The sequence below is a fragment of the Talpa occidentalis genome, unplaced genomic scaffold (assembly GCF_014898055.3).
Source record: "Talpa occidentalis isolate TD23 unplaced genomic scaffold, MPIMG_talOcc4v2.1 talOcc4.10, whole genome shotgun sequence".
In the NCBI taxonomy this organism is placed as follows: Eukaryota; Metazoa; Chordata; class Mammalia; order Eulipotyphla; family Talpidae; genus Talpa; species Talpa occidentalis.
In genome coordinates, this window is record NW_023600993.1 from 5,787,401 (window position 1) to 6,318,412 (window position 531,012).

A 531,012-nucleotide genomic window follows, 5' to 3' on the forward strand; every position below is an offset into this window, starting at 1 on the left:
GCCCTCACCAGCCACTGCCACAGACACCTGAGCTGTCTCCCTGCCTCTAGTGTTGCCCCCAGGATCCATACTGCAAGAGTAGCCAATGTGATCCCTTGAAAATGTAAATCAGGTCATGTCATTCCCGTTTCTCTGATTAATATTCTCCAATAACTTCTCCCACTTCATTAAGAAAAATGTCCCATCTGACCTGCGGTGTGCTCCATAATCTGACCACGGTTTATCTTTCTGGCCACATGCATTCTGCTCATCCCTCATTCACAGCACTGGCCACTTCTCTGTCCCTGGAGCTCCCAGTTCCCTATGCTTTGAACATTGCTCAGGAAGCTGCAGAGTCACCAAGGAAGCACCTGATTCAACCTGGAAGGGCAGGGAGTACTTTCTGGGCAAAGGACCACCTAAGCTGGAACCAAAGGACAACTCGGCCATGGCACCCTGGTCAAACGCTGCTCCCAAGTCTGCCTGGAGACAAAGGATGAGGAAGACCTGGTGAGTGGAATGGGGGCGGGAGAGCGCCAAGGGTTTGGAATACAGGCAGGGCCAGAGAAGTGGCAGTTCTGTGTTAGGGACACAAGCGATGTGTTTGTCTCCAGTCTGCTCTTCCCTTAAATATCCTTAAGGTTGGTCCTCTCCTTCATCCAGGTCTCTGTTCCAATGTCACCTCCTCGCAGAGGTCTTCCCTGACTACCCTCGCTAAAATAATACCCTCCCCTGCCTCTCCCTGTCCCCTAACTGCTTTATTTCTTCCCATTCTCAGCACTCATGTTTATTAATCTGTCTCCATCCACTACAATGGAATCTCTAGGAGGATCAGGACTTTTCTAGATTGCTGCTGCATCCTAAATGCCCAAGACAGTGTTTGTCATCTACCAGGAGCTTGACAAATTCATGAACGAATGAATGAATGAATGTGTGAATGAATGAATATGAGTGGACAGGGAAGGACAGTGTAACAGGGCATTGGTGCTGGGGTCAGATGTCCACCAGGTGAGCGCTGGCTCTGCTGCTAGCCCTTCATGCACTCTGAACATATTCCTTAAATCTCTTTGTGCTTCAGTTTCTTCATAAAATTGCCATTAAAGTGAAATGAATTACAAAAAGATATGCACACAGTGCAGTGTCGTGCTCTAAATGAAATCTCAAAAAATAACAAGTGTTCTTAGAATTCTGGTCCCCTAAATGTTCCTTAGAAGGACCTCTTTAATCAGGGTCCACCCCACACCCAGAGTTGCATGTTTTGAAGGATTTTGTCTACCAAACTGTTGCTTAATAATTAAGCCCCCTTTTTAGTCATCAGATGTGGCTGCTAATTAGGGCTCCTGATTAGCATGAAGTAACCAGGGTGACAGCACCGAGCTGGTATCATTCCAGACAAAAGCAAAGGCAATGTGGCATTTTGGGACTCAGCTCACTCGGACAGCACGTAATTATGTGATTTCCTCTGGGCTCTCTCCATTGTGGGAAAGGAAGTTCAGGATACCCCACTGGTCTCTCCAGTGACCCACGCTGACGCAGGGCCCCAGGTGGGGTCTGTACCTCCATCAGCTCACAAAATGCTCAGCTGCAGACTTTGGTTCTCTCCTCTTAAAATCGAAGCCAGACAGATTGCTTTGAGGAACATACTCCCAAGGCGGGGTGACCACAACCTCAATCAAGATAATAGAAAAGATCACAAAGCTGGCTCACACTCCGGAGGCTCAGATTTGAACAATCTCTATCTTCTTCAGATAAAGGTGCAGCTGTGGAACTGCCGGTCCATTATTCAGGCCTGAGTGTTTTGAAGGCCACTCATGCCTAGTACTAAATCAACCTCCAGGAAAGTCAGACCTGTCTTCTGCTAAATAAACTAAGAAAAACAAACATGGAGTCACCCAGTGTCTGGGTAACAACCAGAGCCAAGAGACAGTCGAAGGTCGGGTCCCAAGCACCTGCAGCACCGAACCACACTAGCACGTGGGGACATGCGCAGAAGGGTTCTCAGCAGCAAGTGCACAGGATTGAAATTTGACCAATCACCACTTGACAAACTTCCCACCAATCAGAGTGGCATTGACTGAAACCCTCATTTGCATAAAGGAACCTAGCCCCGCCCCCTCTGCTTTCTAAGTATGGGACCTCCAAGGCCTTCCTTGGGTATTCAGCTCCTCAGCGTTTTCAGTCTGTCTTGTGGGCTCCCTGTCTGAATTGGGTATCACCTGGTGGGGTCTCAGAGTTTAAAAAAATCGTTTAAAGATATCTTAGTGTTTGGGCCTCCCCGGTGGCGCAGCGGTTGAGCACTGGGTTGCGAAGCTGCCCGCAGCCTCTGCGGCGCCGGTTCGATCCCCGGCTGCTCCCCGGCCACCGGAGGAGGGTCCCACATGGCGCGCAGACCTCTCATGCCACCCGCTGCTCCCCTCAGCAGTGTACTTCGGTCCTTCTGCCTGCTCTGCTCCCTGCTCTGGCTCTGGTGAATTCTCTCACCCTCCCGCGCTTCTGACTGTACCCAGTGCATGTATAAACAAAAACAAAGAAAGAAAGAAAGAAAGAAAACATGCCTCTATAAAAAAAAAAAAATAAAAAAAATAAAGATATCTTAGTGTTTGAGCTTGTGTTTCTGAAATTTCATCCAATGTCGGTCTTTTTTAAAGTGTGTTTTATGGCCTCTTGTATCTAATTTGTGAATATATAGTTCATAGATGTTTTGTTTTTGTATCTGTCTTATTGGTTGGGAAGAGATATTTTTAACTATGTTGAAGACATTAACACTTAGTGTGTGTGTGTGTCGGGGGGTGGGGGGGGGTGGGTTGGGAAACATTAAGCCCCAGGCAGCTAAGTCACAGGCTGTCTATGTTATATATCTTCTCCCACAGAAATCTCCTTTTTCAGTTTTTTGGGTATTTGAGGTGGCTGTTGCACTTAAGGTCCAAAGACCCCGTCAGCCCCTCCTCTCCAGCCTGCATGGTTGCACCCTCACTTGGGTGGGAATGTGGGAGCAGTTGCCTCTCCAGCTGCACTTTGCTTGCAGCGTTGAAGATTCCTGACTTCCTAAGTGGAAATGATGAGAGAGGGGCCGCCACTTACCAATGCTCAGATCTGCCCAGCTTCCTGAGCACCGAGGTGCCAGCTGATGGCTCTCCTCTGTCCTAACAAACCATCCCTTTTAGGATACTCTGAGGCCTTTCTGGGCTCCCTGAGCTGCTGTGGGGCTGCTGAGAGATGCCGCCCAGTCAGGTGTGGGCCTGGTGGTGGTTAACAGTGATGATGATGGTCATGCCTATTTAGGCCCCAATAAGTAAGAGACCCTCCACCACCCAGCATCCAGGCATTTTCTTCCTTAACCACAGGACACCCCTATGAGGGTAGATGGGGGTGCCCCAGTCTCACCCCTGCTGGCTCTCAGCACCATCACTCCTGGATCCAGCACCTCCTGTCTGTGCCATAGATGTGGGTATCCCCTTTTATAACGAGAACTAGATAATAAACTTTATTAGGAAAAAAAACCCAAGTCACATGGACTTACCAATGTGGAGGAGGGCTACTGACAAGAACATCTTATTGCCATGCACAGTTAAGGACTGTGCATATTTTGCTTTGGGAGGAGAGTCTTCTTGTACTAAAAATCTAATTGGGACCTGGATGGGGACCCACGTGATGGAGAACTTGAGTAATGTCATGACAGGGTGGAGGAGAAATCAGGGGCTCCAGCAGCGAGTCTTCTGGGGGCTGAAGCAGATGTTTTCAAGAGGATTCATTGGTGTTTTTTTCCAGATTTGAGGCAGCTCCCATGTGAGAAGCAGCAGGTGAGATTTGTTGGGGGTAAATGCTTTTGAATGACAGAGGGAAGAAAGGGTAGGAGCAGACAGAAGACTCAGCAGCTGTGAGGTGGCAAGGAGTCAGGAGGTGTGGGTGGAAGAACACCGGGCAGTGGCACCCAGACCCACTGATGGTCCAGTGCCATGGCTGTCATTAGTGTCATCCCAGCTTGGGGGAGGGCCAGGCCCAGAACTGGGACTCCTGGGGCAGTGTGGCCTTGTTCACATGCTGAAGGGGGGATGAGTCCCAAAGGCATGCAGCTGGCAGCTCTTGCTGACCATCCCCTCAGTTCTCAGAATTACAGGGGTACTGGGACACGGGAAGGACATCCACATTTCCTGAAGGCCTTCAATCCGCCCAGCATTTTCGCATGGAATGCTGTTTCCTTCCTGCCACCAATCTGTGAAAAGGTGCAGGTTTTTATTTCCATTGATAGATGATCATCCTGAGACTCAGAGAGGAAAAGCCACTCCCTCCAGGCCACAAAGAAGTAAGTCACAGGAGTGGACCCCAATCTTTGCCTCTGTGGGCAGAGACACACAGGACACCAGGCAAAAACCCAAGATCACATGGAGTCAATGCCAGAGAGTGATCAGGAAAATGCCTAACGGCATGGACGCCCAGTTGCTTCTGTCCCTTTTCTGTTAGAGCTACTGGGACCGCCTCACCTCTCTGCCAGCCCCTTTGGATGAAAGGACCTGCACTGACCCGACAGGTGTGCAGGGGGCGCCAGAGTAGAGCTGCACCAACAAGTTTATAAGGACTATGCAGGTAGCGCCTGTGCAGAGGCCCAGAGTGCAGTTTTAAGTTACCTCCAGAAGAATGCTTTAAACCAACATCGCAGTGAGAATCAGAGTGTACCAGATTAAAAAAAAAAAAAAAAAAACTACTGATCTTGGTCCACAAACATAGTCTAACATAGTGATGCAGAAAATCTGGGAGGGGGCTGGGAGGGGGCAGGAATTGCTTCCTAAGAAGCACCTCAAGACTTTCTCATGAAGAAAGCTGGCTGCATAAAACAATCCAGGAAACTCTGCATAAAACAATCCAGGAAACGCTGCTTAAAACAATCCAGGAAGCCCAACAGAGGAAAGGGCATTGTACAAGCTGGTCTGTGCTCTTGAAAAATGTCAAGGTCATAGATTGAAGAATCTTTCCTTTAAGCAGACATGCAAACAAACTGTGATGTGTGATCTTGAATCAGACTGAGGTCAGGAAAAAAAAATCTCTTGCCATGAAGGGCAACGGTGGGACAACAGGTGAAATCTGAGTAAGATATGATTAGATAATAATACTGTATCAGTGTTAATGTCCTTATTTTGATCAATGCACTCTGGTTATGTAAGAGAATGTCCTTGCTTTTAGGAAATGCATGCTGAAGCATTTGGGTGTAATGGTTTACATGTCTATAATGTATTCTCAAATGCTTGAGAGAAAAAAACTCTGTGTGTGTGTGTGTGTGTGTGTGTGCAGGGAAAGGGAGAGAGAGAGATGAAGCTGGCATATGTGGTTAATTAATACTTGAAGAGTCTGGGTGAAGGGTCTACAGGAACTTCACAGTGACTGCAAACTGCAAGGATGAAATTACCTAAACAAACACAATCTAGGAGAAGCCTGGGTGTCGCCTTCCTGTGGTTGTTCGTGCCGGAGTAAGGGGGCGAGGAGCTGCACATGCAGCTGGACTACTGGGAGCTTTCGAGGGTCAGCATGTTCGGACAGGCTCAGCTGCAATCCTCCTAGAAGCACACGAGAGCTGCATGTCCACCAAAGCCTGGGGATTGAAATTTGACCAATCACGGCTCGAGGAACTTTCCACCAATCAGAACTGTACTGGCTGAATCCCTCATTTGCATAGGGCGGACCTGAGTGAGGACTGGCCCCGCCCCTTGAGGGTATATAAGCGCTTCTCGCGTGGTCGCTGGGTGGGTTCGGCGCTGCCGGGGGTGAGTGGTGCTGGCTCCGCAGGCGGCTTCCCTTTGCCGTGAGTCTGGTGCATGAATATAACACAATACGTGGCGGGCAGTCTCCGAGAAACGTTTGGAGCCGTGGTCCTCGACCCTGGCTCCACGTGAGAGCCACAAAGGCACCTGAGGAAGGACCCGGCGGCGCACCCGGAGAAGTGGCCGAGAACCTGCGGGCGCAGCCGGGCTGCGGGCCCCTCGGCGCGGGGGAGGCCCGGGGAGGCCGCGGGCCCGAGTGTCCTCGGCGTGTCGGCCCCGGGCCCGCAGCAGCAGCTCCCCGGGGCATCTGTGCTCCCAGGCTTGGCGTGGCAGCTGCCTGCCCGGAGTTCGGGGGCCCTGCCGCCTGCGTGTCCAGCGGGCCCCGGGGCGCCCTGTCTGTCCAGTGCTTTGAGGCTGCGGGAGGTGCGGGACAGGGCCTGGGGGCAGAGGCTTCATGAGGGTTTTTTTTTTTTTTTAATTTTTAACATTTATTTATACAAGAACTGGGGTACAGGCCAGAGGTGCGGGAGGGTGAGAGGCTTCACCAGAGACAGAGTGGGGAGCAGAACAGGTGGATCCACTGAAACCCACTGCTGAGGGGAGCAGCGGGGAGACGGGAGAGGTCTGCCGCGCCATGTGGGTAGCTCACCGGCCGGCGGGGATCGAACCCGCTCTGCAAAGGCTGCGGGCAGCTTCACAGGGCGGCGCTCAACCGCCTGCGCCACCAGGAAGGCCCTTTGCGAGGGTTTTTCCTCTGCTGCTTTACCTTCGCTTTTTTGTGGATGAGGAAACTGGAACCTGGGGAGAGGTGATTTGCCCAAAACCCAGGATTTATTTCCAGGCTTTCCATTCTTTTCCATTGATCCATGTCTCTCTTTGTGCCAACGTCAAAATTTTAATACCGGTGCTTTTATAGTGCAGTTTGAAGTCAGGTAACACGATGCCTCCATTTCTCCCCAGGTGCCTTTGTGGTTCCCACATGCAGCCAGGGTTGGGGACCACCTTATGTGATTGTATAGAAATGTCACTGTTTTTGGTTCAGTTTCTTTGAAAAAATATTGCTAGGCTTTTGATAAGGATTAGATAAAATTTGTGTGTCATTTCGGGCAAGATAGTCATTTTGCTGATGATGATTCTCCATGAGCACGAGATAGCTGCATCTGCATGTGTCGCACAGAGTCCTTTAGTAACATCTTGTATACAAACCTCTGATTGTTAGGCCTTTCTCCTCCTCTGTTGTTTCCGAGGTAGTAAATTCTTTTTGAAGCAATGATAAGTGGAGGTATTTTTTCAATTTCTTTTGTTTTCTGTCCGTTGTTTGTAAATAAAGTTACCACTTTTTGTACGCTGTCACTTTGCTCCATTTATTGTTTCTAATCTTTTGATGGATTTTTTTAGGATTTGAGAGATATGTAGCATCATACCATCTGTGAGTAGTGATAGTTTCACATCTTCTTTTCCAACTTGGGTTTTTTATTTCCTTTGATGGCTCTGGCTAAAACCCCTAGTCCTAAATTAAACAGAGGTGACTGTTGGGCATCTTTGTCTTGTGCTGGATTGTGGGGAAAGCTTTCAGTTTTTCACCATTGAGTATTATATTGGCTGTTGGTTTGTGATTTATATGGCCTTGTTAACACTGAGGGGCCCTCCTGGAATTCTTTCCACAAATGGGGGCTGAATCTTACCAATGTTTTCTCTGCATCTATTGATATTATATGATTTTTTTCTATACTTTTGTTGCTATGTTGCGTTATATTGATAGATTTATGAGAGCCCTCCTTGAATCTCTTGAGATGAATCCCACTTGATTGTGGTGTATAATCCCCTGGTAAACTATTGAATTTCATTTGCTAGTATTTTTGTTGAAAGTTTTTGCATTGATGCTCATTAGGATATTGGTCTATAATTTTCTTCCTTTTGCTGTTTTTGTCTGGTTTCTGTATTAGTGTAAAGTGTCTTAGGAAGGATTTCTCTTTGTAGCTTGAAAACTACAAATTTGATCAAGGTGGGCTATTAGTTTTTTAAAAGTTTGATAAAATTCATTTGTAAAGCTATCTTTTCTGGGCTTTCTTTATTTCAGATTTTTTTTTTTTTTACTGCTGTTTCAATTTCCATGTTTGTGGTTTCTTTTTTTCAATTCACCTATTTCTTTCTAGGTTAGTCATGGTAGACTATATTGATCTAGGAATTTATCCATTTCTTCAAAACTATTTAATTTATTAGTATAGAGTTGTTCATAGTAATCTCTTAGGATCTTTTGTATTTCTGCACTTTCTGGTTAGTGGGACCCAATTGCATTTGGGTACTCATGGGTCCAGTCCTGGAAGGTTTAGTCTAGTGGAGCTCAACTCTGGTTGAGGTGATTTTTTTTTTTTAACCTGATGAACATGGTTTTTTTTTTTTTTAATAATAAATTTTATTTTTATATTCCCCATACAATTGCAACCCCCTTATTTTGACCCCAATCCCTCCCCTCCCGCCCCCTACCCCCCATAGAGTGTCTCTGGTTCATAGTTTTTTGTTGATTTTGATTTTCACTTTCTTATAGTTATTCATTTTCCTGGTCCCTTATTTAAGTTTTCTAGATTCCTGCTATGAGTGAGACCATCCGGTATTTTTCTTTTTCTTTCTGGCTTATTTCGCTGAGCATGATCCCTTCCAGCGCCATCCATGTTGCTGCAAATTGCATGTGTTTATCTTTTTTGAATGCTGAGTAATATTTCATGGTATTTGATTTTTAAAACACGCATTCCGTGCTTCATACCCAAAGGTTCCAGTGAGGATTCTGGCATCAGGTTACACTAAAGGACAGTCAGAGTTGAGGACCCTCCTCTAAGTCAGTCCTGGTACTCCCCATTTCTCTTTGCCACATGTTTCCTTTTCCAGTCAGTCTCCTTTGTAGCCAGAGGGGTGCTTGTGCCAGTTTTGTTCAATGAGAAGGTATCCGGGGGGAAAGAGGGAAAGAGTTTGAGAGAGATGGTCCTCCCTGAGAAAAAGAAGAGTGCACACTCCTGTCTCCTTTGATTACAGGTGCAAGGAAATGGGATGTCTGGAGATGTGCAGCCACCTTGTGATCATGAGACAAGATGACAGAATGCAAAGGAACCTGGTGCTTGATGAATTCTTCAAGCTCTTGAACTAACTCTGCCTCCTGTGTGTTAATAAGCTATGCAACATAACTGCTGGATTCTTCACTTTTCACAAGTTCTCACCTTGCCACTTGGTTTTCAGGGAGACCCACATTAACACTGCCTGTTTCACTAACTGAAAGAAATTCGAAGAGATGTTTGCTTTTATGACAAAAGATGAAAAGCAGAAAGTAGCGCCCAGCATTCTGCAGCATTTTGGCCTGTTTCACAGCAGCCAGTGGAGAGGCAGCCGCCCCACATGGTGAGTGTGGCCGTACCAGGCTCCTTGCCCAGAACCACTTGGTCTAGGTGTGTGTTTATCATTCTGCTTTTACTATTTGTTAGTGTTATTTTGGGGTTTCGTGTGTTGTTTTGGTGTGATTTGGTAGAAATTTTTTGACCTGGGAGCAGTCAAAAACTTTTCCACGTAAATTAACGGTGACTGCTTCTTTGCTTTACACCCTTTGACTTGGGCAAGCCTGCAAGTGATTATGCTGTTTGATTCTCTGTTGTTTAGATTTTCTGTCACTCACGGTTGTGTATATCCCAACCACTACCAAAAAATGTAAGAGAACAAATGAATGTTCTTCCCGCATTGGCCCTCTTCTGGATCTTCTACCCAGTCAGAACCATCTCTCCTCTCAGCCCCCTACTGTAGTGGCAGGAGGACATGGAGCAGGATCTCTATGATCCGAGCAGACGGGGTAAGAGAAATCCTTGAGCCCTCGGTGGCTTTTGCAGGCTTCTGTTGGAATTTACTGGGTACATAGCAGGCAGGGGGGCTGGGAGGCTGGCAGACTTCCCAGCCCCCAGCAAGTCTTCACTCTGTCTGGGCTCTCCAGCGTACTCTGGTGGTCTCTGCTTCTCTTTCATTCTCTCTTTCTCTCTGCTTATCTGCTCTCTGCTCTATTGGCGTCCCCGTGATACTGCCCTTATAAGCCCAGTCTCTCAGCACAGGTGTATCCACTTACACATGCCCACACCCTACTCCAGGTGCCCGCCATCAGGCATGGCAATCCTAATGGTGGAAGGGCAGAAAAGCCTGAAAACCATTTACCAAACCATTTACCCTGCACCTACCCAGGCCCAAATATTTGCCCTGAAGCCCCTCCCGGCATTCTTTGTGCTCTTCTGGATATCACTGTGCCAGACCCACACGGGTTCAAAACTCAGCTCCTTGGCCTTGGAACACGGGGCCCCTACCTGGAATCTGTTCGTTGGGGTCACCTTGTGGAGAAGCGGTAAGAAGTAAGTGGGGTGATGTCTGTGACCTCAGTGCCCAGCTCACAGCAAGGGCTGGGAGGGGCTGTTGCTATTATTTCCTAAGTCACCTCCTCCAGAGGTGGCTCCCGTGCAACCCCCCCCCCACCCGCCCCCGTGCGGCTCTCTGACATCTCGCGCCTCCCTTCATGTCGTCGTCGTCGTCCTACTCTGTGACGGTCGTACAGCTACAGCTTGTTGCACACGTGCTCTCAAACGTTCACTGCAGTCGTGCAGAGTGGAAACCCCAGTCACTCCTCTTTCACCTCCAGGACATTGGGGCTTAGGGATAAGACTCAGAAGGTTTCCACCACCTCTAGGTTTACAGTCTAGTTTTTCCAGGTGGAGAGCGGTCAGGAGGCAAAAGAAAAGTTCGACAGTAAAAGAGATGTCCCATGAAAGGAAGACGGAGAGTTCGGAGGAGGTGGGGCTGGAGGAGGGCTGAGAAACTTCTGACTCAGGTCACACGTTCCAGCTCCTGCTTCCTTGCGTGGTCCCTGGCCCCTTTCCTCTCCGCTCAGCTGCACTGAGCCCACCAGCCCCATTCAGTTGTACCTTCGCCTTCCCACGTGCTGTCTGTGCTGCCTGGAGCCCCTCCTCCTATGTCTAGCTGCTTATCTTCTGCTTCTCTTTCAAGTTTTGGCTTTGGTGCTTTTCTTCCAGGAAGACTCCCTGGATTGGATCTGAGCCGGAAGAGAGGCACGTATCCCTCCCATATGACCAGCTCACACCTTTCTTCCATGGCATGCAAGACAGGCCTTTTCTTTTTTTTTTTTTTTGATTTTTTTTTTTTAGATTTATTTATTTATTTATACAAGCACTGGGTATAGTCAGAAGCGCGGGAGGGTGAGAGAATTCACCAGAGCCAGAGCGGGGAGCAGAGCAGGCAGAAGGACCAAAGTACACTGCTGAGGGGAGCAGCGGGCGGCAGGAGAGGTCTGCGCGCCGCAAGACAGGCCTTTTCAACCCCATTAGACAGTGTAACAAAATGAGGACCAGAGAAGACATGAGATCTCCACAAGGTCACAAGCATTCTCCTTCAGAAGACAGGTCCTGAGTTATGCCCGTGGAACTTCACAACGTAGCAATAAAGATAATACTTCTTGCTAAGGTTTATTTGGCATTTACCAAGAACGGCTCTAAAAGTTTTTATGTTTTAGCTTGTTCAGTCTGCACAAACACCTTATAATAATGAAATAGACATAATCATTATCTGTTATATACAGGTAAGGAACCAGAGGTGCAAAGAGAAACTTTCTGTCAGTTACCAAAATCTCATCACCAAGTACCACAATACTCACCTTTTCACCTTTTCATAAAATCAACTAGAGAGATCCTCTTTCTCCATTAAATTTGCAAAACATAAAAAAAGGAAATCATAAATGGCTGGTATCAGCCAGGATGCAGGGAAACAAACACGTTTATCAGTGCAGGGCGGATGAAAATTTATTTTTAATTTACAACATAATTTAGTGATAATATATATAAGAATATTCATTCTTTTTGACAGCAGTCTTACGTCTAGGAATCTCTTAGGAAATACTGAGAAATACTGACCAAACTGAATTAAAAAATGATCATGGTAAAATAGCATATGATTATCTGTAAAATAGCAACCAAAGAAAGGAATGCACCTAGAATTTCGGCCATGGGCTGTAGGGTAAGTGCTGCTGACACCACCACCCAGCACACACTGACCAGCTATTAACAGTGAGATTATGAAAGAAAAGTCAAAGTCATTTTTCTAAAAATGTCCACAATTCAACCATGAGTAAAAATGAACAGGCTACGTAATCACACGCAGGGTAATTCACATGGCATGGTTTGTGTTGCTCGGACCGATCATCCGTCTGGAAGGAAGTCTCCCCGCTATTTGCAGTAATGGTGGCTAAATTGACTGAGTGGAGCGAGGCAGGTCACTGGATGAGCTGGTGCTTCGAAGCCACCTCTGAGATGATCAAGCTCCAGGCTCCCTCTCCACGGCCAAGGCGCAGGGAGGCTGGTTCCTCACCCAGCCAGGACCATCGGTCCCCAGAGCCCACACCCTAGCGCACTGTCTACGCTCTACTTCTTTGAAAAGAAATTTTTTATTTACATGCAATAATTTACTTTTCCCAACACCATCCTTGATGTCTTCTGTCCCTTGCCTCCCCTGCACTCTGCTTCCTTACAACAGTTTCTGTATTAGGGTGAAGGGTTTATTTCTTTCTTTTTTTTTTGGGGGGGGTATGCTTCTTAAAACTCCTTTCCTAAGCTGTTCACAATGCACATCTATCACTTACATAATCAAGGGGGGAAAGGCAATAGAATCGTTTGTTTATGCAAAATGTCCAGAAAGTTCCGGAAGGCTGTACACACCCAGGTGTTAGCAACCATTATCTCCAGCTGGCGGGAGGACTGAGCATTTGGGGCCCTTCATTTGGCTCTATTTTGTCATTTTTCTGTGAAAAGTGAGCACGGGAGTTAGTTAGAATTCAGATGTGTTTGACTTCCATGGGGTGAGCGGCAGCTGGTTGGGGCTGGGGCTGGGGGTGGTTGGTACCTCCTGCCCTTCATTCCATCCCGGGGGTCCCTCACCGCTCCTTCCCCCACCGCTAAAGCTAGAGACAATACCAACTGGAGTCTCTCCTGCTGTCCCCCAGAGGGCCATGTCCTCGCTCATCTGTGATTTTCCATTAGCCAGGCACCAGCTCCAGCTCAGAGGCTGGGCCAATGTTCTGAGGAGGAAGAGAAAAACCAGCCCAACAGTCCCGGGAGGATGTTTCCTTTTAATTAAAGTGAAGATGGGGCAGCTCTAGGCCCCATTGTGAAGAAAGGAAGTTGACCCTGCCAGCTGGGGCTGATATAGGGGTGGGGCAGAGCGGGGTGGGGGTGGGATGGCCCCCCATGACCCTTGTAGCTCAGTTCACTTCCCTGCAGGACTGTTTTTTACTTATGGGGGGAGGCACTGGTGTCAGATGCCCCAGGATTAGAGCCCAGAACCCTGGGAGGGGCCATCCCCAGAAGTGGGAGGACCCCCACGCCAGCTACTTGGAGCCTGTACCCTCCAGGGGAAGGTACCTGGCTGGGCCAGAGGAGCGATGCTCCTGGCTTCCTTTCCCTTCCTGCTCTTGCTTCCCAGCTCGCTCACAGGCCAACTTGGTGTCTCTGGTTTTATGTTCAGATGGAAGGAAGGAGCAAGGTCTCTGCTCATGACTGTCCCTTCTACTGAGTGAACCCTGGAGGTCTTCAGAGGAGGAAGGCTCCGCCTTAGTGTCTGCCCCACTCCCCGACAGCAGAACTGGCACTCCGGTAATGCGGGTGACAGTGCCCAGCTGCCATCATATAGTGGACATTTAGTGAAGCCTCTGCTGCCCCTGGGGGCTGCTGGTGACAGCGTGGATTTGGGAGCTCAGCCTGTGTGGGTCCGAGTCTGGTTTCTACTATTCTCTAGCTGTGTGGCTGAGGGCGGCTTAATTCACCTGTTGGGGCCTCGGTTTCCTCATCTGTAAAATGAGCACAGTGGTGAGGCCTGGGGCTGAGAATTAGTAAATATGTGGAGTGTAGGAACACTGCCTGGTATGTGTCCCACACAGCAAATGTTAGCTGTTATTAAACACATCACATTTACACAGGTTACCTCTTTGATCCACCCTGACATCCCATGTGGTAGGCTCTTCCTTATTCCTTTTGGCAGATCCAACACAGAGGCACTGAGAGACTAAGTAACCTGCTCAGGGTCATGCAGCTCTCCTAGTAAGAAGGGGAGCAGGTTTCAGACCCAGGCCCTGTGGCTCCGTAGTCCATGTGCTAGGCCAGTATCATTCTGCTCCTCAGGGTGGATGGATGGATGTGGGGACATAGGTGTGGAGAGTACTTTGTGGCCTTTTTTTTTTTTTTTTTTTTTTGAAAAAAGATGCTACAACTTCAGTTCTGCCATATCAGCACTGAAGTGGCAGGGGGTTGGGGGCCAGGCTGACATATTCAGGCCTCAGCGGGGCTGCTCTCTAGGCGTGTGCTGTGGGCAAGCCCCGGCTTCCTCAAATGGGAAGTGCCGGGATGGAGTGAGAAGCCATCAAGAATGGGCCCCATCAGAGCTTATAGGGGGATGGGGCAGGGAGGGGCACCATACGGAGAGGAAGAGCCTGTGCCCTGGGACTCCTGGACCTGGAAGGGTTCCTCCTCCTTCCTCTGCTCCCGGCTACTTTCAGCAGCCCTGCACCCACTGCTTAGCAGTGAGGGGATGATGCAGGAACCCCGTCCCATCCCCAAGTGGCATCAGATCTCAGCAGGGTGGACTTGAAGGACCAGGGAGCAGCTGAGCAGACACGTGAGAGAATGCCCGCCAGCAGCCCAGGAAGGGAGTATCCCTCTTTTCACATTTGAAACCCTGTGTCTGGAACCTGGACCGCACATTGGCTCCCCCAACCCCTTACCCCATCCTAACTCCCTTCTCCAGCTTCGGGCTGCAGCAGAGGCTCTGACTGCAGGTCTCATCTGATCTTGTCACCCTGCTGACTGAAAAAGCCTCCCACAGCTCCCCATCGCCCTCTGCTTGAATCTCTCTGCAGACCCTTGCCCTGAGCCATCAGGGCCCCATCCTGGGGCTCCCGTCCTTCCCAGCAGTTCAGGTCACTGCCCTCCCCCACTTCACCCACCAGTCTCCACCTTCATTGGCTGTTGTAGACCTTGCATCTGACAGCTGTTCCCTCTGCAGGAAGCTCCCTTCCTGCCCATCTCTCAGTGCTCCCCACCAAGCAACAAAACTGCTATACCTTGCCTCTGTGAGGAAGCCCCCCAAGACTCCCCTAACTCCAAGCTGAGTTAGCCCCCCATGCTAAATGTTTCAACAAACCCTAAGCTTCCCCCATGGGACATTTATTCTTCTCTTATGCCATTGGATGTAGGGAATTCCTTAGGAGGAAACAAGTTGAAGTGCTTTTTATTGAAATTATGGTGCCTGGGACAGAAAAAGTGCTAAAGGTCTGCTGGGTGGGTGGGTGGACAGATGGATAGGTGAATGGAGGAAGAGACGAGGTGGTGAGTGGAAAGGGAATAACATGCTGGCGGGTGGGTCACGGGAGGCTGGATGGGTGGATAGATGGGGGCTGCGGGGTGAGGAGATGCATAGATGCACTTGGGAAGACTGGTGGACACTTAGGTGCCGGGTGCTCCTTCCTCCGTCAGCAGGAGAAGGGCTCTGCTTGTGGGGTTCAGCTTCGGAAGACCTCTGGCCTGCCCCCACCCCCGCCTTTCTCTTTAATGGTTGTAATGACAGTAACATACCCTTACGTCACATTTCTTTATTGAAATTGAGATGAAATCACATAACATACATTAACCATTTTAGAGTGGCGTTTGGAAGAGTCACGGTGTTGGTCAGCCACCACCTCCGTCCAGTTCCAGACATGTCCTCACCCACCGTGAGACGCCCTCTGCCCTCCCCCGCCAGCCCTTCAGCTCTGAGGATGTGCCTCTTTTGGCTACCTCGTGTAAATGGAGCTCTATGACACCGACCTTTGACGCAGTTAGCCAGCTGGACTCAGCTTAGAGGGTCCCCATTTTGTTGGCCAGATCCAAGCGTTGTAGCCGGAGCCAGTTAGACCTACACTGCCTTGTCCCCGCGGGTCTCCTCAGGGCGCAGGCCGTGGCCCTGCCCGTGTCCTAGAGCTTTTCCGCAGCGCGTGACCTGGTGTGGTCGGCCTGACGTCCCCGTGACACAGTGTCTTGTCTTCTCTCTTTACAGCTGACTCGGTGGCCGGGGGGAGCCTGAGGCTGGCGTCGAGGTCAGGCGTGTGTCTCCTTTGAGTGCGCTTTGCAGCTGTTGGGGCCGCCTTCCGAGTTGAGTGTCTTGGGCCTCTGAAAGGTGGGTCACGCGGCTCTTCTTTGCCTTGTGGCTGTGGATGCCTGTCAGCGCTGCCTTCGAAGCTTTGGCTTTAGCTTTGGGAGGGGCAGGGGCTTCCATCTTTAATTCTGGTGCCGTCTTTATGAATTCAATTCCAGTCATACTCCTTGTGCCAACAAAAACTGGCTAGTGAGTTTGGGGAGGAAGCTGTAAAATGGGGCTGTGACAGCCCAGACTGGCTGCCCCTTTGGGAGACTGAAGACTCCTGGGAACAGCAGTGGGCTGAGAAGGGGCTGCGGGCGTGGCTGTGAAGTGGGCCAGCACCGGCACCAGGGGGGGCGTGAGAACTGAGGAAGCAGGAGCTGGGGAATACAGGTTCCCTCACCCCCTGCCTGTCAGGGTCACAGAGGGGGCCTTGCTCTTCCAAGTCAACGGCAGCAGTAAACGCTGGTGTGCGCCCGCAGCTTTAGCCTTTTCACTCTTCCCACAGCCCTGTCGCGGGTCTGCCAGAAGGCCCCCTTTGCAGGTGCTGAAGTGAAGGCTCAGACAGGTGACGACACTCTACCACGCAGCATGAAAGTGGCCAGTTTGGGCTTGAGCCCACATGTGTCTGGGTTCAGCCCTGCAGCACCCCGTCTCTTCCTGTCCTCCTTTCTTCCTGAGGGGCCTCGCACAGTGTTCAAGCTCTGAGGGAGCTGTATCCCTGCTTCCCACCTTCGGGGCCATTTTAAAATCCCTTCCTCTTCCCCTGGAGCCCAGACAGGCTTTCTCTTCTCCCAGCATCTCTGTGCCATGGGCAGGCACCAGCCAAAGGCCTATCCATGGCACGAGGCTGCCCCCTGGTGTCTGTGAGGAGTGCCACAGCCACTGAGGAGTAGCCCAGAGAATTCCCTGTGGGGGTGGAGCCAGCCTAGAAGCCCCATCTAGGAGGGCATGTGGGAGACCTTAATCACGAACGTGGGCTCACCCTCGGTGCCTGGCCCAGTGTCGGCTGCTCCACCTTCACTGCTCTCACTTGGTCCTCACTGCCGCGCCGCATGGGCTGCTCCTTGTGTAGCAGGAGCTCAAGAAGCACCTCTAACTAAAGGATAAGTATTGTGTGGTTCCGCTTATATGAGATCCTGGGACAGTCACATTTCACCACGAAGTAGAATGGTGGTTGTCTGGGGTCGGGGAGGAGGACTGAGTGTTCAGTGGGGACAGACATCGGTTTGGGAAGATGAAAAAATCTCTGGGATGGTGATGGGGAGGGGGACACGCATATGGGCTTAATGCCCCTGAGCTGCAGACTTAAAAATAGTTAAAATGGTCAGTTTTGTGTTAGTGTGTATTTTACCATAGCAAAAAATGTTTTTGTGAGTAAATCAATGAAGAGCTCAGCTAATGAACAGTTGCATGAAAGAGTAAATGAGTGCATGTAATAATACTAGTTACTGAATACTTGGGAGTTGTCATTATACAAAGGGTGTTTCAATTCACAGTTATTTTTGTCCAGCCATTCAGTGTGCCTGGCACTGCCAGAGACTTGGCATGCGGTGGTCTCTACCATGATAGAGGGGGCATTTCATGAGAACGACGGTGCGCAGCGAATAGTCCAGCCACAGGTGGTGATATCTGCCATCAAGAAAAATAAGGCAAAGGAAAGGATGGCGGATGGTGGTGGGGGACTGGGGAAGCCCTTTTGGAAGGGCACAGCCTGGTAAGGCTTCTCTGAGGAGGTGGTGCTTAGCTGTCGCCACACCCCAATGAGGTGGGCACTGTGATTATAGCCGGTTTACAGATGGGCATCTAAAGTCCGGGGATTGCTCAGGCTTGCATGAGGAGGAAGTGGTCGAGCTGGGGATTCAACTCAGCTCTGTCACAGCCCACCCTGGAGAGCTTCACCTTACTGGCATGAGGGGGTGGCAGTCTCTCTACACTCATGGCCCCTCAGAGCACTCTTCAGCTCTCCCAGGAGGAGCTCAAGGCAAGTCCAGGAGACTGACCCCACAGCTTCTCTCTAGGCATCCACTCCTCCAAGGGATGCGATAGAGCCGTGTGTCCAGCAGGGGGCGCTGCTGCCTGAGCCTGGCGCCCCTCACCGGAGAGCCCTTGGAAGAGGCTCTGCCTGAAGTGATATCTGCCTGCCAACAACAACAAAGAAAATAATCCAGTCAAAAAATGGGCAGAAGAGCTTAAAAGAAACTTCTCTGAAGAGGAAATGCAAATGGCCAACAGGCATATGAAAAAATGTTCAACATCACTTGTCATCAGGGAAATGCAAATCAAAACTACCATGAGATACCATCTTACACCAGTGAGAATGGCACATATTAAAAAAACTAGCAACAACAAATGTTGGCGAGGGTGTGGAGAAAAAGGAACTCTTCTGCACTGTTGGTGGGAGTGCAAACTGGTCCAACCACTGTGGAAAGCTGTATGGAGATTTCTGGACCTACTAAACATAGAGCTTCCATATGATCCAGCAATTCCACTCCTAGGTATTTACCCAAAGGACACAGAAACATCAATTCCAAAGAACACCTGCACCCCTATGTTTATAGCAGCACTATTTACAATAGCTAAGCTTTGGAAACAACCCAAATGCCCAAAAATAGATGACTGGATCAAGAAGATGTGGTCCATATATACCATGGAATATTACTCAGCATTCAAAAAAGATAAACACATGCAATTTGCAGCAACATGGATGGCACTGGAAGGGATCATGCTCAGCGAAATAAGCCAAAAAGAAAAAGAAAAATACCGGATGGTCTCACTCATAGCAGGAATCTAGAAAACTTAAATAAGGGACCAGGAAAATGAGTAACTACAAGAAAGTGAAAATCAAAATCAACAAAAAACTATGAACCAGAGACACTTTTAGGGGGGCGGGGGTGGGAGGGGAGGGATTGGGGTCAGAATGGGGGGGCTGCAATTGTATGGGGAATATAACAATAAAATTTATTAAAAAAAAAAAAAAAAAAAAGATAGAGGAAAAGCCTCCAACAGCACTGCCCTGGCCTTGCTTGGGAGACAGACCAGCTTTAGAATGCCAGCCCCGGTCCCTTATTGCTCAGCAATCTCCTTCCAGATGCTGCATCCTCATCCGAGATGGTAGAACCATCCCTTCCTCACAGGCTGCTGGAAGATTGCAGGAGCCCATGCGTCCATCCAGCCCAGTGAATTTGTTAAGCACCTCCTTTGCACCAGGTCTTGGAGTTTCAGCAGGGAACAGAGTGACAAAAAATTCTCAGCCCCAGGAAGGTCCCATTCCAGTGGGGAGACGGGCTGTAGAAGAGAAATAAGGTAGATCCTGCAACAGGGGAAGGCGGTAGCTGCAGAGGAAACAGTAAAGCTGAGCAGGCAGTTGGGAAGTGTGGGTTGGGGGTGGGGGTTAAGCATTGAGATGAGTTAGGAGAACACCTCACTGAAAAAGTGACTGTTTACCAGCCCCCTACCCCCACCTGCTGAGGGCTTGAATGAACAGAGGGGGAGCGGGGAAACAGAAACAGTCACAGACAAACCTAGAAATACCATCTCGCCAGATACCTGGACACTCCCGGCTCAGTTGTGAAAGTAGCCGTCACGGAGGAGGGGACGTGTAAGCCCCCAGGTGTCAGAATGTGCAAATAGACTGGAGGGTGAATGAGTGAGTGACGCTGGTGGGAGGACCCAAGCAGCATGAGCCAGGGTTGGGGGTTCTCCCAGCGTGGTTCCTGGGAGCACAGTAAAAGGGCAGGTGCCTACACACCTCAGCTCTACGGCCTCAGACTTTCCTGAAGCAGACACAGTGTTGAAAGCTGCTCAGGTGATCCTGAGGCTGCCGCTGTTGACAGATGTTGCTGTGGGAGGGGCCACTGCGGAAGGGCAGAGTGACTGAGACAGGTGGCAGCTTCCCCATCTTCTCTCACCACTTGGGGAGGGGAGGGACTTGGGGGAAAGCCTGTTCCACCAGCACACCCTGCCCACTGGGGCAGGCCACAGAGCCAGAGGCAGGGGTTGCCATGGTAGCGTGTTAAAAACTGAGGGGCCACCTCCAGCTTCAGCATCTGGAAAAGGGGAAGCCTTTGCGACATGGGGTGGGGAGGAAGCTTGCTCCCCAGCATTTTCATAACTGACAAAGCCACAGCACAGAGACTCGCCCTTTCCCTTCCACGGCGACTGTGCAGGAGTTCCGGGGGAGAGGTATGCATTCAGGGACTCCAGGCTCCTCCCAGACCTTGCCCTCTGCAGCGGTTCCGTCTGGGCGTTCTGCACACCAGCCTTCCATAATAAGCTGTGGTCTAGTGAGTGAAAGGTTTCTCTGAGTTCTGTGAGTCACTCTAGCAAATCACTCAAACCCAGGAGGGGTTGTGGTGGCCTCCGGTGTGGAGCAGGTTAGTCAGAAGCGCAGGTGACAGCCTGGACTGGAGGCTGGCAGGACTGGCGACTCAGGTGCTGTGAGCACAGGTTGGGGGGACTAGACCCTCAGCCTGGAGTCCTGCTGCCTTTTCCAGGTAGAGCGTGTCAGCAGTGAGCTGAACTGAGTAGGATTCTCAGGTCAATTCTCAGTGCCAGAGAATCACTGTTGGATGTGGGGAGAACCCCCCCCACCCGCCCTACTCCCCAACATACATGTCAGAAAGTCAGTCTCAGGACACCCATTTCAAAAACAAATTTCAGTCCGCCTGGCTTAGCTCTCTTTTCTCTATTTAGAAACTCTTATAAAAATGCACATAGGAAGAGGCATACTGCAAAAGGGTGTACGGCACAAAAAAGGAGGAAATGCGTGTCAGAGGGCTCCAGGGAGTTACTATATGTATGATTTTTCTAAATTTGTGAAGTTGCTATTTGTTTTTTTAAAATGTATAACCTTGTGGTTTCTTTTTAAATTCTAAATACATATTCACATGTGTATTCATATTTGTAGTGATAATTTTCAAATTATTCACTCAAGGAGGACCCCCTAAATTATATACGCTTTAGTCTCCCCCTCCCCAAATGTGGATCCATCACTGATCCACACCAGTGTAGAGGACTCTGCACATGCATGTGTAGGGGCATGTGGGGCCCCTCCTGTGCAGTTGCACTCTCACATGTGCTGAAGTGGGTGCTCTGCAGGATCAGCAAGGGAAAAGGGTCCAGCCCTGCTCTTCGGAGGCAGAACTATGCCCACATGGTCCACGAACCCTGGGGCATCCCAGAGACACTCAGCCCTGGTTTGACAGTTGCTTTTGCTTCCAGCTTCCGTCTCCACCCCTCCAGCCACATAACAGTTCCTGCCCTTTCTGGCCCTGCCCTCACTCTCCCTTCTTCCAGGCTCTGGAAATCTCTGGCAGCCTTGTCTCCTCTGCAAGATCTGATCAGTGAACCCACATTCAGAGTGTGAAGGAAAAACCTTCCCAGGGGGATATTTGAAGGCATTGCTTACCCCAGAGGAATACTCCTGATGGGGAGTTTTGTCATGGTGAAAGATGACAAATGGAAATATTTTTGGGAACAGCAGCTTCCCCCATCACTCCCTCTTTTTCTCTTTGCAGATATTTTTACTTCCCTCACTCCTCTCTGCTTCTCTTTGTGGTTGCATGTTTGCTTGGCCTCTACACCAGGGACCTGGCAACCTTTCTTTGTAAAGGGTCAGATTTCAGTATTTCAGCTTTTGTGAGTCACATACAGTCCCTATTGCAACTCCTGAACTCTGCTGTTGGGTGAAAGTGGCCAGAAACAATACTCAAAAGAGGGAGCATGGCTGTGTTTCAGTAAAACTTTATTTACAACAACAAGCAGTGGGCCAGAGCCAGCTCTGGGACTGTAGATGACCTGTTCCTGCTCTAGAGACTGAACTTTGACAGGGAGTGGGGCCTGAGTTTGTCTTCTCATCACCCAGTCGCAAGGGTCCCCCAGTGCGCCTGGCACATGTTAATTTGTTCTGCTTCTCGGTGTCTCTCTGTTTTGTCTTCTCCTCTGTTTCCCTCTGTTCATGAAAGTTCACCCAGCCTCAGTTTTTTAGAAAAGGCAACCAACTACTTCCAGGTGAGCAGGCAAGGAAAAGTGCCTCAAGCTGTAGTAATCAGCTACTGTCTGGGCCCTCAGGGAAGGAGCTCGGGACTTAATCCAGCCCCTCTCCCAAGACTTACCACCAGCCAGGGAGAAACATGGAGACTGAGGGGCCAAGGAGCCCCAGGGAGGGGCAGGCTGGTATCTTAGAGACCCCTCTACCCTCTCATCCACAGGCCCAAATCTCTTTCTTCTTTGCTCTCATTCATTTATGCACTTACTCAAAATTTTCTGAGTGCCAACACCGGACTAGGCAGCTCTGATCTAGCAGGAGAGACAGAAAATGAACACTCCACCGTCATTGGCACAGTGACTCACAGTCGTTAAGGAAGAAACGCATCATTGAGCAAAACCTTTGGAAATAAGGATTGATTGGGCCGGCAGCCAGCGTCCACCTCCCTAAGGATAAACTCGCTGTTCTCAGGCCTTGGGATGAGCAAGTGCTGGCTTGGACAAAGGAGGCCTAAGTGGGCGCAGAACTGCCTTTGCCAGGAACAACAGGTGTTAACAAGCCATCTAATTAAAAACTAGGCAGAGGACTTTAATAAACCCCTCTTTATAAAATCCTTTTTCCAAAGACAGACGGCAAACAGGCATGTGAGAAGACGCTCAGCACCGCTTGTCATCAGGGAAAGGCAAATCCAAACCGCCGGGAGGTGGCCTGCACTCGGGAGAGTGACCCCATCAAAAGGACAAAGATAGCAAGTGTTGGCGAGGATGTGGAGGGAAGGCACCCTCTGGGTGCTGCAGGGCTTGTAATGGATGCAGACCCTATGGAAACAGTGTGGGGCTTCCTCCGAAAATTAAGAATAGAACTAACATCTTTCCCAGCAATTTCATTCCTGGGTATTTATCCAAAGTGAATTAAAATACTAATTCAAAAGGATATATGCCCCCCTTTATTTATTGCAGCATTATCTGCAATAGCCAAGATATAGAAACGGCTTAAGGGCCCATCCCTGAACAGATGGGGAGGAAAACACAGCGCATGTCTATGCACAGTGGAGTGTCGCTGTGGGAAAGAATGAAATCTTGCCCTTTGCAGCATGAACGGACGAGGGCACTGTGCTACGTGAAGGCAGGATGATTTCACGGACTCGTGAGCTACAGGCTTCCAGCTAGAAAATAAGCAATAAATCCTGGGCGTGTCAAGTACAGCACAGCGAGTATACTTAGTAACACTCTATTATATACTTGAATGTTGCTAAGAGAATAGATCTTAAACATTTTCATCGCTAAAAAAATTGTAAATGTGTGGCAAGGAATGTTGGCTAGACTTATTGTGGCAACTATGTCACAATGTATAGAAACACTGAATCTATATATTATGTATCTGAAACTAATATATGTTATCATAGCTCATAAGAGAAAAAGAGAGGGAGAGAGCTGGAAATTGACCACCTTTTACACAGGGAAGCTGAACAGCCTCACCCCAGCCTGTCCTCAGGGCAGCAACCTGTGCCTAGAGTCTGCGACACCAGTCTCTTAAAGATGGGGTCACTGGGGCCTGGTAGTGAAATCCAGTGGAGAGCTGACTGTCAGAGGTTACTACCAGGAGGGCTGAAGTCTATCTAAAATACTTGAGAGGGAAATGTGGCCTAAACGCGTGCTTCTGCTGTCACTCAGGGGAGTTGTCACTGCTTGATCTGGAATTTGCAGTTCAAGGGTGGCCAGCTGCTCCTCTCCAGGAAGATCTGAGGTCTCCAGAAGCCACCAGCATAAGAGCCCATTCATCAGCACTGGAAGCTTTGCTGATTAGCATAAGGATGGGTTTTTGGAGGTGAAATCCGTAGCTTGTTAGGCAGCTTGATGGAGGCTAGAAGCAGGAACTGGAGGAGGTTGATGGGATTCAGAAGATGTAGCTTGGTTAAGACACTTGGAGATGCTCCTTCCTCCTCCAGCAAGTATAAACTCCAGCAGCACTGGGCATGGGGCTTGAGGCTGGTATCCCATAGATTCTGTGTCCAGTCGTGGGTCTGGAGAGGTTCTAGTTGCCGCATGTGGATTGTGACTCTGGAGGGTTCCGATGTCTGATTGTGATTTACTGAACTCACATGTCGCATGCACTTGCTCATACTGGCTGCTTAGTAGCTGTCGTTGTGGAGGTAGGATTCTGTCCACACTTGCCTTCCTCCAAGCCTGACAGCAAGACTGGGGAAGTAGCAGAGCCTCCCTCCCTCCTAATTGCTGGAAGGAGAGAAGCTTGGCTGTGCCCTGCAGGCTGGCACAGGTCTCTTTGCTGCAGTGGCCCAGGGAGTCAGTAGGCCTGGACAAGTCGGCCACCACCCTGGCCAGTGCTCTGCTCCTGTCAGTTGAGAGGGGCCTGGATGGAGCCCTGCTGCCTCCCCACATTCGTGCTGGGCCCCTGGCTAGGAGTCATTGCCCAGCAAATGGGATCCTGGGGCACAGGACAACGGTGGAAAATGCTTCACGCTTCTTGAATTCCATTAGAACTGCCTGAGAGCCATTGTCTTCGGATTTCTGTGCTCACCCCAGAGCTTTCCAGTGACTCTCCATGACCCAAAACCCAGGCAGAAGCCCTCCGTCCTCCACAGCGTGTGTGGGAATTCCCTACTTTCAAAGGCTTTGAGCATATGAGAAGCAGGCAGTCCAGGAGGAGAAGGGAATGGATCTATTTCTCCCCCATCCACCCCACGCCCGCCTGTATCAACAACAGCAGCACGTGGTGGAGAAAACACGTGCTGGCTGCTCTGAGACTGCAGCTCTGGATGGGCATCCAGAAAGACCTGTGGCTTTGGGGAGAAGAGGGACTAGCAGGTGAGGCACCCCTCTGACCGGACCTGCTACCCCTCCTCTGCATGGAAATGTCACTTCCTGCTGCCAGCTTATCTCCAAACCACCAGTTTGCCAGGCAGCTGTTCTGGGGCTCCTTCCATGGGAGGGACACCCGGGAACCTGAACTGGCATCACACAGGGCAAAGCTCCCTCCTGGGCGGGGGGCGGGGGGCAGTGCCAGGAACCTCCTCCCAGGTGCTGGTCCAGTTGCCCACAGTAACGACCTTGACAGTGCACCTTTGTTCTGGCTTTCTTCCTGCCCCATCTTACCTCCCTGTTCCTTCCTGGCTGCTCCCCAGAGTCCTCTTCCCAAATCAACCCCTTGCAGTCACGTCTCTGCATCAGGTGCTGCTCTGGGGGGACTTACCCTTCCGTGAGCTCCCTGAGGAAGCCGGGTCATCCTTGTCCTTGGCCGCTCCCTGAATTTCCCTTGATAGCACTTACCACCCTTGTGAGTAACAAACTGTCTTATAGTTATTTATTTACATCTCTCTCCTGGCTGGACACCATAAACCCAGGGGTCAAGATGAATCTGTCCTGTTAACTGCTTCATGCCAGAACACATCAGAGATGCTCAGTAAATTTTTGTCAAATGAGTGATGGACGGAAGCAGACAGAGTGGACATGGTTACCATCACATCACAGCTCTGCCACGTTGGCCAAGCCACCGCATCTCCCTGTTGCGTTTCCTCACCTGCATGGGACATTGTCTTCAGGGCTGGTGTGGGCCCTGCAGGAACATCGAGCTCATGGAATGTTGTGCAGGGCTCAGAGGAGGAGAAAGATGACCATGAAGCCTGGGGCCACTGCCCCCCTACCTGTAAGATGTGGCAGGAATGGGAATTCGTGTTTATTGAGCATTACTATGGACCAAGCTCTCGATCAATGTTGTCAAGTGTGCACGTTCCCTGTGTCTGACTGCGCAGCCCAGGCTCATGAGGAGCCAGGAAGGGGAAGGCCTGCCCCGATCACACTGGACACTTCACCTTTTGGTCAGCAAACCACATGGAGGCCCATCTTTATCTTTAACAGTGATAGATGATTCTAGTCACTGTGTACAAGCAGGCCCCCATCATTCTCAAGCTCGTCGACACCCTCCTTCATAGACTGGGACATTCGAGCCAGCAGGCTTCTGCCTGGACAGACCTAAGCCCAGGTCTGCCTGACCCCCAGGCCCAGACACCTTGCCTGCCCTCAGCAGGGTGCTCTCCTTCCCCTGGCTCCTGGAAGGCGACAGAATGAGGGCACCGGGAGGCTGACTGTTTCCTGGACTTCCTGCCCTTTCACCTTGGCCTTCGTGTGCACACACAATGCAGTGGAGGGCGCACTGAGAGCTGAGAATAGCAAACACCCCCCAACATTCCAGGCAGGGCAGGGAGTCATCTTCATGCCTTCGAGCCAGACTTCGGCTACCAGGGCAACTGTAAACACAAACAGTGAGGACCAACCCAGGGGGCTGGTTCAGGGCTGGGGGTGGGTTGTTGGGAATGTGACCCCTGTGCGTCATCTCACCCTTAGGGGAGCCCATCCATGTGACATAATTAACCCTATTTTCTAGGAAAGGGGGGTTCCGAGGGGAGAAGCTGGTCTGTGATTGAATCAGCATTGTCCACTCAGTCTGAATCCAGAGTCCACATTATTCCATTGACCACTGTGCTCATTTTAGAGAGAACAGTGTAAAAGTTATTTTTTTGAAGATTTATTTATTCATGTGTACAACAACTGGGGTACAGGTCAGATGTGTGGGAGGGTGAGAGGATTCACCAGAGACAGAGTGGGGAACAGAACAGGCAGATCCACTGAAATCCACTGCTGAGGGGAGCAGCGGGCGAGACAGGAGAGGTCTGCTGCGCCATGTGGGATTCTCCCCTGCTGGCCGGGATCGAGCCCGCACCCTAGAGGCTGTGGACAGCCTCACAGTGCTGCGCTCAACTGCCTGCGCCACCAGGGGAGGCCCACAGTGTAAAAATTAAAAAGCTACTGTAGTGCCATAGAACTCTCATTCCCTGCACCAGCCCATGAAAGTGAGGTCCGGTTGCTGGGAAGGGAGCAGGGTAGCTTTGGAGCAGTGGATCCCACTGCCAGGCCCCCAGTGAGATCTGTGTCCTGCTGTCTCAACCTGTGTTCACTTTCAGTTCGTTCTCTCTTTTTCATATCTGTGAGTTCATTGGTGCCACCCTGGCGCTACACAAGGAGGGTCCCAGTCACAGGCCCATTTTACAGTGGAGGATGGAGACCCAGAGGGCGTACGCTGGTGGAGCCTGAGCATGATCCATCCCTACATCCTCTGCGCTCAACTGGGTTCTGTGTTAAGTATTAGACAACCAGTACTTCACTTAATCCTGGGGATAATCTTGTAGTACAGGAGCAACTGTTTTCCTGTTTTTCAGTTAAAACAGTGAAATACAGAGAAGCCTGTGACTTGTTTTGTGGAAGGTTCAAATGAGAAAATATGTGGGAAGGTGTTTTCTAAATTATATTTAAAAATCCAAATACAAAGTTATGTGGTAAGATGGAGAACTTGCCGTGTCACAGGACAAGCACTGTCTGCCAGGGTGTCGGGAGGAGTGAAGCACGCTCCTCTTCGTGGGCGCTGATGTGTCGCCTTGTCCCTGCAGCGGGGCAGGGAGACTTGTGGACGTGCCTTGGTAGCCGGCTGCCTGCATCTGGGAATGGGTCTCCATCTCAGCAGCTCACTCACTTGGTGTGTCCTGGAGACGAGTCAGTCGTCAGTGGAGAAAGTGCAAAGCACCCCAGCTTCCCTCCCTCACCTTATTCTTTCTCTTGCTGTCCCATTAGATCCTCACCACCTTCCCAATAGGACGGGCCCTCCCTGTTTTGCAGATGAGGAAACTGAGGCTCAGAGAGGGAAAATCACTCACCCACTGTCACACAGTAGGGTGCCAACACAGGGCTGTCCAGCAAGGCAAGCTCATCCCTCTGTTGCAGACACCCCAAATCTTGAGGCCTCCTTTACAAAGCTCTCCTGACATCTTGAAAAATACATTTTTTTTTTTGGTTATCTGAATTCCTGCCATCCTGTTGGAAGCTAGTGTGAATATTAACAGTCTTTACTGAATATAGTAAAAAGCACAGCTATGTGATGGATCGTATGTGTATCACCTTAGCTTTATAAAAATCTTCCAGATATTTTGAACTTGTCATCAAAGTGTTTCACCCAGGAATCTATGAAAATGAAATGGACCTGTCATCTCGGGCACGGCTTTGAGAGTGCCCGTCTCCTGCCCAGTAGTTTCTCAAGGAAATGTATTAGTCTCCCTCAGAGATAGTCTCATGAGTAAGTTTATATGTTTTCCATCTTTTTATAGAACTTTATATTTGGATGATGTTACATAGTCCAGAAATTATCTTCATGCACATTCTTACTACTTTATTTTATTTTTGCATAGAAGAGCTGGGGCACAGGCCAGAGGTGTGGGGGGTGAGAGGATTCACCAGAGTGGGGAGCAGAACAGGCAGATTGACTGAAATACACTGCTGAGGGGAGCAGCAGGAGAGACAGGAGAGGTCTGCTGTGCCATGTGGGTAGCTCCCTGGCTGGGGTTCTCCTACCACCATCACACCTGTGATCCATCACCAAGACTAGAAGGGAAATTTTGAATAAATAAGTAACAACCAGACAGAAAATGGGAAAATAGCCACTCAAAGTAAGAAAGTAAAAGGGGAACTTTGAAAGGTTATCATAATTATAATGTGTAAAAAGTAAAAAGTACTTCAACTGCAACTCCAAAAACTTAGTGACATATAGCTTTTGTTATATACTAACAACTATTCTATTTCATGACTTTTCATTTTCTTTTTATTTCATAACCCAGCAATTGTACACCCGGGCGTTCCCCCCCCCCCCCCGCCCATCCCTTGTGTCCCCATGACTTGGTTCCCTCCACTTTAATCTCTTTTCATTTATTAGTGTTTGATAGTTTTTTTTAAGTATTTTGCTTTGTGGAATCGTCTGCTACATAAACATGTCCATTCTGACTTGCCTTACTGTGCATGAATCCCTGAGACTCCTTCCATTTAGTTACAAACAACAGCATTTTGTCTTTCCTTATGACTGAATAATACTCAGTGAGTGGCTAGACCGCATCTTCATCTGTCCTCCGTCACTGGGCACTTGGGTGGTTTCCAGCTATTGTAAATAATGCCCTGTAAACATTACCGAACGTATAATTTTTTGAGTTGGTATTTTCATGTTCTTTGGATAAATGCTTCTGAGGCCTTGAAAAGCTAAAGAAAAGATGAGCAATATCTACTTGGGGCTTTTCTGTTCTTTTTTCTTGCTTGTCAGCCCTCTCCGGGCCCAGTGCCAGGCTGGGCTCCACACCGAGGCTGTGTCCTTCAGACCACACAAGCCTCGCCCTTTTCCTGGTCTCCCCTTCCAAATGAGACCCTGGGGAGAGGGTAGATAGACAAGGCTAGGCGCCAGAGGTTGAAAGGCCTACAGCTCTTGCCAAGGAAAATGTCAAACCTTCTAGGGAACAAATGGGTTTCTATCCAAATTCCCACTTACATGCCTGAAAGAATGTGTCCTTTTAGGAAGTAGCGGATGTATTTTTCTCACATTTGTCTAAGAGATACAGTGAGATATTAAAAGCAATAAAAAGATGCCTTGACTGGCCAGAGAAGTAGAAGACTAGGTTTGGATCTTAGTTCTTCCATGATTAAGCAGTATGACCTTGGACTAGTTGCTTTTCTTTTTTGGATCTCATGTGCAAAATAAGAAAACTGAGACAGGTGATCTCAAAGCTCCCTCCATTCAACCCTGAGAGTCTGTTCTTTGAGATTCAGCATGACCTGCTGAATAAACCGGCCTTGCCCAGGGACGGGAGGTGGAGTGACTACATTGCGGCATGTGATGGAACAGCACTCCGTAATTCAGAAGAATAGCCACAAATAATGCAACATGAATGAATCTAAAAAACTTTATCAAGTGAAAGAATCTAGACACTAAAGGCTACAGGTTAAACAGGTCCACACTACAACATGCAAAAATGCGCAAAATAACTGGAGGTTAGAAGACAGGTGGTGGCTACTTTGTGTGTAGGGAGTGGTTATCAGCTACAGTGGAGCCCAAGGAGAGGTGGGAGTCTTGGACACCTTGATTTGGGTGGAGTTACAGCAGTATCCAACGAGGTAATTCCTCAAGCTTTCCAGCTAAGATGGGCATTTTGCCATGCTTTCATTAGAATGCAGTAAAATGTGACATGATCTGTATGTATCTACATACAAGTATGTAACTATATACAGGCTGATGTGTACACATGCAGATGTTTGCACATGTAACTATATGCATGTGTGTCGCTTCTGGGACTACACACAATAAAAACGTTAGAAACGTCCAAATGCCAAGTTTTCACAAAACAATTGACGAAGCCTACCCCGGGTGTGACTGCACCAAAAGGAAGAAAAGTGTTCTGATCCTTGTTGATAAGAACTGTTTTGAGTGTGGCCAAGTTTTGGAAAATACCACTTTGTCCAAGAGATAGTTGAAAAGAAGGCTGTGATTTCGAGTAAGTCTATTTAAGGCTCAGGAGGCCAGGTCAGTGTCAGGGGTGTGGAAGTGTGCAGGAATGTGACCGGGAGCTGTTTTCCAAATGGGGCGGGATCATGGCAGGCCCTGCCCTTCTCAGCACAGCCAAATCCTGGAGGGCAGTGGCATGTCTGGCCTCAGGTCCTTTCAGTGCGTGTCTCGGCACCTCTGGGTGCCATCTGCCCATCAACCCCAGAGTGGCCCCCACCCTGGGTCTGCTGGCAGCTCCAGCCTGAAAAACTATAGCAGCTGCCTGGTGGCGCCCAGTGGCCACTCCTGCCCCACTGTCCACTCAGCGTACCAGGATCAAGTACCACATGGCATGGCTTAAACAGCAGAAGTATTTCCTCGTGGTTCTGGAGGCTGGACGTCAAGACCAAGCTGTCTGCAGGGCTGCTTTCTTCTGCAGCCTCTGCCTTGGTCTGGAGACGCCATCTTCCCCACATCTCTTCACATGGCCTTTCCTGTGTGTGTGTCCATGTTCACATTTCCTCTATAAAGACAACGGACATCTTGGATTGGGCTCCACCTATATTACCTTCGTTTAATGTACTACTTTTAAGGTAGTACATGCAGCCACATTCTGAGGGTCTATCTCCACATGCAGCCACATTCTGAGGGTCTCAGTTTAGGACTAGTATATGAATTTTGGACGACACAATTCAGCCCATCACACCCATCAAGGACACTGCCCAGGTGCCAAAGGGAGCTTTCAAAAATGCAAATGTGATCGTCGTGCTTCCCATTCAGAAGTATTGCACATCGCCCCATCTCCTCGGGATGCCTTTGGAATGCTCATGGCCCAGTGATCTGGCCCTGCCTGCCCCCTAGTCTCACTTCTCACCAAGTGCCCCTTGTGCTCTGTGCCCACTGTGCCCGCTTGCTGCTACCGTCCAGCCCCAGGGCCTTTGCAGGACAAGTGCCTCTGTCTAACAAGACGGTGGTAAAGTCACTTATTGAGGAATTCATTTCTAACTGATTCTTACTCTTGCAGATGACTCAGAAAAGTGACTAGCCTTTTTATTTTGGAGGGGATGCTATTTTTTTTCCACCACCGTCCCTGTGTCCCTTTCCTCTCCTCCCCCTGAACCTCAGAATCCTCAGATGTTTGTTGCTGTCCATTGGCTTTTGAAAGTATTTATTATTGTTGAATTGTCTGTTATGTGAATGTCTAATATTTTTTATTGCTCCAACTTAATTTGCTGCACATAATTCTCTCAAATTTCCTCCATTCTATTGAAAATGACAGCATTTTGTTCGTTCTTATGGTTGTGTGACACTCGATACTGTGTATTCCTGATATCTTGATCCATTTGTCTGTTGAAGGAGAGTCAGGCAGGTCCCATGTGCTAGCTACTGTTAATGTGCTGTTGAGAATGTTATGGAACTTAAGCTCTTTTTGTTTATGGCTCATAATCTGTAGCTGCGTGCTCAAGAGTGGGATTGATGGGTTGTACAGTATCTCCATTGTTAATTTTAAAAGATAAATCCAGATGGCTTTCCCTAAAGGTTTCACTGGGGCACATTCCCACCAGCAGTGTATCAGGCCTCCTGTTCCCGGCATCCTCTCCGCTGCTCGTCGTGGGTCTGCTGAGCACAGGCCCTTCCCGGGAGTGTGCGGTGGTGTTTCTTTGTAGTTTTAATTTCATCTTTCTTGTTAGGAGTAATAATGAACATGCTTTCATTTATATTTTTTGGCCTTCTGGATACTTCTTTTGTGAATTGTCCATTTCTGTTGCCCATTTGTTCATTTATTTTTTTATGGTTGAATTGTATGATTTTTTAACCTATCTTGAGTGTTAAACCCTCATCGGTTACCTATTGCGCAAATATTTTCTCCCAATCAGTAGATTGTGTGTTTAATCATTGTGTATTTTCTGTCACTGCATACAGTCTTTTAACTTGAGGTCATCCAGTTTGTTCATTGTTTTTTGTCCCTTTCCATAGGGGTTGAGTCATGAAAAATTTCTTTATTGTGGAGATCATGGCACACATCCCCCGTGGTTTCTCCCATGTATTTTATTGTTGCAGGTCTTTAGATTAGAGATGTTTAATCTAAAGGTCTAAACCTTTAATCTATGTGGAGTTTGTTCTTGTGTATGGTGTGAGCAATAATCCAAATTCATTCTGTTATATGTACCTTTCTACTTTCCCCAGAGACCGTCTTCTCCCTGCTTCCCGGGCATGGGTGCTTATGGCAGGTGAGATGCTGGGGTGTGCGTGGTTTTGCTTCTGTGCTTCCCATTCCCCCAGCGCTTCATGTATCTGTTTTTGCACCAACACCATCCTGTTTTTAATACTGTTGCATCATAGTGAAGTTGGAGGTAGTGTGATTCCTCCATTTCGTTCCTTATTTCTTAGGGTTGCATTTGCGATGGCAGGCCTTTTGTGGTTCTATACGTATTCCAATACTTTTGACTTGGTTTCTTTGAAAAAAATCTTGCTGGGATTTTCATGAGGGTTGTGTTAAATTTGTATGTCATTTTAGGCAGGACAGTCATTTTGCTGACATTGACCCTCTTGTCCGTGAGCACACAGTAGCCTCCTTCTGCTCCTGTGACACTGAGACCTTCAGGAATGTCCTGTGGTTCTTTTGTAGGTCTTTTACCTTTGTGAGGCCGATCCTGCGGTATTCAATTCTTTTTGAAGCGGCTATAAATAGGTGTTTTCTTAATTTCTTTTGCTTCTGAAGTTCATGTTTATTAAAGGCCTATGGGTGTTGTCACGAGCCTTTCCTCTCCATCTGTGGCCTTGTGTTAGCTCTTCGAGTTCACCTTTCATGGAGACAAAATCACTGGCTCTGAGCAGAAACCCTGATCTCCTCGAACTTGCTGTGGGAAGAGAGATTCTGTCTCTTGAAACTTCCATCAGAAGCCTTGGAATTGAGTCTCATCAAGCCATGGGGGTGCAGCACCCACCTCTCAACAATCAGGGAGAGCATGAAGACTGGATATGCTCGTAGACCAGGACTGAAGGACACGCTGCACTGGGGGGATAGAGACCGAGGCCAGTCCTTCCCAAATACCTGCCCAGGAAAAGCAAGTGCTATCTCTTGAAGTGACAGTGTCTACGTGTGAAGGAGGGAAATGCCATAGTGAGGGAAAAAAGAATTCATTTTCATTGTTGCGTCCATTTCACTGAAGTGGAAACTGAAGCACAGCATGGTTCAGTAAAATGCCCTCTGTCACTTAGCTGGAAGGGGCCTTGCCAGGACTCACACAGATCCTTTCCCCTGCATATATAGTAGTTCCAGATCCCAGGGCAGGGACCTCCATGCTTAGGTCTCCCTCGTACTTTCTCCTAACCTTCAGACTACCAAGAGACACAGTTGTGTCAGCCACCCCTTGGACCTCAGGGTCGCCTGTGATTGTGTTGTCTGTGCCTTGACATCTGTGTCCTAGAAATCCCTCCTGGTCTGCAGAGGCGTGTCCATAAAGGGCGGAAACCAGCACTCAGGCACCGGCCATCGGCTCTGGCATCCTCCCGCAGATTCCACACCGGGCTGCTCACCAACTTCTTGGGATTCTAAACAAAAGACAGCTTACTGGCAATGGCTCCCCCCTGGCCACACCATCTTTCCCAGGAAAGGACCTCAGGAACACAGAGGGTGATAAGGGAGATGAGGCAACTGACAGGAAGTAATCCAGCCTTTGTGGGGCAGTTCCTGGAACTGGGACCAGAAAACTGCAGCACAGGGGCTGCTTCCCAGGGGCCGAGGGGTCCTTTGGGATAACCCAACAGGGTGAGCCCAGCCTTCCAGTGTGGGGATGACCCAGGACAGCTGCTCCCCTAGGGCGCATCCCTATTACAGAAGAGAAAAGGGGCGAAATGTGAACATGTCTCAAGGGCCTACTGTGTGCTGAGCACCTGACCTGATGAGGCTCCCCGTCCTCCCCCTCCCGATTCTGAGCAGGCCCATGACTTTGCCGGTTCTTCTCCGCAGGGAAGCTGAGGTCCAGGGAGGTGAAACCGCCCTCTCACAGGTGACACACAGCCAGGTGTGAGCACAGTCAGCAAAGCAGAGCTGGATCCAAATCTGGGCCTGTCTGACTAGAAAGGCAATACTATCCTACCCCCCGCATGCGGTGGGTCATTAAAAAAGACGTGGACATTCAGGGCACATTTTTAAACCCGCTGCTTCTGGAAAGCCCCATCAAAATCAGCGTCCTGGGTCGGATGGGCCAGCTGATGCCCGGTGGCCATGTCCTGAGTTCTTAAAGCCCATAATAGAGAAATGTCAGGGTAGAAGAGGGGACAAGTGACTGAGGCTCGCCTGTCTCAGGTAGGAGTGCACGAGCATCTTCCACGAGCATGGAAGAAAGGTAAACTGGTGAGACCAGGTGATAGGTGGCCACTGTCCCAAATCCCTGAAGGGTCCCCAGACACCTTTTTTTGGGAACCCCAAAACTTTCCCATCATCCAGAACGAAAGGGGCCTCTAGGACCCAGTTTCTAACTGTTAAATCATTTCAATAGTTGTTCTTGCTTTGATCACAGACTTTGGGTGCTTGTCCAGCTCCGGTCCCTAACACTGTTGTGTCTGCAACAGGAAACACTCTTCTGCAGTGCTGAGTGCCCTTCCTCCTGAGGCTAAACCATAGCTGCTGTTTCTTCACAGCCCACTGTGTGAACTCACAAAAGCCCCCGGCAATGGATATGTTACCCCTATAGCAGTGGCTGCTGGGGACCCCATCAGAGCTCCATAACCCACCCTCCATAATCAGGGTGCCCACTCTCCGGCTGTGTTAAGTGTGGGCTGAGAGTCCGCAGCCACCTCCCGTTTCCCAAGAATTGCCCCTATTGACAGGGGTTGGAAGTTGGTTACAGCCTTCAAAAAGCATCCCCCAGTCAATGCTGACATGTGTGTGTGCAAGAGGCTGCCCCCCTCATCTGGGGTGGGGAGCAACTTTGTGGTATGGTTAGTCCCATAGCCCCCGATAGATCACGGCTAACCTGGGACAGCACTGCCCCCCTCCCATCCCCTATCTGCCATCCTCCCTTCCCATCCTCCCCCTTCTCTGTCTTATTTCCCTCATTCCCTACAGGTTTTTTTTACTAAGGGCACACCCCCAATAATCACGTGCACCCAAAGCTTGAAAACACCCCAGCCCATTTTACAGAGCAGGAAATAGAGACTTAAATAGGATGCCATCCCCTCAGCCCCCACCCCCCCATTGGTCTGTTCTCAAAGTTCAAGCCCTTTCTGCCTTCATCCTGCCTGGTCAGAATGGACAGCAGACAGGTCAGTAAGGAGCGGAAACCCCACATCCCTGCAGGGAGGGCAGCTGTAGCCCTGGCTTCCTTGGGCTGAGCACTGTGGCCGCCTCCCCCGCGCTGAGTCATCACCCATGCTGAGCAGTGAGAAATCAGAGCAGGATGGGCTGTGGCAGACAATTGAGATGAGATTTCTCAGAAACCTCAGTCCCACTCTGCTCAGGAAAGCAGAGGCTGTGAAGGCGTTCTTCCTCACTCCTGGACCCCGCGGGGCTGGAGAAGGGGAGACCCAGGGGCTGCTCTGCCTCCAGCTGAGCCTCTGCTCCAAGATGTTTCTGGGAGGGAAAAAAAAAAGCCTAGCTGCAAGGAGCTAAGCTGAGTCAGCCTCTGAAGCTTCACAGCAGGGTAACAGGAGACAGAGAAGGTCCCCAGGCTGAGAAGAGACCCCTGCTTGAACACTTCCCACATCGTCTCCAAGTCCTGGAACATCGGAGGCAAACTCCTTAGCCTGGATTTCCTGCCTGGTCTGATTTGGCTCTAGACACCTTCCCCTTCTGTGTCCTCTCTGCCTCTCACCTTTTCTGTTTCTTTGATTTGAAGTGAAATTAACATACACTGAAATACCTAGGTCTTGGGGTACCAATCTAAGTGGATGTTGGTAAACATATACACCTGTGCAGTCAGCCCGGTTCTCAACCTATAGAACATTCCCTTCATCCCATAAGGGTTGCTTGCATTCCCTTCCAATCAGCCCCCGTGGGCAATCACTGTTCTGATTTCCTATCCTCTTGAATTAGATGTTCCTGCTCGTGAACATCATATAAATGGAATCACACAGTATGTACTCTCGGGGTCTGGCTGCTTTCACTCCTCCTCACATCTGTGAAGTCCATCCGCTTTGGGCAGCTCGCAGCAGTGCGTGGACACACCACAAGCTGTTCATGGCACCTCTGTTGGGCACATGGGTGGTTTCACTTTGGGGCCATTATGAATAGGCTGCTGAAATTCTTGAATAAGTCTGTGGACATGTTTTTATTTCATGTAGATGAATAAGTAGGATTGGAATTGATGGGCCATAGGGTAGGTGGTGGTTGACTTTCTAAGAACTGACAAGCTGTTCCCCAGAGTGGGCGTGCCATTTACATTCCCACCAGCAGTGTTCGACGTGTTGAGCTGTTTCATAGCCTTACAAACTTTTGGCTTACAATGGTTTTAATTTTAGAAACGACATTTCCCTGATGATTTATAAAGTCAAGCATTTCTTCACGTACTTACTGGCCATTAGTATATATTATTCTATATATAGTGTCTATTCAAAACTTTGCCAGTGTTTGGAAGAGTTTTATTATGTATATTTTTTGTTAGCTGTTTTTCCACTTATAAGTAGGAGAGAAATGTTTTATAAGTCATCCTGCCCTAGAGAGAAGTAACCAGACATCAACTCCTTTGTGCTGCTGAATTACCCATAACAGAGATCCAAGTTGGGGTTCTCCTTGTTCTGTCACTAGGGGCTCCAGTTATTGGAGAATGGAACCTTTCTGGAGACTCTAACAGTGAGGATGGAGGCAGAAATGAATGCTGGGGGATTTGGGAGAAAGTTTTCTCTTTAAGAAAAACCTGTGGGAAGGTCCTACCTTGGGACATTGTTTTACCCAGATGTTGAGTTGTTTGAGGTGATGCCTTACTAACTGCCTGAAGAAAATACTGCGGACTACAAAGCAAAGATTTTTTTTTTTTAAATCTGTGTCCTTGTCAGCAATGTTCAGCAGCTGAAGCAGTCCGACCTGAAGACTGCTTCTGCCTTGGACTCCTGTTTCACAAGCCTGTGAACTTTCTTATGGATTTAACCAGTGGAGGTGGTGTTTCTGGTATCTGCCACTAAAAGCCTCCTAACACAAATGCTGTGTGTGCTGGTCTTTCATTTATTTTATGAAACTATATACACTTAAAATATGCAATTCAATACTTTTAGTATACTCATAAGGTAGTGCAATTCACCTCCAGAAAATTTAATTCCAGAACATTTTCTCACCCAAAAGGAAACCATGTACCCATTAGTGGCCACTCCCAATTCCCCTCTTCCCACAGTGTCTGATAACCAACAGTCTATGCTTTCTGACACTATGAAGTTGCCTATTCTGGACATTTATATATTTGAATCATACAATATATGGCCTTTGTGTCTGGCTTCATTCACTAGGCATAGTGTTTTCAAGATATATCCATGTTGATTATCCTTATTCCATTCCTTTTTATGGTTGGATAATATTCCATTATATAGATAGACATTTTGTTTATCCATCCATGTCCAAACAACCCACGTAAGCATTTGGGTTGCTTCTATCTTTTGGTTCTTATGAATAGTACTGCTATGATTATTAATGCACACATTTTGTGTGTGTGTGTGAGAACATGTTTTCAGTTCTCTTAGGCATTTATTTAGAGTGCTATTGTGAATCATATGGTAATTCTATGTTTAACTTTTAGAGGAACTGTCATCCTGTTTGCTACAGCAGTTGCCTCATTCTACATTCCCACTTGCAATTTGTAAGAGTTCAAGGTTCTCCACATCCTTGCCAACATTTGTTGTTTTTTTTTTTTTTGGTAGACACTATAATAGAAGTGAAGTGGTATCTCATTGTAGTTTTGATTTGCATTTCCTGAGTGACTGATGATATTGAGCATGGTTTCATGTGCTCGTTGGTCATTTATAAATCTTCTTTGGAGAAATGTGTATTCATATCCCTTGTCAATGTAAAAATTGGGTTATTTGTTTTTTTATTGTTGAATTTTAAGAGTTCTTTATGTATTCTGGTTACTAGACCCCTTTATCATACCGGTGATTTGCAAATATCTCTCCTGTTCTCTTGGCTGCCTTTGCACTTACTGGGTGTCCTTGAAGCACAAAAGTGTTTGCTTTTGATGAAGTCCAGTTTATTTTTTTTTTTCATTTTATGGCTTGTTTTTTTTCATGTCCTATGTAAGAAACTGTTGTCTAATTCAAGGTCACTGAAATTAAAACCTGTGTGTCCACTGAGAGTGTTATACTTTTAGCTTTTATACTTAGGTCTATGATACATTTTGCCTTAATATTTGTAGGTTGAGTGGGGTAGGATCATTCACTTCACCTAGTGCCTTTTTCATTGAATTGTCAACTATTCCTTTTCCACTGAATGGTCTTGGCACCCTGTCAGAAATCAATTGATTGTAAATGCATGGATTTCTTTCTAGACTTCTGTTCCAGATGTCTATCTATGCTTATGCCAGCACCACAGTCTTGAAACTGGGAAGCATGCTTCTTCCAGCTGTTACTCTTTTAAAAAATTCTTTTGGTTATTTTGGGTCTCTTGCATTTCCGTGTGAATTTTAGGGTCAGCTTGTCAATTTCCAGGGGAGGAGGACAGGGGAAAAACAAGCTTAGTTTGGATAGGGGCGTGTTGAAGCTGTAGAAGAATTGGGGCAGTATTGCCACCTTAACAAGATTGTCTTCCAGTTTGTGAATACAAATGTCTGTTTATTTAGGTCTTCGTTGCTTTCAAAGCAGCTTTTTATTTTTTGGTGTAAAATTTTTTCACCACATTTGTTGAATTCATTCCTAAGTATTTGAATCTCTTGGTTGTAAATGACATTGTGTTCTTAGTACCAGTTCTGTGCATTGGTCTTGTGTCCTGCCACCTTGCAGAACTTATTGGTAGCTGTAATAGTGTCTTTTTTTTTGCTATGAATGCCTTAGGATTTTCTATATACATAAATGTCTTCCGCAAATAGAGACAACTTTCTTTCTTTCTGGTATGGATGCCTTTTACTTACTTTTATTGGCTGTTTATATTCCTGGCTAGAACCTGTAGCACATTATTAAATAGAAGATATGAAAACATACACCCTTGTCTTGTTCATGATCTTGAAGGGAGGCGGATTTTTAGCCATTCACTAATAAGTGTGCTGTTAGCCATGAATTTTCCATAAATGCCCCATTGAAGGTGTTCGTTTCTACTCTTAGTGTGGTGGATTTTGGGGGTTTTTGTTGTGGGTCTTTTTTTTTTTTTTACTGTGTTATGAAAAGGTGTTGGATTTTGTCAAATACTTTTTCTTCATCTATGGAGGTGATTGTGTTTTTGCTTTTAGAATTTATCCTAGTTGGTCTTCACTAAATTTCTTAAATGTGCAGATTAAAGATTTTCTTCAAATTGGGCGGTTTTTGAGCTATTATTTGTTGAAACATTCTTTCTTCTCCCTTCTCTCGCTGCTCTGTCTGAGACTTTCCTGCATAATTGCACGCTTGGTGGTCTTCCCAGGTCACTGAGGCTTTGTTAGTTTTTCTTCATTCTTCTCTCTTTCTGATTTTCAACGTGGAGTATCTCAGGTGATCTACTTTTGGGTTCTCTGACTCTTCCTTCTGCCCAATCAGAGCTGCCCTTGCACTCCACCGGTGAATTTTCAACTAAGTTATGTGTTTGCCTTTAGAATTTATGTTCAGTTCTCTCTTATAGTTTCTGCCTGTTTGTCAGTATTCTTTATTTCAACATCGTTCTGTTAACTTCTTTTATTTTGGGGACATGATTTCTTTTAGTTTTTTAAATATATTTAAACATAGAATTTAAATTTAAATTTTTTGTCCAAAAGCCCAGTGACAGGACTTTATTGAATCCAGATTCTAGAGGCTGCTTTCTCCCCCGCAACCATGGACCATACTTTCTTGTTTTTGCATGTCTTGTAATTTTTTGCTTGACAGTTGGAGATTTTAAGTGACATAATATGACAACTCTGGAAATCAGAGTCTCTGTTCTTACCAGAGTTGGCTGCTCTTGCTGTTCATAGAGCAGCACCACAGTTTGGCCTTTGGATGTGCCGGCTGCACTCCCTCTAGCTGCCCTGGGTCAGTCATTACCATAAAGCCGCCTCACAGGTTGACTCAGTCCTGCGTTCATGGCACCCAGTCGTGAAAGAGCATTTGGGTCATCACCAGTAACATGCACAGCCGTGAGCACACTCAGGCAGTGACCTAAACTTAACTGCTGGATAGTGGGGGGGCGGGGCATGGCTACAACAGCAATGTCCTCAGTTTCTCTCTTTTCATGAGGCTCCAGAAAGGCTAGAGGAAGCTGTTGCAGGTTATTGGTTTTCCCCTCAGGGTTGTGGGGCTGCTGCCCAACAACACAGAGATCATGTCTCTTACCCAGAAAAAGATCAGATTTCAAAATTTGGAATAGTTTCTACTCTAAATGAATGCAGATTGCTTTTGCATAATCGTAAAGTCTAAAAAGCCTGAGTTGAACCATTGCCATTCTGGGAACATTGGCTTCTGGGAGAATACGAGCCAAGATGCTCTGTCTTACGTCTTGCTTCATTTGCCTAACAGCAAATAATATCTCTGGGATCATCCCGCATCAACTCCAGCTCACCATGTCATCTCCCACCTGAATTATTGCAGTGGCTTCCGGCCTGGTGGCTTCCCTGCTGCCATTCCCAACCAGTCCTCATCTGAGTAGGCTGGGAGGTGGCTCTGGGGCAGGGCCTGGTACAGCGCTCAAGCGTTGCTTCTCACCGAGCCCTCTGCCACTCAGGACTCAAGCCCCGATGGCCTGCACAGCCCCTGCCCCCAGCCTCCTCTGCCACACTGTCCTCACTTGCTTCCCCCTCGCTGGCCTCCTTGCTGTTTCTGGGACATGCTGGCACCTTCCATTTTGGGCCTTTGTGCTGCTGTTGCCTCTGCTTGAGGAGCTCCTCCCAGCGTCTCCCTAGCGCCCCGTCGCTTCCTTCAGGGCTCTGTTTAGAAACAATCTACATTTCAGCACCCTCCCTCACCACTCTGACTTCCTTCCCAGTACGTTGAAGTTTCTTTTTTCTTTGTCACATCCCATGAACATGCCCTGGAATTGCCTTGTTCGTGAGAAGGAATGTGGGCAGCCCCTCGGAGGACACTCCTCACAGTGCTGTTACCTCCTCACTAGCCAGATGTGAAGAGGATCTCATATTCCATTCATCATTGTCCAGACCTGGCTTCAGCCTGGGCCCACGTGCTAGAGCCATTCATGGGGTTGTCTCTTGGGCCCAAGCTGAGCTCTGGTCCTGTTGCCAGGACAGGCTCCCCCAAAGCAGCGGCCCTTTCCTGGCACTGTGTGTGAACTAGGTATCAGACAGCTAGAGTCACACAAAAGTGGAAGAGTTTTTTCCCTTGATTCTCTGGAGTTGATGTATTTGCCCTCAGGGCAGAGAGAGGAAGGTTCCAGTCAATTACCCAGACCCAGCTGCCCTAGCACAGTTCCTCGCCTGGAAAAATGAACACACAGATCCTTGACTGTGACTGTGGGCAGTTTACTGAACATTCTCCGTGAGCCAGGTGTCGCCATCAATCCTTTATGAGCACTGTCTCATTGAATCCTCTCATTAAATCAGACCCACCTAGGAGGTGCTATTATCACCCCCATTTTACAGATGAAGAAACTAAGGCTTAGAGAAGGAAAGTGATTTTCTCAACATGACTCAGCTCCTTAGTTGCCAGGTGGACTTCAAACCCAAATCTGTCCCACTCAGAATCCGTGCTTTCAGCTATACTTCCAAATGAGGGGAGTGCTCCTTGGCTCTCTGTCCACCCCCAGTGCCATTCTTAGGGGTCCCTCTCTCCTGCCCCTCCAGGAACAGGAGGCAGCGCTGCCTGAAAATCAGGAGTCTGGGTATGGGGGAAGCACCTCTGCTCCCCTCCCTGCTCTGTCACTGAGCAGCTGTGTGCTCTTGGGTGAGTTGCTGGCCCAATCTGAGCTTCACTTTCACTTCTATTTTCCTGGGGCTGTTGGAATGAATTACCATAAATTCAGTGGCTTCAGACAACACAAATGTATCACCTCACGGTGTGTCGGCCGGTCCTCTTCTGCTTAGAGTCGTGCACGCTGAAGTAGAGGTGTTGCCCAGCCTGGGCCCTTGCCTGAAGGCCTTTGGACTCGCTCCAGATGGAGTCGGGCTATAGGCAGAACCCAGATCCGAAGGCCCGTGTTTCTTGTTAATTTGTCAGCTGGGAGTCGTCTCTGCTCCGAGGGGCTGCCCACATTCCTTCTTGTGAGGGTCAAGGCTCTCTCACGCTTCCAGTCTCTCCAGCTTGGGCTTATGCTGTCTCTTTCTGACTCCCACTGGAAAAAATTCTCTGCTTTTAACAGCTCATGTAATTAGATTGGTCCCCCAGGACAATTTCTTTTAGGATCTGTCATTTTAATTACATCTGCAAATTCCCTTTGCCCTGAAATAGCACATTCACAGGTTTGTGGGATTAGACCATTGACATCTTTGGGGTGGGGGGGCGTCGTTCTGCCTACCCCCGATTTCCTTTGTTCATTGAACAGATATTTATTAGCTTTTCTGCAGGCCCCTTTTGTACCCTGTCACCCCCTATTCCTTCAGTGTGTGTCCAGTCCAGCTTCCACTGTCAGCACCTGCATTGCCAGGCTGCAGTCACTTTGTAGGCCAGAGAGGAGGACAGAAGTGCTGGGGAATTCATGCCCATCCAACAGCAACCCTCAACCCAGAGCTGACACGAGCTGGTAGGTAAACATCCCTATACCATCACCCTTCGGAGGGGATAACTCAGAGGCATGCGTCTACACCAACTGGGGCAGACTGGGGGTCACCCACAATGGTGTCTGAATTAACAGACTTGCTCGGCTGCCTGCTTTTTCTGCCTCACGCTTCCTTGTCTCAGACCTTCCACAACCAAATAACTTCTCTGCTGGTATTCCTGTGTCAAGGTCTGCTTCTGAGGTCATCAAGGCCAGGCGCTATTCTCGGTACTGTTATTATCCCCATTTTACAGATGAGGATATTAAGGCATGAAGAAGAAAAGTAATTTGTCCACATGGCTGGCACCTAGCAGTCAGGTTTCATGCCTAGGTGGTTGGGTTCCAGGGTCTCTGCTCTTGCCAGCTTTTTCTTTAGCCATAAGTGGAGAGTAGTATTTCCTATTTCATAGTATCACTGTCAGGATTCCATGAAATAGTGTTCAAAGAGGCGGAGTTATGATAGGGCATGCGGTGAGCCCTCAACAATGGCAGCTAAAACAACCATAACGACATCACTACCTATGGCAATAATGGTGATGATAATTGCTCAAATCCAACTCTGGCCAAAGACTGGACAATGTCCTGCCAGTTCAAGGGGACTGGTCATTGCAGGCGGATTCATTGTCTGAGTAGGAACAAGCCACTGGCTAAGTGCAGAGGAAGGTGGTGGGTGTTGTTATAGCAACTGATGAGCCTTTTTGTGTCCTCACAGCCAAGTGGGCGGTGGAGCAGGGGAGGAAGAAGCTCCTCCAAGAAAACCAGTGAGAAATACAGCGGGGAGAACAAGGGAAGCCCCATTCACTGTCCCATCCTGACCCCTCAGTCATGACTTCATGCCCTGGGCTGAAACTGTGTGGGGAGGCAGCTGGGCCACAAGGTAGTGTTTGGCCAGGCAGAGGGTGAAGGGAAATCATAGACCTCAGGCATTCAGCTCCGAATAACCTCAGGCAGTAAGCTCTGTGGACCAAGGAATGCAGGTCCTTCGTACCATGTGGAATGAGGTCTCCAGATGCTCAATTCTAAGTGTAGCATCTGGCAGCAAAGGAATGCTAGCCCCCAAGGATCCTGGAATAAGAGCCTGCTAATGGCTGGTGGGACCACCATCCAGGCAGAAGGCCCAAGTCCCTCCTTTTCCTCTCTCTGTCTTTGCCTGGTATGATGATGATTCATATATGCACTGTCTTCCTCTGTGAATTGTGTATTTCCTCCTCTCTCCAGCCAGCCAGCCAGCCAGCCAGCCAGCCAGCCAGCCAGCCAGCCAGCCATCTTTCCATATCTCTGTCCATCCATCCATCGACCCCTCTATCTCCCCATCATCCATCCCCTCCTTCTATCTATTCATCCCTCCTTCCACGCATTTGTTCATCCATCCAGTAATCTCCCTGGCCTGTCATTTTTCTGAATATACACATGCACATACATACACCTGTGCAAATATCGAGCTCTACTCTGTGTCAGGGATGAACTAGGTGTGTGGGATCCATTAATAGCCAGGAGAATCATGATCCTGATCCTCTCAAAACTCAGGGTCTTGTGGAAGAGGCAGACAAACAGACAAGCAGACGGTGAGCATAGAGAGGGGAGCACATAATTCAGGCGGTAGACCAGGGATTTTAAAGTGATGGCACACAGGATGAATTTATGCCACAGAAATATTTTATTTGGCCTCCGGAGCATTTAAAAATTAAGAGTATTTTACATAAAATTTCTAATTTTCTGGTTCTCATGAAAAATGAGATCTGGTAGCACCAAGCTTTGATTTTCGCATATGATAAATCACTAGCAAAGCCCCTCAAGTTCTCCCCGACTCTCATTGCCCTTGCACCTGACCTGGCCCCTCAGGATGTTTCAGTCAGCGTGTTTCGGAATGAAGACAGACTCAATACAGCAAGAAAGAACTGAACCTTCCAGGTCTATACTCAGAATAGTTAACAAGGCTGAACTGTGCTAGGAATCATAAGCCCTCACTCTGGTGATGACATAGGCACAGAGAGGTGGGAATGAGGTATTCAGGGCGTGCCATCCAAGCCACCAGTACTGGGGTTCCCCAGGCTGAAACCACAGGAATGTTAATCGCCCAGCCAAACCTCCAACCCAGGTGTTCTGGCTTCTTCTCCAAGGCCACTCTTACTTTCTAGCGCTCCCTGAGCCCAGGCATTCTCCTGGGAGGGTTCTGGACTCTGAACTCTCTGGGCTTATCTTATCAGACTTTAAATTAAATAATTATACCCTTTGCTGCTGGAGGTCTGTGTTTGAGTCAGGGTTCTTGGGATGCAAGCAAGAGAAATGGACTCAGGCCAAAGGGAATTTAGTGGATTCATATGGGCTTAGAACTGAGCGAGGGATAGGGGACCTGGCTGGGGTCCAAGGTAGAAACCAAAGCAATGTCAGAGGAGGGGGTGCCTGAGCCTCGGGAGCAGAGTCCTGAGGGGATTCTGGCCAATATTGCCACCACCTGATGAATAAAACCTAACCACTTGTTGAGCCTCCCTGGTAGCGCAGCGGTTGAGTGTTGGGCTGCGAAGCTGCCTGCAGCTTCTGCAGTGCCAGTTCAATCCCCCGTCGGCCGGCGAGGGTCCCACATGGCACCCAGACCTCTCCTGCTGCGCCTACTGCTCCCCTCAGCAGTGTATTTCGTCAGTCTGCCTGTTCTGCTCCCCGCTCTGGTAAATTCTCTCACCCTTCTGCGCTTCTGACTGTACCCAGTGCTTGTATAAATAAATAAATAAATCTTTAAAAAAAAAAAAAAAAAAAACCTAACCACTTGCATCTTCACACCCCTGTTGGAATTTCAAATTCTAAAGAGCTCAGTGTGCTAGCTGGTGGGTCATGGGTCAGCCTTGACTTCAGCCAGCCAGATTTTCTTATTTTTTTTTTTCACCTGTGGAAAACTCCAGACATATACAGAAGTAGATAGAATAGTATAACAAAATCTGTGTGCCCATCACCCAGTATCAATTTTTTCATATTATCACCCCCACCCACATTATTCTCCCCTCTTCCATGTTATTCTACAGCAAATTTCAGACTTGATATTATTCAGGATGTCTTCATAAATATTTCATATATCACTCTAAAAGGTAATGACTCTTTAAAAAATAACCACAGCACCATTATCACACCTATAACAAATAACTATAATAGCATCAAATACTTAGTGTTCAGGTTTCTGATTCTTTCATAAACATTGGAAAATGTTTTGCAGTGTTTTCAATCAGGATTAAAAAAGATTCACACTTGGTGATATGCTTTGGTTGATATGTATGCTTCTGAAGACCCCATTAACTTACGGGTTCTCTCCTTATTTTCCTCCCCACACCTTACAATGTATGTGTTGGTGGTGGGGGGCGAGCTTGTTTGCTGTTCCTGTGGCGTTTCCCAGAAAGTTTGCTGACTGTATCAGCATGGGGCTGCTTCTCACGTTCCTCTGTCCTCTCGATTCTCTGGAAACTAGCAGTTCATCTAGAACTCTGCTGTCCAGGCCACACGTGGCTCTGAGTGCTTGAGTTGTGGCTCATCCAATGCCCTGTAGCTTAAAGCTCACGCCACATGTCAAGGACTAGTGAGAGAAATGGGCGTGGGAAATACTGCATTGATCTTTTTAATAGTGATTGTAAATTGAAATGGTGATGTTTTAGCTGATCTACTAGGGTTGCATTCTTTCTTCTTTATTGCCGTTTTGTAAAGAGATACTTCTTGTTGTCTCTGAGAAATTAAGTCAGTTCCTGAGAGAGGTCTCCCCCTGCACCCCTGTAGAAAGTGGCCCACAGTCGTCCCTTTCTCTGCACCATTTGTCTCACTCATGCCTGTTGCCATGTGCCATTATCAGTGCGTCTGCTAGCTGGCTGCTGACTGGGGGTGGCCTCACTGCTATGTCAGTCCTGAGAGGGACATGCTCATCCATGAAGTCCCAGCACCCTGACCTGAGGAGGTGCTAGGGGACTTGTGTAGTGCTTGGAGGGGTTCTGAATTTGAACAGTTGCCAACCCATAACCTAGCACCCTAGTGCTGACCCTGCATGCTGAGGTCAGTCCCAACCTCTGTGGGCTTCAGTCCCCTCAAACTGGGCAGCAGGTGGGCGTCTGGTCCCTGAAGCATGGTTTCAGCTCTGATGGACTCTCCCTCTGCAAGCCTGGCTTCCCGTCAGCCCCTGATTCCAGAGGCCTCTCTCCCACCAGGGCTGAGCTGGGCCAGGTGGCAAATGATTAAAGAGACACCCCACAGCTAAGAAATCCAAAAGCTAATTAACCCCAGCCCGGCAGACTCAAAGGAAGCCAGTCTGACCACCGCACTGATGGCGGGTGGCATTAATACATAATGGTTCATTCTAATCGCTGTCTTTCCCCAAGTTCCTCCTGTCTCCCAAAGTACTTTCAATCAAGCAAAGAGCGTCCAAAGAATGCCACTGAGCACTGTCCCCTGGGGGAAAGAGGCCTTGAAACAGAGGAGGAAGGAGCGGAGGGGGCAGGGCGAGAGAGCTGGCTGGCCCTTCCTCTTAAAAACCCAGGGAAATAGGAATGTGGCCGTTCTTCCACCTCTAGATGCTCCTAACTGGTATGGTCCCTCACAAGTCTGTAGGGCTGTCCCCACCTGGCCTTTAGGGAAACTGAGGCCCAGGTTCAGGACTTACTTGGCTATGGTCATACGGTCAGTGGGTAGCAGAGCTGCAAAGCCATTCCCTAATTTTGTAGTCATTTACTCAGAACTGTCCACTGTGTACCTACTATGTGCTGGGCAGCATGCCAGGTGTGGAGACCTTTGGGAAACTTCCCAGGAAGGGAGGCTTGTGCTCCTGTGGGCTGGGAGCTGAGTGATGAGACAGTCTCCTGGGGGCGGGGGGGGGAGGTTCCAGCCTGGCCCCTCAGGGTACACCGCTGAGGTGGCTGGAGTTGTGGAGTTAAGGGGACAGGATTCTGCACCTTGTCAACCTTGGCTACGACTGTCCTGGGCATGGGCCACGGGACCTCCCAAGCACGGATGCTCCCCATGGGCTACAGGGGCACCAAGAGCACACACTGGCAGGGACATGGGCAGTGGAGGAAACAAAGCCGTGCCCCCGACTCTGGGGGCCTTGTCATCACGGCATAGAGTGCCAAGGAAAGCCTTTAAAACACTAGAAGTTATCTGCCTGACACCACTGTATTAGGACACTTGTTCTTCTTATGGGAAGCAGAAGGGGCTCAGTCATTAAAGACAGTTTTGTGAGAACATCTGTAGGCTAAGCCCTGTTGCAAGCACTTGATACAATAATGGGGAAAACAAAAAGACTGCACTGATATTCTGGCAGGGGCAGAGCCACCCTGTTGCACAACTCCAGGAGGTGACATTGCCCTCTCACATTGTAGTCTGTAAGCGGTGGCCCTTGGAATTGTGCAGTGCACGGCCTGTGCCACAGGACACAGCTGTGCCAGTGGGGGGAGACTGATAATTACCAACATAGGTAAATCAAATAGGTACAGTGTTAGATTGTGAGGAATGCTGAGGGACATGAAGCCGAGAATACAGAGGGTGGCCATGTGGAGGAGGGTGCACTTTCAGGTGGGGTGTCCAGGGACAAGATGACTGCATCAGCATGGAAACAGGGAACAGCTGCACACCAGAGTGGGTCATCAGAGAGTGATTAGCGAAGGCACCATTGAGAACAGTATGAGCAGGTGGAGAGAAACTGCGGGCGTCATGGAAGGGGCTCCTATCACCCTGGGGCTGGGAGCGGAGGAGACAGGACAGGGAGGGGGAGAAGGTGGTGTAGAGAGTTGCCTGGGAAGGGAACATGGGCACGAAATCCCCACCTCACTCTTCTCCTCCCTAGTGGTGCTCCTGATGCTCCTCGGGCACAGATGGCATGATAAGTGGACAGGTTATTGAGTGATGACACGGAGGGCACGGCTCTCGTGAGGTCAGTCGGAAACTGTGTCCTGATGTTGGATGACAGGAGTGGCTCTGCTCTCTACTTTTGTGTAGTTTCCGTTTTTCCAAAATAAAAGTGTTTTTCATCTTCTGTGAACCCTTGTGATGGAGCAGTTGCGTCTCTTCCATGCTGGTGGCCAAATGACCCTACCCGGGGGATAAATTGGTGAGAAATTGATCACACGGGCACGTTTACACATGTGACATGTCCCACCACTGCCTATGAATCCACAGTTACCACAATTTTTTTAAGTTTCTGTAAGAAATTAGAAGGGAAAATAATAAGTGAGTGAGGATGTGGAGACATCAGAGCCCCTGGATGGTGGCAATATAAGGTGGGGCGGCCGCCGTGGCAAACAGTATGGTGGTGCCTAGAAAAACTGAATGCAGAGTAAGTCCACTTCTATGTGTGTAGCCACAAGAATTGGAAGCAGGAGAAGGAAGCTGTTCATAGGAGCATGACTCAGAAAAGGTAGAACCCAGCCAAACGCCCATGGGAGAATGGATAAACAAAGGGCGGTAAGCTCACATGGCGGCGGAATGTGGTACAGCCTTAAAAAGAAATGGAATTCTGACGCGTGCCACAGTGTAGATGGACTTCATGGACCTTAGGCTAAAGAAATGTCAGCCACAAAAGGACACTTCCTGTGTGATTCCACTCATACGAGGAATCTGAACTAGCTTAGTACAAGAAAGTAGCAGGGCAGCAGGGGTGGGGCAGAGGGACAGGCGAGTGTCACTGCGTGAGGCGCCTTGGTTGGGAAGGTGCTCTGGAGCGGCGGTGGGGACAGCGGCACAGCAGTGTGAGCGTCCTTGATGCCCCGAACTGCACGCCTAAAAATGATTAAAATGGGATATTTTATTTCATGTGTATTTATAATTTAAAAAAAACAAGGGAAAGCAGGTGATTGATGTCTCAAAAAAGGTAAAAAATGGCTCCTAACTGGGCATCACTAGTTCCTTAGTCACTCTCCAGAATGACATGGCCAGGGACGGGCTCTGGGCTCTTTCAGATAACAGTGACTTCCAGATATGAGAGACTCTAAGATGAGAGGACCAGCCTTGAAATGGTCGCGCACGGTGATGGCTCCCAGGAGAGGTCATGGCTCCGATGATATGAGGAGGCCCAAGCCACCGGTGAACTCCCACCGTCCTTCAGATCCCAGCTCAGGTGTCCCGTTCTCCAAGGACAAGTCCCTGATTCCCTGGACTAGACGGCGCGTCCCTGTCTCGGGATACCCCTGTCTGTTTGCCCAGGGTGAGCCTCCCAGTTTATGCCAGTCATCCAGTCATACTTATTTTCACTTTCAGAAGACTTCAGGTGTACATGGTGACTTATATATCCTCCCCCTATGGATTCTCTGCCCTCTCGCAGTTGTGACTCAAACGTCTTGTATGTCCATTGCCAGCTGTGCTGTAAAAGCTCCTTGAGGCAGGGACTCACACTGTTAAGTCCACAAGGCCCAGCACAGAGCTTTCTGTTGAATACAAGCTGAGTAAGTCGTGCTTGGATGGACATGTGTTTCCCTTACTCTAGAAGTGCCTAGGGCCATGGAGCTGCCCCTTTCACATTCCCTGTGGACAAGAGTAGGTGGCCGGCATCCCCCTGCACCAAGGTCTGAGGCTCTGCCACCCAGGCCTCTTTCTCCCCACTCTCCTCTCTCAGGCGCGTGATCTCACTGTGAGCTGAGGCCCTCCGTCTCCCCCTGCCCCGCCCCTCACTCCTCAGGACGATGCCTGCATAGTAGATGTCCCTCACGCGCCTGTTGTTTCGGTGTCCGCTTCTCAGAGGACAGGAGCTGGTGTTCCCAAAGGGGAGCCTGGGTCTGATTCTCGGGTTCCCACCCAGACACCCCTGCCCAGCCCATGCTTTCATGGCCTGCAGCCGGCAACCAGGAGTACATTCTCTGGCCAGGTCTCTTGTACTTTCACAGATTATTTTTTCCTGTGTCTTCACTTACTCTTGTCCAGTTAGCTCAGGAAACTCTCTTTACTCTCCCGTTCTCCCTCGCCCCTTTCCTCGCTCTCCTTCCTGCCTTCCCTCCTCCCCTTTGGGTCTTAACTTTTGAGACTTTCTCTCTAACACTTACTTCCTTTAACTCCCCCTCCAGTCACCATCCTGGCGAACATGCGTTTCGATCAGAGACAGGTGAGAGTGAGATAACCAGAAATACACTTGTGAAGCCCTTGAAACTGCCCAGACTTTGTCATCAGCATATTCACAAATGTCTTGCCGCCTCTAATTAAATCTGCTTTTCTTCAGCTGCAGTATTCAAGATCAATTAAATAGATAAGGGGCATTGATCACTCTGTCCTAGCTCAACACAAGCCTGGCTGCACATTAGGATCCCCTGGAAGCTCCTCAAAAACAGCGAAGCCCCATTCCACCCCTGAATAGTGAAAAGGCTGATGCCCACTTTACCCCAAGAGGTTCAGACGTCACTGTTTGGAGGGGAAGCCTGGACACCTGTTTCCCAGCGCATGAGGACGTGCAGTCCAAGGGCTCAGAACCACCGAGACATGTCCCATTTGCTTTAGTTGATTCTGTGGGTGAGCACCTCTGTCTCGTTTTGCAGATGACTTATACTGGATGTCTGGCACACGGTGATCTGCTGTCAGGGGGCAGAATTGCCACCACAAGCTGTTGGGTGAGAGCTATGAATGAACGTTTCTGTTTTCATGGTCAAAGTGTATCCTGTGCTCTGGCTAAGGGGTGAGGGTCACCTACAGAGTGGGGAAAATTATTCGCAAATCATTTATCTGATAATGGGTCTAGTATCTGGGATATACAAAGAACTCTTATAACTCAATGCCAAAATGACAAACAACCCAACTAAAAAATGGACAAAGGATCTGAATAGACTTATCACCAAAGGAGACATACTGATGACCAAGCGGCACAGGAAAAGATGCTCGGTGCCATTAATCATTCAGGAAATGTAAATCAGAATCCCAACGCGACCACTTCACACCCACAAGTGTTGGCCAGGATGTAGAGCCTTTGGAAACCTCAGGCATTGCTGATGGGAGTGAAAAATGGTGCAGCTGCTCTGGAAAGCAGTTCGATGGATCCTAAAAAAATTATGTAGGAATTAACATATAATCCAGCATTCCCAGGAATATTCCCAAAAGAATGGAAAAAAAAAAAAAAAACTTGTACAAGAATCTTCATAGCAGCATTATAGCAACCCAGAAGAGGTAACAGCCCAGGTATCAGTCATCTAATGAGTGGACACAAGCTTGCTATGTTTGCTCGCAGCAAGGAGGCTGGGATGACTGAACCCTGGGGTGAGGGTGAGAGATGAGGACAGGGGTGTGCAGAAAGAAAAAATAGGGAGCCCTGCAGACCTGGCGTGAGGGGTGCTGGCTGGGAAGCCTTAGGAGGGTTTTCAATAAGAAGAACCCAATGTGTGTGACAGGGGTGCTCTGCCTATTGTGTGGGGTTGGGATGCAAAGGGCAAGGGCCTGGGCACTTGTGGTTTCTTTTTGGCCAAGTCCTCCAGATGTCCCAGCCTGGGAAAGCTATGAGGCCGGGACATACAAGGCAGGGACATCTACACCCTGTGTTATTGAGACAATCCACAAGTACCTGAGTTCTCCAGCTGTCCAGCTTAGTTGGGGGGGGGGGGCACCGAGATAAAATAAAACTTGACTTCAGGGAGACCATGGAGTCTGGGACCCCGAAGTCATTCCTTAAATTCTCCATGAGGGTTTCCCCATGGAGCTTCTTGCTGTGTTTTCTAGCCCATGGAATTAGATTTTGGTTGGGTTAACCCAGACTCACTCTGGCATTGAATGCCCTCCCAGCGTGGCTCCTAATCCTCCTTCCTAACTCATCTCCCACCTTCTCCCAGTCCATTCCAGTCACCTCAGCATCCTCTGAACACACCTTTAACTCCCCTCCCTGCAAGGGTTGCTTGTACCCTTGCAGTCCCTCCACCTGAATATTACTCTCCCTTACCAGGTCTTGCCTAGTCATCTTCCAAGCACCGTCTCAAAATGCTCATCTTCCAGGAAGTCATTTTATGTTTCCTTTACCTAAAGCCTGTCTCGTCATATTTATGAAATTTTTCTTAAATTTTTTTCCTATTGTGGCCCAATATACATACCATAAAAGTCACCTTTTTAACCATTTTTAAGTGTGCACTTCATTGGCATTAAGTACATTCACAGTGTCTACAACCACTGCCGCTATGCATTTCCACAGCTTTCTTATCACCCCCAAACAGAAATGGAGTGGAGCCTGTATTCATCAGAACTCTGCTCCCCAGTTAGAAGTGACAAGTCTCACTCAGAACTACTCCAAGAAGAGAATCAATTGGCTCACAATGACAAAAAGTCCAGATGGTCGTCAGGCATGGCTGGATCTAAGAGCCCCAATAGCGTCATCAGGCGTCTCGGGTCTTTAGACTCAAGCGCTAGCTCCATTCTTAGGCAGGCTTTCCCTCTCTTGGTGGCAAAGACTGCCATCAGCAGTTTCCAGCTTACATTCCACCAGTTCAGCACCCCCAGAATTCTTTCCCAAGAATTCCAGCATAATCTCCAGAGCTAACTCCCTTTGGATCAATTCATGCTGGAAAGACACTCCAGAGACTGATTAGAGCTGGCCAGAAGCAACTAGAAGCTCCTTACCCCCTCCCCTGTCCTTGGAATGTGCCTCCCACTCTCAGAAATTGCTGCAAGGACGCTGTGGTGTTGTGAGTGGCGCTCAGGCCACCTGGACCATGCACGTGACTGAACCCAGTTGAAGCCTCTCTAGAAGCTTTTCAGCAGGTAGGTGTGGAAAACTAATTCTGCAGCCGCCCAAGACAAACCTCTTCATAGGTTGCCTTGGTAATTAAAACTGTCATCTGCCAGTGTGGAGTGGTCTGCCCTGCTGCTTTGTCAACGAATGCAGGGGGCCTGGATTCAGGTACACCAAGGAAGCTCTGAGCAGAGGCTGAGACCTACCCATCCAGGTCATATTCCATCAGAGAGCTGGAACATGCTGACTGATTAGCTGAGGGTCATTGATCTACCACTAAGAGCCCCCCCCCCACTTTAGGTATTTGACCTGAGAGTAGAAAGGAGTGAGTCTCCAAAGAGAAAGTGGGGTCTGGTAAGCAGGACCCTATAGGCAGGATCAACATCCAGCCAACTTCTGCAGCTCTTACAGACCTTACTGTCTCCTCTCTTCTCAGGAGGCGGCTCATCCCTGGGATGGACAGCCAGCACCTGAGTTTCCTTCAGTCTCCTTCACTATCTCCTCTGTCCTGCCCCCCAATACTGCCTTCCTCCTCCTTATCCCTAGAAGCTCTTCTCTCCTTCCCCAACCCTTTGTCCCCTGCCCTAGTTTGCCCCATACAACCCGCATCTCCTGGGTCAGCGCAGCCCTTACACCCTCTTTCCCTCCCAAGTGGGCTCTTGAAAGTCCAAGTCTGGCAGCAACTCCTCAGCCTCCCTTTGGCTTTGGCTGTGGTGGCTCTTAGCTGGCTCCACAGCTCGTGCTCCCTTAGTAAGGCTCTCCTGGGCACCCAGGGCCTCTGCAGGCTGTCCCTTGAGCCTGGAGTGCCCTTCGCCTTTTTCTTTGTGTGACCTTCAGCTTGGGTCCTTCGAAGTTCAGTCTCACCATCACTTTCCCTGGGGAACTTCCCCTAGGGCTTCCTCCCCACCACATGTCCAGCCCTTCCACGTGGTTGGTTCCTCTCTGGCAGTGCTGTGTAGTGCCTCCTCACTGCACCTCAGCTTTTTGGTTTTGAATGTTGGCCTCTCTGGTTTTTCAGGAAAATTAGATTTTTTTTTTTTTAGTTGAGGCCAATTGACAAAGCAAAATATGCAAATTAACATTTTTGCCTATTTATACAGCTAAGTTACCATCCCAGAGACCCAAGTCCAGAATTTTCCAGCACCCACTTCCACTGCCTCTCTGAGTTCAGCAGCAGTTATACTGGCTCACCGCTTCTGAGACCAGAAACTGAATTTCCTAAGAGAGAAATCTAGACTATTCACTTTTGTGCATTTGGGTTCTTTGGTTTAAAACAGTGATTTTGACCTTCATGTTGTTGTGGCAGCAACAGCTCAACCACTCTTAGAGCTGTGTGGTTGGAGGGTCTGAACGCACCACAATTTGTTTATTCAAACTCCTGCTGGTGGGTGTCTGAGTTGTTTCCAGTTGGGATGATTATGAATAAAGCTGCTTGGATTCTGTACAGTCTTTTGTAGAGATAAGTTTTCATGACTCTTGGTGATACATACCCAGGAGTGGAATTTCTGAATCATAAGGTAAACCTAGCTTTATGGAAGGGCCAAGCAGTGTCCCTGGGGTGCATCCTATTTTGTGTTCCTGCTGGGCCTGATGGAGAGTTCTGGAGGCTCCGCATCCTAGCCAACACTTGATGTGGTCACTCTTCCTGATGGATTTATGGTGGAGGCTTTTTGTGGTGTTTTTCATTCTTGCTGATTTCTGTTACCCAGGAGCCTTACACAGCTTCCCACTTTAGGCTAGTGACCTGAAGCTACTGTCCTTTTCTGGCCCTGCAGAAAAAAAGAAACCAAAGTTTTTTCCCGGCTTTTCAGTTTCAAAAGTCTATGGTCTCAAGAGCGTCTGGAAAGGGTCTTGTGCACTGATGACAGGATTATCCTGGGAAGATGCAGGGGGGTAGGAGGTAGCTCTGTCTCCTTGAAACTAGGCCAGGTTAGAGATCTGGGGTAGTAGCAGGTAAGCCAGGGATGATGTGAGCCCCAGAGGAGAGGGCATTGGAGCCTACCTGAGTGTGACCCTGCACTTGGAGAGCCCCCAGGGTCCCCAGAAGTGGGGAACATTTCACAGACAGAGTCTGTGTTCTTCCCCTTGGAAGACTCTGCGAGAAAGGGCTGCATGGCTGGGCAGAAGAACCTCATCTGGCTAGCACGCTTTCTGTGCACAGGGCCTTGGGAGCTGAGGGGTGGGTCCTGTGCACTCGGGGAGCACTTGAAAGTAGCTGAGAGAGGGAGTGAGACTTAGAACAAGGGACAACTTGGCAGTGACCCATGTAGATAGGTGACACCTCAGGTAGGAACAGATGTCTCGATACCAGCGTGGATAAGTGGTGATGAACCTCAGAAGCTCCCCCAAATGATTCCTAGAATTGAGATACCACCTCAGAGAAATAGGAGAAATACATTTATCTGGGAGGATGTTTGCCAACCCAGATGAGAGACCATAACAGAGACTGAGCTCACGCCACAAAAAAATAAGGTCACCCCTCTTGCTCGCCTGAGCTTGTGGACTGAAACTGGAGCACTGTCCCACTTCTTGTGCTGTATTTTGATGCCCCTTTGCTTTCCTCTCCTCTCCTTGGGACTCCGAGCAGCAATTGGTGGCAGTCTGGTCTGTCCTGGGATCAGCCACTTCCTGGCCCAGGGTCTGGTAGAGATTTGTTAAAAACTGATTGTAAGCTCCTTGAGGGAAGGGAGAGAAAACTGAGCACCAATGACATGCAGAGCCCAGTACCCTGGCCTCCTGGTGAGGCCACGCCCACCTCTGTGCCGATAAACACTGAACAGCCAGCACTCACTGGGTCCATCACCCAGGCACTGCAGGTGCATTTGCTCACACCGTCCTCAAAGCCTCATGAGGTTGCTGCTGTTATCAGTCCCATTTGCAGATGGGGAAGCTGCGGCCCAGTGTGGGGAAGTGGTGTGTTCAAGGTCACGATGGGGTCTGAATGCAACTGCTGGGTCCCAGTGTCCCTGTGTCCATCTCCAGCCTGTGCCCCTGCTCCCTGCTGGGTCCACTGTGCCTCCAGGCTTTGTCCTTCCTAATCCCTGACCCTTTACCTCCTCTGGCGGCTCTCATGTTCAGGGTGGAAATATTGGAAATATTCATCCCTCTCTCCTTCACTCTGTTGTTCCCATAGCACTTTATTTTTAGGATCTGTGTATGTTAAGATGGGCTTTATCTGCACATAAGAGAAACCTGAAATAATGGTGGCATAAGCAAGATAGATTTTTCTTCCTTTCACACGTAAAAGAAGTATGGAACTAGGCAGCCCAGGACTTATACAGCAGCTTCTTGGTGTCAAAGGTTGTCTCTCTTCATCTGCTCCATCATCCTCTTGCGGGGCTCCCTTCCCGAGGTGACACTGCAGGTTAGAACGGCCTCTGAAGTTTCCAGTTGTGGCGTCTCCATTCCAAATAGCTGAAAAAAGGAAAAGAGGCTTTGCTTGCTCCCTTTAAAAAGATGTCCCAGAAACCCCCACAGCTTTCCCCTTTCATCCCATTCACCAAAATGTTGTCACATGTCACAACTTGTAATGTAGGTGGCTGGGAAATACAGCCCTTTAGTTGAATGTTGGGAGAGTGGCTCCCGAGAGGCCAGCCAGCCACTGCCCCATGGTCCCTTTAGTGCTTCTGGCGTCGTGCCTGGATGGTGTGTTCGGATCTTTCTCCAGTGGGTCATCTCAAGGACAGATTCCTGTCATGTTCGTCCTCAGGTGCATTAGCTCACATTGGGGACACTTGGGATGGAGGGGTAAGTGATGAGTGTCCCACGTCTTTAGGTGTTGTAGCATGGTTCTCTCCCCTGCAAGCCTCCGACATCATCCAACTGAAGTGAATTCAAATATTCTTGATCTCAGTTTCCCCACTTAAAAAATGGGTATAACTGAATTCAAAAGTCAGTCCCAGTTTGGACATGCTTAGGTGCCCATTGCATAAAACCTGAAAAATACAGCTAAGTGCTAAAAAGTGAAAACCCAGTCAGAGAAGGTGCTGTGGATATTTTCACTCTTGCCTATTTCTTCTACATAAACATAAGTTTTGTGTAGAAATAGGATCCCCCTGTCCATACCATTAGTAGTCATTTTCACTTAACGTAAAAATGGACTTCTGCTTATGCCTGGCTTAGCCTATAGAGATCTGTTCTCTCATAAGCAGCTGGAAAACCTGGGTAATGTTAAAAAGAAGGTAAAAATTGGTTAGATGGCATCAGAGAGCTATCAGGAGGCCAGAATTTGAATGATCAAGACCCCCCTCCCCCAAGGAAGAGAACGTGTGGGCGTGAGCACAGCTGTCTATGTGCTTCCCCCCATGAATGGGCCATTTCCTAGGTCGCTGCATAGAGGCACGAGCAGCTGTGTCTGTGTCACTACATGTTCTTCTGGAGCAATATGAACACTCATTGGCGCTCACAGAGAATTTTGATCTTGGGCAGATGCCAGAGATGTTGTAACCAAACATTTCATTTTATGCTTGTGGCCACTGAGGCCCAGAGATGCCGGGTGCCCTGCCCAGGGCCACACTGCAGCTGGGTGCAGCTTTCTGGAGCGACCTCTTTTCACTGCTCTGTGGCCCTTTCTTCTGCTCTCAGTCTTAACCTCCCTGTTCCTCTCTCTGCACCCCAGCCAGGAAGAAGGGGAGGTTGGGAGGTGGTGGAAGGAGAATTGAGGGGCGGGGGGGTAAGGAGGTGGTTAATTTATTTCACTTTTGGCTTGGTCTTTTAATAATTGAAAGTGCTTTTGTAAAAGGAAACCAAACAGAAAACTTCTTATAAAAGTGATTGGACAGTTTTTTCTAATTACTAATGTGAAACTTACTAAAGAAATGCTAAGAAAACAAAATCAAAAGAACCCACAAATTGTTCTCTCTTCACCTAACCCTAACCGAACTATGTTAATCATTTTATACATAAATAGGTCTGTTTTTAACAAGATTAGTTTCTTTGTACCTTGTCTTTCATGTCATGATCATTGTCACATAATTCAGTGGGCTCTTAGGATCTTAGGATCTTAACGTCTGTTTTCATAACAGTCCATTTATTGATGTACTATCATTTATTCAACCAATCCCCTGGAGTTAGACATTTGGTTTATTTTTGGTCTTTTACACAACCTTGCAATGAGCATCTCTATGCATGTCCATCTTTCAGGACAAATTCTTAGATTATGGGCTGACGGATTGAGCATTCTTAACGTTCTCTGCGTCTAGCTCCAAATCATCCTCCGGGAAGGTCACAGCAGTTACGCCTTGACCAGCAGTCAGCTGGGCAAGCCTGGGCCGGAGTAAGAGGGAGGGGGAGCAGGTCTTGTCCTTCCAGCTTGAGAGCTGCCGTTCTTGCTCAACTTCCTTTAAATAGATAAACGTCACAGCCTACCGGCCTAACTAAGAGTTGTCAGGCTAGTAGCCCAAGACCACCAACTTTGGAATTGGAGCAGGGTCAAGTTGTACGGTCAAGTTGGGTATTTCTTAACAACTTGCTTGCTGCTTGGCCCTTTCTGACCCTGAAGGAGGCATGTCTGCTCTCACAAGCTGAGCAGGAAATAAAGCAAGGGAAGGTCGTTCTCACTTGCTTGGGCAGCTGGATAAGAAATGACCACTTGGATTTTTCAGGGCCCAGAGTGCAGAGTCCCCGGAGGAAATGGCTGAGCCCTAATGCAGTGGGGATGAGCACTCTGCCCAGATGGAGCCACCCCAGGCTTGTTGCCCAGCTGGGCAGTGTTCATTTCCTCTGGGTCTTAAGGGTTTTGCACTTTTCCAGTCTCCCCAGCACAAATGCAAAGATAATTCCCTTGGTTAGTGGAGGATCTAAAAATTCTTAACAAAGACTTCAACTGGGATGTTTCAGAGCCAGGGGACGTGGGTTCCAGGCATAGCGAGCTGGGCTCTGTGGCTGGTTAGCTGGGTCATCTTAGGCATGTTCTTTCGCCTCTCCGAGCAAAGCAGCAGTTGGTCTGAATTTGGTAGGCTATGGATCCCGTTTCTGAGCTGAGAGGGGAAAAAAGGAAGGAACTCACGTCCCAAACCCCCACCAGAGGCACACACTTGGCATGCACAGAGGTGCGTTAACCCTAACAACACCCCTGCGAGGGAGAGACGTCAGCTTGGCCAGCGCCTGCACTCCAGCACTCTGCCAGCAGCACCGTGATTTTCTCTTTGGGAATCCTCCTCATCTACTCCTATTCCCCCGGAATTATGAGGGGCCGACCCTACTCCTGACTCTGGCTGCGAGCTTGTGACTCGGGCCTGGCCAATCAGGACAACCATGACAGCTTCAGTGCTGGGCATGTGACCCAATGCAGACCAGTGGGAGTCAACCCTGGGATTTGGGGAAGTTTGGGGAAGGAGTGATCTCCTTGTCTTGAGGTCGCTTGGTTGTCCATTTCTGTCTCCCTGTGGAAAGACCCCGGTCCGTAATAAAACTGACATAAAAGAAAACAGATATAAGAGACAAGGGAAGACAGGTTCATGACATGTTCCTTTGATTTTCTGGCATGGGCTGTTTCTGAATCCAGAGCAACCTCCTAAATGTTTCAGTTCCAAGTCCTTTTCGTCTGAAGGTGATTGTAATTGGGTTTATGTTACCTGCGACCAAAAGAAACTTCATCAGAGTCCTGATCTGGCTGAGGCATTATTTACTTTCATTCTATAGGTGAAGAAACTTGAAGCCCAAAGAAGCAGAGTCAGTGCAGAACTGATACGTGACAGAGGAGATGTTTTTAACCTACTTCTTTTTAGTCTATACCTCTAATTGCTGCTCAGGCATTCACATGGTCCCCCTTTTCTAGCTTTCTCCCACAAAGCTTAGCAACAGGGGCAGGGCTGTGGGGCAGCTTGATGCAGGTGGTTGACCTGGTTCAACTGCTTCTTTACTCTCTGATCTTGGAGTGACTTGTTGGCTGTATATTATGAGCAAGACTTTTCACCAATTTTTGCCTTGGTTTCCTCATCTGCAAAATAGGATGATAATAGCATCTGCCTTGTAATGCTCTTAGAACACAGCCCATATGTGGTGAATATGACGCAAGACTAGTTATTACTGTTTTTTGCTGTATATTAGTAAATTGGCTGCCTACCCACTCCTCATGCCCCCACGATGGCCTGACACATGAGTTCTTAATGCCACAGCAAAACATACCCTGGTTCCCGGGGGCTTCAGAACAGGTCTGACGTACTGTTTCCAAAAATGTTGATGTTTCTAAAAATGCTGATCACTATGGGCTTAGGTCTAAAAGCAGCCAGGAAGTGAAACTTTGGAGAGGAATTCCAAATAATCAAGCCTTTGCTGAATTGCAGAAAAGGAGCGAGAGATGGGGAATGAAAGTGGACCCAGCCATTTCCTAGGTCTTTCTCCCCCTCGCTTCTGTCAGCTGTACAAACGGAAATGCATTTCCCTCAGAGTTTATAATAGTCACCACCTCAAGTGCTAACTAAGATCCAAAGGGTGCCTTTGCCTGGTAAAATGCAAAGTATGGAGAATCACTAGGGAGTGAAGAGGGTTTACTGTGGATTCAGGGGAGTCCTGGTTGTGGGAGATGCGAATGTACAGGGGACTAGTCAGAGGAACAAACGGCGGATCCCTTGCCTCTGATTCACCAAGATCAGAATTGGCGCCCGGGACTGTAACACAGTCTGCTGACTGCCTGAAGCCACCCTCCTGTCTCCGGGCTTCACCAGCGGCCCTGTAATCCCACCCTGCAGCCAGGCTCAGGGGCCCTGAAGTACCATACAGGGAGCATTCACTAAATCCTCCTCGTAAATGATCCCAGGGAACTTTCTAACCGCACCATTCAGGCGAAGATTACAGCACTGTAATTAAGACCTTGGACCTCGCAGCCAGCAGCATTGGGCAGATTTCCAGATGTGTGTGACCTTGAGCAGGTGAATTGCTCCTACATCCCAGTTTTCTCCTCTATAAAACAGGATCGTGGGCCTCCCCGGTGGCGCAGCGGGTTGAGCGCAGCGCTGTGAAGCTGTCTGCAGCCTCTGCAGCGTTGGTTCGATTCCTGGCCAGCCAGGGAGAAACCCACATGGTGAGACAGACCTCTCCTGTCTCACCCGCTGCTCCCCTCAGCAGTGTACTTCGGTCAGTCTGCCTGATCTGTTGTCTACTCTGTCTCTGGTGAATCCTCTCACCCTCCCGTGCCTCTGGCCTATACCCTAGGTCTTGTATAAAAATAAATAAATCTTTATTTAAAAAAGCAGGATCATAATAGTCCCTACTCATTCAGGGGGAGTGAGAGTAAATGAGTAAGCACCCGGAGCATGCTTGGCCATGGGGCCAGGGGGAGGGGTCTTGCAGGTTCCTTTGCACAGCTGATGAAGCTGGCCTCAGACTAGCCATGGAGTGGGCCTGCGCTCTACTCAGAATGCCCTCATGATGCCTCTAGCCCCCTTCCTTCCACACACACCACCTTTTCCTCTGAACATGGCAGTCTCTTCTCAGAGTTGAGCTAAGGTGTGAAGCCAGGCTGTTTATAGGTTAGCATGGGTCTTCCCCAGCAGCGGCAGAGGCTCCTGGGGACCTGCAGGAGAACCACAGCCCCTGCCTCACCCTTGCAGCGCCCACCCCCTCCCCATTCTGTCTGGCATGGGGTGTTAATTAAAACAGCTCAGATTTTGAAACTTGAGCTTATCTGGGGGTCTGTGGTTCCCAGGCAGTCTCCAGGCAGTCCTTGCCCATCAGGTGGTCCGGGCTTGGCTGTGTTGGTCTCTCGCACGGTAAGTGAAGGGGGCGGGGGTGTCTCACCTATGTCTGTCTCCCAGTCGCCTCGTTTCTGACTTTCTCTGCTGCTTTATCCTGACTTTGCTATTTCTGTTTGCCCTCAGGTGGGTGTGCGTGGGGAGGGGACTGGAGGCCTAGGGGCTGCAGAGGGGATTGCTGCTCAGGTTCTACCCTTCTTCCACCTCTCCAAACCCAAGGAGGCGCCCCACCGCGCAGAACCCAGAGGCTGGGGTGCCGGCCGAATGCAGAGCCGATCCTGGGGCGGTAGGTGGGAGAGGTGTCTGGGCCAGCGGCGCCCCCTCAGCGCCCCTTCCGGGCGCGGGGGCGGCCTCGGACGCAGAGCCGAGACCCGGGAGCTGCAGGCCGGTGGGGCCCGGGGCCCGCCTCCCCTCCCTCCCTCCCTGCGGGCCCCCTTCGGTGCGGCTCCTCCCCCGCGCCCCGCCTTCCCGTCCGCTCTCTGGGCGCACGGCCGCCACCCGCGCCGCCAGCGCCGCCTCCGCCGGCACCGAGCAGCCTGGCCGCCGCGCCCGCCGCCGCCAAACTTTCCCGGGAGCCGGCGCCGGTGAGTGGGAGCGGAGCACGGCGGGCGCGGGGGCGCGGGGCGCGCGGGCGGGCTTGGGTCCGGGCATCCCCGCTGTGCCGCCGAGACCCCGCGGTCAGCCGGCGTGGGGTGGGTGCGTGGAACCTGGGCTCGGGTAGGGTCCGATGGCGCGGCTCGCTGGGGACACCTGAGCCCCAGGTCTGGGCCAGGCGCCCTGATGCGCAGACACCTGTGGCTCCACAGACTAGGGCTGGGACAGACACCTGGAGGGCAGGTCTCCAGTTTCCCCAGAGCCACCCTGGGCTCCCAACTTGATGCTAACCGTCATCCTAGGCCATCTGTTGAATGCGTTCTTGGTGCCAGGCTCTGGGCATCCATGAGCTCTTTTCAGTCTTCTCTGCATTTTGATGTGCTGGGTACCCATTTTACAGAGAAGGAAACTGAGACTCAGGAAAAGTGTGCAGGAGCGACCGTGTCAAAGGGAGACCCAGGGTGGGGACCCTGAGTCATTCTGACCCAAGCCATTTACCACCCTGGGTTCACCCCAGGCTCAGCGTCCCCACAAGTCAGGTGTGCCAAGCAAACAGACCTCAGCCCCCTGCAGGCTAGCGGGCAATGCCACCTCGTTGTACTGCAGGAGCATCCTAGGGGAGATGAGTGGCCATCACTGGCGCGAAGTGGATCCAGGTGGTGAAGAGCATCTGCGCTGCTCTTTCAAAGCAAGGGTGAGGGGACCAGATGCTGGAAGTTGCTCTCGATTTTTCTGAAAAGATCAAGGGAGTCTGGAGCAGCAGCTGGAGTGCAGCAATTCTTTCCAAAAGCTACTCTGCCCAGCTAGGCTGTTACCACTCCCCTTCCCTTCCCTCCCCTTCTCCAAGAAGACTTGACCCTGAATCCCTGGGTCACTCTTGAGGTGTTAGCTCTGAGGTGGTGCCGCGATGCGCCAGGTAGGGTCGCTGTCCTCCGGCAGAGGGCTCCCACCTCAGAGGCAGAGCTGCCTGCGTGCGGGACTGCTCCTGTAGCACGGTGTGAGCAGGGTGCAGTGGCCAGTTCTTTATGGGGGGAGGGCCATAAGTGGAGCACAGATGGAGAGGGAAGCTGGGGTTCTGAAAAGGAGCATTTAAATGTCCCAACCTTGGCTTTTATCACAGAGCTAGCTGGGAGCTCCTGGAGACTGGACTAGGGGGACGCATCACCATGTCTTATGTTGTTTAGATCTCACAACCATGTGCAAGCTAGGGACCATCAGTGCCTGCCCCATGGAAGAGATTGTCCTCGGAGGTCCAGAGAGGTTACGTGACTTGTCTGAGGTGGTCCATTTGTCCTTGGCAGAGTTGGGATTTGACTCTTTCTTAATTATTGGTGAAACTCAGGTTGCAGACAGGACCTTAGGTCCCTCCTGCTTGTGGTTGTCAGCAGTAAAGGTGAAGGGGAGAGATGCCAGGCTCTGCTGCCCCTGCACCACTGCCCTTTCTCTCTGGCGGCTGTCCTGCAGGTCTGCTGCTGAGCAGGCTGTCTCTCGCAGCAATCCCTGGCAACCTTATATAAATGCTCTAATACGATTCAGGACTTGCTGGACCCTCACTTTCCAGCCCAGGGCACATGAGGTCTGTCCCCTGGGAGCGTGAGAGTCCGTTAGGAAACTTGGTGCTATTTTCAGGTGTGACAGAGAAGCCTCCTAAGGCAGGAGAGGGCACAGCACCCCTAGTTCTTTTTTTTTTTTTTTAAAGATTTATTTATTATTTATGCAAGCACTGGGTACAGTCAGAAGTACGGGAGGGTGAGAGAATTCACCAGAGACAGAGTGGGAAACAGAACAGGTAGACCGACGAAATACATTGCTGAGGGGAGCAGCGGGCATGGCAGGAGAGGTCTATGCGCGCCATGTGGGACTCTCACCCGGCAGCTGGGGATCGAACTGGTGCTTCAGAGGCTGCGGGCAGATTCGTAGCCCAGCACTCAACCACTGCACCACCAGGGGAGGCCCACCCCTAGTTCTTGATTTCAGCTGGGTGAAGGAGTTTGGTGACTTCTGGGCTGGGAGTGGCCCTCCTGGCCCTTTGCTGAGTAGCTAGGGAGGAAGAACCTGTGTCTGAACTTCCTCCCCTGGTCTCTCAGAATGTTGTGTTTGAACTTTCTTTTTCACAATAAAGGAGTGCCTGGTGGAAGGAGTGCTGGGTCCTTTCCATAACAAAGAAGACAGCAGAGGGATCAGAAATGTGGGTTCTGGAATTGGCTCAGATCCCAGCAGTTTCACCTATGGACTCTGTGGCCTTGGGCAAGTTGTTCCCTCTCTCTGTTCTACAGTTTCCCTATTTTTAGGATGAATCATTTAACCCAACATCTCTGACTGGATTGTGGTCATGTGCAGAAAGTACTCACATGGGGCCACCGGGCCTCAGTGCTCTCAAAACAGTTGTTGATGAGCTCGACAGTCACGTGCCAGTCCTGGCTCTGCCACCTGCAGGCTGTCCAACCTCAGCAGGCCTCTTGCTTCTTCATCTGGAAGGTGGGAGGAGGTCAGAGAGCATGTGAGTCCTGGAAACCTCGAACTTCAGGAGCCTGACGCTGTCTTACTTAAACTTCTGGCTCTCTGCTAGGTACCCGCCAGCTCTGGCCACCGCCCTGGTGGTGGTTGCCGAGGCTGACTTCACTCCTTCATGCTGTTGCTTAAACTTCATGCTCCACTTGGTCTGAGGGGCATGGAGTTGGGACAATTTCTGACTTGTGTGGACAGGAGAGAAGCTCTTCCTATCTTTATGCTCATGTTCTCTCTTCACGGTGTTTTTTCAGGTCCTCAAGGGGCAAAGGGTGGGCCTCTTGGTGGCTGGGGGACGGCAGAGGGTAGGAGTGAGGTTCATTCCGTAAGGTCTGCCCATGGCTGCCTGTCTCTACCAGGCACAGTGGTCAGCAGGACACACCACCCCGGCTGCCTGGCCCTGTCCTGTTGACTTGGGATATTTTGTGTACCTTTCAGGTGGAGTGAAAACACCCAGAGTCCTGATTTTTTTTTTTCTTTAAAGACAGAATGGTGGAGTGAAAATGATGAGGATCTGAACCCCAATTTTTGACCCTTTGACCTTAGGGACCTGGAGCATCAGTTTCCTCATCTGCATTTAATCATATTTCCAGTTTCTGTTTCTCAGAATTAATGCCAGATGGAAAAGCAGAGAAAAGAAGGAAAAAGGCATGTAGTATAAATGGCAGAGAATTACATGCAATTGTAAGTAACTCTCATTAACATTCAGGCCAGGCATTTGCTGTAATTGCTCCTGATCCAAGACATTTTATCTGGAGGATGTACCTGGCAGAGGATCATTCAATCCTGGTCACCTGCTGCCCTCCCTTTCACAGTGATGCTGAGCCTTTCTGGATCTTGAGATGTCATTGTAATAAAGCTCCTGTATCTTATTTATAAGTGACTCACTTCTGCCATTAATGGTGGCAAGGACTCAGACACACACACTCTTTGGGAACAATGCTGCTGATGCTGTGGGAGGGGGCAGGAGGCCTCTCCTTTTTTATGCATTCATCGTCTCTGTTGTAATTCTCCAGTGATAATGCACGAGGATCACATGGGCCAGGATCGAAGCTGACAGCTCTCAATTTGTGTAGCAGCTAGGATGGCAAGGCCCACTGAAACTTGCCACTGCTGGCAAAATGATGTGAGAAACCATTACATCACAACACAGAGGCTGGAACAGAGGAGGTGGAACAGGCACCTCCAGGGAGGGGAGTGGGTTAAAAGCATGGACACTGAGTCTGAATCTTGGTTCTGCCAGCTTTTTAGCTGTGGTATGATTTTTGGCTATCTTCCCAGCCAGCCTGTCTGTTCTAATAGAGCAGGGACCATATCTGTCTTACTCACCAGGTTCTTCATAGCTCCTAGCATGTAGAAGGGGCTTGTGAATGTTGAAAAATGAATGAGGGCCTCCCCTGGTGGTGCAGCAGTTGAGCACTGGGCTGCGAAGCTGTCCGCAGCCTCTGCAGTGCTGATTCGATCCCCGGTCCCCGGGGAGGGTCCCATATGGCGCAGACCTCTCCTGCCGCCCGCTGCTCCCCTCAGCAGTGTATTTCGTCAGTCTGCCTGTTCTGTTTCCCCGCTCTGGCTCTGGTGAATTCTCTCACCCTCCCGCACTTCTGACTGTACCCAGTGCTTGTATAAATAAATAAATCGATCTTTTAAAAAAAAAAAGAAAAATGAATGAATAACTATATGACCAACAGGTTACTTTGTTGAGTCTCAGCTTTCTCATCCTTAAAATGGAGCTAATACAATGCCTACCTTCTGGGTGGCTGTGAAGACTGAATGAGGAGATGTTATGCACAGTATAAGCCTCAGCAGTGCCCTTAATGACAAATTCATGAGCAATTACACAGCTGGCCTAAAGTGGGGGAGAGAACATTTTCCTCACCCTCAGATCAATGAGGTACAATACTGCTAATCAGTATTTAAACAGTACTGTATTTAAACAGTACTCTGCAAGTGCTTTTATGTCCATTGACTACGAATAACTAAACAGAATAGTTATTGCTGTATAATAGGTGAGGAAGCTGAGCTTCAGGGGTGTCTGTAGAAGGACCAGAGTTCACATGCATTAGTCACATGCAACAAGAGATGGAATATAAACCCAGACTTCTTTGATCTCCCAAATGCTACTGCTCCATAGTGCTACTGCTCCGCCCCCTGGCTCCATAGTGGGTGGAAGGTGCCCCATTTAGTTTTCCATGAACATGGTATCTCTCTTGGTTATTTAGGCAATCTTTAACTCCTTATGGTATGGCTTTCTAATTTTCCCTTAGTGGCTTTACACATCTTTTATTGACTAAATTCCAAGTTATTTGATATTTTATATGCTGTTTTAAGTGTTATTTATATGTATACATAGACACAGATATATTTTATTTATTTTAAACATAATTTTTTTAAGATTTTATTTATTTATGCATACAAGGGCTGGGGTACAGGACAGAGGTGTGTGTGGGGGGGTGAGAGGATTCACCAGAGACAGAGTGGGGAACAGAACAGGCAGACTGACTGAAATACACTGCTGAGGGAAGCAGTGGGCGAGACAGGAGAGGTCTGCTGCACCATGTGGGTAGCTCCCTGGCTGGCCAAGGATTGAACTTGTGCTGGAGAGGCTGCAGACAGCTTCATAGCGCTGCACTTAACCCCTTGCGCCACCAGGGAGGTATAGATATATTTTAAATGGAAGCTCTGTTAACTACTTTTTGAAGAAATATGTTTGCATTTTATATGTTGATTTTCTATTTAAAGATCTTGCTAAACTTTCTAACCAATTCAAAAAACTTTATTTGTAGATTCTTTTGGAAATACTTTGTATACAATCATAGAAAGTGAAAAAACAGATTTGTTTCTTCTTTTGCAATCCATTTGTTCCTTTTTCCCCCTTTCTATTTTCCATCTTGCTGCCCTGGCTAAGACCTCTGTACAGGAGGAATTGAAGAAGGGGCCATGCCTGCAGATGTGAGGGAGGAGCGGTCCTCAGTGACAGGTGTAGTGCTTACTCGAGGGCTTTGGTAGATAACTTCATCAGAGTAATGAAATGCCTTTCTATTCCCAGTTTGCTGCTCAGTTCTTTTTCTTTTTAGTCATAAATGGAAGTAGAGTTTTTAACAGATGTTTTTTTCTGCCTCGCTTAAATGGTCACATGGTTTATTTTTTCCAATTTGTTGACAGGGCCGACTATGTTGATTTTTGCGTTTCTGGAATAGACCCAATTTGAGTCATCCCATAGCATCTTTATTGTGGTATTATTTCTGTTAATCGTTTTGTGTAGCATCATGGGTTCGGTAGTGCAGTTTGCTGATGGCTTTCCTGCCTGGTGCTTGCTTGTCAGACTTGGGCATCAAGGTTATGTTGGCCTCATGAATGAGGTGCACCCAGTTCCCACTTCTCTGGTTAAGATTGTGCAAGAGAAGTGTAGTTCTTGCCAAGGTTTGGCGGAGCTCACTGGCTTCTCCCAGCCCATGGAAGGTGGAGTGAAGGGTGGAGTGAAGGGTGGGGAGGCCAGCTGGTATCAGCTCTGCCCAAGGTGGAATTTTGCTGACTGGGAGGCTCAGGTTGCCTCGGCTAGGAGTGAACAGGGACTGTGAGCCTGTATGCCCTCTGTGCAGTAGGAGAGCTCAACCTTCTAAGCAGGGATGTCGGGTGAAGGGTATTCGGCAGGGGGGAATCCCTGGTGAGCATAAGCTCTACTCCCTCTGCCTCTAAAATTGCTGCAGCTGCAGGCAACGAATTTGCTGTGAATTTATTCCCTAGTGACCTCAGGTGGGAGGACCTAACTCCACGGACCCTTCCTTTCCAGCTGGTAGGCAAAACCTCCCCTCTCTGCAATTCCAATTTCTATAGGAACCCCAGATTATGACCTGGGGCCATACCCCTCTTTGCTAATCCCCTTACACACACACTGGTAGCTAGATTTGGGCAATTTTCTCAGCAAATCTTCTCTTTATCCTCATTTAATAAGGCACGAGGCACTATGCTAGCTCGGATCGTCTCTCTTGACCCCTGTAGCAATGCTGTGGTGTAGTTACTCTTATTCCCATTATTCAGATTGAGAGAACAAGGCTTCTCCTTGGCGTGGCTCTGATGGTTTCATATTCCAAGCTAAATGGTCTCTCTCTAACCTATTTGGATTTGGTATAAGATAAAGGCCTAACCTAATTTTCATTTCACTGTTCACTGCCTCCTTTCCTGCCCTTACCTGTGCCTCCATATCAGACACTGAATTACTCTGTGTCTTCAGGGGCAGCCCGCAGCGTCATGTAACTCTGGGGCTCCTCACTTGGCTGTGCAGCCCAGACTGTGGTCAGCAGCACTGCGCTGACCTCCACTGCACTGTGTCTGTCCTGGTGTTGAGCATCCCACTGATTCCAGGGACCAGCTGTCAGACAGAGTCATGGCAGGGAACAGAGGGCAAAGGTAAACTGGGCACAGGGTGGGGGAGGACAGTGGACCAGCACGCTGCGGGGAGGTTATCTGTACAGTGTGGGCTTCACTGGCTAGTGAGGGCCTCTGCTTTCCCCTCCTCCTCCCTTTTTTCCCAACAGTTTTCACTTGGTTTATTCTTTAGAGAGAACTTCCTATATTTGCTAGCTGGCTTTTCCCTTCCTGGAGAGATTCATGTCATCACCATCCAATAAATCCAGCCCCCTCCGCACCCCCCGGGTCCTCCCACGGCTGCCTACACCTGTGTGGAATGCCTGTCGCTGTGACTGCAGTTCCTGGGCCTCTGATGGGAGCCTCATTTTCTGTCCTCTGTCCTCAGCACCTGACAGCCTTGCATCGGGCAGATCCACCCTGCGGCTAAACCTAGGCCTCTGCTAAGCTCCCTTTCGGTCTCCCTGGAGAATGACCATCCAACTCTTCCAGGAACCTCCCAAGGGCTCCTCTGAGCAAATTTGGGAATTCTGCCTATAAATCACACTTCACAATCAGCTGGAAACAAGTTGCACATGAGGCAGAAAGAGACAAGGGGACAAAACAGAATTGTGTATAAAATCGTTGATTGGGGATACTTATAAGTTCAGCCTGCGGTTCCCAGGTGACATGGCTTGGAGTTCTGGTTTTGTCACTTTCCAGGGTGTGTCCTGGGCGAGTCATTGACATACCTTTGCCTTGATTCCTGCAACCCTAACATGAGGTTACAGGCTTGATAGGAGCATTAAATGAGTCATGAAGTTCAGGTCAGTTAGTATTTGAGAACCATCTACCACAGAACCCATTGACGCCTAAGTGTTTATTAAATAAACTAATTGATCATCTTATAAGACTCTCTTTTCCCAAGAAATTGTCACATTCCATAATGAACACCCTTGTTTTTAAGTTTGGGATTGTATTAACCCCTTGTACCAATTTCTGGCCCACCTCATGTTATCAGTGTTTTCTGTGTAGAGATGTGGAGACCGGAAGCTCCTGCGGGCCGGAGGGCAGGCGGCTGTGCTCCGCTCGTGTCCTGAGCGGGGACTCTCAGAGGAGAGTGGGTTTCACGGTGGACTCAGGGTTTCAGAGGCTTGACCCAGACTTGCTTCCTGGCACCCTCGTGGTTACACTGTTCATCTGGGAGGGAGTATTTTAACTCGCTGGCTTAAAGTTCCTCTTCTCTAAAAGAGGAGGAATCGATACTAATCCAATCTCACTGCATTATTAAGAGCTTCTCCCCAAATCTTGCAGTGACTAACAGCTTCTCTCTCTCCTCTCTTGTTTTTAAAGATTTATTTATTTATGCATACGAGAGCTGGGGTGTAGGTCAGAGGTGCAGGGGGTGAGAGGATTCACCAGAGACAGAGTGGGGAACAGAACAGGCAGACTGACTGAAATACAGTGCTGAGGGGAGCAGTGGGGAGACAGGAGAGGTCTGCCGCGCCATGTGGGTAGCTCCCTGGTCGGGGATCAAACTCAGGCTGCAGTGTTGATAGTGCTGAAACTTAACCCCTAGACCACCAGGGGGTCCCTGACTGACATCACTGACCACACAGGTGTCTCCTCCTTGGCGGGACCTCCCCCAACTATCGGTTTTGACCGCCCCCTGAACCCAGCCACTCTCCAGTGGGCTTCCTCCTCGCCCCCACAGATGGTCAGCTCCAGGGGGATAGGGACGTCACCTGCACACTTTGCTGCTGCACCTTTGCTAATTAGCACCTGGCACCTGGGGGCTGTGCCTTGAAAACCTGCAGGGTGACGTACCTCACACAGCCAAGTTGTTAAAGGCGAGGCCCTGGTCCTGCCCTTGGCCATGAAAACCACCCATGTGGAGGCTGCACCTGGCACTTTGCCACTTCACACACCAGAAAATACTTCTAGGCATTTCAAAAGTAGTAAGAAACACTGAGCAAAGAATGGCGCTTTCACGGTTCTATCAGGAGCTCAATAAATATTTGTCAATTGTTTATCGATTGGTTCTCACAGCACCCAGTGCCAGGCTGGATGGAGCCCCTGGGGAGCTCCACTAACAAGTCAGGAAAAGGATGGGCTTTTTCCTGCTGCCTAGAAACAGCACTCCTTTGCCCAGCCTCAGTTCTGCACTGAGAATAAAGGCTAAAAGTAAGCTGGAGAACAAAATACCACCATTACCGACCAGTGACAGTGGTGTATGGACTGGCTCATGCTGAGCATCGGATGCACGGGCTTCCCTGCCCCTGGTGCAGGCGGTGCCACCCCTTCTCCCTCAAGGTAGAGCTGGGAGCCGAGCTTATGCTCCCCGCAGACGGGGAGCACCTGTTTTACTTGCCTGTTTCACCTCTCATGCTCATGAATATGAATATGTGGCACCTTGTGCAGGCCCAGGGAGGGGCAGGAGAGGGAGAGAGGCCCAGGCTAGCCAGTGACGCTCCAGTTACCTGTGGATGGGGAATGAGCTCTGGCGAGGCGGGAGACCCACAGGCTGGAGGCCTGCTTGCAGTGTGCACCCGCAGCGTGTGGGGTCCCTGGCCTTTCTGATCGCGCACATCCTGCTTGACAGCCTAGAAGGAGAAATGTTAGTATGCCTACTTCATAAATAGGGAAACTGAGGCTAGAGGCATGGGCATCTTAGGACAGAGCGGAACCAGAACAGGGACTTTCCAGCTGAGAGAGTGAGGTCCTGGCGTGGGGTGGTGGCAAGGGGAGCAGCCGCTCAGGACTGGCCGAGTGTGGGGCGGCATTGCTAGCGGACATGCTGACATGCTGCTGCTAGATCACTTGTGGGGTCTTTTTTTTTCCCCCCCTCCTGGGCAAAGATTAATCAGAGAATTAAGAATCCACAGGCACCACATCTGAACTTCTCAGCAGTGCTGCACCGCTGACAGTCACTCGGAATCTGAGGCGCTGTCTGCAGCATCTGCAGGGAGAGTCACACCTGCGGGCCAGGGGGCTTGATGGGGTGCAGGGAAGGTGCTGAGTCTATAAGGGGGTGTCTCAGTCCCCTTACCCACTTTCTTGTACACCTTCATCAGTCCCCTTAGAGGCGGCAGTTGCTGCACCCCACTGCCCTGTGGTGTTCCCAGAGCCCAGCCCCGCTCTGCATCCAGCTACCCCAGCAGGAGCTTGAGCCTAGTCCCTCCCAGGATCCCCAACACAGCTTCCCCACCCCCATCCCACGACCCGTGCTGTCCCCAGAGGGCTCTTTCCCAGGGAAGAATCCAATCCTCTGCAGCCATCCTCTCAGAATGGTGTCCACAGTCGATTATTGAGAGAAAAGAGGACGCGGCAGGTTGGCCCCGACAGCAAAGACAGCAGGGAGCAGTGGCTGGCAGGAGGGGCTCTGCGGCTGTGCTGAGTTTGAAGCCCAGCTCTGCCTCTTGGTAGCTGTGTGACCTGGAGAGAGTCCTGAACGTCTGTGTGCTTCAGAGTCCTCATCTGAACAAGGGGACTCATGATAGTCCTCACTCCCAAAGGGCCGAGAGGAGTGAAAAGGAATTACTCCATGGAGAGTGCCTTGGCGGCGCCTGGCTCCCAGTAGCACTCGGTACACGTCAGCTGTTATGGCTGTAACTGTGTACGTTCGTGTACATTTACTTGCACCTCTCTCCCTTTCACCTCATTCTTCAGAATTCAGATTCAAAGTCTCCTCTTTCGGGAAGCCCTCCCTGAACTCTCCCTCCCCAAGCCTGAGCTAGGACCCTTCTCTAGACTCCCAGTGCCCCTGGGCTTACATCTGCCTCACGCAATCACTCCATATTATGACCATCTGTCAACCCTTGACTAAGAAGCTTGTAGCTGCTTCACCACTGTATCCCTGGTATCTGCGCCAGGGACATGGTAGACCCCTAGAAAATATGTGTGGGGTGAATGAATGTGAGCAGGGCTTTGAAACCAAGTTTCAGTGGGTAGAGGGGCAGAGGAAGGACATGCCAAACAGGAAACGGCATGAGCGAAGGCACAGAGGTGGGAAGGCGCTTGGCTCAGGCAGGGCAGGTAGCATGGGGAGGCCACTTCAGAGTGTGATCAGGGAGAGTAACAGAAGGGAACTGAGGTGGGAAGGGAGCATCAGAATGTTCTGTGTAAAGAGAGAAGGGCAGATGTAATGTGGATGGATACGAGGAGGGGATTGCTGAGGCACATCATCCCCTTTGCGCTCGCCTTGGCTGGACTCATCAGAATATAAGATGAATACCTGGTTTACCTGTCTCTTTCCTCATCAGACTGTAAAGCTCCTCGAAAGCTGGAAATTGATGGTGTTTCCCTTCCTCTTTTTTCTAAAACTCCCCTTGCACATAAAGATAAGCTGTTTCCTCTCTCTCTACACCTGCTTTTCCTCTGCTGTGGAGGCTGCAGTCCTAGACTGTTGTGCACTCCGCTGTTGGATGCTGCCAGAAGTCACTCCAGTTCTTGTGGGAGCTGAGAATTTACAGCTTCTACGCTCAGCGGAACCCTTTCATATTGACCCTGCTTCCCTTGAGGAGTTCTTGAGCCAAATCAGAAACAGGAGAAGCTTCCCCTTCACTCTGGGGGCAGACATGGACATGGGTCCTTGGCCAGTGGCCTACAGAAGTGAAGGTTCTCACTTAAGTTCTCAGGGACTGCACAGAATCCTTGCTGAACCCCAGTAGACAGTGCCGGTGCCAGCAGTACGGACAGGGAAGGTAAGGCAGGCGCTGGAGTCTGCTGGTGGGGATCGTGCCCCTCTTGTGCGCTGGGCATGCTGCAGTGGACAGACAGATGGTCATTGCTGCCTTTACAAGGTAGAGAAGTGACAGCAAAGCAGAGGGGAGGTTGTGGGGTGGAGAGTGCTCAGGGAGGCTCAGGGACATGCCCACTAGGCCACACAGCTAGTTTAACCGAGCTGGGCTTTGAACGGAGATCCTCTGATCCCTCTCCCCTCTGTTATCAAGCCCCTAACATGTGATGCTTATTACCTGAAATAATCTTGGGGATTGCTTAGCATTCGGGAATCCTTCTGATTCGCTGCTTGGTACCCCAGGTTGTGTTGTCTTTTATTCCCTCCTGTGAACATAGAAAGTGGGTGTTTCTAGCTACTTAGAGCCCTTTTTCCTGAGTTGTGGGCAGGAAGAGATCACTAAACTCAGCCTTGGGCTTCTGATTTCGGTGTTCACCAATATCTAGGGATTTTGTTGTTTTCTCTCCGTGCAAAGCAGAAAGAATGAGCAAAGCTGGAAAGAAAACGCAAGTGAGCATTTGGCTCTGTGGATTGAGGCAGAAGGCTGGCATGAAGTTTGGAGCTGACCCAGGAGGGTCAAGGTCCCTAACGGCAGCTCTCCGCCCCTCTGAACACCCAGGCTCTGCCGGCTTGGTGGCTCCGGGAAACCATGCGCGTTCCAGGAGGATGTGTTCCCTTTCATCACAAGACACAGAGTCATCTGTCTGTGCACTAGACTTTGTGTGGAAATCACTGCCGAGGAAAAGGTGTCTATTCTGCTCTTACTCCTTTACTGTTGCCCCTCTGGGTCTCTGTCCCGTCTTAGAGATGAGGCGCTGACAGCTGGGAACTGGAGGACCCGATTGTAAGCCAGTCTGGCTCCCAGCTCCCTGCTTTTCTGGGAAGTCAGAGCTGCTTGTTAGGTTAGGCGTGGCAGGGTCACACCTCCTGTAAGGGTGGGGCCGGCTCCAGACCCCAGCCCTGACATCTGGCTGAGCAGATACTTTGCCCCCGGTGACCCCAGAGAGAATTCTCCCTGGTGACTGCTCAGGACTGTTCCAGATGCTGAGATCTGGGGGTGAGCAAAATGAAGGTCTTACACTCCAGTGGAGAGCCAGGCAAGAAATAAAGGGACACACGAAGACAAAACACAGTGTTGAAGAGCGGCGAGTGGCAAGCATTGTGGGCAGAGGGCAAAGAACTGGGGTAATGGCCTCTTGCCTGGTCCTCATACCTGGAGAGGGAGGGGTGGTGAAGAATTGAATTTGGATCTGAGGAAAACACATCTGTGCCCAGGTAACATCAATGCCCTGGACTGGAAGTGCTTTAGAATGTTCTAGAATGAATGAGAAGGTCTGCATGACTGGAGCACAGTGAGCAGGGGCGAGTATAAGGAGTTGGGTCAGAGAGGTCGTGGGGCCAGACATGCAGGGCTGGGTCGGCCACTGTGAAGACCTGCCTGTACCATGGAGGCCCTGGGATCCAAGGGAAGTGCACCCCTGGCCACTGTGTAGATGATACCCCGGGGAGGAGAGGAGCGGCAGAGGAGGCCAGGGCCATGCTGTTGTTCAAGCCGGGGCAGCGAGGCCTAGTCCCGGTATAGCAGGGACAGGTGACGAGTGGTCAGCTTGCAGGTCTGTTCGAGGGTCGGCCTGAGTGTGACGCCATCACTTTGATTCCTTCCCCAATCACACAGTGGCCGCTCTGTGCCCGAGTGCGTCCCCGTAGCCTCCCTGGTCTGCATGAAAAGTTAGTAGTCCTGCCTCCCTCCGGGGTCACCTGAGCAAGCAGGCCCCAGTGGCAGAGCTGAATGTTAGACACTGGGTGGGGCAGATTCACCTCTGATTTGGGGCAGCCTTAGCTCTGCCCTATCCAGGACCCGGAGGTGGGGGTGACCTGCTTAATGACTCCAATTAGGGGCCCAGACTTTCCCTGGCCTGTTTCAGTCTTCACAGCTCCTAGGGCCGTGGGACACCCGCACCTCCACTTGCCAGTCTGGATAGGTGAGTCGGTTCACCCAGTCTGCGGAAAGTGGTGGAGCTCGGCCTGAACCACTGAGCGACTGAAGCTCTGGGCGTGGGGTGAGGGAAATCTGAGTCTGAGTCCTGGCTCTGCTGCTACCCACTGTGTGACCCAGAGAGTGTCCCTTCCGGCTCTGTCCTTCAGTTTCGTTGGCTATAAAATGGGGTAACATAGAGCTCCTCACCTGGCTGGGTGGGGAGGCAGAGGGATGAGGGATGTGAGGGCCAGGACCTCAGGGCGGTGCAGCAGATGAGCCTCCCTCCCCTCGCCCTTCTGTGTCTCTGTGGTGCCTGCCTGGCATCCCTGCCAGCATTTTGAAGTAGGTGCCTCATTGCCAGATGCTGTCATGGAAACCAAGAGCAGGGGAAATGGGAGAGGCCCCGGAGGTGGTGGGGAAGGGGCCACCACTCCCTGGCCCACCTGGTGCCCCCGGCCAGCTCCTTAGAAGTGCTGCTGAGAGGAGCAGAGTAGGGGTGGGACGGGTCCCCACCCACCGGAGGCTTTGTTTCCTGGGAAGTGAGAAGCAGGGTGCCATGGTGGGCTGCTTCACAGCACCTCCCAGACCCCTGAAGCACCCTCAGGCCAGAGCCCGGACTTGGCTCCTGCTGGGAGTGCTGGTCTGTCTGCATTCTTTCTGCGCTCTTCCCTGTGAAACCACCTCCCTACCCCATCTTGGTACCCACAAAGCCCGGAGCATTCTGGCTGTTTCTCTAGTGATATCACAGTGAGTGGCTAATGGCCTTGCTGGCAAGAACATCTCCCTTTGAGGGACCTGCTCCCCCTGTCCAGGTGTCCTTTAGATCCCCTTTTGACAGTCTTCCCCCAGAAAAGGGTCCTCCCCTCCTTTGTCCACACTCCAGCGGGGCCCTGACCCACGCTCTCATTGCCTCCTCCTCCACGGGGCGTGCGTGACACTGTCAGCCTGCCTCCTTTTGTAGTTGTCCCGGCTTAGCAGGACCCCAGCTTGTTGGAATCCCACCTGCTGTGTCACTGGGGCGGTTCAGCGGGCCCCTGGGAGTCTCAGCTTTCTTACCCATTCTGGGGGTGAACACGGGACCCGGCCTCCCAGGATTCGCCCAGGTGAAGCTCACCTGCAAGCTGCTTTGCAGCTGTCATTGCTTTATACCTTTTTTTTTTTTTTAAACTCCGAACAAAGAAGCAGGGGAAGCACACTGTGTAAGAGAGAATCGTTCCTCTTTGAGGTGGAAAGAATCTGCTTAACTTTTTCTTTGGGCAGAGATATCACCAGCTGGGGATCAGTTTGTCGGAAATGACCTGTGTGCATGCCGTGAACCACAGGCCATGAGGCTCTGGGGGCTCGGGTGTGAGCATGTCAGTGCTGGGCTACACCATGGGGACGATGGACGCAGCTTGGGATCTGTGACATGCTGTGGTGTAGGTGAACACAAGGTGTGGGTGCAGACCCCAGGGTGGGGCACTTAGCTCAGCTCCAGACTGTCCAGGGCCCCTGCAGTGTCCTTGTAGAGGGGGCTTGAGGGGATTCCCCCAAAGCTGGGACTGCTCTAAAGGGGGAGATGGCTGAACTCCTTGGATTACCTCCCTGGGGTTTCCTAGCTCATCTGAAGCAGGGACAAGTGGATCATCTGGACTCAACTATTGGGTAAGGGGAAAGCTCTTCTCTGTTTTTTGGTAAAAGTCTCCAAATAAATGATAATTGGGCAAGAGATTTGGCAAGTGCTAGTTCCCCTTCAGGGCAGGGCACACGGACCTGCTATGTGTCACTTGCCTAGCAGCCCATTGTCCACCTCTGTCTTCTGGGGAGGAAAGAAAAATGACCACAAGTCTCTCCATCTCCAGGGACCTTGAAAGTCAGGCCGGGTGATCTGAACCTTTGCCAGGGGTGCAGGGTAGACATGGAAGAGTTCTGAGGAGGGGAGTGAGTGACAGGTTGCACGTTGCCTGTTAAAAGCCCCCTCTGCCAGCTGTGTGGAGGTGGCTAGAGGGCCTGGAGACATCAGCGCAGAGACTGGTGCAGGGGCCCAAGTGAGGAAGATGACCCTGGGTCCGGCCAGGGGTCCCCTTGGCCACGCTGCCTCAGCCCTCAGCAGGCCATCTCTTTCTCCCATCAAGGGGACCGTTGCTCAGGGATCTGAGTTCATAACCCTTCCCGTCTGCTGGAAACCAAGCCACATCTAAGTTTGAAGCAACGACTTAGAACTGGCTTCAAATAGAATTTGGAACTCTCTGTGGGTCAAGATGTGGTCGATAAGGTCATCTATTTAGATCTGAACTGTTTATGAGCTGCCAGCTGGAATCTCAGGCTCCCCTGGGGTCCCTAATTCTCACGCCCCTGGGGTGAACATGGAAGGACCTGCTGAAGGAATCAGGAACCCCAGCCCAGCCAGAGAGTGGGGGGAAGAGGGAGAAGCAGAGCCTCGGGGTCCTTTTTTTTGTTGCTTTCGCTGAATCCACTGGGAACAAATGAGAGCCATGTTTCTCAAAGTTGTTCATTTGGTGGAACCCTAGAGGAGAGGCAGCTCTGTGGGTGACTCAGTGTGGAGATGGTGAGTCTCTTGTCTCCTTCGGGATGCACAAACCCAGCCCAGGGCATAGAGGCTGAGGGTCAGAGGGAGCCTGGCTTTAACTCTCTGCTCCCGTCTGCTGGGCCCGCTGGGCCAGGAGCATCGCTGCCTGGGCTGGCTGGTCTCCATGTCCGCACGCTGGGAACCTTCGCAGTGCAGGTGTCGCGGTGCTTTTGAGGAGTCACGAGAAAATGCCCAGCACATGTCTGCATGGGAGACTCTTTGTAAGGGGAGCTGTTAATTATCACTATTCTTCATTTAAACAAATGAAGTATGTTTAAAAGTACAAATTATTTTGTCTTTGAAGACTGAAAAGGCTGTAGTAAAGCTGCTTGACTTGACAACCTACTGTTTCTGAAATTCCCTCACACACAGGAATTCCCTAAGAAATTCGTGTTGTGAGGCCCAGGGAAATACCGATTTTGTTTGTGTTGGAATAGTGTGGGGAGGTCAGTGTCTGTCTGAACCAGGATCCAGTCTGAATGTGGGTCCCTCTGAGTGTAAAAAGTGGTGTCTCATCCTCAGTTCTTCTCCCAAGACTCACTCGGGGGCCAGCTGTGCCAGCTTGGTAGCGACAGAAGTAGGGGTGAGGCTTGAGAGTCTAGACCAGGCCTTAAAAAAGACCTGACTTTTCTTCACTCCCCGTGTCAGTGCGATCTTTTATCAAAAGCCTTCCCATCTTGCCCAGGCAGAGGCCTTAGCACCCCCAAATGGGCTCTTCGTTCCTCTTCAGACACAGGGGTGTGGCCTGAGAGTCTGCATTTCCAACAAGATCCCAGGAGATGTTGGTGCCACTGGTCTTAAACCACCCCACCCAGTGCACGTTACCAGAACATACAGGCACTCAAAATTCTTCCACCTGCCTGGGTCTCCTGGTGACTCTTAAACTTTACCCATTTTGATGAAAAGAAATTAGGTTAGACCAAGGCAGGGAGGGCGGCAATCCCTGATGACCCTGATTACCAGGCAGAATGAGTCGGCCAGTCCCCCACGAGAGGCCTTGACCTCAGTGCAACCCTCACATTCTTCATGGATCACGTTGAACTGCAGCTTTCTGTTACAGTGCCATCTGCTCCCCCTAGACTGTGAACTTGAGAGTAGGCCTCCTCTGCGTGTCACCCCCGGCCTCAGACGCATTTAATCAAGACCAGATTTCACTCATTGCCTTCTAGGGATTCCTAGTGACTCCGTGGGGAGAGGAGGCGTGAAGGGATAGCTGGGGCCAAGGCTGGGCAAGACAGCTCCGCTCCAGCTCTGCTGCTCCAGTTTCCTCTGCCCAGGCTCAGGACCCTTCTGGGGCCCCTGAGTGCTGAGGCCCAGGAAGCAGGCTTCCTGCCATGCAGGAGCAGAGACAGTGCAAAGGGCCTGTGAGGAGAAAAGTCAGCTCCTGGCGCCCACCTGAGCCCCTACTCATTACAGTTACCCCCGCCCCGTTTCTTCCCCCAGGCGCCTGTGGCCACCACCAGTCTGCTTTCTGACCCCACAAATTTGCCTCTTCTGTTCATTTCATCTCAGTGAGGTCTCTGGTGGTGGCTGACACCTGACACTCAGTAGGTTTCCAGCATCCATATATTGCAGCAGGTGTCAGTGCTTCATTCCTTTTCATGACTGAGTAATACTCTCTTGTTTGGCTAGAGCCTGTTTTGTCAATATGTTCATCAGTGGATGGATATATGTTTAGTTTCTACTTTTAAGCTATTATGAATTATGCTGCTATGCCCACGTTTTGTGTGGACATATATTTTTGTTTTTCTCGGCCATGTCTACTTAGTGGCGTCTCTGTGTCATATGATAACTGCAGGTTTAACTTCGCGAGAACTAGAACCTCTGTTTCCAAAGAGCCTGCACCATTTTATATTTCATCTGCATGGCTGAAGATTCCAAGTCCCACATGTCCCTTGTGACACTTGTCATTGTCTGTCTTTTTTATTTTAATCTTGCTGGGGGTGCAGAGTGGCAGCTCATTGTGATTTTAATTTGCATTTCCCTGATGGCCGGGGATGGTGAGCGTCTTTCATGTGCGCGTTGGCCATTTATAGATCTTCTTTGGAGAAATGCCCTGGCTCATTTTTTAATTGCGTGATTTGTCTTTTTATTGTGATTAAATCAGGGACTTTCTAATAACCACAGAGAGAATCTGAGGAAAAAGGCAAATATATTGCCTCCAGGGTCACCTAATGCTTGATCACCTCTGTGACCTATGGATGTGATTCTTGCAAATGCAGCCCAGGCTCAGCGGGCCTTTATCAAGGGGTGGCCTGGGAGTGTGGCAAGTCTGAGCACCCTGAAGCCCAACCTCAGCCGAGACTGTGCTGACTTTGGGGCAAAGATCCCTTGGCCTGTTCCATCTACAAATCAGGTGAATCTACTTCATTGCAGTTGATCTCTTCAGTAGGAGGCTCAATTCTAAAGCAGGGTTCCCTGTCCAGGGGACATTTGGCAATGTCTGGGGGCATTTAGGTGTCACAGCTTGGGGATGGGTGCTACTCACATCTAGTGGGTAGAGGCCAGGGACACTGTTCAGCATCCTCAGTGCACAGGGCAGCCCCCAAAGAAAGAATCGTACTGCCCCAAAGTGTGAGGGTGCGAAAGCTGGGGAGCCTGCTCTAGGCAGACAGCTGCAGAATTGGTTCTGCTCCCTGTCAGGGCCCATCTGGAGCAGGAACAAGTGTGTGCTCAGGGGTCCCACCTACTGCTAAGGAACACTTCCTAATTTGAGTCCCTGGGGTCCTCTTCTTCTCCTGGCCCCTTTCTATGATCTAGGCTAGAAATTTCAAGTGAGCTCGTGATGTGCCAGGCAGTGGGAAGGAGAACTGTATTGTCTTGAAACACCCCTGCCTGGCAGTTCTTCGCTGCTCAGAGAGGCAGAAGATGGGACTTGGCTTCATTTCTCAGGCTAGGGCCTCTTAAGGGCAGGGGCAGTCATTCACTCCAATGCCTGGCATGGTGGAAAAAATGCTCAGGACTGGCTGAATGAAGTAAGTTGCTCAGCAGAGATGACTTCTGCTGGATTAAGTATTTTTTTTTAATTTATTGTAGTAACATGGTTTACAGCATTGTATAAGTTTTAAGTATAGAACATTACAACTTGATCTGTGTGTACACTACATCATGATCACCTTCAAGTCTAATTTCCATCCATCACCCCCTTTATGTGTTTCCCTTACACCCTCCAGTCTGTTTGCTGAATCTGAGCTTGTTTCTGTTTAGTTTTATTTAGTCATTTGTTCCTTCTATAGTCCACATGAGTGAAATCAGCCAGTATTTTCTCTTTCTCACTCTGACATTTCATTTAGCATAATACCTTCAGAAGCCTCTATGATGTCATAAATGAATTTCCTTTTTACGCCTGAATATTATTCCATCATTCATGTATGCCATATCTCCCTCACCCAGTCACTCCTCAGTGTATGATTGCACTCAGGCAGTTGGAACTTTGTTAACTGTAAATAGTGCCAATGTGATAAGTCTTAGCAATGGCCTGTCCCGGAAACTCTGCCTCCCACTTGAATGTTGATATAAAAACAAATGGTTACATATAATTTACTTTATCTGACAGGTGCTGTTTTGCAGCCTTTACATATATTAACTCAGCTAATCCTTACACAATCTATGAGATAATTACTCATTTTGAAGATGAAGAAACTGAGACACAGAGAGGTTAAGTAATTTGTAAAAAAATCACACAGCTCAGAAGTAGCAGAGACTGAATCTGGACAGGTGATCTAGCTCCATGCTCTTCACCACTGAATGCTTTGTTCCCTTTCTACACATGGCCTACTCTCCCTCCCTTGAGTCTCCAGACTTTCCCAGCACTCCCAGCCCTTCTCACCATGTCAGGCATTATGGCTGGGAGCAGAGGAAGCACTCCCCTAACAGGCCCAGATAATGTTTCCAATCACAAGGGAGAGAATCAGACTAATTGTGATGGGCTAAATGGGCATGGGGTTTATCCTTGGGGCTTCTGGCTTTGTTCTTCTATTGCATTTAGATTTTTTCTTAAACTGAACAATGCATCTTACAAAAACAGAAAACTGCCAGTAGCTGTCCATTGGACGGCAGGCTCTGAGTACACATCCTGAGATAAAAACCTGGGGGATTATGAAGAAAATTCAAGCACCCGGGTGCTCCTGCATGTTGTGAATGCAGGTTCAGATGCAAATGCAGGTCCTGGGGTCCTCCCAGGCAGGGTGGAGCTCTCCTCTGAAGCATCCTTCAATTGTGGTCTCATTAGTGGCCTCCTCTGAGAAGCCCCCATCCCCATTCTGATAGCAGGTTGCTCTTGCCCTGACCTATCACAGTGCCTTGTAAGTCCATTACACTGACATCACTGAATAGCTATTGGTTTATTTGGTCCTCTTGAGCCAGATTGCTGTCTTATCCACCTCTGTACACCACACCTACTCCAGCACTGAGTGCAAAGTCTGTGCTTAGTGGATGTTTATTGAACAAACAAGACTAAACGGACAGTCCTCTTCACGGTCTGGCCTTCAGAATAGAGAACTGTATCCTAATTTGGCCACTTTCTGTCATTTCTGAGCTGCTCAGGTGCCTGACCTGAGCCTTCATTTGTTCATCAGGGAAAATGGGATAATACTCGTCCTTCCCTCTTGGGGAAGCTCAGACACTGCAGGCCAGTGCAGGTGAATGGTGGGTGGTGTTTTGGAGACCTGGGGGCCATATTGGTATGGTGGGGTGGGGGTAGGGGATTGTTGTTCCAGTGCTGGAATGTCAGTGCTCAGAGAGACGTGTTTGTGGTGACTTCTGGGCTTGGTGCCTGACTCCCCTGGGCTCATAGCTCTGGCTGAGGACAGATGGAAGTTGCAAATAGGATCACCTCCAGGGAAGGGCGTCAGGGGCCATTTGGTATTGGGTGGAAACCTCAACCTCCCTCCACCTCTCCACCTTCCCAGTTTCCTGTCCTGCCCAGGCTTCCCTGCTTTTCCTGCCCAAGGGGGCTGGCAGAGCCCCTCCTGTGTTCCCGCCCCTTCCCAGCGGAATGGACCCTGCTCTCAGCCCAGCCAGGTGCTGTGACTCTAAGGTCAGCTCAGCCCTGCCATGACCTGCACTCTTCTCTTGCAAGGAAACTGCCCCTGGGAATTCTCATGCCCTGGGCATCCACCAGCAGCCAGAACTTTAGATTTATGAATCTCTGTCAAAAGTCGCACAGCCAGAGCCAGAGCCAGGAGCAGGAGCTCCCTCTGCACAAGGGTGCACCACTCTGCCTGGGGCCTCTCACTCACTGCAACTGCAGCTTTCACTTGGCACCTTCGTGGGGTGTTAGTGAGCCCTGCAAATGTGACAGGGGCATTAGCACTATTATTACTGCTTCTGCAGATGGGAAAGCTGAGGCCCCAGGAAGTGAGCTAACTCATTCAAGGGCAAACCACTTGTACTCTAGAGAAAGCTGGAGTCCAGCTCAGAGCCTCAGGCTGTGTTTTACATATGGTTTGTCTCCCTGCCATGGAGGATCAACCCCTGGGGCTCCCTGACTACCCCTACCCCCAGGGTTAAGAGAATCACTGCCAGTTATGGGAGATGAAGTAGCAGAGGCTGGAGGTATGGCTTCTTGGCTAACTGGCAGAGCTGAGCTTTGGGTCAATGTGATCATGTATGAAAGTGCCTGACTCCACAATAGATAAGAAGACAGACACCTGGAACAGAAGAGTCCAGAAATAGACCCAGATACACTTGGGAAATCTATATGTATTAAAGATGACATTGTAAATCGTTGATGAAAAGACAAATTGTCAATAAATGGTGTTGGAACGATTGAAGAACCAACTGGAAGACATTAAGTTGAACCACAACTCGCTCCTTTTACTAGAATTAATTCCAGATGGATTAGAAATGCAAATGAAAATAAGAAGATAAAATGCAACTACTTAAAGAGGACAAAAGATTTAAAAATTAATCTCTGCGCAGAAAAGGCATTTCCATACAATATGTATAATCAAAAATACACCAAAAGTAGTTGTTAAATTCTAATACCTTAAAGTTTAAGCATCTTCAGTATTATAAGCCAAGTCAAAAGACAAACGTGTCATCTGGGAAAAAAATACCTAGAAACATAGACCCCAGGCTCTAACTAGTTTTCTTATTTATGAGTTTTACCAGTTAATCAGGAGAAGATGGCACAGCGCATGAGCAGAAGAGGAAGGGTGTTTACCTGTGAGGTGATGTTCAGCTTCCCTTGCTACAAGGAGTAGAAACTAAACTCCAAAGGGACTATTTTAACCTATGCAGCTGATAAAGATTCAAGGTAGACCAGATGTCCTGTTACCAAGGCTGTACCGAGACAGATACCTCCAGAAATTGCCAAAGCTTGCTCCAGTAGCTCTAAAGACAATGCTCTGGATCTTACAAAAGGCTAAATGTACAAATCCTCTGACCCAGCATTTCCACTTCTGCATATCCATCCCTCAGATAGGCTTGCACACATGTGAAGTGACGGAGGAGCGTCTAAAGCTGGAAACAACCCTGATGCCCACCGTAGGCACTGGTGAAGTGAGTGACTTGCATCCACATATGGCTCACTATGCATCTGCGAAAAAGAATGAGCCAACCATAGGCACTGATAAAGAATGCTTTTTAAGCACCATTTATTTAAAAAGAAGGGAAGAAGGAAAGGAAGTAGAGGGAAGATAAGAGGAAAAAAGGAGTGAAGAGTTTACAGGTACATGTGCCTGTGCCCAGAGGCCCGTGCTGTGGAGTACACGGGGTAACAGAAACTTCTGGGAAGAAGCTTTTAATGACTGGGCCTGGGCATGGCTTTTCAACTCTGCTTTCCTCACTATCACCTTTTTGTCATCCTGTGCAGAAGCATATTGCCATCTATCCAAATAAATCAAAGAACAAAATAGCCCAAAACATCTGACACAGATGCTTCATAGATCAGTTTCCTTCCCTCACTGAACCTCAGTTTCCCCTTGTGCTGCACTGGGAGTTCACTTCCAGCACCGCCACCCTCTCTGGGCCTTTGTGAAGATCAAATGCCATAGATAGAGGAAAACATGCTTTAAGAGGTGTCTGGTTTGCTAATGGGGAGCAGCAGGGGTGATAACAAGGCCATTATCTAAGGTTTGCCCAGGCACCGAGAAGCCCAGCCTGCTTGGCCATAGTGCCTGAAATTCTCCCTCTCTGGACCTCAATGTTGTCATCTGTAAAGTGGGCCCACCTGGGTCAGATGACCCCACAGGGCTAGAAAGTTCCTGCTTGTTCTAGCAGGAGCTACCTGCCCCCTCTCTCCTATCTCTGCCCCCACTCTCAGATTGTGCAATTCCAGACCTTCCCTCTTCCCAGATTTCAAAGTGGGACATGGATGGGGAGACCCCCTCAAGGCATGGAATAACCTGACCACAGGTCATTACTGTCACCCCTGCTTGCACTGATGAGAAAGTTATCTTTTTCTCTGCTGATTAAGAATTAGAGAATTAAGTAAACCAAAAAGTATAATATCCTTTGACACAAACACAGATGTTTTCAAAAGAATACCACTCCTAGGAACTGGGATGGTCCATTTGGAAAGCCAACTGAAAATGTGTCTTTTTTTTTTTTAAAGATTTATTTTTATTTATTTATACAAGCACTGGGTACAGTCAGAAGCGCGGGAGGGTGAGAGAATTCACCAGAGCCAGAGCGGGGAGCAGAACAGGCAGAAGGACCAAAGCACACTGCTGAGGGGAGCAGCGGGTGGCAGAAAAGGTCTGTGCGCCATGTGGGACCCTCCTCCGGGGTCGGGGAGCAGCTGGGGATTGAACCGGCGCTGCAGAGGCTGCGGGCAGCTTCGCAACCCAGCGCTCAACCGCTGCGCCACCAGGGAGGCCATGAAAATGTGTCTTTACAGTACTTTTTTTTAATGAAAAAGGTTATATAACAGAATTGCAGCCTATTTTGAAAAACAAAAGGAAAAAAAGAATATCTTCAGAATTCCCAGTGCTCAACTCCTGGGAATGGTGTTTTTATGTGGCTATAAACTTATAAACGCACTGCACGTTTCATCCTGCACCTGCTGGTTGTCCGTGCTTTCCGCTTTATGGAAGGCTCTGTGCCCTCAGCTTGTAGTGATGGCATAATATCCCAGCCGCGACACGTGCCTTGATTGCCGTACTCTTTTCCTACTACTGGACATCGAGGTCTTGTCTAGTTTTTCCCACTATAAAAATACTCGATACGAAGCTTTTCTGCACTGTAAAGGGGTGTTATTACTTAAGTCATGGCAGAAAAAAGAGATAGATGGGCAGAAAACATTTTGGGGGAAAAATACCCTACTTCACTAGTAAATAAATTACAATTAGGATAACTGAAATAGCACTTCCTGAACCCTTATCAAATTAGTATTCGGTAATTTTATTTTATTATTTTTTTAAAGATTTATTTATATTTGCATACAAGAGCTGGGGTACAGGTCAGAGATGTGGGGGGTGAGAGGATTCACCAAAGACAGAGTGAGGCAGAATGGTCTGCAGAACAGGCAGACTGAGTGAAATACACTGCTGAGGGGAGCAGCTGGCAAGCCAGGAGGGGTCTGCTGCGCCATGTGGGTTGCTTCCTGGCCAGCTGGGGATTGAACTCGTGCTGCAGAGGCTTCGGATTGCTTTATAGTGCAGTGCTCCCTTGCACCACCAGGGAGGCCCCCTGTATTCAATATTTTTAAATGGCACTATCCACTGTTGGTAGAATGTGGTAAAAGCATGAAGTTGTGGGTTTTTATGAACAGCAGCTACTTATATAGACCTACAGCCTTAAAAACACTCATGCCTTTTGCCCTAGTTCTCATTATAGGGATTTATCCTAAAGAAATACCAGATGTGTGCGAAGATTTATGTATAAAGATGTACATTGCCATTTTACTTACATGTTTAAAAAATCAGAAACATTCTCAGATGTCTAACAGTAAGTTAAAGGTTAAGTAAATTTTGATAAATCTGTATCTTGGAATTTTTATTCAGCTATTAAAAATCATGTTTTTGAAGAATATATGAAGATGGGGGAAAAAAACTGAGAATGCCAGGTTATGTGAAAAATAGAGGTTCAAAGCCAAAACAGTCAAATACTGTACTCCTAACTTGAAAAGAAAAATGTGTTAACACGTTAGTTACATATATTATCTTACATAACTAACCTGTATAAACATATATACACTTGCATGTATAACGTTACTTGTGTAATTTATACCTAAAGACTAGAAGGAAATACACCAAAATAGACATCAAATTGCTAACTTTGGGAGATAGGATTAAGAATAAGAATATTTTTATTTTCTTGTTTATTTTCTTCTATTTACCACAGTAAGTCTTTTCTATTGGAGAAAATGCATGTTTTTTAAAAGCTTGATCATAAGAAAAATAATCAGGTTATTAGATCGAATAGGCGATACCATCTTATAGTCTTATCAAGTCTTATCAACATCCATTACAAGCTGCAAACGGGTGGGGCCATGGGCTTAAGCCAGGCAGAGATGATTTGATTGACCCACTCAAATTTCACATCAAGTTTTGTGTTTCTTGCTTCTCTTGAGGAATTTTCCAACACTGGGCTCACATCCTGCTTGGCGGGCTTGGTTTTGACACACACCTTACCAGGTCTCCACAATCCCCAAATCCTTGTTTCCATCATCCCTGTGCCTGCACCATGACTGGCCTGGACAGGTAGGTCTCAGCACTCCTGCCCTGCCTGCTCCTCTGCTCACACTTGAGCATCTGCACATCCCCAGCCCTTCTGGGGGCCTGCACCCAGTGCTTAGTAGATGACCTGACAGCTGAGTCATGGGATCCCAGAGAAGAGCAGTGTGTTGTCCACAGTCACCCAGTGACATGGCGGCAAAGCCAGGACCAGAACATATCTTAAGCCTACAGGGGACCCTGTCCTATAACAACAGCAATGGGAAAGATCCTTCTGGAGCCCCCTTTTCTCTACCCAGAGTTAGGGGGGAATTGTCAGCTGCTCTCAGGATTCTCTTGGGTAGTTGACATGTCACGACCCACAATTGTTTCTGTGTGTGTTGAACAATAACTTTGCAGAGTGCTGGGTTTTAGGGAGCAGGAAAGAATGGAAGGAACTTCGTCTACCTTTGTCTTGTTTGGACAAGCCAGACCACCTCCCTGTGCCACCTGCCATAGCTGTGAACCACTCCCCAGTGCTGGGGGACTGCAGGGTCCAGGGAAGGGCTTGTTGGAGGCGCATACGTCTTGTCACCTTGTCCTTGGCCGTCCTCTTTCTTCCTCTTCCACGTGTATGCAGGGCCTAGACATGACCTGGGGCTTTCCTTTAAGTCAAATTTTGAGTCACACTTCCTCAGAATGATCATTGTCTACAAAATTCTGAAATACTTGTTTTGATGATAAACTGCCAAACATGTCACATGAGAACAACAAACATCTGATTAAAGGGTAAAAAAGGAGAGAGAAAACCATCTCGGCTAGAAAATTAATACATCATCAGAGAAACTTTCTTTTTAACTTAGGTCTTAATTTTTCTAATAAGCCTGGCACAGTGCTAAGCACTATGGGAGAATCAAGGGTGGGCAAAATTTGGCTGCATATTGCTTGGGCATAAAGCTCATCTAAAATCCGTACATATCCCAGCCCCACCCGCTGACACTAAAGACGGTTAAAATTGGTCAAGTCCAAAGCACTTAATTGGCTGGAGAACCTTTGGCACTGTCTTCTGTTACTCAGCAATGTTTCAGTCGATGAAGTCTCTTTGTAATGGTTCCCTGAGTGACTCCAGGGAGCCGAATCCCCTACTGATCTGTTCTGGCCGTTTAACAAGAGCGAGAAATTAACCTCCACATCGTTATGCCTCTTGAGATTTAGGAGTTAATTTGTTTCTGCAGTAATCCTTAATATATAGTCCCTAATTTCAGTATTAACAGCTGCCATTTATTGTATGCCCACTACTTGCCCAAATGTTTTCCTTGCTTAATCCCACTTAATCCTCACAGCAGCCCTGAGATTGCTATTATTATCTCCATTCCAAGAAAGGAAGCAGAAATTAAGCGTCTAGCCCAGTTAGTACATTACTTTATGAGGGTTCAGCCTCAGGTCTGTCCAATTTCAAGGCTGATATTTTCCTCTAAACTAGTTTCAAGTTCCAGGGAGTTTAGACTGGAAAATGTATTCTGCTAAGCAAAGGTTGGAGACTGGAGAGGGAAGTAAAAGGGAAGTTCTCCATTTAGGAGGACTAAATGAAAAGGAATGTCCAGGCTCACAATCCCCAGTGAGAATGCTGGGATTACAGAGGGGCAAGAATACCACTTCAGACATGTTTGGGTTTTGACCACCCCTTGATTTTGCATGTGTAGATGCCTTTAATAACTGCCAGATGCATTGCTGCTCTTTGCTTCCTCTAGCAAGAAGAATCCCTAATGTAAGCTGTTTGCTGTTTGCCAAATAGTTTAGCTCAAAAATGAGGCCAAAGTCATAAAACATTATAATGGGAAGGGACATCTTCTGAAATGCCCTTGTTTTAGGGTTGAGGGTAAAGACCAGAGACAGGAGGCCCATGATTTCCCAGCTTACAAGGGGCCTTTCCTGCAGCCCTCTCAGCTGTACCTCCCTTTGCAGGATTTTTGCAGAGGTCTGCAGAAGGGAACGCATGTCTGGCTTGCCTTTCTTCTTCAATATCCTCAGTGTTTTCTGAAAGCAGGATTAGCATCAGACTTAGTCATCCGTCTTGTCCCTTTATAAATACATTTGCCAAGAACTAAGCATTTTCACATCAGTTAACATCTGACCTCCACAGAAACCGTCTGAGTGAGCTGGGTAGTCTTGTCCCCATCGCAAAGGGACGGACGGGTCTCAGCTAGATGGAGTGGTTTGTCCAAGCTCACACGGGACCAGAGCTCTTTACACTCAGATCAGGACCCAGCAGGTGCCCTCAAGCCCACGCCGCAGCCCAGCCATGGTCACGGGCATGGCTGTGTCACCCTGCCTTCATCCAGCTATTCGGTCCTTCTGGGGTTCAGTTTCTTCCCTGTAAAATTGGGAGGAGACTAGTACCCGCCTCAAGAAGAAATCAGTGAACGAATACATATAAAGCTCCTAGAGTAGTGCTTCTGCCAGTGTGTGTTCTTAGTTATTTATAGTCCACGGGTGAGGGAAACCATCAGATACCTGTCCTTTACTTTCTGAATTACTTCATTATCATCATCAACTTGAGGTCCATCTGTTTTGTCCCAAAATGCACGATTTCATCTTTTTTAATAGCTACAAATCTTGGATTTAGTGAAAAAAAAAAATGCACTGGTTACCAGGGTGATCTAGGGGCAGGGGGTGGAGGGAGCAGGGCATGGGAGAGGGAAGTAGGTGGATTTGGTGGAGGGTGACTGGAACATGTACACATGTGGAGGAATAAAAACATAACCCCAGATTAAAATAATGAAAGAAAGACTAGTGCTCATGTCGCTTGGTCTCAGCCAGTGCTATGTGATGCCTGGCATTAGGGGATGTAGTTTGGGACCCACAGGATCATGACATGTGACAGTTTGTGGTGTTGCTGAGACTGAGGTGAACTACTTATTTGGAATAATAATCTGACAATTACTTTAAAACACAGATCCACACCTTCTGGTGAAAAATGACCAGTGAAGGAGTGGGGACAGTGGAAATCCAGGTCATTGTGGGGGGAGAGGATGCGCAGGCCTCTGGGGGAGCCAGGAGCCTTCCTGGTACCTGATGGATGCTGGGGCCCAGGAACCTGCCCCGCAAAGCCAGGGAACCTACCCTCAGCTCCATGTTCTGCAGACATTGCCTCCCGCCCCTACCCACTGCCTGTCACCCACTAACCTTCTAAGTCAGCTCACTTTTCATTCAGGCCTCCTCTGAGCAATGGTAGTCATGAAATTCTGAATTTGATTTTTTTTTTCAAATACATCTTCAAATATATGCATAACTACTAAAGCGACAGTTTTTGTGTGTGAGACCAAAAGCAAAGCCTCCTGGACTTACTGACAGTCATGTGCTGTGGGGGCGCTCAGATGCTCGCTGACTCCTGCAGACGCCCTGTCAAGAAGAATCACCCCTTTTCAGAGAAGTGCGTTTCCCAGTCAACCACACGCAGCCCATCAGTGTCTTTGAGAGGTTGGTGTGACATTCCTTCCAGACATTTTCTGTTTAAGAGGAACCTTTTCAGTCCCGAGTCATCCTCTTGCCTATAACCAAAAAGAGCTAAACACTGCAGCTAGCTGTTCCTTGGAAGTCCACAAGGCTGTTTTCCTATAAAGATTCATATTCATCTCAGTCATCTTGTAAATCAAGCTCAGGCCTCCGACGTGAAGAGGAACCATAAACAGCTTTTAATGGCGCTGGCTGGCCTTCAAAGGCAGTTTGTGCTCCAGCAAGGACTGTTTCTACTGTGGGGTTCCTTGACAACCCCCACCACTGCCCCATTCCCACTGCTGTCTTGGCTAGAGGCGTCCCCTCCATCTCAGTGTGTGACCTGGTGTGGCCTCGCCAGCTTCGAATCTCCATGTAGCATCAGGACCAAGTGACTTGACAGTGGCATTGCACCAAACTAGGGGCCATCTGGAGGACAATCCTGCTCAGACACTTTGGAAAGCCTCAGGTTGGGTGTGCTGCCAGTCCTAGAATTTTCTAGGAAGTTCAGGGTTGCATGGAACAGAAACCAACTCAACCAAAGCACTCCTCATAAGGACACAGAGTCAGCCCAAGGAAATCGAGGTGAGACTTCAGAGGAGTTTGGAGGAGGCTAGAACCAGGATCCGAAACACAGGTTGGACCCTTCTCTAAAGGTCTGCCCTCTCCCTGTTCCTTCCTGTGTGTCCCATTCATTCTCTGCTCTTAGCAGACCGTCTGCCTGCTTCCGGCGTCCCTGTGTGGAGTGTGACCAGCCACAGCTTTGGAGTCTGGTGTCACCCAGAGAGGCTGCCGTGCCAGCCCTACTTCCCGGGGAAGGGCCTGCACTCTGGCACCTCCAGTCCACTCTCCTCCCAGCAGCCAGAGCAACCTTTTAAAAATCTAAGTCTGGTCCTAGTCCTCCTCCCCTTTTAATTCCCACAGGGGCCCCTCGTGCCATTACGGTGAAGGCAAAGCTGCACGAGGCTGTGTGGGCTGCGAACCCAACCTCGTCCCCTCACTCACTCTGCCTAGCCGCGCTGATCCCATTCGTCAGCCAGACTGTTATCCTCCCCAGGATGGCTCTTCCCTCCCCTCCAACCTTCCCAGTCTGCTCTCGTACCTTCCACAGATGCACCACACACTGGTCTCAGGTGCACGTAGCCATTTGTGTGAATCTTTGATTTCTCCCCGCCCCCCTGCTCACTTCATGAGGACCAGCCCATGTCTGTTTACTCCCCCAGCACATAGTAGGTGCTTTCCGGTAACAACACAGTCCATGCTTGAGCCTTTGTACCTGGGTCACCTCTCGGAGTCCTCCAGAGCACCAGTGTCGTGCTTGGATGCTGCCCCCTTGCAAACTGTGATGCTGCCAGAGGAAATTATCTCCCCAGTCTTGTCATCATTCCACTACTCGGTGTGGTCCGGGGACCAGTACATGAAAAATGCAGAATCTCCAAGCCCACCCCAGCCCCACACCATTGGAATCTGTATTTTAACAAGTGATTCGTGTGCATGTTAAAAGTGAGTGGCACGAGGTAGGGAGACCCTTTAAATGTTCCTCTAACCCCCTGGATTTCCTGCCCTTTCCAGCTGCAGCTTTAGTGTCGGGCTTCCATCCTAGACTGGGGGCTTCCTAAGGGCTGGGAGCCTGGCTGTTTTGCCATCTTTCCAACCACAATGCCTAGCCCTACATGTAGAGGCAAAGAGACCTTTCCCCTAAAATTGTCCCCAGGAAGAGGCCCACAGGCAGTCTGGCACATTATAAGGTGCTCTGGAAACGACTGTTTTGAACAAAGAGCATTGTCTGGGAGAGCACATTCATCTGAAGGTGACCTCAGTGCCAACATGGATGTCGATCATGGCCACACAGTGGGTTCAGTCAAAACTAGGTGAAGAAATGGAACCCGGTCCAGTCATCTTTCCTGGAAAGCATGGCTTCACCATGGTCATCACTGGATTTCCCTGTAATTGTGCCTTTTGCAGATGCCCTCGGGAGCATCGTAGCATGTGCGTATGTTGTAGGCACGACGTAGGTCTCCAGAATGAATTTGGAAAGCCAGAAGAGCTCAGCAAAGCTCCTCCTGCCTCTTTCTTCCCAGCACAGTCTTGGTGCTTAGGAAGTGAGGAGGGAGGGCAGGTGGTGGTGGCGGCTGGGGAGTCCCCATTCCGCCTATGTGGCTAGTGGTGACTACATCAAGGATCCTGGGACATTCTGCGTGCCTGCCTCAGGCTCCACTTGCCCTGTCTTCCCAGAAGCCTCGCCAGGAAGGCCCACTCCTTCCTTGGGTCTTTTCGGGTCTCTGGGTCTCTTCGGATCTGATCTCTCCGTGTCTCTTTGTGCCTGCACCTCCCTCCATGCTGCGTGTGAGCTCCCTGAGAGCAGGGCCTGGGTGCTGGTCACTTCCATAGCCCCATGGTTGTACCTTGTACATCCGTAGGCACTTGAAAGGTGATGGGGAATAAAAGGAGAAATTTACTGTCAACATTTACCACTTCCTGACTCAGAACGGGTGTTTCCCCCAAGCTTTCCACCTCCCTGGCAGATAAGCACGTCATGTCAGCTCTGGAGCTCAGCTGTTAGAAGGGCAGGGTCGAGCAGCTCTCAAGTTCAAAACACTCGGGGTTGCTGTGCTTGGGGCTTGTTCAAAGAGAGAGACGCAGACACGCCCCCTTCCACAGATATCTGGGGTCTAAGGGTGGAGGTTCTTTACCTTTAAGGGCGGGGGATTAAACCCTTTGATGGTCTCCTCTCAGAAAGGTGGGCCTGGCCTCGAAATGCTGGGGCATCTGTCAGGATACAGCCCTCAATGCAGAGGAAGGGGGAATTACAAATAAACCAAGGCCCTCCCCAATAGAGAGGTGCTGACAGAGTCGGGAGCCTTAGCAACAGCTCTGATGACCCCAGCAGAGGGACTTGAGCTTCCTGGGAGAGCAAGTGATAACCGGGCTGCTTGTTAGAACTGGCCAGGTGTTGCGAGGAAGGTGGGCTTGGATCGGGCGTGGGGATGGCCGGTGAACCCCCAGAGGTGTGTGCAGGCTCGGGATGTTAAGGAAAGGTAGCAGGTAATGGCTGGAACCGAGCCCAAGATGAGACCCAGAGGTGGTGGAGGGGCAGGGAATGGCTTTCCAGAGAGGAGCCAGGAGGAAGCGGCCAGGATAGGCCACTCTGGGCTATGACAAGAAGAGGAGGCGTCAGAGCAGGGAACCTCTGCAGAGACTCATTAGGACCTAACATAGGGTTCCAGGAAACAGGCTGAAAAGTCAGAAGACTCAGCCGGCAGGAGAATGTAAAGGGCCAAGCTTAGAGTCTCCCCCAGCCTGCCCTGCGCCCTGAGCCAACGCCCTGGCTGCGAGCTCTCGTCTTTACTTTTGTGAGCTGGCGGAAGGAAAAGCAGAGGCCTCTCCCCTTTGTGTGGTCCCACAGCAGCTCCTAACACTCAGGGAAGTTAAAGGAAATCATTTACTTGCCACCCAGGCCTGGTGCAGCCCGGCTGGCCCTGCTATTGGCTGGAATTGCCTCCACCACACGGATCGCCACACAGCTGCTCCCTCTCACTGGGCAGGTGCCGCCTGATAGAACAGGCTGCCTGAGTCATTCAGAACAGGAAAGTGCATCCTTCCTTCATACCTGTAGTTTTGTGGCAGATGAAATTTGTCATGGCAGGAAAGATTAAAAGGAGGCCTTGTTTGGGAACCAGTTAACAGGATAATTTCTGAGTTTCCTTCTGGCTTTGTGGGTCTACCCCGGGGCTCCCCAGCCTCCTCCATCCCCCAGCCAAGCTGCTCTTAGAGCCAGCACCCTCTGCCTCTGGCCTCCGTGATCAAAAGGAATGGGGGTGTCCTGGAGTACCCACTGATTGCCAAAAACGGCTTAATTCTTTCATAGCATCCTGAGGGTGGGATTGTGACCCCCCTTTGACAGCTGCACCCACGGAGGCTCAGGGAGAAGGAGCCTTCTACCCATTGTACAAACAAAAGTTAAGGATGTGCTGCAGAGTAAGTAAGGCCTGAGACAGGAGCCGGAGGTACAGCCAAGAGCACACTAAAAAGGTTACACCCTGTGCTGGTGGAACATCCTCTCACAGGGGAGAGGAGGGCCCTAGCTACGTAACCCCACACATGAATGGTGTTAGAATGTAGTTTGGGCTAGGGAAGGCCTCCTGGAGGAGGTGAGACTTGACCTGAAATTGGCAGCACAAGCTGGTATTATCTGGGCAGAGAGAGGGTCGCCAAGCAGTGGGAACAGCACATGCAAAGACTTTGAGACAGGAAGAATTCCAAGCACTCAGGTGTATGTGGCTAGAGCATGGAGGGAATTCCTTTCCTCAGGAATTCACTAAAGGATCTGGTGGGGACCAGCTCTGGGGAATCTCCTGGGCCTGGAGGGCACAAAGGGCGGATGTGGATAAAGAAAAATGCACAGCTCCGCCCTACCTCCACCTCCTTTGACCCTGTCGCCAGCCCATGGTCAGTGTTTTTCCAGCCCTACCTTACACATAAAAAACACTGAGGCTGGGGGTGGGGTGCAGGTAACTGCAGGTCACACCACTGGTCAGCAGTGTGGGCTTCTCACCCTCATCTGATTCCAAAGCCAGGGTCCTCCCCACCTCCCGGCCTAGGTGCACTGCTGCTGGCCCTGTAGCCCCGAGCCTCCACCTCCTTTCTCAGAGCCAAGATTTCCTGTAGACAGTCCTGCCAGCCTCTCGCCAGCCCCATTCTCTGGGCTTCTGCCCTTTTTCTGTGGCATACTTGCTTGGAATCAGAGATAGAAACTTGAGGCCTGGTAATTGCATTCCATTAAGCCTAATTAAGATGCAAATTTGTACAGTTAATGAAGAAGGCAATTTGGAGGCACTTTGGTGTGTGACTCGGACTCTCATCAGTGCCTCTCCTCGGTAGGTAAGCCTGAGGCTATGGAAATGTATGCATTGCCGCCAGCCTGCCTCTGGCCTGTCTCCAGGGATGAATTTTTCCTGCTAAGGAGAACCTACCCCAGCTAGAACACACTGTGCAGAAACTGCTGGGTTCACCCAGTTCTGGGTTCTTGCTGCCTTCCTCCCTTGGGGCACCTTGACCATACACGCAGGCCCTGCCCTGCCCTGGCCCCTTGACGTGGGTTGGGAGGACCTGACACTGTTCTCTGGAACTAGGCTCCACCACTCACCAGCTGTGTGTCTTTGGGCAAGTTTCTTAACCTCCCTGGGCCTCTGTGGAATAGGATCCTAATAACATCACCCGATAAAGTCTCTGTGAAGAGGAAATTAGGTAAGCAGGAGAAGCACTTAGCACGCCCCATGCACGTGCGTGCTAGACATTTGCGCTACCTCTGCCAGCTTCCCACATCACCGTGAGCAGGAGATCAGCCCTCCAAGTCCTGGGCTCACTGATTTCTTTCGCTGTCGTCACAGGCATACTGTCTCAGCCTGGGTGACCCGTCCGTGGTTGGGGGAGCACACCCAACTGCTGGCCTCCTGTGTGGGGGCCACCTGTGGGTTTGCCATATTCACATCTGTGGATACTGAGTTGCCCTCTTGACCTGGACTTTATTCCGGTACCTGCCCCTACTCCTGCCCCCTGTGTGCCCTCCCCCTGTAGCCAGATTTATAAATTATCAACTGGCATCATCATCATAATTTTGTGGAGTGTTTGCTATGTCAAGTGCTCAGCATATACTGACTGAGTGCCTGTTATGTGCCCGGCATCAGAGTAGAGCGGTGAGCAAGACAGATAGCAGTTCTCAGAGAACTCACCTGCTGGAGGGGTCGAGCCAGAGGATAAAGAGGTAAGCGAATAAATAGTCCATAGCTCCTCAGCACAGGGTGCTATGAAGAACAATAAAGCAGGTTAAGAAGTTAGAAACAGTGCCTCCCTAGTGGTGCAGGGATTAAAGACGCTGCTAGCAAGCTATCAGCAGCCAATGCAGCACGAGTTTAATCCCCGCCAAGGGAGCTGACCCACATGGCGCGGCAGACCTCTCCTGTCTCACCCACTGCTCCCCTCAGCAGTGTATTTCAGTTAGTCTGCCTGTTCTGCTCCCCACTTTTGTCTCTGGTGAATCACCCCTCGCATCTCTGACCTACGCCCCAGTTCTTGAATGCATAAATAAATCTTAAAAAAAAGAACTTAGAAATAGTGAGAGAGCTTGGAAAGAGGGTTAGCTAGAAGGAATGAGCGAGGAAGGTGGTCTGGGAGCAGAGCGCAGAGCGCGGCAGCACACGTCCCGGGAAGATTTTAATTAGCACCTTTGGTGCCAAAAGCAAGCTACTCTAGGGGCTCCCACCCCCTTCACAAGTCACGAGGCAGGGCTTGAGCCTGGTGAATCCACTCTCTGTGAAGTTTTGTAGAATAACAGACACTGAGGTCTTTGTCTCCAGCTGCTGTGGGATAGTTTCCTGGAGGTTCAGCAAGAACCTGCAGCTGGGGGGAGTCAACATGTGGCTGGGACGCATTGAGAAAGAGCCAGTATTTCGTCATGGCGTTTATCCCTCTACCCCACTCACGCAGAGCCTCAGGGGAGGTCTGGCACCTAACCCAGTTACGGCTGCACCCAGGACAGCTTCCAGCCCCAGCACTCGGGCCTTCCTGACCTGACCCAGAGAGCAAGCCCTGGACAGTGCCGGCAGCTGGAACCACGGTGACAAACGCCAAGGGTTGGGATGGACACTGCGAAACTGCGGTCCCTAGTCTCTCTCCGCTCTGCCCTGCTCGGGAGAGCACCCATTCTTGCCGGAGGGCCCAGAGGCCCCTCTGTGGTAGGAGGAAGGCCGTGGGCGGCTGCCTGAGCAGCCCTGTCTGTCCTTCAGGGCGCCGCTGTCAGAACCACTGGGCTCATTAAAAGGCAGCTTCTGGGCCTTGTCTCAGACCTTCTGAGCTTGCATTTCTGGAATCTGCATGTTAATAAGTTCCTCAGTGGTTCTTGTGATCCAAAGCTGAGGGACAGGTGGTGCTGGGGGCGCTGGTAGAAGAAATGTCTGTAGTCAGATGGTCCTGGGGCCGCAGGGCACGTGCCTGTCAGGTGGTGGGGACTCCAGGTCCCCAGGCTGGTGTCCTTGCTCTGGGAGAGAGGAAGCAGGGATTTCCAAGGCCGGCTTATGTTCTGCTGGAGGCAGTGTGAGTGTATGAGCAACTTTGCCATACTTCAGCTGAGAAGAAAAAGAAAAAGCTCTACGTGTATATGTATTCTGGAGGCAAACATGTCGCTGCAAATGGATTCTTTTTCAGCCTGCACAGTTTTCATTTCTCTCTGGTGAGTCACTGCAGAAGTGGCCACTTTCTCGTGGCCTCTCGTGAGCAAAGGACACATTTCATGGAGGGACTAAGGCCTCCCCAGGGGCAGGCCTGGGAAAGTGACTCTGCCAAGTCCGATGAGAGGACCCGCTGACCATCACAGCACCCCACCTAGCCCAGTACTGCAGGGGCTTCAGAGATCCCTGACAACCCAGGTGGTGGTCATCCCCATTCCCCTGGTAATTAGCCAGCCTTGTTTGCTGCTCTCGTGCCCTCTCTTGGGTTGTTTCAGGCTGTCTGGCTGCCATCCTGCTGGTTTTAATGAGAAAAAGTCCCCATGTACCTTCTGACATTCATTCACATCTCACTCAGCAGTACTGCATAGTAATTAAGAACCAGGGACCTGAGAGCCGGCCTCGAGCTGCTCCTCATCCTTTTCAGAGTCGAAGCAAAACCCCTAGCAGGCATGCAAGGCCCTAGGTGAGCTGACCTCTGTGGCCTCTCTTGCATCATCTCCGCCTCCCACCAACTGCTTTGCTGTCCACCAGACACATCAAGGGTGTGTCTACCCCCAGGACCACCCTGTGACACATGCCCCCCAGATCTGTGCATGACTCACCCCTTGACTTCCTTTTAGTCTCAGCTCAGGTGTCATCACATCACCCCTACTGCTTTATAAAATGGCGCACATACCCAGCATCACTGAGCCCAGAGGCACCCGGGGCGTGCAGCCTCACTCCACACAGCAGTCGCTGTAAGTGACTGTAGACGACAGCTCTTGTGGATGGAACTTTGACTCACTCCTATTTTCCCAGCATCTTGAATATATCTAGTGCATTTTAGGCTCTCCATAAATAGTGATTGATTGATTCATGGAATGAATGAATATCTGGCTCTGTGTGACCATGAGCCTGTGTGAGCATCTCTGTGTCTCTGAGCCTCAGTTTCCAAGTCTGTAAAATGGACATGGTTGTGGAGGTCTGCATGTTAGATAAGATGTGTGGAAGTGCTTTGCGTGGTGACCAGCACACTCAATAGTTCTCAACATATGACTGACCTTAGACTATGATTCTTTAGACCAAAACAGAATGTGCTAAGGAAAATGGAAGAGGTCTGCAAAGGGTGTCAAGTTGAGATTTCTCAGGTTTGGGATCAGAAAAGGCCTCTTTGTGATGATGGCATCAAAGCTGGGCCTCTGGGCTGGGCGGACCTCAGCAGGTCAGCACTGAGTTTGTGGAGTGAAGAGATGGATGAAGGAACAGCGTGGATAAAAAGGTAGTAGGGATAAAAAGGTAGTAGGGTGTTGGTCAGGCCTGCTTCCTGGATTTTACAGACAAAATCGGGGAAGAGAGTTCTTTCTTTGTTTGGTTTTTGAGTCCTGGAAGAAGAGAGATCCATTGGTGCATCCCACAAGCTGTGCAGTAGTGGGGCAAAAAGAAAGTCTGTCACAACCCTCCCCAAGGTAGACAGAACGCGCAGGTCCCCAGAGCGGGCGTCACACCCAGAAGAAACCAGTGGGTGACTGTGGGCTTCCTGGGCACTGGGCACTGCTGCCTTGTAAACTGGGAGGAAATCCAGGGCACAGGTATAGCGGGAAATGAAGAGTGATGGTGTGAGGGATGAAGACCGAATGGTCTCAGGAGAGCAGGAGGACATGAGTTTGTCACTCCTTGGTTCATTCGGTGAACAGGGAGTGCTTGCTGAGAGAGTGTGTTCACGCTGGGGCTGGGGATTAGGGCTCCAGCCACTTTGTGTAGGTTTAACTTTCTGATTTTTCAAAAAAGTTCTTTAATTTAAGGAAGCAGCATAGAATGTCAAATGTCACCTTGGTTGATTTATTATGGCTACCTAGAGAGAGTTTCTAAGGTCATCGCATAGACCAGCAGGAGAGTGTGAGGTGACTGATTATTGATGTCTGCCTTGGGTTTAGATGGGGAGAACAGGACAAGTGCTGTGTATTTGCCACCACAGGGCTGAGCTCTGTCTGTACCTATAATATGCTGCCCTGAGGGTTTGCAACAGAATAAAATAGTTTCTTCACACAGGTGATGAGTGTGTTGTTGATAAACTGAACTGTGAACGTAGCTATGAACGTCCAGGACAATAAAGGAGACTGGAGCTGAGGCCCCAAAATAGTAACTCAGAGAGGTCGGTCCCCTCAAAGAGGTGGTATCCCAGACTTTTACAGCTGTCTCATCTACCCCCCATTTCATGCATGTAGCGGCGCCTCTCCAAACATCCAGCTTTGTTCTCATAGAAACAAGATTCTCTGTACTCATTTTTCAGCTTCTTGTCTCCATATTTCCTCATTCATACATAATAACCACAACCAGAATAAACATGTCCAGAAACAGCTGCCCCTTGGTCATTGCACCACGTGGTGGCTGGGAACTGATGGCGTAACATGTGGAGATGCTGGGTCACTGTGTTTAGAAGGGGACAGGAGACCGGTTAACCCAGTTAAGCAGTTAATCTCACCAAAGGTTAGTTAACAGAGAGCTTCTCCTACAGATACATAGTTATCTTTTTAAAGAAAAGATAATCTGCTTTGTAGGCTCCTTTTTTTCTTAATTCTAGCAAGTATTAGAGGCATCTTTTCATCTCATTGTAGCAGCAAGTGGCTCCATGGAAGTCAGTCGTGTGGGTCTGCTGTTCCATTGCTCCTTGGTTGTGAACTTCTATGTAGATTCTAGTTTAAGGCTGTTTCAGGAAGCCTTGCCTTTCAGTTCCCAGTGTGGGCAGTTGAGGACTCTGACCACCCCAGGGTGGTAAGAGGTGGAGAAGGACCTTCCTTACAAGGAAACAGAAGATGGGACTGTAAAATGGTATAGCCACTGTGAAAAACATTTGGCTGTGCTTCAAGCAAATTAAACGTAGAATTACCATCTGGTCTCACAATTCCACTCATGAGACTTGAAAGCAGGGTCTCAAAGAGACCTGAGTCCACCCAAGATGATAGCAGCATGACTCATAGTAGCCAACGATAGAAAAGAGTGTCCATCAGCAGATGAGTGTCCATCCACCAGATGTGGTCTGTCCATAAGGACAACATGGGTGAACCTTGAGGACACGGTACCGAGTGAGATAAGCCAGTCCCACAGGCCAAATACTGGAGAACTCCACTGGTATGAGGTCCCTGGAGTGGACAAATTGCTAGAGACAGAAAGTAGGATGGTGGTCGCCAGGCACTGGTGTGGGGAGGAAATTGGGAGTTGTTTGGTGGATGTAGTTTCGGTTCTGTAGGACGGAAAAATTTCTGGAGGTGGTTGTGGACTTAACCTACTGAGCAGTATACTTAAAAATGGCTATAATGGCAAATCCTGTGATGTGTATTTTACCACAATTAAATAATTGAGGGCCTCCCTGGTGGCGCAGGTGGTTGAGCGCAGGGCTGTGAAGCTGTCCGCAGTCTCTGCAGTGCCGGTTTGATCCCTGCTGGCCTCAGAGCAACCCACATGGCGCAACAGACCTCTCCTGTCTTGCCCACTGCGCCCCTGAGCAGTGTATTTCAGTCATTCTGCCTCTTCTGTTCCTGCTCTGTCTCTGGTGAATCCTCTCACCCTCCCGCACATCTGGCCTGTACCCCAGGTCTTGTATAAATAAAAAAGAAATCTTAAAAATAGTAATAATAATAACTGAGGGCCTCCCTGGTGGTGCAGAGGTTAAGTCTGAGAACTATCATGCTATCACCCCTGAGGCCTGAGTTCCATCTCCGACCAGGGAGCTATGCACATGGTGCAGCAGACCTCTCCTGTCTCCCCGCTGCTCCCCTCAGCAGTGGATTTCAGTGGATCTGCCTGTTCTGCTCCCCAGTCTGTCTCTGGCCTACATCCCAGTTGTTCCATACAAAAAATGAAATTTTTTTAAATAATCATGTAATTCATACACTAGGTTTATATGGTTTCTTGTGTTTATATTTTATTTTACCAAAAAAAAAAAAACAAACCAACCAACAAACCATGCATTTTAAAAAGGAAGGGAGGAAGTGTTAGATATGAAGAGATAAAAATCCAGGCTCTGCCTCTTGTTAGTTGTATGAACTTTGCAGGTTACTTAACCTCTCTGAGCCTCAGTTTTCTCATCTGGAAAAGAAATTACAATAATACTGAGTTCCTAGCATTGTTCTAGCAATTAATAGGACAGTTCATGTAATCCATTAGTAGCCCCACTGGTGCCAAATAAAAGCTCTCAGTGCTGGTTGTTTACCCTGTGAAGAGGCAGGGGGGCCCTGATTGTTGTCTTCACCTCTGCCCTGACCTGCTGTTGATCTGGGCAAAGCTGCTCTGCTGGGACGTCGCGTGCTCCTGATGCTTCTGTGATCCCTGCCCCTTTTAAGAACAATAACTGAGCCTGGCAGGCTGCTTGCTGGGACCTGTGGTACCAGGGCTGAGCCTGTCTGTGCTTGTGGTTCCCCCAACAATTGTCAAGTCTCGAGGCACCCCAGGAAGCAGCCGGCAAGCCAAGGCGTGGAGTTGCCACTGCTTCCCGAGCACACTGGCAGGTGAAAATGTGCCCGGACACACGACAGAGACAGCAAATTGCTTTCTGTCGCACTCTGCCAGGAAAATAATGCTGTTTTTACCCCTCTGGTCTGGGGCTGCTGCTGTAAGCCTGGCTTGCCCTCAGCTGCCTTTCGCAGGCTCTGTAAAGAACCTTCCAGAGGGTTACCCATCAGATCATTTGTGACAGGTTTCATTCACAGCTTTGCTCTCCCCAGAAATGTAAAGGAGACACCTGACAGTCCCAAATCCCTAAGGAGCCAGGAGAAGAAATCAAGTCAGACAGAGTAACTGAAGTCACTGCTCCCTGAAGCACCCATGCAAGAATGTGAGTTTCTGAGAAATTCTAATTTAATGAATAACAGTTTGGTCAGCGCACTGGTATCTGCTAGACTCTCCCATTCAGTGGACACCGAATTCCCTGGAAATCCCCTCTAATGGTCCCTTGGCCGACGGGTCCTTTCAGGGCAGGCCTCCTCAGATGCTGGAAGGAGTTTGCTGGGCCGGTGGGTGACTCAGTTATAGCCTGAGACACGTTGCCACATTTACCACTTTCACCATTTTTTGGTGTGCAGTTCGGGCATCAAGTGCCATCCCACGGTTGTGCCCCTCTCCCCACGGCCACCCCAGAGGTCCCACCTTCCCCTTCCCTCCCTCCCTCCCCCAGCCCTGCCTCCCCTGCCGCTTCCTGCCTCTGGAAGCATGAACTCCGTGTGCCTGCCCTGTGAGTAGAGCCACAAGTGCTTGTCCCTTTAGGGCCACGCATTTCACTTCACAACGCGTCCTCAAGGCGCCGCCCTGATGAGCGCTGACAGAACGGACTCCCTCCTACAGGCTGGACCCGCTCCCATGGCGGGCAGACCGCTTGCCCAGGTGGGCACGTGGGTGCTCCACCTTTGGCTGTCCATAGGGCTGCTGTGGACACGCTTTATCAGATCTAGATCCGCTGGGATTGTCCAGCAGCGCTTTCCTCCAGGTGCTGTGCACTTGTTCTGACTGCACTGGGTGCTCATAGGTGCTAGCAGTCAGCTGCCACTTCTCCCGGACACCACTTCTCAGGAACCTGGAGGAGAACAACAGTGCAGGAGGCAGGGGCAGGGGAGGGGTGAGGCACCGTCCGAGCCGAGCCAGGAGAAGGACCCAGAACACGCTGTAGATGCACAGCTCTGACTTCTCTGGATTGGGAAGGTTCTCCTGGCAACTATTGGAGAAAACTATGATTATTTTCTGTGTCCTGATCTCCATGATTGTTTTCATAAACTCAGTTCCCTTGTGATTATAGGTTCCCGGTGTGTGAAATTTTAACAAAAATACTGAAAGCTCAGGCTGTTTGCCGATCACTCATCCATTTGTTCAACTTCCTCCCAGTTCCCGGCACTATTTCAATTGCTTATAACCAGTGGAGGGAGTTCTGGAAAATAGGAGGTGGGGAAGAAGAGTAATGGACACTTCCATTTAGGAAAAAGACGGCAGGCTGACTGGAAGGGCCAGGGCCAAGCTGGGGACTACGCAGTGTGGTTTCGAGGCAGCACCTCAGACACCCCTCCCCCCTGCCAAGGCAGGTGCCCACACCCCACCCTTCAAGCTCATTAGATGCTCAAGCACGTTTTCAAATGTGTCAGAAAGGATTTTGCCTTTTTAGAGTCATTCTCTTAAAAAAACAGATGTTCCTTAAAGAGCAATCTGGGTTTTTGAGCGATGGGCCTTTTAGGGCTCATCTAGCTTGAGTTTGTGAAACTGTGCCCTGAGGATCTGGGGACTCTAAGACCAAGAGAGAGAGGAAGGGCCACATAGATGAGGCTCTGGGTGCCGCTCTCCTGCTTTCCACCCAGCACAGTCTGCTTTCGTCTGTTGGTATAAATTTTTACATGGTTCAGTAGTTGTATCACCAAGACAAGTGGGGAGGGGAAATCTGAGAACTTCTGATCTAGTGCAACCCCCTTGATTGGTAGAGGAGATCCAGGGAAGTAGAGGGAAGCATTTAAAATCACACAGCAGATATATCCACCAGATGTTTTCTGAGCACCTACCATGGGCCAGATGCTCAGTAACACAGGTGGAGCGCTGGGGGTGGGCGCCTCTCACCAGGACCGTGCCCTGAGCCTGGCTGTGTGTGTGTGTGTCTGGGGGGTGCTGGGAACATGGAGAGCTGTCAGAGAGGAAGGGCAGCTTTCCACCCGCCCACGGTGTATTCCAGCCAGATCAGCCTCACACCCTGCCTGTGAGCGAGGCGTCTCTCCCGCGACTGCAGAAGGAGCAGACGTGCTTCTCCCTGGCACAGGGTTCCTCTAGCACCTCCTTCCTGCTTCGCCAAAGCCCTGGGTGTGTGCGCTGTTAAAGCAAAAACCAGCCAAGGACATTGCTGGAGATGGTCAGGCAGACCTTACCCAGGACCTTCGTGGTCAGTATAGGGGTGTGGCGGGAGGGAGAGCAACTCAGAACATAGTGTGGCAAGTGGGAATTCATAGCCAAGGGGCAGGGTGGGGCCGTAGGTGGAAAATTACTGAGAGGAAACCTCGTGGAGAAGAAGGATTCTTGCTGAGGGCAGGCGGAGGTGGGGAGGTCAGAGAGCATCTGGGGCCTTGGGGAGTGGGAGGGAGGATGAGGAATCACATCAAATAAGGATGATGAGCAGATGGGGCGTGAGTGCGTGTGTGTGTGGAGGGGGGGGGTGTTTATGGTTAAACTAAATCAGTGGGGACCTTACTAAAACTACATTTTATAAAGAACCTGGGAGAAGATTCTGAAGGCTGATGAAAAGTCTGGTTAAGCAAGGTGCCTACTGTGTGTGAGCCGTGCTAACACATGCAGCTACACAGTACCATAGTATGGCTTAATTAAGAGCTGACCAGGACCTGGCTCCTATTCCCTAGTGGGGCCAGGGAGGGAAGCATGGGGAGTTCTCCATAAATGACCACAATACTGCCGTCTCTAAACGCCGTGAAGGGCTGATGACGTCACAGCTGTGGAGTCTGGGTTGGGTCAGGGAGGCAGGAGACACATCTAGCCTGGAATTGGGCCTCTCATATCTTCCAACTTTTCGGTGAGGGTTTTGGGTGTTGGCAGCAGCCTAGCTGGGCTATGAAACCTTGCGAGTGTGGGCAAAGGCCGGGGACATCTCCCCTCAAAAATAAGGGTGATTATAATAGTTATTACTTATGGCGCATGTCCAGCTCTTGCCCTCAACAAACACAGCTCTTACTTCTAGAGTTTAGAGGTGAGGAAAGATGGGAGAGAAGCTGGCCTAGCCAGGCCAGGCACTGTCCAGCTCAGGGCAGTGAGGGAGAGTGGACAGCACTGGGCCAGACATTCAGAACCTGTTCAGAGCTGTTGCTCAGAGCCTTAGAATGTTGGGTGTGCTGGGAAAGGTGGGTCCAGGTGACGGGGTGGTGGGGGTACCTCTGATGCCAAACCGAGGACTTGGGCCCCCTAAACTCATTCATTAGTTCTTAGAGTTTTCTTGTAGATTGCTTTGGATTTTCTACATACAGGCTCATCTAAATTAGAGTTCTACTTTTTCCTGCCAGGTCTGGGCATCTTTATTTGATTTTCCTGTGTAACTGCTGGGCTGCATTTAACGCCTTTTATTTTTAACAAGGTAAGAACCGGGCCTGGCTGGAGTCACGGGAAGGGAACACCACCCTTTGGAGGCCTGAACAGGGGAGGGCGGGTGTACGGACTAACCAGGTGAGTGCTGTCACAGATGCGGAAGCTCCTGCACAGAAAGCACTCCCAGGTGTCCCCACATGCTGAGCAGGAAGGAGAGCACAGGGAATGCCTTCCTGCAGCTCTCAGAGCTGGAGCTTATTTCTGGAGCATTTAGTCACTTCCATTGAGCATCTTCCTGGTTCTTGGAACTGAGGACACAGAGATGACTCAGACTTAAATTTGGCACCTACCGTCTCATGAAAGAGTCTGATTGGTAATTAAGCAATTGCAACCCAGCCTGACAAGAGCTATAATAGAGATCTGTACAAAGTTCAGAAAAACCCTGGAGAAGGAAACAAATTAACCCTGTCTGGTGGAAATGAGAAAAGCCTTAAAGGAGGTGACATCAGTGCTGGATGTGAAGAATTAATTGAATGTCTTGTCAGCGAGAGGAAGGGAAGAGGCATCCCTGGCAGAGAGAGCAGCTTATGCCAAGGTGAAGGAGCCGGGCCGCTGGGGAGAGTGGAGACTCACAGGTGAGCCTGCCCAGTCAGTCAGGGCCACGTGGTGTGATGGGGTCAAAAGGTGCAACATTCAACTCACCACTGCCTGCCCCTCCCTCAGGCTTCATGGTTTTGAATGCTTGTCTCTTGGGTCTTTGTTGTATTGATTCGAGTAATGAAGAGAAGGCACTGAAAAGCTAAGTGATGTGTGGTGAGATGCTTGGGGTTCTTCAGCAGGTCTGGAAAGTAGGCAAGTGGGTAGAAGAAAGAAAGGACTAAACCAGGTGCCACTGCAGCCAAAGTGTTTGGGGGGGGGGAGGGGGAGATTTGAGGTGAGCAGATGACAAAGGAAGAGATACTATGGGAGATGGGAGAAGAGTTTCTTTAGAATGTTTTTGTTTTTGCCACTTTAAGACTCTTCGGCAAAGGTTTAGGTTATTTCCCATCTTTTTTTCCATACTATGCTGGACCTGGATTTCTTCTGAATGTAATACCTGGCTGGACTGGACACAAGACGTCCCGGGTGTATTTGGGTTCTGCTCACACTGTACATCGGGGTTCATCCTGTGTTGTATGTGCTGACAGCCATATGAAGCTGTTAAAGAGCTCCCAGTTGGGGGAAGAGGTGATGGGATTTGTGGTTTTAGGAAGACCCTCTGGTTTCTCTGCATAGAATGAGTTGAAGGGGCCAGGACCTGGATCAGGATGCCCCATGAGGAAGCCATTGAGATAGCTGAGAGGCGCCATGTGGACATCCACGTGGAGCGGCGGTGGCCAGGGGCCATTGTCTGTTCCTCGGCACTCGGCAGCGTTTGGGTTTACCACAGCCCTGTGAGTGAGGCGGCAGCAGCCGGAAGGAAATTCCCTCTAACTGTGGGATAATCAATATCTGTCACATCCTGAGGCCTTTGATGTTCTTGGTGTAAATACACACCCAGAGCGGAGTTTACTTGAGAGGCACAGAACTTTGGTCTGACACTGAGAGACCTACTTTCGCTGCTGCAGGGCTTAGGGGGTCTGTGTAGCACCACCTTCTTTTTTGGTTTCTTGACACACACACCCTCCAGGGGCTTTCTCTCTGGCAGGGGATAGAGTCTGTTCGTCCTTACATTTGCTGGAGGAAGCAGACAGAGGTAAGGTTTGCTGTCAGTCACTAGGGAGGTGGTCACTGGTGGGAGTGGGCCATTTACTCAGCAGGACAGAAAGTTCTTGAATGAAGCAGGTTGAGCCCCAGCTTCCCTAACACACAGTGGAATAAGGGGACATTCACTCATGTTTCTATCACCAGCTATTTTGCCTCACTTAACACCTGGTACCTACATTATGGTTTAATTAATAGTTCCTGAATATATTAATGAGTTAACATAAAATGAATCCCTGGAAATGGTCATGTCAGGTCAGAACTATGACGTGTTAAATGCAGGATTCATCCATTCACTCATTCATCATTTAGTGAGCTCCTTCCACCATCCATCTCTGAGTTAGGATGGTGGTTCATTATTTTGGCTGCAGCTGGAGAGTTTTCAGCATCCTGGGACCCAGAGCTCAATTCACAATAGTTATGTTGGGTTCATGTCCTGGGTGGGCGAGGATTCATGTTTTGGTAATGCTCTTTTGTGAGTCCAATGTGCAGCAAGGTTGAGAGCCACTGAGCTAGGTCCTGGAATTATAGGCAAATATCATATTGATCCTGCCTTTGTGCAGATCAGCATTTAAGTGAAGGACACCTGGATTCATTCATTCTTTCTTTCTTTCTTTAATTCAGTAGAAAAAAAATGTTAAATGCATCAGTAGAGATACAGCAACAATATTGTGGGAACCCAGAGGAAGAAATGCTTAGATGTGTGAAAAATAAAGGAAAGCTTCAAGAAGAAGGAACTTTTAGGTGGGTTTTGTAGGATGAATAGAAGTTTAACAATATTCTCCTCCTCCCTCTTTTTTCTTCCCAATGTCCTTATCAGCCTTGCCATTCCCCCCTTCTCCATTTTCATCCTTCTCATTTTGTTCTAAGCAGGCTCTGTGGGAGGCCCAGAAGTAGACAATAGTCAACCTAAATGTGGTCCTATCACTATATATCCTCTACCAGGAGGAGGGAATAATGTGGGCAGAGCTCCAAACGCTAAGAGAAACTGGGGTGTATGGGGATGATGACTTCATTTTTACTGGAGTCTAGTGGATCAAATCATGAAGGAAATGTCACCCCAGCAGTCTAAGGAATTTGAACTTTTCCTTAAAGGTTTTCAAGAGCACAGCGATTGTCTGATGAGATTTGAAGCAGTGCTCACCACATTTAAGTGATACCTGGAGTGGCATCAATTACCACTGCCTGCACTGGTCTTCACTAGCACTCAGCCCTGCCGCTCCCCTCCAGGAGAGTCTCAGCTTGCTGCCAGGGGGTCTTTACCATCCATCTCTCCTTGCTCATCTTTCTTTTTAAGCAAGTAGCACCTTCCTCACAAAGTCTGGGTAGAATTTAATCACATTGTTTGGTTGTCATCCTGTTTTCTTTTATGGAAACTTCTATAAATGATGAAAAAACATGAATGGTTTTTATATGTGGTGCCAAAATAAATGCAGACTTCCAAACAGCACGTCCATTTTAATAAATAAAGGTTGGTGTACAGGTTGCACAAAATCCAGTGAAAATTCTAATAAAGGCAAGTAAATGACTGAAGGAGAGAAATATGGTCCAGAACATCACTTGCATGTTGACATCAGCAGGGGCTCGAGGGAGTAAGACGGGAAGCAGGCTGGTCCTTCAGGGCTGAGGGCTGGACAGAGACGTTGAGCCTGGACCAAGGCCCCCTCCAGGGTGGTGGACAGAAGGAGTAGACAGCTTGCACCTAGACAGCAGTGATGGGCAGCAGATGCCAGGGCAGGTGGAAGCAAGATGGGCAGCCTGCTCTTCCACAGGGACATCTAGTGGCGGGTGAGAAGGCCTGACCCCAGGCTTTGGACAGCGAAGGTGATGGGTGTAGACAAGCATTTGGGATTAGTCATGGCCTTGGGGGGCCAAGAATAGCTTGTTCACAGAGGAATTTGGCAGCTGGAGGTAGTTTACTATAGGATCCCAAACCTGCTGGGTCTCAGGTTCACCAGAGGAGCTATAAAGCACGCGCAGTCCTGGGCCTCAGCCCAGATCTACTGAATCAGAATCTCCACACCCAGGTCCCAGTGTGCTATGTTGCTCAGAGTTGCCCTGGTCATTTTTATGCACCCACCCTGGAGGCAGCAACTGACTAGAGAGCCCTGCTACTCCAAAGAGGAACCTCGGTGGGACATAACTGGGGAGGTTGTTAGAAATTCAGAGCCTCAGGCCCTGTAGTCCTAGTTAGCCATTTTAACAAGATCCCCAGAAAATTTATATGGATGTTGAAGTTTAAGAAGCACTGGCTGAAGGAAATAGCAATGGGTTTGAACTCTGGCCGCACACTGTGTCACCTGGGGACCTTTCTTCTGGAATGACGAGGAGTGGGCGCAGGTACCAGTGTGGGTCTTTTTTTTTTTTTTTTAATGTGACACTTCAGGCATATATAGTTGTGAGAAATAATTGAAAGTGAACCCGTGTACTCTTTACTTAATTTCCCCCAATGGTGACATCTTGAAAAACTAGGACACAGCGTCACAAGGACACGAATACTGTCAAAATCCAGAACATTCATGATCACCGTGCCATCACATCTGCTTTCTTTCTCACTCCTCCCATCCCCAAACCTGGCGACCACTGGTTGCTCTCTGCTGCCATAGCTTTGGCATTTCAAGAGGGGTCTGTTGGGCCTCCCCTGGTGGCGCAGGCGGTTGAGTGCAGCACTGTGAAGCTGCAGTGCCAGTTTGATCCCCACTGGCCACAGAGATACCCACATGGCGGGGCAGATCTCTCCTGTCTCGCCAGCTGCTCACCTCAGCAGTGTACTTCAATCAATCTGCCTGTTCTGTTCCCCACTCTGTCTCTGGTGAGTCCTCTCACCCTCCCGCGCATCTGGCCTATTCCCCAGTTCTTGTATAAATAAATAAATAAATATTTTTAAAAAGGGGGGTCTGTCAATGGAATCACATACTGAGTAATCTTTGGGGGTTGCCATCGTTCTATGGAGATGCAGCCAGATGGCTGTGTGCATCCACAACCTGTTTCTTTTATTGCTGAGGAGGGTTCTATGGTGTGGAGGACCATAGCTGCTAGTAATTCACCCAACCAAGGACATCTGGTTGTTTCTAGTTCTCAGCTATTATGACTAAATGGCTATACACATGCGTATACAGGTTTTCTCAGGAAAATAAATTCTCATTTCTGTGGGATAAATGCTCAGGAGTGCCATTACTGAGACATATGGGAGTTTCATGTTCAGTATTTTAAGAAACCACCATGTTCTTTTCCAGAGTGTCTAAACCATGTTTTGTTGCCACCAGGATCATATGAGTGATCCTGTGTCTCTGCGTCTTTATGGTGCTTGTCATTACCCGTTTTTATTTTATAAGCTCTTCGATGTGTAGTGATAGCTCAGTGTGGTTTTTACTTGCATTTCCCTGATGGCCAGTGTGTTGAGCATCTTTTCTTGGGCTGTGTGCCATGTGTATAGGCGCTAGTGAAATGTCTGTCAGGTCTTGTGCCCATTTTTTATTGGATTATTTGGATTTTACTATTTCAGCTTATAAATTTCTTTATATATTCTAAGTAGTAGACCTTCATTGGCTATGTGGCTTTGCACATATTTTCTCCTTATCTTTTCATCTTCTTCAGAAATCTGATAACTGAAATCAAAACTCAGTGGATGCCTCTTTGACAGAAGCAAAGTTTTAAATTTTGATAAGATCCAATTCATTAGTTTGTCTTTATGAGTCACACTGTTGATGTCAAGTCTTAAGAACTCTTATCTCGCCCTGGACCTTAGGCCTACATTTCTCTATTGTGTTTTCTAAACATTTCATCATTATTTTACTTTTAAGTCTGTGAATCTTTTTGAGTTGATTTTTTTTTTATGAGATAAAAGTTTTCAATTGAGGTTAAGTTTTTTGTCGGTGAATGACCAGTTGCTCCAGCACCATTTGTTGAAAAGGCCCTCTCCTTGATTCAATATATTTAGCCCCTTTATCAGAATTCTCTTGGGTATATTTGTGTGGGTCTATTTCTTGATTTTCTGTTCTGGTTCCTCGAGCTGTCTGTCTCTTTACCGATACTGATTCCTCTTAGTTTGTTCTTTTTCACAATGATTTTAGTTATTTTCATGCCTTTGCCTTTCCAGATAGGTTTTAGAATAGTTTTGTCCACTCCTGCTAGAAACCTTGCTGAGATTTGGATGGGAATTGCATTAAATCTGTATACCGATTTGAGGAGAATTGATGTATTTTTTATGTTGAGTCTTCTAATCCATGAAAACACCATCTATCTCTTCATTTATTTAAATCTTTTGGTTCTTTTGTCAGCATTTTGTAGTTTTTAGCATACAAATCCTATGTGAGTCCTACATCTGAAACTATATTTATTTCCCTTCATTCCTTAAAGAATAATTTTACTGAGTACAAGATCTGGACTGACAGGTTGGTTTTTTTTTTTTTCAGCATCTGAAAAATATATCACATTACTTCCTTTCAGCCTAATGGCTTCTGATGAGAAATCTGCGGTCCTTCTCATTCTGGCAAGGTGTTTTTCTCTGCCTACTTCCAAAACATTTTTCTTTGTCTTTAGTTTTGAGAAACCTAATCATGATATATCTTGGTATGGGTGTTTTGGAAGGTTTATCCAGTGTAAGGTTCACCCAGCTTCTTGATTCTGTAAGTTTATGTCTCTTGCAAAATTGAGGTAATCTTCAACCATCATTGCTTCTTCATTCCCATGTTCTTTCCTGTCACCTTCCAGGGCTCTGACTACATGGATGTTAGCTCTTTTGTTATAGAACCTCGAGTCTCTGGGAGATCACTGCTTTTTCAGTCTGTTTTCTTTCTGATCTTGAGATTGCATCATTGCTGTTGTTATGTCTTCCAGTTCACTGATTCTTTCATTCCCTCCATCATGCTGTTGAGCCCATCATTGGTATTTTAGTTCAGTTATAAATTTTGAGTTCTAAGATTTCCATTTACTTCCTTTCATTCTCTGTTTCTTAGCTAAGACTTTTTTATTTTTCATTTGTTTCAAGCATGTTCAATTTGCCTCTGATGATGTCTACTTTCAAATATTTGTTGGATTACCCTAACATTTCTGTTATCTTGGCATTTGTATCTATTGATTACTTTTTTAAAATTCCTTATGAAATCTTCTCATGCTTTGGCATGATAATTGAATGTATACATTTTAAGTGTATGTTATGAGACTCTGTTCACATTTAAGTCTTCTGTTTTATCTGGCTTTATGTGACACTGCTCCAGCAGGAGAAGCAAAGTGTGGGAGTCTCGTTACTCCTAGGTGGGAGAAGCATTCTGGGTTTCCCGCTCTGCTTCTGTGACACATAAAGTGATAGGAGTCTTCATTACTGCCGGGCAGGATAGGGAAGTGTTTGGCTCCCCATCAGGCCTCCAGGGGTACCTCCCAGACTAGGAGAGGTAGGTGTGCTTTCTTACTGACTGCCCCCTTCTGCTAATACATGACTGTCTCCACCCAATGGGGAGGAAAGTCCTAGCTCCCTGCTAGGGACCTCAAGAGTCACCTTATAGACTGACAGGGGTAACAGTCTTAGCTCCCTATGCAGCCTTTGCTGACTAGGATGGGGACACGGCTTTCATGTTTAACTGCAGTGGGACAGTTATTGTCTAAAAGTTTTCTATTTTGCTAATGTGGAAATGACTGTGCTGGTATGGAATGTCCCTTTCCTGGTCATTCGGTTAGACACAGCAAGCTTTTGCCTGTGCCCTTTGATGTTTCTAAGTTACTGACTTCTTCAGCTCAAAATCTCAGATATATGTGGCTGAATGAAAACCCAGACATGCATCATGGTGTCATTCTTTGGGTGCCGGCTCCCTAGCTAGTCTGCCTTTGCCTCTCCACCTTTCAGAGTCATCTTACATTTGTTTTAAATAGAATGTCTATGGTTTTGAATTGTATTTAGCAGAAGAATAGGGAACAATACCTCTACTCCATCTTCCTAGAAGCAAACGTCTCAGTATGTTTTACAGTATCTCCAACCAGAGCTGAGAACCTCTGGTATAGACTCTAAGCTTCATGAAGGCAGGGGTAGTGTCTGTCCTTTACTTATTATTACATCTGTACCTGACCCTTCAATAAAGATATTTTGGATGAATGATGGTGAATAGATGGAAAGAAGGCAGAGTGAGTGAATAGAGAGATGGACAGATCTGTGGGTGTGTGGGTAGATGGATGGATGGATGGCTGACTGGCTGAATGCATGAATGAATGAATGAATGAATGAACGAATGAATATCAGAATAGAACCAGCCACCAAACTGATTCACACTTACCTGTACCCCCATGCATACCCCCTGTTTACAGGCAAGCCTAGCTCCAGAACCAGCAGGAGGTCTTGACTAACAGGTGGCACCACGGCCCCCCTGGTGTGGGACTGGCCTAGCCCCCCATGCAGTAAGATAGGTACCAGGGCACTTGACTGAAGGAGACAAAGATATTCAAGAAACTCCTAATTACCTCAAAGCTCCCTCTTGTAAATATCCCATCTGCTCCTCCTTTCCCTTCTGCCTGCTTTATTTATTTATGCATAGAAGAACTGGGGTATAGGCCAGTGTTGCAGGGCGGTGAGTGGATTTGCCAGAGACAGAGTAGGGAGCAGAACAGGCAGATCTACTGAGATACACTGCTGAGGGGAGCAGCGGGCAAGACAGGAGAGGTCTGCTGCAACATGTGGGTCAGCACGCTGGCCAGGGATGGAACTCAGGCCTCAGTGTCTGGTGATAGCTTAATAGTGCTGAGACTTAACCCCTGCACCTGGGAGGCCCACTTGGGTCTTTTTTTTTTTCTTAAAGATGTATTTATGTATACAAGAACTGGGGTACAGGCCAGAGGTGCGTGCGGGGGATGAGAGGATTCACCAGAGACAGAGTGGGGAACAGAACAGGCAGACTGACTGAAATACAATGCTGAGGGGAGCAGTGGGTGAGGCAGGGAAGGTCTGCTGGGCCATGTGGGTTGCTCCCTGGTTGTCTGGGGTTCGAACTCGTGCTGCAGTTAGCTGTGGCTAGCTTCATAGGTTGCATCTTAACCCCTTGCACCACTAGGGATGCCCCCACTTGGGTCTTTAAATGAAGCTTCATCAGCTTGCTTTCTGCCCATGGATTCCATAGTCAGAAGAGGCGTCTTTCTTTGATAATGACACACGTGTTTATTTATTTTTTTCTTTTAAAAAACATGCTTTTTCTCAGTACACCTTTAAAGGTTTTTAAAAATTGTTTCATAGCTGGTCAAGTTGAGATCTTTAAGAACTTTAAAATTTGTAATCAAAGTTTGCAATTTTATTTTTTAAAAAAGCCAACAAACTGCCAGTCCCTGTTAATAAGCACCTTGAATAATTAAAAGTGAACAAACAAATGAATAAATGAAATTTTTTCTCTTCAACCATCCTTGGCTCTTAGTCCAGGACACCAAACTCTATAAACTCTAGGAGCCTCTGTTTCTACGCTTTAAAATAGGGACAAAAATAATTCCTTTATTGTGAGGTCAGCAGCCCTGTGAGGATTCAGTGAGGCAACATGCTGGAAATGTCCCAACCCAAGGGTGGCTTGTAGAAAGTCAGAAACACTAGTTTTGTTTTTCTTCACTGTTTCTCAAGGCCAGAGAATATAACACAATGGGGCTGAACTTTATATTTCTTTTGTTTGCCAGTTGGTGATAATTATTCTTCAGCTTCCTTTTCCTGTGCCACATTTAAAAAATACCAGCTGGTCACGGCAGGAGTGGGGGTTGGGAAGAGCAGACAAACCTTCCAAATCTCAAGGCAATTTTTAAGAAGAGAGATGCTCCAGAGGCACAAGAAGTAGGGTGTGATGCAGCCAGGTTCTGTCCATGCTTCCGCTTCTGATGATCATCAGGTCAGAAGGTGTGTGAAGATCTCACTATGCCTCCTTTACAGGAAATGGCGAGATACAGTTAATCTAAACGTGCACCTGCTGGAGCTGCCTTCTGCTAATCTGTGAGTTTGCCCTCACTTAAATGACACTAGGATCTTGAACCTGTTTCCTGCTCTGTTCTGGCTCCTGGGGAAACTTGGGTAAATTTGTGACCCAGTTTTAGTGGTTCTTTATGACACTTCTTTATTTTATTTTCAAAATATCACTGCCTGGTAGATACATTGGGAAGCAATTATAGCATATGTAAATAATGTTAAAAACAGAGAAATCTGGAAACATGGGCAGATTCTTCCTTGGGCCACTGAATTTTGTTTTCAAAACACCTTTACTGAGGAATCATTTACGTGACATGAAACTCACCCATTTCAAATGACTAATGTAATTCAATTATTGCTAGTAAATTTACGGAGTTGTACACTGGTCATCAGAATCCAATTTTAGAACATTGTCATTCTTCCCACAAACACCAGTCAACCACTAATCTCCCTTGTGACTCTATGGCCTTTCCTGTTCTAGACTTTTCATATAAATGTAATCGCACAATGTGTTGATTCTGTCTGACTGGAGTCACTTAGTGTTGATGGGCTTGCAGTTGATCAACATTATAGCATTCATCAGTACTTTGTTCCTTTTTATTGCTAAATAATCTTCCATTGCATGAATATACCATACCCTATTTTTTTATTACATACCAGTTGATGTACATTTAAGTCATTTTCACTTTGGGGCCAGTATGCATGATGCTGTGAACTCATATATACAAATTTTGGGAGGGACATGTTTTCCGTTGGGTAGGCATCAGTACATCCTGTGGAAACCTTGTTTAATTGCCAAACTTTTCTACTGAGGCTGCACCATTTTACATTCCTACCAGCAATATGTATGGATTCTAAAAAAAATTATTATCTAAAAAAATTATTATCCTAGCAGGTGTGAAGTGGATTTGATCTTTGTTTTGCTGGTGATAAATAATGTCGCCCATCTTTTCATGGACTTTTGAGCCATTCCTGACTCTTCTTTGTTGAAATGTCTTTTCTAATCCTTTATCCATTTTAAAATTGGGGTTATTCATCTTACTAAGTTTGAAGAATTATTTCTATGTTATGGATATATCATGTCTAGTTCAAATACATTAAATATAAACATTTTCTCCCATTCTGTAGCTTTTCCCTTCCTTTGTGGTACCTTTTGAAGCATTTTTTTTCCCTTGATTGTGTTGGATCTAAGAAATCTTTGTCTAACTCAAGATCACAAAACTTTCCTCCTATAATTTCTTTTTTTTTTTTTAAAGATTTATTTATACAAACCCTGGATATAGTCAGAAGCACGGGAGGGTGAGAGAATTCACCAGAGTCAGAGGGGAGAGCAGAGCAGGCAGACTGACGAAATACACTGCTGAGGGAAGCAGCGGGCGGCAGGAGAGGTCTGCCACGCCATGTGGGACCCTAATCTGGCGGCCGGGAATCGAACCAGCGCTGCAGAGGCTGCGCCACCGGGGAGGCCCTCTCCTGTAATTTCTTCTAAGAGTTTGATGAGGCTAGAACTTACATTTAGGACGTTGTCCATTTGTAGTATTTGGTTTAAGAGAAAGGTCTAAATTCATCGTGGGGCACACAGATAGCAATTGCTCCAGCAGGTGAATCTTTGCATTTGTCTATTGCCACCTTCTGTAAGAACTCCTTCCCCTCCCACTCTAGGCTGGAGATGAACAACAGCCCCCCCGTGGCAACCTCAGCCTCTACTTCCCTATCACAGCCGTTTAGGAGACCAGTATACTGTCCCTCTTGCACAGCTTCAATTCCAGTTTTCCAGAAGAGAGACTTAAAATGATTGGCCCATTTAGGGTCAGATGAAAGTCTCTGATCCAATCACATGCGCGCATGGGTAGGGGTTCCATGGTTTAACTATCTGCCATGGGTGGCTTTCAGAGTAGGCTTAATGTGAGAGGGGCAGATGCCCAAAAGGCATCAACTCCAGGTTCATCATCTCATATTCGGCAGTCTGGACCCCTATGAACTAACCAGACATTCCTGTTGCAAGGCTTACAGGTCATGCCCACCAAATTTGTTTTTATTTGACCTATTTCCAAGTGTTCATGGAAACAAATGAAACCACTGAATGATTGAAGACATTTGAAAATATACAGATTTCACATATAAGTCCAGTTTTTGTGATTTGTTTTTTAAAAAAGCAGATCTGGCCCTGCAGCAGTTGGTGGCATCTGAGTGCCATCTGTCCTCTGCAGATAGAGAATATGCTCCCAAAGTTGCCACAGTCCCCACCATTCCCTCTTGCTCCACACACAGTTGCCTTTTCCTCCCTGACCTTGTAGACATTTGAATGTGTACCACCCCCCTCCCTTGGAAGAGTCTTCGGGGCTACTGCCTGCCCACAAAGGCATCTGTCTCCCTCTTGCATCTTAGTTGGAGACTGACTCTTCACTGAGCACTGCCCTAGATTCTAGGTCACCATGTCTCTGCAGCCCTGGACTCCTAACAAGATTTTGTAATTTGCAGTCTGCTCTTTGTCCCTCAGCCAGGAGCACTGATAAGCCTGGGTGTTTTATGGAAATGATGCCCAGACCGGACTCAATGAAAAGAGGCAGTACTGGAGAGGTGGGGATGCTCTCTCATGCTGGCTACCTGTATTAGTACAAAAAAAAAAAAAAAAGAATGTTCAGACTTATTTGACCAAAACAGCTGTCCAAGGCAAACGAGGGGAGGGTGGAGTGTTTTGGAATGGGGAGTGGTGGGTGAGGCAGTTTTTATGTATCAGAAGGAATCTCAGATGCTAAAACTTTGTACTAAAGAAAATAAAAGATGTGATAAGAATGTGGAAAGCATTTTATACATTTTCTCAGTAGAATAAATCTTCTTGGCTTTGTTTTTAAAAATGAGTGCAGTTAGTCATTATCTTCCCTCTTGTAAAACTAAAACATTCTCATTAATGAAATCAATGGGGATACCAACGACAATAAACATTGACCAGCACCCAGAGGAACCCACTGTTAATAGACTGTACAGAGAACCCCCTTGTGGTCAGCCTATTAGGTAACAGAGTTGACGTCATCTTGTGCAGACAATCTCTGTAAATTTAATTTTGTCAAAGAACATTTTCCCATATCGTTATTGGAGCTTCGTAAATGTGATTATCAGTGGCCACATGATTGTTCTGTAGCTGTCCTGTTAAATGTTTAGTTACCAAATGTTTGATTATTTCCTATCATAAATCATGTTTGCATTGTGCTGCCCTATGCTCTCACACAAGCCTTTCTTCACATTTTGGGTGACCAGGAATGACATCTCTAACAAAGTTGCCAAGGAAAAGTGGAAAAGTTAGCTGAAAGTTATCACTACTCATGAGTAAATCTTCTCTCCAAATTGTGTTGGCTTAAACATCCCATGAAGAAGGTGCTGAATGGCTATCCGGGTGCTTCTCTGGTGCCTTCTGCTGTCTTCCCTGCTCCCCTCTGTGCCTCATTTCTTCAGGGCTCACCCAGTAAATGTCTGCTGACCTTACCACGTGCCAGCCTGGGACCAGCACAGAGACTGGCAGTGAGTGCAAAGGGTGGAGCCTGCCGTCAACAAGGGCATCCCCTCGTTGGTCACTGGTGTCGCCGCCCCTTGGAAACAGAAGGAGCAGATGCACCCCTTGCCCTGGAGTGGATCCCCATTTAGTGGGGAGAATCGGCTAAAGAAAGAATGACTGTGCCACAGGAGAGCTGAATAAAGGGGGTGTTGGACACTGTGGGCACACAAGTCAGAAGGACACCCCCGGGCAGGGGAGTGGCGCAGGCAGGGCCTAGTCAAGAGGGGAAGCTTCCAGAGAAGCCTCCTCTGCCCCGTCTTTCCCCTCCCAGGTCCTTGAACCCAAGGACCTTTCGTTGTTCTTTCCTTCTTTCCCTCTTTGGCCTTTATGTCCTCCTCGTTCCTCTAGGGAACTTCCGCTCCTCCTTCAAGGGCCAACTCACATAGCCCCTTCCCTGCTGCCCTGGGGCCCCTGCAGCTGCCTCAGTGCTCCTCTGCCACGGGCTTTGGTCTTACCTCAGTTACCGTCTGTCCTGTGGTGGTCTAGAGTTTTAAATTGGATTTGATTTGATTTTTTGTGTATGTGACGCCCGCTTCTCTTTTGCTTTTCTTCTCTTGATAATTGCCAGCTCCTCGAGCTTGGGGGCAGCGCGTCAGTAGGAGTCTGTTCGGCTGTGCATGACAGAGAACCCCAGAGTTGGCATTTCTGGCTGGTGTGGGGGCTTTGCCATCATCAGGGACCTCAGCTCCTTCCAGATGGCTGTTTCTCCCGTTTTGAGGTTTTGTGGCTCTTCCTCATGTTCCCAAGATGGTCCAGGAGGCACCATTCATCCTACCCATATTCCAGCCCCCTGGGAGATTGAAGGGCCAAAAAACAGAACACGACTTTCCTTTGGGGATGCTTTCTGGATTCGCCATCTCCACTTCCCTGAAATGGAGTCCCAGGGCCCTCCCCAGCTCCAGGAGCTTGGGAATGTAATCCCCATCCCAGACAGCCACGTACGCAGCTAAGATCAGAAGGCTGCTCCTCAATAGAGGGAAGTCTATGCTGGAAGACCATTAGCACAGCATTGGGAGACTGTTAGCGGTTTCTGCCACGGTGAAAAACAGGAGAGGTGAAGAGTGATTCCTCCTCTGGCTGTGGGATCTTTATGTCACCAAGAAATGGAAGAAAACAGTCCCTGCTATTAACCAAGCACTTCTCAGAAGCCAGGCTCTGTTCTGGGGCTTTATCCCTGGTTTAGCCACCAGTGAGGAACACTGAGGCCTGGTGAAGGGAAGCGTCTTGCCCAGCTTGCTAGCCATACAAGTGGCTTTAGAGCAGTGGTTTCCCTGCTACAAAACCTGGATTTTGCACCCTGCTCTTTGCTGCCGCCCAGAAGGTACCAAGCCGCCTTGGACCAGCCCTGATGAGTGGGGGGACAGCAGAGTGGTGTGGGCCTGGAGTCTCATTCTACATCAGCTTCTCCTTAGACCTCCTTGCTTCCCTCCTGGCCCTCAGCAGAACCCCCTGCCCATTGGTCTCATTGGGTGGTTTTATCTAAAACCAGCACCACTCGCAGTACTTAGTAAATCATGGCCCCTGAGAAAGCAGGACTATTTCTAACTTGGAATCAGATCTGGCCTACTTCTTGCATACCCCCCGTGACGCAGCGCTCACTAAGCACCCAGGCAATTCACTGCATTGCAGAGCGTGTCTATTTTTAGCAAGTCCTTCCTTACCTTGAGCTGAAGGCTGATCTCCCTGGCAGGCAGGGAGTAGAGTAGCTCAGGGTGGGTATTCTTCAGTAAGACCAGTGCTTTTAACCAAGGAAACTTTTGCCCCCCAGGGAATATCTGGCAATAGCTAGAGATCTCTTTTATTGTCATGCCTGGAAGTGAGGTGGGGGCACCACTGGCATCTAGTAGGTAGAGGCCAGGGATGCTGCAAAAAATGCAATAAAACACAGGACAGCTCTTCACGGCAAAGGCTTCTCAAACCCCAGGTGGCTAAGGAAGGAGAGTAAGAAACCCTGAGTTAGGTAAGTCAGGTTTGGATCTTGGCTTCGCCAGCCATGCCCTAGCCATGTGGCTTTGAGTAAGTTGCTTCACCCCTCTGAGCCTGAACTGGCCATTTCCACAGCTGTACCTTAGGGATTGTGGCCTCTCTATGAGCTTGTGGCATTTAATAAGCGGCAGGTGACACGCGCACGCCCAACCTGGGCTCCTCACTGTCACAGACGCTGGCGCAACTTTCCTGGCGTGCAGCAGGGCCGTGGCTGCCTTGGTTTATTTGCTGGTGCATGGACCTGATTAGATCAGACTGTTTGTAATCAGTCTAGGAAGAGGCCCGACTGCAGCTAATGGTTTTGGAATGGAGCCACTGCCTTAATTCAAAAAATATGGCTCGTTTGTACGCACCAGCCTCTTAGAGGAGAAGGGTCCCTTTGTGCTTGTCACCAAGTCATCACCTTGCAGAGCTTTCCCGCCCCTGGATCCTCCCCTGGGCCCAGGGAGGGAGGTAGAAATAGCTCCCCTGCTTTGCAGGTGAGGCCTTGTGCTCAGGCCAACTCACCCAGTGAGGGCAATGCCCAGGGGGCAAGCAGGCTCCTGTGTCCAGAGCACGCTCCTTTCTGGGGGGGGGGGGGTCCCCAGGGACACAGGCTGTGGGAGTTGCAGGGCCCACCGCCTGCTGCTCCAAGTGCCTCCTCCAGCTTCCATTCCCTCCCCAGAGCCTTGTCTCTAGCCTCACTGCAGATGGCTTAGTCTTGAACCCAGAGTGGGCGCATCAGAATTTGGTGGGGTGTGGACATCCTGAGGGGAACATGGCCTCCTGTGGGGGTGAGGGGAAATGAGGATCGGTGTCTCCAGACGCCTCCCACACTGCCAGGTGCCTGAGGTTCCTTTGGCATTTACAGAGGGAAAACCATTCACAAATCTGTTTTTCAAAATGCAGATCCCCAAGGGAAAAGGCCTCGTAAGAGTCGTGTCACTACTCGGGCCTGCCTGAGGTGAGAAGAAAAGAGGCCAGGAGGGACACAACGGGCCTGGGGTCCAGGCACCCAGAAATGCCACCACTCTCTCCCCATGGTGATCCTGGGTGGAAGGGGGGTTCAGCCGCTAAGCTGGTCCCTATGCAGCATGGGTGAGGGTTCAGCATGGGCCCCTATGCAGGGGCGTGTCAGAATGAGCCCCTATGCAGCATGGAGTGGGGGGCTGCCACCTTTCCAGGAATCCTCCTAATCCTGTGACTCCAGAGGACAAAAGTGGGGTTTCTTATCCCTGAAACAGATCACGGAGCTAAAAAAGAGAACTTTCACAGTAAATACGTGTTGAATGAATCTGTTCTGAACCGAGAAATCTCATAGTCATCTGCCATTCAAGAAATGTTTATTCATCCTTTGCCATCATCTTTATGCAAAGTGACATACCCGAGCTACGAGGAAAGCCGATAAAGAATTGAGCTTATGGGGAGAGTTAGCTGGCGAAGAGAAACTTAGGCTGCATTAGTTTTCCCCAATATTTTGTCATAAAAATTACCAACAAAGTTAAAAAGCTAGGAGCGTGCCACCACCGAGGTTTCACGCCGACATTTTGCTCTTTTCGCCTCCTCGTATGGAGATTCACTTACCCGTTCTGGCCGGCCAGCCAGCCAGCTGCTTCTTGACTCATTTCAAAATGAGTTGCAGATGCTTAATGCACAGCGCTGGCTTTTAGTTCGCTATCCCAATTCAGTCAAAACTTTTCCTTTTTCTGTCAAATATGATTGTCGCATGATAAATGGTGTATGTTCCATGGGGGCGGGGAAGGAGAATGTCTTCCCTCCTATGTGCAATCAAGCAAAAAGAGAAATTTCCTCCAGGTAATGAGGAAGAGAAATGAGACACGGAGGAGAGAGAGGCGAGGCTCCCTGGAGAAGGCCAGGCTGTGCGGGTGTTTCCGGGAGCTGCTTCCCACTTCTGCTGCCTCCTAGTCCCATCGACAGAAACTAAATGACCCTCGAATGGGACGTCCTCCGCCGTCTTCCCTCCTCCCTGAGGTGACTGGACAAATCCAGGAGTTCAGCTCAGTTGGGGCTGAGGTGAAGCTGTAGGGTGTTGGATAGTGGGTATCGGATGCAGGAAGGAGAAAGAACACAGGCCGAAACTGACGATTTGGGGGTTGTCCTCAGAGGTAATGATTGGGGTGTCAGGAGGGTGCATGGGAAAGGCCCCTGAGCAGACCGCGTGGGCAGGACAGTCCACAGGGAAGGCTCTGCTACTGAAGAAGTCCGAGAGTTGGGAGACCGAGGTGCCCCAGAGCTGGAGGAGAAGAGGGCTGCAGTCTGAAGAGGCGGCATGGAGCCCCTCTGCGCCCTGCTCATCCAACCCATTGGAAAACTAGTGGCAGAGCTGGGGCGAGATCAGTCCCCCAAATGGTACTTTCCAGCCCAGAAGGTTCTTTCCACAGAGATCAACTGCCTTGGGGTCTGGATTTTTTAATCTTAAAAATGTATATATATTTAGCCTCCTCAGAATGTATCTGGCTTTGTCAGAATTCGTTTTGCTAAGTTCTGAAGAAAGATTAACGCTCTCAGGGTTTCTTGGTTTTCTTTAAATTACTTTTTGATGAGTATAAAAATTGAACACCCCTTCTAGAAGTTTTAGAACCTACCTACCTCCCACCCCACTGAAGGTCACCAGTAACAGGAGACAGCCTGTTTTCAGCAAAGAAGGTTTAGCAAAGAAGGTTAGCAAAGGTTTTGTTACATATTACTTTATACAGCTTATATAATAAAAAAAATTTTTTTTTCAAATACAGAAGTAAAATAATACAAAATATGTCTCGAAAACATGGCCCCCCTTTTCGTTGGAGAACCACTCATCTCAGGAGATGTGCTCGATTTACTCATGCTCTTGATATTCATAACCTCCCCCATACAGCTAGTGCTTTTAGCAGCAAGTAAAACCTCTCAGAACAGTGACTTCAGCAAAGCAGACATTTAATTCTTTCCCATAATCACCAATTTGGACGAGGACGATTCCGCGTTGATTCAGTAGCCAGTGAGAGCAGGCTTCCGGCTGGTCGCAGTGGCTTCCCTGATGGCCCCAAGATGACTCCACAGCCCCAACCATCACTTTCTTTCGGAAGGAGAGAGCAAGCAGGAAACAACCCCCTTCCGTGTTGTCATTTTGTGAGAGAGGAGGAATTTTCTAGAACCCCACCACTGCCATCTACTTTCTTGGCCAGATGTGTCTCATGAACACTCCCAGAGCAGCCGCTGGCACAGAGGAACTAGAACGCCACACTCAGCCTAGACCCAGGTGCCGCAGCCCACCCTCCCAGAGTGCTGCCACATGGGACTTAGCATATGGAACTCACTTCTGTCACCTTGTTCCTGCCCAGCTCTCTCACTGGCATGTGGGCAGAGGGTTTTTGTGTTCACTGTCCTATAGTCCCAACACCCAGAAGCAGACCAGGCATTCATGAAGAGTCACTGCACAAAGGTAGGCAGGCAGGACTGGGGAAGTGGGGACTGTGGCTGGAGGGAACCCACAGTTCCTGCCACCCGCAGGAGAGCAGAGTGATGGTGCTGAGAGGCTCTACTGACGCTTCACCTTTGTCTTTCCTCGCAGGGAGTGAGCCCTAGCTGGAGGCCGCTCTTGCGCCAATGAACCTTCCCAATTCCTCCTGCATCTCAGAAGGCAAGATGTGTGAGGGGAACAAGACCACCATGGCCAGCCCACAGCTGATGCCGCTGGTGGTGGTCCTGAGCACCGTCTCCTTGGTCACCGTGGGGCTCAACCTACTGGTGCTATACGCCGTGCATAGCGAGCGGAAGCTGCACACTGTGGGGAACCTGTACATCGTCAGCCTCTCGGTGGCGGACCTGATCGTGGGGGCCGTGGTCATGCCCATGAACATCCTCTACCTCCTCATGTCCAAGTGGTCTCTGGGCCGGCCGCTCTGTCTCTTCTGGCTTTCCATGGACTATGTGGCCAGCACGGCGTCCATTTTCAGCGTCTTCATTTTGTGCATCGACCGCTACCGCTCGGTCCAGCATCCCCTCAGATACCTGAAGTATCGCACCAAGACCCAAGCCTCGGTCACCATCCTGGGTGCCTGGTTCCTCTCCTTCTTGTGGGTCATTCCCATTCTGGGCTGGCCTCACTTCATGCCGCAGGGCTCCCGGCATCGGGAGGACAAGTGCGAGACGGACTTTTACGACGTCACCTGGTTCAAAATCATGACCGCGATCATCAACTTCTACCTGCCCACCTTGCTGATGCTCTGGTTCTACGCCAGGATCTACAAGGCCGTGCAGCTGCACTGTCAGCACCGGGAGCTCATCAATGGGTCCCTCCCTTTCTTCTCTGAAATCAAAATGAGGTCAGAGAGTTGCAAGGTGGGTGCCAAGAAGCCGGGGAAGGGGTCTCCCTGGGAGCTTCTGAAGAGGAAGTCGAACAATGTTAGCGATGGACCTCCCTTGAAACCAGCGTCCCGAGACCCCGAGGAGTTGAAGTCTCCTGGTGTCTCCAGCCAAGATAAGGATGGAGAAGTGAACAGACTCCACTGCTTCCCACTTAACATGGTGCAGATGCAGGCGGAGGCAGAGGGCCGAGGCAGGGAATACGACACCATCCACCAGAGTCGGGGAGAGCGCGAGACAGATGAGCAGGGCCTGAGCACGCACAGGGCCAGTGACTTGTCAGAGGACCAGGTCCTGGGTGACAGCCAGTCCTTCTCCAGGACGGACTCAGAAACCCTCACAGAGCCAGATCCAGGGAAAGGCAAGTCAAGAAAAGGGTCGAACACAGGCCTAGATTACATTAAGTTCACCTGGAAGAGACTGCGCTCACACTCGCGGCAGTACGTGTCTGGCTTGCACCTGAACCGAGAACGGAAGGCCGCCAAACAGCTGGGGTTTATCATGGCGGCCTTCATCCTCTGCTGGATCCCTTACTTCATCTTCTTCATGGTCATCGCCTTCTGCAAGAGCTGTTGTAACGAGCACGTGCACATGTTCACCATCTGGCTGGGCTACATCAACTCCACACTGAACCCCCTCATCTACCCCTTATGCAATGAGAACTTCAGGAAGACGTTCAAGAAAATTCTGCACATTCCTTCCTAAAGGAAACAATGAGGGTGACATTTACCATGTTGAAGGAAATGGAGAAGGAAAGCCTGGCTCCTGGGCTTTGTGGAGTCAAGTAGTGCTAGGGGCTGGGTTATTTGCAAAGTCCTCGGCACCCTTGGTGGGACGGCAGGGAGGGTGGTCAGCAGAGTTGTTTGAGCAGAGGGCAGAGTATCTCCAGAACTGGATCTGGGTGAGCTCTCCTGATTCTCAGGAAACGTGGAAGCTTCAGACTCATTGTCATTCAAGCTTTCACGCTTAATGGCAACTGAAGGGACATGTGGGTGGCATTCACTGGAGAATGACGGTGAGGGGCCTCGCTTGTGCAGACAGATGCCCACCCCTCCCGGGGCTACCTGGAGAGACCAGGCAGCAATTCTGCTGTGACTACTGCTTCTCAGCACACCTCTCTTTGAGTCTCTTACAGCTTTCTTCAGCAGTACTGTCTGAACCAGCCTGAAACTTCTGCCTTAGTTCTCACTCACGCATGTCTTAGAGTAGATAGGAACATTCTGCAGCCTGCATGTCCATCATTTCAACACCTGTTCCTTTTGACTGTTAGAAAAAGAGGATGTAGCCCTCAAGAGAAGGAAAACAGGAATATTTGTTAATAGTTGCACATTAAAAACAAACGAACAAAAAAAAGAAATGGAGAGAAGAAAGTCATATTTTTTAAGGGCGGTGCCAGTTTACTCAAGAAAGCCCTACGACACCCCACAATAGGGGGCTGGTGTTTCTCAAGGGGAGAGTCGCAGCAGGAGAAGTAAGGCACCCGAGATCATGTGGTTTATTACATGACAGCTGGGATCGAAACCCTCTGGGGCCAGCTCATACTAGCCGGTGTTCTCTGACTGGCAAACATTTATCTTGTTAAGCACACATATACTTTCATACTCACTCACCCCCACCCCCCACACACACACACACACAATTACCAGAGTGGTGGCAATTCTCAAGAGAATTTGTTGACATAGAGGTGTCTCTGGCCACACCAGTGACACTTTAAAGCTTCAGTATTCATTTTCCTCAGTGAGTTCTGCCGTGTTTGTCAAAATTCCTCACATTTTCTTATAGTCTCACCTCTTAAGTAAACCCTAGCAAAGGTGTGGGAACACAAAGTTTATGTGGTGTTTATGTTATGATCTGGTTGTGATTTATACTTTTAAGACCTGATGTTTAATATCTGTAGCAAATGGGTATGCCTGGATCAGCCCTTATTTTTGTGTCTGTGTTCTCGTTTGCATGATCTGTTACAATGAGATCTTTTTACTTATCTAAATGATATTTGAAGCTATACCGTCACAGTTTGATTTATTTATTTCTGCCTTTCTGAGTTTCTTGGACCAAAAGGATATACGAAAGTATACTGTGAACTCTGACCAAATCTGATTAGGGTTTCTCCTTGGTTCCTTGTTACATGTGTAAATATTTGTAGAAAAGGACTTACTTTTTATAACAAACTTCATTCTCACTCTGTTTTGCATCCCCAAATGTTCTTGCTTAAAACTGGAGGGGAACTAAGGAAATCTTGATCCTGGTTTTAGAAGCTGCAGCTGGTCTGTTTCCCAATTAGAAACAGTTCTTTTTTAAGAAGACCCATGATCACTTTGCTCCCTGGGGTCCCTCAGGACCAAGGAACACCTAAGAACACCAAGGAACACCTAAGAAAACTGCCCCGCACAGAGGTGGCTATCTGCCCATTGTTGGTGTTGATGAAGAGTTGAGGCAGCTAGTGAAGAGAAATTGTTCTAAATTCTGATTTTGGGGCATAAGAAATCTGGATTTCAGACTGAGAGGAATAAGAGATGGTCAGTGTAAATTGTCAGAGCATAACGAACACAGCTTCCGCATTACTGCGTATGGGGTTTACGTTGCTTACATTGCAGTAACTGGTACTCAGTGGGGATTCACGTGTGGTTTTAAAAGACAGTGAGCATATATTATGTGCCAGGCTTTGCACTTTACAACTATCTAATGAACCTTTACCACAGCCTCATCAGAGAGAGATGTCTGGGCTTACGAATAGGCAAGGCTTTAGCTGAGTGGCTAAGGACCTACTCCAAGATTTGATTCTGGAATGCACTTCCTTCCCACCCTGTCAGCCTGGTCTTCCACTTCCCTCTGAATCACTGAATTAATTTTTGAACTTAGGGAAGGTACTGGATTAGGGTGCAAAGGTAACCCAGCCCCTGCCCACTTGGGAAAGAATTAGCGAGCTGTGAAAGCACAAAATTCAGTTGAAAGCAGGTTTTCTGCCCAAAATATTAAATTCCAGAGAAGGCTGCCCTTAAGACCTTGATTTAGGAGCAGAAATTGCAGACTCACAAACACGCTCAGGTTTCTCTTGATGGGCTCAAAGTGGACAAACTTATAGCCAGTCCCTTCAATGACTAACTTCTCAAATTTACCAAACATTGGCTCCTTCAGCTGTTTACAAGGTTAACACCAAAGCATGGTTGAAACTTTTCCAGCATGATTTTCTACAATTGTTGTAAAGTTAAAGTAGCTGATTTCCATTTTTCCTCATTACACCATTTTCAGGAAGGTTCTGTAAACTCTGACCCCAGCTCACTGCTGTAGTAGGAGAGACTGGGCTGCAGAGAGGGGGAAGTGGAGATGGACAGACCGAGGGTGCGGGAAGGGAAGAGTAAGGGGTGGAAATAAGAGGGGACTAGGGAAGGCAGGTGGGAGAGACGGGGCCAGAGAGGAGAGATCAGACAGGAGAGGAAGATGGATGAGCATAAGGACACAAATGGGAGAGAAGAAGGGGCAGATGGGGGAGATGTTTGGGGGAGACAAAGGGAGAATGGAGATAGAAAAGCAGAAAGTGAAGGGAAGCAGACCTAGTGACTAACTCATTCAAGAAAAGTCTACGTTCAAGAACATCGTCTTTGTTAACTACTCAGAAGTCAAATAGATTCAAAGGAAGGATAAACCATCCTTAGCCTTTGATAAAAGGAACATTCCTTCAAATGCTGCTCTAAGCAGGTGAAAACCAGACAACTAAGGCACCACACGAGCCTTTGAAAACCCATGAAGTCGTTCCAGCCCATAGGACTTGCTACAGACCCGAGAAGTTGGTAACATTAGCAAAATGTTCAGAAAATCCATGAGACTGTAGATTGGCCATTTGATGAATTGGTCGTTTAGCTACTTTGCTTTCAGGAAACCGTTGGTCTCACTTTTGAAGGTGGACCTTCCAAGAGGTAGCCCAAAGTCTAAAGCCTGGTAGAAACAATACTGCGGCCTTCTGGCTGTGACACCCCTCTGTGTTCGATAAAGAGCAAGGTTGTTAGGATTCGATCTGCCACCTCTGCAATTCCACAACTTCTTGGGTTGGGTGGTGGTGGTTGGGCTGGGTGGTGTGGCCCGAAGGGCTCCCTTTGGGAGACAGTGTGCTCCCCTCTGCTGAGCTGCAAGTGAGGATGGGGGAGCGACCTGAACCATCTATGTGGTCTTAAGTAAGCTCCTGCTCTTGCATCTTTCTTTTTTAAATTATATAAATATATATACATATATTTTACATCATTCTTTATTTTTGTACAGTGTATGATTACTTCTCTCGTGTAGTCACCGTGAAATTCCCACCACCAGTTCACCCGTGCACCATCACCATAGTCCCTTGTGCTCTCCCCTCCCCTGTTTTGATCCCTCTCCTTCCTCCTCCCCTGCAGAATATCTGATTTATCATTGCCTGTTGATTGTGATTTTTATTATAATTACTTTTTTTTTGATCCCTTATTTGGTTCCACTACATTCCTCCTATAATTGAAACCATCTGATACTTTTCTTTTTCTTTCTGGCTTATTTCTCTGAGCATATTCCCTTCCAGCTCCATCCGTGTTGCTCTTGCAACTATCTTGATTGGTTCCCCCCTGGGGCTCAGAGGCAGGCCTTGTGCTCTGAGCCTCACCCAACCCCCCTGCTAAGCAGGAGGCTCTATTTGTGACCTCAGCAGCCCTCTATTTTGGATGCCCAGACCTCATCTATTAGTTTAACAAATACGTTTTTGAACACTTCACAGCCTGGCCCTTGAATCAAGCATTAGCAGAGTGGAGAACAAGACGTGGTTTCCACACAACAGAGCTACTTCAGGGTTGGAAGAATGGAAACGAGTGAGTGCCTCCTGGGGGTTTGTGGAATCCAGGACTGCTTCGGATGACCTGCCATCGAGCACCACGGGAAAGACTTGTGCCGAGTCAGTCACAGAACCTAACAGCCAGATTTCGAGGACATTCCCTCTAGAATACTGCCATTGACCTGTGTGAATCAGTCCTGTTCCCACTCTGAGCATCAGTTCAGGAGTCCAAAGCTCTGGGTAGAGAATCATCCTGTGTAGTAGAAACACACGTGATGTCTATTGCTGTGCACCTGAAATTTATGTAATGTTATAAACCAATGTTACTTCAATAAAAATAATGCGAAGAATTGCGGTGTCTCCCCTCTGCTGCAGTCAGTGCTGAAGAGAAATGGGGGTCAATGGCACGAGTAGAAGGCAGTTCCCAGAGATGCAGGAATCACTGTGAACCAGACAAGACACGCCCACGGGTGTTCATCAGAAGGATCTCACAGTCTAGCAGGGAAACAAGCTTGAAAGAACTAACGTCACCCCAGCCTCGTAGCTGGAGTCAAGCCCAGAGGCGGTGGGGGTCATGCCTTCACCAAGAAGCAGGTGACATCCCCACTGCAGTTTTTAAAATCAAGTTTATTACACGCAACAGGTACACATTCAAATGCACCCATTTAAATGTAGAGTTTGATGAATTTTGCAAACAAATATACCCATGTCATCCCCATCTCAATCATGATAGAGTAGAATTTCTACCATCCCAGAGATTTCTGCACACCCCCTTTGCAAACACTGGCCTGACATATTATAGATTCATTTTACTAACTAACTTTCATAAGTGGAATCACATAATAGGTACTCCTTTTGTCCACCAGCATTTTGTCTGAGATTCACCCATGTTTCAACTAAATTTGGGGGGTGTGTGATTTTTTAATTGTATAAAAACTAAATTTAGTATGTTATCACTTCAATCTTTACGTAGATTTGTTTACGAAACTATAGTTTCAAATATTTGTTGAAAGTAAGGACACAATAAATATTGCTTGAGACCTGTCAAACAGTTTATCTTCATCTGTTGCCTACTGTTCTAGACAAAATTTGACACAATCAGCATTCTTGAGAGAGCAAGAAAAGTACCTGGAGAAGATTGCCCACTGCTCATAATGTAGCTTAAAACTCTGGACCACTCACTCCCCCAAAAAATATTCACTGTTTACCTGGACGCTAACCTCATGGTAGCAATGAATTATCTACTACTGCTCTTAAGAACAATTTTAAAATGAGAAAAGTACCAGAGAAACTTCATTAACAGTATATTTTAAGTCAACATTTTTATTTTAAATATCTGATGATTACTCCTAATCCATGGGGAGGGCACTATGACAGTAAGTTATAAATAGTCTGAATTTAAAATGTGACACGAGTAATATAATACATGCTGTGTGAGTATCTCAACTAGGTTCTTTCAGAAGCGGTTATAATTAAAAGGTTTACATTTTTAGTTTTAATTTCTGCTCAGAAGAGTGATGTTAGTGTTTGTGCAACAGTAATGACATCCCAACACTGCAGATATGCTAATGGGAGCATTACCTTGAATTAGACTTGATTGAATTCTATGTACACGTGGTTTCATATTCCAAGTGCAAATTTTCAGTGGCGCAGGTTTATAATCAAAGCTGAGTTTACCAAATGCTTTCTGACTTCTGAAAGCTAATGATAAAAGCACTTCCTAAAAGTGAATAAACTGAAGTTTCAAGTAGATGGCTCGTTTGTTCCTCCCTTTGTGTGTGATGAACTTCATGAAGCATTAATTCCGAGGTATGTTTGTTTCTGGACCTTACAGTGTACATGCTCTGCTTTACAACTTCAAATAACAATGGGGCAAGCTGGGGCTGCAGGAGTGAGTGGAAATTCAAAAGGAATGGAAACATCCAAGCTACTAGTTCTTGGGTTGCCTGGAAGACCTGGATTAAAACGCCTAACAATCTCCCAGTGATTGACGTCTCCCATCATTCCAGGCTGCCTTTACCAAATGTGCTTACTCCAAGGTCATGGCTGATGAATATGTTCCAATACAGGTGGGAACGCAATTTTTTTTTTTTTTTTGTGGGACCCTCGCCGGTGGCCGGGGAACGAACTGGTGCTGCAGAGGCTGCGGGCAGCCTTGCAGCCCAGCGCTCAACCGCTACGCCACCAGAGGAGGCCCAGGAATGCAATTTCTGAGTTTTGCAGTATCTGGATCAGTTTCTTATTACATCTGATTTTTTTTTTTTAAACTCAAGGAACAAAATGCTTACAATCCTCCATTCCTGATATTACATCATACATTTCCTACATAAAATATCCAATAATTCTCTCTGAATATTCTTTGCTTTTGTTTATTAACAGTATAGCAATTTTGGAGAAAGTTCTTACCTCCTTAGGCAAAATTGAGGTGTGCTGTGGAAGAGCTGTGCTTACTAGTACACGGCAGGCAGTGAAATTGAAATTCCTGACAGTCCCTGAAGGTTCCAGGGTGTGAAGGGGGCTCCAGCTGCTGCTGCCCAGGTCAGACAGCTTTCCACAACCACCCTAGGGGTCTTGTGGCCGGTTCCAGCTGCCATGATCATCTCTCAGCTGGATTTTGAAGACAGAGAAAGTTACACAAGCAAAGGAAGTGCAAGGGAATTACAGGGTTAGAGAAAAGTGTGTTTGAAGCGCCAGAATTAGTTCAGTGTGACCTAAGTGTGCAGTCTGCAGGGGCAGTGTCAGGCGAGGAGTCTGGGACATTGGACAGAGCTGGCAATGATACCTGTGCTCCTGAAAAACAGCGATGGTTGAGAAATCCCCTCCACGCCTGTGCTCTGGAAACAGTTTACTGCAAAGAAAAATCCATTCCCATATGACAACAGTCTCATGGATGCCTCTTGGTTACCTGTGGCAAGGCCAGGAACCATCTTTCTGAATTCTGCTTCTTCGCCTTCTAAATGATAAACCAAAACATTCGTTTCCACTGATCAATTGGAACTGAATACTCCTAACCAGAGTAGTTAAGGTTCTGTCATTTCCCCAGGGTCACACCCAAGGTGGAGCCCTCAGAGAGCCCCTCCTGACAATATGCTGGACTCAAGATAAAATTTTCTCTAATCTACTAATCAAGTCATCCTTTCTTCCTATTTTTCCCACATCTGGTTCTTTCTAGGCTGTTCACTTTTCCCTACCAGAGAAAAACTCTCTTTGCCTAACTTTCAAGAAACTTGCAGATCTTTCGGTTAGAGTCATGACCCTATTGTAAGAATCCCTCTCTATGTCCCCCATCTTTCAAATCAAGTATCTCCCTACTAAATCTGCATTTGTTTTCTTATTTGGCAGAATCCAACAGGCTTTGATTAGAATTCTGGCCCCAAAACTCTTCAGTGAGCCACTTAATATTTCTCAGCCTCTGGCCTTTCCCATGTGAAGTAGGAATGATAGAACATCAACCTTGCAGGACTTTTCTGACAATTAGTGATGTGGACCCAGGAAGCCATGGCGGATTATCATAAATCACAGCCTTTACCCTCTCATTATTGTGAGTCCAGGCCATTCAGTCCGGGCCACTTTGTGAACAGCTTTATAGATGGGACTACGTTTATACTCGCTATTGTGTCTTCCACACACACCTGTGCAGTCCTCGACACCGTTCAATAAATAATTTATAATGAATAACTACCCATTGGCAGCGGGGAGCTATGAGAATAATGCCTGGTTTAGTGTCAGTCACTGTCGATTTTCATTGGCTTTTACCTACTAAAAAGCTCGTCCCTGCCACTCCACCTGCCTCCCTAAAGGTCCCTGTGACGTGCTGGCTGCTAACCCTCTGCACATGGACATGACAATTCCTGTCACCCCGTGAGATGAAGAGAGAACCTGGAGCACGTCTTGGAAAGCCTGCCGGGCATCCCACGCCGCTTGCCCGATCGTAGGGCACCGTCTCCACAGAGGGCTCTCCTCAGGGGGCGTCGCCCACCTCCGGTACCCCGCCCCCCGCATCACCCAAGTTCCTCCCACCCTGCCCGGTGCTAGGGGCTCTTCTACCGGGCTGGCCCGCGCCTCCTCGCGCGCATGCGCGAAGCTCTCCGGCGGGCGGGGCCGGGGGCGGCACCACGTTGCGTCATCGGGGCGCGCGCCTCGTACGCCGCTGTGGTTGCCGGAAATTGAGCGGCGGTAAGTGAGCCGCGCGCTGAGGGAGAGGTGGGCTCCGGCGGGGTGGGTTCTGGCGCCCCGGCGGGAAGGGGCGAACTCGGCGTTGAGGGCGAGGGCCACGGTGGGTCCCCGGCTGCTCCTGCGCCCGCGCCCGCGAGGGCCTGCCTCCTCCGGGGAGTCCCTGACGCGAGCTCTCGCGCTCCGTGCCCAGCCACGTCCCCTCAGACTGGTCCAGCCCGGGGTCTTCTGACAGGAAAGTGCCGGTTCCCCGGCCGGTCCCTGCTGTCCTCTGGCCGGGAGCGCTCGGCGTCGCCGCTGTTGCCACGCGGGAGTTCGGACGCCCGGGTTCGCATCCCGGCGATGCCTTCTGAGCTTGGGTTACCTCCTCTGTACAACGCGAGTTCGTAAAACGTCATTTGTGGAAGTGGGAGGGTAACCAAGCCCCTGCTAATAAGGGCTTTTCTACACGAAGGTTCTCAGTTTGGTCCAGGGCTGGCAAACTTTAATGCTTTATCTGTCAGGAAGGTACGCGTGTGAAGAGGTCTCTGTCAGAAAGAGAGTGATAACTGGAGAAATGAAATCAGCATTCTTCTCGGGTGCCCCTGCGCGCACACAAACGCACTGGCGACTAACAACAACAACAACAAAAAACATTGCCAACGAATTTTTAAAATTTTAAACTCTGCAACTGGCAGCAGGCATATCTGTGGCTGACAGTTTACAACCTCTGGGTCCCAGGCCCCCTTCTGCCTCTGGTACTTGGAGTTCTTCTCTGACACCCCTGCTCGCTGGTTACATTTCTCAAACCACAGAAAGTTGACTATTTCTGATTATTCCTGTTTGCTCTTCTCGCAGGCCTGACTCAGGGTTACCCAGTAATTCAGCTCTTTGAGGTCCTGGGAATCCCCCTTCCACTTAATTGCCCACACATCTGTGAAAGCTGCTAGTTTGTTGTCTTCTTACTTTTTCTTTTCAGTGCTAAACACTTTTGCCCATAGTTATCGCCGCAGTGACTAAGAATCTTGTCTTGAGGTGATGGTCAATAAACAACATTTTTAATAGGTGGTAGGTGTTTCAGACCCTGATGGACAGATACTACTGAAAAAAGAAGATAATGGACTAAAGAGTAATTGGGGTTGTGGGGAGGAAGCAGAGGGAGGTATTTTATATTTTTTATTTTTAAGATTTATTTATTGATTGATACAAGAACCCGGGAACAGGCCAGATGCGTGGGAGGGTGAGAGATTTCACCAGAGACAGAGCAGGGAACAGAACAGGCAGACAGACCAAAGTACACTGCTGAGGGGAGCAGCGGGCGAGACAGGAGAGGTCTGCGGTGCCATGTGGGACCCTTGCGGGCCATCCGGGATCAAACTGGTGCTGCAGAGGCTGTGGAAAGCTTCACAGCGCGCTCAACTGCCTGAGTCACCAGGAGAAGGTTTTAGTTTTTGTTTTTTTAAAGATTTATTTATACAAGCACTGGATACAGTCAGAAGCACAGGAGGGTGAGAGAATCCACTAGAGCCAGAGAGGGGAGCAGCAGGCGGCAGGAGAGGTCTGCGCGCCATGTGGGACCCTCGCAGCGGCCGGGGATCAAACCGGCACTGCAGAGGCTTCGGGCAGCTTCGCAGCCAAGCGCTCAACCACTGCGCCATGGGCGAGGCCCAGGGAGGTATTTTAAAGGCTCGCTCCTCAGGGCTGACTTCTCTGAGGATGTGATGTTTGAGCTACTAACACCTGAATGGAGAAAAGGCTGGACTTGTGAGGCTCATCTTGCTGAATGTTTCCTCCAGCTCTCAGCTCTGCTTCTCTCTTGTTAAGCTGCTTACAGCTTGTTTTTCCTCCTCCCTGGCACACCTCTTCCTCCATTTTCTTGACCAACTCCTCCTGTCCCCTGGTGGTATGATTTGAAATCCTTCATGGAGCTGAGTACAAGTCTCTCATTCAACCACAAGTTCCCTTTTCTCTTCCCAGCTAGCTTTTCTAAGTAGAGAATAAGCGTGAATATTTATTGAGCTTCTGCTGTGTCATTGACACTATTTTGCAAGCTGGAAATACAAACGTTTGTAAGCCACCCCTCCCCATCCTTAAGGAATTGACTCTTAAGTCAAGGAGGTAGACAACAGCATGGTGGTATGAAGCTTTCATCGATTTGCTAGAGAAGGACCTAGTGTGCTTGTACGTCAGGCTGAGCCATCAGAGGAGACTACTGTGAGGGGCTGTCGCTTTGTCCAAGTTGTAAGTGATGAGCAGGAGGAGGTGCCGATGGGTGACAGATGGGTGATATTGCCGACACTGAGAGTGGCATGAGCAAAGGGCCGTAGGTGAGAACGCACAACCTGCAAGCAGTTCACCTGAGTTGGTGCGTAAAGTTGTACGGTAAGAGGTGAAAGTTAAGCAGGAGGCAGGCTGTGAAGGGCCTTGTGGGCAACAGCACATTAGTAGCACAGGCTTTGGAATCTAAGAGTCCTGTGTGCCAACACTGGCCTTGCCAGTGAACTAAGTTTGTGATCTTGGGCAAGTCGTTTCCTTTCGAAGCTGCAATTTCCTCATCTATAGTAAGAGGAAATATAACCCTAACTCCCAGGTGGCAATGAGAGTGGAATGAGATGATACATGTTCCCCCCTTGGTGGTGGCAGCCAGTAAACAAGCTGTAGCAATTAACATTGCCATGTTAAGAAGCTTGAGCTTTATTCTGAAGTGTGGGGCACTGACCAATTTTACACAGGGGTGTGGCATGCCCTCATCTTTTATATTACCCAGGCAGCACTGTGGTGTAATTTATACTAGACAAGGCAGCGCCAGCAGGGAGACCAGTCAGGGCACTGGTGCCCAAGGAGGGAGGCCTGGCTGTGGGGAGGGAGAAGGGTGGGTAGACTGGAGAGAGGAAGGATGAGGGATTTGCTGGACTGGTGACTGACTGGATGACCCTGCAGTGAGGTTGGGGGGGGGGGCAGGAATCTAGAAAAGGGGTGGCGGCGGGGTGGAGAGGAGGAAATGAATCCTCTGTGCGCAGTAGAGTTCTTTGGTGGTCCTGGATTGGTCATCCTGACCCCTGAGGTTTCTTTGAAATCCCAGATGGCCTGGACAGTTTCACCCCGAAAGTGAAGCGCAGGACGGCCTTCCTCCTTTCTGCTTCCCGGTCCTCCCCCTTGCCCTTGTAAGTAAGGCCCCATTGTGCATTCAAGGGAGAGTAAGTAGGTTCTGCTTTGTTACCGGGTAGAGACATTTCAGCCCAGCCCTGGGACCATCACTTCAGTTTCCTCATTTGGGTGACCCTGGTCTGAACTTGTTTCTCGTTGAGGGTCTCTTTGAGTGTGTGGCGCGGTGGTCCTCTTTTCTCTAGGAATCCGGCCTTACAGAGCAGGACTGTCCTTTTCTTTTTTTTTTTTTTTTTAAGATTTATTTTATTTATTTATTTATTTATTTATTTATTTATTTATACATACATACAAGCACTGGGTAGAGTCAGAAGCGGAGGAGGGCGAGAGAACTCACCAGAGCCAGAGCGGGGAGCAGAGCAGGCAGAAGGACCGAAGTACACTGCTGAGGGGAGCAGCGGGCGGCAGGAGAGGTCTGTGCGCCATGTGGGACCCTCCTCCGGTGTCCGGGGAGCAGCCGGGGATCAAACCGGTGCTGCAGAGGCTGCGGGCAACTCCGCAACCCAGCGCTCAACCGCTGCGCCACCGGGGAGGCCCAGGGCTGTCCTTTTCTTGCCCTAAGTGAGTCCCACCCTGACTCACTGCCACTGCCACTGCTCCAAACAGGCGTCGGCCCTCCTGCTCCCCAGGCCTCTTGGGCGCTCTCCTGCCACCCCTTCCTTGTCTTTCACTTTTTCACCCCTCCACTCAGTCTCTTAACCCTAGCTATGACGTCCCTGGGTTGCAGCCATCCTTTTAGGTGCCTCACCTTTCTCTTCTGTCATTTTCAAACTAATAACCAGCTGACCGCAGCTCTTTGCCTTTCACCCTAATTCTGAAAGAGATGGTTGCCCAAGGCTGATTCCTTTTCAAGGGTGCTGGAGAGCCCATCTTGCCTCCTTTTCCTCAGGACTTGATTCCATTTATTCTGTTTCTTTCCTGGCTAACCCCCTTCTCATTTAAATACCTTGCATTTATCCCCATTTTGAAAAAACAAAGCCCCCTCCCCCTAACCTCTGCCATTGCCCCTCTTTCCAGCCACATGTCTACTTCCTGAAGTCATCATTTGCTTCGGAAATCTGCTTCTGCCCCACCCCCTTCCAAAACTGCTCTCCCCAAAGTCATCAGACCTAGACCACTTGCCAGAACTCCTGAGCACTCTCCTTGTCTTTCGAATCTGCAGTGCATCTGGCGTCCCTAGTATCCCTTTCCTTACGAAAACTGCTCCTGCTGTGCAGTGTCTCTGGCTATTTCCCCCTTAGTTTCTACTGTGGACTCTTTCCCTTTGCCAAAAGATAAACTGGGGTATAGTAACAATTTTAAGTTTATCTAAGCAAAAGTCAATTCAAATCAACCAGCAACCCATCTTGCAGGTAGGACGGAGCTCCCAGGAGCTATGCAACGTGAGAGACTCTTATAAACAGAGGGGACAGACCAGAAGGTGTTTTCCTTTGAGGGGATGGCAGAACTGTCAGGCAGATGACCTCACTCATACTAACCAGGGCATTCTTCCATGTCTGGGAGAACTAAAACTAGTAAGTCTCGGGTTGGTGACGTGGGACTTAGGATAAATGACTCCATTTTGGGCCTGGTTTGTTTTTTTTTTTTTTGTTTTGTTTTTTTTTTTTTATAGAGGCATGTTTTTATTTATTTATTTATTTGTTCGTTTGTTTCGTTTATACATGCACTGGGTACAGTCAGAAGCGCGGGAGGGTGAGAGAATTCACCAGAGCCAGAGCAGGGAGCAGAGCAGGCAGAAGGACCGAAGTGCACTGCTGAGGGGAGCAGCGGGCGGCAGGAGAGGTCTGCGCGCCATGTGGGACCCTCCTCTGGTGGCCGGGGAGCAGCCGGGAATCGAACCGGCGCTGCAGAGGCTGCGGGCAGCTTCGCAACCCAGCGCTCAACCGCTGCGCCACCGGGGAGGCCCCCTGGTTTGTTTTTAACACCTCCTTTGCCCCACAAATGCTAGTTTTCTCAAAGGCTCTGCCTTCTGCTCTGCTCTTCTCACCCACAACCTCAACTTCCATTTGTGGCTGCATCTGGAGCCCAGATCTCTCCCTCGCACCAACTCTCAAACTCAGCAAGTCCAAAACTCAACTCATCATCTTCCCTCCAAACCGGCGATTCCTTAATCTCACACATTCCTCTTCTTCCACGTAGCCAGTCAGAACAGAACCCTGGTGGTCATCTGGGCCTTTCTCTTCTCACATCCCTTCTTCTCCAGCCCAGCCCAGGGCATTCATCAGTGCTCCACAGGTTCTGCTTCCTGGCCCATTCTCTCCAGCCCACCCCCACTCACTGCCTCAGTGCAGCCCTCCTGGCTTCAGCTCCTGTGCAGCCTCTGCTCCAGGTGCCCTGCCGCACAGCCTGCCCCTCACTGCAGGAGTGCACGCTCTAAAGTGCACATCTTGACTGAAATATGAATCCGGGGCTTTTATAGGACGCCTTTCACGATTTGGCTTTTGCCTATTTCTCTGGCGTCGTTTCCAACAACCCCGCCACGTGTGCCTTTAGTCTGGCCCTATGGCACTGTGTTTCTCAGACACACTGTGTCGTTTCGTTTGTTCATAGATTCAGTCATCAGCAAGTGCTTGTTGGGCACCTCTATGGTGCTGGGACTGAATCACATGCTGGGAAAAGGATGATGAATGGAGGAAATGGAAAAATGAACCAGTCCTTTCTCAGAGAGCTTTTCTTCTAGTCAGGAAGACTGATGTACACAAATATATGAAAAAGGGCTACAGATGTGCTATGCAGGGGAGGTTCATGGTGCCCTTTGGGGGTCTGATATGGAAGAATCGACCTAAGGTGAGCAAGTCAGGGAAGACTTCCCTAAGCGGTGATAGCTGAACTGAGATTTGAAGGGGAAAAAAATAACTAGTTGGTGGGCATGTGGGTGGACAAGAACATTCTAGGCATGTTCAGAGATCATGGATGTTTCTGCAATTGGCGACTTGGAGCTGAGTCGTCTTCCTCCCTTTATCCCAAGTATCCCCACTCCCCACTGTCACCTTCCTCACTGGGTGGTACTGGCTTACGGTGGCAGTGCCAACCCCTCCCCTCTGCCACTCCCAGGAGACACTTGGAAATGTGTGGAGCTATTTTATTTTGTGACGATGACCAGAGGGCATTACTGGTACAGAGGGTACTGGGTTCTGAAATGTGCAGGTACAGAGCTAAGTGAAATCGTCCCAGCTACTCATGTGATCAGCTGAGACCACGGAAGTCACTAGACTGCACAGCCACCAGAAGACGCCTCCTCGGGTGACTTGGTGTCTTGTGGAGACATCCATTTGGCTCAGGGACATCTTGATGCAAATGCAGCTTCTAAAGGGAAGGGAGGCTTCTGTACCCAGCTGGCTCCCCTTCAGGAGCCCCGAGTTGTCAGCTCCCAGCGAAGCTTCATCTTTCTTCTAAGTTTAGAACTCCTCCCCTCCTTTTGGAAGGGAAGACTTTATACCCCCTCTAGTGCCCTTGCAGATTATCCCCAAACTCATGAAGTAGCAGAAGGGTCATGCTCCCCAAGACATGCTTTGGCTCCGTATGCCAAGGGGGCTTCTCCCCACCCTGGCCATCTCCACCTCCTCCCCCACCAGTGGCTGAGAACATGTTCTGTTGTCAGCAGGACGTAGGTATGACTGCCTGAGCTCGTGGTCCTGCAGCTGAGAAAATGAGGGTTCAGCCTGCTCTCTGCTCCATTTTGGCCCCAAGACGATACTTCAGGGCCAAATTGCTGTTATTCTGGCCCTTCTGCTAAGTAAATGGCCCTGCATGGCCTCGAGAAATTGGACAGAGTGCTTCTAGCCCCTGCGAACTTGTTCTCTGGACTCCCCCCAACCTGTATGTTCAGGAGACCATCTGTTTCGTTGTCATTAAACCTCTGCTGGAGGCAGCTCTGCACTCAGGGAGAGGGAGCTTAAATGGGGCGTAATGGAAGCAGAGCAGGTTTCCTTGTGTGCTTGGGGAGGGCAGCCCCTCTGGAAGGGCACTGTTGGCTAAAGGGGGGAGGTGAGGGGTAGGATGACGATTGACTATTGCCTGTGGCCAGGCTCAGGGAGAGCTGAGCTTGACCCTCTCAGCTTGACCAGCTTGACCCTCTCAGCCGCCTCCTGTGCTGGGTATAATTACTCTTGTATTATAGAAGAGGAACTGGGATGCAGGGGGAGAAGTGACCTGCCCAAGGCTACTCAGCCAGGGAGAGGGGGAGCTGGAACTCAGGCTCAGACTCCGGTTGGTGTAACTGAAGGTGGGGCTCCTGGCTCACTCGGTGAGCAGTCGAACTTCTCTGCAGCCCCCCAAACAGAGCACCAGCCAGGGACACATCAGCCAAGGGCTGTTAAGTAATTGTTAAGTCTTTCTGCCCTCCTTCCCAGGGTCTAGTTTCCCTAGAGACAGGCTTGTTTGTTTTTTCTCTCTTTGATGGTGGCTTATTTTTTACCGAGTTTACTTCTTCACCTCCAAAAATCTTGCCCTGGCTTACCATGTGCTGCCCAGTCCCTGTGCTCCCCGGCGGAGGGCCTGCGCCAGGGCAGACCGCTGCAGGAAGCACTTCTGCTCCAATTAATTTTGTGAGCAGCAAAGCCAAATGCTTCCATCTTCAGCATCTTTAACAAAATGCCAGAAACGTGTGTGGAAATGTTATTTCATTTCAGCTTATTTCAAGCAATGGATTTCTTTCCACCAAAGCTTGATTTAAGTAGGTCATCTGTTAACTGTTGGAGGAATGCAGGAGGGTTCTTTGTAGGATTGATAGCACTTGCACGTAGGGTTTCTTGTCTTTTGTATTCGGGGGTAACATGTACAGTGCAGGGCTCAAACTGGACATACATACAGATAGTTTACATGCCTGTAACCACTGCCCAGTACAGCGAGAATTTCCAGCTCCCCTGAAGACTCCCACATGCCCCTGCCTGGTGATTTCCCAGCCCTACCCGCCCTGCGCTTGCTTTTTCAACTTCTGTGTGTTCGTGGGTTTGCCTGTGAATTTAGCATAGGCTGAGCGGGTGCAGACACTAAAATCATCTTCACACTTGGAATGGCTTCAGGCTTCCAGAACCCTTACAAGAATAAGACAGAGACTTCCCATATACTATCCCCAGAGGCAGCGTGCAGATTTTGTGTCAGTAACAGCCTTTGTGGGAGAGTGTCACCCCTGGATCACACATTGCCCCAGTCTTGCCTTTCTAGTCTCTTTCAATCTGGAACATTTTTGAGTCCTCCCTTGACTTTCAAGACTTGACACTTTGGAAGTCCCAGTCATTCTGTGGGAAGACTGCCAGTTTGGGTTTGTTTGCTGTTTCTTCCCTATGAGCACCGCAGACGCTGTAGCCTCCTCCCTGCGATCTGTCAGAGAGCGCTCGGCCTCTGCCCCATCACTGCTGGTGCTGCCTCAGATGCCTTCACAAAGATGACATCTGCCAGCGTCTGCCACTGCAAGGCCCCTTTTGTCCGTCATAATTGATAATTCTATTTTTGTGGAGAGAGACTCGGAGACTCTAAGAGCAGGCTTTTAACTTATATAACCAGAGAGTACTTTTAGGGAGAAAGATTTATTCGCCATTTATTCCTTACTGCTTTTGAATTTGGTTGAGTAAAATTTCGTGTATATGTATTTCCTGTCCTCTAAGACCTTTGTGCTAAAAAACCAGTAATAAGCTAGGGACCCGACCGGGTGTTCTTGATTTCCTGCCCCATCTCCAAAGCCCTTGGTAATAAGCCTCCTGGAGTTTATCCTCCCAGCCCCAAAAGCTTGAGCTATTTCTTTACCTTGCTTCTCTTGGGAAAGATACCCATAAAACGTTTCTAGAATTCTTCTTAGTAACATTTGAGAGCCACTCTGCAAGGGACTAGGGTATGTCAAGAGGAATATGAGCCAGGAGCTGAATGGGTGGAATTATAGTCAGATAGATGCAGGCAGAGAAGCAGAATCCAACACGGCTAATAGAGGAGCCAGGACACAGAGGAGCCAGGACACAGAAGCGCCTGCTGAGCTGGTGGGGCAGGAGGAGGGCTTTGGAGACGGGGCAGGAAATCATCAAGCACACATGGTCGGGTCTCCAACCTATTATTGTTTTTTTTAGCGCTAGGGTCTTAGAGGACAGGAAATACATATATCTGCAGGAGTGCAGGGCGAGCGGCCTCTCTGGGAAGGTTTCCAGGGCAGGTTACCTCTGAACTGATTTTGAAAAGGGGGGAAGGTTGGGGTTCAGGGGTCTGAGCACCACACAGCTCAGTTTCTTCCACCTCAAGTCAAAGGGTGGAGGGGCAGGGTGACTGAGAGGAGTGGAGAGGCCATGTTAGGGAGCTTGTCAGGAGGGAGTGTGAAGGGAACCGCCAGCGCCGTGGCCACATGCCTGTCTAGGATGTGGAGAGCTGCCCACAAGTTAGGCGCCCCAATAAATACCAAATGAGCTTAGTCTGGCCTAATGACGCTGCGGTGTGTGGGAGCTGTCCTGCTCATAAAAGTGCTTTTGCAGCATTACAAGGCTCTTACCACAGATCAGCCAGTGCGGCCTTGGAACTTGGTCTGGCCCTCGGCTTCCTCCTCAGCAGCCTTCTACTACTTTCTAAGAAGATCCTGCCCCAAAATGTCAGTGTCCCTAAAAACTAAAGACACCTTCACATTGGCATCTTCAAAGAATCAAGAAATAACAGGGCGGAAGACCCTCCAGCCCGGGTCAGCACTGCATCATGTGGGTTATGTCCTCCCACGCCTTTTATCATGCAGCCCGTGAGCTAAGAATGTCTTTTACATTTTCCAAGAGTTGTAAAAAAGATGACGAAAATATGACAGAAATTGTTTTGGCCTGCAGTGCCTAAAATATTTACCGTTTGGCCCTTTTCAGAAAAAGCTTGCCAACCCCCCATCTTGTCTGACTGCCTGATACAGTAATCCTTTGTGCAGTATTACTTGGCAAATGATCATCTGAAATATGCTTGAACACTTCCACTAATGGAAAATTCATGATCTCTTTGGGCCATCTATGTCCTATTTGGACTATTCATGCTATTAGTAAATTTTAAGCTCTGTTGAAATTTGTCTTAACCATTGTATCCAGCCACTGGCCCTTTTTGAAGGAAGAGCGCTATTATTTCATGTCAACATTTGCTAAGCTCCTAATGTATTCTAGGCACTGAACTGCGTGCTGACGAGAGATGACAAGATAGGCTTCAGGGCTCTCCCAGATGTTATTTCTTGGAAGCACAGCTCTTGGGCTGGTAGTCCTCATCTCTTGCTCTCCATCCTCTTGCCATCGGGTTAGGGCTTTTTAATTATTTGACTTATTTCTGTGTTGTGATTCTACATACACAAAATTCGAAAGGCGTAAAAGGTCAGCCAGTGAAAATTAGTCTCTTCGCACCGCTGTCTCCTCGCCCCATTGTGGCTTTCTTAGGAAGCAGCTGCTGTCACACATTTCCTGTGGAGACGTGACTTTCAAAAACAGTACTCACACAAGGTTTAGGGCCATTCCCACAGAAACTTTTGAAAAGTACTCATCCAGCAGTGATTTATGAGCTCCTGATTGAGTGGCTGAGCATGACTTGGTTTTCATGAGTCTGAAATTTGCACCACATTTGGGTGGCAGACAGCTCCAGAAGGTTCCTGCTGCTTAGCCACCCACCTGCTGTTTCCATCTTGCCTGGATGTTTGGTTACTGTCAGGATTTTTGTTCATTGCTTCAAAGCCTTCCTTCCCATCTTTCCTTAGAAGTGACACAGTCCCATCTAGTGTAACTCCCGGCTTTCACATTCTGAATATGATAGAAATAGTTTGGAACAAAACTGAGTCATGCTTATATTGAGGCCTAGAGATAATCTTTTAGCTTTCTAACCTAAAGAGGTCACAAGTCTCACCTGCATTGTCCAGGCCTCACTTTTCCAGAAGCAGACAATGATTAGATATAGGTTAGTTGCACATAAATAATGTGGCTAACACTGCCCACTCAGTCCAGAGTTTCCCTCTGAACCTCCCTTCTCAGAACTTCCTCTTTAGCTTAAGGAAGATTGGTGATATGACAGAGTGATCCATTTTACCCGAGTGGCCAATTTAAGTGTTTCCAGTGACTTCCTAACCACATGCTGCTGCTGTATTCTAACACCTCCATTGTCTCAGCCCATCAGGCCAGTGTTACACTTGGTCACCAACTGTGTCCTCTTGTGAAATAGGCTCCTGGGCTCTGTTTGAAATTTCTCAGAGACCAACTAAGTCAGAAAGTGTTTGAAAGATGTGCCCCTCATACAAATTACCTCCTTAGCATGCCTGCCTGTTATCTTGTAAGTGTTGGTCCTGATTTACTTTTCCCAGCTGCTGAAGTGCCGTGGGGAATAGAGCTTTATTTTTTGTCTCTGGCACTGGTAAAATTCCATGTCGATGACCTCAGCAGGTCATGACAATGTTGCTGAATTACTGTGGACCTTCAAGGGCCAGTGGTGGATGAATGACTGAAGCATGTGGGGCCTGCTGACCCGTCACACAGAGGATCTCACATGAGATCCATGTGGACCACTGCCGGCCACTGTGCTGATTCCCTGCAACACTGGATGGTTGCTTTGGCCATGGCCCTTTTTTTTTTTTTTTTTGACTCTGTTGGCGAGGAGGTTAGTATGTAAATGATTTTTAAAATGACTGGTTATTTTTTGCACATGTGGGGCTGATGGGCGATATCAAGTTTCTTAGTGGGGTTTCCTTCTGAGATGCCCTGTGCATGGAGAGCAGAGCCAGGGCTTTGAAGCCGACAGGCCTGGGTTCTAATCTCAACCCTTCCTTATCCTAGCTGTATCTGTGAAGTCGGCGTTGTTATAAGAATTAAGAATAGAGTAGTCCCCTTTTATCCTGGCTTCATTTCCCAGAGTTTCAGTTACCTCTATTGACTGTGAGCTGAAAATATTGTATACAATGAGATATTTTGAGAGTGAGAGGCCACATATAATCTAAGTTACAGTATATTGTTGTAATTGTTCTTATTTGTTATTGCCAATCTCTTTCTGTGCCTAATTTATAGATTAAATTTTATCATAGGTCTGGATGTATGGGAAAAAGCACAGTATGTATAGAGTTGGGTACTATCCATGGTTTCTGGCATCTACTGGGGGTCTTGGGATGTATCCCCATGGATAAGGGGGAACATGTGTAGTATGTAAAATGTTTGGTGTAGTGCTTGCCACAGACAAAACATTCAGCAAGAACAGTTGCTGTCACTATTGCTGTTGTTTTAAACATTTTTAAAAGGATCTGATCAAAAGAGCAGCCACGTGCATGGTGGAGAGTGCTTTGATTTCCATCTGTCATCATGCAGAAGGGAGCACTGCTCCCCTGGCTGTGGCGTTAATGAGAGGGGATGGGAGGGATTTTCTTGGAGAAGAAAGAGGTTTCCTAGGGGTCTTGGCCAAGGCAGAAGGTCGGGAAAATGACAAGCTGGGGTGGTGAGAATTTACACTCTTGTGGAGGGAGGCCATAGGTTTTGTTTAAACAAGGGAGCCCCGTGCAGTCCTGGCAGCAGGGTGACACCTTAGGAGAAGATGAGCTGAAGACAATGTCCAGGAGCAGGGCCGAGAGGAGACTGCAGGATGGAGAAGAGGGAAGTGGCGCTGGGCGGGAAGCACTGGAGTAACCTTGGGACCTGAATCGTCACTCCTGAATACTAAGTTGATCACCCTCTCCAAACCTCAGCTCCTTCCTGGGAACTGCCACTTCTTAATGCTTTAGGGAGGATGAAATTCAGGTGCAGGGCCTGGTCCTGGTCATCCTGGTCGATACTCAGTAACTGCAGCCTTCTTCTCATTCCTGCGACTGTTTAAGGTTGAGCTTCTAGCAATGAGTGGTTTAGTGACTGAGAGAGATTGAAGATGACCTTTAGGTCTCTCCCTTGGCTCCACGGTGGCACTACTGAAAAAACTGGGACAGACAGGGAAGGGGCAGAACCTTGGGAGTGTTTGTACAGGGAGTTTGGGGTGTGTTGGGTTTGAGATGTCCCTGAGAAATCTAAGTCATGGTGTTAAAAGGCACTTGAATCTGTGTTTGGGGGTTAGTGCTAGAAGTACAGTCCTGGCATCTAGGTGGAAATTGATGTAACAAATAAATCCTTTTGCTATGGGGGAAACTTAGAGACTAAGAAGTAGGGCTGAGCATGAAAACTTTCAAAAACCAGCAGTGGAAAGAAGCTGTGAGCTGCACTGTGGAGCGGGAGGAGAAGGGAGCAGTGGAGGCCCAGGAGACCAAGCAGGGGGCTGTAGCTTGTTCTAGTCCACCGTTTCTCAAAGTGTGCACCCCTGATCACCTGCACAAGGGTTTGCTTTCCCCCTCCAGGCACTGATGCCACAGTTCCAGGGATCCACATGCCTGCCGCTTCTCTGGCTCTTGGGGGACTGTGAAAATAGGAGTGAGCTGAAAAAAGTCAAGGATTTGGGGGCCTCCCCGGTGGCGCAGTGGTTGAGCGCTGGGTTGCGAGGCTGCCCGCAGCCTCTGCAGCGCCGGTTTGATCCCCGGCTGCTCCCCGGACACCGGAGGAGGGTCCCACATGGCGCGCAGACCTCTCCTGCTGTCCGCTGCTCCCCTCAGCAGTGTACTTCGGTCCTTCTGCCTGCTCTGCTCCCCGCTCTGGCTCTGGTGAATTCTCTTGCCCTCCCACGCTTCTGACTGTACCCAGTGATTGTATAAATGAATAAATAAATTTTAAAAAAAAAAAAAGTCAAGGATTTGGAAACTGCCAAATTATAAAAATCCATTCAAATGTCTGAAACCAGAAGCTATTTAATGTGCGATGTGGGTGTGTTTGGACTTGTCTCCTGTGATTTAGAGGGGGCCTTCAAAAGTGAGTGTCAGTGGCCCAAAGGCCTCAAGATAGCACCTGACTTGAATCCATTACCTGGACACTCATCCAACTGGGAGACTCCTGGCACCCTCACCCTTAGCCTCGTCCATCCCCTCCTCCGGTGGAGCCCAGGCAGCCTCATTTCATGATAAACCCTTGAGGTGCTGGAGTCTGAGAGCCCTTGGTTGGGCCCTGCCCAGGCTGCAGGCCTGTAAAAGGCAAGCAGGGCTTTCAGGACATGGAGACCCAGCCTTTGTGACCAGCTAGGCTTATTGATTATATAGAAAAATATTTAATTATTGTAACTCTCCCCCTTGTATTGTTTTTTTTTTTTTTTGAGTTTAAGCCCCCGCTGTAAACGTTTCATTAATTCATAATTGTTTACCATGTCACCTGTTAAGCTGTGTGCGTCCTGCTCTCAGTCAGGGGAAGCCTCCGCCAGGAGAGCTGGTCCCTGCCTCCTGCTTCTGCCATAGCTGTGCTCTGTTCTGCCCGCTCCTTCTGTCCTCTAACCCTTCATCCCTTTCCACCATAATTCAGCACCCCACTCTTTCGGGCTTCTCCCTGATTTGCCCCACACTCGTCATCTCCTTCTTGAGTTTTAGACTTTTATGTAATACTAACTTTGCATTTCCCCATTTAGTTACCATCAGCCCAAGGCTTCTTATCTCTAATTTTAACAAGTTTGGAAAACTGAAAGCTGTTTCATTATCTTGGCACAAAACTCAGGCAAAGCCTTTCTGAGTGGATGTGAACTGCCTTTTTAAAATTTATCCCATCCATGTGACTTTTCACATATGCCACTACAGGATTGTCAGTCTGTCTGCTCTTGGGGCAGCTGGGCAGGGTGGGAAGTGAAGGGACCTCATGAGTTTATGCTTTCTGGAACTGCCAGATTCCTCCCATGCTGCGTTCGCCTTCCTGGGGGTGTGCCCGAGGGTGTGCAGGGCACATGGGGAGCTACAGTGTACACACGCCTGATTGCCAAGAGGGCCAAATTTATTTTATGGTTAGAGGGGGAGATGAAATATTAAGATACATACAATAAAATGCAAAATTTTCATGCATTTAAAAGATTTCAAAAGTGAGATTTCAAAGAGAAGTTAGAGACTGTCGCTAGGTGGGCAGACGTCCCCCTCCTCATCCTCAGCTGGGGAGCTCGAGCTCAACTGTCTTCCAGTGCCCCACTGTGGGCAGTGTTGTGTTTCTAGCTGGCTGGCTTTGATTTTGTACTTGGAAAGTTCTCTCAGACCACACAGGATGGCAGTAACACCTGAGACTATGACTTTGTCAAAGAAAGGGGGTAACACTAGTGCCTCCGTCAGACTGGCTGTAACAGAAGAAGGAGATGCAGGAAAGTGAAGGTCCAAAAGGTCACTTAGAAATATCAGTTGGTCATTGAAGGTGAAACATGACAGCTCCAGCAGGTTCGTTGAGATCATTTCAGAGCTGTTTTTCAGACAGCCAGTAAGCCTCCTCTCATTTTTTTTTTTTTTGCATTTGTTGAAGTAGCATTTCCAGGGTCTTGTCTCACCATGCCTTGTGCTCTTCTGCTGTGTTCTGCTTTGTGTTTTACTAGACCACAAATCATGGCGGCAGCGGCGGGGGCTCCTGGGCTCTCCAAGCTGCAGTTTGCCCCCTTTAACAGTGCCTTGGATGTGGGCTTCTGGCACGAGTTGACCCAGAAGAAGCTGAACGAGTATCGGCTGGATGAAGCTCCCAAGGACATTAAGGGTTATTACTACAATGGTAGGCGATAGTAAACTCCATCTTCTGTCATCTTCTGTCATCTTCCCTGCTCTCCACTGTGGGATCAGCTTTCCTTCAGAAAGAGACACCCTTGTCTTTTATAATAATTGCTCTTCCCTGGTTGCTATTTTACTTCCTGACCCAGTTTCATCGGCACTTCCTTTCTCCTGTGGCAGGGAAAAGAAAGGGAATGGTGAAACCCACGGTATTAATCCAAAGAATGAACACTGATTACTTAGTATTGCTGGGAGAGGGGCTTGGAAATATCTTTTTCCAGTGAATATTTTTTTACATTCTTGGCAAATGCTTTGAATTACAAAAGCGCCGTCATTTTCTGCTAAGTCCCTGTTTAGTTGGATAACCAGAAATTGGATGGGACATTTTGAGCTCACTAAAGAGAACATAGTCATCCATAAACAGTGCTATTATGACTGCTGCTGCCGTTACTGACTTTTAATTGAAAATGTTATAATGCTTCTGTCCAGGTGATTCTGCCGGGCTGCCAGCTCGCTTAACATTGGAGTTCAGTGCTTTTGACATGTGAGTATTTTTTGTTCAAAATCTGAAGTGAAGCATACTGTTTGCCCTTTGCAGGGATGAGCGTTCTAAACCTCTCTTATAGGTGGACCACAGGGGGAACCAGAAAGCTCCGGTGAGCAGGGCAGCTCCTCAGAATTCTCTCGTGCTTCCTGTGGCACAGAGATGTATGCTAGATGCTTGGGCTAGAGCTCTCATTTCTTCAGCTGACACTTGTCAGGTGCCAAGTGCCATCTAAATTGACTGAGCCTTAGAGAACATCTCTCCTGATTTTGATCATCATTAATATTTTGCGATCCTCTTGACTTCTTTAAATGCTTATCCTCGGGCATCAGTGTGCATATATGAGGCTGCTCTGTGTTCAAGCCATAGTGCAAGGCATTACAGGGTTTTTACAAAGGATATGACATACGACCTCAAAGAATTTCTGTAAAATCTCAGCGCAAAACTCAGGCAGAACCTCTCTGAATGGATGTGAACTATCTTTTTAAAATTTCTCCCATCTCTGTGACTATTCACACATGCCATTGCCATATGCGGAAGTAGGGCATATGACATAATCTGGCTAGGGGCCATGAGGAGTTTCTGGAGAGAAGAGACATAGCTATTGACTTAGTTGGGTGGGCATTGTCACATCCATAATCCTTTCAGACCTACCAGGTATTTTTTCCTCTCTTTGACAGATGAGGAAACCATGAGACAAAAGGTAAAATGGCCTGCCCAAGGTCACATGTGGCTAAATTTAGGAAGCTAGAGTGAGAGAAGAGTATTTCTGAGGTTTCAATCTGAGTAGTCAAGGACACTTTATTACTTTCAAAGGAAAGAGAAAACAGGAGGGGATACAGTTTTAAGAGAAGGTGAGTTTGGTTTAGAGCATGTTGAGTTTGAGATGCCAGTGCCTGGCAGAGAAGGCTGGAGGCACTGGAGTCAAGGAGGGTGGGTCAGACTGGTGTTGGGACTCCTCTAGGTCAGGGAGGTCACAGGCTGTTTGAGAGGAAGAAACTGTCATGCAAAGGAGCGGAGTATAGAGGGAAGGGCAAGAAATACTGATCTAGCAATGGAGACCAAGCACATGGAACTAGCAGCGGAGACAGGAACATACAGAACTAGCAGTGGAGGCAGGAGTTGTCAGAGAGGATGAAGGACCAGAAAAGTGTTACAGAAACCAAAGAAGGAAGTGCTCTCAGGAATGAAAGAGATGATCAATGATGTCAGAAGCAGAAAAGTCAGATTTCAACATAAGGATCATTGGATTTGTTGATAGATAATTTGTGGTCTTAAGCATTCAGTTTTTCAAGCAGAATTCTACACTTTTATTCTGCAAAAGGATAGAAAGAAACCTCATTGAGTGGCTTTAAGATAATTGAGAGTAAACAATTATGTAAGCAACAAAATAATAGGAGCCCAAATTGGAATAGAAGAGGTAAAACTGTTACTCTTTGCAGATGACATGATTTTTTAAGTAGAAACCCCTAAAGACTTTACCAAAAACTCTTAGAAATAATAAATGAAGACAGTAAAATTGCAGGGTACAAAACCAATATACCGAAATATGTTGAAATCCTGTAAACTAATGATAAACTACGAGAAAGAGAAATTGAGAAAATCATTCCATTTTAATTACATCAAAAAGAATGAAATACTTAGGAGTAAATTTAATGAAGGAAGTTAAAGACCTATATGCTGAAAACTATATATGCTATATATATAAAAACCTATATGCTGAAAGGCAGTGTTGAAAGAAATTGCAGAAGATACAAAGAAATGGAAAGATAGTCTGTGCTCATGGGAGTAGAAGAATTAACATTGTTAAAGTGTCCATGCTACCCAAAGCAATCCACAGATTCAAAGCGATCCCTTTAAGAACTCCAGTGGCATCTTTCTTTTACAGAGATAGGATGAGTAATCCTAATATATATATGGAACTACAAAAGACATTGAATAGACAAAACAAGCTTGAGAAAGAACAGCAACACTAGAGATATCACAGTCCTGATTTCAAAAAGGCTTAGGTGAGGTCAAGTTGAGTGCTTTCTTTTTTTTTTTTTTCTTTTTTTTTTAACCTTTATCATTTTTTACATTTTTTAGACAATATTTTCTTCCCCCCACACCCTCAGATTGAGTCCCCATAGAATCTTCTTCCCCAAGGCACCATCACCACAGTCCCCTGTGCTCCTCCCTCCATCCCTCTCACCCCTCTCCCTCCTTGAGTGCTTTCTTGGACATTGGCAATGTCAAGGTGAGGGAGCCACCAAAGGCAAAGTAGTCTTTGTCAGGAATACCTGGTTTTCAAAAGTCATAGTAGCCAAAGATTAGGGTTATTTCAAATACAGTATCTCAAAAGTCAGTGCATTTTATTCCTTTCTCTCGATCAAACTGCAAAAGCTAATTGCAGAACAGAATTCCAGAGGGTGTTAATCTTTGTCTTTAAAGGCTGCGTGTTGCTGTTTCTCCTTTCCTACAGAGCTTTCTTGCTCCATAATAAATTCCTTGTGATTACTTGTCAAAACTAATTAAAGCCTAGTAAGCTCTTGCCTGTTTTGGCAAAGACTTGCTTTCTGTTGGAGCGATTACACGATATTGAGGAATGTACAGACAACACACAAGTGTTCAGCTATCTGAACGCGGCCAGAGTGCAGCGATATGTCAGCAGCATCGCTTTCAAGTGTTGTGGGAGTCCCGGCATGCTTCTCAAGCAAGGCTTGCGCCTATCTTTATTCTGACATCAATTTGAAGGGCTTTTGTTTTTAATTTTAATAATTTTGTTCTTTGGAACAGCTAATTCTAGACAAAAGCCATTCGCAGGAGTTAGGTTTGGTCCTATTCCTAAACCCAAGTACCTTAAACTTTGATCAGTCAGGACGTTTTCGTAGAAGGAGGTAAGAACATCTGTGATCCTGCAGCTGTGACTTTCACATAAATTGTGTGACCTTAGTGGCCATTGTCTTCTCTTTAGCTGTTACACATGCCAGTGTGGGGCCGTGTGAGGCTCCGAGAGAGGTGGGCAGGGAGAAGACCTGTCCCCTACTGTTGTGAAAACAGCCCAGGATTGAAGTGCGAAGAGCTGGTGCTGGTGTCTGCAGCTGATTGAGTGTGCTTCTGGGATAAGTCCTTTTAGTTGCTCAGTTTCAGTTTCCTCATCTCTAAAATGGGCTCTTGGTTTCTAGTATCCCTTCCAGTTTGAAAGGTTTGTGATTTTCCAAGGCCCTCATTAGAAGGATATTGGGTGTCTGAATGGTCTGGTCCTCCCCTAATTCCTGTGTTGTGGGTAGTGTGAAGTGACAGTGTTAAGAGGTGGGAAGAGATTAGATCCTGAGGGCACGGCTCTGGTGAATGGGCCAGTGTGTTGTCAAAGAGGGCCTGAGAACACAATTCCCCCTTCCACACAGCTAGAAGTGGACAGTCCGCACCCAGAGAGGGCCTTCCCCAGAACCTGGCCATGCAACCACCTTGATCTCAGACTTCCTGCTGCTGGGATTATGAGAAATGAATTTCCATTGTTTATAAGCCACCCAGTCTGTGGTAATTTGTGATAGCAGCCCCAGGGGATTAAACGAATTAGGAAATTTAATGAAAGTGTGAATCAGAAGAAACAAGTTCTTTATATCCAAATTATTTTTATTATTGTTATTCTTTGTTTTGATACTGTACATCTACTTGGGCTTGTGGGGGAAATCTTGGAGAGAGGTAGAAGACAATTATTTGCATTATAGTGTGCCCAGATGGGTGATAAATGTGGGGAGGTGATGGTTATTTCAGAAATACCTGGTGATTACTTCCTCGTGTCTTAATAATAGAATGTGCTAGGCCCTGGGCATACAGAAAGGACCAAGGGACAGTGGAAGAGCCACAGTCCTAGTCTCCTCTTTGCATAGCACCAGCTAAGTCCTTGTGCTCTGAGTCCCTGGAAGCCTAACTGAGCTCCACCAGCAGTGAGCAACACAAGAGCCTGTGCTCTGCAGAGTGGTCAGCGAATTATCGTGGAGCCAGATTCTATCAGTACCAGCTGCCTGGCACAGAAGGATGCTGTCTTCGGGGAGGGTATGCTGCTGACCTGGATCCCAATGTAATGGCCCAAACACAAAGGAAGCTTATTTCTTGCCCACAGGAGCTCAGGGCAGGGGGCCCAGTCTTCATTCTTCTGTGACCACGTCATGGAGGGCTTGGCTTTGTAGGCTGCTTGAGACTGAACTGTCACCTTCAGGCAACAGCGTATAGAAGCGGAAGGAGGGCCAGAGTGGGACTAGGAGGAGGACACGCACCCAGTCTCTTAAAGGGCCTGACCGGGCCAGCACGTGGCCTGGAGGGAGAGCACTTAGGCTCTGTGGGAAGAGCGCAGCTCACCTGTCCTGTCAGGGTGGCGGAGATGCAGGGCCAGCTACAAATGCTGCACAAGTGTCCTGTTTCCCATTGAGATGAGAAGAGATTTTGGTGTACAACCTCTCCATCATCTGCAGATGTTTTTTAAAAAGAGTTTTTCTTCCCCTGGGCTTCTTTCCTTTGAGGAACATTTATCTTTTCAGTCATAAGAATTTTCTTTTTTAAGCCTCAGTTGCACTTGGAGAAATGGCAGTCTGTGACCTTGAAGAACTTCAAAAGTAGCTAAGGAGATGAGACTCACATGCAGCAGCATCTGTGTGGGCACTGGTTCCACGTTCTCTGCCATCTCCATAGCAGCTGGCTCAGAGCTGATGTGTACTAGTTGCTCAAATAATTGTTGGATTCACTAACGAGCAGTCTAAGCGGGTATCTGTCGGAATGGGGTGTGGTGTGGCTGATGGAAAGGAGTCAGTGGACTCTGGTAGAGCGGGCTATTAAGGAAGGCGGGGAATATGCACAGGGCCCCAGACTGGGTGTGACTTCCCAGGTACCCAAAGTCCCGAGAGGCAGGGAGCACAGCCTGTGTCCATGCTGCACTGGTTTATCCCTGGCTCTGCGGGCCCCAGCTGTGCCGGCTTCACTTTGTTTCTCTCATACCTAGGGGTGCTCCCACGCCAGCCCACTGCTGCCCAGCTGTCGGCACGCTGTATAACACCAACACACTCGAGGCATTCAAGGCTGCAGATAAGAAGCTACTTTTGGAACAAGCAGCAAATGAGGTTAGCTGGGAAAGCTTCATGGTCAGTCTTTGCCTGTGGTCCTGGCTGGGGCTGTGCTTCTGATTGGGGCTCTGGGTCTGGTGAAACTAATATATCGGCTCTTCTTGAAGCTTGAGGTGAGCTTTGGTCTGTTTACCCCGAGAGAATCCTCGCTGCTGTCTTGTACACGGGGGGGGGAAGGCCGGGGGAAGACGCATAGGCTCTCTCCTGGCACAGGGCGGGTGTTTGGGGTGCTGCAGCATTCCAAAGGCTCGCTGCTCCACACCAGTCTGCGTCTAGAAGCAATTGACCTCTGAGAGCTGTATTCCTGCGTCAGGATATGTTTGGTTTCTCTGCTCTTGGTGCCCATCAGAGAGGCTTCCCGGCTCTAAGCCCCATGATGCTGTTGGAGAGGATGACAGTCTCTCGCACTGTATCCAGTCTGTCCCCTGGCCTGGCCCCTGGCCTCTCTGTCCTGTCACTCTGGTCCTCACCTTCTCTGACCTGGTCAGAGAATGACTTAAAATCCCATTGTCCTCTTTCTGTATCCTGGGGACATGATATTCTCTGCCTGGACTGTCTTTAGCGCTGCACATCTAAGTTGGTGCAAGGAATTAAAAAGGGACAGTTTATCTCAGTCTTCTCTAACTCACTTAATGGAACAGTCTCCACACTAAGCTTCAGAAATGAGATTCTTATTTCTGGATGCTATGGCAGAGGAGGAAGTTTCTCCCTTCTGTCCTAAGGTAGGCATCCCTTATCTCCCTCGAGACAGCGCATCTCAGGACTCAGATCATGTGATGAGGCTGGTCTCCCCCAGTCTTGGCGTGACAGCCCCTGGACCTCCTACTTGGGCCGCGTGTTAAAAGGGTATTTCCAAAGAGTTGAATCAGGTCTTAACCTGTCATCCCAGGTGGCAGGTTGCTCCCCATGGGCTCCCCATTCCCTACTTGATTTATCAGAAGTAGGGACCTGCTCTTCAATGCTGCAGCTCATCCAAGGTTAGTATCTCAACAGCAGGAACTGCTTTTGCTTTTGTCCTCTTCCACGCATATTGGGGAGTGGCTCTTGTGGGCAGTGTTTGTCTTGCTTAGTGACACAAAGTGCAAGCCACTGCTCTTAGTTACTACAACATCGCATGGTCGGCACGAGCACCCATCTCATGGGTGCTGACCAGCAGCCACTCCCAGATGCAGCCTTGCTGAATGCATCTAAATGCTCCTTCATGCTTCAAGGCAGATTAATCCCAAAGAAAACTCTAAGAAATCCTCAGGACATAGTTTAGAGATCACTGCCTCAGTGAGCCGCACCCTGGCTCTGTCCCACCTCCCCAGCCCGTATTCTCTAGCTGGTCCACATCATGTGATAGCACATCCCTCCCCCACCGAGTGGTATATGGACATCCATGCCTGTCTCCCTAGACTTTGTGAAGGGGGCTGCATCTTTTTATTTCTGTAGCCCCATGTGCCTGGTATACAGTAGGCAATCAGCAAATATTTGTGGAAGGAAATAATGAAGGCATAAAAAAGACCATGTTGCCTCCTCAGATGCTGAGTCCACTGAGAGAAGGCTTCTGGACTCTCCCCTTCCACAGCCTCCGTGGGCCCTGAGGCTGATGGAGAGCCTGTGTGAAGTGGGCAGGGGAGTAATGAGCCACTTCACTGTGGATCAGCAGTGCTGGGCCAGGAGACAACTTGCTGCTTTCCAGCTCTCTGCTTTGCTGGATGTGAGAAGCACAGAGTCCTGCACTAATGCTTTTCTTTCTTCTGGCAGATATGGGAATCCATAAAATCGGGTGCTGCTCTGGAGAACCCTGTCCTCCTCAACAAGTTCCTTCTCTTGACATTTGCCGTAAGTAAATGGACTCTGGGTCTCATTTAGATTGCTGAAATGCCTGGCCAGGGCCCAGGTGCCGATGGAGCAAATGGTCTGCTAGGAGCCAGATAGTGCTGGCTCTACTACCAGTGCAGAGTTAATTCGTGCTGGTGGTAGTTGCATGGTTTGCCCACAGGGACCGGCCTCATCGCTCAGGCCATGATAAACTCAGGGAGCAGTGGCTGCTGTAACATCTTTGTCAAATAGGTCCTGCATAGCTCAGTGGCGAGTCCAGTGACATGAGGTAAAGACTAGGGGTTCCCAGACATTCCCCCAAAAGTTTTGGGCTCCATGAGACCACACTGCATAGTTTGCCCACACAATTGTGTTTTTGTATGAAAGAAAGATGTTTTATATAAGTGAGATCTAATTAAAATGAACATCAAGGGCAGCCTTCACGAAGACGAGGGGTCATATTATAGCAACATCTGCCATCCGGAGAAATAGAGGAAATTAAGGGAAGGACCTAGTCTCAGTGGTGAGGAAAGTGGGAGTAATTAGGGTTGGTAGTAGAGATCTCACATGCACACATGTATGCACACGTAGGGGATGGAGAGTATGTACACAAATGTATGCAGAAGTGTGTGTGTCTACCTCTAAGCAAATTCATCCCTTATAATTATGTTGACTGTATAATCTGTATACTATTTCAGGTCATTTCCAGTATTGACCATTACAGAAAAACCTGCAGTGAACAATATTGGTCCTACTGATTTTTTTCCTACTCATTTTATTTTTTAAAACATGCTGTGCTGGGCCTCCCCGGTGGCACAGCGGTTGAGCGCTGGGCTGCGAAGCTGCCCGCAGCCTCTGCAGTGCCGGTTCCATCCCCGGCCGCCTGCGAGTGTCCTACATGGCTTGCGCAGACCTCTCCTGCTGTGCTTGCTGCTCCCCTCAGCAGCGTACTTCGTCTGTCTGCCTGTTCTGTTCCCTGCTCTGGCTCTGGTGAATTCTCTCACCCTCCTGTGCTTCTGACTGTACCCAGTGCTTGTATAAATAAATAAATATATATTTTTTAAAAAGCAAAAAAAAAAATGCTGTGCTGTGAGTATACAAACACACTGATGTTGACAAGTACGAAGGGTGCCATTCACAATAGCTTCATCAGCTGAGGCTGTTAATCCTCTTCCCCATGTTTTTCTCCTTCCTTTTTCTCCATGTTGTAAGTTCTGTCTGTCTTCCTCCCCCACAGACTGATCCTCCATTTCCCCCCAACATCGTCACTCTGATTTTCTGCTCAAGGCCAGAGAATGACTGGAATCAAGCTGAAAGCCACAGCAGGGGTGGCGGCTACAAGAGCACATCTTCTTACACTTCTAGTGTTTTCTGTGGGACAGTGGGCAAGAGAAATGTTTAAATTCTTCTTGGGAGTCATAAGTGCACTTTGGCATTCAGGACCTGTTGGTACATTTGAGTAATTTTGTAAATTCACCACTGGGAATAGTTCCATATTTCTGGATTTGTTACTTTAACCCCAATCTCAATTCTGTACTGAGAATTTTATTAGAATCTAATTGACAAATCGCCTTTAATAAGAAAATGATGTTAGCTCTCACTTAAAGTTCTAAGACGTTTCCTAGCATAAGTTTGTTTATTGGCCTTGTTTTACTGAGCATCTTATCCTGTCTTTAAAAATATTAAAAGTATCTATCTTTTAAAGTCTCCAGATACAGAGGACTTTATATTTAATTTAACAAAGGTCCTTTGTATCTGGAGAAGAATCCTAAGAAATTCAGGCCTTTTGACTTTTGAAGATGACCTGATCAAGCTCCTGAGAAGCGGTGCGGGCCTTCATCTAGAATTGTTTAACCTTTCGGTGAAGATCAGTTATGACAAATCACTTAAGTACAAAGAAGGGAAGACTCTCTGGAGGTGTTTTTGCTTTTCTTTCTGCTGTCTTTAGGACTCTAGGCACAGACATTTAATTAAATTCAATTTTGTGGTTTGTTTGGTAATTGTCAGAAGGGAATTTGTTCTTAGTTGATCAATTAGTGGCAGAATTAGAAACCGTGGAAACCATAATTACTAGACTTTCTCATCTGGACACATTTATTATAAGTTTATATTGAAAAAGTTATCTGTGATCCCATCTATATGAGAAGTCCAGAATATGCAAGACAGAAATAGATTGGCGGTTTCCAGGGGGCGGGGGTGGAGAAGGAATAGGGAGCTTTTGTTGAGTAGTTCTCACTAATAATCTAATGGGAAATTTCTGATAATGGGGTTTCTTTTAGGAGTGAAGAAAATGTTTTGAAATTAGTGGGAATGGTGGTACATACAACCTTGTCAGTAGATTAAGTATACTCTTGTGTACATTAATGTGGTGAATTATTTGTATGTGAATTATATCTCAGAAAGTCATTGAACAGATCATCCACTTTTCATTCATAGCAATATTCAAGGAAACAGTAATTAACCACATCAACCGCTTTAGTGGTTAATGGTGGGGCAGCTGTGTGAGACTGGGGTCCCAGCCCATGGATAATGGGGGCCCAAAATGCTGCGGAAATGCAGCTTCAACACTCATCACCCCTGGTCGCCTCCCTTGGTGGGGAGCAATCAGATACACCCCCAAAGATGTAATCTCTCAGATCCTGAGAGATGAGAACCTCTTGTGTGACCCAGACAGTCAGATAATCACTTTGCCTCTGCTCCTTGCAGAGAGTGAGCTGCCCGAGGGTTGGGGCTACATTTTATTCACCTTTTTGTCAGGATATCTCATCTTTTACTTCATGCATGGCAAGTGCTTATAGTAGTTAGCTTCAAATACCTATAAGGTATTTCTAAAAGCAGGCTGCATTACCACAGCCTGTGTAAGTGATGAACAGTACGGCATCCTTGATGACCTGCTTCACTCCTTTGATCATGAGAGGAATGGCAGCCGCATTTGGAGGGCGTGCCCGCACGTGGTACATTGAGTGTGTATGTACCATGGACAAAAGTTTAAATTTTGGAAGCAGATTTCTGTTCTTTTCTTTCCACTTACTGATTTGTTCTGGTTTTGTCCTCTCTAAGCTTCAGTCTTCTGTCTCCAACGTGGGATGATTACACTAATCCCCGGGTGGTTGTGTGTATTCAACAACAATGATGCTGATGTTGTCCATTGCTCACTGAACATGCGCTGGTAGCTAGTGGGCTATAAAGTTTTTTTTTTTTTTTTTTTTTTTTTTGTGGGACTCTCGCCGGCGGCCAGGGAATGAACTGGCGCTGCAGAAGCTGCGGGCAGCCTCGCAGCCCAGTGCTCAACCGCTGCGCCACCAAGGGAGGCCCTAAAGCATATTATTTTGATCCTGATTTGTTGGTGTGTGGTGTGTGGGAGGGCATGTTGGGGTAAAGATAGAAGTTCTGAATTCTGTCGTGAGTTCTGTAGGAATTGAGACTTTCTGGGAAGCTGGTCATCTCTTGTGTGCATCAGTCCTCCTGTCTCAGTAGCTATAGGAAGTTACATGAACAGACGTGCTTTGATTTCATTGTTGGTGCTATTTTGATACCCTCTGTTATGTTCCTCCTTCCAGGATCTGAAGAAGTACCACTTCTATTATTGGTTTTGTTGCCCTGCTCTCTGCCTTCCAGAGAGTATACCCCTCATTCAGGGACCAGTAGGCTTGCAGCAGAGGTTTTCACCAAAACAGGTATGAACAGATAAAGCAAAATGCTTGTACAGTTGGGTTTTATGTTCACAAATAGTTATCTAATTCTTTCTAAAGTCAAAGAGGTGGTCAAAGAGCTAATATCCCATGAATAAATTTAAATGGAGAAAAGGATTATAAAGTGGAGACTGCTGGTGGGTACAGGGCTTCTTTTGGGGGCCACGAAGATGTTCTCAGATCAGTGTGGCGCTGGCTGGAGGACCCTGTGAGCGTGCCAACAACAGCATCAAACTGCGGCGTGCATGGGGTCAGCCGTTTGGCTAGTGAGGTGTGTCTCACTAAAGCCGTGGAAGCTTGTGGGAAGGCTCCCGGTAAAATTCACCAGTGCAGGGCTCAGGCTGGGTTATCACAGGTGAGAAGCAATGTTTGGCTACTTCTCTAAATCCTTGTGTTAACATCTTAGGGAACCACCATAAAGGGTCCCCTGTGCTCTTGTCTAAGACGCCACCATGCATGTGGAAGGGATCCCGTAAAAGTGAACCGAGTTGTTCGGGAGGCTTTTCTGTTCATTTGCTGCAAAAAGAATAGGAGTGTGATCATTTATATCCAGCCATCTGGCTTTAAAGTTTCTCTTCCTTTCTGTTCATTCTTAGCGCAGAACTCAATATGTGATGATCTGGAGAGTAACTTGGTGTTTCCTGATTTCAGATTCAAGCCCTGGAGGGTGCATATGATGATCTTTGTCAAAAAGAAGGGGTCCCAGCCCTACCTTACTTCTTAATCAAGTATGATGACAACGTGGTGCTGGTTTCCTTGCTTAAACACTACAGCGATTTCTTCCAAGGTCAAAGGACAAAGGTCAGAGAAACTTTGAGTATCATTTTATTATCCAGTAAAAAGGTAAAAATTAAAAATCGGACATTCGTGTTATGCGCGACAACTGCAAAATTCAAGTTCTTTTAGATTCCTTTCGGTCCCCACGGGATGTGCCAAAGTATATCTTTACCTTCCCCTAACCCGGCTCTGCTGTTCCGAGTCAGTTCCTCTCCAGCTTTCTGTTATAGGGTGATTTTGGATTGCTCGCTTCCTATTAGTGGTAAATTGTTTTCTGCTTTCCTTCCTGATCTGTTTTACATCCGTGTTTTAATTTATTGCTGATAACACCACTGTAGTCCAGGCCCTGGCTTTCTCACCCCTGGACAGTTAGTCTTCTTGCTTCCACTTTGCAGACCACCAGAGAACGTTCCTCAGAATGCTCACGTTCACCCTCACTCACTGATTCAAGAGTTCAGGGTGTCTTCCTTCCGGCTGCAGGCTGCCTCCTCTGCCACTGTTCTCCTTATGAACCGTGGCTCCAGCTAAGTGTGTCTGGTTTCCACTAGACAGTCCCTACCCCCAGTCAAAAATACCTAGAACTTTTTTGTGTTTCTCTTTGTCCTCATGGTGTATCTTTTTTTCTGAAACATATTCTATCTGTGAGAATCCTAGGAAACTCTCTGTCCTTGTTGAAATCCTCTGTCCACCTGGCTGCCTTCTCCTGAGACAGTGTCCATGCTCTCTCCCTTTCTAAACTCACTGCACTTGACCCCTCCCTGTCCCTAGGCGCTGCTCCAGTCCCTTACACATGACTTTCATGCCGTGTTAGACTGTGAGCTCCTCGAGGGCAGGGTTGTGTCTCCCATCTGTCTCCTGGTGTCTCGCACTTGCCTTCCTCCCTCAATAAAATTCTTTTGAATGAATGAGAGTTCTTTCAGTGTCTTTTAGAAGTAATGAGATTATATAACATGTTTTAGCCACACAAGAGATTGTGAATTGAAAGTGAACAATTGATGTGTCTTATACACAAGCTACATTCCCTTCCTCATAGGTGCTGGGGAGAATTAAGAGAGGATGGATAGGGCCTCCCTGGTGGCGCAGTGGGTTGAGCACAGCACTGTGGAGCTGTCTGCAGCCTCTGCAGCGCGGGTTTGCTTTCCGGCCAGCCAGGGAGAGACCCACATGGCACAGCAGCCTTCTCCTATCTCGCCCGCTGCTCCCCTCAGCAGTGTATTTCAGTCCGTCTGCCTGTTCTGTTCCTTGCTCTGTCTCTGGTGAATCCTCTCACCCTCTTGCACCTCTGGTCTGTACCCCAATTCTTGTATAAATAAATAAAATCTTTCAAATAAAAAGGGAGAGGATGGTTATTAATAGGCTTTGTGAAGTTTTACTCACATTATAATTGTTCCTGCTCTGTTTTCTCAGAATGAGTTTATCAATTTGCAATTACAAAGGAAAATTTTTCCCCACTAACCTCAGTCTCAGCTACTCTATAAAAATGGAATTTTGAGACCCCGAATTATGTAGCCAACATTACCTTTACCAGAAGAGGCAATCTTTGTTGTCTTTTAGGTTTAAAAAAAAATCTGACGGAACAAGATGAAGTTGCCTTAAGAGAAGCCCCCCGCCCCACCTGAGATTTGCAGGGTGATCACTTCAGCAGCCCCAGGAAGGCTTGACCTGCTCCCTAATTGTGTTTTCTTTAAATTAAAGCTCTATAACAAATGTACCTTTGATTGATTTCCTCTCATTTCTTGCATGATTTATAGTGTCCAAGGGATCACTTAATGCCAAGCTTCTTTATGACTTAGAGCTACAGTGTGGCCCAGTAATCAGATCTGGGTATGCGTTCAGGTGTGGACACACCATAATATGTAACTGAAACAAAACTTCCACAAAATAATATTTTCCTAGTTTTGTGCTCTTTGTTTTCTATCCTTTTCTGTTCTGTCCTTTTGGGAAATGGAGCTGTGACCACTGTGATTTAGGGCTCACAACCAGCTCACCAGCTATGGTGGGGACAGTGCTGGTGCCTGTTTAGAGAAACCTGGTTGCTTGGCAAACTGCATGAGGCACGGACCATTCATTATTTTTATTTCTGGCTGCATGTACCTGTTTGGAAAACTTCACACAGCTCTTCAACTATTAGTTTAAGGTTTTGAATTTTTCTTAAGTAAATATTTTGCATATATCCTTCTAGTCTCTTTCTGTATGCTTTTTAGAGATTAAGGTTGTGCTCTTTTCTGTTTTATTTTGTATACTTGTAACACACTCTGTATCAACATAATTTTTCATAGAGATGTAATATTCTTGGAAGTTTTGGGGCATTTATATTTCTCATAAATCTTTACTATTAGGAGGTTGTACAGGAAATTCCTCTCACTTCTCCATGTACCTTTCCCCAACACCCATTTTGAATTATTTTCTTAGAAAATATTTCTAGACATAGAGTTACTGGGTCAGCATTTGAACAGTTAAATGGTTTGTAGTCAGTCCTGTGCTGGTAACTGTTTAACAGCTGGCTCTTGGAGTGTGGAGGAGCCCTGATTTCAGAGTGAGGACTTATTTCCATGCTGTCAGCCCTCCCATCGGGGCCAATTTCAGGCTGTGTGTGTGACGTGACATGATGCAGACATGGGACGGGGTGGTAACTGGGCCTGCCCCGGCCCAAGCCAGCCTGCTCCGGCACAAACTGGTTATTGTAACTATCACCCTAAACTGCGCCCTTATCAGCACTGGGTTCTACACATTTTTACCATTTGGGTCCTTTGAAAATGGCCCCATTTAAATTCTTCAGCCTCTATTTATGTTCATTACTTCCCTCCATGAAATGTTGACTCCACGTGGCTGTCAGGGTGGCCCCACAACCGAGCTGCTCTTCCCTGCCTTGTGATGACCACATAGCCCACATCGCTGTCCCCAGGCCAGGATTTCGGGAAAGCTCGCTTGAATCTTCTGCTTTCTTCAGTGCACTGATTGAAGATTGAAGGTTTGGGAAAGGTTTTGCCATTTCAACATTAGCCTTTACTTGTAGAACTTTAGAATCTTTGAACAAGAGCAGCAGCAACAGAGTAGCCTCAGTGCTGTTACCTGGGTGCCCTTCACAGATGACCCCTCTGTATCTTGGCAGTGGCCTCTGACGTGACCGAGCATTAGACATCTCTTAAAGCAAGTAATCTCTTTGTGTGTTTCCTGTTCCATGAAGTGTTTGGGTAATAGAGAGCCATTTGTCAGATAAGCATGTTTTATGGGATCAGTGTGACTTCCTCCGTTGAAGACACTCAAGTTGACAATTGTGCCCTCTTTTCATTCCCACATTGTGCTTTTGCAACGAGTGGCTGAGTGGACTGTTAGCCAGATCGTGACTGAAGCATTTCAATGAATTCTGTGCTCTCAGCCAAGTAGAAAGCAGAGTTTCTTTCATAAACCTTCGAACCAAAGTTTTTTCCCAGTTACATTTTGCCTCTTTCCTCTCATTTGCATTATAAAAGGAAGTGATTTGCCCAAGTTTACCCAGTGGATTTGTCACAAAGCCAGTTCTGGAACCCAGAAATCCTAGCCAATGATGAGTTCTGACTGCAATTTTAAAAGTCTGTTTACCTAAATAGTTGAATGGACTTATCTAGCCTTCTGCTGATTAATTCCTACAGTGAGTGAGGTTCCTGGTTTGGATCTTAACAATCTTAGAGTCTTTTTTGGATTATCAAAGAAACAGTAAATGATGTTTAACCTGGTGTAAAATGGATTCTGTCATTTTCCTGTCCAGGTGCCTGCTTTTTGTCCTCACACATGCCTTGTGTGGGTAACACAGCCCTTTTCATGTATTTTCAAGGTGACCTCCCTTCACGTAAAGGAGATCTTCCTGCTCTCTAGCTTATCTTAGGTCAGGTTGCTCTAAGAAATATATTCTTGATCTTTTCTGCTCAAAAAATGATTCTCTTTTCTTATTACCTTCCTCCTTTATTGCCTTTGTATTTAGTGTCAGAAATACACTCTTTGAAATCTACTTGTAGTGTCTAATGCAACATTCTAACTGATATAACTTACATATCACTTAGTCCCAATTCCACATTTGCAGATGATGAAATGTGGACCCAGAGCATGTTGAATTAACTAGAACTTAGCTCCCTCTTTTCTCTCCCCATTAAGAAAAGATACCTTGATACCGAAGGTAGTTATCTATGTAATGGTAATAGATTGAACTGAACAAGACCTGCTATAGTAGATCTATGTTGTTGTTATAGTTACATGTCTTGAGTACGTGCCTGGTCCCAGTCTCTGCTAAGTGCAGGAAAGAATTATCCTACACATAGGAAAACTAAAGCACAGAAAGCACGTAAATCTTTGCAGGTCTTGTAAGATAAATGACTCTGACATCTGATGAGAGTCCAGGTCTGTGGTATCACATTTGCAAATTAAATCTCAGCTTGTCTTTGTTAATTTCAAGAGGGACAGTACCTAGATGCTTCCTAAATAAATAGTCTTTAGACACCCTGTAAGATTAAGCGTAATACAGTCTGGCTTATTTTTTGACCTCTCGGGGACTTTTTTTCCCTTTTTTTCATATTCTGTAAAGTTCTATAGTTCTGTCATTCTGGAGCCAGGAAGAACCTTTTTAAATGAAATGACTCAGCCTCTTCATTTTGTATGTGAGGTGAGAACTTCCCAAAGTCCTAAAATCACTTATCTGCAGAGTTGGGATGCCTGCCTGCCTGCCTGCCGGTGCTCCCATTGGGGCTTTTTTTGATGAATCAGGCCATTTTCTTCTTTGAAGTTTCACAATTGATCAAGTTAAATATCCATTTCCCCCTTTTCCCCCTTTTCTTGCTGGATAACAAATTTGCAAATTCTTTGAAGAATTCTTGAAATGTGAACTTGAGGTGATGGTCACCTATGGATGTAGCTTCTCTAGCAGATACTGTGTCATGATTGAGAAAACACAATACAAGGGCGTGCCCGGGGGGGTGGGGGGAAGCAGCTAGAACTGCAGGAAGACAACTTCTTCATCCTTCCCTGGGTCTGGAGAGCTCCCTGGCTTCTCATAGACAGCCCTCCTTGAGGCCATTCTCTCTACTTAAGGCTCCCTGGGGAGAATCCCAATGTCAAATGTCATTGAACGGAAAATCTGGAATGTTCAGAAAGGGAAGAGGGGAGGAAAGGAATTTGCTGAGATGCTCATCATGGTTTTGTATGGAAGCTTCAGGTGTCTGGACCAGACCTTCCCTTCCCCTCTAGCTGTCTCCCACCATCCCTGCCCAGCGGAGGAGGTGGGGGAACTGTCCATTTATTGGGGCATGAAGAAATTGACCAATTCTGTCACTTGTCAGCAAATATTTGCTGAGCACCCGGTGCTGTTCAGGTCCTAGGAGTGGAAAGATGAGGACAGTGGACATTGTTCCTGCCCTCACAGAGTTAATAGACCAGCAAGGGAAACACATATGAAACTCATCCTGTGTTTCCTTTGTTCTAAAATGCTCTTCACTTCGTATTTTGATTTTTCTAAAGTTGGAAATTTCTTGCAATTATCGTGTGTATTTAATGTGGTGATGTTGCCCCCACCAGTGCACCTCTATAATTTATGGTGCCTCTGAATTAAGAAAATAATAGCAGTCACACAAATAATCAGTTACCATAAGGAAACATATGGGATATGAAGAACCCAATTTTAAACCAGCACTTTTTTTCTCCACCTGAGTGTAGAGGCGAGTGCTGCCGTGACAGGGTGAGGATGACGGCGGTCACTGCCATGGAGGCGCTAGTGCCAAGGAGCTGGGGTGGGGTCGGGGGTGGTGCAGGTTCAAGGAGCAGGCAGTTGTGATGCAGGTGGCCTGTGGGGGACCAGATTTGGGGAAACTGCTGTTGAAATCTCAGGCTGCTCCTTTGAATCACCCAGGGACTTTCTAAAACAACCAGCACTGAAGCTGCCCCCCAGACTAATGAAGTGAGAGCCTCTGGAGGTGGCACAGAGGTACAGAGAAGAATTTGACAGTCCTGCCATTTCCTGCTGTCACAAAGTTCTGTCTTCTAATCTGAGATACCTTTATTTTCTTCTCTTCCCTTTACCCTTCAGCAAGTGTCTATTTGCTACCATTTTTTCAGAATAGCATGAAAAGGAAAGAGGGGGTGTCAGCAATGTCTGTGTATGAGTCCGACAGGATACCTGACTCAGAAAGTCTTTTCTGTTCACAGATAACAATCGGTGTATATGATCCCTGTAACTTAGCCCAGTACCCTGGATGGCCTCTGAGGAACTTTCTGGTCCTTGCAGCCCACAGATGGTATTTACATGTGTCTGTCTGTCTTTGTCTGTTTTTCACAACATGTCTGCCTCTATCTCTGCCTGTTTTCCCAAAGGCGTTTTTTTTTTGTTTGTTTGTTTGTTTTTTCATTTTTGTCATAGAAATGAGATAATAAATCATTCAATGAGTCATGATCCCATCTGCATCATCCATGAGCCCGTAACTGGCTCCTCTGGAGCTTCAGACCTTGACCAACTGCGCTAAAGATATTTTAGAGAAAGGCAGGGCATGCAGCTGGAGCGGCCAACCCTGAAATTCGCTAGCTCTCCCTCTCACCATCTGGTTCGTTTTCAGATAGGATTTTCCTATTGATACCACCCTCCTTCCCCCTCCCCCAAAATAATTAAACCAGTTCTATCCACAAGGCCAATGCACATTTGAAAAGAGGGTCAACAGCAATAGCTATCAAGGAAATAAATATAATGAGCTATACTTATATTACTCACTCATAGAGATAAGATATATACATCAGATACTACTACAACATCCATCAGAATGACTGGGAACAAATGACAGGATGGACTGTGGAAGATGGGGTGCGATTTAAAAGCCCAGAGATGCCAGAGAGCTGGTTCAGCTAATGCAGCTAAAAGTACCCATGTCCTAGCCATTTCCCCCTCAGATAAATCACTCCCAGAAACATGGGCTCCAGATGCAAACCAGACACACTTAGGAGAATGTTTGTGCCAGCATTATTCTCATAACCTAAAGCTGGGGATACCCAGGCATTCCTCAGCAGTGAAGTGGGGAGTGAGTCATGTATTCACTGCAAGGAAGGCTGTGCTAGTGGGTCCGAATCAGGTAATGGTATGTATTACTGGAATTTTACAAACATCATGTTGAGTGACCTATGTCAGACCTAAAAGAACACCTACTCAATGCCGCCATCTTGTGTAAAGGTCAAAACAGGCAAAACCCACGTGGACCCAGAAGTTAGAGCACTAGGTACATTTGAGAGGGATGGTAATGACTGGAGAGGCAGGAGGCAAGCTCCTTGTTATTTAGGATGTTTCTACCTGTCTCTGTGTCTGCTTTACTTAAATAGAAATGCTAACTTGAAAAAAGGAAAAATGGCAAAGAGCTCAATGATACCAGTTCCCTGGAGGGAGAACCGTTCCCAGCCTTATCCAGGTAGTCAGTGTGCATGGTGCAGACAGGTTCCTGGCTACTCTGAGGTGTAATTTCAGGTGGGGAGAAGAGGCCCAGAAGAACCCACCTGTGTCTTAGAGACTTTTCCCGCCTGCACTTAAGATTCGTCTGTCAATTGTTTATGCACCGTGTGATTGTTCTATAAAGAATCACAGGCAGTTCAGCGTTCAGGCTCTGAACACTTGGACAAAGGGAGCGGACTTGGACTGTCCACTGTCTTTCGGGTGTCATCCCCATGGATGTCAGGCAGGCAGAGTTAGAATGAACTGAATTCTCTGTAGCTGGATTTGCTGAAGCTCTTTTTTTTTTTTCAAATTTTTTTTTTTTTTTTTTTTAAGATTTATTTATTTATTTATACGAGCACTGGGTACAGTCAGAAGCGCGGGAGGGTGAGAGAATTCACCAGAGCCAGAGCAGGGAGCAGAGCAGGCAGAAGGACCGAAGCACACTGCTGAGGGGAGCAGCGGGTGGCAGGAGAGGTCTGCGCGCCATGTGGGACTCTCCTCCGGTGGCCGGGGAGCAGCCGGGGATTGAACCGGCGCTGCAGAGACTGCAGGCAGCCTCGCAACCCAGCGCTCAACCGCTGCGCCACCGGGGAGGCCCCAGATTTGCTGAAGCTCTTATGTGAGCTTTTTTCTCTTCTTTAAAAAATTTTTAAAAATAAATAAAAATCTGGACCTGACAACAGGAGTAGCAGTTTCCAGTATGTTGAAGTCCTCTGCTTCCGGGACCGCACCATGCAGGGCGTTAGAGACGTGGCTCACAGCATCATCTTCGAAGTGAAGCTTCCAGAAATGGCATTTAGCCCAGGTAATCTGCTGGTCTTTGAGAATGCATGTAATTATCACTTATCAGACACTGAATGGGTTTGACTTTTCTTTTATTCCTTCACAATGGCAGCAGCAGAAGGAGAAAGGGAGAACTCCTACTTCTCTGCCAGTGTGAACACCTCCCTTGGACAGAGGGCACTGCTGCTATTCACACAGGAACAAAGGCAAAGATTGTCCTCTGGAAACGTCTTCCAGGCAGTTTTCTCATTCTTGAGGATCTCCCCCTCCCCCACGGCTTTTGTTTTTGCTTAACCTAAAGTCCTTATTCCAGACTCTTAGGAATGAAGTGTTAATGCACTTACCTGTTTATTTCTTACCAGAAGTTGTGTGTGAGCCTGTCCTCCACACAGTAAACCAGCCAGCAGAAATGCCATTTCTCTTGATGCACACAGTGGTCTTCCTAGCCAGGGGTAGACACCAGCTGTTCTCCCCATTTCATAAGCTAGGCACTTAGGCTCACAGACCTAAGTCTGAGAGAGGCCTGTGTACACAGACACTAGGTTTATACTTCTCCACATGTCACAGACAGACACAGCCTCAAGTTTACTGCCTCAAGGAGGCCTCCTTGTGAGGAATCTGTGCAGAAGACAGAGGTAATGTCTGGCATACTGGCAGTGCCTAATAAATGTTCATTTTTGTGACTCTCAAGCTCATGCAAAGCCCAGCACTTTCCAAATGGTCCTTCAGATTCCTGGGGCCTTACAGTGTACGTCCACACATATCATTTCATTTGCTGCTTATGTTGTTCACCGTGTTCTGGGTACATCACTTGCTTTAACTCATGGGACTTGTGCCTTAAAGTGTGTGGGGGCAGGGAGTTAAAATCTCTTCAGACATGTCAATTCTAGAATGCAGAAGTCAAAAGGGTTCAGGGCTGCCTCTTAGGACATTTGTCAGCGATTCTTTGCCACAGCCCTGATCCACTTTTAGAAAGATGGACAGAGCACTCGGCTTGGCGAGGCAGAGGTGGAAGCTGATTATCTGTAGCTGAGAGCTTGAAGAAAGCTGTTGCTTTTCTGCTGTCTTTAGATATTTGCATTTGATTTAGCGCCCTCTTCTGGCACATTCTAAAATAGCTTCCATGTCACATTGACTTACAGTAACTTTGTTTTATTAAGCCATACTTGGAAATAGTTCTAGGGGGACGAGGTGAACAAGGAAGCAGTACGTTTGGTCAGCACCTGCCAGGCACCTTCCACACACAGTCCTTCCAGCCAGCCACTTTTGTTTCCTTTCTCATGAGAAAGCCTCTGAATCACCCTTACTCCTAATGTTAAGACTGATGTTAGGTGAAGCTGGCAAACCGGGAAAGGCTGTGCATTTCCATCCGAAAGACCCATAATGCCTCCATACATCTTTATGCTCAAAACTGAGAGCAGATGCTTTATTTTAGAAGACTCAAATTTTCCTGTAAATTTGTGTTTTCCTTCTTAGTTGGAAATAAAACTTGACAATAAAGAAAACTTTATAAAGAGTTATTCAAGTATTTTTCAGTATTTCTAAGACACTCCAGAGTTGCACTGGCAATGGCACAGAAAGTCTCACCTTAAATATCCTCTCTTCCTTTGTGCCACATGCACAGCCAGGCGCACTCTCCACTGCTGATGCAGAATGCCCCAGCAGCTGGCTGCTGGGACTGGGGAATCCCCTTTTCATTCGTGTCCTTGATTGTGCTTCCTATTTGCCCAACTCTGAGAATGCAGATATCATTTTCCCCTAGAAACTATTTTCTTATAAGTTAGAGGTATGGCTATGGACATAGGCTATATGGAGGCAGATGTGATATGATAAGTCAAATATCATGGTCATATATAGCATTTTTTTCATTAGTATGTTTTTTATCATTGACCATTTAGAAATAGCTGGAACATAATAAGTGCAGAGGTGTTTTAATTTGAAATATTTTTTTTTTGCTGTTAGATAAGCATTTTTTATTTAATGTAATGATAGTGGGGAAATCAAACAAAATATAAATTAGTAACAGGTCTGTACCTTTTTTTTCCTCAGAATGATAATTTTGAAGTTCTTAACCTCTTTAAGAACTCAAATCTATAATTTCAATTTTCATTTTTATGACATTACAAGAAAAGGAACACACCAAAGTCTCTGGTTGTTAAAAGAGAATGGGATCTGTGTTCTGGCTTCTTGCTATAATGCCCCAGCCAAATCAGAGGGTAGCTCGGAGGGTAGCTGGCCCTGTGGCTTCCATCAGCATCCTGTCCCAGCAAGAAGAGACCATAAGGGAGATCAGCAACTCCAGGACCTGTGATTATACTGAGCAATACGATTTCAAAAAAACAAAGGGCTGAAGCTGAGCGTTCCCAAGGAGAGGATACTGGAGGTGTTGCTAGAGATCTGAAAGCAGAATAGCTGAGGAGAAGCAGCGTGCAATTAGAAACAAACCAGATTCTTCCCCCATAGTCCTATGAGTCTAAACTCCGAGTCAAGGAGTATCTATTCTTTCAGAAACTGTCACTTAAAGCAGATGTTGGAGGTGATGCCAGAGGGGTAGGTTGTGCTGAGCAAGTTCCCTGCTAAGAAACACAGGCTTTGTTTGGTGATTCAGTGAGGAAGGGAGCGTGACAGAGCTCCTGAGTATGGGAGAAAGACAAACAGCGGTGGCCCCATCTCAGGATTGTTTCCATCAAGGAAGCCAAGTTTCCACTAAGGTTAGGTAGTAGGAGTATTCTAGAAAGGCTTTGTGGTTTTTCAAGAGGATTTCCACAGCAGCAGAATAGAGCAGCTTGCATATGTCCCATAAGATTTTAATGGTGTTATGGGGTGAGGGAGAGAGATACAGAGGGCCGGAGAAGTTTGGGAAACTGAAAACCAAATTAGATGAAGTGATTCCCTTACCTTCTTGGAGCCTGGGTCTCCCTTGTGGGCAATGTGAATCCCTGGGGTGGGGGCTGGGGGGTAGATGCAAGTAGAAAAGCCCTTCCCAAGTCCAGCGGCCACGGGTCCTTACCCTCTTGGGGTGTCGCAGGTACATGCTGGCAACCGCTGGGGTTGCCACTCAAGGCTCCCACAGCAGAGGATCAGGAGGTCAGCAGAGAAGGGATAGTGGGGAGGCAGGAAGCCTGGATGGTTACAGATGGATCTGTCCCCAGGTAGGTGACAGGCTGCGCAGAGGGACAATGGAAGGATGAGGAACACAAGGGACAGACAAACACAGAGGTTCAGATCCCAGGGGAACTTCAGCAGAACGTGTGTGCAGTCACACCAGTTTGTCTTCCTCAGCTTGGGCGCCTCCAGGGACTGACCCCTCCCCTACATGCGTTTGGCTTTAGAGCCATTTCCAGTCACCACAGCTGCTCAGGCCAGAGTCAGGAGCTACCTCAGAAGCCCTTCCACTGTGAGGGCTCTGAAATATAGGTGTGTAAAGATTCTCAGTAGCTGAGGATGATGGGCAGGGACTGGGGCAGACAGATCCAGGCCCTGAACCTCTTGGAGAAGGATGTGAAATAAGAGCTTGTGGGTGCAAAGGCCAGCTTGCTGCTTGGCCCACTGGAATTTACCCTTCCCTCCCTCATGACACTTACTGTTCCTTTTGTTTGCCTTAAGATTGTCCCAAAGCGGTCGGTTGGGAAAAGAATCAGAAAGGAGGCATGGGACCGAGGATGGTGAACCTCAGCGAGTGCATGGACCCTAAAAGGTAGATTTTGGAAGCTGCTTCTTCCCATGGGCTTTTTGTAACCAGGACGCACATGGGTGTCAGGCCAACTGCACGTCTCACTTCGATCCATGGGTGCCAATCACGTGATAGCAAGGGCTACCCCACTCTCTGCTGCCTCTTAATTTGAAGTTTGGCGGTGAGAATTAATACTGATGGTGGAGATCCCACAGGGCACCCAGGCCATCTGTCCCTCCAGACATCCCAAATTTTGTTATCTCTCACTTAGACTCTCAGACCCATGTATCAATGTCACCTTTATTCCTTTATTCATCACACTTTAATTTTGTCCTGTTAGCCAACACTGAAGAAATATTTCGTGGATACCAGCATTGCACTTGGGGGAGGACATTAAGTGTACCCCTCATTGAGAACACATGGAAGAAACTTCTCTTTTCAGTGTCAGGAAAAGCTTAATATGTTTTTATTCCTGGACATCACAACTCCTACACCTGCTTCCCTCCCCGCTTGGCTGCTGGCTCAGCGTGGACTCTCTGGCCTTCACTGGCCATACCAGGGGTGGGAGGGTGTGCGTGCTGAGTCCTTCCTCCCGCCTGTTACCCGCACGCCTCATTCTTCCTTTGGTCCTGATTTCCTTAGTATTTGTTTCTTGTTTTCTTGTACAGCTACTCTCCATCTAAAACACAACAAGATTGGGATGTAAATGAGTAACTGGCTGAATAAATAAATACTTCTCTCATTTTCTAGGTTAGCTGAGTCATCAGTGGATCTAAATCTCAAACTGATGTGTTGGAGGTTGGTCCCCACTTTGGACTTAGACAAGGTCGTGTCCGTAAAGTGTCTGCTGCTCGGAGCCGGCACCCTAGGCTGTAATGTAGCCCGGACCCTGATGGTGAGTGTGTGAGACTGAGGGGCTCTGAAGCTGTGACTTCTCGTTCTAGTGCCCTGCTCTCCCTCCTTCCCTCCTCTCTCTCTCTCTTTTTTTTTTCTCAGTAGCTTTTTAATTATAAAAGGAATCCATGCTTTTGTAATGTAGAGATAGACGGTTGCCCCCACTACCACCCCCACCCCAAGTCTCCCACTTCCCAGTATTAAGCAGACATCATAGATGAGTCTTCAGTCTCTTTCCCTCAAGTATTTCCTAGGATGTATAAGTAGAGATATTTGTGATCTTTGCTGTTATTTATTTGTATTGGATTATAGCATACTTTCTATAACAGGTTTATACTTTTAACTTAATAGATAATTGTGGCTCATTTTCTGGGTGTTCCATATTATTTATATATAACATTTTGTCATATGACTGTGTCCTCAATTTATATCATCAATTTCAGGATATTTTTCTTTTAGAGGTGCTGTTGAAATGAACATTCTTGTACTTAGACCTACATATCTATGGGATTATTTCTTTAGGGAAAAAAGCCTAGACATGTAATTACTGTTAGAGTGTGCAGTATCAATATGTATTTCTTCAAACTAAATTACCTTCTGAAAATATCCTAGAAACATGTGAGAAGCAGACTTTTTAATTTTGTATTTCTTTAGTTAATAAGAATGTCCTTAATTTTATTTCTTAATTTATTCTATTTGTGTCCTTTGGGTTGTATTTCTTTTATTGATTTGGAGCTCTTTTTATAATGGGTATTCACCTTCCTTCTGTGATGTGATGCAAATATTTTCTCTATTTCAGTTATCTTTATATACAGTGTTTTAAAAATTTGTTATTAAATGTCAGTCTTTTCCTTTATAGTTTATAGAACTCTTATTTTTGTGTTTATTTTTTATCAATGTGGACTTTAATTTTGTTTAAGGTGAGAGATAAAGACCTACCTTCTTTTGCACAAAGTGGATAGTCATTAGTTTTAATGGCAATTGTTCAGTAAACCATCGTTTGTCCATCTTTTTTCAATATTAAATTCTCTTGTATACCTAAGTCTCTCTATGGATTCTGTCCTTTGTTCCGTTCCTTTACCCGTACAGATTCCTACTCAGTTTTAATTGAAATGACACTGAATTTATAGATAACTTAGAGGGGCAGACATCAGTTCTGGAAGTACTGTACATCCCTTAGATTAGTGAGGTTGCCTTTGTCTTTCAGCAGCATTTTTCCGTATAGGTCTTGCACATGCCTTATTTAGTTTATTTGTACATATTTAACAATGTTTATTTCTTTTAAGGATTCTTTCTCACGCTAAATTTTCCACTTCAATTTTACTAGGGTATAGGAAAGGTAGTGGGTCTTAAATGTTTATCTTTCACTTGGCCATCTTTTTAAGCTTTCCTAGCTATAATAGTTTCTCACTTGGTTCTTTAGGGTTAGGGGGGGTTGATAAGGATGCCTTGCCAGTGTTTCTACCTCCCTTTCTTTTCCTGGTCTTCCAGGATTGATAAAGGCTCCTTAGTGTTAAGGAATAGCAGTGAGAACTAGTATCCTGGTTTTGTTACTGATTTTAGTAAGAAACTTTTGTTTTTACCTTTATTTTTGAGGTGATACTGGTTTTCTGCTAAGTTAAGGAAGCTGACTTCTGTTTCTACTTTACTGTGAGTTTATATCAGAAATGACCATTGAGCTTTATCAAATACCAGTTATCAAAATTATTGAAGTATCCTAAATATCCTTCTGCGAATAAGCCCTACTTCTTCATGGTATCTTAGTCTTCTGACATACTATGAAATGCCCTTGGTGATGTTTTATCTGTAATTCTTACATCTGTATTCATAAGTTAAGCTGGTCTGTTGCAATTTTTTCTTTGTGGTGTTTTTCTATCTTTGGCTCTGATTCATTGTACCTCTATGAAATACACTTTAAACTTTTGCCTTTATCTGAGCTCCAGAACAGTTTAAATGGATGGCTTATGTTCCTTGATTGCTAAAATTCAGTTGTAAATCCAGCAGAGCCTGGTGCCTTTCGGAATTTTGGTGGTGGTGGGAGGCAAAGAACCTTGGAAGGTTTTGCAAAGGATTCTATCTTAATTGGCTGTTTTAGATTTTATACTGCTTTTGAGTTAGTTTAGTCATTTTGTTTTCCTAGAAAATCATTCATTTCATCTAAATTTAAGAGTTAATTGGGCCTTCCCTGGTGGCGCAGCGGTTGAGCACTGGACTGTGAAGCTGCCCGCAGCCTCTGCAGCGCTGGTTTGATCCCCGGCCACCGGTGAGGGTCCCAGGGTCCCACATGGTGCGCAGACCTCTCCTGCCGCCCGCTGCTCCCCTCAGCAGTGTACTTTGGTCCTTCTGCCTGTTCTGTTCCCCGCTCTGGCTCTGGTGAATTCTCTCACCCTCCCGTGCTTCTGACTATACCCAGTGCTTGTATAAATAAATAAATAAATCTTAAATAAATAAATAAATAAATTTAAGAGTTAATTGACATACATCCGGTATCCTCTTACCTTTTTAAATTTTCTCTTTATCTTCGTTTTGATCTTTCCACATTTCTAATGTTGTGTGTATATATGTTTTCTCTTTTTTTTTCCTCTTAGTCAGACTTGCCAGAGTGCCTTGTCTGTTTTATCAATCTTTTTTAGAGAACTAAATCCTTCATTCATTTATTAGTTGTGTGCTTTATTTGTTTTGCTTTCAGATTAGTTAATATCTACTTTTATCTTTATTGTTTTTTCCCTCTTATGGGATATATTGTTCTTTATCTAGCTTCTGAAGTAGGTGCTTAAAGACTCTTGACATGTTTTACAATTGTAAAATCACTGTGGACCCATTGTAGAAAATTTGTAAATGTGTAAGAGTTGTAAAGCAGGAAAAGGATACACCCATTTCCTATCACTTGTTCACTTCCTTTCAGTGTTCAGTATGCGTTTTCAAATTGTTTTGATATATAATAATGTCCCTGCTTTTATCAATTAACATTGTAAATACTTTTTCTTGTCATTAAAAATGCTGCTGATAAAGCCTTTTTAATGGCTGGGACTAGGCCTTCCTTTATTATGAAACATCCTTTCCTGAGACCTTCCCGCACTGTGGGACCTTGTTTCCAGTTTTTCACAACCACACATCTTGCTGCAGAGACCATGTTGGGATTGCATCTTTGTCAATATTTCAGATTCTTTCCTAGGATGGATTGCTGGAAGTAAGTCAAAGGATATCAGCTTGTAAAAAATTCTAGAAACATATTGCCAAATTGCCTCCCAGAAAAGTTATACCAGTTTACATTCATAACCAGTAATATCGTTTTTTCACTACCACATCCTCACCAGCATTGAGTGTTGTAATCTTCTTTACTCTTTGCAGATTAGCCATTTAAACTGTGTAGCTTCCAGGAAGCTTAAAGCTAAGTGTGACAGCCCCTCTGCCTGTGGTTACCCTAAGGCATGTCTATAACCCTGCTGGCTTTCCACAGCTGCCTGGCATGTTCCCAGACTGCCCTCCTTCCTAACCACTCAGCACTGCTTTAAGGAATGCAGAAATACTTCAGAAATAAATACCCCGAATCAAGTGACATTTGGATTTTTTGCACCTTTACTCCCCATTGGTGTCAGTTGAGTGTAAGAAGTAACTTATAGTAAAGAGCTGAGCTTCAGAACAGCCTGCTGATCTAAACCATGCTTTCTGAAGGAGTGGGTTTTGGCCTGTTGTGCTCAGCCCTGTAAACAGACATGAAGCCACCAGTCTTATCAGTCTCTAATGGAAGGACAATGAAATAAGAAAGAAAGCAGGATCTTAGTTTTGTAGCTGATCTTGGCAGGACTTCTAGATCACTATGCTCTAGTGAAATACATACACCCCTTCTCCCCCACCAGAAGGCATCTTCATTCGGTTGCAACTCTGGAGTTCCATGCCCTCCCTACCATTAACCAGTTTCTGAGTCACTTATCTTTTCTGAACTTCTATTTTCTTGTCTACAAAAGATAGTAATTTGGACTAAGGATTTTAGAGAGCCTGTCAATGTTTAAATTGCATGGTTCTTTAAGACTCCAGGTGATGTAACTGAAGTGTATGAAAACTGTTGCCGATACTATAGAATTGTCCCCTACATTCTAGGTAATTAATAGGTTTTAGCCTCTTAGAAAAATGGTACCAAATGGACAATGCTATATAGTGGGAAATAACTTGTTAATCATTTTCTAAGGAGTGAATTCAGACTTCAAGGGAGCTTTAGGATGAGCTTTTATTTGTGTTTAATTATTCAGTGAGGAAAAACAAGGACTGTTGGGGCAATCGCTCATTCTTTCAAGTCAGCAGCATATGCAATTCTTCTGGGACTCACCTCCACATCTCTCTCTGGCGCCACTGTCAAAAATAATGAATTATTTAGTCAGGCCCACTCTGACATTTCTTCGTCTCTTTACTGCAGGAAACCTGGTTCTGGGTACATAATTACTTTGTCTTTTAAAGGAAGTTGACACTCTGTTTATCAAAAACAGAGTTTGCACAATTCGGTTTCTGGAGTTTCCTATAGCTTGAGGCTCACAAGCTGCTCCAAAGCCAAAATTTCTAGGGATTTCAAGAGAGATGCCCTGGGAAACATTCATCAGAAACACACCATGATCTCCATTTTTTTGCAGGGCTGGGGCGTCAGACACATCACTTTTGTGGACAATGCCAAGATCTCCTACTCCAATCCTGTGAGGCAGCCTCTCTATGAATTTGAAGATTGCCTTGCAGGTGGGAAGCCCAAGGCGCTGGCTGCAGCAGAACGGCTTCAGAAAATATTCCCTGGAGTGGTAGGTTGCTGCCGCCTGGGAGTGTTAGGTTTTCTTCTCTCTTTGAATGTATAAGTCTTGGGCAGTGCAGCGCCATGGGGCCAGTAAAAGAGTCTTGCCACAGGCTCTCCTCACGACGTTGAACTTCACTTTCCATATTTTCTTATCTCGGAAATAGGTATTCAAAACCAAATCTCACACGATACTCTGAAAATGAAATGAAGACTATGGAAAAAAATGTCAATAGCAAAGCACTATCTTGAGTTTAAGGAATTTGGAATTTAAGGAATTTGGAGTTTAAGGAATACATATTTTTATATTCTGCCTTGTTCACAAGGATGCATGGTGACTCAGATGTAGATGATTTTTCCTACATCACAGGAATACTTGATGGTGACTTAGTACAGGTTTATGAAATTAAATTGATTGTCAGTCTGTGCAGTAGAAAGATCTGGCTAAAGGTTTAACTTAATATTCTGGCTGCTGCTGATTTTTGAGTTGCATCACTTACTTTAAAAAGACCAGATAATAAGAGTCAAGTCATTCAGCTCATTTGATTCAAAATCTTGCCAGTTTTTTTGAGGTCAGCCTGGAAAGAGATTTTACATCTTGCATGCTTAATCAATTTCTCTGACAGAGGTTAAATTAGGTGTCTCCAAAGCATCTGCTTATACTTAAGTGCCACAAGAGGTTCTCAGCCCTAGCAAAAAAAAAACAAAACAAAAAACCAACAACTTTCTTAAAGTTTCTCCTTTTAATTGCCCAGTATTTATTAGAGTCATTCATTTTAGAAGTCTTTGCTTTAGATGCAACTTTAATGGTTTGTCCATTTTCCCAATGTAGCTGAAGAATATCATTTATTAGGTTTAACTGATAACCCCCTTGTACCTAGCTAGGTGCTGAAAGTCAAAAGAAATAAGAATAAGCTACAACTCTGTCATTGGAAGGCACATCAGTTAGGTTACGTCTGCAACAGTGTTGCATGTCCCCTGAGCCCAGCATCTCTATGGCTGACAGGGCAAGCATCTTTCCCACTCATGGGCCTTCAGGTTGGCTGTGGTTTAGCTGTTGGGCTAGTCTGGGCTCCAGGCAGCCTAGGCCACTCCACATCAGGCCCAGTCTGTTTTATATGTTATTATTTCAAAATGTAGGCTCAACGAACAATAGTCATCAGGATCCTGCCCTTCCTATGGTAGCAGGAGGAAAGTAAAGAGTTGGTGAAAACTTACATCTTTTAAAGTCTCAGCTCAACAGTGGCACAGGGCCAGGTCCTCCATCTCCATTGCCAAAGCAAGTCACAGGGCCAAGCCCAAAGTCAGTGGGAGGGTCAGGATACTCTGCCTTCTCTGCGGAAGGTCCTCCCAAGTCATGGCAAAGCACAGACACAGAATTCTAGTAGAAGAAAGCAGAACCTGGTTGGGAAGGCTGCTTATCAGTTGCCTGAGATTTTTGTTTGCCCGAGTCCTAGCTGCTACCTATGACTTAGTATGATTCCCCTTATTTATTGTTCAGTTGCTCTGTTACTTACTCATTCGTCAGATGTTTATTTAAGTCCTTCTGTGTGCTAGAGACTGGGGAGCAAGACAGAGAGAGCTCCCTCTTCCCGACGGAGACCTTTTGTCCTAGTGGGGCACCTAGTCTCAGTAAGTGACCTCACGAAGAATGATCACTACAGTGCGTGCAGGAAGCAGGAGCTCAGTTGCCTTGAGAATGTATAGCAGGCCATCCTCATCCAGACTAGACTTCCTTGAGGAAGTTGGGTCCAGAGGAGAGTGGGAGTTTGCTAGACTAAGGGTGGCAGAGTTTTCTGTGCAAACATCTGAGGTGCTTCTGTAAACTAAAGAAAAACCAGGGTGATTAAAGTATGGAGGTCAAAGAGGGCAGATAAGAGACCAGGGCCAAATCGCCCTGGCTTTGGAAATCAAATTCAACTTTCAAGACAAGAAACCATCAGCCTACTAGGCTTGCACCTCTTCCTCAGTACTTATGTCAGGTTGTCTGTTTTTCCCTATTGGATCAATAGGCCCTGGCAGCCAGGAGCCAGGCCTCCTGATACTTTTTTCCTTCCTGTCTTGTAAATAATAATAATCTATGGGACCCATTAAAGTACTAATATGATTCATCCAATTCTGAGAAGTACTTGTGTAGCTATTTCACTTACCGGTTAGGTAGGCTTACAGGGTCTTTCTATGCCTAATTTAGTATTTTTTCATCACCTTCCTTAGATCAGGCTGTGGACAAAAGGCTGTTCCTAAGTGAACAAGATACAAGAAGAACTGCCCAGCCACAGGCCTCATGCCTAGTCCTGGGCTTGAAATCATTGAGTAGGAAACAAACTGACCTTTTAGAAGTAGCTTTTTGAGCTTTTTTTCCCCAAAGGTGAGACACTAAAATGTAGGAAGTGACACTGAAAATTTTAAAACGTGACTTTGGATGTCTTCTTCCAAGCCTGATGAGTTGGGAATTGATACTGGACTAGCTCTCTGGTCAAAAATAGCTAAGACACGTGGGTAAAATACATTCAGACAGAGAACAATGCGCAGTGAGAGACTAGACCCAGGCAGAAGGGAAAGGCATAGTGAGTTTCCATCCCAACTTATTGCACAGAGGCACTGTCTGGCCATGCCAGGTCCTGGGAAGCCTTTCTTGTCTTGATGAGCTGAGGAAATCGAGATGAGAGTTCAGAGCAGCTGAGGTGATGAAATTTGCAGGACAGAGTACAGGCATGCAGGAGCTGTGCAGAGAAGGCGTTCCAGAAAACCATCCAGGCAGCACGTAGTCTTTAACCAAATAGCAAACTGTGCTCACTCAGGGTGTGACTCTGTAGTGGAGAAGCACCACCAGCCCGCTGTGAGCAGAAGGAGATTCCAGAACTCCCTCAAGGCTGGGAGACATTGGAGCCCCAACTCTCCAGAAGAGGGAGACCTCATTGAATATGCTCAGCTGACACCCTGGAAAGACCATAAAACTACACATAAAAGCTAAAACTGTAGAGCGAGCAGAAAGCAGCTTGGCAGTGGTGTGATAGGAGATGGTTTCTTAGGAGCCAAGGAAGACTGATCATAAGTAAAAACACAAATAACTTGGACTTCATCAAAACTTTAAATTTTTGCTTCTCAAAAGATACTTAAGAGAAAGAAAAGACTGGCCAAAGCAGAAGTTAGTCAGAATGTAAATTTGGTGACATCAAATTACTTATATAATAGTTTTTTGGATCAAGCTACCACATTTAAAATACTTTGTCAGTTGTAATAAGACAGGAAGGTACTGTTGCTATGACTTCCTTGGTCATTGTTTGTCTTATTGTTGATTACAGTATTTGGTGCATGGTAGACACAGTGCACCTAGTAAATGAATGAATGAATGAATGAATGGGTGGATGAATGAATGGATGAGGTGTTGTTAAAGTGGACTTGCTTTGAACTTTCTTTCTGAAGTGCTTTCTGCCTGGCTTCCCCTCCTGCTTTGCTTGCAAGGTTTTTTTTTTTTTTGGGGGGGGGCAAGGGGTTGTTATTTTGGAAATTGTTTCAATTATTACTGTTGTCCCTTTCTTGAATTTCAGAGATTAGGTGTGAAATTAGAGAAGAGGTGAAAATAGCTACATTTTTCAAACAGGTTTTAAGGAAAACCTATTTGAGAAAACCATATATGAGAACCTACTTGCCATAACCCCATGAGCTACTTTTCCCATAGGGAGGGGTTCTGGCAAATGAATGAGAAAGTTGATGCTTTCAGACCTTTCCCTGTGGCCAGTATGCTGTGGAGAAGATTAAAGAGATAGTTTGAGATTCTAGAACACTGTCTTTTCTGTGGAAAGTTAATGTCCTGGCCTAGTAGCACCATTATGTGACTGGCTGTTAATCTGCTGAGACACAAGTGTGAGTGGTAAATGACAGAACTGTTTTAGAGCCTAAAAAAACAGAGTCCCCACCTAGAAGCACACCCAGGCTAGTGAACGGTTTCTACAGCTAGACCAGGGATGAAGCTTCATGTCACTCTCTGCTATCCCCCATCCTTACCGCCTCTCCCCCCTCCCCAAATACCTATGTACTCCTAATTGAAAGTAAGAAGAGTGTTTTCAGTTTTGACAATTTAAAAAATGCATATACCCCTAAGAACATTAAAGCAAAACTATTGGTCATTTTAATCTTAAGGGAATTTATTAAATCAAATTATGTTTGTTGTAACACCTCATTTGGAGGTGCCACATGCAGGGGGAATGGACGGGAGAGCAGCTTGGAACAAGTAGGGAGAGACCGCCTAGCAGGATCCAGGGACTTAGGCAGGCTTTGGCGTTTTGATGAAGTTTCTTGGCTTCAAATTGTAGGAAAGAGCCAAAGACACAGTTTTTCCAGTGTTCTTGCATCATTGGAAAGGCCCCTTCTTACCCAAATGGGAACTGGGATCCTTATGTCTCTGCTTGCTGCTTTGTCCAGCAGCCACAGGGACCCTGGGGGACAGGCAAAGTGGTCTAGGATGCAGAGGTGAACAAGGTGAAAGGGCACAGATAGCAAGAGGAAAAAGCAGCCTAATATGGCTCAGAGAAATTTTGGTTACAAGTGATCATACCAAAAGGCCTGTGGTTATGGGGAGACACAGGCTCCAAGATCCCACCTCTGCTTTTAGTTCAGACATACACACTTGTGGGTATTGCCCTAGAATGCCAGAGGGTTCAACATGAGCATCCCCATGCCCGGACACCCAGTGAACTTCTCCAGTGTCACCCTGGAGCAAGCCCGCAGGGACGTGGAGCAGCTGGAGCAGCTGATCGAAAGTCATGACGTCGTCTTTCTGCTGATGGACACCCGGGAGAGCCGGTGGCTGCCTGCTGTCATTGCTGCCAGCAAGAGAAAGGTAGAGTGTGGGTCCTGGGGCCGTGTCCCCAGTCTGCCCTCCCTCCAGAAAGTGCTGCCTGTGTGGCCTGGTGACTCAGAGCCCAGGGTCTCACTGCAGACTCTCTTAGCCTCACACACCATCACCCACAAACTCATGGTCCTCTGCTGGGCCTTCCTGACACCCCTCAAGGTACCCTGTACTAGAAAGGGAACTCTACTGATGTCATGTCAACTCCGGGAGGTCAAAGACTGTGGTATTCACTATTGTTTGGTCAGTGACAAATCAAGGACCGAATGTATTGAAAGGTTAAATAAATGATGGCATGACTATGCATGGTTCTATTTTCTAGGAATTTTAATAACATAGAAAGTACCACATTATGTTAAATAAGCAAAAGATAAATATTGTATATACTGTATGTGTTTATTATATATGTGCAAGTGAATGGATGTATTGTATGTACTATATATTAATTTTGGTAGCATATAAGCATATACATGTAAATGTTTATATCTTTTTATATAAACAGAGAAAGAGTAAGAAGAAGGGAGAAAGGGAGGGAGGGAATGGGAGAGAAAAGGAGAAAATAAGAAGAAGAAACACCCCAAAACATCTCAAAAAAGTAATTTTTTGAGCTATGAGGTTGTAAGTGATTTGTGTTTCTTTTAGTAGCCTTTTTTTTTTTTCACCTTCCAGCTTTCTGTATAAGAAATTTGGAAGAATAAATTAAGTTACAATTAGTAGATATTCTTATAAATGAAAAAAAGTCCTTGGAAATCGTGTGGTGTGTGAATTCTATAGCAATAAAACTGTGATTTAAAAAAAAATCTATCTGAACTTGACAGACAATAACATGATAGCAGGAAGAATGGGTTTGAGGACTATTGAGATTTGATTTTCTACACCTAATCCATGCCAGCTAAGTGGCCTGGAGCAAGTTGTAGAAGTAACCTCTCTGATATTCAGTATCCTCTTCTGTAAATGGAAAATGTTTTTTGGAGTTTTCAATGAAGCTAAACAAGAAGTAAAGAAAATGTATGTCAGTCACCTACCAAGTCTTTTGTACTTAAGCCCCTGTTTCGGGTAGCTTTTACCAACATTGGCTTCTAGAAACTAAGTATGCTTACATGCAGATATTTGTAAGAATAAATTTTAAGGGCAAACCAAATTTTAAGAGCAAATCAAATAGCCATGGTTTGAAACATTAGTGTTCTCAGTGCTCTTCTTTTATTCTTTGACACCCACAGCTGGTCATCAACGCTGCCTTGGGCTTTGATACCTTTGTGGTCATGAGACATGGTCTGAAGAAACCTAAGCAGCAGGAGGCTGGGGACTTGTGCTCCAACCACCCCGCGGCACCCTCTGACCTTCTGGGCTCATCGCTTTTTGCCAACATCCCTGGCTACAAGCTTGGCTGCTATTTCTGCAATGATGTGGTGGCTCCAGGAGATGTAAGTGGGCTTCTCTGTGGCTCCTCGGTATTGCCCACGACTGTCCTGCCCACCGAGCAGGGAGACCTAGCTCTTTCCTTTATGACTGTTTAAACATTGTCTTTTAACAAGAGAAGAATTCTCCAGGCTTGGGCATGGCATCAACCTCTGATGATGCCTTGATGGGCATCAACGCATCAACGGTGTAGAGCTCTTCCCAGTTCATCAATATAAATGCAGCAACAAATCACTTTTGCGGAAAGCTCAGCAAGGAAACTTCAGGGTAGACTGGCGTTGGTGATGCCAGCCAGGTCTCAGGCTCCCTGTGCGTCCGTAGAATGGGGCTGGGGCACACAGGGCTGCCAGATTCAGTAAGTGGAATGCAGGGTTCCCAGTTAACTTGAACTTCAGGTCAATGGTGTATACTGTGTTAGTATAAATATTTGAGATCTACTTAATAATAAAAAATTATTCATTGTTTATCTACAATTCAGATTAAACAGGGCGTCTTGTATTTTATCTGCAAGCCCCAGTAGGGAGGGAGGATACTTTCACAGTGCAAGTAAGTCAGACACGAGTTGTCCAGGATAGCCAGCCTGCCACTGTTCAGACATGGGATTCTGTAGTGTGGACGCCACCTTAAAGGCAGTCTGCAGGAATAGTCTTTATCAAGACAGACGTCCATGTCTTGTGAAGCCAAGCAGAAGTATTTCTGTACCGGCCTCTCCATTTACTGCTTTTAAGACTTGCTCCTTAATAATTCAGTTTCAATTGGATGACTGGCTTGGATGTCCTCCCAGTATAAAGAAAAATAAGCACTCTTTTCTGTGAAGAGGGATGGCTTTATAATCTCCATGACAGTGTTTTAATATTTAGCTGGCCCTGTTATTTCATTATCACCGACAAAGTGGCAGTGAAGTCACATCTGTTCATAAAGTGAAATTTTCAGAGTGAAAATTATCCCCTACAGCCCCTTAATTTTCCCAGAGTTAGAAGATTAGAATTTCTTCTGTTGAACTAATGAAGGCTCATGTTTGGAGCCACAATGTAGCAAAAATACTTGTATCGAGCTCTGGGCTCACACTTAGAGTGATGGGAGGTTCATAGGACAAGAGTCTGCAGGAATGGCAAGTGATCTTTCCCACCCACAAGCTCTCTGGGCGTTTGGTTTGAATGGCAGACAGACTCATTCATGCTCTTCAAATGGCTCTTCCTCTCTGGGTCTCTAGGTCTCAGCCACCAAGTTCTACAGGGTTGAACTGAGTGAATTAAGGGAGCACATGGTACATCTCCACCAAATAGGGCAACTGGATGCTCATTTTAGGGTGCTGTCACCTGGTCTTCAAATTGTCTATAGCTCCTAGTCCTAGATTTAGCACATTACCTCACAAAGGTAGCTGAATTGTACATTTTGGTTTGTTGGTTTTCCCAAGAAATGGTGTTGTTTGCCAACACAGAACACCTGGTTGCATGAAAGAGCAGAAGTTTCGGGCCTTGCAGCTTGTAGGGGGTGGTGCAGGACTTCGGGCACACCTCAGCAGTTGTTTCTCTGTAGTCCACTAGAGACCGAACCTTAGACCAGCAGTGCACTGTGAGCCGCCCAGGACTGGCCATGATCGCAGGGGCCTTGGCAGTGGAATTGATGGTTTCCGTTTTGCAGCATCCAGAAGGGTAAGTTTGCTAATTAATTAGACTTTTAAACAAAGGAACCCTTTCTGACTCCTGTGGCCTTTTCTTAGTCTGACTCTTCTGAGCATTGTTTTGTTCTTTCTACCCTCCAAACAAGAAGTCCGGTCTGATTCTTTGGCCTGGGAGAATACATCATGTGATATAAGGGACTACTCTGCATCCTTCTGGAACCCAACTCTCGTGGAGTCACCTGATAACTGATGAAAAGAAAGAATAAAAATATTAGTAGAGGCCTTAGAATGTTCATGATTTCATTCCAGTAGTACGTTTGGATCCTCTTAGCTCTGAACATCAGTAAGGCAATCCTGAGTCACATAACAGAAGTTACATTTGGCAGTAAGTAACAGAGCTCTATCTTCAGTGACGTAGTCAAATGGTGCTTTATTTTTCTTATGCGGCAAAAATTCAGAGTCAGGCAGCCCTGGATGGTACAAAGGCTCTGTTATGCCATCAGGGTCTTTTGCACTCAAGCACACTCATCTTCCTTATGCTGGTCACCTGTGGTCACAAGATGACCATCCTCGTTTAACATTGCTTCTGTGTTACAGTTCAAAAAACGCAAATGACTGTGCTCAACTGAGGCCACCCCCTGGGATGCACTTTCTTAGAAAATTCACCCCTGGTTAGCTCCTATATCACATGGCTGCTCTTAGCTGTAAAACAAATGCAGTTTGGGCTGGCACCTTGCCTCTCTGTGACAGAATAAGTGGAGAATGGACAACGGGTAGGCAATCAGTAGTATCTGCACACTCATTTTTAAAAAGTCTGTGTATATTTTAAATCCCAGTAGACATCATAATTGTCATATAGCTGATATTCGGTTTTGCTAATAATTTCCTTTCTGTTACTTTTCATTTCTTTCTATATCTTCAAGCTTCTGGTCAAGGACATTTTCCTTCTGCCTGAAGAATTCGTTTTTTTATTTCCTTTAGAAATGTTAAATAGTGGCAAATGAGTTTCAGCTTTTGGTTATTTGGAAATGTCTTTGTTTTAACCTTGTGTTTGGAAGATGTTTTCACTGTCTATAGAATTCGAGCTTGGTGGTAATTTTCATTTATATGAAGTGTATAATCCTTTTGTCTTTGGCTGCCTTTATCTTTGCTGTGGGGTTGGGGACTTATTGTTTCCTTTGATATGATTTGTTTTTCTCTTTCTCCTTTCCCCCCAGTCACTTTTAAGATTTTCTCATTGTCATTGGGTTTCAGAAGTTGGACTATGATATATACCTACTACTTTCTTTACTCTGACTGTACTTTTTAGTTCTTCTTGCATCCATGGCTTGATGTTTTTCCTCTGTTGTGGGAAGTTCAGTCATTATCTATTAAAATATGCTTCTTCCCCTTTCTCTCATGTGTCTTTCCTTTTAAGACTTGGTCCAATGCAGCCTATGCTCTTTTCTGTGTTTTCTGTCATTTGATCTTTCATTGTTTTGACATGGCTTATCTTCCAGTTGGTTAATTCTCTTTTCTGCTGTGTCTAATGTGTATTAAACCCATCCATTGAGTTTTTAATTTCATTATTGAATGTTTCAGTTCTAGATTTCCATTTGATCTTGTTTTACCATATATCCTGTTTGCTGCTAAAATTCAGATTTTGTTCTTTTTCATTCCTTTCATCTTTTAAGACCTTATCAGATATCTGTCTCCATTATCTGAATTTTTATGAGTCTGTTCCTATTGTTTTTCATGGCTTTTTGTTATTCTTTTAATCTCCTCATGTATATGGGGTGTGTGTGTGTGTGTGTTTTTAAACAAAATACAATATTTCTATTATGGAAAATTCAAACATATATGAAAGAAGAGATATGTAAAATAAAACCCTTACCCATGTATACTCTACCACTCAGCTTCAGAAATTATCAACACTAATCATCATTTATCAATGCTACTATCCATGTTTTTTCTCCTCCCACTGGCTATTATTAAACAAATGCTAAAGACATAGCATTTCATTCATAAAAAGTATCTCTTTCATTTGTATCTACTGTTTTTACCTATAAGAACCAGTTGAAAGCAATTCTTTAATATCATCACATATAGTAATTAATATTACATCTCACCAATTCTTTGAATCTCTTTCATGCTATGTGATTTGTCAAGCACCTACATAGTGCCTGCTTTGTGCCAGGCACTGTGCCATGTGCTCTACATGTGGTAGACTCGTTTGCTCCTCATAGCAAACATATTAAGAAAGAACTGTCATCCCCACCCTCCCCCCGCCATTTGTGGGGAAACTGAGATGGAGGGTCAGTAAGTTGCTGGCGTGCACAGAGCTGCTAAGTGGCAACACTGGGATTTGGCTCATCCAGTTTGCCTCCAAGCTCTGTTTTGAATCCCTCTGCTGTGCTGATTGTAACACAGGCAAAAGAGGATTGAATTTTGAAAGATTTATTCTCCCAATTCTCAGAAATGAACATGAATATTTACTTGTCGAGTGATTCAGGGCCTCTGCTGCATTTGTACTAGTGTCAATGCCCCGGAAAGCAGTCCTTTACCTTCCTCTATTCTGTCCCCACTTGTGTCCCTGCCATTGAATGGCTTGTGGCTTCCTGACAGGAAGCATTTTGGGGTCACATCTGGAGAGCCCATGGAGTTGTTCCTCGACCCTGACCCTCTGTGGACCCGCTCAGGTTCACACCAGGTCCTGCCTCTGTCTGTCTGTGATGCAGTGAGCATCACACTGCTCTCCGGGGGCAGTTCCTCTGTCTCCCAGTGAACCCTTCACTTATATTTCTCCTTCCTCCATTTTGGTAGCGTTGACATCCCCTCCGGGAGTGAGGTTTAAAGAGTTCTCCATGTCACGATTTCGTGCTGTGGCATTCTATAAAAATGTGCCCTGGGAGTTAACATCTGTGGGCTTCCTGGTGCCCAGCTCTGCACTTGGTACTTTCTCTCACTTGCTTCTGACTGTCCTCACAACTGTCTATTCCTGTTTTGTAGAGGATGGAACTGACACTCAGGGCAGCTGGGTCGGGGATTCTCTGACTCCCCAACTCATGCATCTCTTTGGTGTTTTGCTGTCTTCCCTCCCAGGGAGCGGGGCTTCTCACTAGCTGTTGTGCTGCTCAGCGAGGGTGCCTTGGAGACCCTTACATCCCCACGTGGGCCACCTCCAGCTCCTCCTCATGCGTTATGTCTAGATTTTCATTCAGTGAGCAGCTCTCATTGTTTCCTTTCCTCAGGGGCTACGCCGTGGCCAGCAGCAGTGACGACCGCATGAATGAGCCTCCCACCTCTCTGGGGCTCGTGCCTCACCAGGTCAGTGGTATGGAAATAAAGCACACTCTGAACCAGACCCCCACGGTGTGGGGGAAGATATTTGGGGTCACTTTAGCAAGCCATCAACCCACCCCACCCAACTCTACACCCCCTGCCCCACAGCAGCTGCCCTGGGACTGCAGGAGAAGCATTCCTTGACCCCTGGAAGGAGCCCCGCTCCGTGGGTGGCAATGGGAGGAGACCCTGAACAAGCAGCACAGCCCCAGTAGCACTGAATGGAGGGGCTTCCTTGTGGAGGAGACAAGAAACAATGAGCTTTGCAATCAGCTTGACAGAGCTTTAAATCCCAGTACCCACCTCGTCTGGTACCAGCAGAGATGAGAGCTGATGGAGAGGAAGGCTGGGCTGCGGTGCTGGTGCGGCTTGGCCCGTGTGGCGATACCTGCTGTTCTCACCGGCTCCCTAATGCCAGAGGGGCTGTTAGGGACACACATGGGAAGTCATTAGGAACATACAGTATTCCCAGAAAGTGGGGTGTTCACCCACAAAAAGAGCCTTAACATCATAAGGCAGGTCCGTCCCATGGAGAGTGAAAGGCAACAGGAGTGGGATGGAAATTCTGCTTTCACCTTGCCTTGCCTCTGGAGGAGTTTTGTTAGCCGTGTTTTTGGAGGAAGGAAGAGTTGTTCTAGTCTGGCTTTGGGGGGAATGTTTTTCTGGGCTCTGGGTGTGTTTTGCTGTCTCAGGAAGATGGTCTCCACCAGTGAAAGAGTGAGAACATTCCACAGCCCTGCTGGGGATTTTTGAGGACACTCATGGTGAGGACAGAGGGCGCTCATTCCTGTTTGTCCCTCTCTGCCACCCCATCCCGCCGCCTGTCACCTGGGTTAGGCCTGTCAACATACGGGTCAGCATGAGAACCAGAGGGGCATCGATGTGGCCACAGCCCAGAGAGTCCATGGCTGCCCACAAGCCAGACCTAGACTCGGCGTCCTGATCGGAACTCGTTTTTGCACTTGGTTACCACCCTAGACCTGGGGCTGGGTATCCCCCCCGCCCCCCACCCCTGGAGCTGCTCCTCCCCTGTCAGAAAAGCAGGTGTCCAAGATTCTGTCTGGACCAAGACTTTGTGAGACCGAAAACACAGTGCACCTGTGACTTGCATCCTGCCTCCGCCCAGGTGGCCTCCAGTTGCTAAGACATGTTCATCTTTGCTACAGAAACATTCCCATGGGACCCAGCAGCCGCTGTCCTGTGCATCCATCAGGAGGACCCTCCCTCCATGGCTGACCTCAGCTGTCCCCTTCTCTTATTTCACTCGAGTCCCTCCCTCGTCCCTTTTTTCACACATCCTCCTTCCCTTTCTCCTGACCTGAAATGTGCTCTCATCTCCTTTACAGATTTTATTCTGAGAAGGGCCTTAATTAAATTTTCAGTCATGCCCCTGCACTGGTTTCCTTTTTTAAGTCCTTTATGTTAAATTACTGCTATTGTAGTTCTCTCAGTGCTGGGGCCAGAGGGCAAAACAGCCTCTTTATAGAAGGGGCCAGTGTCAAAATGCATGTGCCCGTGTTTTTAAAGTGCCATAGCAACTAATCCCTCCTGGGGCTGTTCACCCCCAGTGAGCCCTGCAATTGTTTGTCGTTCACCGGCTCTTCTACTTCTTCTTCCTCGTTTTCAAATGTCTGAAGGATTATTTTGGTTGTTGGCCATCTCTTCATCTGGCCTTTTCAAAGGCCGAAGAATAATGCAGCCATATATGGGAAAAGCCCACTGCGTGTGTGTGATTACTTGCTTACATTATTTCAAGTTTCAAGCCTTTATTTTTAGCTACTTTCTAAAAAAGAAAGTGGAGAAAGAACTTTAAAATTAATCAGGGTTGTGTGGTCCCCATTTAGAGGCTTTAAATTTCTTCTCTCTTTTTAAAGTGGAGGGAGTCCTTTTATGCAACCGTGTTTTGATTAGGAGAGTGTAGTTTCCACAAAAACACTGAGATGTGTTGCAATGGCCTGCTGCAGCCTCGGCAGCTCCCTCCCCCTGCCCTGGCTCTGAAGGGGGATGATTTCCTGTTGGAGAGGAACTTGGTAAACCCCTTTGTGTGATTTGTCTGCAAAGAAGTTTCCCTGGGCCTTTTTTTTTTGGTGGGGGGGTTTACTGGGTTCCCCAAGGAAGAATGTTCATTACTTGACCCTGTGGAGTGTGAGGCAGTAGAAAAGTGATAGTCCTTGAGCCAGGACTGCCAGACTCCCTCACCTACACCTCACTGTGTAATATGCAGAAAGTCGCTTCACTCCACCAGTGCTCCCTGTGTCTCTGCTGTCCTCTGAGGTAGGCCTGGGTACCCTGGTTACTTACAGGCTGACAGAAAAAGGACTTGATTAGGCCCTGAGATTCAGTGTGCTCAGCCTGGAGTATACTCTTATCGAATTTAGAAACTGTGAAAAAACCATTTGAAGGTGAGAGAATAGGCTCATGGGTTGTTGGTGGAGTTGTTTTTTGGTCCCTGGCCTGTTGTACTTGGATGGGATGCTAAAGTGAGCAGCCATGAGGATAGCCGCTTTCTGTCTATGAAGACAGTGAATTTTAAATAATATCAATTGATGTCTCAAACACATCTAGATCATCACATAAATCCATACAACTTGAATGATTGCAAAGTGAAGACCCATGTGCCAGCACACAGGTAAAGGTCAGACGTAGCCTCGGAAGCCCCCTGCCCACCCCCTCCAATGGCCACGGCCACCTCCTGCACGAAAATGAGCAGCTCTTGTGTCTCATCCTCCTGGGACATGTCTTATTAGGACCTTTCCATCGATGGAATCGCAGAGCACATGCTCTTTGGAGCCTGGCTTCTTTTATACAGAGGACTTTTTCATTGTAGAACTTAGCCTCATATTGTTCCCTCTGCTTCCCATCAAGTGGGATCTTTTATTTGTGAAGGGGAGGGGTGTTGGGGGAAAAGGCTGCCTCTTCCTGGCTCCTGGCATGGTAGGTAACTGAGTTCTGCAAGGCCAGATACTTTTCCTGGTCCTTCAGTGGGAAGTACCGTTCAGGCATTCCAGAATGTGCTGAACTCTACTGACATCTCCAGGAAGTTAGCTTGTAGGCTGGTGAGAGATGCTAAAGGTAAAAAAGTTGCTGGTCATTGGTCAGGGCCTCCCTCCAGAGAAAGCCAAGGCGCCATACCCCCCAAACACCATGGCCCTGGGGCCAGCAGTCCTGCCTTCACCCCTGGCACACTGGGAAGTTCACAGTTTTTGTCTTTGGATGAAAATACTCTTGGCATTCATCTTTGGATGAATATACTGTTGCTGCTGAATAAAGGCCTTGAGTGTGTGTGCCCTCCTAGGAGTTTGGACTTGCCAACCCTGGGTTCTCTCAGACTTTTGAATTTGTTCTTTTAGTCACTTTCAGAAAAGTAGAACAAAGCCTGAAGTAGGGCAGGACCCTGGGAGGGACCTGGCCTGGGAAATTTCTAAGTGAGACAAATGCTGAGATAGAGCTGCGGGCTCTAGCCATGCCTTGGACTGGCATTTTTTTGGCCTGTCAGCACAGGCTGCAGCCCCCAAATCCTCAGGCCGTTAGCTTTTAGAAAAAGCTCTTCCCTGTGCTCAGGAAGGCCTATCATTGTGTCTCCAGGGGTATGCATCTCCGCCTGCGGCCTGCCGAGCAAGGAGGCTGGGATGATAAGCGGTACAAACACCCTGCTGAGATTGAGCCTGAGAAACAAGCTCCTTCCCCTCTGGTCCTCTACTCTGCAGGTGGCTGACAGTGGAAGTGGCAGGGCGAGGGTCAGCTGAAATGTTTGCTGGTTCATGCACTGGCTGTCTGGTTTGTGATCCATTCACCCTCCCTCCTCACTTCCCCGCAAGCACCTAATTCAGGTCGGCAGCTGATCCGCCAAGCACTGACTCTGCATCAGTCACCGTTAGGCACAGTGATGTCAGGTAACCAGCACAAGATCACTGAAGATTTACTTTCATTTGCTTTTGGAGTCTCTAAGATGACAGACATGCCCAAGCCATCTGGATATGCTGGAGTCTTGCTCCAGTGGGGAGGCCCCTGAACAGAAGGAGGATCTGGGTACAAGATCTCACAATGGCGGGGCTTCCAGCATGAAGTCCCAAAAGAGAGGATCCCTCTCACAGAGGAACAGATACGTTCCAGAGTGTTCAGGGTTCTAGAAGGTGCAGGTGGTATCTTGTCTCAGGAGGACTTGTCAGTGTAGAATGGTGCTTGTGCCCCCGAGTGCTGCTTACCAGAGGACTGTCCTGTTGGAAAGGCCTCCCAGAGGCTTTGGGGTCAATCTGATTGGAATCCCAATTTTTCTGTTCACCCACTCAGTCATTTCCTCATTTTGCAAAAGAATTTGAGGCTGCTCTTGCCACCTGTCACTGTGTGACCTTGGGCAGCTTATTGAGCCCCTCTGCACCTCATATTTTTTGTCATAAAATGGGTGAGGTAACTTAAGGAACTGCTGTAATTTCTGTATGGATTAAATTCCATTTAATTATACTAGTACAGTTCTAGGCCCATAAAGAACAAACCCTTGTGAATATTGGTTCATCTTTCTCTCACTTTTAATTAAAATGATAAAACAGGAGCTTATCTTCTCTCCTAAAAAAAAAGCTACAAAAACTGATAAACTCTGAAAGCAGTGAGGGAGCAAGTGGGGAAGGCTTGGGAGGATTCGCTCCCCATGCAGTATTTTTCTGAGGATGCTTCTGGCTCATTTCCAGGTTGGCTCTTCTGCCCCGGGTCACCCCAGTTCACTGATGAGAAGAGGGGTGGTGGTGGTGGCTGAGATGCGGTCTGAAGCAAAGGCCCTCGGGGGTGTCTGGGGTTCTGCAATGGCTACACTCTCTGTGTTGGCACTGAAGTTGATTAGACTCTGTTCAGCATCCAAGTATGATCTGGAGTTTGGCACGTGTGTTGATTTATGCAAACCCCGAGTTCTAGAAATGTGAGGCCTGCTGGGAGCCGGTGTGGAACTACAGCGGCAGGTTTCAGCTGTGGCTGCACCTCAGCTTCTCAGGACAGCTGCTTGTCTGGGCGCTGGCTCTTCATATCCCACGGAGGTGAGGTAGGCTCCAGCTTAAGCTGATTTTACACAGGTCAGGTGCAAACACCTGAGCAAGGAGGGAGTCCCGTTTCTGTTCCTGATCTATTTATCATGTCGCCAATGGGCATTGTGGACAAAAGACTGTTTAATCCACCCAGGTCCTAACATAGCCATGTAGGTATTGAGGGCTTAGCTTGGGGAGGTGTCCTTTTTCATTCCTCTGGTCTTCTGTTTCTCCCCTCCTTGCCTTTTCTCTCCTCTTCTCCTAGAAAGGACAGAGCTCAGATTCCTGGCTTTGCCGTCGGTCGTTGGGAGCCATGCCACTTTCCCGAAATTCCATTTCCTTACCTGGGAGCTGGGGTGAGGTCACAGGATGGCAGGGCCCAAAAGGAAATGGGTGCATGAAAGCACCCACGGAAGCTAGACACAGGCGTGGCGCCTCATAAACGGGCCTGCTCTCTGTGCCCCCAGCCATCATTTCCCACCCCATCCCAGGGCGCGCCTTCCCGCCCCTTCGTGGGTGCACAGGGAGCAGCGCTCTGGTCAGAGGGGAGGAGTAAGCATGCTAGGGAGAGGAGAGTAAGCACTGTAGGCAGGAAGATGGGTGAGCAGTGTGGTGAGCTTGAGGAGCTGCAAGGTGCTGCTGAAACAGAGCAGGGGGAGCCCAGGGAAGAGGAGGAAAGGAATGTCCAGGGCATTTGATGGCCTGAACCTTCAGCCCCGGGCAGCAAAAACCATGCCAAGGTTCCACCAGCCCAGACGTGGCGGGCAAGGGTTGGCTGCTGCATGGAGGGTGGGCTGGAGACGACCTGCGTGGGTCTGCCTAGCACAGGGCTGTTCAGGCTTTAAATGGAAGCCAGCCGCACTCAGGGGTCCCACCCGGGGCAGGGTAGCAGGATCCCCGGGGCAGCCATTTCAGAACACACAATGCCCAGGCCTGTTCCAGAGCCACCCGCGACAGCCTCCTCTAGGGACCTCAACACTTGAGACCCGTCAAAAATAGCGTCGTGGTGGCGTTGTGCGGGACCACGTACATAACTCATCAGGGTGACACAGACCAGTCCTGCTCTTTGAACATGCCTTTGAGGTAGGGCTGTGCTCCCGCCGGCGCTGTATCGCTTTCCGCGAGGCCCCTGGACACCTGTGCACACGTGCATGCGCGCTAACAGGTGTGTGTGCCGGGCTCTGAGGCCGCTGGCAGCCCACACAGGTGCGGGCGCTCTGGCTGGCGCAGGCGCACCACGGCCGCGAGGGAGGCCCAGCGCCGGGTAAAGGCGCCTCCTGTGTCTTTCCTGACATGTTTTCACGGCTCAAGGCCGTGTCAAGACCGTGCCACTGAGGCTCCCGCGCAGGCAAGCGTCTCGCTCGCGCGTGTCCGACAGTGGGGAGCTTAGTTCCAGCCGCTCGCACCCATTTGCAGGCCTGGGGCCGAAGAGTGGGACGGGGCTGTGCGCTGGGGCCTGTGTGCTGGGGCCTGTGCTTCCCAGGTGAGTTTCTAGGTGTCGGGGGTCGCATTGATGCACGGGATGTGGAGCTGGTTTAGTCATACATTTGTTTCCCTAGAAGGTTTCACAAGAAAGTGCTGTTGGCGAGTATTTTGAGGTCGGGAGCCGGAGGGAGTTCTGCTTTGGGCTGGGTTCCTCGCTGTTTGGAAAACATTGAGATTACTGAGTGTTTTTCATCACCTTTTCCGAGGGATGCCAGCTCTTGTGCCCGTTGTGAGTGTGCAGGGACGAACCTAGGCAGGTGTGGGTGCTGCCACAGCACCCCAGGTGAGCCCCCGAAATGCCTTGCGACCGCCCCACTTTATAGGGGCTATTTTTCTTTATTAAAAAGGAAAGAAGGGAAAAAACAAAGTCTAAGTAAATTTGAAAAGTAAGGCATGTGTGGGGAGGCGCGGGTTTGGCTCCTTCAAGGAATCCCTATATGTGCTGCAAAGCTGGGGTGCGTGTGAGGGAGTGAAATTGGTGGCTTTTTCCCCTCTGGGGAGAGGTGGGGAGAATGAGAAACCGTGTTCAGAGGAGCTTGTTTAAAAATAAGTTAAATTTTTTTTAATAGTCTTTTTTTTTTAACATTTATTTTTATACAGGAATTGGGGTACAGGTCAGAGATGCACAGGGGGGTGAGAGGATTCACCAGAGACAGTGTGGGGAATAGAACAGGCAGACGGACCGAAGTACACTGCTGAGGGGAGCAGCGGGCGAGACAGGAGAGATCTGTCCCACCATGTGGGTTTCTCCCTGGCCGGCCGGGAATCAAACTTGTGCTGCAGTGGCTGCGGATTTCTTCATAGGTTTCATCTTAACCCCTGCGCCACCAGGGAGGCCCAAATAAGTTAAATTTTTAAATATTTTATTTTGAAAAACAGGAAATGGAAGTAAATATTCGGGGAGAGTTTAGTGGGGGTTCACTCATTTGTTTTCTGTCACGTGCTTAACTGTGCTACAGCCAGAGGGGAGAAGAACAGCAAGGGTCAGTAATGAAGCATCTAGCGCAAGCTGTGTGCCATCCCCAGCGGTGGAGGATTTCCTTGTGCTTGGAGGCCTTGGTTCCTGTATGGAGCTGAATGTTAGCTTAGAAGTGGCCTTAATTAGGTTAAGTGTGGCACTGCTATTTTTAGAAAATCTGGGAAGAACGGGTGGCTTGATAAATGCTTCCATTGGTGTTCTGACATGGAGCAGGTGAGTTGCATGTTCCTGCACCAGCTGCAGAAGGTGTAAATGTACCTGCTGCTTGCCTGATGAGAATCACCTGCAGCTCATGTGAAACGTGCAGCGTCTCATGCTCTGCCCCGACCTTTTGAATCACATTCAGGGGATTCTTCTCATCAGGCAGGTTTAGAGAAACCCTGAACACACTGCTTCATGCACTTTGCATGCTTCTAAGTAAAATGGCGATAGTGAATTTTTCTCCACCCAAGCAAGGGACAAGTATGTTGACTAGGGCTTGGAGCCTGGCCTCTAACTGGTAACAGGACTGCTTTGCGCATCTAGATTAATCTGGGATTTCTTTGCCTGTCTAAGGAAGGTACTAAAAGTTAATTTGCAACTGCTGTTCCTTACATTTTATGCATTTATTGTAAGATTGGGGAACTGAAGGCAAAAAGCATTTTGTGGAAGCCCAGTGCATTTATAAAGGATTGTTGGAAAACAGGTTATCAGTGCCTCACAATGTGAAATATACAGTTACCATGCAACCCAACAGTTCCACGCAATGATATACCATGCTCATCAACTGATGAATGGGTAAACAAAACTTCTTATGTCCGTTCAGTGGAATGTTACCTGGTAATAACAAAGGATGAAGTGCAGGTGCTTGATCCAGTATGGACAGAAGCATCACGCTCAGCGATGGGCACCTGTCCTTTGTAATTCCATGTGTAGGAACTGTGCAAACCAATAGAAAGCAGTAGTTGCCAGGATCTACGGGAAAAAACAAAAATGAAACTAATTGCTTTTGGGGTCTGGGTTTCTTTTTTGGGGAGTGATAATTTTCTGAGGGTTGCACAATGCCACGAATATCCTAAAGATCACTCAGTTGTGTGCTTATAAAGGAGGAATTGCATGGTACATGAATTTTATCTCTAAGCTATTTCTTCTCTAATTACTATCACACAAGATATTTTGGTGCTGAATACCAAAGAATTTCAGGATGAAAACATCATTTGTAGGTTGGGTGGTAGGTAGATGCTGGATTAGTGAAGGAGCAGCTTTTAGGGAAGATAAAGATTTGGAGGTGTAGCTGTTTTCCAAAAGGAAAAGCTCTGAGTCCCAGAATTCAGCAGGGAAACAGATAGGCCAAGTGGGATGTCCTTGCAAGGAATGCTGCCACTGGCTGGCAGCTGTGTGGGGCCTGGGGACAGTCGGTCTAAGGCATTACCAAATGCAAGGTGGGCCCAGGCTAAGTGGGGACCTTGATGCCAGGATAGAGAATTCCTTGCTGCATTTGGTCAATTCTAGGATGTTGATAAAAAGTGACACACCACTTGGAAAAACCCAGTGGCAGAGTTCTGTCATGGAAGGGAGTGTGCACCTGTGGAGATTCCTGTTAAAAGGCTAGTGCAATCAGTGTGAGGAGGACGGTTTTTTCTCTCAGATAACCTCAGCCTTCTGATACTTAGGTGAATGTGAAGGCCTCACAGATGTTATTCTACTTCATTTCCTGTCTTGTGTAATTCAGTGAATCACAGTTTCCCAGTAAAGAGCTGTCGGGGTGCAGAACCACTGTGTGTGAGCCCTCCTGCCCTCCACTCACTCCTTGTCTCACCCTTTAGGTTGCTCAGCTCCTGTATGTGCAGTATTCTCTTTCCTGCCTCCCTCCTCCTTTCTGCACCTAACTGGGCCCTCTCTCTCCCTCCCTACCTCCAATCATGAGACAGTTTAGCAGAGAAAATGACCAGTATTTTTTTCACACAAGATAAAAATTACTTGATCTAAGATGCATGAGGGGGAAAAAGGAACCTTTCTTGAAGCATAAGGTGGCGTGACACAGAGGTCATAGTCAGCGAACATTTTAATCAGAAAATGGGCCAAATTTGATAGCATTTATTCTAGTAAATTTAACAGAAAAGTAATTGAGGTCTGGGGAGGCTCACTCTGAGAATTCCTTCCAGTCCATAACTTCCATATTGCAGGAGGGTCTCTACATCCTCATTTGTGACTTACCCATAAAGCCTTTTCTGTCAGCTCGATGCCTGTTGCTTGGGCGTGCCAAAGGGCAAATGTAAGACCTTCATTATGCCTCAAGTACTGCACTGTGAACTGTCACCACATGGCTGAGACAGGAAGCAAGAATGTCACATTTCCCAAGTTCACATGAGGCCATGTAACTCATCCCAGCGACCTAATTTATCATTTCTTCCAAACACTCTTGATCTTGGATTACAGTGACATCTCCTAACAAGTGATAAGAACGTTTAAAAGACTGCCTTCGGCCTTTCCTGCCAGGTTAGATTTTCCAGTGGCAAGTGTGCACTGTGCAGCCAGACCGTGAGAGGCCGGTGTAAGCTGAGGATGGAGTTGTCCAGACAGAAAAGAGCCTGTTTCTTTAGAGAGCTTATCAGGATTTTGTTTCCTTGGAGGGGAGAAAAGGGAATTTCAGTAGTAGCCCAACGGGCAGGTTGGTTCTTTTGCTCTATTCAAGTAAGACTGTTAAATGTGTGCTGAGATCTGATATTGAAGACAGAAGCTGGGATAGCCAAAGGAAGAGGAGAGCGAAGGAAGGGGGATGGCAATGATCAAGGGGGGAAGAGGGAGAGAACCCGTGCCTGGCTAATGCCAGCACCTTGGCTCAGCAAAACCACTTCATCTTTTTGAGTCAACATAAAATGGGGTGGTTGGGAACATCAAATAAATTAACTCATGAGAAAAGACGTGCTGTCTGGCTTATTACAAACGTTCAGTCTGCTAGGGCTTTTAGAGATTTTACTGTAAGGTCAGTGGGGGGCCTGGTGAGGGCCCAAGGCCACGCGCAAGGAGGGGCCTTGAATCTGGAGAGAGAAATTCCACCTTTGCCTTCGCTCCTGGAGCCAGAGGCCTCCACCTCACACAAACAGGACCTGATAGCGATCAACCAAACACCACCAACAAATAAAAAACAACTTTGGTTCCTGCATACCCAGTTTCCTGCCTAACCTTTCCTCACCCTATAAAAGGACATCTCTCCCCACAAAAACGGGTGCAACTTCTCTGATCCCCACGGGGGATGGCAAACCTTACCCCTGGGCGCAAATAAAGTTCCTGCTTGTCAGAATCCTTGTATTTACCACCCATGTTTTTCATAATAATATCAGTTTAAAACTCCCCTTTTGGTGTAAGTATAGTTCTAGAAGTGCAGTTCTCTGAGGAAGTCACTGACATCCTGGTTTGTGAGCCCTGGTTATATAGCTGATCCTCTGGAAAAATGAAATCAGTTGTAATTTAGAGTTGGTGCTCAAGGGGGCGCTGTTTCCTCACAAATTTGGTGCTGTTTTCCTTTCCTCTCCATCTGTTCCAAGTCAAGCAAATAATTGGATATATGTTCAGGATGTCTCTGTCTTCTGTAGTTCCCAGGCGGTCTTACCTTGTGAGGCCCCACCCAATATCACATCCTGGAAATGCACACTGGTCCTGTATCACTGTAGCTTACATGAGAGTTGAGTCTTCAGAGACCAGTTCACCTGTTATATTTTTGGAAGACATTTATTCAAGTGATACTTTAACTTTTGCAGTTTTCTTTTTATATTTTGGGATTCCATTTGGTTTTAGCTTTCAAATATGTGACAAGCTTGTTGGTCCTGGTTCCTAATGAAATAAAAGGGCCTAATGGTGTTCTTCCCGAGGCAGGTGAAGGTCCACAGTACATGTCCCTGATGAAAGACTTCATATTATGGTTTCATAGTATGCTTCATATTATGGTTTCCCACTGCTTGTAGAAATCAGACGTGCATCTCAGAGGTGTGGTTGTTCTGTGCTTGATGTGATGTGTTTTGGTTTTTGTTTTCAGATCCGGGGATTTCTGTCACGGTTTGATAATGTCCTTCCCGTCAGCCTGGCATTTGACAAATGTACGGCTTGTTCTTCCAAAGTAAGTAGTTCTGCATTTGTTTTTGAAAATGAACCCAGGAGCCTTACCTGCCAGAGGCTTTGGGGGTGGGGAGGATTCCCTAGAAAACCAGAAAGGATCTTCTTGTTTTCATCTACCTGTATTGGTTCTCACCGAGAAATCAGCCCAGGAGAATTCGGTTTGTAGTGTGCAGACACAGACTGAATTTGGTATTGGAGTTCTGTACCCATCACAGTCATTTTGACTTGAACTTCACTGGTCTTTGTGAAGGAACCCTCTGAGGGTTCCTCCCTTGCTTCCACCATCACAGAGCAATTTTTAAGTGTTGCTCAGAGGCTGGGGGATGCCAGGCCATGCTGGCGGTATTTCTTTTGGAGAAAAGTAAACAGAGATTAGGGGCCTGGATGGGGAGCCAGTAAAAGGGCCCCTTCAGCTTTGATCTTTTCAGAGGCTCTAAAAATAGAGCTGGTATGCCGCCCATTGTAACTGGAAACGGCTGATGTATCTCAAAGCTACAGCGATGGCCTCTCATTTTTTAATAGGCTTTGCGATAGTCTGAGTTATTTTTAAATGTATATTGTGTGATACAGCTTATTTCCTTTCGGATGCTTCTAAGCTGCCTAAAGCCCAGTGATTTAACCTGGGCTTTTAAAACTCGTGATTTTGGAAGTCTTTGATGTTCACAAGTGCTGTGCAAAATCATGTTGGGGTCATTCATCCCAAACCGCTAACGCCCAGTTATTGCTTGGGCTTCTCTGCTGGGTAGTCTGCCCCCTGCAGTAGGGAAGGGACAGGCTTCTTGGGAAAGCCTCTCCACAGAGTGGACAGGCTCTCTTTAAAATCTTGACTTGGGTCGTATCTTTTAGAAGCACAATCCTGACCAGTCTCTCTAGAAAGTTAACTTAGATTTGACAGCAGGGTTGATAAAGCAAGCTAATTTTGGGTGCTCAGAAGTTAAGGTCATTTTGTTCTCCAAAAGTAAACCAAGCTCCCGTGTGTAGTTACGCATCCCTGTGTTGAGAGGTAAAACTTCCCACTTGTCACTGTGAGCTCATGCCTACTGTAGTTTCTTGGATGTATCTTGCACTTACTCAAGTCAGGGCTTGATGGGCGTCTGTATCCACTTCTGTCTTCAGAAATGCAAGTTTTAGAATCAAATGCTCTTCAATGGAGGACTTTTTTTTTCTTTGAATGGTTGAGCTAATTGGGCTCAAAATAACTTGGCAATATTAATTTTTATGTTGAAGACGTTTGGTAGGTGCCAGAAGTTTCTCTGTGACTTTTATGTAGATCTGGCTACTCAATGAAATGAAAATAATCGGGTTCTCTAAATGCAGTGCAAACGCTCATTCTTTCTTGTTCTATTTCTAATTGAATTAACCCTTGAGATCTCTGTTTATAAACGCATTATAAGCACACCAGTTAACTGAGGGCCCTTATGTTCTTTAGAAGAGAATAACTTTGCATTTTTTTTCCACACTCATTGTAGGCATTAAATTAAATATAGGTATCACTTTTAGGTTAGCAGTATTACTTCCTCTTGGTGGTCATCCTGAGGGCCCTGCTTTACCTAAACACACTGGACCATTTAATACAAACTGACTTGGATTTTAACAGCTGTGCTATTCCCAGAGCGATCACTTTTCATGTGGTCTGGGTATTAAGTTTCCTTTGTGCTGAAAAGGTTGCTTCATTTGGTGCACGTATTTCCTTACAGTAGAAACACAGCATTTACTTACTTGGCTAACTTCTTTATTCGCTTAGGAGAATGTCATTCTCTATTATCTGCAAACTCTACATGAATACTTTGAAATGACAAATCCAATTACATTTTCATCTCCGTGCATGTGAATTTTTCTTAATGCATACTCAGCATAATATTTTTTAGACTGAGTCATATCATAGTTGTTATTGTTTCAAAAAAATTCTTTGGGGCTAAAAATGACTTTTAAAAAATTCTCCTCTGACACCCATGAAGTAATTTTTTCCTTTGGTAGTTAACAGTTATTTTTGCTATTTATCCCTCTGACCAAGGCCATTGCTTGTGTCTTGGTTTAGTCACAAATACAGACAGAGGTTGTGGAGGTAGATAAGCTGGACTGAGTAATAATACTCTTGCAAATATGTGCAGGATAGTCCTTTCACAAGGCCTGGTGCGGGGAAGAAGATGGTTCTGTTGCTACAGCAGAAAGGCTGAATCACCTGCACACAAATCATTTCTTACCTTATTTAATTTTAGCTTGGTGTGGAGCCAAGTGAATTGTTCCATCTTATAGGAAAAAGTATTGAAGACTGGAGGGAGCCAGGTGGTGAGGAGTCACTTGCATCCCCATTTTAAAATGACTATCTGATACCAGAATTTCAGAATTACTCATTTGAAGATCTGTGAGTTGTTTTTGGGTCTGTAAAGGAATTTGTAGCCAACTAGAATTTTGTGGAGTCACTACTAGAGGGAAAAATAGTATTTGGAAGAATTTCTTGAACGGATTGAAATATTCTTTAAAGAATTTCTTAATAATGCATTGAGTTAGCCTTTTTGCCTTAACCTTTTTTTGAAAGTTCAGGTAATTTTTGGTAACTTTCTCTTTTGATATACTTAGAAATGTACAGAAAAGTTGTAAGAATAGTGCAGGGAGCTCCTGCATTTCCTTTACTTAGATTCAGTTTTTTACACTTTGTCCCATTTGTGTGCATGAGCATGCGTGTACATGTGTGTGTGCACATTGGGGTGGGGCGGGGAGAGAGAGATCCACCTACCTGTCTTTGCTCCACCCTTATCTTTTTCTCGAAATTTAAGGGTAAGTTGGAAACATCCTGGTCCTTCACAACTAAATACTTACCTAAACAACTCCCTTATCAAATCCAGGCAGTTGGACATTTGCACAGCACTGCTGTCTGATCCGCGGAGGGTATTTCGGTGCTGTCCACTTGTACCAGTGGTGTTCTCTGTCCTTTTTCCCAACCACAGTCCAGTTCAGGACCAAGCATTGCATTTCCCTGTCATGTCTCTTCAGCTTCCCTCAATCTAGAAATGTCTTTAACCTTTCTTTGTCTTAACCTCAACAGTTTGATATTTTGCCAGTTATTTTGTAGATTTTCCTCCATTTGGATTTGTCTAATGTTTCCTTATGATTAGACTCAGGTTGTGAATTTTTGGCAGGGACATTAAGAAGTGGTGAGGTAGCCTCATGTCAGGAGGCATATGATGTATTTTATCCCCTTTGGCGATGTTAATCTCTCTCTCCCCACCAGTGGGAAACCTGGCTTCTGTTACCCTGGAGGTATTTGCTCACTTACTGCAGGCCAGAATACACAGAAAGTGGTTTCTAAACTGGGGAAAGTAAGCCTCCCAACTAGAGTGTTAACTTGTGCTTTTTTTCTAGATAAAATTTGTATACCATGAAATTCATGAATCTTATAAAAACAATTACAAGTTTTGACAAACTTGTACACCCAAATAGCCCATATTTCCACCAAGACGTAGAACATTTCTATCATCCCAGAAAGTTCCCTTAGACCTGTTCTGTGTTGCCTGTTGTGTCCCTTCTTTTTCCCAATGAGGAGTAAAGCTGGGCACAGTAAAGCTGTGGTGGTTTATGTGACAGTAGCCTGTTGTTGGGACCCAGAAACTTCTCTCATGTCTGCAGTCAGGAGCAAGGTGTGCATGCAGGGAAGTCTTGATCTTATTGCATGATTCTGTCACCCACAACCTTTGTGGTGTTGCAGGAACAGGCTGTTAGGAAGAAGTCAGTCCCAGTCTTGGTTTTCATACCATCTGGGACCTGCCTATTGCACACATGTGGCAAGATGTGCCTGGAAACCTGATCTCGACACCTTAATTAGCAATTGGTAACCCTAATAATGTCCTTGTTCTGGTGTTTACTGTGCAGTGGCCTCCTCTGCTGACAGATTGTGATGAAACTTCCCAAGGTGACTTGTTAGTGTCTCTGCGTGTGCATCTGCTTGTGTGTCCTGAGGGGAAGCAGGGAGAGGGCCATGCAGGGAGAGGATATGTCAGCTGGTATCATCACATTGTAAACGATGCTTTCTTTTTGCCCTTGTCATGGCCACCAGCCTGTCCGTTTATCTTTTCATATTCTGTCCCTCTATCATATTTCAGTTATTTCAACTTTAAGAAAACCTCTGTCCTGGCAGATCTTTCAAGACTGTCCATCTGTTTCTATGCAGGTGTCTCTCTTTTCCTTCTTTACCATAATAAACTTGCTGTGTGCTGATGGGAAGGAAAAAAAGGCGTTCCAAAGCCACCTGTTTCCTAAGAGACCTGCAATTAGAGACTAGAAAGGAAAAGGAAAGGTTCAAGTCTTGCTGTTTGTCCATTCACAGGCATTGTTTGTGTGCCTGGAATGCAAAGATGGCTAAAGTAACCTCTGCCCAAAGGAGGGCTGTGTGGAGGCTGAGACAGACTCATAAACAAATAATGGCCTCCAAGGGCTATGACTGCTCCACGCTCAGGTCTCGCACTTGCAGCGGTGGCCGAGCACTGATTCACTGTGCAGAAGGAGTGGACCAGGGATGGCCTTGCCATGAGGAACTTCTGAGTGGAAATTAAAGGATGAGTAGGAATTTCTAGAAGTTTCTGCTCTCCTCAGTGGGAGAGCAGCCAGAGGAAGGCATTCTAGACAGTGCATTCGCCAGAGGCAAGAAAACATGGCCCCGTCGTGAAGCTGCTCAGCGCGCCAGTTGTGACAGAGCCTGGGACACCTAATTCCCTACAATTGGGCCTGTCTCTGAGCACCATTTCAGTTCCTGCTATTGTTTGAGTTGGAATCTACTGTACTTTGTCTAACACTTGAGGCTGCTGTTTTGAATTTTACAACTCCTTATAAAACATTCTCACCTAGCACCAAGCATAGGGGCTTTCCGAGCCTCGGGAATCCAGCAGCTGCAGCCGGGTGGCTGGAGGGCAGGAAGTCGGGGGTTTCCAGGGTCCTGGCTCTGGGTGCTGAGTGACCACGAGCAAGCTTCTCCCCCTTCTCTGCCTCCATTTCTTCTTTTTTGTTAAATGAGTCAGTTGGATGAGATAAGCTCTGGCTCTTGGTTGATACTTATTTGCTTTTCTATTTCCTTTATTTAATTTTCTTTCTCTTTTTTATTCTGCAAGCAGTGCACTCTAATTACAGGGTATTGAAAGGACGTTTAAGGGTAAAGGAGACAGTTCACCATATCCCAGCCACTCAGTTCACTGTTCAATGTGGGTCTCTACCCTTCTAGACTTAAATAAAAAAGTGCCTGCATACGTAGGTAGGCAGAAATGGTGTTTCTTTCTGAGCATTCCTGGTATGAGTCTGAAATTTGCTTTAGAGAGGCGGATTTTTGGTACTTCATCAAGGATACTCCTTCCTTCTCTGATTTGATAGGGTTTTCAATCTCAGTCATTTACAAGGACTGGCCGGAGCCCAATCGGAAGAGCTCTCCAAAGCTGGTGCCAGGAATTTTTGCATCCAGCTTCGCAGTGGCAAATATTACTCAAAACTGGTTTGCAGCCAGGTTTTCCTTCTCCTTTCCAAAAGGGACATAAATCTCTGAGTTGAACAACGATGAGTAACCCCCTGGTTCCCTTTTTCTATCTCATTCACCCAGTGGGGCCTTGAGTCTTCTGTCTTAATGTGATGGATTCCATATGTATAGCTGTGTGGTGTAAACTGTATCCCACATCTCCTCCTTAGTAACTAGTGTTTCCCCAGTCACCAGTGCTGCGAGGTTCCCAAATATCCAGCTAGAGCCAGCGTGGAGTTCAGCTGCAAGCCCTAACCTCAGAGCTCTTGGCGCTTCACCTCCTTGAAAAGCTGTGGACATTTCTCCCTTTGCTTCGATTTCCTCATCCAGAGAGTGGGGAAAATATTTTCTGTTTTCCAGGGAAGTTGCAATGGCTGACGTGTATCCAGTTCCCCATGACCAAGTACCAAGGCCTTTGCCCACTCCTGGGACTGATGTTGCCATCAGAAATTAAAAGAAAACAAAGACCCCTGTGTTCACAGTAGGCCTCCTGGGGTGTATGGGGCCCTCTCTGGCCCTCTGTTTGTTCCTAAGCAGGTCTGATGAAGGCCTGGTTGAAAGTCAAGGCTGCTGGCTCGAGAGGCCACGAGGCCTTCCATCACTGCTCACGACAGCTGCTGCCAGAACCTCTTCCACAGCGCCAGGGGAGTCAGTCTTGCTCGTTGCTTCTGCCTGCACTCTTCTGGCTTCTGGAGTGTCTAGTCAGTAAAGCTGGCACAGCGTACCCCTCCCCCGTCACTGGTTGGTCATAAAGACACACCTAACTGCCCTAAACCAAATGTTTCCTTGCGGGTCCCTTCTACTACTCATACCTGAAAGTATCGGCTGTGTCCTCCTCAGGAGGCCCACTGGTGACTGAGCCAAAGTGGCTTCAGGTCATTGAAAATCTGGGTTTCTTTTGGTTTCGAAATAATTGCATTCCCTTCCAGTGCCCTCTTCCCACCCTCCAAAATCATCTCTTGACGTGGTTCTTAAATGTTCTGACTCATGCACCTTGTTCAGACTGATGGCAGCAGTGAGCCCTGCTCCCCTGAACAGTCCGGCCACGCGTAGCTATGGAGCCCATTTCCATGGCCTGGTGAGCTCCCCCTACTCTCTGAGGGTGCCAAGAAGCACCACTGCTCTGTTTTCCTTTGGCGCCATTCCCTGGACAAGACATGCCAGCCCACTACGATTTCTCTGTACGGCTTTGGCGAGCTTCCCTCTCTCTTTGGGGACTCATTTTCTTCATCGGTTGTAAAGGGAGATGCAGGAGCTGATCTACCACTGGATTTTGTTTTTTTTTTTTAAAGATTTATTTATTTATACAAGAACTAGGATACAGTCAGAGGCACGGGAGGGTGAGAGGATTCACCAGAGACAGAGAGGGAACAGAACAGGCAGATGGACCGAAGACACTGCTGAGGCAAGCAGCGGGGAAGACAGGAGCGGTCTACCATGTCATGTGGGTATCTCCCTGGCTAGCCGGTAATTGAACCCACGCTACAGAGGCTGTGGACAGCTTCACAGCATGGCGCTTAACCCACTGTGCCACCGGGGAGGCCCTGGGTTTTGTTTTATGACTCAGATTATGGGGTATCTTGATCAGCTGTTTCTTTCTTTAGGCCTGACTGCATCTAGCTCGGTGGCAGGAGCAGAGTTCCGAGAGCGCTGTCCCTCGGCTAGTGGGCTGCAGGCTAAGAGTGCCAGCTCTCCTCTGTTTGTATTCCTTTTTTCCCTTTCATTTCTGTAATTCATTCCTCTTGTCCCTCCTCCCCCCACATTTAATACCTCTGAAAGGAAGGGCAGGAGGAACATGGTAGTAACTACAAAGGAGCCATCAGCTTGATTTGAGATATCTCTTATAGATGCACGTGCTTGTACACACATGGTTGGGTAAGACATGTAGTAAGTACTATTTCCATGGAGCATTTAAAGCCTCCCAGTTCCTATCTGAGTTAATTTTAATGCCTATGGTCACGGTAGTTTGTTCCAACAGACGTGGAGCTCCTAGTTCATGATCTATTTCTGGGTGGTTCAGCAAGTAAGATGAGCTCTGCAGCCTCCAATGATAACCTCTGGACACGCTCATAAAGTGATACCACCTGATTACATAATTCAAGTATATCAAGCTGTTAACCATCTTTACCAAGAAATGTTCCTAACTCAGGATAACTGGCTTCTGGCAAATAGTAGAAACTAATTGTGTTTTGAATGGCAAGAAAAATGAATGACTTGAATCATTTGGTAGATCAATGAATGACTAGCACGACAGGAGGAAAACAGTGAAGCCAGACTGTGCCCTCTGGGACCTCACACCTGTGGGCGATAGGATTCCGGAGCGTGCCTGGCCAGAGTGGAGGTGTGGCTTCTCACTCCGGCCACCTCTGCTCACTGGCAGGTGTCAGTGTTCTGTTTAACTTAGTTCTTCAGTTTAACTCCTTTGTATCTCTGTCTCATTTGCTGTGCCTGATACTTTTGACTACGCCTTGCTATTGTATTAGACAATCATTTGCAAAGTACATTAAAATGAGAAGAGCCTTTGGAATTCATCAAAGAGGACTTAGCATTTTACGAAGGGACACATTCTGGCCTTGGGCTCTTTCAAGGGTTTTGTTTATTTTCCTTCAAGTTTTTAAAATAGCTCCACTTTATTTTTTCTAATGGGCTTTCCAGTACCCTGTCCAGGTACTTCTGAAGGTACTTGTCACCATAGCCTTTTGTGCCATGAAGAACATCCTATTCCAGAAGTTGTCCTTATAATTTGTTTATATAACGTTTTGTGTGTTGGCAGTGATACATTCTAGGTTGTTTGGCCTTCCCTAGTTTTAAGTAACTCATCATAAAAGTTTTGTTAGTTTTTTTCTTGTCAAGGAATAAAAGACTACCATGTTTCTTTCTTCTATCTAATAACTGTCTAGCACATACATCAGATTTAAAGACCTTGGATTTGGAGCCTTCAGACTAAAATTTGGTAACATGTCCTGTGGCTGCACTTGTGCCAGAGTTGAACGGACAGCAGGTTTTGCAAATGAGGGGAACCACCTTGACACTGGCAATGAGTTGGGGAGTGGCCTTGGTGTCTAGGGAGCCAGTATCTTTGAGATCGCAGCTGCAAAGTCACGCCACCTGGATACTTTTAGGACCTCTGTTGACACTCCGTCTTGGGGTCGAAATCATGCGAAGTGTGCATGCTTTGCTATTTGTGACAGCAGGAGAGAAGATGTGGGGTTCCCCAATTCTCAGTTGTACTTCCCATTTCACTCTTTGTGTTAGCACCCCCCTGAGGGACCCTGACGGTAACAAAAGTAGGGGTTTAGGACAAATGCCATTTGCCCTCTGTTGTGTTAAAACCTCCCACGTATCTGAGATCACAAACTCAGGTTGCCCTTTCTTGAAGAAGAAAGCCCTACTAAAAATACCCCCAGATGTGCTAACAGACCTATATCTGACTCTTAGTTTACTGGCTGGCAGACTTGAGTCTTTGTGAAGGAGAATTTTAAGAGATGCACAGTTGTGCAGTGACTGACCAGTGGAACCAGGCGTGAGAGGAAAGCAGCGTGCAGTCGCTGGCTCTGTGAAGGAGTGTTTTACTTCACTACATCAGCAGCTCCTTGCCTTGTCATTCATTGCCTCCTACTATTGAGAATATTCCAACAGGCAACAGATACTGACACCCTGTGAAACCCACATCACCCTGTCATACTCTCTGCGAAAGGATAGCAAATCCCGAGAAATGGCCCCTTTTGACGTGTTCCCCGCAGGGCCAGCTCTGCTGCGCCAGCTCAGAGCAGCTGATAAGTTTTTCGTGGGAAATTGCTCCAGAATCGCAGTGTTCTCTCAGCCTTGGTCATGGTGAATGCTGCCCTTTGAGGGTATTGGACGAGGCTCGGGTCTCAAGGTGCTCACTTCCACCCGGGTGGGGAGGTTTCACGTCACACCCTGTGGTCTCCTGGGACCACCATATCACAGTGGTGCAGCCATAGTTTGCTAGGAAGTAAAAGGGGCGGGAGGCATGTTAACCACTGAGGTAGGATTTGGGAGACCAGTGTAAGTGGGTGTTCGGCCTGGAACTGCCCTTGGGAGTCAACTCCCAGGCAGAGAGCCTCTGGCCACAGATGCCAAAATCTGGAGAAGACTTGGGAAACCCCATGTATGGAGTTCAGAGAGTCTCACATTCTCCTTATTTGGCCCCCATATTTACATGGCCATCAGAGATGCATCAGCAGGGCTGCCCATTTAATTGTATTTTACCAGCCTGGCTTTGCCTATCCTTGTGTCTCACGTTTCTGTTTCTCAGTGTCCTCAAAAGCAAGTGGCTGCTTTAATTTGCTAGCCCAAGTTCCTTTACTCACCCTTGTCTTGGTCAGTGAGGACCATTGTAATACCTTGTAACAGAGGGTTGGGTATCATTTTCTTTTTTTTAGAAAAACCAAAATTAACTCAAGGCATTGGCAAGTAGAGGGAATGAGCTGTTGGCAAGAAGAAAATTAAAAATCATAAAAATAGTAACCAGGGCTTCAAGGGGCATGTGCACCTGAATGAGTGAGGGCACCAGTATGAGGGCCCTCAGGACCTTCTCCCTGTGGCGGCTGCAGGATCATAGGCCAGTGGCTACTGCTCCCTGCGCAGACATGAGCACGGCCTCTAGAGATGGGGCCTCTACTAACTGTGATGGACAAGGACCTCAAACATTCTGAGGTCCCATTTTCTCAGGGGTGAAATAGCTAAAATACCCCTCTGATGGCCTGGCAGGTCAGTGAGCCCTGCTCTGCATGTGGGCAGATGCACCCGTGGGGCTGCCGCAGCTCCTTCACAGAGCAGAGACAGCTGCTGCCTCCTTCCTTTCAGAGGACACTCACATCCACAGCTCAAAGCCTTCCCAGGCCAGCTGTGCCTTTGCTGGCTGTAGCTGTCGGTAGGTAGGAGGCCCGACTGACGCTGGTGGGGAGGCTCAGCTGCCTCAGCTTACTCTTCTCAAATGCTGCAGCTTTTCTTTCTTACCCTTGGCATCATTTTATGGATGTTTTCCCCAGTGTCCCTTTCAAGTTTCCTTGAAGTGGTGAGCAAGAGAGCTTTCCCATCCATCAGGTGGGGAGAGCTGTAAGCTCAGAGAAATCTCCTGAAAGCCCCAGATCTCCAACTCTCAGCATACTCAGCCACCATTTTCAGTTCGTTCCAGACAGTGATGAGGTAGGATTCTCACTTATGGAACTCCAATATATTATTCTTTGAGTTAAAGAAAATTTCACTTTCCATTTCTAGCAATTCCGAGCACCAATTGGTTAAGCTCCTTGGTGAACTAGTTGATTAACTATCCCTGGGGGGCTTGTACTTTTACAGAGGAGTCCTGAGAACTCCTTATGGTTGTGTGTCAGACGATGTCACCAGGAAAATCAGATGGGCTCTAGCAACTTCTAGGTGCCCCCCAGCACAGATGTCAGCTCATGGTGGGAGGAGGAAAGTTTTTTCTTCAAGAAACTGTTGATGGCAAACATAGTTCACTTTCCTATTTTGGTTAACTTTCAACTTAAATATTTTTTTAAAAAACATTTGGAGGGGTAGGGATATGCAGCTGCTGAGAATCTGAGACAGTACTATTTCAAAAACGCAAATTCTTCTGTTTTGCATTTACTCGAGGAAGCAGGATAGTTGCCATCTCTTCCTTTGAATGTGGTCTCTTTAATATCTGTATTTAAATGACATCATATTTTTAGTAGAATACAGAATCCAGGTGGTTTGGGGGAAGTTGTCAGGGAAAACACAATCTTGGGTAGCATTGCATTCAGAATGCTGGTATTTTTGGCAGGCTCCCAGGCCCAGCAGGACCCACCCCCCAAGGCTGTCTCTGTAGCTTCCTGTGGTTTTCTCATGAAGAGAAGCAGCCTTCCTCTTGGTGGGCCCGGGATGGCAGGTTTGTACATCAGCATGTGCAGCGTGCTAGTCCTGCTTGGGGGTTGTGTCCCACAGGCTTGTGTGAGAATCTGAGGTACCACAGTTGTTCAAGCTGAACTGAGCCTTTTCCACACTCCCAACAGTGCAGTTCTTTTCAGAAGTTGGTAGCGCCCAGTGATTGCAGGTTACCATCCTACCACATGGTAGGTAACAATCAAGTCCAGTCTCAGGCCAAATTTTGCCACATGTAAAAACATTTATTAACAAGCAGGCAGAAAAGTTAGTCCTTCGACCTATTCTTCAGACTGAGATAAGCCCCACTCTCGTCCTTCTGCTCCATAGCTCACACCAGAGGTTCGGTGGAGACAGATGCAGACATTTTCTTGCTGTAGGACCTAGCTAACTTTTAGTTGGGTCAGGAGACGGAATCCTTGGCTAAGCGTCTGGACGCAGGACTGCAGTGCCACTCAGAGCATTGGGCTGCCTCATCTGCCTGACCCTTAAATTCACACACATGTGTGAGGTTTGAGCTCCTGCACGGTAGCTCCAGCCTCCTGTATAGCTTCAGTGCTGCTATTTTCATGGAAAGAAGTACTTCTCCCTCCCTTGTGCTCTTCTGGTGTAGATTCCAATAGCTGTAGTTGATACCCTCTGACTCTGGAGATTGAGCTGCTTCTGCTTAGTCTTTGAAGTGATTAGGAGGCCTCAGATGCCAACTAGCTGTCCCTAAGGGGTAGAGAGGGTATGTGCATTTTGTGTGTGCACTGTGTGTTCTGAAGGATTTCACAGTTACAGATAATGTAACCATAGGGATCTCTTCACGCGACCCTGGGATGTTGTGTCTTCTGTAATGACATTGATGGAGAATGCCTTCTAGCCACTGCTGAGTGACCTGGAATTTCAGAAGCTTGCCGTGATGAGCTAGTTAGAGCCATAGAGGGATGGTTTACCTGTGGGCCAGAGAAAGCTGGGGAGGGAATCTACTTTTTATTAGTTGTGTGGACTTTCTTAAGTTATTTAACATTCTTCCATCTGATTTTCTCTGTGTGGAAGTATTATCTTCACCCATTTTTGCAGACAAATCTTGTCATTGAGTGAATAAATGACAGGAATTGTCACTTGAGCCCTCATCCTTTATAGTTCCCCTGTGCTACAAAGAGTAAGAGGTATCGCAGTTCTTCAAAGAGTACCATTGAACTTGTTCACCTTGGGACAGGTGCTGGTGAAGCAAGGCCATGCAACAAGGTTCTAAGATTTAACAGAATGCTGGGCAGCCTCTGCTTGGCTTAGTAATAAGCTACATGATTCAAGCCATCTCACTTAATGAAGTCATCTGAAGAAACTAGAGAAATTGTTTCTGAAAACCATCTTAATCATCAAAGAACTAAAATTGCTGAATAAATTCTGTTGGGAGGAACCCCTAAACATGAGTTGCCACAGTTTATTTAAAGGGAACATACCTGCTTCTTCATGGGTTGCCTCAGGAGAATGCGCTCCTGTTGGCTATAGCAGGCATTTCAAAGGGTGGTCCTGAGCCAGCAGCAGCAGCATCTGGGAACTTACTGGAAATACAAATCCTGAGACCCCCTACTCTCACCACAATTAGCCAGAAACTCCCAGGCCAGGCCTGCACTCTGTGTGGCAGTAAGCCCTTCGGGGGATCTGGAGGCACATCCGACTGGCTTATGCCTTGTGACTTATTTCGAAGAATGACTTTAGAAAGTCATACTTTGTTATATTAAGATTTCAAGTGTGTTTTTTTTTTTAAACTTTTTTTTTTTTAAGATCTATTTATTTATACAAGCACTGGGTACAGTCAGAAGCAGGGGAGGGTGAGAGAATTCACCAGAGTCAGAGCGGGGAACAGAACAGGCAGACTTACGAAATACACTGCTGAGGGGAGCAGCGGGCGGCAGGAGAGGTCTGCACGCCATGTGGGATCCTTGCCGGCGTCCGGGGATCAAACCGGTGCTGCAGAGGCTGTGGGCAGCTTCGCAACCCAGTGCTCAACCGCTGCGCCACCAGGGAGGCCCTAATAATTTTTCTTTATTGATATTCTCTATTTTGGCAAAGCACTGTTCTCAGACTTTCCTTTAGTTATTTAGACATGGTTTATTTTAGTTCTTTGACTCTGCTTTAAAATAGCTGTTTAAATGTCTTTGTTTACTAAATTCCTCGGGGACTGTTTTTATTTTGGTTTTATTTCTGTGCATGGGACACTTTCTTGTTTCTTTGCATGTCTGGTCATTTTTTGCTGAGAACTGAACATTTAAAATAATAAAATGTGGCAGCTCTTGAAATTCAGATACTCCCTCTCCGTGGTCTATTGCTGTTATTCTTTGCTGTTGTTGTTGTCTTATTTAGTGACTTCTCTGAACTAAATCTGTTGAGTTTATACTCTGTGTTCCCTGTGGCCATGAAGTTTTTGCTCAGGTTATCTTAGTGGTCATCTAAATGATTAGACAGAGCTCCCCACAATGCCTGGAACCAGTCAGTCCCCCATGGGACTCTTTGCATGTTGGGAAATGCCTTCAAAACTCAGCCAGGTAGTTAAGAATGCTGCTTTACCTTTCATCTCCTGGGTGCAAGGACCTTCAGGTCAGCCAGAGGTGAGTGCTCAGGGCCTCCCCAGATCTTTCCTGAGCATGTGCATGACCTGGGCCTGCACCTTGCCCTGTGCCTGTGCATGGAAATCTAGATTCCCAAGAGTATGTTGGAGCTTTGCAAAACTGCTGTGGTGTCCCACAGATTTTCCATTAAGTTCTTAGGTTAGCTTTTGTTGCTCCAACTGTTATCCACCACCTCAGGAGATCACAATGTTAAGCAATTGCCCCTGATGCTTTTTAGCAACTAACCCTGGGAAAAGGCTTTCTCACTGAGATCTGAGTCAGGTCAAGGACATGTGAGTGCTGGGAACCACCAAACAGGTGGCAGTGTTGTTTGGAAGGCACTCAGCCACAGTCTGCCTGCACTAGTGGCTGTGAGACAGGTTTCACTTTGATGGGATGTTGTTGAGTTGCGAGGCTACAGTCTGGATGGAAGAGGGAAACAGGTGGGGAATGGGGCAAATTAAAGCACCACAAGCCCATTGTTTTTACTGAGGTACAGTAGTTTTTCTTGACTAAATACTCCCCAGATTCTTCACTGTGCTCTCTTTCAGAGGAGAGAATTCACAGTTTTAGCTGATGTCGCTGTGTCTGCTTCTGTATTTTCTGGGCTGAAATCAAGCCCTACTTGGCAATGATAATAGTAAAAAGTAGTAAATGCAGATTTCTATTATCCTTGGAAGTAATTCATTGTCGGTGATTAGAATCATGAAATCCTTTTTTTTATGGCAGGAATGAGGATACTGGCATGGGCTATAGCCCCATTTTAGAGAGAAACAGGGTCAAATAGGTGATGTGTTTTGGTCAGCGTTGCCAAATTACCCCCATTGCATGCTGACTCCCACTTTTCAGTTTCTTTTCTTCTACCCAGTTTTCTAGATTCCTGATTTGGTGGATGAAAAAAAAAACAAAAAAAAACAAAAACAAGAAACACTGTTGTTTGATTCTTTCGTTAATAATACAGTTGTGTGTTACAATATAAGAAGCTTAATTAAAAATACTAAAGTATTGGGACTTTTATTCCTTGGTCAATTATCTCAGTGTTAAAGCTCCTTGATATTTTGATTGGGTATCAAATCACTATTGTGCCCATCTTATATTGGGGTGTCTAAGAATAATGTACATTACATGGTGACTTTAGGGAGAGAAAGAGATTTATCTGTTCTGTATTTTCAGCATTCCAGTAATTAATGAGTGCTATAGATTTTGACATGCTCTCACATATTTTGAATCAGATCTGTCCTTTTTTGAAGTTTGGCATTGTAAATCCTGCCTGCATCCAATAGAATAAGTTTATAGCAACAAATTGAGTTGAGTTAGGATAAAAGCTACCTCTTTCCATATGAAGCTGTTTCCTCATCCATTGTCTGCTTTATATCACCAACATAGGAAGAAACAGAAACAAAAGTGAACATCTAGTTGATGTCTGAACACTCCATCACCCCTGATCACCGGGGCAGGAGGCAGAGCAGTCCTTCAGGCCCTATGGCAAGGCAGTGTGCCATGGAGAGTGGGGCCAGAGACAATAAAGGGGTGCTCCCAAAGGGTGGAGTTTTCAGGGAAGGCTTCTCACAGGACTTGAGGTGGAGCTGAACTTTGATGGGAGTAGAAGACGTCATTGACAGGAAGGACAGGAAGCCACTGTAGGCGGGGCAGCTTCAGGAGGGATGAGGAAGGAGCCAAATCTTTTCCAAGACAACAGTCCTCTGGAAACTGGGAGTGGTGAGGGTGGGACAGGGGTGTTCCCAGGACCTTTGAACTTGGGGCTTATACCTGCTTTGATTCTTCAATTTTGGTGAGAGAACCCAGGACACCAAGAGAAAGAAACTGACCAAGGGATCTCTTGGTCTTTTTAGCAGTGCTTCTAGCTCATCCAAAGCGGGGCTGCTTCTCCCCAAGATGGTCTCCTCTGGAAAATACAGGGTTTCGCCCTCAACTTGAAGCAAAGCCTCTGCCAACAACTTTGACTCTTCTTTTGTGGATGCTCATGTAATGGGTATCAGCAACCTCCAGGCATCCTCTTCACGACTCTTTCTGGGACATCGGGCAGGCTTGCCCTAAGTCTTCTGGAAATCAGAACATGTGCATATTTTTAAATTAATCAAGAACAGGGAAGTACCATTTCTGAACCACAGAGACTTTAAGAGGTTGCACACACTGCATGTGCCCTTCCCCCGTTAGAAATACTTAAGCTGTTTGGGGGTGGAGGGGTCAGGATTCACAGTTGTTGGTCCTCGTTGAAGAATAATAGACAAGAGTTGCAGGCTTTGAATCCCTTCTGCTCTCATGAAATGAAAGTCATTGCATGGGGTTTTCAGCTCTTAGGCCCAATGAAAGGCGTTCTCTAGGGAGTTGTCCAAAACTGGAGGATTCCAGAGGGACACAAGTGCCTGTCTGGAGTGTGGGTTTTGTGTAGTAAAAAATCACCACAGAGTCACAACAAAAGGACTGATATTCCTAAAATCCCATTTTAAGGGGAGCGTCTGCCATCTCTGTTCAGGGGTGCACACACATGTGCAGTACGTAAAGAAGACCTGGCCTTACAGGACTTTAAAGAAAGCAGCCCATATCTTTCCACTGAAGAGTGATTATAATTTCTCTAATTATCACACTTCCCCCTGGTGCTGTTAGAATATGGACAAAGCTATCAGTACACCCAGAATGGGACACGCACCCTTCTCGGGGCCACAGATTTAACAGTCTCACTGGAGTGGGGAGGAGGGGGTTGTTGTACGTAGACTGACGATTGTTGCAGTGCCCACATTCATTGTGACCGCACCTTTTCTTGTCTTTTGGGGGGAATAATTTAAAACACATTTTCCCCTTTAAGAACGTTAAGCTGTTTGTAGGGGGGAAAAAAGTCCTCCTACCTTTTTATAAGCTGCTTATACTCGTAACACAGATTAACTTCCCAGCACGTAAAGGGAATACTGGAAAGCCCTTACATGATTAAATATGCCCCTCGAGGATTAAGTTTTTCCACATATTTTCAAGCCAGAGCTATTAATAATGTCTCAGCATTAAGCTTTCTGTGCATCCCAATCTTGGGGAGGCCGTTACTCACGCTGCCCTTGCTGTTAGTTTTTCCACTGCCCGTATTTGTAGCTCTCCAGAATTATCTGTGGAAACAGGGACTTGAAATCTGCAAGTTTAATTAAGGTCCGACAGTGTATCATGTCTGGAATGATTTCGGTTTTTATCTTCAGAGTTGGTGTCTCAGACCCATGTCTCCTCTCTTGCTGGAAACCTGGCACAAAGGGTTTGAGGTGACTGGGTCACTCGGAAATAAGTGATCACTAAATAAAGACTTTTAGCTTTTCAGAATGTTTTCCTGAGATCACATTCTGGTGTGAAAAATCACGTTGTTCCTGGGGGATTCCGTTCTATAGTGCCTTTTTATATAGGCATTGGGGTGTCAAGTTAATTTACATGGTGAATCAAAGACTTTGTAAGTGCCTGAGACTGCACTAGCCCTCCTCCTGCAGTCTCAGGGATCCTCCTCGCTCTGTTCCCTCCAGCCTGTGGGACCCTTTTACCGGCTCGGGCCCCTCTCCCAGCTCCTTCTTGGGGACTCACCAGCCCCCCAATTTCTTTGACCTTTTGTTGCCCTAACCTTCCTAGCCTCAAGCATAACCACCTTCTTCCCCAAACTTAGCCTCTTCTGAGCAGGGGCCTGAGATTACTCAGCAAACTTTCTGTGCAGTGACCCGCTTACTTTCTCATACTCCCCCCTGGCTGGCACGCACCCTCCTCAGGGTACATGTACATGTCACAGTTCCTGTAATGTGATGTGATCACCACTTTTTGTTGTCGTTTGCTTCTAAGAACTCTGTCCTCATATTGTTCTCCTGCTGAGACTACTGACCTTTATCTTTTTTTTTAAATAAATTTTATTTTTATATTCCCCATACAATTGCAACCTCCTTATTTTGACCCCAATCCCTCCCCTCCCTGCCCCCCAACCCCCATAGAGTGTCTCTGGTTCATAGTTTTTTGTTGATTTTGATTTTCACCTTCTTATAGTTATTCATTTTCCTGGTCCCTTATTTAAGTTTTCTAGATTCCTGCTATGAATGATACCATCCAGTATTTTTCCTTTTCTTTTTGGCTTATTTCGCTGAGCATGATCCCTTCCAGCGCCATCCATGTTGCTGCAAATTGCATGTGGTTATCTTTTGAACATTCTTTGAAGGACAGCGGAGAGAAAAGATCACTTGACAGATTTTCACAAAATATACATTTGTATCAGCACCCAGATGAAGAAACAGATATTACCAGTACCCCAGAAACTCCCCTGCTAATCAGTCACCCCCATGGCTAACCATGCTCCTGACTTCTAAACCATAGGTTCAGTTTGCTCGTTTTTTTTTTTTTAACTTTATATAAATGCAAACATGTAACATACTGTTTGTCCTTTTTTCTGTTTAACATTGTGAGAATGATCTATATGTGTTACATATAGTTGTACTTCTTTCATTATTGTGTAGCATTCCATTGCCCACCAGATTGTATTAATAGCCTCATATTTAAATCTAGTGGTAATTTAATTTATTACAGGTACTTGTTAGAAATGAAAAAATATCTTAATATGCATTTAAAACCTGCAGCCTCTTTTTAAAAATATAAATGTTTTACAGGTTCTTGATCAATATGAACGAGAAGGATTTAATTTCCTAGCGAAGGTGTTTAACTCTTCACATTCCTTCTTAGAAGACTTGACTGGACTTACATTGCTGCATCAAGAGACTCAAGCTGCTGAGGTAAGAATAAACTGAGTTTTCTATACTGAGGATTTGAGACCTATTTGGTATTTTGTTGGTATTTATGGAAAAGGAAAGAAGCAGTTGTGATTTTTTTCCCCTTGGAGTAAACATCAGTAAATAAGCCTGCTAGTTATCAGAAAAGAAGGAACTGTAGTAGTGGCTGGATACCACTGCGTGCGGGTGATTGTGTAGTAGGTACCTAGAACACAGAGTGACTGATAAAGGAAGTACAGGATATTGGTTTGCAAGTACTGCTGGTCCTCGCTGAGGAACAGTGTGTGTGGCCGTTGGAGAGTTGGCTCGAATGTCCATATGTCAAAATGCTATTGAGTGAAGTCATTGGACGCTGGCCACATACTTCTGAGAGAACACACCCCACTCTGATTACATGATTTGATCAGTCTTAGACCATTGAACCCCACCAGAAATGGCTTCCCCCATCACAACCTGAGAGTTATCTTTTCTTGTCAGTCAGAATATGTTGCAGATTTTAATTATGTGTGTCATTACATTCTTTTTGTTTAAGACTGGGCTTGAAAAATAGTTTATTGTTTTGTTCTTCAAATGCTCACTGTTCTTAGAAAAAGCATGCTGCCAATGGTGTGGAGCTATTTTGGTCCTTGGTACAATGGATGCTTCCTCAAAATGCAGGAACATGGGTTGAATGGGATTAAATCGTTTTCTCCCCATTTATCTTAATGAAGACTCTCTTAGGAAAATATGGCTTATTGTAGTGCTTTCATAAGCAACACAAGGAAACCTTGAGTGCTTTGTCCTATAAGAGTGGAATCCTTGCAAAGTCACTGTTAGTCCCATAGTCCTATTTATTGATTATGGTTTACCAGTGGGAGAGGCCCCAGGGTTAGTGAGCAGAGGACCAGGCCCAGGTGGTGATAAGTCTGCTCTTGGGAAGAGTTAACACTGAGTTAGTGCTTCTTCAACTATGATGAGGCTCCATCAACGTAAATCCATTATAAGTTGAAAATACCATAAGTTGAAACGCATTTAATACACCTGATCTGCTGAACATAATAGCTCAGCCAGGGCCTCCCCTGGTGGCGCAGCGGTTGAGCGCTGGGCTGCAAAGCTGCCCGCAGCCTCTGCAGCACCGGTTTGATCCCCAGCCCCCAGAGAGGGTCCCACATGGCACGATAGACCTCTGCTGCTGCGCCCGCTGCTCCTCTCAACAGTGTATTTTGTCAGTCTGCCTGTTCTGTTCCCTGCTCTGACTCTGGTGAATTCTCTCACCCTCCTGCGCTTCTGACTGTACCCAGTGCTTGTATAAATAAATAAAGAAATCTATTAAAAAAAAAAAAAAACTCAGCCAACCTATTTTCAGAACTCTCCTATGCTCAGAGCTCTCCATGAGCCTGCTCTGGCACCTCAGAGCTGACTCGGTTGTGTGTTCATTGCGCACTGCAAAGAAATATCACATAGGTCCTCACCCTCACCTACACAGCTGAAAGCACACTGGGTGTGAAGAATGTTTGAGGCATTGAGCAAGAATTGCTGATGATGGGGGCACTACAGCAACTGGGTCCTCACTTTCTCTTCTGATGAGGCTAGAGACTAGCTGGTGAGAGGGTATTTACCCTCATGAGCTCATGGCTGACTGGAAACTGGCTTGCTTCCACTGCTTAGCATTGCGAGCCTGAGGAAAGATCAAAGGTCAAAACTTGAAGTATGGTTTCAACTGAATGCTTATTGCTTTTGTGCCATGGTAATGAGGAAAACTTGTAAGTGCGGAACCGTCTGTGTAGACACACCTCGGATATACTGTGGGTTGGGCTCCAGACCACTGCAGTAATGCAGGTATTGCAGTAAGGTCAGTTACAGGAATGTTTTGGTTTCCCAGTGCATGTAAAACTTGCCTATGTTATGCTGTAGTCTATTAAGTGTGTAACAGTATCATGTCTTTTAAAAATGAATGTTCCTTAATTAAATTTGAAAGAGACATGAAGTGAGCACAGCTGTCAGAAAATGACACCAGTAGACTTGCTTGATGCAGGGCTTCCAGGGACCTTCAGTTTGCTGGGTTTTTTTATAAAGCACTATCTGCAGAGTGCCATGAAATGAAGCATGGTAAAACAAGTTGTATGGGAGAACAACATGCAAACCCTGGAGGGAAATCCCTCAAAGCTTTGGGCAGATTGGGCGAGATGCTTGACTGCACTAGAGAGGCCAGTGCTAGAGTTGGAGCCAGAGCCAGCTCCTCCTGAGCTTGCTTTGATGTCCTCTGGGCCTTCAGCAGGTCCATTCTGCCACTCTGACCTCTGGTTAGACCCATAGGACTTGAAGAGACTTTGTGGATTCCCCCCCAGAACTGAGATTGGGTACCCAGACAGAGTTTAGGACAACATATTGGTCGCCACTGCCATTTTGTCTTTTGAGCATCAGGGATGCCTGGTGGTCAGGAAGCATCACTTACTAGTCTTTTCAAACATGTGAGTGTTTGCCTTGTCCAGAGGAGTTTTTCCACCCAGCTAGAAGTATTCACATGTTTCCTTCTTGTTGGCTAGAAGAATGGCAACTTGAAATTCACCCCGTATTGCACTCTTTAAAAAAAAAAACAGATGCTAGAACAATGGAGCACTTCCTTGATTAAACCTATTTTGTTTAATATTTTAATTGTCAAACATTAATAGCCTTTTCAAAGACCCAGGAAGAAAAGAGAAAGTTTTAGAAAGCAAAATGACTAAATAGATGATGGGACATATGGACCATGGTTTTGTCCACAAGTTTGAGTTTTCTTTTAGAAGTTTCCCTCCATTAAATTATGTTTATGGTTTTGGAATCATAAACCACACATCAAATTTTCGATTAGAGACAGTAAATTGGTTGGCCTTTAAGCCGATATGGCTTGCAGGTGTGTTTTGTTTGGCTTTCCCTGTGTGTTAAATTCTGAATAAAGCCAACATTTAAAAATTATGAGTTTTACATAAAATCTGCATTTTCCTATTTCTAACTTCTTTGAAAAAATCAGATCTGGCAGCCCCAAGTCTGCATTCCTTAATATAAGCAGTGGTTAGCTAGAGCCAAGAAACAAATTTTATAGATAGATAAAGCACTTGATAAGAAGTTTATTTATTTATTTTTTAAGATTTATTTTATTTATACAAGAACCAGGGTACAGGCCAGATGTGCGGGAGGATGAGAGGATTCACCAGAGACAGAGCAGGGAACAGAACAGGCAGACTGACCAAAATACACTGTTGAGGGGAGCAGCGGGCAAGACAGGAGAGGTCTGCCGCGCCATGTGGGTTGCTTTGCTTATAAACCGTCACCCCTCAGTCCTTCTCCTTCCAGGCCCGGCAGTCCCCATGCTTCCAAGGTCTGGCCAGGTTGTAGCAGGGTAGTTCTTTTTATGTAATAAAAAAAAAACGTTGATGCTGTTAAGCTTTCCCATATCCCTTAATGCCTATGGCCCGTCTCCTAAAACATAGCGCCTTTATGAAGGAGGAAGACAAAATGATCCCACCAGAAACTACCAGGCCTTTTATTTTCATGGAAAAGGGCACAGAGATAATGAATTAGGAGATACAGTCAAGATAGAATCATCCAGACTAGTGAGATTGACTAATGCACCTTTCATTGTCCAGTATCCAACAGTGATTGCCATTATTTTAGTGCAGGGTGCTAGTGTGAGCCTAGTGGTAATGAGTTTGGCGCCATCACCAGGTTGCTTTCTCTTGGAGGGGCTGTTGAGGGACAAGGTGCACAGCAGAGATGGGGGGAGCTGAGCAGAGGGAAGAGGCCTACAAAGAGGCCTTTACTTGTGGTAACAATGACTTTGAAGTCACAGAATGAGTGAGTGATAGGGACAGGTTGGTATGAGAAAAGGATGGAGCTGGCAGAAACAGAATAGAACTGATTGACTTAGCAGGTAAAGGGGAATTTCCTGTTTCATCTAGGGCAATGAGGAGAAGCTGTTGAGCTAGGGCGCAATAAAAATATTTAAGTGAGCAATGTGTGTGGTAGATTAACTTTATCTCAAGTGGTAGGTTTAAAAGTTGAAAACGCTAACCTCGTAAATGCCGTTTGTTCTTGCTCATGTTATATTTCATGATAAGGGACTTGCACAGACACCCAGATTCTTTGTCTGTAGCCCAAGTTATAATTACACTCTGACCTGGAGGCCTTAGGGAGGAAAGGCCCTCTCGGAGTGTTGCCATTTGAGTAGTGAATGAAAAGCTGACCTTTGCTGTCAGGATCCTTATTAAGAATGGATTTGGATCCTTGCAGATTGGCCTCTTATTCCTTGAACCCAAGTCATGGGTTCCCCAACTCCTCTTTAAATCTCTGTATCTGTTGAAGAAGGGCTCAGTCTAAATCCAACATGTGGATGGCTGAGCCCTCTTTCCCTCAACTGTGCTGTGACTTCTTAAGCAATTTTCCATGTGTGAGGATCACCTCACACATACTGACTTAGTTTCAACTGTGGGTTCAGCGTTGTGCTGAGGGAAATGCAGAATAATTTTTCAAACTCCATCAGATTCATACGAGTCAATAAAACAAGCTAGAGTGGTTTAAACTTGAGAAATTCAGATTCCAGAATCACCTAGCCCACCTTCCCTGAAATGCTTCATTCTCTTTCTTGAAAGTTGACAAGATCCATCGTCCCAGGATTCATTTTAGGCCTTTGGCATCCCTGGCCTTGACTGCATTGTCAGTATCCAAGGCCATGTCATTGAGTCGCCCTTCCAGCATTGCCAGTACAGCACTCTGTCAGTAAAATTTCATTTTGCCTAGTTTTCACTAAAGGACTTCCTTTCTGTAGAATTGGGGATTAATACATGATCATTTAAAAAGAAAGTTTCGTATCAACTATAACATAGGATGTAAAATTATAAACAGGCTGGCAGAACTGAACAGGACTAATCTGATGGGTTGATTCTACATTGATAATCCAATTCTGACCCATGTACTACAGAACTGAGAATTCTAGAAAATGCCCATTTCTCTCATAGCAGGAAAGTCATATGAAAAGCATTATCGTCATGTGATATGACTTCATTGGCATGACAATTTACTCTGCAGCAAAGTAAATAACACAATTAACAAGTGTTTCTGCTGGGCCGTTTGCACTTACACTGAGTTTTTGGCCTCTCCAGCCCACAGCTGGTTTTGATTTGGTTCCTGTGGAATTTTTTGTTTTGTTTTGTTTTGTATTTAACAACAGTCAGATATTTATGTACAGCTTCATCAAGAGCCTCCGATGACAAATATGCCTTTGGAGGCCAGTCGAGGCTGTGGGAAACCCCCGTGTCAGCACTTAGCCCTGTTTCCAGTGGAGAGAGCCTGCTCTGGGGACTGGCCTCGCCTGCTCATGAATCCAGAGCTCTTTTCCAGAGCCTTCTGCCAGCCCATTTCCAACCTGCACTGGCCCATCCCGAGACTAGATGCGGTCTTGATTTTTCCTTGTGAACTACTCCCTCAAGACACAGCCTCAGCCCTCTTTCCTATGCGAGAGGGAAAGGCAGAAACAGCCAGCAGAAAGCCTTTTAATTCTTAGACTGGAAACTAGACCCTGGCTTTCTGAATAAGACTTGCCAGTTGACCTTCAGAATCCAATTTATAAGATGTCTCCCTTATATTGGTTGTCAGTTATCCACGTGATCGGAGGTATCTAGATTACTTGGTATTAGACATAGTGAAGTTGGGCAGAGCTCCCCACCCTTCAGAAGAGGAATCACGGGTGGCATAATGCACCTGGAGGTCCCTGAGAATGAGAAGGGGGACTGAGAAATAGAACATGCAAACTACGCCCTCGCATTTCAGTCCTAGTGTCCTCATGAGCATGCGGGTGAGTGACTGTGACACCATGTGTGTCAGTTTCCCCACTTAAAATGAGATTGAATCATATGCGAATTCCTTTCTAGCTCTAATAAGTCAGTGATTCTGATTCAAATATACCTGGTATGACCAAGAAGTAAAAAAGATGGTTCATTTTTAGATGAAAATGTTTTAAATTATATCTAAGTGATTATATACATTTTATAAATATTCTCTGGTATCTCTCACATTTCACGTCATTGTCAGAAATATATTTTTTGTCATATCCTTTTGAGATTGAGATCTACTGTGAACCATAAAGTAGCATTTCTCATACTTTGCATTGGCTGGTGTGTGTGGTGGCATCTATAAATCCAGCACGGCATAATTCAGCCTAGTTGCTGACCTCATTCTCCAGACTTGCTGTCCAAGGCTTTTGGTTGCTTCATGAACTCGTCTCCTCTCACCATACTGAGCATGCTCATAAAACATGCCACTCACCACCTCCTGGTGTAGCTTCCAAAAGTGAAACTCCAAAGCCCCCTTATTTTTTTTTTTTAAATTACAGTATTTTTTTTTAAAGATTTATTTATTTGTTTATACAAGCACTGGGTACAGTCAGAAGCGCGGGAGGGTGAGAGAATTCACCAGAGCCAGAGCGGGGAGCAGAGCAGGCAGAAGGACCGAAGTACACTGCTGAGGGGAGCAGCGGGCGGCAGGAGAGGTCTGCGCGCCATGTGGGACCCTCCCTCAGTGGTCGGGGAGCAGCCGGGAATCGAACCAGCACTGCAGAGGCTGCGGGCAGCTTCGCAACCCAGCGCTCAACCGCTGCGCCACCACAGAGGCCCCAAAGCCCTCTTATTTTAAGTAATGGCAGCACCCTTAGAATGTTGAATGTATGAGGTCTGAGGCATTTGTTTAGAAGTGAGCCATGTTGCACTGTGACACTCAGAGTGTGTACAGTCTGACCCTGGTCTGGCCACAGGCCTGAGTTCAGATCTCGGCTCCATACAAGGCCGGGCCTGCTGTCCCAGCGCGTGGGTGTGCAGGCAGGCCCAGGAGTAGTGACCCAGTGGGAGGCCATGGGTCATTTGCTTTACTTCATTTTCCTCATTTCTAGAATGGCATCAGTGACAGCAAGCATTAAATTAAGGAAAAAAAGCTAACAAAAGACAGATTAACTGGACTACAACAAAGTTCAAAACTGTGCTTTGAGAACACTACCAAGAAAGTGAAAAGACAGTAGACAGAATGAGAGAAAAAGATTTCTACAAATGTATAGTTTTGCATATTTTTGCAAATATGTATCAGATATATGTTTGATAAGAAACTTTACCTAGAATATATAGGTATCTCTTGCAACTCAGTAATAAAAAGACATATAACCAATTTAAAAGTGGGTGATGGTTTTAAGTAGACATTTTCCCAAAGAAAATATAAAAATTCCAATAAGTACATGAAGAGATGCTTAGCATCATTAGCCTTAGGGAAATACAAATCAAAACCATAAAGAACTACCCCTTCATACACCCCCCAAAATGGTTATTATGCAAAAGGCAGACAATAATAAGCGTTGGCAAGGTGTGGAGAAACTGGAACCCTCACACATGACATGGTGATGGGACTATAAAATGGTGCCTCCACTTTGGAAAATGGTCTGGCAGGTCCTTAAAAAGTCTCAGTTGGCATATGAGCCAGCAGTGCTACTCCTAGGCATATACCCAAGAGAAATGAAAGCAGATTGACACCAAAACTTGTACAGAAATGTTCTTAACATTGTTTCTCAACAATAGACAAAAAGTAGAAGTGATCCAGAGTCCATCAACTGGTGAAAAGACAGTAAAATGTGGCTGTTAATTTGAATAATAATGGAATAGTCTTGGACAAGAAAAGGAAAAGAACTACTAACAAATGCTGAGACATGGCTGAGCTTTGAAAACATTGTGCTAAGTGACAAGCCAGCCACAAAAGACATAGGATTTCATCTATATGAAATGTCAAGAACTGATAAAAGTCCGACAGCAGACTAATGGGTTACCAGGGCTTGGGGGTGGGAGCTTGTGGTTACGGGTTCCTTTTTGAGGTGTGAAATGTTCCAGTCTCAGGTTGAGGTGATGGCCGCACAACTGGAAATGCACTCAAGCCATTGACGAGTGCACTTTCAGTGGGTGAATTGTGTGGTGTGTGAATTATATCTCAGTACGTGTCTGAGGGAGAGAAAGCATAGAACCCCAGTGCACACAGCTGGGGCTCTTTCTCCTCTCGTCCTCTCTCCTCTCCAGCCCTCAAAGAGCAGGGTGGATTTTCTCTCCATGTCAGGCTGTGGGAGCATGTTAACTTATCATTTGGAGAAATGGACTTTGTGTAGCTGTGACAGTGAATTTTTTTCCATTTTTATTGTTCCTCAGCCTCTGCTTGCCTTACTTAGCCCTTTCGTGCACTATGGCTAGCCGGTAAATACTGGGGCGAGAGGGGGAAATTGGGAACGGGCCCACTGTCCAAATGCCTTCCTGTGGACTGTCTAGGAAGAGAGAGGAGGTCAAAATGTGAGCCCCACCCAGAGACCTCGCTGGTAGAGGGCTGAAGGGAAACAAGAGATCTTTGTCAGCTAGTTTTATATGTTGAAGAAGGTGTTGGGAAGATCCAAATTCCAACCCAGGTCTGATTTTTTAGAATTTCCCTCTTTACTACAGGACTTCATTCTTCCCAAGGTTTTTACTTATAAATTTCTTGAACATGTAAAAGAGTTTAAGGGAAGTTAGAATAAATATCATTTACTTCCACCTGGATTCAACAGCCAACTTGCCTCAGTTGATTCCTCTCCAACAGCCACTTGCCTCACTTGATTCCTCTCTGGCCTGTGTTCCTCCTCCTGCCCCCTGCCACCCATACTCACGTCACACGCACGTTCTCTCTACCTGAGCCATTTGGTTCTGTATACAGTGACACTCACCTCTAAACATAAGTCTGCTAAGAATACAGAATTCTTTTATACCATTATTATCACACAACAGTGAAGAGTAATTCCTAAAATCCATGTTCCTTTTCCTAAGAAACATGTTCCTATTTTCCTGGGCATCTACAGATTTTTAAAGGCAAACTTTTAAGCTGTTCACATTTTCCTTGCGTCTGTAACTTTATCCATAAACAGTTTTTTAAATAATAACTAAGCATTGGTCACTTATTTAAGCTTGAGCCCCTCTGTTAGGCAATCTTGACATCCTCACCTCTGCTTGGGGAGATACTTCTATTAGCAGCGTGCCCCAGTGGCCCTCTGGGTGGGCTATGGTGCCATCACCTGGGTGTCCTGGTCTGGCTGAGGCAACCCTGGTTCTTGGCACCTCCCGCAGGGGCCCCAGGGCTGGAGGCTTCTGATGAAGAGGTAGGAATATGACTGTATCAGCTATTTCATTGACATTTTAAAGAGCCAAACAGAAATAAGACATTTACGACATGAGGCGTGACATTGACCAACTAAGCCGTCCTGGTCCACCCCCTCAACCCAAATTCTGCTGAGTGCTTTGGAATGCCCAGTTAGAAGCTGTGATTGGTGGGTATGCAGTCCTTTGAGTGATAAAAACAACCAGATATGGTGGTGCTTTTTGTTGGGGAGGAGGGGTAGTAAGAGCCAGTAGGAATAGGAAGTGGAGCCTCTGGCTCAGTGCGCCCCCACCTACCCCCCCACTTCCTGATGCGTCAACAGTAGAGGGGCAGGGAGGGGGCGGTACAGTGTGCCCTGTAACCATTATTCTAGGGACTGTATTTTTACAGCTGACCCTTCTCACTTGCAAACATAACAGCTGCTATGTGTTGAGGTTGGGGGGGTTCCAGGTTTTGATAGTGTCAAGTGAAACTGATTCTTGGTTCTGAAATCTTAGTTTTGACCCATTTTGCTTCTCAATTAGCTGGGGGAGCAGGAAGGGAAGGGGATATGAACTATTCTAAGTTGTATTTTTTTTTTTTTTAAGTGAATGATCATGTTTAGTCATGGCTTTGGTCAGTCAACAAATATGTGGTGACCCATCACTGAGGTCACGGTGGTGTGGGGGTTCAAAGAGGTACAAACCAGCCTTCACGAGGTAACTGAGACTGCAGGGCAAACATGGATCTGAGCACATGGTCAGGAAGGCCTGGAGATTTCAGGAGCATCCGAGGTGGAGAGAGGGCTGTAGCAAGAAGAATTGGATTTTGAATTGGACCTTTGAAGGTCGGGAGTCCAAGAATGAGAACAGACTAGAAAGGGCGTTGCAGAGTGGCCGGCGGGGAGCGTCGAGATCTGATGACAGTACTGGGGGTGTGGTAACAAATGTCGGTTCCTTGACCTGCAGTTTTCACAGCACCTGTGCACCTAGACTTCCAATGCCCACAGAGTCTCATGTGTGACTGTTGCCCCATTTTATAGTCGAGGTTGTCTTGCCCCAAGCAGTGAATCTGTTGGCGGTGTCGGTGGTGGGGTGTGCTCTGCCTACAGAACGCTGGCCCCCCTCAGACTGAGCGGGTCCCAGTTGCAGTTTTGCCTTTTGTCTGTGTACAACCGCGCTCTTGGCTGTGTGCTCTCTGCACTGCAGCTCCGGCCCCGGCAGCCAAGCATCGACGTGCACTCTTACTCTTGAGCTGTCTTTCAGAATAGACTGGCTTCTAGTAAAGTCTGAAGGAGTGAGGTTTGGGTTTACCAATGGGAAAGGGGCAGACAAGGAGAACTCCCCTCTTCCTGGCCTTTGCTCTTCTCCGAGTTGTAAAGGGACTTCAAGAGTTGGGTCCCGTTTGACTTGACTCAGCTGTCAGGGAAAAAAATAATTTCAGTGTTCAACATAGAAATATTTATAGCTTATTGTTGCAGCCCAGAGTCCTCGAGTTCGTAATTACAAATACAGCAAACAGCTGTGGGGTTTTTTTGCTTGTTTTTAATTTGCTATTAAACTTAAGGTTTTGGGTTTATCTTACCCTAATCTTCCTTGGAAAAGGCCATAGCTAATTCCGCTGAGCATTTTATGAAAAAGAAAGAAACCTGACTTTTAAGATTTTCTAAATATTTTATTTCTGTAAAAGATAGACACATATATTTGTTATTCGCTGTATAACTTCAACTCTAAACATTGAATCAATACTTTAAAGTACCAGTTCAATACCAGCTCTTCAGAGCTAACGGTTTCAAGTTCCCATACCCAAAGATTGAGTGGTTTATTTATGCTGTGCTCCTTTCTCCCCCCCGGAGTAATACTCTGCCTCGCTCTCTTCAGCCCTTCCGTGAATGCTGGGGCGGGGGGAGCGGGGTGTAGGTTTGAAGAGCAGGGATTTGCTGCTGTGTCCACGTCCTCTCTCCTGGGCTTCCGATTTACAGTGGGACGATACCTCTCCCACTGGGGTAGTGTTAGACGGTGCATTGTGATCTTTCGAAGCATAATCTAGACATTATTTCCTGTCCAAGGAACCAAGTGGAAAAATGTCATTTTTCATTTATGTTAACTAAACCTGAAAAGTAAGATGCTGTCAGGTGGGTTGAGCTTTGGAGGGCCACGAATAATAGTCAAGATTTCTTCACCCACCAAAAGGTAATTTTTACTTCGTGGGGGGGTAATAGTACCCACCCTGAGAATGCAGGCTTTGGGTAATACACCCAACACCGCAGCAAATGGGTCACAGAAAATGTGGCTCTTCACCATTGTTAGCCTGTGACAAAGCAGTTGTCCCGATCTAAGTGCCTGCTTGGCGTGCGTGGGAGGGGGTTTCTGTGGCTTCACATCCTCGGTAATAACGTCTCCATTTGTTTGCCGGTCAGCTAGGTGTATGTCTTACGGGTGCATTATGCTTTTAACTTTTACATTTGCATTTTCCTGATTACTGATGGGGTTAAACAGTTTCATGTTTATTCCTTAATAGGAGACCTCCTCGCTAATAATCTTTCTACTTCAGCTTTTAAAATCCCCGTATGTTCCGCTGAGGTAGCCCCTGGTAGAGGAAGACCCGAGAGCCTGCATCTATTCACTTAAAAGCTGCAGTGGAGCCACAAGCCGTGCTCTGCTCCCAGGGGTGCTGCTTGTCTTGGTCGGGATCCCACACCTCTGGGCCTCAGTGGCCCCGTTTGCTGAGTAAAGATATTGGCTGAATTAGAACAGTGGTTCTCAACCCATTAACATTTTCTGGAGTGCTTTTCAAAAATTACTGATTTTAGACCACACATCTACCAGAAGTTCTGATCCCATGGCAGGGGAGATTTTCATACGCACCATGAAATTCTTGTCCCCAGATTTGCCCCACATGCTGGTTGCTTTCTGTATTTACCCCGTCTCACCTAACCACAGGCCCCATGGAAAGAACTCCACTCACTGAGTCCTTTCTCAAGCTAACTGCTCAGTCTCTCGCACCCCGAGGAAAGCACTTTCTCTGAAATGGCTGTGGGGCCGCTTTCTGTGCAGGGAACACACGTGTCATTCTAAGTCAAGATTCTGCTCTTCCATCTCCTGCGCTCCACTCCAGCACCCGGCTGCGCCGCTTGGGATGGGGACGGGTTGCGCTCTAGCAGCCCCTGACCACGTATGGGCTCGGGCACCTGGGACAGGGGCCAGCAGAAACTTCAGCTTTCAGCCGAAGTGGGGACGGTCAACAGGAGTGTCACTGCTGCACGACATGGCCTTTAGTCTCCTCTGCAGCCTCAAAAATTACCAGGCCGAAACCTGCTGATAAACCCAACTCTGTAATTAGGAGCATAAACGACACAGAACAGGCCTCACACACATGAGCAGTTGTGGGGTATTACGACCCCTGTGGATTATTTGACTGAAGGGAGGGAGGGGGGAAAGCTGGTTGCTGTTGAACAAATTGCTACCAGATGTAGATTTCAATAAACACCACACTGTTGTTCCCTTGCCTGAAGGTGCTATGAATTTCTGGAGGCAACGGCTGTAGACTGGCGACTGTTCCTGGTGTTCCCCAGGGCATGCAAGCAGGCCCCAGGGGCCTCTCTCCCCTACCTGACATTTTACAGGAGAGCAGTATACTGAAAATGTAGCAACCTGGTCCCCTGGAACCTAAAAGCAGCCTGGAATGTGGTCGGAATGTTGCAGGAAGAAAGCAGCACTCTGTGTGTGGGGGGGGAGGGGGGGTACTTGAGGAGAAATGGGGATCAGCGGTTTTTCTTAAAGATGTAATTGCCATAGGCTGTCTTGAGAACTTGCCTGCACCACGTGATTCAGAAGCCCTCCCCCACCCGCGCTGAGCTTGCATGAGAGGAAGAGGTAGAGGCAGCAGTCACAAGAAGTAGTGGGCACCCCTTAGTGTCCTGAGGCGAACTGGCGGCTCAGACGCTGTTGTCTGCCTTCACCAGCTGCTCTATGGGCCAGCTCCATGTGACCTGCGACTCCCAGACGGAAGGCCGGGGCCACCATGCCCCTTTGCTACTCTGGGAAGGGCAGGGAAAGGAGAGGGATGAGAGAGAGTCAACCGGTTAGCATGCTGACCAGCTCCCGTGTTGCCTGGATGAGAGTGGTCCTCGGTAGTATTTCCCTGACCCTCTCATGGCCATGACCCTCAGGCCCTGATTAGAAGCCTGGCCTGAATCCCGCACAGGTGTTGGCATCACTCAGGTCCCCAAATCCTCCCTTCCTGGTTACATGGCAGCTTCTTGAGGGAAAGGATCACCTCTCCCCTTCGTATTCTCAGCAACTCGCAGGTGCTTCGTGCCTAAGTCCTCAGACGTGGAGGTTGGTCTCGTGGTAATAATGAGGCAGTGGTTTTGCTTTGAATTGTGTGTTAGAGTTTAAGGGATGTGGGGGCAGCTGCCCAGGAGAGCTAACCCCAAGGGAGCCGCGGGGCCTCTAGGCCCGAGTGCCCCACAAGACTGCTGCCTGCCAGTGTGAGCTCTGCACCCAGCAGTGGTTACTGTCGGAGCCTGAGGGGCTGCTGGGCACCCACTGGGTTTCACTCAAGCCTGTGAATTCAGCACCTGAATGAGAGCGGGGGTTCCCAGCAAAGAGATAATGTTCATTTTTAAAGAATGAGATTCCATGTTATGAAATGACCAGAATAGGCAGATATACAGAGACATAAAGTAGACTGATGCCAGGAGCTGGGGGGCAGTGGAATGGGGGAAAATATAAGAAGTAGCTGCTAATGGGGACTGAGTGTCTTTATGGACGATTAAAATGTTCTGTAATCAGCGGTGACAGTGAGTAGATACCAACCTTAGTAGACGTAACCCTGAAATGTACCCTTTAAGTGGATGAATTGTGTGGTCTGTAAACTCCAGCTCGGATTTTTTTTTTTTTAGATTTATTTATTTATACAAGAACCGGGGTTCAGGCCAGATGCGGGAGGGTGAGAGGATTCACCAGCAGCTCAGATTTCTTTTTAAGATGAATGAGAAGGTGAACCCAACAAAAAGGCCCTCTAGACATCAGCAAATGATGTGTCGGTAAATAACAAGGGGCATTCTGAAGTTCGCTTGTGCCCCTTTGATCTACTCGGAGCATAGATGACACAGAACAGGCCACGTTGGCGTTGTCCCTAATTGGTGGAGAGCCACTTACTGTGACTTATTCACATAGTCTTCAGACTCATCATAATGGCCATTTTTAAAAATCGAGGCTCTTGTTGTTAGGAAATTATTCAGATTGGAAAACTGAGGTGTGCAGAGTAAAGTACAAGAGAGAAACCTTTTCTGAAATACAGATATCATTGTACCCCTTCCCTAGACTGCTCTTTATGCACAGTAGTATCTTTAAGCTGCTAATAATGTGCACAATAATGCCCACTGCTCACCAGCATTAATAAGCACCTACTGTGTGCCAGTTGCCACCGCAAGCGGGCCAATTCTTGGCTTCCAGACGTATACCGTCTCCTGCGCCCGTCCAGCAGGGGACAGGCCCTGTGACAGCATCAGCTGTCAATCTGTTACTAGAAAAAACTACCACCCCCTTTGCAGAAAGCAGGAAGTATCTGCCACCTCGCCACAGGCCCAAAGACCATCACTCTCAACCGGAAGTTTCCTTGGGCAGTGAGAGGAGGAGGGCCAGTTTGATGTTGAGGGGCTGAGAGTTTTCTGGATTTGCAGGGGAGGCGGACAGACGAAGGTGGGGCATTCTGGCCACGTGGCCTGAGCACTAGATGTCCTTGAAGTGTGGAAAGTCCTGTCCACAAGTGTTATTAGCATTTTTTTTTTTCCGCTGAGACCTAGAAACAAGCCAAGAAGTTTCAGAGTCATCCGCAGAGTCATCTTTACAAAGATAATAGCTGGAGACACAGAGGGATAAAAAGATAGGCTTGCTCAAAAGACTATTTCCCAGTCTTGGCCGGCCCTTTGAGCCAACAAAAGCAAAACCCAAGTCAGTATTTACTGAGTGGAGAGAACAGCTAGAAAAGGGTGGAGACGTGGGCAGGAGGAGGCTATTTAAAAGACCCTAAAGTGCTGCAGCTGTTTTGGCTAATTTTGCTCATTTCAGTGATGTTCCAAGCGCTTTGTCTTCCATGTGGGGTGAATTCATTTGGCTCTCTCATGAGTCATTCTGCCCACAAATAATCTCTCTCCGAGGAGCCCTTGTGAAAATAGACAATTCACGTTGCGTTGTGTGAACTGGCAATTGTGTGTCCTTCCCTGGGTGGGCTGCGCTGCGGGGCTGCGGCTGCTGTGCCTGTGTGCACACGTCAGGCCTTCTGAGGTCTGAAGGCACCCTGGCCGTGCTCGGTGACGGGTGCATGGGGGTGGGGGGGTGGGAGCCCCGAGCCGGGGCAGGCAGGCCAGGCTGCACACAGCAGGGCTTGGTGTGCTGACTGCTCCATCCCAGAGATTTCTAGATTTCATTGATGCAGTGTTCCTCACCAGGGTTTTATGAGAATTATCTTCAAAAAATAGATGACATCAGAGGAAATTCTGTGTAAATAATTGTTACTATCATTTCAAACAAGATCTGCCCAAATCAAGCTTTTCCTTTGAGATAGTGTTTTCTTTACTATCTGGCCAGCAGATCTGACCAGCATTTTTATTTAAGGTTTCCCTAGAAACACTGGGCTCGTTGAGATGGAGGCTGTACAGGCTATCTCTTGTTCTTGCTACCTAGCAAAATTTCCTCTTCCCCAGTGATGACCTTGATTTACTCTGGGAGCCCCTCCAGCATCTCATTTTCATCCCATGTGCTTTTCTGGTGGAATTGGCTCCACCCTTGGCTCAGGGGCAGTGTGCACTGGGGCCCCCACAGCAGTCAGCATGTCGTCTCTCCCCGACCGTGAGCAGCTAAGAAGTGGGTAGATGACCCAGCTATCACCGATGAGATCCACGAGACTTTGGCTGGGAGGCAGGGGTTGGGGCTTGGAACTTTGCCAACATGAGTCTGTGCGGGCTGAGAGGGCCACTCTCGAGCCTGAGTAAAGGGTCTGTCCCAGAGTGGAGGCCACACTTGGAAAAGAACCAGGTCCGGCTGAGCTGGGAGAAGGGATTGGAGTGTGGTGTGACTCCCCAAGCCCTGACCCATGCTGCCTGAGGGCACCCTTGTCCAGATCTTTCTAGGCATGAGTGCCAGCAAGGTACCCTTTGGCTTGAATAAAAAAAGCGGTTGAGTTTTGGGTCCCATGCAACCAGGAATTCTAACTCATTCAGGGCCAGCATCTCCCTCATACCCACATGTAGCTGAGTGCCTAGATGGACCGGAAGTTCACTGTGTTTCTGGCATAAATTTTCATTCAGTTGAACAGATGTTTATTGAACACTCATGGGGAGCAGGGTATTGTTCTGGATCTTGTAGGGCTGCATGGTCCAGCACGGCAGCTGCTAACCACATGTGGCTCTTTAAGTTGAAATTTAAATTAATGAGAACTAAGTAAATTTAAAACTTCAGTTCCTAAGTCACCCTACCCACATGTCAAGTGCTCAGTGGCCACATGTGGCTAGCAGCTACCACACTGGACTGCACAGACCTAGACCCTTTCCACCATCCCAAGAGTTCTCTCGGCCGGCACTACTGTAGCGCGTCAGATACCCAGGAGACTTGGCCCACGCTGCCAAGAAGCTATACTCTGGCAGTTGTTTGTTTTGAAATTATCAAAACAATAGAGAACATAACATACAGAACAATAGTGTGAGTTACTGAAAAGGCTGACTTATAAAAGGTCAGCTTTACTTCTCTCATGTATTATTATTTACATGTTAAATTCTAATTAAGTAGCTTAATAAAAAAAAATTACTAAGTAGAGCCACACGTTCTGCAAAGTAAGTTCTCCCACCCAGGAGGAGCTAGCAGTTCCTGGGCCTGGAAACTGAAGATCCTTAGACTGTCTTGATGATTTTTGGAGCCTTTTCAGGAAATAAGTCATTGATTTTAAGTGGAATTTCCCTTGAGTAGTAAAGTCCTTTAAAAAGTCCTAAAATTTCTCACAGAACTTGTTCCTTCTCTTTAGCCAGTAAGACTTGCACGTGCCAAACCATAATGGCGACAATTTCGAAATAGCTTGGTCCAGAGTAATCAGGGGCAGATGGCGCCTTGACATCCCAGCACCCCACTGCTGCTCTTCCAGGTCCCACATTGTGCCGCTCCCCCCCCCCATCTCCCTCCTTCAGAGTTGGGTGTCTGAGGCATAGTCTGACCTCCCACATGCTCACTTGGAAGAGGTATGAGAGCAGTCTCCCCAGGGGAAGTCTGGGTCATGCATCTCCCCTAAAGGCTGTGAGGCTGACCACAAAGCTGTCGAGGTGTACATCTTCACTGCCCAGGAACCCTGGGGCCCTGGTGAAAGTAAGTGGACTCTGCCCTCCCCAGGGGCTGCCCTTGCCCCTCAGATTCCACCTAAACTGGCCACAGCTCCATGGTCAGCCTCCCCTCCTGGCTCCGCCCCGAAGGTCCCCACCCTGAGGAAACCAGCTTGCTTACTGCCCTGAGGCTGAGCCCCTGTCCTGCCCAGCCCCCTCCAGTGAATGATCTCTCAAGACTCAACCCAAATACCTAACTGTCCCTGTGATGCTCCTTCAGACCATCCATGCCAGAAATTCTTTATCCCTCTACTGAATCTCTCAACATTGTTGGTGCTATTCTTGCTCTTTTGTTGTAATAGCTTTGTTGAGATGTAATTTGTCCTACAATTCACTCTTGTAAAATGCACAATGTTTTTAATATATTCACAGTTATGCAACCACCTCAGTGATCCTTTAGAACATTTTCATCACCCCATAAATAAACCCCGTGCTCTTTAGCAGTCAGCCCGCATGCTCCCAGCCCCAGCCCCGGCTTCCCACCCGGCAGTGACTAAGAGTCAGTTTCAGAGTTATAGATTCTGGACATTTCTTGTAAAGGGAATCTGACAAATATGTCGACTTTGGTGACTGGCTTCTTCAGTTTAGTGTCGTATTGTGAGTGCCCCTCTGTGTTGCAGCAGGAGACAGTATTGCATTCCTTTTTAAGACCACGTAGTATTACGCACCACATGTATTGAACCGTTCTTCACTTCATAGCATTTGGGTTGTTTCCACCTTCGGGCTTTTATGACTGCTGCTGTGAGCGTCGGTGGACAGGTGATTGGGTGAAGGTATGCTTTCCCTTCTGGGAGTAGACCGAGAAGTAGAGTTGCTGGGTACTGTGGTAACTCTGTGTTTTGGTCTGATACTTAAATCCCCTGGTATTTAGCTTGTGACTTCTGCATCTTACCTTTCTTAGAATCTAAACCCTTGAGGGGGAAAAGAATCCCCATTTCTCTTGCTACTGCTTTTCCCCGCAATGCCTCCTGCCACTTCTGCCCACAGATAATCGCTAAGAAAAACCAAAAAACACGAGTCACTGGACATAGGTAGAAGAAGAGACTTTTGAAGTTCTCTTCCTCGTTTTACGCTAATTTATGTTGCTGTTTTCTGCTTGTGCTGCAAAGTATCTGGGCTCTCTGGAGCCCAGGTTACAGGGGACTGATGTGCAAATGCACACAGCACCCCTTGGGGCCAGCCTCTCACTGTCCTGCTGCTGAGGTGGGTCCCCTGGGCAGAATAGTGCACCGGGACCTCCACTACACAATGCTTCCCCGAATCCTGGCTCCTTTGCTGCCAGTAATGAAAACGAGGCAAAGACACCCTGGTCCTTTTCTCCCTTGATCAAGCCCTAAGAGAACAGCTTAAGCACAGGAGAGTTAAGATGTCAGCTCTATAAAATGGACACCCTGCAGCTGTCCCCCCAAGGTGAGGTCAGAAGTATTTTTTCCAAACCCCTGCCGTCAGGAGGAATGATACACGCAGAGGCCCGGTCAGGACCCAGCCATTTTCTCTGTGGGTTTGATAAGCAGCAGCTTTGAAATGAGGGGTGCGGCCCATTTCTCTACCAGCAGTTGGCAACTGGGGTGATGAGGGGCAGAAGAATAAGGGCTGTGCTCTCTAGTCTGCAATGGCCCTCTCCAGGGGAAGAGAACTGAAGTCTCTTATTGGGGCATAACTGGTTTTATGAGGCATCACCAGGGGCCACCACCTAGAATTGCCCCTCTCCAAGGTGTTCAGTCGAGGCTAAGTGAATGAGAATGTCCGTTCTCCTGGGCTGCTAAGAGTGGAGGAGAAGGGCACGGGCACACACGCACCGTTCAAGGGCACGTGGTGACGGCGCTAGTCCTGGTAAGTGGGCAGGTTTCACGAGCCCCCCCCTTACCAACTGCTTGTGGCTGCTTGAAGCAGGGTGTTTTGGAAAGGATTTTGAGGCCAGTTTCAGGCTGAGCAGGAGAGGTGGTTATTTGTGCGTCAGTGGTATCTGTTGTGAGCACCTAAGAGAGCAAGGCTAGTACGTGTTGGGGATCTGCCCGAGACCTTGAGCTCCCTGATGACAAGGGCGTGTCATGGTGGTATAGCCGCAGGACCTAGTAGACTGGCACAGCGCAAGTAAGCAATAAGTATGCACTGATTGGATGCGTGATTTGATTTCCTGCTTTGGGAACTGACCCATGATTCTAAGTGATTGTTGCCCGGTAAGTGCCTTAGCAGTGAGTGAACTTCTGTGGAGACCTATTTCCCAGAAGCCTTTGGCTTTCTGGGACGGCCCTTGACTTCAACCAGCAATGCTCCCACCCCACCCCCCTTTGCTATAGCAAAGTGAAACATTACAAGGCATCCGTGTAAACTGGTGACTCCAAACAGGTTTCCCCACTTTGCACTTCAGTGGTCCCAGAGGCATCTGGACGTTTTAGAAGGAACACGGACCTGCATGTCAGATTCGGGTTTTGCTTACAGCTCAGCCGGCAATACACAGTGTGTCTACCTGAAGCGGATCTCGTACCTTCTATAAAATTAGAGAATTGAAGTCAGTGACTTTGATTCAATGAATCAGGATGGAGGATGAAAGAGAGAGCAGTTTGGACAAGATAATCTCTCTGTCCTCCATCAAACCGTTTGCTCCTCTGATGTTACTCACTTCCTGTCCTAGGAGCCGTGATCCCAGGGCAAGGAGGGGGAGCGGCTTTCTAAGTGATGACTTACACACTGCAATGTCAACATAACGACAGCCTCTTGGTATCTGCAGAAGGTTGCATGAGATTTGCCCTATATTCCAAGATGAGTATGGTGCGTGTGACATGTAAAAACACGATGCGTCATCTCATACACATTTTGGCAGATGTTCAGAACCAGGAATCTGACAAATTCATGGTTTTTATTTTTGTATATTCTGCCTGCCTCCAGAAAGAAAGATGTATGGTAGACTCAAAACCAAAATAATAATAAGGCTAAAAACCTTTAGCATGAGAATAAAAGGATGAGCCAAGTTTTTATTAAAGTCCTTATTTTAGGAAAGTTAAACTAGGGGAAGCTTCCGAAGTTGCACATGAAACGTCACTCCGAGGTTCCTGGCAGCCAAAGCAAAGAGTGATGTACTAGGCTGACTTCTTCTCCTGGTCTGCTCAGAGCCAGGGTAATTGGTTTTAAGGAGAAAAAGGAAAATGCAGGCACAATTTGTTACCCCGCCGGTCATTCAGACAGCCTCCTCTCAAGGCGGTGGCCTCTGTTAATAATGAAACCATTCAAGTGCAGAAGCAGAGAACCAGCACAGACCAAGTCTCACAGAGAATGGCTGCTTTACTGGTTGTTTGGTAGACTTCAGCCAGGCCACGTCTACTACGGTAGCTGATGCTTATATAGTGCTGTGTGCCTGGCGCTGTCCTGAGCACCTTAAATGCCAGGCCGTTCCTCACAACAGCGCCTTGGGTTAGGAGCAGCACTGGGGGCCTGTGATCTTAACTGCTGTATCCCACTGCCTCTCGCATGTCTCAAGTCATGCTGGGATCTAACTTACTGCTGGTTACATAGCTCGGCTCCCAGCCAGAGCTACCTCAGGACAAAATGTTTCATTTCAGGGCCTCCCCGGTGGCGCAGCGGTTGAGCGCTGGGTTGCGAAGCTGCCCGCTACCTCTGTGGCGCCGGTTCGATCCCCGGCTGTTCTCCTGCCACCGGAGGAGGGTCCCACATGGCGCGCAGACCTCTCCTGCCGCCCGCTGCTCCCCTCAGCAGTGTACTTCGGTCCTTCTGCCTGCTCTGCTCCCTACTCTGGCTCTGGTGAATTCTCTCGCCCTCCCGCGCTTCTGACTGTACCCAGTGCATGTATAAACAAAACAAACAAGCAAATAAATAAATAAATAAAAACATGCCTCAAAAAAAAAAAAAAAATGTTTCATTTCAAGCCACAATAACTAGTCAGAAAGTAGGCCACTGCCGGGCTCCATTACTGGGTGGATCGGCTGTCTGCTCATCGAGTTAACAGGTTCTTTGCGCGTGGTTTTAATGTAGTGTTGCTGAAGGACCAGCAGGGCTCATCTGAGCATTTCGTGCATGCACCCACATCAGCATGAAGCGCATCAGACATCAGCGCAGGTCCTCCTGTCCTCAGGTGTCTTGACTCTCCACCAGGGATGCACTCTCAGACCATTCAGGAGGCGGCTGCCTGGACTGCTGCATACAGAAGAGCCAAGAGCCTCATTCAGACCTCACAGAGGCTCATGGCTGAGTCACAGCAGCCACCTCCAGCAAGAAAGAGGACACAGGGCTTTGTCACTCAAGAGTATAGTTCAGATCAGGGGTTCCCCCTAAACTGTATGGTTCCTGAGATCATTTTCCTTTCAAGGGGAGAATATAGTTATTCCCCTGATTCATTCTACAAACATTTGTTGGATTCCCACTTTGTACAAGATACGTGAGGAAAAGATGAGTGGGTCAGAGGCCTTGTCTCCCAAAATTTTATTCCAGCCAGACATAAACTATAGCAAGTAATTGCTCTATGGCGAGATAATGCTGACTTTCATGAAGTTCTGTGGGGGTGCAAAGGAGAGGACCGCTGCCTGGGAAGGGCAGATAGAAAAGGTGTCCAGCCCCTGATTTGACCCACGTATGTGGCACCTATCGGGAGTGTTTTGATACCACCAGGCATGCCGAGCTTGTTCTGTTTCTCGTAGCTGTCACATTCAGAGTACACCCAGTGCCGCCATTAATAAGTCAGCTCTTGAATCTTGATGCAATGACATGCCCAGGAAGGGAGGGTGGAACGAATCTATCACAATGGGTCAATATTTCACAAGTTTAGCTATGGTCGGACCTTGGGCAACATGAAGCCAGAGGGCGTCGGTTCTGGGCAGTTGGAAGAGGCCGCGCCAAGGGGAGATCAGAACCCCCCGATTTGAGTCGGCCATCTCTTCCCCAGGTAGTTGTGTGTCTATTCTTCTCTGCAGGTGAGAACTAGAGGCGAGTTCCACATTCAAAACTCAGGCCCAGCTTGGACCTTGTGCTCATTTCAGGGCCAATCAATTGAAGGAGAGAGGCAGGGCCTATAAAGGAGCGTAGTTGGCGTGGTTACAGAAGGACTGGAGGCTGCTGGGCACGCAAAGCCAAAGGTGTCTGTTCTAAGCCTGCATCTTTCAGGAGAAGGATGATCAAGTCATTTAAGTGGCAACAACACGTTGAAAAGCAACGAACATAGATGCTTTCTGAAAATAATAGCTGTTCAATGAAGCTTTGCTAACCCGCTTTCCTTTAATCAACTCTCCCAATTAGCGAGCTCTGCACTCCTGGTTAAAGCGTGACCTGGTGCCCACAGGAGGTCAGTTTCCAGGACACCTTGCACTTCTCCTCACTAGTCAAGGAGTCCACTCTCCAAGAGTCACTCATGATTCTAGCCAGACCTGGGAAAGCCAGGTGTACTTGTTGTAACTAAATAAGCCCAGTTGCAAAAAGAATGCAAAAAGAAAGTGAGGAAGGGAAGGTGGAAGCTATCATGATGAGTCAACATTTTACAGGTTTAGCTGTGATTGGACTTTGGGCAACATGAAGCCAGAGTCTAGGGAGTCTCTGCAGTGAGGAGGGAACTTTTGCCTTTTATTCCAGAATAGATTCTAGAGTCTAATCCCCTAGGTTCAAATTCTAGCTCTCTGCATACTAGTTGTGGGACCTTGGGCAGTTGCAGCATCATCTTAAGACTTCACTTCTTTACTATAAAATGGAAATAACAATCTTGTTGGAGAATTGTTAGGATTTAATAAGATCATGTGTTTAAAGTGCTTAACACAATACCTGGCACTTAGTAATCACTCCACAAATGCAACATCTGTCCTTGTCGTCATCATTATCATTGCAGTAATTATTAACACTTGCAACTTGAAGTAAGACAGACAGTCTGTTTCACACTGGTCTTATGTTAAGTGGCATATTAAGAGAATGTTATTTCCACTACAGAACTTAATGCATTTTATTTCCTTCAATAATAATTAGAAGCAATTGTCTAGCATTTGCCAGATCAACCCCTAACAACCTAAATACATTTTTTTGTACATAAAAGAACACCTCCAGGATTCCTCGAGCCGTGTGGGAACTGGGTTTATGAGGATGAGCCTGGAGCACATCCTCATCCTCCTTCCCTAGCGTGTTTGGCTTCTGCGCAAATTGAAACTCCCGAGTCGTGAAGGAGTGGAGGCCACAGGGCAGTGTCCAGGCGCGTTATGCAGCCTCTCTGTGCAGCAGAGCCCGGCCTGGCTCCACTCCAGCGGCCTTCTGGACCAGCACTCCAGAAGTTGGTGCGTTCTTGTCATTTGTGTCTTTTGCAGAGAGCAATGGTTATATTTAGGGCATCTGGATTCTAGTCAGCATTTCTGGCCCCTTTTTGGAACCTACAGTCAGTAGCTTATTCCTAATGTGGAAAATGGAATAATCCCCCAGGCACGAGAAGAAGAACTCCAACATTCAGGCTGCTGTTACTATAGCGAGACACCGCTACAGACATCACAAGACTTGTTATACAAGGAAACACGATTACAGTGGATTAGAGAGACCTGCCAAGAAGGCCTTCTTGAAGGATTTATTACTTTTGGAATTCTGAATGAGACATAAATATGTTTTTCCCCTCTTAATTTTGGACCCCATATGGAGAAGGTGAGAAAATTCTTCGGCAAATTCTAGAATGCTTAGCTGCTAAAGACGGGTTAGATGTCGTGTCCAAGTCATGTTGCAAAGGGCATGAATACTTGCTTGGCAGAGACACAAAACAGTCACTCCTTTCTGCCTGCGCTGCCAAGTTAGTTACTGCCTGGTCTCCCAGTGGGAGAAAAATGTAGCTCCCTGGGGAGTCTTCTGGAAGGCAGCTCAGTGTAATGGAAAAAGCAACGCATGCGGAGGCCTGAGAGCGAAGCTTCTGCACACTTAGTCTCTGTGATCTTCTATGGGTTACTTAAACTCTCTGAGCCGTGTTGGTTTAGAATTCAAGTGTGTTAGCTATCACAGTATCTCACAGGGAAGCTGCCTTCGCACTGAGGTGGCAGCCTGATCACCCACCTCTCAGTTCACAGATCTCAGAATCTGACCGATGGCCCAAAGGGAGCCACTATTTTCATCTTATCTGCTCTCTCAATTCTTTGATTTCTCTGGAAACTGAAGGGCTGGAATGCAGTCATGGTTACCAATCGGGACTAAACCAGAGTTTAAATTCACTACCTATTTCCTGTGAAGCCCCGAACACTCACCTAACCTCTAGTATCCTCAGTCGCCTGGTCAAAGGGACAGACATGGTCCCTCGGCCATCCTTTATCCTTTCACCCTTTCCCCCACGGGTGATGCTTGTTACTGTCTGAAATCATTTGTGTTTATTTTCTGTTTCCCACTCCTGCCTCCTCAAACATAATCCCTATAAGCACAACTTTGCCTTCTTTACCATTTTCATGTGATAGTGATACTGCTTTTAATATTTTTCACCTTTGACTTCTACTTTGAAAAAGTTCCCCCAGTATCATAGCTAAATTTATATACAGTAACTGAAATGGAAACTGGGCAAAGACGTTTTGACTTGGAATACCTGTGTTCTTAGAGTTGAGTTTCTATTTCCTAAAGATGCTTATTCAGCCCACAGTAGCACAATTTGACTTGCGACATCAGGAGACTGACAGGAGTCTACTCAGGAGCCCAGCTTGTGAAGAGCAGGACTTTCAGCCATGCTCACCCTTTGAGAGACGGCTGGACAAGGCTCAGAAAGGTCTTGGATTTCAGCTTATCTAGGAAGGTATTTAGCAAATTATTTTTAACCATTTGGATTGGGTACAGATAACCCATGGAATCTGCTGTCTCTGCTGACTGAAGAATGAGCTCAGTGAAGAGCTAGGTAGAGCTGGGAGGGAGGAAGGGGGAGGAACTCTGGGACTTTCTCCAAGGCCTAGGCCACACCAGCCCCCTCCCCACCCCGTACCCTTGAGATCCTGTTCCACTTTTATTCACTTAGCACCTTGGAAATCACCCAGATCTCGAAGTTCTCCACAGCCACTCACAGTTCAGTGCTGCAGGCAGAGAAAAGCTGAGGCTCCGAACCTCAGTGGCTATTAGCCTTTTCTCCCTGGGCGGGCAGGGGGAGGGCTGTGTCATGGAGAAAGCCAAGCCCTGAGAGGAGAAAGGCTTCTTGACTCTCCTCCCTCAAGTCCTTGAACAGTTTCTCCAAATTCCTGTGGGCCTCAGTTGGGCCTAGGGGACGGGTAGGGATAGTTCCTGAGCACCCAGAGGTGGTATACAGGACGTTATGTGAACATTACAGGGGGAGATTTGGTTTCATTAAACTCTTGAGATACCATCTTTGGCCTAACATGAGTTTGGAACCTCTACCTAAAGTGGACCTAATGTATGTTTACAGTGTTTGCAAACACTGCAGCTTTGCCCCTCTGGCTCGCAAAGTCCTGTGTGGGTGGTGGGCTGAGGGCAGAGCTGCCGGGCCATGTGCAGCTGCCCAGTCTTGCCGGCTTTTGGCAGGAAGACTCTCATCTCTGGTTGAGTTTGCTCATTTGCACAAACAATTAAGCCAGGCCCCTTGGTAACCATGTCCTGACTTGTCAGCAGAGGGCTTGGTTGAAGAGGGTAGTAGAAAATTCTGTAAACAGGATATCTCTGTAGATTTGGCTTTAAGAATAAAATAAACCACAGCACCAACAAACCTACCTATTAGTCTGCAGAGTTTTTCCTTCACTCAAAGGAATTGACTGGGGAATGAAGAACAGAGAACGTTCCCCAGCCAATCCTTCCTCAGAGGGGTGGTGGCACCTTTGACCTTTTCCCCTGAGGAAGTGAGGATGAGAGCTGCATTTCCACCTGAAGGATTCACACCCTCTCTGGCCTAGCACCTGGTTCTTTTAGGCCTTCACAGGAAGTACACTCACTGTTTACCCAGGAAGATGCTTCTGCTTTGCTCTGACAGAATTCGATTAACTGAAAGAACTGGAAATCCTGGCAAGTGTGTCTGTTTTTCTCAGTGGTGCAGATTACTTCCTCTTCAGCAGGGAGATGCTTCTGTTTATTATTGCATGTTTATCATGTGCCAGACTCAGCACCCTGAGCTCTATTAAATTTGTCATCTTGAATCCTTTTTCTTTGGTAAATGTCAGTGTCCCCATTTTACAGTTGTGGACATCGAGGTTCAGAGAAGTATAACCCAGTGATCAGGTCTGAAAAAGAAATAGTGTGGGCTACCACCACAGTGGGGCTCAGTGAGGAGTTTAGGATGGAGGACAGCACCCTGGAGTGCAGAAGTACAGGGATCACTGCCCTCTCCCCATAGGACTGTCAGTCCTCATCTTTGAGATACAGATACCCAGTTGTCACTTAACAGATGTGGAAATTAAGGCTAAGCAAGGATGCAGGTTCCCCTCACTGTCCAAAAGTAGCACATTCCTATTTGATACACTTATGCAGGTTATTTTCTGGCTTTGAGAATGTTCAAATATTCTTCCATTTAAATGACGGGTAACAGCTTTCCCAGACCCCCAAAATAACCTAACAGATCATACCAAGTAAGAGAGTAATATTTAACAGATGCTGGGGGAAACGATAAATAATTTGCCAAAGGTCTTATAGCTGATGGGCTACCTGGGATTCAGTTCCAACTCTGTTAAGCTTCAGAACCCATCCTCCAATATCTCCAAGGAACACTAAGAATACTGCTAAAGTATGAGATCCAATTTCTGGTCTAAAGTAGAAGAGATAAGACTAACACATTTGAAACAATGAGAGCAAAGTTAAGATGGGGCCACATCTAGACTCTGTGTGATGTAGTTTATGGTGCTATTCAAGTTCAGAAAGGAATAAATTCTGCCTCCAAATCCCACTGTACTTTGACCTGTACCTGACTGGGCATATATATAAGTATTAAGAGTTGGGGAGGAATTGGGGTCAAAATAAGGGGGTTGCAATTGTATGGGGAATATAAAAATAAAATTTATAAAAATTTTTTAAAAATTATAAAAAATAAATAGTTGGTTTTAAATTAACTCCAGCCCCAGGTCCACAGTGTGCTAATTTGTTTGCTGTGAGCAATGAATTTAGACATTTATGTCTCCTCCCACCTCTGCTGAATCCAGAGACATTGAAGGGTCCCACAAGTCATGTCCAGTGCTTTCTGGGTCCATGAACTCATAGGTCATGGTTATGGCTCTCCCTTGTACATCTGACCTGGCAGGGTGCTATCAAAGGGTGCCCTTGGAGATGCGCCTCTCAGTCACTAAGGCTTTCCGTATGACTACTCATGGCGACCAGTGTACAAGGCTCCAGGGTACCACCTCTGACTTGGTATCTGCTCCCTGCAAGGTCCCCTGTGAGGACTAGGGGTACAGTGGTAGTTCAGGTAGAACAGACAAGTTCTCTGTTCAAGGAACTTAGGTTCTAGTTCCATAGAAATTGAAAAAGACGCTTTCAACCTGCGATGAGCACAGTGACTACAGCAAAGCCATGTGTGGGGTGGAATGAATTGGAGTGGGGAGCGAGGAGGAGAGACTGGGTGTCAAGCACTGTTACATCTTTAGCCTGGAGAGCCAGAGACGGGCCCTCTAAAAAGGTGGCTTCTGAGCTAAGACCTGAATGCAGAGCAGACGCATGGAGATCTGAGGAAGAACCTGTGGGCAGAGGGGACCAGCTGAGAAAGACAAGGTGCAGCCCAGTGAGGAAGGAGCGGGTGGTAGAAAATGGGGTGAGAGATCCCGGCAGGGAGCAGGTGATGTGGGCACTTGTGTTGAGTCATAAGCAGGAGAGTGACAAGGTATGGCTTTTTCATCTTTTTAAATTTGGCTGCTATGTGAGGAAGGGATTGGGGTGTCGAAGGGTAGAAGCAGATGTCTTAGAAGTGGCTGAGTAAGGCTGTGTTGCTATATTTATTGACACCCGTACCTGGCCGAGGGATTTGGGTTTTCTCCTAGAGACAGTATCGCTATAGCTGTGTTGGCTGCTGCCAGTCCGTGTCATGTGACTGTGAGTGCCTTCTCTCACTGTGTCCTCACACAGAGAGCACAGAGAAGCCTCAGGAGCTGGGTTCAGTGTCGATGTCACCATTGATGGAGGAGGCCCCTGAGGTGGGCAGAGCTGGCCCTAGCTGCTACACAGTGAGGAAAGGAACAGGGCAGCAATTACAGCCAGAGCTCCTGGCTGCACACACCAGGCCGCTGGAGTTTGCCAGTGACTTGGGGGGTGACTGTGAAGCACTGGTCCTGTGACCAGTGCAGGACCTGTACTGGGTGCACACCACATGCAAACCCCTGGGGTCATGGCTGCGGGAGAGACGGGAGAGACTTCCCTGGGATGAACTCTGCAGCTGCCCCTCTGGCTCCCTAGTGGACAGACTGGTGGTGACTTGGCACACTTCTGACACAGGCTGAAAAGCCAGAGCAGCATTTGCTGACACCCTTCATCTATAAGGTCAGGGCAGTCCCCGTGTCGCATTGAATGCCTGCACCTCCTCCCAGGTCAGCTTGGAGCTAAAATAGTCTTGGAAAGTCTCCTTCAGCTCGGCAGATCCATGCTCTGTCTTCCCAGCGCCTGGACTTTCTGGGGCACCTCTAGAGTACCAGGCAGTCTCTTCTGTCCTATATATTCACCTGGGGCGAAGGTGGACCCCAGGTAGGATTTGTTTCCCCCAGGTTCTCAGGGTCTCTTCAGAGCCCTAAGATGTGGTCCTGACTCCACTAGGACTAGGGTGTTTCTAGGGCGCCTAACTAGCTTCACCGCTGCTTCTTTGTGCCCTAAAGCATCGGGCAAGCTGTCAGGGTCAAATGTGGCCTCCTCGACAGGAACTGTTTTGTTTTGCTTTTCTTCCTCCTTCCAACTCCAGACGCCTCACTTTGTTGCTTTTAGTTTTCTCCCAGCACTCACTCTAGCAAGAGCTGGAGGCTCTGGTGTTGACTGTTGGCCGGGCCGCAGATCAGTTCGCAGAAAATGGCTGCAGTTCTAGGAATTGCCGTCCGGGTTTGTTCGCCAAGGACTCTAGGCAGCGGCAGCGGCAGTAGCTGCCAGTGGATCTGAGTTTTATGTGGTGAGATTTTTGTTTTGTTTTGTTTTTGTTTCCCCTCAGATGAGAACTACTGTTTGCTATAGCTGAGATCATCAAAACCATTTCAAGTAGGGCTTTGTGTGAGAATGTGATCACACCTCCTAGAGATAGTAGCCCGGTGCAGTCAGGGCAGAAACTGAGTAGGGGCAGCAGGAGCAAGCCGAGGGCTGGTATGAGGGAGGCAAAGGGCAGCCCGCTTGTTGTCAGTGATACTATGCAAATCGAGCACATTCCCAGCCCCTCTCATTTTATTTTAGCTGAGTATTCTTGTCCAAAATGAAAATCAGATGTTTTCCTCCTTTTTCATTTTTTTTTCCCAAAGCAAATGGTTACAAACACTTACTTAATATAATTTACTGGAACTTTTTTCTGAAAGAACATTTACATTACTTTCTTTTATGCGTGCAGGAACTTTTGATCAAAACATGACTCCATCCCTTGTTTAATGCTGAGCATCTGGATTAAAGGCTTCTTTTAATCTTAAACGCAGATTATGGCTCCCTTTCCCTTTAAGCAAACCGCCATAAACCCCTGGCCCCTTTCCAGTCTTCTGCATTAAAGCTCTCTTTATTACAGTGCTTTTGGATGGCAGTCATTAAATGATTGTTATGCACAATGGGCACTTGATTATAATTATTTAACTGGCAATCAGTTATTGCAGCAATTTGGTGGTGTAATTAAAAGGAGCGTGTTTGTACCTGCCAGCATCCCTGAGAAGTTCAGCTCCAGACCCGGGGTGGGAGCAGCACCTACACATGTGCGCAGGGAGGATCACGCACCTCTGTGAGTGGAAGCTTTTCACTCACTCTCCCCCAGCCTGGTTTTGGCCTCTTTCATTTCATTAGGCAGATGGTCAGTGGTGGGAAGATGTGGATTCGAAGTTCTGTGCGGCAACTCCCGAATCAATGGCTACATTCAGTAATGGCTGTGAAATCTCCATGTGCCAAGAAACGCTGAGTGGCTGGAAGTATGTCTATGTAATTCTGCTTGTCTTTGCCCAAGCATGGGAGAGTTTCTCCACCTTGACTTTATAAATTTCAGCATCTCCTTTTGACATCCAAATCTCGATATGGGATGTCCCAAGCAGCAGGTGGTATGAGAGGTTCATTAACACACGGCCATTAGTCACCAAAGAAGTTAGTAATGAGGTGATCCTCATTCACTGCATTATTCCCATCTCTCAGAAGTGACAAAAACCTAATAACCTTAGCAAAAAGAAAATTTCTTGGCTTCTATGGCTGGAATGTCATTGGAACTGCTCATAGGATTAAAGGAAAAGCTGCAGGAACCAGGGCTCAGGACTGGGAACTGGGTGTCATGCTCACCCAGAGGCATTTCTGTGCATCTCTCAGCTGAGCCTGCCTATGTTTGGCTCTATTCTGAGGATTCTGGACTTTTCCTGGTGGCAGGAAGCATGGCTATTAGTACCCCCCGATTCCCATCCTCCTAACACAGCGGCTCCAGGGGAAAGCAGCATGTATCTGCCATCTCTCATAGGGCCGTCTCAGGGTAGGACCCCATTGAGATCACATGCCGACCCGCCCCTGGACTCATTACTGTTCCCAGGAAATGGCACCATCCGATTGGCCCAGCCTGGATCACATGTTATCCCCGGGGGTGGGAAAGAGGGAAGCCTGTGATTGACAGTTCTGTTAAAGACCTTGATTTGTGTCCATAGGCGGTGTCCCAATGACTGAGAAGCCATTACTTTAGAAAACAATATGAAGATCCGAATTAGCTACACTTAGAGAATATTCTTTATGGGTTTGCCCACAGTAGGTCTTCATCTTTCTTTTAGAAATACTCCACCTTTGTAAGGGTGAGTTGTAAAAGTTTCCATCTGAGGTTCACGATTGCCTGACTGTGTCTGTAGTCATCCTGGGACCCAGACGCCCCTGATAGTGTGACTGGAGGGCTGGGCACTACAGAGAGAAGGCAGGCACAAATCACAGATGCCATAGATGTCTGTTAAGCCCAATTGCTCTAGGTCCTTATTTAGAGCTTTGGTTTCTTTACTTATTTTTTGTCTTGTTGATCTATCCATTGTTGATAGTGGTGTGTTGAAGTCTCCCACTACGTATGTGTTTTCTCTGATGTCTGTTTTCAGAGAGGACAACAGTTGTCTGATATATTTTGGTGCTCCTTTGTTTGGTGAGTATATGTTAATGAGTGTTATTTCTTCTTGAAGTATTGTCCCCTTGATCATAATGTAGTGACCATTGGGGTCTCTTTTTATCTTTTTGAGTTTGAAATCTGTTTTATCTGATATAAGTATAGCTGTTCCGGATGGTCTCACTCATAGCAGGAATCTAGAAAACTTAAATAAGGGACCAGGAAAATGAATAACTATAAGAAAGTGAAAATCAAAATCAACAAAAAACTATGAACCAGAGACACTTTTAGGGGGGCGGGGGCGGGAGGGGAGGGATTGGGGTCAGAATGGGGGGGCTGCAATTGTATGGGGAATATAAAAATAAAATTTATTATTTAAAAAAATTTAAAAAAAAATAAAAGCTTATTAGCAAAAAAAAAAAAAAAAAAAAAAAAATCACAGATGCCTTCATGGCAACATGGCCACCGTAGCTGGGCTATCACCAGGCACTCCGGGATCTGGGGTTCCCAGGGCCACGGCTGTAAACTACTGCTTCAGAATACCAAACCATTTACCACAGTTCTGGATAATAAAATTCTTCATTTCTCTCTCGGTTTGAGTTCCATATTTGAATCTGAGTTTAATGTTATGCAAAGGCATAACATTCTGCAGGAGAGCACTACATCTTCAATAGCAACAACACGCCTTGAAAAGAAAGGAAGGTGGGCCTCCCCGGTGGCGCAGCGGTTGAGCGCTGGGTTGCGAAGCTGCCCGCAGCCTCTGCAGCGCCGGTTCGATCCCCGGCTGCTCCCCGGCCACCGGAGGAGGGTCCCACGTGGCGTGCAGACCTCTCCTGCCGCCCGCTGCTCCCCTCAGCAGTGTACTTCGGTCCTTCTGCCTGCTCTGCTCCCCGCTCTGGCTCTGGTGAATTCTCTCTCACCCTCCCGCGCTTCTGACTGTACCCAGTGCTTGTATAAATAAATAAAAATAAATCTTTTAAAAAAAAAAAAGAAAAAAAAAGAAAAGAAAGGAAGGCATTAATTGAAAATTTTAAAAGAAAATCACCCCTTCCATCTACCTCCTCTCCCCACCCCTCCCAACATGATCTAATCAGTCTCACTTATGGGGAAAGTATGAATCATCCTATTTATTAAGCAAATGAGGAAGACAATTGAAATGTGCAAGCGCAAACTTGACTAAAAATAATCCTCGATTTCCTATTTCTCATTAACCAGTGCACATTTATTTTCTGTATAGTGTGCAGCCAAGACGTTTGAGCCGGGGTCCTTAATGACTAAAAGAACGCCAGGTCACATGGATCTGGGTGTCCGAGCACACAGCCTGGTCTTATGGACATTGGACTCTGCTGCGGGAGTTTCTGGGGGATCTAATCTCCTCGGTGGCAGGCCCCAGCATCGTCTCTGCCAGTAGTTTAGTTCCTATGGCCTTGATGCCTGTTTTCTTTTCACATGTGTGTAATAGCAGTTCGGCACATGGCAAGCAGAACAGCAACACCATAGAGAAGGCTGGTGCTTTTTGAGAAGTGAACTGGGCAGCTTGGACATGCGTTTGTTCCTTAGGTGAGCCGAGTTAAGTTAAATGAAATGTCACAAGAGATTACAGTGTCTGCGTGACTCTCAAGAAGTCAAAGGCCAAGGCCATCAAGCGTCTTTACAGGGCTTTTCTTGGGAAGGCTGCTACCATATGGCTGCAGCGTGCGTAAACCCAGAGACCATGGCCAGCACAAGAGCCAACATCATAAAGTTCCTTCCAGGGCCCAGATACTTCTCAGTCCCCTCTCGGAACAGAGCATCTCTCAACTAGTCCAAGTCCGCCAGCTCAGAATCACCTTCCCAGCCTAGGACTTTCAGTATGAAGCTCCGAGTAAGGCATATTCCTCAGGGAGGAGCAGGAAAGCTCTAGAACAGCTATGTCAGCTGAGTCAAAGAAAGGAAAACCCACAACAGCATTGTCCCGGTGGACAATTTCTTTTTTTTAGCTAAAATTTTTTCTTTAATTTCTTCTTTAGCCAAAGAAAGTCAAGGAGAGCTGGTCCCTTCATGAGTTTGGAGAACCCAGCTAACTTCCTTCTAGCAAGCAGCTGACCCCCTGCTGGCTCCCCTGAGGGCCTTGTGACCTTACTGGATCTGAAACTTCTGAAGTGAAGGGGCCCTCGGTCAGGCCTCCCTGTTTTGCAGTGCTCCAGAGTCAGTAAGACGCCTCAGAGAGCAAGCTTCTCTGCTCACTCATTGTGCCTGAGGGCTGTCAGGGGAGTGGGGTGTCTCTGTCTTCTCCCCAGGCAGCTTCTAGACACACAGGGCCACTGGAGGCTTTGCTTACCAGCTCTCGAAATCCAGGCTCTTCCATGAATTTCTGTCACACAGATCTGTCAGGGGTGGCCTCCTCAGAGAGCATCAGAGAGCCCCAAGACCCTGTCCTGGGGTAACAGCTCAGCAAGCAGCCTAGAGTGCAGGCTGGGGGCCACTCTCCTACCCCTCCCTGCATGAGACATAACCACACCTGCTGATGCATCTGAGAGACAGAGGTCTTGGTCCGACACCTGATTAGAGCTGGTGGCAAAAGTGTAACCAAGTCGTAAATTACTCTTAATTCTGCTTGGCTACGGATGCTATTAGTCTTTAGTTACGGGAAAATATTCTCCCTTTAATCTGCCTTATTTTATAATAGTTGGTCTTCTTGTGTGACTACAAAGCTTAGGTTTCTCCAAGGAGCATTTCCTAACATGTGCTCAGAGCAAGCCCCTGGGAACAGGCCCAGGACACAGTGTTTGATGGGGCAGGTCCTCTGGGCGAGAGTGACAAGTCTGGAAGTGGCGGTGATGATGGTCAAGGGCAGCGCGATGAGATGCACCTGCCACCGCCGCCACACTGCGCGCTTCAGACGGGGTACAATGGCAGCTTTGTTCTGTGTATGTTACCGCCATTAAAAAAAAAAAAAATCAGGGTTCTATGCTTTTTCAGTCAAGAGGTAGGGAGGAATCTGGGCACACTCAGTAATATCTGCTGCTTCTCAGAACCACGCTCTGGTTCCCGATTCCGTGGGGTTGGGCTCCAGGAAGGCAGGACATGGGTCCATGCACAGGTCCTGTGCAGATTCTGAGAGGGAGCACAGCTGAGCAGAAAGGAAGAACACAGGTCCGCCGTCCTCACTCCCTGCAGCCAGGACTCGTTGCTTTCCCGGGTGAGGGATGTATTCACTGAGCATGGGCGTATTGACCATTGTGAACCGTTTCTGGTGAGGAATAGGACAGAGATTATTTTACAGGAGTACACAGGAGCCCCCATTTTGGCTTGTACTGCCATACGCAAATCCTTGTATTTAAAAGTAGAGCTTAGTCTGTTTATCCTACAGTAAAAATATCTACAAGAAGCTATTATTATATTGACATTGGAGCCAAACAGGAAATCAGTGGATTCACAGATGTTATCTGCTTTAATGCAATGGGTTTTCTACAAACTGACTCTGTAGCCAATCAGAAGTGACTCTGCAGGAGGACTTAAGGACCATGGATTGACATAGTGTTTATTCCTTAGGTTTGGCAGGCTTTATTGTGTCCCCAGAGTTCTGAGTACAGAGGGGGTCTTAGAAGGAGAGAGAAGGTGAACCCAGCAAGAAAGACCTGAGATAGAGTCCATGATTACTGTAGAAGTTTATTATTGTTATTGTTACAGCCTTTTTTATTTGGGGTAGAATTTGATATAATTCAACAATCAAGTTTAAGCATTTATGACAGGCGTCTTCCCTGTACAGACGGGAAGGTGACACGCCAAGAGAGCTAAGTCCTCAAAACAGTCTTTTTCTGCATTTTGTCCACACTTCAGGACAGCACTGGCACATCTGGCAATTAACAGATGATGCTAAACCGGCGGAGGGGAGTAGTAAGGCTCCAAAGAGACCTAACAGATGAGACTGAACTAGAAAGTTCAAATTCAACAGGCACAAGTGTGAGCCCGTAGGTTGTTTTTGTTTTATTTTGTTTTGTTTTGAATGGTTGCATGAGTCTAGGATGGGGAGAAACAATAACTAACACTTACGGAAAGAGCTTTTCCTCTTGTCCACACAATGTGAGGGACACAGTGGTGGGAAGTGGCGTGACGGTAGCTGGCTCTGTGAGGGTGCCTTGATGGAGCACCACCCTCACTCCAGGTAACCACACCTGCAGAGGCCTAGGGAAATTGAGAGCCAGACTGGGGAATCATGTCATGAGGAATGCTCTCAAGTCAATGAATGAGCAATTAGGCGGAGGAAAGGGAAACCAAAGGGGTGCGGTGGCCCTGCCTCAGACGTGGAGGTACCGTCCCAGGAGGTGTCCCTAGAAGGCCAAGGTAGGACCAGGGAGAAGTTACCGGGAAGAGTTGTCCATTCAGCTTGACAGAGCCTTTCCTTATACTCGAAGCTGTTGAGCAGCACAAGCGCCTGGGCGCAGGTGCACCGGGTACCCGTCACTGAAGATGAGCCATGTGCTGGTTGCTGGGCCCCAGTTGCCACTGGTCAGAGATGAGGTGAGGGGGCTTGTGCCCCCCATACAGGTCTGGACCGGGTTTTCTGTCAGGCTTCGTCCAGCCCTGAACTTCTGATGGCTGAGTCCCTCAGGCCCCGCGGCGCCAGCTTGGGTGAGTGCTGATGAGCCGGCAGAGAGGAGGCGGTTGTGACCCGAGGTTGTGACCCGAGGATAGAATCAAGGAGCACAGATGACTGGAGGCTGAAGGCAGGCGTGTGTGGTTGGGGAAGGGCAGCCATCAGAGAGAAGGGGGATAGTTCAGTGGGGCCGCAGAGTGGGAAACCCTGACTGGGAAACAGAGAAGTGGTTTACTGCTGCTGATAACGCGTTACCGAAGGCTCTTACTGGAAGAGGGGGAAGGCGCCTAGTCCTAGGGTAGACGGGGCTCTGAGGTTTGGACACCATTGCTCTCACTTGGCCACAGACAAGGAGACAGGGTGACAGAGACACCATACCCCACTACCTTGCTGGTGTCAGCTGTACCTTATTCTGTTGGTCAATAGAAAGTGGGGGTGCCCAGACCAAGGCACTCAATAACTATTTCTATGTAGAAGGGCTGCATACAGGCAGTTCGCTGAGACTGTGGGGGACAGTCCCCTGGTCAGGACAAGAAGCTCTGGGCCTCTAGCCAGCCGGGCTTGAGCCTCTGCATTTCTGCTGTACCGTCTGCTCTGGACGTTGCCCGCTGCCACTTCTGGTGGCCCCCATGGTAACAGCCATGGCGTCCAAGTTCCTGTTTTGCCATTGTTCATTAACGTAGCTCCAGAGAACTTTACCTTGGCACGGTTTACCTAGTTTTATTTAACTTCCCACATCTGCCCTTCATTTTCTCTTCACTGAACAGCCTGCAGGGAGATGCAAAGGGCAGACAGCAGGTTTAACTCAGTGCAAGTTCAAACATTGTGTTGTGGGTGTTGCCTTTTACAAGTGCATCTACACTTCAGTTTCCAAAGCTCCTTTGATGTAAGGAACCTGGGGTTCACTCCCAGCCTTGCAGATGAGGGGACCAAGTAGGAGTAGCCCATGTCAGGAGAGGCAAGGCCATTGGGAGGAACTAGAGGAACATTCCCTTTAACTGGAGGAACATTCGCAGAGAATGGGCAAGGCCAAGTTAAACAGGATACAGCGTTCTCTCCAAGACTTGCACTGCCGCACCCCTCTCCTCACACCGGGGCTGTGGGTCACTTCCTCATCCATGAATGGGTTCGCTGACCTATAAGCAGGCTGCAAGCTGGAGGTTTTGCTTGCACAAACTCATCAGAGGAAGTCATTTTGCAGGTTTCCCAAGGATGAGAGAGTGTTTTTTCTTCCCCACCCCTGTGGCTTCCTGCTCCCCCCATTGGTAAAACAGCCACAGTCTCCCTTCCCAGCAAAAGCGATAGCAGAGCTGCGTGCAGGGCCATACTGTGCCTTTTCCACCCGGCCACCTCCAGGGACTGCTGAGGCTACACTGCACCCCTAAAAAGACCTTTCACGACTAATCAAAGAGGCTGTAATAGCATTCATCATGCCCCAATATTGAGTAACCTCTCCCCTTAGGCAGGCCCCACACACTGGCTCATTTGATCTCATACCCAGACGAGGAGAGTCAGGAGTGCTTTCTGGGCTGACTGCGTTATCATCCCTGCTGAAGCTGCTGCTGCGTCAGTAGCCGCATCCCCAGGCCTTTCCTCCTGTCCTTTCTGATGCAGCCTCTGTTGGGTATTTCTTGTGTTCATAAACCTCAAGTTCTGCGCCTGCTGTTCTGCTGCTGCCTTCCCCTGCTTTCCCACAGCCTGTGCCCCGGCACACTGGGGTGCTGCTGATGCAAGCTGTACAGAGTGCGTTTGCTGCTTCAAGACATATAGTGTGTCGGTTGCTTTGTTTTTGTTTTAAATATTGTCTGTGAGCCGTCATCATGGGGCCACTTTGGTGCAGGAGGCTGATTTTTGTTCCCTGAAGTCTCTGCCAATATTATGGTCTATTGTATATAGTTGCTGCTATTTTAGTAATAATAGTTTAAAGGAGCCCAGATTATGATAGTTTCATAATATGAGCCCTTTGTTGATAGAAATGCTTCATGCAAATTGGAATGAAATATTAAAACCTCAATGTTGGCTCAACTTATCAGTCCACAGTAAGCTTGGACCTGACTCATCAGGTGTCCACTCCTCAGGTGAGTCCTTGTGGGCCGCTGTGCTCCCGTTACCCGCTCCTTGTCAGAGCGAAGGAGCGAGGGCTGACCACTCTTGGGCCAGTTTCACCTCCAAGTCTCCTGACTCTCCTCCAGTGCTTTTTTTCCATGCTCGCCTGTATTCTTCATGCTTACCTGCCATATGTGTGTGCGTGTGTGTGTCTGTATTGCCCCTGCCAAAAGCAGGGCTGTGGTCTCCAAGTAGAATTTCTAAAAAGTTGATTCCACTGTGCCGCCTGTTACAGTCCTAAGGCGGCAGTCTTCTAAGCCTACAATCAAGGGATGTATGTCCTTTAACAGTGACTAGGAAAAAAAAAAAAAAAATAAAACATAGGAAGATAAACTGATTTAAAAAAAAAAAAAAAAAAACCCAGTGACTAGGTTTGGGAACTTTGCATCCTGCCCCCGTGTGACCACATGTGAAGGAGGCTGAGCCCTGCTTGCTGGTACGCAGGCTGGTTGGTACTCTGCAGATGAATTGCTTTCACAGGTGATACATTCTTCTACCTTCTCATCCCTGTAGCCAATCTGCCCCACTAGGAGAATCTTCCTAAAACACTGGTTTTACTTCATCCCTCCTGGGACCAGACATCTACCCCATGGCCCCCGAGCAGAACTCTCCCAAGGCCCTGGGCAGTCTGTCTCCAGAAAGGTTGCGCTCCTTCCCATCCTCCTCGGTTCAGCCCCTCCACCCCACAGGGCTGGGCTGATCCTGCTCAGTTGCTTCCGTCCTCCTGTGCTCCCTCTTCTGTGAGAGTGTCAGTTCACCTGGCAGATCGGCCCTGACTTCGGGTCTCTGAAGCTCTGCTGTGACCCTCTGGAGCAGTTCTCAAACTTCCTGGGGTCACTCTGCTCTTGGAGTCTCAGGGATATTTCACAGAGCCTCTACCCTCCCCCGCCCCAAAAAGAAACACACAACAGTCCCACTTACTGCTTAGTACCAAACAACTTAACATGTGATTCCTAACAATAGGGCAGCCAGTTGAAGAAATGCCACACATAAATTGAAATAAATACCCTTGTTTTATTCAGAAATGACCTCAGTTACTTACTGATAGGGCGTTCAGTCCCCCTGGACTCGGCTCAGCTTCCCAGACCTTGCAGTCAGGTGGGCGGCTGCCATGCTGCTTTCCAAAAAAACAAGCTTTGCAAAGCTGTGAGATCATCAGAAGGAAGGTAGCACAATTGGGGATGGGCTGTGAGCTACCTTGATCTGTAGTCTGTGCAGTGTCTGACAGATGTCACCTGTCATGCTTTTTCCCTCACATTTTTATTTTTTTATTTTTTAAAAGATTTATTTATGCATACAAGAACTGGGGTATAGGCCAGAAGTGCAGGGGGATGAGAGGATTCACCAGAGACAGAGTGGGGAACAGAACAGGCAGATTGACCGAAGTACACTGCTGGGGGGAGCAGCAGGCGAATCAGGAGAAGTCTGCTGCGCCATATATGTTGCTCCCTGGCCGGCCGGGGATCAAACTTGTGCTGCAGTGGCTGCAGATTGCTTCATAGGTTGCATCTTAACCCCTTGCACCACCAGGGAGGCCCCTCCCTCACATTTTTAAATAACCCTTGGCACAACTTCACTTCAGTGCCCCGAGGCACCTAGGCACACAGTTTGGGAACCACAGCTGTAGAACACAGATGTCAGGTACATTCTCTTCTGTGTTCCCCCAAGCACATCGGGAATGCAGTCCTCACGGTAGGTACCAGGCGTCACTTTATGACGCCCCGCATCCTCGATCATATACGACAGCAACTGCAAACACCACGTCAGCGACACGCTGAGAGCCTGGCATGGCAGTAATTCAAGTTCAAGCTGTTTGAACTTGGAGGGGGCGGGTGGGGGGGTATGGAAATTCCTGTACTGAGTGGAGGTTGACTTGGACACTCTTTAAATTCCCTTCTACTGCTGTAGCGAACTGACTGTGTAAACACCCTTGCCCGCGGTGGCAAGGATGGCTATTTCAACCCCTGTGCCAAAATGTATCAGTATTTGAATCCTAGCTCGCTGAATTTGGTGTGGAGGAAGGTAGATTATTAATTGATATACCTTCTTTTCAGTTGCCACAAAAATTCACCATATAGGAGGGCACTGAGAAAACCATAGAACATAACAAAAAGAAAGGAATAGAAAAAAAATTCTGATCACAATGTAATGCAACTGAAAAATATAAATTTAAATTAAACTACAAAACGTTATCAGGAACGTTTAAAATCTCCTTTTCGCTCAATGAGAAATCAATATTGTGGACTAGCTAGAAAATAATGTGAAAATCCTCCACCTGCTATGGCACTTAGGAAAGTTCACCAACTTCTTACACAACTGACAAAAATGAATGAAAATAAATTATGCAGGGCCTCCCCTGGTGACACAGGCCATTGAGCGCTGCGCTGTGAAGCTGTCCGCAGCCTCTGCAGCGCCGGTTCCATCCCGGCCGGCTGGCGAGGGTCCCACATGGCGCGACAGACCTCTCCTGTCTCGCCCGCTGCTCCCCTCGGCAGTGTTATTTGTCAGTCTCCCTGTTCTGCTCCCCACTCCGGCTCCGGTGAATCCTCTCACTCTCCCGAGCATCTGGCCTGTACTCTGGTTCTTGTAAATATAAATAAATAAATAAATAAATAAATAAATAAATATAAAATGCATCAAACTTTTGAAATTATGAAAGAATGAGAAAATTAAACCAGAGATGGCAGAAGAAGAACCTTAGAACAGTGCTTGATTTAACAGAGGTCAGCCATTGTTGTCAGTTGTCTAAAAGATTGAGGTGTTTCTATCTGAATAGCATAGGAACATCTCCATGATGATGGCACTAAATTTCAAAAGCAAAGTCTGTTTTTTGACCTAGTTGAACATGGACTTGAACATGGACTCTACTAGAAGATGTTGTCGAACTAATGCTAATTTTCATAGGTGTGATAATGTTCTTATGGGTGTAGAGGACAATGTCCTGCGCTTACGCGACATGTGCTGATGTATTCAGAGGAAAAGTGTCATGATGTCTGCAGTGGACTTTTCAGTGGTTCTGGGGAAAAATAAAGATGTCTTAGGTGACAGAGAAACGTGGGAAGATGGTCCGTAAGTTTTGGTGAATAGTCTAGGGGTGACCATTCAGATTTCCTCTAGGTTTCATACTTTTCAAAATAAAAAAAAAAAAAAAAAACACAAATATTGCCCCTAAAAGTCAAGACAGAGCGTGTGTAGTGTGTTTTTGAAAGTGTGTCTCTGTGTGTTTATGTGTCTGTTCTTCACATGTTTACCGTCTCTAAAGGCTGCACCAGAAGCAGCAGTGCATGCTGCTGGGGACTGGGCTGGCTGGGACAGGACTGGACGGAGACCTAGCATTGGCGTTTGCTGCTACAAGCTTACATTCCCTACTTCAAAAAAAAATGCTGTTAGATTTGTTCAGCTTTTCGGTTCCATGTTCTGTGCTGTTTTCACTAGCGTCACCGGCAACACAAAGTACTGAGGAAGCGCCGCCTCGGGGGCAGGTTTCCCTGAGGATTTCTTCCCTCGCTGGCCCCTCTGCTGTTGCTCTGCCTGCTGGTGGGCCCTGTGCTTCCTGCCCTGCAGCCACAGCCACTCAACCTGCAGGGCAGGCCTTTGGCCTTGGCTGGGGGGGGGGGGGGAGTTGCAGGAGGGGAGGGCGTTTATACAGCTGGTGGAAGGTGCTGAGTACTTGGGATCTTCCTCCCGAGAAAAAGGGTGGGCCTTCCGTTTCCCCTGTGACTCAGGCCTGTGGTAGAGCAGGGCACAACACTTCTGAGTGCTGCTTACCCTGCCCCCACAAGGATGTCCCAGTGTCAGAGCTGTAAGTCAGGCAGGAGACCTTTGTGCACTCCCCCTGGTGAGCACCAGAGCCCCTAGTGTTTAGGAGATGCCTAGGATTGCAGAGCTGGAAGGGACTTGCTTGAGGCGTCCAGACTGTCCCCCAGAAAATAGCCCAGCCAGTGACTAGGTGTTGTTGGAACTGGCTCTCCAGGACTCACTCCTGGGTGCTGGGGGAAGTCCTCGGGGATTCAGGACTTTGGGGTGTCTGAGGGCACTAGGGTTGCTGTCACTAGAGCTGGTGTTGGAGCTCATTGCTCGCTTGCCCTCCAGGAAAAGGGTGCCGTGCAGATTAAAGCTGAAGAGGGGACACCCTTCACTAAAACCCATAATTTGTCCAGAATTGCTTGCTTTTTCTAGTGTTGTGTTAGTTTGGTTTGTTGGGGGGAGGGACATACTTAAGTAATTTTTAAGCAGATGCCAGACAATAAAATGATAGATTTAATCTGGATTATTCTAATTTTCTAAAGTGTTTAATATTCTGACATTGAACTAAATTACTAGACAGTCACTTAGATTTTGCTAAGACCTGATTTAGCTTGATAGGACAGATGTATTTCAGTGTTTCCCTCAGACTTAGAGAATGATTGCTAGTCTGTGGATGCCCTTTTTGGAATCCTAAATGAACGTGTAATATGTTTGCTTAAGTCTTCCACTCCATCTGGGCCCCAACCCCAGCACCTCTCTAGCATTGTTTGATATCTAGCATTTCCTCTTAGCTTCCCGGAATGTGCTTTCTCCAAGACTTTTAAGGGTCTCAGCCTTCACTCTGCAGTCCAAGAGTTAGTCAGGGATCCAAGGATAATTTCCATGTCGATGTCTCTGTTCCCTCCCTGACATTCACCCAGTTCTGCCACCTGCTCTCCAAATCCCAGTCTCCTTGGCACCTTCAAACTCTGATTTCTGCCTTGTTTCTGTCAAGGCCATCGCTTCCTGCTGGAGTTCCTGTGTTGGTTGCTCTCTTCACCCAGTAACAATTATTTTATATATTTTGTCATTTTTATGATTGTTTATGGCAAGTATGTCTGATAGCATCGACTTTATCCTGATTGGAACTGGAAATCGGCATTTTTGCAACCTAGGTTCCAGTTACATTTCTTTAGACATTAATTTTAAAGGTACAATTTGTGGATTATTTTGATCTAGATAAATTTACTTCACGGTAATTTTATTATTCAGGATTGTTACCTAACATATGTACTGAGGGTGCCTTTGTTATCCAGGTAGGGAATGATGATCTTCCAGCAGCAGCTCTGACTGTATGAATGTTTCCGCTGACCTGCCGGGGGGGTTGGTGCACACCGTGTTAAGGGTGGCTGCTTTGGCATTGGCTTGGTCTGAAATTCGTCAAGTGTTGAGAGCTTGCGCTGGCTTGTCCCTGTGTTCCTGGTAAGCGTGGTCCCAGTGACAGCACCTCTTGGCGGAACTGGCCTGGTGTTCTGGTGACTCCTGAAACAGCAACCACTAGAGTTTAATCCCCTAGGTCTTAAGTTTTATCTCCTGTGAAAATTCAGCCACTTTTCTGGGAAGAATGGCAGAGGAGAGAGGAGTCTGTTAAGTCATTCACACCGCTGTGAGAGCAGTTTATCAGATTTCTTCTGGAAGAGCTGGTTTAATAATAGGTGGTAGAAGCTTTTGTGGCTATCCCATGATCACTTGTGTTCTCCATGACACTCATCGAACAAGAACAAATGGTTAGAAGAAGGGATATTCAGATAATTTTTAAAAGAGCTCTCAGGAATTAAAAACATAAGTTTAAAATTCAAGAGAAGAATCAAATGATTAAATTCAAAATATCTTTTAAAAACTGAAGCAAAAGGGGGCCTCCCCTGGTGGTGCAGCGGTTGAGCACTGGGTTGCGAGGCTGCCCACAGCCTCTGCAGCGCCAGTTCGATCCCCGGCCACCGGTGAGGGTCCCACCAAAAAAAAAAAAAACTGAAGCAAAAGGACAAAGAATTGGAAAATACTAGAGAAAAGACCAGACTGAAATTGCCAACATCCAAATAACAAATATTGCTGAAAGAAAACTAAAGAAAACAGATCAGAAATAATACAGAAGGAAGTAAAGAAATTTTCCCGAAAAGGAGGGACAAGTTTCTACATCAGAAGTGCCGTCTGGCTACCCAGAACAGTGGGTGGCAACAGGCCAAGACTACGGTGCAGCATAGTGAAATTTCAGAGCAGTGGGGTTAAAAAAGATCCACAGCTTAACGAGAGGAAAAATTCAGTCAGACATGAAGAACCAAAAATCAAAATGACTTTCACCTTTTCAGTATCCACTTTGGAGACTGGAAATCAATGGACAATATTTCTGAACCATGAAGCAAAATTATTCCTAATCTCTAATTCTGTATCCAGCCAAGCTGTTTATTGAGTATGAAGGTAGAATACGGATACTTCCAGACACCCAGAATCTTTTTTTTTTATTGTGATTCAATTTTTTTTATTTTTTTAATAATAAATTTTATTTTTATATTCCCCATACAATTGCAACCCCCCATTTTGACCCCAATCCCTCCCCTCCCGCCCCCACCCCCCAAAAAGTGTCTCTGGTTCATAGTTTTTTGTTGATTTTGATTTTCACTTTCCTATAGTTATTCATTTTCCTGGTCCCTTATTTAAGTTTTCTAGATTCCTGCTATGAGTGAGACCATCCGGTATTTTTCTTTTTCTTTCTGGCTTATTTCGCTGAGCATGATCCCTTCCAGCGCCATCCATGTTGCTGCAAATGGCATGTGTTTATCTTTTTTGAAGGCTGAGTAATATTCCATGGTGTGTATGGACCACATCTTCTTGATCCAGTCATCTATTTTTGGGCATTTGGGCTGTTTCCAAAGCTTAGCTATTGTAAACAGTGCTGCTATAAACCTAGGGGTGCAGGTGTTCTTTGGAATGGATGATTCTGTGTCCTTTGGGTAAATACCTAGGAGTGGAATTGCTGGATCCTATGGAAGCTCTATGTTTAGTAGGTGCAGAAATCTCCACACAGCTCTCCATAGTGGTTGGACCAGTTTGCACTCCCACCAACAGTGCAGGAGAGTTCCTTTTTCTCCACACCCTCGCCAACATTTGTTGTTGCTAGTTTTTTTAATATGTGCCATTCTCACTGGTGTAAGATGGTATCTCATGGTAGTTTTGATTTGCATTTCCCTGATGACAAGTGATGTTGAACATTTTTTCATATGCCTGTTGGCCATTTGCATTTCCTCTTCAGAGAAGTTTCTTTTTAGCTCTTCTGCCCATTTTTTCACTGGATTATTTTCTTTGTTGTTGTTGAGTCTCATCAGCTCTTTGCAGATTTTTGTGATCAGTCCTTTATCATTAGTGTTGGGTGCAAAAATGTTCTCCCAGTTGGTGGGGTTTCTCTTTGTTTTTGTTATCAGACACCCAGAATCTTAAAACATTACCTTCTGTTCATTCTTTTCAAGAAGCTCCAGAAAAAAATAAGTAAAACCAAGAAAGAGGAAGACAAGGGATATAAGAAATGAGAGCCCCTCAAGCAAGAAGGGCAAAGGAAATTTCATGAGAGAGGAAGGGTCAGAGGTCAGTCCTCAGGAAAAATGGTGAAGGGAGATCTCAGGATAACATTTGTGCCTGAAGCAGAGGGCAACTAGAACAGACAGGGGCAGGTTCGGAGGGCCCAGCACAGGTTTTGTTAAGAAAGTGAAATTGCTTGAATATCTAATACCTGAGTGTGTATTCAGGACATTTAGACAATTGGCAGAAAGTTGGGGATTGAACACATCAGTAAGTACATAGAAATGAAATAAAGCACACAAAAAAGATAATTGTTAACTGGAAAACCATGTTATAGAAGAAAGAAAAAGTGCCCCTAGTCTATGGATTAGCTCATCTACATAACTTTATCCACACTGCATGTTGATCTAATTGAAATTACAGCTGTGTGGAAGGAACTGGAGGGCAGGAAAGTAACAGTTTGGGATTGTAAGAGGCGAGGGAGCTCTTAGCAGTGAAAGAGTGCAAAGTTCTCATTTACCAAAGTGGGAAATAGATGTAGAGTGCTTAAACATGGAAAACAAAATCAAGACGTCAAGGAATAATGACAAAAGCATCTTTCAAAACACAGGGGTAAATCATCAAGAAGTGTGGGGTAACTTACCTCAGGGGGTGGAGGCCTGCTGCTTTTCCTAACAGGCCTTGGAATTACTAGCTCTTTTAAAGTATCCTGATATGTAACATAGAATCAAATGAAAATTTCTTTAAAAGAACAGAGCAAAAGGGAAGAAGAGATTATGAGAATGGACTGTGAGTTTTTGGAGGATGAGTAACAGTTGTGTAGGCCCAAGGTATGGAGGGGTGTGATGGCCGGCAGAGACAACCACGGCGGCAGTAAGCAAGGTGGGGGCAGCCTGGCCTCTGAAGGAGGCTTGAGATGGGGGTACCATCATCCCTAATATTATCTTTGCTCTCTTGGGTGTCTGTCCATTGTTTAGAATGTAAGGCCATGACCCTTTTATTATTGCTAAATTATAATCTATTACTGTATTCGGCTATTGTTCTAAAATAACAGTTCTCTTTGAACCAAAATGTGGTCGTCTGCATGTAAATCAATAAAAAAAAAAAGTAAGTGCACTTAAAATAAAATTAGAGATTCCACTCCTCAGTTGCTCTACCCACATTTACATGCCCAGCAGCCACTTTACGTGAGGCCGCTGTGCTGGGCAGCCCATACAGAACATTTTCCTCACCACAGAAATTTCTCATGGAACTTTCTAAAGGAGCCATCAGAACCTGAAAGGTGGCTCTGCTCTCCAAGGCCACCCATGAACCTGAGTTCCTAAACATTCCTCTCTGCCACCCCCCCAGGTGGGGCTTCATGATGGGTTTTGTGCCATAGATGCTCTCTGACAATGTGAAGAAACCTACAGACCGCTTCTCAGAGTAATGTGTTTAAATGTGTAAGCAAAAATACATTTCTGCTCAAATATACAAAATTCAAAATACATTGGCTATTGAAGTACAGTTACCAAAGTATTTTCTAAAAAGCAAACTCATGACAGTAGTATGTGCATTATTGTTCATCAGGTAATGATCTAGTCTGATGGCTGCTATAATTTCTAAGCAATGACATGTATGTGACATGGCGGGATAATCCCTAACAAGTGTGACGTATGAAAAGAGCTGTAACTTCTGTTGCTGCCAGTGTCACAGATACTGCAGATACTACTGCGATTTGTTCCCTACATAGAAACTGACTGAAGTGCTAAGTTTCCAATAGAGGTTAGGGAAAATACAAGTTATGTAATTTTTTTCCCATCCAAGTTTACAGGTCAATAAATTCTATTTATGGACTCCTTGGGGGGTCTGTGGACTCCAGGGTTGAGAAGCCAGCCTGGGTCTTGTCAAAGCCACCTCGGCAATGCCAAGTCCACACTCCAGAAAATGGAAAGGGGAGGAGAGGACACGAAGGGCAAATGAGTTCCCTTTGAAAGGTCGTGGCCTGGAAGTTGCTCGCATCCCCTGGCCCACAGAATGTCCCCTCGCCCCTGTAGTATAAGGCAGCTGGGAAGTGTAGTCTCCAGATAGCGTGTATCTTGCTGGTAAAAAATTGATGTTCTCTCAGAGAAAGGAAGGAAGAAGGAACAGAGGCTACATAGCAGTGTCTGCCACAGCCTGGTGCCTCACTATGGAATTCAAATAAAAAGTGACTTTTCAAAAATGACTCGTTTGCTCTCTGACATTTTGCACACCGTCAGGTCTAGGTCCGAGAGCGACTAGAAGAGTCTCCCTCTTGCCGGCTGTGGGCAGCCCCCAGGGTGCCTGATGTCTGAGGGCTGCGGCGTGTGTCAGCTAACACCCAGCTCCACGCCGGCAGTTGTTAGCACAGAGGCCACATCCCGGCCGCGTCAGGCGTGTGTGTCCCTCTGTCCGCCATCATCTGCGCCATGGAACTTGGCCTGCTCCCGCGGCCAGTGACCAGTGTTGTGCGTGCGTGCGAACAAGCAAAAAGCAGAGGAGGCAGGCTTTTCCACACAAACAGCTCCCTTGAGCAAATACCCTTTAAAGTTTAAAATAACAGCCCCTTGGGTTGCTCAGGCCTTTAGTCTCTCAGAGAGCTGTAAGTACCTGAACTCTCCTCATTTTGTTAAAGCGCCCAGGTCGTAGGGTTTTCTTTCTAATTTTTTTTTTTTCCTTTCAAGTTAGTTAAGTAAATAAGTATTATGACGCAGTACCACATGGCCAGGCAGCTTTTGGCCTACAGCGGGAGGGTCTGAGAAGGCGCATGCAGAGGCAGAGGGCTGCCTCTGCAGGCAGGAGGGCCCGGTGCTGTCGCAAGCCGGGAGGCCTCTTAAAGGGCCCGGTGACCCCTGCCCACGTTCAGTCCCCTGCGATGTTTTCCCGATGCGACATGAATGTTCAGTGTCCCGGATGATGAGCTCTTGAGGGGCAGGCTCTGGGGTCTTCCTAGCCCCCACAAAGCCTGCTGCAACCCCTAGTACATCCTGGGCACTAGATATGTTAGTGGACAAACCCTTTTTATTTTAAGGGTATTTATAATGGCCTTTTAAGTAAGTGCCATTTTAAAGTTTGCCAAATTAAGGGTGATTTTTATTTAGTCTTTGGGGCTTCGCTGTTTTGTTTGCTTGCCCCGCCCCCATCCACGTCTAGTTTTAAAATATGATTCACGGGGAAAACATGACTCCGTTAATTAAATTCATTGCAGAGCCAACTTTTCAGGAACCTATTTCTGTACAGCGAGATCCACTTACAAGCATACCGTTCGGTGCCAGCACTCAAATTTTCCCTGACTCAGTGGCTCCGTTGGTGTTTCAGATATCTTCCCCTAAATCAGGCGACCAGCATCCCACTCTTGTGAGGATTATTTGCTGGGTCTTGTGATTCAGTCTGGGATCCTGATAGAGATCGCAGACAGACAGTGATATAAATAAATAGACGAGGATTTGCCAATGGCTATTTTTATAAGGGGAGCTTTCTAAGTTGAGTTCTTTGAACCCAGAATGACTTCCTCTGGCTTCCCCTGCTTCCCTCCACCACTGGAGAGATCCTCTTCCTTCGGCCTGCCATCTCTCCCCTCCCCCAGCCAGCTGGTGTCTGCGGGAATCAGAAGGAAGGTATTTGCCCACACAGAGTTGCCTGAAATCCTATACCCTCACCCCCTTTCAGGATCATCTTTCTTTCATCCGGCCCAAGAGTGGCACCTATCCCGCCCCCCACCCTCAAGCCACAGGATCTCTGGGACCAGCCGCCTGCCCTGAAACAGATACCACCAGCTCCCCTGCGGAACAGTTCCCGACATTCATACCTAGATGTGTAATTTATAATGTTACCTCTTGTTTGTCCTGCCCCAAGTGGAAAAATCCCTGACTGAAGAGTTACTGCTAATGAGCCAGACTGCTTTGTTTGAGGTCCCCTCCTCTCTCCCCCTAACCCTAACCCCAGCCCCACTGGTGTCCAGCCTCACACAGCCTCGCAGCTGATACGGACGCGGGGGCCTGACAGGCCTTCTTGGCCCTGAGTCTCCGACGCTGTCTTCTCTCCCAGGGGGCTCTGCCTCCCCCGCCCTTTCCTCCACTGGCAGTGGTTGTCGGTCCCCGTGGGACCCCCGTCCTCCATCAGAGCCCTGGGGCCAGGAGAGCTTACTCTGGTGCACAGGCCTGTCTTTGCATCCTCTTCCCAGGTTTTCATGCTGAAAACAGCACCTTCTCACCCTGAAACAGAAATTGATTCTGCTCTTTTTCAGTGTGTGTTTTTGGCCCTGCTGTTCTTGGCAGTCAGACTGCTAAGCTGGGGGGCTGGCGGGGAGAACTGATAGCTTACAGTGTGAATGTTCAGTTGGCCGGCAGCGTGCCGTGGGAAGGCTTAGGCCCTGGACAACTGACCAGCATCTGTGGCTTCACCCACCCAGCAGCCTTGGGCGTCTCCCTAACCGTACAGCTGCCTTGCTTCTAGGCACTGCTCACCCTACCCCACTTCCTGGGCCAAGTACTGGAAATAAAAGACTGTTTTCAATCTCTGAGTTCAGCCCAGGGGTTAGGGGCCCCAGTGCCTGGCCCTGCGGTCTGGCCAAAGGAACCCAACACCAGGTCACCAAGATGTGCATCCAAACTCTGAGCTCTGGCGCTGCCAGGCGTGAGATCAGCGCCCCTCTCCCCGCCCCACTGCCACCCCCCACTCCCCGTGATTGCGCAGACCAAGCGAAACCCTGTATTCATACTTGAGACGCTTCATGAGAGGCAGGGGGCAGAACCACAACTACTGCTTTATAAGCATCGCCGTGTCCCAGGTGCTGCCCTTTGTGCTTCGCAGGAACTCGCTCAGTTCACTGCGAGTTATTCCTCCACAGTGTCTGTGCACCCGCTTTGTCGAAAAGGAAGTGAGGCTGAAAAGTGAAGTTATTGATCAGAATCACAGACCAGGGCAAGTGGCAGAGGCACGTGTGCATGGGGCCAGCATGTCGGGCTGTGCGCCCACCTGTCAGGCAGGCTGGCCGCCTTCTGTTCTAGACTCGGGAAGAGACCCATCGTTCACTTTGAACATGGACTTGGGCAGTTCCTTTCCTTGGGACACCTATGTTACTTCCACAAGCAGCTCCCTAGGCTCAGGTGCTCAGGCCTTGTTCCCCTCGGCAGAAGGAACTCAGTGATTTCCCTCTGAGAAAAGGAGACAGGAGGGGTGGCTGCCTCCCTGCCCACTGTCAGCCACACGGAACTACCCCCATGTCCTCGCTGTCCTTCGCCCACTCTAGGATGACTGCGTCGTGTAAACCGCTGGCTGCCAGGAAGGCCCAGGCTCAGAAGTGCAGCCTGCGTCTGTTTCTGTTGTTGACCATGGACTGAGTGGGGCAATGAGAACCCTGTTTTTAAGAGCTGGGGGGCCAGCGTGAGTTCATCCAGCCTGGCATGACCCAGGGTTAGCCACGCGGAGAACTGGAAAGACTTGGTGGAGGCGCGGCAGGATAGGGTTACGCATCAGCGAGGAGCATTCCGAGAAGGGAAAGGCCACTGTGGGCTTGGGGAGCCTTTGGGAAAGTGAATTGGATCGGGGTGATGGCGTCCGAGGGCAGAATGGTGAGAAGAGGGAACGTTCCAATTCAGAGAATCTGCCAAGTGTATCTGGTCAAGGTTTTGAAATACTTAGCTCCCGAGAGGATTTGACATAAATTGAAGCTCACTTTTAATTCAATAGAAAGCACATGATAAAGCTTGCCACTTTCCAGTGTGAAAAATGAGGCAATTCTCTTCAGCTTGGCTCCGGTGTAGCATTAGCTCGGTCGCTGTCCCGGGGCAGTGAAAGGCTCGACAGTGAGGTGTGGTGGGGGTTCTGTAGGCATGTATGTGTGTTGTGGATCAGAATTATTCCCCCCAAAAAGCTGTTTTTAACCCTATGTAAATTTTTAAACTAATATTTAAAGTGTCTGAGGTGGGGCCTCCCCCTCAAAGAGCGTAGAGCTTAACGAGAGGTAGAAGGGCAGACGCTCTCCCTGAGCCAAGGTCACGAGAGAGGCCGCGCGCCACAAAGCCGGAACCAGCCTCGTCAGCCTACGCACGGGCAGACCCCAGAGCGGGCTGACCTGGAGGAAGGCACGGGCTGGGGACGTGTGTTTGGGAACAGCTCACGTTCCTTTGAATTTTGTTTAACATACGACATTTCTAAGCTGGTGGTTGCTGAGCACCAACTCTGTGCCAGCCACTGCTAGGTGTCCAGGATCTGAGTTGAACAAGCGTGTCCTGACCTCGCCAGCGGAAAGTCCGTGAGAAGAGGCTCCACATCGTCGCACATCAAGTCACAGCTGCCACCACACTCCTGCGAGGAAGGCCACACCCCTGATGGCGAGCGGGTGGAGCAGCTCTCGTTCGTGGCCCGTGGGCACACACGGCGCACGTCCTCTTCGGAAGACAGTTTGGCAGGTTCTCAAAAGACCGACCTTGCTCGTACCCCCACCAACAATGCCATTCCTTGGTATTTACCCAAAGGAATTAAAACTTAAGGTCACACCCAGGAGCCTGCACACAACTGTTCCTAGCAGCTTTAATCATAATTGTCAACACTTGAAAAGAAGCAAGATGTCCTTCGGCAGGCGAATGGAAAAGTAAGCCGTGTCCATCCAGACCATGGGCCATTACTCAGCACTAAAGAGACGACCTTCCGAGCCAGGAGAGGACCTTGGTGTCCGTTACTGGGTGGAACCTACCGGAAAAGGCCACATCCTGTGTGATGGCAACTGCATGACATTCTGGGAAACGCAAAACCATGGAGACAGTGAACAGACCACTGGGTGCCAGGGCCTCGGGAGAGGAAGGACAGCGGCTGAAGCACAGAGGAATCTTGGGGCACTGAGAAAAACGGGCTCCATCCTGTCCCTGAGGCCATCTGGCCTAGGCAGAGACAGACACCCCGCACAGTGCAGAGCCTTCCTCCTCCCTGGGGAGGTCAGAGGACACACCTCACTGGCACAGTGGCTTCAGGCTGCATGGCCAGGGCTCTGGGGGTGCCCACCCTGCCCCACGGCTGCCGCTGGCAGTGACCAGGTGGGTAGCTGCACCCGTCCTCGTGTCCTCCTTCTTCGCCACCACCCACCAGGCAGCTTCTCTTCCGACCCTCATCTTGTTGAAGCGGCCTATGTCCAGAGCACCGAGGGACCAAGTGTGAAGGACACCGGCCCCCACATCCCCAGCTGCTCAGTGACCAAGCCCGTCCCTTTGCAGATCTATGCCCAGAAGCCACGTCCTTAGCCCAGCAGTACAGGGTTGTCTCAGGAGGAGATTTTTATGCCTCTGAAGCCCTTTCACCAATTTTCATGTGATGGCTTCTGTCTGGAAACTTCCGTGAGGAAGGGTTTGGCCTCACCAGAGACCGGTGGGAGATATCGGGTGGGATGTCGGGGTTCCTTAAAGTCAAGGGTCATGGCCTTCCCACCTGTTGTGTCTTCACACCTGCCTCCTACGCAGGGGTGGCTTTGTGGTCGGTTAGAAGAGGGTCTGTGCTAGGGGGTGCAGGGGAATTCCTGAGTGAGCTCCGGACCTACCAGGCCGCCAGACAGGCAGCTGCGCCTCATGGAGGTCACGCTCTACGGGTTGGTTTGGTGCCTCAGCGGGGTCCAGGAGAAGCTTGGCGCTGGAGGGGTCCTGCCCCAGGCGACAGACATGGTTATTAATGACGTTTAGACTAAATTCTGTCGCAGTGGTGCACGCAACCTTAGAAATGTCTGCTGGGCAGCTCCCTGTGACTGTGAGTAAGGAATTCAAACAAGCCCCAACGTTCAGACCACCTCTGAGCGCCCACTACGGGTGGCAGCTCACGCCTGCCCGCCCTGCCCTCAGCCCAGGGCACCTGAGCGGGGCTGCTGGGACATGCAGGACGACTGGGCGCTGTAAGAACCCGTGGCAGGAGGCCTGACTCACAAACCAGGGCCCAACTCTGGATCTGGGGTCACGCGGCACTGAGGGCAAGTCCCAGCCCACCTTCTGCCCAGCACCCGCGCCCCTGCCTGCCCCGTGGCCTCAAGCCGCTCACTTTCTGCCCGCAGCCTGTTTCCTCATCCGTACAGTGGACACCAGATAGCTTTTTGGGCCTCTCCGAGAGCCTGGTGCAGTTGTGTGTCTCTGGCAACTTGTCGCTGTTGACGGCAAGCTTTCCCGTCGCACAGAAAGCGCTGGGGACACCAGCTGAAGGTCACACCTCAAGTTGTAAGGGTCAGCGTGTTGCACTGGTGGCTTGTAAACGAGCCCCTCACCCCTCCTTATTCTCAGCTGGAAGGGGGCTCGATTCTGTGAAAATGAACTTCATGAGACACTTACCCAAGGTGGTCCACCCTGGTCCTGATGACCGTCGTGCGTGCCCCGTCCACCTGGCCTGTCTCTAGCTCTACATTTTCCCTTACGCACGAATCCGTCCCAGTGCGTCTTTGGGCACAGGTGCAGTGCCCCGAAGTGTTTGATTTAGAGTAATGGGGAAATCTGCCCTGCTGGTGGTCCCCGGGAGCCCTAATTGTTGAGGTGCCTTTGGGCCAGTGGGGTTTCGGGGAAACCTGATTTGCTGCATCCCTGGCGATGCTGGCACTGAGCAGTAACAAAGGTTTTAAAATGTTGGTTCGTGAAACAAAACTGCACCTTGTTGCGCTGGAGTAATTACACCACACTTGATCTCTGATGACAGTCGAAATGGTAGTTGCTCACATGGAAAAACCAGAAAAGGTGGGACCAGGCAAACCCGGGGCAAGGGGTGGAGAAGGGACATCACCTGTGCGTCCGGTCTCCGGTGCTCTCTGCACCCCGGGCCAGCCCAGCCCCCACCCTCTCTATACCGTAAGCTGCTGCCTGCTCACACTAGCTGTGGGAACGCTTTGATTTTCAGTTGAGTTGAAAGAGCTGCTTTTATCGTCTCAAGTATGCAGCCCCAGGCCACAACAGACAAACCAGTTTTAAAAGTCTCAGTTCAAAAGCAGTTTGAGACATTCTCTGTTTTTCTCACAGGAATGCCTCCATCAAAAGCACCCCCGAATCTCCGCGCCATTTGGTGTGCCCTTCCTCCAGGGGTCTAGCTGGCAGGCTCCCTGTGCTCCCCCGGGTTAACCGGGGCTCGGGTTAACGGAATTTCTAGCCCGGAGATGGAGGGAGGCAGTTCCTTCCTGCCACCGGCAGAGCAGCAAGGCCTGGGCTGTCCCCGCTGGGAGCCCAGGCTGGAGAGGCAGGGGTGGCACATGATAGAGAAGGGCCTCGAGGGTGGTGGCCGCTGCTGCGTGTTTCTCTGCAAAGAGGATGTCTAAGGTCTGCAGCAGCCCCCACCCCGGCATCCAGGTGAGGGTCTGCACTTCACAGATGAGTGAGCCGATGTGTAGACCCCAGGTCTGCCTCCCCCTGGCTGCGCCAGGCTGGCAGTGGAACTTCGGGGCAGTTTTTTCTCTGTCTGCTCAGAACTGACATTAGTTATTTCCTGAGGAGAAGAAACAAAGCACCCCTGTCTCATAAGGGTGGCTGTGAACTGTTGGTGTGACGTTTTTACTCCGTCCTTGTATGGACAGTCACTTGTTCGTTGAGCCATCAGAGCCTTTATTTTCCTCATGTGTAAGATAGACACTGCCTCTCACAGGGTTAGTTGACTGGGTTAGTTGACTGGACTCAGAAAAGGAAGAGCCGTTCTCCCTCCTCATAACAAACTCCTGTAATCCGGGCATGGCAGTCTCCACCTCCTCGGATTGCCAGCTGGGTGTCCCACGGGGCTGCTGGATTCTAACACTGGCTGCCTGGCCAAGGGCTGGGTCCCACAAGACGTCACCTCCACCCCCCACTGCAGACCCCAGTTGCTAGTAATGGGTCCTCAGGTGACCCACTAGTCCTGTCTGACCTGGCGGCACAGTGAAGGTTGAATAATTGGCTAGAACAACTCTCAGACTGAGAAAAACAGCTGTTTACTCAGTTACCAGTTAGTTATGTAACTAAGGAACCGCTCGGGGGGAGAGGTGCAGAGGACGAGGCCTGCCCTCCAGGGCAAGCCCCTCTCGGCACCTCCACTGCTCACGGGTCAGGAGCTCTCCAAGCCCCATGTGTACAGAGGCTTCGTCTTATGGGGGGGGTCAGTTGCTAACGCCACTTCCTGCCCCTCTGTCTTCCCCAGAGATGGAAACGGGCTGAAGGTTCCAAGCTTGTGTCTGGTTTGGCCTTTCTGGTAACCGGCCCCTCGCCTGCAGCAGCAGGCCCCCCCGGGAGTCGCCTGCCGAGAGCAGAAGACACTCTCGTCACCCATAAATTTCATGGGATTAGCTATTTCAGGAACCAGGTTCAAAGACCAAGCAGAAGGACAGAAGATGCTCCTAGCACCTTCATCGGTGAGGGAATTGCAAAGGATTCACGAGCTCTGGCCAGGAGCCCGGGACAAAGACCAAAATATATATATTTCTTTTGTTTAGTTGTTCTTCTTTTATTCACTTGCTTATGTGTTAAACAGGTATCTCTGAACTCTTCCTTTGGGCTAGACCCTGGCTAGATACGAGGGCACAGATGAAAGAACTCTTGACTTCAGGGAGTTTCCAGCCTAACCATCTCCCTCCTTTTTTCTTCCTTACTAGACCTGTCGGCTTTGATCCTTCGGCGCCCTGCCCTTCTTTAGATTCCCCTCTCTCGGGCAAGCAGTCATATAAAAGCTTCCCCGTGAAGCTTTTCCAGAACAGCCTTATCTCTGTCTTTCCATTTTTCCCACCGTAAAACAGAGCTAGCGGTAGTTCCACAGACTGCCATAAGGTGAAAGCGGAAAAGGGATGGTGCCTTTCAGGAAAAATGTCAGCAGGTGACGACGTTTTACCTAGTTCTGGGTCAGCCCAGAGAACTTTCTTTTTTTGTTTGGGGGTCTTTGTGTTTTTTTAATAATGGCTTTTATTTTTTTAAAGACTTATTTATTTATGCATACAAGAACTGGGGCACAGGCCAGAGATGTGGGGGTGAGAGGATTCACCAGAGACAGAGTGGGGAACAGAACAGGCAGATTGACCGAAGCGCACTGGTGAGGGGAGCAGCGGGCGGGCGAGGAAGGAGAGGGCTGTTGTGCCATGTGGGCAGCCCCCTGGCTGGGGACGGAACTCGTGCTGCAGTGGCTGTGGACAGCTTCATAGGCTGCGTCTTAACCCCTTGCGCCACCAGGGAGGCCCCAGTAACGGCCTTATTGAGAAATAGTTCACACACGGTGCGTGTCGCCCTCAAGATGGACAGGTCATTGTGTTTGGGATTTTCGGTCTACAGCATCGTCATCGATTTTAAAATATTTTCATCTCCCCAAGAAGAAGCCCTGTGCCCCCTGCACGCCCCTGCCCTTCCCAGCGTGCTCCTCCCTGTCACAGACGCGCACGTGCTGCTGCCTCGTCCCCGCCCGATGGCCGTGACCCTCACACAGGACTCCTGCAACTGTGTTGCTCACTCACATCCAGATTATTCAGAGGCCCCTATTTCTTAGTTATTTTTTTTCAAATTGGTTGTTTTTACTGATACCAGCAAAACGGTTGATTTTTGTGTTTGTTGATTTTATATCCAAGAAGATCATCCTAGTGGTTTTTCTGCAAACCCTTTAGACTTTCCACACGGATAATCATTGTCTTTTGCCAATAACGATAGTTTGGACTCCTCCAGTTGGTTTACCTCTTTCCTTTTTCTTGGTTATTATTTCTTTCTTTGTTTCTTTCTTTCTTTGTTTCTGCTGTTTTATTAAAACTGTGAGGGAACATTAGGAACTTTTCCTGCATCAATGAGCTATTTACACCCTTTCATAAAAAACAGTGTGTGGTATGTTAAGTTAGTTTTTTTTGTTTTTTTTTTAATCTTGACCCATCTTTGCATTCCTGACAAAGCCAGTGTCCTCTGCCTGTCTCAGCACTCTCTGCATTTCTGGGAATGCAGCCTGGGGCTATGCCCACATGATTTGTGTGTGGGGGTCGCAGGGAAGCACGATAGGTCTGTGTTCATGGGCACGGCTGTGATGATGCTCAAGCCCATGGAGTTGACTCAGGAAACAATCATAGCAGAACTTAAGAAATTTCTGCTCTAGAAGCACGTCAGCCGCACAGGAAACAGTGTCCTGCTCTCCTGCTTCCACATCGGACACCTCATCTCTGCAGAAACACCCGAGGAGCCAACCGTGCGCATCTAGTCTCCCAGTCTGTGGGCCTGAATCATTAAACCTCCCGCTTGGCCTGTCCGTGGGAGGTCACGTGTGCGTCACTTCCACTTGCGTTGCGGGCTCTCCGTCACGCTCTCATTTGGGAGACCGTGGGAAATAGCTGTAGCAAAGAAAATGATCATGGTAACGAAACATGGTTCTGCTTACTGTTGTAGTTTGTTTTCGAAAGGTCGTCATTTCACGAGGCACGGTTGTCTGCAGCCAGCCTTGTTTTCAGAAAACGCAGCAAGGAGCAGACCCTGCTAGTGCATGTAGGCGCGGTGAGTTCAGTAGCGCGGACCTTCACGCACAGGCCCGCCTGCCTTCAGGGGGCTACCGCCCAGCCGTTGTCATGGCCGGCCTCAAGTGCCAGCACCTCTGGAGACCTTGAAAAGGGCTTTTCTCTGACATTGGCCTAACTGCCAGCCTGTAGGCAGACAGTGCAGAGTGCATGTAGGTGTTCAGACAGGGTGGCGGGAATGGAGCCGCCAGGAGGGAGTCATGAGTGTTGTTGGACTCAGAACTCCAAAGCGAGCCAGACCATTGTGGGGGACAAGCGGTGTGGGGGCCTTTCTGGAAGGGAGGCCTGGGGGGCAGTCACGCACTGAAAGCATGGTGGCAGTGGGTGGTGGTGATGTTCTGGTGACAGCAGGGAGTGCCCTGTGGAGTGGGCAGTGGGCATGTGAAGGGGTGGAAGGCAGGACCAGAAATGAGAATCCGAGGGTCACCTTCCGGGGCACCTCAAAAGCCAGCCTTGTTGATTTCGTCTTGGGGTCCGCGGGTGCAGGGCCAAGGTGCCCCTGTGATGATGTCAGCTGTAGGCCCCTGACCTCGTCCCTTGCTCTAGGCCGTTCCCACCCACCAGCACTGAGCGCCACCTTCTTGATGAGTGAGCAGCGCCCCCAGGCTGGCTCCCCCTCCCCTTTCCTCTGAGAGCCAGTGAGCAGCAGGCGGGGCCTCGGCCCTGAGCAGCAGCCAGGGGACTGGGTGACCCGTCAGAAATAGCCGCACCAGCACTGGTGTGGTCATGCCCTCCCACCTCTGCAGACATGACTAAACAGACGCTGTCTGCTCCGAACAATTAATCCATTTGTCAGAGCGGCTCCCTGGGCCCGAGAGCCTGCGAGCCCTTGCACGCCGCGGCCTGACCGGTGTTTGCAGGCACCTTCTGCTTCACGGGCCAGTCGGGCCTTGGGCCCTCTCAGGTACACTTTGGAGACGCCCCCTTCTCTTCTGTGAGAGCGTCACAGCCTGAGCTGAGTCCGCGCCCGGAAGCAATGTCCAGTCCTATTTTTATCAGTTTTCTGAAAACTTGGATCCTAAATTGAGAAGTCAGGATTTACTTTAATTGAAAGCAGAAATGCAAGAAAAATCCAAATTCTGTCCTCCTGGCACCCTCCCCAGACCTCATCTCAGACTGTGCCTGCTGCTCTGAGGTCACCGGAGCCCCCATCCCCCCTTCCATCGCCCCCTTGTAGCCGTGATTGCCTCACTGCAGCTCCTCTTAATAACTGGACCAGCCCCTCGCTTCTTGCTGCCCCTTCTGTGTGCCTGGGGGCTTGTCCCTCCTGCGCCCTGGGCGTGGCCCTGGGAGTGGCTGTAGGTGCTGCCCCTTCCAGCTGGCGTGATCGGTGCCAGTTACACCCTCATTCAGCAGGTCCTTGCTGTGCAGTTTCAGATCCAGTGATTCCGTGTTTGTGGGTGCCGAGCGTGGTGTGAGGTGTGAGCTGGTCTGGAGGGGCCTCCCTGCGGTGAGCAGACAGGACGCACAGTGTACTCAGGGGTGGGGGACTCAGGGCTGTGGAGGGATGAGCTGGGGGCAGACAGGGCTGCGGGTTGAGAACAGACTCTCCCAGGAGATGAGGTCAGGCATGCCGCCCCCGGGAGGACGGAGCTGGTAAGGGCTGACTCGTGTTTACCAGCGTCTCACAGGCAGGTACTCAGCAGGCAGGAAAAAACCAGTGGTTTTGCCAGTGGCAGAGAAGGGCTGGGGAGCAGGACCTGAGTTGTTGGTGTGTCTGTGCCCATCCCCGAGCCCCCGGAGTGGCCTGGCTTCTTGCGCTCCAGGGGCCAGGATGCTAACTTGGGAGGCTTCTCCGAGGTGAGGGGGAGGGGAGGCCCCAGCCTGAGCAGGAAAGAGGGAGAAGTGACCCCGATAAGGGACAGCTGCAGGGGTACGGTTGGGCAGAGCTGAGAGGATGCCTATGGGCCTGGGCTCCTCCATCGGCAGCCACACCTACCCCCCCCCCTCCCCTGTGCACCAGTCGTCACAGTGGGGGGCAGGGGGCGGGGCCGGGAGCATTCTGGGTCTCCAGAGACCACAGCCCACCCAGCCGCTTGCCCTGGGCCCTGCTCCGCGCCTTTCATCATCTCTGCCGGTTCATTTCAGCTGAGCAAGACCCGGCCAGAGAAACCGATCTCATCGCGGTTGTTTATTCCGTAAGCCTCCTCGGCACGGCTCTTCCCGGCCGCTTGCAGCCATTTAAGAAGGAGAAAGTGATTTTTAAGCGCGAGCTCACAGAACTGGCGCCACGCTAGCTGCGGGCTGCTGTTCTGCTCAGGTGTGAGGCCGAGCAAAGCTGCGGGCCCCGGTCAGGGTCAGGGTGGTTTGGGACGACTGAGCACACCCCACCCCGTCCTGTGGAAGACGCCGGCCGCCGTGGAAATGCTCTGAAGCAGAACCTCTTCTGCCGTGACTAAAAGCTGTCATTAAAAACTGCTTCCTGGAAGATGGTGGAGCTGGGGGGCACACACAGAGCTTTAAAGATGCCCTGTTTTTGAAGCTGCCGTGGCCCCTTCTCTGTTCTCCGAAACGGGGCCTTCTCAGCCGAGCCCTGTTGTTCATCCACAAAGCAGGAAAGTGGAGGCAGAGCACGCCGGCTTGCAGCGTGGGTTTTAAAATAGTTCTTGTCTGGCAGGCGGGCAAACGACCCTTTGTTGCTGCTCTTAAACGTGGAAGCCCTTTCGAGCTGGAGCCGGAGGAGCAACCCAGATCGCACCTCGCGGCCCCGTGTCCACGGTCGGAGAGGCGGGACGCCGAGGGGGCGGGGGGCGTCTCTGGGCCTCTGAGCGCCTCCCGGGGCCTGGGGCCCAGGCCGCCTCCCCGCATGGCGGCTGCCATGGCTGTGCCCTCCCCAGCCCGGCCTTCCTCTCCACCCGCCCGTGAGGGGCTTTGATCTGAACAAGAAGGGAAATTGAGATCCCGGCGACACGTAGCGAAAAGCTTCTAGTCTTAACGCCTGCCCGTCTCCACAGGCCGGCTCTGTAGCAGCGGGCACATGCCCACCCTGCAAAGGCATCTATATTTAGGTGCGGGCAGGAGACTGCCAAGGTAAAGAAGGGCATGGCCGGTGTCGCCCCAGCACGCTGTTGGTCTTGGAACCGCGGCCCCGCCATCTGTCCCCATGACTCTGCTCGTAGGCAATTAGGTCTCCGGGGCTTATTTGTTGCAAGTTTGTGCCCTTAAACAACATCTCCCCAGCGGCCGCATCCCCAGCCCCTTAACCGCCGTTCTGCTCTTGTTTCCACGAGGGGGGCTGCTTTCCTTCCGCGCGGAGACCCTGCGGCAGTTGTCTTTCTCACTCGCTGCTCGACTTACCTCCCGTGGCAGTGTCCTCAGGGTCACCCTTGTCGTCACACTTGGCAGCGTGTCCTCGTTCTCGTGTGAATAGCGCCCAGCGTGTGCAGGCCTCTCCTCGCGGCTCTCGCCTGCGTGGACACGGCTTCCCGCGCGGGCACGGCTGCGGACACTGGTGCAGTCAGCCTGAATCGCACGTCTCCTTGGCATCCTGCGTTCACGTCCTGTAGCTGCACCTTTGATTGCACCCTGGAGGGGAACTGCCGGATCCCCGGATAGATTGTTTCTCAGTATTTGGGAACCTGCATCCTGTCCCCATTGGGGCTGCGCCAGTCCACATCCCACCAGCAGTGCTGGGGCCTCCCTTTTGTCCACACTCTTGCCAGCACTTGTTCCCCCTGCCTTGGTAATAGCCACCCTGACAGGCCGTGGTGCGTCTGTGGTCCCCGCTAGTGATGTCAAGCGCCTCTTCATGTAGCTGTTGGCCATTTGGGCATCTTCTTTGGAAAAATGTCCATTTAGTTCTGCTGCCCACTTTAAAATGAGATTGATTGATGTTGTTATGAGTTATATGAGTTCTTGGTATATTTTGCATACCAACCCTCATCTGATACGTGCTTTGCAAATACTTTCTCCCATCCCACAGTTGCCTGTCCGTGCTATGGATTGCTTCTTTAGCTGTGCAAAAGCTTTGTTGTTTGTTTTTGTTGCTTGTGCTTTTGGTGTCCCCTCCAAAACATCATCACCAACAGCCATATCCAAGAGCATCTTTCAGGTCTCATTTTAAGTCTTTAATTCCTTTCAAGTTAATTTTTGTGAGTGGTGTGAGGTAGGGGTCTAATTTCATTTTCTGCGTGTGGATATCCAGTTTTCCCAGCACTGTTTATTGAAGAGACTGTCCTTTCTCCATTGAGTGTTCTTGGCTTCCTTGCCATGGATTAGTTGGCCATAAATGCAGGGGTTTATTTCTAGGCTCTCTGTTCTGCTCCCTTAAACTATGTATCTATTTTTATGCCAGTGCCATACTGTTTTAATTGCTGTAACTTTATGTGTAGCCTGAAATCAGAAAATGTGGTATACCTAGCTCTCCTGTTCTTTCTTATGACTGCTTTGGCTCTTCAGGGTCTTTGGGGCTCCATACAACTTTTAGGAATGTGTTCTGGAATCCTATACCAAGTACTCGACTTTTTTGCTCAGCATGCTATTTTTGAGATCCGTCCAAGTTGTTGCATGTGCCAGTATATTGTTCTTTTTGTTGCTCAATAATACATTTCATGAATATGCTATAATTGTTGATTCGTTCACTCACCTGTTCTGAGTATTTGAGTTGTTTCTAGCTTGTAATGATTAAGATTAAAGGTCTAGTGTGTGTTTGTATAGAAGTCTTTGCATGGGGATAGGTTTTCATTTCTTCTGAGCAGTTACCTAGGACTGGAATTCCTGGGTTATCGTATGATGTGAGTCTCTGTTTAATTTTGTGAAGTAGCTGTCGCGCTCCTTGCAGAGCGAGGGTGTATCGTGGGTCCCAACAGCCGCGTGGGAGGATCCCGGTTGCTGCCCATCCTCGTCCGTACTTGGAGCCGCGGACTCCTTCCCTCCAGCCACTTGGTGCGCTCGGGTGGCCTGTGGGGACAGCTCACAGGTTTTATTGCAGGTTTTTGGTGACACTGGGTCAGTGTTTATTTGCCGTCTCTGTCATTTATGACATTTCTTGCAAATCTCTGCCCCGTGTCTTCAGGGGGCTCTTCATCTTACCACTAATGACTTTTAAGAGTTCTTTGTGTTTTCTGGGTCTGGGCCCTTTGTCAGATATGTGTGTTGCTGTGGTTCCTCCGTCTCCCTGGGCTGGCTGTTTTCGTTTCTTAACATTATCTTTCAAAGGGGAAATGCAGCTTCTCGTCAGTCAAGCTTATTTTTTATCTCATGGTCCATCCTTTCAGTATCCCGAGAGCTTTGTCTACCTCAAAATTTCATTAGTTTTTGTGTTCTTTTCCCGAAGTTTTATACTTTCAGCTTTTACGTATGCGCCCATGACACCTTTCAGTCTAATTTCTGAGTGTGGTTTGAGGGTAGGATCCGAGGCTCATTGTCGTCCGGACGCGCATATGATTGTTCTGGCGCCACTGGTTGAAAAGACTCCCCCGTTGAGTCACCCTGGACCTTGGTGGAAACCAGCTGGCCCCTAGAAGGGTCTCTGCACGCTCTGCCCTCACCTCAGCGCCCTTTCTCACTGCCTGCTTCCTGCAGCTCACAGAAGGCCTGGGGTGCGTCTGCTCAGCCCCCGTCTCTGGTGGTCAGGCCCGGAGGCAGGCCTCACTCTGAAGTTTCACAAATGCCCGTGTGGGGTGGCATCACGGCTCCTGCCGACATTCCAGATCGCCTGCGCTGCCATGATTGAGGGTTCCAGAATCACCCCTTCTCAAGTGGTCCCCGCTGGATTCCACCCCGCTCATCTTCCTCCCTTCTCTCTAGCATTGACCCCAAAAGCCCTCCGAGCCAGAGATCCAAAATGCCAGTGTCTGCCCTTCTATGGGGCACTTTTCAGGCAGTTTTCCACGGAGCTGAGCAAAAGAACGACATAATGGAAACCATTTCACAGGCCCCAGCCTGGCCATTTATCTCAATAACCATTTCATTTCGAACGTGGGCCAAACATATAAATCATATCTTGAAAGAAAGTATGTTGGTGCCACAGAAATTGCCCTGTATTCTCACTACCTAATGTGAAAAATGTGTTTTGAAGCTGGGAAGAAAGCGAACAAGGCTGGAGCCTGTGGTCCGGCCCCCGCACGGCCTTCCCCTCCCTCCCCAGTCCCCAAAATAGACCCCGCCGCTCCCCGGCGACGCAGAGGCCGCGCTCCCAACACACACCCCGTCGTTAGTCATCTTGCTGCCGCGGCTGCTATTTTGGGGCCTCCCTACCCTGCCATTTGGTAATGAGTTGCTGAGAGACCCCAAACCGGTTGCCCCTCCCCAATCCTTGGAGGGGTGCCGCCCAACACCCCCTTGCTTTTAGGCCGTCAACACCCCTTGGAGCACTTCTTGGTGCTGCTGTAGTGCCAGGCCCCGGGGGAGGGCACTAAATATAGCGCCTGGTTTCCAGGCTAACCCACGAGTGCAGAGCCCGCCGGGCGGTCAGGGCTGGGGTCCCCAGGGTCTCCCCTGAAGCCTCAGTGAGGGGTCAGGTTCAAGAAGCAGCTTCCCTGCCCTCCTGGCAGGAGTGTCTTAGGGGTGCGGCCTGTGCTCTCCCCCTGAGGTGGGGGCGTCCGTACCCCTCTGCACGCCTCTCAGAGGTGACTGCTTGTCAGGCTTTAGCCCTTTTACTGTGTCTCTGTGTCCAGGGTCAGAATGTGCATCCGGCTTTATTTTCTCTTCAGTCAGTGCGTTTCTGATTGTTTTCCTCTGTCTGACCGTGTGGAGACCTGTCGACACCTGCCTGGTGCTCTGTCCTCTGCGGGAGCAACTCCCTCTGGGCCCCCCGGGAGCGTGGGTGGGGCCGCATGAGGAGGCCATGCCTCTGTTTCTCTCCCCTGGCCCAGGGGGTGGCTTCAGCCTCCCGTCCCCCAGGACAGGCCTTCACCCCCCCGCCTCTAGGGTCCCTGTGCCCTGGCGGGGTCCATCCAGCCCCCCCCCCCCACCAAGGGTGGAAATGGCAGTTCTCCCCGGGCCAGGCTGTCGTAGTGCCCCACCCCCAGCCGCTGTCAGAGCATCTCCACCCTGTCCTCCTGGCCCAGCAGCTGCCCCACAGTCCGCTCCCCACACATCCCTCTGGTGCCTCCTTTATGGTGGCCCCAGGGCCCCTCCAGGCCTCCCGCCTCCGTCCTTGTCACGAGGGCTGGTGGGGTCTTGGTGGCAGAGCGGTGACCGGGCCGCGTCCATGTGGAGGAGGCCTGGGTCCGGGTCTGCAGTAGGGGTCCCTGGCAGCTGCGGCCCGGAGGGTCTTCATGGGGCTGAGGCGGGCAGGCAGAGGCCCCGATGGTGTGCAGGGGTGCGCGCGGGCCCGGCCCTGCCGCCTCCGTGGATGCGCCTTTGACCCGCCGAGCAGCGTCCTGTCCCCAGGGTGCGGGGCAGCGCCAGGAAGCATTTCCTTCCCCTCCTTCAGGCGCCCGCGTGCTTTGCACGGGTCTCCTCTGGACGGCTGCCTCGGCCGCCACCGTTTCTTTCTAGTGAGACCTTGACGTGTCCCTGCACCCCCGGGGCGGCAGGATCCTGGGGACGGGAAGGTGGGGCCCCTGAATGGCACCTGCGGGCGGGGCTGGGAAAGGCTGGGGAGGGGCTGCTCCCCGGAAATCCCCGGGGCTGGGAGTCGCCACCCCCCAGCCCTGGTTGCCTGTTGTCTGAAGGCCGCTTTGGGCTGGGGCGCCCTGAGAACGCGGGGTGGGCCTGGGTTCCTCTTCCCAGCCCCTCAGGCAGGCAGGCGCGTGGCAGGATGGTGAGGGCTGTGCCGGGAGTGGGCTGGTTTGAGCCGGGGGCAAGGGAGGCTGTTGGCCCGGCCGTGGGGAAGGTGCCCGGCTCCCGGTGCCGCCGGAGGGTGGGAGGTGCTGCCGTGTCCCAGGGGTGCGTGTTCGAGACCCCGAGGGCTCTGGTGAGCAGGAGGGCGGGTCGTGGGAGGGGAGCTGGGAGGGCCGGCAGGGCCAGGGATGGGGCCTCGTGGCCCAGAAACCAGGCTGCACTTTGCTCTCCCTGCACCCCGGGGAGCCTTTGCAGGCCGTGTCCCTGGGGCGCAATTTGATGGGGTGGCTTTGGAGAAAACCAGTGGTGCTTTGGGGGAACAGCCTGAGTCGGTGACGCCAGAGGATGACAGACCCGCACGTGGATGTGGCCCCTCCCGGGACGCTCGGCCCAGCCGCCCCGGCCCGCCCGCTGGGTCCCCCCTCCCCGCCGCTGCGTCCCCCCTCCTCGCCTGTCCTGGGACCCGAGCGGGCGTCAGGGCCTCCTCGGCCGCGCTGGCTGGGGGGGCCGCGCCGGGACTGGGCCTCCGTCCTGAGCAGCGTGTGCCTTTCTACCGGCTGCCCCCCAAGTCCATTTTCTGGGTGCTTGTCCTCTTCCTCCGCTGCCCCCAGAGGTGCCCCGGAAGCGCTCAGAACTGGCAGCCGGACCCCCGCTGTCAGCCCCCCCCCCCCCGCAGCCGGGCGCGGCAGCCCCACAGGCCGAGGAGCCCCCGGAGGGCCGGGGCCTCCGTCCGGCCTCTGCCCTTGGCGGGCAGCGGCGGCGTCTGGGCACCGGCGCCCCGGCCCCCGCGCTGCCCGGGCCGGGAGACTCTCCCAGGGGCGGCGTCTTGTCTTCGCCTTCCCGTCCGCGCGGGGCCCGGGTCCCCCGGTTCCCGCCTTCCCGCCCGGCTTCTGGCCCCCGCGGGACGCCCTGGGCGCCGGGTCTGTGGGCGCCGGTGGCCGCGATGCGAGGGCCGGGAGGCCGAGACGTGGCGGGGGCGGCGTGTGCGGAGAAGAGCCGCGTCTCGGGGTGCGGCCCGCGCCGCCTTCCCCGGCCGTGTGGTCGCGGCCCCGGCCCCGGCCGGGGGGGCTGGGGCTGGGGCGGGGCGGCGCCTCGCGGCCGGGACGTCTGTCTTCCCGCTGGGTCTGAAAGGCGCGCGGGCTCCCCGCACCTCAGGGCCCGCGCCTGCCGCCCCCGGCGCGCACCTGGGTCGCGGGGCTCGTGTCTGCCGCCCGCGACCCCCGCCGGGTGGGCCCACGGCATCTCCTGGACGCCCCGCGGCCCCGGGACGCGGCCCTTCTCCCGCTCTCGCCAAGGGCGTCCCGGACGCCGGCGCTGTGGCCCCGCGTGAGCTCGGAACCAGCCCGCCGGCCCCGCGCGTGGTGTCTGAGGGCGGGGGGTGTCCGTGTGTCCGCCCGGGGACGGCCGGCGCTCGCCAGCCCCGTCTGTCCGTCCCGAGACAGTGGCGGGACCCCTGCCCCCGCCCGACGGACCCGGGACGCTCGCGGCGGCCTCAGTGGGTCCGCCCGCCTTCCTCGCGCCTCCCGGTGCGCTCGGCGTGGCGGCCTCGGGCCGGGGCTGTCCGGAGGCCGCGCCCCGGGCCCCCCCCCCCCCCGCAGACACGGCCTCTCCGGCGGGGCGCACGTCAGCCGACTCTGGGGCCGGCGGCAGTTCCCGTTCCCGCTCCTCGGGCGCGTCGGGCCGCACCTCCGCAGCCCCGAGTGTGGACGCTTTTTAAAATCGTTGCCAGTTTAGCGCCCGCTGCAGGCGAGGCCTCGGCGGGGCTGGGGGCGCAGCGGGGAGCAGGCCCTCGCCCCACGGGGGCCTCCGAGCCGGAGCAGGTGAAGCCGGTGTCTGCCCCACCCACCCCCGCAGGTTACTGAGAAGTGCCTGAGAAGCGTGTTGCGGGCTGCGGCGCTTGCCGAGGGCGCAGCACCTTCAGTGTAGACGCGGCTTGAGTCCAGCCCGCCTGCTGCCCCCCGGGCTCGCCTCGCCTCCTGCCGCCTTATCGTGGCCCGGCCATGGCCTCCCGGTGCTCATGCCTGGACCTCACGCCAGGGCCTGAGCCCCCCGCCGGGCGCCTGAGGACGGAAAGTGGTTTCTCCCGCGGGGCCCCCCAGTGTGCTGCTGTGGAGCAGGTGGGGGGAACTAGAGGGTCAGCAGGCCCAGGGGCTCCTGGGAGCGGCCTTTCAGGAGGCAGCTGCCCCCACCACACGGAAGCCCACCCAGGGCGCAGGCCACGGACGCCCCGGGAGCGGAGCGGCCGGAGAAGGGTGGGGCCTGGCCACGCGCCCCTGGACACCAACCCGGCTCCTCGGCCCGCGGGCCACAAGCTCTCCCGGGAGGGCGGGGGGGGGGGGGGGGGGGGGGGGGGGGCACCCCACCCCCAGCCTGCGGCCCAGCTGGCTGGGCCTGGGGAGAGGAAATTTCCTTCTCTCTGTATTTATTTTCCACATCCTTGACTTTGAAGGCCAGGCTCATGTTGGTATTTACCTTGGCCGGGCCGCCCCGTCTCCCCGCCAGCCCCGTGTAAACACGATGTTCCTTCCCTCAGTTCTGCCGCGGCGAGGTGGCCTTTTGCAACCAGTTCTAGGAATTTTGTAAGTTCAGGGTCCAGCCCTCCTGGGAGCTCGGGGTGCGAGGGGCCGCTGGGGCCTCACGCTGGCCGCGGGCCCAGTGCGGGACTGGTGCAGAGGCGCCCGAGTGCCAGCCTTGTGGGCAGCCAGGCAGGGCCACCCCACGCTCACTCCTCTGCCGAGAGGCCGCGGGGGCGCCGTGGGCCCCACATTCACACCCGCCTGGCCCTGCCAGACCCGGAATTCTTGGCTCCTAAGGGTAAGCAAAGGGACAGAGGGGGCTGCACGGTCCAGCCTAGCCCCCCCCTGCAGGTGGGGGAGGACATGCTCGCCAGAGACATCTGCTCCCGAGCGTCTGTGCGGAGCGCGGCCTGCGGGCCACTTGGCATCTGGACCGCGGGTCCCGTGAGCGGGCGCAGGCCCAGTCACACGGCCCTGCCCTCAGCGCGCTCACCCTGTGGGGCGGAGGCCGCGAGGCCGAGGCCACAGCAGGAGCGATTGGGAGCTGGCGCTGCACACAGCTGCCCTGGGGTGCTGGGGTGCGGGGTGGGGGGGTCCGCCCCCATCGCCAGCGAGGCCTCGGGCAAGTGGCGGCCCCCGTGAGAGCGACGCCGGGGCGGCGGGGCAGTGCCGGGAGCCGCTGTTCCTTCAGCCACGGCCCGGGCGCCGGGACTCAGCGCTGTCTCCTTCTCACGCAGATCTGGGACATGAGCGACGACGAGACCGTGTGACGCGCCGGCCCTTCTCCCCGCCAAGGCGCGCCCGAGCAGGACTGGGGACCCGGCCCCGCGCTCCCGTACCTCGAAGACGGCGCCCGCCCCCCGCTGCCTGGAGCTTCGGGCGTCTCCTTCCCGCGACCCCTGACCCCACCGTCTCCTCAGCTAAATAATAACCTTGGCTTTGGCGCGGCCGCTGGTCGGGCCTCGGCCGCCTCCACGCGGGTCTCTGTTCTGCTGTCACCGCGTCTGGGAGTCGGCGGCTCCGGGGCGTGGGCTGGTGAGCACGGGGAGCCTGCGCTCGCGGCCGGGCCTGCCCGACGCCCCAGGGCCTGGCGGGAGGCCGGCGGGGCCCACGCTCCTCCCGGACCCGGAGCCGCGGCGGCGGCTCTGTGGGCGCCCCAAGGACGGCCTCGGCCCCTCGCGCCCCTGAGAAGGCCTCAGACCGCGCCGCTCACGAGGGGGGCGGCCGAAGCTCCGTCTGGCGCGGCGCCCCCCGGGGCTGGAAGGGCGCTTTTCCAGCAGACGCGGGGCTCGAGCGGGGCCTCCCCGGCGCCGCCCCCCGCAGGCAGAGGGTCGCACACGCGTCCGTGGTTTAAGGGCACTTTATTATTGTTCTTAAGGCTACTTTTAAGTACAAAAAAAGATGGCCTGCCAAACCTTTTTTTCTTCTTCCAGGAAAAACAGGCCGCAGAGAACGGTATATTACAGGGGCAGCCACGAGCGCGCGGGGGGCACCGCGGGCTCCGCGGAGGGTCCCGGGCGCTCCGGGCGGCTTCCCCGGGGAGGGGCCTCGCGCGCCCGCCCGCGCCCTCCGGGCCGCCCATCCCAGACGGGCCGCCGCGGCCCCGCAGCGGTAACAAACGAGTGGCGAGTAAGGCAGAGGCAGCGTCTCATGGGTAACCGTGTTCCTGCACTTTTACAGACGAGCTACGACAAAAAAAAGATCAACTTTTTTTTTCCAAACCAAAAAAAAAATGATTACACTGGGAAAGGGGGAAATTAAATAGCTACATATCATTAACAAATTAATTGTTCTTCAAAAAATACCTACAAATTTCTCTGTACATTCTTTACGCACAGCGTAATGATGGTCTTAAAGTTACCTACATAAAAAAGTTCTCGACGGGCTTCCCGCGGAGGAGCCGGGCCTGCGCGGGGGCCCGGGGGCCGGCGAGGGGCGCGCGGGGCCGAGGCCGGGGCTCCCCGCGCCGGTTGCCCGGGGTCTCCCCCGCCTGGAAACCAGCCTCGAGGGCGCCCGGGAGTCCACGCCGCGCGGCGGGCGAGGCTGGAATGTGGCGCGGGGTCTGCGGGAGCAGCAGCGGCCGCCCCGCTCGGGTGAGTAGCCGGAGCCCCGCGGCGGGTGGAGTCAGGAATGTGCGCGCCGGCCCCCGGGACGCGCGCCAGATTGTCAGGGACCTGCTGTTCGCGGGAGCGGTTTCTGCAGGGGGGCCGGGCGGGGCCTAAGCGGGCGGCGGCGGCGACACGGAGGCCGCCCGCCCGCGGGCACTGGACCAGCAGTAGCTCTGGCGAGGGCCGCGGCCGGGAGGAGCGCGCTCCGGGACGACGCTCGCGGGAAGGGCCGGCTGGCGGGCGGCCTGCGGTTGCCAGAAACCAGCTCTTCGCGCCGCCACAACGCGCCGCCCGCTGGAGGCGCCGCGGGCCCCGGCGCAGCCCCGGCCTAACGGCCCGCGCGGGAAGGTCAAGCCCGCGGGCAGGGGCGCGTGCGGCCCAGCTGCAAGCACCTGAAGTCTAGAGAGAGACCTACAGCCCGCACGCGGCTTCCCCTGCCAAGCGGCCCTAAGTCAGAAAAACCAAAAAAAGAAAAACCCCACTGGTCAGCAACGCCCTCCTCACCCCGTGTCCTCAGCAGTTCGCCCTCAGCCGCGGGCCTCGCGCCTGGCGCGGGCAGCTCGGCCTCCAATAGTGCAAATCAGACGCGCCGGTTCTGTTCTGTTCAAGTACGCGCTCCTGCCCGCGCGCCCCCAAAGCAAACGCCGGGCTGGGGCAGCCGCGGGGCCCTGACCGCGGCAGAGGTTTCTTTGGTAGCCGAGGCAGGAGCAGGACGCCGCGCTGGACGGGCCCCGCGTCCTGCTGAGGCCGCGCGCGCCGAGCGGGTACCGAACAGGACAGAACGCGAGCCCCGGCGACCCGGGCTTTGCGAGTCAACCCTCCCGCCCCACCCCCCCCATTTTTTTTTTGTTTTTCTGAATTTTAAGCGCTGACTGTGGGAAGCTCAGGCAAACCATGCAGATGCACGTCTTGTTCGCGGCGGGCGCGCCCTTCACGAGGCCACGGACGGGGAGTGGCCGTGGCTGACCATGTGGGCCGAGGGGCTGGCCGGCTGGGCCCTGCGCGAGGCGGGCTCGGGGCTGCCGGCCGCGCCGTCCTTGGCCGCCTTGATCTGGAGCCACGTGTCGCCCAGGGCCTTGGCGAAGTGGTCGTCCACGGAGCCCGTGATGGACACGGAGTTGGGCGCCGGCTCCGGCTCCTTGTAGTTCTTGCCCAGGCTCCTGCGGAAGTGCTCCTCCACCACGGGGTCGCAGGCGGCGGCGGCTGCGGGGAGCAGAGGCGCGTCAGGGGGGGGGGGGGACGGGGGGGGGGGGCGCCCTGTGCGTGGTGGCCCTGCCGGGAGGCGGAGCCCCCTCGTCTCCCTCCCCGCCCCACCGGGCAGCGCGTGGCGCACAGGCTCCCGGACGCGGGGACCCGAGAGGGGCCGAGGCCGGTTCTCCGCCGGCCGCGCCGCGGGGAGTGAGGAAGCCCCCCACTTACAGCTCGGCGCCCTCCGGTAGCTGGCTGGCCCGGCCGGCGCGCAGCCGCTGTGCGCGATGGGGCAGTGCGAGAGGTTGCAGTTGCGGGCGCTGGCGGACGCGCACGTGATCACGGACGGCCGGTTCTGGGGGCGAGCAGAGGGGGCGTGAGGCTCGACGGGGTCCCGGCCGCCGGCGTGTGACCCGCCCTCCCGCGTCCACCCGCAGTCCGCCCGCCCCGGGAGGGGCCCAACCCGCGCCCTGCGGGAGCCCGGCGGCTGCTGACGACCGCGAGCCCCGCGCCGGCAGCCCCCCGCTGCCCCTCCACCCCCGCGCTGCTCGCGTGGGCGACGGTCACGAGGGGCGCGCGGCGGCTGTGCTGTGCTGGCTGCCCGGGCCGTCACGTCCCCCAGGCCCACCGCACCCGGGTCTCCCCCACCCCTTCCATTATGGTCTGTTTCCGCCTCAGCCAGCTCAGGGCGGCCCCTGCTGCGACCCCACCCCCCTGACGGGCGGGACGGGCGGGAAGGACCGCGCAGGGTGGGCCCGCGCAGAGGCCTCCGTGCCCCCCCCCCCCCCCGCGAGGCCCGTGGTCCTTGGCGACTGTCCAGACCCAGCGTCCCCTCCGGCCCCTGGCGGCTGCCGGCTGCGCTTCCGCCGCTCTCGGTGAGGCCTGGGAGTCCACAAGGCCCGGTGCCCTCCCCCGACCGGCCCCCAGTTTCCAAATGCAAAACGAAGGCTGAAATGGCCGCCTGCGGGGGGCGCCATGGTGCAGGGGGGGGGTGTGCAGACACCTGTCCCTCCCGCCCAGCCGCTGCCCGGAGGAGCCGCCCCCTCCCTCCTCGTCTGTGTGGAGCGCTCTCCACCTTCGGAGCCGCCATCACAAACCCTGCCAGGGACACTCCCTGCAGCCTCCCCGCACGCCCCTCTGGGAACTCTCCCGTCCCGGTTCCCAGAGAGCTGAGTCACCTTCCCCGGGTCACTTCCTGCTGGGGCTGCGGCGGGCCAGGCCATGCACCTGGGCTCCGACCCTGGGGGTCCCTGGCGCAGCCCCTGGGCAGAGCCTGGAGTCACAGCGGCCGCCTGCGCGGACCGGGAAGGCCCAGGGCCCGCGTGGACACGCGCTCCCCCCGCTGCAGGCCAAGGGCCCACGAGGCAGGCCTGACAGCTGCCTCTTCACCTCCGACCCCAAACTGAAATGAAAGCCGGAGCCCCAGTTCGCGCCGCCAGCCCCACAATACATGGGACCCGCTGGCGCTGGGGGAGGCTGGGGGCAACTTGGGGAAGGAGAGCCAGGGCCCCGGGCCACGTACGAGCAACTCTACCCCGAACTAGCCGCCACCTTGCGAACAGGGGACTCAGCCAAGAAAACACTAGAGCTTCACGGTGGGGCCCACCCTGTTCTCCCGGGACGAGAGGGGACGGGGAGCTGCTTCCTTCGGGCCGCCAAGGGCCAGAGACGGAACTTCCCAGGGGCACGCACCGCCACCTGCAGTGGCACTACCCAGGGCTGGGTCCGCCCTTATGCCTCGGTGGCCCATTTCTGAGGGGGGGGGCGCACCTCCCTGGCTGGAGGCGGGGCCTGCGCCCGCCCTGGGCTGCGGCTCATCAGCTGAGACACCCGGGTGAGCGCTTGGACGACCCTCGCCAGACTCAATCTGCGGGTGCCCGACGACACCCTGGTACGCGTCAGCCGCCCCGGGTAGACTGGCCACACGAAACGAGATCACAGGGCGGCTCCAAGGGCCGCCCACACGCAGCTCCCACAGTCGGGGTCAGCACCTGAGCCAGCCTGCGGGTGGGGGGGGGGGGCGCGGGCCCTCGCCGCTGCTTGAGCCACGCCGCACCGGTTCAGGGAGAAAAGCCGCGCACTCCCACACCGGTTCTGAGCCTCACCCACCACCTCCTCAGGGGACGCGTTTCCCCAGGATCCCTGTTTTTAGAAGGTACTGTTCCTTTTCCTACCAAGTACACTGTTTACTAAGGAATAATTTCCTCATCTTCCTATAATGAAAAACATCCCTGTGTGCCCATCACAAGTTCCTGACCAGCAGGAACTAGTAACCTCTGTGCCCACAGCTTGACAGGATGCCAGCCCAACGCTCAGCATGTCACTCCGAGTGAGGCGGCCATGACGCCAGCAGGAACCAGACTCCCGGGGAGCAAAACCCCAGAGACAGCTGCTGTCCTAAGGGGACAGGTCCAGGTAGGCCTCCAGAGGTGGGATGCTCTCAGTACTGCTCCTGCTGCTCAAGCACGGACCTCAAGGACAGCACGTCCTCCGGGCCTCTTCTCAGGGCTCTGCCCACCCCCGCCTCCACCCTGGGACAGAGGCGTACCTGCTGCCGCTCCCCAGGGGTCAGCGTGGGCGAGATGCCGGCTGGCCTGCCGGTGTCCATGCTGTTCTTGGTCAGTGCGAGGGGCTGCTCCATGCTGAGGCTGGGGAGGGACGTGTATAGGTGGCTGCCGTGCAGGCTCATGGTGGGGGCCACGGCGCGCTCGATGGGGCTGCGGCTCCGCTCCCGGGGGTCTTTTCGGCAGTCTCCGTTGGCAGTCTTGCTCCTGGAAAGGAGAGCGGACACTCAGACGGGACCCCTGGCAAGGGGAAGGCCAGCTACGTGGCAGGTGCTTCACTGGGACGGTTTCGTGGAATGGCCCTCTGCTGGGGTAATGCCTGCTAGCGCCGCCATTTTCCGGGGTTCGGGTCAAACGTTCCCAGGACACTCACCCCAGTGGGTGTGACTCCAAGCCCCTCATGAGGGTCTCAAGTTGGCTCTGGGGCGCCACGTTGGCCACCCTGCCCAGCAGCCTGTCCTGTCCCAGGTGGGGTCACCTGCCTGCCCGAGGCACTTCTGGAACGAAGCCCCTGCTTGGTGCCCTCAGGAACCAGCCTGCGGTAGCTGAGATTACCCCTTGCAGGGCCGTCAGTGGCACTGGGCACGCCATTTAATTGGTGGGCATTTCCCCCCTTTTAATTCTCGGATTGACGACACAGAATGACAAAGCAGTCCGGAAATTAATTTTTGTCCCATGGAGAGAATGTTCTGGCTCAACGTCATGCGTCCCACACAGACCACGCATCCCCTGGCGGCTCTCAGAGAGTGACGCTGGCAAACAATGAATGCCCTGAATTCTGCCTCCGGCCTGTCCTGCCCTGGCTTCCTGTAGGGACCCAGCAGGCGGCCGCGGTGGGGAGCGCCGGGGAAGAGCGCGGCCCGGTCGGCACGCGGGCAGGCAGGCGCCGTCCAAAGCTCGGAAGCACCTGTCCCCAGCCGCGCCCTCCCCACAGCCGGCGTCCACGTGTGCCGTGGCAGGCAGGGGCCCAGGCGGCGCCACAATCTCCACCCCAAGCCCCCGCCGGGAGCAGAGTGCAGCGCGGGAGCGGAGACGCAGGTACACGGAGGCGGCCGGCTCAAGCACGCGTGGGGCACCTGGAGTCAAATCCTACATTACGCGCGCTCCCAGCTCGGCTGCCTGATGCCCGGCGCTCCCAGAGAGACGTGGCTGCTGCCCGGGCGCTGCGCCCTCATCCCGGCCCCGCCCACAGGCTTCCTGCCTGCCACAGCGACTGGCCCTCCACCCCACTCGAGACCACGCTGCCACTCGGAAATCACCCCGCCCTGGGGGCATCTTCGGCCCGGCTTAGCAGAGGTGGGGAGGGGCCTGAAGTGAAAAGGCAGCAACAAAGCCAAGGACTGTTCCCCTTTCCTCCTGCCGGAGCATGCGGGGAGCAGAGGCCGCGCACCCCCTGGGCCTCTGGGCGGAGACAGCAGCGGTGTCCACCCCCCGGCTCTCCTCCCAAGGGGGTCTCCTGCCCTAAGCCCTGGGGGGTTAGGACGCCACCAGCTGTTGCTGGCCGCCGCCTGAGTCTGTGCTTACGCGGAGAGGGAGTCCAGGACATCGCCGAGGAAATGCCCCACAGGAAAGACTTTTTCCTCTGAAAAAGCAGAATTTCGGGAAACGGCCGCTATTTCCTCCCCCTCGCCTCTGCCCCCGCCCCGCCCCGGGCGCACACAGCACACAGCTTGCCCTTTTGGCCGCTTCTGAGCAGGACGTGTCACTGCTCCCTGGCCCCCAGCAAGACGGCGCCGGGGTGAGTCTCCCCACACCCTCGCCAGCCTCATCACCCCTGGCACCAGCGTCAAGCACGCGGCAAGGGGGTTGCTGACAGCAGCCCTGGGGCGGGCAGGTCCAGCCCACCAGGTCTGCAGGTAGAGGGGAGGTGGAGGTTGGACAGACACCCCCCGCCCCCTGGGTACTAGACCGTGTCTTGGGCAGGGCCGGGAAACACTGGGCATGGAGCATACGGGACACAGCACAGCCCGGGGCTCTGCGAGCTGCCAGGCGTGTCCTGGTCAGCCATGATGTGGGGGATGGGGCCGTCTCTCTAGCCCCACTCACCGTCACGCCAATAAAGACGCCACCGGTGCCACCACAGGGAGCCCAGCCTGAGAGTGCAGGACACTGCAGGTAGCTGGTTCCATGGTGTCCCATTACGCCTACCCAGCAACGTTCCCCCTTAGCACCCACAAAGGCGGCACCCCCCTTTCTGCTTGCTTAGAGTTTAAAAACCAACCCTAGGGAACTAGGCGACCGGACACTTGCCTCCAGGCTGGCAGAGGATCCCGTCTGGGCGAGGGGCCTGCCGTGACCAAGGATTCTGGAGACAGGCCGGGAGCAGACACCCCCTCGCGGCCCCAGAGGAACCAGCCCCGCGGCTGCCCGATCCCGCAGCCTCTGAGCCACCCGCCTCCGTGGTGCTGGTCACGGCAGCGCCAGAAACTGGTACAACTCCGGTGGCCTTCGCCCCCCACTGCTTTCTGTTTCTTCAGCTGCATTCCGCGCATCCTGCTTCATGTGGAATTAACCCCAAAGGCTGTTCAGAAGTCCCCTCCGGACATGCTCGCGCGGTCCCGCAGGCCCCGGACCGCAGGGATCCTTGACGCGCGCGCCGTCCTGCGGTGCTCGGCTGATACCCAGAGGACATGGGGGGCGGGGGGGGGGGGCTGCGGGGAGCCAGCTGCCCCGGCTTCCCCAGGAGCCATTTAGGAGGCCCGCAAGACCCCCGCCTGCTCTCGTGTCCGAGAGGAAAGAAGCCGACTGGCCAAGTTTAATCCAAAACCCCTGTCTCTGCTCAGTGCCATTTTGGACAGCGAAGGCACCTGGGCGACCTCCCCATCGGCCATCCACAGGCTTCCAGGCGACGAGGACGCAGCGCTGCCTCACCATAAAAGCGCGCCAGCTGCTCTAGCTGAAGGCCGTCCCCAACACCCTCCGGTCTCGCAGCTGCCCTTTCCTGGGCACGCGGGGCTGCAGGGCACATCCCCTCCGGCCGTGCTGCAGGCCAGCACCAGGAAGGCTGCCTGCACAGCACTCAGCATTGGGGGGGCCAGGCTGGAAGATCCTGGCTCTCGGGGCACCCTCGCTTGCTGCAGCTCCATTTCCTGGCGCTGCATGGCGGGAGCATGGTCTTCCCCTCGCCGGGGCCGAACCACCAGCCTAGCGCTAGGTCAGCGGAGCGATGTGTAAGGAGACAAGGGCTCTGGGGAGGGCCGGGCCTCCCAGCGTCTCCCACCCCCACGTCCAGGGCCGACACCTGATTGCTGGGGGAAACACAGGCTCCCCAGACCTGCCGCACAGAGAGGCCAGCAGAGCCCAGCGCTCACGGGCTGCGGGGAGACGGAGTCACCTCCCGGAGGCTCAGCCCCATGCCGGGAAGCACCAGTTTCTCTGACCAGAACCGTCCGCATGTTGCCATCGTGAGCGGAGACGGCGGGAACACTGACACCGAGGCCAGGGTCACCCCTGCGACGTGGCTGGCGAACACCCCCCCTGCCGGCCACCTGAGGCGCAGGCCCCCACTTCAGCCGAGCCCCTGCTACTGCCACGCGGGGACCCTCATGTACACCCACACTGGGCGTGGAGGGAACGGCACACGACCCACATGCCCACCCGGCGCTTTCAGATGCGTGGGGAAGTAGCTGCGTGTGATCAGAGGACTGAATTCAAGTTCCCGCCGCCACTACCACTACACGAGCTGTCGCTTTGGTCATGGATTCTCTCGGTTAATGTTATTTAAAAAAAAAAAAACAAAAAGCCGCAGTCATATTTTCAGCTTTCAACAGAGCCCCTGCGCCAGAGCTGGGACAGGAAACGCCCCAGGTGGAATCCCCCGGAACCCGCCCCCCTGCACAGCCAGAGGTTTCTGGGCACATGGGCGCTTCCTGCTTTGCCAGAGAGGCGGGTTCCTACCAGACGTGCCTGGAGTGAAACCAGGCAGGAGAGGGACCCCAGCACGGCGCTGCTCGGCCACGTCCGTGAGTCGGAGTCTAGAACAGTGCCTGGCACACGGCAGCGGAGGCGCGGGGGAACCCACGCGAAGCAAGTGTGTGCTTGGAAGAAACCTGCACTGGCCGGCTTGAACAGCGGAGGGACTCGCGGAGCGCAGCGAGCAGGGCAGGCAGCCGGGGGGACGGGGCAAGGCCGCCCAGCAGGTAATGGTCTGAAGACACCCTCGGCCTCACGGCCACTTTCATTCTGGGCGGGCAAAGAGCCGCCCCTCCCGGACCAGACCCTTCTGAAGGCTCACTTGGGCAACAAATTGCTGGACGGTGCCCTAAAGTGTGTAGTGGGCAGACTGGGTGTCTGTCCTGCGCCGAGGACGGTGGGTTCGTGGTAGCAAGGCTGTGGCGGGAGGGGGAAGGGCGCGGAGGGCAGCGTCCCCGGGCCTGGACTACCGCTCCCTCCTCGGGGAGCAGCTCAGCTCCCCCCGCAGGGCTTCAGGAAGAGCTCCTCATGCATAGCGAATGGAAGCAACTTCCCAGGAGAATTCTGGGGTCAAAGGTGATTCAATTTCTTCTCCCAACTACCAGAAACTACTTCTGTGTCAGCCCTGCCCTGCCAAGAATGCTCGTCACCAACCAGAACCCCATCAAACGGCCCTAACCCCCGCCTCCCCACGCGAGGTCCAGTCAGCCCTCACCTCCAGGTACGGGCTGCAGCACTGGACCTGAGAAACTGGGAAGGACCGTTCCTTTCGACTTACAGCATGTTTTTGAAGCAAAAGTTGTGGCACACGATCTAAGAAGAGCAGACTAAGGTGAAACAATAGAACATTCAAAATCAGGGCCATCCAAGACCTGCAATCGTCTGCAACGGCGCTTCCCACAGGGCTACTCAAGGAGCTTCCACACGGGAGACGAGGGCCGCCCGCCATCCTTCCTACTCTTGCCGTCTGTTAGTGCCCCGTATCTGAGGCTCTGCACCCGGCAAAGAGACGCAGTGAAGCCCTGCACACACTCGGGCGGGCGGCTGTGATCACACAAACTTCCCGTGCCCTTAAGGCTGGCCGCCACCCCTCTCGCCCGACAAGCACCCCACACTCTCATTCCCTCGCCTGAGCACCAGTAGCTTGCGGTCCAAATTATGTTGTGAACTTCTTGATCTTAGTGGATACACCCCAATTCAATCCATTCCACAACAGAATTTAGAGTCTGTTTTTCTTCTAAAACTGCCCACCTAGCTGACAGGCATCAGAAATTTTGTGAGCAAAATTAAAGCGCTGCGTTGAATAGATTATACAGCTATGGTATAATGTTAGAGAACATGTGCATTAAGTATGTAAAGTGACCAGATGCTCATCTAACAAGAGGTATCAAAGTAGCTACCAAATATTCACTTAAATATCTATTACCATCATTATTACAATTACTCATTATAAAACTGTTATTATTGGGCTTCCCTGGTGGCACAAGGGGTTAAGATGCAACCTGTGAAGCTGTCCACAGCCACGCTGCATGAATCCCATCCCTGGCCGGCCAGGGAGCTACCCACATGGCGCAGCAGACCTCTCCTGACTTGCCCGCTGCTCCCCTCAGCAGTGGATTTCAGTGGATCTGCCTGTTCTGCTTCCCACTCTGTCTCTGGTGAATCCTCTCACCCTGTCCTTCCCCCCTACCCCACACCTCTGGCCTATACCCCAGCTCTTGTATACATAAATAAAATTTAAAAAAAAAAAAAAACCCTGTTATTATTAAAGGAATTCATGGACCTTCCAGTTGAAAGCAAGTCCCATAGTCAGTAATTCTGAGCATTCAGCATGTTAATTCCTTGTAAGCATCTAAGTGGCCTCGGCTGAACCCCATCTTTCCAAAAACAAGAAGAAAAGGCTGGCTAAGCTACCTTTTAATATACTACCTATCAGGAGCAAGATGTGACCCACCAAAAGATTATTTAAGAACCTTCTGGAGCATAGAAAGGCTACTAATATGACGACAACTGAGAGGCAAATTACTGATCTCTCCTCTTAAAGCCAAGTTCCCCAGGGGCTGGGAAGATGCAGCATCGATGGCTGAGTTATAAAACTATTTCTTTACAAATCTTCTCATTTTCAAACTGACTTTCCCTAATCTGCGTAGCTTTCCTGTAACATCGCCAACATATGGGAACAACCCCTGGCTACTACGATCACATCTGATGTGAAGCCCAGAACCCCGGGCAGGAAGGGGAAGGCACCGAGGGAGCGGAAGCCCCATCCAGTGCTGAGATGGCACTTTCCCCAGCTCTTGATTTCATGGTTCTAAAAATGCCTTCCAGGGGGCCTCCCTGGTGGCCTAGGGGTTGAATCTCAGCCCTAACAACGCTAAGGCCGGAGTTCGATCCCTGGGCAGGGAGCTGACCCACATGGTGCAGCAGACCACTCCTGTCTCCAACACTGCACACCAGTGTACTCCAGTCAGTCCTCTAGTTCTGCTCCCAATCTGTCTGTGGGGAAAACACACACGTACGCACGCACGCACGCGCGCACACACACACCCCCCGCACCTCTGGCCTACACCCCAGTTCTTCTATGCATAATTAATCTTTTTTTAAATGCCTTCGAGGAATCCAGAGGATTTGCATCCCCCAGTGCCCCCAAGGGACACACCCCCTCCTTTATATGGGGACACCCCAAACCACATGATAATGGTTCATCCAAATCAAGTGAAAATGGCCCCAGGATTCACCTCCCACTACAGGCCCCCTCTGCACACACCGCCCGCTGCAGAGCTGAGACAGGCTGCACCCGGAACAGAGCCTGCTGGCTTCCTCACCTGAACGAAGGTGACCAGTCCACAGAGGGACTTCCGTAGCATGTAATCGTGGTTCCACGCAGCCTAAAACTTTCCACTGTCAACAGTCTTAAGTGGTACATGGTCTGGTGGCTTTAAGTGCCTTCGCCCTGTGTGCCCCATCTCTGCATCTACCTCCACCTCTCTTCCACCTTCCCAACTGAAACCGTCCCCCAGGAAACACTGAAGCCCCCTTCACCACCCCCCATTCTACTGTCTCTAAGTCTCCAGGGACCTCATGTAACTGACTGGACCTCACACAGCTCGCCCTTTGTCATGCACTAAGGGCTTTGTTTCCGAGCTCCGCCCGCGGGCTAGGCTGTCAGTCACCTTCCTCTTTAAGGCTGAGTAATATTCCTGGGTTCCTGTTGCCCATCTTGCGTGCCCATGCCCCCGGCGAGGGACACTTGCATTGCGTCCACCTTTTGCCTGTTAGAATAATGTGGCCACGAAGGTGGGGTACAGGTATCTGCCAGGGAGCCTCCTTTCAGTTCTGTGGGGTATGTCCGCAGACGGGGCTGCGGGCTCGCATGGGAGTTCTATGTTCTTCAGTCCTCAGAAGCTTGACGAATCACTGGTCTTAAAAAGGCTGGAATTACAGGATGTATGTTTCACTACATGCTTGTCCCTCTCCATAGAGAAAAATAAAAGGCTTCAGAGAGGATGGGTCTGGCTGCAACCACCACCAAAAATGCAAGTCTCTGTAAACACAGCCCAAGTGGTCCACGAGAGAAACGCTCGTGAGTAATGTAAACATTGGACACAAAAATTAAATAAACAAAGCACATCCATCACCCAGCCCACTGGCTCCCGTGGGGCCACCGTCAATGGCAGTCGCCAAGCAAGACCGTGGGGACGCACAGCCACATACTTGTGGTTCTCGGTTCTCACTACGGCCCTTTCAAAATGACTCGCGTCGGCAAGGATGGCGAACGTGAATAATTACCACCACTTGTCTGACATTAGCAGGCAGTTTCACGAAGCGCTTTTGCACATATACTATCTTTGACACATCTTCTTCCATCTGCAACTCCCCCGTAAGTGCCCCAGAAATGCGTCTCTCCCACGATGAAACCGAAGCCACCGTCCTCACGGTGCGCTGGGCAGACGCACCGGGCCCCACGCCACCCCCGCCTCATTTCAGGGCGGGGGGCAGGAGGGAGGAGCAGCCTGTCTGGGGCTAGTTTACAAGCGACGGGGAGAGCCAACAGCAGCGCTCACTCGGCCGCACGTGAAGGCCTCCGTCTCTAACTGACCCCGCACTCGAAGGCGGCTCACACAGCAGGGACGTGGGTCCAATTTCCATGGAGGGAAGTGGTCAAATAGCTGAGGTCGAAACCCCCAGACTGTCGCTGTGGCCAAGTGCTTTTATTCCCCTTGTAATTTTCTTTCAGAGTAAACGTTAGCCCTGAAACACAGCCCCTTGTGGAGGCGGTCCTGGCAGCCCAAATGAGTAGGAAGAAAAGGCACCCCATCCTCCCTGGAGCCGCCGCCGCGCAGACTGTGCCCCATTGTCTGGCAGTCACGTGACGGCCGGCCTGGCAGCAACATGTCAGCCATCACCTGAAACTTGGGCACTTCCAGTCCACCAAGGAAACAAGGACAAGCGTGCCCCCGCCAGCCCGCGGTGTGCGGGAGCCAGCGCTGCACCCTGCCCCGAGAACCTGTCCCCAGCTGGAGGGTCTGACTGAAATAGGCGGGTGAGGGGACGGGGACGGGAACGGGGGGCGGGGTGGGAAGGAAACCTTCGCTGCCCCTCAGCAGAGCCAGCGCTGCCTCTCCCCGCACTTGCTGCCTCACCGTTTAAATCAATTACAGCTGAAAATACAGGGTTGCCATCTGGTTTGAAAAAGCAGGGATAAGGGAATGAAATGAAAGGGTTTTTGGTACTAACCTCACTTTAATCATTGCCAAAGAGCATGAAGACAGCCCAGCGTCGTCCCACAAGAAAGCCTTGGGCCTCACAAACTTGGCAGGCAGTCCCGGCCCAGAACTGGATCTGCCGGACGCCTGTCAGAATAAGAGTCTCCTGCAGGCAGGGACCAAGGTAAGGGGCCTCCTGCCCGCCCCGCGCCGCAGAGGCCGTTGCCAGCGGGTCCTGGGATAGGTTAGTAACTCCTGGGAGGGTTTGTTTACAGACAGGGTCTTGCCAAAACGTTCCACGCACCATTACCGTTCCATTTGTGAGAAAATAGATCTGCTGTCAGAATTACGGCACGCATTTCCTCTTCCTTTGTGTCTCCATCTTCCATAACATACGGCTTTTATAAAACTCTAAAGTCAGGCTTCCCCGCCGGGGGGAGGAAGGGCGCCCGCGCTCTGCAGCAGTGCGTGCACTGCAGCCGGCCCGCCAGCAGGAATGTCAGAAATGCCCGTCTCCCCGCTGCAGCCCCAGCTACACTCTCCTTGTGTTGGAGGAAACAGCTTCCTTCTGCTCTCCTCCCACAGCCCCGGCCTGGCTGAGAGGCTCTCTTCTCTGGGACCGAGGAGACCACGGAGACTGGCGGCCGCGAGGGCAGAGGGCAGAGGCGCCCGGCGCTCCCTGGTGGCCCGGGTGGGCTCACAGGCGGGTGCGTCGGTTGGCAAGGCTGCCGCCTGCCGAGCCACGTGCCTACGTCAGGTACTGCAGAAGTGGGGCACCGGTCAGATTCTCACCTGCCCACAGCCTGGGTTCTTTCAAACCCAGGCACATGGGGCAAAGCAATCCGAGAGGCCTGAGGCTGTTGGCTGTGTGCTGACGGAAGGCCCAGCCAGGCCCGGGGAGGTCACCAGAGTAAACTCTGCTCAACTAGCTAGACTCAGTCATGGACCGGAGACTAGAAATGTAACATAGAAGACAGAAGCAGATAATGAAAACATCATTTCTGTTCTGGGGAAAAAAATACATCTCCGACCCAAAAATGATGTACAAGTCACTTTCCAAATCCTGCCCCGGCAGATTCACTGTCTATAGCAACAGTGTCCACAACACGCAGGAGCTCAGGAGGTGACTTTCGAGTAAATGGCACATCTGTCCAGCTGCAGGAAACATCTGGTAAAGTGGTTAAATGGGCCAGGACTGAGACTCCGGATCTCAGAGCTCGCTGACAGTGCCCGACGAGACCGCTGAGACAATCCCTGAGAGCACCCTGACCACTCGGGCTTGCTGCAGAGTGGAAATTGTCCCGGGGAAGGCAAAGGCAGGATCGGGGAATCCGGGCTGCAAGCCTGTTCTTTCTTGAAATGGGGTACCCCTGCCCCCCCAAACACACATCGCCACCCCAAGTCACTTCCCAAGACCCACACAGAACGGTGACGTCCCACCCAGGGCTGACTCCTTCACACCCCCGGCCCCCGGTGCCAACAACAAAACAGACACTCAGCAAATGTCTGGCCAAATGAACGAAGGAAGGAAGAAGCCAACACTGCACTCCCCGCTGTTCCACAAAGGAGATGCAGCGAGCACATGTGATCATCACCCCAGACAGGGACACGGCCCGGACGGCAAGTCAGGATCGGAGGGTTCGGCCACTTCACGATGACAGACAGCCGCATTTCAAAGACGCAGTAAGTGAAGCTGAAGAGCAAGTTAACATTAGGAAAATGACAGCGAGGCTTACTTTGAAGGGCTGTAAAACAGCCATAGAAAGATGAATACCCTGGCTTCTATATATATATATATATATATATATATATATATATACAAAAAAAAAAAAACACCGACAAAGATATAGTCACAAAAGAAGAAATCGAAATGGCAAATCAACACGTGAAGGATGGTTCAAGTAGCAGTGACAAGAAAAACACAAGTTACTGCAATAAAGTTGCAAAAATTAAATGGCTGGAGGTGCCTGGGAGGAAGCTGCAGGGCGAAAGGTGCCAGCGGAACACCACAACACAGCAAGCTGGCAGGACGTGAACGAGACACGGGTGCCCCCTGACCCTGCAATTCCACCTCCAGAAAAATGGGAAGTGAAGGATGGGAACAGGAATGGGGCACAGCCGGGCCCACAAGTTCTGCAGAGGATAGGAAACACTGCAAACTGATCGCATGTCTGCATCTGTTAACAAGTTCTTTGGGTTACAGCAACTTGAAACAAGGCTGGGCTAGCTTAAGAAAAAGGGAGAATTTACTGGAAGGATACTATGATGCATTTCTTGGAAATGAAAGAAGAGCTGAACCACCAATCCCAGAAAAGGACAGAAGTGAGGCAGCCCCTGAGATCACAGCAACTGGAGGTGGAAGGTGATGCTGGGGCTGGGGCCACTCTCCTCCAGGGTCCTCTGCCCGCCAAGGTGCTCTCCCCAGAAGGACCCTCTCCCCCTAGTGTCCCCTCTCCAGCAGAGTCCCCTCCCCTCCCCTGCTGGTTCTGGACCCTCTCCAGAACCCTCACACCCATCCTGCGCACTCTCCCTGGCCTCCAGATTCACCATGGCTCCCTATTAAGTCACCCTGAGAAACCCAGTTACCTTTCTTGATCTGCACAGAAACCCCCTCCCAGCACAGGGCCACTGGGGTGTGCCTAACATCAGTTCTTAAAAGTTCTGAGATGGGGGCCTCCCTGGTGGCACAAGGGGTTAAGCACCACACTATGAAGCTGTCCGCAGCCTCTACAGCACAAATTCAATCCCGGCCGGCCAGGGAGCTACTCGCATGGCACAGCAGACCTCTCCTGCCTCGCCCGCTGCTCCCCTCAGCAGTGTATTTCAGTCCTTCTGCCTGTTCTGCTCCCTGCTCTGTCTTTGGTGAATCCTCTGACCCCCTGCATCTCTGGCCTGTACCCCAGCTCTTGTATGCATAAATACATAAATCTTAAAAAAAAGTTTAAAAAGTTCTGAGATGGGTTTTATTAGAGATCAAATGTGCTGCTGAATCACCCCCCGCCCCCGTTTCAGTCAAGAGGCTTCACCTGAACTTGAATTATTTCTAAGTAATAATTGGGGGCCTCCCAGGAAAGCAATCTACTAGGTTTAGGAGAAAAAGAACAGGGGAGAATGTTCCACCACCTTTGTCATAAGTAACTGAAGGTGCTGGACTTTTTTTTTTAAATAAAACTGTTGGAATTGTTGGCTATTAATAGAAACAAGCCTTTGGGGCAGTAATAAAAATTTATGGAAGGTGAGCTGAGTTATCTTAGAGCAGGCACGGAAATTTCGGTCCATCCCCTCCACCAGCTCTCTCGGCCCTCACCTCCCACTGCCCCCTCAGAACCACATCCCACCCCGGCACACCCTTTGTGTGTGTGTGCTTCTCTCTCTCTCTCTCTCTCTCTCTCTCTCACAGCCGCCCTCCCAGTGCTGACAGGCTATCCCTGCCTGACGTCCAGACAGCAGCCCCAACCAGGGACCAACACCCTGGGGGCCCCCTACCTTCCAAGCTCCACTACCACCAGCCCCCACAAAATGAGAAGAACCATTCCCCTCAATCCCAAGAGCGAGGATGGAGATGACCAGAAACCACGACTACTAAATGCAATGTGTGAAGGAGACTCCGGGAGACCCTGCCGGGAGCAGACACCTGCAGATAAGCACTGTCCATGGCACAGAGGGGCGGCATCGGGGCACAGAGGGGCCAGCCAGGCCTGGACGCCGAACTGTCCACTGTTTCTATAGGTCTGAACTCAACTGCAAGTCATCACCCGACTTGAATGGTACGTTTCGAAAGTTCCAGCAACGCGCAGGCGACGCAGACGTCGGGAGCCTTTCTGCCCAAAGAGCAGACGCGGGGACAGAAGGGGCCTGTGTGCCCGGCAGCGACACTCACTGCGTCCGCCGGGTGCCCTGGCAGACCGCAGCCTCAAGATGAGCGTCTGAAGGCGCTGGACGGGACGGCCCTGGGCCCTGGGTGAGCGCCGCACCATTTTTATATTCAGCTGTAGCCCCCGACGAGACGGTGCTGGGAGAGGACGCTCGGGACAGATAACCGGAGTCCTGGATGGCCACCCTCAAGAATGTGGGTTTTACCTTGTGGTCACAGCCAGAGACACGGCCTATGGGTGAACCTGCCGAGGGAGGGGCTCAAGGCCCTCAGCCCCTTCAACATGTGGGTCCAGGGCATCAGGGCCTGGGCCTCCATCACGTGCGGTGTGGTCTCCAGCCCACACGTGGGCACCCAGCGCTACCTGCAGAGACAGCGGCAGCAGGAAGGCCCGCCGTCACCCGGGGAGCACTGAGGCTCCGAGCACTGGTGGGGTGGATCTGGAGGTGTGGTCACGTGAGTGGAGGTCTGGTTGCTTTTCTAGAGTGGTCAGAGCTAGTCTTTTGGCTGGGCATCCACCCAGGTGGAGCTGGCCAGCGCCCGGCCTGTGAGACTCGACCCGCTGAGCTGAGCTGCTCATTGCAAAGAGCACCTACCCTCATGTCCACATTGGGGCTGGAGCGCGATGCCCAAGAAGAAACACAACGCAAGCGGAAGGAAACTGGTGCTCGCATTAACCGTGAGGGCTCGGAGTCCACACGGGAACAAGGCCATCGACCTGGAGCGAGGCTCACAGGCGGGCTGAGATGCGGGCTGTAAACCGTGCAGGGATGTGTCTTCCTTTTGGAAGGAGCCAGGGGTGCAGGGCGCAGGAGCAGAGGAGGTACAGGGCTCTATTCTAGCACATCCCAGAGCTAACTACAGGGTTACACAGGGAAGAGGAAGCATGGGAGGTGGTGGAGCTCAGGATTTACTTGGTCTCTGAAGCAATTCTTAAAATCACCCATCACAGGCAAAGGTACCTCCTGTGGTCTCCCAGCGACTTCTTTTTCATTCAGCATCTCCTTACGGGACGGTGCCCATGTGGGTGGGAGGGAGGTAAGCCTGGGCCCCTGGGCTGGAGGGACAGGCGTCTGGGGAGGATGACATGACGGATGGGCATGTAATTAACAAGTGTCATTTCATGCAGAGAAATGCTCATCCCAGAGCAGAAGGAATTGCCATTTGCCAAGAGGAGGAGGCAGGAAAAGCAGACGGGGAGGGACCAGGACTGCGGCTCCTCGAAAAGCTGCAGCACATGGCTGGGGGGGTGGGGGTGCATTACAGTCCCAAGTCAAGGAACAGCACAGCATTTCGTCTTCACAGCTAAGCTTTACACGCCAGAGCTCTGTGCGACGGAAAGTCCGTCACAGAATTTGGAAGCCAAAGAAAATGCTCATTTTCTCAGGCAACAGTACCCCCTCGAGTATTCATACTGGTCTCATAAGACAGGCGTGAAGGGCTCCGTGGGGGTTGCATCTGGAGCCCAAGTGCATGGGGCTTTGCAAAGCCTGCGCTGTGCTACCTTGTGGACCCGAAGATCTAGTCAGGTCTCCCCAAACGCCTGGAAGCAGCTGGGGGCCGGGGTGTCTGGAGACAGTCTCAGGATGGCAGTGCCTGGATTCCCCAGTGTGGCCATGGAAACCCCTCCTAGCAAGCTGGGGAGCTCCACCACCCAGAACGGGCCCACCCAGGGTTGGTCGGGAGGCAGAGAGGGTTTCAGTTCACACCTGCTTTAAAGCGGCCTGACCTGACAGAAGTTGGCCTTGACCCCATTGCTGGAGCTGGGTCCCACGTGGGTCCATGAGCAACTTCGTTAGGTGTCTCTGGGAAGGGCAGGCATGGGGTCGGGCTCGTCAGGAGGGCAGGCGTGGGCTCCGCCTGTGTCTATTCCACAACACAGCTGCCTCGGTGGGGGCGCAGAGGGCTGGGATCCAGAATTCGGATCCCTCGTTTGGCAAGGTTCCTAGCTACCGCCAGACCCAGAACATGACTGCAACATGAAGTTCTCTAATTATGCTTTGGAGACAATCTGTGAAGAAATTTCAAGTGTGTGTATATATACACGTGTGTGTGTGTGTTTACCCAAAGACTTAGCAAAGGACCACACACTGGCTTTTTTTTTTTTTTGGTGGGACCCTCGCCGGCGGCTGGGAACGAACCGGTGCTGCAGAGGCTGCGGGCAGCCCCACGGCCCAGCACTCAAGCGCTGCGCCACCAGGAGAGGCCCACACTGGCATTTATTAAATAAAAGCTACGCTGGACACAGAACATGAGGCTTGTAACCGCCCCTCACTGCGTTCCTGTGGCACACAGGCAACGGCCCATCTGCAGCAATACCCCTGAGGGGGAGAGCAGACCCCCAGCTCCCTGGCTAGTTCCTGCGCTCTCCCCGTGGCCCCCACCAAACCACTGGGGTGAAGCACCACGCATACTTGCAAGGCAGGCCAGCTTTGTCCTGCAGCAAGAGGCGGTCTGTGAGCGCATAAAGTGACGAAGTCCAGATGAACCCTCCAGTGACAAGAGCTGCCGTGTGTGCCCAAAGCAGAGGCCTATATGGACCCCAGGCCTAAAACCAGAGTTCTGGAAAGCGAGACCCTGGACTGGGAAAGCGCTCAGAACTCCTGGCTCTGTGTCCCAGGCTCCCCACAGGTGAGGGTCTCCCTGCCCCTAGTTCCACCCCACTTCTAACTCCAGGCCCCGGGGAATCTGATGCAGACAAAGACCCTTGTGTCCCTACCCCTTGGACTCTGCACCCCACTTTTTCTCTTCCTGGGTCTGACCAGCACTGCCCCCTGTCCTCCTGGCCCTGCAGAGACTCTTAAGGCAGAGAGGCTGCCCGCTGGGAAAAGGCTGATGTCAGCCCTTCAGCTCTGCTCCCACTCGGATAAGGAGGCCTTTGTTTTCGGCTCAACTGTGAAAATGAGAAAATGCTTCTAGCCTGACAAACAAGAAGCCCACACAACACAGGTCAGGCCCGTGACCTCTGTTTAAAGGTACCACACTTCATTAGCCAAACACTGCATGGAGCTGGTGGGCCACGGCCCGAGTGGAAGGCACCTCCCCCTGCCCAGGCTGGGCCCAAGCTCAGCCCACGCAGGCGGCTCTGGGATGGGCCCTCCCGGACGAGGAGCACTGACTAGCGCCCAGGCTCAAAGTCAACATCCTTCCTGGACACTGGGGGCGGGGGGAGGGGGAGGCAGGTCTAAAAAGCCTGACTCAACCCTGCCTCAGCTTCTGGGTTAACTGTTTGGATAACTAACACGAAGGCTGTCAAATATCCTCCCAACCCCACAACACAGGAGACTGGGGGCCAAAGCTCAGAAGAACAGAGAATTTCAGGGCCACAACTACCCATGTCTGGCCTGTGCCAGGGGGTACGTGGGGAGAAAGCAGGTTAGGGGTTCTGCTCAAGAGCCTCTGGCTTATGAAATCTTGAGAGAGGAGGGAAGTCATGTCTTCAGACACAACAAATTTTGAAAGGTTCCAGTTTGAATCTTTGAGACTAATGTTACGGTTGACCACTAAGAGTTGCAGCAGAGATTTAAAGTGGGAATTAAAACTATTTAAAAAGTGGGCCTCCCCTGGTGGCACAGGCGGTTGAGCACCACGCTGTGAAGCTGTCCGCAGCCTCTGCAGGGCCGGTTCGATCCCGGCTGGCTGGCGAGGGTCCCACATGGTGGGGCAGACCTCTCCTGTCTTGCCCGCTGCTCCCCTCAGCAGTGTATTTCGTCAGTCTGCCTGTTCTGTTCCCCACTCTGTCTCTGGTGAATCCTCTTGCCCTCCCGCACATCTGGCCTGTACCCCGGTTCTTGTATGAATGAATAAATGTTAAAAAAAAAAAAAAAACTAAAAAGTGCTTCCCTAAGCATAATGCCCCAGGGCTGCTCTTACAGGGGTCTCTCACTGGTCGAGCCCCCAGGTGGGAGGCAGAGCAGCAAAGACTCTGAAGGGCGTGGTGGCAGGGAGGAGGCCTCCTGCACATGGCAAGTACAACAGGACTCCCCTCTCTATGCCCCTGGGTCTTGGGTGCTATGTGCTACAACAAACAGCCTGTACCTCCCGCTCCGCTCCATTCTACAGCAGTTGTCAGCTGTGTCTAGACAGCGTCAACGGCCAATGGTCTGAAGTTAACGGGGTCCAGGTCCCAGAGCTAGTGGTTCCTGGCCGCTGGCCGAGCACAATGCCCACAGTGGGCATGGCAGCTGGCCGGGGCTCTGCTTTAGAGTCAACTGGCATGGGTGTGAGTGCTGACTCTGTTACCTACTCACGCTGTGTGACCTTGAACAAGTTACAGAACCTCTCTGAGCCTTGGTTTTTCTGTAAAAGGAGGATAATCCTATTGTCCGTCACGGGGCTATGAGGAGGCAGGTGACAAGACCAGGCCCCAGGAGGGCAGGGCCAGCGCGTGGGTCACGAGTGGCTCCTAACTAGACGTGTCACTGATAAGCCCCACCCAGGGCTCTCAGGAGTCTCTGAACACCGGGATGCTCCCTGGGACATCTCCTTGTGTGTTCCCTGACCCTGCACAAGGCCCAGCCACAAGGGGTCCAGGCGCCAGGAGAGCCAGCCTCACTCCCTTGGCCCGGGGTGCCACGTGAAACAGGGAATTGCACCCCTCACATGTTTGCAGGCTAAGTGGTCTCATGGCCAAGCATGTCCATCTGTGTACAAATGAAGGTGCTAAAATGGCCACTCGAGGGCGGGTGGACCTTCTGCACAGACACCCCAACAGCAGACACATCAACTCTACTGGGGAAAACAAACAAAATCCAGGGAAACCCCAAGCCCACTCTGGACATCGCCCACCGAGTTTGTATCACGTTCCCAGCTCTCGCGGTCAGAGACGTCCCCAGCCTTTGTCAAGTTGAAAGGAGGACGGTTCATGTTTGTCTGTTTTTCCCTCTTTTGCCTTCACCCTCAGAGAGTGAAAAGTAAAGTGCTGTGAGCCAAGGGGAGAAAAGGGAATAAGGACAGGGGTGAGGGCAGAAGCAGCAGAGGAGGAAGGAGACGGGGAGCAGAGGGCCCCAGCCTGGGTACCGCACTCAAGGACAAGCTGGAGGGGCTGCATCAAGCATGAGGAAGAACTTCAAAGGAGTGGCCACAGGGGCATCTCAGACCCCCAGGGACATGCCGCCCCGGCAGCATTTCGAGGAGCCCAAGAGCGGTGCTTCCTTCTCCCCATGCTGAAGGGTCGGCAAGGCTGGTGCCGAGACTGGCGCCAGTGTGAGCAGAGAGCAGGGCCACCACTCTGCAGATGTGTGCCCGGGGGACAGGAGCCCTGTGAACTCCACCTGCAGCCACAGGTCTGGGCCCGCTCAGCACAAGGACAGAGGCTGCCCGCCCTGTGCGGACGCTGGGCCACACCCTCCTAAACAGGAGGCGCCCACTGCAGGTGCCACGACCCATCTCAGGTGGGACGCGGGGGTCACATCAGCAGATGTTCACTGACTGGGATGCCACGCATGGCAGGCACTGCCCCTCGCCACCCCGGGCCCCCACTCCCTGCCTCTGTAACACAGAACTTTCACATATTCCCCCCGTGAAGGGTCACAGTTTCACGAGGGCGACAGGAAATAACAGAGTTTATGTCTCGCAAGGGCCAGTATACAGGGGCACTCCACGATGTGCCCTTCCTCTCACAGGCGGGTACAAATCTAGAGTGGGGAAGGCAGGAGGTGCTGCAAGGGACTGGACTGCCATGACCTCAGGGGTTCCCAGCACCTTCTTCTGGAAGGTTCTAGGAACGTGCCGTCTGACAGAGCTTGCTGGGGCAGTGGTGCTTTCCATATCTGGGCTGTCCAACAGGGTAGTCACTGGCCACACATGGCTATGGAGCTCGTGGCCACGGCAACTGAGGGTTGAATTCCTAATTCCGCTTTAGATATGACTGTTGTGGGAGGTGACCGGCCAACTCACGTCAGACCCCCATGTCTGCAGCGACAGCTCCTAAGCGCTCTTCCTGCTGATGGAACTAGGGGCCCTGTATGTGCCCGGCCCACAGCTGGTGCAGACGGGCCACAAGGTGAGCGCCCGACGGCCAGAGAATAAGATAGTGCCCCCCCCCCAAAAAAAGACAAAATGGAGGAGTATAACAGAGATATGAAATGTAAATAAGGACACAGGAGCTGGGAGAGGGGGCACAGCTACAAGTCACTGAGACAAGAATCCACGAGTCTGCATGGCCGACAGGTGGGCAGACAGATAAGACAGACAGACAGGCAGTCAGGGAGATTCTTTCTCACCAGGCCATATACTTGAACACCAGGGTTGCAGGTAATCACTGTGGACACTCCAGGGAGACAAGCCACAGCAGTGCCTGCCTGGGTCCTTGTTCCGTGTTCCATCCGAGTGGCAGATAAAGAACTTTCTAACTTCCAAGAGAGACATTCATGATCTGAACACAAAGACATCTGCTTTCCAGGGTCACTGGATCAGCAAGAAAATTAACAGAGTCCACGCGCCCCAGGCCTTGTGCAGGCAGCGGAAGGAGCCAGGGGTTTTGAGTTCTGGAGACGCGGCTCCAGGACCTGGCTCGGCCCTCCCTCACCTCCTTCCAACCAGCCAGGTGATGCTCAGGCCACTCGCTTGGTTTCCTACCCTGGCTCGGAGACTCTAGGTCTCTCCATCTCCACTGAAAACCCTCAGCACTTGGGAGAAGGGCAGCAGAGCCCCTCAGAGCCCCCAGCTCACGCTCGGAGCTGCTTTCCAACCCCCTCCCCCAGAATCTCATGATACCCTTAATGACAGAGCCAACTCCACACGTTCTGTTATACAACACATCACATCCCAGGACGAGAAAGCGCAAAAACCCTTCCGTGATCTCCCTAAAGTGACAATCATGCTAGGCCATCATTTCCACAGCAAAAGGGTCTATAACTGACGATAGAAAACTTCTCAGCCGCGTAGACACTAGGTGAACCTCACCCAGGAAACATCTCACCAGTGCCCACACTGAGTTAGATTCCAAGTTACCCCACAGCGTGAAGGTGTGAGAAGCAGACGCCGCCTGGGAAGCAGACGGCTCTGGGAAGATGCAGGACCAACGAACGACATGGGCTGGCTTCACCAGGGTGGACCGCCCCCACAGCCAGGGGCCTGCTCCACAAGGTGCTGCCATCTCCCTAAACCTCTGCACAAGGATGTCAGCGGTGACTGGCATGTCAGCGGTGACTGGCAGCTCCACCTGAAGTGATGCCTAACATCATCGCAGGCCTATCCTTCAAGGTCTCATTTGTAACCACTCGAGGAGTCACAGAATCACTTTCAGAATGCCGAGCATGCTAATGGTCCCAGTGACGGGGAAGCTGTGCGTGCCGCCTGGCCAGGCACTGCACTAGGCACACAGGCCATCTATGGGGAAGGCGCAATTATCATTCCCAGTGAATATAAAGATGCAGGAGACCGGAGCCTGGACATTCTAACCAAAACGCACACACCTATTCCCCAAAGCACTACTCTCATCCTCTCATCACCAATGTCTAGTGGATGAAATGATTAATAAAAACAACCGGGTATTGTGTGCCCAGAAGGCCTTGCATATTTTAGCTCTGGTGCCCACATTACTTCAACAGATGAATGTTTTCATGGCCATTTTGTAAAGGATGCCAGGCCCAGATAAAATAGGTGGCTGTCCAGGCTCTTCCAGGTGGCAAGCGGCAGAATCAAATGAACTGAACGAAGGCATGTGTGACCACAACTCGGGCTGCATCTCAGGGCACCTCCCCACTTCCGGCAGAAAGGAACACATGTCTCTGATTTGGGTTCGGGGACAGAACAGAAACACCTCCTCACTGAAGGACAAGCTCCAGGTACTGGGCACCTGGGATGAAATGACCAGCCTCTCCTGCTGGCGAGAGCTGGTGACTTGCAGGCCCCTGTGCTGGATTCCTGATTGCAGCGAATTCCTGGGCTCCAGACTGCAGGCTCAGCCTCTGACTAACACTGCAGTGATTTATGGAGCATAAATGCCTCTGTCAGTGCGTCTTATGACTGAACACAACAGTCGGAGAGGCTGGAATGCCTGGCACGCGGGGCCTGCCGGCTCCGAGGCCGCGCCTCCCCTCCCCAGGCCTGTTCCCCTCCAATGAGGAGCCAGGAAGCTTCTGCCTTCCCTTCCTGCAAGGACTGCAGCATCCTGGGAACCAGATCTGGGGCGGCTGCATCCCGGCCCCTTTGTGGGAAGGGTTGGGGAGCAGGACTGTCCACCTGGGCACACAAAGCTGTTCCTTCCCACAGCCTGAGCCCCTCACCCCCTACACAAGCCCCCAGCCTCTGAGGTCACCACCCTGCCACACGGGCTCCTCGGCAGCTGGCTGGGCGTCTCCAAATCCCAAAGCATTTGAAAGAACATTCCACGCCATCTGAGAGGCGCATGCTTGAGGGGCTCGGGGGTGGGGGCCAGAAGCCACGAAGAAACACGATGCTGTCACACAGGACCGAGGCCTTGCCTTGCCTTGCAGCCCCTTCACCTCAGAAATAAGGAAACTGAGGTATAAAGAACCAGAGCATTGTACAGAGTGTCAGTGGCAGGTAGCAAGGACAAACACCCAGCTCCCTGGCCCCATACAGGTTCTGACAGCACACACCAGAGCCTGTGGACACACAAGAGCCACTGGACCCCACAGGGGCCCGAGGTCAGCGGGCGAGAAGGGGCACCTCTCCAGGTACACGGTCCTGGGCTCCTGAGCTGGAGCAGACACTGGGCAGAAGTCTGCACGGGCACCAGGCTTTCCCTCCATCTCTGCAGCACAGACAGCTATCACCCTAGGCTGATTCTCCCGACACCTCTGGGTGCTCCAGGGGAGGGAAGGCTCCAGGGCAAGTCCCAGGGTGAGACGCAAAGATGGCCACGCAGGCCAGTAGGAAGGAAATCAGGGTCCTCTCTCCATGGGACCCCCTCCTGCTGCTAGATGAATACTATTCACGCTGGGGCTTCACAGGGGGCATGAGGCAAGGAGAGCAGGGGAGACTCACAGGTGGGGACTGAAGATGCGGCTCATCTTGGACACGTGGTCACTGTCACAGTCCAACTCGTCTGCCCCAGGCTCCATGCCAAACTTCCTCTTGCTGGGACTGATGGGCGGGGGACCTGTGCGGTGGCTGGTGAGGGCAGATGCCACCGGGAGGGTCTGCATCCGGGGCTCGCCCCTGAGGGCAGCTTCACCTGTGCAGAGAGAGAGGCTGTGGTCACCAAGCAGTAGAGACAACCCTGTAGCCCCACAACCCACCCGCCTGCAAAACTGCTCCCGGTGGGAACTTTTTGGCACCACGATGGGTGGCCTGCCGTTCTCAGAATACATTTTATGTAAACATGGCCAGTTTAACCACCACCCCAACCTTAGGGAGGTCACAGACTCACAGCCCTGAGTGTGAGGTGTGCAGTGTGTGGCGGTGCTGCCCTGCCTTGCACCCCAATTACTGCCGACACATACTGACCACATCTTTGATAACTCTTTAGGATTGAGTTTAAAAGTAAAAGGTGTGATAATATAATGGGGGGGTGGGGAGTACTGGCTGTCAACCACCTCAAAAGTTAATTTAAAACACTACAGGTCTTTCATCCGTGAGCATTCAACCCCACGGCCCTGAGAATGACCCAAGGCCAGTCGGGTCCATGAAAACCCCAGGCCAGACTCGCTTTTTTTATATATTTATGCTAGAGTACAGGCCAGAGATGCAGGGGTGAGAGGGAGGACTCACCAGAGACAGAGTGGGGAACAGAACAGACAGATCTACTGAAATACACTGCTGAGGGGAGCAGCGGGCGAGCCAGGAGAGGTTGGCTTCGCCAAGTGGGTTGCTCTCTGACTGACCGGGGATCAAACTCGTGCTGCAGAGGCTACAGATTGCTTCATAGTGCAGTGCTTAACCCCTTGCGCCACCAGGGAGGCCCCATTTTAATCATTTTTTTGGTATGTTTCCTTAAAGAAGGAGGAAAAGCTATAGGTGAATTATTCAAATGTCTGCCCCCAGAGTTAAAAGTAATAAAAATGCACTTGTTAACAGGAGAGAAACAGATTATCCTCACAGCGGCCAAAGATGGCCCCCTGACACCTAGCGGTCATAGCTAATGCCAGGCATGCGTCCGACCCACCAGGAGCACCACACACAGGTGCGGTCCAGGGGATGCACCCCCCCCAACCCCCGGTCCTTCGTTCCTGTTTGAAAAGGCTTCGTGCTAAGTGATAACTTTGTGCCTTGCTATGAATCAAAATAAGCACAACTTTTTACTATAAGAATGCTTGCATTCCCTCTAAAATTTACAAGCAAGTTTTTAAGAGAAAACTTCAGGCCTCTAAGTCCTACGGGGGGAGATGCAAATGCCTTACACATAATGACCCCTTTGTCCCGCTGTCCCTTTTGGCCTCTCAGGCTGGACCAGCTTGGTTTCCAGTGGGTCACAATTTGAGAGTCATATTAGGATCAAGTCTGCTTCACCTGAGGCTCAAGGCACCTAAGAAAGGGGGCCTTTGTCTGGCACTACTAATTTTCATATCATCACAGATGTGTGGACAGTTTTAACAGTCAATTACTTTATGCGCCTATGACAAACATGATTTTGTTAGGGAGGGAGTGAGGAAAAAAACCTCCTGAATGTTTACCAGGAAAAATAAAAGTTTTGCCAATGTAGTCAGCAAGATGTAAACTAGCAAATATACAGTGACCCATAATACACCTCCAGTAAGGCTTCCTTTTAAGGATTCTGGCCCCAGAGCAAACTGGAACTTTCCATTTTAGACAAAACACCTAAAAAACAGGCCCTAAGCTGGCCTGTGGCAACTCAGACATTCAGTTGGTTTTGGTTGCCCTCTACTTCCTGTTTATGATTTTTGGCTTAAATGAGCAAACAAACAAAAAACAGTGTTAATATTTATACCTTGACCCATCAGAAATATTCTTTCTCAATATGCCCTTCTTTCTGGTCCTCTCCTGGGGGAGAAGGGGCATCACTGGTGGGGGCTCCAGGACTAAGCGTCAGCAACCTCACTAACTTTAGGGGAGAGCCCTGATGACACCCCAGGAATCAGCAATTGCAGATCAAGCCTCATGGACATGGCCCCAGGCCTCACACCCTCCACCCAGAGTTTCCCCACATCCTTGGCAGGACAAGCAGGGTACAGAGCACTCGGGCGCCGTGCGGGCCCCTGGGAGCCATTTCATCAGATAACAGATGTGTAGCAAGAGCAGTTGCCATGGAAAACCACCACCACAGCCACAAACTCAGGTCCCATGGAAGACGGAATCATCGCTTGCTACGTCAGTACGCGCTCTGGTGCGAAACAACCCCAGGTAACAGCGACGTTCCCACTCAGCGCCCCATGGCCACGGTGTTAGTTTCTGGGCTTGTTCACAGTGAATGTTCATGCCAGTGCCTGGTGTCAGAAGAAGAGAGTCCACAGCACTCCTCAGAAACAACAGACTTCTGACCAGGAGCTGATCTCCTCGTTGTCTCTCCTGGGAACCGCGATGGGAGCCCACCACCAGCTCCCCTAGGGATGACGGGACATGCACGCTGTGAGTTGTAAGAAGCCTGGTACACACGGTTTCCCACATGTGATGGATGACAACACTACACCCTAAAACACGGAGTGACGTACCCAGGATCACACACACACACCCCCACCCACCCACCCACCCTAGGGGCCAAAAATCTAGGGGCAGAAGGGAAAGAATCCCAAGTTACAAGGGCAGACACTGGTCAGATATTCATCTGGTTTCCCACCCAAGGCCCCTGTTCCAATGCTGTACATCACAGCACAGGATTTGCTGTTATTATTGTGTACGTAGCAAAGGTTAAATTGTTTTAGCAAAGACTCCTGCAGGCTGTCTTCCTTGATTCCTCAATTTGAAGGTCTTTTCTTCTGCACACCACATGCATTTACCACTACGGTACTTGCCTTCCTGTTAGTTTTGTGCTCAGTGAAGCAGCAGGCATTTTACATACTTGAGAGCACGGGGTACAATACCTCCCACATAAAGATGGTCAGGAAACACTGAATGGATGAACAAATGAGGCAGAACAATGAGGGTGGCCAAGCTCCAGGGTTGTAGGATATGTTAAAAGATCAGAGATGCCACAGAATAAGGAATTTGTATATAAAGAACTTTTACAACACAACAATAAAGAGATAACCCTAGTTAAAAATAGGAAAAGCTCTGAAGACACATTTCTTTGAAGAAGATATGCAAATGACCAGTCAGCACAAGGAAAGACGTCCAGCCTACTTAGCCATTAGACAATGCAAACCAAAACCACCACGAGCTGCCACTTCACATTCACTCATTTGGCTATAATCAAAAGTGAGCTATTCTCAAGGATGGGGAGCAGTCGGAACCCTGTGCTGATAGTTCAAATGCAAAATGGTACCGTTGCCATAGAAAACAGACTGGGAGTTCCTCAACTGGCTGAACATAGAGCTACCCCTAATGACCCCGCAATCAACTCCTAGGCATCCATCCAAGAGAAATGAAAACTTGTCCACATGAAAACTCACACCTGGATGACTGTTCACAGCAGCATCATTCATAATAGCCCAAAGTCAAATAAATGTCCATCAACTGATGAGTAGTGACCAAAAAATGTGATCTATCCCTGTGGTGGAATATTATTTAGCAATAAAAAGGAATGAAGTCCTGCTTCATGTTAAGACATAGATGAGCCTAGTAAATAGTATGCTGAGTGAAAGGAGCAGGCATAAAAGACCACATGTTGCCTGAGTCCATTTACATGAAATGTCCAGGACAAGATGATTCACAGAAGCGGAAAGTAGACAAGTGATTGCTGGGGGCTAGAAGAGAAACGGGAAGTGACTGCTAGTGAGGACAGGGTTTCTTTCAGGGGTGATGAAAATGTTCTGACAGTTGTACAACTCTGAATATACTACAAACCTCTGAACTGTGGATCCTGAGTAGATGCATTCCATGGCATGTGAACAGTATCATCAATTAGGCTGCCACACACCATATGTATTATTGTTTTTAAGTACATGAAGAAGAACCCAGTATTTAGATTTTTTCTCCTGGGTTTTTACACTTAACTGTTAATTAAGAACATGCATCCATTAATTTTCCAAACCCTTTGTTATTATAGCTACATCTCTCTGTTAGTGTCAGGTAATTTTTTAAATGTTAATTTTTTAAAAAATCAAGGCAGAGACTGCTTGAGGCTGCATTGGCACTTGGATGCCTCAGAGTTCTGTTAAGCTGCAGCTCAGCTTTTAATCAGACGAAGGCTGTGGGAAGGCTGACCACAGCAGCGGGGGGACACACACCAAAGGAACTTATCTTAAGGGTGTAGAAGACTTTTTTTTCTTTCTTACTGATGTGTATTTTAAATTTCACAATGGTTTGATAATTGAGATATGAGAAAAGAGTATCTTTCCTTTTTAAGAATAAACAGAAGGGAGATTTAAGCTTTCTGAGTAAGCCAGTATATTCAGTTTCTCAAGCTGACTTTACAGTTGTTGATTTAACTGTGTTTTCAATTTACAATTATAACTGAAGTTCAACTTTTAAAACACATTTGACCTTTCAATGAAAATAAATCATCCAGGTATGTGTTACTGGAGAAAAATGTCTAATAGAGAAATTGCTTAATCGCTGCTTTCAGTTATGTTGCCAGTTCTAATATCTGGATCAAAAATATTCCCAACTGAAGATGAGCAAAGAATCTTGGCCCAAGATTTCACAAGGAACATATTAATTTCAATGAAAAAAAAAAGTTTGATAGAAAGCAAAAAGTAAGTCACTTATTTTTATAACATGCTCTATATAACTAGTCTGGTGGAATCCTGGAGGTCAGCATGGGCAGGGTGGGGCAGAGACAATGATGGCTGAGCCACAACAACGGGTCCCCCTATTTGCCGTATTTCATAGATGCTAAGATGCTTTATTTGCTGCACATTCATGTAGCTAAGACTGAAGTCTTAGCCGTACAACCAGCTGGCATACTTTAATAGACAGCACTGTTTCTCCCTCAGCAGGACTGGGACAATGGTTCCTTCCACACAAGACAACTGGAGCCCAACAGGGGGTCTTCAAAGCAGCACTCACCTCCTTCAACTCTACTTCTCTATTTGTAATGCTAAGTAGTTCAATCAGATCCTCCTGGGGGCCTAGCTTCGGACATAACATGATCTCCCAAAGTTAAGCCCTTCAATGTCTAATTGAGAGATGCTCTCCTACAGGGCATGTTTTCCATGTCACAAGAAAAAACTGAGTCAACCAAGTATTCTGAGCAACACACCTCAGAATGGAAGGAGGCTCCTTACAGTGGAGTACACGCCTCCTCCCAGCACCCCAGCTTTATTCCTCTACCCAGTTACTACGAGAAAGTTGTAGTCAGTCAACTGAAACTCGAGACCAGTCCATGAAATGCAGATTTGACTTTTATAGAACCAAATGATGCAGGCCAAGACCTTCCCCATGGAGGTGAGGCAGCTGATTCGGCTTCAGGGAGATTAAGGGATTCCAGGAGGGGACATTGGACTCTGGGCTGCTCAGCTCTTGGTCCCACAACCTCCGCACCTCCTGGGCCAAGCGCCAGGCTGGGATTTGTGGCTGCATCCACAACTGTGACAGGACTCAAGAGAAATTAAGCAAAATCATGGCACTGATTGTCATTTTATGGTGATTAGTCAAATAGCCGCCAACGACAGAAAGGGCGATGTCCTTTACCGAGGGCAGGGTACAGTGCTTACTAAATACTGTCTTGCTATAACTTTTAAGGCTAGATTTTTCTCACCAAATCTCCATGTCTTGCCCAACAGTTTTGCTCCACAGTTTAAATCTTTGCTGTGTTCAAGATTTTATTGAATCTATCGTGTTTGAAGCTAAATCAAAGAAATAAAACCACAGCCTAGACCCCGACAAGTCACTGGGCATATGGCTGTGTCTCCTGTCTGCCCACAGCCCATGGGAGCAGGCTGACATCACCAACCAAGAAAGCACCCCTATGCTCACACCCTTCCCCCTCTTGCACTCAAGACTGTGCATGGCAGCAGCCCTGGTGACACAGGGCTTGTTCATTTTCCCTCAAATAATACTTCTTTGTCTCAGGGACAAGCAGCTGGGGAGAGACGGTGCAGTCAACCTCTTTGGACAGTTCGACTGGTGGCCATCCCCATTCTTCTTGGCTTTTTTTTTTTTTTTTTTAAAGGAGGGCTGTTGGGCAACCCAAGGAATCTGGGAGAGTCTGCAGAGACAACAGATGTGATGTGGCCTCTGCCAGCGGTCAGGGATTGTGTGTGGCTCTCAGCACTGTCCAAGCCCCTCCTCACCCCCCCTCAGGCTGCCACACAAAGTGCCTTTTCCAGGGTCAGGCAGTCCCAACTCCAAGCTCTCAACTTCTGGAGGCCAGACCTCAGTTAAAGGTCACTCTTGTCCAGTGAGCAAGCGAGGGAGGCTATGCGTGTCCAGACCCCTGACTGAGCACAATTTGAGCAGCTCCAGTCTTTTCTTTAGAGCAACAATGAGACCGTTGAAGGGGTAAAATATGCAACCTTTACTGCTGACTGCTAATAATATAATTAAGGATAAAAACAGCACAAACTTGTGGAGTTGACACAGATGCCATTTTAATTAAAATTTCAAGTAATCCCAATAACCCTGTAAACATTACACTTTTCCAGAGGCTTTGCCATATCTGATGCTTGTATACCTTATTTTAAGAACATTTAAAAGTAACACCTATTATTTCAGTTTTTCCTTACTACGGTCTTGCAATGGTAGGAGAAGAATAATTACCACCTTGCAGCTAAGGAAAGTAGTGCTTCAAGAACTAAGTGAAGGACTCAAGCTCATAACGCTGATTAATAAAAGAACTAGGAGTTTTCATGTTCCTTCTAATTGTGCAGGCTGCTCTCCAGGTCAAGGAAAAGAAGGGGGAGGAAGACAGTTTACAGGGAGGAAGGAGAGACGGATGGGCAGGGAGGTGTGGGCAGAGAGGAAGCAGAGGAGGTAATAACAAGAGAGAGTGGAAGGAAACAGGGAGAAAACAGCCAGAGAAAGAGTGGATAGGAAAGGGAATGAGCTCCCCAAATTCATATGCTGCAGTCTGAGTCCTTTGGAGACAAGGGTCTAAAGAGGTCATCAAAGTAAAATGAGTTCATTAGGGTGGGCCCCGGCCCAACTGTAGCGGTGTCCCTAAAGAGGAGGAGATTAGGACACAGACCTGCAAGGAAAAACCATGTGAACACGAAGACATCTGCAAGCCAAAGAGAGGGGCCCCCGAAAAAAACAACCCTGCTGACACCTTGATCCCAGACACCCAGTTTCCAGAAGTGGGAGGAAATAAGTGCAGCTGTTTAGGGCCCCAGCCGGTGGCACTTTGTCAGGGCCGCCAGAGCTGACTAATACAAGAGGAAAGACCAGTGTGGGAGAGAAGAGGGGCGAGGAGGGAAACCCAGGTCTGACTCAAAGAATAAAGCCCTTTGCCATGGAACCAAACAGCCTCCTCTGCCTGGTCTTTCCCAGCTAACCTCACAGAGTGTGTCTGGGCCGGCAGGGGCAAACTCATGCCCAGTGCCACTTCCACATTCCAGAAGGGGCGAGCCATGGATCAGCATGTCAAGAGCAGAGACCTCTTATCTCAGGACCAGGGAAGTGTGGATGCATGCTGTGTCTCAGGCCAAAAGAACTGGAGTGCTCTCCGAAAGGCAAAGGAGAATTAGAGCGTCCCCTGAGACCAGGTCCCACCTTGCAATTCAGGTGTCACCCACAGAGCAATTCAGCAGGTAGTGCCGCTCCCAGACAGGACAAAGGGAGGACACCGTCTGCAGCCCCAAATGTGATTCTCTAGGGGCTAGCGGGAGAAGGGGAAGAGATAGCCCCAGAGGGACAGTAAAGTGCCTGTAATGCTCAATCTCCATTCTAAACAGACAATAAAAAGTTTCCAATGAAATGAACAGAAAGGTTAATCTGAATATCAAGAAAGCACTAAAAATGGTTTAAATTAAAAGTTATTCAATTCACACCCACCCACTGTTACTCATTACACTAATTAAGTGTTACACTAATTAAGTTTCTAGTGCTGGGATTTAAAAAACAAAGAGCCCCACAATCTCATCGCCCCGTGAAACTCACTTTACCGCTAAGGTGTCTTCATGGCCCGTGGAACACTGCGACCTGGGTGAAATTATCCCAGGCCGAGGACTTAAACCCATGTCACTGTCCCCGTGGCCTCGGGTGCCACAGTGAGGCTGAAGAGCAGCTGGCCCTGGCTTGAGGTTGGGCTCTGGCCTCGTAAATCCTAACTGGGATTCAGAAAGCTCTGACACCTGTCTGCATCCTTAGTTTTCTGAGCCAAACCGCTGGCCCACACCAACTTCTATTCGTGGACGGTCAGCCCTGACTGCGATTCCGGCTGCACCACACAAGGGCTAAGTGGGGGGACTGCACCGGGCTTGAGTATACCCGGTGCTTTCTCTGATCGGAGGGCAGACAGGCTGGGCTGAGGGACATCACCAGGTCGGCACAGGTCTCTCATGTCCTACACGGTCCCCTCTAAGGCCCCAACTCTAACACACAACTGGAGAACCCCAAAGAGATAAAGGAGCACAAGAGGCTCTGTGCGAGTCTACAGGCCATCCTCCTGGGCGCAGGCCCTGAAGCCTGGAGCGACCCCTCCATGCTTGCCTGCATCTGGCTCTCCAACACAACCCTGTTGACAAGGAGGAGCGGCATGCCAGCAGGGCGTCTGCCGATGGTGCCGGCTTGCCCAGGCCAGGCCCACGTGCCCATGGCAGAAGGCACAGAGAAGGGCTGCTCTCCCCTTGCCAGCAGTGGGGCTGCCTCCCGAGGGGCTCTCCTTGCCGTGAAATAGAGGAATGAAACTGCAAATGAGTAAAAAAAAAAAAAAAAATTACCCCAAGCGCTCTTCCCTTAGCCCTCTGGGGCGCACAGGCTGGACAACCAAGGTGACTGCTGGAGTCTGCAAGCTGGATTGAAGGGGTGCTGGGGGGCAAGACTGGGCTGATGTCAGGGTCCTGGCAGGCAGGGTTCAGTCTAGAGTCTATCATAGGCCGCTTCGTAGTTGGGGAGGGGAAGTAATTTGGGGAGCACAGGAGAAACTGGAAAACCCAACTCTGCTTCCTCCGCTGTCCCGGAGCGGGAAGCCCTAGATGGGCTCATCAGAGTCTGCCTCCTAGAAGTTTCCTTGGCCCGAGAGGCAGGGAGCACCCACCAGCTTCTCTGTGCCTGACCTGACCAGCCCAGCACAGAGAAACAGGTGGGAACTGGGCTTGGGGCTGAGGAAAAAGGTGTGATCTTTTGGCAAAGGTGTGCTCGCCTCACCTGTGCTGATGTCTATTTGTTCATCTCCCTTGAGGGATTTTTGTAAGAGTCACTGAAAACTGAAGTTTCCTGCCCCCAACAGGCCTTTTACCACATGCTGCTGAACGAGACTTCTCCAGAAGCCACCTTTGTGAGTTGCCGAGTTCCTCTCCTCGCGCCAAACAGCACAAGCACGCATCCACCACCCCGCCAGAAGTCAGGGTACAGCACAGGTAAGTGCCAGGAGCGAGCAGGGGCCTGGGGCAGCTACCTGTGACCGTGTCCATGTGGGAGGCTGAGCGTGAGCCCCAGCACAGGCCCTGGCACCTCACAGGGCTTCAGGCACCAGGCCCTCCTCCCCAGCAACACACATCCCACGTTCCTCTGGCATCTCGCGTTCATCTCCACTGTCAAAACCCACCCCAAAGGTGTGCTGCCACCCCGCCCCAGGACACTGTCCAGCTGGGCAGGGCTGCGTGGCCGGGTCCTGAAAGGGACACCTGAGTCCGCCTGCCTCCAACTCACAAACAGCGGATTCTTGAGCAATTCCACCACGTTGGCCACTGTCTCTCAAAAGATAAACGGGCACCTCATTCTTGGCAACAAGTTCTAGTCAGACCCTGAGAATTGAGACAAGGAACCGATTCCCACCTGGCACACAGGGTGGGGGTGGGGTGTATAGGGAGCTGCTCCCAGTCAGGCTTGTCCTGGGGGCGCCACACACGGACCCTCTGGCTCTGCGCCAGCCCCACACCCCACGGGGCAGCCGTGGGCTGAGACACGTCCACTCTGCATTGCCTGCTGCTGCTGAACATGCCAGGCTCAGAAACCACAGACTGACTGTCCCAAGGGTTTAAATGAGACACTAAGTTCAAAGACTCCAGAATCACCACAAGGTGACAGTGGAATCCACGGCTCGGACCCGCGACAAACCAAGTGCCTATAGCCATGAGGACCAGAGAAGGGAGCAGCCCCTTGTCCTTGAAAGAGTCCAGTGCCCAAGTAAATTAATAATTTCCAAGTTAAAAAAAAAAAATGTAAAGCTTTGGGCCTCCCCGGTGGTGCAGCGGTTGAGCGCTGGGCTGCGAAGCTGCCCGCAGCCTCTGCAGCACCGGTTTGATCCCCGGCCGCCGGGGAGGGTCCCACATGGCGCGCAGACCTCTCCTGCCGCACCCGCTGCTCCCCTCAGCAGTGTACTTCGGTCAGTTTGCCTGTTCTGCTCCCCACTCTGGCTCTGGTGAATTCTCTCACCCTCCCCTGCTTCTGACTGTACCCAGTGCTTGTATAAATAAATAGATCTTAAAAAAAAAAAAAGGAAAAAAATGTAAAGCCTTCAAAAAGTTGAACAATGAAATCCCATTGTCGCCCCCAGCTCCACCTACTAGAAGTATTTGGTTGAGTTACTGGATCCAGTTTCCCCTAAAGCACCTTATAGATCACTCACCCCCCCCCATACCTCATTAATGACTGTCTTCCAAGAGCAAAGCCCTCCCCTCCTCCTCATCGCCACTGCAGCATCACACCCAGCAAGGTTCAAGCTGACATTAAGATCTGGTCGGTCATCAAATGTTCCCAGCTGGATGGCCTCTCCGGGGAGGGGAGCAGTAGGAGGACTCACACTCTCCCAGTGTGGGTCACGGCTCTTTACTCTCTTCTGTCTGATGCAGCTTGTCTATCTTTTCTCCTCTTTCATGACAAGGATGTTTTTCAGTAATCCACACCACCCAGCCACCATGCAGTGTCTGGGGGTTCCATCACGTCCATGGGGGCCCGGGGGGTGCTCCACACACATGCAGGCAGGTGCTGACTGGGGCCAGGGCTACCCCTGCTGGTGGCGCTGAGCTGGGTTACTAGGATAAGGTGGGGCCCACAGATGGTTCTATCATCAAGTAACCTGTTCCTCTTCACAGTGATGATATGGAGGGAGCCTCTTGCCATTGTCACTCAAGCTCTTGCTCATCTGGGATATGAGACACTGGCGCCAAGCTGGATGCTCCCCGCTCTATCTCCAGTGAATCCTCTCACACCCACCCCTCACACATACACACCTCTGGCCTGTACCCCAGCTCTTGTATGCATAAATAAATCTTAAAAAAAAAAAAAAAAAACCATGATTACAAATCTGCACAAGTCTGAGTAAGGACTCAATGTTTCCATATACATGACAATGAAAAAATACATAAGGAAACATCCAGTACGTCAGAGACTGGCTTCTACTCTTCCTGGAACACAGCAGGTGCTCAATGAATATTTATTAATGAGTGACCTGTGTAGTTCAAGCACTAACTAAAAGCTCCTGGCACTAACCTCATGCTCTCAACACTTCTGCAACGTCATCCCACACAGTGGCAGAAAGTCTTCCAACATAGTCACCAGCTTCCCCCCATGAGAAGAGGTGATGGGCCTGGTAGGCCAGAGCTGGCAGGCAGCCCCACTTCTCAGCCTGCAGCCTGGACTGCCAGGCTGCCCTAGCTGTCCCACCTGAAGACCACCACCCAGACCCTGCACCTCGCTCACTCACATGGGCCCTGCTCTTCTTCCAGGCTGTGAAGCGCCCCTTGCGGGCAGGTCTGAGCCAGGTGCAGGTGCTCCCTCCTCCATCCAGTGGTCCCCTGGCAAGTACAAGGTCCTTGGCCCTCACCACCTTAAATGCCATCCTGCCTTCTGCGTGTACTTGGCTCTGTCACATCACCCAAATGCAGTGCTATGGACAGACACACTGACAAAGGTGTTCATGCATCAGGCCACTTCCAAAACGAGGGATCAGGGGCAAATGCTCTGAAAGCCTCTGTCATGCCCTATTCCTGGGAGGGTTGTCACCCCAAAACGGCAGTCAGGCAGGATGCGCATCCTTGGCAAATCACCCAAGACTGACACACAGAGCCCTTACCTTAAAGGCTAATTTCTGATGCTTAAAACTAGTCCCACCTAAAAGAGGTATGGGATTTAGGACTGATGGGAAAAAAAGAGGGGATGTGGTTCATCCAAAAGCATCTGAGTGCCTGGGATGCTGCAGTTCTATGCCCGGGACCAGGAAAACACACAGACGTCAGATCCGGTCTACAGGCCTTTAGCTTTATGAGGGATGAGCCGCGGGGCTGTGTGACTGTAAACAACACAGCCAAAGCCAAAGTAAAGATGCCTTTTTAATGGGAAAATTGTATTATGTGTCAATTATATCTCAATAAAGCTGTTACCAGGGGAAAAAATCATCAACCACAAAGAGCTGTTGTTTACGAAGGTTTTATCTGCCAATAATTACCACTAGAAATTAAAATTAAGACTTGAAATACTATTTTGAAGATAAAAATAAATGCATTACATTTTAAAAAGGGCACGCAGTGGATATTTTATAGAGGATAGTATTGATTCTAGCTCTAAGAGTCAGGAGTACAGTTTGAACAGCCACGGAATGGGGATACGGGGAGGTGGGGGGTGGATGGGCGTGGACATCCCAGGTGGGGACGCTGCAGGAGCAAGGACCCAGCAAAAGCAATCTGGTGTGTGCGAGATCTACCCAACTGCACAAAGGGCCAGCGTCCAGCATCCTGAAGGCTAATGGACGACAGTCAGAGGTTATAGGGCCTGCAGCAGGCCAGAGGGTTCCCATGAAGAGCCAGGCCACCACACGTGTGGACACAGACACCAGGACACCCTCCTGCTCAGGGAGGGGCGGGCAAACAGCTGCAGCCCAGGGATGCCTGGTGGACACAGCTGAACTGGGGCCGGCAGTGCTGCACAGGGCTGGGCAGGGCGCGGCCCACAGGACTGGAGGGATGACCAGAGGACCACAGAGGTATTTCAGCGGGCGCTTGCCTGACTTTCAAAACAGCCCATCCTCCTCTTCTTCCCACTAATTCTTTCCACATTCATTGCTGATCTTTTCTTCTTCATAAAATGAGAAACTATATGAATGGAAAAAGCTGCACTTTTCCTAGCTGACTGAGTAAGGGGAAAAGAAGATGGAGCTAACAGAGCAACTCCTGTGTCACTCCCACAGGCTGATCCAACAGAAGTCTGGCCAACCTTCCATACTCACATTTTCGTTACTGTCACTGGACATTTTAAATAGTCTAATAAAATTATTTTCATTGTTGGCAAGAAGTTCAGCACACCAACCTTCGTTTTCCTCAAATACCACAGGTGTCCTCTGCGTGTGCAGGGATTGCAGCAGGAGCTCCCCGGGATCTACCACTAATCGACATTCATTCAATAGTTACTTCCTGACTAACATACCAGGAATGAAGAATAAATATCAAGCATCTCTAACAACAATGCATGCTTCCAGAAGGAAAAATCTGAATCATGGTTACAGAGGGACTCACGAATCTGGCTTATGTGAAAATAACCCATTCTAAAATATCCTAACTCCACAGCTTCGTTAAATTGGTGTCAAGCTAATACAACAGGCGGCTATGTTGGTTTTGTCAGAGTATGCAGTAAATCTTGGAGAGATTTTATGGACGAACTTTACTCAATAATTGCAGCTTACATAAGCTATTATTAAAAGATGTTTGTATTCCCCAATGAAGACTAAGAGACTATTGGAAATGAAGTCTAAAATATACTGACTGGCTTGAAAGAGTATTTAAGTATTTACTGGAGAGGCAAATAATTAAACTCGTATGTGTATGAAAATGTAGTATCAAGCTGTATTTTTACTTCATGTTAAGAAAACATAAAACATAAAAAAATAAAAACAAAAATACACGGTCATAGAGTGACTATGGGCAGCACAACCAAAAACAACATAGACCTGGCCCCTTCTGCTGCAGAGTTAGCAGCCCCCAGATTTTGGAAATCTCAAGATTCTTACCCCAAAATCGGACCCAATCAAGGAGAACGTTTTCTATCCTTTCACCAAGTTCCAAGCAAGGAGACTGTTAAATAATAAACTACAAAGTTGTAAACCTTAATCTGAAAACATTGCACTGAACATGGACAAGTCCCTGTGTTTCTAAAACACAGTCCCTGGGATGTGATGTGGTTTGCCAGGTGTGAAAGGGACGGGATTTTCCCCAAATTAAACAACTTAGAGTACAGGGGAGAAGGGGTGCTGCTTCCATCTTACTTCTGCTTCTCTCCAGCCTCCCCACTCCCACCTCTTCCTAAGTTTACATTATCCAGTGAGCAAATGTTATCAGTGAGAGGCCAGGAAGGGCTGCCTCCCTCTGGTGTATTGACTTAAGATATGAAGGTCAAACAAGCATTGTGCTCGGAAAGCCCAGCCTTCCAGGGCCACTTCAGGTCTCTCCTAACCTCGAAGGCCTCCCCATGAGAACAGAAAGAAAGAGGAAAATTGAGCTGATCAAAGGCCAGGCTGTCAGGAAGTGAAAATGATGAGAGATGAAAGGTTTGCCCTCCACTTCAAAGGTACAGCTGAGCAGGGACCCACAACACCCCAGCTCCGAGGGGCTGTGTATTATACACAGAAATGCCAGGACAAACACCAATGCAAACACTTTCCTCCTGGAGGCAAGGAGGCACGGTTACCCCCAAATATAAAGTGGCTGCATCGTTTCCGCACTTGCAGAACTGAACATTAAAAATGTAACGAGGGGCCTCCCCTGGTGGCGCAGGTGGTTGAGCACCGCACTGTGAAGCAGTCCACAGCCTCTGCAGCAAGGGTTCGATCCCGGCTGGCAGGGGAGATTCCCACACGGCATGGCAGACCTCACCTGTCTCGCCCGCTGCTCCCCTCAGCAGTGTATTTCATCAGTCTGCCTGTTCTGTTCCCCGCTCTGTCTCTGGTGAATCTTCTCACCCTCCCGCGCATCTGGCCTGTACCCCGGTTCTTGTACAAAAATAAATAAATCTTAAAAAAAAAAAATGTATCGAGGCTCAGGGCTGCAAAAGACGCTGGCCTCTCTGAAAGCCTGAACAATCATGTCCAACAGAGCTTTCCTGTGCCCTTAGGTGTGTGATGATCTAAAGCTTAACTCTGAGAGCTCCTGGCTGTAGCATTAAGTACCCCCCCCCAACAAGATTAAAGCAGGATACTTAGTGTGAGGGTGCACAGCCCCCCAGACTTACACAGGGGTGGGGGGGAGGAGTTGTCCAGAGCCACCACAGGGTCAGGAGGAGGAGCAGGAAGATCAAGTCCCTTTATGCTCCCACAATCGTCCCTCATCCCATCCCACACCCCAACCCCACCCCATACCCCAACCCCACCCCGCCCCACCCTCCTTCCCTACACAGGACCTGGCAGACAGAAGCTCCTTTAGGCAGTAAAGATTTTACATTATAAGGGGCCCTTAAGTCATTTAGTCTAATCTCCATCATAAACTAGATTACCTGGAATGTCTATAAAAAGGGGGTGAACGTGTACCCTCTATCTCCCCCTTTAAATATAGAACAACCTTATCTATATAGTCCTAGCCACACTGGAGACTTTTAATGGAACTCACGGGGGTTCTTCTCCCCTGCAGTTTACTGTTAGCAGTGGAAGTACATGAGCATGCAAAGGATGCAGAGGGCACAGAGCCACCCGCTCTGCCTGAAACTGATAATCAGCAAGACAGGCGACACTCAGGAGCATTTAGCTCACGCTGCAAGATGTTCTGAAAGCTTTACATACCCGGTTTCATTCCATCCTCCTGATTACCTGTGAAGCAGGTACTATTACCATCTCACAGAGGAAGAAATGGAGTCCAACAGTGACTAACCTCCATGAAGTCACACACATTCCAGAGAGGCTTCAGGAGCAGATCATGTGCACTCCGAGTCCTGAAGGATAAGCAAGAGCTTGCTGGTGGACAACTCCTGCAGGTGGAGCAGGCCTGGGGGCAAGCACGGCACCACTGGTGCACGCAGGGCAGAGGCGGGCAGGGGCGGATGAGCAGGAGGTGGCCAAGGGCAGAGAGAAGCAGGACCCATAAACTGGCGGGCCGGAGACAGTCTGGGCTTTGGCCTGCGGAGGCCCCCTCAAATACACTCTTATTAAAGAAAACTTAGCATGCCACACCCAAGCTCTCCTTTGTGGAGTGCTGCAGCAGCTTCTCTCGGCCCGCTGGAGAAGAGAATGGACTTACTCTGCAGGGCGAGCCCTAGCCACATACACACTGCAGAGCCACGTGGCGGCATGCCCACACAGTCACCTGCACATTGGCACTTGCTGGTTGGTTGCCGGCACCTAGAATTCCATCCCTTCTCTCCTGATCCCCAAGTCCCAGCTCCCAACCCCCTTTACAACACAACTTATGTAAAGATTACTTTAATTCACACAATGCAGGATGCCAATTTGTTTCTTGGAAGACAGCTTATCCTGACTGTAAAGAAACCGTAACACAGGACTGTGGGGTCTTTGAGAAGAGCTCTGTGTCCAAAGATACCCCAGCACTGGACACAGCCCAGGCTCAGACGCTCTCTGGAAGGCCTGCAGGCACCATGGGAAAGGTTCACTGTGGAGCTAATAACACTTGCTAAGTATTTTCAGGCAAATGAATGAATATATGTAGACCTTTGCTAAGAATCAAAAGAATGAAACACGGTAACACCATCACTGAATGTCACAATAGCTTTACTGAGATATTCTTCATGCACACACCGTCCACCCATGTCAAATGACTAGCTCCCCGTGTTCTAGCATGTGCACAGGGTTACACAGCACCAGCACAGCTTACTGTTGAGTATTTCATCGTCCCCAAAAGAAACTCACATTCCCCTGCTCACCCCCACATCACACCCCTTCCTCCAGCCTCTGGCCACCATGGACCCACCTTCTGCTTCCACAGACTGTTCGACATCTCGAGAAATTGCCAGACCATTTTCTGAAGGGGCTGCACCATCTTATATCTCCCCAGTCCATGAGGATTCCAGTTTCCCTACCCACTTACCAACATGCATTACTGTCTTTTTAATTTTAGCAGGTATGAGGTTGTATCTCACTATAGGTTTTAATGTGCATTTTCCTAACCACTAATGATGTTGGGCACCTTTTCATGAGCTTGTTGATCAGTCATATATTCTCTTCACAGAAATGTCTATTCCAGTCTTTTGCCCACTGGGTTATCAATACTGTTGCGGTATAAGAGTTCTTCATATATTCTGGACACAAGTCCCTTAGCAGATAAATGATTTACAAGAACGTTCTCCCATTTCATGGGTTGCCCCTTCACTCTAGTACTACAGCTAACTCTGCCTTCAGACTTAGGAACCAAAGACGGTAACACAAAATCTGACCATCACCTTTTGACGACACATGGGGATGTGACACCAAGAGCACTTCTAAATGCCACGGTCTTTCCATCCTGATTCTTAGCCAGCCCACATGGAACGAGGGGTGCCAGTCATCCCAACATGCCCACCCACCACATATCCCCGGAGAGCACACTCCTGGATAATCAGTAACAGTGAAGTTTACCACAGACTCTCTGGCAGCTCTGAAATTCAATCCATCTAAAAACAAATACAATGCCACACTATTACTATATCGCAGAGCTACATGTGCTTTGTCGACCTATTTTCTTTAAATGCATGATGACAATGATTGTTGAAACTGCTCCTGTGCAAAGAATGCTCCTAAATTGTTTTAGCCTTGACACAAGGTCAATGGGAATGAGACTAATGAAAAAGTAACGCACAGATGACACACTTTAATGTGGGGTCTACTAGCTGATGTGAACTTCTAGCCAATGAGAAGGATGGTTTGCAACCGCTGGTATTTCTAGTTTGCAATTCAGCCTCCAGGCTCCCTGTTCTCCCTGTGCCATTAACCTTTAGGCTCTAGCTCTTTGTCAATCTCACTTCGACCATGCTTTGCAGGGATGGCAGAATCAGTTATTCCACAGGGCACGATGGCACAAGCCCAGTCCAATCAGAGACAGATGGGAGCGCATGTAATTGAGAGGCTTCCATCTGCTGTGCTAAGAACTGACGTCTGAAGGGCACTGGCATTTTCTTCCTGAGCTCATTCAGGGCTGTGTGGACTTGGGCTGACCCACTTACTGAAGCACTTTGTAGGTCAGCACATACCTTGAATGGCTAATGGGTCCAACCTTTCTGTCCAGGGGTGGGTGAGTGCCCACTGAGGATGCTCACATCAAATCTATCATGGAGGTCAAGCACGGCTGGAAGCACAGAGGGGACGGCCCAGACACAGGGGATGGTGTCACCTCCCGCGCGCCCAAGCCCACACTAGCTTCCTACACTAGCCCACCCCTCACCGAGGTCCCTTCCTGAGACAGCAGGCCACCTACTGGGGCAACACCATGCTCCAGGCACTTGTTGGAAGGGACAGAAGACAGCACAACATGGACCTTATTTTAGTAAAAAGTTAAGAATAGTGTTGTATAGTAAAAAGAAATTATATTCTTTACCTCAGGATTGTCTATAAATTGCTGATGGCAACGCTGAGAAACACCACATACAGCTGACTCCATGTGCCAATGTATTCCTGGAAACTTGGGACTGAGCTAACTTTTAGTTAACTGTGATCATAATTTATTTACAGGCTCTACCAACCTCCTATTTAAAGCAGTTTACTTCCATCAGTCTGTGGAAATTTTCCCAGTGCTCTGTATTTAGCCATCGCTCCTATCCACTACTTAGCACAATGCTTCTCAAAGGATGGTCCCTGAGCCAAGTATCACAGAATCACCTGAGGCACTAGGACCCTAGTCCTAATGAAAAATTGTCGTCTGGGGACTCTCAAGGTCTGAAATTCTAACATGCCCCTGGGGAGTGGGTGATGCATGAGTGTTCGCGGGTGTCTCTTCCACTTTTAAAACCAATCAATACTATGACTAGCCACCACTGTAATCAAGCAGTGAAATGCTTCCAGCAGCCTACGGGTATTTTAGGAGTGACGCTGTTGTGGTATCACAGCAGGGGCCAGTGACAACTGTTTCACCACGCTCAAGGCTTCAGGAAATGCCTGAAAAACCTGGTTCAATGAGCGAGACTAGTTACCTCCAGCCAACAGCATGTGTGAGACAGATGGCCGACCCCTTTAGGAGAGGGCTCCTCTGCTGTCCAACAATGATACAGTTTCCTGATTTTTTTTTAATATTCACCTCTTTAGAGGCCAGAACTCAAGCTGAGGGACCACCCCTGGTGCCTCAGTTGCCCCCCATGGAAAATGGGTGCACCAACTGCTACCTGTAATGTGCACACTTCCCTGGGTTTTCTGTTGAATCACCTGCTCACTTCTCCAGGTTTCTCTCTTCAAACACTGAAAAGAGCGAGAGGACATTTCTTTGGTTCCGGGAGTTTACACACTGCTGTTCAGGTGTGTCAGGCGTGGTGTCTGGTGGACAGCATGTTAGAAGCAGTAGAGCAGGCCCGGGGGAGGAGAGCCAGCACCTGATGATTTACCTGATCTGACCCATGACAACAGAGGGCAAAACCATAGAACACGCAGTTTGTAATCCGATGTGGCTTAGGTTGGATGACATTGGCATCTAAAGCCTTGGAATGGGGCCTCCCCGGTGGCGCAGCGGTTGAGCGCTGGCTTGCGAAGCTGCCCGCGGCCTCTGCGGCACCGGTTCAATCCCTGGCTGCTCCCCGGCCACCGGAGGAGGGTCCCACATGGCGCGCAGACCTCTCCTGCCGCCCGCTGCTCCCCTCAGCAGTGTACTTCGGTCCTTCTGCCTGCTCTGCTCCCCGCTCTGGTGAATTCTCTCACCCTCCCGTGCTTCTGACTGTACCCAGTGCATGTATAAACAAAACAAACAAACAAACAAACAAATAAATAAATAAAACATGCCTCTATTAAAAATAAAATAAAATAAAATAAAATAAAATAAAGCGTTGGAATGTACAAGTCTGAAAACACCAGAACTATCTGCCGGCCTGCCCACCTCACTTTTTATCATACACCTATCTATCTAGATATTTTAAATTTACATATATATGTATTTCCATACAACATAAAATTTCTAATGCACATAGATATCTACACTCGTGAAATTAGAGATCTTAAATTTCAAAATCCCATTTCACCGAAATACATGTGCACATACATGTACATGTGTCTACAACACTCACATAGACATGAATGTGCATATGCAGTTATGCACACATACACATAAAACCACCCCATCTAAAGTATAAATTACTCGAGAGCAAGTTTTACCAACAGCCAGTGCTCCGCGAGATGCAATGAGTAAGGACAGCAGAAGAGTCAGTCAGACTTCCTAGTGTAACAGCCAAACCCCTTCGGCCCCCTGAAATAAGGCCAGATGACATCAAACACCCACAGGTACTCAGTGCCTGCCCAACTCCCAGTGAGGCGTGCCGGGATGGGATGACTTACACCTAAATGTGGTCTCATGTGACACACACAGCACATCCATCCATGTACACACACGTGTGCACATGAAACTGAACTTATCTTCTATGCAGTGAGCACTGCCATTTCCAAAGTAGTCACTCTAGGATGACCTGAACCTGCTTATCCTCAAGGAAATTGCCACTGATTAGATAAGACACATTTCCCAGTCCCACTTGTAGAGCTGACTTTAAAATGACAGAGGGAAAACCAGCTCATCATCTAGGCAAACTTACAGAAAGAACCCTGTCTGGCAAAGAACACAAACATCAGGTGCCCTTCAAGTGTCTAACACACACATGTGCGCGTGCGCGTTTGCATGTGTGCGTGTGCGTGTGTAGTGTTACTAGCCACTGTATAAAATATTCAGCGGAATGTCTCTCAGGCCTTGAAGGCAACTTAGAGAAAACCAGCAACGTGCTGAGGGCAACCTCACCGCAGCTGCCCTCTTGTACCTGCGTCCTACTCCGAGGCAATGACCATGAAGACAAGCATGAAGCAATGACCCTCACTCACTTAGATGTGCAAGTAGTTACATTTGTTTGCTTTTATTGTCATACTTTAAATTCAAGATAACAAAGTACAGAGTGATATCAACCGCCATATGAGTATTATTAACTGTAAACTCTATGGCAATTCAAAAGCGGTCATAAACGCACAGCAAAAGAAAGAGGCCCGGGCACCTTGCTTGGCACCGTGGGTGGAGGGTGACAGTGCAACCCCAGCCTCGAGAGTTTCAGGGAAGGCTTCCTACAGGCAGGCTGGGCGACACCCTAAAAGGCACAGGGGTGGAAAGGGGCAGGAAGGACATTTTAAATCAGGGGACCTTTAAGGACCTACAGAGGAGTGGAGGGCAAACCGGGAGAGCTGCAGCTCCCTGAGCTTTATTATAACAGCCCAGTGGTTGAATGACTCATCACCAAATAAGAAATGAAAGAAGGCAACGCTATACTCAAGGAAAGTGTTCCCAAAAAAGACTCCTGTGCCACGCTGGTATTGGCTCACACCCCTCAATCTGGCTGCCTGCTGGTTTCCATGGCTTGGAGTTACCATTTGGAAAAACAACCGCTCCTCTGACGATACCAAAACCACCACCTCTGTCCTAAAATCAGACAAGAAACACACATTTGCCATCCTCTAACTTAAGACAATTGACTCATGGAAAGTAGAGAATGTGTCTTTCTGTACATAGTACCAACCAGCAGTGCCATGCCAGGAATCCCAGTAAGTGCTGAATTAAAGCAAACAATTAAAAACACCTTAACATTATCCATAAGCCGCCCGCCCTCCCAAGAGTTAAAAGCGAAAAGACTGGCAGCACCAAGGGGTGGTAAGGACATGGAATTCCTGGAATTTTACACACCTCTGCTGGAAAGTAAGATGGTACAACCACTTTGGAAAACAGTGGGGTAGTTTCTAAAAAAGACCCAGAGGCCACACGTTACTTTAAATCCCAGAGACACAGCACATATGCCCACTAAGAGGCTTCCACAGAAATGGCTACACCACAGAGCAAAAGTACCTAATACTACTGAATTGTACACCTAAAAATGGCTAAAATAATAAGTTTTATGTGTGCATATTTTTACCACAGTAAACAACATTGAGAGAATCTTTATTCATAACAGTCGCAAACTAGAAAACAGTACAGTGTCCACACAGGTTAGGAGGGAGCAGCAGCTGAGACACGACAACGACGACCAGGAGACAGACGCTGTGAGCCACTGCCCACATCAGTGCAGTGACCAGCCCCACCGCCTTCTTGGACACTCGGACCCATTCTGGGGACCCGATGACAGTTGGGACTAACAACCTCCAAGGTGGTGAAAGGCTCTCGAAGGTGGAAGGTGGAGGTACCAGATTCCAAACCTTCCCAACTTCCTGAACGGAGGCTGTTGGGAGCAAGGGAAGGAGCTGAATAGCCATGAAGACTTTAAAAGGGCCGGAACACAGCAGGCCTGTCTCCTGCTGGACAGAGGAAACTAGATCTCCAGTCCCTGTGCTCTGGTCACTTCTGATTGGCGACCTACCCCTTCAAGCTCTAGGGGCACACCTCTGGCCCTGGCACTCTGCCTCTGAGTGGCTGCTGCTCTCCACCATGAGTCCAGTCTCAGTGTTCTGCTTCTCACTGCTGGACTGGGCCCCTTTTCCAAGCAGTCATCAGGATTTACCTTGCTGGGCAGGCCAGCTATCCTCTTGTATCTGCAGTTCCTGCTTCCTCCATTGCACCATGTGCTATCCCAGTCAACCGGCTACTGCTTGGACTCCAGTCTCTGAACCAGAGACACTATGTGAAAGAGGAAAGGCTGCATCCGGCTGCAGGCTGCTCTCTTGTTTCTCCCTGTGCGTCTGCTTCAGAGTCAGATCCTTTGCTGGGAAGCATGCAGGAGACTAACTGGGTCATCCCCTTTCCCAGGTTTGCTCGGTTTTAAAAAGAGCAGTTATCTCTGGGGGCTACGTAATTACTGGCAATGAAGAATTAAGGAACTTTCTGGGGTGATGAAAATGTTTTGTAGTTTAACTGGGTGGTAGTTACAAAAGGTATAAACATGGGGGAAAATCCATGAAGCCATGCCCTGTGATTTCACCATAATTAACTATGTCCTAACAACAAAAGGAGAAAAGAAAACCAAACAGGCAGAACACCCAGTCCATTATCCATATTGAGCCCAGCATTGACATTTTCTCTAGCTCCCGTCTTGATCCCAATACTGTTACCACGAAATCAAAGCTCAGAATACAGCACCCCCCACCCCGGGGTGCTGTAGAATAGCCCCTGTTCAAGGGAATATTAAAAAAAAATTCACTGAATTTTAAAATTCCACATATATTTTATTCTTATCAGGACCTAAATAAACCATCTTTCTTTTTTTTTTGTTTTTTTTTTTTTAAAAGATTTATTTATTGGGCCTCCCCGGTGGCGCAGCGGTTGAGCGCTGGGTTGCGAAGCTGCCCGCAGCCTCTGCGGTGCCAGTTCGATCCCTGGCTGCTCCCCGGCCACCGGAGGAGGGTCCCACATGGCGCGCAGACCTCTCCTGCCGCCCGCTGCTCCCCTCAGCAGTGTACTTCGGTCCTTCTGCCTGCTCTGCTCCCCGATCTGGCTCTGGTGAATTCTCTCACCCTCCTGTGCTTCTGACTGTACCCAGTGCATGTATAAACAAAACAAACAAACAAACAAAACAAACAAATAAATAAATAAATAAAAGTAAAGATTTATTTATTTATACATACAAGAGCTGGGGTACAGGCCAGAGGTGCAATGGGTAAGAGGATTCACCAGAGACAGAGTGGGGTACAGAACAGGCAGACTGACTGAAACACACTGCTGAGGGGAGCAGTGGGTGAGACAGGAGAGGTCTGCTAAGGCATGTGGGTTGCTCCGTGGCCGGCCGGGGGATCGAACTCGTGCTGCAGTGGCTGCGGATTGCTTCACAGGTTGCGTCTTAACCCCCTGCACCACCAGGGAGGCACTAAACCATCTGACTTTTTAAGAAAGTTGATAATACTATACCACATGCTGATTTCCAAAGTAACAGGCAAGCATAGTGGACAGAGGCAGCTGACTGCTGACAAAATTAATAAACCAAGTTGGAGCCCATACTTCCAGGAGTCCAATGGGGATTTTCTAAAAATGTCCTCAATATACGTTTAGGTGCCTCATTAGGTTGAAATGAAATCTACTCAAATCAGTATTCTGGAGTATGAAAATAAATGTCACTTTTTAAGTATGGATACAACCATTCTAAACAGTAAATCAGCTAATCGCATCAACTTATAGTAATAATCCCTTTCCTAATCTGTAATTATCTTCTTTATCTCCTTACTGTTCATTATCTAGGACACAAAGGCTCCAACGTCAGGCATTCCTACTGACTGTTAACAGTGAACACCCCCACATATAAGACAGCGGTGGTACATGCAAGTATTAAATATTTTCCCATAAGTGACCAGCTGGTTTGACAGAACAGACTCAAGAAAACTAGAAAACTAGACAAGTATGAGGGGTTATTTCCAACCAACAAGCCTACTTCAAAGGCTCCTCTACAGAAACTCCACCCTGAGTTTTCTTCCTTTCCCTTTCCTTTTTGTGTTCCTACGTCCCAGCTATCTTTCCTTCCTCTGAACCCATGTGTTAACTCACTCACTTGTGTTACCAGCTGGCTGAGTCTCCCTGGGTGAAGTCACACAATTTCAATGGGTCTTTAACATACAGACACGGGAGGTTCACACAGAGGCAGACACCACAGTGCTCGGTACTCAAGACAAAAAGCTAAAGAGAAGGTCCAAGCTCTCCCAGAGCTCGGGGTGAGGGAGCAGAGGGGCGCATGACATGCAGAGGTCAATTCTCTGACATAAGTATGTCGCGAGAACACGAACACAACATTTCGTTCTGCCAAGACGGTGGAGGAGAAGGTCCTCTTCCAGAAGAAGCCTCTGCACTGGAGGGGGTCACAGGAGGCAGGGAAAGGGCAGGGAGGCCCTCAGAGAGGCAGTGGCAGGCTCAAAGGAAGCAGTCTGAGCTATCTGGACCCCAGGGTGTGGGTGAAGGGATGGGTAAGATAAGGCCACAGAGGTACAGAGGGTGAGGCACTGTGATATGGATGAAAGCCTGGTGGGAACAAGATTAGAGGCAGAGGTCAGTCCAGGGTTTTTTTTGTTTTGTTTTGTTTTGTTTTTTTAAAGATTTACTTGTTTATGCATACAAGAGCTGGGGTGTAGACCAGAGGTGCAGAGGTGGTGAAAGTATTCACCAGAGACAGAGTGGGGAACAGAATAGGCATATTGACTGAAATATACTGCTGAGGGGAGCAGCGGGAGAGCCAGGAGAGGTCTGCTGCGCCATGTGGGTCACCTCCCTGGCCGGGGATCAAACTCGTGCTGTAGTGGCTGCAGATAGCTTCATAGGTTGCATCTTAACCCCTTGCACCACCAGGGAGGCCTGTCCAGGGTTATTTTAGTAATGAAGGGAGAAAAAAATGCATCAAGACCTAACTAGGAGAAGAGCTTCTAGCACCTCTTCAACTTCTTCTATTCTTGGTTTCCAGGAGCCCATTCTTGCCCAATACTTCATCTATTCTAGGTCTCAAACTAGTATTTCCAGCAGTGGTCTCTCCTCTGGGCCCTTGATCCATATACCTAACTTGCTAATTTTTCTCTCTTATTTGAAATCCCCAAGATCCTTCAAATTCAATATATCCAAAACCAAACTCACCCTGTCGCCCCAGAGCCCCATCTCTGCACACTGCTCCCATCTTTGCACATGGCACACCATCCACCCACCTGGACAGGCTGGAAACCTGGGAGGCACCCTCAAAGTCATCTCCCTCAGCCCCAGCTTCAATCCCTCACCATGACCCGCGCTGTTTGTTTGGAGATCTCTGAGCACCAACTATTCCTCTCCCCTGCAAGACTACACCGCCGTCCGAGCTGCCACAACCACCTCCTGCCTGCACTACTACACATGTCTGTCATCTTCTATGTCCTTCCTCATGCTCTTCCGGTGTGTTCTCAAGTGGCAATCGTAGCTTAAAAAAAAAATTTAAGATTGATTTATTTATGTGTACAAGAACTGGGATGTACACCAGAGGTATGTGGGGTGAAAGAATTCACCAGAGACAGAGTGGGGAGCAGAATAGGCGGATCTACTGAAATACACTGCTAAGGGGAGCAGCGAGCGAGACAGGAGAAGTTTGCTGTGCCATATGTGGGTCAGCTCCCTGGCTGGGGTGAACTTAGGCCGCAGCCATGATAGCACCAGGGAGGCCCCATAGTTTTTTTTTTAATTATTAACACTTATCAGCCTGCCTCATTCTTCTATGCCCTCCTACCCTCCATCAGGAACTTAGAAAGTCCCTGTCAATGCTGCTCACCATTTGCTCACTGGCACCCTATTCCTGATGGAGAGGGTGCTCAATAAGTATCTGAGCCAAGAGAGTAAGAATTTTATGAATTTGGAAGGGGTCAGGACCGAATGGCACAAAGAGATCAACTGCAGAAAGGATTGAATGGCGTCCATCGACCTGCCTCTGCCGAGGACACCACTAGGTGAGCTTGTCCAGATCAATTTTGGTGGTGCTGGGCCTCCCCTGGTTGAGCGCAGCGCTGTGAAGCTGTCCGCAGACCAGTTCGATCCTGGCCTGCCAGCGAGGGTCCCACATGGCGCGGCAGACCTCTCCTGTCTCTCCCGCTGCTCCCCTCAGCAGTGTATTTCGTCAGTCTGCCTGTTCTGTTCCCCGCTCTGTCTCTGGTGAATCCTCTCACCCTCCCGCGCATCTGGCCTGTACTCTGGTTCTCGTACAAATAAATAAATAAATCTTTTTAAAAAATGATTGAATTTTGGTGGTGCTGTAGGAGCAGAAATTAGATGAAAAGTGGGTTGAGGGGAAAGTGGAGATAGAGGTAAACTTTCTTCTTCCACTAACTTGGATGGCAAGGAGTCTCAAAGAGGAGAACCTGAGGTTTGGGGTGGCCTGTTTCTGTCTCAGCTTTGAGAGAGACTTGGAAGTGACCATGTGATAAAGAGGAAGGACCAGGAGAGGAAATCAGCAAAGAGGAAGATCACTGGTCAGCCCCTGAGGCCACAAGGATTGGGACCTGCAGGTACCAATAAAGAACTGACCTTCCACTGAGTCTGAGAAAAAGAAGGATGGTGCTGAAGCCAGATGAGCTTGCAGGTGGGAAAGCGAAGGAGGCGGTGCTTCCGCTATGTCTCCATAAAGTATACGAGCATCCTTCCAGCTCCTAAGAAGTCCCTCTCCCACTCTTTGTTGGACAAAATACAGAACCAAGAACTCTGTGTGTGTGTATGTGTTTATGTGTGTGTGCGTGCGTGCGTGCGCGTGCACACGTGCGAGCTCACACGTGCTGCACTATTACTGGACACCAAGAACAATGTTTGATGTCTGCTATTGCCTTTGAACTCCACTCCACCTCTCCCCTGCAGACACCTGACATCTTCACCTCTCACATGGCTATGGGGCCCTAACAGGAAGAGGCTCCCAGCATGGTCTCTGGAGACAGTGGTGACAGTCCCCAGTTCTGAATTCAGCAGAACAGCACCTGGAGACTTGACAGAGGTCTTATCCTGAGAATGACCACCACTCTCCCTCCCTGTACCCTTTTCACCAGAGAACTTAAAGCCTAATTCAGGGGCTGTCACATATTCCTTTTTTAAAAGACCCCAATTCACTCTTGGGGGTGATTTCAAGCATTGGCAAGAGGTCCACGCTTTTCAGCAGGGAAATAAAGCAAAGGTTCTCTGTAGGGTCAGCCAAGAGTTTGTCAGTTACTCATCAAAAAAAAAAAAAGTTTAGCGAACACGCATGGTAAGAAGGGGAGAAAAATGGGTACACAGAAAAGCTGCTGACATTCAAATAAAATTTTAAATCCGTCCCTTGTCACTTTAAATGTGCTGCCATATAATGGAAGATGTGTTTGTTTTCAAAGAGGGAAACATCCAGAAACTTGTACTCATCAACTCCCTCCACTGTTATCAGGAAGAGCCCAAGGCTCTGTCCAGCTGGACGTGGGGTGGTGTAAACAACTTTGCTAAATTGCTTGGCAGGGCGCATCTGCACCAAACCATTACATTCTGGAATTCACTCTATTAAAATCAAATTATTAGCCAAGAAGAATTAACAGGCCACTATTTTCTTGCAAAGCAGATATAAAATAAAAATCAAGAGTGATACATATGGACAGTGCTTTCTCATTCATAATTTGAGCTGGTGCATAATGCTGGCTATTGTTCCAGGTCTTTGTTGCTCTCTAACAGCCATCCCTCTACAATGCACAGCATTGTCTGAATACTGGAACAATTTCAGCGTTTTCTGTGTATCTAAAAGTCCCTGGATTAACATCCAAAAAATCTGGCAGTGCAACAAAGTTGACTTGTAACAAGTCTCAGTCTTTAAGCAAATTGCTTATTACGGCAGAACCAACGTTGCTGTAGCTCCGAGCGAGGTACGTATCTCCAGACCTGCCCCCCTTTGCACACTCCCGAACTGTAGACCTTGCTAACACACAACTTTCCATACTGTGAATGACATGGTGACTGAGAACATCTAGTTCAGACTAAAGAGTCACCCCCATTTAATAACCAGCAGAGCAGTGGAGACAGGAGAAGGAAGGCTGGTCACCCACACCTGTCCACCACCAAGATTCCCACACCTTCAGATAAGCTGGCTTCCCATGGAAAAGATAACCTCCTAGGACATTTCCACTCCTTTGAAACACTTCAGAAACAAGGCACAATAAGATATACAGGATAAGTCCAACTGCTTAGGGTTCCAAAATAAACAGACAAAACTCAGCTCATTTATTTAGAATTGCAGGCATCATAGTAAAGGTGCAAAGAAAAGCAAGTTATAATCATGATGACCTCTTGGGGTTGGGAGGGATCTTGATGGGGAGAGATTTAAAGGAGATGATTTGCTACTTCTTGACCTGGTGATGATTACAAGGTTGGTTGGTTTTGTTTTTGTTTGTTTTTTTAAACTATAAACCACACATTTTTATGTACTTTTATGTATAAATGATATACTTCATAATAAAAAAAAATGCTGAGACATGGAGAGAGGCATTCCCAGAGAGAGAGAGAGAGAGAGAGAGAGAGAGAGAGAGAGAGAGAATGAGAATCTCCAAGAGCAGGGACATTCCTCAGCAGAGTACAGCCATTCCTTAAATGTTTAAAAGGATGGATACTGGCTGACAAAGGACAGTACTGAGTTTTCTCTGATCACTTACTAAATATATTTCAGTATGCTGTGGTTTTAGACTTCTATACAAACAAATGGGTGCAATGTGAAGGGTTCAGAAAACAGCAACAATTGAAAAGGAACTTTAACAAAAGGTTCTATTTTATTTAGGGCAAATAAATTCTTTCATCTAGTAGAGATTCACATTGCTAGGATTAAAACACGTCCTCTATATTATATGCTGAAATTAAAACAACCCACATAATTCTTTGTTTTCAATGCAGAAAAGAAAGCAAAGTGATGAAAACAGTTCCTTAGAACTTAGCAAAACACACAGCCTTCAGGAAAGGGGGCGGGGAGAGTGAAGAAAGTAAAATCATTCTCAGACTCTCCTTTGAGAAGTGTCTGCAGTGGAAGCCTTGAGGCCCGGGAGGGCTGATAGATGAGTTCATTACAAATAGAAGAGGGACTCTCTTCTGTACCACAAAGTGAGGTTCTGAGCCAGGCTACAAACTGCAAGGCAGTAATAGCACTAAATATAAACAGCCAGCGACCAGTGTGAAGATACATGGAGATAAGACAGATGCAGCCACAGTCAATCCCTGGTAAGACTGGTTTCTGAATCTGTGTATATGCTGAAGTGCTGAGTCTGGATCTACGTTTGTCAGGACAAACCCCCGTTTTCTGACTATCCTCACAGTGGCGCAGAACCAGGCTGCCCCTGAGAGGTTTTGAACTTTCCCACGGGCCAGCCGAGGGGCGTTCTCTGTACCTTTGGGCATGGGCTGAAAAAATCTTCACAGCAACAAATCCAGCCCCCCCCCCCCACCGGAACAGAAGGCCATGCAGACAATAGAGAAGGGAAGGAGGAAGGAAGGAAGAGAATTCTGCCTTCCCAAACAAAGCCTAGTGCAGGCTCCAGGAGAAGATGAACAGCCAAGTAAAACAATCCTTCCAGAAGAGGGCAGAGAAACCAGGGTGGAGGAGCTGGGAGGAAGCAGGGTATAATCACACCTTTCCTCCACAAACTGTAATTAGAAGAAACACAAACTGGCCGGATTTTTCTCAGGAGAGCCCTGGGCTCACCTGGGCTTGTCTGATTAATGGGGTGGGGTGGAGGGCGCGCTCATACGCACGCACGTCTGCGTGTGTGTGAAATAAACAGTTAAAGTAAAACGAATTTCTATAGCAAAACAGTCACAGGTGTTCTACCTAAGAACACACCTCTGGACCAGGAGCACGCACTGACATGCCAGGCTGGGCACCAAGGGCTGGTGGCACAGGGCTCTGCTCTGTGGCCTGTTCACCTTAATAGGACCCAAGCTCTGAATTTTCTTGATGCCTCTGCGCTCATTAAACAAAGAACAATACGGCCAGGACTCCATCAAACTGCTGCTGGTGGGGAGACTGGCAGAAAACAAGAGAGCCCCGGCCCGGCCCTCGCCCCTCTCCTTAGCAGGGTCTCACTGAGCGCACCAACTCTCACGTGCGCTTTCCTTTCAATTCCAGAAAGTTAATTTAAATGTCGCCTGTGATGAAACAAGGGATAATTATGTTCTAAAACAATGAGCAGCTCTGAAATTTGAGAAACTCGGCAGACTCTTCCCTTAAGCTTTAGACAAACACAATATGCAATTTATTCTTACTTTCTCCCAATATAAATCACACTATTAAATTAAAAGGGGGAGGAATTCTTCTACCAAATTACACACTAATGGCTCTTAACCCATAATTAAAGTATCACTAACAGCAGCTTAAAGCCACAGCCCACCAGGAGCACAATTATTAGGACCGAAGTTTCAGCAGCAGGTAATTATGTAAATACAACTGTCAGCCATCTTGACCAAAGTCATGGGGCTGGCCAGTTCCCTGCTCCCTAGGTGGATCGCTGTGAGGTGGCATCAACAAGAGGCCTCCAACTCAACACCATGCCAGGTGCCTGGCCACAAGGAGAGCCAAGGATGCAGATCATCTGGGGTGTTCGTCATCCCATCCTGCCTGAGAAGCCAGACCAGAAACTGGCTTCAGAGCCACAGAGACCCAGGATAGCCTGTGTGGGCACTTAATCCAAGGCGTTATCCCTGTTCGGGGGGCTGTGAGGGTCCCTGGGAGGCAACATGGTCCCTAAGGTCAAGAAGTTAATAATTAGTCAAGGAGACAAGACAGAAAATAATGCTGGAGGCAGGGTGGCGCAGAAGAATTGGGCTGGAGGAAGACACTGGATTTCCCCCTGAAATTTAGTTGTGCCACAAACTTTCTGAATCAAGCTGAGCAGACAACTTGCCTCCCTGGGCCTCAGTTTCCTTGGCAAAAACAAAGTTAACGTATTAGACGATGTCTAGGGCCCTCTGCAATAATTAGATAATTAGAGAACACAAGACAGTATGTAATTACTGCTAAATTACACAGCAGAGACTGCAGCTGCCAATGGAGAGTGCCAGAGTTCCCGAGTCAGCCACCCTGAGCCCTAACCTGCATCACCAGGACAGGGGCGGGCCACTGAGGTGGGGCCCTGCCTTCAGAAGGCTTCCAGACAGGAAGTGCCATCTTTTCGGAGGATCAGAAGGATCTCTGATGAGGGCTGGAGTTGGGTTAATGCATGTGGAAGCAAAACTGGGCTTCAAGTGGGCAGAATGAACGTTGATTAGGGCGATAAGTGGTGAACAGCAATGAATGAGCCGGGACGTTCTGAAGATACATTAAAAGAAGCAGAGTTCTGCTGGTTTGCTCACCACCAATGAAGGCAAGCAGTTTCCAGAAGGTAGCCAAACTGAGGTTCTTCTTGCCCTGTGCCAACCTCTGACCCGAACAGGCCCCCACCCCAAACCAACTTGTAGTTAATTTTTTTCCTTCTTTTTCCTGTTTTGTTTGCTGACCACCAGGGTGAGAGCCAGGTGCCAGAGCACCTGGTCACCAGCAGAGTCCATACTCAAGCCTGCATGAAATGTGACATTTTAGGAAGACCTTGTCACTACAAGGTCACTGTCTAAAAACCACTATGTGTGCCCAAGTTGTTGGGGAGGGGTTGTTGAGGAGCAGAGCTGTGTCTAAAACAAAGAATACGGTACAGCTGATCGAGGTACTAAGAATAACTAGCCGTCAACATCTTGATTTTTAAAATTCAGAAAATTAACCTGTCCCTTATTTGTAAGAGGTGTCAAAATGGCCTGTGCCTGGAGTGAAATCAAATGCTGCCTACCAACTGTACATTCCATTTTCCAGATAACTACCCTGGAATGCCAGGGAGCTGGGGGCGGGGAGGGGGACGGGGGCTAAGAGGAATATTCTATTCCATATTCAAATACTCCAAGTGCTGGATTTAAAAGAACAATAGCTATTCCAACTTTTCTTATCCCCTGCCCCCCAAAAATCCCATCTAAGATTTATAATCTTCTTCAAAACACCCTTTTGAGTTCAGAGCAGATGTGTGTAGTGTTTACCCTGAGAAAACCACTGGGACATAAACAACCCACTATAAACACCACTCAAATTTTGCTGTGCTTTTCTTCATTTCCTGTGTATTTATTTTGGTGTTAAAATAATGTTAACTTTCATCATAAGGAAAATAGCAGCAGATGTTTAAACCAAACAGACTACAGCATCTCCTCCCCCAACTCTACTCAACTTTCAAAACCAAAGTTTCTTCCTCCCAAGCAAGGAAGCGGCTGGAAGGCCACACTCAGGTCTCACATGCACAGCAACAAGTCAACCTGGGCCAGCTTCCCATAAGCTTTTCCTCACCACCACCAACTGGAGACATGAATAATGAATGTGGCGTCAATTTCCTAACTACCTATATTCCTCTTAGGCTGGTCATTATGTTTTGCTTTGTTTTGAAAATATCCTGTTACTTGATGACAAAAACCACCCAACAGGAATTGTCTTAAAAGTTTTGAATGTCTTATCCACTGAAAATAAAGCTTTTTAAAAAAAAAGTACATTAATTTCATAGGAAACAAGCTAGCCACTTGCTTAGTAGACTAGATTCAGAAGCATGTCTCTTACATGAGTGAGTTCAGAAGCAGGGTCGCCTTAGCAGCAGATTCAAAGAAAGCACAGGATCAAAAGTCTCCCAGTTGGAGGAAGTTGGAGTTAAAAAATACCTATTTTTTTTTTTAACTTTAATGATGAGAGCCTTATCCAGAGTGAAATAAGAAACATGAATTTTTTTCCTTCCCTGAAGGATAAAGGGTAAGTTTCAAACTGGTTAGGAAGGTGGGTTTTACATGGAAAACGTAAGTGCGTTGGCCGAACGTCTCCCAAGTTTTTTCACTGTTTTCTTTTTCAGACAAATGTTCATTTGACTACAGGAGAGAACTTGGAAACGGCTCCCACTGAATCAGAAAGGAGAGTCTCCTCTATTTGTAAGTGGTTACAACAAGAAACACTCCCTCTGCCAAACCCAATTCCCCGGGAGAGGCTCCGGCCCCTGAAACCCAGGCCATTACCACTTTTTCAAATCGCACGTAGATAATGTTCCAGCAGATCAAGAAATTGCTCCTTCTCATCCGACTCCTACCAGGGACGGCTGGAAACACTACCAGGAAGTGCCGAGAGGCCTCGTGGCTTAGGAGGAGGTAATAAACAAGAAGAATCTGGAGCCTTTTTTCTTTATAACTTAGCTTTCTGGCTGGCGTGTTATGAAATCACTTTCCACAGGGACGGAGTGTGAAGGGAATATCCTTCAATGTCAGAGCTCGCTCGAGCTGCACAGGAAATGGGAAGTCAGACAAAGAGCCGGCCTGTGCAGGGTGACACGGGTGCCCTTCCAGCCCCCTTCCCGGCCCCCAAACCGAATAGAAAAACTCTTCATTGTTTGGGACAATCTCTCCGGAAAGCAAAGAATCACTGTAACTTTTTGTTCCCCTTAACACGAAAACCCAAGGCGCTGACAAAATCCAACACAGATACTGCAGATGGTGTGTGCTTAAAATAAGTATCAAAGCCCTCCTCTCTCCCTCCCCCCAACACACACACACACACACACACACACACAGAGACGCACGCACGCACACGGCATGTTTAACTTTTACTTGAGTCCAAAACGTCCTTCCTCTAAAGGAAACACCGAAAAACCAACAGGAAATACATTTTAAGGAGCCGAAAATATAAGTTAGTATGTTGCAAGCACAAAGTAAACTTTTAACAGTTTGGATTTCACCGACCTCCCCCACCGGGTTTCTCCTCTGTAACCCCCGAGGGCTACGCTACAAACAACCCACTTTGGGCTGAAAACAGCCCCGCGACCGCCGGCCGCCCGAGCCCCCTCCAGGCCCGAGCAGGCCGGCCGGCGGGGGCCGGGGCCGGGGCCGGCGCCCCGAGCAGGGGCCTCACGAGAGCCGGCGGCGCACTTTCTAGAAGGGCCTCTACCTTCGTAGCACAGAATGCCGATGTTGTTGTTCATCTTGTCCAGGTACTGGTAGTTCAACAGGTCCATCTTCATCAACAGCATTTATTGGGCTCGCACAGAAAACCAGCTCGGTGCTCCCGCCCCGAAAGAGTGCGCTTCAAGAAATCAAGCACCGCCGAGCGGCTCCCGGCTCTTCTCTTAAACTTGACAAAGACGGAGGCCCGGCCTCCGCGGAGCAAAACAAAGTTAGGAAAAAAAAAAACAGCGCACACAAAGATGGAAGGACACAAGCCCGCTCAGGGGCTCACTCGTCGGCGGGGGGCGGGCCGCGTCCTGCACCGCGCATCGGGGCGGCGGGGCGGCCTCAGCGGCGGGCGCCGGCGGCTCCCGGGGCGGGCGGGGCGAGCGAGCGAGCGAGCGAGCGAGCGCGGCGCCCGGGCACACCCCAGCACAAAGCCGCGCGCTCACGGCCCGCCGCGAGCCCGGCGCGCCGACAGGCCGGCGGCGCGGCGGCTCGGCGGGCGGGAGGGCGGCCGGGCATGCTCACTGCGCCGCGCCGCGCCGCGCCGCGCGGGGGCTCTCCGCGCCCGACCAGCCTCGGCCCGGCCGCGGGCTTGAGAGAAGAGCCAGGCGGCCGGGAGGCCGGACGAGGGGCCGGGGAGCGCGCCGGCAGGAAGCGGCCGCCGCTGCACAGCCGGAGGAGGGAAAAGCAAACCCAGGAAGTGGCTTTTTCTGGAGCTGAGTTTAAGGGGGAAGAAAAAGTAAAGACTCCATCATGGAAGCAAACTTCCAGGGAACTTTGCTGGACTTCACTTTGGGGTTTCAGCGACCCCAGAGCTTGTCGCTGGGGTAGACGGGCCACACATGTGTGAGGTTCTCTCTTTTTAATGTTTCATCATGTCCACTGCCGCTTTGTGCATGTACAGGTCTGATGTTCAGGTTACATACACCATCTTTCATAATCCTCACAACGACTCCCATGGAGAGCGCAGGGGTGGCTTTTATAAGGAAGGCAGCCCAGACTAGGCAGACTAAGGAGATGAAAATATAAGTTAGTATGTTGCAAGCACAACTGGCCCCTGCCCCCCCCCCAAATTGTTGGTAGCACTGTACCAGGTTTGGGGGCTCTGGGGTGCCCCTCTCCCTGCCCTGTAACAAAACTACTTTTAGAATATATTCCCCCCCCCCAATATTATAACTGCCTAAAAACAAAGAGGAAGGGAGGGCAAGGAGGGGGATTCAAAAAGACTGACAAATTCAAAACTGAGAGCCTACTGGAAAAGACGCGGTGGGGGTAAGTGTCCTTCTTCTGCACAGGGACACAGGACAAATGTCCCCTCTGAGTTACAGATGAGCAGCACACAGCCATGCCACTCCGTGCTGGAGGGACTAGGGCTTAGACCTCGTGGCCAAAAGCTGCTAACGGAGTGACCACTGACTAGTCAGACTTCAGTTAGTGTGAAGGGCACATTAACAAAGCAGGAAAAAAAGTTTCACCCTTGCAGATTACAGCTAGCTCTGGGTGCCATAAATAGGCTACCATTTACTACAGAAGTGTTTTCTGGGCTGATACTGTTCCATGCTATTTGGAGATTTTAGAAATTAGCCAAGGCTATGTTAGAGCATAGACAACAGTCTGAATATTAGAGCTGGCTAATAAGGTTTGAAAAAAATAACTTCAAGGATCATATGTTAAGATCAGCAACAGGGGCCTCCCTAGTGTTCTAGGGGTTAGTGCTATTGCCTAGGCCTGAGTTCAACCCCCAATCAGGGAGCAAACCCACACATGGTGCAATAGACCTCTCCTGTCTTGCCCGCTGCTCCCTTAGCAGTGTATTTCAGTAGATCCACCTGTTCTGCTCCCCACTCTGTCACTGGTGAATCCTCTCACCCCCTGCACCTCTGGCCTACACCCCAGTTTTTCTATGCATAAATAAAATGAATCTTAAATAAATGATCAACAATAGAAGCATTTGGGGTGACAGGCACATTCAGGCCAGTGTTATACTCAGCATCTGTTTCAGGTGACTGCAACCCTCAAACACTTGTCACAACGGCTGTGACAATGACTGGCGGCAGCAGATGCCAAGACAACCAGGATTCCACAGCTATTATCTGGAAGGCTATTGATTCATGCTCCATTGCACATTCTAGATACTGAATCAGTGGTACTGAAGGATATGTCCACCATCAGCTGTGCTGCAGTGACTAGTGGGATTTGGCAGGGAGGGCTGCAAGACAACTCTCAAAGCATCTAGTAATCACAAGATTATTGCACTGGGGCCTCCCTGGTGGCACAAGGGGTTGAGCGCAGCAAAGTGAAACTGCCCGTAGCCTCTGCAGCGTGAGTTCAATACCCGGCCAGGGAGCTACCCACATGGCGCAGAAGACCTCTCCTGACTAGCCCAGTGCTCCCCTCAGCAGTGTACTTTGGTCTATCTGCCTGTTCTGTTCCCCAGTCTGTCTCTGGTAAATCCTCTCACCTCCCGCACCTCTGGCCTGTACTCCAGTTCTTGTAATCATAAAGAATCTTTAAAAAAAAAAAAAAAAGATTATTGCACTTAAAGATTCAATTTAGAAGATTTTCTTAAATCTTTTTTTTTTAATTTATTTATTTATACAAGCACTGGGGTACAGGCAAGAGGCACGGGAGGGTGAGAGAATTCACCAGAGACAGAGCAGGGAGCAGAACAGGCAGACAGACGAAATCTCCCTGACCCACCAGGAATCAAGCCCGTGCTACAGAGGCTGCAGTTGCAAACAGCTTCACAGGGCTGCACTTAACCTGCTGTGCCATAGGGGAGGCCCTGATTTTTTTTAACCTTAACATCGTTAAGTATTGGATTCAAAGGCAACTGATAATTTTGGATACAATTGCTGCACAAGGAGTTGCCATCAGAGAATGTTACAAGTCACTAGTAAATCCCATAGGAGCGCGAACTGGCTACACAGGAGTCTTGCAAAGCTTTAAAAAATCCCAATGCTGAGACTGTCCCAAACTAATGGGGTGAAAGGGGTGGGGCCCAGCCTTAGCACCTTCTTTCAAAGAGTCCCAAGGGGTTCTAAGATGCAGCCAAGTTTGAGAACCACTGTTTTCATCTGCAGTGGTATCTTCATTTGATACACTTATTTTGAGGATCTTTTTTCCTCTTGCAACATGGTGACTTAATCAGATTGAAACAATACAGTTATAAAAATATGAATGAAACACTGGTTACTCAGCCCTGAGTGTGAGCCTCTAAGGGACACAGTCCCACAGGGATACCTTGACTTGTGTTTGGAATGACTGTCACCAGCCCCCACCCCCCACTGAGGTCTTCCCAAGGATGAGAGGTATGATGGGGTACTACTCAGGTGTGAGCCACCTAGGGGGTCAAGAACTGATTGTGACTGTCCTGTGTCTGCAAGATGGATACAGAGTGACCCTCCAGACACTTTCATAGCACTTTGGCAGAGTTACTTTATGCCTCTGAAATCCCCCCCAGTCTGAAGAGCGGGTCTGGCTCAGGGAGCCCTGTCCCAGCTCCTTCACACCTTTTGCCTTGTGCTTCAAAGCACAGTGAACAGTTACACTTACAAGCCACATTATTCCCCACTCAGACTCTTCCAACCTGCCTAAGCTGTGAACATCCATTCTTCCCTCAACACTTGTGTGGCCTCCCACTCACCCCCTGCTCTGTACTGTCATTCCCACCTGCCAGCTCCTACCTAGCCCAGTCCAGTAGGCCAGGGCCAGAGTGAAACACCCTTCACCTTCCCAAAGTCAGTTTCCCTGTCAGGCTGTGGAGAAAAGCTTGCTGAATAGGAAGATGAAAACATCTCAAGGACAGTGTCTCCGTTCACCCACTCCTACTCCCAGTGCACCCTGGACTGGCTGACTAGGTATTTCTCAAACTGGATTCTGTCAGCTCCTTTGGGGAATCACCAGTACTCACATTTGGGGAGCCCTTATTTAAATGCTGGTGGCACTTCCAGGTATGACTGACATGCGTATTTTAAAAATCCTAATATTGGAAAATGTCAGAGTTTCTCAAGTTCATTCATAGACCATATATTCATAATCAAAGTGCCAATGGGAATAAATTTTATCCATAAAATATCAAGTGGGAACAGTTTTAAGAATGAAGACATGTGAGCTATCAGATATTTAAAATAGAGCAATGAACATTTTTAGGGTTCCAGTGGATACAAAATAAGTAGCACTAAACAGTAACTGTTTTTAAGTTTTACCATAAAAAACTTTAAAACTGTATATGCAGGCTATGCAGGCTAATATAAAAATAGAGTGACATTTCCTGAGTCAAAACATATCTTAAATCAAAGAAAGAAGTTAGAGGAAAAAATTGACTGAATATGTACATTTCATGTTTTTGTAAATCTAAAAACACCAAAACTAGGTAGAGAGGAAAAGATGAAAAAGAATACATCGATCGGTGACATATGTCATGGTAGATGAAGGGTAAGTAGAAAGAAAAAAAGCCTAATTATTTTTAAAATAAGCAAAGAACATGAGGAAAATGAATGGCCCATACATTTTAAAAACATATATATATATATATGTTCCATACATACATATATTCCAGATCATTCTAAAGAAATACAAATTAGAAAATAATTTTATATGTACCAAATTAAGAAGAAGAAAAGACATTTTCAATCTCACTTAAGGCTGCAGAAGTGAGATGCCCTGGGCTCCATGCCCATTGGCTAGAAAGGAAAACACAGCCTGAACTTGCACTGGCCTCTACTTCACTTCTAGAAGTCTGCCTTAAGAAAGCAGTAAGATTTGGTCAAACACTTACAGAAAGATTGTTATCATAAATCTCTTTAGAAGGATGTAAACTTGAAAAGCCAGAAATCCAGAAAGATGAGAATATAATAAAACTGTGGTATATCAGTGACAGAATATTATGCAGTCATTAGAATTCCTTTAAAAATATATGACATGAGGCAATGCTATCTATCCTGTGTTTGAGGTGATAACACCACATGATAACTGAAAGCAAGAAAAACAGCATACGAAAGTAGTTTGTACACCACACACCAGTTCTGCGGAGGTGAGAATACACCCATACACAGGGGGACATATACACAGGCACTGCACCAATTAAAAAGAATACTGACATGTTAATAGTGCCTGTCTTTGAGTGGTAGGCATCCTGAACATTTTTCTGTATTTCCAATTTACCTACAAAAAATATATTCCTTATAGCATCCAGATGAGGGAGAAGCCAGTTCTCCGCTTCCAGGCACTGAATGAAAAAATGGGCCAGACCGAGGCCATGGGTCGTGTGGATTTCCTCTCAACACACCAAGATATGTCCTTGTGATTTTGACTGAGCAAGCACAGAAAATAAAGTCCAAACACTTGTTCAGAACTTTGTAAGATTCAAAGGTGTCTAAGATGAGCCATCTGTCCTAGAACAGTCTACAGGGAGAAATTATAACGCACGGAGACTTCCAGCCAGAGCATGCGGGCTACAGACACATGCCTTTGTCCACATCTATTTACCAGTTATGTCATGTGTCAACTCCCCAAACCAGACCATCAGCTTCTGGAGAGAAGGGTGACTCTCCCCACTGCATGCAAGACACCCTGCGCATTTGCACCACATCAGGCTTGTGGGACGATGGTGCAAAACCAAGCCCGGACACACTGGCTGGAGAGCTGGCTGCCTTTAAAACAGTCACCAAAACTCAGAACTGCTCCATGAAAGCAAAATAATCGCTCACTCTTCAGACACTTTTAAAAAAATAAAATGCCCTCATTAGAGTCCTTGCAGAGAAGGTCATATTTCAATGTTAAATCTAACTGAGACCTCTTCAAAGACACTGGGAAATATAAATAACCCTTCTGGGCCCCAGTTCCCCCACTACATTCAGCGGCTCTCTTCTCCCTGGGATTCTAAGCAAGCTAGTAGATATTTAGTTAACATTTTCATCTGAAAAGTCTTTTCCTCCTAATTTATTCTTTCAATCACCTTAAGCTGATATGTGAATAATCATAATCATCAAGAAAGACTTTATCAAAGGAAGAAAGTTGGCTCTATGTTGAAATATGGTGATCAGTTAATCAAGAAGCCAGGGGTATTAAAATGTCCTAGAACCTGCTGAGAGTAGGCGCCTCCTGCATGCAGTGAAAAGTAATGATGATAACGATGATGATGCTGTTGCCTATAAAATACTCCACTGGTCAAGCAACTTTCACTGTCCTATCTAATTACTTTAATTACTAGGAATAAGTTGTGAGAAGGAAAGCATAGACAAGGGCTTCCATTGAGTGGTAAGGAAGACTTGAACCAAAGTTCCTTTTCTTTTAGTGTTTAGAATCCAAAATTCTGTGGTTCCTTAAAAACTTAACTAAAACTCCACTTGTCCAAGAACCCCATCAGTCAGGAATTAGAATTAATCTCTCTCTTCCACCATATTTTAGGTTTATATCGCAATCAATCTAAAACATGGCAGGTTATGAGATCATTTATGTATCTCTCCCCCATCAGATTTTTTTTTTTTATAGAGGCATGTTTTATTTATTTATTTGTTTGTTTGTTTGTTTTGTTTATACAAGCACTGGGTACAGTCAGAAGCGCGGGAGGGTGAGAGAATTCACCAGAGCCAGAGCGGGGAGCAGAGCAGGCAGAAGGACCGAAGTACACTGCTGAGGGGAGCAGCGGGCGGCAGGAGAGGTCTGCGCGCCATGTGGGACCCTCCTCCGGTGGCCGGGGAGCAGGCGGGGATCGAACTGGCGCCGCAGAGGCCGCGGGCAGCTTCGCAACCCAGCGCTCAACTGCTGCGCCACCGGGGAGGCCCATCCCCCATCAGATTTTAAAGAATGCTTTGCACACAGTATCTTCAACAATGTAGTTTTTGAACTTTAAAGATCATAACAAAACAAATTTAAAATGCCTCAAGTATCAATGATGTGAACCGGAATTTCCTATTAGATTTCCAATGCTATTATACCTTCTTTAAGGGAAAGAATTCCTAAATATATCACAAAGTATTGATTATTTTTCCAAGCTGGGATTGCTCACACTGAAATGACACATACACACACGGACAGTTTAATGTCAAACTGTTCACAAAAGCAATTATTATTACGTCTTAACATTAACTGTTTATAAAAGAGTATCATTTGTAAGTTAAAACGTCCTCAACTACTACTAAGCAATACTAGCTCATTTACCATAAGATAGTGAGATTTTAAAACAAATAAGTGCAATTTAAAAAAAAAAAAAACCTTCAAATGGGGCTTCAAATTAACAACTTAAATTTTCAATACAATAGCACCCTCTAGAGGTGAATTTTAGGGTTAAATTGCAAAGACAATTTGGGGAAAGCAAACCGCCTAATTGTGCTGTCATCACCTGATATACATTATATTTGAAACACGTTTGACCCCATCTTTAACTTCCAGTTTAGTCTGCCTTCACAGGACCTTATGGCGCAACATTTCTCTCCCTCCAGAAGCACCCTTTGAATCCAGTCCATCATCCAGTCCAGAAAATACACAGCATACCTCTAATCTTATTTAATAAAAAAGTCACAGTATATAATTCTAAGTTTGAAACCTTGAAAACCTAAACTTTGAAGCATTAAATATATCAAAGCCAAATGATACCTAATTACTGAATAGAAATTTTGCTTTATTAACAAGAATCAAGGGTTATAAACAGCATTTTTAAGTACAGGTTCAGATGTTTTAAATAAATTAGAATAAATAAATGTAACAGAAAATGGAATTTAATCAATTTCCATTCCCAAGAAAGGAGGAATCTCTTGCAAAATAGTATAATTTGCTAGTTTTACAACTAATGCCGTCTGTGCTTTAGAACACAAATGTTTTCTTGCAAACAAAAATGATTATTTTAGTGGTTTTCATTATTATGGACAATTTTAGTTCATTTAATCCTATTTAGAGAATGCCAAAAATATTAAGATGATATTCACATTCTTGCAAATTCTAATTATCCATACACAAATTCCTGCAAGGCTGTCTAGAATCGGGGCCGTTGGAAACACTGCCTCTACACGTATTCCATCCACCACCCGCCGGAGTGCGAACGCCTGTGTTTCTGCGCGTGCGTACTTAGGAGTGCATGCTTTAGGTCCCGGAGTAAGCACATGGAGTAAGCAGTCTGCCAGCAGCTGTGGGATTTCAGGTGCCCCCACAATAGGGTCCTGTCGTTTCATCCACATCACTCTGGTGAGGACAGGGCGGCTGCTCTGTGGCCTTGCTTTGCTCGTCTCTGATTGGTAGTAAAACCTTCGAATCACCTTGCAACGCAGACACAGGACTCACCGAGTGGAGGGGAGGTCAGGGCCATGGCTTTCAAACAGAGCAATGACCTTACTTCTCCCTGCTCAGGGGACTTCAGCATGCCTGGGGGCACAACTTGGGGCACTACCGGCATCCAGGGGATGGAGGCCAGCGATGCTGCCAAACACCCTGCAATGCACAGGACACAGCCCATAGCAAAGGATCGTCTGGACCAAAATGGCAACAATGCTGCCATCGACTAACCCTGGTGTGAGCAAAGAATTTCTGGAATGCTGTAGGACTTTTCTTTTCATGAATTGTAAAATTCTTTGGAGTTTTTCTCCTTCGCTGTAATGGGTGACTGGACAGCTCAAGAGGCCAAAGCGGATAGTGCTTGCTGGGAAGAAAACAGTGGGGGCCCCATCATGAACTCCTTTCAGAAGCCCGGTGAGTCCTATTTGAGCTCCTGGTTCATGGCCATCTCCCTCCCTGCATCCTTATCACTGGATCCCTAGCACCCAACCCAATGTCTGGCACCAGGAGGTGCTCAGTAAATATCTGTTGAAAGAACAAATGAGAAGGAAGAATTCTAGAATCTAAGCTGGGGTGAAGGAGGAGCCGACTTGGATGCCCTGAGTTCTGGATCCAACCTGGGGTCCAACCTGGAAAAGGTGAGAAGGAGAGTGCCTTTACAGCAGGCAGAGTTCTGGAAAACTAGGTCCTAGCCAGACTAGAAGAGCCACTTTCAGCCTCCCAGAGAAGCACAGACCCCTGTGGCCTCAGTGCCACTGAGCCATGCCCCAGTGCACAAGCAAGATCCTGGGGACAGAGGAGGGGGTCTAGGAATTAAGAACTAAGCCAAAGGCAGGGAACCCCCATCCACAGGGGAGACCAGGAGTAAGTGAGATCAGTCAGGGATCAAGACAAAGGCAGACCAAGAAGCTGAGAGTAATGGCGCCCTTGCTTCTCGTGCTCTCAGCAATCTCAAGCTGGGTCTCCAGCAGCAAAGAGCACCAGATATGGAATCAGAAAAGCTGGATTCCTAGTTCAGCTCTGGCCCACACTTTACCAGATGACCTGGATCAAGTGACTCCAGCGGGGCCAGCACCAGTGTCCTTAACTACAAAGGGGATCTGATCAAACCTCACTGGCTGGCCCGGTGCAGACTGTCAAGGGCCCAGTGGGGAAGGGCTGAGAGTCCACAGCCCTGAGGCCACACAAACGCAGGAGGCTACTGCTGCCTTTCTTCCTGAAGAGGACCGGTTTCTCCAATTCCCTGAGGGGAAGCCAGGCCTGTCCAGACAGTAAGACTGCCCCCCTCCCTTGCCTAAGAACTTCAAACAGAAACAACAGCTATAAAAAAGAAGCGGGAACAAAGGTCTTTCTGCCGGTTAGCAGTTTCCTTGTGCTTAATTGGCCCGGTGCACAGCTCTGCACGGAGAGCTGGACGCCCGACCACAGGCCTACGTGTCCACCCGGGGAGGGACAAGTACATTAAGATGCCTGTGGGCCTGTGGAAAAACGAGTACACAACTTAAAAAAAAAAAAAAAAAAAAAACTTTACAAATACATAATCTAGCATCCTTACCCTAAAGCAGTCATATATTCAAAAATTACACTGACTACTTACACATTATTTAAATGAACCAAAAGCATATCCTGAACTCTGCATTAACACCTTCTGGGGCCTCCCTGGTGGTGCAGGGGTTAGAGACAGACTGCTATCAGGCTATCACCAGCCACTGTGGCCTGAGTTCAATCCCCGGCCGGCCAGGGAGCTGACCCACACAGTGCAGCAGACCCCTCCTGCTGCTCCCCTCAGCAGTGTGTTTCAGTACATCTGCCTGTCGTGCTCCCCACTCTGTCTCTGGTGAATCCTCTCACCACCACCACCTCCCTGCACCTCTGGCCTACACCTCAGCTCTTGTATGCATAAACAAATATTTTTTTTAAAAAGCCTTCTAACAAAAGAAATCCATAAGAACAATGGAAAGTGAGCACAAGGTCATTGCTGCCATTAATTAGCAAATGGCCTTGAACCTAATGCGGCCTGTGCCAGCAGTCCTTCCAGACCACTGTGGGGAAAGGGCCTGGGAAACGTCCAGTAACACAGCACACACTACATTAGAAAACAAAACAAAACTGGGTCCCACAAGACATTCCACATTCACTGAGGTGTCGCCCCCACCCACCCATCCCACCATAGCCTCCTCTCCAGGCGGCAAGACCTCCCACCCACTTCAGTAAGCCCCATCCTTCTCTCCGCAGCTACAGGATCAGCATCAGGCTCTGGAGATCTCATCTGGAGAACTCCTCCCTTCCCTGGGCCCAGGCCACAGACAGCCCCGTTCACTTGCCACCTCAAGACAGAATTTCATATTTTACACAATCAATAGCACCAATTGTTCTTTGGAGAGGGTTGTTTCTGCCAGGTGAACGGTTGTTTTTTTCTTTGATTTTTCTTTATAGAAGTAATGTGGAGAACAAGTTGGAGCTGTACCTCCCAGGGCAGAAGAAAGAGTGTGCAAGCAAGCTAGAGACATTTTTATCAGAACAACAGACGTGAGGAGTGTTGTTCAGCTCATTTTCTGATGGCCTGAATCAGCAATACTAGGATACTAGCTAGAGGTCCAAAAGGAACAAAGAGTCTCACGCATTTCTTTGTTTGGGAGATCCCTGAGGCCAAGCTACCTAGAAGGGCTTGCTTTCTGGAAAGATGCAGAGACCTCGTATTCCAGGAGCGCTTTGGTTCAGGGGAGGCAGAGCTAAGGAGTATGGCCACTTCGCCCGGACATCTCAGGCAAAATCCCATAATTGCCAACAGTTATCAGCATGCTTTGAAATGCAGGTAATTCCAGCATTGCTGTTACAGGAGCCATGCGCTACCTGCCCTGGGAACAGGCAGCCAACTGTGGCCATGCCAATTTACACTGCATCTAAATAAATGATTCTTCATTCTCTTCCCCCCATTTTCCCAAACAAGTTTTCAAGAGAGAGGGGAACCTGAGAAAATACAGCCCTGCACCTGCCCCCCAAGGTGAAGGTGATGTCCACTCCCCTGCAGCAAAGCTCAGGGGCAGGTTTTATTTATGGACGCGCTAAGGTATCAGCTGCTTCGGAGGATCAGCTGAAACCCTTCTCGTATGGCCTGGTGCTGCCAAGAAAAGTGCATGGATGTCTTCTCCTCTGGAAAGTCAAGGCGTCAAGCAGAAGCTCTCTTCCTCTTATTTAAGCAAACATAGGGCCCAGCATCTTCCAGAGCTTCTGAGAGTTCTGCCATGTGTCTGTTGTTTTAATATCATGATTAATTAAGGCACCCGCTGCCGATTTTAATAAGCTGGGAAAGGCACAGGGAGAAATGAATACATGCACTCTTTCTAGATCATTCCTTTCGTTCACTTGGCATGCAGCCACTATTCTTTATGAAAGAGAAAAGATGTGCCCTCAATTCTCACTCATAAATGCACACTGAGTTAAACACTGAACAGAAGGACAAGAGAGTACAAGTACCTGACCGATAAAATGTGCGCACGCCACCCTACACACTTCGCACATGAACGTGGAACTGCCTGGACGAGCCAGAGGTGGTCTTCAGCTATGAAGAGGAGACACTGCACAAAGTATAACATCCAGAATTGTTTATAATTGATAAAAGAAGGTTGCAGAGCCCCAGAGAGCCCTCCAACAACAGGTCCCCCATACACCTGATTGCTCCCTCCAAGCCTCAGGGATCAGTCAGGACAGAGGTAGAAGGCGGAGGCTAGAACTTAGCACAGAGACACGTCAGGCCTCAGTGCTGTTTGCTCATCTCGGGGCCCATGGCAAGCTCCAGTCACCGAGAGGCACAGGGCACTCTGTAGGCAGAGACCACCTCACGGACCCACGGGGGCCCCAGGCCCAAAGAGGAACAGCCACACCCTGGGCCTTGAAGAGCCTAGAACGGAGGCCTGGCCACTGACAAACAGCAGGCAGGCTAGGATGGATGGGATTTTCTGAAGGGACAGCGGCATGGGCTTCAAAAGAAGTGGCTTTTGTGTAGGTTCTTAAAACAGGGTGGACAGACAAGAGGGCTTGTTAGCCATGGCAGAAATGCAAGACTTGCTACAACTGATTTGTAAGTGAACTTGAAGCGATTACTCAGGACAGCAAGTAATTTTTTTAAAGATTTTAATGTAGTTTTGTGGGTATTTTCTTAAAGATTTATTTATTTATACAAGAATTGGGGTACAGTCAGAGGCACGGGAGGGTGAGAGAATTCACCACAGACAGAGTGGGGAGCAGAACAGCACAGACTAAAGACGCTGCTGAGGAGAGCAGCCGGCAATGCAGGAGAGGTCCGCTGCGCCACATGGGTTTCTCCCTGGCCAGCCAGGAATCTAACCTGCGCTGCAGAGGCTGCAGACAGCTTCACAGCGTGGGGCTCAACCCGCTGCGCCACCGGGGAGGCCCCAGAAAGTAATTTTAAAATAGGAAAATAGTTTTTAATGTCTGATCCTGGAGGCCAGGAGCTGATGAGAAGCAGGTCCCATCTTGGTTCTGCCAGGGCCAGCCTGGGTGTCGGGCCACGTAACTGCATCCTTCCAGCTGGTGGAGATGGTGAGGCCCCCTCTCCTGCTGGCCCTCACCCCAATGCTGGGTCACGCTCCCCGGACCCCACCTCATCATCGCAGATTGAGCTCAGCCTGTCTTGATTATCACCAGGGTTCTAGTTCCCTTCAGACCAACTGCTCCCTGCAGCCCTTGTCTGTGTTTACTCTGACAAGGTTGGCCGGGCTGCTCCCAGCCAAGCCCCACAAGCACCCACTTCTTTTCTATGGGATTTCTACAGACCGTGAAATACTTTCCTCCACACTAGGATGTATACTGATTTTCAAGCTGTGAAATATCCCAGTTTCCAAATTTCAGTTTGAGCTTGCCTGTGTCAGCATCTCTCTGTCCCAACAGGATTTTAAAACTATGACTAAGGACATGGGTTTTAAAAATGCATCTCTTTGGGGACTTGGCTATAGGAAGCACCAGTGAAAATCACTAAGTTCAGGTCTAAAGACTGAATAACTTTGGGCACCTAAGATTCATAAGCTTTATGTTAACTGAACTTTCATGTCACTTTTGCCAGTTAAAGACACACCAAAGAAATTATACTGTCAAGAATGCGAGACTGGTGGGGGGTGGAGGGGAGGTTTAACCTCTCTGAAATAAGGGCTAGGAGGAGAAACATTAAGACAACAAGATGGGGAGGGGGGTGTGGAGAGAGCAACAAAGTTCAGGGAAGAAACAGAAGGGAAAATGAGGCTATGACCAGAAAGGAAGGATGCCATGGGAACAGGGATGCCAGGAATGGGGACAGTTACCAAGACCCAGTTAAGTAAGTGGCGGAGAGGCTTCAGATCACAGTGATTGGTTCAAGGACAAGCACATGCCTTGCTGATTTTTGCTCTAGACTCTCTGGAAAGAAGCCTAAAAGAGGCATCAGTAGATTCATTCTTCTCTGGTTAACATGAAGTAGCATTCTACCCCCGCCACAGAGGTCAGCCCAAGGACGAAGCCATGCACCGAGAAAGCGAAGAGAAATGAAGCCAGAGTCCGGCAACACCAGGACCCCTGTTCCAGCCCACTGTTCCAGCTGTGTGAGCCAATATCCCTTTTGTTTTCTTAATTATCCTGGTTGGGTTTTCCATGAGTGGAAATGAAAAGCTTCTTGATATCAGAACTTTTAAAAAACTGGAAAAGAAAAGCAAAATTTTCATAATTTTTAAGAACATGTGAGAAGACAAAAAAAGACACTGAAAAATTTACTGGAAATAGAAGAATTATTAAAAGTGGCTTGTTGTAAAGTTAATTTCTCAAAGTCGAACGTGAAAAGATTATTTTGTGTGTAGAAGAAACTCTCTGTGCTGCCTTCTCCCTTCTTACCTCTGTTAGAGGGACTGAGAAGACGGACGCAGGCATCCGCCCTTATCCTCCTGGGGCACAATCCTAGACATGGATGCCTGAAGCCTCGGCTAGGACTGGACGAGCCCCCGTACACTGTGGTTCCCCTGCACAGCCATGCCTTTCTCCCTGAACAACCGCCTCAACTCTGCTGGAAATGTGGCAGCAGCATTAACTACGCACAAGCTTTTATGTCTTTCAAGCCAAAACTATTCCTACGTCTGTGGAGCCAACACTGGCTGGTTTCAGGGGCCCCCTTGCTGAAGTCTCCCTAAGGCTCAATGTTCTGGGGTGCAATTTACTGCTGTCAATCAGAACACAATTTCCACCCATGTCTTCTCCCTCCCCCAGATTCAGTGTTATGTCCATCCTCACTCAGCGCTTTCCCCACGGTGGCTGGAGCTGTTACACAGTTGGAGGTGCAACCACAAACAGCACAAATTTCTTTTCCTTCTTCACGATTTCATATAGAAGATTCGTTCTCATTTGTTCTTACCTGGAGCCTAGCAACCCAGCATAGGATTTTTTTTTCCTTATGAAGAACTTTCCACCTTTTCACTTAACAAGAGCATTTTCTGGCTTTTCTTTGACAAAGCATCTTTGACTACTCCTGTGTTTTGGGACCATTACTAGAAAAGTAAGGGTGACGTGAACACCATCACCGTGACAGGGCCAGGATCTAATAACTGAGCCCGTTCCTAAATGACTAACGGGCCACATACATACAGAGGGGATGATTCATTTACCGGGCCGACTTAAGGTTCCATCACACTACTCAGAAGGGCAGGCAACTGAAAATGTATGACTGAAGGTGACCTCAGGTAACTGAAATTGCAGAAAGTGAAACCACAGATAAGAGAGGACTAATGTCCTCTCCATTCCAGAGTTTCTTGTAGCTAGGAGTAGTCATGGGGCAGACCTGGGCAATAAGATAGCTACAGAAGCCTGCTTTGGGCTTTTGGAAATGCTTTTGCTTTTCTTAGCAAAAGGGTTAGATATGGCTCGAGATAATCTTTTTCCTCCCTTCCCTGACTTGGACAAGAATGGTATATTACTGAGTCTTGAGGGCAAATGTGATACTAGAGGTAAGGCAGCCACTTTGTGACCATGAGGTGAAAAACCTAAGAAGGCTACAAAAGACAGTTAACAGTGGTTACCTCCAATAAACTAGGAACTGAAGATGGGAAGGATTTTTTTTCATTGACTAGTTTCTTTTTGTTTGTTTTAGGATTTATTTTATTTATGCATACAAGAGCTGGGGTATAAGCCAGAGGTGTGGAGGGCGGGGGGAGGGTGAGGTGGGGTAAAAGGATTCATCAGAGACATAGTAGGGAGCAGAACAGGCAGAACTACTGAAATACACTGCTGAGGGGAGCAGTGGGTGAGACAAGCGAGGTCTGCTGCACCATGTGGGTCAGCTCCCTGGCCAGGGTTTGAACTTGTGCTGTAGTGGCTGCCGATAGCTTGTTAGTGTTGAGACTTAACCCCTTGTGCCACCAAGGAGGCCCCTACAGTTTGTTTTTTAATACCAATACTTTATAATAAAGATTGGCCAATAAAGGATATACATCTTAGAGATACTGAAAGAAAGATGATTAGGTATCACTCAGAGTTACTAGGTTTTAGAGAGAAGACAAGTAAACATTGGATAAGCAAAACAGCAGGAAGAAAGTGTTCAGACTATTAAAATTACAGGAGACAAAGTTTCCTAAAGCAAAAGGTTTGGAGGGGTGTGTGGAGAGGAACAGAAATATAACTGAAAAAATAAAGGGTACCAAAGGATGAGGAGCAGGAAAGACAGAAAATAGACTTGGCTCTCTACAGCAACACACAGAAACCTAGAGTTCCTGTAGATTTCTTTTAGGGCAAGAGAAAAAGAGATAAAGTAAAAACAACCTTAGAAGGTTGTTTCAGGATACAGAGGAAGTTGGGAAGAAAGCAAAATAAGAAGTAAAAATCACAACAAATTCATCCAACTCAATTGTTAGTTTATTATTATTTTTTAAGATTTATTTATTTATACAAGAGCTGGGGCACAGGCCAGATGTGCAGGAAGGTGAGAGGATTCACCGGAAACAGAGCGGGGAACAAAACAGGCAGACCGACTGAAGACACTGCTGAGGGGAGAAGTGGGCGAGGCAGGAGAGGTCTGCCGCACCATGTGGGTTTTCTCCCCAGCCCACTGGGAATCCAACCTGTGTTGCAGAGGCTGCAGACAGCTTCACAGCGCTACGCTCAACCCACTGTGCCACAGGGGAGGCCCAATTCTTAGTTTTTTAAAAGCAAATTAATATTTGACCAAGAAATTTGTTGCTGCATGTTGAAATTTTTACTATTCCCTATTTCTTTATATATCATAATTTCTGAGATTAGCAAAATGATGGATTTCCCCTCTCTATGCTAAACCTATTTGCCATGTCTTTTTCCATTTTAAGTATAAGTTCCATCCCAAAGAGTTCCAAAAAGGTCAGTAACTGGACATACACCAACCCCTGTAAGAGAAGCAAGCAGAGTCCAATTTACTTCTTTCACACAGTGAAAAAATAAAAAGAACACACAGTTAGGAATCCACAGACCCAGCTTCTAGTTTCAAGTCACCCTCCAGCTCACTGTGTGGTCCTGAGCAGTCACTTCCTCCTTCTAAAACTCTGAAGCTGGCACAGTCCTCTACAAAACAAAGGAGTGGGACCAGAGCTAGAGACCTGTGAGGAGGGACTGAGACTGTAGTCATGGTTACCAGGGCACCTGGAAAGCACAGCTGTCTAATCACGCTATTTGAAACTTCTTGACTATTTAAGTAGCCCTACACTTAACCTGCACTACTGAAATTTTATATTTACCTTGAGTATGGGGATTCTTAATACTTACAGTAACTATTATATATATGTACATGTACATATACATGACCTTTTAAGTGTATATACATACACACACACACACACACACACACATGGCTTTTAAAAATTTTTAATTATTAGTTTAATATTACAAAGAGTAAAACTTCACCCAGAATATTACCATCTTAAAACATAAATGTTTTTCATATTTTATCCCCATTGGTTCCCTTCTATTTCTTCACAAAGAAAAGGTGACGAAGTCACACTGACCTCTTTTAAAAATGGTAGACAGGGAGCCTCCCTGGTGGCACAGTGGTTGAGCGCTGGGCTACGAAGCTGCTTGCAGCCTCTGCAGCGCTGGTTCAATCCCCGGCCGCCAGCAATGGTCCCACATGGTGCACCGACCTCTCCAGCCGCGCCTGCTGCTCCCCTCAGCAATGTACTTCATCAGTCTGCCTGTTCTGCTACCCGCTCTGGCTCTGGTGAATTCCTTCACCCTTCCCCTCTTCTGACTATACCCATAAATAAATAAATCTTTTTAAAAAAATAAAATAAAATAATGATAGACAGGGCCTCCCTGGTGGTGCAAGGGGTTATGTCTCAGCACTATGAAGCTATCCGCAGCCACTGCAGCACGAGTTTGATCCCCAGCCAGGGAGCTAACCCACTTGGTGCAGCAGACCTCTCCTGTCTAACCCACTGCTCCCCTCAGCAGTGTATTTCAGTCAGTCTGCCAGTTCTGTTCCCCACTCTGTCTCTGATGAATCCTTTCACACACACACACCCCGCTTCTGGCCTGTACCCCAGTTCTTGTATGCATAAATAAATAAAATCTATAAATAAAATAAGTAAATAAATAAAATCCTTTTTAAAAATAAATAAAAATAAAAATGGCAGACAACTGAATGTAATGGGGGCAGGGGGAGGATTATTGCTTCTATGAGCTGGTGCTTCTGTACTATTGGTTCTTGACTCTCTTTTCTTCTTGCCTTTAAGAGTATGTCCCCTTAATTTTCTCCTTTAGATTCCTTATTGCTTGCTCCCAGGAGAAATAAGCCAAACAAAGCAGAAACAAAAACAACCAAAGAAACATGTAGCATCAAATGTACTAAGTAAATTCTAAAATGTACTTGAAAAACTTAAAACTGTCAGTACTTGTCTGAACAGAGAAATCATTCCCATCAGAACCTAGAGAATAAATTACCTAATAATTGAAATTCTATTTACTTATGGAATTTTGCCAAGTAAATGATGGTAGGCTCATGCTTAGAAATAGACTTGAAGATTTAGTATTCTCTCATCAAGATAAACAATTTGACTTCTTGTCAATTTAAATTACCTAAATATCTAAACTCAATGACACAGACACAACACAGAGACTAAGTTAACGAAGCAGACTAGTTTTAACAGAAGCAGCAATTGCCCATTTATTTGTTGTTGTTTTTCTGCTTTGTTTTTTTAAAGATTTGTTTTATTTACTTATGCATACAAGAACTGGGGTACAGGCCAGAGGTGCAGGGGGTGAGAGGATTCACCAGAGACAGATTGGGGAGCAGAACAGGCAGACTGACTGAAATACACTGCTGAGGGGAGCAACAGGCGAGACAGGAGAAGTCTGCTGCGCCATGTGGGTAGGTTCCCTGGCTAGGGATCCAACTCTGTGCTGCAGTGGCTGCCGACAGCATGATAGCACTAAGACTTTAATCCCTCCGCCACCAGGGAGGCCCTATTTGTTGTTTTGGAGAAAGAATATTACATGCTCTGGTTAACTGGACGTTACCCTGTATAAATAATTTTCAATTACCTGGAAGACAGTCACAGAACAAATGCTTTAATACACACTCAGCACAGTCTTAAGTACACAAGATGATTCGAAGCCCAAGAGTGCAGAGAGCCAGCTCAGGCAGGCAGATCCCTCACGCCAGCACTCATGGGCTTCTCTGCATATGGGTTACTGGAGATCATCTGTGGGAGTTTTCCAGTTCCAATCTCATGTATTTTTCCCAATACAGGCAACATTTTTAAAATGCAGCTAAATGACTGAATTTCTCTACCTTAGTAATAATACCCAAGTAGCATTCACAAATCAAGAAAAAACATTGTGTGACCATGTATCTTAGTCTTTTATTTGAAGGAAAACAGTCTTTACGCCTATCACATGGTTGGCCAACGACCTTTAAAAAAAGCTCCCTACAAATATAGAAACATGCATATACACAAAAATATTATGATAGCATATATATAACAGACAAAACCCAGAAAACGACCAAGCTAAAAAAAAAATAACAAATTACAGCTATATGCGATGTGGTAATATAAAATGATTATACAGACCTGTATGTAGTGTGAAAGGAAAATGTTCAGTGATTCTAAGCAAAAGCAACATGTATGGTTGATTCCAGTTCTGTGTATATATGTGGTGCAGCCTTGAAGATACAGTGCATATACAACACTATGTATCTAACCATATGTGTCACATGAGATATTATTCTATTTTTGTGATGTATATCTGTATGGGAAGATGAAGCCTATACAACAAAAATAGTACAGTAAGGTATCTTGTGGGCAGGAAGGACTTCAGAAGTTTTTGCAGTTGTTTTTATATCGATCCTTATCGTTAAGGAATGAGCAAGAAACAAATGACAATAAACTGGTATCATTGTTTTTTTATCCCTGATATTGGTTCATTTTCTATCATTTGTCTCTTGTTCAGAGACATAGAAGTGCTCTGTAAATTAAAGTATCTGAAGAAGTGTACACACACACATACATATATACACACAGGAACTCACACACAGATAGGGCACACGTGTGCAAACACACACACACACCACGTCATTTGTAGAAATACTACAAGGGTTTCTGCTGTGCCCCAGAGGTGAGTGCTTTCCACACAAAAGATACTACACTTCAGACAGAGACAAACTTGTCAAGAGCTACTAGAAACACTTCCCTCAAAAGAAAACGATTCTGGAACTAAACATCTCACCAGAAGTAAATGGGAAAGAATGGACATGAATCCTTGAGGTTTGTCCAAAATGTGTCTTCTCTCTGTTGAAACTCTACCAGCCCCTGGTCCCTGCCATCCACAGAACTCTCTCAGAAAGCAGAACTGACCTCAAGTACAACAAACCAGTTAGACCACACTGCCGGCCACTGTGGGTTCCCGTCTGTTCTCTCTGCAAAGCAGGGACCATCTCTCCATATTTCCCTTGGGACAGAGACCCTTGTGGCAACCATGGTGTACCTCAATTTTTTAATAAATCTGATGAACTCCAACACACAGTTCCAAATGTTGCTTACCAAATGAAAGAGATCTAAACATCCTCTTTTACTCTAAAAATTCTGTCCTATTCCAATCCCAACATGCCTTCATACGCCCGTCACTTTGCCAAGGCCTATTCCCACCAGCTGCCAGCCTGCAGTGGGGGGATGGATGAGTCACTTGTGAAGAGGCAGAAGAAGGTGGCTGAGCAGCTGAGGAGGAGGGAAGAGTTGAGGATCACTCCCCAGTCCTGTCCATACATGCAGGGGCCTCACCAAGTCAACACCAGAGGATGTGTGTACCAATCACCTACCACGTGTGAGCCACAGTTCTGGGCACTGGGGACTCTTCAGTGAACAAAACCAGACAAAAAACCTGTTCTGTGGATCAGACATTCTAGGGCATGTGAGACAAACAAGATTGATAAAAATAAAAGTGCAGCCTAATCACAGGTAGGAAGAGGCAGGGAGCAAGGAAGGCTTCTCGAAGAGAGTGAATTTGAGTGAAGACATGAAGGAAAGAAGAATCCACAAGGATGTCTGAAAGGTTGGTCGGCTGCGGGAAGAGCAAGTGCAAAGGCCCTGAGGCATGAGGGGGGGAGAAGGGATAAGATTCCCTAGTAGGCGGGAGGCCAGCTTGGCTCACAGGTTATACAAAAACATCACCTCTTATCTCTGCATGAGATGGAAAGTCACTGAAAGGGTTTTTAAACAGTCTCATGAGGCATAATCTGATTGACAATGGACACTTCTGAAGCATTATTCTAGTCTAGGTGGAAAAGGGGACAGGGCTAGTAGTAGAGACAGTAGCTGGGGAGCCTTTACAGTAATCCCAGCAGGAGATGAGTGTGTGGAGGCAGGGGGCAAGCGTGATGGTGAAACATGCTCAGCCAACAGAATTTGCTGGAGGTCAGTGAATGAGATATGAGAGAGAAAGAGTCCAGAACGACTCTAAGCTTTTGGGTCTCAATGTAAGATTTTTAAAATGTATCTTCAGGCATAGTGACTACTCACACTGAAAACAGGCTTGGAATCTAGAACCAACAAGACCTTGCAAGATCTCCAAGGTTGGGCCTCCCCTGGTGGCACAGCGGTTGAGCGCTGGGTTGCGAAGCTGCCCACAGCCTCTGCAGCGCCGGTTGGATCCCCAGCCGCCGGCGAGGGTCCCACATGGCGCGCAGACCTCTCCTGCCGCCCGCTGCTCCCCTCAGCAGTGTATTTCATCCATCTGCCTGTTCTGTTCCCTGCTCTGGCTCTGGTGAATTCTCTCAACCTCCCGTGCTTCTGACTGTACCCAGTGCTTGTATAAATAAATAAATCTTTAAAAAAAAAAAAAAAAAAAAAAAAAGATCTCCAAAGTCACCTGTAGGGACCTGAAAACCTATAGCTTCTCAGGCTCTGTCTATCGCCAAATCACAAACAAGTTCCTGGCAATAGCTAGTCTCCAAATACTAATGATGCTAAAGTTTTAATATTCCCACTCACTCTCTTTGTTGTAGAGATTCTTACACATGTCTAAGTGTCTTTATTCTCATAAACCACTAGGAACACATTAGTTCTCACTCTTCTCGGTCTCTCTGTAGCAGGCAACACCAGTGATGTCACGTCTTTAATGAAATCCCTTTCAGCCTTCAAGGTGCTCACCTGGTGCCTTTGCTTCAATTGCCGTATGTTCCTGATCACACTGTACTTCTCTGACCCCACAGTGACGCCAGTGTACAGACTGACCACATGGAAAAACCATGTCTGGACAGTGGCCAGACATCAAAGGCAGCTCATTAAAACCTTCAGAAGTTGCTTCCTTCTAAAACCTAGCTAGATGTCGTCACCACTTGGGCTCATTTCCTTTGTTCTGCAATTAACAAGTGGGGACTCTTCTGGCTGGCATGTGTCAGGAGGGGCTCAAATTCCTATCTTTAAGCCATAGAAAGCAACCCATTTCTTGAAGATATAAAACAAAAAGAGACCAAGCAAACCAAAGTTAAGGGTATTCTGAAGGGAGACAGAATTTCAAACTTCAAGACCATTTTACTCTCACATTGAAATCCCCCAGCCTTTACCTCTACATGCATGGTGCTCGCTACTGCCCCTGGAAACTTCCTCATTGAAATGACCAGATCTGCACTGACCATGGAAGGATCCGGCCCACCCTCCTGCTAGCCCTATTTTGGAGACACGTGTCACCAAGTCATAGTCCTCAAGAAAACCCATTCGTGGTCACAAGAAAAAGCCAACACCTTAGCAAACAGTGAAGGCCCTTCCTAATTTTAACACCAGTCTTCCCAGTGATCAACACCCACCTGGTAGTCACCTGCCCGGGCTGTGCCCTCTACCCTGCTCTCAGGGGGCTGCCATCCAGAGGGGACACCTGGCCACAGTGCTCCAGCCACACCGCCTGAACCCCTCCACATGCACACCCCACACCACACCAACTCTGCACTTTCTTTACTCCCACTTTCTTCCCAGCCTGTAAAAGCTCCAAGCAACGCAAACACAAAGTCCATGCCAAACCCCTTGCTGTGGGCTTCCATGGCCCAACAGAGCAAGGGGTGTGCCCCTAACCTGTGACTTGTGTCTTTTTCCTCCTCCAGGTGGCGATCACCTCAACTGCAAGGCCCTGTATTGGTATTACTCATCCTTGCCACCTTGGCACCTAGTGCAGGGCTAGGAATAAATGAGCACTTTATTAAATGTTTGAAAACACAAATCAGAGACAGAATAGTGTCTTTGTTCAAAACACTTCTTTGGAAATCTTTACATTTTCCTCTGGAGAATAGTATTAACAACATTCTTTTAAATGATGGAAGACATCCTTTGAATTAAAATTTTTAAAATCTAGGAAACATCTAATCATTTAAATATAAGCTATTTAATTTAAGCTATTCTAAAACAAAGCTTAAATATTAATAAAGCTGATTATTTGGGTGCATTTTGTAACACTTTAGAAACTCTTCTCAAGCCCATTCCAAAAATGTCAAACAGTATCACTGTGATATTTTTATTCTAGAGTAACAGAATAATATTCCTTTTTTGAACTTCAGCTTTACTGTGGGTGGGTGTGGCAGGGGGAGAGGGAGAGAGAGAGAGAGAAAGAGAAAACAAAATAGTAAGCTATTTTAAAGTGGGCATCCTGGTGGTTTGATATGCATACCCACTGTCAATGGACCTGCCCATCCAGGCAACAGGCACATCCACCACCACACATATTTCTCTTTTGGAGGGAGGTGAGAACATCTAAGTGGCACTCTTCGCAAATTCCAACTGTACAATACAGTGTCACCAACCAGTCACCGCATTTTACATTAGCTCCTTGGAGCTCATCCAACTGCTGAAGTTTGCCCCCTTTCACCAGCCTCCCCATGTCTCTACGTTCTGTAAGGTCACCATGGCCCTAGTACCCTGCAGCAGTTACGGAATCAGGAAAGCAATGAACTTCTGTGCTTTCTGAAAGTTGCTGCCACTCCAGGTCATCATCTCATCGATGGCAGTCATGGGCCCCTCTGCAGAGCAAACACCCTGCTTAATAACTACAGCTAGACTGTAAGGACTGTATCTCCACTGCTCAGTACAGGGAGGAAATCCCTCTGTATTGAGTACCACTGGCCCAAGCAGGGCAAAAGAAACTCAACAAATATCATTCAGAAGTAAAAGAATCACAGAGCAATTTCTCAAAAAAATTGAGTATCTGTAACTAACATTCAAAAATATTAATAAAGGGCCTCCTTGGTGGCACAAGGGGTTAAGACACAACCTATGAAGCTGTCCGCAGCCACTGCAGCTTGGGTTCGATCCCCAGCCAGGGAGCAACCCACATGGCGCAGCAGACCTCCTGACTCGCCCTCTGCTCCCCTCAGCAGTGTATTCCTGTCAATCTGCCTGTTCTGTTCCCCAGTCTGTGTCTGGTGAATCCTCTCACCCCCCGCATCTCTGGCCTGTTGTATCCCAGTTCTTGTATGCATAAATAAATCCTTAAAAAATATATGAATAAAAACCACTAAACTTCACTCAAGATGTTCATGGGTTACTGACTTTTATTATTTACTTGGAGGCTATCTGAAAAGGCAAACTGAAGAGAGATGGAAGTTCCACTCAGCTCCACGAGGCTGGGTTTGGGGCTTGTTCAGTGCTGGGCCCCAGTGGAGTGAACTGGGTCAAAAGCAAAAAAACAGAAGGTGCAGCACAACGGCCTGTCAATGCAGGGAGAGGGTGGGACATGGGGGTGAGATGCGATGAATAAGTAAATCAGAGCTGAGCTTCTTATGGATAAGTGGTGAGGAGGTAATAAGCCACGACTTGAGGACTGACCAACAGAAAGAGAAACACCTTGGGGAGAAGGGGAGACTAGGATGGAAAAGACAATCAAGGCCCAGGCATCACAATCTGTTTCCTACTCAGGGACCTGGAAAAACGAAGCCCAGGCCCACGCCTGCCTTTAGATTCTTTGTTTCCCCGCGTACTGACATTTATCAGTAAGCGTAACTAAACAGGAAGCTAACTCCAAATAAGTATTAGTTTGCAAGGAAGGAATTCTGGAAGCCCATTTACCTACATCTGCACTCAGGTTCAGCAGAACTTACCTAAGGACGAAAACAAGTTCTATCAAGTATGTTTCCTTAGCCAGCAGTCACTGACTGCACAGATTTGGCCATTTGAGAGGTTGTTTTGAAACAGCCAGAAGATAAATATAGTATTTTCTAGAAATACTGTATTATCACCTTCCTGATAGTGTATGATCACAATAGTCCCTTATGACCTGTCGTAATTCCCAGAGATAAAACCCCATGAGAGACTCTGCTGTTATCCATGACTCAGCGTGTATGTTACATATTCTACGCCTTCAGGCCTAGTTCTTTAACCATTAATAATGCCAACTTTCATAAATTAGGGCCTTGGAAAGAAGTTAACCAGCATGTTCTTCATTTGTGAACACTCCGTGCTCTGATAGCTCCAAGCACCTTTAAAAGCACCCCCACAGGATCATCTCTTAGGAACGTCATCTGAAGCAGGCAGAGCAAGTATTAGTCTTGCTAAGAATGGAATTCAAAAAGGTGAATAAGTTATTCTGGCAATAAGTTACTCTGGCAATAAGTTATTGCCAGAGTCAAGGACTGAAAAACAGGTCTCAGAAACGTGTATTTAGTTTAAAATGCGATCATTAATTCAGTGTTATGCTACTTCAACAAGGAGCCTAGCAATCGATTAACAAAAGGCGAACAGATAGGAGAGGTCTGGGAAGGGCAGGAAATCCAAGGGAGCAACCAGGTGGAAGTCACACATGTCACGAACCCATGCTGGCAGACCAGGACATAGCAGATGCCACTCTAAAAGCTGTTGCTTAGGCAGTGAACAAACTCCCAGCCCTCACACAGCTTACAAGGGTTAGGGCCTCCCTGGTGGCGCAGGTGGGTGAGCGCCACACAGTGAAGCTGTTTGCAGCCTCTGCAGTGCGGGTTCGATCCCGGCAGGCTGGCGAGAATCCCACATGGCACGGCAGACCTCTCCTGTCTCACCCACAGCTCCCCTCAGCAGTGTGTTTCGTCCATCTGCCTGTTCTGTTCCCCACTCTGTCTCTGGTGAATCCTCTCACCCTCCCGCGCATCTGGCCTGTACCCCAGCACTTGTATAAACAAAAAACAAACCTCTAAAATTAAATAAAATAAAATAACAAGGGCTGCCAAAAGAAATTCAGGTTTTATGTCCACATGGAATCCAAAAAAGCCAAAGGGAAAAACAAAGAACAAAATGGTGGTTACCAAGGCTGGGGTAAGGGATAGGAGAGGTGTCTCTTAAGAGTACAAACTTTCAGGGACCCCTGGCAGAGCAAGATGTTAAGAACAGCACTGAGAAGCTATCCACAGTCTCTGCAGCACGAGTGCAATCCCCAGCAGTTGAGTGCTGGCCTGCAAAGTTGCCCGCAGCCTCTGCAGCGCCGGTTCGATCCTCGATCCCCAGCAGCCGGCAAGGGTCCCACATGTTGCACAGACCTCTCCTGCTGTGCCCACTGCTCCCCTCAGCAGTGTACTTCAGTCTTTCTGCCTGTTCTGCTCCCTGCTCTGGCTCTGGTGAATTCTCTCACCCTCCTGCACTTCTGACTGTACCCAGTGCTTATATACATAAATAAATAAATCTTTTAAAAAAAATAAAGATTTATTTATGTATACAAGAACTGGGATACAGGCCAGAGATGTGGGGGCTGAGAAAATTCACCAGGGGAGCAGGGGGTGAGCCAGGAGAGGTCTGCTGCGCCATGTCGATAGCTCCCTGGCCAGCCATGGGATCGAACTCGTGCTGCAGAGGCTGCGGATAGCTTCACAGTGCTGTGTTTAACCCCTTGCACTACTCGGGAGGCCCTGTAAGATCTTTAAATCAGAAATATCCTGCCGTGTGTCATATCCTCTTTGCCTTCCTAACTTGTTTCCCTTTCATGCCTCCAAATTCCCAAACGTCTGTTCCATCCCATCACATTCACAAGTATGGGTGTAAAAGGCTGACAGGCCTGGCTTGCAATTTTCAACTCTGCCACTTATAGCTTTGTCCCCTTGGGGAGATGAGCCTGTGTGAGCCTCTTCTGTTTCTACATAGTTGCCATCCTAGCAACTAGGAGTAGCTGATCTAATTCAGTGTTATGCTACTTCAACAAGGAGCCTTCTCACAGGTTATTGTTGAATTTAAATGAGATGATGTGTGCAAAGTGCTGTGCATGGTGGTCTGCTGGGTGGCTGTCCCCTGGCCTGGGGACTCAGAGGTGCCATCATCCTGGGCCTGAGCTCTGCCCCATCCCCTTGCCGGCCTCCAGTGTCCTCCGTGTCATGTATTCCATGTCAGTACTCTCATTCCTGAAGCGTTTATCCTGAGAATGAGCATGTGGATGCTAAGGTTTTGTATACACGTTGCAGGGTTTATTCAACATTCCCATGTGATTGGGAGCTTGAGTACAGAATTCTCAGTTAGAATTTTTCTTTTCATTTTAAATGGACAGGTTTATTAGGAAAAAGAGAATGAAAGAGAGTCACGGGGGAGCAGGAGCGCTCAGCTGGAATTTTTTTTTTTTTTTTTTTTTTTTTAATAGAGGCATGTTTATTTATTTATTTGTTTGTTTGTTTGTTCTGTTTACACATGCACTGGGTACAGTCAGAAGCGCGGGAGGGTGAGAGAATTCACCAGAGCCAGAACCGGGAGCAGAGCAGGCAGAAGAACCGAAGTACACTGCTGAGGGGAGCAGCGGGCGGCAGGAGAGGTCTGCGCGCCATGTGGGACCCTCCTCCGGTGGCCGGGGAGCAGCCGGGGATCGAACCGGCACTGCAGAGGCTGAGGGCAGCTTCGCAACCCAGCGCTCAACCGCTGCGCCACCGGGGAGGCCCTCAGCTGGAATTTTTGCTTGAGAATTTTGGGGGCAAGCTCTGTTGCCTTCTCACCTTGTCTGCTGTAAGGAAGTAGGAAGCCCTCCTGACTTCTTATATGTTGATCAGTGACCAGTGTTTCCTTTCTGAAAAAATTTGGGATGACCTTTGTCCTCAGTGTTCTGGAAGTTGGCAGGGCTGTGATGGTGGGTCTATTTCGCCCCCTTCTTTTGTAGACTCAGTAAGCCCCTCGTATCTGGAAATTTAACCCTGGAAAAATCTCTTAAATAATTTTTCTTATCTCTGTTTTCTTTTTTTCTTCCCTCTAGCAATTTTATTTTTTGGGTGCTTTGCTTCCTGGACTAGCTTTCTGTTTTGTCCACCTTATCTCCCTTTTTGCCTTCTTAACATTTTGATTTTTTTGTCATATTTTTCTCAACATTATTTTCCAATCCCTCTATCAGTTACTTGGAAAACTCCAGCTATCGTGTTTTTTAATTTTCTGGATTTCCTTTAAAAATCACTCTCTCTTATGGCTGCTCTTTCACTGAGGCAGTTGGTATATTTTCTTATTTACATTTTAAAAGGACAGGTTTATTAAGAAAGGGGGCAAGAAAAAGAGAGGCACCTGCACAGTCACAGGTGGACAGCACAGTTGCATTTTGCTAGTGCCTATTGGGATATTTTTAAAAGTTTTCTACTTGCATCGTCTTTGTGTCATTGGGTTACTTTTTAAATTTGATTTGGTCTCCATCTTCCACATAAGTAGCTTACCTCAACTATTTGCTTGACTTCTTATGATTAAGATCAGGGGAGAAATTCCTGAGTTCAGTAAAAGGGAGATGGGGGCTTGTGCTGTGCTGTGAGCCCCTCCAGCTCACCTGGGAGGCCAGATGTAGGTGGGAGAACCTGCTTCTCACTGTTCTGAGTCTCTCATCCTGGGCTGGGCAAACTTCTCAGCGCTTCCCAGGTTAGGCCTATTGCCAGCATTCTGGGGACCAAGTGGGGAATGTGTCATCAGCCTGCCATCCTAACTTGGCACAGGTTTAAAGTAGCACGGCACTGTGAAGTTTTATACCAACCTCATGGTTTGCTCTTCTGTTACCTTGCATTTAAAAAAGTTTCATGGAGATCAAATTGGTCAACTTACACTATACATTTCAATGGTAGGTAGTATGTTCACAGAGTCGTATATTTGCCTTGTGTAACCCACATTTCTTTTTTTTTTTTTAATTTTTTTTTTTTTTTAATAGAGGCATGCTTTATTTATTTATTTGTTTGTTTGTTTTGTTTATACATGCACTGGGTACAGTCAGAAGCGGGAGGGTGAGAGAATTCACCAAAGCCAGAGCGGGGAGCAGAGTAGGCAGAAGGACCGAAGTACACTGCTGAGGGGAGCAGCGGGCGGCAGGAGAGGTCTGCGCGCCATGTGGGACCCTCCTCCGGTGGCCGGGGAGCAGCCGGGGATCGAACCGGCGCTGCAGAGGCCGCGGGCAGCTTCGCAACCCAGCGCTCAACCGCTGCGCCACCGGGGAGGCCCCCACATTTCTTTTTATGGAAAATAAATTTGACATATAACAGGTTAGGTGCTTAGCGTGTTGACTGATACATTGACATTGTAATAGGACTGTAGCCACATTAGCCCCCTGGCTCTTTACATAATGATCTTTATATTCTTGTGGTGGGAAAAATCTAGTTTCAGTAAGTTTGATGATTACAACAATGAATATTGTCTATATTTACTTTTCTGAGCCTTAGCTCTAACAGACTTACCCCTCTTTCAAAGTTTATACCAACCCTTTTTTAAAAAAGATTTATTTATTTATGCATACAAGAACTGGGGTACAGGCCAGAGGTGCGGGGGATGAGAGGATTCACCAGTGACAGTGGGGAACAGAACAGGCAGACGACTGAAATACACTGCTGAGGGGAGCAGCAGGTGAGACAGGAGAGGTCTGCTGCACCATGTAGGTAGCTCTCTGGCAGGTCAGGGATTGAACTCGTGCTGCAGAGGCTGCAGATTACTTCACAGCAGTGTTTAACCCCTTGAGCCAGCAGGGAGGCCCCTAGAAAGCATAGTCTTAAATTGCACATCCTATTTCAATGCTCTCAAGTGAGGTCTCATTACTAAATAAACAAATCCAAGAGATTTCCAAATTCCTTCAACCCATCTTTTCAGTTTTCATCAAAATCCAACAGGTCCAAATAGGCCCTGACTAGTCTGGCTCCAAGGTACACAGGGGACAACATTCAGAGGGTCCCGGGCATCACATGAGCTTACCTATCTGCATCCATTCAGCTGCCCCAGGCCAGTCTGCTATTTGAGACACTATGGATGAAGCTGAAGATTGTGTGAAGTGAAATAAGCCTGAGAAAGACAAATACTGTATTGTTCTCACATACAGAATCTAAAAAGGTTGAACTAACAGAGTAGAAATGTGGTGCCAGAGCAAACAGAGGGACACTGGCCCAAGGTACAGACTTGCAGTTATAGGGAGAGTAAGTTCTGGGATTAGATGGCACCGGCATTTAACAACTCTGGATAGCAGACCTGAAATTTGCTGGCAGAGCAGATCTCAAGCGTTCATGACACGCGAACACACAATTGATAACATACATGTACACAGATATCCATGATGATCACACATTCCTCTACCAAACCATCACAGGGTACTCCCAAAGTGTGTTGGTCTCTTCTTGGGGAGGGTCAAATATGGGCTCTATGTTAAGTGCCTACTCCACCTGAGTTCTCCCCAAAACAGGACATTCACCCACTTTCTTAAAAGCACAATTTAAGACAGGTGGTCACTCTTATAAATGGAATACATTCCTGAATTTGCACTAAGGCCACTTCCTGTTGGTTAGTAGTTGTTAGTCACTGTTTTTTTGGGTGGTGATTGTTTTTTTTTCTTTTTAAAAATATTTATTTATTTATTTATTTATTTATTTATACAAGCACTGGATACAGTCAGAAGCAGCACTGGATACAGTCAGAAGAGCGGGAGGGTGAGAGAATTCACCAGAGCCAGAGCGGGGAGCAGAGCAGGCAGAAGGACCAAAGTACACTGCTGAGGGGAGCAGCGGGCGGCAGGAAAGGTCTGCGCGCCATGTGGGACCCTCCTCTGGTGGCCGGGGAGCAGCCGGGAATCAAACCAGCGCTGCAGAGGATGCGGGCAGCTTCGCAACCCAGCGCTCAACCGTTGCGCCACCGGGGAGGCCCTGTTGTTTTTTCTTAGTCACTCTACTTTTAATTCCATTTTCTTTGTACCTGTGCTCAGGGTTATGGTTTGTTGTTGGTTTTTTTTTTCTCTTTTGTCAACCCAGTTCCATCTGTTTTCAGTTTTCCTGGAATTCTCCATCAATTTTGTCTACTGAAGGCAGGCCCCTTTCTAGTTTTCCTTCAGTGTTATGGATTTTTTTTAGTATCATACTTTGTGATTTAAAAAATTTTTATCCAGAAATCTGTGTCCAGGCTGCCATTTTACTCCAAATAGTCAGTCGGCCTCCAAAATAGGAATTTTGGAAATATTCCTAAAAGGAAATATTTCTTTGTAATTTAAACTGTTTTATTCAAAGCACTCTAAAGTAGCCCCTACTAGAAAACTGAAAAGTACTTTTCTCAACCCCTGCTTACTGGTGAGCAAAACAGATTCTGCCTGGTAGAGTTCATTTTATTTATTTATTTATTTAAAGATTTATTTTATTTATTTATTTGTTTGTTTATACAAGCACTGAGTACAGTCAGAAGCGCGGGAGGGTGAGAGAATTCACCAGAGCCAGAGCGGGGAGCAGAACAGGCAGACTGACGAGGTACACTGCTGAGGGGAGCAGCGGGCGGCAGGAGAGGTCTGCACACCATGTGGGACCCTCACCAGGGCGGCCGGGGATCGAATCGGCACTGCAGAGGCTGTGGGCAGCTTCGCAACCCAGCGCTCAACAGCTGTGCCACCAAGGAGGCCCCATTTTAAAAAAGACTACACAGCAGTGAAATAAGGTAAGTCCCATGAAAATGACATTTAGGTAATATTTTTCAGAGAAAGAAAAAAACTGTATGTAAGGTTTGATGAGAAAGGCAGACTTACAGAAAGCAGTGTTGACTTTGGATTTCAAATGGAAAGATTTATTCATTTCATTTACACAGAATCAAGCGTTTGATTCAATAAAAAGGCAGTTACAAAATCTAAAGCCACTAGGGGAGAGGCAGTTTGATTTTTCAAACGATTCTCTAAAAGTGTAAACTGCAAATGTCTTGCTTCTACAAATTCCACATCAGCATCAAGTCAACGTGTGTCTACTAAGTGTGTGGCACAGATCTTTAAGAAAGATGAAGATGGGGCCTCCCCGGTGGCGCAGCGGTTGAGTGCTGGGCTGCGAAGCTGCGCCGGTTCGATCCCCGGCCGCCGGGCGAGGATCCCACATGGCGCACAGACCTCTCCTGCCGCCCACTGCTCCCCTCAGCAGTGTACTTCAGTCCTTCTGCCTGTTCTACTCTCCGCTCTGGCTCTGGTGAATTCTTACCCTCCCACTCTTCTGACTGTACCCAGTGCTTGTATAAATAAATAAGTAAATATTTAAAAAAGAAAAAGATTTATTAAAAAAAAAAGAAAGATGAAGATGAAGATGCAGTGTGGATTTTGTCTTTTAACAACAAAAAAATCCAAATGGGAAGAAAAAAATATACACATACCCAAATGACTTTCCATTTTAAGCAAATGGTTTAATGCTAAATATCACCTTTTCAGTTCTCAGAAAAAAATTGCTGTAGGAATTCACAACTGCTATGGGGGAGAAGAGGAAAACTTCTCTTCTTGATGTGGGTTGCTTTAAATATATATATACTGTTATTTGAGACTGTATTAATGGAAGTACTAAGCATATGCTGGATACTTCTTTTTTTTTTTCCTTTTTCTTAAAAGATTAATTTATTTATTTATACAAGAGCTGGGGTACAGGCCAGAGAAGAGGGAGGGTGAGAGAATTCACCAGAGACAGAGCAGGGAGCAGAACAGGCAGAAGGACCAAATACACTACCGAGGGGAGCAGCGGGCAAGACAGGAGAGGTCTGCTGCTCCATGTGGGTAGCTCCCTGGCCAGGGATCGAACTGTGCCATGCTGCAGTGGCTGCGGACAGCTTCATTGTGCTGTGATGCAACCACTTGCGCCACCAGGGAGGCCAATGATAGATACTTCTATTATAGGGCAGCCCCGATAATGTACGGGTTGCCTGGCTGTGGGTCCTCACCCGCGCGCTTACAAGGGACTTATGAATACTCCACTACAGGCATATACAAAAGGTTAATAAAAGGTTTATTTACAAGGGAAAAGGAAATAAGGAAAATGTACAACTCAGGGAGAAAATACGGAAATAAAGTCTTCAATGCGTCCTACCCGATCCACCGACCTGGAAACCCAAAAAGCACTCTCCGAGCTGGCCGGATGCTGCTAACTGGTGGAGAGTCAAAATGGGGGACCCCTCCAAAGCTCACATGTCTGGCTTTATACCAGCCTGGCTGCTTAACCCCACCCTCAGGTCCCAGCCACCTTCCCTCTGGTGGATATGGGATTTGGAGTTCCCAGTGTCTTTGGCTTTGGCCTGGGGTGGGGGTGGAGTCCACAAAGCCTGTATGGAATTAGCTTTAGGACATCCTTTTCCCCCTAACACTTTTAATAGGAACTATTGTTTAGTTTATGTGGAATTTTAAAAATCTAGAGATTTTACCTAAAAATCCAGGTTTCTGTTTGTAGGAAGTCTGACATTTATATGTCCATGTAAAAGCAGTCAGCTTGAGCCAGTGGTTTGCTGGTGAATGGTAACAACAGGCCCTATGATGAGGGAGAATCGAAAGAACCCTGAAAACCAGAAGAGCTTTGCAAGGTGTAAACACTCTGCTATAGTTGACCCGATGTTCCCAACAAGCCGTCCAGTGGAAAATACACACCCTCAGCTCTCAGGAGCCGGTGCTGGTGGCTGCCTGGCTGAACAGGTTCCCCACTGCTCCCTGAGTCTTACACTTGGCTGCTTGGGGCACAGGTCACCAATCTGACCCACGTCCTTCAGTCCCTTTGTTAGGGGGGGTGGAGTCCGCAACCCGTTTTATATCAGGGTTGCCCTATAAGACCTTCACTCCTACAACTCCTGAACTAGACTGAAGTTGGTGGTGGTTCTGAGGACACTGTACAAAAACAGGTCACACAGCAATCATTGTTCAGACCTGAATGTTCCATGTTATAGGAGAGACAGTGATCAGCCATGGTTTGTGGGGAAAAGAGTGACTTCAAAGGATGAGCTGAGAACACATCTCCAACAAAGATGGTTGGTATGTACAGCTGTAAGGCAGGTTCTTGAAAACATTGTTTTACCATAACGTTGATGAGAAGAAAACAATACCAATCAACGTTTAAAGAAATGACATTTGTCAAGGATCTGCATTCATTACCCTGCCTCACTTAAAAGTCTTGGTTTCCAAGACCCTCTATACATTGAGTGAAGATTTACTGTACTGGGGATGTTCGCACAAGACACTGAACAAGACCATGATTCTGAGGGTGCTGGGAGGGGCTGGGGAGACAGGAGCACGCTGGGGACATTAGAAGACATGTACCAAAAGGGGGGGAAAACTTGATCCGAAGATTCTTAAATCTGATATTGTAAATTCAATTGCAAATGACATTAAAATAGCTCACAACATTTTCATGGGTGTTAAGGAAAAGCACAGCTTTTTCTAAAGATTGAGAAATATTCATTTAAAGGAAATATCACAAGCCATCCTCAAGAGTCTAAGAGCCATTCAGTGGAAGAATCTATTTTGAATATCCATTATGCTAATTAACAAGCCATTGTTTTCATTGTTTTCACTTCTAACATTTATTATGCTAATTTTATTTAATAGAAACCTATTAAAATAGCAGAGACATTTATAGTAGTTCTCTATGGAAGGGCGCCCCTTCTGATTAAATGCTAGGGTCTACCCAGGGAGGCAACCTTTGACTAAAGCAGCTGGCCACACCTGGAAAGGGTCTTAGGTAAGCTGGCAAAACTGGCCCCACCTGAGGATTTACGTTTTCATGAAGCTTTTTAAAGGTAAAATAGGCTAGGGGGAGAGAATATTCAAGGCCATTGTTCACAAAAGGGAAATACCTGAAAGTATAAATACTACTAGTGACCCCGACCTTTAGAAAGGGCAGTAAATTCAGCCCTCATTTTGCAAATCAAAAGGCAGCTGGTAACCTGGGGTCTGAGAAGATAGCTCTGCAAGAGCTCCTGACTTCCTCCCAGGAGTTGTCTGCACTGGTGGACTATGGCGGCTGCCCAGTCATTCCAGGAATTCTGAGGATTACAGCCAGTGATGGGGGGCTGGGGGAGAAGGGGCACCTGAAGCTTTTTTTAACTTTAATCTTGAATTAGGCATCCAACTTCTTCAAGCCTCATTTCTTTCTCTGATGCCTCCCTGTAAAGAGCAGGAATGGACCACAGTGCAGGTTTTCTGATCCCATGCAGACCGGGTAAAGGAGGAGTTAGAGTCCTCAGTAGTTTTGCAGATCCTTTATTGGGGTTCACCAGGCATATGGCAGGCAAGGGTGCTGGCTGGGGGCTGGGAGGCTGGCAGGCCTCCCAGCAAGTCTTCACTCTATCTGGGCTCTCTGGCGTTCTTTCTGCTGCTTCTCGGCTTCTCTTTCGGCTTCTGCTTCGGCTTCTGCTTCGGCCTCTACTGCTGCTGCTGCTACTGCTGCTGCTACTGCTGCTGCTGCTGCTGCTGCTGCTGCTGCTGCTGCTACTGCTGCTGCTGCTGCTACTGCTGCTGCTGGTATCCCTGTGACGCCGCCCTTAAAAAGCACAGTCTTAGCTCAGCTGAATCCCATCTACCTATGCCCATACCCTGCTCCAGGTGCCTGCCATCAGGCATGCATTCAGGACAAGGATCCATCATCTATCCTGATGGCGGAAAGGCAGAAAAGCCTGACATTTTCTTTACCCTACACTCCAGCTCAGTCCATTGCAAAGGTTCCTGTTATAAGCATCAGGAAAAGGTTTTACAAACTATGAAGTATTACCATGAGGGATACGGTCCTCCTTTGAAATCGTACATGAATAGTAGTAATGTTAGGGGGAAAAGGATGTCCCAAAGCTAATTCCATATAGGCTTTGTGGACTCCACCCCCACCCTAGGTCAAAGTCAAAGACACTGGGAACTCCAAATCCCATCATCACCAAAGGAAGGTGGCTGGGACCTGAGGGTGGGGTTAAGCAGCCAGGTGGATATAAAAGGCAGACACGTGGGCTTTGGGGCTCCCCTATTTTGGCTCTCGGCCAGCTCGCAGCGTCCGGCCAGCTCTGAGAGTGACTTTGGGTTTCCAGGTCGTCGGATTGGGTAGGACGCATTAAAGACTTTATTTCCCTATTTTTTTCCCTGAGTTGTACATTTTCCTTATTTCCTTTTCTCTTGTAAATGAACCTTTTATTAACCTTTTGTGTGTGTGTGTGTAGTAGAGTTTTCATAAGTCCCTTTAAAGCGCGCGGGTGAGGACCCACAGCCAGGAACCCGTTTTAATATCGGGGTTGCTCTATAACAGCTATAGTTACTGATAATTAGAATGAGTCATTTTTGCTAGCGTTAAATAAATTCCTTAGAGTTGAACCTTTCACTCCTGCCGTTATTTTATTACTAACAGATGGTTACTAAAGGCCAGCCATATGCTCCGAATGGCATATGCCTGGGATGCAAAGCAATGTGGACCATGACTTGCCCTGAACAGGTCTAGGGTCCAACGTGCACGGGTGAGGACCACAGTCAGGCAACCCATTTTGTATCGGGGCTGCCCTATAGCAATAGAATCTTAGGTCAAGTCCAGCCACCTAACCACGCCAACTCCTCCCACAAGGCCTCTAAGCTTGGCCAGCTGGTCCCTACTTGAACCTCAGGGTACTGAGGGATGGGCACTTGATGATGCAGCCCTTGTGAGCCAGAGCTCCTCTCCTTGTGTCACTGGGAGACATCCAGGGAAAGAACACTCAGTATAAAGAGAAGATCCCTGGACACAGGTGAGAAAGCAGACAGGTAGTTCCTGGTATGTGTCAATAACCGCCCTAAATGATGGGCTGAGCGCAGCTGTAACTCCATGAAGGGGGGGGGAGTGGGGGGCCTCCATGCTCTGGGCCCCACCTGAGGAGGGGTGGAGCTGAGCGGGAGGAGAACCAGAAGTCTTAGAAGATGACTGGGAGGAGACATGTGGAGCAGAGACATGTGAAGAAGTCCCACTTTGGACTTGCACCAGGGACATGGAAGGACATAGGGGACATGGAAGGAGCCACGTGGAGTATAGATGTACAGAGACACTTGGAAAAGACAGGGTGAGAGGCCTGTGGGGAGGCTGACAACGGCAGCTGTTACCCCATTTGTATTTTGATTGTGCTCCTTTCCTTCCAGACTTGACTGGCCCCTTTGGCCCTTCCCTACATGGGTCCCCACCAGAAGGTGCCTTAGACTGTGGCAGCTTTCAGGCCTCAGTGGCCCTGCTTTGGGTCAACCCTGTTTGGACATTTACCCACCAGGGGATGGGTAACTTGGGGTGTTTTACTGGAATATTATTAGCCTTTCTTCTCTATGTGCACTAATGCTATTAAAGTCCTTTCACACTAAGAGAATGCTTTGTCTTTACGCGGCAGATGGAAGGGCACATTTAGAGCGTGCAGGTTGGGGGGCCCAGGGTGCCCCTCACTCTGGACACTAACAGAATTACTTGATGTTTTGGAAATGTTCCTTCATTTTCCAAATGAAAATCTCTCAGCTGACTTATTACTGGAGGTCGTAGCTACAGGAGTAGGGGTTTTGGTTTTGATTTTCATTAGCAGTCAAGTCTTACATGTGCTCCCTGAAAAGACATGAGGCTGGGAAATTAAGGGTTCAGGCTCCAGAGTCTGGCTGCTTGAGCTCATCCCATGAAACGCTTAGTGTCCTTGGGCAAATGATTTAAGCTCTGTAGGCCCAGGGTTTCCTCTTCTGTAGTGGAACTGATTACAATACCTACTTAACCGGGCTGCTGTAAGAACACAAGGTACTGCAACAAGCGTCCCACTGAGCTGCACAGTTCGGTGCTCAGGAGTCTCAAGAAATGTCACTCATTTTGTAACAGGGTGGTCCCCAGGAAAGGGGGAGGTTTCAGGTTCCCTGCCCCACCCAAGGGAGGGTGGAGCTGAGCAGGAAGAGAAGAAGCTGCAGAGGAGACTGAGGAAAAGAGGAAGCAGGATGGAGCCAGAAGGACACCTGGAGGAGGCACGTGGAGCTGACAGACATGTGAAGAAAATGCGCTTGCCTTTTGGTGGTGGACTGGGTGACACAGATGTGGGTGAGAGACCCGTGGGGAGGTGACAATGGCAGCTTTTATCTTGATTTTGATTTTGCTCGTTTCCTTCTGGGCTTGTCTGGTTGTTTCTGATCCTTTTCTGTGGGTCCCCACTGGAAGATGCTTTAGACTTGTGACAGGCTTTGGGGCCTTGCTCTGGGCCAATCCCATTTGGATAGATTTTTACTCACAAGGGGATGGGTAACTTGGGGTACTTGATTTAGAAACTATATTCTTTGCCTTTCCTGTATTGTTCCCTAATTGTATTAAAGTTCCTTCTCATAAAAGTCTCATGTTTTGTGTTGATGCGGCGGATGACGGAACCCATTTAGAATAGGCAGGTTTGCCGGGTCTGGGCTGCCCCTCTCCCTGCCCTGTAACAATTTCAAAGAGAATCTTTTTTAAAAACTTGAATCAGATGCCTACTGCATAGCCAAGCACTGGCATTTGATTTCAATGACTGTGTTTGCATTTTTCCCTCTAATGAGAAAAGGACAGAAACCAATCTAATATGTGATTGAGACATCCGCACCAACATATGCCACCCTAGTCTGTACAACAAATTATTTTACAGAGTTTGCAAAGATAAAAGGGTGGGGAGAGGGCTGCATCAAAGGACATGGGGCAGCAGGAGAACTGAAGCCACGTTGCTCACCTGCAGGCAGGTGTGGCAGGGGTCACAGTGCATGTCCTGGCTAACTTCTACTGGTGAAACTTCAATTACAGGCTCACGTTCTGGCTATGAAGTTGCAAAAGAACTATGAGCATCAAGATTTTATGCCCAGCTTTATGTGTCTATATATTTATATATACTAAATATAACCATATTGTGATTATGTAAGAATTTCTCATTTGTAGGAAATACATGCCAAAACATTTTAGGAGTCAAGAAGCAGAATGTCTCTTTCTTACTCTCAAATGTTTTAGGGAAAACAAACACATTTGTTCACACATACACACATATATGTGTTTTACATAAATATATATGGGGGAGAAAATGAATGATAAGAGAAATGGGAAGAAAATAAATAACTTATGAATCTGGTTAAAGGATACACAACAGCCAAGGACTTAGTTTCTCATACCTGAAAGGACCAGCCCCTCCTCAGAGACAGATGCAGACCCAGACCAGTGACTCATCTGGAGGAAGGGACCCCCCACCACCACCACCATCTGCATCACCTGGGACAATGTTCTCAGCATGCTTACCAGTTCCTCCTCTCTTTGGGAACTGCTGCCACATCCATGCCTCGGGCATGGTTGGAAATGCACAGTATCCCTCTTGAGTGTTTTAGGATAAAGGATAAAAATCACGAATACAATGATGGAAGCCATAAAATAAGGCCACCGATGGTGAGATCACTCAGTCCTGTCATTCAGCTCTGCCAGGCAGGACTGGACACAAGTATGGTACAGCTAGGAGCACCCTTGAAGTAACCTGGAAGCTAAACAGATTTAACACAAGGTGGAGAGACCGTTTTCTTGAGCTCTGACTCTAACTACCAGGAATGAACAACACAGGCTCAGAATGGAGTGGAGCCACCTCTAGTGGGTGGGTGCTGGAGAGTGGGGAGCTTCTGTGAGAGAATAGTATGACATCATTCCTCTCCAGTCACTGACACATATCCCAGCAGGTCTGAACACCACTGTATTTTCATGACCCACATGTTAGTCAAATCCCCCTAGCCCATAAATGCAGCAGCCAGGAGTAAATTTATCCAACTAAGGAGAAGAGAAGCAAATCATCATTTTTGTTTCTACTGCAAGTCCTGATTCATTTGTGGATACTAAAATCAAGCCAATGAGTCATGACCCAACTGTTACTTAGATGAAGTAAAATACAAAGAATAATGCCAGCATATCAAGTTACACTTTGCAAAGCTGGATAAGTGCTGCTTCATGAAGCTTTGGTATCAGTTGCTTTGCTACATGAACCCAACGGTTTCAATACGCTTTCACTCTGTGCCATGGTCTACTCTGAAAGCCACTGTATCAGATGCTGGGAGGAAAGAGAAGAAAGAGAAAAAATAAAAGCCTGAGTATGCCCGCCTGCCTACTCCCGCAGAGCCAAGTGCAGGTGAAAGCACCAGAACCCAAGCACAAAGCACCTGGTTTGCATTATTGATGCAAAGGCTGACAAAAGGTGAATATGACCTTGGAGGAAAAAAAAACCTGAAAAAACTGTGTGACAGCAACTGATTATTAAACAATGGGCTTCCTATATCCATAAAAATATCCCACACATTTGGGTCTGCAAAATAAAGGCTTAAGAATTCCTAAACTTCCTAAGCAATCCTAGGAATGCTTCATTCGGAAGGATTATGTTAATTTATGCCTCCCCCATGAGTCAACTTTCAATGGTCTTCACTAAAAAGCCAAGGAGGCGTGTCCAGGGTGGAGGACAGGAACCACCACCTGCAGCGCTGCCTTCTAGCTCTTCTCTCTACACCACTCGCACCAGCTTCATCTGGCTTTTTCTAATCACGAGCACATTCATCACACCAGATCGAAAGTACTGCCCCCTCTACCCAAACCTTCAAAACCAAGGAGAGGAAAAAGTTCAAAGATGTCTGTAATCTCAATCATGAGCATGTGGGGTGCATTTGAGACCCTTCTCAAGGCAGTGCTCTTAAAATGATTTTAACCTGAACGAGGAAGTCAGCCCCAATGCAGGAGATCTCATCAGAAGCTACAAGAACGAAATTACCAAAAATGAAACCTTTTAACATCACAGTAAAAGTAAGTATCCTGTTAAAGATGCACCAAGGGTTTGTGCGGAAACTGGCCCAGTTTGACTGTTAAAAAAACAGTCTTGGAGAAAGGCTGGGTCTTCACCAAACCAGCATCAATGACCAGGGAGATGAGAGGTTCCTCAGCCCCAGGAGCACCAGCAGCTCACACATCTTTCCATCAGGTACCTTCCAGGACTCCCCTGAACAATGATCCAGTCTAGTCTCCTGGGCACAGGAATAATTATTTTAAGCAAGTTTATTCCTTCTAGGCCATCCAGATAAGTAACTATTGTGTGACTACAAAACCACGTTTCACTATTGACTGCAGCACCACAGTGTCCTATAGAGATAACTCTTCTATCCTCCACTACAGACACAGTGAAGCCTAAGGCCCTTGGGGATTATATGCTCAAATCCTACTAGGTTCTGTTCCCTTCAAAACGCTGAAACAATAACATCTTCCAAAATGCCCACATTTCCCATTCTCCAGGAGCACAAGGAGAGTCATTTAGGTCACTGACATGAGTTGGGAAACTGATCTCAAGTAGTAGAACATTTTTCTGTTTGTAATAAGATATCCAAATCAGATTACATACACAAAACATTTTTAGAGTGTTGGTGAGAATGTTAAGTGTAAGAGCAATTTATAACAAAAGCTAAAGCACAATGCATCTGGGGCAGAGAAAGCTGAATCAGGCTGAAAAAGCCCAGATAGGTCTTAAGAAATAACGAGAGACTTGGTACTTGCTGCTCAGCTTTGTCTCCAGGTAACAAAGTACAGCACCCGGCGACTGTGATGGTTCTGGTCTTACAGGTATATAAATCCTATTTTCAAAATACTAAACGCTGGGGCCTCCCTGGCAGTGCCGGGGTTAAAGACACAGAGCTATCAAGCTATCTCCAGCCACTGCAGTATGAGTTCGATCCCCGTCAGGGAGCTAAACCACATGGGGCAGCAGCCCTCTCCTGTCTCGCCCGCTGCTCCCCTCAGCGGTGTATTTTAGTAGATCTGCCTGTTCTGCTCCCTACTCTGTCTCTGGGGAATCCTCACCCCTCACACCTCTGGCGTACACCCCAGTTTTACACACATAAATAAATAAATCTTTAAAAAAAAAAATACTAAAGGCTGCATCCAACTCAAGGAAGGTAAGAGCTCCTCTTTCCTCTGGGCAGGATCATACTATTTCTATGAAAACAGCTCTCCCCAACTGCAGGCTCCCCAGGAGGCCACAGGCTCTCCTGTTCCATGTTTTATAGAGAAATGAATCTATTCACAAAGCAGCTCAAGAGCTCCCTGAAGGCAGGGGACTGGTCCTTGTTTTTCTGTGTTTACCCCTCACTCAGAAGGGTCACCGGGTGGGAATCCACGCAGGCCCCCAACCTGCTGGGGTCAGCCCAACAGGGGGACCCTGAAGCTGAGCTCCTAGAGAGAAACCCCCCAGAAGGCAACAGAGGTAGCAGAGAGACTTGGCCCGGAGGCCATCCCTTCTAGTTTTCATTTGTATTAACAGTGTTTTCTTTTTCTGATCTAAGTAAACGTGGGCATTACAAAACAGAGAAATTCGAAATACTGTCATTTATATAAACTTCTATGTAAATTAACTGTATGAACGTTGAACAGCGTTTATATCTAGCTATTCACCTCATAACATGTACTGCAATCTTAAAGGCAGAAAGGCAATGTTTTGGTGTTTAGTTAAAGCCCATTGACTGAGCCGCCTTTTGGGAGCTCAGTGTCCTTGGGAAGACGGCAACCTGCCTGCGATTTGCTTGCCGTAGGAAAGAGTACAGCCTCCCACCAACCAAAAGCTAAAGAAATAAGTAAGACTGGCAGGAGAAAAAATAAGTGCAGTAGTCAGCCGGCCCGCCCAGTGGGGAATAGGGAGAAGGGGGGAATGGGCTGATGACACAGAAGCTGAGTCTATCGAGTCAGAGACAGCTAAGCAGGTGTTATTTCATGCAACTAAGGAGGAAAAGGATATCAGAGAAATGAATCTGACCGATGAGTAGAAAGGGAAGCCTTACAGCGTCAGGGTACACGCTTTCCTGCCTGCCAATTATTCAAAATCTGAAAAGTAGCTCATCTTCACTTAGAATGTATTTAAAAAAAAAAAAAAAAGCTCATCCTTATATATACGTTACTAGTATCTCAGAGCTCAGAGAAAAAACATCAATTTTGTTCCCACATAAAATAGTCACTCTTGCAAGCAATTTGAATCTTGAAAGAGAACACCGAAAAATAAATACACCTAAGACTAAGGCCAGGAGCACCACCCTAATACCTGTGGGGTGACCTTCCAAGGTCAGTGACCCCATCAGTGTTATGTTCCCCCCACCCCGCACGACATCTGCTCTCTCTCAGCAGAAATGGTTCTCAGGGATGTGTTCCATGACAGCCATTACACATTCCCTGTAACAAGAATATTCTTGGATGATTATCTTGAGTTTTCTGCTATCCACCAGGACATATCTATTTAAACTTCCAGAGACACATCAGGGACCTGCATTCAGGATCCACCAGCACAAGCTGCCAGGGGAAGGACATCCTGGAGTTAAGAGCACAAGCCTCACTACCCACAGGTGATGTTTACAGACTTACATGTTCTGGCACTTAAAAATAAAAATAAGGATGCCCAGCTGTTACCTCTGGGGGAAGTACCCAAAATCAATGGCACAGAGCCACAAAGTCAGGTCAAGCAACACATCATTTTGTTACAGTGTGGGAGGCGAGGGGTGCAGGCACAGGTGAAAAAGCACTCAAGTGCCCAACTTACGTTTTTCATCATCAGCATGCACCAAAGAGGCGGCCCTGGACAGGACATCCAATGGTGTCTCCATCCCTGATTGGAGCCTAAAATGAAGAGAGAAGAAAAAAGAATTTAAATAGAATTCAAGAGACTCAGAATTCTGGCAGTTAACTCTTAGAGTGAATCCCCCACCAAATGCACATCACTCCAAGGAAGCTGGATTTCTTCCCATCTGGCGAAGAAATCAACTGTACCTGGCCTGGGAAGTTTGGGAAAAGGGTTCCATTCCATTCCATCGCACCCGCTTAGCTAAACTTTTGCTGATTTCGGGAAGCAGCTTGGTTTGCATCAGAACCGCAAGGAAGACTCTTGTTGAGTATTCATGCCCGTGTCACCTGTGCTTATAAAGGTTTACGTACATGCATAATCAACAAGCCCAGTGGAAATCCTTACTTCTAAATGCTGTGTTTTGTAGTCTACTTACTACCAGCACCACCTATCACCAGTTTATCTGGCGCTATGTTTCTTAATAAACCTGGGTTTAAATTTTCATCATTTTCTTATCGATAAAAACAAAAATTGCAAAAAGATTTTAAGATGGTAGAAAATACAAAACCAAGTTGCTTTTGCCCAATTTTCCTTTTCTGGAGTATTTAAACACTCACAGACACACACAATCACTGGGAAAATATGCACACCCTATTCAACACCTGGGAAAAATTCCTCCTTAACTATACCCATTTAAATGCACCAGGCAATGGCTCAGCAGTGCCCAGCACTAAGAACCCACCACACACTGCAGCTACAAGCCACAGCAGATCAGCTTTTCTTTAAATAGACCTAACTCAGGTCTCCAAAGGAATATCAATTCTTGATCTTGCAGTGTGACTTCATCCGATACACGCTAAGCATCTGAGGAGTGTGGAGGCAGCAAAAGAAGCGAAGTCTGAAGTTCTCAACATACTTAGACATGCCTACAGGAAATGTCATTTTTCCAGTATTTTGGAAATATCTCCCCAAAATGTTTTGCATTGGGTGTTTCATTTTTTTGTAAGAAAAAAAATTTTTCTAAGGTAAGTTAGTTTGGGAAACACAGGTGTAAACCAATCAAAGCTACCCTCCTTCCTGTGCACTTGATTCAGGGATACATCTTACGCAGGGGGGCAAAGGCCATGCAGATGGTGGCCCCATATACTGGGCATCGCTCAGACTTCACTAGCCATCCTGTTAACCTGAGACAGCACTTAGGGAACCATGAAGGAAATCATACATTAAGGCAGATCTGTGCAGAATTCCAAGACAATTATAAACTAAGCCCTGTGGATTCTGAAAAAGCTTCAGGAGAAAGGAGAACTTGAGTCAAGTTTCTCAAGAATGAATATGGGAAGCTCTTCATAAGGGAAAAACATGAGCAGAACTGATTCATGAACAAGTTGCCCAAGTGGGTCAGAAAGAAAAATTAGGGCTATAGGAAGGCAGAGACAAGGAATTCTTGTCTGGGGACCCTGTAGAAGGACATGGTTTTAGGAGATTAGGGCTAAATTCTGGACATGTTAAGGAACCCCTGAAATCTCTGGAAATCATTCAGCATTCTTTGTGTTCTACCTGGTGCACAGGATGGAGAAGGGTGGGTCTGCAGACAGGGATGTCTAGGGCAGGGGGGCAATTTGAGAGACACAGGTGGATCACAAGCAGAAGGGAAGGGGGTGTCACAGTGGGATTAAGAGCAACTGCCAACACGAGAATGACTGCTGGGAAGGGCCCAAGTAGTGAAAGGAGTGTTAGGAAGACTTGGGGGGCGGGGGCGGGGGGGGGGGGAGGCCAATGACTGTCAGAAACCAAAGCCAAACAGATTCCTGTGCTCCTCCCACCCCCCTACCCCACAGACAAGGAAAGTGAAGAGAAACCAGAGGTATAAGAGAAAAAATAATAAGCACTCACAGCCCTAACCTTTTTTTTTTTTTTAAATATCATACTATTTTATCTTTTTTTTCTTTTTTTTTTTTTTATAGAGGCATGTTTTATTTATTTATTTTGTTTGTTTTTTTGTTTATACATGCACTGGGTACAGTCAGAAGCGCGGGAGGGTGAGAGAATTCACCAGAGCCAGAGCGGGGAGCAGAGCAGGCAGAAGGACCGAAGTACACTGCTGAGGGGAGCAGCGGGCGGCAGGAGAGGTCTGTGCGCCATGTGGGACCCTCCTCCAGTGGCCGGGGAGCAGCCAGGGATCGAACCGGCGCTGCAGAGGCCGCGGGCAGCTTCGCAACCCAGCGCTCAACCGCTGCGCCACCGGGGAGGCCCAGCCCTAACCTTCTTAAGACTGAAAAAATCATCTCATGAGAGTAAGGGTTTGTAAAGTTGTTCAAAAGTGGGCCTCCCCTGGTGGGTGGCGCAGCGGTTGAGCGCTGGGCTGCGAGGCTGCCCGCAGCCTCTGCAGCACCGGTTTGTTGCCGGGCAGCCGGTAAGGTCCCACAAAAAAAAAAAAAAAAAAAAAAAAAGTTGTTCAAAGGTGGAGAAAGCAAAGGTCTGGAACAGACTGATAGGAAAAGGTGCGCTGGACTCCCAAGAACTCAGTTCTATTCTCTTCGCCCCAGCCAGTTTCCTATTCAGCAAGATTTGGGTTGAAAGTCTTTTAAGTAAATGCTGATAAGCATTCTCTATAATGCAGTATTCAGACAAACCGTTCAGAAAGTGATTTCCCCATTCAGCTGAAGGACAATGCTTTCAAACTCAAACTCAAGAAGACACACAGCAACATACATGCCTTAAGTGATGTAGTGTTTCACACAGAAGCCAAACATTTAAGCACAAAGATATCAAACGACACAGAGAAGCAGTCCCAGAGTTCTAGCATCATGAAGATTAGATATTTAAGTTTGTTCAGTTACTGTGAAATCTAAACTCCCAAGAAACTTAAGTTCAAAGTAGGGAGATAAGAGATTAAGTGTTAAGGTCCACCTACAAAGGCACCTGCCATCTGCTGCGCCCTTACTAATGAAGCCAACCAGTTTTATTACACAGTTATTCTGAGTTCCGCAAAGAACGCAGGAGAGGTAGAGGCGAAGAGAGATACGCTCCCTGTATTCCAAGGAGTGAAGATCTTGTTCGTGAAACTAAAGCATAAGGGACAGGGTAACAACAGGCAAGTGTGAGAAGATGAGACAAAACTTAATTGGAAACAGCACTGTAGACTGTGTGATAAGAGCCATCAGCATCGGCTAAAGTGCTGACTTTGTAAACATCGACTATGTGTGTGCATATGTGACTGCACATGTGTGTGCGCTTCTGTAAAGGGCTGGACTGGCCACAGTGCAGGTTTTCCTGATCCCATGCAGACCGGGTAAAGGAGGAATCAGAGTCCTCAGTAGTTTGCAGGTCTTTTATTGGGGTTCACCAGGCATATGGCAGGCAGGGGTGCTGGCTGGGTGCAGGCCTCCCAGCCCCCAGCAAGTCTTCACTCTATCTGGGCTCTCTAGCGTTCGTTCTGCTGCTTCTCGACTTCTCTTTCGGCTTCTGCTGCTGCTTTCTTGCTGCTGCTGCTGCTGCTGGCGTCCCCCCCGTGACGCCGCCCTTAAAAAGCACAGTCTTAGCTCAGCTGAATCCCATCTACCTATGCCCACACCCTATTCCAGGTGCCCGCCATCAGGCATGCATTCAGGACAAGGATCCATCATCTATCCTGATGGCGGAAGGGCAGAAAGCCTGACATTTTCTTTACCCTACAGCTTCCAAAGCCACTTCAAAGCTTTCCTTCCCTGGGATCTCTTCTGCAGGCAGTCCCTCTCCTCCCTGACCGCCCTGACTCAACTGGCTCACACTGTGTCTGAATATTTCCTGGTTGTGGGACCCTTCTTAGCCTGACAGGTACAGTCATGTTGGATCAACAGCCTGAGGGAGGCAGAGGCAGGAGAGTGAGTTTGGGACAGGGAGTCCGACACCAGCCTGGTCGCAAGTGAGAATCCCTGCTAAACAGCAGCAGACATTAAGTCTGGTTGCTCTGGGTGCTGGAGATGCAGAAAGGAAGCAAAAGCTAACCTGTAGGGGTGGATGGTCAGGCCTGAGGGCGAGGGTGAAGACCCACTGGAGGCAGGTCATTTGGGAAGCATCTGTAGGGCCAGGTGTGAGATAAGGACAACAGGGGCGGTGCAATCCTACAGGTGGGAGATGAGGACCAGGGACCAATTATTGTTGGGACCAGCCAACAAACCCAATAAAACATAAAAGGGGAGAAGGGAATGAAGGTTACAGAATTTGGTGAAGAGTCATACACACCAATAGCAAATTAGCATGAGGATGAGTTATGATTTAAGAATGGGGCACAGCTGCTTCCTATCCATGTGATCCTAAGAAGTGACTTCACCCCATACGTCTGCCTGTAAAGGGGGATTTTGTATCACCTCCCTCACAGGGTGTAATGAGTGGGCTTCATATATATTAAAATATTTGTCAAAACATATACAAACATGTTAATTAAATAAGTTGCAGATGACAGTGTGTGTATTTTAAAGAGACAAGGTGCTGGCTGCCACTTTGGCATCATGCAGGAAGATTTCTCCGAGGAGGTGAAAGGAAGCTCTCGCCTAAAGAATGAGAGGAAATTGCCTTGGGCCAGAGGCAAGGGTAAGGGAACAGTCAGCATTTACCAAAAGTCAGGACAGCTGAGGGCAACCAGCATCAGGAACATAGGGCCACAATGAGTGGGAGCAGGAGGGGAGCAGGCGGGGCTCCAGCCAGGTGAGAGGCCCTTACAGGGCCCCAAGAGCTGAGATTTTATTTTACTAATGTAAAATCCAAACGCAAAGCCCTTGATTAATCTTAATAGTTGAAAGCAGGGAGGTGACTAGTCTGGTTTACTTTCTACCCTTATAAACTCTAAATCACCCACTACCTCTTGCAGAAGATCAAGCAGCATCCACAAAGTATATCTAAGTACATCCCATCAGGGACTTCTCTTTTCTCTGGTAATGTTTCATTAAACCCAGTGATAACCAGAAATACGATCACTTGAAATGCTGACATGGGAGCAAGGTAGCGTCGTTCAAGTGAGGGGAATGCATGCTGGGACAGGCAGGTGCATCTCTAGGGGTTCTGCTGTATCACAGCCCATCCCTGGGTCACTGTTCATCCACCTTATGGTCACCCTCAAATATGAACATGACTCATGAAGAACAGAACGTGCTGTTTTGTTGTATTTCAAGCAATGGTTGTGTATTTTCCCTGCCAGCCCACATTCCTTTCCTCAGACCCCTTAACCCCCGATAACATGCTTCTTCCAGGTAGCTCGATGTTGAGAATTAAGGCATAAACGATAGGTATCCATTCCAAAGCTACTAAAATATAGGGGCATTCCATGCTGGAGGTAAGTTTGGCCTTCCACAGAGGCCTGTCCCTTTTTGACCAATATGAGGACAAGAATGCCTCTCTGGGAACAGAATTACGGGGTGTATTTGATTATTTTTTTCCAGGCAAGGGAATGGAATTTCAAGATATGGAACGCAAAGCCTTCCAAGGGGAGTACAAGGTGAAGGCCACAGCACCCGACCTGCCTCCCTCCACAACTCTCCCAGAACAGCGAACTTCAGTGCAACTGAGGAAAGAGTGTGGACGTGAAGCAGCGGAAAGTTACGCTGAAGATGGAAACCAGGGAAGGGGGTTGGGGAGGGTCACAGCGCACCTTCTGACGCTCCCGCCACACTGTCACTTAGGCAAAAGCCGGGCTCCCTGGTGGCATCCCAAGGCCCAGATGCACACGCGTCCACATGCCGCCTCCCGGCTGGCCCGTTCCAGCCGTCCATACCGTCAGGACCACTTCCCGGCCCACGCACCAGGCCTGGCCCGTGCCTTTGCCGGCGGTGAGGACGCGCCACTTCCCGGCCCTCACGCGCGGCGCGGGGCCTTTGGCCGCCAAGAACGGAGAGGCTCTCGCCGTGTCTGCTTTCTGAGGGAACACAGCGCAGGGCCCTGACGGCGCAGGGACAGCATCTCAGCGCCCGGAGCAGCTCCCTACACCGAGAGCCGAACGCACGGCGTCCTCCGGGCCGGCTACCTGGCTCCGGTAACTGCCACGAAGCCGCCGACCACTCCAGCGGGCTCCCCCGCGCGGGCAGCTGAGGCCCTGGCGTCGCACACGTTCTTCCCGGCCACGGCCCTCAGGGCGTCCCTCTCAGCGCTTCTGAGTAAAAGTCTGGTGCGCGCGGGAAGCCCCGTCCCGGCTCGCTCTCCCACCCCCCCTTCAGTCAGCGGGCGGGCTCTGGCCCAGGGGCGCGCGGTCCGGCCCCCAGGCCACGTCTCCCGTCTCCCGCGTCGAGGAACGGGTCGCAGCACCGCGCCATCCGCCCGCCACGCGCTGGCGCGGGAACAGCGTCACGCAGGCGCCGCCGCGTCAGCACACGTGAGACGCGCCTGCGCAGGCGCCACCAGCGGCCGACGCGCCCACTGGCGTCCTCAGCAGCGGGAGGACCGGTGCCCAGGCGAGCAGGGCTTCCGCGGCGCTGAGGCTGGGCTCCAGGTCTCCGGGCTCACTGCGGGGCCAGGTTTCCTCTCCCCGAGCTCTGGGTCAGAAAAGGCGACCAGAACCACCGCTAAGCCCCGCGTCCTGCGCGGCCCCCACCCCTGGACACAGGTGACCGGCGGAACCCGAGCGTTTCTAAGGGAGACAAGCCCTCTCCTCCCGGGAACCTGGGAACACGCCAGAGCTGCCTTTGTAACCACACAGGCGTGGAGTCACCTGAGCAGGAACCGGGAAGAAACCTCACACCCGACGGCCTGGCCTGCCAGTGGAGCGAGCAGGGAGACCACAGAGGAGAGGACCGGGCACAGCTCCACGGGTCCTGAGGCCTTGGGGCTTCCAGAACAGGGTGGGTGTTGGATGGGGGGTCAGCCCCCCACCCCACCCCCGTGGACAACTGCAGCGTCAGTAAATGATAGTTTCAAGTTTGCACCTTATTGTCTGAATTGCTCACCACCTTCAGTTGTGCGCCACATTGCTAGACAGCAGTTAGCCCTTATTCAAAAGTCCGATACATGCTTTCAGATCTGGGTCTCAATGATTGTTAGTCAAACACGATTCCAGTCCCCGAAAGCCAGACGACCCTCAGGCGAGCTGATTAGAAAGCCCTGGGGGAGAGTGTTACAAACATTTTTACAAACATGTTACTTAAGTAAAGTCTTTAAAAAAGTCTTTCAGGGCCTCCCTGGTGGCGCAAGGGTTAAGACACAACCTATGAAGCTATCCGCAGCCACTGCAGCACAAGTTCTATCCCCAGCCAGGGAGCTACTCACATGGCGCCGCTGCTCCCCTCAGCAGTGTATTTCAGTAGATCTGCCTATTCTGTTCCCCACTCTGTCTCTGGGGAATCCTCTCACCCCCCACACCTCTGGCCTGTACCCCAGTTCTTGTATGCATAAATAAATCTTAAAAAAAAATTCTGTCAGTCGTCATACTACCAAAGACACAACCCAAACAAATGAGCCCTCTGCTAGCCCAGCCTGTCCTTTCCCAGGCCTGTGTGGCATGGAAGCTGACCCTCCTCATCATGGTCTGATGTGCCAGGCATGAGGTCAGGAGAAGGCTTATACACAATTCCTTCTACACAAAACCATTCCTGAAAATTCATTAGAAGGCCAAATGTGTGAAATTTCCAGAGAAATTCCAGAGAATTTCCAGAGAATTAAGAAACTTCCAGAGAATTGAGTATTTTGTGTAAAATCCCATTAGGTTTCTTTCAGGTGCTTGCTGACCTCAAGCATAAACCCAGGAGCTCCGTGGCCAGTCTGTCAACGTCCTAGAAAACTAAAGAAAGTGGTAAGCTGGCACAGGTGTGTGCCCTCCTGTAAGGGCATGATGCTCGCTGTGAAACCCTGGGGGGTTGGGGGGAAACAGCCACCAGTCTCTTATCCTCCCAGGTGGGGCACATTCAGCATCAAGAACAAGGGGCACCAACTCAACTCTGACCCCTGTATGTGTCTGCCTTCAACAGGAAGCCTGAGGCCCTGTTATCCTGTGCTGAATGAGGGGCACCACTCTGGATAGGATCTCCAGTGAGTGCTCACCTCAACTACTTAGGTTTTCTGATGCTAGAATGCTTGACTATGGAGCTTCTCAGCCCCAGAGGGAGTGGGAAGGGGGTGCCAGGGATGTGATGTTCACTCCTCTTGACCAGGCTGGTGCAGGAGCTGCTAGAGAGTGGGGGTGGGGGGAGGGTGCCACCTTACAGTGACCAAGACCCTCTGTTACCACGCCCCGCTGAGGTGTCCTTGTAAACGTGCAGATTCATACAGCATATGAACTGACCACGTGCCAGTCAAGGGCATCTTGACTGGCTTAAAGCTGCAAAACCACACTACAGGTACAGTGCATCTCATGGTCTTTATTAGAAGCTGCCCAACATTGGCGTGAAATCCCTACTGCTGCCTGGATTCACCCATTTCCCTACCGTGCCCCTGGAAAGTAACCGTATCATGGACCTGCACCAATACCAGTGTGTCCAAGGAGGAAGAATAAAATGCAAATCCAGATTTACAGAGCAGACGACCAGTTCCCACTATTTTTCAACACTGGTCAAATAAAAATGAACTGACCTTTCTTATATTTAGGCTATTGTGAGTGCCTCTCCATTTTCGACACCTCAGCCTTGTACAGCACTGCATATAAAATCAGAGACACCTTTTTTTTTTTCATTTTGAGTTTTTGCTGGACATACCTCAGAATTCCCTATTCACAAGTATTGAGGTGCCTCAACCTCTCAAGGACCCCTTGCCCCTGAGAATGAAACATGAATTTGCATCATAGTCCAAGCTGGCAAACTCCCAGACTCCCCACATCTAACTCTCCACTGTTCCAAAAGCTCAACTCTCAACCTATCAACAGCCTAGACAGTCTTCTATCCCAAGATCCATTGTGTCATTAGAAGAACACAAGTTAGGGCCTCCCTGGTGGCTCAGCGGTTGAGCGCTGGGTTGCGAAGCTGCCCGCAGCCTCTGCGACGCCGGTTCGCTCCCCGGCTGCTCCCCAGCCACCGGAGGAGGGTCCCACATGGAGCGCAGACCTCTCCTGCCGCCCGCTGCTCCCCTCAGCAGTGTACTTTGTCAGTCTGCCTGCTCTGCTCCCCGCTCTGGCTCTGGTGAATTCTCTCACCCTCCCGCGCTTCTGACTGTACCCAGTGCTTGTATAAATAAATAAATAAATCTAAAAAAAAAAAAAAAAGAAGAACACAAGTTACTGGCATCAGTCGATGCAGTCGAGTCCAGTTATTCATGGTGACTATGTCCTCTGAGTCCTCGAAGCCCGAGGACACTGAATCAGGCAACACCAAGCCCCTGCTCCCGGGGAGGTAGAGGGTAGGGCTCCTTCTAGTCCCTGGCCACATTCTCTCCAACTGATGCAAACAAACTGTGTTTTATGAGTGGTTCTGTTTAAATATATCTTATTTACTCTCGATTGTTGACTCATTAATACTGAATTCATGGCCATGGGCACTATAGTCCATGCCGGATAGATCTTATCTATCACATGTATTTTCTCCGCAAGCCCCAACTCACTCTTGGGAACAACAGACAGCACTTGGGGTATGATGCTTGGGGGCCATTTTAAACAGTTAAACCTCCAACCAAAAAACCCCAAATGAGAACAACATGTAGAACAACTAAGTAGACAGGAAAGTACTTGCTGAGGGTAGGAGAGCGGATTCACTACCTTGCTCGACCTCAGCTGGGAATGTGCACACTGGGCACATTGCAGGTAATGGCAAAAGTGCTGCCACAAACTCCAATGAGCAGACAAATTCCCAAATACAGAATCCACAGGCAATGCGGATCAATGGCACGTCTTTATCCCACCCAAAGCCAGAGACAGAGAAAGGTACAAGGTTTTCTACTACAATCTACAAGGCTCTCCTGCTTTGCAAAAGAGCTATTATATTGAATCCCAGGTAGAAAGTATTTTCATGGCTTCAGCACCTCCCACGCAGCCTCCTTCCTGTCCTACCTTGGCAGTTTACACTCTTCAGATCAGGCAGTCCAATTTTCTAAGTTGTTTTTTGTTTTGTTTAATGTGGACAGACACTAAAAAGGTCACAAACTGATGAGCAGAATTGGCTCCGCTCTTCTGTTAAGCTCCCACAAGGACTTCATTAACTCAGGTAGGCTCCCTAAAGCAATCACAAATGAGCCTCAGTTAACATACCTCACCACAAATGAACACAAAAACTTTGCCTTACCAGGTTCTCAGACCTGCAACCCCTCAGCCAACAGTGGACATACCATCCCACTACTTTACATTGTCACTTTCTCTTGTCTTTTTACCTCCTGAATATACAACTTTGATTATTTTAAGTCATATTCAAAGTTGCAAAACTACTTTTATAATTATTATTTTATTAAGGCAAATTAAAAGCTGCAACAGCAAAGCCAGCCAGGAGAGATACCTGGAAGAGACACAAAGTAAAATCCTCAAGTTTGTTTTGGCAACCAGCAGCAGCTGGTAACAAGGCAGACTCCATAAGGAGTTAAAAGGAATTTCCCATTATAGAACTTTATCTAAAGTGGAACATTTGAAAGCTTCGGTTTCATAATTAGGTCTGTAAGAAGGGTTAAAATCTTAAGGAAGGTACAGTTATTCAAAATCAGTTGAGGGAACTGGCAATGACTGTGTTTATGAAACTCTAGAATCTTCAAAGACTTTTGTAAACAACATAACACAAAATACTTTTCAAAGCACGTGTAACCCCTGAAACTCTGTGGCACACTGGAACAGAGATTATCACCTTCTTACAGAAGAAAATAAAACACAAAATTTAAGTCGAGGTAAAATTTTCTGGTCACCAACTTAGTGGGTGAGAGGTAGGACTTGAACTCAAGTCACCAGAAATAAACCAGAGCTGTTTTGACTACAACATTCAGAGTTTTGGAATGTGGTTCATGGCTATTTATAGCAGAATTATCTTCTTAATTGTATTGTGTTTTGGTCAACATAAAAATTAGTTTGCATTCCCTTCCAAAGGCAGGCTGCCCAGAAGTGTGAAAAAAACTGTGGTGGTAAGGGAAATCAGCCTGGAATTAAAATCGTGCCAAAATTAAACAACACATTGAGGGGTTTACATCATTTCTACCACAGGAGAGGGAACTTTTCAGCCGATGAAACAGAAAGGCACCAAAACACACACACCCAGCGTCTGAAGGACAGGACAGCAAACTTCCTAGAGAAGTGTTTTTAATTATTTACAATTAGTACATTGAGATTTAGAGATGATAGATCCCTTGTTCCAAGATCACGCCGCCAGCTCGGCCTTAACTGGGCATGACCCCAGCGCTCTGTCAACTACCCACGCCGCTGCTCTCCCAGCTGTGCGCGCTCTCGCTGCAAGCAGGAAACAAGGAACATTACAAGTCTGTGGAGCTAAGCCTGGTATGCTCAAGTGGTATGCAAAACTGACCTTCAAATACTAACAGGAAAATTAACATTGATTGTGCGTCTCAGCGAGTTCAGAGGAAGCAGACGCGAGCCTCCTTTTTCCTCAAGGGCGGCTTAGCTTGGAAAGACACTCGACAGGAGAGAGAGGACCTTCCAGAGGGGCAGCGGGCTGCAGATAAAAGCTAGATGGGCCGCCTCCATCCCCGCCCCCCAGGCTGCTGGTTCTTATTAACCACAGAGAAGGAAATACAACCAGCAAACATACAGCACCAGTGATCAAAGTGAAGCCCGATTTTTTAATCAACTGGCTCAAACAGACGAGCATGTGCCGGGAGAGCGCCTACAGACTAAGTTCCCGGCCCAGCCAGCGCTGTCACCCTGGCCCGGGACACTCCGAGGACCGTGAGACGAATCAGAGAGACCCGAGGCTCAACACAAAAGGACAAGCCCTCGGGTCCCCAGCGAGGCCTGCACCGGGGCAGGAAGGGGGCGCAGCTGATTTGGGGAGGGGGCAGGAAGTACCCCCAGAGGACAGAGGCCGCCCCAGGTGCCGGGCTCGGCCCTCCCCGCCGGCCGCCACCGCGGGGCCCGCGCCCCTCCCCGGCCCAGGGCGCATTCCACTCGGCACCCCTCCAGGGGCTGGCCCGCTCCCTCCCGAGCCCAGTCCCCGGGCTTCCCCGCGGAGCCGCCAGCGGCCCGCCGGGACCCAGCGCCCCTCGCTCCAGGAGGAAGCCCGAGGCCGGGTCCGAGGCGGCGCGCCCCGAGGCCCCGCCGGCCCGCCCCGCCCGGGTCTCCCGCACTCACCGCCGGGCGGCTCTGGCGCGCCCGCCTCGGGCCGGCCGGGCCCCGCGGGGGGCGGGGGGCGGGCGGGGCGGGACCGCCTGGCGCGCGGGGCGCTCTCCGAGGCGCGCGGACGCCCAGGCGCGCTCCCGCCCGACGCCCCCTCGCGCACCCAGCGGCTCACGGGGCGGCGCGCGCCGGGCCGGCACCGCGGCGGACGCGAGCGCGGGAGCGCGAGGAATCCTTGGAATGAGGCGCCGCCCGCGCCGCCCCGCGCTCCGCCGGGCTCCGCCGGGCCCGCCGGGCCCCGCCCCCGCCACGCCCCTCGCCCTCGGCAGGTGGGGGCCGCGCCCAGGTGAGCCGGGCGGGGCGGGGCCCTCCGCGCCCCGAGAGGCCGGTTCGCCCTCCCCCGCCCGCCACTGCCCCGCGGGGCCGACGCGCTCGGGTTGCGGCCGGCCGCCGCGGGCCTGGTGCGCGCTCGGCCTCTCCAGCAGGCGCCAGTGCCCTGGCGCGGGGCCACGCCGCACGCGCGCGCCCCCCGCACCGCGCTCCCGACCCCCAGGCCCCGCCGGGGGGACACACCTTCAGGCACAAGCCCCGGCGGGCTTGCGCGCGCCCGGGTGCCCGCCGCCGCGAGGACGGCACGCTCCCCACGCGCGCCCGGTGGGCACGACACGCGTGGGGGGGCCGGGGGCGCGGGACCCGCCGCCCCTGACCGCCGCCCACAGCCTGCCAAGTGCCGGCGCCTTCGGGCCGGACCTGCAGCACCTTCTCCGCGGGCACCTCGGACCCGCGCCCCCCGCGCCGACCTTGGGCGAGGCGGCGCACCCCACTCCCGCGCTCGGGGGCCCGCGCCCTCGGCCCCGCGCGGGTCACGCTGCCTTCAGCCCCCGGGACTCCACGCTCCCCGGGACGCCGAGCCGGGGCACGGTCGCGCCCTCCAGTTACCCGCACACACCCAAGCCACACGGCGCAGACAGGCCGGCGGCCACACGTACCTGAAGGTACAGGTCACACTCCTGGAGGCGGGCGCTCAGGTGCCGCTGCGCTCAGAACGGCCGCTGCAGTCCCCGGCGCTCAGACGCGGCTGGGTTTCCTCCCATCACAGCATCTACACTCCACACACACACGCACCCACACGCACCCCGGGCGCGCGGCAGCGTCCTTGCTCCCCCTCCCTCGCCTGGAGGAGGAAGTCCTAGTAAATCAAAACAGTGTGGGGGAAGGAGCAGAGGAGGAGGGGCAGGAGAGCAGAGTGGAAAGAGACCCCTCCAGCCGCTCACACACCAGTGTTTGCTGTGTTTGGCAAACTCCTGGAGTCCACAACCCCTTCAGCTCTGAGGAGTGCCCGGGAGGGCGGGAGGGTGGAGGTGAAACATTTCTAATTGGTGCAGGTTCTTATTACAGCGGCAGCGCAGACATGTGACTATGAAAAGAAAGGCCTGTCTTTAATTTTTTCCTGTCATTCTCGGGAGATTAGGTGGTGGGGGTAGAGGGGCGGAGGCCTGGACTCCCCCGTCCCCGGCAGCCCTGTCCCATTGTTTTCTCATACTGCCACAATTAAGAAAACATTTGCTTAACATATCCAGCCGCTAACTTCATAAAATAAATAGTCAGAGACTGGACTTCCTCTGGTTTCCTTTAAACGACTTCATGTTGCTTGCCTTCTGGCTGTTCTCAAACCTCAGTAATTGTTAGGAGCCCCCTACTAGCGCGGCTTTCCCCGGGAGAGGGCTTCCCAGCAGAGAGGGGATGCTGCAGTACAAAGAACCAACTTACATTAAAGCTGGGAAATGCTTTGAGTTTTCAAACTATTTTCCCATCTCTGGGTTCATGCCATCCTCCACAGCATGTTATCTCATTTGATTGGGGCCCCTTTCCAGTAGCAGGACAGGTGTTAACACTTCCACTTTACAGGGGATTCCACCCTGCGCCGAGAGCACAGTGGCTAACCTGAACCAGAGCTTGAGTTGCTGGTCCCTCAAGTGCCTCCAGTGCACTCAGAGCCCTTGTAAAGGGGCAAGTGACAAGCAGACTCCAGCCCAGCTGCCTCTCCTTTCCTGGCTCCCTGGTGAAAGGCCACAGAGTAAAGCTAAGGAGGTTCCCAGGCTCCCCAAAGATATTTTTGCTCAGGCACCATTTTAGTTCATCTACAGTCTCAGACGGCGGGCAAGTCCTGAGAAAGGTGGTAAAGAAAATGTTTTCTTTCTGCCAAGTTAGAAGAAGACAGGGGCTTCCGTGGTGGCACAAGGGGTTAAGTCTCAGCATTTATGAAGCTATCAGTAGCCACAGCAGCACCAGCACGATGCTGCATGAGTTCCATTCCCCGCCAGGGAGCTGACCCACATGGCGCAGCAGACCTTCCTGTCTCCCCTCTGCTCCCCTCAGTGTATTTCAGTCCATCCGCCTGTTCTGTTCCCCATTCTGTCTCTGGTGAATCCTCTCACCACCCCCACCTCTGGCCTGTACCCCAGTTCTTATATGCATAAATAAATAAATCTTTTTTTAAAAAAAGAGGTAATTTTTACTTTGAAAAGCCATTGCAGGGACTAAGGACTAGGCAGACTATTCAATGAATATTGAATCCTCTCCTCTCCTCAGCTCTGCTGCAGTACCTTATAAACAAATACCCACTTTAATGGTGGTGGAATAGGAAAATGATTTGTCCGGATCATGCAAATGAATGGTGATAGCAATAATAATACAGCTGCACATTTAAGAAATGGCCCTGGGGTTTACAAAGTGCCTCCACATATCATTATCTCATTTGATCTTTATGGCAACTCTGCCATTTGTACACTGCTAAATGATTTCCATTCTGGGTCAGTGTGGAGGTCCTAAAGCTGCCTCTTTAATTTCCATCACTACTTAACAGTGAACTTCACTCTGCAGATAAATCATGGGGGCAGAGGGCTTTTGCTCATGGATGTGACCAGTTGTCAACATTTCCAAGAATTAATCTCTCTGCTTCCCTTACATCAGCCTTAGTATGACTTGGCTCTCGCCACATCTAAGCATGGTTGATTTAGCCTGGCTGTTTTAGTTGTACGGGAGACACTTGTGTTACCCTAAGAGGGGTAAGCTATGGAGATAGAGATGAACAGGAAGGTGTCAACAATGTAGAATATTCACAAATGGAATATTAGACAGCCCATACAAATGACTTCCAGTGAGCTATAATAATATGGGTGAATCTTGAGAATATCTGGGAGAGGGGTCCTCAAGATTACATACAGCAGAATATACTATTTACAATGTTGAAATAAAATAAAAAATAACCATAGGGGTGTCTATACTTGCAATAAAACTATAGAAAAGGAAGTGTGGAAAAATAGTATACAGAAACCTGATTTAATTGCGGTCAAGAGGTTAAAAGAGAGTTCTCTGCACCCACACTCAGTGCTTACTACAGAATCCTGTCATCCAATGGGAAGGGACAGGTCTTGGAAATGATTCTGCTTTGCTACCCCAGGAGAGGAAGGAGGAGGTGCTTTCTGGCCCAGCAACAGCTCAGCCAATGAGAAATGCTTTAACCAGCAAATGAGAAGACACTGTTTCCAACTTCTGTGCCCTGCAATGAATTCTTCCTTTAGGACAGCCACCTATATAACGGGGTTTCTCCTTTTTTCCTCGGGAAGCATATGCTGTTTCACTGGGAGACCACACCTCCTGTTTTTTGTTGTTTTTGAATTAGCCCATTTTGCCGGTGAGACAACTGTCTATTTGTTTGAGGTCAACAGAAATAAGGGAATGGGTGCCAGCATTCAGAATGAAAGTTACCTAGGGAAGGGAGCCACAGAAGATGGGTGGGAGAGGACCATCTGGTTAGAGGTAGGTTATTGTCAAGGCGCTAGGTCTTAGGTGATGGAGTCATGGGGTTCACTATTAAAAATAGCTACTTAGGGATGGTTGCACAACAATTTGAGTACCACTGAATGAGCCACTTAAAAATGGTTAGCATGGTAAATTTGATGTTGTTATATTTAACCATAATAAAAAGCATATATATATAAGAAGAGAGAAAAAATGTTGGGCAACTTTCTAAAGATTTATTTATTTATTTATGCAAGCACCAGGTACAGTCAGAAGAGTGGGAGGGTGAGAGAATTCACCAGAGCCAGAGCAGGAAACAGAACAGGCAGACTGACGAAATACACTGCTGAGGGGAGCAGCGGGCAGAGGCTGAGGGCAGCTTCGCAGCCCAGCGCTCAACCACTGGGCCACCAGGGGAGGCCGGTTGGGCAACTTTCTAAAAGCAAAAACAAAGTAGCTAAGGTTAAAAAATAATAATAAAGGTGGGCTAGGTGAGAGTGTGGTTCAAACCAAGGATTTTACAAATGCACCAAAAGCTGATTTTTTAAAAAAGAACAATTAAAATAATCCAGGTGAGTGAGTGGACATGGAGAAGAAACAAGGTTAACCCTAAGTTAATCATGGCTGAACCCAAGTGATGAGGTTTGTTAAGCTGTCCTGTCTACTAATGCATATGTTTGAAGTTTTTCACATTAAAATATTAAAGGATTAAAAGGAAAAGAAAGTGTGGAGTACCAGAGGATGCCCTCCGGGCCATGACTTGCCTCCTCCATGGGCCAGAATGCCATTGGTCAATCTCCCCCTCTCTGTCTCTCTGTGCCTCTGCCTGGGTTTCTTTCTCCCTCAATAAGTAACTTATTGTTCAGTACGTCCCCCCAGGTCATACTTCCACAGGGGAGTAGAGAAGCACTGAAGACTGCCAATGTGAACTGCTCAGAACGTTCATAAGCTCTTACTGCTCTTCAGAGGCACTAACCTGTCTGGGAAGAATCTTTCTGTGCCTATGTCCATTGGCTTACAATTTCCTCCCAGGAGTCTCCCTGGTCATCTTTTCTTCTCTTCACTCCATCTTGTGTCACCGAGAGCACAGAAGAGCCTGAGAACATAGGGTTCTGTTCAGACTCAGCCTCTAGGTGAATGTGGAGCCTGGGGAAGCCTTTTGCACCCCTGGGTCTAAGTTTCCATCTGTGAGGAGCTCACAGATCAGAGTTGGCAAACAGGTTTCACCTGAGAAGGAGCTGGGCCTGGAACCTTCTCTCCGTATGGACTCTAAAGCCATAGTTGATGTCCATTATAAGAAGAATGTCTGCTATGAACAGAGCAAAGGACCCAGAAAACTAGATTTTTTAAAAAGATTTATTTATTTAGGCATATAGGAGCTGGGGTACAGGTGAGAGGTGTGAGGGGTGAGAGGATTCACCAGAGACAGAGTGGGGTACAGAACAGGCAGATTGACCAAAGTATACAGCTGAGGGGAGCAGCAGGCGAGACAGGAATTGTCTGCTCGCCATGTGGGTTGCTCCCTGGCCATCTGGGGATCGAACTTGTGCTGCAGAGGCTGTGGACAGCTTCATAGGTTGTGTCTTAACCCCTTGCGCCACCAGAGAGGTCCCAGAAAACTAAATTTTTGAACTACAATAGCTCTAAAGACCTCCAATAACCTCTTTTTTCCCTCAAAGAGTGCATGTCTACTTTTCTGGAGGCAGTAGTAACTGGAAGAAAAACTCAAATGAGCTTATTTCAGTGATAGAGCACAGAATAAAGCAGGATCCAAAATAATAATACTGAACACTTAATGAGTACTTATTATGTGGCCTGAGCTAATTACCTACTTTAAGCCTCACAGCCCTATGAGGTAGGAACTGTAAATATCCCCATTAAGCAAATGAAAAAACTGAAGCATAGAGATATCAAATAACACGTCCAATAAGGGTGCAGCTAGAATTAAACCCTGGCAATCTGATTCTGGAATCCACAGGCTTAACCTATCATTCCACATCAAGCATCCCCTGGGAGCTCAGTATTAATGCAGACATTCAGCACCTCCTCCCAGACCTACTGAATCAGAATCTGCATTACTCTAACGCCCCAGATGATCCCTATTCACATTACACTTGGAGAATTATCAATTCATACCATATTGCCTCCTAAAGGATATTACCCATCACTATTAAATGTTTACAATATGCATGCATGGAACTAAGCATTATGCCTATTATGCATTTAATCCACATAAAAACCCTAAAAGGGAACTCCTACAAGAATAATGGACCGGTGAATGTCAATGTCCTACTGGTGATACTACCCTATAGTTTTGCAAGATGTCACCACTAGGGGAAAGGCTCTCTGTAATATCTTTTACAATTATGTGTGAATCTACAGTTATATCAAAATAAAAAGGATAATTTTCAAAATCCTATGGTGTATGTTTTGTTTTTCCTACTTTTATTATTGAGAGGCTGAACAGTGAGGTCTGGTTCTAGGCAAGAGAACACGGCAATGAACAATCACCACCTATGCCATGCGACCATCCTCATGCAGGCAGTCAGAATGCAAACCCAGACCTGGCTTGCCAACTCCTCAGATTTCAGAGATATGGCCCCTGGATCACAGTGTGATAAACTACAGAGCTGTGAAAGTGAAGAAGACCTTTGCAGCATTTCTGGGCAGATGTGTATGAAAGCACCTAGCAGGGCAAGGCACCCAATTAGTACTCAACACAACTGATTTCCTTCCTTCCTTCTTTGCAACCATCTCAGCCCAGGGGTGGCGCCATTTTGACGGGTAGTAACCCGAGCCTGCAGCCCCCGGTGGGAATTGGATGAAGAGCAGTGCTTGAGGCAGAGTTCCAAGGTTCAGGGAGGTACCATCTGAAGCCTGTCAAGGAGTCAGTGGTGAGCATTTTCTGAATGTCAGCTCTTTTCACAGCACAGTTCTGAATGAGTCACCTTAAGCAAGACCAGATTTATGGCCAGAACAATTGCACAGACCTTGAGTGTCTGAGTGATATCTAACACTGATCCAAAGATTAGATTTGTCCTCACACAAGGAATTTTGCTTCAAATGCTATAAGAACAATTGAACTTGGCAATATAATCTTGCTGTCTTTCTTTGAGACAAGTTTCAGTGAGCTGGGGCAAGAGACACTAAGAGCCATTTTCTGCAAAAAGAGTGCTTCAGATGCTGGATTCAAGGCCAGCTAGAGCTGGGCTACAGTTAACTAGCTACCTCTCAGACCCAGAGAGGCTAGAGCTGGGGAGTGTAGCAAAAATGAACAAGGGTTTTGGGCCTCCCTGGTGGCTCAAGGGGTTAAGACGCAAGCTATGAAGCTATCTGCAGCCACGGCAGCATGAGTTCGATCCCCAGCCAGGAGCTACACACGTGGAGAAGCAGAACTCTGCTGACTCACCCGCTGCTCCCCTCAGCAGTGTATTTCAGTCAGTCTGCCTGTTCTGTTACTTACTCTGTCTCTGTGAATCTACTCACCCCCCACACCTTTGGCCTGTACCCCAATTCTTGTATGCATAAATAAATAAATCTCTTTTACAAGTGAACAAGGATTTTTCTTCTGAGCATAGCGTCACTCAGAGGATGGCAGCTTCATCTCGGAGAGCAATTCCTCAGACTGAGATGGCATCTCTCTTGGCTCCAATTTCTTCTTTCAAGTCTTTCAAACATGCTATATGTAGGCAAAAAGAAGGGGAACAAGGGAGGAAGAAGAGTAACGCTGCTGGGTACCTACCATGTATAAGGCAGTGCTGCGAATTCTCCCCTGATCAGATTGACCCTGTAAGGAAGACCATGAGCCCATTCTGTAGACAAGGTGATAGGACTCTCCCTTCGTGCCACTATTTGAACAATGAAAACAACCAGAATCAAACCAGCTGGTCTGGTTAAATAAAAATCTTTCCCCCAAAATTTTTATTTTTGCATAGAAGAACTGGGGTACAGGCCAGAGGTGGGGGTGGTGGTGAATGGATTCACCAGAGACAGAGTGGGGAGCAGAACAGGTGAACTGACTGAAATATACTTCTGAGGGGAGCAGCAGGTGAGACAGGAGAGGTCTGTGGCGCCATGTGCATGGGTCAGCTCCCTGGCCAGGGTTCAAACTCAGGCTGTAGCAGTGATAGCACAGAGCCTTAACCCCTAGGCCATAGGGGAAGCCTTACTCATATGGATATTGGCGCTACTACTGTCCATCAAACAAGCATGGATCCGGCTGCCTGGAGTTTATAGTCTAAAGGGGAGATGTGGGGGAGTTGTGTGGCTCACCTGAATGATGGGGAGCTAAGCAATGTGGCCCCTGTGTGGCGGTTACTTCCTGCCCCAGTTCTTCACTACGGAAAAGAAACACTGGCTTTGTGGTCAGTGGCCATGTGTGTCATGGTAGGCGCCACTAGGCTCGGGCAAACTTTCTGGTGGATTGCATGTGGGGGTCAAAAGACAGTTGAGGTACCCAGGAGGACCCCTTGGCCTTTGATCTGAACCACCTTGGAAGGTACTCATTAATTGCAATAGAAGTTGGAGGAGAAGCAGATTTATATTGATTTATATTGAATCAAGACTTGCATTTAGGAACTCAATAGTGTGAGCTGCCTATGAGAAATCCAAACAGAAACTGAAGAGGCGGTTGGCTCTATGAGCCAGGATAGCAGGGGCAGGACCCTAGCTGAACACCAAGATGGTGCCTTTCCCCTTTCTCTGGTAACTGACACTTGCTCATTGCCCTTGACCCTCAATTATGAACTGTGTCAACAAAACTTCATGCCTCCATTAGAGAGAATGTTTGAGAGTCTATTACTCACTAAGTGATAGCTGTTCCTATGACTTGCACTTACTCATTCAACATATTTACTGTCTACCACGTGCTGGGTCCTGGTGATTAGCAAGGAAGAAGACCAAGTCTGCCTCCCTGAGATTGCATTATAGTAGGAGAAGATGTTAAATATAGCCTATTGGCAGCCTGGAGAACAATAGGGCAGAATGAATGACAAAGCGCCAAGGAAGGCGTGGTTGGGACTCACCAGAAGCAGGAAGACTTCTGTCATGACATTTGAATAAAACCTGAAGAAAGTTGAGGGAGCAGATCACATGTTTCTTTAGGAGGAAGAACATGCCAGATCATGCCCCGTGTTCCAAACCCAGCCGGGGGCTGGCAGGTGTCTGGAGTGGGGTGGGAATGGGGAAGGAAGAGCATTAGGTATTGTGGGGGGTGAGCAGGCCACGGAGTAGCCCAACACCTTTGTGTAACTGAAGGAGGGGAAAGAAAACAAGCCTATTTCCGGTGCAGAAACCTTTGCAAAGAAAGCCACGCGCGCTCGGAAACGGCCTGTGCAATTCCCAAAATGAAACACCTTCAAAGCGGAGGATGGGCAGCCAAAATAAGAAAGGGCAGCGGTTTCATGATCTGCGCTCAGAATGCTGGCTTTTCCCTCGAGCCCCACGCAGGTTTCCTTCACAGCTAATGGAGCCGGGAGGTGCATGCAACGCCGGGAGGCGTTTCTGCAGGTGCCCCCCACACCAAGCAGCGCCTGCCCCCAGGCCAGGGCCCACATACCCCATCCCACCTGTTGGGGTGCAGTGGCTGTGTGATGGACTCTGGAAGAGAGGCCCATAAAGATGTCGTACTGATAAATAAGGTGTGTTCTGAGTTTCAACCTCAAAAACTAAGGCTTTTAGCTTGTTTTTATAAACATCAGAAGAATGACTGAATGGAACGAGCTTTTTCAAGGAAGACTTGGTTTCTCAGGGCTCTTTAACCACCTCCAGATCCAACCACCCCAGCAAGGTTGAGCCTACAAATATGTACATGTATTAGTTACTTAAAAGCTACAAGCCTCTGGGGCATCCCTGGTGGTGCAAGGGGTTAAGCACCGCACTATAAAGCAATCTGCAGCCTCTGCAGTGCGAGTTCGATCCCCGGCTGGCCAGGGAGCAACCCACATGGCGCAGCAGACCTCTCCTGTCTTGCCCGCTGCTCCCCTCAGCAGTGTACTTCAGTCAGTCTGTCTGTTCTATTTCCCACTCTGTCTCTGGTGAATCAATTCACGTCACCCCTCCTTCCCCCTCCAATACACACCTCTGGCCTGTACTCTAGCTCTTGTATGCATAAATAAAAATAAATCTTTTTTTAAAAAAAGCTACAAGCCTCAAAGGAGCTTATCCTTATTTATGGTGCAGGTTTCCAAGTGACATGAGAACAAAAAGAGCACGCTCTACTCTGGACATCCAGGACAGTTTCTGTTCCTGGTCTGGGGCCTGCAAATTACTCAAGATGAAGCCAGGGTTTGGGATTACAGTCAACAGGAATGTCTGCTGGTGAGTATAAGCAGAAGGGATTTATGGGACAGGCGTGACTGGCTGAGGAACAGAGGGGACGCCTGGGGAACCAGCCTGGAAAGTGGTCAGGAGCTCCAGGGGGTGGCCTGAGCCATCAGTGCCGGTTCTGATGGCCCCAGCCCTAACCCTAACCTCAACCCTAACCCTAATTGGGTCACAGTATTTTCCTGCTTGAAGACTCCTGTCCATCTCCCCTTCTCTCTTCTGTGCTTCTCCAGCTGATCAGTAGGGACTTGGTAGACGTGCAAATGCAAACTCTCGGGCCCACCTGAAGTATATTCAGAGATTCTGACTTGTTTTAACAAATTCCCCAGATGACACTAGAGCATTCTAAAGCTTAAGAACTACTGCATTCTATGACAAAGCCCATCCTCTTAGTATGGCGTTCAAGGCACCGTCCCAGCCTATTTTTCTGGCCTGGAAACACCATGTGCTCTGACACCTTTAAACTTTACTCTTTTTTTTTTTTTTTTTTAATTTTTTTTAATAGAGGCATGTTTTATTTATTTATTTATTTGTTTGTTTGTATGTTTGTTTATACATGCACTGGGTATAGTCAGAAGCGCGGGAGGGTGAGAGAATTCACCAGAGCCAGAGCGGGGAGCAGAGCAGGCAGAAGGACCGAAGTACACTGCTGAGGGGAGCAGCGGGTGGCAGGAGAGGTCTGCGCGCCATGCGGGACCCTCCTCCGGTGGCCGGGGAGCAGCCGGGGATCGAACCGGCACTGCAGAGGCTGCGGGCAGCTTTGCCACCCAGCGCTCAACCGCTGCGCCACCGGGGAGGCCCAAAACTTTACTCTTTTTTTTCAAAGATTTATTTTTATTTATTTGTGCATACAAGAACTAGGGTGTCAGCCAGAGTTGCAGGGGTGAGAGGATTCCCACAGAGTGTGGAGCAGAACAGGTGGATCAACTGAAATACACTGCTGAGGGGAGCAGCAGGCGAGACAGGAGAGGTCTGCTGTGCCATGTGGTTTAGCTCCCTGGCTGGGTATCAAACTCATGTCGCAGTGGCTGGCGATAGCTTAATAGCTCTGAGACTTTGACCCCTGCGCCACCGGGAGGCCCCTAAACTTTATTCTTTGTCTCAAACACGGCAGACCTTATGCCTTGGTACATGCAGTGCAGTCCCTCTGCTGGTCATTTCTTCAAGACTTCCCTTCCTCTGAGACTTCCCTGACTACTTCAAGGCTGGATTTGTAGCTCTGTGACCTTTAGGTCACGCTTCTCTCATGTCCATAGGCAGTGACCATGCTGTGTAGTCCAGACTAGCTACATGCCTGCCTGTCCACCTAGATTACAATGTCCTAAGTCTGAGATTGCAAGTTATCAGTTGGTATCCATCCTCTCATTGCCCCAACAAGCGAATCCTGATTTCCAGATCCTGTGCAGACAGAAACTGATGGCTTCAGCTCCCAGCAAATTTCCCTCAGGAGTTTGGGATTTTGCTGACTCAGCTGGCAAAGCCCCTGCTGCTCCTTCTATGAGCTGAGTTCAATGTCTACCTTGCAATCCTAGGTGGTTTGGAAGTAAGGGAGCAAACTGATAGCAGGAGTCTGGGACATTGGTGACACTGTGAGGCTGTAGTACCGTTTTTGGGCCTTTGTCCCCAGATGGCAGGTTACACCCAAATAAATCCCTTTCTCATTGGAACCACTGCCCCCCACCTCCACCCCAGGATTGAACAATGCACTCTCTCTAAGGCAAGACTCTTGTTCACTGCTAAGTCTGTATGCCTGGCCAGAGCCTGCCCCATAGCAGATGCTTCATAAATGCTGGTGGAAGGAAAGAGAGAACGAATCCTCATTTTATTTCTGCTCACATGTTGGGCCTAAAATTGCCTTCCTGGAAACTCAAGGAAACCACATCAGGTTAAAAAAACAAACAAAGGTAGATCTTTAATATTTAATTTTTAATTAAATGTTACAGTTGTGACTTACACAAGGATAACATTATCCTACATTAGACAGAAAATAGGTGCTAAATGAAGTCATGAGTTGTGCTTGTATAAAATCCTTTAATAGTTTTCCAGGGCTCTTAAAATAAAGTCCCAGATCCCTGGTATTTTCTGGCTTCATACTGTTCTTTCTTCCTTCCTTCCTTTCTCTCTTTCTTCCTTTCTCTCTTTCTTCCTTTCTCTCTTTCTTTCTTTTTCTCTTTCTCTCTCTTTCTTTCTCTCTTTCTTTCTCTCTTTCTTTCTTTCTTTCCTTCTTTTCTTTCTTTTCTTTCTTTTCTTTCTTTCTTTCTTTCTTTCTTTCTTTCTTTCTTTCTTTCTTTCTTTCTTTCTTTCTTTCTTTCAATTGTAGATTCACATGTAGTTATAATACAGTCAACAGAGAGACCCCCATGTCCCCTTCACCCTGCTTTTGCCCATGCTAACATCCTGCAAAAATCATCAGCAGGTTAAGACGTTCATGTAATCCACTAATCTTGGTCAGAGTTTCCAGTTTAGCTTGTCTTCTGTGTGTGTGTGTGACTTCATCCTATGCCGTTTTGTCATTTGTAGATATCCTCTAGCCACCCCACATTTCCCTCATCACAAGGGTCCCTTGTGTTGCTCTTTCACAGCCTCACTCATTCCAGGCTCCTGCATCCTCTCTCCCTGTTCCTAAACTCCCCACCCCCACCCACAACTACCAATCTGTTCTGCATTTCTCAAACTGTGCTCCTTCAAAATGTTATATAAATGGAATAACACTAGTGTGTAAGCCCTGGGCACTGGCCCCCTCCCTGGGCATTATGCCCTGGAGATCCATCCAAGTTGTGCATGTCAACGTGGCTTCCTTTCCTTGCCAAGTAAAAGGCCAGTGTGGATGGATCGGCTTTGCTCAACCACTCACCTGTTGGGGCACATCTGGAATATTCCCAGTTGTTTGGCTCTCACAATAAAGCTGCTATGAACATTTGTTGGTGTGTTTTTTTTTTTTTTTAAAGATTTATTTATTTATTTATACAAGCACTGGGTAAAGTAGGAAGCGTGGGAGGGTGAGAGAATTCACCAGAGTCAGAGAGGGGAGCAGAACAGGCAGACAGATGGAGGACACTGCTGAGGGGAGCAGTGGGCGTGGCAGGAGAGGTCTGTGCGCCCTATGAACATTTATGAACAAGATTTTGTGTGAACATGCCTACAGCTTTTCAAACCCCTTTCCATGATCAGGGCATTCCCTTCCTTACAAGTCCTGCCTCCTGAATATAGAAGCCAGAAAACTGGCATCTGGGGAGCCAGGCTCCTTCCATCAGACTCAGTCATGAAAGATTCTATTTGCAAGTGAGCCCTGGGAGGCAGCAGGCATGACAGGGGACCCAATTTAAAGCTAGGGTGAGAGCAGAGACAACCAGCTTTGGGGGAGTATAGTGGGTGTCTGGGTGTCTGTGTTACTGCCATCAGTGAACCCCGGGACTAAACCAGCAGGGCATGGCTCGGCAGAAAGTCACATGGAGTGATTTGGACATTGCTTCTTGTTCTGAGGCCTTCAAACCTCTTGGAACTCTCTATTATTCTTGTGCATATTTATTTTCTCCTTAAATAAATGTGGATTGCATTGCTTGCCGCTAAGAACACTAACAAAACCCCCTCTCGAGCCTCATGTCCAGCCTGTGCTGCACTCGTGTTCCAGCGGGCACTACTCTTCCCGCAGGTTTCACGTCCTTCCCTCTCAGGATGCTTGTCCCATTGCATTTGCCTGTTTACTTGTCTGTCTCCTTCTGGAAGCTGTGAGCCCCAAGTTCCTAGTCACTGCCACACTTCAGCAATCCTCAGTGTCAGTCCACTATCAACCCTTGTCCTTGGTGAGATAACAGTGCCTGTGGCCAGTGCAATTAAGGTCTCTCAGCCGCTCTCAGCTATGTCCTCATCTATGAGATGGAATAGTACCTGAGAGAACAGCTTAAAGGTTAGTGACATCGAGAATAAAAAGCAAACAAACAACCTCCAATAACTGGGCAAAGGACTTGAATAGACATTTTTCCAAAGAAGACGTGCAAATGAAGATGCTCAGTGTCACTAATGGTTAAGGAAATACACATCAAAACCACAGCAAGCTCTGGGCTTTCAGGACCGCTGTGGATGAAAGCAGAAAACAGGGGCCTCCCTGGTAGCATAGGGATCGTGTCTCAGCGCTATCACCACTGTGGCCCGAGTTGGATCCACAACCAAGGAGATCACTCACATGGCACAGCTGAATCTCCTGTCTCACCTGCTGCTCCCCTCAGCAGTGTATTTCAGTAGATATGCCTGTTTTGCTCCCTACTCTGTCTCTGGGGATCCTCTCACCTCCCTGCACCTCTGGCCTACACCCCAGTTCTTCTATGCAAAAATAAATAAATAAAATCTTTAAAAAAAAGAAAAGTAAACAGAAAACAGGTGTTGGGAGGATGTGGAGACATGGAACCTTTGTGATTATCAAATAATGCAGCTGCCATGGAAAACTCTTTGGTGATTCCTCAAAAAATTAGAAATAGAATTATTATAGGATCTAGCAAATCCACTTCTGGGAATATACCAGAAAGAATTGAAGTGGGGCCTCAAACAGATATTTGTTTTTTTTTTTTTATAGAGGCATGTTTTATTTATTTATTTGTTTGTTTGTTTGTTTTGTTTATACATGCACTGGGTACAGTCAGAAGCGTGGGAGGGTGAGAGAATTCACCAGAGCCAGAGTGGGGAGCAGAGCAGGCAGAAGGACCGAAGTACACTGCTGAGGGGAGCAGCGGGCGGCAGGAGAGGTCTGCACACCATGCGGGACCCTCCTCCAGTGGCCGGGGAGCAGCCGGGGATCAAGCCGGCGCTGCAGAGGTTGCGGGCAGCTTCGCAACCCAGCGCTCAACCGCTGCGCCACCGGGGAGGCCCTTCAAACAGATATTTGTAGGCTCATGTTCATAGCAGTGTTATTGGCAATAATCAAAAGGTGGAAGTAACCACAGGGTCCGCGATGGAAGAATGGATGAACAAAATGACTAGATCTTCAAAGGAATATTATTTAACCCCAAATTCACTGGAAAGGCCAAAACAACTGGAAAGGCAGGTATCAAGTTTTGGCAAAGATATCAAGCAACTGGGACTCTATTTGTTATTTTTTAATAAATATTATTAAAACTTTAAACATATACTTGTCATATAACTTCTAGAATTTCTAGCTAAACACACCCTGTGGAAATGAAATGTCACAAAAAGAGGCTTGTACACAAATGCTTGTTTCCTTTGCTTTATAGTGAATGATAAGGGCCCCAGGAGAGCCCCTGCATTTTCTGAGACTCCAACTGCATAGGCAAGACCAGGGAAGGCAGCCCGCGGTTCCTGAGTACAGCTGGCCAGGGTCTGCTAGCAGATTTTTTCCCCTTTCAGTCTCTGACTTCTTTTTCCTTACAATTGTGTTCAGTGCAAATCAATTCCATAACATGAGAAGTGACTATGAATCAAAGCATAAATACACAAACACAATGTGTAATCCAAAGCAGATGAAAACCATTCCAATATGAAGCAAAAGGGAATGTTCATTCGCACCCCCGGTGGCTGGACATGTTGGATCTGCTTGTTCCTTTGCTGGTTTCTGAGGATGGCAAAGAACCGACCCTGGTTTTTAGGATTGGATTCTGGGACATCTTGGTACCAGTTCGTTCCCACCTGAATGAAAATTTCATGGGCCTGAGCCAGCATCTGATTGGACATCCTGGGCTGCGGGAGGCAAATGCACCTGTGGTTCTGGGGTCAGTCTCCACAGACCACATGGCTGAGAATGGGGGCCCATGAACTCCAAGGGAACAGTCAGGGCAGGAGAAGATGCGAGTAGACCCTGGAAGGCAACCAGCACTTTCCCTCCTGAGCAGCTGTGTCCTTGAGATGAATGGCACCACCTCGGGAGCCTCCCAGGGTGGGTGTGGCTTAGATGACTGCATTTGCCACTGCTGATCCTTCTTGAAGTTCTCTGGTCTACAGACTGTCATCTGAGTAGATGAAAATGGAGATTCAGATCCCGTGGGTCTGGGGTTGGGCAGGGGGCAGGTATCTGTGTGTTCACAAAGCTTCTGGGTGACACTGGTGCAAATGTCTGCACAGAGACGCACCCAGGCTGCAGGACATCACCTGTCCTCTGCATCCATCCATCCATGCACCCATTCTTCAGGGGTCTCCTTGGTGGCTAGGAGAGGCCACACACGCAGGTGGGTGCTGAGCAGAGGAAACATAGCAGATGGGCTCGTGGTCCTTTTGGAGCTTATGTTTCCGTGGGGGTTGTGGAGAGAGGGAAATAAAGAGGTAGGAGTTCCTAAGATGTCCGAGTGTGCTAATGAAGTTGGTACAAAGAGATAGGAGCAGTAGGGCCATGTGACCTGGGATGGTCCAGGACTGCCCAGTGTGATTCACAGTAGCCAAGATGGGAACAACCTAGATGACCACTGATGGATGAAGGGATAAAGAAGAGAGGACACTGGGTCTCCCTGGTGGAGCAGGGGTTAAAGACACAGTGCTATCACCAGCCACTGCAGCCTGAGTTCGACCCCTGGCCAGGGAGCTGACCCACATGGCGCAGCAGACCTCTCCTGACTCACCCAGGATCAGCCTGATCTGCTCCCCACTCTGTATCTGGTGAATCCTTTTACCCCCCACACCTCTGGCCTGTACCCCAGTTCTTAAATGTGCATAAATAAATATTTTTTTAAGAAAAGAAGAGGGGTCACACACACACACACACACACACACGGGAATATTATTCAGCCTAAAAAAAAAAGAAATCCTGCGTTTGCAACAACACAGGTGGACCTGGAGGACAGTTGCAAAGTGAAATAAGCCAGACACAGAAAGACAAATAATGTATGAGTCCACTTATATGAGGAATCTGAAATAGTCAAACTCACAGAAGCAGGGAGGGGAACGGTAGTTGTCAGACTCGGGGGAGGGGTGATGGTCGCTGGTGTGAGGTTTCAGTCACACCGAAGCAAGGATGCTGGAAGCTCACTACACAGCGCAGGGCCTGTGTCTGGCAGGCTGGATCATATGTTTGCAATTTGCTGAGGGGGTAGAGTGCTCTTAGCTCATACACAAATAATAACCAAGGGGAAGGCAGCAGTGTGGGGAGGGCATGGGTACATTGGGTCTTGACAGTGGTGCTGCCTTCACAGGTATGTGCTTCCCCCAGACTCCTCAGGTGTGGGCACTCAACTCGTACAGCTTTTTACATGTCGATCATTTACCTCCATAAATGGTCTGAAAAATGACTGCCCTGGAAGGTGGCAAATGTCAGAAGAAGTTAAGGGAGGTACTTGGCCTGATCTGTCTGACAGGCAGGGCAGGACCCCAGCAGGGCCAGACCCCGCCAGGTCCAGATGACTGGGAGGAGACTCCCCGATGAAATGGAGATCTGTGAAGTCCCGCTTGCTTCTCGGCTTTGGGCTTGCACCAGGGACTTGGGGGGCGTGGAAGGTGACGTGTGGAGGGGAGCAGTGTAGAGACACTTGGAAGAGGTATGAGTGGGAGGCCTGCGGGGGGGCTGACAACAGCAGCTGGGGCCTTGATTTGTGCTTTGAGTTATCTCCTTTCCTTCCAGACTTGCCGGTCCTTACTGCCCCTGACCTGTGGTTCCCTGCCAGACAGTGCCTTAGACTATGGGAGCTTTGTGGCCCTGCTTTGGTCCAACCCTGTTTTGCTGGGCATTTACCCATGAGGGGATGGGTAACTTTGGGTTTTTCATCAGAAAACCAGTATCCTCTTTTCTCTCTCTCTGTACACTAATCTGTTAAAGTCCTTTCATACTTAGAAAATGCTTTGTCTTTATGCAGCGGATGGCAGCGCCCATTTGAAGCATGTGGGTTTTCAGGTCTCAGGGTGCCCTTCATTCTGCCCACTAACATTTCCTCTTACGAATAGTACTCCATAGTAATAGTAGGAACAAGAATACTCCACATTAAGTGATCACCTATTCAGTATTACGGCTCTGTACATGCAAACATCCTACGAGGTAGCCATTGCTTTCATCCCATTTAATAGAGACACACTGGAGCATGAGGAGGTTCCCTAACTTGCCTGGACCGCTAAGCTGGGTAAGAAGTCAGGAGCACTTTCTTCCTTCGATGAACATCACTTACACCCAAGATCAGATGAGAGAGGAGACTGATAATGTTTTACAAACCAGGATGTGCTGGGGGGGTGGGGAGGGGCAGGCATCAGCTATCATACTGGAATCGAGAGAAGGAAATCCTGAGTGGACTTGGGGGCTGACGACCTGTAAGCAAGGCATCATCTGAGGCTCTGTGTGGAGTCACCGCCCCAGAAGGGCAGACTAGGGCCCAAGGGCCCCATGGAGGCCACATGGAGTCTGAAGTGTCACCAGTCCCCGGAGACCCATAGAAACCCAAGCCCTGCGCAGCTGATGAGCAGCGAGAGGGCAGCCTGTCCGCCCTGCACACAGTGCCCTGCCCTCCCTGGGGAGTCTGTCTCCATGATGTCACCTCGTTTGCCCCCACAGGGAAACCAGGCCCCTCAGGGCTTGATTAACCGCCTGCTCCAGACAGCAAAGTGTCAGAGCTTTTAGACTTATTCTTCAGACCATCAGGAGCTCCCTATCTAAAAGTCACCTCGAAGTAAATCACAGGGTTGTTTAATCTTTGCTCTGTTTCTGCGATTTAGAAGCAATTCTGTGTCACTTCCCTTCGCTCTCTGGACATGTCACTACTTAAGTGCAGTGTGGGCATCGCACAAAAATCATTCATGCAGACAAGAGGGGGTCATGGAGAGTCTGTCACACGTCCATCCACTGAGGGGTGCTCTGGTCCCATCCAGGAAGAGGAAGGACATGGGCCCAGTGAGTGAGGAACAGAGGGGAGCTGGGAAGGGCCACCCTAGGTGGGGACAGAGCGTATTGGGGTTTCTTTTATTTAAAAAGATTTATTTATTTATGCATACAAGAATTGGGGTACAGGCCAGAGGTGTGGTGGGTAAGAGGATTCACCAGAGACAGAGTAGGGAACACTACTGAAACACACTGCTGAAGGGAGCAGTGGGCAAGACAGGAGAGGTCTGCTGTACCACGTGGGTCAGCTCCCCGGCTGGGGATGGAACTCATGACTGTCAACAGCTTCATAAGTTGTGTCTTAACTCCTGCGCCACCAGGGAGGCCCCCATATTGGGGTTTCTAAAGTGGTGTGGAGAGAGCCTTGGGAACGACATCACAGTGGTCCCAGCTCAGGCTGCGGGGGAACTGAGGATGCTTCCCTGAAGAATTTGCCTCTCACTGAGGCCTGGAGGTTGAGGAATGAGGCAGGTAAAAGGGGGAAACATCTGGCATGGAGAGAGAAGATGCCAAGTCCAAGGAACAGGGAGAGAGACCACCCAGCTGCCTAGAGGAGGGAGAGCAAGAGGGGGAGCAGCTCAAGGGGGTTAGGGCCAGATGGCAGAACTCTGGAAGGAGGGCGGGAGGATATGAGCAGTTTGGGATTTTCATTTTGTAAGAGCAGTGGGAACACGTGAGGGCTTTAGAGCAGGGAGTGACAGGATCGTAGCTGTGTATTTCTAAAAGACCATCCTGGCTGCAGGGCAGGAGATAAAGGGAGACATGGGCAGGCAGGTGAGAGGCTACCGCCATTACAGTGAAAGTAAGAAATAAAGGGTCTCAGCTCGGGTTGTGGTGGTGGATGATGAGAAGTGAATGGGCTTGAGAGAGATTTAAGATGGAGAATTAACAGTATTTGATGAGATTATAGGACATAATCATGAAAAAGCAATTATTTTTCATTTTTCTCATATAATGTATTCCTTGAGGATTAGCCAGCCTCGTCCAGGTAGAATTCAGCTCCCTTCCTTGGGGATTAGTGGAAGAAGCCCGTTTAGAACTTCTTAGGCGACCAGAGGGGCCAGACTGTCTCTGTTTTGAAGAGCGTAGTGGAAACAGCAGGGAAACAGGCAGATAGGGGTTCAAATTCCTGCCTTACCACCTCCCAGGAAAACACGATTATACCAGGGGCCTCCCTGATGGCGCAAGGTGTTAAGCACCGCACTACGAAGCAATCTGAAGCCTCTGCAGCACAAGTTCAATGCCCGGCCGGCCAGGGAGCAACCCACATGGCGCAGCAGACCTCTCCTGCCTTGCTCGCTATTCCCCTCAGCAGTGTATTCCCGTCAATCTGCCTGTTCTGTTCCCCACTCTGTCTCTGGTGAATCCTCTCACCCCGCGCATCTCTGGCCTGTACTCCAGCTCTTGTATGCATAAATAAATAAATCTTTTTTTAAAAAAAAAGCATAATTACACCATTGGAACCAGCCTCTGATGCCTTGCTGTTGTTTTGTGGGGATAACATTTGACTTCCATGGTCAGTATGTGCTTTGATGAGAAAACGTGTAGAAAAGAAAGCCAGCTCACTATTACCTCCTGTTTGAATCAAATTCAACCTCTCTTACTTTCAGACCAAACCAATGAGGTAGGTGTAATATTTGTTGTTCACAGATGAGGAAACTGAGGCACAGGGAAGCTATGTTACTTGGTGAAAATCAGGTGACCCCGGTCTTTCTGTTTCCTTTTATTATTATTATTACTTTTTTGGTTTTGTTTCCAGCTCTCTTCATTTCTAGCCCTCATGTTACCTGCTGTGTCAGCACTACTTGGCTCTTCTGTTGTTTTTCTGAAATAACACTTTTCAAGTGTCAGAAACATGAAGCCGCCCTTTGCAATCACATCTAATTCAATGTTTTCTTTGGCTGATAAGATGAATCACTCGCAGTCACTGGTTTTTTACATACGACAGCTCTCGCCTTTGTTGTTGTCATTTTATTTTTTTGTTTACATTTAGTAGGTTCCAGGCTGGGGGTGCCTGAGGACGGGCTGCTCTTGCCCTCAGTGTGAGGTGCCAGGCCTGACACAGTCACCCCAAGGCTACACCTCCCCTTGAGCTCGGGCTCGTGGAGAAGCCATGGGGCCCCATGGCTTTGTTCTTGTCAGCAGATGTGTAACCAAATTTTTTTTTAAGATTTATTTATTTATGCATACATGAGCTGGGGTACAGGCCAGAGATGCTGGGGGTGGGGTGAGAGGATTCACCAGAGACAGAGTGGGGAACAGAACAGGCAGGCTCAGGGCCTCCCGGTGGTGCAGTGGTTGAGCGCTGGGTTGCGAAGCTGCCCGCAGCCTCTGTGGCGCCGGTTCGATCCCCGGCTGCTCCCCGGCCACTGGAGGAGGGTCCCACATGGCGCGCAGACCTCTCCTGCTGCCCGCTGCTCCCCTCAGCAGTGTGCTTCGGTCCTTCTGCCTGCTCTGCTCTCCGCTCTGGCTCTGGTGAGTTCTCTCACCCTCCCGCGCTTCTGACTGTACCCAGTGCTTGTATAAATAAATTAAATAAATAAATAAAAATAAAAAATAAATCTTAAAAAAAAAAAAAAAAAAAAAAAAAAAAAAAAAAACAGGCAGGCTCACTGAAATACAGTGCTGAGGGGAGCAGTGGGCGAGACAGGAGAGGTCTGCTGTGCTTGTGGGATTCTCCCTGGCCTGCTGGGGATGGAACTTGTGTTGCAGAGGCTGCGGATTTCTTCATAGTGCGGTGCTTAACCCCTTGCGCCACCAGGGAGGCCCTGTGTAACCACATTTGATTTAAGTTGTATACAAGCCTATTCATTTATGACACCACAAATCACATGGATTAAAAAAATAGCTCTCTTAGAACAGGTGAGTTTCAGCAAGGAAAACACAGTCGTCAGATCAAGACGTGCTTGAAATGCTGTGACTCAGGCAGCCCTCGTCTGACCTTGAGACAAAAACCTCAGCCGGCCTCGCCCCTCCTGTGGTTTTTCCACACTGTTTTTGTACTTTTATTGAAAATAATATTAGCTTGAGCCTGCACTGTAACCTGGCCTTTGTTCTTCTCCTATTTTTCCTCCAGTGGAACTGACAATAGAAGCCTTTTCTCTGACTCGGGTTAAGTACAAACCCATTATCCCGCAGCCCCCAGGACCTGCTGGGCTCAGGCCTCCGGCTACAAGCTCCATCAAATACAGGCCACGACAGGGGCGGCTGTGTGTCAAGAGCCCAGCACTATTATGTCATGTTGCGGGGTGGGCACTCTCTGGAGCCTCTTACGCGGATCAGTCACTCATGTAATTTTTTTTTTTTTTAAGATTTATTTATTTATTTATACAAGCACTGGGTACAGTCAGAAGCGCGGGAGGGTGAGAGAATTCACCAGAGCCAGAGCGGGGAGCAGAGCAGGCAGAAGGACCGAAGTGCACTGCTGAGGGGAGCAGCGGGCGGCAGGAGAGGTCTGTGCGCCATGTGGGACCCTCCTCCGGTGGCCGGGGAGCAGCCGGGGATCGAACCGGCGCTGCAGAGGCTGCGGGCAGCTTTGCAACCCAGCGCTCAACCTCTGCGCCACCGGGGAGGCCCCACTCATGTAATTTTGACTTGCCTAGCACGTCTATACGCCAAGTTGGTTATTGCAGATAATGAAACTGAGACTCTAAGACGCAATGAAGCTTATTCAAATGGCAGGGTTACAAGAGTAGATCAAAACCGGATTCAGAACCAGGTCCCCTCTGGTTTCCAGTTCCCCGATATCCCATATGAAATAGTCAGTATATATAACAGAGAGAGAGAGAGAGAGAGAGATGAGCTGAGTCACAGCTGGCTATTTGGTATTATTTTTTAAAAAGATTTATTTATTTATGCATACAAGAAATGGGGCACAGGTCAGACGTGTGGGGGCTGAGAGGATTCACCAGAGACAAAGTGGGGAACAGAGCAGGCGGGCCTACTGAAATACACTGCTGCGGGGAGCAGCTGGTGAAGCAGGAGAGGTCTGCTGCGCCGTGTGGGTGGCTCCCTGGCTGGGGATTGAACTCATGTTGTGATAGTTGGTAATATCTTGATAGCACTGAGACTTAACCCCTTGCACCACCAGGAAGGTTCTAGCATGTTCATGTTCTTTAAGTGATGTTGCTTATTTGAGGACAGCTGTCACTTGTTGGAAGTCACAGGTCCAGCTCACAGAATGCACAGACAACAATGGTATTGCTGCTCCAAAGTAGTTTAGATCCCCAAAAGTGAAAAGAAAACCATATTCTCATTAAACGATGTTTAAATGTCTACAAAATATGATCTAATACCAAATAGCAGGGCCTTCCTGATGGCACAAGGGATTAAGTCACAGCACTATGAAGCTATCCACAGCCACGGTAGCACGAGTGACTATCACTGTCCATGTTTTTGTGTGAATGCATGTTTTCATTTCTCTTGGGCATAAACTTAGGTGTGGAATCTCTGAGTCATATGGTAACTGTATGGAACAGTCAAACTCTTTTCTACACATCTGTACCATTTTACATTCTCACCAACAATGACCGAGGGTACCAGTGACTCCACATCCTCACCAACACTTGTTATGATCTGTCTGTCTGATGACAGCCCTCCTAGTGGGTGTGCAGTGGTAGCTCATCATGGTCTTGATTTGTATTGCCCTAGTGACCAGTGGTGTTGAGCACCTTTTTATGTGCTCACTGGCCATTTGTCTATCTTCTTTGGCTGGAGGTAGAATAGTTTTAAAAGTACTGCATGTACTGGGTGATAAAGTGAATGTGACAGTGTGTTTATTGCATGTTGATATTAGAAACAAGAAGCACAGGTATTTCACCCACTACACACTCACTCATTAAGACATTTTCTCTCTTTTATCTGTGCGACTGACATGGCTTCTGTGCTAACATGCAGAAACTTTGGGGCCGGGTAAGCCAAGGCCATATCAGCAAGCACCCCAGGTGGCCAAGCTGATGCTGGTGGCAGACATTACCACCAAATCAGCTTTGGCAAATATCACCCAGGTTACTTTGGGGACACTGGTGTGAGGCATTAGCACTTAAAGCGAAACTGCAGCTCCTGTCCAACTGTCAACTTTGATAAACTGTGGACCTTGGTCAAAAAGCCTACATGGGTAAATGCTACCCAAACCAAGGCTGGAGACACACCTCTCATGCATGTGGAATGACCATGCTGTGGGGAACAGATTCAGGCTACCAGTGTCTGGGTAGCTTGAAGCCACAAGGGTGAGGGTTCATTAAATGCTACAAGTGCTTCAAAAAAAAAAAAAGAAAGAAAGAAAGAAAGAAAGAAAGAAAGAAAGAAAGAAAGAAAGAAAGAAAGAAAGAAAGAAAGAAAGAAAGAAAGAAAGAAAAAGATATGTTCTGAGCACCTATAATAATCCAGTTACCAGGAGGTATAGAGACAAGAAATCAAACAGTGGCTCGTGAGAGTGTCCGAGATAAGATCTCACAGTCAGTTTCCTGGCACTTCTTAAAGGTCTGTTTCTGATTTTACTTATCATTTGATGATGCATCTTCATTCCTGGCAGGGCCAGAAAGGCAATGAGACAAGGTCCCTACTGTCTAGTAGCTTCCTCTCTGGCATAGACACATCAGTGTGATCCCACGTGGCTAGTGAAATGGCAGTCTTCTGCGCCAAAGGCCATGGGAGCACAGAGGAGGGAGCAATTAATTCTGCTGGGCAGAGGGGAGGTGACATTTGAATTTGGTGTTAAAGTGTGTTTAGAGGTTTGACAGATGGAGACGTGAAAGGGCCTCCTAGGTATAGGCACAGTGTGGACAAAGGTGCCTCCTGATGGGGCGCAGTAGGGCTGAGGGGGAGCAGAGGCAAAGGGTGGAAGGTGGTGGTGGAAGGGGACGGGGTGGAGCAGCTGTGTGATCACACTAAGGATTTTCTACCTGAAGACTGTGGATTTTGAGATGTTCTTTTTAAAGCAGAAGAGTCCCGTAATTGCAACTGAGGTTGAACTAAGAAGTCAGCAAAATAAATAATTGCTCGAGTAGTAATTATTCCTGGACTTGCTGAGATGGCCTTCATCCCGACCTCTCAACTCTGCAGCTAGTGTGAAAGCAGCCACAGGCGATTCTTGAATGCATCCGTCTGGCGGAGTCCCAATAAAAGTATTCACAAAACTGGGCAGAGGGGATGGAGGAGTTGGGTGGCGAGCAAGGTTGACAGGGTCTAGGCTCGAGGAGGGAAGGATGAAAGCAAGCAGGGCCCTGACTGTCCAGGAGTTCTCTTGGAAGTGGTGAAAATCCGGATGCAGCAAGGGAAGGGAGACCGTTAAGGAGGGTAGAGGACTTCTTTCGACCTCAAGAACAGTCTCCCACTTGGGCGGTGCTGGAAATTGGAACTCTGCTCAGTATACCCCCAGCCCACGTTTCCTGCAAGGTGGACCTCCCCAGCCCACATTTCCTGCAAGGTGGACCTCCCCAGCCCACATTTCCTGCAAGGTGGACCTCCCCAGCCCACATTTCCTGCAAGGTGGACCTCCCCAGCCCACATTTCCTGCAAGGTGGACCTCCCCAGCCCACGGTTCCTGCAAGGTGGACCTCCCCAGCCCACGTTTCCTGCAAGGTGGACCTCTGGAGCCACCGGGTAGCACATCACTCCATCGCCCACTTTCAGGCCCTGGTGTCGGCGCAGGGGGAGACTGGGTGCCTGCACCGCCACAGTCCTGCTGAGGAACCCACAGTCCTGGCACGGGGAAGCCCAGACAAGGCGGAAGGTCCAGGCTTTGCCCCACTTTGTCTGAGATAGGAAGGTTGGACTGTGGTTAATTTAGCTCCAGAAACGTTTGTCGGGCGCGCCTAGAACCCAGGAGTGGGATGAGCAGGCGGTCCCGGACGAGAGCCAGGCTCTGCGGGTCCTGGAGCAGGTGCTTCGGGGTGCGGGGCTCTGCGCTCGGGTTCCGCGCCCTGCGAGCGCGCTCCGTGCCCAGCCGCGCGAGGACCGGCCGGGTGCCGGGGAGGGCCCTATGAAAAACGCGGACTTTCACAAAGTCGTTTAAAAGACTGCTGACGAGGGCCTCCCTGGTGGCGCAGCGGTTGAGCGCTGGGTTGCGAAGCTGCCCGCAGCCTCTGCAGCGCTGGTTCAATCCCCGGCTGCTCCCCGGCCGCCAGAGGAGGGTCCCACAGACCTCTCCTGCCGCCCGCTGCTCCCCTCAGCAGTGTACTTCGGTCCTTCTGCCTGCTCTGCTCCCTGCTCTGGCTCTGGTGATTCTCTCATCCTCCCGCGCTTCTGACTGTACCCAGTGCTTGTATAAATAAATAAATCTTTAAAAAAAAAAAAAAAAAAAAAGACTGCTGACGAAATCTGTCAAGCTTCTTTGCTCTGGGTTAGGCTTGTGTCAACTCTGGGGAGCAAAGGCGGGTGTCAAAGACCATCCGACCGCTGTGATTGGCCGCTGGTGACATAATCGGGGTTCGGGAACCTGACTGGCTGGCACAGCGCCCCAGGACAGAGTGGGGAGAGGTGGGCGAAGGACAGAGGGCGCATGCTCAGGACGGGAACAGAAGGCGGGGGACAGCCGGCCCCCAGAGCAGGATGTCTTCAGGCATCGGGCCGTGTTTTAAATTGTAGAGCTGTGAGCAAGATGTGCAGTGCCCAAGGTGCGCCCGCGCTCTTTTGTGTGGCTTCTGCTTGCCCTTGATCCAGGTGCCTCGCTCTCCCCGGAGGCTCAGCAGACAGGTACTGACACGTTTCCCTCCACGCCCCGGCCCTTCACTGCCCAAACCTGCTCTTCGGAGCCCTGAGGCTGGCAGCCAATTCTCCCTCCCTCCCCCTTGCAGCCCAAGTCAGGCGGAGGAGCCCGGTCCTTCCCAGCTCCAAAAGGTCATATTGGCAGCACCCACCTCCCCTTCGACAAATTCCAAAGCGAGCAAAGCCTGGCAGGAGGAATTAACCTTACAAGAAACACAAGAGTGAGGGCACAGTGGGGAAAGGAGTGTTTTCTTTAACTGGAAGAGTAACTCCAATCAGACAGGCTCACCTGGTGAGTCATGGCCCGCCCATCCTCCCCCTAGGTTGGTCACCAAGACAGAGGAGAAAACATGCATAGCTGTGGCCTCAAGGGACAAAGGGGGCATTTTAAAGGGGCTCCTGGCCTGTGGACAGAACAGTAAGGCACCTTGGAGAAGCCCTTGGTCTTGCAATTCCATGCAATTCCATGTGGGCTGTGATTTGCTCTCCTCTCTCTGTTGCTTCTTCCATGAGTAGGGAAAACAATTGAATCTCTCTAGGCCTTTTCCAGCTCACTCTTCTCCTCCTAAAGGAGCACTGGTGTTTCATGAGCTGGACAAAATGTTCTGATGCCATCAATATTAACAATACCTGGTCTTTAATAAGCCTCCTACTATGGGCCAGGCACTATGCCAGGGGTTTTCCGTACCTGAATGCTAATCTTGAGAATAATCCTGCCAAGTGGGTATTATATCCATTTAAAGAAGAGGAAGCAAGTTCCAAGAACTTAAGTAACTTGCCCGCTGTCACACAGCTAATACTCTCCATTTAAACCCAGCTCTTTCTGACTCCAAAGTCCTCCACAAAAGAATTTTCTTTTTGATTTGCTTTAAAAAATAGTAAGGACTAGTACTTTGTCCGTTTTAAGTTTTTCACCTATCATTTTTCTTTGATGCCTACTGTCAGGTACTAGGAGGACTCCAAATCCACTGGCAAATTAATATTGCAAATGAATGTCATGGAGACACTGGAAACTCGATCCTGAGTCCTAACTGCTTGTTTTCTCCTGAGCCTGCAATCTGTTTTATATGCACGACCAGCACACTGCTTTTAGCTCAATCCCCATGCTAAATCCATCAATGTGTTCTGAGCTACATCTTGTCTTGCATGGAGAGAGAGAAAAATGCCAGCGTTTCATCATCTTCTGCAAGGGCAGCTGACTTCCAAGTGCTCTGCCACCTAGAACAGGTTTGAGCGCCCTTGTTGTGACTCTGTCATGTGTAGCTTCCGCTCAGGGAGCCTTCCTCAACAAGAAGGCCAAGGAACAGTTCTCTTGATGGGGGCTAAGAAAATAAGGATAGAAGTTTTCATGAGGTCAAAAACCAGAGGTGGAGGCAAAAAAGTTTATCAGGCAGAGGTAAGGTCAGGAAGGATTATCTGTTGGGTACAGAAAACCAACCCAGGCCTCCCTGGTGGTGCAAGGGGTTAAGCACCTCACTGTGAAGCAATCCGCAGCCTCTGTAGCACGAGACTGATCCCCGGCTGGCCAGGGAGAAACCAAATGGTGCAGCAGACCTCTCGTGTCTCGCCCGCTGCTCCCCTCAGCAGTGTATTCCAGTCAATCTGCCTGATCTGCTCCCCAGTATGTCTCTGGTGAATCCTCTCACCCCCACACCTCTGGCCTGTACCCCAGCTCTTGTATGCATAAATAAATAAATCTTAAAAAAAAAAGAAAAAGAAAACCAACCCAACCCGACTCCAAAGAGACACATTCCACAAAGTAACCCCGCCAAAGAGTAACATAGAAGGGCACCCATTACTGGCCAAACACAGATTTTGCCCTAAGACTGCCCACCTGTGTCTATGCAGATGTCTCCTTCTCCTAATAAACCCGACTTTCAAAATGTAGCCTTTGCCTTTTTGTGTCTATGCAAACATCTTTTTCCTTAATAAAATTGCCCTTGCTCACTGAATGAGACTGCCAACTTCTGTCTCAGAGGGGCCCAAGGACCCCGCTCACTGAATTCTACCACTCTCAGCAACTTGGAAGCCACAACTCTGGGAGTTGTTTGCCTCTCTGCCCTGGGAATCAGAAGGTATTCTTTTCCATTCTATGTGGGAAAGTTCTCCTTAGAACCAAGCTGACACAGGCCAGCCCTCCAGCCCACCCCCAGAGCAGCAGTGCCTTTAGCTGGCTGGTCAGGCTGGCACAAGACCCATTGCAGCTGTGCCAGGGGACAGAAGAGGGAGCAACCATGGGCCTTGGGCCGGGGTGTGGGGCCTGCATCTCCTGGTGCCAAGTTTTGGACCTCCCCTTTCTCCCTTTGAGATTTGGACCACCAGCCCGAAGACTTTCCTTGTTACTATTTCCAGATGACCTCCCTGCATTTGCTGTGGGCTCTGGAGCCCGGCTCACCACCTTCCTTCCTGCCACGCTGGCTGCCGCCGTCCTGCTGGCTCCCATTTCCACATGAACGACTCTGTTGTAGGGGAGAGCTTTAGGTTCCATCAAGGTGACGAGGGCCTAGACCCTCTGCAGTCGCATTCCCCACTGTACAACTATTACAGATTTTAAGAGGTGTGTGTGCTGAGGGGTTTTAAAGTCATGCCCATGTGCTGGTGGAACAGTTAAGTCACAGTTAATCATCATTTCCTGAGCTCCTGCTGTTGACTAGGTATTCTCACATCTCATGAGGTCCTAAAGGTGACCATTTGAGCTTTGACTTTTTCATTGAGAACTAATCAACCTCTAAAAAGTGTTTGGGCATCTCTCAAAGAAACCTGAGGTGTGGTGACAGGATTAATATTACTGCAGCTTTACAGAGAAGAAAACTGAGTGTTAGAATAAGTGATGTCCCCACAGTAACACAGTGGCATAATGAAAACTTGAACTTAAGTTTAAGAGAACAGATGGCAAAATGGGAACATGAACACCTGTCTGGCAGGGTTATTGCAAAGGAAAATGATAAAACTTATGAAAAGCACAAGCAAGCGGTAGGGATTGAACTCGTGTTATAATGTTTCCCCTCAAATTCAGGGTTCTTCCCAGTACCCCACAGGGCCTCTTACTCACTGGACTTCATCAGAGAGGATGGTATATGTGAATGTTAGGGTGGATAAGATACTGTCATTTCATTTGAGCCTCCTGCCAATGCTTGCAATGTGAGTGATATCCTCTTTTTCCAGAAGAGGAAATCCAACTCTTTAGAGGATGAATGATCTCCCAGGGCCACCCAGCTGATAAGCAGGAGGGTTGGGAAAGGGTTGGGATGTGGGCCCAGATCTGACCACCCCAGAGGCCACACCTTTCCCCCGAAACCACAAATCACTTTCTGAGTTGATAATTAAGCTTCTAACAGCAATAAGCCAAGAAAGAGTATATATTTCCTTTGGATGAGTTAATATTACATGAAAATATCATTTAGAAACTGGAAAAAGGGAATGCTTTCTCTTCTGACTTGTGAAAGGTCAGAAAGGAAGAGAAACTGAGAAGAGTGTTAGCTACATAATCATATGCACAAATGTGATCATGTGTAAAATAAACACGTTGTTTAAGTTCATGTGCCAACCTGATGGAAGCAACCTTAGCACATATTTTTTAAATAACTGAGTTTTACATTTATGAGTTAAATATTTTAAAAAATTCTCATTCTTGTATTGAAAAAATTTCTCCTGCTTTTTTTGTCTTGAGTAAAAATATCTAGAAAACATATGTTTGTTGTTTCTAGTTAAATAAAACCACTGACATCTCCACATTTGTGCTAGCTGTAACCAGCACAAATAAAAATAGTGAAATTATTATCCCAAGCCCCTCCCTGACCCAATAAATTGGAAATGATCATCTTGTGAATTCAGTTATCTGTTTCGAAGTAGCTTCATATTTTAGAACAGCTCCAGAACGTGGAGAGAGAAAAAATTGCAGCATCTGGTCCTTCCAAAAAGGAAAGCTTAACATTATCTTTAAGTTAGGAAGATGTACAATAAGCCTATGGTAAACTGTATTCACCAAAGAAAAAAACGGAATGGTATTGTATGGGGAATATAACCAAAATGAAAATGCATACATTGTGCAAAGATGAAAAAAGATGTAAGAATTATATAAAATATTTAAATAAAAAAAAGGAAAAAAATGGAATGGAATCCTTCAATGGGGTCTAAATTAGTTTAAATCACAATGTAAATGTGTTTGAGAAATTCAATACAATTGAATTAAGAGTTAGATTGGAACCCAATTCATCATTTGATAATAATCTGTTTTTTTGTTGTTGTTTTTTTAATTTTTAAGGTGATCTGTATTTTTTTTTTTTTTTTAAAGATTTATGTATTTAGCGCTGGGTACAGTCAGAAGTGCGGGAGGGTGAGAGGATTCACCAGAGCCAGAGCGGGGAGCAGAGCAGGCAGAAGGACCGAAGTACACTGCTGAGGGGAGCAGCGGGCGGCAGGAGAGGTCTGCGCGCCATGTGGGACCCTCCTCCGGTGGCCCGGGAGCAGCTGAAGATCGAACTGGTGCTACAGAGGCTGCGGGCAGCTTCACAACCCAGCGCTCAACCGCTGCGCCACCAGGGAGGCCCGATAATAATCTGGTTTTCAATATAAATGAAAGGTAATCAGCCAGCAAGCAATAAGGGGTCAAACCTCAAATCTTACAGGACCAGGTCTGTGATGTAAACCAGAGGTTGAAAAGCTGAGTTTTCCTTTCCTGCAAATTGAGGGTAATACAGTCCATAGCCCATGGCACTCCTATGAGCCTTACATCAGATGATGCTGTGCAAAGCATGCAGGGGCATGTTTATGGTAGTTACAACTCCGGGCAAATAGTAGCCCTGTTACTGAGTGAGCAGTGCGCTGACTGAGCAGTGACTGGCTTTGAATGGCATTGCCAAGTCCTAGCAAGCTGCACTTTCTTTCACGTGCCCTTGACACACCCACCATCTTCTCCCCCACCTGTGACGAAGCTAAGAATCCAGGGAATGAAATAGCATAGCAGCTTCTAAAAGAGGGAAGTAAAACAAGATGGAATGCTCTTGTGTCTTCATTTTTATCAGCAAAATTTTGTGAGCTTTTACTGTATGCAAGTCGTGGTTGACTGGAGAGATGAGTATAGTTCTTACCAGTCATCCAACGAAGAGAGAAATAGCCTTGTCCCACTTCAAAAAGACACTAGTATGTGGACTGTCTGAAATGCCCGTGACATGTGGCCAAGGAGATAGGACAGGAGCCACACGTTTTTTAAAACTGTCTAGGAGTAAAAAGAAACAGGTGAACTTGGTGCTCAGATTAGCATGAACAACATAGTTAGCCAATGGAGCCCAGATATTACCATTTTGGCACGCAAACATTTCAAACGGTTGAGACATGTTGGCTCCCCACTCACGCTGAGTGTGCACTGTGGGTCAGCTGTGACTATGCTCTGTGGGTCCTCTCTTGGGGAGCCAGACTGGTGGTCGACTCTGTTCTCTCTAGAACATTGTCAGTTGCGTGTCAGAAGGAAAATGGGAATGGTAAGCTCTGGGCTGGCTCTTAAAGTTTCTGCTCATGTCCCTCCCATCCTTATATTATTCACCAAAACAAGTCACAAGGCTGAACCTGAATTCCATGGGGGTAAGAAAATCTCCCACAGAATGGGGCACCCGAGGGAGGGGAAAATCAATTATTCGGGGAACATGAACACAATGCTTCCTTGCCATCCCCCTACATGCCTGGACACCCAGTTCTCCAGGTTTTCCTCTGACCTCTCCATCATGGCTGATGCTTCCACATTGGGATCCACAGCCCTGACCTTGGCTCTCTTCTCTTCATGCTTAGCAGAGTCCCTGGAGCAATCTTGTCTAGTTAGATGGCATCTTTAACGCCACTTACTACCTTCCAACTCTTCCTACAGTTACATTTCCAGCTCCAGACCTGTGTAGCCTACTGTCTACTGAACATCCCCCACAGACATCCCAAACTCAGCCAAGTCCAGACTTGAATGTGTCACCATCCTTATGCTACCCGAAAATCTGCTCCTTCTCCAGATTCTCCAACTGCAGAAACAGGACGCCATTCTCTCTGCTGCCTCAGCCAGAATCCTGAGACCACCTTCTCCAGCCTCCCAGTTGTACTAAACCGCTTCCGTATGTCCGTTTCGGTCCATTCTCAATGGTTCTGCTCTAGACCTCTCAACTGGATGATCAGTCTCGCCCTCCTAATCCATTCTCCATGTTGCAGCCATGATGACTGTATAAAATGCAAATCTGGTTTTGCCACTCTCCAGCTCAAAACCCGTCATTGGCTCCCCATTGCTGTGGGGATAATGCTTAATACACTAATGGACCTTATAAGACCATTCATTATCCAGCTTAGTCATTTTTCCACCCTCACTTCTGTACAACATCAGCCTGGTATTTTATTCATCTTGAGCTAATTTTACTTTGTGGTCTATTTATTCAGGGCTTTTCAACAAGTTCTTCCATATGTCTGAGATACTCTTCTCTGGTTAACTCCCACTTGTTCTTAAAGTAACAAGCTGGACATCTACTTGCTGTTTCCTTCCAGACTGGGCAGGTACTACGTCACGGAAAGACAGTTTAGCTAAGAGGTGAAGAGGGCAGGCTCTCCAACCTGACAGCCCAGTTTTGGGTCCTGGCTGTCATCTACCAGCTGTAAAATTGTGTAAGAGGTATTGTTGCTCTGTGCCCGTTTCCTTAGGCATAGAATAGGGACTATTTCATAAAGCTATTTCATAAAGCTGTGGTTGGGATTAAATGAGTAGGTATAGAAAGTACTTAGAATAGTGCCTGACACACCATAATGGCTCAACCAATATTTGTCATTACTTTTATAACACTGTACAACTACCCCTATAATTGAGCATTTGTGAGAATTGTAATTCCAAATTTACTTACCTGACTACTTTTCTGCATTGTAAGATCCTTGGAGTTGGGACAAGGTCTTGCTCCTTACTGGTGCTCCTGTTCCTGGCATACTGTAAGCATTTATCAAATGCTTATTAAATGACTAAATCAATGAATGAACTTCTCTCTCTCTGATACTGATTACTTCTCATCTTGTATCACATGAGGGTAAATTTGTCCTCCCAACTTTATAAGCTCACTGCAGGCAGGGTGACAAGTACAGTCCTCTTGGCACATCCTGACTCAATGTTGCTTAGCAACATGTTATTCTTGGGAGATATTGAGTTCACACCGGTTGAATGAAATTCTGCGAATAGCCTTTAGACTTTTCCTACATTTTCACTTGTCTCAACCTCTAATGTGCTCAACATCACCCATTGTAACCTGGAGTTCCAGGGAATGACTTCTTAGCCCAATTATTACAATAGGTTAGTTATATCAGAAGGGGTCGAGGACAATGAAACTCAAGTCGACAGCTGGGTGTTACATTTAGGTGAGGTAGGTGTTCTGTAATTTTTTTTTTAATATGCATACAAGAACTGGGGTGCAGGCCAGAGGTGTGTGTGTTGGGGGGAGAGGATTCACCAGAGACAGGGTGGGGAACAGAACAGGCAGATTGACTGAAATATACTGCTGAGGGGAGCAGTGGGTGAGTCAGGAGAGGTCTGCTGCGCCATGTGGGTCACCTCCCTGGCCGGGGATCGAACTCACGCTGCAGTAGATACAGATTGCTTCATAGGGCTGACGCTTAATCCCTTGCGCCACCAGGCAGAATACCAAGTCCAGAGCATTTGTCCTTCCTGGTTTCATAAATGTTACTGAAGCCCTAGGCACTGTTAAAATTTATTCCTATGCTGGGTTACCTACCCAGCTGGCTGAAGAGAAAGGGTAATTAAGTAGGATGCAAGAGATGCAGGTTTCATCATTTATTTATTTATTTAACATTTTAAAAGGACAGTTTTATTAGGAAAAGGAGAAAAAAAGAGAGGCACCTGCATAGATACAGGCAGGCAGAAGAGCTGCCAAGACATGCAGATTTTAGTCCAGGTTGTCAACAGTATATGTGATCTTGGAAGTCACCACCTGTCTGGGATTACTCCTCATTCTGTTTGAAAGGTGAGGAGGTTTAGTCTCTGAGTTTGCCATCAGTGCTGACATGTCACGCATCATCTCTGCAGAAGTAGTTCATTCTAGGAAGCAGTTTTTTTTTTATCGCTGCACTTGATAGCAGAAATAGAAATGGTGTTGAAGAAAGCACACCAGGGGTCTAACCCTATGGCCAGTGATGGCTGAAACTCATTATGAGAGATCATCTGCATAAACCTGGAAAGAATTACCCACAGCTTGCATCAAGGCCCAATGTCGAATGTGAAACTGAAGCATGAGCAGACTGAGAACCGAATTCAAACCCCAGCTGTACTAGCTATGGCGGCTGTGGCCAGTCATTTAACCTCTGTATCCCTGAGTTTCACTGGTTAAGGAAACAAGAAAGGGGAGAAGGGAGATCATCTCTGCATTGTAGGGTAAGGATTAAATGAAGCAGTTTTCATAACCTAACTCGTGTTTACAGGCCTCCAGCAAATGTTACTTCCCCTATCCTTTCTAATCCTTCACTAGTGAGAAGTGCTTTGAAGATGTGGGCCTGTGCCTATGGAATCAGGGGAGTGGGCCTTCCCCGGGTAAGACCAGAGCAGGAAAGACCAGCGCAGGAATGTTCTTCCATGAAGCACACAGGTCAGCGAACATCTTCTCAAACAGGGCATCACCGATTCAGCCCCGAGCTTCTTACTGGTCACTGAGGATGCTTTGGTGGCTGAGGTGACCACCAGCTTTGGGGGACCTGGGAGGCAGTGCTCACTGGCCACAAAGTACCTCCAAGAGTGAGAACCCATGATTCAGCTGGAGCTAACACGGCCATGGAGACCCCTCAGCCCCTAGGGAGCTATAGGACCACGTCTTGAGTTCTAAGAAGCTCTGCTCTCGGGTCGGGTATCAGCTTCATCGGTGCTAGCTTGACGGAAGCCGGTGGGCAGAGGCAGCCAATGTGTTGGGCTGTTTTGTTTGTGGTCTTGATCACATTTTCTTGCCCCCCCCACCAAGAAGCCTGCTCCTCTGGGAGCCCAGTGAGCCACCCCACCGTCCACCCCATCAGTGACACCCGATGCCTTCTGGCTGATTTGTGGCAGAGATGACCTGGGACCGGATCATGAGCTTTTGGTCAGAAATTCAAAGCCTTCTCCAAGGTCACTTGGCTAATTAAGGAAAATGTTTAGAAGCCACAGCTCTCTATTCGTAGGGAAGCGCCCTGGGAATCAAGCTTTTCATGAGACGATTGTAAATTCTGAAACAGCGTTTCAAGGAATTCTGGCCAGAAATCAGGGAGATTTCTTTATTTAGTCAACTGGTTATTTTTATAGGGCAGTAAATAAAAGATTCTCCAAGACATGTCAAAGGAAATAATATCAACAATAACAGCTACCACTGACTGAAACCAGACAGGGGCTTGCTGCAGGCTGTGGGAACGATCTCCAAGAGCACTTCTGACAGGAAACCTCTGTCTCCCCAAATCTGGAAGGGGAGCGCAAAGCTGGTGCCAGTGGTCTCAGGCTCTGAGGGCAGCGGCCTTGGTATGTATGATGCCAAATTGGTGAAGAGCACAGAGAAAAGATGGAGACCCTGGGTCCTTGATGGTTCTGTCAACCTGCTGAATCCAACCAGTTCAGAGACCAACCACACTGCGAACTCCAGGGTTATGCAAGCTAACGGGTGATTTGTTGAAGGCATTGTGGGGTTCCTGTTATGCTACACCACTCACCATTGCAACAAGGAAAGCCTGGGCCAGCGGTCTACCCCAGGCTCCTCACCCCATGTCACTGTGCTGCATACTTTCATGGAGAACAAAGAGAAACATAAAAGCCTGGATCCCGGAAAGCACTGACAGGACACGTGTGAGCTGTCCCTGGGAAAAACCCTTCCCCTGCAGCCGCCCCAGGGCTGCATGTCCACAGTGGGTGACGACTGACAGTTGGTCTAGACTCTGCTGGACCAAGAAATGCAGGGCACAGCTAACCTCTGTGAGAACAGGGCCCGGGTGGTTCTGTATGTGAGGAGGGGTTCTTCTCCTCTGATGTGTCCTCCAAGGTCTCTGGGTCCCATCTGGACAGACATCTGACGAATACATTTTAAAAATAAAGTATTCTTCGAACCAGGGCATCTTCAAATTGAAGCAATGGGCCAAAGTAACAAATGCTGTTCTGTCAAAAAGGGTCACTTTATTCATGGACACACTTGTATATAAAAGCAGGAAAAATTACTATGTTTTCCACAGCCATCCTCTCCACATTTTAAGTAGTTTTCGCGAACTATAAACCACTGATTTTCTCAGGCCTAAAAGAGAAATGATGAGATGGTAAGAAAATTGAGGCAGACAGCATAGACACTCAGCCAGAGCTTCTCTGAGATTCTGACCCTTTGGGTCAGACACTGTCTTTGGAGCAAAGTAGGGGTGAGTTGATCTGACTGTTGGGGCCTAGAGACCCCAGGAGCCAGAGGCTAAAGGTCACGTGGTCAATGTGGGGGAAAGACTGATGCAGCCGGCTGTGGAGACAGTGAGGGTCAGCGGCAGAACTGAAGCTTCCGAGTTGAGAGCACGTTAGCAGTCTGTGAGTCTAGAAATGCTTTTTTAAAAAGGAGGAAGGAAGGACAGAGACCAGGCCATATTGAAGCGAGTGTCCCTGGTCCCTTTCTCACTCCCCAAGCCTGCGTCCCAGCCCCAGCTCACTGCTGCTGCAGCGCAGGCCACGCCACCAACCTGCCTAGAGTGGATGCTTCCCACACCCTCCGCCCTGGACAGGCGCCCTCCTCAGACGCCTGGGCCAGTCCAAAGTTGCTCCTCCGGGTCTACAGCACCGCTGCTGCCCACAATGTGTGGGGCTAGTCTGTCTACTCAGGGTCCCTCTGCCGAGACTGGGAGAACTCTTTGAGGACAGGATCTTGAGGATCTTGTTCTGTTCACCCTGCTCCCCATCATCTACTACAGTACCTAGCCCGCAGTAGGTGCTCAGAAAACAGGCTTGAAAAGATGGAACACGTGTGCCTCATTCAGGTATCGATCTCCAAGCACCCTCATCTTAAGCGCTTACCAGGTACTAAATCACAAGTACCCCCCGGAACTGGAGAGGCTCATGGAAAGAAGTAAAATGGGGAAACAAACGGGATATTGTTTGCCTGTCAGATCTCACAGGGTGCTATCTGCAGATGGTATTATGGGCTTGACTTCCTCTGTGCTGAGGATGAGGTCATTTAGTTTGAATTTTAGCCTCTGCTCCCAGGAAATGGGAACAGAGGTACCCACAGTACACCGGGGCGAGCACTGCAGAGCAGGTAACAGGAGCGGCTCCAGAGGCTGCAGGCACTGGGGTCTGGGTGAAATACCCTGAAATACCTGGTGCTACGACAGGTGAGCTGCTCAGTCCACTTGGGAGCTGTGAAGGGGCTCTCTCAGGCAGTGGCAGGTAAAAGCCTGGGTACCAGCTAAATCATTAGCAAACACCGCCAGAAACTCCGGCCAGCCTTGTCTCCTGACAACGTGCAAACTGGCAGAGCCGAGTCAAGAGGCTCTGAGTCCTTCCCCTGCCTCCACCCCTTTTAATTTTCTCCCTGGAGCAACCACTCTGGTAAACCTCGCCCACTGGAGCATTGAGACTGGAAACTTATTACATAAGGCACTTTTTAAATTCTAGCTAGAACCAATCAAGAGCCCAGCAGCACCCAGGGAGCTGCAGACAATAAGGTTAGCACAGCAGCCCCTTGGGCACTGAGTCACAGTTGAGATGTGCCAGCCTGCCAGGGCCCAGCTCAACCTCAAAAACCTTACTCCAGGACCCCGGGCCCTTAAGCACTCAGGGTCACACACAAAGCACATGACATCTCACAGCCACCCTTTGCTGCTCGGGGATAGCACCTCTCTTGATGGCAACAGTCTCCTCCGGTCTGCAGTCAGAGGGCCTCAGCCAGCCTGGGCAGGGATCGGGGGAAAGAGCACTGGCGTGGGAGTCAAGGCTCCGAGGCTCGAGTCTCAGGCAGGCCACAACTTTTTGAGACACCCTCTTGGGCCTCCATTTCCTCATCTCCAGAATGGCTGGTGGTTCATGAGCAGCGTCTCCCACCCCAGCACAGACCCGAGGTTTCAGTGGGGTTTTAACAGGCAGCCATGATGCCAAAGCGAAGACCCAACAGATTAGAGTCCTTTTGCCTTAATATTCTAATTGCAGCAAAGGTGGAGAACACAACACCTTGCTGGGAGGTCACAACACACTGCTCACCATAGAAGACAAAACCAAAGGGTGGATGAGATAAAGAGAAACGAAGCCCTTCCTCTCACCCGACAGCAGGGAGGAGCGCAGGGGCAGCCCCCGGGGAGAACCTCATCATTACACATATCCGACAGAGACCTGTGTCCAGACAGGACATGAGGTGAGCAGAGCTGTGAGCAGGGGTGTGAGGTGTCAACTTGCCCATAAGTGCATACTCCAGATCTTGAGAAGAAAAAAAGCAGGAAGCCCCAATTATAGTTAATCTATGAATAAAAATGCAACTTATTTTAAGAACTTTAAGGTTTAACTAAGTACATCACCAGAAAAAGGTTTAATGTTATCAAGTGCTTGTCTTTAAATACACCTACGTAGGTGCCAACGAGTGGAAGAAAATTTTGGTTCTGCGAAACCAGAGGCAGAGGCTAATCAAGCCAGTCTGTCATGTTCCAGGAAAGGCTGGTAAAGATCAGTGAGGCCAGAACCCTTTTTAGGAACAAGACTAAACCTGTCTCGTTAATTCAGTTGAAGCTTTTGAAGCTCGAGAGGTAAACAGACCTCTGGCCCTGAATTATTTTTGACTGACCGGAAAAGCCAGGTGGGGAAAATGTGGCAAGATTAAAAAAATTGAATTCGTCCTCCTCCCACAAGCATGGCTTCCTGAACCAGAAACCCAGGAGTGACTCTGACACTCTTTCATTTCGCATAACTTCCCAATCACCCAGCCTGGCTAGTGCCTTTGAAAGAGGGCTTGCATCTCCGACACTATGTGTGCTGCAAGGACCCAGCTCAGGCACCACCGCGCCCCATCTGGCGGCTATGGCCTTCAGTCTTCCTGCAACCCTGCAGTGCTGCCCTCAGCCCTCCAAGTCAACTCTGAATTCCTTTCTTGATGCTAAGGACCTTGGGCAAGTTGAATGTGAAGGTGCCCGGGCCATGGTCTTCCTCACCCATGACTATCAGGAAGCCAGAGCGGAAGGAAGTGAACACAGAACTGGAAAGGGCTCATCCCTTGGGCCACTTCTGTGTCCTCATCACAGGTGGCAGATGCTCCTCAGGACGTCCACCACCCAGTGTGCATCTGGACAAGGAAGGGCAAGCAGCAGCGCCTGGGATCGTGTGCCCAGGACACCTCCACCAGGGCTGTAGTCTGAGGGGTGCCACCCACTGCCCTCTGCTGGCAAGTGGCAAGAAGATGAAGGGTCATTTCAGGTTAAGGATCACAAGAGCAGATCATGACAGATTTTAAAAAATTCAAATTTATGAAAGAATTGTCCCCATGTAACTTCATCCAGCTTTACCCACATATTAACTCCTGGCCCGGCTGTGCTCCACTGCTTACTTCCCTCACCACATTTATTGCTAATCTCAGGCAGCCTGCCATTCCCTCTGTAAATATATATCTCAGTGTATATTTCTAAACAAAAAGGAATTAAAAGAAAAAACCCACAACATCACCACTGTTGCAACTAAATAAAACCAACAATAATTATAATAATACCTACAGCACAGGAAGCGAAATAGCAAAACCCAGAGCATCCAGCCGCAGCCGAGGACGGCCGCGAGGGAGCTGCCGCCACGGACAGTACACACGAACGGTCCAAACCATCCATCCAAACAAAGTGCCTCCTTTTTGCAGCCCAGGCCAGCGGCAACACAGACTAAGCATCTGTCTTAAGTGGAAATGCAAAGCCACGCACCCCCGGGTAGAAGGCCTTTAGCTGAGTAGACACAGCACCATGTGCTACTGACTCTTAGGGTGTCTGGCTGTGTCTTCAGATTCAGGAGGACAACACGGTGTCTGTGGGGCCAAACCCTCAGCACTGCGTCTAGGCCTCTGGGGTGAGACGCTAAGAGTGGTGCTGTGCCAGCTCCCTATAATCTCAGCCAGGTTGGAGGAGCATCCTGTTTTTCAGGTACCTCTGTGCCATTCATGCCCCAGCAGTGCAAGTCTCTATTACAGCGCTGTCTACCCTTCTGGATTCTGAACTTCTTACAGGCAGGAAGGATGGCACCCTAGCTGGCCACATAAAGACTGAACTAGAAAAGGCAATCATCTGATGATGCCAAGTGCTGGAAATAATGGGGAGAAACAAGTGAGAACTCTGCTCGTGGGACTATAAACTGATGAAAGCACTGTGGAGGGTAATTTAGCAATATGGGACATAAAGACGTGTTCAATGCTTATTAAGTCTATAAAATAAGAGCAGCATGTTTTAAAAGAAAGTAAAATGAAAGGACAAAGAGAGTCAAAGGAGGAGATAAAAAAAAAGTTGGAGGCAAAAGAAAACTGAAGGACCATTCTTAGAGATCCAGACATCTAAAATCTGGACAAAAGGAGTCCAGTGAGAGGAGAGAGAAAACAAGGGAGGAAAGTAAAGAAAGAAGAAAAATGCCTTAGACTCTTATTGCCTGAGCTCCTGGACTGCCAGGGTGAGGATGCCCAGATAAAGACAAGGACAGGTCACATCACTGAGAGAGCTCAGAGCCCAGGGAAAGTGGAGGGGCTTCCAGACAGAACATACACACGGTTAAGACTAGCATGATTTTGGACTTAGCAACCCTGGCCGTAAGATCATCTCAGCAACGATATCAAGTCTCAGGAGAAATGGTTTCTCATCTATGTCCAGCCTCAGTCTCCACTACGTATGAGGGGAGACTAAAGACATTTTCAGGCACACCTGGTACCAAATTTGCTCCCATGCACCCCTTCTCAGGAAACTACTGGAAATCAGCACGTGTACTATGAGAGCAAGAGACATGTGGTACAGAGACAAGACGGAGGCTCCCTCCAGCCCCACCCCCCAGGGGAGACAGGTGCTGACAATCCATAGAAAAAGCTGGCTTTGGCAGGGGAAGGAAGGAACACATGAACACATCACACAGTGTCCACTCTGGAGACCGACTTGACCAAAGCCACAACCCACATGGGGGGACCAGGGGCCAGGAGGGGCGTGGGAGGGTGGGTGAAGGGGCAGAGCGCTAATCCGCTCCAGTGGAGTCAGCAGGGGATGGCTACATCTGCAGGGATGCAGCGATGGGAGTGCCATTAGAGAACTGGAGCTGAAAACGAAACGGCCAAAGAGAAGTGACTCGGAGGAGGGCATGAGGTGGGAAAGGGTGAGGTCCTGATGTTTTCTCAATGACATGCACGTTTCACTATCGGAAATATAAAAATTAGAGGGGAAAACCCGGACTTGGGAGTTATTCAGGAATCCTGGAGGGGCAGATGCCTTCCCACAGCACCTCCTGTGGCCTTTCTCAGGTGCCAAATTCCAGGGCTGTGCCCTGGGAGGTACGTTACTGCACGTCCCAGCTCACAACCACCCAGGTCCACATTTCAGAAGGAACTTCAGGACACAGAACCTGACAAGTGCGCCGGGCCACTCAATCCACAGGCAGCAAGCAGGGTTCTCTGAAGCACTTACCAGCTGTGAAAATGCCTTTGGTGCTCTGTCTCACGCTTGATGGTCTCACGATCGCTGTGAGTCCTATGAGGAGAATCGACCAGGATGTTAGTCACCTGAACACTTTCAATGCCTGAAACAAGGTATTTGTTTTTTTTTTTTTTAAAAGATTTATTTATTTATTTATTTATTTATACAAGCACTGGGTAGAGTCAGAAGCGCAGGAGGGTGAGAGAATTCACCAGAGCCAGAGCAGGGAGCAGAACAAGCAGACGGACGAAGTACACTGCTGTGGGGAGCAGCGGGCGCGGCAGGAGAGGTCTGTCCACCATGTGGGACCCTCGCTGGCAGCCAGGGATCGAACCGGCACTGCAGAGGCTGCGGGCAGCTTTGCAGCCCAGCGCTCAACCGCTGCCACCAGGGCCACGGGGGAGGCCCCTGAAACAAGATATTCTTTCCAGTTACTCAATAAAACCAGCAAATCTAACTCTGTCCTGCTGTCAGAGTGACAACGAAAAAGGTGTCATGATCCAAGGCCGGGAGAGGACTGCCGTTATGTGAGTGATGAGCACGGGCCAGTGACTCAGCCCTCCAGGCATGGTCACCTCACTTCAAAAGGGGCTGGGCCAGGTGACCCTCACAATCATGTTACAACTTCCAGTGGGCTTAAGGCAGATGTGGAAAAAGAAGAGTTTTCATTCTGAAAACACACAAGGAGGATTTCTCAGTGAGGAGCGCAGGTCAGCCCATCACAACCTTCAGAAAGGCAGCAGGGCTCACACAGGGCCCAAGACCCTGTTAAAATGAAAAACAATATATGCTTTGCCTCCACTTTCAGCTTCAGCACAGGTACCTGGTGACCGATACACTGCTCGATGCCCTGGGGCAGTTCCCTGGGCAAGCCAGGGCATGTAGAGCCAGCCAGTGCAGCTGACCCCAGCGGCCTGGGTCCTGGAGCAGCAGATGCACAGGACAAGGCCACAGCCCAGGACCCTCAGGGAGGTGGTGATTTTTAATTTCATAATTATTTCTTTACTGACTGAGTTCATCTATCACCGTTTCCACCACAGTGGAAATGCTCCCTGAAGATAAGGGTCCGATTTTCTGGCAAATGTTAGGGAGGCCTGGAAATGAAGTGCAGGCAGGGTCCGTGTCAGAGAGGACACCTGAGGTGGGGCCAGTGAGGACGGTGCTACTTTAGGACAGCTGTCTCTGGAGGCTATAAAATCCTCCAAAGGGCCACCTGCTTTTCCTTTCTTTCCACCTGCCACCTGCCTTTGACCACCATGAAGAACAGACACTTCTTTGAAATAACTTCCAGAAGTTATGCTCCTGGGACCAAGAGAAACACCGCTTCCCCGAGTGTGACTTCATGCCCAGAATCTGAAAACAGCAGTATTTCTCAACACTCCACTCCAAGTAAGTGGACGTTGAGATGTGGAGACGCCCCAGAGCGCTAGCATCTTCTCCCATGTCACTGGTGACGTCCAGGTCACCAACTCACCTAGTCGCACCACCTCTCCACACTCAGGATCATGAGCGACTTGCAACAGAGTTTCCTCCACATCTCTGTTTTTCCCAGGAGAGTGCATAATATGATTGATCTCTTGCTGTAAGGATCTGGGCAACGACATCAGCTGAGTAAACTGTCCTTCTGGGCTTTTATCTATCTAAGGGGAAAAGAAAACATCTTTGGAAGTGTGTGCAGAAAGTGCTCTGAACTCTACAAATCACCTGTGCCTGTGAACCCAGCCCCAGAGCAGGCAGCGAGTTGAAGTGGCTGCTCCCTGACACTGCACGCCGAAGGACTCGGGGCTCGAAGTCCCTGAAGAAAAGTCAATTTGCTTCTTAGAACATCTCATTTCCACACAAGAAAAGAATAGATGCCCCTTAAGGATCAATTTCTGACTCTCAGTTTTTAAATTTCTGTCTCCAATCCAGCAGCAAAAGGAAGCGAGGCTGCTTGGAATATTCGCAGAAGCCACAGCCAGCCCTGCGCTCCAGTCCCCCCACTCACACAGCAGGATTGCATGGCCAGGCAGAGGGCGGCTCTAACTGTCCTGCCTTCAGGACTTTTACATACCACACAGCAGTCTGTCAGTTGAAAGAATAAGCTGATGACAAATTCTAACCGTATTCACCTTAAATCCCCTGGCATGTGGTAGGCCCTCAAAAGATGAATGAATAGCTGCATCAATAAAACTTGTTATTTCTTAAATAGGTATATGATACACCAGGGGTTTCTGTTCCTAACTTATTCTAAAAGACATCAAGATGAAAGACAAGTACAGAAATAAAACATATTTGAAAGAATCCAGTAGACGTGGAAGCCTCTGAATCCAAAGGTAACCATGAGACTCAAATGGCAAGAAAGATTCCATGGTCAAGAGACCCCCCTCCCACGGGAGCCCCTTCGTGCTGGTGTCCTGTGTGACCTGTGAGCATTATTCCAAATAAACGGAAGAATATACTTACATGCAAAGCTTACTTTCTACAACATAAATGCACCACACTAGTCATACTGCCTCACTTTTCTCCTTAAGAAAGCCCTGGCCTCGGAAACAACAAACAGGCACCCTCATTTTACTGTGCTCTCAGAGATGGCGCTGGCTTTGTTGTGTTTTACAAGATGAAGGTGTGTGGCAGCCGTGGGTCCACTAAGTCCACCAGCATCGCCTTTTGCCCACCAGCACATGTTCATTCTGTGTCTCTGCACCACCTTTAACTGCGGTATGCATGTTTTTTCAGTTCCCCAACAGGATGCCACTGCACACTCCACAGACTACAGCAGAGCGGAGATGTAACTCTTGCATGCATGTGGTAGGCTCGCTGTAGGGCCACAAGGGCCTGTGGGTGCAGGCAGGAGCCCAGCCCGCGCCTCACGGGTGTGCCTGCCAGTCGCATCCACGCGCAGCTCACCTCCAGTCTGCCTTGCTGGGCTTTATACACCACCTGGGGGTTCTCGTGCAGTATGGCACTGTAGAGCTCACGGAAGTGCGCAATGTTGGGCTTCACGATGTTTGACACTTTGGTCCTGTCCTCTCCAACCACCATCCGAAAGTCACCTGGTTAAAACAAACAGAGTAACAAAGACACTGTTGAGAACCCACAATCTCAGCTATGAACGTCCGCCCCACATCTGTCCTGAGCTTGTTCAACCTGGCAGGACCCTTGTTTAAAACATGTTTTTTTCCCTTCTTGAGAAAACCGGGAACATGTCACTCAAGGAAAGCGGGCCCTTGTTTGGGAAAGAGACAGAGACATTGGAAAGCCCCTGTGCCGGGTAACACACAGCCCCCCAAGTGCAAAGGTGTCTCCACTGAGACACTAATCTGTTTTCATTTTTTCCAGTGTGGAAGCTTCTATGTCACAAATGTCCATCCTGTGCGTGGAACCTGCCTGTGGTCCCTTCTGGAGACGGAACAAGAGCGGTGGGGCCCTGCCTAGTGTGCTCATGGGAGGGTTTCTGAGGGTTTTTATGAAGATAATCTTATTGTACCTAACAAGGGCAAGAGTACGAGTATTAAACATCCTGGCAAGAAGAGCATTACCTTTAAGATGAACTTGAAAGCAGATAGAATTTTTAAAATTGCAAGCGGTGAGAAATGAGGACATTCATGTTTGCCTGTGGGATGAATTAAGTTGCAAAATAAATCATTCTGAAAGACAAAGAGCAACTTTTGAAACAAATTTAAAGTGCCCTGCCTAAGCATTGGCAATCATCAGCACAATCACTGGGGAACACCTGGGAGAAGGCACACTGGGTTAACACTGTGAAGGGGCTTGTGCATGTGGGGGGCCTCCCAGGGCAGCTTGGGGAGAGCAGTGTGGCTGAAAGCTTTGGGGGACAGACAGAAAGCTGCTCAGGGGAGGAGTGAGGTGGCACAGGGGGGGCAGAGACCCCAGTTGCTGAGGAATTCCCTGGGACGACATGACAACATAATTTGATATCCAAACTAGGTCACTTTGAGGGTAAAGGGGGTATGATGATAATTAAACGAGAATAAACTGGTTTATAAACAAATATAACCTGGGTAAACTAGGTCATGTGGCCATCCTTGTCAGTTTTTTCCTCTGAAGGGGGGAAGCGATCATGGAAATTATCTGCCACCCAGATTTTCTACAGCAAACCATTGGCTTGTTGGGAAGAAAAGATACCCAACAGCATGTACTCCAGTGAGGAATAAAATACGCTACTGGGTTTTTAAGTTTCAAAGGATCAACTTGCTGCAATTTGGTGCTGCAATTTGAAAAAAACAGTTTCAAAGGATCAGCTTGCCACAGTTTGGCAAGCTTTAGAAAAAAGCTGGGCCCCCTCCCGCCCTTGTGAGACGAGGTCTGAGGTTCAGGGCAGTGAGTGAGCCCTGGTCATTACAAACTGCCCATATACGGAGGAACTCTGTCTCACTATCTCAAAGGGGAAGTTACACTTGGGATGACCAGTCAGGGTGTAGAGAAATTGGTCCTTTCACATAACACTGGTGACATGGTAAAGAGCTAAGGTCTTCCGGGAAGCAGTGAGGAAGAAACCCCCTCTCTGGAGAGCTGGCCCAAGGAAGCAAGCTCCACCAGAGGGAAGAGGAGATGGGTCCTGAGTGCTGGCCAGGGGTTCGCTGCGTCCCCACCTCTGATCACAGGGCTCCCCTCCTGGTAGATGCTCTCTGTCCCCACTCAGCATCGAGGCAGCACAGGCACAGAGAGGAAGCAGCTGCCGAGGCTTTCCCAGGAAGTACGTGAACGTGCAGGGGCCTACAGAATTTAGTGAAGTGTAAGTCCTGAAGTCCTGTGGATGCTGCTGATGTCCAGCAACAGACGACTGCGCAAACTGACAGTACACAAGGCCCAACGGGAAGCAGGCCCACCACCAGACATCACAGTGACCACACATAGTCAGACGGGAAATGAGGATGTAATGACGTTCAGTTAAGAAAAGTACAAGAAAACAACTTTTTAAAAAGAAAGAAAAAAACAGGAAAGACAAGGGAATACGTAAAAGGGAATATATAAAAATGGTTATTTTTGCTCTAATAAGTTACACATTTATTGTGGGTTTGTGTATGTGTGTGGTTGTATCTGTTACCAGTTTGGTCCTGGCAATATCTCATAAAGGTGTTAATTCCTCCCCGTTTTACAGATGAGGGGGTGGAGATGAGGGGGTGGAGGTGCATCAGTAACTTGCCCACCTGCCCTCAGTCTCAGGGTAAGTGACATTTTAACTGACTAGTTTTCCTATATCCTGTGATTTTCCTCTTCCCCTCACTTCTATCAAATTGGTATATTACTTCTAACATTTTAAAATAAATTCCCATGATGCAAAGACATGGTAAGTTGGCAAATGTGCATGGAGGGGCAGCTGGCTTCACTTTCAATTGTGTAAATCCTTTTGCTGTCATTTATAGTCTACACATGGATTCTAGTAGGGGATGAAATGTTCTCAAAATCTGAATCAACATGGTTGGCTTAAAGAGAAAGTGTAGCTGGTAATCACTGCTATGTTCTAAATATTTGTGTCCTTTCTTCTCTTTCTGTACATTCAACAAACAAAAAGTTCTTATATATTAGATAGTAACTTTTTGACCAAGTGACAATACATTTTACCAAAATGTAAATGCAAATTAATCCGAATCCTCCAGAGAACAAGTGCACGCCACGATTAAAGGACCTAGATGACTCCAGGGACTCTCTGGGAATGAGGACGGGGGAGCTTACGCAGCCCAGCATCCCCTGCTCTTCACGCCCTGCTGGGCACATCAACAAATGGCTGCTGAACTGAATTTCCCCAACTGCTGTGCAGCAGAACTAGCTCAGTCACAGGAACAGCAAGCAGGCAGGCTCATTACCTGTTTCCTCCGAAGAAAATGAACAAAATCATGGGCACAGCATGAACCAGCATCTGATCATAAGAATCAATTTTTCTTACCTCTCCAGATATGTTTACAACAAAACACAGGGATTGAGAAAAACTGACTGCTGACTTTTATTCTGTGCCTCCACTGGTGGTTTTAACTCTTGGCTGCTCAAGCCAGAGACTCGCTGGATACTACATTACATAATGGAGAACCAGAATGGTAATTTCTCTTTTGACTCTGACATGAGACAAACTCAGAGGCTTGCAAACCATCTGGCCTGCTCTGAGATTCAGGGATGCCACCAACTTTTAGGGACCTGATTATAAATGTAGGAATTTGAGGGGCTGCATGTACAGGGGGAAGGCCCTGGCTTTTAAATCTGGCAATGTCCCATGGGGTCTGGAGTAAAGTTACTTAAACTTTCTCAGTCCGTTTCCTCTGCAAAATGGCTATTAACATTCTGACCTCACAAGGTTGCTTGTAGATTGAAAGCTAAGATACCAGAGAATGCTTTGTAAAAGGTTCAGCAGATATTATGGTGTCATGATGTTTGTATGAAACAGGGATAGACAGGAGAGGAAGTTCTGAGTTTTTAATGTCTAACTCATTCTCCTCTAACTGCAATGCTGCTGTTATTTCAGTTCAACAAATATTTGGGTGCAGATCAAAGGAAACCATCAACAAAATGAAAAGGCAACCTCACAGAATGTAAGAATGTATTTATAAATCATGTATCTGATGAGGGGTTAATATTGACAAAATACAAAGAACTTGTATAACTCAAATTTTTTTTTTAAAAAAATCTGGTTTAAAATGGGCAGAGCAACTACATAGACATTTTACCAAAAAGACATCCAAATGGTCAGCATGTACATGAAAAGTGTGGCCCGCCGCTAATCATACAGGAAATCAAAATGAAAATGAGGAGCCACCACACACTTGTTGGGGTGGCTACTATCACAAAGACAGGAGGCTCCAAGTGGCAAAGAAAACCCTTATATTCTGTGGCCGGGATTGTAAATTGCTATAGCTACTATAAAGAAGAGCATGGAGGGGTCTCAAACAATTAAAAATAGAACTATCACAGGATCCAGCAGTTCCACTTCTGGGTATTTATACACAAGAAAGTAAATCACTATCTTGAAAAGATATCTGTGCCCCATGTTCATCGCACTATTACTTACAACTGCCAAGAGTTGTGGGAACATCCTAAATGCTTATACAGGGATGGATAAAGAAAACTTGGTGTCAATATATATATGTGTGTATATACAGGGAGTATTATCTAGCCATAAAAAGATGGAAGTCACACCAATTACGACAGCATGCTTGGAACCTGAGGAGGCTGTGAGCGGCAGTCCCTGACCACTGTGCCTACTGGTGATCCACAGACCTTTTCACAAACGTCCACTCAAGTCCTCTCTGTCCACTTCTAAATTGTTTCTGTCTTACTGCACACTGAGAATTCTTCATATAATCTAGACACAGTCCCTTATTGGATACACGATTTGTAAATATTTTTCCCATTTGTTGGATCTTTTCACTTCCTTGATTGTTTTCGGCACAAATTTTCATACAATCCCATTTATCTATTTTTTCTTTTGTTGCTTGTGCTTTGGTGTCTAAGAAACCAGGGACTAACCCTGAGTCACTCTTTGAAGAGATTCGTAGTTTTAGATCTTACATCCATAATTCATTCTGAGTTAATTTTGTGTATGGTGTGAGTTAGGAGCCTAATTTAATTTTTTTGCATGACTAAGGCAGTATTTCTAGAAGGTCGTCTTAATGTAGCATTCAAAACGCACCTCTAAAATATCTCCATGGCTGCAGAAAAGTGATGGTATTACACAAACATGTGGAGGAGCGTGAGATAATAATAAAGGCATGTGCATGGTGCTATAAATCTGAATCACTGTTTTCTTTTCCACACTTTAGAGCACACAAGGGCTGGGTAGAGGGAGGGTGAGGAGGCATCAGGTTTACATGCTGATTCAGGAAGGAGCCACTATCATAATCATGCCTACAGTCGTTCTTTATTTACTAGTACCTCACACATGCCAGGCACCAATTATAAGCACTACGGTGAGCAAAACAAGACACATATCCCTGCCTCTGCCTTCCAGGCGTGTAACAAAGGCCCAGGACAAACCCACAAACAAAAATACTACAGTTATTTCAGAGGGTGGAAGTGGAAAACACGAACAGAGAAAGACAATGGGGAGCGGGAGGGGAGCTATCTGGGGGAAGAGGGTCCCAGCTGAGAACCAGGGAGGACACCTGCCACGACAGACCCTTTGTACAACAGAGGAACTGAGAGCCGGGATCCCAGAACCAGATCTCAGTGTGGTGCTTACAACCCAGGACAAGCCACTTAACTTCTCTGGACTTCAGAGTGCTCAAATGTAAACAAAAGCAGTAATAGCAACCAGTTTACACGTTTCAGGGTTGAAATAGGTCCACACATGCAGAACACTCAGAATGACACCTGACACAGTAGATAATCCTTAAATGTTGGAGTCACTGCTTAGTACTGTCTCTCCAGGAGTGTTTAATTCTCAGAAATCACCAGTGACTGCAGAGCATGAGGCGATCCAGCGGAGGCTGCAGTGAAAGCTAGAGCTGAGTGGGCAGACATGTGGCACTCCTGTGATGGCCAGTCCCCAGATGCAGGTATCCAAGGGTGCTGCCTGCAGGGCTCAGGGTGTCTGGTCTGATGGTTGCAGGATAAGTGCTGGCAGCTCTCACCCAGGGGAAAAGTTTTCTCCCTGGCGTTTACCAGGATCCAGAAATGCGACATTTGCTCATACCACAGGGTGCTGGCACCCATATCTAATTTATTTCTCTAAGAATTATTCAACTGGCAACTTCCTCACTGCTTTGTCTTATTCCTAGAAGTAGCTCGTTTGTGTGCAGACAATCTGGCATTGAAAGAAACTCATTCTCTCTCTCTCCTGAAAGCCTGAACGTGTTTTCATTTCTTAAGGACCAATCATTTTTGTGAGTGCCAGCTACCAACGAGTTAAGATGCTGGGGGTTTTTACACATATGAACTTATTGTAAACCTCTTTTTGAGACAGTTTATTTCCATTTTACAGTTAAGAAAAATGGAGTTCAGGAAGGTTCAAGGCCCTCTGCAGAGTGGGCACGCTGTCTAGCCAGAGTCTTGTCCACTCTGTTGTCTGTTACATCAAGCTGCTTTGTTAATAAAAGTGGAAACGTGCCTGACAGAGTAACAGCTGATATTATTGAGCATTTACTACATGACAGGCAGTGCTACCTGCTTTTCACGTATGATTTAATTTAATCTAAATACAATCCTCCTTTAGAGATGAAACAATAGTCACAAGGAGATAAGAAAGTTAATGGAGAGGAAGCCGGGATTTGAACCCAGGCAGTCTGAAGCCAAAGTCCTGGATTTTTTTTTTTTTTTATAGAGGCATGTTTTTTATTTATTTATTTTATTTGTTTGTTTTGTTTATACATGCACTGGGCACAGTCAGAAGCACGGGAGGGTGAGAGAATTCACCAGAGCCAGAGCAGGGAGCAGAGCAGGCAGAATGACCGAAGCACACTGCCGAGGGGAGCAGCGGGCGGCAGGAGAGGTCTGCGCGCCATGTGGGATCCTCCTCCGGTGGCCGGGGAGCAGCCGGGGATTGAACCGGCGCCGCAGAGGCCGCGGGCAGCTTCGCAACCCAGCGCTCAACCGCTGCGCCACCGGGGAGGCCCCAAAGTCCTGGATATTAAGCACTTCCCTAGTGCTGTATTCAGTGAATACCTTTTTTAAAAAATTATTTTATTAAGTATTTTTAAAAATACAACACAGGATATTTGAGGAGTAAAGGGCTTAATGCTGATTATTCGCATGCGCTGTTCAAGTGCTTACTGGCTCGGATGCTCATCGTCACACTCCGCAAGAGCACTAAGCGCCCACTAGGAGCCACAGTGGGGTTCTAGAGCCGAGTGCCAGGAATGGTGGCCTCTGCCTGGATGGCGAGCCTCTGGGTCCTCGGCTGTGGGTGCTCAGTTCAGATGCCACCGCCTAGAGAAGACTTCCTTGGTGACTCTTTCTGCCCTATTCCAGGGCCACCATGTGCGAGCTTTTCAGCTGGCATGAAAACCCCACCAGAGCAGAGGCCTGCCTGATACATGCGTCCATTTCTTTGTCTGTTTTTCACATTTTATAAATGTTTTTACATTTTACATTTTATAAATGTAAAAACGAACAGGGCAGGGCAGGGGTCTGTTCCCTGTCATGTCACTGCTCACAGTTTCTTCAGTCACCCCAAGCTGCAGCCCTGGGCATGTCTCCATCACCCTGGGCAGGGGGCACGGGGTAGCTGCAGGGCGTGCCCTGGTGAGGATGATGGCATACTTGGTGAAGAGGCTGCAGAGAGGTCGGAGATGCAGGCACCACGGCACCCCGATGGTGAAGGATGCATCCTCGACCCAGGCATTCCTGAGGAAGGTGACCAGTCTTGTGGCCATCTTGGTCTTGGCAGCTGTGACCACACACGCCTCCTTCATTGCCTTTGTGTCCAGGCTAGAAGACTTTAGCAATGATTTCGTGAATAAAGAACACTTTCCTCTGTTCTCAGTCTCTCTCCCTCCTGCACATTGCTGGCAAAATAACTTCCACAGCAACCTTAGGCCATCTCAGTGCCCAGGACTCCTTGATGTGGCCAGGTCGTCAGCTGTCCTCTCTTCTGACTTGGCATCAAATAATTCACCCCGCCCCCCGCCTCCCCGATCTGGTCTAACCTCTTCTCCAAAACTCCAGAGAAGTGAAGTTACAAGTGTGGATGAAAATTTTAGCTCCACCGGCTACTGATCTATCAGGCTAGTGATCAGAGACAGGGCTTGTTTTCCCATCCATAAAACGGGGCGACAAGAGCACCCCAATCAAAGGGTTGTCATGAGGATAAAAGTAGTTATCCCACCAAAAGAAATGAGAGCTGCTGCCAGTGCGCAATAATAAATGTGATTTGCGCCGCCATGAGCCCTGGGCTAGGCACCTCCATCTACTCTTCTTCCCCAGACAAGCCCTGTGCTTTCATGTCCCCTGCTGTTTTTCAAGTCCCCCCGTGACTCATGATGATGGGTGTTTATTAACGTGAAGTTCCTTGGAGTAGAAATTTTATCTCCAATTCTTTATAAGGTGTGGGATATTTGATAAATATACAGGATCATTACCCAAAATAAGCCATTTTAATACTCTGTACTTACATAAGAAAGTTCAAGGTGACCCTTTAAAATTCACTTGGTTTTGCTTCTCTGTTTACTTAAATGCTGACTTCTAAGAATAAATGAAGGATCAGGACGCGTTCTCCTCCCCAATTTTGCAGGCTCTCATCTTCCACCTACTCCTTTCTCACCATCATTTACAACAATATTGCCATAAATACTGACCCCAGGGCAGTCAAAGTCATCCTTAAATACTATATAAAACTCAGGGGGTTATTACTACAGTATTACTGACAGATCTTGTCTCTGCCAGTAATTACTGGCAGGAACTTGTCCAATAACGCAGACACTTTTCTTTCCTCTCTCCCACCAGTCCCTTTCCAGGGAGAAATGATGAACTTTACAGGTCAGGGGGCAACATATTCTCTCTTGTAAATGTCAAAGTTGTAAATAAAAATGAGAACGGTGGATAAGCTGAAATCTGGAACAGTCTGAGGGTTTGGGAGGCTACAGTGGCTTGCCAAAGGGACAGTACCCCATTGACTCCAGGACACTGGGTTCTTGGAAGCTGGGGAAAGGCAGGAGGAAAAGCTCTCCTTTCTACAGCCTGGGGCAGGCCTTGTACTAGGAGAGCCCATCCTTCTATTCTCTAGATTTTAGTCCAGTTCCATCACATTACAGACTAAGTAACCATCAATTATACTGTGTCCTGGCTTAGGAACAACCCTTACAGATGATGTTGTTTCAAAGGGAAAATGTTCCCAGTTCTAGACAATTGGCATATAGAAGATTTTCTAGAAATGTCTCAGTCGTGAGCTTGGGACAGCATGGAGCTAGAATCAGTTCTTTTTGGAGAGGACAGGCCAAGTATACTATGTCCTAGGTAGTTTGCAGTGAGAAGTCAACCTCACTGAGATGAGTAATACAGGATACTTGGCCAAATTCTCTGACCCAAATTTGGGTTAAGCAATAAATAATAAAATGGCAAGAAAACAAGAGGCGACTAGATGAGAAATGGGAGAGACCGGAGGAGTGCAGAGCCAGACACGCAAGGCCCAGACCCCGGCTGGGAAGCAGCAGCTCACGTTCTTGAACAGCCTGGCTCCCACAGCCCAGAACGCTCCTGAAGGCTTCCTGACCTGAGCTCAGAGAGAGCCACCGCAGGGCCCCCCAACTGTCAGTGGTAAACACAGCCTGCCTAGCCTACTTATTCTCTCCTCCCACTACTCTGCAGTTACCCTGTGGCTTCATTATGGTTTGTCTCTCCCAAAGGGGCATGGACTAAGGAAGGAGTTTCAGTCATATCCTGATGGACCTGAGCACAAGGCAGCACACAAGGGCATACAACACGTGTCTGCTGAACAAACAGGGTTGCTGTGTGAGGATTCAATGGTGGGATAAGTGGGTCACTTATTCAATGAGGATTCAGTGGTGGGATAAGTGGGTCACTTATCTCTCTTCCTACCTCTCTACACACCTACATGTCTACCTACTCATCAGCCTACCTACCAACCTGTGTGTGTCTGATGCAGCCCTTAAGAAACATTAAATGAAGCAAGATAAGAGGACGGCACTGTTCTGAGTCAGCAAGTATTTGCTGAACAACTTGAACACGTCTCAGAGCACAGAAAAACTAGGAGGACAAAACACGGCCTGTTCAGGAGGCATAGCAAGGATCACTACAGATGGCCACAGGCTAAGTACCCATTTAAGAGAGTCTGCAAATGGGTGAAAACAATTAGGTTATTGATAAAATTCTCAAGTCGAAGTTTAGAATATACAGAAAACTAGAACCCACTTAGCCCTCTGCTGACATGGGTTACATGGGGAGAAATGGAGGTGGGAGTGGGGTGGGCAAAATAGAGGACCCTCTGCATCTCCGCCCACAAAGGTGCCCTTTGTGAGATGAATGGGGAAGAAAGCTTTCCCCTAATATGGAGAAGAGGTGGAGCTGGAAAATCACCATTCTGCAGCCATCTCAGGAAGGACTGGTGTGAGCAGAAGCAGTGGAAGCTCAGCCTGAGGGGAAAGCCTGCTTATGGAGCTGGGAGCAGACTTTGCTGGTCTGTAGACTTCAAAACTGTGACTGTCTTGTGAGACCAAGAAAGGGACAGGAAGCATTCCAGACTAGAAGATGAAAGAGACAGCTAAGTAGAGGGTGTGACCCTTGCTTGGGTCACACACATGAGGGGGAATACTACAAAGGACATACTTGGACAACTGACAATGTTTGGAGTTATGGACTGTTAATTCCATAAATATACTACTGACCTGGACGGCATATCCCAAATTGACAATTGCACCATGGTTATGCAAGTCCTTGTTAGGAAACACACTGAAGTATCTAGCTGAAGGGGACACATGTAAATCTACTCTTGAATAGTTCAGGAAAAAATACCTCACACAGGTGATTATGTACTAGAGAGCAGCTGGGAAGGGCATCAGCATCACCTAGGAACTTGCTAGAAATACAAATTCTTGGGTCCTTCCCCAGGCCCCTAAGCCAGCTGTCTGGGGCAGGGGGGCGGGGAGCAGTTGTGTGTTCTAACATGTCTCCCTGGGATGCTGGAAAAATACAACACTGCTATGGAGTGATAAATGTGTTGAAAGCTTAAAACTGTTAAGGCTGGGAAAGGGAAGGTGGGGGAATTTTCTGTATTATTAAAGGAACTTTCCTGTAAGCTTGAAGTGGTTTCAAAACACAAACGAATGACAAAAAGATTCCCCTGGGGTGCTCTAGGTAGAGATGCAGAGAGGAGACCAGAGGCAGGTCGTGGGGTTCTCGCAGTACCTACACCGGGCTTACAGGTGGAGAAGCCTCAACACTCCACGCAGAGCCCAGCGCGGGAGGCTGGCAAGGTGCTGGGACAGGTTGCCATCCTGCAGGAAATGTGGATACCCATGACTCACCTGAGTAGGAGAGCCCAGCGATCTCTAGAAAGAGGTCTTCTTCGGAAAAGCTTTCAGGGAGCATGAGGAAGGCAGCGGTCACAGCGCTTTTCAGATTTCTATCAAGGGCTGACCTCAGCATGATGTTCTCGTTCATGGCTAGGATTTTCACCTGACAAAAGCAGAACCTCAGATGAAAAACCCCAGAAGTGGAGCACTGCTCAAGGTAAGGACTTGCACACGTACTGGGACTGTCCCTAGCTCTGGGAATACTAGGCCAACAGACACACAGTCACTCTAGCAGGCAACCCCAGAGCTTCCTATTTTATGCTCAAGTCAGAGAAACCACACCACAGAAGAAAATACACATACACAAATCTGCTTCTCTCACATGAGGAAACTCACTAGAGGATTTTGGTAAAAGGTCAAAAAGTTCAATAAAAACATGTAATAACACCAACATCTCCTGCACACATGGGGGAGACCCAGCAAAAATGGGTCACTCTGAAAGTCACCACAGGCTTTGTAAGTCAGAATAAATGGTATAACTATCCCTTGGTATTTTAAAATTTTATCATCTCATTGTTCTTCATAAATTTCCTGATGCGCAAGTGGCGTAAGTACTTCTTTCCTTAGAAAGTACTTCTTCCCTAAGGAAAGTACTTTTCTAAGGAAAGAAGTACTTGCCTCTGTTCTTGTCCACACATAACCTGAGGACAGTCTATTTGGAGCTGATTTTGAACTTGGCTAAGAAAGAAGTGAAAATGAGTTGCTATATAGAGAGCATGGGCTTGGGGGAGGGGTCTGGGCTCAACCTGGGTATTTACTAATTGCATGAATTTGGGCAGCTTACCTGTTTAAACTTAAGTCTTCAATCTACAAAATGGGGATAATACATGTGCATCAGTGACAAAGACCGCACAAAATAATAAATGAAAAGTGTGTCATGTACTAGTGAACGCCTTGGTCAATAAAAAGGATATTTCTCATTTGACTTTCCCCCAATCCATTAAAATATGTGCAGAGATTCTTGGTTTCAAAGAAGAACATGTTCAAGTCCCAGCTCCATCTTTTACTGGCTCTGTGACAGTGGGCATATGGTTTGGTGAGATGCTTCCTGTGGATGCTCAGCAGAAGGGAGCCCCTTGCCTGTCCTTCTGGGTGCACAACATGAGTTTCTCTGGGCTGGTGGGTCTCACCATTAAGGACATCAGAACTGCCTGGAGGGCTAACTGACACACATACTATTAAGGCCCACCCCCAAGTTTGTGGACGAGGCCTGAATGCACCTTTCTACAAGGCTGACAGGAACATGGATGCTTTTGATCAGGGACATTTCAAGAACCATGCCACGTCCACAGCAGCCCGATCACTCTTGGGCGTAGTCGAGCCCACATACACACCTGCCATTGTCTTTATACCATCATGATGCTTCTGATTTTCTAAACAAAGAAAAGGTCTAGAAGTCCCTAATGAGGACTGCCATAAATCTGGGATGTATAAACCATTTAGCACTGTGACCAAATGTTCTTCCTATTTTAAAAAACACAGCCTAAGTTGTCTTTATTTGTTAAATAGAGGTAACCTCTCACAAAATTAAGATGGCACATAAAAGACACATACTATGCAAAACACCAAATTAAAATTTTATTAGAAAGCAAGGAAAGAGGACAGTGCTATTCATCCCAAAGTCGTTTCTTTATTTTTAAGATGAATTATAAAAAGCAGTATTATAAAACAACTATTTTATTAATCAGGCTTAAGAAGCTAAATTCTATCTTTAACTCTTCTCCCTACCTTTTTTCTAAGGGAAAACAGATGAACATTCATAAAAGTCTGCAGAGGATTTTGTAACATGCACACCGTGCGTATGGCTTAGGCAAACCACTTGACTAACACTGCCACCTCCTCCCTTGTAATTACAAGGACTTAATAGCGCTCAATTAAGCCTCTCAGTGCCTGGGTGAGTTCGCTATCACTTCGATCATCTGTAGAAAGTAAGTCCAAAAGCAGCCAGGAGCAAGACAGGCCCACGGTTGCATGACTCAGCTGCAAAAATCAGGGTAACACCCTATTCTTGGCAAGTCCAGCTCTCGGTATTTTGAACTATCCTCAAGCATTCAGTTAGGGACCTGTTCTGGTGAACTTCTTACCTTGAAATGTGATTAAGACAAATTTTAAGATCCTATAGAACTTCTGCTTGTTCCTTGAGTAACTTTCCCAAACCTTGTGCCCCATAAGGACTCATGAACCTAGGAGGGCCACCTCCATCTCACTGATGGGGAAACTGAGGCCCAGAGGGTTGAATGATCTCCCCATCAGAGGTGGTGGCCTGGACCAGGCCCCTATTTCCATAACCCATGAAGCCTCTTCACTTCACAGTTCCCACTCTTTATCCTCATCACCAGCTCCTGGCCAATAATCCTTCACCCTCTGGTTTTTCGGCAACTTTTACAGAAACTCAATGGAATTAGAAGCTACTTTAAGCTAACAAATCAAACAGGCAAAGGCCACAGTAAGTCTGGGGAAATTTTCCTATGCAACGATTACCCCTTGTTCTCCAAGAAAGTTATTCTAGTTAAGTGGTGAAAAAGCAATAGTTTGCTATTCAAGAGAGTAAAGAAAATAAAAAGTATCCTTACTCAAAGAAAAATGTCAGAAGACTGTACTGTGCTGATCTGGTTCTCCAGTGTAGGGTGACCTAGGAACTTGTCTCAGCAGCACTGCTATTTGCTGTTCAGAGTGAAAAGCCAGTGAACTCCTGGGACACTGCCAGGGAGGCCTGGGAAAAAAAGAAAGTCCTCAGATTTGTGAATAGCTGTTTGTATCTGACGGGGGTGCCCCGACCTGAACCGCGCAGAGAGCACTCACACTTCTGCCAGGGAGAAAGTCTTTACTGCAGAGGAAGAGGGCAATGCTTGGAGGGGCTTTCAAAAGCCCAACTCAGAGATTTGTGGGTACCTTTCAAGATAGGAAAAAAGGGAAAGTCACATGTGAGCTCCTCCATAATACAGTCACATGGAGACAGGACTTGAATTGCAAAGAGTGGCTGGATCGGCACAAAGAACACAGCACGAACAGAGTCCAAAAACTCGCTACGAACCACATGCCACTTTCCAGAGAAGTTGCCTATTCCAAATGGCTGGAAAGGAGAATTTCTGTAAATGGTCACTGCCTGGGGACGAAGAAGGAGCAGTGAACATTTGAGTTGGATGAGACCTTGTCCGTTATCTACCTGCTGGGCTGTGGGCTCTGCCAGAACTAGCAGTGTGGTGTCTTTTAATTCCTTTGGCGTACACAGAGAAGAAACTTCATTGTCTTTTGAATAAGTAAATGAATGAAAGGCTCAATCTTTGCATTTCAAAGGCTAGAGGCCCAAAGATTTGCTCACAGCTGGGTAGAGCCAAGACTAGTAAGTCAAGTTTTCCGACTCTATGTTAAGGATCTTTTATACTGCTGGTATTTTTCTATGCACAAAAAGAAAATCAATAAAGCCACACTATAGTGATGGTTAAAACTGTGCATAGACTAAAAACCACTGAATTGTACACTTTAAATGGTTGAATTGTAATGTGTGTGAACTGTCTCTATAAAGCTGTTACAAAGCTTTATTATAAGCAAATGAAAGAGAAAATACACTGCAATACATTCAAACCCTCTCAGTAAGGGAGCAAAAATATTGTTGTATGTCAGTGTGAATACCTAAAAGCTTCAGGCAAATTATCTATATAGTAAAAGCAAAATGCAAAAGCACAAGAAAATTAGGGAAATGACTACTAATATTGAGAGTGGTTGTTCTGAATTAAAAAAAGATTAGCCACAAGGTCCTATTAAATACTTCAAGTTTTATGGCTCTTTTCTTGGAATAATGAGTTGGTATAAGACTAAGAACCTTAAGATTGTACTAAATTTTAAAAAATGGGCTGATTAAGCTAATGGTAAAGTATGAAGTTTAGTTACTCACCAGAATTGTCCATCTTTTAAAGCAAGGTACTCCTTTACATTTCTTTTTAAAAATGATTATTAATAAACTTTATTTTTCAGAGCAGTTTTAGATTTACAGCAAAAGTGCACGGACAGCACAGAATGCTCCCATGTAACCCTCTGTATGTCTTTTAAAGACTTAAGTTGCAAGTGATTGGAAAGTCTCTTTTATTTGCAAGGTATTATCTGAAAGGTAATTTAAATTATCTGAAAGGTAATTTCAGAGCTCTAGACAATATAATTTAATATAATTCCTTCCTTTAAAACACATAAAAACAAAGAATTCACACCTCTCAAAATTCTTTCTTAAGGTATTTATTCTTTTGTTTGGTCCAAAATGGTACCAACCCTTTCTTTTCATTTGATTCATTCAAATTTGACTGATATCTGCTGCCACCTAGAGGTAAAAATAGTCTGCTTAAAGATAGGGCTGAGAATTCTCTGGTTAATGATTGGTACCCATGAAGAAACTGGGGCAGGAGTAGGTGGGAGAGTTACTTTCCCCATTTATGACTTTCAATTTGGTTTTTACAGGTATAATGTTCAACCCTTCCAAGTAAATTTCAAGGCATCCTAGTCTTTTTGTGCTAGAAGTTTACAAGCCTGAGGGACAGTCATGTATCAGTAACACTTTCTTCTTCCAAGTTGTCTGAAAAATGAAGTTTTACATGTTATGAGTGCAGCTGCTACTGCTTGTCTTAAATTGCTGTTTTTATTTTATTAGGATATAAGACACTCAGATGAATCTGAGGTCATTTTCAGAGCTTAAATTCTACAATAATGGTGTTTTGGTTTTCTAAAGCCCATTAAAATTTTTTTTTTTTGAAATATCCCAAGCATAATGCATGTACAGAAAATAATATATTTTCACACCCAGTATTCTCATTTTATCTAAAAATAAATCTGAGATAAGCAAGAACAGAGAGAAGAGATAGATTATTTCTTGGGTGTCTCCTAAGCGCATGTAAAGCTGAGCACTTCTCCAGGGCCTGCTGAGGTGGGTGTCACCAGCCTCATCCACAGAGATGCCCCCAGGTTTCAGTCACTGGTGCAGGTCACACAGGTGGCAGGGTCAGAACTGGGAGCCAAACCCTGGGTCCACTGACTCTGAGCCACCTGTGCACCTCTCGGCACTCCAATCTGCTTCTACCTTTCAACACCTCCAGGAAGCAGGCAGGGCAGTGCTGTTATCCCGTTGTAAAGGTCAATTACCTAAGGTCCAGAAAGGTAAAATAAGCTGCTCAAATCTATATCAACAGCTACTAAGTGGCAGGAGTGAACAAGACCTAAGGCTTCTAATTCTATGTTTATTATTCTTTCCCTCAAACTACAAATTTTGGTTGGGGGGGGGGACTTAGAAAATGAGTATTTACTAATTTTGAATTTCGTTTAGTTACCTTTCTAGCTATCCAGTCTAGAAATGAGAAATCCATATACAGAGCTTTGAAATCACTACAGTAAAACCTATTGTCTCTGGGCTTCAAAAAACATGTGTTTATTGAGGTAAAAGTCACACACAGGAAAGCCACAGGCCTGTGGGCTCAATCTGACATGTTTACACGTGTACACTGTGTAACTACCGCCCAGGTCAGGTGTTTCTAGGTGTCTTTAACAAGCAATACCATAAAATTCAAGTCCAGGAAATTCAAGCCCAGGTACAAGGCAAAATGGCACCGACTGCCCACCTAGCCTGACAGGTTTTCATGGCACAACCCCAAGGGCCAAGGTAGGGTAAAATCTCTGAATTTCTGTGTGGTTTTCTATTTAGGCTCTCAAAGGAAACACCTGAAAACAACCCATGTACCTCCCTTACAAGGCCCAAGACCCTCTGGCAGCACAAAGAAAAATTTTTCTTGCTGTGAAATTTAGCAAATGTGATGGTGTCACATGGCTCTTAAACTGTGAAGACCCTTTGCCAGAAAACAGACTACATATCTGCAAAAAAGGAGAAATGTGGTAACTGGAAACACTTCAAAAGCTCAGGTTCTCTCCCACTTTCCCCCGTTTTCTGTCTGTTACAGCCAGGAGATGCCACCCTGGAGCCTTCTCAGCAGTGTCCCAGACCAGGGGGGAGGGGGGAAACAGGATGTCACCAATGGCCCGAGTAGGCTGATGCAGTGATCCTATTCCCTCTGGAACAACTGCCTGGTGATCTATCGAAAAACTACTTGCTGGGTGCTGGCAGTGTACCAGGTGCTGCCCAGGCTCGCCGGGTACCACCAAGGACACGTTGGAGTGCCCACGCACTGACGTTGTTCTCAAAGGAAAGGTGGTCTGGCTGGTGCTGACTGAAGCTCTGCTGGGGTGTGGGCACCCCCTCTGCCATCCTGCCTCCGCCCCAGGAGATCACCTCTCAGCCTGATCCACTCAGACAATGGAAAAACTTCTAAAGTAGGGCAGGGGGAGTGTGGGTAACACCCGAGCTATGTTCAGCCATGTGTTTTGTAGGGAGTAAAAGAGCCTGAAACGCCCTCCTATTTCCTCAAGTTCCATCCCAGTGCAATCACAAAGGTTAAAGTGAGATCAGGTTCAGAGAGGAGAGGCATGCTTGAAGACCCTCACTCACCGGTTTCTGGAGCCGGCCAGCAATATATAAGTTATTCCAGTTGAGGAGATCTTCAATCAAAAGACTAGTACTAATTACCCCATATTTGATAAGCTGGAAAAGAAAAGAAATGGGCCAGTTAAAGGGCAAAGTACCAAAGAGTTGCTTCTGCAAATATAAAACATAAGGAAATAGATTAAATTTCTGTCCTTGATTTCCAAAGTTGCTCAAAATGCATACCTTGTAAAAACACATCTCCCCCCATATACTTCCAGAGGATTAGTGCCCATGACTGCTTTGTGAGGGGACGTGACCACTATTTTAATTCAGGTTCTTGAGATGTAAGAGGCCATGGCCCTTATAGGCCATTAGCACTAATCCTCAGCGAATAGAAATTAGACACTGGTCTTTGCCACAGACAGTCTAAGAAGGGAGGGTGGGCAGCTCCTCAGTTGAAGAATGAGAACCTTGCTCTTAGAGAGAACAAGTGACCTTCCTTCGTGCCCAAGGTGGCATCACCAGTGGCAGAGTGCAATGCAAGTCCCCCTGAATTTCAGCCTGGACTTCCAGGATTTCTCTCATCACAGAATACAAAAATTTTCTTTACTGAAAAGTCTTCAGGAATATTTTACTGAAAAGTCTTCAGGAACAAGGTAGCTTTCTCTCTCTCTCTCCCTTTTTTTTTTTTAGCTTTCTCTCTTATTGTTGATTATCTCAAACACTTTTTTTTTTTTACAGTGAGATTCCCCCAAATAAAACCTTTCTATCAGAGCTGAACACATGGCATTGTGGGCAAGCTCATTTCAACAGTAATATGTGCAAACCCCGAGGCTGCTGTCCCAGGCTGCAAAATTCCATTTGTATCAACAAATACCTTCAGACAGTCTGTGCTGAACTCCAGTTTCCAAATAGCCTTCTCCAGCTGCAAATAGCTAAAAAGTAGCTGAAGAATTTCAATTAAAAAGCACGGTCCCTGTGGCATATAATTATGTCCAAACATTGGGCTACTGGAGCTTGTAATATTGTTTGAAAAGGACTAATTAGAGATAGGCTCAACCTAACATTAATTATGGGGAAAGAAGAAAGCTACGTGTTTGGCATGAAGACATGGCTGAGGGAGGCCGTGCTGCAGAGCCTTCTACCCCATATGGGCCAGTCTTGTAGAAGCCCCTCATGCTGCAGGTACAGAACAGCCAGGAGGTGCTAGAAACAGCACTGGCCTGGAAGACGGGGGCATGTCACTAACTAGCTGCATGACCTCATGGTCCTCATTTCTACCATCTGAACTCCCGTTTCCTCATCTGCAAAGTGCTGGTGGAGCAGGCTGGACCTCAACCAGAAAAGTAAATATATGGCCCCCAAATTACACAGACACAACACATCCATCGCACACCCATTCCTGCTGTGTCTGAAGAGGTCATCAAAATCCTTCTCAAGTCAGGACTCCAAGTCCTGCCCTTCAAGGCATGGCGCTCTGGCCAGCAGCATCAACATCACCTAGGAGCTTGTAAAACATGTAGCATCTCTGGCTCCATCCCAGACCAACTAGATCAGAACTGCATTTCAACAAGGCATTCTATGGACTTATCTGCCTATCAGTTTGGCTGCTCTCAGCCACTAGCAGCACCAAGCAGATGTGCCACAGCTGGTGGACATGTGGTCCTAGTCCAGTTAATCTCTAGGAGGCATATGTCTTAGTTGTCTGGTGGTGCTCTTTGGTTGGGCTCCTGCCTAGATCACAGTAGGCCCTCGGTCTGAGAGTTTGGCAGGGTGCCTGCTGTCAGACATACTTCCGCTGGGGTGCATGCATCTTACTTGCTCAGCAACACTGCCCTACCACTTGGTACCACCTGCTCCCAACTCCCTAAGACATCCTCTTCACTTCCAACTTCTCCCGCAAGTGTCAGTACAGGCAGGTAAGATTCCTCTCCCCCTCAATCCTGAATGGGTCTGTCCATTCCTCCCACTGAACACACCAGTGGTTCTTTTTTTTTTTTTTTTATAGAGGCATGCTTTATTTATTTATTTATTTGTTTGTTTGTTTTGTTTATACATGCACTGGGTACAGTCAGAAGCGCGGGAGGGTGAGAGAATTCACCAGAGCCAGAGCGGGGAGCAGAGCAGGCAGAAGGACCGAAGTACACTGCTGAGGGGAGCAGCGGGCGGCAGGAGAGGTCTGCGCGCCATGTGGGACCCTCCTCCAGTGGCCGGGGAGCAGCCGGGGATCGAACCGGCGCCACAGAGGCTGCGGGCAGCTTCGCAACCCAGCGCTCAACCGCTGCGCCACCGGGGAGGCCCAACACACCAGTGGTTCTTAAAGTATGCTTTTCAGACCAGCAGCAGCACCTGCAACCTTGCTAGAAATGCAGATCTTTGCTGCTTAGACAGTCGATCTTAAAATTTCTCATCACAGCAGAAGAAGATTTGTAACTGGTAGTGATAGATGTGAACTAAATGTACTATAATAACCATCTTGCAATAGTTCATCCAATCATTAAGGTGTACACCTAATTACATGGCAATCAGAGCTAAATTTAAAAAATGAAAGTCCCTCAGCCCCATCCCAGACCTACTGAGTCAGAAACTCTAGGATGGGTTGGGGCGGAGGAGGACAGCAACCTATGTGTCCGGCAGGCATTCCAGGGGGGTTACCAACATTTGATAACCACTAAAGGAGCCACATCTGACCACCTTTAACCAACAGGAGTGTGAATATTTCCTGACTGCAAGAACACACGTTTAGCTGTTTTTCTAGTAACAGAGGTTCTGAGCCACCCGACTTAAGACAAAGGCCCAAAGTCACTTACCTTACCATCACACATGATCAGTGGGTTGTAGTAAACTCCAGCACCATAGTTATTCTGGACAGTTGTGATCATCTTAGGCCCCAACACTTTTAGGAAAGAGTAATGGCTCCAATTTTTCTGCAAGTTCTTTGAATGCCATGCAACAGGGTCATCCACCGAGAACACAAAGTCCAACATGAGGCCCTGCGATGTAAAGAGAGTAGCTTTAGCTCTAAATCCCAGAAAGACACCCACATAGAGGAGAAAGCTGGGGCGTCCTACGCTGCTTTGATGAACAGAAGATCTGGTTTTGCCATCAGAAATTCAAGTCTCTGGAGTTGAACTGAGCTTTGTTTTCATCAATACAAAAAATAACAGTAAATACTTATTTAACAGGTGCTGTTGTGCCAGTCTTCTTCAAAACACTTTCCAGAGGGTATGTACAGTAAAATGGCTTAGCCTACAAGGCAGGGATCCTTATTACTCCAATTTTATAGGAAAAAGAACAGAGTAAGTTTCTAGCCCAAGGACACTAGTGACAGACGCAAGCAATCTGGTTTCCAAGTTCTGTGGCTCAACCTTTGCATAACACCAGCTTTCAGCTAAATGTACTTTACTTTTCATCCAGGTCCAGCAACACCAGATGGGTAACCTCTATAAAGTATCATGGAAAGGGAGGTAAGTTATTTTAACTCTCACCCACTCACCGGCTGCTCCCTGAGCACCTACGAGAACTGGGTGCTGGGACAGAGGTAAGGAGCCCAGGGTGCATTGGGGTAATAGGTAAATGTCACTCAGTGGACTTTAGGAGTGTAAAGACACCAACTTCACTCAGTGGGGTCAGGAGAACAGAAAGGAGAAAATTCCCCATGAAATTACTTTCTTCAAGATTCTGATAAATCTGTGTCTCGAAAAATGTTTAAGAGTTAATTAGGCAGGCTGGGTGGAAGCATGAGAAGCTCCAGAAGGGGCAGTTCCCTCAGAGGAGAATGCTTCTGTGGATATGGGCAGCAGGTGCTGCATTTCCTTTGAGTGGCTGCATTAGAACACGGGTGGGGGCGTGGTGGGAGAAGAGACAGAGGCTGCCTGGCTGCCATGCTAAGAAACGTTCCTGCCTAAGAGCTCCTTGAGGGGAGGAACAACCGAGAGCAGGGACATCTCACAAGAGTATAGTTGCAAGATTCCAGGTGGGAAATGCTCACTGCAGGCACTAAAGATAGACCCCGATTTCAGAGGCTTAGGTGTCAGACTCCAGACTGACTTGTTAACCTGTAGGGACTCAGGATGAGGGAAAGGGCAGGGGAGGGGGGCCCTTTTCCTGGAGGCAATTCCAGTTTTGGAAACAAGAGGTGGCTCTGGAACCAGGCCTGCTGCGTGTCCCGCCACGTGCTCTGCACACCACTGGTGACAACTGAACATTGGCGGGAGGAGGGCGGGCATGTCTTTTCAAAACGTGTCATTAACCCCTTAACAGCTAACACACCTTAATGCACGCCAGAGAGCAGCCTGCGGTCACCCATCACCTGTGACTCCTCCTGGGAGCCGGCCCCTGCCCTTAGCTGGCCAGGGCGCCGCGCGCGCGGAGCGGCAGGCGGCCCCGGGGCCCGGCGAGGCGGGGGGACCTCGCGGGCAGGCCGGGCGCGGGCGGGGCCGGCCCGGGGGCCGCGGGGAGGGCCGGTCTCACCTTCTGGCCTGAACTGGGCCCCGCCTGGCGGTACACCCCCGAGCCGTAGGCGAAAGCCAGGCTCAGCTCCTCGGGGAAGTGGGACAGGATCTTGCGGAGGGCCACCCCCGAGCTCTGCAGCGCCATGGGGCTGGCGCGGGGGCCGCGGCGGGGCGCGGCGGGCCTGGCGGGAGCGTGCTGGGGCCGGGGGGCTGCAGGGACCGGCCGGCCTCCGCGGCGCGGGGCGCAGGGTCGGGGGCGGCGGTCGCGCCGGCGGAGCCGTCACCGCAGGCCGCGCCCCCCGCACGCAGGAGCGCGTCAAGGCGCGAGAGAAAGCGCCCTCCAGGCAACGAGGGGCAGCGCGGGCTGCTCAGCGCCCCCTGGTGGCGGGAGGAGCGCGTTGCAAGCTGCCGCCTGGCCCGGGCTGGAATAGAGGGGACTTGGAAGAGGGGCGCAGCTGCCTTTGAGCCGGAAGAATTTTTTTGTGCTCGCCACAACCCACACTTTTTAAAAAATATATTTTATTTTATATCATTCTTACATCATTTTTCATTTTTGCACAATGTATGCATTTTTATTTTGGTTATATTCCCCATACAATTGCGCCCCCCTTATTTTGACCCTTATCTTTCCTCTCCCTGCCCGCCCCCCACAGTGTGTCTCTGGTTTATAATTGCTTGTTGGTTTTGGTTTTTTTCTTTATTATAGTTAGTCTTTTTCCTGGTCCCTTATTTAAGTTTTCTAGATTCCTGCTATGAGCGAGACCATCCGGTATTTTTCTTTTTCTTTCTGGCTTATTTCGCTGAGCATGATCCCTTCCAGCGCCATCCATGTTGCTGCAAATTGCATGACTTTATCTTTTTTTTTTTTTCTCCTTATCAGTAAAAGCTTTATTTTTTATTTTAAAAAATATTTTATTTTATATAATTCTTACATCATTTTTCATTTTTGCACAATGTATGCATTTTCATTTTGGCTATATTCCCCATACAATTGCACCCCCCTTATTTTGACCCTAATCCTTCCTCTCCCCGCCCGCCCCCCCCCCCAGTGTGTCTCTGGTTTATAGTTGCTTGTTGATTTTGATTTTTACTTTGTATTTATTAGTCTTTTTCCTGGTCCCTTATTTAGGTTTTCTAAATTCCTGCTATGGGTGAGACCATCTGGTTTTTTTTTTTTACTTTCTGACTTATTTCGCATGATCCTTTCCAGCTCCATCCATGTTGCTGCAAACTGCATGTGTTTATCTTTTTTGATTGCTGAGTAATATTCCATTGTGTATATGTACCACATCTTCTTGATCCAGTCATTTATTTTTGGGCATTTTGGTTGTTTCCATAGCTTAGGTATTGTAAATAGTGCTGCTACAAACATAGTGGTGCAGGTGCCCTTTGGAATTAATGTTTCTGTGTCCTTTGGGTAAATACCTAGGAGTGGAATTGCTGGATCATATGGAAGCTCTATCTTTAGCAGGTTGAGGAATCTCCACACAGCTTTCTATAGTGATTGGACCATTTTGCACTCCCACCAGCAGTGCAGGAGAGTTCCTTTTTCTCCACACCCTCGCCAGTATTTGTTGTTGCTAGCTTTTTTAATGTGTGCCATTCTCACTGGTGAGAGATGGTAGCTTATTGTAGTTTTGATTTGCATTTCCTGATTACAAGTGATGTTGAACATTTTTTCATATGTCTGTTGTCCATTTGCATTTCCTCTTTGGAAAAGTTTCTTTTTAGCTCATCTGCCCATTTTTTGACTGGATTATTTTCTTTGTTTTTGTTGCGTCTCATGAGCTCTTTGTAGATTTTTGCGATCAGTCCTTTATCATTAATACAACTCACACTTTATTATTTTTTTTTAAAGATTTATTTATTTATTTATACAAGCACTGGGTACAGTCAGAAGCGCGGGAGGGTGAGAGAATTCACCAGAGCCAGAGCAGAGAGCAGAACAGGCAGACTGTCGAAATACACTGCTGAGGGGAGCAGCAGGCGGCAGGAGAGATCTGCATGCCATGTGGGACCCTCGCCCAGTGGCTGGGGATTGAACCGGCTCTTCAGAGGCTGCCGACAGCTTCGCAACCCAGCACTCAACCGCTGTGCCACCGGAGAGGCCCACAACCCACACTTTAATAAGTGACTCTAAGATGTATCGCAGATGTGTAATGGACACCTCTTGGGAGGTGTCTCTCCCCTCAGTTTTTCCTCCCCCCAAGGATTTAATGATTCACACCTGAGGGACAAGTCAGTGGCATTTTTTCACGACATTGTACAGGTGTCATCTCCATTCAGCTCCAAAACTGCAGAAGATGTGAAAGGTTAGAAACAAAAAAATTAACATCTCCCAGAGACGATCAGTTGGGATTGGACTGATTTCTTCCATGAAAGTTCCTTTCAAATATGATGACAGGAGGGCCTCCCCGGTGGCGCAGCGGTTGAGCGCTGGGTTGCGAAGCTGCCCGCAGCCTCTGCGGCACCGGTTCGATCCCCGGCTGCTCCCCGGCCACCAGAGGAGGGTCCCACATGGCGCGCAGACCTCTCCTGCCGCCCGCTGCTCCCCTCAGCAGTGTACTTCGGTCCTTCTGCCTGTTCTGCTCCCCGCTCTGGCTCTGGTGAATTCTCTCACCCTCCCACGCTTCTGACTGTACCCAGTGCATGTGTAAACGAAACAAAACGAACAAACAAACAAATAAATAAATAAAAAACATGCCTCTATTAAAAAAAAAAAAAAAAAAAAAAAACAAATATGATGACAGGAGAGTGGTGGAGTTACACCGATGTCCTCTGATATTTGTGTTTCATTTGAAGCCTCTTTGCTTTCTAGCGATTCTGGCTCTCAAAGGCGCATTAAATGCAGTTTGGGAGACCAGGAGACCCAGAGTGAGGGCTCATCTATGTGGAAATGGTGACGATTGATCAAGATCACAGGACCTTTGGGATGTAGTTTGGTTTCCAGGGTGGACATTTTCAGAAAATTTCAGACACTTTTCCTCTTCCCCAACCTACACTGCCTCTCAAAAATGGAAAGCAGAAGCTGTTGCCTCCATTTTATAGATGAGGAAGACAAGGTTTAGAGAGACAAAAGCCATAGCTTAGGATCCTACCAGCCTGTGGAAAAATGGAGTTGAAACCCAGGTCTGGTTTCACATTCTGCCATTCTACTCTTTCTTAGAAGGGTTTTGAGCTAGGACTTAAGTGTGAACCTGGGTTGAAGTGGGCAAAGAGGTGGAGAGACCACTTAAGAAGCTGTTACCATAGTTTCACAGAACTAAAGACTGATTCAATTTGAATAATGATTATTTGAATTCAAACTCTGGGCCTGGTACTGAGGTGAGTGCTAAAGATCCAAGACAACCAGATCAGGGGATGCCCTGAAGGAGCTCAGGGGCAACAGAGGAAACAGACAACCAAACCAGAATAAAATGCTTAAGGTGAAGCTGGGGACCCAGGGCCTGGCAGGGCCTCTGGCGGGGAGTGTTTATCAGTTTTGGGTGTTTGGGGACAGACCAGGTAGCATCTGAGCCTTGAAGGATGGGCTGGACTGAGATAGATGAGAGATATTCTACCAATTGATAAGATAGGGTGACAATAAAAATAGGTGACATGTATCAGTTTATTGTTCTCAAGTCCTTTTCAATACGTACTTCTTTCCATCATCCCAAAATCCCCATGAGGCAGGTTCTTTAAGATTCATGATCATTTTTAAAGATTTATTTTTACTTATTTATACATACAAGAACTGGAGTATAGGCCAGAGGTGTGGGGGCTGAGAGGATTCAGAGACAGAGTGGGGAGCAGAACAGGTGGATCTACTGAAATACACTGCTGAGGGGAGCAGCGGGGAGACAGGAGTGGTCTGCTGAGCTATGTGAGTCAACTCCCTGGCCTGGGATCAAACTGATGCCGCAGTAGCTGGCAGTAGTTTGAGATTTAACCCCTGTACCACCAGGGAGGCCTGATTTATAATCATTTTTCATATGAAGAAACAGAAGAAAAGGAGGAGCAGATTTCCCAAATCATACAGTTAGGCGAATGGTGAAATTTCAAACTCCAAAGGCCAAGGTCTTGGCCTGGATTTGAGACCCTTCTAAGATGGGTATGACGTGAGAGAGGAAAAGAGGGAGCCAGCTGCGTCAGCGCCATCGTCCGAGGTTGAGGATCGGTGTGGCAGGAGCCCAGGGGACAATCAGACCAGAGGAAGGGCAGCGGGAGGGAGTCACAGCACAGGCTAGTCCCCTATGTGAGCACAAGCAATCATTTTGGTTCATTCTGTCACCCTTGCCCCAATTGCCAAATCTAAAACGCACCCACTGCAGAATTACACTGAAACCTTTCACCTAACAGTGATTAAGTCTCCACTGGAAGTGTTTCTTTTTCTTCCTTCTTTTCTTCAGGAAATTATTCAACTTCATTTTGTTTTGCTCCCTCTCTGTAAAAGTAATCCAGGCTTGCAAAAAATGTAAACATTACAAAAGTGCATATATATACTATCCCCCAGAGAAAGCTAATGGTAATCTTTGAATCATATCCCTCCAGACAGTTTTCTATGAAGATATTGACATTAAAAACATTTTTTTTAAGATTTATTTTTATTTATTCATACAAGCACTGGGTACAGTCAGAAACGCGGGAGGGTGAGAGAATTCACCAGAGCCAGAGTGGGGAGCAGAGCAGGCAGACTGAAGTACACTGCTGAGGGGAGCAGCGGGCGGCAGGAGAGGTCTGCGCGCCATGTGGGACCCTCGCCCGGCGGCCAGGGATTGAACTGGCGCTGCAGAGGCTGCGGGCAGCTTCGCAACCCAGCGCTCAACCGCTGCGCCACCGGGGAGGCCCTAAAAACATTTTTAAATAGATCACATGATATATAGTATTTTGCAACTTACTTTGTTCACTTACCTTTGCTCACATATTTGGGTAATCTTTCAGGGTTAGGATTAAGAGATCTATTTCATTCCATTTAATAGCCACACATTTTTCTAAGCTATGGATGTACCATATTTAAACATTTTGTACCATATTTAAACATTTTCATATTGATGGATAGCAACGATCTCCCTTAGCATTATCACCTGATGCTGTAGTGAACATTCTTATAAATAGACGTTTGCATCTGTGCCCGAGTATTACCATGAAGCATCATCCTAGGAACAGGCTATCAGCAATGTCAGCAGTTGCCGATGCCCCTGCAGAAGAGTGTACCAACTCACACATCCTCCGACAGGGCCTGGCCCTTGATGCAAATAAAGATTCTGCAATGTTCCTCCATTTTTCCTCCCTTACAGGCATTCACACCTAATTATCAGTAATTTTCATTTTCATAAACACTTTCAGATAATGCAGAACCACCAGCTGGAAAGTTCCATCACCTTCCTACATGTGCTTTGCTTCTCCCCAGAAAGAGGCGGAGGCAATGTAGCAGAGAACACATTTGTATTCTTCAGCAGAAATCTCCCTGCTCCTAGCAATTCATCCGTTCCTTTTTAAATTACCATGCCTTGCTAAGTTAGAAGCTATTAAAAAAGCCCCAGTGTTCCATATAATCGCTTTAGGGTTCTGTTGGAACTCTCATACCAATGAAATAAAAACGTTGAGAGTAATTTTAAAGTATAGATAAATACCACTTGACTTGAGTGAAGGCTGGGCTTCATTTTTCTGATTTATCCAGCTTTGCATTTTTTATTGTTGACCTTGGGCTAGGAGAATGTTCACTTATCCCATTTTTTTTAAGTCCTGTAAAATCTCTGTCACCTGTATTCCTTGGTTTTTCTCCTAATCAGTGCTCAGTAAAGGAAGGAAAGTGGTGTGGGGAGGTGTCCAAGCCCTGTGGGTCTTGTAATTAACCAGATGCATGTATCTCCTAGGGAGGTGAGGGAGAGGTGGGTCATCTGTCACACCTGTCCACTCTCAGTGGATTGCTGTGACTTTACAGGACTTAAAAAAAAAAAAAAAAGGGAGAAGTGAACATTCTCCTAGCCCAAGGTCAACAATAAGAAATGCAAAGCTGGATAAATCAGAAAAATGAAGCCCAACCTTCACTCAAGTCAAGTGGTATTTATCTATACTTTAAAATGACTCTCGACATTTTTATTTCATTGGTATGAGAGTTCCAGCAGAACCCGGCCACACTGAGAGCACCTTTTGCCCCTGAGCAGGGGCTCTAGGTGACCCCCGAGTTTGAATCTGGGCCCCAGGAGTGTGACCTTGTGCAAGACCATGAAAGTCCTCGATTGTAGAATGGGCATAAGCAATATTACCTACCTTAGAGGATTGTGCCCACAGTAAATGAAATAATGTTCAGAAAGCCCTAAAGAAAAGTGTTCTTATTAGATTCTTTCTTGTCATTTTACTTTAAAATCATCGTGCAGTAAACTAGATTTTTATTGAGGTATAGTTCTGTGAATTTTCAATACATGTATAGTTTTGGGTGAATAATGACCCTTGCAGTCAGGGTGTAGAACATTCCAGAACCCCAGAAGCATCTTTCTGTGTGCTTATTCATCAATATGCCTTTACTTTGGTGAAATGTCTGGTCATATCTCTTGCTATTATGTTGTTATTGATGGTTTGCTTTCTTCTTCTTGAGTTTTCAGAACCCGTTATATGTTCTGGATACACGTTCCTTGTCAGATATGTGATTTACAAATACTCTTCCCACTCTGTATTTAATTTTCTCATTCTCTTGACAGTATCTGTCATAGAGCAAAAGTTCAAATGTTCATTAAATCTAATCTGTAAACAGGTCAATCTTTCAAAGATTGTGGATTTTGTGTCACATGTAACTCTTTGCCTAAACCAAGACGACAAAGATTTTTCTGCCATATTTTTCTCCTTCAAGTTCTATAATTTTAGTTTTACAATCAGATCTATGATTCACTGTGAATTAATGTCAATAGAAGTCGTGCAATTTAAGTCAAGGCTCATTTTCTTACATATGGAAGTATAATTTCCCTAGCACCAGTTGTTGAAAAGGGTGTCATTTCTCCACTGAAATGCCTTTTCACTTTTGTGAAAAATCAATGGGTTATATTTTATGCGGGTGCATTTCTACATTCCATCCTGTTCCATCAATCTATTCTGTGCCAATGCTGCACTGTCTTGATGAATGAATATTTATACTGTCTTTAAATTGAGCAGTGTGATAACCTCAATTTTATTCTCCTTCTTTAAAGCTCCTCCAGTCTCTGCTGCCATATTTTCCATTTGCGCGCTTCAACTTTTCAGGTCCTTAGCTAGGAAGTTGGGACTTTATTTAATCCTGCTTCACCATTCACTTCTGATGAGTATATTCTACATCTGGAGGCAAGAAAAAGGAAAAAGAAGCAGGTCCCCCCCCCCTCCCCCCGTCCCCCTCTTAGGACCATATCTCCAAGCGGGAGCTTCCCCTTCCTGAGAGTTTCAGGCTCCTGAGTCCCTGTGCCTCTGGGGTATTGGGCACCCAAGTGCTTGGGGACTAGTGCAGGAGAGCTGAGAAAAGAAAAATCCCACGGAACTCTCCCAACTTGCTCTGACCACCAGGCCCCCTCTTTTCCTGTTCCTAGTGCCTGAGCTGGAGTCATAGCTGGCTTCCCTCCGTCCCTGGGCTGCCCCCCTCCACCTAGGAGCTTGTTGAGTCCAGGCAGGAAGATGATGGGGTTAAAAAGAAACTCCGTTTTCAGCATAGAGAGCTCTAGCCTTCTTTTCTAGTTCATGTGCTAGTATTTACTTTTCAGAGACCTCAAATATTCAACCCAAGCACCACGTCTAGGTTTTATTTATTTATTTATTTAAAGATTTACTTATTTATGCATACAAGAACTGGGCTACAGGCCAGAAGTGCAGGGGATGAGAGGATTCACCACAGGCAGACTGACTGAAATACACTGCTGAGGGGAGCAGCAGGCGAGTCAGGAGAGGTCTGCTGCGCCATGTGCGTTGCTCCCTGGCTGGCTGGGGATCGAACTCATTCTTCAGAGGCTGCAGACAGCTTCACAGTACTGTGTTTAACCCCTTGCGCCACCAGGGAGGCCCCACATCTAGGCTTTAGAGCGGCAGTCAGAGGTGAGAGAGCAGAATACACTCATTCCACCTTTCTCAGGACAAAAGCCCCATTGATATTATTACATGATGAAACTTAGGTCCTTAGGTAAGAAAGTGATGAAGACACCATGTGAAACCCAGTCTGTATGAGCTCAGTCTATCTAAACAGTCTTCATGTGACGTTGTTTAAAGGCCAGGTTTACTGAGGTATGATTCAGTTACAGGAAAGTCCACGCTTTGAGGTGTGTGGTTCAGTAAGCCTTGACACACGTATAGTAGTGGAACCAGCACTTCAATCAGTATGTGAACATTCCCTCCACCTGCTCCTTTGTCCTCAGTCTCTTACCTACATCCCTAGTTTCTGGCAAGCTCCGTTATACTATTTCCATAATTTTACCACAAAGGGTACAAATGTGAAATTAGTAGTATGTCTGAGATCTGAGATGCAGCACAGCAGAGGCAGTCTTGTGTTAACATCACCGAGCTTGTTGAGGGACTCGGTCTTAGGTATTCCCAGGCCAAAAATGAGATGATGGTATCTGACTTCACAGAGGTGCCTTCACTACAACCGAATCGCAGTACACGCTGTGCACCTTCAATTTACACAATGCTCAGCGTCAGGTGGGTTTGAATAAAGAATAAGCCTATTATTTGGACCTCCCTGGTGATGCAAGGGGGTTAGGATGCAACCTATGAAGCTATCCGCAGCCACTGCAGCATGAGTTCGATCCCCAGCCAGGGAGATACCCACATGGCGCAGCAGACCTCTTCTATCTCCCCGCTGCTCCGTTCAGCAGTGTATTTCAGTAGATCTGCCTGTTCTGTCCCCATTCAGTCTTGGTAAATCCTCTCACCCCACCCAAACCTCTGGCCTGTACCCCAGTTCTTGTATGCACAAATAAATCTTAAAAAAAAGAATAAGCGTATTACCCCAAAAATCTGCTCACAAGGAGGAGGGGCGGCACTCTGGGGAAGGAGCACTGTCTTTTGCAGGGAGGTTGGAGTTCCACAGTTGAGATCTGGCCAGTGGGAGGCAGAAGTGATGTCAGCCTCTTCCAGGTATTAAAACATATTCCATCTCTTTTTCTTCCAAAGTCAAATCGGCATAGGTACAAGATGGGGGTGCCGGTAGGGAAACCTCAGAACACAGAGCCGGTAAATAAATGTTCTAGTGTAAAATGCCCCAAACTTGGGTGGGGGGGGGTTAGTTATTGCTGTAACATAGCCTTTTCTGCTTTACAAGGGCAGCAAAGTTGGGCTCACACCAGCAGACTTAGTATGACTTGGGACCCCTTGAGATGCAAAGTCTCTGGTCCACTCTCCAGACCTATTCAGACAACATATCTGGAGGGTGAACCTGCCCTCCGGCTGCAGGAGATGAAAGCGTCCAGCTCAGCCCTCCAGGTAACCTGACACTTGTTGACATCTAAGGACCCTGGACTCAGGGAATCAAGTATCAGGCGTGACCTCCCAGTTTCCTCCTTTATCCGGGAGCAACGCCCCAGTCCCTCTTCCCTCCAGCTGCTGAGCCCACTGCAGCATCCTCGTCCTCCTCCATCCGCAGTGAAGGGGCCTTCCTACTGCTGGGGCCTTCCTGGGCTACCTGTGCCCAGGCCAGGGGCTGTGTCTTTCTCCTTCTCCAGATGCCCTTGGGTCGGAAACTTTTGCTGGTTCCGCATATTTCCCCAGTGAGCCGGGGGTCAGTCCCCTGCCCTGCACCACTGGCAGCTGTTACATAAGCAGCTTGAGCCCACCCCTCCCCCTCTATAAAAATGGTAACTAAGAGCCTGCGATTGCACCCTGAAGTCCTATATTCCCGTCTGTGGGAGAGAAGCCTGATGTGTTTTTGATTGCTCTGGGCAAGTGTGGGGAGGTAAAAGAATAATTTTGTTAGCTTTTATTTGAAAATATTGAAAGTACAGTGGATTTTTTTTTTTTTTTTTTTTTTTTTTTTTAATACTTTGGGGCTACATAGCCTGAGACTCCAAGCTGGAAGTAGGACTCATTTCAGTCAGTGAATTCTAGGTTCAAAACCTGGCACAGGTCTGGAACTGGGCATGGGACCAGGCTTTTTCTTAGGACAACGCCCCAGGCCCGCAACCTACCCCCTTGGCTTCCTCCATGGGACAAGCGAATTGTGCCCTCGGGCGATGTGCCCCGATCATAGCTCTGAGCTCAGACCTCTGGGCTGCCTCTTGGGCTTGCTGCTTCTCCCTGTGATGCGTCTGCCTGGCCTCGTTATTTTTGGCATCCTATCATTCCACTGTCATCGGTGAGCCTCGTTCTTGCCAGTCTTTTCTACGTCAGTCCAGGCTCAACAAAAGAGCCCCTCAGGCCGATTTGGGTGAATGCCCCTCTCCCCAGCCCGTTATTTACAGTCATGGTAGATGGCAGAGCCTCTGGGTTTTCCATGAAACATAATCCTCGGGTGGGTCTGTGACAATATAACCTGAGCCTTTTCATTCTCTCTTCACCACATTTAACCACCGCCTGGCAGCTGCTCCCAGCGTGGGCCATTGCTCTGCCTGGGCTTTTATAAAGGACCCATTCTCAGGGAGAGACCGTGCCACCTCTTGGAATTCCTGTATCTTGGGAGAGTGCTTGGAAATAATAAACACCCCAGAATCCACTCCTATGTTCTTTTTTTTTTTTTTTAAGATTTATTTATTTGTGCATACAAGAGAGCTGGGGTGCAGAATGGGGCGGGGGGGTGGGAAGGTGAGAGGATTCCCCAGAAACAGAGTGGGGAACAGAATAGGTGGATCTACTGAAATTCACTGCTGAGGGGAGCAGCGGGAGAGGCAGGAGGGGTCTGCTGCGCCATGTGGGTTAACTCCCTGGCCGGGGATGGAACTCATGCTGCAGTGGCTGGCAATAGCTTGATAGCGCTGTCTTTTACCCCTGCACCACCAGGGAGGCCCCCACTCCTGTGTTAGTGATCATAAGAGACCCCTTGATCAGACCCGCACAGAATCCAGTCCTGCACAGCCTCCCCTGGCTCCCACACACATGCTTGCTGGTCTCTCAGCTGTTGATGGGTGCACTTCCTTTCCTTTCTCACAGGCTCAGCAAGTCCCCTAACTATAGGCCTGGTGACCAGGAGAGGAGGGAGGGCAGATCCCCTCCATCAGTGCCCACCATCCCAGTTCACCACAAGGACAATGTTTGGGTGGGGTTTGGCAAGCAGGATATTTCTTAGGGGCCACGAGCTATGAAGGGGGAAGGAGGCGGTGGGCTGAACAGAGGGAGAAGTCCAGCTGCGATGTAGACATGACGAAGTCTGGGCCACCCCATCAGCCTGCTGCAGTGGACCCTGGGTGGCTCCATAATCAGACTTTGGATGAGGACTTATCCTGGGCCTGACCCTGCAGGAGCCGATGGACAAGGCAGCAAGGCCCTGGGGGCGGGGGGGGGGATCTGGACACCCCACCTCACTTCTTCAGCACAGAAGGGGCAGGAAGTATTGGCCTCATGTCACAGCTAAGGAAACCAGTGGACCAAAGCTAACTCACTCACGGTTAGTAACTAGCAGACTCCAACTATGAACCTGGGAGAAAATGGGAACTAAGAATGAGAGTAACCAGGCAATTTCACATATACTGTCTGGCTGGTTCCCGACGGCAGTCTGGAAAGGCATTCATTACCTTCTTCAATTCTTTTTATTTTACTTTTATTGAGCAACATTGGTTGGCTACACTGTTTATGTTTTAGGAGCTCAGGTTCACACCTCTTCCAGTGGATGTTGGTGCGGCCTTGTGGGAAATAGTATGGAGGGTTCTCAAAACATTGAAAAAAGATGTAATTTTAGAGATAGGGAAGTTAAAGCCAAGAGACATTTAGTTTTTGTCCAAGGTCATAAGGGTTGGTACGAAACGGAAACAGTCAGAATTTGAGCCTATCTGTGTGTTTCTGAAATGCTTGGAAAAGCACAACATTGCTCTGATCTGCTTACAGTCAAAAATTCAGAGAGGAGCAAGCCATAATTAGCTGGAGCTCAACCATTAGCTAGTGAAAGGCAAAGTGTGCTTCTGGTCTTTATTTAGAACAACAGAGAATCTGTCTGAATCACAGGGATGATCTGGCAACTCTGCGCGAGGCTCATCGTCGAAAGTTGGGGTCCTTCTTGGAAGATGTGGAACAGGAGGGGTGGTTAGTCACAGTATGTGACAGAAAAACAAGACTGGCTTCTTGGAAAAGCTCGAAACAGGGGCTTTCAGAAAAAGACACTGACAGTTTGCCACGATAGAATTCTGGTATTAGAGTCAGAAAACTTGTGATGTTGAAAATAATTTTTTCTCCTTATTACAAAAGTAATTTATGTTCATTATACAAGAATATGGAGCAGCAAAGAGAAGAAAATTATAATCATTTAGATCCCTACCACACAGAGATAATCATGGTTAACATTTGGATGCTGGCCCTTCTGATCTTTTCTCTTGTGAATAACTATTGATCTACTTTAATATATTTATGTAAAATATATGTGCATTTACACATAATTATAGGTTTTATAGATCTTATTTTACCAATATGGGGATATAATGTACAGATTTTTAAAAACAGCTGCTTATTTTTTTTCTGATTAGAAGGTAACACGCACTCATGGAGAGAAGTGGAAAACAGAAGAAAATGGAAGTCATCTTTAATGCTACTCCCTATGCTGTTGGCTGTCTTTAACCTAATTTTTTTAAAGTTAGTTCTCAAATGGAACACTTGAATCAGATTTATGAGATGTCTGCGTTGTCTAGGGCACCAGGTGACCTCGCTGCCAACACCCTCCTGCCCCCATGCACGGCCAGGAACACTGTCAGTCCTTCTGAGGCTGAGAGCTGGGGCCTCGGTCTCCTTAGAGCTCTTGTCCTAAGCCTTTGATCAGAACATGGGCAGATGCCAATGTGAATCTGTTCCATTCCAGCCACTGCAGCGGGTGCTGCTGTCATGAGCATAAATATTACTGCTCGGCATAGAACAGAGCTCTGCACGCCCCAGAGGCTCACAGCTGCATTCTGCATCCTGGCAGTCCAGCTGGGGCTCTCTCTTCGTTTCAAGGATTGTTTTCCTCTCCTTCGCGCAAGGTCCCTGGGTGATCATCTCTGACTGTGGGGGTCCGAGGACCCTCATCCCACTCTCCTGAGCATCAAAATCATATATGCTAATTGCATCGACACCTATGCCCTCTGCATACCTCAAACCCAATGTATCCCAAATGGAGCTCATCACCTTTCACACAAAATCCACCTCCCCTGCCCAGTTCAGTAAATGACCCCACAAGTCACACAAGGGTCATCCCAGTGACCTGTTGTTACCCTTCACTCCTAGCCAGATCCCAACAATCCTACCTCCAAACAAATTTCATCTCCATCCCAGTCTCCTAACTAAACCCCGTTCTTCCCACTGACCCCTTCAACCATGTATCATACATCAGCCTGAGTGCTCAGTCTAAGAAGCCACTCTGACCACGGCACCTTCCTCCTGCAACGGCCGTCACTGAAGAAAGCACTGACATCTAGAGGACCGACTGAGGTCAAGGAGAGGAGACTGACCCTACTTACTTCTTCCTGCTACTTTCTGAATGGCTAAGCTTGGCTTTGACCAAAGCAGAGTGGGAAATCAGTGATCAACAAGCTCTTGAAATATGCACCATTGCACCCCCAGCTTTTGGCATACAGCCTGGCAAATAGAGACACTTATTGCATGTTAGTTTAAAAAACGATTGAATGACTACATTGAAAGTGTGACTCCAATGCACTGAGACTTTAAAAACAATGTATCAATGTTTATACATCCTCAAAACATGCTTTTGTCACCTTAGAGGGTATTTACCTCTATGGGAAAAGGCCTCTTAAAGTAGACAAAGACAGATAACATATAGGAAAAGATCTCTCTGTTCACCTGCATGAAAGTCAAAAACATAATTAAAAATTCATTAAAGATTGAAAGGCAAATGGCAAAATAGAGAAAGCAAAGTATAAGGTTGGCTTCTTCAGTAAGCATTCCGCACCAAAAAAAGGAAAAGTCTAAGTACTTCAGTGGGAAAATAAGCAAAATTCATGAACAGGGAAAACAAATACAAATAATAAACCTATAAAAAATTTCATCTTATCAATAATCAAAGCATTTACCTTAAAAGAAGATAACATATTTCACTTACCAACTCAGCAATGGATTTTGAAAGTTTGAAAAATATACTTATTTTTGATTGAGAAATTCTACATCCAGAAATTCACATTAAGGAAATTGATTCCTCAGGGATGTGCAAAAAATATATAAGCACAAGAATATTTATTGCCACATAATTTTAATAGCAACAAAACTGGAAACGATGAAACCAATAATGGGAAATTACAAATAATTTATGGTTTTTTTTTGAGCTTTCCTATTTTCTATTTCCACAGTAAAAATAAATGGCCTTTGCAATTCAGAAAACAAAGAACTGCTGCTTTTTTGACATGGGAAAGAAAATCACCTTGACTACAAATATTCTTTTGGAAAGCTGCCACTGTTCAAAATCTTCTCCGGTCCCCTTCTTAGCAGTCTAAAGAGCTGGTTTCTGAGACTCTTAGGAAATTGATCTTGTTACTCTATAGTCATTTCATTTTGGATCAAATACAGCCATGATTCAATCCCACCGCCCACTCTATTCATCTGCCTCTATACCAACTGGCTTGAGGGTCTTGTGAATAATCACTCTCCCAAAGTATGAAAAAATTTCTCTTCACTGAAGAAATGCAAAGGATTGTTATTTGGATTTTAGGAACATATATATTTAGGAATATATATGCTTATCACGGTGCTTAGCATATGGAGCTCAATAAATAGTAGCAGTTGTTATTCTCATTTTCTTATTTGGTTTTATTTATTTCCGCACTAGTCTAGGAGGCCAGATTGCTGAGACCAGATGGGTGAATTCTCTAGCCAATGGTTTTGATAAAATACTGACTCATTCTATTAGGTGTTTTCTAGTTTTGTTTTTGTTTTTTTGAGTGGACACTCTATAGTCTCCCACCAAGCAATGTCAAGATTCCAGGATACAGAAAAGCAAATGAATAATGTCCAACTAACTGCCTTGGTGCCACCTAATGGCCATGGGAGTGGACATGGTAATTCCTCAATACACATCAATAGATGATCTTTAAGGTAAATGCTGAGTTGGGGCCAAGGCTTGGTCTGCCCTCTGCTGCCATCTAGGGGCCAGGAGGTGAAGTGCTGCCTCTCCTTACCCTTTGAAGAGGGTTTGATGGATTGATGACAGAATGTCGCCTCTAGAAGGATGTCAAGCTTGCCTGCCTGAACAAACGGCAAAACTGGATCTGGGTGGAGATGAGGAGATAAAGGGAATCAAAGCACGATCTTGGAATGAGACAACTCTCTGAATCCAAATTCCATCACTGACAGCTGCATGACCTGGAGTTGTCACTTCCCCTCCCTGAGCATACTTCTCTGTTAAAATGTAGCTGAAATAATGGCTGTTGCAGAGGGGTGTTATATGATGAATTGAGATAGCAAAAATAATTACCTAAAATAAGATCTGATACATTGCAGGTGCTCTACAGATGGTATCTCTAGTAAGAGACTGAAAACATGTGATATGGCCATACTGCTAGGGGGTGTAAAGAGATCATAAATAGAACCAGTTGGTGGGGGGAGACTCTCTTGGCCTTTTCTTTCCTTGAAATTTCAGAATTGCACTTCTGTCTCTCCCTCCAGTAAATCCAGCACTGGGCTGCCTCCCCCACAGGCAGGCAGGCTCTGGCCCTGTGGAAGACCTCGCCATAAGGAGAGAGGTGATTAGAGAGGCAGCGTGGACTGCTTGGGACACCCTACAGGGTCAGAATGGGCAGGATCAGGGTTGGGGCTGAACAAAAGGGAACCAGGGACAACAAAATAGTTTTCATCTTGCATACCTAATCTTATTTGGGGGGAGGGGATGGATGTGCTGAGAAGACTCTGGGGCTGCATTCCAGAGTGAGTGCTGTGATCCATTAGCAATGTCTGCTGTGGTTGTGGGGTAGGAGGATGGTGTCACATATGCCACACATTTGCTCCCCAGTGGTCGGGCAAAGTGCTTTTTAATCATGATCTGTGGACCAGTGCTCATCTGCAAGCAGTTTGAAGCTGTGACAAGCTATGAACTGAAATGAATAGTAAGCATTTAGAAATTTTTATAGCAGTTTGACAGAGTACTTTTATCAAATGCATTGGATCTAATTGAATGTAGTGGATTTATTGAATCTATTGAACTAATAATAAAACATTCAGGCTTTTATTTTGAAGGATGTTTTCCCCTAGTAATTCACTTTTATTATATTTTATAAAATTATCAGTCCATGCCAGATTGGGGAAATGACCCTTCACCAAATAGATGCTAGGCACTGGCTGGGAGTTTTAGGCCAAAAATACAGAAGGAATCCTTTCTGTTCCTCTGTGGACCAGTTAGACTAGCAGACCAGGGGAATACTAAGATTTCTGCAAATCTGACTCAGGAACCTGCCACAGTGGGTAAATGGCAGAGATAAAGATGTTTAGGATCCTGGCTCTTTGTCTCAGAGAATAAACAGGACACCACCATTCGTTACCTTTTGTTCTTCCCAAAGGTGGATGGCATCCAACATTTTCCTAGGTGAAGTTTATGGTATGTGTTTATATCGAACATGGAGACAAGTGGGAGGGGGTGTTTACAGGTCTCCCTGGGGGCAGCCTGAGATGCGCCCTGAGTGAACAGCACAAGCAGAGTGTGGAGGACGGCCTGCCAGCTCGGTGCTGGGTCTCTGGAGTTAAGGATGTGCTTCCTTCCTCTATTCAACTCCGCTGTAGATTTGGGCAATCTTATTTCTATTGCAGGCTGAGCCATCTGGAGAATAACAATTCCCAGTAAATCATTTATATTGAATTCATAAGATAAGAAGTCTATGGTAGGAAAAAACAGAGGAAAGCTGAAAGCTTAGCAGAAAATTGTAATCACGTAGGCAGGCAAAGAAAAGGAAGGGTGGTAGGTGGATGGCATCCTGCTCCTCACCTGGGAGGTTTTTGTACTCCATCCAGAGGCATGAATATCTCCCTATAGCAGAGACTTTGTATAGCAGCTCCGGGGCCTTGTTCCCAGGGCATGGAGGTCAGGTAGAGACCAGTTGTTCTGGTGGCCCAGAGCCTGCAGGGAAGTCAGTGGGCCTGGTTCAAATCTGGATCTACTACCTTCCATCTGTACCCTCATTGGCAAGTTGCCTTACCTTTTCTTCATCTTTAATAGAGGAATAATATTAGGACCGCCTCCTAGATTATGCAGGATCTAAACTCAAAACATGGAAGGCCTGTGGGGACACGCTCTTAGTACATTCTCATGGGTGGTCTCTAAAAAGAGCTGAGTGGGGTTCAACACAAGCGGCCATCTGGTCCAACTCTCTTCTGTCTTCTGATGGGGAAATAGGAGCCCAGAGAGACAATGAAATTGTCTAAGATTAATAAACCAATTATTGCCAGGATTAGTGTCTAGACCAGGTTTCTTAACTCGACAGTTAGATAAAAACAGACAAACAAATTCAAAACTGCTTTGTCATCCAAGTCAGAAGTGCTCTGAAGGGCCTCCCCTGGTGGCACAGGCAGTTGAGCGCCGCGCTGTGAAGCTGCCTGCAGCCTCTGCAGCAGCAGTTCGATCCCAGCCGGCTGGGGAGGGTCCCACATGGCGGGGCAGACCTCTCCTGTCTGACCTGCTGCTCCCCTCAACAGTGTATTTCGTCAGTCTGCCTGTTCTGTTCCCCGCTCTGTCTCTGGTGAATCCTCTCACCCTCCCTCGCATCTGGCCTGTACCCCAGTTCTTGTATAAAATAAATAAATAAATCTTAAAAAAAAAAAAAGTGCTGTGAGGACAAAAGAATATCCCAGCTTTTAGCCAACATACATATGTAGTTCCCAGCAGGAGCCTGAGTCGGGGCTGGGGTCAGAATGCTGGCTCCTGGAAACCAGCACCTCCTGGGTATGCACTGGTTCTAAGGAGAGAGGGCTCTGGGGTGAAGGAGCTTGACTAGCTGGTAAATGCTTGTCCTCCTGCAGGCACAGTTTGGTGATTCTCACTTGGTTCTGGACAGCCCCAGACAGCTGTGTGGAGGCCCTTGCAAAGGATAGGATTATAAGTGATCTGTTTTGCTAAAACGCAACATTATTTTGAGCGTGAGCAGCACTACCATGTGATAATTCTAACAGAGGGCAGCAGACAGGCCAGAGACATTGGCTGCACTTGGCTGCTACATCACAAGGGCAGCTTGACCATCTGAAGCCTTCAGCAGTGGGAGAAAATGGTGTTGTCCAGAGGGAACCTGGGGATCCCCAGCAGGTGCCAGAGAGAGCACACAGAAGCCCATCTTGGAAGTGTGAGTTTTAATAGACACTGTGAACTGTCCACTTGATGCCATTCCCTCTTCTTTGCAAATGGAACTATCATTTTGTCCAGAAACAGTATGTTTGGCCCGGATTATGAATCTGGTCTAAGTCAGTTATAATTATGCAGAATCCTCACCCCTTTCCCAGACTTTCTGAAGTTAGGAATGACCATGTGACCTAGCTCTGGTCCGTGGGTTTTAAGAGGCCATCTGTTCTGGGATCTTCTGGGAGTGTATTAAGGGAAGAAACACAGGGTCCCCAGCTCCTTCCTTTTTCTTCCTGCCTTGAACGTGGATGTGATGGCTGGAACCACAGGTAATTTCTTTATCTACCCATTAGATGATTCCTTAGGTAAGAAGAAAGAAGACAAAACAAAAATACCCCTTTTATTTGCTTATGTCACAATTGTAAGGTTTTCTGTTCTTTGAGGGCAGAAATAGTGCCAGCTTGACGAAAAACACACATCAAGAATATCTGCTGTGGAGTCCCAGGAATATTGGACTTAAGAAAGGGAAGCAGATTCTACAGGGTTCTGATTTCCTATATAACTTGGATTACAGCAGAATAATTAAAAAATGTGCACTGAAGTGAGAAAGAGTAACATGAGGTATACCTCTCAGAAGGGAATTAACAAATATGTCCTCATTAGTGAACGGTGTGATTAAGTATGTTAAAAATCCAAAAAAAGGGCCTCCCTGGTGGCGCAGCGGTTGAGCGCTGGGTTGCAAAGCTGCCTGCAGCCTCTGCAGCACCGGTTTGATTCCCGGCCACCGGGCGAGGATCCCACATGGCGCGCAGACCTCTCCTGCCTCCCGCTGCTCCCCTCAGCAGTTTACTTCGGTCCTTCTGCCTGTTCTGCTATCTGCTCTGGCTCTGGTGAATTCTCTCACTCTCCTGCGCTTCTGACTGTACCCAGTACTTGTATAAATAAATATATAAATAAATAAATCTTAAAAAAAATCCAAAAAAAAAAATTACACAAAAACGATTAAGTTAATAAGTCAATAATTTAGCAAAGTTATTGGATAGAGGTCATGGTGCAAAAATCATTTTATTTCTAGATATTAGCAACAAACCAGAAGTGAAAAGTTTTAAAAATTATACATAATCATATAAAAGACATTAAGTATGTAGGAATAGACTGAATGAAAGATGTATAAGGCATAAGAAAACAGTCCTATGAAACATGATTGAGAGTAATTTAAGATCTTAAAAAAATGGAGGTAGTTCCTTTGGAAGACTCACTTTTGTAAAGGTGACAATCCTCACCAGCTTTTTTCATAATTTTAAAGTAACCTCAATTTTGTTAAAATCCCAACAGCTATTTGGGGGAGAGTGACCCACCTGGGAAAGAACAGGGAATAACAAAAGTGATCCTGATGAACAAATCTGTCATAATTATTTAAAGTTTCTGTTACTATCAAATGTGAACATTAGATGGTTGTAATGAGGACCATGTGGTTCAGTCCACAAATAGGTTAATGCAGCAGGGTAGAGAAGCAGTTAGATGAATAAGCCTTACAACAATGAAGAATGGAAGAAGCTACACATACTAGAATACATATTGTATGATCAGATTTAGATAAAGTTCAAAAATCTGTAAAGAGAGTAGGAACTTACATAGCAGAAAATCAGGGTAGTGGCCCTGGATGGGGAGTCGGGGCTAGAGTTGAATAGGAAGGAGTCTCTGGGGTCTGGTTCTGCTTGTTTCTCTCTGTGTTCGTGTGAAGATTCTTTGAACTGTATACTGCTGACCTGCACACTTTCCTGTCTGTTATTTTTCTATAAAATATATACAATGATCATTTTTATTTTTATTTATTTAAAATTTTTTTATTTATTTATGCATACAAGATTTGGGGTGTAAGCCAGAGTTGCAGGGGGTGAGAGTGGGGAGCTGAACAGGTAGATGTACTGAAACACACTGCTGAGGGGTTTTGTAGCCAAAATAATAAAATATGAGATGGTCTCCCAGACGATTTGCTTGTCTCCTCACTAGCTAGAGAGTTCCTAATTCAACACTGATTTGAGTCAGCAAGAGCTTGAAACCCATTATGCGGTCCAGTTAATCACTATCTTATCAGCTAGCTGTGAACTTGAGGAAGACGTTTTGTTAGCTTGCAAGGTCCATTTTTGAAAAAGGCAATTGAAATTCTTTGTTCATGAATTTGTTAGCTAGTTAAGCCTAAAATTGAGTGCTGCTTTCAATTATTTTGCTTACAGTTGCCTGGTGAAGATGTTGTGATTTGCCGAAGGGGAGGCTCGAATTCTTGATGGTGATTCTAGGTCTTTGTCTTTGATAGTGATTCTAGATAGGCTGGAAAGAACTGCCCTGGCCTTCCTCATCTCCCTACCGCTCAGTCCTGTCTCTAACTGTGGAATGAAAGCTTTTGTCCTCCTGTGAAAGGGTTTTTAGGTTTCAGAGATCAGGCAGGGAGGTGGATAATGTTGGAGGATCCTGGGCATCACCTTGGTGGAGGACATAGAATCAGGACCTGCCCTGGAGGTGGAGGGAAAAATAAGAACCAGTAACAAGCCTGTTCTTTAAAACACAAATTTGCCAGCTGGTTCCAAATGTCATTGGCTCTTTTTTTTTTCTTTAGGATAGGAAATTAAATGGCCACACCTGACATTATTTCTGCATGAAGCCTTTGGAACAGAGGGCTTGTCTTTCTAGATCCCTGGGGCAAATTAAAACAGCCAAAAGCTCTGATGGAAAACTAAGACAAGTGGCTCAAAAAAACTCACTTTTTCTGGGGCTGGGCCCTTCGGAGCCCACATATTTGTTAGTTTCTCTCTTTGGGGTCCTGTAGCCATCACCGAGTTTGTCCCTCTCCCAGCTGGAGAGCAGGCTCTTGAAGAGATGAATGTGGGTACAGAGGCCCAGCTGGGCTCTGTGTCTCCTCAGCTCAGTGGGAATAATTGTTACCCTGCGCAGAAGAAGAATATTTCTTTCTTTGCTTAAAGGCCAGAGTAGGCAGTGATTTATGAGTCTCAGCTCAGAGTGAGAAGGAAAATCTAAAGCGGTTAACAGTAGGGTGGGGTTCCAACCCCAGCTCCATCATTCCTGGTGGTGTGACCTTGAGATTTGTGACCTTGAATTCCCTCACCTCATATCCAGAGGGGCCAAGAGCACTGATCGCATAGGGGTGTAGTGAAGAGTAAATGAGATAATATATTGAGTCTGGCACACAGCAGGTCAATGATAGCACTTATTTTTATTATTCATATCAAGGGTGCCTCTGTGGCTTCTGAGATTACAGTCAGGTTTCTTTGACATCCTTCTCTGCTTTGATTCTTTCAAATGAATTTTCTGGTCGGAATGTTGGTCTGTCTCCGGTGGCCTGGCATTCTAGTTAATCAGGCCATGGGCATCTGTCCCATGGAGACATTTTGCTGGGATAATTGGTAAGAAATTGAGTTAGGGGCTGCTACAGTTTGCTTGAGGTTGTCCAGTCATACATCTCTCATCTAGGGGCCACAGCAACCCGGCTTTAGTATTGTGCTTCAAAATGTGTGCTGGAGGTGAGTTCTGGCCTCAGCAGCTGCTCCTGCCATTTGGATGGTTGCCAGGAAGTGAGGTGGAGCAGCACCCACACCTGTTTGTCTGCCTTTGCTGCCCACAGCTGGGCAGCACAAACAGGCGTCTCCCCTGCCAGTACTGGTGACCTGGCCCACTTCATTGCTTGAAGGTTGTAGATGCCCACCCCTTTTTTATGTTACTTCTTTGTGCCTTGTTTCTGGGTTACCCTCTCCAAGAGTGATAATACCAGCGGCAATCAGATCAGTTCCCCTTTTGTATGCTCATCTACTTGGCTCTGGGGTCACATCCTGGCTTGGCCAATTATTACCTCTGAATTTGAACTATATGACTTTTACCTAAACCAGGAGATTTCAAACTCTGCCATACAACAGAACTCTGATGCCCAGGTTACCCTCTTCTGATGACACCTGAAACTATGTGGGCAGCAGCATTTTTAGTGGGTGCCAATGTGCAGGACCAGAGAGCTGAATCTCAAGGCTGCTAGTTTCTCCCATGGAGTGCGGTCCTCACACCAGTCCTGGTGATATCCCTCGGAGCGTGTTAGACGTCCTCAGCTTCAGGCCACACCCCAGACCTACTCAGTCAGAATCTGCAGGTGATTCTCCTGTACGTTAACATGCACAGGGGAAGCCCTGGTCTGGGACTTGTAGGTAAAGTAGGGCTAATAACAGCACATGTTTCTCAAATTTGCTTGGAATATCTGATGAAAATAGAGGTATGGGGGCCTCCCCGGTGGCGCAGCTGTTGAGCGCTGGGTTGCAAGGCTGCCCGCGGCCTCTGCGGTGCCGGTTCGTTTCCCGGCCACCGGAGGAGGGTCCCACATGGTGCGCAGACCTCTCCTGCCGCCCGCTGCTCCCCTCAGCAGTGTGCTTCGGTCCTTCTGCCTGCTCTGCTCCCCGCTCTCGCTCTGGTGAATTCTCTCACCCTCCCGCGCTTCTGACTGTACCCAGTGCATGTATAAACAAAAACAAACAAATAAATAAATAAATAAAAAAAACATGCCTCTAGAAAAAATTAAAAAGAAAAAAAAAAAGAAAATAGAGGTATGGGATTCCCCGCCAAGTCCCACTGAGCATATCTGATGAAAATAGAGGTATGGGATTCCCCGCCAAGTCCCACTGAGCATACAGGTGAGGGTTTGGGAATCTGTCTGTAGGGTAAAGAAAATGTCAGGCTTTTCTGCCCTTCCGCCATCAGGATAGATGATGGATCCTTGTCCTGAATGCATGCCGGATGGCGGGCACCTGGAATAGGGTGTGGGCATAGGTAGATGGGATTCAGCTGAGCTAAGACTGTGCTTTTAAGGGCGGCGTCACGGGGACGCCAGGAGCAGCAGTAGAAGCCAAAGACATAGCCGAAAGAGAAGCTGAGAAGCAGCAGAAGGAACTCCAGAGAGCTCAGATAGAGTGAAGACTTGTTGGGGGCTGGGAGGTCTGCCAGCCTCCCAGCCCCCCAGCCAGCACCCCTGCCGGCCATATGCCTGGTGAACCCCAATAAAGGATCTGCAAAACTACTGAGGACTCTGACTCCTCCTTTACCCGGTCTACATGGGATCAGAAAACCTGCTCGGTGCCCATTCCTGCCTTACACTGTCTTTATGTCATGTTCCTTCTAGGTGAGTCTTATAATCAGGCACTTTTGGGAAAACAGAGTTATAAACCTCAAAGGATTACTGTCAGGGTTAAATAAAAGAAACAAAGGTCTTATTTTGTTGTTATTATTATCATCAGCACTTATTGAGGGTTTACTATTGTGTGACACCTACTAGGTGCTTTGTAAATATGCTGATCGAATGAAGTAAATATTATTGACTCCCTTTAAAGAAAAAGAAACTAATTTTCAGAGAAGGAAAGTGACTTCCTCTAGGTTACAGAGCTGGGGCACTCAGCCAGGCTGACTCCATCTTAGAAGCTTGGTATATGTTTTTCTTTCCCTTCGGAAGAAATGCTGCCTCCAGCCAGGTATGAGAATTCCAGAGTCATCTACCAATTTATGTATGTCTCCATTTGGTTTATTCACCAAATACTTATTGAGCACCTACTATAGGGCAGACACTGCTGTGAACAAGACAAGCATGGCTCCAGGTTGCTTAGACTTCAATGAGGGAGGAAGACAATGTACAAATGGCTCATTAATTACAATTGAGACAAGTGCTAGGAGAGCACACGCTAAAAGCACAAAATAAGCCACCCTAACCTCGTATAGAGTCCGGGCAGGCTTCCTGGAGGAAGTGGCTTCGATGCCAAGACTTGAAGGTTGAAAGGAGTTACCTGATGAAGGAGGTGAAGAAAGAGGATAGCAGGCAGAGGGTGTATGTGAGGACCCCACAGCAGAACACACTCATCGGCCCCAAGACTCGACTTTCCAGTATTTTACTTCCACGAATCCAGTCTCTGTCCTGGTGCCAAAGTGATCTGAGACCACAGATATTTCCACTCTGGCCCTCTGCTAAAACCCCTCTGACTGGATCAGATCCCAGTGCCTTAGCCAGGAACGTAAGGCATTGATGATATATATTTCATTCTCAACCACGTAAAACTACACATAGTTTCCTTAATATCCTCTTGCAATGAACCCATGTCTTGTAATAAATGACTTATGTTCTGTCTATCTATTCATACACCTCTCTCTGCCCATCCATCCATCCATCTACCCATTATCTGTCTACCCATTATCTGTCTATCTGTCTGTCTGTCTGTCTATCTATCTACCTACCTACCTGACATCTCTATCTCTACATCTCTCTCTACCTACCTATCCATCGATCCACCTATCTTTCTTGGGGGAAGAGGAAGTTATTCTTCATCATTCAATACAGAGTGCAAATATTGTCACTTCACCCATTCTTCCCGCACCCCCTGGAGGAGTTACCTGACTCTTGCTCTCTGCTCCGTGGTACTTTATTCATACTTCATTAAAACCAAGGCAGACTGTAGACATGTAGCATCTTGGGTAATGCTTTATCTAGACCAAACTATGCTCTCATAGAACAAATTAGCCCTGAAATCTCAGGGGTTGAACACAGCACAAATTTCTCTCTTTTCTAAAACAGTTATATTGATATAAAATGCATAGACATAAAATCTACCTATTTGAAACATATAATTCAATGGTTTTTAGTCTATTCACAGAGTTGTGCCACCATCACCACTATTTAATTTTAGAATATTTTTCATCTCCTCAAAAAAAATCCCTGTACCCATTAACAGTCTCCCTGTTCCCTCTCCCGTCTAGCTATGGGCAACCCCTAATCTGCTTTCTGTCTTCGTGGACTTTCTTTTTGTATAATTGCAGTTATGCCATGTGTGCCTTCTGCATCTGGCTTCTTGCACTTAGCATCTTATTTTCAAGGTTCCCCCAATACTGCAGCATATACCAGGAGCTATTTTTACTGATGAATAATATTGCATGGTATGGATAGACCACATTTTAATTATCTGTTCACCAGTTGATGGTCATTTGATTATTTTACTATTGGTCTATTATGAAACATTTATTTCTGGGTTTGTCAAAGTCCACTGATACCCCCATCCCACCGCAGGGCCACCTCCTCCAAGTGCCGACTCTCAGTGCTCCAGTTGCTGCTTCAGTTTGTGGCTCCACCGTCTCAACACAAGACCTCTGCAGCACCCTGGCCGGCGGAAGAGAGAAGCAATGGCTTCTGCTCTTGGGTTTTTAGGCCTCAACAATATCTGAGTCACCAGAACTGGTCATGCAGCGCTCTGTGGTTGCAAAGGAGTGGGGTGGTGACTTTTTGTGCACTCAAGAGGTGCAAAAGGAGAACTAGACACTGGTGAGCATGAGCAATGTCAATCCCAGGCAGGATAATAATTTGGCATCCCTTCAAGTCATTTTTTTTCCAAATATTTGTTAAAAGGGTATTTGGAGAAGAGGCTAAATGCTGTTGAGTGTTAAGAATGAAAACAAATAGGACTCTTCTTGGCAGCCTGGAGGCTCTCTTGTCCAGGCAAACAAGCTCTGGATTCACACTTACATCCCCATTCAGCAAAACAGAAAGCCACCATTAATCTGAACCCTCCTTCCTAAAAGATGAGTTAAGGAGCCACGATTATTGTGATTATGATTATTAGGCCATGATTCTTGTGTGTCTTATCATCAACCTCAGTGGCTCATCAGACAATCCTTCCCAGCCACACACAGTTGTCTCCACAGCAGCAATTCTAAGAATGGAGTGATAGAGACAGCTCAACTTCCTGTTCAACATCCATTCTCTTTTTCTTCCTTCAGAACATATGATTGAAATGAGAGCTACTGCCCACCCAGTTACCATTATCCTTTTCCCTCAAAAACAGGACTCTGGTTTTAGTTGGAAGTGCAATGTGCCCACATGAAAAATTATACTTCTCAGTCTCCCCTGAAGGTAAAAGTGGCCAAATGACAGTACTTGGGTGGGACTTTCAAGAAATATCTTGAACAGACATGGAGTTTTCCTGCTATTTGGAAAATGGATGTGATGGCTGGAAATGCAGCATCACTCTTGTCACCATGAGGTGATTTTGAAGATGGAAGCCATTAGATAAGCAACACTCCTTGATGGTGGAGCTATCATACCAGCCCTGAACTCACTACTCCCAGACTTATTTTATGTAAGTGAAAGAGAGGAGAAAATAAAAATGTGGTCAAGTCACCAGAGTTGGGTCTCTGCTAGAGCTGGTGTTACAACCAACCCTCAGTTCTGGGCTTGTGGCAGAAGGACGGAGCTGGAGAAAGAGAAGCAAGACAAAGGGTAGCAAGAATGGACAGGGGCAAGACAAAACTTGTATCCTAGGAACATGAGGGAAGGGTTGGATTGTGAAGCAGAGGGGAAGCAATGGGGGAGATAGAAGAGTTGACAGTGGTAGATGAAGGCCAGTTAGTAGTTAGGAGTTTTGGTTCAAAATCAGACAATGCTGAATTTAAATTCTGGCTCCCCTCATTACTGGCTTCACGACCTTGGACACAATACTAGTATTAACAGCAATAAGCTACCTAACACATTCCAGGTGTTGGGCACTGTTCTAGATGTTTTACATATATTAACTCATAGGAGCTGCACAGCAACCCTATAATACTATCATTATCCCCTTTTTTTAAACAAGCAAACCGTAGCACAGAGACTTTGAGTAACTTGACTAAGGTTACTGCGAATAAGGGTCAGAGCTGTAAATTCAACCCATACTCAAAACTATATGCTATTTAAAAATTCCTCTTCACACTAATTGGGTGCCCAAGTCTGTTCCTAAATCCACTTGCTTTAAGTCCAAAGTGACACAATCAAGTGACTGCCTTGTTGACAAAATGGGGTTGATGACTGTCCACGCTGGCAGGTGCATTTCTTAGTTTACAACAATGCAAGGTGGAAATTTCACACATTGTTGAGGTTCTGTATTATGACAATAGTTGCTAGTATTGAAATTAAGTGAGCATGTGCTCAAGGAACTAAAACCACTTGTGCTGTTTCATAAAATTACTGTATTAGTCCTTTGAGATAAAAACAGTTATTTTCATTTAACAGATGAAGAATTCAGAGCCCAGGCAATTGAAGCTACTTGCTTAGTGTGGGGTTAGGAATCAGACCCAGGTGTAGCTAAAGGCAAAGCTGGAGCTCTGCCCCTGGGGTTGGCAGGAGGGAGAGGCTGGGTGGAATGTGGAGAGCTGGAGGAAAGAGGAAGGAAGTTGAAGGGCAAGGACATTCAGATTGGAAACTGACTGAGCCTGGGCATTAGGACTTTTGTGCCTGTGCTTAGTTCTCCTCTAACCTCTTTGTCAAGGTGACTGTAACCTTCATTTGCAAGCCTCCTGAATTTTAACAGCAAGTAGGTGTAGTGAAGAATCAGGGGATTTGGAGCTTGGTTTACTATGCTCTTTGTTCAAAGTTGTCAATAATTTACCATGTGTCCTTGGAAAAGTCATCTTACTTCCCAGCTTTACTTATTCTTAAAACAAGGCTAAGACTTTCTAGCACAGATGTTGGGAGGATCACATGAGGTAGAGAATTTGATTTCTAAACATTATATACTTGTGTTTAATTAAATATCACATTATAAATGTACTATTCATTAATAATAGAAAAAATAGAAGACAGAGATGAAAAAGCAATGTAAAGACCTTTTGAGGTAGGCACCACTGGCTGACTGACCCTTGTTACCTTATCTCCCTCACCTCACCCTAGCCCTTTACCCAGCCTCCCTTGCAGCTGAGCTGGCCATGTGACCCAGTAGTGGCCATGAGATGGAAGTATGAGGCTGTGGCTTTTCCAGCACATGTGAACAGATGGAACTCGCGCCTTGAATGTGGGATGTAGCGTGTGGAGCTTCAACCATCTTGGGACTGCAGGGAAAGGCCAAGGGAACTACGCAGATGCCCACTCTGACAATGTCGTGTTGCTGAGCCAGCAGCCGCCTACCTCCAGACTTCTTCTTTTGTGAGAAGAATAAACTCTTGTTATTTTCAGTGACTGTTAGTTGGGTCCTCTGGAACTTCTACTCTAGCTATTACATGGAGGAAATGCCGAAGAGTCAGAGAGCAGCGCTGTTAACACCTGAGGGGGATGTCCTTTCCGGTCTTTTACAAAGCACACATAGCAGGAAAACATTGTGAATTATTAAGAGATGGTTTCCTCCCAACCTGAGCTACTTTGTATTTTGTGTTTTCCACATACATCCACCGCTAGGGCATTTTCTAGGCACTACTCAGGACAGTAAATAAGCTAGAAAAACAAAAAGCTAAAATTCTTGGCTACTCCTAAGATAACTTGAAACCCTACAGCAGAGACAAAGTTTGAAAGACAAAGACATTTTGATTCACCAGAGCCAGGATTTTTTAAAGAAAAGAACTGGTCTCTAGATTTGCAATAGCTTGATTTTGTATAGGAAATCCAGGTGCCTTGGAGAACAGTGTTTGGAAGATAACCCTCACAATAAAGAGAATTCAGGGCCAAATAAAAGAAGGGTTGGAATATCTGGAGTGAAGGAGAGCATGGAGCTCTGGCAGATGAGGCTGGAGCTGACACATTTCCTAGATTGTGAGAAGGGACTTGGAACTCTGCCCCACACCTGAGTCTGGGAAGGATGTCAGGAATCCTAAATAGGTCTATCGAGAATAGGAAAGCAGAAGGCACCTGAGCCTTTTCCCAGGATGTCAGTCTGATAAAGTCACTCCATGGTCAACCTGGCGACTTGAGGGGCAAAGTAGCCAGTATTCGGAGGTGATGGGGGTGCAGGCTTCCGCTCAGAGATGTGGGGAAGTGTCTAAGAAATCCCCAGGACCCTTGTGATGGCTACTAAACTGAGGATAAATCGGGACAAGGTAGACTAGGGGTAAACACTCGTTTCCACTGACAGCCAGGACAGTACCCCAGACATTAGCAGCCGATACCAGAGTCTGGCAGTGGGGATCAGATAAGATGAACTGCCAGGGTCTGGGAAGAGGAGAGGGTAGCCAGGGACCAGATGACTCTCTTCTGGGTCCCAGGGTGATATTCACCTGTCCCCTGAAGAACTAGAGAGGCGGGGGAAGAGCAGGAAAATGGGGAGGATCTTGACCTGACTACCTGAAATTAGAGGTGTCTGACTTACGTTGAACTGTAAGATTAATTTTTTTCTACAATGAGCCAGAAAAGTGTGATGGTAGCCTCAGATAAATTCATTTTAAAGAAATAAGTAAAGCTTTTTTCCTCTGGATACCTAAATATGTTCTCTATAAATTTTAGCTCACTCCCTTATACATACAATTATAAGATATATGTAATTTTTCCCATATGGAGGAGTATTGTGCATACTGTTTTTTCAGGGGGAAATTTTTGTTCCTCCAATATTTTGTGAATATCTTTCTATGTCTGAAAACATTATTTTGTAATAGTGGTAATAGTGTAAAGGTCTTAAAATTTTTTTGAAAACTTTGAGAACTTGATAAGAACTACATATGCAGAAAAATGCACATATGCACACGCACAAAAATGTCACATGTAATTTAAAGACACTCATTTAAGAACCCAAGGTTAAGAATCCCTTCTCTGCAATACAATTCTCAGCAAATGAATAATATACATTCCATGGCCACTCAACAATCTATTTCATCAATCTCTTATTTTTTTTAAAGATTTATTTTTTATTTATTTATGCACAAAAAAACTGGCCTGTAGGCCAGAGATACAGGGCAGAGTGGGGACCAGAACAGGTAGATCTACTGAAATGCACTGCTGAGGGGAGTAGCAGGCAAGATAGGAGAGGTCTGCTGCACTGTGTGGGTCAGTTCCCTGGCCTGGGATCAAACTCATGTTGCAGGGCTGGTGATAGCTTGATAGCACCGAGACTTTTTTTTTTATTTTTTATTTTTTATTTTTAATTTTCTAGAGGCATGTCTTATTTATTTATTTATTTATTATTTGTTTGTTTGTTTGGTTTATACATGCACTGGGTACAGTCAGAAGCGTGGGAGGGTGAGAGAATTCACCAGAGCCAGAGCCGGGAGCAGAGCAGGCAGAAGGACCGAAGTACACTGCTGAGGGGAGCAGCGGGCGGCAGGAGAGGTCTGCTCACCATGTGGGACCCTCCTCTGGTGGCCGGGGAGCAGCCGGGGATCGAACCGGCTGCAGAGGCTGCAGGCAGCTTCGCAACCCAGTGCTCAACCGCTGCGCCACCAGGGAGGCCCGATAGCACCGAGACTTTAACCCCTGAGCCACCAGAGAGATCCCTGTTTCATCAATCTCTTATTGTTGGAGTCCAATATTTCTCTATTAGAGATGATATTTATCATAAATTCTTTGAAGTTGAATTTTTAGTTATATCAGGAATGTTTTCCAATGTAGATAACAGAATATCCAAATAACAGTGTTTTGTATGTTTTCTGGTAAAAGAATCAGTGAAAGCAGCCTGTTGTGGAATCAGTAATGCCAGCAAAGACCTGTATATTTACTCTCTTTCTGCTCTGCTCTTCTTAGCTATTTGTCTTATCACCTCATGGTTATAGAATAGTTGCTGCAGCACCAGATATCACATCTTTGTTTAAGGCAAGATTAAGAGAAAAAGGCAATACTTTTTATGAGGAAAGCAGACCACTGTTTACATCTCAACAGTCCGAACTAGATCACATGTCTTTAAGTTGCTAAGGGAGATTGAAAAAGCAAATATTTAGTTTTTCCAGGTCTTTTTAGTGGAGGAAGGTAAGGGAAAAGAGTGTCGGTGGTGGGTTTTGGGTTAATCAGTTTAAAACAGAGTCCAGGCTTTTAAGAATTTTAAATGAGTTGATCAACAGAGGCGACCTACTTGAAAGGGTTTTACAAATCAAAAAATTCTGTGCAAATGTGAGCTATATAATTTATCGGAAGTGATGCTGTGTTTTCTCAGTAGATCAAAGTGATGCAGTATTATAGCTAAACCCAGGCAACTGCCTTGCTAATTGGCCACCTCTGTTCTAAAAGACATTGTTAAAAAGCTCTTTTTATAGAAACAGCTTTTCCATACCCAGTGACCAAACTACATGTTTAGGGCCTGTTTTGATATTTCAGTCACCTCCCAGAGGAGTGTGAGGAAAACAACAGTGGACATGGGATTTCTGAGTTTATTTCTTAGCTCTGCCACCTGACCATGAGCAAGACAAATCTCCAGGCCTTGGCTTCCTTATCTCTCCAATATGGATAATAGTTTGTCTTTTAGAGCCTTGCTAGAGGAAATGAAGTAAGATTATGGGTAAGAAAGGACTATGGGGCAGGATTTAGAGAGTAAGTATTGTTTAATAGTCACTCTTACTGGTCACTTTGGGACCTGTTAAGACCAAAGCCTGGGGCTTGCTGGTAAATTGACTCTCCAAAGGCATTGGGTTTGGGGGGAATCTTGATTTGTAGTGTCTGGTGGCATCATGGTATTCATCTTCTCATTATGGCCAATTTCAAACTACCAGGGGTTTAACAGCCAGTTGCAAAATTCCCAGATACCACATGCCAATCCTAAAACTTTGCTCTCAAGAGATGTTCAGTGAAAGTTGAATGAGTAGAAGCACTGGCTCCTGTAGCTCAGAGGCCACTGGTCTGAAGAGGTGAGTTTATGAGCATAGGCCAGTATTATGAGCTGAACTGTGTTCTCTAAAATTCATTTGTGCGTTCCTAACTCCCATGCCTCAGAATGTGACTGTATTTAAAGATAGGGTATTTAAACAGGCAATTAGTTTAAAATCAGCTCAATGGGGTCTTCCCTAGTCTAATATGACTTCTAAGAAGAGGAGCTGAGAGACGACCTTGGGAGGACATGGAGAGAAGATGGCCATCGCAAGCAAAGGAGAGGCTTCAGGGGAAACCAACCCTTTGACGTCTTGATTTTGGATTTCTAACCTTGTGCACTGTGAGAAAATAAATTTCCCCTGTTGAAGGCAGCCAGTCTTTGCTGCTCTGTTATGGTGGTCCCAATAGCCAGTACAGCCAGGTTTGCCTTGGAGAAAGAAGAGTGGAAATTAAACAGTGTTGAAATGGAGGAAGAATAACTTTTGTTGATTTTTTAGAATTGCCTCAGTAATAATAAATGCACATTCAAGAGAGAGTCTCCTCCCCAACCCTGCCCCACTCCCACCCCCACATCTGCCTTCCCTTCCAGAGACAAATGGTTTCCAGTGTCTCACGTTTCCTCTCAAAGAGGTTCATTCTTCTCCCTCCACAAACAAACACAAATGTATATTTAAATTATTTTTCTCACCCTCTACACAGTTTGCACCTTGCTTTTTTGTTTAATAAAACACCCTGAGACTTCTGCAAGAGTGACTTTAACAAAGCATGTTTGCAAAGTCAGAGAAAAACTCTGGTGAATCACCACCATGATTAAAAACTAAAAGCAAAGCATTGAAACAGCACCCCCAAGCCCGTCAGATATTTTAAGCCTGCTGCATCCTGCAGAGCAGGCAAGAGAGGCCTCAGAAGCAGGTGAGATGGGCTTTGACTGAGCTGGCTGCACGCTGGGGAGGAGCCCAACGCTCTCAGGAGGGCAAATGGTGGATCGTTCACTCCCCCCGAAGCCCTCCTCGCTGCCCTTCTCTCCCCCACACACAAAGTAGGTCAGCTGGAGAGACACTGCCTCAAGCGAGCAGGAGGGAGAATGGCCCATGCTGAGTGGGAGGGCACGATTCAGGCCCATATTGGGATGCCATCTGTAATTGTAGACGCTCAGAGCTGCAAGAGATCTTAAAGATCATCTTGTTAATTCCTTCGTTTTACAGATGGGGACGCTGAGCCCAGAAAGAAGAAACTTTCTGAGATCACACAGCCAGGTGGGGACAGAATGGGAAGTAGGATGTGATGTCTCACCCCTTTTCATGGTGTCACCATGCCTCTGGGGGGGCTGTCACCTTGGTCTAGATTTTACCTTGTCTTCTTCATCATGCCCTAGAATGTGCCTCTCTCTCTTCTGCAATCAGAAACGAGACAACAGACCCTGTCGTCCAAACTGCCTGCATCTTGGTGTTGGTTCTACTCAGGAACAAAAAGCTCATGAGCCTTCTTGTGCTTCATTTTCTTCTTCTACGAAATGGAGATTGTTTGTCCCTTAAGGGTATTGCCAGGGTGGCTGTGCTGCATGACTCCAAGAGGCAAGCAGCTCCATTTGCAGCACAGTCCACATTGCAGCTGACGTTCTAGCGATCCTACCTGGCATTGTGCAGTGCACAGCCTGGGAGGCCGTACACAGTGGTCCTGGCTGTGAAGAGCTGTAGGAGCTGGTGCTTGTCTTTCCTGCAGTCTGCTTATTCAGAGTTCATTAGATGTTTCTATAATTACTGTTATTATTATTGTTATTGTCATCATGAACGACCAATGACATTGTCTGCAGAAGCTGTAGGCAATGGGAGAACAGAAGAGAAAGGTTCTTTTCACAAGTTTCATCTCTCTGTTACAAAGGCAATAAGCATTCAGTACAGAACAACTGAACAACACATACAATAACCAAGAATAAACCAAACAACAAAAATATGATAACCCCCTCACCAACTGGAAAGAGCTTCTTTTGATGTATGATGTCTGTTTTTCCAAAAAAAAATTTTTGCCTGCTTTTTCCACATACCAGTACATTGGAATGCTGTCTCAGGTCCACAAATTTTCGTTGGCAACATCATCTTCAATGAGAGAACTACAGAGCAGTAATTAAGAGCATAGGCTCTGTATCTAGGTGGCCACTGTTTTCAAATGTCAGTTCTACCTCCTACTAGCTGTGTGACCTTGGGCAAGAAAATTAACCTCTCTGAGCTTCAGGTTCCTCACCTGTAAAATGAAGCTATTAATACTAACAGTTACCTTGTAGGGTTGCTGTAAAGATGAAATGAATGAGCATTTCCAAAGTCCCCAAAGAAACACATGGCACAGAGTATTTCTCATCTTATTATTTTCAGATTAGAAAATATGCTATATTAGAAATATGCTATAATTTGCTAGGCTGGTCCTCTCTTGTCCCTTTAAATGGTTTGCAATTTTTCCCATCATAAGTAATATGGCCACAAATATTCTCAACCATGTGTCTTTGAGCACATTTAAGGTTATTTTATTAAATTCCTAGAAATGGAATTGCTATTTTAATGAGGACGTAGTACTTGCCAAATTCTTCAAAGTTGTACCAATTTGCATTCTGGCAACATTTGAAAGGACAGGAGAGCAGCATGTGTGTCTGAAGTCCTAGGAAATGGAACAAGGGACTTGGGGACACACTTGGGACCAGGAGGCATGCACCCCTGGTCATTACATCCTGGCAGTCCATGGAGATGCTCTCCATCCGGGAGGCCCTTTGCAGCCCAGCCCTGTGTTTCCCAGACTTTCACAGAAGTACCACCTTTGTGAGTTTTACATATCCAAGCGTTGGCTATACATAATATAGTTAATATTTAAAATAGGGGTTATTTTTTGAAATGTAGTTATTTACAAAGAAAACTTCAAATCGCTACTGTAAGTGTAAAGCCATAATAACATTTCCATAAAAAGAAAGTAACTATAAAAATAAACATAACAAAAGGGAAGTGTTATTAAATAGACACTGTTGCCTGGGCAGCGCCAGGCCCTGTTCTTTGCTTTGTTGATCGAGGAGGATTAGCAAATTAGCAAAAGCTAGAGAGGTGTAAAAGACTTACTAGCACCTGCTCATACTCCATATAGTCAGGGGTCAAAAGAGCAATGAAGAAGGATTCTTGAGAGGAAGGGAGCATGGAATTTTATGTTGAAGCATCGGTGAGTAAACTGTTACAGACTGATCTGCTAAAACTGTCGCTAGAACCATCATTTCCCTCACTTTGGGAAACATTGGCCAGAATTGCCTCCCCAGGGACAGCTTCCTAGGTGTGACAGAACTCTCACTGCATAAGCTCATGGGAACTTCCCAATGACCCTATGGAGAGGCTGCTGCAATTATCACCTCCATTTTACAGAGGAGGAAACTGAGCCATAGAAAGGTTAACTAACATACCTGTGATTGCTAATAGTTACTTGGTAGCAGGGTTGGGATTTGGAACTTGGTTGTCCTGGCTCCAAAGTCCAAGCTCCTAACTAGTATATTATATTGACAGTGGATGGTCTTATTACCTGTCATCACCTGTATTCCTAGTTTTTCACTCTCATAGCTTTCGAAGTGTGTTAGACAATAGGACCTTGATCCCCTTAATCCTGTCTGATAACTGGCCTCTCACTTTACTATTTTGACTCTGCTTTAAACTTGGTCTGACCTGGACCTTTTCTTGTTACCTGGATTGGTGACTTTGAGACTCTCTGCTTTTGAGACTCTGAAACCCTCTCCTGGCACTGAGGGCTGAAGGCATTCTTGCACTTGGGAGGCTTGTGTCTAGAGGTGAGTATTACATTTGCATATACTTTGTGGGGGCGACAATGGAGAGGCATGCCTTTGCCAAGGTCTGCAGACTCAGTTACTGGCAAAGTTTGAGCTAGAATCCAAATCTGCTGAGTCCTACTTGGATCCACCTCATGCCATTACTTTCTTAAATTACATGGCAATTTACCTTCACAGCTATTGTCCTACTTGCTTTTCCCAACAGTTTTGGGTGAGAGGTAGGTATTATTGTGAGCACTATTAAAACGAGGAAACAAAGGTTATGCTCAAGCTCACATAGTTAATAAGTGGCAGAGCCACTTATATTCTGTCAGAAAGTGGCATGATTAGAACTAGAACTCAGTTATGGCTTGTTTTAAGTACAGATGTCTTCCTGCAAAATGTCCCATTTCTTCCTCTTTAGATCCTAGATCCTAATGCTATCTCCCATATTCATAAGACTTTTAATCTTATCTCTTCTCTAGTAAGGGTGGGGAAGTGGTGCGAATTATGAGTGATTCATACTAAATTGTGAATGACTATACCTAGCTTCATGTTTCCTTATCTGGTTATGTTTGCACTTTGAGGGGTTGCTTCTCTAGTGCCACTGAGGGATTCAATCTTGTATTTTCAGTCTATTGCTACATAAGAAATTGTCTTAAAACTGAGTGTCTTGCTACAGCAATAGCTATTTATTATCTCTCACAATTTCTGTGATCAGGAACTCAGACAGGGCAGAGAGAAGCCTGAACTCTGTCTATGACATCTTGGTCCTCAGCTGTGCGACCCTAGGCTAAGGGTAAAAATGAAGACTCACTCATACACACATTTAATGGTTTGTGCTGGTTCTCTTTTGGCTTCACCATATGGCCCAAAATTCCTCTCAACTTGGTAACTGGGTTCCCAGGTGAATTATTCCAAGACAGATCCAGACAGAGCTCATATTGCCTGTTATGACCCAGTCTGAAATTCATATGTTGTTTTTGCCTCATCTCATTGAGTCAGTACCAAGCTTCACTCAGTTCCCAGGGGAGGTAACATGGACCCCCATTTCTCCATGAAAGAGTATTAATATCACTTATAAAAGAGCCTGTGGGATGGCTATGTACTGGTGCTACTGTAACAGGGTGGTCCCCAGGAAAGGGGGAAGTTCCAGGTTCCCTGCCCCACCCAAGGGAGGGTGGAGCTGAGCAGGAAGAGGAGAAGCTGCAGAAGAGACTGAGGAAGGAAGCAGGATGGAGCCTAGAGACACGTGAAGAAACTGCGCTTGTCTTTTGGTCGTGGACTGGGTGACACAGATGTGGGTGAGACCCGTGGGGAGGTGACAATGGCAGCTTTTATCTTGATGTTGATTTTGCTCTTTTCCTTCCGGGCTTGTCCGGTTGTTTGTGACCCTTTTCTGTGGGTCCCCACTGGAAGATGCTTTAGACTTGTAGCAGGCTTTGGGGCCTTGTTCTGGGCCGATCCCATATGGATGGACTTTTACCCATGAGGGGACGGGTAACTTTGGGTGCTTCATTTAGAAACTAGACTCTGCCTTACCTGTATTGTTTCCTAGTTTTATTAAAGATCCTTCCCATTAAAGTCTCATGTGTTTTGTGTTGATGCGGCGGATGGCAGAACCCATTTAGAATAGGCAGGTTTGCGGGGTTTGGGCTGCCCCTCTCCCTGTCCTATAACACTACCATCTTTGGAAAATACATTCTGGCACCTCTCTCTAGCGGGTGGGATTTCATGCTTGAGTCAGGCTTGTGGGAACAGATTTTTGGACAGTGGGAGGTCTTGGTGTGGCTCTAATCAGATTCCCTTGCTCCAGCTTCCTGCATCCATAATTCTGCTTTCCCCTGCTCTGTGTTTTCACTGCAGTTAGTTCATGATTCATTTTTCTCAGAAGGCACAGACAGCCCTCGTCATGGATAGACAGGGGCGTGATCCTGCCTGACAAGGGGACCTGACATGGACAATAAATAGGAATAAAAAGTGCTGATCTGCTTCAGTGCCATCAGATGTAACCCAGTAAGCAAAGACTGAAAGTTTCCAGCTTGGAAGTAGGTTTTCCCTGGGTCCAAAGAGGAGTAGAAAGACTGGGGGTAAGCTAAGGTATAGGTAAGGGTGTGTGCGTGTGTGTGCGTGTGCGTGTGTGTGTGTAAAAGGGGTGGCATCAAGGTCTGTCCAGCAAAGTTCCAGAATTTCTATATGGAGGACTTTATGGGCAGCACTCTGGCTAGAAGATATTGGATGCTCCATTTCCATTTGACGCATGTGTGAGAAATTGTTCAATGTCTATTTCAAAGAGTTTCAAAGATTTAGTTGTGGGACTTGAGCTTGGATTTGGCCAGAAGCAGAGCCTGAGATTCAAGAATGGGAAAGTGAGACAAAGAAGGGAAGTCAGACAATAAAGAGCACATTATCAAGCCAGTGAGCACTGGTGAGTGGAGCTTATCTTTTTGGGGAACTATGGAAGCCAGTGCAAAGCTCTTGCCTGCAGGTTACCCCATCCCAGAATGAGAGAGCCGGGGCACTGCTGTTCCAGTTGCCCTAGAGCAGGCTTCCACATTTGGGAGAAGGCCTTAAATGAGGAGATGCAGGAACCAGCATGGGGAGGGTGACTGGTAGGGAATACAGGCAGATGGTTGAAGATGTATGCTCCAGGTAAAGTGAATGCCTGTTCCAGTTTGCCCAGAAACAAGGGAATTTCTGGGACATGGGGCGTTCAGCTTTATTCATTTTTTTTTAAAGATTTTTTTTTTTATTTATACAAGTGCTGGGGTACAGGCCAGATGTGCGGGAGGGTGAGAGGATTCACCAGAGACAGAGCGGGGAACAGAACAGGCAGACTGACTGAAACACACTGCTGAGGGGAACAGCAGGCGAGACAGGAGAGGTCTGCCGCACCACGTGGGATTTTCGCCAGCTGGCCGGGATCGAACCTGTGCTGCAGAGGCTGTTGACAGCCTCACAGTGCGGCACTCAACTTCCTGCACCACCAGGGAAGCCCATTATTATTTTTTTTAGTGGGGAAAAATTTATATTTAAAGTTAGCCAGCTGGACTCAGTTTAGAGGATCCCCATTTTGTTGGCAACATCCAACCCATCTAGAAATAGAGCCTGATTTTTATGGTCAATTGATTTTTTTGACACTTGTCATTGGATTTAGGGCTCATTGGGGAACCCAGGAAACTTGCATCTTAAGACCTTTAACTTAATTACATCTGTGAATATCTTTTTTGCTTTTTTCAAATAAGGTTTCATTCCCACATTCTCGGGACTAGGGTAAGGTTGGGGCCTCACTGTGGCATTAGTGTCCTTGTGAGCAGAGATGCCTTTGAGCTTACCCTGTCTCTACAATGGGAGGTCCACAAGGAGGAGGCTGTCTGCAGACCAGGAAGAGAGCCCTGGCAGGCCCCCACCCTGCTTGCGCCCTGTTCCTGCACTTCCAGTCTCCAAAACCGTACAGAAATAAATGCTCATCATTTGAGCCACGCAATCTATGGGGTTTTGTTATGGCCACAAGCTGAGTCAGGTTCTGACTTATGATAGACTCTGCCTGGGCCATGAGGCCCCATGTGCTCTGCTAAGCATCATTTCTAGGTGTGTCTGAGGGTGTTTCAGGATGAGATTCACATTTCAGTAAGTAGATTGAGGGAAGCAGGTTCCCTTCGCCGATATGGATGGGCCTCGTCCAAGTCATCGACCACCTAAATACGTCTGCGTAAGACAAAGAACACTTCTCTCCCCCTGGCTGTCTTCTACTGGGATGGCAACAGTCTTGGGCCTTTGGAATCAGCATGGATTGCAACTCACGCCATTACTTCTTCTTGTTCTTAGGCCGTAGGACGTCGGCTAGAACCATGCCATAGCCCTGCTGGCCTCCAGCTTTGCCAGCTGCAAGTCTTGGCCTTTCAGTCTCCAGAGCTTGGAGAAATGAATGTCATTTAAGCCCCCAGTGTGTGGCAGTTTGTTATGGCAGCCCAAGCTGACTAACACATACAGCCAAGTCCAGGCCACCTTGCGAGGTTCACTTTTACTAGTTTCACTGAAACTGTGTACAGCGGGGCATGGGGAGACGAAAGATTTCCTGGTGCTCCTCCTAGGGCAGGTTCTACCCCTCATCTCATCTCCTTACAGTGGCCAGGAAAGGCACAGTGATGGCTCCAAGGAAGTGACTCTGTGGCATGAAGCCAGGCAAACTGTCTCATCTACCCCTTCCGTGCAAGGCTGAGGGGGACCCAGCTACCAGGTGGGTTACAGAGCTTCTTCCCCTTCTCTCTATTTGCTGGTTAGGTTCGTAATCCAGCACTCCTCTGTATTTATCCAGGATTCTCATGACAGCCTTCTCCACGTAAGGACCTGCCTCCTGCCTCTTCTCTCCTGCCTGCCCTTCCCCCTGCAGCTGGAGAGCTGGCGTGTGGCCTTGACTCTTTGTTTCTCTGCAGTTCAGAACATGGGCTTTGGAGTCAGCCTGCCTGCGTTGTCCTCTCTGCTCTGCTATTATGATGGGCTATGTTGCTTAATAAGTTACTCAGTTTCATCACTTGTAAAATCAGGGTTCTAATGGGTCAGACATTGGTGTCTACAAGCCCCAGGGAAAAGAAGGTGAGAAGGTTGAGCTGACTGAGAATTTCGCTGAAGACAGCAGCATCAGTTTAGAGGAGAAGAGCTTATTTTAATGAGCCTCCTTAGCTGGAGGGAGGAGTGTTTTGGCCAAATTTCAAGCATCCTCTTGCTCTCTCACACATTTGGAGGCTGTCTCCTGGAGGAATCTGCCTGTAGCACTGTGGTCTTCTCTCTGGCTTCCTGGCTCACATCTTTCTGCTTATCCACAGCTGAGATTTCCATGAGCTACTTCCCCTTCTCTCTATTTGTTGGTCGGGTTCTGACTTCAGGCAGAATCTAAGGGGACCAAGGGCAAAGAGGAACATCAGGCTTACCAGTGAATTATCATTTTTGTGGCTTGCATTTACCATGTGTTTGCGACACACCAGTGCATTGGTTAGAGCTTTACACGCGTGATCTTCTGTAGTGCTCCCCCAAAACTGTGAGATCGGTACTAGTCCCTCAACTTTACTGAGGAAGAAACTGGGGCCCAGGAAAGTTATATAAATAAATAAATAACTCAGCTTAGCTGAGTGCATCAGGATTAGATACTGACTCAATCTGGACCACCAGAATTTCTCTCCAAGAAATTTGAATTTGAGATGCTTGATAGTCTGGGCTGGTCACTAGAAATGAAAGCACATACACTTGGGAGCTATGGGGTGATTATTAATGGTTGGGTACACACAAAGACAGAAATTTGTAGAGAAAAGATAAGGGAGAAAAAGAGACAGAAGCAGGTGAATGGGCCCTTGAGAGAGAGAACGTGAGAAAGAGACTCGCTCCCTGGATCCCCCAATTGTATCTCTTGGCTATGTTGGTCAGTACCCTAGGGAGTAAATGGTACAAATCTGACTCCTATTGGCTTAAATGAAAGAGAATTGGTTGGCTCAAAGAATAAGACCAGCTTCAGGCATGGCTGGATCCAATGCCTGATTTTGTCCTCTGGCTGTGCTTTCTTCTGTGTTGACATCAGCTTTTGGCAGGCTCCTCCTTCATAGTAGAAGGATGGTTTCTGGAAGACCCATCATAGATTCTTATACTTTCCTCCTCTGTAGAAAGACCCATCTCTTGGGCCTCCCCTGGTGGTGCAGCAGGTTGAGTGCAGCGCTGTGAAGCTGTCCTCAGCCTCTGCAGCGTGGGTTCTATTCCCGGCCTGCCAGGGAGATTCCCACATGGTGCGGCAGACCTCTCCTGTCTTGCCCGCTGCTCCCCTCAGCAGTGTGTTTCAGTCAGTCTGCCTGTTCTGTTCCCCACTCTGTCTCTGGTGAATCCTCTCACCCTCCCACACATCTGGCCTGTCCTCTGGTTCTTGTACGCATGAATAAATAAATCTTTTAAAAAAAAAAAGAAAGACCCACCTCTTTCCCAAAAGTTCCAAGAAAGTTCTCACCATTAATTCATTGACATGTTCAACTTTGAGGTTATTGCTGCCTTCTGGGAGATGGAATGCCTAATTAGGCAGATGTGGTTCATGGGCTGGTGTCAGTTCCACTGAGAGCGGGGAAAGAAACTCAAAGACCCCATGGTGCTCTCATCAGAGGGACGGGGATTGAATACAGGGCAACAAATCTAGTAGGTGCGCCCCCTGTACTGCTTATAATGGCCCCATGGTCAGCCTAAGATGGCATGTGCTTGGTTAGCTGGTTGCCTGCCTCCACATTGGCAGGCTGCCATTATCTCCCATCAAGAGTTAGAGCAGGGGATTTCCCAGACTGGGAAGGGGAGTCAACCAAACTGCCCCTCCAAAATAATGACAACCCAAATCCTCAGGTACCACAACTGTTATTACTACCACTGCTGCTTCTAAAACAAATGTCCACTGCAGGGACTGCAGAAGGACTTGAAGCACAAGAGTGGACATAACTAAACCTGCTTTAGAAGGATTCTTTTGTTGGCTAAACCTGGATTGAATTGGAAGAAGACCAGGCAGGGGGAAATAAGCAAGGAGCCACTCAATGTGTGTCTGTGGAAGTGTTCCCTGAGCATAACCTGGGGGCTCATTAGACATGCAGAGTCTTGGGTCCCGCTCCTGCCCTGGTGTCATGCAGTGCTCTTCACACCCTAAGGTCTCTATGAATCACCCAGTGATCTTGTCAAATGCAGATTCTGATGCAGCAGGTCTGGGGTGAGGACTGCAATCTTGTATCTCCAAGGAGTTCTCAGCTGCCTCTGCCTCTTGCTGGTCCATGGATCACGTTTGGAGCAGCAAGGATCTAGGGCAGACTGAATGAAGGACTCATCTAGGTTAGTGGCGGTGGAATGGAGAGATTCGGGATCCCAGAGCTATTAAGGAGGTGGAATTAACAAGATTAGGTGATTGTTCTGATGTGCAGAGAAATCAAGAATGAATACTAGGCTTTTGGTTTGGATATGTGACAGTTTAGGGGATTTTCTTTTCTTTTTGTTGATTAATATTTATTATAAAGAAACTGCATGTATTTACTTGTGCACTGAAGAGAAGACATAGAAAAGAAATAAATGATAAGGAGCTCAGGTAGGTAAAGTGTTTTAAAGTATGATAAAAATTTTAATTTTTGACAAATGAGATATATGCTTCTCCTGAATAGTTTCTTGGGTGTGATCTGTGCTGAATTGTTATAAAATATTGAGTTGCCAGAGTTTAACTTTATTCCCAAGGAGACTTAATAACATATGATATTTTTTCCTCCTAGTTAATTTAAGAACTAATCATGTTATAAAGCTGACCAGGTGTGACATACTGATTTCTCTTTAAAAATACTTTCCAGGGAGCTGATGATGAAAACATGAGGGGCGAAATGTGCTTCTTTCGATAGTGAACCTAATTAATTTCAATGACTCATAAATGCTAGGGTGAAAAATTAGAATATTAGGGCTTCATTTGTTTAAAAAAGAAATCATTTTCCTTTTTCTCTGTAGACTTCCAGTTGTTTGGGGCACCAATTTCACTGTGAATTTAGGTTAGAGAATTTAAAACTAAAGAAAGTTTCATTCCCAAACTTTCTTGAGAGAACATCTGACTATCAAGTGATAGACTACTGGTTGAGGAAGAACTGATCTCAATTAACAGGAAGCAGTGATGACAATAACTGATACTAAATAATGCTATTGAGCCCTTTCATACACCATACAATGTGTTGGGTTCTTACAACACTCTGGGCTAAGTCCTTTTTTTTTTTTTTTTTTTAAAGATTTATTTATTTTATTTATACAAGCACTGGGTGCAGTCAGAAGCATGGGAGGGTGAGAGAATTCACCAGAGCCAGAGCGGGGAACAGAACAGGCAGACTGACAAATACACTGCTGAGGGGAGCAGCGGATGCGGCAGGAGAGGTCTGTGCACCATGTGGGACCCTGGCCTGTGGCTGGGGATCGAACCGGCCCTGCAGAGGCTGCGGGCAGCTTTGCAGCCCAGCGCTCAACCGCTGTGCCACCAGGGGATGGGCTAAGTCCTTTCAACTCCCTTTCAATAGATGAGGAAAATAAGACTCAGTGAAAGTCAGTGATTTGCCAAGTTCTCCCGGATGGGATGTGACAGAGAGGACACCCTAATCCAGATTGGGCTAACTTGCAGCTTCATGACCCTTAAAAATCCCCTACTGAAGTCTAGAATGTTAAGCAGGAGATTGTAAGGTCCACCCTCTAGTACATTCATAGGAGGGCATCAAAGCCCAGATGATACCTGGCCCAGCGTGGTTTCTAATGCATCTTACTCTCTTTTGCTGAAACAGGCCCAAATCTATCACATTGGTGAAATAAATCTGATTTGTAATGCATATAGGTGATTCTCTATTGATAGGACTTTGAGAGCCCTGGGAAGACGTTTTTCCCCAAGACCTGCTTTCCCCCATTAAATGGTCTAATGGAGGCCATTATTATATCCTTGTTCAAATGCATTTGCTCAGCCTTTCAATGTAGGTCTGTGCACCCAGGTTTTAACTAGACAGAGGGAATCAAGAGGGAGAGCAAAAGCAAACTGAGATAAGACTTGGGGTGAGAGTAGAAGGAATAAAGAAAAGGCTGAAAAAATGAGGGGCGAGAGAGGCTAGGGATCTGAATAACAGCTTTCTCCTCTCTAACTACTTTGCAGAAGAACTGATTCAGACCAAAGGGAACTCATGGGATTCATGGTTCATTTTGTTTTGAATAGGATAACAACAGCATTCAGTACCCATTCCTCTTGTAACATCACCTACAAATGCAATATGGCTGCAGAGCTACAAAGAGTTTGGAGAAAAAATCCTGAATCTGATACCAGCTTGTTCTGTGACCCCAGGCTGGTTGCTCCATCCACCACCCCCCACTTTAGTTTTTAAGGTGAGTGGCTATCACGAAGGGGAAAACAGGAAAGACCAGAATTAAGCATTGATTTGGGTAGGTGATGTTTTTGAAACACTCAGAACCTCTCCTAGTATTAAATCCTATGCTTCCAGCAAGCTTGATTGACCTCAAACATCTTTCCAGAGACCTCAACGCCCACAGGCCTCTCTGGTTCATACAGCTCTCCTGTTAGTGATTGTTGGTGTAGTAGCCTCAGCTGACCTTCTCAGCTTTCTTGCCCAGCTAGAGAAGTCTCTGTCATTCTTTTTCCAGAGGGGTCTTTTTTCACCTCTGGGCAAAGCAGAAGGAGAAAGCAACAGTTTATGTAATGGTGTGATCTCACAGTGCCTCAAACTCCTTTTTTCTCCAATTACCACATTTTCTGACAGCTCGTTTAGAAGTTGTTGCCATTTTTTTTCCAGCCAAGGAGATTTCAGTCATAGATCCAAGTTAACAGAGCATAACTTTAAAGGACACATTTAAACAGAACTTCAGATTTTAAAACTGAGATTGTGAATAGTTTTTCACCAACGACACAGATTGGGAAGAAAGCGATCCTTCCTCTAAGGAACACAGTAATAGGTCTTATTATTGCTTGAGAATTTCCCCAAATAATCTCCTGGCAAAAATTCCTTCAAAGGCCCAAGTTGGCACAGATCTAAGTGCCAAGGCTTTGGACATAGTGGACCAAAGAGGAGGGCCCAACAACATGGGTCAGGTACTGACCTGCAGTTTGTGTATTTGGTGAAAACAAGGGTTTGACCCAATCCCTCAAAAGCTTCTAGATGCCTCCCCTTTTGTTACAAGACCATGACTGGAAAGAAGAATGAGTCAATTAAAATAAAAACTAGACTAAAGCTGTCTGTGGAAGGAACATGTGTTTAGGAGTCAAAACCACCTGGGTTAGCATCCTCGCTTTACTATGAACTAGCTAAGTGACCTTAAGCAAGACCTCCACTTCTACCCACCTCAGGATCCTCCTGGCCATGGGGGCTTGTATGCTGGGGTTTGGGAGGAGAGGATACAACTGAATTGTCAGACACAGGCCCTTGAGAAGAACAGGGCTTTGGGTTGAGAGGGAGTAGCCACTGACCCCCAATCTCATTTCTGATTTTGACTCTTTGATTCCATAGCACCTTGCATGTCATTCTATTAAGGCACCAACTATGTGAGTTTTTCTATGTCTGTTTCTGCTACTAGTCTAGGAGCTCCTTAGAGGCAGGGTCTGTCCCATTTATGTACTGGGAAAACTTTTTTCCCAATTCAGTTGGGGCCAGACTTATCAGAGTAGTCCTTAACCACAATAATAATATGCAAATCAACAATTATTCATGAACTCTGAGGTCCAAATGCCAGAGAGGGGGCCATGATGCAAACACCCAGAAGGGGTGAAAAGCAGGGCTCAAAATCCAGAAGTGGAGCCAGGAGTCCAGATCTGGGAGACAGAGATTGATTGGGGCGGGTTTGATTAAATAGCCACAGGGATTGCCTAGGGTATCAGCTACCATTTATAGCTTGCCTTTAAGGTCTGCAGGAACACTGAGAGTGGGTGGAATGGTCATCCTGAAAGACTCAGGCGTGAAACACACACTTGAACCCTTGCTGGGAGCCCAAGGCAGTCACCATTATAGATTTATATGTTTGGAGTCTTTATTTATTTATTTATTTATTTATTTATTTATTTGTTTGTTTGTTTGTTTTGTTTATACAAGCACTGGGTACAGTCAGAAGCGCGGGAGGGTGAGAGAATTCACCAGAGCCAGAGCGGGGAGCAGAGCAGGCAGAAGGACCGAAGTACACTGCTGAGGGGAGCAGCGGGCGGCAGGAGAGGTCTGCGCGCCATGTGGGACCCTCCTCTGGTGGCCGGGGAGCAGCCGAGGATCGAACCGGCGCTGCAGAGGCTGCGGGCAGCTTCGCAACCCAGCGCTCAACCGCCGCGCCACCGGGGAGGCCCTGTTTGGAGTCTTAATGGAATTTTCCAGGAGTATCCAAGGCCAGAGAGCCTGGTCATCAGAAATCTGCAATTCTTGGGTATCAGAAGCTTTGGGAAATAAAGAGAATAACTGCAAAAGAGGATTGGAGGCTTTTTTTTCTTATGGATTTTCGGAGCTAAAAGGAGGTGACTTTGTGACTGCCCGCAGGAGGACAGACACAGTCTGTCCGGCTTGAAGCTGGGGAAGTCAGAGGACAGAGGGCAATGGTCTAGGGAGCCTGTACTTATTCTGCACAGCCACGAATTTGTCACTCCCACTCTCCTAACACACACTCTCTGTGTGCTAGACCTTGACCTATGCATTTTTTGGGCATCGCTTCGTTTAACCTCAAAAAACGCCTCTGAGTTAATGACTACAATTGTTCCCATTTCACAGATGAGAACATTGAGATTCACAGAGTGAAATCAATTGCCAAAGTCAACAACTAGCTCGAAGGCAACCTGGAACCTGAACACCAAATCTTGTGTGACTGGGCACCCCACGATAGTCCCCCTCTTTTAACCTTTTCAGTTGCCAACTTCCTTACTTGTCTTTTCCTGTCTGCTTCCTATGCCCACACATCCTTTCAGCTGGTACCCAGGGTCTTCATGATTACTATTTAGAAATAATTTCATTTGTTCTTATATTTCTGAGCTTGGTTTTTAAAAACGGGGTAATAGGAGCAATTGGTATAAAATTTAGAGATACGAAAGAGCACATAAGCATTTCCCCATCACTTAATTCTCTTGTTGTGCATGAGGTTTAGAAGTCATTTGTATTTTCTTTCTTTTATTACCTATTTTCCTATAAAATTGTTTTTTCTTTGTTGATATGTAGAAGCTTTTAATATATTAAGAGAACTAGTCCTACGCCCATGATATGAATTGCCAGTATTTTTCCCAGTTTGTCTCTTGCCTTTTGAATATGTGAAGGTTTTTTCCACGGAGAAACATTATCAATTTTTAAAATTTTATGACTGGGACATATCATTCGTAGGCAGCTATTACTCCAACATTATAAAACAAAATTCCTTACACTGTGTTCTGTTGCTGTTTTCCATTTGAGCCCTCTGAAAATTTTTTGATGTGATGTGTGTGATATAGACCCAACTTAAGTTCTTCTCATGGTAACTAACTGTCCAGTTATTTCAACACTGTTTATTAAATAATCTTGTTCCCCAGTGATTAAAACACCCCATGTAGCCTAGAGAGTCTATTTAAGATTTCTGGATATATTTAAGTTTATTTTAGAGCTTTCTGTTTATTAATATCTGCCTCTTGCTGTCCAAGTATCACACTGTTGAAATTACTGCAGCTTAGTACCATGTTTTAATATCTGGGAGAGCCAGCCTCTCCTTTTCTATTCTTTATCAAAATTCTCCTAGCTATTCCTGCTTGTTTATCTTTCCCAATTAATCTGAGCATCAATTTGTCTACTTCCCCCCAACATCTATTGCTTTTTTTTCTTTTGGAATTGCATTAAATTTACAGATTAATTACAGGGAGAAATGATATCGTTATGATGTTGATTCATCCTATCCGAGAAAATGATTTTTTTTTTTTATTTAAAGTGTTCTTTGGTGTCCCTTAGCTACATAAATTTTTTCGAATAGAATTTGCACACATCCTTGTTAAACTTACTGATGGGTAAGCTATCTATTTTCATGCTATTATATTTTTCCCCTGTCCCTTTTACTTCCTACCAGGATGTTGTTTTGGAAACAACTTTAAATCTCCACTGGACAGTACTGCCTCAGGTTATCTCATGGAAATTTTTTTATCTGAGTAGACTTGAGTTGCAGTTGCTGCTGCCAGCTTGCAGCGTTCTGGTTCAGGTGGGTGCTCTGTCCATACACCCTAAGCTCCCTTAGCATGGTTGCCATGGATACTAAAATAGGTGGATGGTGTTCTATGTATGCTATAAACAACACATCTGTATGAATCTAATGCCTTTTTATCCACCATGAGGTAGCCACACTAGGGCAGAAAATGGCAAATTCAAGTTATGTTGCTTCTCTCTGAGACTCTTCGGAAAGATTTCTCTTGGGTGCTGTGACCACTGATCATCTTGAGGAGACTGAGGCAGCCTTCGGTTTTATACTTTCTAAAGATGTGACATTATTTTCTCCCCAAATTATGCAGGGCAATGAAGTGTCCAGTGTCCACCTAGAAAAATGGAATCTAGGGCCAGTGCTGGAATCTGTCAATGTTCATTGGCATTCTCAACCATCACTAATATTTAATGAGCACCTGCTACCCATGTGTCACCCTGTGCTGGGAGCTGAGGACACAAAAATGAATGAAGTCATAATTCCTGCCCCAGGGGAGCAAGCAGAAAATCTCTATTAATGAATAAGAATAAAAATCCAATAGTTGAGTTCAATGTCCTCTGGGAATGCAGGAGAGGGAGTTGTGAGATTTATTTGGGATTAGAGATGCTGGTTTATGAGCGGGCTTTGAAAGATAAGGAGTAATTTTTAGCTGGTTTGGCAGGGGTAGCAGATGGTACTGGTACCCTGCAACTCTCCACCTGCGAGTTAGCTCTGGTGAGGGGCTGGGTCAGGCTGCTGAGGGAGCCCAGGGCAGGCTGTTGAGGGAGTTAATGCTTCCAGGTGCAATAATCACCGGTCTCCACCGGAATTTGGTGGACGGATAACTATCTCCCTCCCGCCCACCTCCCCCACCCCCAAGTGAGGCTGATATGTGCTCTGCAGTGTTTAGCTAACGTCCCTCCGTGGGACTGGGTCCTGGCTGCCAGGAGTGGTTCGGGTCACAATGCCCCCTTTCCTGCTTCCTTCCCTTCCCTGGTCACTTGCCCAAGTGTCCACTGGTCCTTCCTGGGATCACCTCTTAAACTCTCTGCAGTCAAATCCCAGTGCCAGGGCCCCTGCTGGGACGCTGAGGCCCACAAGGCAAAGCCTGGGCAGAGTGCATTCCCCACGGAGGGGAGGCATTTGCAAAGGCACAGCGGCATGACATGCCTTGTCTGGGGACAGGGGAGAAGTTGAGTGGCTGCAGAGCAGTCGAAGGAAGCCTGAGATGGTGAGCGAGGAGTAGTATGGGGAATCAGGAATACCTGGCTTCCAAGTGGCTTGACCCCCCTGTGGACGGAGGACGGTGGGATTAGAATGCATTTTTTTTTAAAGTCCCTCAGTTGATTTGGAGGTGGGCAGAGGCACTTCTGGGGAGCAGGGAGCACGAAGACCCTCCTCCTCCCTGGTGCTTTGCCGCGGGCTGGGGGCTGCTAGCTCCGCTCAGCCCCGGGCCCCCACCGGCCGAGTCTCCCGCCGCAGTTGAGTGGGTGGGTGCTGCCTCCATCACCTGCCAGGAGGAGCTCTTGCGGGGCTGCAGCCGCAGCGCTGGAAGTGGGCGGAGCTCGGGCCCAGCCCGCAAACGCTGTTTGTTACCAGGCCTGCGGCTGCGGTCTCTCCCCGGCGGCACAGACGGAATTTTCCTTTCTGCCACTGCGCCTTACCACTCAATACTGACTCTCCTGTCTCCACTCTCAATGCGGGCCTCATGCGAGGCCCCCTCTTCAGGAGGTCATTGATATTCCAGCCCTGGTCTTGGTGCTGGTGAAAGGGGGGTTTGGGGGACCTGCAGAGGAGGCTGCGGAAGGACCAGGTGCTTTTACTATCTGCCTGGATACAGAGAGGGAACATGGGGGGGGGCAAGTTTTCAGAAGCATTCCTGTGCCTTGATTTCTTTTCCTTCTGTCATTCCTTTTATTCTGCTTTAGAGATGACTCAGTCAAAATCTCTGCCCTCAGAAAGATCCCAGTCTATGGAGGGAAACAGAACATAGCCCAAGAATTATAGCTTCATAGGGTGACTACTATGATAGCGTTGCTTATGGAGTTTTAATGTTGGTTGAATAAAGAAAGGAAAAAAAAATGAATGAATGTTAGGCACAGTCAGGGAGGGCTTCATGGAGGTGGTGGTGCCTGAGCTGCATATGGAAGGACTGGTTATAATCCCCAGCCCCAGCTGGCCAGGCACCATGCTAGGCTCTTTGAACTGGTGTCCTTGAGACAACACCACGAGGGAGCTTGCCCCACTTTTCAGAGGAAGAAAGCTTCAGGGAGATTACAGACATGGTCTGAGATGATAAACTGCAAACAGTGCAGCCAGGATTCCAGAGCAGCTTTGTCTAACACAAAGCTGGTGGCTGTTCTCCTGCACCATGCAGCAAGGTTTTGGGGAGCAGTATTCTAAGCCTTTGCTAGGCAACAGCTTGGACAAAGGCTTGGAGGCTGATTTTTGGGACCCCTTGTCTGCCATGTTCTGTTGTCACGTCCTCAGCAATTTCTAAAGCACTCATGATGACCTGCGGGGCAAGTAAGTGGCAAGTGAGTATATAAGTCTTCCTCCTAAAGTTAAGAATGAGAGCTTGAGTCTCAGCTTTTCTGTGACTTGCTGTGTGAGCTTGGGGAAGCCCCTTCCCCTCTCTGAGCCTCTGCTTCCACATTGGCTAAAATGAGAGTATGATTCCTATGTTGTAGAATGATTGTAAGGCACTGTGTGAAGTGATCATTACTATTGATCTGCTCAAGGTGACTTTTGGATTCCCAGGACTGACTCATGAAGGAGGGGTTGGCTGAATCATCAGGCAAGGGGACTTTTACATAATTGGATGGGGGATGCCTTCCCTCCTCCAAGAAATGAGGGTGCTGGCAGGGAGCCTACTGCTAGCCTGCTTCAAATGGACCAGATGCTATTTTGAAGATGAGAAAAGACATTCTCTTAACACCGGCTGTGTAGGGGAAAGATAAAAACCTAGACGTAGGAATACTGACTCACTCCAGGTCAGGAATAGGGGACCGGCCAACCAGACAGGTGTCTTCAGCCCTTTAAAGGCCTCCATCCCTGGCAGAGTCTTGCAGACAGGGTGAAGGGGAGGGGATGGAGAGGGAGTGCTGATGACTTTCAGACTGAATCACACTCATTGAGACAATGGTTTGGTTTTTGACCTTGGGCTGTGACTCTGTTTTTCACCGATCCCTGGAGCTGACTGTTTTCAAGGGAAGAAGGAATGGGGCCATCTGCTCAGAGCTGGGCCTGCACTAAATGACCTCTCTGGGGATGCTGTGCAGGAACTCTCAGGATGTGGTGTCAGGGGTGGGGGTAGGGGAAAGGTTCAGATACCTACATGAAGGAGTAATGCCATTTAATGCCTTATGCCATTTCACCAATAAAGAAGAGGTTATCCCTTTCTTTTCTTTTTAAGCCAAGTCCTCAGAGTCCCAGGAGAGGTATTATAACCATCTATTAAAAATAAAATCTTCATATATAATCTCATAGGTCCTGAGCCTATCCTGACCTCTTCATTTTACATGTGAAGAAATTGAGGCTCAAGACTGACTGCAGAATATCTATTATACAGTTCTTGAACTATTAAGGGGTGAACCAGGAATTCAAATACTTGTCTGTCTCCAAATCAGGTAATCTGTTTCATTATGTTTCTTTAAAACAATTGCCTGTAAACAGCTCTTCCTCCCACCTGGAAGGTGCCGACCAGGGTAGAAGGAGGGGGCTGCCTTCTGTGCTAACTTGGGACAGAAAGCTCAGCCCTGTCCACAGGTGGGCTGAAAGCTGAGTGGAAGTTTTGTTCTTTGACTTATCCTCCAAGTGGTATGAGGCTGCTGCTGGAAAACAGCCTCACATGAATCCACTGAGTTTCCCATGCAGGGGAAACCCACTCTCTGCTGTTCCTGTGTGCCGTGACAGAAATGTTCCTCTGTCACCATGGCAACAGCCAATATACCCACAGCCAGCAAGAGAGGCCAGAGCGGCTCTGTGGGGAGCTGTGGTCCAAGTTGGGTGGGCGTAGGAGAGGAGAAGTAGGAGTAGGTAGGGGAGGGATGTTTCATCAGCTAGATTCTTCTGGCTTGAGACTAGCTAGTTACTGGGGCAGGAGTGTTTATACAGGGTTCTCGCTGGGCTAAACCTCCTATGTCTGCAGGACTCTGAGCAAAGGGAGGTGGCAGGGAAGCTGATGAAGAGAGTCCAGGAGGGAATATTGTTTCTTCTGTGGCTTGGATAAATGTGTTTATTAGGCAAGCTGCTGAAGGATGGTATCTTTCTAAGGAGGCTGGCAGTCTGTCCTAATGGGCAATCTCAAGGGCTTTGCAGGAAACCAGACATGCCTTCCAGCTTTGTAACTTTTTTTTTCTTTTTTAAAGATTTATTTATACAAGCACTGTGTACAGTCAGAAGTGCGGGAGGGTGAGAGAATTCACCAGAGCCAGAGCAGGGAGCAGAGCAGGCAGAAGGACCGAAGTACACTGTTGAGGGGAGCAGCGGGCAGCAGGAGAGGTCTGCGCGCCATGTGGGGCCCTCACCCGGTGTCCGGGGATCGAACCAGCGCAGCAGAGGCTGCGGGCAGCTTCGCAACCCGGCACTCAACCGCTGCACCACTGGGGAGGCCCCAGCTCTGTAACTTTTTAATTCTAAGATCTCATGTTAGTTGATACAACCTTTCTGAAGTGTAATTGCTTCTTTGGTTTAAAAAAGGGGGCGGGGGCCTCCCCGGTGGCGCAGCGGTTGAGCACTGGGTTGCGAAGCTGCCCGCGGCCTCTGCAGCGCCGGTTCGATCCCCGGCTGCTCCCCGGCCACGGGAGGAGGGTCCCGCATGGCGCGCAGACCTCTCCTGCCGCCCGCTGCTCCCCTCAGCAGTGTACTTCGGTCCTTCTGCCTGCTCTGCTCCCCGCTCTGGCTCTGGTGAATTCTCTCACCCTCCCGTGCTTCTGACTGTACCCAGTGCATGTATAAACAAAACAAACAAACAAATAAATAAATAAAAAACATGCCTCTATTAATAAAAAAAAAAAATTAAAAAAAACATAAAAAAGGGGGCGGTTATTGCATGCCTCTTGTGGGAGAGTAAACGAGATAACTCAGGGGCCGTCTCTGGCATGTGGTTAGCATCTAACCACACATCAGAGAACTTGGCCCTGGGACCATCTCTGACTCCCTTAAGTCAGGAGCAGACCTGGAATGAGAATCCATGCCACCCATGTTTCTCCTGGGTACCCCTGCTTCTCTGTCTCTCTTCCTAACACCATCTGCTCAGTCTCTGCTCCCCAGACTCCATCCCTGTATTCCCTGGCTCAGCCTGGTGACATCAGGTGCTTATTTCCCCTTGTGGGACTCCACCCAGAGAATCTCACAACACTAGACCTTGGGGATCACTCAGCTCAACTCCCTCTCCCTCATTTTTCAGGCCAGGAAATGGAAGCCTAGAGAGAGATGTTAAGTGCACTGTTGAAGGTCACCCAGGAAGGCAGAAGCCATTACTTGAAGTGGTTGTTGCATTTATTGCAGCAGGTACTATGCCTGGGGATGCTGCAGAGTCGACCTCATGTCTGCCTGGATTCTCTTGGGTGTTTAACATTGGGATAACTATTTTAGTTGTGCTGGTAAGTTCTGTGATTCCCCTGGCATCAGGAGTATTAATAGCTAACATTTGCGTGGTGCTTTACAGCTTATAAAGTATACACTCATATACTTGATCTTATTTAGCCCCTGAAATAGTCCTTCAAGGTAGTTGTGATAATTATCACCATTCTTTTACAGAATAGGAAACCAAGGTTGCCAGTGATTTGTTCCATTTGCTACAACGCAGATTTAGGAATTGAGCTTATATTTGTGTAATTCTTAATGATTGCAAATTGGTCAAGCGAACGAGGACACCTTTGGAGAATTCAGTGTCAGGGCGACAGCTGAGCTCTGTGCAGAGATGGGCATGCTCAGGACTGACTGCCAAGAACACCCACCTGAGAAGACAAACTCTCAAAGCAATTGGGTGCTCCAAACAAGGAGGGTGATCATATTGCTTCTGGTGATAAAGTTTTGTCACTTTCAAAGTGTCCCCATATTATCTCATGAGAGGCCCAAGGCAGACCTATTGTTCTGTGTTCAATAAGAAGCCCAGAGAGTTGAGCAAGTTGTTGAAAACTGCAAAGCCAACTAGTGATGGAGCTGAGTCTGGAACCCACTGTTTCTAAATTCCAAAATCTCGACTCTTCTTTAGGGCAGGTGGGGCTAAGTGGGTGGGTTCCTGGTCTTGAGAGGTGAGCAAGGGCCAAGTATGTTCCAGCAAACTTCCTTGTTGGGAGGACACCCCAATTGGGTGTTTTCCAGTGGCTCTTTGCTTTGAGCTGTGTTTCTGAGCTGCCAGTGGAAAGCACTTCAGTGGTTCCTCAGCCTGGGACCCAGCCTTCCTCCCTGTCAGCTTTCTCCTCTACATAGTTGCTCAGTGAAAGAAAGGAATCAAAGAGGCAATAAAGCATTTAAATTGGTTTCTAGTTTTAACAGGATTCTTTCATCTGCAGGTGCCAGATGTGTACTTGTGTTTACAACTCAGTGGGAAGATAAAGATTACTCAAAGAATCCTGGGCTTCTAGAATTGGAAGAGACTTCGGGGATTCTGATCATTGGCTTAGTCAGGCCCTAAGTGACTAAAAAAGGTTGGGGAGACACCTTCACTGATTGCTCTGGGAGGAAAGACTTTCACCTGCAGACAGGGAATGGCTGGCTGGTCTCAGAGGGAGATCGGCAAAATAGACCTAACTGCACCAGAATTTTATAGTTTGTAGAATCTCCAAATCCTGTTCTCCTTTCAATTCCAGAGACAAGGCAGGACATAAGATAAACTAAGAGTGTTACACCTCTCTGCATCTGGTATCCAGACCCACAGGAAAGGACAAGGGGAAAATTTTCATTTTAACACATTAA

At 48.2% G+C, this 531,012-nt stretch overlaps 4 protein-coding genes, 1 long non-coding RNA gene and 1 pseudogene across 35 annotated transcripts; 3 read left to right on the forward strand and 3 right to left on the reverse strand.

Moving 5' to 3' along the window:
- Nucleotides 1-5,723: 5,723 nt before the first annotated feature.
- HRH1 (histamine receptor H1) lies at nucleotides 5,724-133,160 on the forward strand. Of its 18 annotated transcripts, none has more exons than XM_054697441.1 (9): nucleotides 5,729-5,773; nucleotides 8,763-9,122; nucleotides 15,846-15,965; nucleotides 104,165-104,274; nucleotides 107,474-107,544; nucleotides 108,041-108,130; nucleotides 109,863-109,982; nucleotides 123,587-123,641; nucleotides 126,246-131,247. In XM_054697441.1, exon 9 carries the CDS (start codon nucleotides 126,281-126,283, stop codon nucleotides 127,742-127,744), a length of 1,464 nt encoding a protein of 487 aa, XP_054553416.1. In that variant the 5' UTR covers nucleotides 5,729-5,773; nucleotides 8,763-9,122; nucleotides 15,846-15,965; nucleotides 104,165-104,274; nucleotides 107,474-107,544; nucleotides 108,041-108,130; nucleotides 109,863-109,982; nucleotides 123,587-123,641; nucleotides 126,246-126,280; the 3' UTR covers nucleotides 127,745-131,247. The 18 variants fall into 18 exon arrangements, 14 of the variants coding, with proteins under 14 accessions (XP_054553506.1, XP_054553416.1, XP_054553556.1 ...); XM_054697581.1 differs by lacking the exon at nucleotides 123,587-123,641 and having other exon boundaries at nucleotides 8,763-8,885; nucleotides 8,964-9,122; XM_054697531.1 differs by lacking the exon at nucleotides 123,587-123,641 and having other exon boundaries at nucleotides 5,724-5,735.
- A 338-nt stretch (nucleotides 133,161-133,498) lies between these two features.
- Nucleotides 133,499-136,333, reverse strand: LOC119237547 (coenzyme Q-binding protein COQ10 homolog B, mitochondrial-like; annotated as a pseudogene).
- On the forward strand, nucleotides 135,968-292,006 carry ATG7 (autophagy related 7). 5 transcript variants are annotated; one of them, XM_037522907.2, is made up of 19 exons: nucleotides 135,968-136,001; nucleotides 151,512-151,681; nucleotides 152,167-152,221; nucleotides 157,200-157,317; nucleotides 159,070-159,147; nucleotides 162,687-162,803; nucleotides 163,470-163,619; nucleotides 169,767-169,855; nucleotides 171,714-171,835; nucleotides 175,420-175,510; nucleotides 176,237-176,381; nucleotides 181,006-181,164; nucleotides 185,803-185,997; nucleotides 187,227-187,430; nucleotides 188,965-189,080; nucleotides 192,280-192,355; nucleotides 203,862-203,942; nucleotides 222,556-222,678; nucleotides 291,741-292,006. In XM_037522907.2, the coding sequence occupies exons 2-19, from the start codon at nucleotides 151,522-151,524 to the stop codon at nucleotides 291,771-291,773; spliced, it is 2,112 nt and encodes a 703-aa protein (XP_037378804.1). In that variant the 5' UTR covers nucleotides 135,968-136,001; nucleotides 151,512-151,521; the 3' UTR covers nucleotides 291,774-292,006. The 5 variants fall into 5 exon arrangements, with proteins under 5 accessions (XP_037378804.1, XP_054553687.1, XP_054553729.1 ...); XM_054697712.1 differs by lacking the exon at nucleotides 291,741-292,006 and adding an exon at nucleotides 278,431-279,323; XM_054697754.1 differs by lacking the exons at nucleotides 185,803-185,997; nucleotides 291,741-292,006 and adding an exon at nucleotides 278,431-279,324.
- Nucleotides 292,007-293,970: 1,964 nt separating this feature from the next.
- VGLL4 (vestigial like family member 4) lies at nucleotides 293,971-409,867 on the reverse strand. Of its 4 annotated transcripts, none has more exons than XM_054697866.1 (6): nucleotides 409,563-409,867; nucleotides 396,402-396,478; nucleotides 318,311-318,500; nucleotides 296,848-297,070; nucleotides 294,531-294,654; nucleotides 293,971-294,314 (listed from the first exon to the last, which is right to left on the reverse strand). In XM_054697866.1, the coding sequence occupies exons 2-6, from the start codon at nucleotides 396,463-396,465 to the stop codon at nucleotides 294,043-294,045; spliced, it is 873 nt and encodes a 290-aa protein (XP_054553841.1). In that variant the 5' UTR covers nucleotides 396,466-396,478; nucleotides 409,563-409,867; the 3' UTR covers nucleotides 293,971-294,042. The 4 variants fall into 4 exon arrangements, with proteins under 4 accessions (XP_054553841.1, XP_054553874.1, XP_054553892.1 ...); XM_054697899.1 differs by lacking the exon at nucleotides 409,563-409,867 and adding an exon at nucleotides 408,589-408,620; XM_054697917.1 differs by lacking the exon at nucleotides 409,563-409,867 and adding an exon at nucleotides 406,360-406,692.
- On the forward strand, nucleotides 402,814-404,953 carry LOC119255623 (uncharacterized). Of its 5 annotated transcripts, none has more exons than XR_008552843.1 (4): nucleotides 402,814-403,231; nucleotides 404,092-404,178; nucleotides 404,280-404,414; nucleotides 404,645-404,953. It is a non-coding gene; the product is annotated as an uncharacterized LOC119255623 (long non-coding RNA). The 5 variants fall into 5 exon arrangements; XR_005127506.2 differs by having other exon boundaries at nucleotides 404,354-404,414; XR_008552841.1 differs by having other exon boundaries at nucleotides 404,354-404,414; nucleotides 404,723-404,953.
- Nucleotides 409,868-442,994: 33,127 nt separating the features above from the next.
- TAMM41 (TAM41 mitochondrial translocator assembly and maintenance homolog) lies at nucleotides 442,995-475,858 on the reverse strand. 3 transcript variants are annotated; one of them, XM_037522993.2, is made up of 8 exons: nucleotides 475,715-475,858; nucleotides 474,052-474,234; nucleotides 471,266-471,358; nucleotides 464,737-464,887; nucleotides 453,716-453,861; nucleotides 452,301-452,466; nucleotides 450,818-450,880; nucleotides 442,995-445,464 (listed from the first exon to the last, which is right to left on the reverse strand). In XM_037522993.2, exons 1-8 carry the CDS (start codon nucleotides 475,838-475,840, stop codon nucleotides 445,391-445,393), a joined length of 1,002 nt encoding a protein of 333 aa, XP_037378890.1. In that variant the 5' UTR covers nucleotides 475,841-475,858; the 3' UTR covers nucleotides 442,995-445,390. The 3 variants fall into 3 exon arrangements, with proteins under 3 accessions (XP_037378890.1, XP_037378900.1, XP_037378908.1); XM_037523003.2 differs by lacking the exon at nucleotides 475,715-475,858 and adding an exon at nucleotides 475,514-475,566; XM_037523011.2 differs by lacking the exons at nucleotides 474,052-474,234; nucleotides 475,715-475,858 and adding an exon at nucleotides 467,358-467,497 and having other exon boundaries at nucleotides 471,266-471,303.
- Nucleotides 475,859-531,012: the final 55,154 nt, after the last annotated feature.

Excerpts from the sequence above, each read along its gene's own strand:
- HRH1 (XM_054697531.1), top strand. The coding sequence starts at position 126,281 with ATGAACCTTCCCAATTCCTCCTGCATCTCAGAAGGCAAGATGTGTGAG.
- ATG7 (XM_054697712.1), top strand. The coding sequence starts at position 151,522 with ATGGCGGCAGCGGCGGGGGCTCCTGGGCTCTCCAAGCTGCAGTTTGCC. Across the intron at positions 157,318-159,069 it reads TGGAACAAGCAGCAAATGAG|ATATGGGAATCCATAAAATC; the intron begins GTTAGCTGGGAA and ends TTCTTCTGGCAG. Across the intron at positions 163,620-169,766 it reads TCCAAGGTCAAAGGACAAAG|ATAACAATCGGTGTATATGA; the intron begins GTCAGAGAAACT and ends TTCTGTTCACAG.
- VGLL4 (XM_037522945.2), bottom strand. The coding sequence starts at position 353,024 with ATGCTGTTGATGAAGATGGACCTGTTGAACTACCAGTACCTGGACAAG. Across the intron at positions 297,071-318,310 it reads CGCATCTTCAGTCCCCACCT|GAGCAAGACTGCCAACGGAG; the intron begins GTGAGTCTCCCC and ends TCTCCTTTCCAG. Across the intron at positions 294,315-294,530 it reads CTACCGGAGGGCGCCGAGCT|CCGCCGCCGCCTGCGACCCC; the intron begins GTAAGTGGGGGG and ends TGCTCCCCGCAG.
- TAMM41 (XM_037522993.2), bottom strand. The coding sequence starts at position 475,840 with ATGGCGCTGCAGAGCTCGGGGGTGGCCCTCCGCAAGATCCTGTCCCAC. Across the intron at positions 453,862-464,736 it reads CGCTGGGCTCTCCTACTCAG|GTGACTTTCGGATGGTGGTT; the intron begins GTGAGTCATGGG and ends TGTTTTAACCAG. Across the intron at positions 450,881-452,300 it reads TGGAGAGGTGGTGCGACTAG|GACTCACAGCGATCGTGAGA; the intron begins GTGAGTTGGTGA and ends TTCTCCTCATAG.